This window comes from Felis catus, chromosome B3 (assembly GCF_018350175.1).
Source record: "Felis catus isolate Fca126 chromosome B3, F.catus_Fca126_mat1.0, whole genome shotgun sequence".
Lineage (NCBI taxonomy): Eukaryota > Metazoa > Chordata > Mammalia > Carnivora > Felidae > Felis > Felis catus.
The window spans coordinates 62,991,225-63,428,685 of record NC_058373.1 but is presented as its reverse complement, the minus strand read 5'-3'; the positions used below and the strand labels follow the sequence as shown (position 1 = coordinate 63,428,685).

Here is a 437,461-nt window from a genome sequence, read left to right as displayed (position 1 = left end):
TTCTTATCTTATATCTTAGTCATTCTACAGTCTCAGAGTACCAAAGCCAGCATGCATCTGTTATCTATGGCTGTGTCACAAACTACCCCAAAATGCTTAAAATAAGAACCATACGATCGCATGCCCTTGCACATAGGTCAGGAGCTTAGGCACGACTCAGCAGGTTCAACTTATCTCTACTCCCCACGGTACTGGTTGGGGCAAATCAGCTGGAGCTGGAGGGTCTATGATGGTCTCACTCACATGTCTGGGGTCTTGGTGCTGGCTGTTAGCTGGGGTGATGAATTCTTGCTGCCTCTCTCCACCACCCCTCCTCTTTAGCAAGATAGCGAGAACTTCTTTACATGTTGGCCGGGTTCTGATAGGAAAAGTAGAAGCTGCGAGACGCTTTAAGGTCTCCATTTGGAAGCCCCCTGGAACATCATTTCCTTCATGTTCCATTGGTCAAAGCAAGTCCCAAGGCCAGCTGGAGTCAGAAGGCGGGAGAGAAGCCCTGCTCTTGATAAGAGAGCAGCAAAGGCATGTTGCAAAGGGCATGAACCTAGGGAAGGGGGTCCCTCGCGGGGCCACTTTTTACAGTTTGCTCCAGACTGCTTGTCACAGGGAAGAACAATCTGACACAACGGAGAGGGAAGTGGGACGGACAGCTGATGGTGAGATCCAAGCCTACTCTCTGCTTCTTGCTATTAGTGAATGGCCTCAGGCAAGTGACCTCCCAAGTTTCTTAAAATAAGAACTTTTATAACAGGGATGCGCAGCAGTGATTTAGTTGGAAAGAATAACATGAGACAAATAAAATTAAACCACATTGAAATGGTGGGGTGTGATACAATTTTAACAATTTTGAATCCATATACTAATTCTGTATTGTTTGTACCCTTCCTCCTCCTTTAAAAAAAAAATTATGTTTATTTATTTCAGAGACAGACAGAGCACAAGCAGGGGAGGGGCAGAGAGAGCCAGAGGTAGACTCTGAAGCAGGCTGCAGGCTCTGAGTTGTCAGCACAGAGCCAGATGCCGGGCTCAAACCCACAAACCGTGAGATCGTGACCTGAGCTGAAGTCAGACACTTCATGGACTGAGCCACCCAGGTGCCCGTATCCTTCCTCCTTCTAAAGGTGCTCAGTGCAAATGGTGGGTGACAGCAGAGGGAACTTCCGCATCCCAAAAAGAACGGTCTCAGCGAACAGGCCTAGGTTTCAAGCCCTGCTCTGCCTCTAACTTGGGAAATCACCTACCTTCTCCGACTTGGAGTGTCTGCATCAGTGAAAGTACATTTTTGCGAGGATTACTGGCATTTTTTTTCTTGGATTTGTGAAGATTATCATGAAAGACCTAGCACAATCAGCACCACGCCTTTTGCCATTTTTCAAGCATTTAGATTGTGACCCCCAAAAATGAAACTCCTAACTTGAGTCATCAGTTTCGCAAAAATACCAGTTTATCCTGAGCCTGTGTAGCTTTTTAGGCTTAGCTCTATTTTTTAAACAAAACCAAAAAAAAAAAAAAAAAAAGCTTTATTACCTAAATTGGTTTCTGTGGCTGGGAACTCTGGCTGGGGGAGAGAGATCCCATGGCGAGGATCAGAGCAGTGGAGGCTGCCCTCAGCTCAGGCTTCAGTGTGGCCTTGCTGAGGCCTGGGTTGGTCCTCTCTCTCCAGGCCTATGGGTGGGGCAGTCACCCAGACACCATGCCTGACCTCAATTATTCTACCCCAAGGACCGGTCTTTCTAGGCTCCATATTCCAGCCAGTGCCGAACACGACTCGTATGTGCAGGAGCGTCATATCTGGGTATTTAAGCCACACTGTCAACCCGACTGGAAAAGGTGACATCGCAGTGCTGCTGCTCCCATCGCTTGACCTGGACGTAGCTGGCCTGTTCTACTTTGTATAGTTTTCTGTCTTCCCGGCTCACACTGTGTTCAAATCCCCACTCCTCATCCAGCCCAGTACTCTTTTCCTGTGAGTGGACCCAGTTTGGCCTCGTGATCAGCACTCAAGTCAGCTGGACTCGGCTGCTCACACAAATCGATGTGGATGGCCCTGAGCACTAGGGTCCTGGGAAAGGGAGAGAGGTCAAGGAGATGACTAATGAGAAAGGAGGGATCATGACACGCTTGGCCTCCTCCAGCCAAGAAGAACCTAATCCTGAATGGAACTGAGGGGATGGGCCCCTAGATAAAACATGCACCAGATGTAGGCGGTTTCTGTCTGGGCTGGATATCCCACTGCAGTCCGTGGTAATGGAGCCACACGGAGGTGGAGGGGTGCCGGCTTCCCAGGGCAGGGCTTGGCAGAAAAGACCTAGGAGTTCTAAGAATTGGATTCTCATTCTGGCTCTAACGACCTATGTCTTGATCTGTACAACAAGCCACTGACAGGTCAGAGGTTCTTAATCTGGTATATGTGAACCAACAGTGTGGGTCCGTGAGTCCCCTGAAATGAGGTTCCAAATTCCTATGGGCATCCTCCATATAAGTAAATCCAGTCCAAATGGTCTATGTGAACTCAATCTGTAGTATTTCAGGAGCTTTTGCCAGCCTACTCTACAGACATGTTCTGAGTTTTTTCACCTCTGGGTGAGGCCTTCCTCCCACTTACAAGCTTTCATCCTATATATATATATACACACATATATATGTATGTGTGTGTATATATATGTTTATATATATATATGTTTTTATATATGTATATATACATACATACTGTATATATAAACATATATATGTATAAATGTATACGTATATACATACATATAAGATAAACTATATAAACATGTGTATATATAAACATATATATGTGTGTATATATACGTATATATATGTATGTATATATATGTGTGTGTGTATATATATATACACACACACATATATATACACATGTTTTTTTAAATGTTTATTTTTGAGAGAGAGATAGAATACAAGTGGGTTGGGGCAGAGAGAGAGGGAGGCACAGAATCCCAAGCAGGCTCCAGGCTCCAAGCTGTCAGCACAGCTTCTGACACAGGGCTCGAACTCACAAGCTGTGATATCATGACCTGAGCCAAAGTCGGATGCTCAACCGACTGAGCCACCCAGGCGCCCCAACTTTCATCCTATATTAATCAGCCAACATCCAAGCTCAAAAAGGAGGGTGTAGGGTATCATCATGGAGAAAAACATAAGGTCAGCATTAAGTTACTGCCGGGATTGTAGAGAATTCCAATAAAATGACGTAGCATGAAGATCTGGCTCAAGTCGTCACAAATATATGGTTCTTGCTAAGATCAGTTGTGCCTGCAGAATTCCTATTTGGGAAACAGAATGTTCCTGTCAGACAATTTAGCTATTCCTTCCTCAGAGAAAGCTGAAACTGAATAACCACCCACAAGAAGGTATTATAAATAAGACAGTAACATCATTAGCTTAATCCAGTACAGGGCCCTTCTAGACCCAAGCCCCAGTCAGTACTTGCTTAAGGGGAGCAACATTTTTCCAGGAAAAAAAAAATGAGTCATGCTGATGTCACGGGACAGAATGTAATGCCGCCAGGATGTAATGTCTGTAGTGATAGGAGACCAGGGGTAGACAGCTGGGAAAAGAAAGCTCTAGAGTCCACCTGGCAAAAAAAAAAAAAAAAAAAGAAAAAGAAAAAATCCACACTGGGGTCTAGAAATAAGCAGGCAGGTTCGCCAGAGCTTCTTTCATAACTTACTGGCAATGAACTGAGGAAGCCGGGAGACTGGGTGTTACTGGTTTTCCCTCATTGTCAAAATCCTTAGCAAAAGGAATGCTGAGCAAGCACAGAACCTGTCTCCACTCCAGACCAGAGCAGCTCATGCCCCCTCGGTAGAATTCGTTTTGGGATGCCCTGAATGTGCATTCATTCACCGATTCATTCCAGAAACATTCTGTGATTTTATCCACCGTGTGCCATTACTGTCCAGGCATGGGGGTTACAGAGATAAACTAATGTTGTCCGTCCTCAGGAACTCGAGAGTCCAGGACCAGAAGAGACGACTGACCACTTGGTAGGCCTGAAACAGGTGCACTTCACCTACATGAGAAGCTGAAAATTAGCCACTGGGTTTTTCAAAATGGAGGTTTGAAAGAAAGAGAGAGGAAGGGGAGAAAGAGAAGAAAAAGTCTTCCTGGAAATTACCAAGCCCTATCATCTACTGGCAAGAATAAAGAAAAGCAAGCTAATTTTGTGTGTGTGGTGGTGGGGGGGTGGTATTATGAAAATTAAACACTAGTGGGAAAGAAAATTCACCACAAAACCGTTACAAAATCCTGCATTCAGAAAACAAAGAGTCTGTGATTAACTAGGCCACAGCTCCCTTGAAAGTTGATTGTACTCAAGAACAAAATGTTTCTCTTGTGTTCTCAGCCTAGAAAAATGGGCCTTGTGCAGCAGAAGAGTGGGAGCTTAGAGGAAATGGGCAGAGAACTTCAAGGCAATAAATAATAGTTAACTTTTAGGGGCTTGTGTGCCTGGGACTATTCCAGGAAGTTTATATATACATTTGTTTGTGTGTGTGTGTGTGTGTGTGTGCGTGTGTGTATACACACACATACATATACATATATACACATATGTATATATACAAACTATATATATAAACTGTATATATAAACATATGTATATATAAACATGTATGTATACATATACATACATATTGTATATATAAAAATATATATGTATAAATATATACATATATACATACATATAAGATCAACTATATATATAAACATATGTATATATAAACATACATATGTATAAATATATACATATATACATACATATAGATAAACTATATATATAAACATATGTATATGTAAACTCATGTAGTCTTCACAGTCCATAAAGTGGGTACTATTATTAGCCTCATTCTGCAGCGGGAAGAACAAGCACAGAAAGGTTAGGTAGCATGTCCAAGGTCGCATAGCTGGTCGAAAGCAGAGCTAGGAATTGAACTGAGCTTGCGCCGTGGGTCTTGGTAGCCCTGCTTTCCTGAAGCTGCAAACACGGGGAGGAGGTCTCTGCTTCTTGGCAGCATAGCCTAGTGAGGGGCCAGAAAGACTGAGCTCGAATCCTGATGGTGTCACTCGGTGGTGTGTGATTTGGGGTAAGATATTTAACTTCTCAAGTCACAGGAGGTTCTCATTTGTCAAAAGGCACTGGCCGTCTTCTTTAAGATTATTGGGAGGTTGTGAGGATTAAGTGATATGAAAATAAAACCTCTACCAAATTCCTTGCTTACGGGAGAGCACTTTTGCCTGACTGTGGTATACGTTCCATCAGTCAGTTGAGCGTCCGACTTCGGCTCAGGTCATGATCTTGCAGTCTGTGAGTTCAAGCCCCACGTCGGGCTCTGTGATGACAGTTCAGAGCCTGGAGCCTGTTTCAGATTCTGTGTCTCCCTCTCTCTCTGCCCCTCCCCCATTCATGCCCTGTCTCTCTCTCTCTCTGTCAAAAATAAACATTAAAAAAAATTTGTAAAAAGAAAAGGTTATTACTTAGCATTTTCCCAGAACTTTAGAACCAGAAATAACTAGATCAACATCCCAGAGATCACCTAGTCCAACACTCGGATAGTGACATTAAATCAGATCTGAGGGCCCTTTCCCTTTAATAGTCTATAATTCTTTAATACAGCATACTATTACAGACATTTTCAGTGCTCAATCTTATACCCTGCTAGATGCTTAGTGTTCGGTCAATACCCACGCAATGAATTCTGAGACTTTCCAAAGAGGCTAGGGGTACTTAACTTGGGTACTGCACAGTCCAGAGAAGTGGGACTCTGAAATAATATGAAAAATCAGTGTGTGCCTTTTACTGGAAAACAGGCACACAGCTTGCCTTATCTCCTCAAGAGTTCTGTATACATGCCTATATATATATATATATATATATATATATATATACACACACACACACACACACACATATATATACACATATATATATACATATATATATATATATATATATATATTATAAGAACCATGTTTTCTATAGGTACAATGATCAAAACATACTGGTGTAGGTCCCCTTTTTGGAATCAGAATATGATGCCCATGTGGAAAATAAAAGCTTTAAGAGACTTGCAAATAATAAACTTCACCAGCCTAGCGCAGAAAAATGTGGAGTTTACTGCTGAGTTGGTCACCTGAACACAGATGTGCAAAATGAACGCATCAACGTGAAAAGGTTGTGCGAAAAGACCAGTGTTCCAGATATTTCCTGTTTTTTGTGTTTCTAATGTGGATGTTAATAGCTCACTCTTTATAGCTGCCCTTTCATCCATTCAGAGCACATTATTTTATGCCTAACTATGGAAAAATTTGGATCCACCATTTCTTACCTAGATGCCTTAGACAAGTCACTTAACCTCTGTGACCTTCAGTTTCCTCACCTGTGCGGTGCCAGGTATTCATGACAACCACATAGAGTTGCTCTGAAAACCAACAAAATAATGTAAGGAGCACACCTAACACATTGCCAAGGGTGTATTAGACACTCAACAGATGCTGAAATGAAGGCAGGAAAGAAATGTTCTTATCTTATTCTAAACCATTGAGACCAACTTAAGATTTGCAAAGTGTATTCCATAACAACTACAATGATCTCTTGAAATCTGAGGGGAATCCTCACTCACATTCAGAGCCACTCCTAAAAGAGCCGTCGGCCACTGCGTAAAGTTCTGGTGCAGATTTTAATACATCTCATTGTATACACATATTCCCCCAAGGCCAAATTTGGTGCCAGGCTTTATGTGCAAGTCACCATGATTTGTATTACATCCCCAGATTCAGTGAAGTTTCTCTTTAAAGTTGCTAATTTAAAAAGGAAGGAAGGAAGGAAGGAAGGAAGGAAGGAAGGAAGGAAGGAAGGAAGGAAGGGAGAGTGGGTAGAGTACGGTAGTGTTAAAAAAAGTTTTGTTGTCTAGCAGAATCAGGATTCAACCCAGATCTGTCTGATTTTATGCTCCATGCTCTTAAAGACCAAACCATTCAGCTTCTAGAGTCATATTCCCAAACAATTTACACATTTGTTTATACTTTGTGAACAAAAGTTTCCTCCCAACTACTCACTCACTGCCACCTCCCCCTCCCTGCCATCATCCCTTTACCTCCCTCCCCACCACACACACACACACACACACACACACACACACAGATACACAATGAGTCCTCCTCTCTCTCCCTGCCCAGGGAGGTAACTGAATGCCTCACCATGTTGCTCAGAGCCCAGACTGGCTCTAAAGGTGAGGATGCTTCCTTCTACCCTCTGACTCATGAACTCTTCTCCTTTCCTCCAGTCCTTAGTATGACTGGTTCCTGGGATTCCATCCTTCACCCAGTCTTCTTCCCACCTTACATGTTGTGCCGTGGCTCACATCTCTTTGCTCACACCTCCCAGATCTACGGACCAGGCAAGATCTCTCTCCTGGGCCTCAGGTTCCGTGTCTGCAGGTGCTTTATCTCCAGTGCTTGCCTTGGTTTATTCACTGGATTGTTAGGTCCTCAAAAATAAGAACCACGTCTCATTTGCCATCATGTATCGCTCAAGGCTCGCCACTACAGGAGGTATTTCATATATTTTTTAATATAATGTATGGATCAGTGAATGAATGAATAAATGTATTCAGGTAATGCCTGTTTAATGATTAACAAATTAAGGTGAAAAATATATTCAAGAGGAGAAGCTATGCATGGTTTTTTCTTCTCTTCTAGAATAGAATATGCTGGAGAATAGCCTAAGGAAACGTGTATTCCATAAGATAAAACAGAGGTGCTGGAAAGTGGCATAGTCAGATATATTTGACAGACACTTGATTTTAAAAACTTAAGCAGGTCATTTGGATCCTCTAATATGCTCACTATAGTTCAAATGTCCAAAAGGAAATAATTTTCAGCATTTGTTAAATGTACTTGTGTAGATTTGTGTTTTGGTTTGTTTAATGCTCACCAACTGTTCTGCACACTGAGATTGCATGGATATCCAACTGGGAGACATGATGCTCCAGAATGTCAGATCTTTGACTTAGTCACTACTCGTAAGAAAATAATTTTAAAAACAAAAACAAAAGCAAAAACACTTTAACCTTAACCCAGTCCTAGTATTCAAGAGCTTTTGACCTTTTCTAAGAACCACTCACTAGATCTATGTAGACCATTGGACACAAAAGAGAATTCAGCATTGGCCTGGCGTGAGTCACACCCCAGAGGCTCAGGGAGGAGATGTGGGTATGTCTCAAGGTCGCATGGGTTCTCTATCAACCCACTTGTCATGTGCGATATGGTTTTTTTCCCTACCTCCCCAACCAGAATGACATTTTGGTCATGAAGCCCACACGCACTGGCTCCCAACTGCAGCTCCTCTCTGGGGCCCGCCTTGGGGTGGGAGCTGCTCCTCATGCTCCAGCAGCTGCAGGAAGCACTGAGTGACATCACCTCCCCCCTAAGCCAAGAAGCCTCCACAAGGTCAAGCCTGGAGCAGCCATCTTTAGACAGAAAACACACAAATAATCTACCTCTTTCCGCCCTGCGGAATGAGCTCACAACTCCAGGGATCCCAGCTCTATGTGCGTGCCAGGTGAGGTCAGAATTAGTGTCCTGGCACTTCTGACACTCTGCAGGTGTTTCATTCATGGGACACCACTCAGCCTGCACCAGATGGCGGCGTGGGAGATGGACGTCCAGCTCTAGACCTTCCCTCACTTCAAGTTATAAAAGGCCTTTGGGGGACAGACTCGCCCATTTTCTTGGACTGGGTTGTATGGATGTTGCGCCAATCAGAATGGAATAGATACTGGAATAGGGTGGGGCTGGAGAAGAGCTCCTCTAGAGAGTTCCCTACCAATAAAAATTCCTGGCAATTGCCTCTCTCTTCTATCATCAACTGCTATTCTCTGGATCACGGAAAATCCTGCGCTGTCGGTCATATATGAGGACACAGTTGAAGAGCTCAAGGAAAGCTCAGTGGCTCACTGTAATGTAAGCGGAATTCTGTTGAACAGGACAAAAGGCCCCGCAATGAGTTTGACCAGCTGGGCTCCCCGCTCCCTACCCTGCTTTTTTCCAAAGCCAAGAGACGAAGAGGGTTCAAAATCAGTGTGTATTTGAGTTCCACACACACAAAAAAAGCTCCTTCAGGAGCTTGTCTGCTAGCATTGCTGTTCAATTGCTGATACGGTTGGCCTGACTGTACCCCGTTTGCTCATCACAGATAGAAAGTGGGTGTGAATGAAACCCATGTGTCTCTTTGGACTCCTCAGAAGGTTCTAGTTTGATGCCCATGTTTCAATTCCCCAGACTTTCCTCATTGGAATCTTTTTAGGGTTGAGCTTTTTCTTCTTTCTTTTTTTTTTTTTTAATTTTTTTTCAGCGTTTATTTATTTTTGGGACAGAGAGAGACAGAGCACGAACGGGGGAGGGGCAGAGAGAGAGGGAGACACAGAATCGGAAACAGGCTCCAGGCTCCGAGCCATCAGCCCAGAGCCTGACGCGGGGCTCGAACTCACGGACCGCGAGATCGTGACCTGGCTGAAGTCGGACGCTTAACCGACTGCGCCACCCAGGCACCCCAGGGTTGAGCTTTTTCTATGTCAAGAGCCGTGTGTTTATCTGCCTGATTCGGTGACTTCTCAGGGACACTCACGTGGGTACGATAGAAAGATGTAAATGAAGGAATCCCATCACACACTGAATAGCAGCACCTCATCTGATGACTGAAGCTGAGGTGGCTTGTTCAGGAAAGGAAGAGATAGAGAAAGAAAGCCAAGTGGAAGAAAGGGAAGGAAGGAGGAAAGGAAAGGAGAAAGCCCGGGCTAGTCAGGAGTCCCTTGGATTTTACTAGTAAGTCTAAAGATATGAAACCTGGTTCCTCTGAAAATGAAAGAGAATGAAAAAAGCCTCCCTGCTTCCCCCGATTTGTGTCCTGATCCCGCCAGCCTCAAGACTGAGGAGAACCAGGCAGCCACCTGGTTCTCAGCCTACAGGCCTGAATGTCTGTGAGGCAGGAGCCTCACTCCCCGTGTGGCTGCTCAGAGGGGCCCTTGGAGGATCTGCTGTGGGCGTTCAGTCCATTCCTGCCTCTGGTCGGGACTGGCCCTCAGGAAGCTGGTTCACTCCAAGGTCATTCTCTTCCGAATTTGATGAGCAAGCCTCAGAAAAATGGAGGGGGATCCAAAGTTTGAGTCCTGACTTCAAAAACATGCCAACAATTTATTTTCCTCTTGGGACTTAATATGTCCTTCAGGAAACTGCAAAGGAACATGAACTCGTGAAGATTCCTGCACATGTGAGACCCCGTCCCTTCATGGCACACAAAAGCCTATACCGGGGCAGAGAAAAATGCCTGGACCTGAACAAAAGACCTATCTCTAGCTGCTGTCAACAACAGTCGGCACATGGCAAACTGGGAAGGGCCAGAGTGAGAGTCTGAATGCCTCACCCCCAGCCTACTTGGGGCCAGCATTGTCACATCTGTTCAGCACCCATCATATCCGGCCCTCTACTGGCCCATCCATGACGCAGACATCCCTAAGCAAGTTCATGAAGCTTCCAGACTTCTCCTGAATTTTTCTCATCCCCAAACAGAACTAAACATGCCCATTCCCAGGAATTCACCTAGCTGCTGACTTGAGAGGGCACTTGAGCAACCGTTGTTGCAATGGAGCAAGTAGGGCATGGGCTTTGGAATCAGATGGCCAAGGTTCAAATCCTGGCTCTGCATTTAGTTGCTGGTAACCTTGGCAAAGTAACTTAATCTATCTGAGACTCAGCTTACCCGTGTTTGATGTAGTGATAACAATAACAACATTGTTATGAGAATTAAATTGTGCTATCTCTTTGAGAGCAGAATCCGCTTCATCTGAGTACTCAGCCTGTAGTAAGCACTAAATAAATATTTACTGGAGGCATGCAAAATGCTTTGCCGGCGTTGAGCACATAGAAGGCTGCAGTAAGTGGAGAGCAGTATCTTCCTTATTATTTTCTGCCTCTCCTCACTCGAAGGAACTTAGTTTGGCCATTGAATCAATCAGGGTCCTGACAGGAAACAGATGGTGCATTCCAGTTGAGGAGAGCTTAATGAAGCAACCATTTGGAGGGGTAGGGGCAGGATTAAGGGACCCAGCTGGGAATGATCCAACATTTCAGAACTAGCAGCAACAGAAAGAATGCCACCTCCCCTAAACCTGAAGGGGAAATGCTACCAGAACCCTGAGAGAGAGCCATAGTTGAGGGGGCAGCTCCAGAGAAATTAAATGCTTCAGTGGAGGAGTGGAGCCCAAAGGGAGATGGGAGAATGAAAACCCCACCCTCTGCTCTCCCGCTGATGCCTCCCAATGGCCAAACCCAGTGCTCCCTGATGACGTCCACACAGGTCACAGAGCTGAGTGGAGAAGGCAGGACTGCATCCAGTGGTGTAAAAGGAGAACATCCAGGACACCCATGAAATCTCCAACGGGTTTCGTTCACGTCCGTCTTTCCTAATCTACATAGGTTCTTGCGCAGATTTGTACTACAAAAGACAAGATCTTTTCCCCAAAAACAGGGGCCAACAGGAGAGTTTGAAATTTCACCTTGTATCCCTTCCTGTTGGGGGAGTCTAGACATCTGGGGCCCACCTGTTCCGTGAAGTCGGCTCCACAGCTGTACCGTGCCTTTGCTGCCCTTCCTCATACTATAAATGTCTGCATGTAAAATCTAGCAATGGGCTCGCTGTGCTTCAAAAAAAATGAAAGGTGAATCCAGGCATAAATAACCCACAGGTGAATTTATTTGTTAATGTTTGCAACACTTGGGTGATTCTTTAATAAAAATTACCTCCGCTAATATATGCAACGTTTTTAATCTACCCACATTTGCATGCCATCTGTTGTATTTGTAACCTTAAATACAGCGTCACTTTTGAGGCGCTGATATATCTATGGAAGGGGATATACCATGTGAGCTATGTGAGCCACCAGAAAGTCTCTGCAGAGACCACCGGGTCTTTGAAGATTAGCCGCATCTACTCTCCCAAAACCGCAGAGTGAGGGGGGTGGAGGACATCTTGCTAACTGGCATCCAGCCTGTCCACCCAACATTGGCCAGGGGACCAAGGCCTTCCGACTGGACATGGAACACATTACTGGTATCCGGAAGACATGCTAGCCCACTTCAGGCTCACTTCATCTGTTAAGTATACACAGAGATGCATCCAGTGAGGCGATAACCATGTTAAAATGAAAGCACACCCACGATGAGATTGGGTTGGTTCTTCATGGGCCCTGCTTCAATCTGCTTACCTGGTCCTAAGAACGAGCAGAGTTTAGACACGAATGGTGGCAACGAAGGTAAGGATGGGGATAACCAAGAATTATGTGGCACTTATTGTGTTCTAGAGACTACAAGAAGTGCCTCACATTATCGCAAGCCACCAAACAAGCATGTGTTGTAGATTTTATTTTATAGATGTGGGAAACAAAGCCAAGCGATATTAAGTTACTTGCCCAAGATAACAGAGCTAGTGAGTAGAGGAGTCGGGATTGGAATTTGAGTAATCTAACTCCAGATTGTATTTTGAACCATTGAGCAATTCTGCCTCTGATTCCGTCCCTTAAATATTCACAGAAGGGGGAAAAAGCTGGAAGAATATGCGCTTTTCAAGTTAAGAGTGGCTTTCCTCAGAGATTGAAATAATGAGTGGATTTTTCCCTCTACTTTCTACGTGTTTGCTCTTTTCCTGAGTTTATTTAGGAATCAATACTTTAATTTCATGCTGGTAAATATAAAGTTTTTGTCAAAAAGCCATTTTAAGGGTCTGGTACCCTTATGAAAGGCTGAGTCCCATAGAGGCCATTTCCCCCTCACTACTGCAAACCCTGTGCAGAAGAGAGGCCAAGAAAAAGCCCACATATACATGGTCAACTGATTTTCAACACAAGTGCAAGTCGGTGAAGGAAGAGCAGCCTTTCCAACAAATGGTCCTGCCTCCAGCGGATAGCCGTGGAGGAAAAAGTGAAGACTGGCCCTTGGCTCTCACTGTACACCAATAGTACCTTGGGATGAGTCACAGGCTTTCATGTAAGACCGAAAATTATAAACCTTCCAAGAGATGATAAAGGAGAAAAACTTTGTGACCTTAGGGTAGGCAAAGTTTTCCTAGATGGACAACAAAAAGAACGGACCCTTCTTTAGAAATGTTTTTGGATCAATGCTACTTCATCACCGTTAAAAATTGGTATTCTTTTTTTAATGTTTATTTATTTATTTTGAGGGGGAGAGAGAGCGTGCAGGGCAGGGGCAGAGAGAGGGAGAGAGAATCCAAAGTAAGCTCCATGCTGCCAGCACAGAGCCCGACGTGGGGCTTGAACCCACAAACTGTGAGATCATGACCTCAGCCAAAATCACCTGGCTTAACCAGGTGAGCCACCCAGGCACCCCAAAATGGGTATTCTTAAGGCACCCGGGTGGCTCAGTTAAACATGCGACTCTTGATTTCGGCTCAGGTCATGATCTCACGGCTGTGAGATCAAGCCCCAGGTGGAGCCCCGAGTTCTAGTCCACAATGGGTGTGGAGCCTGCTTAAGATTTTCTCTCCCTCTCTGTCTCAAAAAATAAAAATAAAAATTAAAAAAAGTTGTGAAAAAAAAAACTTCTATTCTTTGAAAAACACCACTAAGAAACCATACCGGCAAGCCATGAGGCCAGAGAAAATTTTGAAAGCACTTGTACCCAGAATATGTAGAGGACACTCAAAGCTCAATGAAAAGAAGGCAATCTATTTTCTTTCATAGGGGAAAAAAAAACTGAACGGACACTTCAAAAAAGAGGAAACATGAAGGGCTGAAAACACTTAAAAATAATGCTTAGCATCTTTGATCAGCGGAGAATTCTGAATTAAAACCACAATGAAGGGTGCCTGGGTGATTCAGTTGGTTGAACATCCAACTTTGGCTCAGGTCATGATCTCGCAGTTCGTGGGTTCGAGCTCCGCATCAGGCTCTGTGCTGACAGCTCACAGTCTGGAGCCTGCTTCAGATTCTATGTCTCCCTTTCTCTCTGCCCTGCCCTGGCTTGTGCTGTGTCTTTCTGTCTCTCTCTCACAAATAAACATTAAACAAATAAACACAATAAAAGCTAATAAATAAATAAATAAATAAATAAATACAACAAACCACAATAAGATGTCAGTACATATCCACTGGGGTGGCTTACATGAAAAAGATCAACCATACCAAGTATTGGTGAGGATGCAGACTAACTGGAACTCAAACTACAGGTGGAAATATAAAATGACACAACGCTTTTCCGAAAACAATCTGGCTGTTTCTTCAAGGATTAAACGTGAAGCTACGACACAACCCAGCCTTTCCTCACCTAGGTATTTACCAAGGTAAATGAAAACACACGTCCACATGAAGACTTCTATGTGAATGTTCATAGCCGCTTTATGTGGAATGACCAAAACTGGAAATGTCCATCACCATGCGGCCTCTCTCTCCAATGAGATACTACTCGGCAATAAAACGGAGCAAAATACGTATACGCGCAAAACATGGACAAATCTCAAAATCGTTATGCAGCATAAAAGATGACAAGCCCCCCTCAAAGAAGAATACGTACCCTATTGTTCCATTTATATGAATTCTAGAAAACCCAAAAGCACATGCAGTGACACAAAGCAGAGCAGCGGTTGCTTGAGAACAAGGAAGGAGGGAGGGATGGCAGAGGGGCCTGAGAGAACTTTTGGGGCTGACGGAAATGTCGGTTGTCTTGTCTGTGGTGATGGTTTCATGAGCATATGCATTTGTCAGTTATTACCAAATTGTACACTAAACACATCCGCAAAGTTGCTTAAAAAAAAAACCAAAAACACCATTTTGCTGAGCTCCTGGTCTTGGGACCCATTCAGCAACGGCAGCCCCCGCAGCACCCTGCTTTGCCCTTCCTCCACAGCGGCCCCCGACTTCACACAGCCGCCCTGGCCCACTCTGCCACACAGCCCCTTTTATCTTGCTCTTTGCCTTACAACAGGCCTTTCATCCCTAGAGCCCTTTGATTTTTCCAGAGGTTTTACTACAGTGAAGGCTACATGCGTGCATTTAACCTATAAGAATTTCGCTCTAGATCTGAGGTAATAAAGAAAAGCAATTATAGGCTCAAGGGATGGGGGATGGGCCAAATGGGTGGTGGGCATTAAGGAGGGCACTGGGATGAGCACTGGGTGTTTTATGTTAGTGACGAATCACTGGTTTCTACTCCTGAAACCAATACTACTCTGTATGTTAACTAACTTGAACTTAAACAAGTTACAAAAAAGTAAAATCAAATAAAATAAAATTCCAAAAGAAAGAAAAAAATAAGAAAAGCAATTACAGTTTTTACAAGTAGAGAAATGGTGCACACAGCAAGTGATTCCCTGCACCTTTCCAGCCCACGAGAGTCTGAGGGGGGTGAAGGGGCTGTACTCGTCCTCCAGACTGTCCACCTGTCTCTCATTCTAGGGGAGTCTCATCATTTGAAGCGGAATTCTCAGGTTTAAACCACACGTTTCCGTACGACACAGCCTCTAAGCGCAAACCAACCATTCTGGCTTACACTCAGATGAGGCAACATTGGCCTGTCCCAGAACTAGAATCAGAGAGAGTTCTATTTTTTTTTATCTTTTTTTTTTTAAATTAATGTTTATTTATTTACTGAGAGAGAGAGAGAGCGAGGGCGCAAGCAGGGGATGGGCAGAGGGAGGGGGAGACACAGAATCCAAAGCAGGCTCCAGGCTCAGAGCTGTCAGCACAGAGCCCAACACGGGGCTGGAACTCACCAACTGCGAGATCGCGACCTAAGCCGAAGTCGGAATCTCAACCGACTGAGCCACCCAGGTGCCCCAAGTCAGAGAGAATTGTAATTGAGCTGGAATCTCCCCAGTCACAAGGTTAATTGTGCTAGACTTGATTTGCATCACAGGTGCCAGCTTTTGAACCACACATAAGATGAAGCTTTTCTTTATCTTTTCCAATTTTCAGAACTACCCCAAGAAGTGCCTGGGGCGAGTATTATTACCCACACATGACAGATGAGGAAGCAGAGCCTGAGTGAGATTATGACTCGCTACCTACACAGCTAATAAGGAACAGCCTCATTCCAAGAACCCACATCTTTAGACAGCAAGTGGAGGGCTCCTTGAACCCTATCACCCCTCCACAGGTTGCCATTTTTCTTATTAGGCAAGATCATCACTTAGGGCCTGGATTTGTCCTGAGTGTCAAGGAGAATCCTCCCAGTGACACTAAAGTTATTTTCACAAAGCAAACAGAAGCTCCTACGAGTAACAACTTCCAACTGTGAGTAGTGTCTTCTCTCTTAATTAAGAAGGAAATTCTGTGAATCCAAACATGGTAGCCTTGTGACTCTTAAACCTACCAGTCACGGTCAAATTTTAATTCGCAACCAAGCTGTCAGTTATCCAAGCTTTGGGAGGAAGTTCACAAACCCAGAGGAGCCATCATCCTGGGGGAGTCCCGAGTGTGTCCAGAGGTCGAGATGGGTCTGAGCCCACTTACCACATGCCAGGCACTCCCAAATCTCCACTGACGGGGACCTGGCACCAAACAAATCATATTTAAATCCCAGGTGTGACCCAGATGAGAAACTAAAAGAATGGTTCCCTGCTACAGGATGCATACGCTGGAGGGGAGAGACATATGCCGTGATAGTGCTACCTACATCAGGGACATGTTTCCTGCCGTAAATGAGTTTCCGTCCCATATGAAGACGCACGAGCTTAGCATGGCCAATTCACACACATAGCTTCGCAGACTTGGTAGCAATCTCAATTATCCTGGTCCGAGGCTGGAGAGTTTCCATGAACTCCGATGTATGGGCTGCACGGCTTATGCTCTTACCTTCTCTCACTAAACTCAGCCGTAGCATAGAGAGAGGCTCCAAGAATCAGGGGAAATCAGGGTGCCTGAGCTCTCCCAGCTCGTCGGGCAGAACCAGGAGGATATGTGACGGTTAAAAGAGATGTCAAGCACAGAATGCTAATTTCCCTTGTCTGCTGGTCCACGCCTCTCAGAGGGAGAGAGGAGCTCAAGAACCTTGGGGTGTAAGCAGTTTGGGTCCTCATTTACAGAGTCCTGCCCGATAGACACCGGGCCTGTGGCTTCGGCTGTGGATTCGGTTTGGCCACATTACTGTCTTTTTAGGTCAAGGCATCTTTCTGCCTATACCTCCAATTTCCTCCCTTCTGGCCCAGTAGCAAACCAGGACCATAACAAACAGGCCACTAATGCTCTGCAGATGAAGGAATGTCAGGAAAGTAAACAAATTTGCTTTCCCCTATTGCGTTCCTTCCCTTAAGGGAAACAAGTAAGAGAGGCAGACTTAGAACTAAACTCAGAAATTTCCCAACAACACGTATCTCACCAGCTCCTGCCAAGGATCACCGGCTTTAAAAACGCTCTGCGGGCCGGAGTTCGGACAGCTGTACGCAACTCTGTCCGGAGCTGCCGTTGAATTTTTTCAGCTGTTTTCCAGCTGCCGGAGAGGGGCATGGAATAAAACACAGAGCCCTCACTCCTTGGCCAGGTGGGAGAAGCAGAGAAAAGGAGCAGGAAAAGCACTGTGGTTTCTTTCTCGAATGTACTTGAACAAACAAACAAACAAACAAACCAACAAGGCCTTCCCTAGAGCACACACTGCTGGATTGCTCACCGAGCCTTGGATGCAGAAACTTCGGGGATGGTTCTCTGAACAGGGGGGATCAGCACCAGATCTGAACTACTGAAGGCCCCGCATCACGAAGAACTCCAGCCACCGGTAGGGGCAGCTCAAGGTCAACTTCATTTTAACAAACGCACTGCATTCTCCAAAGCCTAAAATACTCAGTGCATGGAAGGAGAAAGTGAGGCACCTAACAGAGCTCAGTGGCTGCCCAGGGTGTTGCTTCTGGTGCACTCCTAGAGCCAAGAACGAGACTCCATGCCTTTCGGACAGCCCAGCCAGGCCAACTCCTGGGCATCCTGCCCCAGAATCAGACTGACAGGGAAAATATTCTATATGGGACTTCTCAGTATTTGAGAGGTAAACTATTCACGATCCAGTTCCATGATCCATTTTTAGTCCTTCGTCATTTGCTAAGGCACACAGTCCCAGCCTGCTTGCTGCCTGGGGACACATCAAAACGGGCTCTAGGTAGACAGAGACGATCCCACCGATGGCAGCCCTACCTCAGCATTGCTTCATTAATCTCCATCCACCCTCACCTGGTAGATCGCCTTGGAAATGCGGCTCATGAATGTTGAAGAGCTGCCGGGTCAAATACGGTCATTAGGTTTCATTACACGCTAGTTGGGAGTTCACGTCTTCCTCAGGTCTGGGTCTGGACTAGACCACTTTGCCACTTAGAAGGTAGGAGAGCCCTCGGGTGTCTCTCTGTAGCACTTCCTACTAGCCCACAGCAGCGGTCGGAATTCCAATCCCGGCGTCCATCTATCACTAGTGGCAGGGGGGATGAGCAGCTGCCTCGTCCATGGTGGCATTGTTCCCTGTCTTTTGTCTGTCTGCTGTCTCATGATACTCATTTGAAATAAGGGATGCTGGGGCGCCTGGGTGGCTCAGTCGGTTGAGCGTCCGAATTCAGCTCAGGTCATGATCTCGCAGTTCGTGAATTCGAGACCCACATCGGGTTTGCTGCTGTCAGCGCTGAGCCTGCTTCACATCCTGTCTTTCTCTCTCTGCCTCTCCCCTACTCATGAGCACATGCTCGCTCACTCTCTCTCTCTCGATCTCTCTCTCAAAAATAAATAAAACAAATAATTTTTTAAAAAAATAGGGGGTAGCTGGGCGGCATTACCGTGTATGCATGCATGTGTGTGTTCAGTTTAATTTAGATCTCTAACGTCTTGAGAAAAAAGATAAGTTTTTGGTAATAGTAATCCACAATTTATAAAGTGTAAAGTTGCACTTGGATTGTGAAAGGGCTATGTATAGAAATTCATGCCATTAGTACATTTATATCTGAGTTCCTGAGCCCCAAATACCTGAAAAACTTGGCCTCTCTTGGCAAATTCACCACAGCACCAGGCTAAGTGCCTGGAGTTTGTCTCATAAGAAAATTCCTTGATATGATGAAATTATTTAAATGTGGCTATGGTACAAGCCCGGATGGCATCAGACTTTTAAATGTGACTATGGTCACCTTGGTAAAAACAAACAAACAAACAAAACCACTTACAAATTCTCTTTGTGAAACAGACAAGTCTCCTGCCTTTGAAGGAATATCATTTCTTGCTGGATTAAAATACAGCTTTTTGGCGAAAGAGCCGCTGTTCCAAATTCTGTTAGACTGGTGCAATATTTGCCTGTATGTTTCCAATGCCTACATGAAAAGACATTTTGGTTCATGAGCCAGTGAACGTGATAACTTGAATGCTAAGTCAGGAAGGAAAAAAATGGTATTATTAGAGAGGTGGGGTTTCTGACATTTTCATGTCTTTAATTAATGCTTACACGTTTGGAAGCAATAAATGGGCTCACAGTCAGATTCCAGAGCCCACGCACAGTAGCCATTCCCCCTCGCACATTCTTGTCCCACATCAGGTTGCTCTCCAAAAGTTAGTGTTCATTCCTGTTTACTTGTTCTCATCAAAGGAGACTATTATGTCAGAACCTTTATCAACAATGATAAATAATGATTGTGTTCCCCTGTTTACAGGACCCGCGCTAGATTCTGAGATGCAGAGGGAAAAATACAGGCATGAGGGCATTATAGTCTTTAGAACAGCTGTCCAAATAGACAACATGCAGAAGCGCAAGGCAGCCTAAGCCCAGGGCACATGCGTGGTTCAGGCAGCGTGCCTCAAAAGAGGGCTGAGGCTTCTGGAAAGCTTGCTGGAGGAAGCCTGTGCCCTTAAAGCAGAGAGAGGTACCGCCAATGACAGCACAGCAGAAGACACTTATGGCTGGGGTTGGTAGTTTGACGATTCACATAAAGCTGGTGGTTGGAAAGTGCACAATGGATGGCAGAACTAAAGCAGCCCCTCACATGTAGGAGGAAAGAATTTACAAAGGACAGACCTAGGAGGTGAAGGCAAGAGGGTAAGTGAAGGCCCAGACCACAGAAGTCTCGTAAGCCAGGCTTGTGTGCCTCAAGTATAAATCAGATGCCACTTTATGAAGCTTTCATCAACCATCTATGAGAATTAATCCAGGAAATCTTAGTAGACTGTTTCACTTCTTTGTTTTTTTTTTTTCTGCCTTGTTTTGTTTTTGATGCTTTTTACTTCCCATAAGCTTTACCTTCAGGTCCCTACAGTTTGAGTTTGATAGGGTTGTCAGAAAGGAAACATAGAAGAGATTACAGGTTGTGTAGTTGCTACTAAAGATTAGAATAGGAATTCCAAAGGCTTACTCACATGATAGAGCAACACCACCACTCCCAGAAACAAGCAAATTAAGGGGCAAAAATTGAATACTTTTCTTGACCACATGAGGCACTGATCCAACTCTGGTTCTATCTTTGGTCAGTGTTTTTCCTGAAAATCTGCTTTGTAATTGGTCCCTTTATTCTCATCCTGAGAGACATAGCTAGTGGATGAGGCAGCTGCATCTTTGATGTGAAAAGAGCGTACATATATTTCCAAAGAAGCTATAATTCACAAAACGCTCAGGTATATCCCGTTTGATCTGCACCACAGTCTCCGAGGGCAGTAAGGACAGGCATTATTATCATTCCCATTTTATAGGCGAAGCAACTGAGCTTCAGACAGAGCACTATGACTTGCCTTAGGTCACGTAGCTGGGGACAGGCTTGCGTCTCAGCCCCCTGGATCTACAGGGACTGTGCAGAAGTCTCGATCAAAATCCCACCCTCTTCTCTATGTAGCCTCTTGCTTAATATTTTGATATTAACTTCTTTTAACGTTGAGAACTCTGTGGTCTTCTCCAGACCACTTTTTAGACCATACCTATGCAAAAAGAAGAAAATTTTATGCCTGAGTCTGCAGCTACCATGGTCAGAACTCCTGTTTACTACTCTAAACGCTGTGTTTTTAATCTTCCACAACACCCGTAGAATATAGGGACTGGTATCCAGATTTGGCAGATGCGAAATCAGCTTGAACAAATGTTCAGTGACCAAGCTCAAGTGAGCTAGTAATTGGCAAGGTGGGAATTCCCAAGACGTCAATTACACAAGCAAAAAATACCCCAGTAGAGGTGGGGGATTATGAGGTAGTGATTGTTAAGGTGTGATTTCTGGCTCCCCTGCATCAGAATCACAGAGGATTCCTATTAAAACTTCATATTCCTGATCCAGAATGTCTGAAGGCTGAGACGCAGGCCAGGGAATCTACGTCTTCACAGGCTTTCTGGAAAATCTTGGCCAATGCTCAAAGCTGGGAAATACCAGCAGGAGGCATGGTCGGAACTGTGTCCCATGACTCAAAGAACCTGGGAGAATGGAATACATGGAGGAGGTGGAGGGGACTCTGCAAGAGGCAGGAAGGAGAGAAGGAGCCTCGAGGTTTTCACCTATCAGGAAAAAAGACTAGTTTGGGTACAGGAAAAAGATCGCAAAATTGAGAGGCTACTGAGCTTTCAATCAACAATCTCCATGCTTCATCTCATTTCTTCTGTCGAGGAAGGAGCCTCAGCTGGGGATGCAGATCTGCCTCTAACCCACTGTGTGGCTCTGGGCTATTCACTTGACACCTCATTTTGGCATCAGTAGAATTGAGTGGTGGGGCCACATGATTGCTAATACATCGTCTACTGCCAAATTTGTTTTTCTAGAGTTCCATCCTCTCCCTCTTTCAAGTCTCAATCCGTGGTTCGGTTTTAGCATTACCTTCTTTCTCCTCCAGCAAGATTCGGCAGGAATATTTTGCAAGGCTCAAGGGCCACAGAAGTCCTGTGAAGGAAACTAGCTTAAGGCCAGGTCTTGGTAGAAGGAGCTGCGCTCCAGCAGAATAAGCACTACCTTGGATGGCGAGATGCTGCCACACAGCTGTCCCATCTGAGGGCACCCACTGTCCCGCAGCCACTCCTGGGAGAGTATTTCCAAAGTCCACATTTCAGTGATCCCCTGACTTTGATAAAGCCTGAACACTCATTATGATAGGGAGGCTGATGTGTATCACATTGTCACTTAGTACCCCTTTGGCCAGCTGCAGAAAGCTGGAGAAACACTGCTTCAGCCATGCAGGCAAGCTGAGACAGGGGGCCCGTGGTCCTGCCATCCTGGGAGAGGCCTGATCTGATCAAGCAGAACCTGGATTAAGTGTAATGCATGCTAAGCCAAAACAATGATAAATAGTTTTCATTTTCATGGAGGGGCCAGGAACCATACATCCTCCTTGAAATGGAAAGGGAAATTTCCTTCCTAATCCCTTTTAAATTACTTTGTTCAACACATATGAAAGATATCAATCCCAACCAGCAAAGTTTCCAAGGAGTTTTGTGATTCAGCATCCTCAGCACCCAGTACTGACAGGAGAGCTGACTATTAGAATTTGAAGAATGATTTTACTCACTCGGGGTCAAAAGAAGAAAAAAGGGCACCTGGGTGCCTCAGTCAGTTAAGCATCTGACTCTTGATTTCGATTCAGGTCACGATCCTACAGTTCATGGGTTTGAGTCCCGCATCAGGCTCTGCACTGATAGTGCAGAGCCTGCTTGGGATTCTCTCTCTCTCCCTCTCTCTCTGTCCCTCCCCTGCTTGCTCTCTCTCTCTCTCTCTCTCTCTCTCTCTCTCTCTCTCTCTCTTGATCTCTCTTTAAAAAAATAAACTAAAAAAACCTTTTTTGAGGAAAAAGAAAAAAAGTCAATTCCCCTGTCTGAGTTCCCCTAGGCCATCATAACAAAGCACCACAAACTGCGTGGGTTGGACAACAAAAATAGATTTTCCCCAGTCTGGAAGCTCGAAGTCTGAGAACAAGATGTCAGTAGGCTGGCTCCTTCTGAGGGAGGGGCCATGAGGGAAAGGTCTGTCCCAGGCCCCTCTCCTTGACTTCCAGATAGCTGCCATGCCCTTTTAACTTCACACCATCTCCCCTCTAGATGTATTTCTGTTCCAAATTTCCCACTTTTTTCCCCCTTTTCATCAGGACACCAGTCATGGACCGTTAGGGTCCATCCCAAGGACCTCATTTTAACCTGATTACCTCTAAGACCCAATCTCCAAATAAGGTCACATTCTGAGGTACTGGGGATTAGGACCCCAACATATCTTTTTTGGAGGTAGATACAACTAAACCCATAACACCTCTCTCCTCATAAAAGACAGCTCCATGGTTCCAGAGGAAGGAGAAGAGCAGCAGGATTGATGTGTTTTCATGGACACGGCACCCTGAGTTTGGGGTGCTGAAAGAAGGGAATAATTCAGAGAGAATAGGATAAGCTCCAGAAAAAAATCCGGTCAGAGAAGAAGGTCCTATATAACCTACTGAGGGAATAGAAGTTCTGGGTTCCAACAGAGCATGATTTAGGTTAGCAAATTGCCAGAGCAATGGACTTCATCAATGGGTGGCCCTAAAATTCTGGAAGAGTCAGCTGTGGTGCAGGCTGTGCACAAGGACCGGGGGACCACACCCATCTACCACCTTGCTGCAGATGGCAGAGAGGACCCAGGGCTCAATGCAAGCCCACATGCAGCTGAGGCCTTCTCCTGACCCCTGGGAGGCCCCACAACCACCTTCCTGGAGAGGAGAAAAGATAGGAGTCGAAATCTGAAAGACTGAGTATTTACCCAAAAGCAATGTTTCCCCAAAGGTGACTGTTTTAAACTAAGAGACACTTTTAAACCAGAAGAGTCTTAGATGCTTTAATTGGCAAGTTGAACTACCAGGAAAGTTTTTCTTTCCTACCCAGCTGGGTGAAGGTGCTGGATCAAGATTAGATCCATTACCAAAAAATTACAAACTGTTTTCTTTGAACATCCAATTCATAATATGCAATTGCCAACTCCCATTGTTCCTCCAGAGGGGAAAGCAGTTACAGACTAAGCAAGGAAACTTTTTTTTAATATGAAATGTATTGTCAAGTTGGTTTCCATATGACACCCAGTGCTCATCCCAACAGGTGCCCTCCTCAATACCCATCACCCCCCCCTCCCTCCCACCCCCCATCAACCCTCAGTTTGTTCTCAGTTTTTAAGAGTCTCTTATGTTTTGGCTCCCTCCCTCGCTAACCTTTTTTTTTTTCCTTCCCCTCCCCCATGGTCTTCTGTTAAGTTTCTCGGGATCCACATAAGAGTGAAAACATATGGTATCTGTCTTTCTCTGTATGACTTATTTCACTTAGCATAACACTCTCCAGTTCCATCTGAGGAAACTTTTGAGGTGCAGTTGAAAATCTAGTCCCTGAGCAGAGGCAAAGATGAAATCAAGAGTGAGAGGAGCACCCATGATAGGTGGGTGAGTGTTTAGAGCCTGGGAGCATCTGTGCAGATATTACAAGACATTGTTTCAGTGCACATGAGACCACATCTTCACCCTGACCAGTTTCCTACATACTGTCTCAACTACTTGGCTGTGACAATACCAGCCAATTTCCCCCATCCCACCTCTCCTGTGAAATCCCAAGTCCACTGTGGTCTTTCTCCTGAACCTCTCCTCCTGCCTCCCAACCTGTCTCTGGATTTTTGTCATTCCCCATTAATCTGCATTCACTCTTTTAAGAGTTCAATCCTCATTCACTAAAAACAACTGCATATTGAAAGCTTTCTCCAAATGACTTCTTTGAACTAGTCCATTGCTCTGGAAGGGAGCTTTCTTTCAGCACAAAAGCTAAGCAGGCAATAGCTTTGGGGGAAATGATATCAGGATTTGATGATGGAGATCATGCCAAATTTCAGCAGAGAGCCCCAGGGGGCTGAAGTGACTATGTGTTTGCTTTGGCACTGGTGTCCTCAAGCCACAGAGCACCATTTATGGAAAAGCAAATGGAAGCCAGTGGGCGAGTGAGCAGGAGAACAAGGAGGCCGTTGTGGGTATCTGAGCTCAGTTCTGAAGACGGTGCCCAGGGGCACCCACCTCCATGGGCACTCACCTCCGTGAGCACTCACCTCCAAGGCAATGGAGCACAAATAAGCTCCAACTTTCTACCTTGTTCATGCCTGATGTTTTTTCCTCCCATTCTAACAGAGGACTTAAAATAACACTTAACTAATTCTGTGTCTGTGTTAGCTTATACCTTGCATGTTTGAGCCTTCCCTACTTACAGATGTGGAACCTGTGGACTGGGAGGAGTATAGCCCCTGCCTGTCACTCCCACCTCTTCCAGGGCACATGAGCCTTCTCCCTTCAGACAGGGTTCCTCCTGCTGGGCCCCTTGTGGCAATGGCTGTGACAGCCTGCAGCCGCAGTCTTCTCTCCCTGCCAAAGCCCCAGTGGTCTCTCTGGTAAACAGCACTGGGGACTGAGGGGCAGGAGGACACTTCCGTGGAATCCACATATATCTGGCCCTGAGAGTCAATGTCTAATGCTCACCACCTCCCACTAGGCCTGAACACAGGGAATTAAAGGGGAGGAAACAAGAGCGACAGAGAGCCAGAGGACTAGAAGAGAGAAAACCAAGAAGGGGCCCCTTGACATTTGGCAGACTTCACTCTTGTGCCCACAGACAGCCTAGCCTCCAATGTTGTATCTCCATTTAAATGCTGTTGTATTCATCCATCTCCTCTCTAGCACAGAGGAGCAACTCAAAGGTGGAGAGGGGGATTTGTTCATCTCTGATCTCAGAGGCCTAGCATTGTGTGGTTCGCAGGTGTTCTTCACTGGCCTAGGCAGCTGACGCATCACATAGCCTTCTATATGACAAATGTGCTCTGGGATCCAAACAGCCAGCTCAGATGCCTCTGCTACTATGTGACCCCTCTCTACCTCCCCCCACCACCACTACCACCTGTCATACATTTCACCTTGATTGGTGGGCTCTGTGGCTGAGGCCACATAGTCTGAGGGACCCCAGTGTTCTCATCTGCAATGAAAGGATGGGGTTGAACCAGATCATCATCCCAGGGCCTTCCAACACCAAAGTCCTGAGGGTGTAGTACTGCAGAAACAGATTTGTCCTCATCAATCAGCTTTCTTCAGGGTTTCTACTGAGTAGCCAATGTGTTTTATATTCCAGGGCCTCAAACACCCAGACCTGAGCAGCAGCAGAGAAACTTCCTCTCTCCCTCTCTCTCTAGGGTTTGCCTTTCCTTCAGGGCTCAGCAGAGGGACTGAGTTCTTCCAGAAGCTATTATATCTCTTTCCACCTCTGCTTCTCCTTTGTCACTTAGCAGCAAGCACCTCAGCTTACTGTTCAAGCCTTAGCACCTTGCTACTCAAGTTGTGGACCAGCAGCCTCAGTAAAACCTGGGAGTTTGTTAGAAATACAGGCTGTACTTCAGAACTGCTGAATCAGAATCCACATTTCAATAAGATCCCCATGCGATTGTTCCATACAGGAAAGTTTGAGAAGGACTAATTTATCAGATGATTGTCAAAGCGGGTGTGATTGGAATCACCAAGGGAGTTTTAACCAAAAATATGACCCCAGGTCCCACTTCTCAAAATTCTGACTTAATTGGTTATGGGTGTGAGGTGGGCACTGAGGGTCTCAAAAGCTCCCCCAGATGACTCTAATAGAAAGCACAGCTTGAGAACCACTGCTTTAGCGTCTCTCCATTTGGGTCTTCTATTCCTTCATCCAATATCCAGCTATTGAACAAAACAATAATCCCTGTTTATAATTAAGTTATAAGTAGATTTTAAATCAATGTTTGGCACTGCTAATTCTAGTGAGTCCCAAGTTTATATCTTACGTCTTCCCTGGGCATGGAGGGCTAGGGAAGGGGGCTCAGACACAAGTTCAGCCTGGTAACTGACAGCTTTCCAACCACAACCTGAAATTCTCTCAGAAGGCAGAGTAAGGACTTGTCCTTTCATATTTAGACAGAAGCAGAATCCAGGGACGAATCAGGCAGATGACTAGCCTAATGGGCTCATTGTTGTTCCTGGTTAAGAATCTATAACTCTTGAAAGGAGGATCTGAGCTCTTTCCCTCCCTTTGGATCTAGGCCCAGTAGGTAATGCACTTTGGATGAACACCCTTACCACCAGGAAGCTCTAATCACATGAGCATAGTCCAACCTGGGGTCCTCGCCAAGAATGACAACACCAACTGGCAGGAGGCAGAGATAGCCAGCCACCATCTATGAAGGAATAAGCCTGGGGAAGCTGGCCAAATGAACTCTGCTTACATCACAGAAAAGTGCAAGGAAGAAGACAGTAAGACCCAGCTCAAGGTTTTCTGATTCCGAGTCCATACTGGGCCAGAGGATTCCTCTCCTTTCTCAGGGAATGGGCTGCCTGACTAGGGCCTTCCCAGATTTTTGAAGCATGGTAGGCTTAATCCTTTATATGGAAAACTGGCTTACATTGCAATCGGAGTAGTTCATTTATAAAAAGAATTTTATAGTCCTGAAATGGGTATCCAGTGGAAATGGTAGAAAGAAGAGATCTGTCCCCAGTAATCTTTTTTAAAAGTAGAGACATTCATTTGCCAGGTACAGTTGGGTGGAAGAAGAGAGGCAACTGTGTGACCCAGAGCAGCTGTGTGACCTTAGATAAGTCACCTCCCTGATTGGGGCCTCAGTTTCCCCATATGTAAAAATAGGGCTCAATTTGGATGATCTCTAACTTCCTATGTAAATATTTTATGTCCTTCTAAAGGCTGAAGCTTTCATTCCAAAGCCTTATATTAACTGCTACCATCTCAAAATTTGATGACATGGTTCCTGATGGCTGGAGCTTGGTCCGTATTCCCATCAACTAGGAATGTGTAGAAAATTCCCGATAAGATGTAAAAGGAGATAATACAGGCAGCATGAGTTACTATCTGCCCTGACCACATGTTTTTGAAGTTCTTGACTTACTCCATTTTATTAAGCAGCAAAGACAAATGAACTCTTTGAGCCCACTCCAATCAGGCTGTCACCTCTACCTCTCCACCAAAAATGCCCTTTCAGAGGTCACCAATAACTTCACATTGTAGACTGGGTGGCGGCACAGCTTATCTTTTTTCTACACCTCCCAGTGGTATTCCTTGAAGTTGACCACTCCCTTGTCCTTGAAATATATTCTTCCTCTGACTTCCAGGACAACCCCCAACACACATGTTTCATTTTACTCCTGCCTCTCTGGCTGCTCCTACTTGGTCTTCTCCACTTGTTCTCCCTGTCTTCCCAACCACTTAATGTTACAGTGCCCCTGGTCTTTCAATCTCTTCTCTTTTCTTCTACATCCACTCCTCTGCTGATCTCACCAGTCTTGTGACTTTAATACTACTAATGATTCCCAACATTACGTCTCCAGCCCTGACCTCTCCCTGCTACAGGATGCCAAGTAAGCATGAATGGCCAGAAATGCTCTAGATGCAGGGATTTGTCTTCCTAGTATAAGAGGGATAGAAACCATCTTGAGGCTAGCTGGTTTTTTTAAGGCTTTCTTTGTAGAGAAAGATGGATATTTGCTACTTACTAAATAAGCAACATGTTTTTCAAAATTCATAGAAACTTATGAGGAACAAGACAATACTCTAGAGAAAACTGGTTTTTGTCTCAGGCACATTAACTCATTCATTCACTTGGAGCACAGGAAAAACATGCTCATGAACCTGAGGGAAACATCCTTTTGGGGAGAGGCCAGGAGACCTTGTCCTTGGGGTACCTCTGACTCAGCAATACAAGGAGGAAAGAGTAGGATGCCTACCAACGAATATTTCATGTTTGCCAAATGAGTGAATGAATGAAACAAAGAGGGCATAGTTCTGTGCTGGCAAATGAACCAAAAAGCCCATTAAAAGGCAGATATTCAGTGATTATACTTTGAGCACCAAACAAATGTAAGAACCATGGTAGATTTGCAGGAGATGCAAGCTAAGATCACATCCTTCCTCGGGCTGTGTCACAGAGGCCCTAAAATCCTTGCCCAACAGTCTAAGTTTCTAGGATCAATGAGCCAGGCTATCACACCCTGAGAGGCCAGATCCAGCCCTTGTTTTGTGCTACCTTCCCACCCTTTGAGCTCCTTCACCATCAGTAGCCATCCAACGTCACAGGCCTATTTGTCCCTGCTTGCCTGAATGTATATGATTTTTTTTTCTTTTTAATTTGCAGCCTTTGAAAAATGAGTACATGAGTGAGCACAGAGCAAAGATTCTGGGAACTCTTTCTCAGAAGCCCCTTTTGAGGAAAGACTTCTAGTTCTTCTCTGCTTTCACAAGACTGGATAAAGATAGGCAAAGAGATATGAAGGAGGGACCACATTCTCAACAAGGTTAACCTTAGATTTGATGACACTCCAATAGATCCACAAAGCTCCACCTTGGGGTGGGTTTCTGAAACATGAATTCTACCAGGATTTCAATCCTGGCCTTGGCTTGCCTGCCAAGCCACACTGTACACAAAGGTGAAGAACACCTTGTGCACTGAGCCATGTGTTCCCTCCAGTCAGTGCATGAACAATGTCTGCCCACACAGATTGCCTTATTACCAGCAGGAACTCACAGAGGGATATGTTCTCCCTTCTCCAAGTAGACAGCACAGGGGAGCTTCCCACCTCTGACCTGGAGGCTGAGCCAGGTCTTCCTCACCTTCTGTTTCCTGTGCTGAGATCCCATCAGAATAAAACACTGTAAAGGCTCTTTTATAATGGGACTGGCAAGGCTTGCCTTTATTTTTTTTATAATCACTATATTTTCTGGTCCTTTTAAAATCACAAAACTGAGCAGGAAAAAGTTAGGAGATTTCTTGTTTATCTACTCTATTCAACAACTGGGCTGCTGCATCTCTAGTTTTCCCCACTCTTTATTAGGAAGTGGACACTAGACATTTTTCCCCGCTGTGACCAAAGCTGCAGAAAGCTCAACCTGTTTTCAATTACCCTGTTGAATGCTGCATGGTTACCTCCCTTTTTGCATGGAAGGAAACAATAGCTAATGCTTTCCAATTCTAGTGTGGCTCTTAGTCCCTCTGAAAGCAGCTGACATACATTCCAGCATAGGGTGGGTCCCCCCAAAGGGTGATTGAGGATAGAGTGTGGGACCAGAGACAAGGGAGCAAACTAAATAGGCACCCACAGTGTTAGGATCCCTTCTTACAGGTGGGGATCAGGGGTGTCTGGCATATCATGATGAGGGCATTCCAACGCTGGGTCCTTAGTAGCTAAAGAACAAGATAAGCCTGTGGAGCAAAGACTTTGAGCCATACCAAAATGGCAGGGCTGAACAGGTGGTTATTCAAACTTTTAGTATCTACAAAAACCTACCTGGAGGCTATTAAAATCCATGTTCCTGGACTCAACCCCTGTACTGCCTGCCTGGAAAAGGAAGTTAGTAGTTGACTATAATCCAGAGTACAAAGGGGTCCAGTGAGGCCAAGAAGAAGCTCATAGAGCAGGCAGAGCATCAGGACTAAGTGATTTAATTACCTTTCCTGTTTGACTGCTACTTCCAGCAGGCCTGACCCTGTTTATGCAGTTGAACCTGTACGAAAATAGACCTCAGGTCCCTATTTTCCTTATCACATTAGCTATTGCACATTTTGGGACCCACACTTGGCTTCTTGCCCGTTCCAACTCTTCTTAACATCTAACAATCCATCCTCCTTGTTAAGGTCTTGCCATGCTCTTGAATCTGACATTAGATACCACGACAGTTTTGACTTTTGCTTCCCTCTCTTCCCATTCTCAATACAGTGATGAGTTGCAAGTTCCCTCCAGCCACCCTGCCTTTTGCCAACCTGTACAGGTAAACATGCCTACCCTGGTCCAAGTCAGCTCCAGATCTTCGCATTCTTGTACCTTGGCATAAGCTACATGTGCAGAAGTCCCGTGGGATTTTTCCAGCTCCAGAGGAGAATCCACATACTTACGAAGGTAAAGAGTAAGTGGGGTGTGTTTAGAAGGAGAAAGGATAGATGGCAGATAAGGAGTAGTAGCCAGAGAGAAAAGTCCACATTTCAAGGTCAGTGATAACATCCTCCTTCCAATCAGAACATTTCCAAATCCCAAATACTGTTGGGAAATGAGACACTGATTTTTTCTGGAATCAAATAAAAGCTTTGGCATTAAGCAATAGCCAAGCATACTCTCTAACATCTTGATGGAACTACATGGGAAGGTGGAGTCTGCAGCATAACGGAAATGTAAAAGAAAGTCTTACAAACTTGACCGTTAGTGGAAGAACTTCATTTCCTTGGAGTGGGCCAGAAATGGGCTGTGGAGGTCGTACTATTGCTTAGCTTCACCTGTAGTTCGAAAGCTTTTGCGTTTAGAACCAGTAGGAATTCTGAAGTCTAGTCTCCACTAGGCTCCACATGATCCCCCAACTGGCTTTGCGATCAAAGAACAAATCATGTCCCATGCAAAAACCCATATACTAAATACCCCACTGCAATATGACTGATAGAAAACAAATTTGATGCTCTAGGGAATTTATTTACTCTCATTATCTCTCTCTTTCTCTCTTACACAAACACATACACACACACACACACACACACACACACACACACACATGCACGCACACACAACTTTGAACTGCCTAAGATCAAGAACTGTTCCTTATTCAACATACTCTATGTTCCATAATTCCTGGGGAATTACGGCCTACATAGTAGGCCTTTAAAAACCATGCTAATAAGCAGGATTCACTATATTAAAATAAGCAGTAATCTTGATAATCTGACCATGGGAGGATCCACAAAGGATGCCAACTACAATTATCTCCAGGGTCCCTCTCATAAGAATGTCATCCCACAGATGCCCATCTGTCCTCATAGGCCCAAATCAATCAAGCAAAAGGACTAAAAGAGACTTTTCAGGCCTTGTATCTCCTTAACCTCTTGCCAAGTTTACATGGTAGTGAGCATCTATGGCCAAGCAGTAGTCCCTGTCCATAGTCCAACCGTTGAAGATTTAGGGATTTGTAGCCTAGACCTATAACTTGCTTGGAGAGAGTGGCAGTAGTTAGGCAAGTAAGGATAGACAAGAATTATCAGTTTTACTCGTTTTATCAAACTGTAGAAAAGCCATTATTTATCTCCCCCAAGAACCCCTTGTTGGTAAAGATTTGCAAGTGTAGGTTTGGGGTCCCTGCTGTTTTCTTCACTTTTCATAATGAGTCAACCATAGCAGGTTCCCCCTTCTTGGATATCAGCAAAGACTTTGGGAGAAGACTCATAGGTTTATGGGTCTGCCTCCTTTACATAAGGATGAGAGATCCCTGGAGACATTTTTCATCAGGGCTTGTCCAGGGTTTGGGCCAATCCCACTGCATTCCAGATTCCTAAGGTTTAGCTGAAAACCTTATGGGAACAGAAAGCCCTCTAAGTAGGAGAGAACCAACATCCTCACCCTAAAATATTATTGTCTTTCCTGGTAAATTTTTCTCTGATAGTTTGTCTTTTGTGAATACAGAAATAGATGACTTCCCCCAGAAAAACATTTATTCAAAATGTGTTGGGGTAAAAAAAAAAAAAAAGGTTATAAAGCCAGTCTTCTGATTCCCTAGTTTTTTGTGTCCCATAAACAATTTGAGGAAACCAAATATCACATTTTCTCAAGGAGAAAAGCACCTGCCATTTTGGCAAATGAGGTGTGATACGATCTCAGAGAGCAGAGAAAGTTGCCTTGTCTTGGGTTAAAGGCCATAAGGTCAAACATAAAAGAAACAAAGATTCTGCATTGTTGAGCTGAATGGCCACCCAAAAATCCCCAAGAATGAACTTTTAACTTTCTCAATGGAAAGACAACCACAAGAAGTTTGGCAGCTCATGGAGAAAGTTCCTTCATGAATGTGTGACCTTTACAGCATTTTTATACTTCATCCTTATACAGAATTGACCCAGGGCCTGAAAGATGTGTGTCTTTTCCTGTTTTGTTTTAATTGCAGACTCAGAACACAGGGTACAGTTTTGCTTCTGTCTTTAGAGCTGTCCTTGCCTTGCCCTCCAAAGCCTGAAGCCAGCTGAGCATTTTTGGCCAGACAGAAACATTCTCCAATCCCAAGAATGCCCAGGAACCAACAGACCTAGGTGGTTCCTAAGCTTATTTCCTGTGTTCAGATTCTGGAGTGGAATCCCAGTTTGGCCTTGCTACAGAGGCTGGAAGGTAGGAAAGGTGAGAAATTCTCTAAAATGTTTCCAAGTTTTCTATTTACTGGATAGACAACAAACCAATAACTTAGGAGGAGCTAGACTGCTGGCAGCTATTTTCCAAGAATTTCCAAATAACTATGCATGGCCTAAGGGAGGGAGGTGGTAGAAATAGAGTAAGAAGGGAGGCAAAGTAAAATAAAATGATTTATTGGTGCCCTTGGCAATTTAAGGTCAGAGTGGACAGCACAGCTAAAATATATCTTGCTACTGCACTAGGGAAATGAGCTGAGGGAGGTATCAATGAGAGCTGCGAAGGATAGGAATTTCGCTAGAAAAGCCGACTCTAGGTAACAGTGGTGCTAAGAAACTACTCCAGCAACTTGCCAGGTTATATGCTGTTTGTTTTAACTAGGACTATGTGTGTGTGTGTGTGTGTGTGTGTGTGTGTGTGTGTGTGAGAGAGAGAGAGAGAGAGAGAGAGAGAGAGAGAGAGAGAGAGAATATGCATGTGTGTGTGTGACAGAGAGAGAGAGACATATGGAGATAGGCTATACGATTGGAGGAGAAGTTAAAGGGTTGAGAAAGTCCTCTGTTCTCTGTAATTTAATTAGAGGAGGAAGAATCACTATCCGCAGTGGATAAAATAATACATCAGGAACATGAGAAGTCAAACTTTTGAGAAGTCAAGGGGGATTCAAAACCAGAGACAGGACAATGATCAATGAAAGAAACTGGCATAGAAGTGAAGTTCTTTCTTAGAGATACACAACAGACATGAGCCTCATTCCTGCTAAAGCTAATGTTCCTCCCTTACTTCAAGACAATGCAGGAGTCTCTGCCTGGCAAGATAACATGGTCTCTCTCAGGATCTAGCTCATTTCTCCCGCTGGCCACCAGAGAGTCAAGTTACAACCTAACCTGGCCAGGAAAGTGCTAAATCTGCAATGAGAGAAAAGCCACCATACCCTAAAGGAGCTGCAGGTCCCAGACCACATGTACCAGCAGGAGTCAGTAAACTTTAACTGGGACTGGATCCTGAGATAGTAGCATCAAAGAGAGTGGAATGCAAATTTGAATAAGGGAGAGATCATTGCTATGAAAGCATTCCCTTTGACGTAGGATTTATCAACCCTGGTAAGCACCCAAGCTGGTGGTGTTAACATTTACTAGAATGGCACTTGCAAACTAGGTAAAAGCAATGGCTCACAATAAGTAAAACAGAAAAGTCAGACTACCATGATACATTATGGAAGAAGAGATCTCAGATTCAAAGAAGTGGGCATGAGGTGGGGTATACAATGGAAGCTGGAAAACCTAGGAGGAGATTATGTTCTGCAGGTGGCCAGGAGGACACTGCATTTACCAGAGTGATGAGAAATGTACTGTGGAGAGCAGAAGCAGCGGTGAGAAGCTTCGCAGTGACTGTCCTCTGTAGGTTGGGCTGACCAGAGCAGATGCAGACGCTGTTACAGAACTGGGCTCCCTGAAAGCAATGGAGATGAAAGGAAACAATAAACACAATACAAGCCAAATAACAGCACTTAACTGTCAGGAACAAGAAGAACTCAGTAATTGTCTTGAGCAGCAAAACTGGAGTGACAGCCAGGATGCCCAACACAGAGGGAGTTATGGAATAGTTAATAGAATGTGGAATCCCTAAGGGCAAGAAAGAGGAGTTGTCAATGCAAATATTTCTCAACCTGTATTGTTGAAAGAAACCAAGACTGGATGATCAGGAGGCTAAGGGCAAAAAGCTGTGATCTCTTGCCCAGTTTCCGGAGCTAAACCAGTTTTCAGATCTATTTTTTGACTGTAGGAGAGGCCAGGTACCCAAACAGAATGATCCTGCAATGCCATAGCAAGTGTGTGAGGTGCTGATTACCTCAGTCTTCTCTAAAGGGTCTTATGGCCATTTACTCAAGTAACCATAACCTGAGGAAAAGGGAATCTCCTAACACTTTGAAGACTGATTGATGCAGAGACATTCACCACTGTTACTATGGCAGCATGGGGGTCCTGGATGTATAGCTGATGGAGGAGAAAAAAAAAATCAAGCTTTGTTCACAGATGGGTCAGCCTTATGACAAATGCAAGCCAGAAATGGACTTTAGTGTTCTCAGCCCACCCGAGATTGACCCTGATAGATAGTAGTGAGAGGACATCCTCCCAATGGACTTCTGGAGATGCACTCGGTCACTCACTTTGTGAAACACATATAAACATATTAGCAATGGTAAGCAACTTGGCTGGTTGGTTAGTGACCTGATAGGAGGAAAATTAAAAGATGAGGAACAAGTCAATCTGGGGAAGAAGAATATGGAACCAGGCATGAAGTGCAGAGATTTCTGTATCCCATGTTAATGCCCACCAAAAAGCACTCACCATGAGTGAGGCACTTTACAATCAAGTAGACAGAATGACTTGGCTAGTTGATGTCAGACAGCTTCCCTCATTAGCCACCCCAGAGCTGATAAAACAGACATGTGAACAAGGTAGTTCATGGTGGCAAGGATACAGGCTATGCATAAATCCAACTTACAATAAAAGCTGACATATCTACTGTTGCTGCTGAATGTCCAGACTATAGCAACAGAGATCATTGCCAAGTCCCTGGTATACAGAACCATTTTTCAAAGACACCAACCAGCTGCTCTGGGGTGCACTAATTACATTGAACCCTTTCCTACATGAGAGGGTCAGCAATCTAATTTGAATGAAATCAGAACATATTCAGGGTATAGGTTTGCCTTCCCTGCCCAAAGACCCTCATCCAGTATCACTATCTGAGGGCTTACCTCATGTTTAGTTCACTAACACAAGATCCCACACAATATCCCATCACACCAAGGAACTCACTTAAAACAAAGGAAGAATAGTAGTGAGCACACGATCATGGGATCCACCGGTCTTGTCACATACACAGTAGCTTTTGATTTTACAGGATGAAGAAACAGTCTTCTTAGCGTGTTACTGAAGCATATTACAGTTCCTGCTTCAGGATGGGGCATCATCCTTTAGGATGCAGTGAGCCCTTTTAATCCATGAGTATTACATGGGACCATGTCTTCTCTATATAGAGTACATGGTTCCAGATAAAAGTATGGTAGTTCCACCTACCATACCACCCAATGATCTACCCGGGGAATTCCCTCCATAAATTCCTGGCTCTGAGGATATAGAAATTCTGACTCCAAGAACATAAATACTTCCACCAGGGGCACTGCAAGAATCCCATTAAACTTAAAACTTGGGTTGCTACCCAGGCACTTTGGACTTCTTGTGCCAAGAAATCAACAGGCAAGGGGGGGCGCCTGGGTGGCGCAGTCGGTTAAGCGTCCGACTTCAGCCAGGTCACGATCTCGCGGTCCGGGAGTTCGAGCCCCGCGTCGGGGTCTAGGCTGATGGCTCAGAGCCTGGAGCCTGTTTCCGATTCTGTGTCTCCCTCTCTCTGCCCCTCCCCTGTTCACGCTCTGTCTCTCTCTGTCCCAAAAATAAATAAATGTTGGAAAAAAAATTTTTTTTTAAAAAAAGAAATCAACAGGCAAGGAAAGACATTATCACCCTTGCAGAGGCAACTGACCATGGTCATCAGAAGGAAGATGGACTGTTTTTGCACAATGAGGGTAGAGAAGACTATGTTTGGCAATGAGAAGGACCTCTGGGGCCTCTCTTGGTAATCCCCTAACCAACTTCAATGATAAATAGATAAAAGCAGGAGTCACGGCTTGAGAAGAGCTTGATGACCAGAGCTTGATGATCATCTCTTTCAAGGATGAAGGTCTGGGTCACCCACCAGGTAACCCTTTGGATCAGCCAAAGTTCTAGCTAAAGGGGGAGTAAGTCTACAATGGGTTGTAGAGGAAGGATTTGATGAGTGTCAGGTATGCCTGAGAACAGATGCATCAATGAGCACTATAATTTCTCCCATTAAATTTCCTTTTGCACATCTCCCTAGGAAAAGAGATTGACCATAATTCTAGAGGATCTGTTCCCAGATAGAATGGATTTTTTATAAGAAACCAGTGACTTCAAGAGATGCAAGGGTTATCCACTTCAGTGGATGCTGTGATACATTACCTGATTCTCCTCTTCAGTTCTGAGCAATTATTCCCCCAGTTGCCAGGACCATTAGCTGCTGAATGTTAGTAGTTGAGTCCTTCTCTAGGAATTGCCCTTGGCTAAAAGGAGATACCTCATCTAAGGTTGTACCTGCTCCCTCTTTACAAGAGGCACCTGCAACCAATGAGTGGTCAGGCCTCAAAGGCTCAGCCCCTTTGCCTCAGTTTGGGACAATTCTAAAGGGACCTCTAAACTCCAGATCTCCCCAGGATCAGCTGAAGTCATTATTATAATACACCATAGTTCAACTTCTTCCTCTATCCAACTTCTCCCCTCACTGTCTCACAGATGTTGAGGGCACTCCCTAGTAAATTTCCTACACACAAATCTCTAGCTCAGAGTCTATTTATTTGGAGCATGATCCGAAACACAATACGCACACAAATCCTTAAAAGCATTCACACACGTTGACCCCATAGTCTCACATTCAAGATAGTTTAAGTAAATAATGAGAGGTGAAAGCAGAGTTGAGTTTGCTGTTGTGACATTATAAAAACTATAAAACACCTAAACGTTCAATAAGAGGGGATAACTAAAATAATGATAGAGAATCCTTTGTAGCCATTACAATTCATATTTTTGAAACACATGTAGTGATGTGGGAAAATGTTCACAATATAATTTAAGTGAAAACAGTGGAATGCAGAACTATAGAATTATAAATGGTTCATAAACATATCCCTTAAAGAACTATAAAGTGTAAGAGAAATTAGATGACCCCATGGTGCATGTATGAGGAAAATCCAAGAACACAGTCAAATTTTGTTTGGGTAAAATTCTATCTCACAGCCAGACTGACTTTTAGATAAAATAAAATACAGTGAGATCTCCAGCACTGGATATTTCAAGAATGGCATAAATGACTGCTTGGCAAGCTTGATGTAGAGTGGAATTTAGTATTAATTTAAAATTTGAAGGTACCTTACGGCCATCTGGAATGCCATTCCACGGTGGGGAAGTATCTTGGAGATGGGTGGTTTTAGTCTGCTTTCCTTTGCTTTCCCTTGGTTTGCTTTGATTTGCTTGGTTTTTCTTAGTTAACAACTTAACTCTTGAAGATGTCTGGTTTCTTTGGCTTACTTCGACAATTCAGGGAGAAGGAATTTGCTTGATCATTCCCACCTCAAAACCTTATAATCCTCAGGCCTTTATCACAAGCATTAGAGGAAAAGAATTCCAGTAAAAGAAATTCACTCAGATGACAGCACCAAGAATTTCTAGGCAATAGGAAGGAGTGACCCAGCCCTAATACTAAGGGGGGAGGGAATGCTTTTTAAAAATACGATTTTATATTTGGATCAACTAATAGTGATGGGAAGTTATGTTTCATGTTCAAATCATCCGCTGGGCATAGTGTCTCACTTTGTAGAGCCCATCCACAACAGGGCCGTTCAGAGAATCTGACCCCATTCCACGGCCAATCCCCTGACATTTTCTAGGTCTGAATAAAAATCAAACATTCTCATTTTCCCAGTTCTTTACCCCCACCCTCAAGATAGTTCAATTGAATGCACCTGAATGCATAATTTGCAAGTTATTGCATTGCACCTGAATGCATAATTTGAAGGTTTTAAGGAGTGAGATTTAAGGCAGACACATCATCCCTAACCACTACTCCAAATTCCCATGAAGACAGCCTATTCTGAGGAAGGAGGAGACTCCATTCGTGCTCCAAGGAGAGAAGAGCCCTTTGTGCGTCTTCTTTGTGCCCTCCCTTTAGTGAGAAGCATCAGGCCCTGTTGCTGCCCTCCTTGTCCTTTCTAACCAAGGAGGTCCTGGGCTGGCCGTGGATGAGGGGTCCCTCAAAGCAAACGGAGCCCACGATTTGGTATTCTCAGTAAGTGGCCAAGGTCGTGCTGACAGTCTTTCCTTCCCTCTTCACCAGATTGTTCTCTGTAGTGTGATTAAAAGGCAGGACCATGCCCAGGGGAACTGGTTAAAGAACTAAAAGGGATGAAGGGATCCTAAAGTAACTGCATGACGAAACAAGCAAACCAACTGAAAAATAAGGGTAGTACAGAGGACTTCATTCCTCTCCATTCATAGACCTGGGGAAATCTCTTTGCTGCAGGGCCATCAATTAAAGAAAATTCCACGTGGAACAGGAGCACCTATGTTTATTCAACACCTATTTCTAAAGCTCTCACTCTAGGTCAGGCACTCTGCTCGGTGCTAAGGATATGGAGACCCAGACTCTGCCCTCACGGAAACTATATTCTAGCAGCTCAGAGATTTGTTAGGAGATTGCCCTCCAAACCTGGCATACAGAACGCCACCGCCAGACACAGCAGTCCTGTAGGCTCATCCATCCCTTAGATGTTCCCAGGAATCCCAAGAAAGGGAAATACCAGCCAAAAACATCCTGAGAAAAAGGATCACCTGAAACAACTCAAGAGTATCTTCAGAGCTGCACCTGTTTCCCTCTCCTGCTCCACAAGCAGGGAGACAAGATGGAACTGGCGAGAGCAGATGTTCCAGGTGCCAAAGGAAAGCTGAAAACTCAGCTTGAGTGGCAGCCCTGGGCAAACCTGCACAAGAAGCAAAGTTGTAACCATCCCAGCTTAACCTCATTATCAATTCCCCCAGACGCTACATCCACCTTAAGCTGCCTCAAATATGCCCCAAAGCCTCCAATGAGCCCAGACGTGCCGTAAGACACGAGTGTCTGATTAAAAATACAAATGAGGTTTAACCTCACGGGGGGATGCCTCAACAGCCCCCGGCCAATCCTCCACCCAGACAGGCACAAGTGGTAGAATGGAAAAAGCAGAGGTGTGGGGCCAGAGAGACCTGGTTCTCCACCCTCGTTCCACCACTCATTATCCTGTGACTGTAGGCAAGCTACTTAACCTCTTTTAAACTCGATGTTCTTGGCCATAAACTGTGGATAATAATGCCTGTCCGTATGCATTGGGGAAAAATTAAAATACAAACCTGCTCTTCGTTCCTTATCGTATCCCTCCTCCTCTTGTAAGGGAAATCTATAAATCTCAGCAAAAATAAAATAAAATAGGCATTGGCAGCAACCCCACCCCGATAGGGAGGCCCACCTGTGTTTGCTGTTGTTGGTCACCTTGGCCAAGAGGTGGGAGAGGGGACCTGGGGCAGAGGTCCAGGACATCACCCTAGCAGGAGCCAGGCCTCTGGACAAAATGTGTGGAGGAAGCTGTCAGTATTATAGCCCCCCCACCCCAAGAAATAGCATACAAAGCAAAATGCATTCTCAGTTGCTTCAAAAAGTCCTGTGTTCTAATAGACGGTCTTGGCCATCACGAAGAGAAGAAAATAGGACTCGGCTTTATGTACACAGGTGATGTCACTGGGATTCGCTGCCTGTTGCCTGGCAACGCCTCAGGGCTGGCCTACCCCACTGCTCCCTGGTACTCTCTACCAGGCAGCCTGTGCTCCGTCCCAAGTCAGCCGGCTCTTCCCCCACCACTGCCGACCTTCTGTTTCCCTGTCTCTGTGCCCATCATGCTGCTCTTCTCTCCACCTGGACAGCTCTCCTTTCTCGTTTACCCCTCACTTTTACATGTTCCAGCTCAGACCGACCCTCCTCCAGTCAGAGTAAGGTAATAGAAGCCAGGGCCCAGGGTGTCTGTGGCCCAGAGCCCAGGGTTTAGCTGGAGCCAGCCAGGGTGCCGCTGTGCACACCGCCGACCTGGGACTTACTCTGGTATGTGGCTCTACACCAGGGTGCCTTTAGAACCAACTCAGGAGCTTTAAAACACATAAAGACAGACAAAGCCCACCCCAAACCTACTAAATCAGAATACCTTGGGGGGAGGGGATGCCTGGGCATCTGTATTTTTAAACGATTCCCCCTTGGATTCTAATGTGCAGCGCTAGCTAAAAATCACTGCTCTCAGATAAAGGCTGTTCTACATAAAAGAAATTGGATGCCATGGTATGACTTCAAAGACTCTACAAACAGAGCTGATGGAAAATAACACAAAAAGCAGGTGTTGGACACCCTGAACATTTACAAATCAAAGGAGCCAGGTAACAAATAGTTTGGGATGTCCAAAGACCCAGGTAAGAAATCCATGAAAGGTTTCATTATTTCTCAGGGTTTATTGGCTAGCAGAGGGGTGGAAAGAAGTGGAAACTGAAAATGCCTGGACATTTGTCCTGAAATTAACCAGCACCTGTAGGTCTGTACTTAGCAACAGTCATAAGTAAAGATATAATTTGTAAATATATCTAGGACAGTAGAAACCTCAGGAAAGAAGCAAAAAGGCTTGCTTAAGGACAAAGCATACAAGGACGTGAGAGCTTATTTTTTGTTTTAGGGAGGGTAAGTATGATAGGAGGAAAGAAACACAGCAGACACTGCATTTTTGGACTTGAGTTGCGGCATTTTGCACAGAAACTCACGAAACTTTAATTGCTAACATGGTTCAAATGGCCAGAGAGAGCAAGTCACATGGGTTGAATATTAACCAAAGATTATGAAGGAAAGGTGAGACTCTGGCAAGTCTCCTGCCAGAAGAGGTGCTCAGCAGGGTGTCCTGGGGTCAGTGCTTGCTCACTTTAGATTTAATTTTACGTTCTAGCTAACAACATGGAAAAGAGAACAAAAGACCCCTGAAAGAAATCTGAAGAAGACTTGTAAATGAAGATGTTGGCAAACCCCAGGGAGAAGAACAAATTCAGACGGATGAGCCTACAAGGTTTAAGCTACGGACAAAACAGCATAAAGCTGAGATTATTTATAAAAAGGCAAACTAGCTTGTTGGAGGGACATTAATCAGAACCCCTTATCCTGCAGAAACAAAAGTACCCAAACCACAAAAGTCTCTAAACCGACAGAGGTAAAAGTGGCCAGCACCCTGGTGAGGGAGGGTCAGGCTGTACAGGAGTCAGCAAGCTGACCCCACCCCACCCCTCTGACCCATCCTTCAGATCAGCATCAGCCACATTATGGACAAAGGGAAAGCATGCTGACTGTATTGATTACCAGCCATAGGTGGCTTCTTGCTAGAAAAATCAAATGTTACAAGATATGTCTAATGACCAAAAATAACCCACCCCAAGATCTTTTTCCCAACCATTGCCATACTTGGAACAGCATGTGCAAACAGCCAAACTCTAGAAAGTTTCCATCCTTCTACAGCAGCCTGATCTAAGAAGGAAAAAGGGAGGCTGAGTTGGCGGGTCAAGGGGAGAAAGGGCTCTCAAAAACTGCCATGGACTGACAGCCTGCTGTGGCCATAGCCTGTATTAGACATGTAATTCACATCGCTCCGTTTACTACAACAGCAGAGCTGTGAGGCAGCTGTTTATACTGCTGAAGAGGTTAAGCGGCTTGCGTGCGAATACACATAGGGTGCGTGCAATCAGCTGTATCTGAATTTGTCCCCTGATCTCGGGGTCTGTGCTCTTTCCCTCTGCTGCCCAGTCACCCACTGTTCTCTTTAAAAGGGCTCCTCCCCCGTTTTAGTCCTGACCTCAATTCCACCTCTCTGCCTCTGTCTCTAGAGCCTTTGGATTGTTTGGACACTAGCACACCAACCCTTTCACTGATGCTCAGCCAATGAGTAAGCTTTTCCTTTATGTATATATTGATGGTTCCCACCAATCTCATGGCCCCTGTGGCTCACTACCATGCCAGGGAGGAGGACAAAGATCCCCTTCTTCTGGGGGTGCCTCTACTCCTTGGAAATGTTTCATGGAGAATTCTAGTGAGTCACCTTCTGGCCCAGTGGGTCAAGAATCAGGCAGAAGGAGGGGCGCCTGGGTAGCTCAGTCAGTTAAGTGTTCGACTCTTGATTTGGCTCAGGTCATGATCTTACAGTTCATGAGATTAAGCATCATGTAGAGCTCTGCGCTGACAGTGCAGAGCCTGCTTGGGATTCTCTCTCAAAATAAATAAATACACTGGCAACAAAAAAGAATCAGGCAGAAGGCATTAAAAAGGAGCTATATGGTAGTTAGGCATTTAAAAGGACATGAAGGGAAATGCAGGATCCCTTAAGAAGGGTAGCTAGAGCTGTTTAGAGGGTAGACACTGGAGCTAGAGTGTCTGGGTGTATATCCTGGCTCCAAAATTTTCTATATGAGTTTGAGCAATTCTCCCTGCCTCACTTTCCTCATCAGTAAAATGGGTTGTAGGCACATTCATAGTGAAGTACTCAGAAATGCTCCTAGATGCTAGGAAAACAAAAATGGAGCAGAGGCAAAGATTCCAGAAGTCTCAAAATACATTCTAAACATCCCTCAATGAAGAATTTTCACATACTTACTTCCCTTGTTTACTTCTCCAGGGACTATTCCATGTTTCTCCTGTTTTGTGTAGACCAATATACCTCTCAAGTTGTTCTTATAACTATTTATCCCAAGTGAAATGGGAAATAACCAGCAAACAAAGGGTGCACTGAAGCTGGGTGGCTGTCGGCATCGGGTCCTTTTGGGCAAAAAGAAGAAAGGAGAAATGATCAGGAAGCGGGATCCCCAAACGCCCAATCAACATCTCCAGTAATAACAGATGCTGCTTGCTGACTTTATATAAGGCCTTTATATTTGGGACCACCTGAACAAACTGAGAAGCTGCTGAGATATTGAAATTTTCAATCTGAACACAGGGTGCCTGAACCCAAGCAGAAAGAAAGAAAGAAAGAAAGAAAGAAAGAAAGAAAGAAGGAAGGAAGGAAGGAAGGAAGGAAGGAAGGAAGGAAGGAAGGAAAGAAACGAAAGAAAGAAAGAAAACAGATGAAGAAGTCCAAACAAGCCTGCTGGTGCCTCTTCTTACTACGCCATTCAAAAACCATCTGCTGTGACAGGTGGTCCTGTTTCTGCCACCAAGGTGAGAAGACCGGACGAGGCCCCCTGCTTACTCAGGGGCGTGGGTCTCCCGTGAAAGAGTTTCCTAGCACACAGCCTCCAACATGAGCAATAGAAAACACAGGGAACAAGGAAATGATATTGTACACGGTTTTACTTCAGCAACTGGCCCCAAAGGCAGCTTTGGATGCCATCTTTGGATTTCTTGAGATTTTCCAATGTCTAGAACATAGAAGGTTCTAAAAACATATCTGCAGGATGAAAAAACTCAAAGAATGCCTGCAGGGGTGGCCAGGTCACTGTAATCCACTCCCAGAAATAGGGAAAAAGCATTTCACTAAACAGAGCACGCAATGATTAAGAGGCATCCCAGCATGGGACAGAGAGAACCAGACTTGGCGTCCAGCCTCAAGAGTAGTGTGTGAAAGGATTTCCCAAGGCTCTTGTTAAAAAGGCAAATCCCAGAGGCGCCTGGTTGGCTCAGTCCATTAAGCATCAAACTTCGGTTCAGGTCATGATCTCACGGTTTGTGGGCTTGAGTCCTGCATCTGCCTCTGTGCTGACAGCTCAGAGCCTGGAACCTGCTTCGGATCCTGTGTCTCCCTCTCTCCCTGCCCCTCCCCCACTTATGCTCTGTCTCTCTCTCTCCTTCTCTCTCTCTCTCAAAAATAAATATTTAAAAAAAAATTTTTTTTTAAGACAAATCCTAGAGGTCCACTCCCCAGGAACAGAGATCCTGGGACGAGACTCAGGAATTTGCCTTTTTTTTAAAACAAGTTCCACAGGTGATGTCAAACCAGGTGGTCTGTGATTCATACTCTAAGGAACAACTGCTCTAGGTCCCCTTTACTGGTAGCCTTACCTTGAGCTTCAAAGATGATCTGAATGCTAGCCACCTTTTCCCCATAGGAACTCCTTAGCATCTCAACAATGTGTGGATAGCGCAGCCTCCAAAACCTAAATGCAGATAGAAATGTTCCAGAGGAGATGGCATGGAAGTCCATTCATCAGCAAACAAGTCTCAGGTTAGCCAGATGAGGAGTTTCTGGTGGGGACGAGCAGTAAGAAAAGGGAGTAACATTGTCCGAACCACAGCCCCTGCCCCACTAACATTCCTGTCACGTGAAGTAAGAGCCTTCTGCATGAAAGCATGTGTCCCCAGGAAAGAAAATTCCTGGAAAGCATAGAGGTTTTTATTGCTTAGTTTTAGAAAGGGGACAGGGTCAATCCCTCCGTTATGATAAAATGTGGGTAAATTGAGAGCTCAGTATCCTGCAAAACATTCTAAAAGTTTAATTTTATGTTATTACTGGCTTAATTCCTAATGGCAGATTTTTAAGAGGAACAAAGTAATAATGAGCATTTCCCTGAGACCTCCGACAGAGACAGAGTGGGACTTCAGGGCTGAGGGATGTTCCACGGGAAAGCCAACTGGTCTTGGAGGGTGTTTTGCTTGCAGCCTTGGGTCTCAGACACACAAAATTCAAGAGTTGAGGAAACAGCCCCTCCCGGGACCAGGAGTTCAATGCCTCACCAGGTGTGTGTGAGGGAGAGAAACCAAACAGGACTGAGAAAGAACCAGCAAGCTAAACTCCTAACCTTAATCCACCGAAATGAAATGCAATCTGCCCACTGATCCAGGCGAAGGGACCAGAAAGACAATGCCAGGCCCTCACCTGGAAACTGCTGGAATGCAGTCTGTCAGCATAGGGCTCTCCTCTCTGCAGCAACCTGATGCCCTACGTTCTTCTAGACCAAGAATCTTTTCTATTCTGTTCAACTGGCATTTGTTGAGTGCCTAATGGATACTCTGGGAAGTGGAGGAAACCGATCCCTTCAGCCCAGTGCACGTGAGTAGACCTGGGCAGTGGCCAGCATCCTACTCGAGATAAGAAGACACCCGTAAAGTCCCCTGTGGAATTTTAAAGAACAGTGTATGATCAGAAATTCAAATAACAAGATCTGAAAGCACTAGCTACTTAAAAGGAATTGTATCCCAAAGTTTTTGTTGTTGTCATTTTTTGTTTTTTAATTCATCGCTTAGAGGTCCAACACATTCGTCCAAAGGGACACTGTTACCAATCCTCAGCAGGTATAGGGTCCAAACCTAATGAAGTCAGAGTGCAGGCAAAATTATACCTGCGCAGTGAAAACAAGGAAAACATTTCTGCTACATGATTATCATTAACTTTATAATTAAAAATTATACTATAACTTTATAAAATAATTTTTAAAAACATTTAAAAGTTATCTTCAATGATAACAGCCTCAGGAAATAACATTTCATCAGAATTTGCTGAAAAAGAGGAGATTTTTATAAAAAGGAAGAGGAAACCTGGACTCAGAAGGACTTTAGATTCTTATCTCACATGCTTTAAAAAAAAAAATGACACTTCCTCTTGATAAAAAAATCATGCATGTTGTGGAAATGTTGAAAATTTTGAAAAACACCTTAAAAATTAAAAGTAAAAAATATAGGGGCGCCTGGGTGGCGCAGTCGGTTAAGCGTCCGACTTCAGCCAGGTCACGATCTCGCGGTCCGGGAGTTCGAGCCCCGCATCGGGCTCTGGGCTGATGGCTCAGAGCCTGGAGCCTGTTTCCGATTCTGTGTCTCCCTCTCTCTCTGCCCCTCCCCCGTTCATGCTCTGTCTCTCTGTGTCCCAAAAATAAATAAACGTTGAAAAAAAAAAGTAAAAAAAAAAAAGTAAAAAATATAGATTATACATGGCCAGCAGGATGCAACTGCTGTTAATATTCCATGGTATTTCCGTCGAAGTTTTTTATTCTAAAAATATATGCATGTGGTTTTTAATTGGAAGACATAAGCATTTTTATTACCCGCTTCTTCATTTTTTGCTATAAAGTTGCCCATTTTATCACCATGTCATCAACACTGTGTTTATTAGCTTTCTTCTTAATCCTCGCCAAGTTGATAAGCCAAAAATCGTCTCGTCTTAATTTTTATTTGTCTGATCACTAGTGAGGTTGGCCTTTGCTTTCCTTTGATTTAATGACCACTCGTATTTTTTTATATATATAAGTTATGTTTTGTGTCTCCTGCCTACTTTTCTGCCGGAGTATTCGTAGTTTTCTTGGCGTTGAAAAGATTAGGGATATATATGAGTATCTCCTTGGCCATATATATGTTACAAATATCTTCACTGTCATTTGATTTTGACTTGGTTCATGGTGCCATTTAACTCTCAGAATCTTTAGTTTGTGTATAGTCAAATCTACCTATATTTTCCTTTTCAGTTTCTTCCTGTTTTTAAGTATAGAAACAACTTCCCCACATGATCCACCATCCAGGTTCATTTTCTTCAAGTTGGTATGATTTGATTTTTATATTTTTTAAAAAAATAATGCATTTACATGATTACAAGGCCAAATTTATAGCTTTATATATACACTCAGAGGTCTTGACTCTACCCTTGCCTCCCTCAGCCCCTCACTCCCATTCTCTGGAGGTTATCATTTTTATTATTGCCTTGTTTACCCTTCCAGTGCACCCTTTTTGCAAACTTTAAAACAATTATCTATTTGATCCTCTGGAATTAATAGATAGCATTGCATATTGAAAAGGATTGTGTTTTTCCACTAAATTTTCTAATTGGTTACGATTAATATCAGAATGTTGATTTCTGAACATTTATTGTTAATACATTCATCTTGTTGAATTTTGAATAAATTGTCAGTTTGTTGTCTTAGGTTTTTAGATAGATGATCATATCACTTTTTAAATTTATATTGATAATGTCATATTATCAATGTGGATAATGTCGTGTGGATAATATACTCCACATAGTATATTCTTACTCTAACTCTTATTTTGTTATATTGAAATAAACCACCATGTTTCTTTGTGTAAGTTTATAAATATAACTTATAATACTACTTATGATTTTTAATCATAAGAATCTTTTACAGCTCTCAAAGATAATGGCCAATGCCATTGGAGGTGCTGTTATCATTTATATTGGTTAGGACGGGCTAAGTTATGTTGCTTTAGTAAACAACCATGAAATCTTAAAAGCTTAGAACAATGAAGGTTTTTCTCTCACTTAGAGAAATCATGACCAAGCATCGTGGGAAGCTCAGTTCTGTGTGAGCCAGGCTCCAGGCCCCATTCCATTTCCAATCACATTTTATTGGCCAAATCATGCCATATAACCATGGCTGCTTGAAAAGAACATAGAAATTCTATCCTACAATTTGCCTAAAGGAAAACAACTTGGAAATATGAGTGGACAGCACTAACAAACTACTATGTCAGTCTAAAGCACACACATCTATATACATACCCACAAATGTACATGAATAGATTCTTCACTGTTGATGATAGTTTTTAACATGTCTCGGGGTTTGGGTGGTGACAGAAGTAATCCATGTTAATTGTACTAACAAACTAGATGATTTTTATATAGACTCTCCAATCCAATAATGCTCGCCTCCCAATTCAAAGATTGAATTTTTTAAATTGATGAACTGTTGGGGCTTTTACTTATTTCTTCCCTTCTCCTTAGAGAGTCTAAATTAATTAAATTTTACTATAATTTGCTGGTGGCTGATTTCCAAATTTAGGTTCATAATCATGTACAGCATAGCTAGTAATTTAATTATAAATGCAAGTAATCCCTAAGAGGCTATAGTTTGCTTCCAAATATTACTCATTTCAGAAAATTTGAGTACCCCATGCTCTAGAAAGTTCGTTGCTTTACGACATTGATCAACAGATGATCACATATTCATAAACGTCCAGTAATTACTAAATAATTCAGCCTGATAAATCATTTCTAATTGTGCCTAAGTCAAAGATATTATTTAATCTTTCTTCATTTGAGGTTAATTGCATTTATTATATAAAGCAACTCTTTGCCATGAGGAAAGAGGAATCATTCAATCCTCACCATCCCAAACAGAACAGGATCTTCCACTTCCATGGCCTCCGTCATGCCCACGGGGTTGGCATACCTAAGACATGAAATCACATAGACATTCTCTTAGGAATCCCCCAAAACATGTCTGTGAATCAAGAGCTGGCAAATATACAATTATGGTTTCAAATCACTGGTTAGTAACACAGAAAACCTGCGTATTTTTATAGCATGCACTCCTTGAGAGATTTATCTATTGACATTAAAATCCCCAGTAAAAGTTCTTGGTATGGAGGGTACCAGCTGTGGTAATAACATTTGTTAAGAACTTACCATAGCCCATACATCATGCTACATACTGGCCCCACCTTCTCATTGAAGCTCTCATCTACCCTAAGAAGTAGGAACTACTTACTACTTTTATTTTACCAGAAGTGCACTGAGTCTAAAGAGAGTAAGGGTTTTAACCAAAGTCAGACAGCAGGAAGACCAGTTAGGAAGGAATTGCAATGTCGTAAACTGTCAGGAGCTTGCAGGAGGTCACCAGAGTGGAACCAGAGAGGAGGTAATTTGAGATACACTTTACAGCAACAGCATTGCTGATAGACTGAGTGTAACGGATAAAGAAGCAGCAGCAAACAGGAATGACTACCAGGAGTCTGGCTTCGGTACTATGGTGATGGCACTTATTTACATGAGGAAGATTGGAAGAGGAATAAGTTGGTACGTGCCCCACCCAAAAAAAAAAAAAACCCTTTATAATCGTAATACATGTAATGCATATAATACACACATATGCATATATACATCCTTTAACCATGATCCTGGAGGAGAATGTTCTTTCACTTGCTGTTTTTCATATTGTCCTAGTACAGGAGACCCTCAATCATGAGGATTTTGTTTGTTTGTGGTTTAGTTAACGATTTGGTCTGTTAAAGTAAGGCACACAATGCTGAGGAGAAATCTAGCACCAAACCACCCTTGAATGGACCCACCCCTCATCTGGTTTCTATTAGCCTTAGCACTCAGCTAAGTTAGCATTGTTTTAAAAAGGCTATTCTTTGTCTGTTCTCCCTTGGAGTACATGTCTCACTTGTAACCCAACTATTTTTTGCCAGCCCAGAATTTTACTAATACTGAGCAAGTGCCCCGTTTTGGAAGACAATTCTGAATGCATGTTCCTAACTGTCATAGGGTGTCTTCTATTGTTTTTACCTTCACTGTTTTCCTTCACTGGTGTTTTTGACCTGTGTCTGGAAATGTCTGGTTTGTACCATTTTAATTTTGTAACTTTTTGTGTCATTTTATTTAAATTTTAGGAAATAATGGATATTTCAAAGAATAAGCATTTGAACTCAAACAATTAATGGGTAGAATTAAACAGAGCATGGGATGACCATTTGAGTCAAGACCAAAAGGGCCCAGAAAAGCCTTTCCAGTATGCTCTGCAGGGATGTCTGTCCAGGCTCCAAAACATCAAACATTTTGATACTCCCAAACAAGTTCTCGGCCACTCAAAATAAACCACCAAATCTGAGGAGATGACATACAATTAATTCTCAGTTTTTTGGTTCACTGTAGATGTAAAACCATGTCCGGCCTTAATTTGCCTGCATATGTGAATAGCCAAAGAGCTCTCTCTGTCATGTGAAGAAAAAGGGAGCAAATCTAATCATAGGTATAAATATCCTTCTAGAACCACACTTTAGATAGCATGGTCCATGGAACAACAGTTCCTTGGGATACTAACAAGCGTCCTGAAAGAGAAAAAAGATCTGTGGTCATGTAGCTATGCTAAGTTAAATAAGTTTGAACTATGTTCTTTATATAGACTTCACTATATCTTTAACATGATGTTAATATGCATTCCGAATCTCCAATGCAATATTAAATATGCACTTAGCTGTTTCCCAACTGTATGTAATCACAGAACCCTATTTTTTGAGAAATCTTTTGTGACACATATTTTGGGACTCTCTAAGGGAAAGAAAAACATAAATCAGTGTTTAGTTGAAAAGACAACCTCATTTAAAATGAGCAGATGAAGGGAAGGCCACCATTTGGATCATGGGAAACTAACTCCTCATACCTAATATGGAGCCCATTTCTCCATTTGGTCGCTAATATTAAGATTTGTCCTCGTAAGGGATTCTCAGCACCTGTAAGTAAACACCTGTAGTAAATTGACCCTTAAGCATTATCATACTACCAACTGTAATGAAACCAAGTCTTGGACCAAATTCTGTTTCATATGCAGGCATTTATTAGATAAAAATTTATTAACAGCTCTTACAGCATGTTAGGTAATGCCAGAGAAGTCCTAATTTTCTGTCTTTTTAGATGTTGTCACTAGCACCTTGAGTGAAGTGTTTCTTCAAGGCATACCTGACAACATTCCAGAGGAAGGATTCCAAAAACCTCAGAGTCCATATCAGACATCCTTCAACTAGAAATCCTTCAACTAAGTGGCTGGAGGGGCACCTGGGTGGCTCAGTGGGTTAAGCGTCTGACTTCAGCTCAGGTCATGATCTCACCCCTCGTGAGTTCGAGCGCCGCATCTGGCTCTGTGCTGACAGCTCACAGCCTGGAGCCTGCTTCGGATTCTGTGTCTCCCTCTCTCTCTGCCCCTCCCCAACTCGGGCTCTATCTCTCTCTCTCTCAAAAGTAAATAAACATTAAAAATAAATTAAAACAAAGTGGCTGGATACAGGACAATTGAGGAGTCAAGTCTCAGGCACTGTCCCTAAGGGAAAGACTACAGGCTTTGCTGGATTCTTATGTTCTCTTTATTATAGCTCATAGAATGGCTCTAATATTTTAGTCAATCTATGTAACTATATTAATTTTCTAGGGCTTCCATAAGAAAAAGTACTACAAACTGGCAGACTTAAATAGGAGAAACTTCTTTTCTCACAGTTCTGGAGGCTAGGAGTCCAAAATCAAGATGTCAGCAGGTTTGGTTTCTCCTGAATCCTCAGAAGGCCACCCTGCTTGCTGCGTCCTCACACGTTGTATCCTCTGTTCATGCACATCCCTGGTGTCCCACCGTGTGTCCAAATTCCCTCTTCTTATAAGGACACCAGTCATATTGGATCAGAGCCCACTCTAAAGGGCCTCAGTTTAACTTACTCATTTCTTTTTTTTTTTTAATTTTTTTAACGTTTTATTTATTTTTGAGAGAGAGAGACAGAGCATGAACGGGGGAGGGGCAGAGAGAGAGGGAGACACAGAATCGGAAGCAGGCTCCAGGCTCTGAGCCATCAGCCCAGAGCCCGACGCGGGGCTCGAACTCACGGATTGCGAGATCGTGACCTGAGCTGAAGTCGGCCGCTTAACCGACTGAGCCACCCAGGCGCCCCTAACTTACTCATTTCTTTAAGGGCCCTGTGCCCAAAGACAGCCACATTCTGAGACACTAAAGGTTAGAGATTCAACCCATGAATTTTGGGGAAACATGATTCAGTCCATAATAACATCCTAATTGCTGATTGCATCAAAGTGGCACATCTAACGTCCATCTTGTTAATTCGTAAGTCACTAATTTTCACAGGAAGGACCCATTACTGATTTTTACGATGCTTATCAGCAGTTTTGCCACTTCTTTACACCACTGGCTTTGCCATCAGTCAGGTACGAGGGCACCAACTGACAGAAGCTACTAGCAAGGGAGGCTGGTGAAATAAGTTTCTGGCTTTTCCACTGGGAGGTGGGGACTTATACAACTGGGCTCTTTCTTTGCAGTATCTGTATTGCTCCCCATATTTCAGCATATGCAGTACAGTATCACGGGTGTGCCAGCTTCAACTCTAGGGGCAGCCAATTACATCGGTAGAGAAGCCACACTCAGGGCTGGTTCTACAGCAACGTTCAGGATGCAACACCAAACAAATGCTCCAGCTATTCCTAAACTCAGCAGCGTCCTTACTGGAGCAACCTGGAGTGGGGTTTGGCTGTATTTTATTATTTTATGTTTTAAATTTATTTAATGTTTATTTATTTTTGAGAGAGAGAGAGAGAGACAGAGCATGAGCGGGGGAGGGGCAGAGAGAGAGGGAGACACAGAACCCGAAGCAGGCTCCAGACTCTGAGCTGTCAGCACAGAGCCTGATGCAGGGCTTGAACCCACGAACCGTGAGATCATGACCTGAACCGAAGTCGGATGCTTAACCGACGGAGCCATCCATGCGCCCATATATTTTATTATTTTAGGTGGTCGTCTGCCTCCCAGAGATTTGGTGCATTACCTCACAGATAATTCTTGAAATGATTTCCGTCTATGCTTAAAGTGGTCAGAATTAGTTGCTTTACAGTCAAGTCATCTACCAATTCTCGGATGTCCAGAAAGCACATACAGTGGAGTCATCTCCTTTCTTACATAATCAATCACAGGTTGACGAGCTGGCCAGCCTACATTTAGGCATCTTGGACCCAAAGCAAGGAAGAGAGGAATTTGAGATTTATATTATATCATAACTGGAATGTACTGTAGCAATCATCTAATACAGATGAAGAAACAGAGTTCTAGAGAAAAAAGATTTCTCAAGATCACACTCATGTTCATCCTCACCACCAAAAGGATGTTGTAAAGTAAGCCCTGGGGCACCTGCGTGGCTCAGTTGCTTAAGCATCTGACTTCAGCTCAGGTCATGATCTCGCCATTCCCAGGTTTGAGCCCCACGTTGGGCTCTGTGCTGACAGCTCAGAGCCTGGAGCTTGTTTCAGATTCTGTGTGTGTGTGTGTCTCTCTCTCTCTGACCCTCCCTCACTCACACTCTCTTTCAAAAATAAACATTAAAAAATTTTTAAGTAACTCCTATAATTCATTCCATAATTTTCAGCATAAGAATTCTTTTTCTTTAATCTCTAAACCTATTAATGTCACACTGGAAGATGAATACAATACATATTCCTAGTTGTTGGGGCTTTAAGTTAGGAGACAACAATTTTCTGTTTCACTCTAGACTCATAATCCATGGTGGTGGAGAGAGGTATCAAGAAAAGAAAACACAGCTGGGCCTTTACTAGAGACATGCCTGGGCCAAGTTGTGCTACCTGTGCAACCTTTCACCTTGGCAGGGATCCCCCAGCCTTGGCAGTGATTCATCAGAGGGTCATCTGGGCATGTCTTGCTCTGTCCATCTCCATTTCACACAACAACTCAGCTAGGCTATTAAGATCAGCATCCTAATACAAGGCAGTGGAAACTTCCCTGGTTGGGGGACCAAGAGGGGAACAAGACGCTTGTGCCTGAACCTGGCCCACATGTCCTCCCCAACCAGGCCCAGCTAGCCAGGAGAGGCACTGTTGTTTTTTTATGGATGTCATCCGGGGTAATTCATTCCTCTGTGTTTGCCATTTAGCCATAACTGTGGTCGGAGAGTTTTTTTTTTTCTTTGAGTTTTGTGTGTGTGTGTTTTAAACCTAAACTGTTCAAAGAAAATATGTGTTGTTCTTGGGCCTCTGCAAAGCATGTTTTCTGAATTAGATGCATTTTCACAGAGAATTAGTCTTAAAACCCCTGTGAGCTTAAAAATAGACCAAGAACTAACTGATTCCTCTCTCTTTGGAATTTAAAGTGTTTTTGTGAGTGGGTATTGATTTTTCTTTTGGGGGTGGGTGCAGAGGGAGTAGCATAATGAAGCAGATCAAGAAAAGAAAGAACAAAAATTTAACTATTTCCATACCGCCCATACTTTGAGACTGACTTACGTTGATAATAAAGCTTATCCTGGATATTCATTCATTTATTCATCCACACCTTCATTCACGAAAGTTGACTGTGTAGCTATCAAGTTCAAGACACTGTGCTAAGAGAAATGGAGCATTTAAGAGCAGGATATTGATGTACAAACAAATTGAAGGTACCCTGATTTGAGCTTCTGCGATTTTTGACTAATTAAAGCTCAGGAAAAGTGGTATCTATGTTGCCAGCAAAACTGCCAACAAAGGAGTTATCAGACAGAACAATCCACAGTAAGTTTCAGCAGCCAAGAAAGCTCATTTCATTATACCCGTCCAAGGAGAAAGTTAATTACTGGCTTTGGTTAATTGCTCACCTGGCTCTGTGGTAGTATCTTAACACAGAAGGCAAGAGAAGGCAAGAAAGAGTTGAAAGAACGATCCTTCCGAAATACACTGGGGAGAATCAAAACTACCGATGTTCCTCTCTGGGACCCTTATGACTGGTCAGATTCGCTTGCCCAGATCCTAAAAGGGCTTAGTGGAAGCAAAAAGGCTAGGTGTGAATGTTAATATATTAGTTAGTCTTTCTTCTGTATGGAAATGTCCAAGCCTTTCTGAACAGAGTCCTTCAAGACTCAGCTTATACATCTCTGTGACTTCCGCACCCCCAAGCCTCCCCACACAACCAAGCCAGCCCAGACCCCTACTCAGCACTCCCACACATTCATGCTTACCCTTGCAGTAAGCATTGGGTATTTGTGGGTCCCTCTCCTTCACAGGCTTGGTGGATACATGGTGGGTCTTTGGCACATAGCAGGCACTCAAAAAATGATACATAATACATAGGTAATGAAATACATTTTCAGAGCATGTTTGTACAGGAAAACATAAACAAACACTCTCTGTGCACACTGAAATAATAAACACTACGTTAAATGTGGTTTACATCCATAAATAGAAAAGATTTGGCAGACGGCAACAACAACAACAACAACAATGTATCTCACAGGGTGCACGTAACCTGCCACATCTTCCAAATTACCGAAAGAGAGGTAATTAGCCTAAAGGTAACTCTCAACTCTGATCACTAAGAGTATAGAGCCCATTTGTTTTTAATAGCAGGGAGCATTTAAGAACAGGATGTTGAGACACGTACACACATGCACATTGGAGGCACCATGATTTGAGATACTGAAATCTTGGATCAGCTAAAGCTCGTGTTGATGGAGCTCACTCCTCAAACTTTGCAAGACTATCACATGTAGAAAACCTGTGACGTTATAATGAAAACTTAGACAAGTTCATCTGCAACATTAGTTGGGTTACGTAATTATTATTCTGCTCTACAGTAATGAGGTATCGGCAGTAAGCAATTCATGTAGATTATTAGAATAACTAGCAAAGCCAGGTCATACTTTCCTTTCCCCCTTCTGGCTTCATTTTTTTTCTCCAATGTCTGTAGAAGTGTCAGTGTCTATGGTATTCCTGACATCGTGCACTTAGCAATGCCTACCACACATACACATAAGCACAGGCACCAAAAGACGGAGATCCTATGCCCACTGTCCTGATGATCTTTGACATGCCTGCCTCTGTTATCCTGGGGAGTGCTCCCCACTCTCCCTCCCTCCTCATTCCCTCTCAGATGCCTCTCCTCCAGGGGAAGAGTCAAGTTAGGTGGGCCTAAAACGTATATAGTTTGGGAAGTCTTACATAGGAAAAGTATTACAAACTTATGAGTTCAAAATCAGGGGAAAACGGATGTTCGTTTGCAATGAGAAAAGTCACAGCAAACTAAAAAATACTTCACAAATACCACAAACATCACGAAATCCGGAAAAAATAATAGAGTATTTATATTAGACACTTCTGCAGTGATTTCCACAGACTACCTTGTGGCTCCATACATTTAAACCTTTGTTTCTGCCCCGTTACACACATGTATCCCACGTCAGACACTATAGGACACACGCCACGGGGTCGCCTCTAACCCTGAACCTTCCTTCTAGGACACCAGGTAGGCAATAGCAACGTTCACGGAAGCTCTTCCAATGCAAGGAGGGCTAGCAATTACTTCACTACACAAATATATCTCTCTACCACATCCCTTTCACCAGATCCAAAACCTGCCTGTGGCCACTGTAACTCTCCAACATGAGAAGCATGACAGAGGCAAGTTACGGTGAAAACATCGGCGGCGCTGTGGTTAAAATCTTCTGTTTTTTGTTTTTTCTCAAATGTTTATTTATTTATTTTGAGAGAGAGCGCGCAGGGGAGGTGCAGAGAGAGCGGGAGAGAGAGAGAAACCCAAGCAGGCTCTGCAGTGACAGATGAGGGACTTGATCCCGCCAACTGTGAGATCATGGCCTGAGGTGAAACCAAGAGCCAGACGCTTAACCAACTGAGCCACTCAAGCACCCCTAAAATCTTACTTTTGTGCATGTTAGTGAACGTACAACCGTGAGTCATTGCTAGAGCCTCTCCAGGGCCTTGGAAGGAGCCCAGGCACAGGAGGAGCCCTGAAACTAAAGTTCCATCAGCTTGTTGATAAATCCACCTCCATCCCCCACCCACACCTCCTACCATGAATCCAACCCTTACCTCCCAGGTTTGACAAGACCATGAGGCTCAAGGTGCCAAGCCCCACGCCTTAAGGAAGGACGGACAGACTGACAAGGGAAACAGGAAGGGGAAGCCAGAAGGTGCCCTCTGCCTTGGGAGACCTTGGGACAAAGAGGGATGGGGGCAGTAGGTTGAATTCTGATGGAAGTCAGGACTTCAAACTCAAGCAAGGGGACTCAAGGTCATTGGGTAATGAGCATCTAACTCATTAAGATGAGAAGGAGAAGAGGGGCGCCTGGGTGGCTCAGTCAATTAAGCGTCCGACTTCAGCTCAGGTCACGATCTCGCGGTCCGTGAGTTCGAGCCCCGTGTTGGGCTCTGGGCTGATGGCTCAGAGCCTGGAGCCTGCTTCCGATTCTGTGTCTCCCTCTCTCTCTGACCCTCCCCCATTCATGCTCTGTCTCTCTCTGTCTCAAAAATAAATAAACTTTAAAAAAAAAAGTTTAAAAAAAAGATGAGAAGGAGAAGAGAGGGGGAGGAGGCAGGGGAAAGAAGAAGAGAAAATGAAAGAGAAGAAGGGGAGGGGAAGGAAATAAAGAAGAAAGGGAGGAAGAGAAGAGAAAAAAGAAGACATTTCTTCCATGTACACCTCTTCCCTGGGAAGCAGCAGTGTTTATCTGTGTGTCATAATAACATTTACAAGCTTTCTTCAGACTATACACTCATCCTCTTAAATTAGAAAGAGTGAGAGTTCTCTTGGCTCGGCTCTGCAAAATGCCAGTTGTCATGATCTCACCAATAAAAAAGGGGGAAAAGGGGGAAAAAACCCACCTCCCAAGAGACTGATATCACTTAAAACAAATGCCCGGTGGCCCTGCCATTTGGTCAGTGTCCACATTCCCCAGTGGCATGTGAGTTTTTCATCCAGACTGAAATTGGACACCAATCTCCATGTCATATGCAATCTTCAAATTTCTCCACACAATAGTTGGAGTTTTCTTTATGTTTGCTTGTCTTACTCTTTTTAACTGACTCTCATAATTTTCTTCCAGGAAAAAAAAAAATAACAGAAAACTTGGAAAGATCACTTAATCTGGACTGCACATGTGAAGACTGTTCAGAAAATTTGAAAAATTATAATTTATAAATGGGTGGCTTGAAGTAGCATGTTGAACCTCAGAAAAGTTAAATTCTTTGGGAGGAATGTGTTTAATCAGCATCAGGAACAAACTCCCTCACGGAAGTCCTGGAAACTATCGTTTCATAGCTTTGTAGTGTCATAGACTTCCTTAGTGACAGGGACCCCTGGAAGCCACCTACTTCCAGATCAACTGCCATCCATGCCATTGGTAAAGACATCCAGAAAACATTTCATGACCCATCCCAGGAACATTCCAAAGTGTCATAATCCTCACTTTTAGGAAATCGTTATTTCCAAAGATACTGCCATTACTCCATACACGTTGTAAAAATAAATAGACCAACACCTTTACACCCTCAATAAGGAAAAAAGGTACAGAATTAAAGCACATTCTATTCCACTGCAAGCTAACTTGTCTGTTCTTTTTCCAGGCCTTGAACCACCTGTAAGGCTCTCAGACATGACCCAGGTCCTCCCTGGGCCCTTCACTTGTGAGCAGAACAACTAAACATCTCACTCTACAAAAGATTTGGTTGCTGATGGGCTGAAGGATTCTTTCATAGTTTCCTAGAGGTCAGAGTTCCTCTAGTTCCATAAGAATCAAAGTGATTCTTAGGGGCGCCCAGGTGGCTCAGTCGGTTAAGCATCAGGTCATGATCTCATGGTCCGTGAGTTTGAGCCCCGCGTCGGGCTCTGTGCTGACAGCTCAGAGCCTGGAACCTGTTTCAGATTCTGTGTCTCCCTCTCTCTCTCTGCCCCTCCCCTGTTCATGCTCTGTCTCTCTCTGTCTCAAAAATAAATAAACATTAAAAAAAAATTTTTTTTTAAAAAAAACAAAGTGATTCTCCATCGTGTCCAAGGCTGGGTAAATCTGAAGTGATGGTGCATTTCTAAAGCACTTGGCAATCCCAGCATCGAGCCAAAATGTAGCACCTCTCCCAGAAGCAGAAGTAAGTATTACAGAAAAGTCAAGGGAGAGAGTCAGGAAACCACAAGAGTCAGGGACTCTGCGGAGAACAGAAAGAAAAACAGACGCAGCTTTGGTCAACAAGCTGTGTTCAGCATCTTCTGCTCTGCCCTTCCCTCCTCCCTCTTCCCTTCACCTCCTGGTCTCCCACCTCTCATACCCTGTTCGTAAAAGGCAAATTGGAAAGGTCTTCTGCTGATTTTAACACTGAAACATCTTTGAAACCATATGAAATGAATCTCGAACAGCAGAGTGTTATCAAGGGAAAAACTGAGCTGGAGGTCTGGGCCCCAGAGCTGTTTTCTGGATTTCCACCACCGACAGGCTCTGTGACCTTTCTCAAGTCACTTCACCTCTCTGAACCAACTTCCTCAACTATTAACTGAGTGGCTGGACTAGATGGCTCTTTTTTCTGACTTAAAAAGTTCCAGGATTTTATTTTTGGAGGAATTTCAAGCGCTGGGAAAGAAAGAAGAGACCGGGAGGGAGGAGGTGTTCTTCGGATGCATTACACTTACATCGACCGGTGATTTCCCTCCCCCTTATCTGTAAGGCTGCCTTTGGAAGTGCACCCTTCTTGTGAGGTGGCAAACACAGAAAAGAAAAAGTTCCCACACTGAAACCCAAACCAGCCCATACTCATGAATGCTCCGGAAGGACACTGAGATGATAAAGCATAAAAGTTGCACAGAGTATAAGGTCTGAGGATCTGATGCATGACATGGTGACAACAGTTGATGCTACGATATTATATAATTGGCATTTGCTAGGAGAATAGAACGTAAGTATTCTCACACGCCCCAGAAAGGTAGCCATGGGGCGTGATGGATGTGTTCATTAACTCGATGGAGGGAACCCTTTTGCAATATGCACAGATTTCAAATCAGCATGTTGCACGTGTATTGCCAATATCTGACCATTTTACTTGTCAGTTTTACTTCAAGAAAGCGGAAAATAAAAGTTGGACAGAGAGAAGAGTGTGAAAGGGGAGCTGAAGAGGCTGCTGCGAAACACAAGGCTTTGCACCGTCCACCCAAGTTAGCCCTGCACCCCCGCCCAGAGGACCGACGGGTCTTTTGTCAAAGATGGCATCGGAGGCCTGTCATTATTTCTGCTAAGAGGAGTCCCCTCACATCCCTTTCTTGCTAACCCTCCCCACTTCCATCTCTGGGCCCAGAGGCAGAGATCTCACCACCTCGTCTTTCCATCTTCTCACCCCATGTCCTCGATTTCCTAGCAGGCCCATTTGCTAACTCCTTCCCTCGGGGTGAGCTACTCCCCAATAGCCTTTCCTTGGTGTGTATCTCAGCAGTGCCGGGTATCTGCAATTAGTGGGCTGCTGGCAAAGGCACAGGAAAAAAGAGAATGGCACAACTTCTCCAGAAAGCATTTGAATAGTGTCTGTGCAGAGTCCTTAAAATATTTTATCCTATGACCTATTCTCATTTCTCTTATCCTAAAGAAGCCAGAAGAGGTGCAAGCAAAGTATGAGTGAAAAGGCAATTCACACAGATGGAAGAGAGCTGCACGCGTTGGGACGTTTGTGGCTCTTAGGAACAGGAACAAAGTGGATTAAATAAGCAGCACATATCCAGAGAAATCTGGAGATATGACAGCCTTCAGGACTGGTAGTGTTAGAAGCTCAAAAATGTATTCTAACATACCATATTCTTTTTATGTCTCTGCTCTTTCTTCCTCAGCGTTGGTCTCTTGCTAAGTTTGGCTCCCCTAGTGGCCAACAGCGCTTATCGCATTCTTGTTCACGTCCAAATGGAACCAGAGACAGCCTGATTTCACAGAGCTCTTTCTCAAAAATAAGAAAGCACTTTTCCCAGAAGCCTTCAGCAAACTTTTCATTGGCCAGAATTGGATAACATGCAAATTCCAAAATCAATCACTGTCTGGGAAGGGGACGATGGTCGTGCAGAAGGCAGTTATCCTTATTGCTTCTCGGCCTTTTGGCTAAGATCAAGTGAAGGCAGTTATCCTGAAGCCGATAGTTCTACCCCTTCTTACCGAGATCAGTTCCCAGAGAGTACAGCCTCAGTCCTGTGGGGAGGGGTGCAATGTATGGGAGTTCCCTCATGCACCCCAAGAGCTACGGCATATCTACGTGAAATGGCACAAGTGGTTAGGGAGGTGGTGGGTAGTCCAATCCTTTTGTGCCATAAATTCACGTGCGCACAAAGGGATTTGGCAATTCAACTGTTACAGCCCTGCCCAAGCCCAAGCCTTTGGGTACTTACAATAGAGTCCTTATATATAAGAAACTAAAAGTTATTTGGAAAAAGCGAACACTAAAGAACGTAAGCAGATGAGTTACATGGCAGGCATAATGCATGTTTCAAAGTTTCACAGAAAGAAGAAACAGGGGAACATAAAGCCACTGGAGAACATCTCATGGAGGAGGGGGATGGGTGTTTGACTGAAGAATAAGAAAAATCCGCTGGAAACTTCCCTCTGGCCCTGACCATCAAGGCAGCTGAACTGAAACAACTTTGAGCTGTGAGCTAGGGAAAATATTCAGAGGCGATGAATTTGTGATGTCTTCATTTTAGAGATGCTATGATTTTGGTCTATTCTAGAATTCCACGATTTTTGGGTGCTGCTCACTTCGAAGAAATTTTCCACGGCTAAACACCTGCAATGTATTTTTTTGAATCCCTGCACAAAATCACAGCCCACCTTGCTGTTCTTTGCTAGATAAGCAAAATTTTTTCTCAATTATCTTGCTCTCCTTAATCGCATGCCATTTTTAAACTAGGTATTACTGACAGTCCTTTCCTCCTATTTACTGGCAGTGTTTTTAGGTCAATCCCACATCCAATTAGGGGAACTTGGAAAAAGGAAATCCTACAGCAGAATGCCATATGCCTTACAATTTAATTTTAAATACATAATCCTCAAGGATGGCAACTTGGCAAAGAGAGAACTGGACCGTCTCCCTGGAACACCCATCACTCAGGTCCATGTCAGATTATTGGCCTGAAATCCCAGCATTTGTAAATGTGGATATACACACACAAGAGGGACAATATCCCCCCAATTAAAGGTGTAGGCTTTCTTACTCTTTTTTTCATTCCTGCTTCTCTCAAAGCTTCCTAGAGGTTATTTAGGTTTCTAGGGAATATGTGCAGCACACACGGAGCAGCCGGAGTGTGTGTGAGTTTCTAACAGCTGCCCAAACACCCCTTCCACCGTGATGGGTCCCTTCCAACAGAAGGACCTTTGTGACCTGAGGAAGGCCTTTGTGTTTGAGATAAACAACCCCTACACCTCTGTCAGCTTTCTTTGACAAGACAGCTCTTCCCTGCCACCATACAGGTCACCTTCCTAGCTGTAAAGCATGTTGGAGGATGAAATTCTTCTCCTTGTTTTGTTGAAAGAAGCCAAGTTCCAAGAAAAATCCAGAGGGATTCCTAAGGTCCCTTAGTCACGGAAGCAGCTAGCCCTGAGGGGGCATTCCAGGGAGCTTTTACTCTATCCTTGTGGCTAAGCCCAGGGGAGATGATTGTTTTATAAAAGAAAAGATGTATCCTGCTTCTGTGGGTTTCTTGTAGACTTGAAGCCCCCAGCTGATCTGTATAAAAATAGCAAGTGGGTGAAAGGAATGGGGGAGGGGGGCATCAGCATGCCATCCCTCCAAACACTGTTCCTAAGTAGCTGATATTATGAAGAATTATTGGCAATTGTAAAGAAAAAAAAAATGCCTCTCCAGGAGCAAACAGGATGCTAGCTAGCTAGGGAAGGAAAGGGACATATATGGCTGCTGCCTCTGGAATCTTCAGATCTATTTGCATGAGTCATTACCTATGACTTCCACAATAGGAATCTGATTTGACGAATCATCCGATAGAAACTTTTATTTCTGTCTCTCAACATGTGCAATCTATCTGTCAGGTTTAGTTATTATTTGAGCAACCAACAAACATGTGTCTTAGGAGCATACTTGTCATCTTCCAGAAGCACTTGATGTATACCGAGTAACTAGAAAACACGGACGCCACAATCCGCGCACACGCGCACGATGTCACACAACACTCCCACACAAGAAAAGCGACAGGGCCCTTGTGATGAAGGCAAAGTCGTGGGCGTTTCCAGCAGTTAGGAGTCCTGCCAGGTGTGAGGACTGAGAAGGAAGGTGAACCAAAGGGCTTTCCCCAGCCTGTGGCACAGCTCCTTATTTGGTGAGGCTACTACCTGCGTCCTGTGTCTCAGGGCCAGCCTGACAGCGCAGGGCCACAGCAGGGGAAGTGTGGCTGCTGACATCCCGGCCCTTAGAGATGAATGGAATTCCAGGCAGCTGGAGTCATGCTGGCTTGAGACGGTGGTTTGGAGACCAGACTTCCAATGACAGAAGCATTAAGCAGCCGCGCTCATGGCAATTGGTGCACCCGCAGAAATGTAACCCACACCTCGGTTTCGGGAGCTGAAAAATGAAAAGAACGTTGAGGGAGGAAAAGGGGAAATAAAATGATAGGCAGAGGGTAACGTATTACTTTCTGGGTCTGTTCTGTAAATAGTTTAAGACCCCAGAGCCAGATGGTTCCGCAAATCCTCCAACCGGGAGTCACGTTAAGAAGCACGAGTGGGCATAAAAACTGTTTTTCAAGACACGATTTCAGTTTTGGCTTGGGGGAAGAGGACAGGAGTAAGTTTCCTTAACATTCCTGACTAGAAAGAAGCCGTCCTCGCGGGCGCCCTTCATCAGAATACGCATGCCGCCCCCAAGCGGCCAGCCGTGGAAACGCCGTAGCCGGGGCGAGAAGCGACCTTCTGCGCGCCAGGCAGCTGCAGAAAGTGTGCCCCGACGGGCAGCGGGAACGCGAGCTCCGCTCACCGCCCGGCTGGCCGACGCGTCCCGCACCCAGCGCCCGTAGGGGGTTGGGCGAAGGGCGGGAGAGGCCGAGCGCGTGGTCGCACACCCCGCCCCCCCGGTGGACGGAAGAGGGCCCCCAAATACCCCCAGAGGGAACTTCTTTAACGACTGGTTCTCTCTTGGCCGCATTTACCCCGTCGGACTCATCTGGCTTTGCAAAGGGTCTCGGTGCACAAGTGTCAAACGTCGCCCAGGTATTCAAGGAGACGCGTTTGCCTGAAATCCCGCCCGACGACCCCCCCCCGGCCCCCACCACCACTATGGGCCCGGGGGCGGCCAAAGCCCGGTCGCCGCTCGGGGCGCTCACACCGGACTCCAGAATCCAAAGTGCCGAGCGCGAGTGCGCCAAGGCTGCGTGGGCGGGCACCTATTTTTCTGAGAAGTTCCACCGCTCCTCGGCCCCGACCCCCGTCTCCCCCCTCCCTTCACTCTCTAGCTGGAAAGTTATGCGCCAGGCAGCGGGGGGCGGAGAGAGGAACCCAGACTGGCCCCCCTCTCGCTTCCTGCCCCGCCGCCTCCCATTGGCCAGAGGAATCCCCAGGAATGTGAGCGCGCCTTTAAAAGCGCGCCGCTCCGCCGCCTCGCCAGCCACTGCCTTCGAGCCGGCCGCAGAGTCCCGGCTCCCGCGAGCCCTTCCGGCGCTGCCTCCGACTCCGGCGGCCGCCTCCTCCTCGGGCGCCCCGCTCGCCCCGCGCCTCTCCGGGACTCGCCGCCTGTCGTTGCTCCCTAGCCGCCGCTCCGGGTCGCTGCACCCGTGTGCACACAGGTAAGGAGTCCCCAGGTGGCCGCCGAGGACCGGGTGCTGCCCTGGCCAGACACCTCGAGCTCCGAGGCTTCAGCCTCTCGCGGACCCTGGATTCCATACCTCTTCGCCTTTCCCCGCTGTCTCTCCCAGCTGATGGGAGACTTTTCTCGTGGAAGGGCTCCAGAGCTATTCTTTCCCGCTTGGGGTTCACAAACCAACTCGTCAGGACGCCCCTTCCACAAGATTTTCTTTGATTCTTCCATTGCTCCCTACACCTTTTTTGTCACTCGTCTAGACCTCTAGTTCCCTGTGCCTCCCTGCACCCCCGAGACTGCGGCTCCTTGTCCTACTGTTTACCCTCGACTTGCCAAGGGAAAGTCCCCAAGTTGTTGGTCTTTGCCCCAGTGCCACCCCCAAATTTTAAAACCGTTGTCTCCTCCCCTTGATTCTTTTTCTTTCTGATGTCCTGTCCAAAGTAAATACTGTTGTCCCTCATTCCAGCAAATGTGGGGCCAAGGGGGGATCCCCCAGGGCTCTGGCCCCAAGCCCAGCCCCCAGTTTTTGCCCACCCTCCCTGCTTGGCTGCCTCTGAGGATCTGTATTTCCTGTTACAGGCTCCCTGCTGGGCACAAACAGCTCCACTATGGGGCTGGCCTGGGGACTCAGTGTCCTCTTCCTGTTGCATGTATGTGGCTCCAACCGTATTCCAGGTGAGTCTGTATGATACCTTTTGGGGGGGGGGGGAGATGAGAAGGTGCTGGTTACCCCACGTGTGCCTCCCTGTCATGCTCTCCACTGCTAGCTGTTTCTCCCAGAGCCCTGATTGAACATCAGAACGCAGTTTTCCTCTGACCATGGCGTTTATTTAGTGCTTTCAGTGGTTGCCCAGAGTGTTCGCCCTGTCCCTTTGTCCCCATCCCTGGCCACAGCCTAGAAGGCTCATTGTATGTCCTCTATTGAACAGAATCCGGGGGAGACAACAGCGTGTTCGACATCTTTGAACTCACGGGCGCTGCCCGGAAGGGCTCTGGGCGCCGGCTGGTGAAGGGGCCTGACTCTTCCAGCCCAGCTTTCCGCATCGAGGATGCCAACCTGATCCCCCCTGTGCCTGATGACAAGTTCCAAGACCTGGTGGATGCCGTGCGGGCAGAGAAAGGCTTCCTTCTCTTGGCCTCCCTGAGGCAGATGAAGAAGACCCGAGGCACACTGCTGGCCATAGAACGGAAAGACCACTCGGGCCAGGTTTTCAGTGTGGTCTCCAATGGCAAGGCGGGCACCCTGGACCTGAGCCTAACCGTGCAGGGGATGCAGCATGTGGTGTCGGTGGAAGAAGCGCTCCTGGCGACCGGCCAATGGAAGAGCATCACCCTGTTTGTGCAGGAGGACAGGGCCCAGCTGTACATCGACTGTGAGAAGATGGAGAACGCCGAGCTGGATGTCCCCATCCAAAGCATCTTCACCAGGGACCTGGCCAACGTTGCCAGACTCCGCATCGCAAAAGGAGGTGTCAATGACAATTTCCAGGTGAGGCCTCTTCTCCAGTTCCTGGTCCTTGGGTTCGACTGCTAGGCAGCTGACTTGTCAGGAGCACTATAGCAGGAGAAGCAGGGTTTCCAGTATAGAAAATATACTGGAGGACCAAGGCAGTGGTTCCCAAACTTCAGGGCGCATCAGAAACACCTGGAGCGCTTGTTAAAACACATACTGTGGCACCCAGCACCCTATTCGCAGAGATTCAGATTCGGTGTGTCTGCGATGGGGCCTGATCATTTGCATTTCTAACAAGTTCAAAGTGAAGCTAATGTTGGTGTTCTGGGGACCACACTTCGTAAACCACTGACAGAAGCAAGCAATGGTTTTCATAGAACTGCCTGTTCAAGCCTTAGATCCTTCATATGCTATTCGCAAGGAAAGGGCTTACTTTACATGCATTCTACCAACCGTAATGTAGCTCGTAATGGGTAGTGTGAGCATGGTATTTACCACTTTGCCATTTGATTCCTCGTGGGAATGTAGCCAGTCCCAGGAGCCACTCTCAAAAAGGTTAAAATAGTGCTTATTTGCTGCCACGGCTTCTTCCTTGCTTAAACGTCTCGATCTTTGCAACTCGGGCTTTGAAACTCCCACATCTAACTCTTTGACACTGGAGAGTGTCGTTATATTCTCTGTCCCTGGTGTCCGATTCCATTTCCTGTGTATCCAAGTGGGCTCAAAACTGATTTCCTTGTAAAATACTGAAGACTTGGCAGAAGGCCCAATTAAGATGGTGAAGTTGTTTGGCAGTTTATGTTGGCGTGTTATTTTGACATGGTGATCTTTAAAGCGCGCTCTTTCAAACTGTTAGAACCTCCTTTGTGTGCTTTTCCTGGCATAAACCCTCTCTCCCACCCATTTCCCCCGCCCCCACTCAACACTACTCGACAAGTAATGTGTGTCCTCTGCCCCCAGGGGGTGCTGCAGAATGTGAGGTTCGTCTTCGGAACCACACCAGAAGCCATCCTCAGGAACAAAGGCTGTTCGAGCTGTGAGTACCATCCTGTTTTGGGGGGGCATATGAGGAAATTGGGGAAGCGCCACCCAAACCAAGCTGAGAAACTTAAGTAATGGTGGTCATGCTTAAATTACCCCAGATGACCTGGTTAAAAGCTACGTGTAGATCACTCTTGAAGGTCCCTTTTATACGTGTGCCTCCCCTCCACCTGTGTCCTTCACCCCAGGTGTCCTGTCTTTACAAGTAGGAACTCCAGGGGCTGGCTGGTGAGAGCAGCCGTGTGAAGACCTTCCATTACTTTCCTCATTGTATTGCTTTCTTCCTTGGCAGCTACCAATGTTCTTCTCACCCTTGACAACAACGTGGTAAACGGCTCCAGCCCTGCCATCCGGACTAACTACATTGGCCACAAGACAAAGGATCTGCAAGCCATCTGTGGCATTTCGTGCGATGAGCTGTCCAGCATGGTCCTGGAGTTGAGGGGCCTGCGCACCATCGTGACCACCCTCCAGGACAGCATCCGCAAAGTGGTCAGTGCCCCTCCCCCCAGCCCTTTAGCATGAGCAGCTGAAGGTGTATTGCAGGTGACCCCAAGTGACTGAAAATGAAGTTGGGCACTAATGGCCTGTCTCTCCCTTCTAGACTGAAGAGAACAAGGAGTTGGCCAATGAGCTAAGGAGGCCTCCCCTCTGCTACCACAACGGAGTTCAGTACAGGAATAACGAGGAATGGACTGTTGATAGCTGCACGGAGTGTCGCTGTCAGGTGGGGATCGTTACAGACTGAAATACGGATTGATGGCACGTGTTTGGGGCCAGTCTCTAGGGAAATACCCAGATGGCCTGATACCAAAGTGGATTGTTCTCCAGACTCAGTTGTGACCTCTATAAAATCTTGAAACTCTGAGAATGTTTTTCAAAGTCTTAATTATACCCCAGGCCAAGTATCTGAAAGACAAGTCTACTAAGACATCTGATCTAATTTGCCTGGTTTAGTTCAAAGGCTAAGTGTTGAATGTTAGGTAAATAAGACCTGGTTGGAACCTTCCTTTGATTTTCCCAGCCCCTGACCTATATTCAGCAATGACCCCGAGATTCCCATAGTACAGTACTGGTTGTTCAAATCACTTCGCCCGACACCGTTAGGACGTAACTGTCTACTTACCACAAATAGCACTGTTGGCGGTGTCTGTCACTAGCTGTCCCGAGTGCCACCGGAAGCCGCTTGGAGGGTTTGCCTGACTCACCGAGCAAAGCCAAGCTTAAATACAAATCCAGATCTGTATGTGAAGCTGGAAAAATGCTCACTGATCTCTTCTCTGTAAGGAGAACATTTTAAAATTTAAAAGCCCTGGCTGAGTTTTGAGTTCATTTTCAGACACAGATGGAAAGACTTGACTCCTGATGTTCAGTGGTTCCCTTCGGACGAATTCTTTGTGCTGTCACTTCTACCACTATGTAGCCATCAAGAAAGACCTCTCTAGGGCATGGAGTGACAAGTAGCTAGCACTAGAATGGTCTCCATAATATGGTGGCTACAAATAGGACAGACAGATGTACTAAAGTCCTTCCAGTAGAGCATTTATACCCAGGACCGTGTTTCATCTTGAAATGTTACAGTATATAAACTTCTGCCTGCCACACACTTAGTAACCCATTTCTCCCTCTTGCCTTCCAGAACTCTGTTACCATCTGCAAAAAAGTGTCCTGCCCCATCATGCCCTGCTCCAATGCCACAGTTCCCGATGGAGAATGCTGCCCACGGTGTTGGCGTAAGTTCTTAAAACCTCATAACCATTCCTTAGTGACTAGCTCAGTTCTCCATAAACCCTGGACCGCTGAGCAGGACACTAGAGCCCCACCCCCATTTCCATTGTGTGTTTTAATTCAGTTTCTTGCTGCAGCATCTGGTTAACTGATGGCTTGGCTGCCATATAGGCGATAATGATCTTGGTATAGCTTATTAATTTTGACTTGATGCTCTGAAGAAAGGAGAGATGAATTTGTAGCAGCACTAGCTCTAAATTGGCTGCCTTTTAGAATTCAACACGGTGGCCTAGAGTTAAGAAAAATCACAGCAGAGAAATAGACGGTCTGTAGTGCAAGCTTTGGACTTAATTGGGTCTGAAAGTTGCATCTGTCTTACCTGCAGGAATAGGAGAGAGGCCTACGAATGACAGCAGGTTCGGGGCCCTGGGAGCTTCTCCCAGACACCATACTGTTCCACGGCAGACACCCTATCCCCTGGTTTTTGTGGGCAGTATAAGTTAATCACTTTGCTGAGTCAATATTGAATGTAGTATGTACAGGTCATAAAAATGACCTCATCACAACTAAGAAATAAAGCAGGAAAGTAGCACTCACCATACACACACACACACACACACACACACACACACACACACATATACACATACACCCCTATATGTATACACTCCACACTGGCCACAACTCAGGACAAGCAGTCTCATCGAGGCTGTGTTAACGATACTGACACTAGGATGATGGCTTGGGTAACTGCTTCTGCTCAGCATACACTTCAGGTGTGGGCTCAAGGGAACAAAGCCAGCTGGAGACTAGTGGAGTCCTGGACTTCAGTCCGGGATTGCTAGGAAGACTTCCAGCTGATGGCAAGAGAAACAAATTCTCGGTCCTGTGTCTGATACAGCTACATGCGATCCTAGTCCTGGTGCCTGGGCGGCTGGTAAACACACCCCTTGTCTTGTGAAAACCTGCGCAGAGCAGGCCCCACATGCTAGGGTAAGAGGAGCCACGCACTGATTAACCTCATGACCGAGTTGGAGGCAGAGCCAAGAGCAGCTACGCTGCTTCCAGCTCACCTGCCAGACACATGGTCTGTGGCTCCCCCGATGTCCAAAGTGACTCGTATAAGCTGCCTGCAGATCTCCTGGTCTTGGAAGCCTGGGACTAGAAATGCCTACCAAGCTCTCTTCAGTCAGGAAAGGGAAAGCCACTGGAAATGCTGAGAAAGGAGACCCCATGAATAGGTGAACATATGCTACTGGGAGAAGGCTTCACGGTGCTGACCCAGGCTGAGCCTTCATTGACCCCGGTGCTGTAACGCAATGACAGGGGGTAAACCTTTTGGCTGTTGGCCTAAGAAACCCCTTGCCTTTCACCCTCTGGCAAAGGAAGGAGGTCCTGAGGAGCACAGTCTAAACAACAGCATATCTTGGTGATCGCACACTAAATGACCCCGCTTCCTCTGCAGCCAGCGACTCTGCGGATGATGGCTGGTCCCCGTGGTCTGAGTGGACCTCCTGCTCTGTGACCTGTGGCAACGGAATCCAGCAGCGAGGTCGCTCCTGTGACAGCCTCAACAACCGCTGCGAGGGCTCCTCCGTCCAGACTCGGACCTGCCACATTCAGGAGTGTGACAAGAGATGTGAGCATCGTGGCCCCTTAGGAATGTGGAGAGCTGACTTGTCCTTGTCCGCTTCCAGAGCATAGAGGTTAAGGGGACAGTTTCTAGATGGTCTGAATCTGAACCCCAACTCTGCCCACCTGTGCACCCCTGAACACAGCTTCCCCTCCCTGCGGCTCTTTCCTCAACTGCATATTGGGGATAATAGCTCTCGATAGGGTTATTTTAAGGATTTCACCTAGGTGATGCATTTCAAACGGTTAGCATAGAGCTTGACCCCTGGTAAGCACCCTGTAACCATCAGCTTTGCATTTTAGTTAAACAGGATGGCGGCTGGAGCCACTGGTCCCCGTGGTCGTCTTGTTCTGTGACATGCGGTGACGGTGTGATCACAAGGATCCGACTCTGCAATTCCCCTAGCCCCCAGATGAACGGGAAGCCGTGTGAAGGCGAAGCTCGAGAGACCAAGGCCTGCAGGAGAGACGCGTGCCCCAGTGAGTGAGAGCGTGCCGCACCCCTGCAGACCGGGCACCCATGGCCTCCTGTTGGCCGGGCCATGAAGGGGGGAAAGGTTACTTCCTCGGGAACAAGTAGAAGCCAAGTCCTGCATGCTCAGCAGCTTCTTTTAAGAAAAAAAACAGAAAACCATCTCAAACTGGCCCTCTTCACAAACGTGGTCCTCCTGTGTCCGAGTAGGAGAGGTTTCTCAGACAAAGCGAGGAGAGTCTCCTAGGAGAGGCGAGGTGTCAGAAAATGGACCTTCACTTTGGCATGTGGTTCGCTTTCTTGCAGTCAATGGAGGCTGGGGTCCCTGGTCACTGTGGGACATCTGTTCTGTCACCTGCGGAGGAGGGGTGCAGACACGTAGCCGGCTCTGCAACAACCCCACACCCCAGTTTGGAGGCAAGGACTGCGTTGGTGATGCGACAGAAAACCAGATCTGCAACAAGCAGGACTGTCCAATTGGTGAGTCATGCGGCCCCGGATAAAACCACCCTGGGTTTTTTGTGTAACTGAAACCCATGGTCAGCATTCGGGAGATGCTCCCGCTGTGAATGGCCCTGAGTGTTTTGACTACACTGTCCACCTGGCGTTTCGGAGTCCCCTCAACAAGTGAACAGTTACATGTTCCCCACAGTGTTTCACACCGTATTGTTTTGTGAGGAGCGTGGCAGTAACAGCCGCTTATACCCACCATCTGCCTGTCTCTCTCATCCCAGACGGATGCCTGTCCAATCCCTGCTTTGCTGGGGTCAAGTGTACCAGTTACCCTGACGGCAGCTGGAAATGTGGTGCTTGTCCCCCCGGCTACAGTGGAAATGGCATCCAATGCAAAGACATCGATGAGGTGAGGAAGCGATGGCCGAGTGCCTAGATCTAAGAAAAACGGCTGAATTCGCAGTCTTCCCCTCGGGCGATGTTCCCTGAACAGTAGGCAAACTGTCATTTTCTCCCATAGTGCAAAGAAGTACCTGACGCCTGCTTCAACCACAACGGGGAGCACAGGTGTGAGAACACGGACCCGGGCTACAACTGTCTGCCCTGCCCCCCACGCTTCACTGGCCCGCAGCCCTTCGGCCGGGGTGTGGAATATGCCACCGCCAACAAACAGGTAGACGAGACCACACGACCAGTGTGTGTGTGTGTGGGGGGGGGGTGTCCTTCACTGAAACCGCCAGGAAAGGCGGGCATGGCATTTCACAGCCTCCACAAAGAAATAGGGAAAAGGCTCAGTGTCCAGTCGAGGTTTTAGAAACAAGACAGGACAACCCCATTGTAAAGCCAGCAGGGGAAAAATCGTCCGTCGTGTTTGAAAATGCTGCTCTGGAACAAGTTGTGAGCTGATGGGCTAGGACACCCACAGGGGCCAGGGAAGAGGGAGGGACAGAGTACCCCACACTCCTCCTCACTGAAGAGAGGGATCTGGGGACTCTCGAAGGCTCTGCATATGCACATCAGGATGTTGTCGCCCCCAGGTATGCAAGCCCCGCAACCCCTGCACAGATGGGACACACGACTGCAACAAGAACGCCAAGTGCAGCTACCTGGGCCATTACAGTGACCCCATGTACCGCTGTGAGTGCAAGCCCGGCTACGCAGGCAATGGCATCATCTGCGGTGAGGACACGGACCTGGACGGCTGGCCCAACGAGGACCTGGTGTGCGTGGCCAATGCCACCTACCACTGCAAAAAGGTACAGCCTGCCTCCTGAAAGAATCCACATTCCCCTGATCCATAGAAGAGGCCACGCAATTTTAAGTGCCTGAAGTTTGCAAATGAAACCAACAGATGAAATTACACAAAGGCAGAACGGCACGAATCCTTAACATGAAGTCACTTGGTGCCAAGTACGTGCACAGGGCAGACCCTTTTGGCTGGCCTGCTCCAGAGTTGGTCACGTTTCTCCCAGACGCCAGTGGAGAGGAACTTGCGTTCCCAGCACGCATAAAGCGCACAGCATTTCTACAAATGATCTATGCCCCCAGGAAAATGCTTAATTTCTTGTCTTCCTGTTAAAAAATACACCCATCAGGGAGCGCAGCATTCGACTCGCTCTCCGTGTGCTGTGTCTGGGGGCCCTGCCCCACGCGTGAGCTGACAGCCGGGCACACGGTCTGCAGCTGTCATGTGGGTCCTCTCTTTCCAGGATAATTGCCCCAACCTTCCCAACTCCGGGCAGGAAGACTATGACAAGGATGGAATTGGCGACGCCTGTGATGACGACGACGACAATGATAAAATCCCAGATGACAGGGTAAGGATGCTTTCCAGTCATCCTTCTCTTCTACTTAGTAGGATTCAAAGGAACTACAGTACACGTACCAGGAAAAACCAACCAAACGTGTATATAGAAGCTAACAGTCATTCGCTGGTAGTTGTAATGCCTAGATATTGCCAAGAGAATATTTACATGAGGGTTTTGGTTTTTCATCTCGACCTTCCATCCCCACCCCCACCAATTTGAACAAGAAATGACAATATATAAACAAGGACCCTCTGCTCCCCAGGTATGTTTCACATTCTTACCTGAGTTGCAGGACAATTTATTTCAGCCTACAAAGAACGGGGATGGTGTCCTTATATTTCCATTTCACTGACGCACAACAAATAAGAACCTGTTTTTCATTCATTATGCTCCGGTTTTTAACTTCTACAGTGATCATGAAGTAGAAAATGTTAGATTTTTGCAGTTGTATATAACACATACGGTTTGAGGCTGGAGCTGGCTGCATGGACAGTGTTGTAAAATACTCCCTTTTTTTTTTTAAGGACAACTGTCCATTCCACTATAACCCAGCCCAGTATGACTATGACCGGGATGACGTGGGAGACCGCTGTGACAACTGCCCCTACAACCACAACCCAGATCAGGCTGACACAGACAACAACGGGGAAGGAGATGCCTGCGCCGCTGACATCGACGGGGATGGTAAGGCGCCAGGGGCCATCTTACTTCTCTGCAGCCCCAGATATGGGGGCGTGGCTTATCAAAACGTCAGAGGCTAGAGATTCCAGCCCTTACTGGTCACCTGTTCCCTGCAGGTATCCTCAATGAACGAGACAACTGCCAGTACGTCTACAACGTGGACCAGAGGGACACGGATATGGATGGGGTCGGCGATCAGTGTGACAACTGCCCCCTGGAACACAATCCAGATCAGGTAGGTGGACCCCTGGCACAGCCTCCCAGGAGAGTACTGGAATAGCTCCTGTTAGGCTTCTAAGAAAACAGCACTTAAAGAGTTCAAACTGTTTTGTGCCATGGCTCTTTGAGGTCTCCTAGCCCAGTTGTAGTATTTTCATACAGTTTGCCTGATGAGAGCTCCTTGCAGAGTCCCAGAGATCTTCTGTGTGACCATCTTGTAACTTCACTCTGGTCTTCTGTGAGGTCCATGTGACTTACTTTGTGTGATCTACCAGGGTCAACAGAAATTACACAAAGCAAAAACCTGACTACTCTGGTAACGTTAATCGTTTCTAAGACTGAGATGGAAGACAAGATTCTTAAAAAATTAATGACCATTTTCATGGCTAAGGATAGAATCTGGCTGTTAAAAAACCTCCAACTAAAAATACTTGCAAAAGCTCAAATTCCTGTTTGCAATGCCAGATAATTTTGAAGACTGACAAACAGATCGTTCTGTTCTCTACCTATGTGAGAGAGTGCTACAAATATACATGAGCCAGAACAGATTCCATGTCTGAAAATATTTCTTTTCATGTGTAATTGGCCATAATTTTCTAGCAATGTAAGTTAAGGCATTTCTTTTCTCAGATGCTTTGTTGTAGAAACTTAGAAACCAGATTTTTTTTTTTTAAGTTTATTTTGAGAGGGAGAGAGAGAGCGAGCACAAGCAAGGGAGGGACAGAGTGTGGGAGAGAGAGAATCCCAAGCAGGCTCTGTGCTGTCAGTGGAGAGTCCAACGTGGGGCCCTGTCCCAACGAACCATGAGATCATGACCTGAGCCAAAATGAAGAGCCAGGCTCAGTGAACTGAGCCACCCATGCACCCCAGAATCCAGCTTTTTAAAAATGAAAATTATATAAGATTATAGAAATGATAGATTGAGCTTTTTCTTCATAGCACTTATTCTTATGAGGTCCTGGAAAACAAAAAGCAATAGGATAAATAGCTTTGGGGCCAGAACAATAAAGTTCTGGATCTTTGGGATAACGTTGCAGAGCAAATGGCACGGAGGGTCCGCTGTTTGTGGAGTTTGGGTCTTACCATAAATTTTATTTCTTTAATAGCATTTTCTCTTCTGGCAGAAACTTACAGACCTGAAACCCCACTGGCCATATTAAACATGGGAGAATCTTCTGTAAGTCATCTTTAACAGTCATGACTTATACCTCAGTTTACCATTGGCTTCTGTCTCTTTCAGCTCGACTCTGACTCAGACCGCATCGGAGACACCTGTGACAACAATCAGGATATTGATGAAGATGGCCACCAGAACAACCTGGACAATTGTCCCTATGTGCCCAATGCCAACCAGGCTGACCATGACAAGGACGGCAAGGGAGACGCCTGCGACCATGATGATGACAACGATGGCATTCCTGATGATAGGGACAACTGCAGACTCGTGCCCAATCCTGACCAGAAGGATTCTGACGGTGAGTTAGGGGAGCCACTTTAAGAGACTGACACCATGGCTCTCTCAGAAACCATAAAAGCAAAACCAAATGGATAATTGCGAGGATGAAAACACTATATGCCAACTTAGACAAGAGAGTGAATTTCTGACACCGGCAAGATTTCAAAATTCCACTGAACTCTTGCCTTTTTTGACCTTAGGTGACGGTCGAGGTGATGCTTGCAAAGATGATTTTGACCATGACAATGTGCCAGACATTGATGACATCTGTCCCGAAAACATTGATATCAGTGAGACCGATTTCCGCCGATTCCAGATGATTCCTCTAGATCCCAAAGGGACGTCCCAAAATGACCCTAACTGGGTGGTGCGCCATCAGGGTAAAGAACTCGTCCAGACTGTCAACTGCGATCCAGGACTTGCTGTAGGTAAGGAGTTCTCCAAACAAAAGACAAGTGCATACACGGGAAAGAAGCAAATGTAAAACCTGGCACTTAGGTGTCTCCCTGAAGTATTATGGATGTCTGGGAATGTAACCCAGGAGCTTCTGAAGGGCTGCAGGTGTTAACCCACATCTGGCCTCATTTTCATTTTCTAGGTTACGATGAGTTTAATGCAGTGGACTTCAGTGGCACCTTCTTCATCAACACTGAGAGGGATGATGACTATGCTGGATTTGTGTTTGGCTACCAGTCTAGCAGCCGCTTTTATGTGGTGATGTGGAAGCAAGTCACCCAGTCCTACTGGGACACCAACCCCACTAGGGCTCAGGGATACTCAGGCCTTTCTGTGAAAGTGGTGAACTCCACAACAGGGCCAGGCGAGCACCTACGGAACGCCCTGTGGCACACGGGAAACACCCCCGGCCAGGTGAGAACAAGGCCCCTGAGGAAGGTGCTGGACAAGCACTAGGGACCCTGTGCTTTGGCCAAGACTAGCCCCAGGCAGTCTTAGATATCAAGTTCCCGGCCCCAGCAACCCCAGCATTAAGTTTTGCTTTGTAAAAACCAAATGGCGGCCTCTGGGAGGGGAGCTTCCTGTAACCAAGAGTTCCCTTCAAATCCAAAGACCGTTTCAGCCTCTTCAAACAAAACTTTCCTTCCTCTTTCTGCTTCCTGTGTTTCAAGGAAACACATCATGATTCCTTGATTCAAGGCCACACATCAAATGAAAGGTCTTGGAAAAAATCCAACATTGCAGCCCTCTAATTTAGGCCCATTTGGTACCCTTCAAGTACTCCTTCCTATAGAATGAAACAGAAATCTTGATTCAGCCATGTTTCAACCTTTTCCTTTTCCTTCAGGTGCGCACTCTGTGGCATGACCCTCGTCACATAGGCTGGAAAGATTTCACTGCCTACAGGTGGCGTCTCAGCCACCGACCAAAGACGGGTTTCATTAGGTAAGATGGTGCTGATTACATTTCACTTAGTCACACACTGATGGGGAAGGAGGAGGCGGCCAAAAATTAGGAGTGTCACTGACGAGATTTTCTCTTCCCTGCAGAGTGGTGATGTATGAAGGGAAGAAAATCATGGCTGATTCAGGACCCATCTACGACAAAACCTATGCTGGAGGTAGACTGGGGTTGTTTGTCTTCTCTCAAGAAATGGTGTTCTTCTCCGACCTGAAATACGAATGCAGAGGTAGGAGCAACGATACAGTGAACCCACATTTGACATCTCTAATTAAGACTATTGAGGGTGCCCATTACGGGAGCATCTGTTTAAAAGACGGTTTTAGAGACCGGGTTATTTCTATTTTGCTGTTGAAGACCACGATAAAAACAAGGCCTATAGGCTGTGGCTTATGAAAGCTGGACTCCTTGTTAAGAACCTCAGTTTGCGTAGCAGTCTCTGTGCTCTCATTCCCAGTAGAAAGATAAACTGTGGACAAACTGGTGTACAGTTTGGACCCCATGAATACTACTTTCAAGTTTGACCTGTTTCTGTGCCTTACACACTACTTAGTCTTATTCCCAACATTCGAGCATAAGAGGGCCTGCCCAGCCTTTCCTTGTGTCTAAGGGTAGAAAGGGTATACTACCGTCAGACTGATGGGCTCAATTAATTCTCACTAGAACCTCAGTTTATTTTTAGTCTTTTTCTCTCTGTGCTTACTTGAGCCTCAAGTCCAGCGCTGGGCCTACCACACAACGTCTAATGTTTACTGGGCCAAGACCTGATGCCTACCAGAATCAGTCAGTAAAAAGACGGATTTTACTCCAGATTTAAATTATGACGTAATCTTTGAGTCTGAACGTGGAACACTCCCTAAACACTGAAGGCTTTAGAAAGCATAGTGTACATACACCCTGGAAGGTCCTGCTCCGTCAAGCTCATTAACATTTAATAAGTTGACAGTCTTAAGCTTTTGTCAGTATAAAAGTAGAGCTATGCTAAGGTTCATTTGTTAACCGTTAACGCTAGTGCCTTCATGAATGAATTGGCTTATCTATTTATGTGTTTGTTTATTGAACAGATTCCTAATCATCCGACTGTTGATCAAAAGACCGATCCTAACCAATGCTGGTGTTGCACCTTCTGGAACCACGGGCTTAAGAAAACCCCTAGGATCACTCCTCCCTGCCTTTTCTCTGCTTGCGTATCATTGTGGACTCCTAGGATATGGGACTTGCCTCAAGAAAATGCCGTTTTCCAAATGAGACTCAGCATACAGCCTCTGAATGCAAAGACAATCTTCCAAGAACAGAAATAATTACGTTGGTTTGCTTTCCGAAAAGCAAAAGCATCCCCCGCGTCAGTGGGCAGGTGGCTGCCCCACTCTGTTTTTGTCAGGGTAGGGTGCTAGCGTGAGGCCATCTCTGAGCAGTGGACTCCAAAGCGTTTTCAGGCGTGTGGGAGAAGGGAGGACTCACTAGAATTGGCAAACCACCATGCTTGACCCTTAGAAAGAGGAGGAGCAGGGGCCAAAGCCCTACGGGAAGGGCGTGGCCCCAACAGATGATTGTATGAAGAAAAGGTGGAGCTGTTACATGTTCGGTACTAAATCATTTTCAGGGGATTGAAAGACTTGCTGGATTTCATGATGCTGACCAGTGTTAGCTGATTAACCGCGTACATAGGCACTTAAATAGAAGCAGGGAGGGGAGGGAAAGACTGGCTTTGGGACTCCTTCCCAGAACCCCATCCCTTAGACATCACCTGCAGTGACCAAACTAGGGAATGAGAACTAAACCATTGTAAGGCTGTGCTGGCTGCCACTGCCTGGTTACCATGAAATTGTCGGTTTTATTCCAGATGGAGCTTGTGCAGATGTAGCAGGAAAATCACAAAACCTACCATCTCAGCACCGGGCTGGCTCCAAAGAGACGGGCAGCCGGGCTTGTATTTTTATGGTTAGAAAGGCACAAAATTCTCAACTAAAACATTCCTTTTCTCTTTTCTTGAGTGTCATGGAGTTTTCCAACTATCTTAGACTGTAGTTTTTGGTTTTTTGTTTTTGTTTTTTGGGTTTTTTTTTTTGTTTGTTTTTTGGGTTTTTTTTTTTTTTTTTACAAACGCTTTACAATATAAAATATTTATTTTTTACTTTGGCGGATCTGTCTGAAAGACTATTCATGGAACAGGAAGAAGCGTAAGGACTATCTGGATCATCTTCGTTAGGAGTCTTCATGACTGTAAGATTGTAAATACAGATTATTTATTAACTCTGTTCTACCTGGAATCTAGGTTTCACGTGGAAAGTGTTTGACAGCAGGTAGTGGAGATTTATCAGCAAATCTCTCACAAGAACGGCACAAGGAAAATCAGCGCAGGCTGCTCTTTGCTTTGTGCTCAGAGTGAATGATTTGGGATTTTTTTGTCTTTTCAAGTGGAATCAGTTGCCCATTTGCTAGTGTTTGTAACTTTGAAAAAGAAAGCCAAGAGTCCTTTAATACTGTTGTACCCTATCCCTTGTGCCTATTTCCAGGGAGAAGAAAAGCATCTACACTTTGTCATTTTTCCAAAAGAGGAAAGAAGAAGAAAAAAAAAAAAAAGGTGAAACTTCTATACAAATATTACCTCATTTGTTGTGTGACTGAGTAAAGAATTTTTGGATCAAGCAGAAAGAGTTTAAGTGTCTTACAAACTTAAAGCTACTGTAGTACCTTAAAAAAAAAAAAAAGTCAATGTTGTACATAGTATAAAAACTCTTTGCAGAGAAGTATTCCCAATAAGGAAATAGCATTGAAATGTTAAATACATTTTCTGAAAGTTATGTTTTTTCTATCTTATATACCATTGCTTTATTTTTATAAATTATTTTCTCATTGCCTTTGGAATAGATCTCAGATTGTGTAGATACGCTATTTAAATAATTTATCAGGAAATACTGCCTGTAGAGTTAGTATTTCTATTTTTATAAAATGTTTGCACACTGAATTGAAGAATTGTTGGGGTTCTTGTTTTGTTTTTGATTTGTTTTTCGCTTGTTACCCCCCAGTTTTTACTATTTACCAATACCTTTTTCTAGGAATGTGCTTTTTTTGTACACATTTTTATCCATTTTACATTCTAAAAGCAGTGTAAGTTTGTATATTACTGTTACGTACAAGGAACGACAATAAATCATATGGAAATTTATATTTATACTTACTGTATCCATGTTTATTTATTCTCTACTGGCTGTGTTATGAGGTGTGGGTAAACTCCATTCCTAAACCAATACAACATACACAAGACATTACAGTAAATATTAGTAACATTGACAGTTTCTATCCAATTGAAGGTGACTGATTTGCTTGCAAAACACATTTGCTGCATTTGTGGAATCAGAACAAAACATTAGCCTGCCCTATGAAAAACAAAGGAAGGACTCAAAAGGTGGACCCCAATAGGATACAATTTTATGTTTTAGAAAGGTAATTAAACGTTGAGTCCATTTCAGAGTACAGTTCTGTTTCTAAAAAGAACAATGAAAACAAAGGGAAAAAAATATAAGCGAGGCGCACACAATGCTCACGGCTACATTTTCTGGCTCATGCCTGACGGCACTGGATAGGTAGCACACAATTACATGTCGTCGAGAAGCGTTAGAAGTGCGAATGAGGGAGGAACCGTCATTACCAAATTGGGCCAAACTTTATAGACATCCCCTGTCAGAAGATGAATTTACCTTTGGTCAAAAACAGGACTAAAAGGATTTGGAAGAAATCCAAAAAATACACATCAAGTATCAAATTTTTAAAGAGAAGACCAAAGCATTACAATAAGCAGAACTTGAGTATGGGTGAGCTAACAATGAAAGCAAAATATTGACTAATTTCCAGTTTTAATAACAACAAGTACAATCAGAAATCTTGTGAGTAGGTTAAAGGTCTGGCTTTGGGGTTCCATGAAACACCACACATGACTGGCTGAGATAGATTCTTGTTGATTTTCCCTCTTATTCTAAAAACACTTCCCCCGGGGCACCTGGGTGGCTCAGTCAGTTGAGCGTCTGACTTCAGCTCAGGTCATGATCTCGTGGTCTGTGAGTTCAAGCCCCTGGTCAAGCTCTCTGCTGACAGCTCAGAGCCTGGAGCCTGCGTTGGATTCTGTGTCTCCCTCTCTCTCTGCCCCTAACCCACTTGCATTCTGTCTCTGTCTCTCTCAAAAATAAGTAAACATTAAAAGAAAAAAAAACACTTCTCCCATCTAAGGCAGCATAATCATACAGAAGTATAAATTACCAAATCATTTCATGGTGCCTAGGTAAAGAATAAAGAACTCTAAGATATCAAAAAGGGCTACAGAGTTTGGAAAACTGATCTGAAAGATAATTCTTTGAAACAGGACATCATCCCTTCTCAGAGGAGCACAAACATGGCAAGTCTTCGGAGAGAATTCTAATTCACTTTTTTTTTTTTTTTTTTTAAAGTAGACTCCAGGTCCAACGTGGAGCCCAATGCGGGGCTTGAACTCATGACCCTGAGATCAAGACTGAGCTGAGATCGAGAATCTGACGCTTAACTGAGCCCCTCAGGCAGCCCCAATTCACTTTTTAAGGAGCAAACCTATAGGAACTGTAAAGATCCTGATAGGACACAAAAAGTGTCCAGGAACGGGAGCTATTTTCCTGGGTATCCTTCGTGTTTACTTTGAGACTGACCTTCAAATCGGTAGACTGTACGGAAATAAAAGGCTTGTTAAGAACTAAGATTATGCCATCAAGGTGCTAAGAGAGTTTTCCTGCTAAGAGAGTTTACGATCATGTGTTTTAGAGACAATTGGATTAAAGGCCAATAAACTTTTGGTCCTGTGGGGATTTGCAATAAAGGTGGTGCGGGTAGTTTTCCTGAGAAGTCATAGCAAAAAACTTCAATTTTAAGATCCTAAATTTGTTTCTAATAGGAGCTAGCTCTTGCTCTTTCAGAGTTTTTCTTCTCGATCTTGTTCTGGGGGAAAGAATCAGGTCTAGAGGGAACCTTAAAATAATAACACTGATTTTTAATAAGAACACTTTCCCTATCAGGGTAACATTTTTTTAAAAAATTCTGGAGCCTTTGCGTTGAATTATATTGTATCCCTTGAATGCACCTGATCTCATCTGAATTGTATTCTAAATTTAGCTTACCAATCCTTGTTAGAAGTACCTTCAGCTGACATGCTAAGGAATGAACTGTGTCACCTCTTTTCATGAAAAAAATCCATTACTTGAGATCATTCTGTATTCCTTCCCTTCTCTTAAACTCCTATAACAGAAAAGCTCAGTATGCCTCAAGTACTGTTTGCAGAAACACATTAGAAAGCCATAAGCTCTCACCACCCCCAACAAAACTCCCCCCCCCAACCAGCCCCACTGCACACACTCAAATACCAGAAGCACAGAGATTTAGAAACCTGAGGTCTTCATAAAGTTTGATGGGCAAAAATGGCTCCTCTCTGTCACCACTGCAAATTCCCACCCATAACACCCCTCCCCTGACCCAAACTTTACAATGCATGTGTCATTTTTAGGAGCGTCCAACAGCACGACTTTAACATCTGCTGGTACCCTCCCCCAACAAAACTCAGCGTCAAGATAAATCGCGCTGTCACACATTGACATCAATATGAACCATTGTTAGTTTAATGTAAACTGAAAAAGGAGGCTCAAAAAAGAAATCGCTTATCCATTCCTCTAAATGTAATAGCTATAGAGTTTATTTTCCAAAGTCAAGGAAATGTGATATAAGCAATCATTAACATCCTCAACTATCAGCAGATGAAAATGTGTGTGAGCAAAAAAGAATCATGCTACATACCTATTACCCCAACCTTCATTAAAGGTAGCACAATAGCTAACTCATTTTTTTCATCAGAAATAAATTGGACTTCGTGCCAATTCATTGTATAAAGTGTTGACATAAAATTTTCTCATGAATCCAAGTTACTGACTTGTAACTAGACAAAACTTCTCTCTCTCTCAAGAGTACCCCAGACCATTTCTTAAGTAGCTCATCTTTATTTGCTGCATTCTACTTTTTTTTTTTTTTAATGCACTCTGGAGAAAAAAGTGTGAGTGTCTTCCCTTTGCCCTCTCTATGTGGTGCTTATGGCGCTTTGATTAAGAATATCATCCATCCCTGCTGCATAAGTATGACCTTAGAAGGTCCTAGAAGAGGTCATAGGAGACCTCTTCATATGGTCCTTTCATAATAGTTGTGTATTAAGTTAACACCTAGAAAGTGGTGGTCTCTTTCTATGACATCTGTAAGTCCAATGTAGAGGAGCAAGAACAAATTATTTAATATTTTACTAATTAATTAGTATCTGTCCCCTCTGGTCTCCAAACTACTTAAATTTAGAGGGTTTACCATAGTATTCTCATTGGGACAAAGTAGAAAGTTAGTAATTGCAGTGGATGTATGTTCACTTCCTCCTCAACACTCATGGTTACTGCTGACTCTTTATGATTGCCCCTAGTTTCTAGAGGTTATTCCAGGGAGATTAACCTAACTTCCATCTAGGACAGTAAGCATGAATCCTGGACTATAGCAATCATCAGAGTCCAACCCGCAGCCACAGAATTTGCTTCAGAGAGAATGTGATTAAGGCAGTTCAATTAAAGCGAAGCACAGAACCTCTGCTCAAAATCCTGACATATAAACTCCTTCCAATCTGGATGATTTATTTGCTGCATTCTAAAAGGCAAATTCTGCAAGATGATAAATGGTACTAAAAATCAAGTAATTCAAGTAAATCAAACTCTTGCTTGAGCAAAATACCACTGCTAGTAAGGAAGCAAAGTCCAGGCTAACATTGCTTTGTTGAGAAAATTCATTTCTTTCTATGGCAAGTTGTACTTAACAGGCACCAGACGGGAAGAAAGCTGGAAAATCAGGGCCCAAATAAGAATTCATAACGATTCCATCTGTCTAAATCACAATGAAGTTGTAACATATAAAATCAAATATAAAGTCATCATAGTACTTCATCTAGTTTTAACAAAGCACCACACATACATAAAATGTTGGTTTTATAACATATCCCTGATGTTGCAAGATTAGCAATAAAACACAATTTCACCAGGCATTTCAGTGAAGAAAAAAAATCACTGACCAAATGCACCCCATGTCTCAAAACTATCAAAGAAGCAAAACCTAGGAAGAGAGAATCCAAATATTAAAGTCAGTATTTGAGGAATGGTCTCTATAGATGCAGTCAATGAATGTAAGAATTCAGAAAACAGTTTAATTTACCAACTTCCTTCAAAGCAAGCACGCCCAGAAAGTCATCGCTCAAGATTCTTTCCAGTCTTCTGTCACATCTTCAGTCTCCTCTTCATCTGCACATTGAAAACAATAACCACAGTTTTTAGGTGATATAACTAAAACTATAACTATTTTTCAGATGAGAGCATCCTGGATTATCCAGATGTGTCCTGTTTTCAATAACATCCTTAGAAGAGAAAAGTAGAGGTATGGGGATGCCTGTGTCATTCAGTTGGTTAAGCATCCGATTCTTCATTTCAGCTCAGGTCATGATCTCACGGTTCATGGGTTCAAGCCCCAAGTCCACTCCTTGCTGACAGCTTGAGATTCTCTCTCTCTCTCTCTCTCTCTCTCTCTCTCTCTCTCTCTCTCTCTCTCCCCCACTCATACATGCACACATACGAGCTCTCTCTCTCAAAAAATAAACTTTAATAAGAGAGAAAAGCAAGAGAGAGATTGGAAAGACACACACAGAGAAAAAAGGCAATGTGAAAACAGAGACAGAGATTGGCATGATGTGACCACAAAGCAAGGAAACCAAAGAAGCAATAGCCTCTCAATAGCCTGAGACAATGGAAGAAGCAGGGAGGCATTTTTCCCTGGAGTCTCCAGGCAGAGCATGGCCTTGCTGACTCTTTCGTTTCAGACTTCAGGCCTCCAGAACTTCGAGATAATTAATTTCTGTTGTAATCATTTGTTGTGGCAACCACAGGAAATGAATACAGGTATATAAATTATATGTCAGTAATGTTTTTTTTTTAATCTTTTAATTAATGACAAATGATCTGGAGTTTCAGAGAGTGAAGTGAGAAATGCAGTGATATTGTGAACACACGGAAAAGGAATGTTAAGCAGTGAGGAAGGTGGGATAGATGAGAAACAGACCTCATTATCTCACCCCTGAGATGAGGATAAGACCGTGACCCAGGCCTCCTCAAGTACTATTTCTTCTATCTGGAGTGTTCCGCTTCTCGCCCACCCAGTAAAAGATCATCATCCTTGGGGGCTCAACTTAAATGCCACTTCCCCATCTCCCCACGTTCATCATCCTGTCTGTGGTATTGCTGTGCACCTGTCCAGAAGCTCTTACCACCCTTGTCTCGCCCCTGCTGTGGTTCTCTGCTTAAGTTCCTGCCTTCCTCAATGGACTATGAAATAATGCAGAGCAGTGATTATGTCTTATTCCTTATATCCTAGAGCAATGTCCTTAATGAATGAATACAATGAGCACAGTGGAACCCTGGCACAGTGATTTCAAACCAGTGGCTACACAATTGAATCACCCAACACACCTGAGTCCTCCAACGCGGACTTTCAAAAAGACTGGTACCCAGTCTTTCCACCTCTGGCTGCCATAGTGAAAGGAGCTGCCGCCATGTCTGCCCGCCTACAATGGGTGGTCGTGCAGAACTGCTCCAGCTTCCTGATCAAGAGGAAGAAGCAGGTGTACATCACAGAGTCCAATAAGCTGAAGGCTCACAACTCCCTCTGCTACAAGGGGCTGATGCACCGCCAGACTGTGGGCGTGAAGCCGGCAGCCAAGGGCAAAAGGGTAGTAGTGGTGGTCATGAAGCGGATATCTGGCCAGTGAAAACCTGCCACATCCTACGTGTGGACCACCGTCAACAAGAATGCCTGGGCCCCCCTCAGCAGCATCAGGCACATGATCCGCAAGAACAAGTACCGCTCAGATCTGCGCATGGCTGCCATTGGCAGAGTCAGCGCCAACCCCTGCAGCCACAAGCCCATGATAGTAAAGAGAAAGCAGGCCCACCCCACGAAGAGCTTCTGAGCACCTGCCTCTCACTGCCAAAGCAATGAAGATGTCAACCACCGTAAAAAAAAAAAAAAAAAAAAAAAAAAAAAAAACTGATGTCCAGAGCCAACCCCTAGAAATAGATTTCATTCATCTGGGATGGAACCCAGGCACATTAGTCTGTTTTCAATCTCATCTAGTCATTCTAATATGTTACCAAAGGTAAGAAGCATTGCCTAAGGGATGGACTCAGTATAGCTTAAAATGCCAGACAGCTCTGAGGCAGATGCCAAGTAGAGAGATTTGAAAACCAAAAGTATACAAAGCATAGATGATCCCATACTGGCTATTTCTGTCTCCAAATAAAGCCATGCAACAGGAGAGAACCCAAGCTAGGATATGCTTGCTCTGGGTGTCAAAGGGGAAGGTTACCCAAAAGCAGTACAGGAGGGATGTTTAGAGAGGTAAAACAATCTGGAGAAGGTAGTATCTTCATTAAAATGAAATTTAAGAAGAAAAAGTAGGGATTGAGCACATTATCAAATAATTGACATTATTTTCACCGTTAGTTTTTTGGTGTTTTTTTTTTTCCACAACCCTGAAGTAGAGTGACTAGTAGACCAGAGCTTCTCACACATTAACAAGCATATATCACCTACTGGATCATCTTTTTAAAATGCAGAGTCTAATACAGTAGGTCTGGAGTAGGGCCTGGGACTCTGCATTTCTAAAAGCTCCTAGTGATGCCAGTATTTCTGGTCCATAGAGGTAGTCTGCAGTGACGATCTTAATCTTTTCATTTTACCCAATATGAATGAAGCAATGGAATCACAAGTTCTCATTAACTGATAAAATGGTAATACATTATAATATCAAAACACTCCAGCATGCCATTGTTTACACTACTAAACAAAATGATCAAGTGGTATTTTATCAGTACAGAAAATAATCAGTGGCACATATTTATATGAAAAGTCCACCTCAAATCAAGAACCGGCTGAAAGAAAATTAGGTGAAAGTAACTTGAAAAGATAAGCTTAACAAATATAAACTTACTGTATCCTCAAGTTTTACATCAAAAGGTGATTACCACTGGACACTTGCAATAGAGCAGCTCTGGTATTTTGATCAAATAAATTTGGGAGGTTAAGTTACTAAGAGCATCTGAAAAGCAGTGAGTAGCCTTGCACAAGTAATTTAGCAAACAATAACTAGGAAGCCCGAAGGCACTCACAGTTTGAGAGAAACAGAACTTCATCAAGGCAAGGATGAGTCAAGTATTTCCCTAAGAGCAAGCCAAACTATTTTTTTAATGAAAAAAAAAAAAAAAGGTTAGCTAATAGTGTTACTATTCTAGAATCTCAGGGCTCCACTACAAACTGGGAAGCCTGTGTGACAACAAAGAAAACTTCTCAAAACAATCCAGTGCCTTGGGAACTGTTCAGGTGGTCTGAGTAAGGATGTATACTAACACACACCCCCTTCAAATCACCCCAACATCCTTCACAAAAGCCGATCCACCTACAACCACCTCAAGATACAATCAAGTTACAATCAATGGTGAATCACTGTATCTTACACCTGAAACTAATTCAACACCGTACGTTAACTATACTGGAATTAAAATAAAATTTAAAGGTACCTAAGTAAAAATTACAATCAAATAAACTTGAAGCATATTCAGATGGTACATTACCACTGTTTGTAGAACCTGTTCTGAGGACCCCCAACAGAGAACATAAATGAGCTTTGTTACAACTAAACCGAAACACCTATTTCTCAAATATGCAAGGCAAAATCTTGTAGCTTGCATTAATTCGGCAGACTGAACTCTCCACACCGGGCACTCTAATTTAAGAAAGTCAGATTCGGGCCCTGGACACAGGTATAAAACAGACCAGCAAAAAACTTCCAGATGATCCTGATGCTCAGAGCGGTTAGGAGTAATGCTCCATGGTTTGTAACAGTGCTTCTCAAACTCCACAGTGAGTATCGTTGGGAGATCTTGTTAGTAAATTATGATTTAGTAGGTTTTCTAACAAGCCCCCAGTAACTGAACCACACTCTGAGCAGCAAGGGCTTATAACCTGGGATGGAAATCCTAGGGCTCCAAATGCCCAGACACATGAAGTAGAGAGGGGCAGACAGGGGGCCATGTCCCCCTGCATGTATGTGCTCCTTCTAAAGGGAACATCCACTTAGCTCTCCTTACTGGTTTAAGGACCTGCTGATTTATCAGGAAAGTCAGAAGCCCAGGCTTTTATGGGAAATCTCCTGATTAAATGTTCAATACATTAGTCCCTCTTATCCACAAGGAATATGTTCCAAGACCCTCAGCGCATACCTGAGATCATAGATAGTACCAAACCCTACATACACTAGGATTTTTCCTATACATCCATGCCTCTGGTAAGGTTTAATTTATAAATTAGGCACATAAAAGATTGAAATAACCAATAAAATAGAACAATGGTAACATACTGCGATCAAAGTTTTGTGCACATGGTCGCTCTCAAAATGTCTTGTACTGTCCTCACCCTTCTTGTGATGATGTGAAGTGATAAGATGCTTACACGAGGAGATGAAGGTGAATGGCACAGACATTGACATAGTGTTGGCCTACCGTTAACCTTCTGACCTACTGTCAGAAGAATCACCTGCTTCTGGAATGCTGCGGACCACAGGTCACTGAAACCACAGATAAGGAGGGACCAGTATAAGCCAACTCAGTCTAGTCACTGACCTAATTATGTGGACTCTCTCATTCGATCCTTATTGTAAGTATTAAAGCCATCTTATCTTAGATAAGGAAACCAAGGTGTAGAGAAGAGAGATTAAGTAACTTGCCTAAGATCACTGCTAATAGAGCAAGCATTCAAACCCAGATCTGCCTCACTCAGAGTCCACACTCCCAACCACTAGGTGACATCATGCAGTTGGGTGGGCACAGCAGCCCTCCCTCTGCTCCTCTATGTTCTAGTCTGAGATCCTACTACTCACCCACACTACTACAAGCTTTAACTCATTAATTTGCTCTCTGGTTTCTTGTTCTCACTTTCAGTTTACAGTGACCAATCGTCCAGTTTGCCAGAGACTAAAGGTTTCCAAGGACAAGAACCATTCGGTGGTAAAACCAGGACACTTCCTGAGCAAACCGAAACAGTGGCCCTAGTCTTCATTTAGGGTTGTTATTTTTAAAACAACCTTATCTGACTCATTTGTTACAGAAATTTTTAAAAGCACTATTCATCATATGGGTCCTATGGGAAGGAAATTGAATTTTGTTTTCCTTGAAGAGTTAGTATAGTTCTGACCCCCCCCCCTTTTTTTTTGCTACGTGACAGGCTTCATGTCCCTTTTTGCCCTATTCTATTATTTTTGTTTTTGTTATTCATATTTTCCTCTTTACTATATGAACTTCTGTTGACAAGGAGCTCAAACACTTAGTGGGAAAAAGAATGCTGTCCATGCACGGATGCCTTTTGGTTTGGATTATCTGGAAAGCAAGTCAACTTAAGAACTTGAGTAGGGGCACCTGGGTGGCTCAGTCGGCTGAGCATCCAACTCTCCGTTGAGGCTTAGGTCATGATCTCACGGTTCATGGGTTCCAGCCCCACATAGGGCTCAGGGCAGAGCCTCCTTGGGATTCTCTCTCTCCTTCTCTCTCTGACCGCCCCCCCCTCCAGCTCCCTCTCAAAAATAAACAGTTTTAAAAAAAGATAATTTGATCAAATACTAGACTAACCATAGACCTGAAGGACTTTTTCTCTGAAGTTCCAGCACATTCCGTGGTGCCTCTGAGGTTAGGTGGTACCAAAGAACAATTACTCCCTGCTCTCCTCACACTTGGATGTGGGAAAACTTACGTTGGGGAAACATCCAGCCTCGTTCCAGCCTCCTCCACTCTCCACAAGGGAAAAGAGCCAGTTCTCTGACCAGTGAGTTTGGGGGAAGAAACAGCTCAGCTCAGCCCCTTCCTCCACAGGAGTTAGCACACCACCCCTCCCCCGCCAAGGGTGCTTCTTGACTCCTCCAGGCTATTGGTTCCACATGGACAGGTTTCCACAGGTGAGGCTTGAGTCTTTTCACCTCTGCCAGTGACTGGGTGTGTGAGTTCACTTGGAGGACGTAGCATTCAGAAGACCATTTGGCTGCCTACACAGGTCACGACAACGCCCTACATTTCATCAGCAATGAAGCCAACCTCCTAATTCTGCATCCGTCACAGTCCATCTATCTCTAAGTTGGTTCCGACCTGGGTGGGGAAGAGAAAACCCTATTTATCAGTCCCCTCAAGCCCCCACAGTGAGTGAGCGCAACACTGAATTCACTGGACCTTGTATCCAGAAAGTCAAATTTTATCAGTAGTTACCGCTAAGCTGAAAGCACAAGAAAAATGGAACTTTTAATACAGCTCTGAGGCAAATCCTTATTTTTCAATACCACGATTTAAACTGGACCTCAGTGGCATTCAGTTGGGTTCTCTTTTTGAAGTTGTATCTGACTCTGCCTTCTAGAAGAATTTTAATACTTGTGACAGACCTCGGTTCATCAAGAAAAAGACTACTGCATACAATAGTACTTGCTACTGAAAGAGAAAATGATAAATGGTTTTTCTCATTCACTCCTGCCTGTTTCTAGAAATCTGCTCTGAATCACATTGGCGTGTGTCTATTTCCTAAGAAAGACCTGAATATAATGTTGCAGCTGAAAACACTGCTATTCCTCATTAAAGTTGCGTCTCTAAAGGGCTTTTTGCCAAGAAAACTGGTTTGGCATTCAGTTTTGGTGTTCCCTTTGGTAGAAAGCATAAAATTTCCATTTAGTATTTTAGAATAAAATTGATTAGCAAAGTATTTCGATCTTGAACGCTGAGGTTAGTAAAGTGAAAAACTCCAACCTCCGATACGCTGACAGGCACTCAAAATGATCGTGCAGAACCTATGCCTTAAAGTATGTAATAAACAAAAACGTAACAAACAAAAATGTAATAAACAGAAAATAAAATGTGGCTCACATATTCACATGTAGGCCATCTCAAGCCTCCAAACTCACAAGAGTTGTGCTAATCGTACATTAGGGTTATCTGGTGCCTTCAGAGGCATGTTCCATGAAGTTGTAGGTAAACCCTCACAGCTTCTTCCCAGCAAGCCATGTTAAGTTCTAGTTCATTCCATCTTGTTATGTTCTGCTCAGAAGCAGATATACATCAGTGTGACTCAAGTTCCCATAGAAGCAAAGTCATAGTTTAGCAAAGTGCTGTTCTAAACCCCCTTACCAAGGGAATGAGATCCCAAATACAATAAATCACCACAAAGTTAGCAGGTTTGCCTACAGTAGACAAAGAGGAGATACTTTCTCTGATGACAACCCTTTATCGAAAAAGAAAGAAAATATACTGCAATTTGAGAATAGAACAAAGTTTTCATAGTTCATTTGTTAAATGAAGATCCTTAGTGGGGATACGCATAATGCAGCCGTCTAATCGAATTGTGTATTGTAAAAATGAACTCTGCTGTTGGGTAAAAACTTCATAGCTTGTAAAATTTCATTTAAAAAGGGGGAAAGTTCCAAATATTTATAGAGAATGTGAGGCTTGCATAGTTCCTTTTTTATTTATTTATTTTGTGAAAGAGAGAGTACAGTGGGGGGGGGGGGGGGGCGGAGGGGCAGAGAGAGAGAGAGAGAGAATCCCCAGCAGGCTCTGGGCTGTCCGCGTGGGTCTTGATCCCACCACTGTGAGATCATCACCTGAGCCAAAATCAAGAGTTGGACGCTTAACCCACTGAGCCACCAAGGTTCCCCAAGGCTTACATAACTCTTAAACAATACCACCTGCTTTCATTCACACTGTGAAGAATAAGCGTGAACTATATTTTCAGCATATTATTCTAAAACTGGATAATTTAAATTGTTTCATTTATTAAATAAGCACTTGGTTTAGGACGGCACTTTGGACATCACAGAAGTAACAAATCAAAAGATAGGATCTTTGTCCTCAAAAATACTACACAATTCTAAGGAAGAGAAAGTGTGTGTGTGCATAACAACTTCAAGACAGTATGTGTGAAATGATCTGATAGGGGACCAATGTTCTTGGACATTCAGAGGAGAAATCAAACGTTTAAAAGAGAGAAACAAGGAAGGTTACATTCAGAAAGGATGGGGTTGGAATTCATCTGCCATTGAAGGGGTACCTGAACATTCTTCAGAAGAAAAGAGTAGGGGCTAATACAGGGGCAGAGGAAAGCACTGGAAATCCTGAGACCAGATTAGCCATAACCTGAATAACATTTAGAGAACTAGGTAGAGAGTGATTACAAAGAGATTGAAGTCAGACTGTGGAGGCCTTGAACATCAAGGGAAAGAATTCGGGTTTCATTCAGCGGGCAGTGGAGAGCTCAAGAAGTTTTCTGAGCTGGGAGGTGTGGCTATCAAAGCTGTACTTTGGAGGGGTTTGTTTAGTGGGGGTCAGCAGGGGCTGGAGGAGGTGAGAGATCAGAGGCGGGGAGGATGGACCAGATCAGATCAGAGGGTTTTTACTCTGGTCCAGCTGAGGCAGCAGGAAGAACAAAGAAGGGATGGGCATGGGAAACACTGCAAAAGTAGAGCAAACAATACTGAAGGTTGAAGGTGGGGAGCAAAAGAGACAGGAGATTCAATGATGACTCAAACAGAACCTGGGTGAGTGAGGAAACAGAAAGAAAAGAGGCAAATCTGAGTTGAAAAGGAAAGATGAGGAAATCAGTTTGAGGCCATAACCTCATGGAGCCGGCTAGCAGGCAGTTAGAAATATGGGACTGGGGAGTTAGTTCAGAATTAATAGATTACAGATTTCACTGGTAATATATAGATAATTATAGAAAGATATAGATTTAATAGAAGATACATCATCAATAGCATTATCTACATTAGAGGAAAAGTTGAGGCTATTTAAATAGAATTACCACATACAACACAGGTTATGTTAGACTTCTAACTTAGATAAATAATTGAATATTTGTTTATGTCAAAAAATATCCATAGTGTTTATAACCTGTACCATTGTACCACTGTAAAATGCAACACCGGATCAAGACAAAATGCCTGAGTGCATACAAGTAGCTGGGATGGGAACTTGTGTAGAAACTAATAAAACCACTAATAAAATGCATTTCACATTTTACAAATTCATCCCTTGGAATAAATTCTCATCACTGAAATTTGGAAGTTAAAAGACTAAGCAAACTATCCAAATTATTTGTATCTGTCCAAACTAAATTCTCTTTCATTCTGAAATCATCACTGTTTCCTATATAGCCACCCAGAATATGTATTAATCACCAGTAGGAATAATATATCTCATAAGAGCACTAATTCCAACCTTGATCTCATACAAACGTTGATAAGTTTGTTATGTTGCATGCTATTGACACCATCTATGACTTCCTATCCTGTTCTACCTTAAACTATAACACCTTTATATTGAGATGCTTAGTATTATTCACCAAAATACACATCTTCTATGCCTTACCCATTTTTGGTATCTCTGGAGAGCTGACTTCCAGACGATGGTCTTCAGATGAAAGGCTCACATTGATGTCATACAGTGGATCATCCAAGAAAGAGGGCCTTTTCAGTCTCCCAATGCCAATAGTCTTTGACATAAAATAGTCCTTTGTGTCACTAATAACCTTGTCCTTGGGAAATTGGAGGCACCTCAAATTCTCTGCTTCGATGACAAGTGCTTGAGACATGTAATGCCCAGTCAAGGCTTTGGTGAGATAGTAACCTGTACATGTTTCACATTCTGCATTCTCAGACATATTTGCATCTTTTACCTCTGTGCTTGTGACTTTTGTTTCTGACCCATTTAGTAGCTCAGAGAGGACAGATCTGGAAAGATGGGGGGACTGGGCTGTTGAATCCTCTACGTCTTCCTTTTCCCTTTCTGAAGAAAGTCTAATCATGGATTTTTGTCTGAGTGTGCATTCATCCAGAAGACACTTTAACTGTTCCTCAGAGAGAGGTGATGTTGAATCTAACTGATGAAACAAACCAAATGTTTTCATAGTTAGGTGATTGAGTAAACACATTTATTTTTCATAGTTTCCAGTAATACAGTATAAGTGTAAGTGCCAAGAAATCCCTTATACAAAACACTCAAATAGCAAAATCATTCATTTTAAAGTATCCACAATTTCAGGAGAAACGTACAGCATCCCCAGAGAACAGCTTTAGAATCCATCATGCCTACTAAAATCCTGGGAAAATCCCTGAAAACTGATGAAAATAAGTTACCACACCAAATTAACCACTAACACTCTCTCTACATGTGGAAGTAAGTTGAAATGGAGATATTAGAAAAGCACTTTCAATTTTATAAGTCTTAGGACATCAAGTAGGGAAGTAAGCAACCAGCCCGTTGATAACCAGCTAGGAATCCTGCCATAATCTCCATTAGGTGTTTCTCTGCTTTCTACTACTCCTCAGTGTGAACCCCATCACCACCCCATTTCTTAAAAATCTGGGGGGAAATCTCGGGCAAACAGGTCAAACTACACCTGCCCCTGGGGATTTACCACTCCTATGTCTTTCCACAACTTTGAGTGGACAATATGACTGAAGACAGAAAAGGAAGGGTGAAGGGGTGATGCATCCTGAGATGTGTAGTGGTTTCAAAACTAGATCTAGACAGAGGCCAGGGGCATTCCAATAGCAGTGCATTCTGGGAGGAGGATTTGATCACAGACATTGCATCTCTGCCTGTACAGGCTATCAGGGCTGAGCATTTCAACTAAGATCTTAAGGATTCAGAAACACTGTTTTCTTCCAGTGATGTTCTTAGGAAATTAAAAAAAAATCAAATGAAAGTATAGAGCTATGTTCCACAAGAATTCAACTGAATAGCATACCCCTTGGATCGCATCAATCTCAAAAGGAATAGGATTAAAATACACTGAAAAACACTGAAAATAAGTTCTCCTTCTCTAAAGAGTCAGCACCATTCCTGATTTATATAGTGGATTATTTAGGAAAACATGTATCCTCCTTTACAGGAGAATGCATTATCTGACAATAAGAAGTCCGCATAAGAAGACCTAATCATGAATTGCAATGGCCTTAATTTCTACTTCAGTAAACTAAAACAATGCTGTTGCCCTACTTAGGATCCAGGAGAATTAACCAAATATTCGACATGTATAAAGTATCAAGGAGGGAAGGTATTATTGGATAGTTAATTCCCTATTATCGTGTAATGCTTCTAAGGCAGCTAACAAAAAAATGGTATGTAAAACAAGCTTTTAAAACATATTTTGTGTCTTAAAATTACATTTAACTTCATGTATTAAAAACGAGTTTTCATAGTGACAAGTACACAAGAAATTACCTGAGAATATATTCTTAATAATTATCTGGGATTCAAAATTTAGATAACTCACCCTAAGATTAATATACATGTCAGAAAATAAGAGTTGGATTATATATTAGCAAATGCTTCTTTTAATTACCAGACACTTTAGGCAACCAGATGTGGTACTTTATTCATTATTAGGAGAATTCCCTTCACCCTACTATGAAAATCTAGTCAACCAGAAAATAAAGGCAGTCCTTGAATGGTAGTAGATATTTAAAATACACTTTCAAAATCTGCTTATATAAAATTTGTTACTTTTAAACTTTTTTTAAGGTTTATTCATTTTTGAGAGAGAGACAGAGCACGAGCAGCAGAGGGGCAGAGAGAGAGGGAGACACAGAATCAAGCAGGCTCCAGGCTCTGAGCTGTTAGCACAGAGCCCAACATGGGGCTCAAACTCATGAACCACGAGATCAAGACCTAAGCCAAAGTTGGACCCTTAACTGACTGAGCCACCCAGGTGCCCTACATAAAATTGCTTAAAATGGGTAGACAATTCCCTGAGATTTAGAAAAGGCCCATTGTCACCTTCACAAATCATCCTCACCAAAGGCTTATCATATGAAATTTCCAGACAGTAGGGGAAGAAAAAAAAAATACTCCATACTAGAGGAGGATGAAGGATTATGCAAGAAGGTCTGGGGTCAGGGATGGAGAGAAAGAGGAGGTAGAAGACAGATAGATTATCTGATATATTTGACCACTTCCACAAATAATATTGATAAAATAGATGCTTGGTAGTTCTGATGATGTATTTGGCAGGATACACAGAAAATCAAGTAAAAGGAACAACAAAGCAATTATGGACAGACTCTGGGGAAAACAAAAAGCTCTATGAAAAGAAAGGAGAGTTAGTCTCAGATAGATAGAAAATTAAGCAAAAGAAAATAAGATAATTTAGGACAAATAAAAAGTTGACCAAGAAAGGATACCATAGGATTCTACTTGCTTTTGCTGTAAATAATATTTGCATGGCCATCATAATATAAATAGTGATGATAGAGGTAACCAAAAATTGTGATGTGACTATTTGGGGGAAATAAGAGGAAAGAGAAGGAATTTTAAGAGTTAAAGTTAAATCCTTAGCTACCGTTACAGGAAGTCAACATACAACTGATATAGTAATACAATACTATTGTATTATTGATATAAAATTTTGTATTATTGTAAATTGACATAAAAGCGATCAATTAAGATAGCAAGTAATTAAAAAACAACATAGAGGTAAGCAGTAGGGGAAAATATCTAAAAGAATTAAGAGTGCTTGACTCTGGAGAACAAAAGTAAGGGGTAGGGAAGGCTGGGGCAGGGAGCTACCATTTTTGCTTACAAAATTTTAACACAACTTGTTATTTTCTTACTATAACAAAAACTAAAATTAAAATGAAACATAAGAATAGAAGTAATTTAACTCTATTCAATTTTTTTTAATAAAAATTAATTCAAAAATCAAAATCTGAAATATTACAATGAAATCTCCAACTGATTACACCTTTGGGCATCAGAAGCAAATCAGGTTTCACAGAGCCTGAAATTTATAATCTTGCAGCAGGGAAGGGGTACTTCTTTAAGAAAAGGAATACAAAACTGCAAATAGAAAATAGGTACTAGAGGAGTTTCTGTTTCTTAGAATGTGAGAAAGGTCACAACAAATGACTGGAGCCTTGGAAAGCCAAGTCCATCTCTTACATTACCTCTTTAGGTCATTTACCAGAAACGTTTATATAGAAATGTTTCCTGATTGCAACCTAGCTTCCTCTCCCCACTCAAGGCTCATACAAGTGAGGGGCCCTGAAGCTTAAGCTTCATTGGCTTCATAATAAGTCTGCTCCAAGATAAATCATAACACATCGGAGTCTGTGTGTACACAGAAATAAGCTCAACTACAATCACACTGATCCTCTGGGGGAAGCAGCCTGATGGGAAAGAAAACACCAGAGACTAGAACTTGGGCGTTGGTCCAAGCTTTGCCACCTTGTAAAAGTCACCCAAGGGGCCCACCTCCTTCAGTGGCGAAAGAAGGAATTGAAGAAGATGGTCTCTAAATTAACCTAGAGCTCTAAAATTGATATTTATGAGTAACTACTCTAATAATAAAAATAAATACAAGAATAAGTTTTCTGTTGACATTAGCGTATCACCTTGATAGAATTCATGAAAGCAAAACAATAACAAAAAGAAAACTTTTATTTCCTTAATTTCTTCACAATACCAATCCTGAACTCAAAAAGTAAGCAAAAATTCCCTGGTCTCAAGACCTTACAAGTAAGTAACAGTGAACCAACTACACGAAACCTTCAAATTAAGTTAATTTAATTACAGTGTTTTCTGGGTGGCAACACAGATGAGAACCTTCAACAGGAGTCATCTTTCTCACCTTTTGATTCCCTGCAGAGGCTTGCCCACAGTGTAAGCTCAGGAGCTCACTGTTGTGGGAATCAAGTGAATTAAGGTTGCTGAGTGTTTTGAAGCAGCTACATACTACATTAATATGTTATTACAAATGCTGGACTGGACCCTATCACAAACATCCCTAATGACCCTTGATAGTTAAAGGACCATAACCCACCCCCATCATCAGGATTACTTTGAAACTCCCGAGCTTAACGAGCTCCATAACTGAGCGACTCCCAGCAAGCACAGTCAAGTAACCATCTGTTTAAGTATTCACCTCAAAGTATTCGTCTTTCACGCCAGTTCTAATTTTCCAGTATTTCATAAACAAGTTATTATTCATTCTATTCCTGTCTCTCACAAAATTCATCCTAGTGCATCTCAGGCTTCATTTTTCCAGACCAGAACCCAATCTATTTATCCTCCTTATGTGAAAGCCCCTCTGTTCCCATCTTCGTTTTAGTAGCCCTTTCGTGCACCTTCTTTCTTGTTTTAGCCAAAACACACACATTCCACAGTCAAAGAGGAAATACATTGGATTTTCTCAACAGAACAAGAATATAGAATACTTGTGGTGCTAGTTCTCGTGCATCTTGCTGGTCTTGTTGACATACCTGGTGATGTCTTACAGAACAGTAATCACTAGCATTTATTAAGCATCTACTCTGGGCCAGACACTGCTCTATGCGTATGATGTGCATCAATTCCTTTAATCTTCACAACAAACCGATGAGGTGGGTACTACTATTATTCCTGTTTTATAGATGAAGAAAGTGAGGCACCAAGAAATTAAGTAATCTGTGCCTGGTCATACAGCTACTAAGTGGTAGACCCGGGCCGTGAATCGATGTAGTCTGGGTCCATAGCTCACGTGCCTAACTACTAGGCTCCATAGCCTCTCACTGTAAGTGAGTTCTCCCTCTATCATTCCCTAAGTATCTTTTTCCCAACTGGCAATCATTTTTCTGTCCATTCCCTCAGGTATGAAATCTCTTCCTGTAGAGGATTTAACCAAACTTTGGATTGTATCACCCAGACTACCTTAGTGTCTTATCCAAACTTAAGAGTGCCCTCTCTTTCAGCTCATCTTAGGAAGAAAAAAAAGGGGGATAACCCCAACTCTACTCCCAGGGTGCCCACTATTTACACTTCTCCATCCAGATAAATACCAATTTGGTGTAGGAGCTAAGTCTGATGAGGAGCACAACTTGTAATTGCTGGAGATAGATCATGGCCTCAATTACTCCACCCTCATCCCTGCCTCTTCCCTTATGCTATATATCTGGAGTTTCCCCAGCCATAAAAATCCCTAGCTATTTGGGCACTGAATTTGTTGACAAGGCAATCAAGAATTTGTCTCTGGTGCAGATAATCAGAAATCCCACTACTGTAAATGAGCAGAGGTTATCTCGGCCTTTGATGTAAGCTTATGTGTAATGTTGGGCTTTCTGTGGGTTTTTTTTTTCCACAAATGGTGAGTTCCTAAGGACACACCCTATAAAGTCAATGTGGTTATCACAAGTGAGAAAACAGTTAAAAGCCAGAATGTCCTAAATGATTAACAACAAGAATATGGATGTAAAAAATAGCTTCCAATGACATCAAGCTCTACTTTAAAATAAGCAAGTAGAAAACATTCCACCCTTTCCTTAATTGTCAAAAGTTTACAACTTTCCCTTGCAGCCACTGGCTGGCAACACATAAGTAGTAGTTTATTTTAGTAAGGTTTTTTAGCCAGAAGGAACAGCAATCCTTATCTAAAAAAAGAAAAGAAAAGAAAAGAAAAGAAAAGAAAAGAAAAGAAAAGAAAAGAGAAGACAAGGGAAGGGAAAGCAAGGGAAGGGAAGGGAAGGGAAGGGAAGGGAAGGGAAGGGAAGGGAAGGGAGAAGAAAAAGTCAAGCAATGATCTAATCCTTCAACTTTCTCTTGTCTGGAAAACTCTCTGAGGCAGTAGAGATGATTTGGTCTTGGATCTAAGAAATCATCTCATGGATACCAACAAGTAGGAAATGAAGGACAGAGAGACCTTTTGGGGTCAGGAGCTGGGAAGCCACAGGAACCTAGGTCATGTGCTTCATCTTTCTCTCACTGAGTCCCTGTCTCAGGGAGTCCCTTAACTCCCTGCTTGTCTGATGCATCCTCCTCTCTGCAAACAAGCTTTCTCTGCTTATTAATGCTTTCTGCTGTCTCACAACCTCAGCTTGCCTATGTAGCATGAATTGACTCTGGTTCTATTCAACATAACCTTAAGAGTCTAGCACCCACCAATGACTGACAATGATCTTTATGCCCATTGGCTCAAATTTTCAAGCAAGATGGCCTGGCTGGTCATTAACTCAATGGAGAACTGATGATATCAGCTTCAAGGGTCCATCACTAGTCCATTCACCTGTGGTGAGGGTGCCATGGTATGAACATGGTCACCCAAGTCCACGTTTTTGGCAGTGCTGTGGGTAAGGGGGATTTCTCAGAGAAGAAGATGTGAACAGAGCAGGAATCCCTGAAATAAATCTACCATATGTAGAGCATCAGAAGGAAACTTGACACTCAATGAAGTTGTATGGCCAACTTCATTGATTAGAAATCATGGTGTTTTCAAACTTCACCAGTCTCATTCAATCTGAGTATGCACTGAATAGTTCATTGAGAAATAAAAGTAGAATTACTCATTGGGAAATATTCACTTGTGGATAGAATGGTAAGTTGGGCTTCCAGTTAGAATACAGAGCAACCCTACTATCAAGCGCTACCCATATGCTCCCAATCAGCCCATACAGACTCAAAAAGTTCATATCACTTGCTGTGCCTCTTTGAGACGGAGCAAATCTAAAAGTCATGGGCGTAAAATGATTGGTGTTCCTTTTAATGTCTGCATCAATAGTGCTACATTTTCACAGAAGGAAGGCGCTTATTCGTCCTTGTCTTCCTAGCTCCTTCCCTCCCTATTCCATTCTTCCACCTTCCCCTCTTTCACTGAGGCTACCCCAATCACGCAAAGGCCAGTCTGGCAGACACAGCACTCTTAGGAGGCCACACCAGGGACCAAGGGTGCTGGGAGCCAGGTAAGCTCTGGCATACTTCTACCCAGAATAGTCACAGGTTGTCTGGCCAGAGGAGAATCTGAACTCTAGTCAAAAGGGAAGCAAAGGTCATTGCCAAAGAAACTATGTAAAACATTAGGAATGAGGGTTGAGGCAAGGCTGTAAACAGGAAAGTGAGTCAGCCTCCAGGTCAGAAGCCGGGAGGATCCGTGGCTAGAATAACACAGAGTGTGAAATAGGTCAAGGCAAGTGGCTCTGAGACGAGTTTGTGAATGATGTGGTGGTATTGGAAGGCTGCTTGTATGTGGGGCCTGGCATATCAAAGTAACCATGCAGAACAGGACACCGCCCTTGCTCAGGCCACTGATCTTCCCTGAAGAGCTGGGCCAGGCAGGGCCTGGAAGGTTTTGCCCGAGGGGTTTGCCTCGTGAAAGGCTGCCATGCCCCCTGAACATTCTGTAATGGTTCTTCAACAGCCCAGCAGCCAGAGCAGATCTCCCTGGCATCAGGAATGCGGACTTCCTGTTGTGTCACTTCGAGGATGGGAGGGGTGGGATGGCAGCGTGGTCCCAGCATGTGAGAGAACGGTGAGCATGGATGGGAAGAGCTAGAAGCTGGAAGTGGCATCCTCAGTTCCGGCAACTTGAAAAGGGGCCGGGAACTCCGCATTAGTGGGTGACATAGTCAGAAGCATGCGGTTGTGTTCAAAGGAAAGTTAGACCAATTTCACTACTTTGATTTCTAAAAGGATGACCTGAAAAGGGGCTCTAAGTCTTCTACTTGGTGGCAATTTTTCATTCGAGGGTTGCCAGAAGCGGCCGTTTTCTAGCAGTAGGGACAGCAAGTCGGCTCAGATCAGATTCCCCTTGTTCAGAGCAAGTTGCTGGAACGGCCCTTTTGTCACATATCTACAACTTCCTGTTCAGAAACAAGGCTCGGGTTCCAGCGCTGCAGCTAGAGGCAAGGAGCCTGGCACCCCTGCTCCTCATACTCCCAGCAAAACGAAGCTTGGCTGGCGGGTTGCTGAAAATGAAGAGACCAAGTTTGTAGACAGAGCACTTTTTTTCTGGTGAGCTGGACCACCTACCCACCCCCCATTCGCCAAGGAAATATATCCAGTACGTCACTTTTAGAGCAACTAATTCCCCCTACTATGCAAGATTGCTGGTTTATTGGATAATAACGATGATGAAAATCATTTTCATGGGGCATCTGGGTGGCTCAGTCTGCTGAGCATCAGACTTGACTTCGGCTCGGGTCGTGATCTTACCACCGTGAGATTGAGCACCACCTTGGGCTCTGCACTGACAGAGCAGAGCCTGCATGGGATTTTCTCTCCACTCTCTCTGCCCTTCCCCCCCCCCCAACTCACACACACACATGTTCTCTCTGTCTCTCTCTCTCTCTCTCTCAAAATAAATAAACTTAAAAAAAAAAAAGAAAATCATTTGGATTTGCATGGTCTTCCCTATTTTCAGTTTGAAAGCCTATTTTTACTATGTTAGAGAGACAGACTGGGTCAAGGGAGGCCATGATGGGGTCAGAAGTCAAAGAGGCCATTAGCTAGTTAAATGCTTTAACCTGGGCCAGAGTCCAGATCAAGCCTCACCCATTGTAGGAGGTCACGTGAAAGATGAGTCAAATTAGATTAATTCAGTATAATGAAAACCTAAAGAACCTCTGTATGCCCACAGGGCTCCCCCTCTAGAAATATAAGCACTTCTCTTGACATCAACTTCCTAAATGAAGAAAGGGTAACCCTAGAACTCTATCTCTGGTATCTTCAACATGCATTTTCTGGGTGAGCTGTGGTCACTACAGGAGCTCACTTAAGGCCAGGTCAAGGGAGTACATCCAACAGGTGTCAGGAAAAATAAATGATCACCCAGTCCAGAAGGGCATGGAGGAGGCCATCTACAAGAGCTGAAACAAGGTGGTGATATGGCATGGCCTACCGGCCTTACACAGCTTTATCGATGGATTGAATAAGATCTCCGGACTCTGACCATAAGTACTTCTTTCCAGAGACATGGGCCCTCAGTATGTGATCAGTGCCACATTCATCAGCTGCTCCAAGGACAGCTCTTCCTCTTGCTGTGAGAAGCATCTCACTATTGTAGCATTATCTGGGCCCTCCCTCCAATCAGAGAGAACCCTCATCTGGACCCCACCCCCATAAGAGATACCCCTTAGAGACATGCGCAGACCTAGGAACTGGAAAGGGAGACTGAATATTTCCTTGAATGGACAAGAAGCTTCCTAGCAGCACAAGCAAGCCCAGAAACCAACCTGCACTGACATCAAAGTGCTCTGTGTGACCGGATTCAGTTTAACCATCATCCAGACCTACATGCTTTCCTGATGCTGAACGGACGTAACACAGCTTGTGCTCCCCCAAGAGCTGCAGATCCGGATATCACTACTGATGTCAATGCCACGGCTCCTCGTGTCACCGGTGAGCACACCACGTCCCTCTGGCCTGCCATCCACGACTTCTCTATTGCTGCTGAGGTGTGAGTTGCTAGCAAGGTGTGGTATGGTCAGCTGGCCACTCCTGAGCTTATGCAAACTGGATGTCCAGGTCGGCCCTTGGGGCAGACTTTGACCAAGAGGAGAGAGGATCCACTCACTAAAACCCTGTCCCCTCCTCCCTGTGGAAGGATGACCATGAAATGTAGTCACTATCATGGATTCTCTCTGAAGATAAGATCAGAGAGCATAAGATCAGACAAGCAGCTACACTTGCCAGGAAACAGCGGCCTGACCAATACTACATCTTGTACATTCCATCCTCCCTCCTTCTTTGTCTCGCTCCTTTTCCCCACTTCTTCTCTAGGGTTGCTTTCGCAAGTTATGTGGGAGCATATCAGCTTTTGCCTCTGACTGCGCTGTTCCAGACTGAGACAGCCACAATATGCAAGAGCTCCCAAGTCCCGGCAGGTCTCTGGACGTGACGGGGTGAGCTGTACAGGGTGAGCCCGGGAGCACAGGGCCAAGAGCTCCACCTCAGCCTCTGCAAATTGGTCAAAGCCTCGCAGGGCAGTGCTAGCCTGGTGCAGGGACCGCAGAGCTAGGGCCAGCACTATCAAGGCCATAGGAAGAAAAGTGATGCCTCCTCGAGGCTCATGGCTTCACAGCTGGTTCCTACTGGCACTGCTGGACGAGAGCAGGAGGCCAAGAGGCCGCGTCAAAGGAGAAAAATCCTTTGGAGTCCTGGGAGGACTTCTGCCCAGGGCAGTCGGAGGTAGCATGGCTGGAGGGAGACTGTGACGTGGAGCTAAGGAGAGAAGGCCAAGGTCAATACCTTAGGTTTGAGCATCAAGATAAACAGAAGACAAATGACAAACACCAGGTATAAAAGACGTGATGGTATGGTGTTCGGTAATAAGGCACATTTGCTACAAAAACAAGGCGGGCCTGCCTTCATTCCATGTGGGCAGAGTCCAAGACTAGGCCTGGGGTCTGAGGGAGTTAGGCAGGAGCAGACCCTACCATGTCAGCGTCCACTGAAGGGCTAGGGCAGTGTGCAAATAGGTGACGTTGCTCTATAGCTTAGATGTGCCTCAGCGCCCTTTCTCCACGTTGCTTTCCCGTGGCCATTTGTGTTCCAGTTGACAAGTTATGTGTCCCTTAGGCTGCATGCCATCTTTTTGAAAAGATAGAAACCCCCAGATGGAGAGGAGGTACCCTGAACAACAGCGTGGAGCAAGAGACGGAGGGTGACGTTTCCAGGTTAAAATCCCAGGTCTCTCACTCCTCAGCTGTTCTGTACTGGACACATTACCCGGCCTCTCAAAGCCTCATATATATAATATATAATATATTATTTATATACTACATATTTATTTTATATATTATGTATATTATATTATGTTCAATATAATTATATATTATAATATATATATTATTTATTTTTGAGAGCAAGAGAGACAGAGCACGAGCAGGGGAGAGGCAGAGAGACAGGGAGACACAGAATCCAAAACAGGCTCCAGGCTCTGAGCTGTCAGCACAGCCCGACACGGGGCTCGAACTCACAGACCGTGAGATCATGACCTGAGCCAAAGTTGGAGGCTTAACCGACTGAGCCACCCAAGCGTCCCTCAAAACCTCAAATTTCTAGATGGTAAAATATAAACTCTAACGACTAGCTGACTCCCGACTAGCGGTGAGGAATCCTCACAACTAACGGTTTGCAACGAGCAATGAGATACTGTGTGTGAAGCCAGCACCCTGCCTGATGCAGAGTAAACAGAGTTCCAGGGAAAGCCACCGCATAGATAGTAGCTCTAGGCTTCAATTTGAGGAGCCGACTGCAGTAAGTGGCTAAGGGACACCTCTAGGAAGTCAGAGACTGAAGTCTGCACGGTTGCGCTTGCGAATTCCAAGTTCCGTTGGCCCCTACCTTTGAGGGTGTCTCTGGGAAATCAGGAATGGGGCTTCGCAAATCATCTAACAACAGTTTGCAGAGCGTCAATTGTCATGCGTACTCCGGGGATTAGTGTGGGGGCTACAGCGGCCATTGGATGCTGGGAGAGGACACCCAAGAAGGAAAGATCGGAGTACGAACCTCAGTCATCCCGGCAGGAAGTTTTACACTGCAGGGCAGACCCTATTAAGTCTTCAGTACCAGAGAGTAATACAGTGACCATAAAGGACCCAGAAAGGGGCTGGTTTCCAGGTACTTTTATCTTTGCTTGAAATAATCAATGTCAGGGCTCATGATGAGTCGTGAAGAACAGGGATATAGGGGAAGCGGGTTTGTCCCTTGCTTCCTGTGCGACACACACACCGAGGCACACACAGGACAACCCCTTCCCTTTCGCCAACCCCCTCTTTTTCCTGCCCCCTTCCCTAAGTTACCCTAAGATCTCATGCTGCCCCCTCAGCCCTCTCCACCTGGGCACACCCCCCTCAAAAAGCGTCCTCGATTCCAAACCTTTTCTTTTTTTATTTTTTTTTAATGTTTTTTTTTTTTATTTTATTTTTGAGACAGAGAGAGACAGAGCATGAACGGGGAAGGGTCAGAGAGAGAGGGAAACACAGAATCCGAAGCAGGCTCCAGGCTCTGAGCCATCAGCCCAGAGCCCGACACGGGGCTCGAACTCACGGGCCGTGAGATCATGACCTGAGCCGAAGTCGGACGCCTAACCGACTGAGCCACCCAGGAGCCCCGATTCCAAACCTTTTCAAATGTCCTATTGCCCTCACATCAAAACCTACCTCTCCCGAGATGCGTTCCCTCATTACTCTCCCTAAGACTGAGCAATCCAGGTCATTGTGTGACCTTCCTCAGGGACAAGCTCGAATTTTACGGGAGCCTCTTCAAATCGGAATGACTTCATCAAAGGAGTGATCCTAAGAACGGGAATGTGGGTCTGGAGGAGGCTGGTAGAAAGTTACGCGGGAGACACCATTTTTCGCACCCTCGCATCAGGTCACAAAGTTAGGCCTGGGTGAGTTCTATAAATGATTGGTCCTGTCAAATCTCATCAGATCTGCTTCTCCTCTTGGGTATGAACCTAGCGCCAGAGAGTTAACTCCACGTTTAACTTGCTAATCAAGGAGAGCTTTTTCTGGTCACCAACAGGCGACCTGTAGCTTTTCCCAGGATTGAGCAAGTGCTCTTGAAGCTTTACCCTGTCTAGACATGTATCCGAAACATCTAATTACAGCTGTACATTCTGTAGAGCACACAGAGCCCCACGTTATTACATAAACATGAAGCTCTCTCTTAATATTGCCGCTCAGTGAACTGTCCTTTTACATTTGCCAATCTGGAAGTGAAGCCATGCTCCCACTGAGAATAAGGATAATTTACTGTGAACAATAACTTCCAAGTTTTGCTGTGACCCAAACTGTGGGAGTTAAATTCTCTACACATCAAACAAAAAAGCCATTTGGCAAGCCATTTGGATCCGAATTCAGAAAGATCTAAATAGCTTGATGTATATTCTCTCTTAAATGGTGCACTTAATTTTCCCTTCCACAGAGCCAGAGGCTCGACGGCAGAGATAACGCTTTCCACCTGGTCCGCTGGTTGTCGGCCCCCGTGGTAGGCAGGGGTCCGGACCGGCTTGGTCATTAGTCAGCTGCACTGGGCTTGGGCCATGGAGTGGACAGGGTTTACAGTCCTGGACGATCCACCATATGCCAGGAATGCTGATACACATTATCCCATTTCATTCTCCCAGTTCCCCAACAGGAGGAACTGGGAAAGCATTCTCTACGTCAAACAGACAAGGAAGATAAGGCTCAGAGAAATTAAATGTCTTGGTCCAAGGCCCAAAACTAATAAAAAAAAATGAAGCCAGATTATAAAGCTAAGGCTCTTCCTACTCCTGTCTTCACACAGATGCTCAGAAGAGCTGATTAGCTTCCATTTTCCGGGGCGGTGGGGGAGCACTCTGGCAGCAGCGTGGGTCCATGACATGCCCTTTCACTCTATTTCACCTCTGAAAATGTGATACAGCAGAGCAGCCTAATAGCCAGCATTGCCTCCGCAAAAGTAATTCATAAACGCAAGGCCGAAGTGTGAACAAGAGGCCCTCTCCAGTGAGTCACAGCTGCCCTCTGCACTCCCAAACCTGGACTGCCAGGATACATCAGCACAGCACCCTCTGTGTCTGCCTTCCCTGATGGATGCAAATTTCTCAAGGCTGGAATCAGGTCCTCCTCATCTCTGTGTCCCCCAGCCTGTCATGTAAGATGGACACACAAGGCAAAGGTTTGTGGGCTACATGAAAACTTCCTGGGGTGTCCCGCCACCTTCTGCAGGGGCGACATGCTCCTATAAACCAAACTCCATGGCCTTCCTCTGTGCCCCTAATAGCCAGCGGTCCTAGAATGTGGGCCAGTCCCTCTTCTCTCCCATGAATCCTGCTCCTGCCGGGCCCCGCCCTCCCCACACAGCCTTGGAAGGAGATGGTTTAACCAACTGATGAGCCTTCACTTATGATTTGGGCAGACCAGATAATGATACTTTAATTCCTGAAGAGTTTCTTAACATTTCAGATCCCAACAAGGAGAGACAGACAAATTTGGTCAAAGGGAGGAAATACTTCTGGTACTCTCCATCTCTCCCTCCACAGGCAACAACTCACCAGACTTGTGTGCAAAGATGATGCTAACAAGGATTCTCCCCCCCCCCACCCCAACACCCCACCAACCTTGTGCCCACTGACCAAGGAAAAATGCTTCAGATTCATAAAAATTCCAAGTGCAATCAAAAGCCTGTATTGGGGGCCTTTTGCTGTGATAGTCACTAGAAGTCTGACATAGAGGTTTTATTTGGTCTGCCCTGGAAATAGAACGAATACTAATCGGTCTTTTTGGTTAGGTTTAATTATGGAGAACTACTCACGCGCTTATAGAAGAGGGTTTCACAAGGATGCAGAAAACCATTTCTTTCCATAAGTGTCCATAGGGAAAGAGCCTTCTCAAAAGGTTCTTCATCAGTAAATAAATACTTCAAATAAACAAGCCAAAGTAGGGCCCTACCTTTTATGGGACATAAATCATAATCATGTCACATTAACAGTGTCTCTTTCGATTTCCAGGGATGAGCTAGGAAGGGCTCCGGTCTCTGCACCAGGTGAGGTGCTGAGTCACTCATTTTGAATGGAATGTGGATCGTATCAAGACTGACAAGTACAATCGATGTTCAGAGCAGTGGTGGTGTTGGAAGCATTGCCTAATTAAATATGCTAAAATATTTTGGCTCAAGAAATAGAAAAGAAAGCAGTAAGAGCTTTAAACCTTTGTGCTTTCTGATTTCATAATATAGAAAATACTGTCTCTGGAAGTGAGACAAAATAACGACCAGTCTGTATTTTCTTCTAATCAAATTTCAAATTAATGTTTTAACTTCAGGTATGCAGGGTACAAACACAATTTCCCCTAAATCACTTACCACTTAATAGCAATTAATTTAAGTATGACAGGCTGAAAAACACAAAATGCATAAAAACAAAAACACAGAGAGAAATGGATTCAGAGAAGTGCTTCCCTGGCTGGATGTAAATTCCCAAACTATAATTACTATTTTTAAAAATTTTTTTTAATGTTTATTTATTTTTGAGACAGAGAGAGACAGAGCTTGAGCAGGGGAGCGACAGAGAGACAGAGAGGGAGACACAGGATCTGAAGCAGGCTCCAGGCTCCGAGCTGTCAGCACAGAGCCTGACGCGGGGCTCGAACTCGTGAACCGCGAAATCATGACCTGAGTTGAAGTCGGCCGCTTAACTGACTGAGCCACCCAGGTGCCCCTAATCACTATTTTTTAATGTCCAAAATCTTCCCCACATACACTATCCTTGTAAAATGCCTAAACAATTGATTAAACTTAATCAATCTAGGTTTTTATTATTAGCAAAATGTATGGTTTAGATGAATTCACTAGTTAACTAAGCCAGTTAACTTTTTCATAACTTGTTAAAATTAATTGTGCATTTATAAATTACCCTGAATCTATCATTCCATCGCATAATTACTGTGTTATAACTAACTTACCATATTAAAACTAACAACATGTGACAGGGATGCCAGTGGAGGTGAAAATCTAAATGTTTTTAATAACTCTAATAAATATATGAAATGGAAGATTCATTGGGGGTTTTAATATTGTTTCAAAACTGAAACCATAGCATGTTTTCGATCTAATTTATTTCAACATACATTTCATATTTAAGTGCTAGATATTAAAATGTCAGATCAGCTGAAACTCTCAAGTTTGTTACTACCCATGCCCTCTCCAGCCACCACTCCATTTCTACCATTTTCTTTCCAATAAAACTTCTTAAAATGGTCTTACCGTCATCAGATCCCTCTCTCTCTATCTTCTGTTAAGCCCACTCCAAACAGGACCTAGTCACTAAGCCACACTGAAACTGCTCTTGTCCAGGGAACCAATGTCCTCCCCAGGTCTGAAACAGCAGTCAGTTCCCAGTCCCCATCTCTCAAGACCCCAAGCAGCATATGACATAGCTGATGACTCTCTCCTGATTTTCTTCCTTCTTCACTAGCTGCTCCTCCTCAATCTCATCAGCCAATTTTTTCTCATTTTCCCAACCTTGTGGATGGATGCCCCAAAGCTCAGTCCTTGGATGGGTTCTCTTTTCTACTTATTCACACTACTGTGGCGATCTCATACATCTATACAGGGTTGACTCCCAAATCTATGGCTCTCGCTTGGACCGCTCCACCAACTTTAAACTGATCGATACCCCACTTCCTATTTAACATGTCCACTTAGATATGAAATACACATCTGAAATTTAACATGTCCAAAACCAAATCCCCGATCTTACCCTTAACCTCGTTCCTCCCAAAGTCTTCATTACAGTTAATAGCAACTCCAGCTTTCCGGTTGCTTGGGTGAGAAACGTGGAGCCATCCCTGGCTCCTTTCTTTCTCTCTCATGCCATACCTATATATCTGTATACTATATCTGCAAATCTTTTTTGTTCTACCTCCAAATATATCCAGAATCTAATTCATTCCCACTTCTTCCGTGCTACCACCCTTACTCATTATCATTTTTCACCAGATGGCTACATAGCCTCCAAGCTACTCTTTCTGCTTCCCTTTGTTGCCCTACTGAGTTTTCTCAACCCAGGATGATCATATTAAAAATGTAAGTTAAGGGGCGCCTGGGTGGCTCAGTCGGTTAAGCATCCGACTTCGGCTCAGGTCATGATCCCGCGGTCCGTGGGTTCGAGCCCCCCTCGGGCTCTGTGCTGACAGCTCAGAGCCTGAAGCCTATTTCAGATTCTGTGTCTCCCTCTTTCTCTGACCCTCCCCTGTTCATGCTCTTTCTCTGTCTCAAAAATAAATAAATGTTAAAAAAAATTTTTTTTTTAATGTGAGTTAAATCACTGGCTGCTTTCCTGCTGAGAATCTTCTAGTGGTCCCTGGCTCCTTCAAAGTAAAAGTCAAACTTCTTGGGGGTTTGGCTCCCCTAACCACCTCTCAGTCCTTATTGCCTGTGTCCCTCACCATTCACTCCCTCCCACCAAGCTCACTGCCTTGAGGTCCCTTGAATCTGATGGGCATGCTCCTGTCTTAGGCCCTTTGCCCTTGCTTTTCATCCCCCTGAAACGCTTTTACTCAGACATCTTTATGACTCGTTCCCTCATCTCTTTCAAGCATTGGTTCAAATGTCATCTCACCGAGCCCTTCCCTAACCTCCCTACGTAAAAGTACAACAGCATCCACCTGTTCTTGCACATCATATAAGGCTTCCTTGCTTTATTTCTCTCCATACGTAGCATTTGCCCCTTTCCACACACTCCCCAATTCACTGGTTTGTTGCCTAACTCCTCCCACTAGAAGGCAAGCTCCATGGGGCAGAGATTTTGACTAATCATGTCACTACTCTCTCCCCAGAGCCCAGGAAAGCATTTGACCTAGTAGGAACGTAACAAAGACTTGGTTAATGGATGAAATCATTTTTCTTGGAGAGTTACGTGCTGCACGTGTATGTGCATCTTTTTTTTATTCTCTGGTAAAATTTTATCTCCCACCTGATGAGTAAGATTTGCACTACGTAGAATCCTTGCTCAAATAATTTCTTAAATCATTTTTTCTTGCCTTTAGTATCATATAGTAGTGTCACAAACCAATATGCTTCTTTTGACAGTTTAGTGTTTTAAAATTCTTCTTTAATGCCTTTACGAGGAATATGTATATTTCTCTAATCACCCAGAACAAGCTTTCTCTCTATGGTCTTACCCTCATCCATTTCACACCTTTTATATACCCTTCCTGGTCTCTGAAGGAATTTCACTTGGCAACACCTGCATAAAGCATATTATAGATTTCATAAACGGCCCCACGTCCAAATGCAGCCTTCTACTTTTTTTTAATGTTTGTTTATTTTTCAGATAGAGAGTGCCAGTGGGGGAGAGGCAGAGAGAGGAGGACAGAGGACCCAAAGCAGCTCTGCACTGACAGCAGCAGGCCCGATGCAGGGCTCGAACTCATGAACCACAAGATCATGACCTCAGCTGAAGTCGGACGCTCAACCAACAGCTACCCAGGTACCGCCCCCCAATGCCCCGCAGCCTTCTACTTGAATTTATCCAGCAATTCCATTTTTTGCCCAAGACGCATAACTTTCTTACTACGTTTCCCTTTATTCATTTTCATCACCACATTAGCATCTGACCCTTCAGGACTATTTCTTACAACAAAATAAAACATCTACAGTATGGTGAGCATCACTGTGTCAGGACGAAGGACCGAGAATGGAGCTTCACTGTTGCATGGATGCTGGGAGACCATCTAGATTGTTTGTTTCCTTCCTGCTAGCACGCAGGTATCTTATACCAGGACATCAGTAGTATCTGCTATATCCTACTCTCCAGGTCCTATTAGCATGTCACAATATATTGGACTAGAACAGTGCCCTGGGTGATGGCCAACAAACTTGTGGACAAAATGGTGACATTGAGCCACTGCCTAAGGCAAAGCCGTGAATATATTCTGCTGCTCCTACCAGATAAAAACAAACTGTTTTCTCTGCTTATTTGCCTGGAGGAAAAAAGCATGTATCAGATTTAAAAAATTATAGCAAATATTGAGTCATATCTTGAGTTGCTCCAGTAAAGAGATTGTATCCTGAACAGAGCAAGCGTCTACTAATCTCTGTAAGGTCTTACTATTTCTTTTTCCCCAGTTACTCTAATAAATCTGCTCAGGTCTGTTTTGCAGGACTCTGTCTGGCAAGTTCATGACCCTGCTTACATTTTTTTTAATGTTTATTTATTTTTGAGAGAGAGAGACAGAGCATGAACAGGGGAGGGGCAGAGAGAGAGGGAGACACAGAATCTGAAACAGGCTCCAGGCTCTGAGCTGTCAGCACAGAGCCTGACGCAGGGCTTGAACTCACGGACCGTGAGATCATGACCTGAGCCAAAGTCAGACACTTAACCGAGCAAGCCACCCAGGCGACCCTGACCCTGCTTACATTTAAAGGATGTTGGACTTGGGGCACCTGGGCGACTCAGTTGGTTAAGTGTCCGACTCTTTTTTTAATGAATTTTTTAACGCTTATTTATTTTTGAGAAAGAGACAGACTGTGAGCAGGGGAGGGGCAGAGAGAAGTAGAAACACAGAATCTGAAGCAGGCTCCAGGCTCTGAGCTGTCAGCACAGAGCCTGGCACAGGGCTCAAATTCACAAGCCATGAGATCATGCCCTGAGCAGAAGTCAGAAGTGTCCAACTCTTGATTTCAGCTCAGGTTATGATCTCATGGTTTGTGGGTTCATGCCTTGCATCCGGTTCTGTGCTGACAACACGGAGCCTGCTTAGGGTTCTCTCTCTCTTCTTCTCTCTCTGCCCACCCCCTGCTCATGTGTGCACACGCTCTCTTTCTCTCTCTCTCTCTCTCTCTTTCTCTCTCTCTCTCTCTCAAAATAAATAAATAAACTTAAAAAAATTTCTTTGGGGTGCCTGGGTGGCTCAGTCAGTTGAGCATCTGACTTTAGCTCAGGTCATGATCTTGCCGTTACTGAGGTCAAGCCCTGCATCGGGCTCTGTGCTGACAGCTCCAAGCCTAGAGCCTGCTTCAGATTCTGGGTCTCCCTCTCTCTCGCTGCCCCTCCTCTCTCTCTCTCTCTCTCTCTCTCTCTCTCTCTCTCTCTCTCTCTCTCTCTTTCAAAAATAAATAAGCATTAAAATTTTTTTTTAATTAAAGAAAAAAATAAAGGATGTTGGGCTTATGAATTAATCTCTTTCTGGGAATTAGGTGAGGGGCTATGATTTCCTGTTATAATAGCTAAACTCAAGCCTGTTTGCCAGGAGATCCAGAGTTTGGGGTTGTAAAGATCAAGTCGCAGAGCTAAGTGCCTATCTATTTCAATCACAGGGATCTCATTATCAATGGCCATTTCTAAAGACCCCCTGCTGGTCATTCCAATGAAAACGCCTGTCCTTCTGCCTGTCATGGTGGCCAAGCTGCCTACCTTGTCTTGTGATGGTGAGGTGCTCCTACTGAGGCTCCGTCATCCCGGGACCCTAATATCCCTAGTACCATCAGAGACTCCCACTCCAACTTGAGCATCTTCCATTAGCAACCCTGGCCTACAGAGATGGCCACTCACTTTTCCCAAGGATGTCCCTAGGCCCCTCATCACTGTATCTCTCAAGTCCTTATTGAAGAGAGTTTCATTAAGATCCTCTCAAGGGATACAGTTAAAATATGGGGTTCAATACCCATGATACATCCCCTCCAACAATCTAATCTCCCTGAGTATTTGAATTCCTTGCTTCTGCAGTCTGTAAAGGAATTTCTAGCATCTCAGTGGGATTCAAGTCCAAGTTTTGGTCAACCAATCAAGGAAACAAGCAGAATCAGTGCCACCCATTCATGCCAGTAAACTAAATCCACAACCTCTGGCTGAATGCTCCCAAAGCAGTAAATTCAACCCATCTAAAACTCTATTCTTCTTTCTCGGACACAGAATCTTCAAAATCCATTCTCAGATATGTTTCCCAGATTTTTTCAATATTAATTCGCAAAATCTTGCAATCATTTACCACCATAAGCCTCTTCCTAGCTCTGACTTTGTCACTGGTGTTTTGAGGTATGCTGGGATCCAAGTTCATGGGGCGTAAGGGGCATAAGGAAAACTGACTTCGTCATGCAACTCCTTCCCGTGACAGAAAATTCAATCAAGGCAGGAATACCCTCATCAGAGAGGGCAGAGATGCTGCATCAGCTGGCAAGGGTAGGCTTCACGACCCTGGGGATCCAGGGTGCCCTAAGTTTACCCTACCATTCCCCTGTTCTAGTTCTCAGGGTCCTACTTTTTCTCTCTAAATGCCCAAACTTCAACATAAAGGATCTGGCTGTGAATTCAACTGACACTCCAATTTGGGCAAGCCACATTTGGCTTTTGACCTTTTCAACCCTGAATGACAAAAGATATGAGATACTTTTTAGTGCAGTCACAGCAAAGTCCCTAGTTTGTAATCCATGCTTAGAGAAAACAATTTACGAATCTGAGGTCATATTCTTTCTTTAAGCTGCTCAACACCGTTAGATGCAGCTACCACACCAGCCCAGCCCTTCAAATCCTCAGCCCTCCGCAATGTATGGAAGCTCCCACCCGGTTCCCAAAAGCCTCTTGTCTTCAATGAGTACTTCTTTCTAGAAACTCACAGCAAATATGCTGATTTGCCACTTTATGTTATGGCGTGCAAGAGTCTCATCCCTTGTGTGGCTGCACTTCTCACTACCTTCAGCTCCAACTAAGCCAGACAACCAGTCCCAGCCCCACTCCCCTCATTCCTCTGTGGTTCCATTTCCTGCAGCCATTCCCGGTGTCACATTTCATACCAATCAGCTTTCTTGGTTGCAAATAATAGAAATAACAAAACTGAGACCGGCTGCTTCAAGCAGAAATCAAATTAACTGAAACAATGTTAGCTATTCTCACATAATCACTGAGAAGGCTAGAGAAGGGCTCTGGAAAACAATCAGGAACAATAGGAGGCTACCAACCACAACCAAATTCACCAGGCATGGTTCCAGGCTGTGACCTCCTCCGGACCACTCAGCTAGCTGAGTTAACTAACGACCAACATCACACCACCAGAGACAGGATGTCACTTCTGGAATTGCTGCCACCACTGCCTCAGGAAACGGACATTTCTATCACCACTGCTGACACTGAGTGGATTCTCCATGCTCCCTGGCCCATCCCTTAGTTCAGAGTGGGTATGCATGATAGGCTGGGTGTAGCCTACGTCCTGTGGCAAAGGCTGCTGGGAAACTGAATCGTGGGGCTTCCCAGAATCTATGATGAGAGGCAAGACCTGAATCCTGCTCAGATTCGCAAAGTGGGGAATTTCCCAAACAAGGAGAGAGGAATCATATGCCAGCCAAACAGATTTTTTTAAAAACACATATAAGTATCCCCTACAAGTATCTTCTTTGTATTATGAGCAAACATCACTACAACAAAAGAAGGTAGATTTTTATGTGACCCAAAGTTGGAAATTTTCCATGCTAAGGGGAAAACAGTGTTGCAAAAGTTTCATTTACCTGTGGGTGTTTGGCATCTATGAAAAAGAAAAATGTCTCATGGTGAAGAAAAAGAAAGCTGGTAGAAAAAAAAAATCAAAGTTCCCTTGAGCTTAACTATGCAAATTAGAAGATCTGGAAATAATGCTCTTGACCCCTCATTCTTTTGTCAGGCCTCACTAAGGCTGATTCATGAAAAGTATTTTAAAAAATCTATTAATATTTTCTCAAGGATGTTTTAAAATTTCACAAGGAGCTACAGGAAAATATTTGCTATCAATTTGTTATGGATATGAACATCAAGGAAGAGAAAATTCTGATAATAATTCGGTTCTCCACTTCCCTTTAAACGTGTTTAAAGCACACTATAGCAGAGCACATTAAAGCAATTTGCCCTCCAAGAAGTACAATTAAGAGTAGAAATAACAGAGCAAAAACGGACAACCAGAAATCTTACTGAGGAAGCAGAGGAGGAAATAGGTGACTGAGCAGATGAATTGCTGAGCACTTGGGTGATTATACATTGGCATTGGAGCAGGGCATTTTTTTCTCCATATTAAGAAAACAAAAGATATGGAAGGTACAGAAATACACAGGGAGCTCTCATCTTGAGCAGGAATGTATTTCCCCCCTCCTGTTATAATCGCCTGAGCACTATATAAGTACTTTAATTTTTCTGCTTGGTAGCATTTAAATAATTACATTCATTTCACTATGTGTGTTTTGGTTATAGACATCCGGAAGACAAAACATTTGATAAAAATGTGGTTACATGGACCACAAGGAGAAGTGAAAGAAAAGAGGAAAAAGGAGGTAGCAAGAAGGAGACAAAGAGGGAAGTGAAATCACTATACTCTTTTAGTATTTCCTCTGTGGATGTACGTTTGTGTGTGTGTGCGTGTGCATGCGCGTGTGTGTGGTTTTGACTAACAAATTTACTCCATTTCAATTGAAATCTTAAACTTCATAACTGTTATTTTTTTCTTATTTCTAAGTATAAAAGCCAATACCAGTTGTTCACAACAGCCAGGACAGGGAAATAACCTAAATGTCTATAGATAAAGGAAAGGATAAAGAAAATGTGGTATCCAATGGGCTATTATTCGGCTACAAAAAGAAGGAAATCGTGCCATTTGCAACAACATGGATGGACCTTGAGGCATTATGCTAAGTGAAATAAGCCAGACAGAGAAAGACAAATACTGGATGACCTCACTTATATACGAAGTCTAAAAATGCCAAACTCATTGCTGGAGGAGGTAATCAAAAGGACATGGCCACCAGCTGACCCTTGAGCTGGACCCAGGCAATCAGTGTCTCCTCACCCCCTTCCCACCATCTTTATTCTCAGAATATACACTTTTCCCACTATTCCCACAGTGGAAGCTGTTTCGAGGACATAGCCTTGAGAGACAAAGGTGTTGTTGAGACCATCTGGACAGTAACATGTGACTGAAACTAGTTAAGGCTTCTGTACAAACTTTAAGATTCTGTGAGATGGGCACAGACATCTTGTGGGTGACCAGAACAAGCTTTATAGACAAGCTTTCTTGCTTATTAAAACTGGCACCTACTGGGGCGCCTGGGTGGCTCAGTTAGTTAAGCATCCAACTTTGGCTCAGGTCATAATCTCACAGTTCGTGAGTTCGAGCCCCACATCAGGCTCTGTGCTGACAGCTCAGATCCTGGACCCTGCTTCAGATTCTGTGTCTCCCTCTCTCTCTGCCCCTTCTCCTGCTCATGCTCTCTCTCTCTCTCTGTCTCTCAAAAATAAATAAGCATTAAAAAAATTTTTTAACTGGCACCTACCAAACTACAGTGGACTGCCTCTTTCTTTGGTTTCTCCTTGCTGTCTTTGTATGGGGGCTGGTTTCAGAGTATACCCAGGAAGCTCCCAAGGTTGCAAACCAACATTCACATAAACAGTATGATGGTGGTTGTCATGGGCTGGGGGGTTCAGACGGGGGTGAGGAGATGTTGTTCAAGGGATACAAACTTCCAGTTATAAGATACATAAGTGCTAGGGATCCAATGTACAGCCTTGTGACTATAGTTAACAGCACTGTATTATATACTTGAAAGTTGCCGAGACAAGATCCAATTACGTGAGGTGATGGAGATGTCAACTACTTACTGTGACAATCGTTGCACAATGTACACATATATCGAGTTGTTACACTGTACAACCTTAAGCATACACAATATTGTATGTCAATCATATCTCAATAAAGCTGAGGGGGAAGAGCAAATGCCAGCTTAAGACCCAAAGCTATATATTCAGAAATATGTAGGGGTGCACCTTTAGGTTTTAAATGTAGTCTATGAAGTCAGAGGGATATTGTGACACAATACTGGAGAGGAAAAAAAAAGAAAGGAAAAGGGGGAAGAAAAGGGCAAATGCCTTCAAAATATGAGGTTAAAAATTTACCAAATCCTCTTGGTTCCCAAGTGACACCAAAACCCAAAGTGTACCACTTTACTTTCTTCTGAAGTCAAAGCTCTAGTGGTTGTTGCCAAAGATCCAAGACCTGCGGGGGTCCAGAGGGGTTCAAGAGGAATGATTCTCAGCACTGGAGGCAATGAAGCGGAGAAAGTGTTTACCTCATGCCTCGGACAACAATTTTTTTTTTTTTAATGTGTTTCAACATAGTTGTCCTAAGTCTGCCAGTGAGTGAAAAGAAACCTAGGAAACTAACAAGCTTGGTCCGTAATGAAACGAACAGTTTCATTTAAAGGCAGTAAAAGCAGTAATGACAAAAATGAATTCAAAGTTGCTATACAAAACTTTACAATTATAAATGCGTTCGAAAAGACTAGAGTTGGGAACGAGACAAACAGGATTTTCATATCAGAACTTTGCAATGCAGTGAATAATATGCTAGGGTTTCTCATGGGGTCCTATGATTTTCTGATGTGTTTCTTCCTACCAATTCCACTGGCTCTCAAAGTAGCCAGCAGAGGGCGAGCACCTTTCCTGTTTTGAAATCACAAATGCAAACAGGGACACATTGTAAAGGGCGGTATATGCAATAGCATACTCTAGATATTGGCGGCTATATCACAGGGACACAGAGGTATGATTTTTTAATGTAAATCCCTAATAATTTATGAAGGGGAAAAAAAAGAAAGTCAAGAGCAACTTAATTTAGTCATAAAATGGTAGTTCCAAAACCTTCTCAAAATTAAAACAATGAAGTGTATTTTATTCTCACTGCAGCCATTTGGGCAATGGTCAAGTGAGTCTTTTCAAGCGTCATAATCCCAGCACCTAGTAGGGTGCCAGCACAGAGGAGATGCTCAAAAAATACATGTTGGTTAAATAAATGAATATTCAACACGTAGAACAATAATTCAATGAATATTTAAGTGTTGACCTCATGTACATGCATTACTTATACTAAAATATGCTAAGTCCCCACACAATGTCGATTAAGAAATAAGCAGAGGTGGGAAAGGTGAGAAAACAAAACACAGAGGCAAAAAGAGAGAGAGACAGGGAGAGAGAGAAACATCATTTGCCTTTGGAAAATCCTAATAATTATGCCTCATAACATAACATAAAGGCTCATCTGGCTATGCAATTATTTTCAGGACCTGTGGTAATGATGTAGAAAGAGAGAAACCTTAGAGCTGGAAGGAGACATAGGAGCCATCTAGTTCAACCTCATTGATTCACAGACGGGGAATTTCCCAGAGGGTTTGAGCACCTTGCCCTAGTGTCCTGGCAGCAGAGTTTAAACTGGAACCTGTGTTCTGCACAGTCCCAAAGCCTTGCACAGTCTTGTTAGCTTGCATCAACCACCCTTTCAACCATTCATAAGGAACTCAAGACTTTTCAAACCACTTCTTGGTTTGGACCGCCTCTAATTCCATTCTAACAGCAATGTGACACATTCATTCTCTACAAAACTCATGGTTTGACCGAGCCCCACGGCGATATCAGAACTCACACAGGATAGACAGAAATAGCTCGATAACAAATATTTAGATTTCCAGTCTCTCATTTCCCACTCATGAGTTAGACCATTTTTTCCCTCTCTGGCATACTTTTTACCCTACAGTCAGGTAAAATTTAATAGGCAAACTCATTAAACTGTCTAAATGATAATACCAGGCCCCCTTAAATCCAGCTGGTTAGTGGCAGGAACCAAATGCTTGGAAGAAGGGCAGGTGATCAATGTCCACAACAGATGCTCACAGGAGTCTTTAAAAAGTGGTAGAAAGAAAAGCTACATGAGAGGAAATAAAGTTGGCAGAGCTCATTCATAAAACATCCTCCTCCAAAATTCCTCTTTCCAGTTGGCATTATAGAGAACCATTTGGACGTCATCCACTGGGGTACTGCAAGAACACTGAAGTGCACATCACCTTATTTGAGTCTCTTCACCCCCAAAGGGCTCACGGACACAAATGATTCGTTACTACAAATGAAGATCTATTACACATGTGGAAATCTTTGGAGACAAAGATGCCTCAAATAGCCACAGAGGGGTATGAGTAAAGAAGATAACACAAATACATACACAAAATTTTTCTAATTCAAACTGAAAATGTTGTAAATGTTTTTTTAATTCCCATTATCCTCCAGAAGGAGGAAAGCAGGAGTTTCTCTCTACAGGACACATCTCAGCAGCCTAAGATGTGGTATCAGCCTATTCCCACCATCAGAGCACAGAAGCAAGGTTCAGGCCCTGGTTATAGAATCAACATGGGTAGATGACGACTGCCAAATGCACCAATGAGTAAACGCTGTCACCTGCCTGTCATCGCGTCATCTATAGTAACCAGTTCTATACTAGGCAAAAAAAAAAAAAATCCTCAAAACTGTTTACTGACTCCAATTAACAGGGTTTATGGTATTTGAAATTGAATAAGCACTATGACTAATACTGTAAAATATGACATATAAAAATGACATAAAACTATCGTGGTGTTCTATTTGACTTTCCAATGGAAGAACTATGAGTCATGGCTCCCAGTCTGTTTGCCACTTTGCCATTTACATGATTTAGGACCCAAGTCTGCTCTCCTTCCTGGGCAATGGCAAAATTTCACAGGGTTAAAACACGAGCCTCGCCAACGGTGTTCCAGGGCATTTGCAGCAGCCAGCAAACGTAAAAACGAAAAATCCAGAACTCCGAACAGATCACCCAGCTACCAGTGCAAATTTGTGGCAACCTGTAAGCCTTAATAATATTCACCAAATGATTGATCCGTTCTTGATTACGGGGTGCTAAAAAAAATGCAAATGGCGGTCACAAGATGTGGGTTGAGACCTTTGAAATCAACCCTCATTTCTTCGACCTCACGTTTGATGTTTGGCTTTAAAGCCTCCAGTTTTAATGTTACACTCGTCAGAGTCAGTGAAACTGAAATGACTCATAGATACTATAACTCCATTAATATATCACCATTACACCATTCTGCAAGTACTCATGGTGCAAAAGCAGAATGCCACAAGACCAAGTAATTCAGCTGCTGATCCCTTCATGATCATGAATAAAGCAATAAGCACGCTTCCTAATTTTAATGAGACAGAAGTATCTTAACGCAAGCTCCCCTCCCCTTGCCTCTATTTTTTATTTATTTTATTGTCTTTAACCTGCTTGTGGGCCAAGAAACCAATTCCTAGCCCGGAGTCAGAGGCATTTACTAATGACCTTTCCAGCAGGGCTCACACATATGAGTGGCTTTCTCCAGCTCACTCACAGACTTACAGACTTGGGGAGGCTTTCAACAGCCCATTTCTACCTGAGGGCCTTTACTTCACTGAATTCTTTAGTGACAGTGATCTATGGAATAAAGAATGCTGCTTGGGGTAGGAATGCACACACGTTTTCAGCTATTTTATATTCAGGCCTGCTGTGACTCAGCTTGCATTTTTCATTTCTGGGGGGGAAATGTCTCATTAAAAGTAAGAAAACTCAAGAAAATCCAAAACTCCCTTTTTTTTAAGGGAGATGGAGAATAAACTATCAAAATGATGTAGATTTCTCTAAGTAGTGCGAAGAATCGTTAAACAACACCCATTAAGACTAAGTACATCTAAAATAAATAACATATGAGTTTATTCCTTTGGTAAAGTGCATAAATTGGTTGTTTGTTTTCATTGCACTTGTTGACCTTCATTGAGCATATCTGTAAAATAACTTTTTATACTATAATTTTTTTCCCAGGAGTATGGGATAGAAAATAAAAGTCCTCTAATGGAGGGGTGCCTGGATGGCTCAGTTGGTTAAGTGTCTGACTTCAGCTCAGGTCATGATCTCATGGTTCATGGGTTCGAGGCCTGCATCAGACTCTGTGCTGACAGCTCAGAGCCTGGAGTCCGGTTCGGATTCTGTGTCTTCCTCTCTCTCTGCCCCAACCCCGCTTGCACTCTCTGTCTCTTAAAATGAATAAACGTTAAAAAAAATTTTTTTAAACAATTCCTCTAATGGAGACAATTTCTTTACATAATTGGCTTAGTCCTTAAAGTAGTTCATTCTTAGGTGGTTGTCATAATATTAAATCAATACATTCATATTCAGACTTTGCCTTTGGAGAAAGTCCTGGCAGTATAATTAATCCTTCGCACCTGAGGTCAGAAATGTGGCAAAATGAGGCATCACGTCAGGCTGGCAGAGCAAAGTTCAATTATCAAGTGGGAAAGAGAACAGAAAAAAAAGGGTCCATTAAGTGAAGTGACTGCTATTTTATTAGAACAGGGATTATATGTATAAGAAAATACCTAAAAAGCAAGTTGACAATGAAATAGCAAGAACTTTGTGTTCTTATGGGTTTCAACACAGCAGAAGTCATTAGAATAAATTAAAACGGGCTTTTTTGGTTATTTTGAGTACAGTCACAATGTTACATTAGTTTCAGATATACAATTTAGTGATTTGACAAGTTTATACACTTTGCTATATTCACAAGTATAGCTACCATCTGTCCTATTACATTGCTATTATAATATCATTGACTATATTCCTTATGCTCTGCTTTTATTCCAGTGACTTATTCATTTCATAACTGGAGGCCTTAAAACTGAGCTTTTAAGTGTTGAGGGTACTTCTGGAAAATATCTGGCCACACAAACCCTAACCTTATTTCAGATGATGTTCCTATGTGGAGAGGCCCAACTAGATTAATTTGTGCATTACTAAATAGTGAGGTATCCAAAAGGAGTGATTTGAAAAAAATTGATGACAAAAAAAAAAAAATGGGGAGGGGTGGAGCGCCTGGGTTGGTCAGTCAGTCAAGCACCCGACTTTGGCTCAGGTCATGATCTCGCAGTTAGTGAGTTCGAGCCCCGTGTCGGGTTCTGTGCAGACAGCTCGGAGCCTGGAGCCTACTTCAAATTCTATGTCTCTCTCTTTCTCTGCCCCTCCCCTGCTTGTGAGTGCACTCTCTCTCTCTGTCTCTCTCTCTTAAAAATGAATAAACATAAAAAAAAAAAGGGATGAAGAACCAGATAAACAGAAAAACAGTCTAGCCTGCTTTCTGATCAGAAACAAGCCTGCCCACTACCCATGAGAAAGTAGGTAATGCTTATCAGTCTCAAAAATGCCTGAAATTATTCTGGGACTTCTGGATATATCTTGAAAAAGTTGGACAAAATTGCTTCTTACCTTTTCTAAGACACAGTAGACGTTACCTACAAGTGGGAACACCGTGTCTGGCCCTTATTTCTGGATTTGCCTGCAACTTACTCCATACTCTACCAAAGCGCTTTTGCAAGTTACGCTTCAACATAAATATTCTTTCATAGGCAAGTTATTTAAATTGGATCTAAGCTTCAAAAATCAATGTCACATTTTTCAACCTTCCGGTTTAGTGTGGTATGATTGGAAAACTCTGCAAAGCTAAGCAAGTGTGCCAACCATAAATGAAAATAAAGTCTGAAGGGGCAGAATGTAACTACACGGTTTACAAGCCTACAAAGGATCTAGTGTCATGAGGTTTATGAGTAACAAACCTTGGTGACAGTAATTCTCCTCGCCTAAAACTCTGTCACCTAAAATAATCTGCAAGATACCCTATTATTACATCTGTATGTAGACCTCCCGTCAGGTTTTAGTACCTTAAACACTCAATTTCTGAAATCTCCCTATACACGTGAGCCCTACAAGTGCACCTCCTCCTGGATTGCATGCTTATTTCATGCTGAATGCGCGTGCGTATAAGTGCCCCTCCTGGATTTCATGCTCATTTCATGCTCAATGCACCCGCGTATCCGCAACACTTCCCCTCACTACAGGCAAGTGCATTAACCTCCAGCCGCCAGGCCTACTGTGCCATGTCCCTTCCATGTCCCTACCAGTTAGGCTTGAGGGTCTCAAACAGCTGTTCCAGAGGTGATTAATGACTGGAAATGCGCAGCCCTTTGGTTTCCCTGGGGACAGGTCACCCCAGACCCTCTGTTAATACCACCAGTCAAGCTGTCCTGCTGAAGCAGCATATCATCCCCTTTCTAACGACTGCTCATTTATCAGTCAAATCTGCCAAAATGATTCTTTTCGGGCGTGCATCTGAGACACAAGAAGAGGGACCTTTGTTTTAATTGCCCATGACTTGCTCTATCGGCTCCGAGAACTCCAGAGACGTTTTGCCAAGTAGTTTCAAATTCAGAAGCCGAGAAGAGTATTTCTACTAGAGGTGAAAAGCAGCCTCTAGATACAGAATGTTCAAATCCACCCTGAAAGGCACCGTGATTTACAAGCACAGACTGAAAAGTGAGCTTAGCAGAGAGGATGTTTTGAATATGTAACTACAGGTAAAACTATCTTATAGTTACCCTCTCTTTGTTCAGGAAACTCCTTTTCGAGGTTGGCTGCCCTCAACAGTTGAGAAAATAAAATTACTTAATTCACGTTTTCAAATTGCTCATGTAAAATGATATAATTCCATTTCTCATCCAGGCATCAGTGAGCTGCATAATTATCAGGCAATCCTTGCAAAAGAAGCTTTTCAAAACAAAGCTGCTGTTCAGAGGTATGGGAATAGCTCTCTGGAGGCATAATTTAGGATTTATTCCATATTGAACACGTGGCTTTGTCTTCTGGTTAAGTGAGGCTCAGATGTCCATCCCTGGACTCATTACACCTTTACCCTTTCCACACCTTTTCACAGAACCCATGACTCAACTCGTGTGTTACTCTGGTTTGGGTGGTGTTTTTGAACAGCCTCAGGCCATGGGACAGTAATTTATAGCTAAAATTTCAGAACAGCGGTTCAAAATAAATTATCACTTAAAGGCTGAAAACAGGGGCGCCTGGGTGGCACAGTCGGTTAAGCGTCCGACTTCAGCCAGGTCACGATCTCGCGGTCCGTGAGTTCGAGCCCCGCGTCGGGCTCTGGGCTGATGGCTCAGAGCCTGGAGCCTGTTTCCGATTCTGTGTCTCCTTCTCTCTCTGCCCCTTGCCCGTTCATGCTCTGTCTCTCTCTGTCCCAAAAATAAATAAACGTTGAAAAAAAAATTTTTTTTAAATAAAAAAAAAAAATAAATAAATAAAGGCTGAAAACATACACACCAAGAATGAAGGGAGACATGTTTTTTAAAAGACTCCTTTTTTAATTTTAATTTAAAAATGCATATTTAAATGTTCTAACACTATCTGCTACATAGAACATACAGATACTGAACGAGTATATTGTTCATAAAATGATGATAATACTGAATGGCATCTAAAGTCCGGAATCCAAAAGTGAATTTATCATCACTGTGTTTTACCCTTGAGTTAACTAAAAGAAGTTAGTCACTAAATGCACCATTAAATGCACATAGTAATCTGTATAAAATTGTTATCCAAAACAAAAGAAGGAAAGAGAGAAACTTGGCATTGCACTGGCAGCTTAAAATTTCCTAGACAATTTTTAATTCTTTAATATAAGACATTTGCCATATGTTCACAGGGTTCACGGCTTTGTAACACTCACTACAATATAGTGTTTTCATAATTTAGGTTTGATATACATCAGTGGTTCTACAAATTTAATAATATTAGAGGATGAGATCTATACGTCAGAATCTATTTTTTTTTAATTTTTTAAATGTTTATTTATTTTTGAGAGAGAAAGAGACAGAGCACAAGCGGGACAGGGACAGAGAGAGAGGGAGACACAGAATCTGAAGCAGGCTCCAGGCTGTGAGCTGTCAGCACACAGCCCAATGCAGGGCTTGAACTCACCAACCACGAGATCATGACCTGAGTCAAATGAGTCATCCAGGTGCCCCTATAAATCAGAATCTTTTAAGGCTCTCCGGATGATTCTCATCTTCAGTGGCTGAGAACTACTGATGCAGACCAGTGACCTCCAAGACCTTACCTTCTTAGGAAAAAACATATGCAGGGACTAAGAACCCAGGAAGAGCAGTTAACAAATACAAAATACTAATTGGGTAAAATACAAAATCTGCACTCACAAGTAAAAGTAGACTGAAAAGCATGGAATGTGTGGTGTGGTAGGTGGTTTGAGGGTGTATCAGGGAGACTTCTAGGAAAGATACATTATACATTTAATTAGAAAGGTCAATGGTCAATGAATCACAGAATAAAGGGGTGGGCATTTCAAGACAAACCCTTAAAATAATCTGAGCACTCAAGCCACAGAGTAATAATGGATAGAATGTATCTCATTTTCACATAATTGTTTAAAAAGGAATGCTATTTAAGACTGGGACTTTTTATGGGAAGTTTTTTATTTATTTTGGTGGATTTTTATAATCGTTTATAATTGGAAAATATTTCACCCCGAAGAGAATTGACCTCTTTGGCCTAAGAGTGAATGAAAGAGAACTAAGCAGAAAATAACCAATAACTCAACTACAAAATGAAGACAAGTACGTAAGCATCTGACTGAATACTATTCTAGTCTTTTTTTTTTAAGGTTTATTCATTTTTCAGAGACAGGGAGTGAGTGGGGGAGTAGCAAAGAGAGAGGGAGACACAGAATCTGAAACAGGCTCCAGGCTCTGAGCTGTCCGCACAGAGCCAGACGCGGGGCCCGAAATCACGGATGGCGAGATCATGACCTGAGCCGAAGACGAATGCTTAACCGACTGAATCATCCAGGCAACCCTTAGTCTTCTTTTTTTAACAAAGCGAATTATGTCAACAGTCCTAAGAGTTTTAAGCAGCAAAAATATGTATAAGGAGAAGTCACATGCTTACACACATAAACAGATTTCCAAAAGGAAGATGTTTTATTGGCAAGCCAGTGTCTAACCCCTCCAGCGACTCTAGCTGGTAACGTTTCCTGACAGAATAATTCATACTGAATTTCACAATCTGCAGGCATAATAAAGGACAAATACATCTTGGTAATAAAGACATAGGTTTCTGGGTAAAACATACTTCCAGTTTCTGGTCTCCAAGTACATTTTTTCCTACTTATTATGATAATACTTCCCTATGCCTTTGTCCTTCAAGATATCAAAGATGGCTATGATGAATACTCTAGCTCATTACTTACATTTAAAAAGGGTTTCCTGTTTTTGTTTTTACTTACACATGTTTAAAAACCAGAATGTGACCTACTTTCTACCCACAGATGTTAGTGTTGCTTTCTGTGGCTCCTTGACTCTCACCGTACACTTGGTCTCTTCCATCCCTACCTGGCTCCACACCACTCTCAGGTTATTCTTCCCAAACCACTATTCTACGGGGTCATCCTCTACCCAGGCACCAACATGAGCTCCCTGTTGAATGGAGTCCTGAATATTCAGTGTGACCCTCCATGATCTGATGATTTTGTCTTGCGAGGGCCAAGGGCAAGTTGCCCCAAGATGTGCCACTTCGGCAGGCAGATTATTTTGAGCTGAAAACAATCAAGGCCCAAAAGACCCGGTCAGAAACTTTGACCTTCCCCCTAACGGCCTAAAAGAATTTAGATAGATAACCTGCTCCAGAAGAGAGCTATTACCAGAGATAACTACATTATAATATGAACTAGGTGTGGTAGACAGGAAAGAATTTAGCAAAGTCTGTTTGCTAAAATTCCTCTCCATGTCCTATTACTCCTGTATGGCCTAGCAAATATTTGTTTACCAAACATTTTTCCTCTTCTTGTGAATTGCTTTCCTTCCCTTTGAAATTCCCTTCCTGCCTGTCTTCAGAATCTCACGCATGTATGTATTCCCTGTATGTACGTAATTAAATCAGATATTCTCCTGTTAATCTGTCCGATGTCAACTTAATTTTAGACCAGCTAGGAGAACTTCCAAGTGTACAGGAAAGGCTTTCTTCCCCAACAACCGCTTCAATTTTATGTCCATCTCTCCCAAATCTTTCATTCTAATTAAGCCAAAATCCTAACTGCCTTCCATGGAAATCGTGTTTTCACTCACCCATTCATTCGGTGAACCTCTGCTGAGCCTCAAATGAGTGCCAGGTATGGTGCTCATCCTTGGCTCCACACTTTCGTGTATCCCTATTTCTATCTATACATTCGTACCTCAGCCGCTTTTAAAAGGCTGGCTCAAGGGCCCCCTCCTGCACAAAGCTCTTCTCAGCTATGCTAACCCACCACTCAGCTTCTGTACCCTCAGGAGTCCTAAATCATCATCTCTCAATCTGAGTTCACACAGCATGGTCCTAGGACACTTTCAGAGATTCCATTCTTCAACTCAATTGAAAACTCTGGGGCAGGGGTGGGGGGTGGGGGGGGTGTTGTTTGTTTGCTTGGTTTTAAGTTTATTTATTTTGAGAGAGCACGTGCATGAGTAGGGGAGGGGCAGAGATAGGAAGAGAGAGAAAAGTGCAAGCAGGAGCCACACCACCAGCACGGAGCCCGAGGCAGGGATCCATCCCATGAACCTGCGAGATAATGACCTGAGCCGAAATCAAGAGTCGGACACTGGACGCTTAACCGACCGACCCACCCAGGCGTCCCTATTAACCCTGGTTTAAACAAAGTTAAATTTGTTTCTCTGCTGTAGGAATTATCAGAGCCTTTAAAAAGCTAACATTAGTTGTGAATTCCTAAGAGGGGTATATAGTAGTCGGATTTCACAAGCTTACTCGGGCATAGAGCTTATATTTTTTTACAGCTTAACTACTGATACCCCAGGGAAATCTTGTTTGGGAAATGTTCATTGTTATCTAAAATTGGGACCACATGATTTACCACATGATTTGTTGGCTCTACAGCAGTATCTTGTTATTCCTGTCCTTTCTATACATATTAATCCTTTTCAAATATCCAAAATTCTAAGTTATTCTCCCTTATTTACTAACAGCAAAGACGTAAAGCATAAAATGCTACCTGTCTCAACCTTTGGTAAAATTTCTCCAAGATGCATTAATTTGTCTCCCTGCCTTGGTAAGCAACTAAACGAATGAGTGAATCTTTGATGACTGAGGCAAGATGAAATAATAAAAATGACAATAGCACCATTCTTAAAAATGACTTCAAGCAGACCACCCCCTTGGGCCTCAGTGTCCTCATCTAAATAATAAGAGGAATGTCCTAGTTCTAATGGTCTATCTTCTAGCATCTCTGTTATGATTCCTTAAATGAGTATTCACTGTACAACCCTGTATAGATAAGAGCAAAACAACCAGCTATTAGACTGAATTCATCATGCCCAGAACATTCTTAAGACGTCTTTGTGCTGCACTTTGCTTTCTTACTATTCTAACATCAGTTTTCTTATTTCCCTCCTTTGAAGAAGAACAATTCCTGTTAATTTAGGTTTCTTGTGATTTGAATTTGAGTTCACAGAAGTTCCACCAGACGAGGAATGGAATGCCCCACAGCTATAATAGTAAGAACACTCTTGCGCTCTTTAATATACAATATACATCTCTGGTAATTGGTCCCACGGAGTCATAGAGGGCACTGGCCACAGAGAGAGGAACTCATTTAAGGGGGAAGGTGGGCATGTACCCAGGAAAAACACTATAGTAAGTCTCCTTGTCTACTTATAGTTCAGGTTCTAGTGGCTCAACAACTAACTAGTTCATCGGAGAACTTAGGGATTTCTAAATCAACAGATGTTAAAGTTCTTATGTTTCAAGAGCCCTTAAAAAAAATTCTTAACATAAGTCCATGATTCCAGAAATGATAGTTGATGAAACAATCTCTATTCCATTATTCTAATGAATTTTGCAATACTAGTATGGTTTTCTCACAACGTTTAAGGCAAAATGACATACAACTCAAAACTGCCTATTTTTCTTTCAACTATCATTTAACGGGGATAAACATTACATTCAGTTCAAGCTCCAATGAATGAAAACAGCATTATTTCCTTCAAGAAGCTTTAACGTGTCTGACTTTGGGCAAGCTAACTTCTCTGTACCTCAGTTTTCTCATCTGTAAGTTAGAGTTAGAATAATACCTAACTCACAGGGTTGTCGTCAATATTCAAGAAAAGGATGCATTCCAAACACTTGACACATCATTGTCCCTATTGTTGTTGTTTTTAGTATGGTTGCTGTTACCCTTGTTTGTTTTTTATGGAAGTACAATTGGCACACACTGTTACACTAGTTTCAGGTGTACAACATAGTAATTTGACAATTCCACTTGTTATGCTATGCTCACTACATTTTTGTTTGATTAGTGTTATTATTATTATTATTATTATTATTATTATTATTATAAAAAAGACAGAAAGGATTCTATTAAGCCTCTGGAGGAGATTACATTACTTTGATTTGAAATACAAAATCTTTCTGCACTGTTTGAAATCAACTCACAAAAATAGTTAGATCCAAGTTGGAAAAGCCCAGAAAATCTTTTTTGCCTTTCACAGTTTCCACCGCTCGACCAATCTGTCTGCCCCAGGCCATGCCATCCAAGAAGCTTAATACAATTAAAAGGGGAAAGAAGTAGAATGAAGTTGAATGAAACTGGATTGAAACAGTCAGCTCAATTCTTGATACCCAGGTTGGAGGATGAATTAAGGGGTGAAAGGTCTGTCCTCTCCAGACAGGAGGCATGGATTGTATTCCCATAATGTCAATAACCAGCTGTGTGACTGGAAGCGGGTCAAGAAACCACTAGACTAGATGATCTCCATGGTTTCTTTCCAAATCGGAGTCAGCCTCAAAGGCCACACTGTTGCTTTCTGTAAAGTCAACCCTAAAGGGGAGGATCAGTGTAAATACTATCTTTTTAAAAAGAAGCCCAGTGCTATTCGAGAAGGAAGCATAACTCCAGCCTGAGGCCTACAATCTCACTTTGTGTGCTCAGAGAAATGCTTCATGGGCAGATTAAAATGACACAAAGGGATACATTGGTTAAAAGCTAATTCTACACATTAGCTACATTGGGAGTTACTAACAAAGTGTTATTTCTAGATTTTGAGCTTGCATCTGTGTTTACAGAAGCAAATTCTACTTATAGAGGACCAGGGAATGTTGAAATAAAAATTTGTCGTAGATTGTGCACATGCAGGCTAACAATCAAAAGATTTCATCTACTTAAACCTTTCTTCCCATTTTTTTAAAAATCTTGGATCCTACTTATCTAAGCAGTCTCCCTTTCCACTGGATTTCATTTAAATAACTTCAGAAACCAAAGGAAAAATAAGCTTTTCTACGAAATGGGTCACATGCCTTTTTTTCTACATCTTCAGCACATTTCATGTGTTATAATATCTAATAATTATTAACTAATAGGAGTTCCTCAAACAGACACTATCCTCTTTTGGATTAGCTCAAACACAACTAACTGATTAACAACAAGAATTTATTAAGCATTAACTGTGTGTTGTGCTAGATTTTCTGGGGGTACAAGTCTCCTTAGACTCCCCACCCTCCACGATCTATAACAATTTGAGTAACGTGGATGATGCAGACTAGAAACACAATGGAGCTCAGAATATTCCATTCTTTTTAACTTGATACGAAAAACAGCATCCTGGAGATTACTAAAAATGGTACAGAATTGAAAGTGTAGTTTTCTGGCAAAAAAAAGAAAAAGAAAGAAAGAAAGTATAGCTTCTGGTCTCCAGAAGCTCACCTAGTGAGGGTTAATAAATTTCAGATTCTGAATATGAGAACTTGTACTTTTTCAATAGTGTATTTTTATTTTTCCGTGTATGGTGTAGAGTTATTTCCATTTTTCCAATTTTCCTACTCTCATTTCAAATTGAAAATAGGTATATAAATTGAGAAGATCACATATGTAAAACACTTCAAGATTCTTTAAAGGCATTTTAGAAGTCCAAGAATGTATATGTGGGAATGTCAAGAATGAATGTGCTTAGCGACCAGTATATAATTTCAGGTATGTGTTTCCTATTGCTTTTTCCTCTCATTCATATTTGTAAGAGGTTAAGTCTTACTAATTCCAAAGGTTTCTACCACTCGTAGAGAGATTATATAAACCACTAAATTAGTTAGTGCAACCGATAACAAAGTCATCTGCTCTACCTCGGTGGTTTAAGCCCAACTTCGTGGGTTGCCTAAGAAGAAGAAGCTGTCCTCTCACGTGCCCATGGGCCCAGGAAATGGTCTGAAAGTCACACAAATTGTCTGGAAGACATGGTTCTTAAGGTTAAACCAGAAGGGCAGCTCTTGTCATTCATCAGATTGGAAAATTATGACTTTCTCTTGTATTTGCTGCCCACAAAGGTAGAAAACTTCAAAAGAACACTAAATGAGAATACCGAAGGCCTAAAATACTACAACTGAAGGGAAACTTTAAACACATCAGCCACAGAGCAAAACTGCTAGAGCCCCTTGACATAAAATAAATCCAGTTCAGTCCGCCCAATCAGACCCAAGACAGCCCCTGCAGAAGCTGTTAAGAGAGGAGACCAGAGCATATGTTCTCTCGGGCATACAAGTGTATGAATTTTTCACCAGTCTCAGGCACGACAGCCTCATTGGGGCTAGTCCAAAAGGACCCCACACCCATCGGGAAGACCTGTGACCAACTGCTCTCGTGACTAATGGCCTAAACAGGGAACAAAATTCCATGGCCCCCAAGTATGGTAAATGATGAATGACAAGGAAAAAACTTGCCTATTCTGACCATGCGAATTCCTTTCCTTTAAAGGGAGGCTGTTTGCCCAAAGGCTTAAAGGTGAATCACAAAACCACTCATGTTCTAGAAAAAGACACGCTAGCTGATAAAAAAGATGGTTTATCCAATAATAAGTGAAAAACATCAAGACATTTATGATCACATGCTATTACTTTAAGTGGACACTCCCTATCCTTCATCAGTGTCATCAATCAAAGTATATCAGGGTATGGGAGTTTTTGTAAAACTTAAAATACAGAAAAATCCCAAGGAAATTCCACTTCATTTATGTTCTTCAAGCTACAGTTTTCTGAGCACCTGTTTTCTCCTTGTTAGCAATGTGAGAAGGAAAAGTGTATAAAAAGAAATTTAGGACATATGAGTGACTATGTTATATGAGAACTTGTCCTTCTGGAAAAGAAATTTAAACTTATGGGGAGTCTTTTTTTAAAGGTCTTCATGGATATATGCCATCCCCTTGCCCCAGCAGCAGTTGGCTTTTAGACTCCAAAATATTGATCTAGAGACCTATTATATATCAAAAGGGCATTTCTATTCTAGACATTTTTCCAGAAAAAAAAAATGCCTTAAAATGTAACTCTTCTGGGGTGCCTGAGTGTCTCAGTCGGTTAAGCGGCCGACTTCGGCTCAGGTCATTCACGGTCAGTGAGTTCAAGCCCCGCGTCGGGCTCTGTGCTGACAGCTCAGAGACTGGAGCCTGTTTCGGATTCTATGTCTCCCTCTGTCTGACCCTCCCCCGTTCATGCTCTGTCTCTCTCTGTCTCAAAAATAAATAAACATTAAAAAAAAATTTTTTTTAATGTAACTCTTCTATTCAGATGCAATCACCCAACTATTTCTCTGCTGATCTAACATCCCCACAAGACTGACCATTCATTCATTCATGCAATAAACCTTTAGTGAATGCCTATCTAAAGCTCATGTAGGAATCATTTTATGGGGCCTAAAAATCCTGGATTTGAAACGTAAAACCTGTGCAACCTCAAATAAATTTCTTAAACCCCCAAGCTTCAGTGTCTCTGTCTCTAAAATACTGGTTGGTGGTGGGGCACCTGGCTGGCTTCATTGGTTAAGTGTCCGACTTCACCTCAGGTCATGATCTCATGGTTTGTGAGTTCAAGCCCCACATTGGGCTCTCTGCTGTCAGTTCAGAACCTGCCTCAGATCCTGTCTCCCTCTCTCTCTGCCCCTCCCCCACTCATGCTTTTTCTCTATCTCAAAAATAAACATTAAAAAAAATTTTTTTTAAATTCTGGTTGGTGGTATGCAATTACCCTTTAAGAGCCAAGCCAGAGAAGCACCATCCTCCTTACTCAGATGGGAGTGGGCTACGTGGACCAACCTAGAGGAAGACCATGATATATTTCGGAATGCTTTTAGGATTCAACTTACAATCTCACATAGATTGTTCAATTTACCCTTCCACTGGTCCAACAATAGGATCAGTCATTGAAACAATAAAAGCAACCATTTCTATTGCATATGGAGGAGCCATAGGCCTAGACAGTGGCTGAGATGCAGAGGCCTCTGAAAGCATCAATCACCATCAGTGTCCAGGCGAACATGACTCTGTTGCTGGAAGTTGCTCACGAAGACAGTAAGAGGCAGAAATTGAATATAATACGACAGAAGTGCCTAAAAATCCCAGGGGCCTCTGAATACCGTAGCTGGTTGCAGGAGTGTAAGGAAGGTGGGGTTCTGTCACTCTTAGCCTGTTGCTACTGACAGACCCCCAAGTGGAAGAGTCACGTGGCAGGAATTTAACTTCTGTGTCTTTAAACACAGAATTGTCTTCATTAGCTTGGAAGAGACGTTTGGTCCCAAACTGTCCTGCTTAAGTACTGAAGTATGTCCGGTCATTTCGAACCTTTGTTGGGGCTGCTATAGTTACATTTCACCTGAAAAGTATTCATTTTTCAAGATTAATTTCCTGAATGAAGACTTCCTTGCCTACAACCTTTTATAGTATGTAATTTTTAAAGGTCCAGTAGCATTGTTTGACTGTGAGCTAAAGAAAGACCTGGGTTATTTGCCTTTGTGACTCCAGAACCTAGTCCATGCGTAGCATGTCGGAGGTGTTTGATTTTCTACAATGCTCAAGCAGTCCTGCTGAAGAGTCCCCAGTGTGAAATCAGGGAAAGGAGAGCAAAGCTTGAGCTTTGTTTGGAGGTAGTCCCTGAGATTTTTCCTGTAGAAGAAACAGACTATGAACCAACAAGGCTCGATGTCACTTTTTACCTGGGCCGCTCAGGATTTCTGGGGAAGCAGCATCCAGAACTTCCACTGTTAAATAGTTCATATTGCCCAGGCAGCTAGACAGCTAGATGTCTTCTTTAGAGACCTAACACATATCCTATCCTATAATGATAGGATAATAGGGAGCAAAAATGGGAGGGACGTGGAAGAATGAATGTGGGATGGATATTTTCTTTTTTTATGTATTATTTATTTTTTTTAATTTTTTTAAATATATGAAATGTATTGTCAAATTGGTTTCCATACAATACCCAGTGCTCATCCTAAAAGATGCCCTCTTCAATACCCATCACCCAACATCCCCTCCCTCCCACCCCCCCATCAGCCCTCAGTTTGTTCTCATTTTTTTTTTCTCAACGTTTTTATTTATTTTGGGACAGAGAGAGACAGAGCATGAACAGGGGAGGGGCAGAGAGAGAGGGAGACACAGAATCGGAAACAGGCTCCAGGCTCCGAGCCATCAGCCCAGAGCCTGACGCGGGGCTCAAACTCACGGACCGCGAGATCGTGACCTGGCTGAAGTCGGACGCTTAACCGACTGCGCCACCCAGGCGCCCCAGTTTGTTCTCATTTTTTAAGAGTCTCTTATGCTTTGGCTCTCTCTCCCATTCTAACCCCTCTTTTTTTTTTTTTTCCTTCCCCTACCCCATGGGTTCCTGTTAAGGGATGGATATTTTCCATTTGCCCTTAGAGATCCACTCCACACACTTCCCTGCATTCTATGCACCCTGGGAGGCTGACTTGTATGAGCCTCCTTGACCTCTAGCTTCCTGTCAGATTCAGTCGGTTAAGCATCTGACTCTTTGATTTTGGCTCAGGTCATGATCTCACGGTTTGTGAGTTCAAACCCTGCATTGGGCTCCCCACCGACAGTATGGAGTCTGCTTGGGATCTCTCTCTCCCTCTCTCTCTCTGCCCCTCCCTGCTCGCTCTATCTCTTGAAATAAATAAACTTCAAAAAAAAATAAAAGGTATTTGCCATGTAAATAAGTAAAAGGGCTCAAGAATATTTCAAGAGCACAATTTATAACTTCTTTACTAAAACTTCAAGAATTTCTTTCATTAAGGTAAACAGATGTGACTGTGGAAAGCCAAGGTTGAACTGCCGTACTCCAGACATAGGTAGCTTTCCTGAAACTACAACACCCCCTTACCACTTGTCACATTAAATATGGAAGACTCATTTACCAGACATCACAGCAACCAGGTTACAAGATCATTAGTTATCATACATGATTTGGCACACGCTGAGTAGTGTAGCTTTGTAATGCCTTGCTAAAGCTGTCACTTTCCACAGCTTGAGTTGATATTAAATGGAAAATTTTGAACAAAGCTAGAATACCCACAAAATCTCAGAAACCTATGCTTCCTAATGATAGGAGGAAGGTGGAAAGTAGCTGGTACCTTCATGATTGCTCCCAATGTCCCCAACATAACAGCTGAGCCTTCCAGATAATGCCCCAATCAGCTGTACCCCCAAAAGGAAGAGGACTGGAGAAAAGGTCAGAAACAAGACAGAAAGGTAAGAGAATATGAAATCAGCTATGTATATTTGAAATGTAAGTCATAATTCTACTTATTGCATAAGAATATTTTTTAATGGGCATGATCTCACAGAAGGACTTCATTCTGTGCCATCCATACAACTCTGTCCAATCTTCCCCTACCTCCACTGCTGCGCTCCATCCACTCTGGCCATGCACCCCATGCTCAGATGGATCTGAGCATGCCCAGAACAGAGTCTTGACCACAGTCGACACTTATTTGGCAAATAAGTGACTATACTATCTTCTACTACCCATTTAACAAATTCTTCTTTAAGCCTTACTATGTGCAAAGCAATACCTGTGCTAGGTACTACTGGACAAAGGAAATAAATAATCACGACCATCTTTTAGGGGTTTGGCCAGCCTAGGAGGGAGACAAAGGCACACCTAAACAATGTTAATGTCAGCCGGACTATGTTAAGTGTCACAAGACAAACACAAACTAAGTGCTTAAAAACAAGAGGGGACAATTCAACAACAACAACAACAACAACGATGACAACAACAACAACAACAACAAAAATCCAATCTAAAAACGGGCAAAAGACTTGAACAGACGTTTCTCCAAAGAAGATAACCAAATGGCCAAAAAGCACACGAAAAGATGCGCAGCATCACTGACCATTAGAGAAATACAAATGAAAACCACCGTGAAATACCATTTCATGCCCATTAGGATGGCTGTTCTTTTCAAAAGGAAAAGGAAAGAACAAGTGTCGGCAAGGATGCAGAGAACGTGGAACACTTGGGTATTGCTGATAGGAATGTAAAATGATGCAGCCACTGCAGAAATAGCAGTTCCTCAAAACGTTAAACACAGAATTACCATATAACCTAGCAGTTCTACTTGTGGGTGAACACCCAAAAGAACTCAAAGCAGGGACTCCAACAGATACTTACAGATGCATGTTAGTGGCAGTATTATTCAGAAAAGCCTAAAGATGGAAGTAACAAAAGTATCCATCATATATATATATATATGTATATATATATATGTATATATATGATATATACATATGTATATGTATATGTATATGTATATATATGATATATACATATGTATATGTATATATATGTATATGTATATATATGATATATACATACCATACATATATATGTATACACACACATATACAATGGGATATTAACCAGCCTTAAAAAAGAAGGAAATTCTGACACCTGCTATAACATGGATGAACTTTGGGCACATTATGCTAAATGAAATAAGCCAGACACAAAAGAACAAATCTTGTATGTTTCCACTTACATGAGGTACCAAGAGTAGTCAAATTCAGAGAGACAGAAAATAGAAAGGTGGCTGCCAGGGTCTGGAAGGAGGGGGAACTGGGGAATTATTATTGTAATGTACTCAGTTTCAGTTTGGGAACATGACAAAGTTCTGGAGATGGACGGTGGCGATCATACGACAATGTGAATGTGCTTAATACCACTGAACTGCACACTTCAAAAGGGCTAAAATGTAAGATATTTAAAGCGCACATCAGGCTGACTTGATATATGTGTACATTGTGAACAGAGTCCCAACATCTGGCTAATTAACACACCCATCACCTCACATACCTTACCATTTTACTCATCAATTAGACCTCAAGAAAGCTGAAAAAAATGGTTAAAATGCTAAATATCATGTTATGTGTATTTTGTCACCATAAAAAGAAAAACAATGGGGGAGAGAAATTGTTTCTCTGTGAAGTCTTACGGGAAGGCTTGACAGAGAAGAAGGATGTTGACAGCCGGAGGGCACTGGACAAACAGAAGTAGTAAATGGGGAAGAGAGAAAGTGCCAGTAAAGGCACTTGGGTAATTAACTGGTGGCTGTCTGGGGCGGGGGAGCGGTTCAGGACAAAGTTACATGACCACAATAAGAAGTACAGATTAGAGAGGCTGAAAGAGCACCTGGGCATATTCCCAGGGCTGTAAATGCCCGACCAGAACATCTGCACCCAGAGGAAGGGAGAACATGAATAGGTTTTGAGCCCTATAAAGATGCTTTATTAGCACCAAGTAGACTGGCTTGGGGCATGGAATGCATGGAGGCTAGGAAGCCAGTGAAGAGTTTGTTGCAACAGTTCCGATGAGAGCATAAGGAAGGAGGGGCACCTGGGTGGCTCAGTGGGTTGAACGTCCAACTCTTGACTTCAGCTCATGTCATGATCTCATAGTTCATGAGTTCGAGCCCCCATTGGGCTCTATGCTGATAGCATGGAGCCTGCTTGATCTTCTCTCTCCCATTCTCTCTCTCTCTCTCTCTCCCCCCGCTTCTTCTCTGTCCATCTGTCCACCTCTCTCTCTCCCTCTCTCTCCTTCTCTGTCCACCTCTCTCTCCCTCCGTCTTTCAAAAGTAAGTAAATTTTTTAAAAAGGAGCACAAGGAAGGAAGGGGCTTTTACAGCATAATGCTTCATTTACCACAATGTTTCTCAGCCTTAACTCTATTGCACAGGCTGCTAGGAAATAATTTTTTAAGTTAAATTATTATGATTGTAATGTTACTTAAATGTGTACGACACAGGGGCGCCTGAGTGACTCAGTCCGTGAAACGTCCAACTTCCGCTCAGGTCATGATCTTGCAGTTTGTGAGTTCGAGCCCCCCATTGGGCTCTGTGCTAACAACTCAGACCCTGGAGCCTGCTTTGGATTCTGTGTCTCCCTCTCTCTCTGCCCCTCCCCCCCCCCAGAAATAAACATTAAAAATTTTGAAAAAAAAAGAATTAGATATAAATTCCTTATACCTATAATTCCTATGAAACTAAAAACCAAAACAAAGTTCTAAACCTAGACAGTCTTGTTCTAAAGCTTGGCCTCTGTCTGCAAGTGGACACTTCCTGAGGATCTCAAATGTCCTCCCTGTGAAGCGGCCAACTGTGTGGGGGTGTGGCACATGAAGCAGAGGACTTAGGTTCAAACTTGGGACTCTGCCATTTACTTAGCTGGAGACTTGGGTAAATTGCTTACTCCACATGAACCTCAATTTCTTCATCTATCAAGTAAGCGAAGTAACCAACCTCAGATAGTTTTTGTGAGAATCAAAAGAGAGTTGTGGAAAGTGCTCCGTTACCAAAGTATCTTCTTTTTTTTTTTTTTTTAATTTTTTTTTCAACGTTTTTTATTTATTTTTGGGACAGAGAAAGACAGAGCATGAACGGGGGAGGGGCCGAGAGAGAGACACAGAATCAGAAACAGGCTCCAGGCTCTGAGCCATCAGCTCAGAGCCGGACGCGGGGCTCGAACCCACGGACCGCGAGATCGTGACCTGGCTGAAGTCGGACACTTACCCGACTGCGCCACCCAGGCGCCCCACTTCTAATAAGTTCTTACTGTCACTATCTTGTGGACTTATTTTAATAGGCAAAAAAAAAAAACCCTTAAAAAACAAAAAACCCACAAAATTTGCTGAATTAAGTGACATTTTTGTAAGTGTTCTGAACTATTAGGAGATCATAATCAAAACTGACATTTTTCTGGGAAAGAGACAATCACTTATTTTTAACTACTTATATTCAGGGGACCATGTGCCCTCATGTACAGAGGAGAAGAAAGCGTGCAGGTCGCGGGCCCATTTGCATTGGTAACAAAGGTAACCTGAGCCCAGGCCTCCTGGGTCACATTCTCCACCAATTTGAAGACAGACAGCTCCTGAATAACGCTGAGAAAAAGCAAAGCAGCACCTTATTGTGGAAGGCATCATCATGACCCTTCCGCACCCTCCACCATGGGCTAAAGTGGGTCTCAGCGCAGATTCAGCCGTTTCCAGGGAAGGTGAAGAGTCACTGTGCCTCAGGACCCTCTCTAGTGCTCTGGGTCAGAGCTCATTCTTCACCCCAGAACACAACACAAAACACAATGCAAAACAGTACCCTCACTAGGCTTCCGTGTCAACTCGCATCTGTCACATTCTGATCCGTTAGGCAGCATGATGCTATGCTTGTCCCCAAATTCCTATAACTCTCTTTTCCAGAACAATGTCTCAGGCCAAGTTTATCACATTTATATCTCTGTAAACATTGGCTTTCTCTCCCACTCATTTTCAAAGAGAAGTCCCTTGAAGGCAGAGTGATTAGCACTAATGAAATTGTATACTTTCCAAAATCCTGGGGCGCCTGGGTGGCTCAGTCGGTTAAGCATCCGACTTCAGCTCAGGTCACGATCTCACGTTCCGTGAGTTCGAGCCCCATGTTGGGCTCTGGGCTGATGGCTCAGAGCCTGGAGCCTGCTTCCGATTCTGTGTCTCCCTCTCTCTCTGCCCCTCCCCCGTTCATGCTCTGTCTCTCTCTGTCTCAAAAATAAATAAACATTAAAAAAAATTTTTTTAAAATCCTATGAACTATTAGATTGTGTATACACACACATAGGCACACGCACACACACACACACACACACACACACACACACACACACACACATATTATTTTTTGTAAGTTTTGTACTTAAATGCCAACTTTGAAAGACTGTGAAAAAACTTTAAACAAAAATGCTGCTTTTTAATTTTTATCTATTTATTTACTTCATGCGGCCATCTCTAAGAGGAGTCCCCGGCACCGAATCTGTGCCCTAAGGTTTGGGCTTTGCGCTTGGCTGGCCCCTGCCGCAGACCTCACCCAGATGCAGGACCAAGTGGACCTGACAATCTCTGTGAAAAGCCCCCGGCACAGGTACTCAGAATAGGGGCCGTGCACTAGGAGTGCCTGAAAACACACGGCAGTGCTCACATCTGGATCTTGGTACTTCCCGCAGGGATGGCCGACTGTTAACATAGTAACAATGAGTCAGTCACCCGCTCCCTGTTCACCAGTGACTCCACGCTTCTTCTTCAAGCACTGTGGCTGTGACAGCGATTCCTTAGCTATCAGCTCTTCTCAGTGGAGAATCACATAACAGGCTCTAGAGCAGGGGGAGACGTGGCAATAATTGGCACGGATGCTAAATCTAAGAATGGGTTGTCCGCAATCTAGTCCAGTGAAGAGTCCAGGGTATCAACTAAGGGAAAGATGGAGAAGCAGTTGCCGTGACCACTGAGACGAAATCAGCAGGAAATTGGAGGAGCCTAACACAAAATGCATTTCTTTTTTTTTTAATGCTTATTTATATTTAAGAGAGAGAGAACAAGTGGGGGGTGGGACAGAGAGAGAGGGAGAGAGAGGATCGAAGCCGGCTGTGCCCTGACAGACAGCAGAGCCCAATGCCGGGCTCAAACTCACGAACTATGAGATCATGACCTGAGCCGAAGTCAGACACTCAACCAACTGAGCCACCCAGGCACCCCCAAAATACGTTTCTTGAGTGTCTCAGCCACAAGGAAAAAAGACCTAAGTGCAAAAACAAAACTATAATCATAGCTTCTCCTATGATGAAAAGTAATAAAAGAGAGTTTGAGTAATAAAATCACCAAGAAGTAAAAAATTTGGGTTTTCAAACCCAGAGTAAGTCCGGAAGTTCACAAAATGTTTATCACGTGAGAAATCTCACCTAAGTGAAGAAACAGGGAGCAGTAGTAACCTGAATCAGGATCAACAAAGATGATCAACCAAGAAGTCTTCTTTGTAGGGGCACCTGGATGGCTCAGACAGTTAAGCGACTGAGGTCAGGTCAAGATCTCTATGTTCATGGGTTCGAGCCCCAAATTGGGCTCTGTGCTGAGAGCTCTGAGCCTGGAGCCTGCTTCGGATTCTGTGTCTCCCTCTCTCTCTGCCCTTCCCCTGCTCGCTCTCTCTCTCTCTCAAAAAATAAACATCAAAAAAAATTTTTTAAATAAAGAAGTCTTCCATGTAGGTCAGTTTTATACAAAGGGTCTCACGACTTCAACTCAGAGAAGAGTTCAAATGAAAAAGCAGACAGAGGTTGCACAATTTACAAAAGTGGTTTTACACACACCACAGTTAATCCACATCATCATCATGTTAAGTTGATATGACAAAAGAGTATTAACAAAAATAACTCATTTTTATTAACCTTAAGCAAAAAAAAAAAAAAAAAAAAAGAATCTTACTCTATTCTTTCTGTTCTGGAAGAAAAACTTGCACACCTTTAATTCAGCAGTAAACGTCCTGTGTTTGGGGAGGCTTAAATAATGTTTATAAAAATAGCAAACAGGGGTGTCTGGGTGGCTCAGTTGGATAAGCGTCCGACTTAGGCTCAGGTCGTGATCTCACGGTTCGTGAGTTCGAGCCCTGCATCGGGCTCTGTGCTGACAGTTCGGACCCTGCTTCGGATTCTGTGTCTCCCTCTCACTCTGCCCCTCCCCTGCTGGTGCTCTGTCTCTCTCTCTCAAAAATAAAATAAACATTAAAATTTTTACTCCACCATTCCTCCTTCTTAAAGCTAAAATGATACAGTACCAAATTCTATCAATTCTTTCCTTTACACATAAAACAAACACTGGGAGCACCCACAGCTTGTCAGTCCTATGTTAATCCTAGGGGACATAGAAGTGAAGACAACCAAAGTCTGTGCCCTCTGATCAGAAAATTAATATTCATACAAAATCACAGCCAGCAGATACTGGCTGAAGTGCTTTCATGTGACAGTACAAGAAAGTGCCAAAAATAAAGAATTATGGGTAAAAAAAAAAAGTTATCACAGAAATAGATGACTACACAAATTCATAAGAAAGACTTTACCAACAAAAAAATTCTGAAAACCCTATCAGGGTTTTGGCCACTCATCCAAGAATAGCGTATCTATTTAGTAGAACCAGTGAGAGCACAAACACGCTGGGACATAGATTAACTTAATTTGATATTTAGCCAAAGAGTGTGGACTATGTATTTTGCAATAAAATAAAATAAAATATGTGGATGCATTTCTACTCTTTAAACATTTAGGCTGTGTTCTTTTACTTCCATTCTTCAAAACAGTGAGGCATCTATTAACATTGGTTATCGGAATACCATTTTAGGTAATGAAATATTAAGGATCAATGTAAATTAACCAATATTCTACTAGGAAATCTGATTCTACTTTCAGCCTCAGCAGACATGGCATCTATTCCTTTAATCAATATAATTTATACAAACAAACAAATCTCCCCAAATTATCTGTTGATTGCAAAATAGGTATATTGCATTAAAATAAGCTTTTAGGGGCACCTCAGTGGCTCAATCAGTTAAGCATCCACCTTTGGCTGAGGTTATGATCTCACAGTCTGTGAGTTCGAGCCCCATGTTAGTCTCTGTGCTGACAGCTCAGAGTTTGGAGCCTACTCCAGGTTCTGTGTTTCCCTCTTTCTCTGCCCCCCCCCCCCTTCATGCTCCGGCTCTGTCTCTCTCTCAAAAATAAATAAACATTGGAGCACCTGGGTGGCTCAGCCAGTTAAGCATCTGACTTCAGCTCAGGTCAGCTCAGGTCATGATCTCGCAGTCTATGAGTTCCAGCCCTGCGTCAGCTGTTCCAGTGAGCTGTCAGCACACAGCCCGGAGCCTGCTTCAGATTCTGGGTCTCCCTCTCCCTCTGCCCCTCCCCGACTTGCGCACGCATTCTCTCTCTCTTAAAAAATGAATAAACATTAAAAAAACAAACATGGCTTTCTTAAAAAATAAATAAACATTCAAAACATTTTTTTTAAATAATCGGCTTTTAAGTTAGTTATAGCAATACTTAGCTCACCCCAAATAATCTAATTCCAAAATCTTGTTTATATTCAACCACTTCTTATTCAAAAGTTATATTAAAAGTCAATGGATTCCTCAAAAAGCTAAACGTAGTTGTCATACGACCCCAGAAATTACTCTCTGTGTATATAACCAAAAGAACTGGTAAGTCCAGGGGCGCCTGGGTGGCTCAGTTGGTTGAGCGTCCGACTTCAGCTCAGGTCATGATCTCACTGTCTGTGAGTTCAAGCCCCGTGTCAGGCTCTGTGCTGACAGCTAAGAGCCTGGAGCCTGTTTCGAATTCTGTGTCTCCCTCTCTCTCTGACCCTCCCCCATTCATGCTCTGTCTCTGTCTCAAAAATAAATAAACATTAAAAAAAATTTTTTTTAAAAAAGAACTGGTAAGTCCAAACAAACACTTGAATACTGATGTTCATTACTCAGAAATAGCCTTACTCAGCATTACTCAGAATAGCCAGTTTATTTCCTCGTATGTAATGAACAAAAATCATTACGTGAATAAATGTGAATGCTTTGTCAGTATATACACCATTGTAACTTTCTGATTCTGAAGTTTTTACTGCACGATTACTTCCAAAATTGGAATCCCATAAGGTAGAAAATTCAGTGTCCCCGGGTCCTCTTACAATAGCAAAAATTTAATCATAATTCTGAACTGTGTTCTGAATACGCAGTATCTCTAAGACCAAAGATTATTTCAAAACATGAGATACACACAGGTTAATGTAGGACCCCCTGACCCCATCTCCCGTCGCCACCCCCATAGAACCTCTACCCATCTATGGGAAAGGGAAAATTCACCAACCCCCAACCGACCTCGAGGGCAAGACTGACCAGGCAGCCCCAGGATCAAGAGAGGAAAGAGAGAAGGAGGGGCCTACGTTTCTGCCTTGACAGCCCAGCGCCAAGTCAAAACCAGCACACTGTTGTCCTCAGCTTTGACCAGTCCAACTGCGGCCCCAGCCTCCTCAGAGAAAACTGGAGAGAGACTGAAGAGCCAGGCAAAGCGTCCTTAAGTTTTGCCGAGCTCGGGAGAGATAAAGAACATCTGCTCCCCGACCCAAGAAAGCATGCAGTAAATAGCAGAAATTTTTCGATTTTCTTCGCCCCATCCATCGTGCAAATAGAGTTCACTGTGACCCTTTTAATGACTCCTAAGAAATTAGTTGAACTCATTGAAAAAAATTAAACTCAAAAAAAAAAAAAAAAGAAAAAGAAAAAAGAAGTGGGGGGAGAGCGAGAGCGAGAGGAAAGGAACCATTGGGTAATTTATGATGTTATAATAGCTTTGATTGACTCTAAGCCGATTCCTTGATTGTAAGTCTTGTAATCAGATTTCTTCTAGCAAACAGTAACTTTGGGGATATTTTAGTAAAAGTAATACACGATCTCGTCTAAATGAAAGATGGCTGATAAAAGCCTTTAAAAGATACGCTACATCAGTAACAACCAACTGGCTTAAAACAAAAGAGTACTTAACTTAGAATAAAATTTGATTTATTTGACCTAAGAAAAGTCTTCTATAAATTTCTAACAGCTGCATCCTAAGGCTCAGTGAGTTCTCCTGTGAGAAGTGGATACTTTAATCCAAAAGCAATAATTAAGAAAATGAAGCATCTGGGGTGTCTGGGTGGCTCAGTCTGTCAAGCATCCGACTTTGGCGCAGGGCATGACCTCGCGGTCTGTGAGTTCAAACCCCTCTCCAGGCTCTGTGCTGACAGCTCAGAGCCTGGAGCCTGCTTCAGATTCTGTGTCTCCCTCTCTCTGTGCTCCTCCCCCGCTCTGCTCTGTCTCTCTGCCTCAGTAATAAATAAACATTAAAAAAAATTTTTTTTTTAAATGAAGCATCTGGAGACCTATTGGCCTCTCTAGTGAAAACCATACTAGATTGTTGGTATGTAGGTTAGGGACTTTCAAAACACTAAGGAGCTAAACATTCCCCTTGGGATTTTTTCCTCCCAGTTTTCTTTACAAACTCTCTTTCAATATATAGTACAGGGGTAAAGCCCTAGTGATGCTATATCCAAGTGATGAGATGGCCTTTTTTAGACAATAAGTGACTGGGAACTTAAGACTCTGCTACAAATTTTGATTCTTCTGAGGTGACTTTAGTTAATGTAAAAAATTTCCCACTTAAATCAATCACATATTCTTTTACACAATCTTATTACCCGGATATCTTTCACCCTAGGATCTCATTACATGATTACTCTGAGAAAAATGTGAATGATACGAAGATCAGACTCTAACTCCACAAGCACTGTGTTCATGCACCTTAAGCTTCGAAGTGGCCTTTTTTTGGGGGGGGGGGGGGGGGCGGGGAGGCCATATTGGCAAAATTCATTTTTCCCAAACTGCTAAAATGAGACAAGGTAGACTCAAAGCACTATAGGTTTGGTTACAGATGCCAGAACTAATTAACTTACTACCTCGGTCTTTCCCTCAAGTCACACGCCAGAGAAAATTTGACTCTGTGAGAGATACAGCTCCCTAACCACCAACATTAATTTTTAGGTCGTATCTAATAGAGTTCTGCCAGCTGGAACTCAATCATTTTTTCCACTGAGATGCCTGCTTTTAACAGTACTTCAGGATATAGAAATATTATTTAATCAGCCATTCAGGAGCCTGCTCTCCCACATTCCATTAACAGCTTCTAATACAGCATAAGCATTGTAAAGATTATGCTCTTGGACAGGCCAGGATGTCTTGGAAATTATTAGATCACCCCCTGAAAGCTACTGCAACCCAAATGAATGAGTCATAGGGCTACCTGGGAGAAAACTAGTATCCCATCTTCAGAAATAAGGTTAACTACAACACTAAAAGACTGTTTCTTTAATGTTCAACTGCTTACCTCTCTTTCTGGCTGGAGAGGGGATGGAAGAAAGGGTGTGAGGAGGGAGTGAAGATCATCATTCAAATGTACTCAAGCAAAAAATGAAGGCAAGTTGTATAGGTTTTAAATTTTAATAAAGTTATACGGGTTAGCAGGAGTTCAGATGTGTCAAATGCCTAGAATAAAGCAAATCAAGCCCAAAAACTACGAGCTATAAATACAAAATTTAGAAAAGTTGAAAACCCAGGATCTAAAAGGTTCTTTAGGAGATGGATTGTCATGAGCATCTACCCGAAAAGGAGGATATCTTAGCAGGTAAGATATTCTGCAATAACAGATGTTTCAGAAATTAAGGATATGTGGTCACGTGTCCTACAACTCTCTTCCCAATTAATTTGCACAATACTACTCGCAGCTGAATAATGAGTTGGAAGCAGTGAGGTGTTCTCCAGCTTTCTACACTGACCAGTACTGGAAAATTAAACCAATCTCCCGAGTGAGACGGGGATGATTAGCTTAACATCCAGCATAGGCTATATACGGTTAAGAAAAATCCATTAAGTGGTAGGAAAAATATAGTACAATTAATGCTTTGTATTAATTGACTTTCTTAAAAAGGTCCATTAATTGACAATAAAATGCAAGTACTATTAAACAGCACTTAGAAAAGCAAAACAATTCCTTGCTAGTTGCAAATGTAAACAAATCTGCTTAATGGCACAGAATAAGATACTATGACTCAAAATACGGCCAAAAGATTACTGTCTCACGTACCCTGTCCATTTTCTCACTGACAAAGAAAAACTTGTCCAGCAAAAAAAAAAAACAAATGACATATTTAAAATATAACCTTAGAAAACATCCTTGCTGAACTCAAGCAAGCTCTCGTGTTAAAAATATGTTTTGATAAAATTAATTCTGTCCCAGGCTTGAAAGATTCATGATGTGTAAATAAAGATTCCTTATAGGCCTACTCTGTGGTTTTCAAATCCCCTAAACACCATGTAATAGTGACTAAACTGAATCCAAGCCTTTCCCACTTGAAAATAAGTAGATCACAGCACGACACCCACTGACACTTGTACATATTTCTTCAACAAAACCCAAAGGTCCACTAACACGTTGAATTTCTAAATACACTACAAACAATTGATATCGCAACAGAAGAAACTGATTCCCCAGAGAATAGAATATAATATATAAATTTAATTTGTAATAGCTACAAACAATCTCTATATCTGTCAGTTTGTCTATTTGTGTTCCTACCTAGGACAAATATATCCAATTCAATACTCAGTGCAAATTAAATTCTGATATAGAGGAAAGGGAAGGTAATGAAAATTCACACTTAGGTCTCTATGGTAGCAGCAGTTATATTCAAATCAAAACAATAGGAACTGGACTTGGCACACTCATAATACATCCTTATAATATAAGGTTAGGAATGAAAATGGACTAAACCATTTTCATTGAAGGTAACTTGAGCAGAAGTAACAATGTGCAACGTATTGGAAAAATAAGGTATGAAACAAAAGGGGTTGCAGAATTAATTTCCAGGATAAAACATTGTCCAAGGGGAGATAAAAAGGAAATAGGCAAAAGTCTTAACGGGATAACTAGGCTTTAAGAATGTTTCTTCAGGCATTATCCGGTGATCCTATGTGCTATTTAAACTGTACTTCACTGGCAAGAAAAGAATTTTATGGAGATAGATATTGTGCAATGGAATGTAACAAAGTATTGTTCAAAGGTAACGTCTATTAATTTCTGTCGCTGATTTTGGATCCATTCCTAAGGGTAACTAAAAGCTTTGGGAATTGAAAACGTTAAAGGACTATTAAAAGAAATAAATGCAGAGGAGTGCAACCATGAAATAACACGCAAGAGTTGGGGGAGAGGGTCTTCACATTGAGACAGCCCTGGCAGTAAGCAGATTTTTTGTATTACTAAAATTGTATTATTCTTCAAAATCTAAAATCATTCAGCAGTAATGGTCTTACCTGATGTAATTTATTTCATTTAAAAGCAGGCTAATGAATTGACATGTCATTGGAAAAGGGCGACATTTTTTTGATGTCAACTTGCAAAAGTCTTGATGCTTAAAAAGAATTAGAATTAAGAAATCTGTTATAATTTTGGCTAAATGGGCACATCTTAAAGGATTTTTAAAAATATTTGGTATTCATAAGACCTACATAAAATGGGTCAATAATCCATTCATTCATCAAATTGACTTGTAGTCCATCAAAACTTCAGTCCTGAATGAACCCAAACATCAACCTGCAGCCAAGGCGCCAAATAGTAGTAGCCTATTCATACAGAAAATTCAAAGTAAGCAGAATTACTTTATTTTAGATTCGTGATCGTTCACCCCAACACGGCCCAGAAATCTGGCTCTGTCTCAACCAACTACTTCACACCTGCTCTTCTCTCCTTCCACCACTCCAACACACACGTGAACCTCACCTTGGCTGATGACCTCACTCGATTTTGCTGGGCAAACAAAAGCATTTAGGTAAGAGCTCTTTTTTCTTTTTTCTTTTTTTTTTTTTTATTTGAGTATAGTTGGCACACGTGTTACCTTAGTCTGGGGTGTGCAACACAGTGATTCCACGGGTTTGTTCGTTATGCTCTGCTCACCACAAGCGTGGCTACCATCTATCACCATGCTCTGCTATTTTAGAGTACCATTGACTGTGTTGCCTATGCTGTGCCTTTGACTCTCGAGACTTATTCGTTCTAAAACTGGAAGCCTGTATCTCCCACTCCCCTTCACCCATTGTGCCCGTCCTCCCCTCCCGCCCCTCTGGCAACCATCAGTTTGTTTTCTGTATCTACAGACCTAATTCTGCTTTTTGTTTGTGTATTCATTTGGTGTCTTGTGTTCTTGTTTTTTTAGATTCCAGAGAAGAGCTTTGGAAAGTCCCACTCTCACAAACCATAAGAGACTCTTAAATACAAAGAACAAACTGAGGGTTGCTGGAGGGGAGGTGGGTGGAGGGATGGGTTAAATGGGTGATGGGCATTAAGGAGGGCACTTTTTGGGATGAGCACTGGGTGTCATATGTAAGAGATGAATCACTGGGTCCTACTCCTGAAACCAAGACTACGCTGTATGTTTAACTAACTTGAATTTAAATTTTAGAAATTAAAATTAAATTAAAATTAAAAAAAAAGAACGTCCCACCATCAGATTACTAACCCTTCCATCAATTCCCATTTTCCCTTTCTCTCTGCTATTGCCAGGGAGAGGTGCTCCTCCTCCAGTCAAAGCTAAGCCCCTCACCTCCGCATGTACTCTTGACCCTCCAGAAGGCATCACTGACTTGTCCAAGGGGAGAAAGCACAGAGACATCCAGAAATAACTTCCCTCCAGTCTACCTTAAAAAATACTACTAGGGGCGCCTGGGTGGCGCAGTCGGTTGAGCGTCCGACTTCAGCCAGGTCACGATCTCTGTCCGTGAGTTCATTCGAGCCCCGCGTCGGGCTCTGGGCTGACGGCTCAGAGCCTGGAGCCTGTTTCCGATTCTGTGTGTCCCTCTCTCTCTGCCCCTCCCCCGTTCATGCTCTGTCTCTCTCTGTCCCAAAAATAAATAAGCGTTGAAAAAAAAAATACTACTATTTCCTTTCCCTAAAATATAAGTTCCATCAGAGCAGAGATATGGCCTTGTTCACACTGGCTCTCCAACACACAGAGTGCTGTCGTGCAGTAAGTGTGCCAAAAAATTCCTTGAATATTTGTTGAAAATTACATCCTCTTTTCCCGCCACTCCTATCGCCAGCCCTAGCCAAGTAGCATGATCCCCACTACATCCAGGGAAAATTAATCACTGTATAACATTTGTATCCCTCCCACAACACAGGAGGAACTTTAAAAATATATACTCTCCCTTATTTTGACTGTCATTCCAAAACTACAAAACAAGATATTAAGAGGAGAGGCTGTGCCTTATTATTTACCACTTGTTGAATTCCAAATCCATGCCTGAATGAGTTCGTAAGTTTCTTTAACTATATTGGGGGTAAAGTCCAAAACTCCTTTATGAGTTAAGTTCCAACTCATCTCCTGTTTTTTCACAAGAAATGTGTACGCTAAAATATCTGTTTAATGAATAACAACAAAAAAAGACTCTTCTTTATTTGCAACAAAAGTCATTTAGACATAAAGTTGACAAGTAAAGGCCCACTTAATTTACCGGAAAGATCATCTGAGTCTGCAATGAAAACACTGAAAACTGAAAATGTTTTTCCCCCAATGCCATAGACTAAGACCATGGTGAAGTCAATTAACTAGTCTTTATCTCACCAAGACCTAGAAGACCTTTCATTGTCCACCAATCCACACCCTTAGATTTCAAGTTTTTTGCTATTGTGAAGGTGGACGATAACTTTAGTCTGTTAACAAAAGCAGAATAAAGTTTTAATTAATTAATTATACTAAAAATGTAAGGGGGGAGCGATTAATAAGAACAAACAAGATTTTTCCCCCCTGGGTCATACCACATAGGGCTAAACAAAAGCCACTCTTAAAAAAAAAAAAAAAAAAAAAAAAAAAACCCTCACAATACAATAGCTACTTTTCCATGTGGATTCCTACAAGATCATGATTATGCAAGAAAAACACTGAATTCCCTTTTTTTCTTAAATTCTTGTGTTTCCCAAGAGAGGTTCCACTCTGTGAAATGTGAAATGTGAAAACGGATGCTCTTAGATGAATCTCACATATTTATTAACCAGTAGATTTAAAAATTACAGCAAGTATCAGCAATTTGGAGCTTCTGGTTAATCATGAAAAGAATAAACAGTGAAGGAAGAAACTCTACCTTAATCAACTTTGATAATCAACTCTATCGATCTATCATAGGCTGTACTGAAAATAAAATAAAATAAAATAAAATAAAATAAAATAAAATAAAATAAAATAAAATAAAATAAAATAAAATAAAATAAAGCAATGTCTGTGTGACTAAAAACTCAGCCAGTCTCGTTTCTGGTACCATTGACATATATTACAGAATAACATGGCCAAGACTCAGACTAACATTATCTGCAAACCGGTAAGCCCGCAATTTGCAAGAAGTAGTTTTAATATTGATAAAAAAAGATACGAAAGCTTCCAAATAAAGTTGCTCTTATTATGATTTCAATATTGTTATTTGCATGAAGAATCACAACTATTTTTCAGTTCACGAGTCCTGCCATTCATATACAGGAACCACTGAAATGTCAAAGACACAACGCTTAAGTTAAATTACCCATTGTGTTAATTTATTCAAAGTGAAAATAAATATCCACCTGGGAAGCTTTGTAAAGTAAATGGTTTCAAAATAAAACGCAAAGACAAAACGGCCAGTTGAACGGACTACCTACCAAAGTGAACGAAACACAAATTTTCAAATTTTTCAAATCAAATGTATAGTCCTTCTCATTTTCAGTTGAAGGAGCAATACTGAACTTCAGTCAATCATGTCTGATTTTCAGGATGCCTTTAGAATTGAAGTCTAAGACCACAACTAACAAAAAGCAAGTACTTGGCTGCTTCGCAGCAGGATGCACGGATTCCTTTTTCTAAGAAGAATTCCAGACATTCCATGTGTTTCCTATAAAAATAGAAGATGTCCATTTTCAAGTAGCCCAGCCTGAACTCATACCAGCATAAAATGGCCAAGAAATGCACTTATTACGAGAACGTTTACATGTGCTGTTTGTTGTAAGCAAACCACCTATTTCCACTCTCCCCTCGAGCTCTTACTTATAAAACACCGGGCACTGTAAACAGAGCTTTTGGTCCGAGGAAAAACATTAGATTAGCAAAGCTTCTCGGGTGTGGATGAAGGGCTTGATTCTCCCTCTCTCACAAATCAAGTCCTTAAACATTTTTTTTTGAATAATAATATTTGAAGATCTCATTTCTCATCATTCAATGGCTCGAGTAAGGAAAATAATTTTTTAAATAAATCAAAGTACCATGGTTTTTTAACCTGACACAGTGACATGCACTAAAATATACATGAAAATAATAAAATAAAACAAAACATACTAGGTTTAAGAAACGGTAAGGATTTTTTTTTTTTTTTTAATTGGAGACATCAGAGCAAAGTCTTCATTCTTAGTCTTTGTGGTAGCAAATGTGGAGCTTAATGTAGGGGGATTTACACTGACCTACGTCTAAACTTAGAGAGCCCAAACAGTGAGGTAGGAAGCACAGGCTGAACAAGAGAGACTTATGTGAGCCTTCTAAGTCCTTCACTCAAAAAGGTTCATTGACTCCCTCCCTGCCAGGACTGAGCTTGGCGGAGCCAAAACAGAACTAGTACGGAGCCCATGTGGAGCTAAACCTGATAGGAGAGAAGACTGTCACACGCACACAGCAAGTAATTACCTCCTGTGATCAATCCTAAGGGGGAGTATTAGAGGAAAGTAAGAGGGTGACCCAGTCTAGTCCAGGGATTAGCAAAAGCCTTCCCAAAGGAAGAAAAATATACACCAAGTGGCAGTTAACCAGAAGGAAAGAGAAAGAGCACTACCAGATTAGGAATCAGTATGGGCAAAGGCCCAAAGCAAAAGGGCCAAAGCCTATTGGGAGACCTAGTGAGGCAGAAAGAGGGGGAAGATTTGGGTTTGGAAATGTAAATAGTGAGAGATGAGGTTGGCGGGCTCCCGGCAACCATCAATGTCAAGTATTTTGACCTTTATGAAAGTAATTGGAAGTAGGAAATAATAGGCTTGAATTTCCATAAAGAATGGGCCGAAGGTAGGCCTAACATATAACATAGACAGGTGGGAAATAGTTACCAGCTGACGGCAGTAAACCTAGAAAAATAACCGAGACTAAAACCCAAAGGCTAGTAGAAGTGGAAAAGGGAGAAGCGGCAGTTTTTAATGAGCTCAGATCTGGTACTTCCATTCACCTTCTATATTGAGCTGTACCATTAAAATTCAAAAAAAGCTCTGCATAATAAGCATTCCATGAATATTTGTTGATTTAATCTTTTTCACTCCGTGCTTCTTCCTCTCCTTTTTTTTTTTCAAATTTTTTAATGTTTATTTTTGAGAGAGAGAAAGAGAGAGACAGAGCATGAGCAGGGGAGGGGCAAGAGAGAGGGAGACCAGAATCTGGAGCAGGTTCCAGGCTCCAAGCTGTCAGCACAGAGCCCAGCATGGGGCTCGACCCACAAACAGTGAGATCATGAGCTGAGCCGAAGCCAGATGCTCAACTGACTGAGCCACCCAGGTGCCCCCTTCCTCTCCTTTTTTTTAATAATAGCCCTTCCCATGTCTGTCTGGAATGGCCTCACACCGCAGATGCAAGTTCTTCAGAAAAGTCTGTCAATTCATTTCCTAATATATTAACACTACAGGTATGGGGGAAATATGAAAGAAAAATATGGGGGAGAAAAGTTCTCCCTGTCTTCAAGTTCGAATCTTCATTTCTCTACTGACATTTTACAGGTTGACTTGGTTTTGACATTTAAGAAAATTAGCATGTACGGTGTTTCCTCCTATGAACACCAGTGTATTATGTGCTTCCATCTACCCTGTTCGGTCAACAAATCAACTTCATTCCTTTTATTGACTGACTGACCAGAACACTGAAGGTCAGAATGAATGAGAGACTTGCCTGTCACAGAGCCAGACAGAACACAGACCGGAAGGCCAAGCCAGCTGGAATCTAAAACCTGTGCCTCTTCTTGTTGGCCATACCAGTTCTTGAGTAGCTATCATACCTGCAGCTCACTTTTTCTTCACATACACTGACACCCATTTAAGAATAATACAGCCATGGGGCGCCTGGGTGGCTCAGTCGGTTGGGCGTCCGACTTCGGCTCAAGTCATGATCTCATGGTTGGTGGGTTCAAGCCCCACGTCGGGCTCTGTGCTATCAGCTCAGAGCCTGGAGCCTGCTTCAGATTCTGTGTCTCCCTCTCTCTCTGACCCTCCCCCGTTCACGCGCTGTCTCTGTCTCAAAACTAAATAAACATTAAAAAAAATTATTTATGAAAGAATAATACAGCCATCACAGCGTGATGTCAGTTTACCAAAGGCTAAGAGAATAGGACATATAAGTTAGTCTTCCTAGCTCTGCTCTGAATTAACCACAAGATCTTAAGCAAATTGTTTGGCCTCCATTTTTCACTGATCAGATAAAGACAACGTTCTGACTATAAAATCTATGTACTGTTGTTAATAATAGTTATAAGAGTCCCATGTGGTGGAGCTCAGTCCCTCACATCAAGAAAGACTTTCTGTCCAGCTGTGGTGAGTGTGGTCAGCAGACAGTCTCCAGCAGGCGGCTCTTCCATGGGCCTCAGCAGCCGAGGGCCTCTTGCTGGAGATCACAGGTTCTCCAGGTTGGCCTGCCTTTGGTGACCGGGCAAGACCGGTCACTTGAGCCAACATCAGCCAACATCAGCCTCCCTCTACCTAAACCTTCCCTGCCCCCCCTTCCCTTTTATAGGTGGCAATTCCTAGTAACCATCTTGCACCCCAAATTCCATCTCCACACCCGATTCTAGAGAATCCAAGTTGCCTCACTCCATTGACTTTGGGAACATTAACTGGGTCAACATAAAACTTAACTGCATATTTGAAATGCCAAGAACTCAGGTTACTGTGGAGTAACTGGATTTGAAGTTGTTCTCTTAATTAACAGAGGTATATTTTTATTTCACGTTTTAAGCAAATCAAGTCCTGGCGGATGCTTTTGAAAAATCTCAAGTGAACGTAAATGTCATGCTTGAACATTCGATTCTTTATTCCAGATAGCTTTGTGAGGAAGTTATGAAGCTAAAAATAAAAGGATAAAATTAAAGCAGCATTTCTAGTAAAATGACAGTGTCATGCGATGGCACTGCCGTGTCACCACACTGTATGGCAGAGAGCGACTGTGTTAAAAATAGATGATATTCCTGCTGTAACCAAAACAGAAGGGAACTTATGGCCTCTCTGCAAACCCAACTCTTATACTTAGGAGTTTACGGGGAACATTTCCCTTCATATCACATATCATATCAAAACAAAAAGCTATACGTCAAAAAAAAAAAAAGCAATAAAGCACGTATTCTCATGATAATAGATTATTTCAGGTTGTTATTCAAAGGACTTATCGTTCTCTACTTACAGAGCACAAACTTTCAACTGTCTCTTGCGAGATCAATTCCAAAATAGAAAACGGGAATTCATACCGTCAATAGGGTTACTGTTATATGTGCACGTGCAATTAAAAGAATACGAAAACAAATACAATAACCAGAAAATGTGATATTCTTCAGTCTGGTTTTCAATGCACGACACAAAGCTGGTTCTATAGCTGTTTGACATCAGTGAATAAACAATCGGCATTTTTGCCAGCAAAGCACAATACATAAAATCGATAAGAGAAAGAAGATGCACTTATGCATGACTGCCAAGGTGTTACGCGGTTCGAGCCATTTAATTTCAGTGCTCCTGTCAGAGGACAATCATGCTCATTCTAAGAAAGTCTTTCCCTCCAACCTTCCTGGAAACTGGAAATTAATATATTTCCCTGCTTGCTGATAGCCAATGCTACAATTTTACCTTTATCTAAATCTGGAGGTAATGTTTAAATGCTGGAATTTTAAACTATCCAGGTAAAGGAAATTCTTAAAACATTACATAGATAGCAGTGATATGAAAGGAAATCAAATCTGTAAATATATGACCACTTAATCAGATATGCAGAGAGGCCAAAAGTCCCCATATTCACTGCCCGGCATTTCTTCATTCAAACACTGTTTACTGAGCACTTATGTGCCAGTCGATGTTTGAGCGAGTAAATCTGTTCCAGTAGTGACTACTCTGTTCGGTAAACAGAAACAGAAACGCAGGAAACAAATTTGGCCCAAAAGCCCCACACATGAACACGGAAAGAAATGTACTCCCATATATGAGGAATAAATTAAGGAACCATATAGCAGATATAAACTAAAGAGTGGTGATGGTTCCTCTCCTAAGGGTGTACAAAAGAAGACTGAAGAAAGGTCAATTGGTCAATTGGTTCAGCTGGAATGCTGAACCCAACTTCTTTTATGGGCAGAAAGAGCTGTCAGCGTTTGGTCAGCTGCTATCCTAGTAAGGCTGTTCAAATGGAAAGCCTAACAGGGCTGCCATTTTACCCTGCATGTTATTCAATGCTACCAATAAATTAAATACTCTGCAAATACTGAATGCTGAGCAATGCCAGAGAAATTCTCGGGAGTCACAAGCTTCCAAACGTATTGTAAGCACTCTGCCACATCCTTACAAACAGAATCTGAGAAGTAGGATACTGTTTTTCATTTTCAAGCTCAGGCATACTCTCGACTGAATTCCAAACAAAGCCACATACCCGCTACTTGAGCAAGAGGGAGGCTGCAAAAGCACCACTTGGACAAACTGGCAGAAAAATGTCACCTCCCGCAGAGAAATGGAGGTGTTGAAACAAATCAGGTTGATTCTTGTTTTCATTAATGTTTAATCATTTACAGGGCAGACTTCATCTGCAATGAAAATCTGTTCATCAAGTTGAAAGATGAATGATAATTGCTTTGTGAGCATTTTAATATTAACTGGATCAAAATAGGGAACTAGCACAAGGGCAAAAACTAAAATTTAACAATTCTTCCTCAAACTTGTGTCATTTGGGGGGTGTGCTGAAGAAGGAAAGAATTTTAAACAGAAAATTTTATTCTCTCACCCTTTGGTTAATTGTGTTTAATTAAATACTTGGTAAGTAGGAGAGTAAACTAACTTTTTAAGTTGAACCTCTTTTTCAAAAACTCAACTGTCTGTGTGGGATTAGGGAATCCGGGATTCATTCTCTAAAGACTATGTTAATGTTTAAGTTGGTTGTGTTTTAAAGAACCTGAAGGCTCCTGCAGACTGTTTTCATTCTATGCCACTACCCCACTCCTGGGCACAGCTACCAAATTTTAGTGCCACCCCCATAAAAGCCAAGGGAGTAAGTTTATTTTTCCCAAGGTTCAACAGAGATCTCTTGTGCTTAGTGTGAGGGCAGTGGATTCCTGCATTAATGCATATTTTTACTAAGTTCTCACTTTATTTCAGCATACTACAGATATTTTCCAAGGTTTTTATAAATGCTCTAGTTTTCTGACTTAAAAATCCAAAATATAGTCATGAATGCCACATATCTGAATACTCCGCACCCAAAGTGAATAATGCGAAAATTTCTAGAAACTACCAATCGGAGCACTGAATCATCTTAGATTCAACTTTTAGTAGAAAATGGCCAAAATGGGGCACCGGGGGGGTTCAGTGGGTGGACTGTCCGACTCTTGACTTCGCCTCAGGTCATGATCTCACGGTTTGCCAGATGGAGCCACAGGTTGGACTCTGCACAGACAGCACTGAGGCTGCTTGGGATCCTCTCTCTCTCTCTCTCTCTCCCACTCCCTCCCTCGCTTTCTCTCTCAAAATGGCTAAAGAGCATCCAAAGTTTCCAGAGCATCTCTGGCATGGGCAGGGAGCTGGCTTCCCCAAAAGGCACAGAGAATCCAACGATTCAACCACCCAGGTCCCACTGAGTTCTGGGTTCCACATACTTCCAAGTCCAAAATCCAAAAAATTAGGGACATGTAAACACTGTCCAGGCAATCGCATCCTCATAGGAAGTGGCTGCGAATGTAGGTTTTGGTCACAGAGACCAGGGGGTGCCTCCTGGTTTTGCCAGTTACTAATGGTGTGACACTGGGCTAGTTATTGAATCTCTCTAAGCCCCCGACTTCCTGGTGTGAAGGTGAAGATCAAAGATCTGCTTTGGAAAGGTTGCCTGGGTGGCTCAGTCGGTTGAGCATCCAAGTCCAGCTCAGGTCATGATCTCACAGCTCATTAGTTTGAACCCCCATCTGGCTCTCCTAGCATCTCGTATGGGGCTCCCTGCTGTCAGCTAGAAGTCTGCTTGGGATCCTCTGCCCCGCCCCTCATTCTCTCTGCCCCTCCCCCACTTGTGTTCTCTCCTTCAGTAAACAAATATTTTTAAAAATCTGCTTTAGGAAATTGGACTGGAACCTAGGGAGATTCTGAGGGTCCGGCATTCAGTACGGTAGCTGCTGTGGGGGTGCTCGGTACTGGGGTGATCACTGTTAATACTGTTCTCAGCACTGAGATCAGTCCAAACACTTGTATCTGCTTAGAAAGGGCCTGGCTGGGGGCGCCTGGGTGGCGCATTCGGTTAAGCGGCCGACTTCAGCTCACGTCATGATCTCGCGGTCTGTGAGTTCGAGCCCCGCGTCGGGCTCTGGGCTGATGGCTCAGAGCCTGGAGCCTGTTTCCGATTCTGTGTCTCCCTCTCTCTCTGCCCCGCCCCCGTTCATGCTCTGTCTCTCTCTGTCCCAAAAATAAATAAACGTTGAAAAAAAAAATTAAAAAAAAAAAAAAAAGAAAGGGCCTGGCTGTGAATGACATGACTGCCCGTCTCTCCCCTCCCCCCCATTAATCGACAGAAGAGAAAAAGCACTGGTTGAAAAGGAAGGTAAGGGTATTTTGGCACTAGGCCTCTTTTCAGAACTTAGGAAATAAAACGACTGGTGCCTCTAAGCACACTCAAGGGAAAATCCAGGTCAGTAGCTTGAAACTTCATCCAGCTGCATGGAGATACAAAAATTAATTCTACATGATGCTGATATGATCATCATAGTAATAACAATCGACAACATTATAACACAACAACCTGGGAGAAAAATATCAGGCAAATTTTTTGGATTACTGATGCTCAGAGTGGTTATTCAAATTTCTAAAGACCACACAGCTGGTAAAAAGAAGAGCCAAGATTCAAATCCAACTCTGTTTCATTCCAAATGTCCGTAACCACTAAAATACATTCCGAGTGTCCTCCCCAAAAGCTACAAACCTCATGCCCCAGCCCTACATGATAGGATGAGATGGATAGGATGGGTGGGATAGAAATTCATGGCGTGTTCATTACAGAAGTGTGTGGTCTAAGTAACCAAAAGAAAGGGTCAGGCTCTCTATACACTGCAGAGCATTCCACACAAAGTGTCAACCTAGAACGAGGGCCATTTAATCATCTTGCAATGTGGGGACTAAACAATTGAGAGCACAGGATAATCACAGAACTTTTCACTCTTAGGATGTGCAGACCCTAAAGCACATGTGAGCCATGATATTAAATCTCACAACCACAAACAGCCAAAAGGTATCTAAAGAGGAGGAACTTAACCAATAGCAGTGAAAAATGCAGCACTTGAAGAAGACTTTTTACCAACCCAGGAATAAATGCCATACAGTCTGATATAGACAAATAAGAATTTATTTTTTTTAAATCATACAATTGGATTAATCATAATTCTTCACTTGATCCTAGCCAAAAGGCCGAGAAGTGATGGATTAATCATAATTCTTAGTTTATAACACCTAGGCTTATCTTTCCTTAATGGTCTATGCATGATCAGCTTTCGTATTTAATCATTTGTGTTTTTATGCATATATTTGTTTGCTTTAGATACTATACTGTATGGCCATAAACTCACCACCTGACATGGGAACTGGAACATTAGCAACAACTGATGTCTCCCAAGTGCTTCTCCCTACCCACCTGTGTTAACTGTTATCCTGAATCATACTTGCCATTGACTGCTTTTTGTTTTGTTTTGTTTTGTTTTAAGTAGATTTACATATTTGGGGGGGGAGGGGCAGAGAGAGCAGGGAAAGAGAGAACCCCAAGCAGGCTCCAGGCTGTCAGTGCAGAGCCCAACGCAGGGCTCAATCTCATGAAACCATGAGATCATGACCTGAGCCAAAACCAAGAGTTGGACGCTTAACCAACTGAGCCACGCAGACACCTCTATTTTTTTAATACATAGTTCACCCTGTACATGTATATCTGAAAATAATATTTTTATAGTTTTAGTATTTTTAATTTAACATATTAGAAGTTTAAATGAGGGAAAAAAGATATATCAGTAGATTCAGAAAAGCATTTTGATAAAATTTGATGGAAATTCTTGATAAAAACAGTAAGAATAGAGAAGGAACTCTCCTTAACCTGGTGTATTTTTTTTTTAAATCTATAACAAACATCACACTTAATTGGAAAACATTAGAAGTATGGCCTTTGAAATCAAGAACAAGAAAACAATGGGGACACCTGGGTGGCTCAGTCAGTTAAGCATCCGCCTTTGGCTCAGGTCATGATTTCATGGCTCATGAGTTTGAGCCCCATGTCTGGCTCTGCACTGACTGCTCAGAGCCTGGAGCCTGCTTCAGATTCTGTCTCCATCTCTCTCTCTGCCCCTCCCCCACTCCTGCTCTGTCTCTCTCTCTCTCTCACTCTCAGATATAAACAAACATTTGAAAAAAAAAAGAAGAACAAGAACAAGAAAAGAACGCCCATTATCATCAGTTCTATTCAACATTGTCATGAAGTTCTTAACAGTACCAGGAAAAAAAGGCAAAAATAATGGAAAAGAAGAAAATAAAAACGTCAATGATGAATATACACATAGAAAGCCCAAAAGAATTCACAAACAAGTTATTATTTTTTAAAAAAGAGGGGCACCTGGGAGCTCAGTCGGTTAAGCGTCGGACTTCGGCTCAGGTCATGATCTCATGGTCTGTGAGTTTGAGCCCCACATCAGGCTCTGTGCAGAGCTCAGAGCATGGAACTTGCTTCGGATTCTGTCTCCCTCTCCCTCTGCCCCTCCCCAGCTCACACTCTGTCTCTCTCAAAAATAAATAAACATTTTAAAATAAAATTTAAAATAAATTTTAAATTTAAAATAAATTTTAAATTTTAAATAACATTTAAAATAAAAATGTTTTAAAAAGAGAGTTTAGCAAGATAGCTGGATATAAGATCCATATACAAAAACCAATCACATTTCTATACACCGGGAATAAGCAGCTAGAATACATGATTTACAAGACATGATGTATAATCGCATTAAAAATATCAAGCAACTAGGAATAAATATTTTTTTAAATAGATGGAAGATTCGGGGCACCCGGGTGGCTCAGTCGGTTAAGCATCTGAGTTTGGCTCAGGTCATGATCTCACAGTTCGTGGGTTCAAGTCCCCCATCAGGCTGTATGCTGACAGCACAGAGCCTGGAAGCCTGCTTCAGATTCTGAGTCTCCCTCTCTCTGCCCCTTCCCCACTCAGGCCCTGTCTCTCTGTCTCTCAAAAATGAATAAACATTAAAAAAAAAAAAGATGCAAGGTTCAAACATGTGAATATTTACACTTTATTAAAAGACACTAAAGAATACCTAAATAAATTGAGAGATGTATCAGGTTCCTAAGGAACACCTAATATCATAAAGATGACATTCTTTCCAAATTCATCTAAAAATTCAATACAATGCTAATCAAAATCCTAAGAGAATTGTTTATGGAACTTAAGAAGCTGATTTGTAAGTTCACACAGAGAAGCAAAGAAAAGGCAAGTCTTCCTGAAAAAGAAGAGCCAGGAGGGGAGCTGTGCACTATCAGATATTAGGACCACTTACAAAGCTGACTGACTATGACTCAGGGAAGGGATAGACGTACTGACGCATGGAACAGAAGAAAGCTCAGAAAAAATCCCAAGCACATATATGACCTTAATATATGACAGAGGTGGTGAATTATATGATAAAAATGAAAACTGAACCTTTATTTCACATCATACAAAACCTAATTCCAGATGGATCAGAACTTAAGATACTGGAAGCAACACTATAAAAATTTTAGTGAGGAGTGTATTTTCTAATTCCTTCTGATCTTGACAGGGAAGGTTTTCTGTAAAAGAGTTCATTATAAAATATTCATGAATTTGACTCTGTTAAAAAGCAAGGACATCCAATCGTTAAAAGTCACCCTAGAAAAAGTGGAAGAAGTTGCAAACCAGGAGAGGATATCTCCTATCCATAAAGTTTCCAGAGGATTAGTATCAAGAACATATATTTTTTAAAAAATTCCTATACTAATAAGAAAAGCTGAATCAATGCGATTTTTAAAACTAGGCCAAAAACATGAACAGGCCTTTTTTAAAAGAAGGAATACATATGGCAATAAGTATTGAATAAACATTTAACCTCGTTAGTGATCAGCAAAATACAAATGAAGACCCTTCTAAACCCACATAATTAGCAACATTCAGAAGTCCGATAGCATCAAGTGTTTAAAGAGAATATGGACGACAAGACTTCCAAAGTGTTTCTGGTAGGAATGTAAACTTAGGTACAACTGCTTTGGAAGACAGGATTGCATTATCTTATAAAACTGAACATTCAGACACTCTATGACCCATCAATTCTACTCCAAAGTAGAAACCAGAGGAACTCTTACACATGTAAAACACACAACACATACAAGAATGTCCACGGCAACAGCATTCACAATAACAAAAGGCTGGAAATAACCCACATGTCTATATACAAGAAAATATGTAAATAAATTTAGGTATATTCCCACTATGGAATAGTATGTTGCCCGCAAAAAGAGTGCACCACTGATGCATGCAAAAATATAGATAGACCTTGGCAACGTGATACTGACTGAAGAATTAAGCGCCAAAAGATTACCAACGCTATGACACCCTTCTATCAAATATAAAATTCAAGGATGTATTGAACCAGGCATCCACATTTTTCCACGTCCACAAACTGAAACCTCTACCTCTCTAAAAACTCATCCTAGACATACAAGTCTTCAGAATTCCCACAGCATAATATGCAAACCACTCCATTTATTTCATTTGGTAAACTAAAAAATCGTACGCTTCATCAAAATCAAATGAAATACAAATGGATAAAACTGAAAGTATACAGTGGCAGACATTACACCATCTCTCATTACTTATTAGGCATAGTTGGCTTGCTCATTTGAGTATGGAGATCATACTAATAACTCGAGTAAACCAGAAAAATATGGTATTTTATTGTGAAAAGGCATGTTTTGGAAAACAGCTCAGTCACATAATTTATCTCGCCATACTTGGCAAGGCTACTTGTATATACAGTGCCTATCTGTAGCCAGTTTTGAGTGAAGAGGGAAGGCCATACATTTGCCTAAAGATCACTTTTAAGTCCGGTAAGGAAATCTTTTTAGCTCCTAAATTAGAAGCCAGAGAAGCTTGGCAGCTTTCACGTGTGGGAAACCTATCGAGCAGTGAATAGAATAATTATTCCCAAGGACTGAGCGTTCTGGACATAAAAATGCAGCTCAGTGCTCCATGAAAACCACATTCGCCCTCCCACTAACTTTCAGGCAAACTAAAAATGTGGGCTTTTTTTCTTTTCTTTTCTTTTCTTTTCTTTTTTTACGCACCTTAATGTCATTAGTCTGTTCTGATGACAAATAATTGCTTTTCATTGCCAGATATGTAATATATTAGCTATATGAATACGACAGATTAACCTGCTGTCCTGAAAACTGCTATTTGTGTCCTGAATATTAAACCAGTGCTTAATAGGTATTGGAGAATCTGCAAATTAAATGTAATAGCATTACCATGAGTTGTTATTACCATAGATATTTAGGTTCCACTCTTATATGCCTTATCCACACTTATAAAGACTATACATAAAATAAGGGTCTTTCTCCTTTGAAAAGGAGAACAGAATACTGATAAGATAGTTTTAAGCACTGTGCATTTAGTATTCTTTATCAACCCTTCCATGTGTCAGAGTGGTGTTCTATTCGTCAGTGGCAGAAAGTATCAAGAGATTGGGAGAATACAGTAGGAAAGCCCCCATAAAAGTATGGAAATGAGAATACTCTACAAATGTAGATCAATGCTTTGTGACAGAAATGGAGATATTGAAATGGGTTAGGTTTTCTAAATCGATAATGTCAAAAATTATTTGGTACGATTCATGATATGCAGTAACCAAAACACAAATACTTTTATTTCCTATAAAGTATTCTATGACACCCTAATTCCAAAGAACACATATACACATTCCAAAACTTCTTGCATACATTGACAATGTCAGTGACATGCAAATTAACACAGCCTCTCTGGAAAGCATGAACTTGAGTTTAATCATACATCTATCTCTCCCCCAACTAGACTATGAACTAAGAGCAAGGACTGTCTTCTTCCTTGCTACATCCATGGTGCTTAGGGAAACATTTTTGACTGAGTGAATGAACTTGGCATTGTGTATCAAGAACCTTTAAAATTTTTTCACACTCCTTTAGACCAGTAATTCTACTCCTAGGAATCCATCCTAAGGAAATTATCAAAGACAGAAAGAGAAATATATAAGAATGTTTGTCGCAACATTCTTTCTAGTAACACAAAATCTAAGTGTCCAACAACAAGGAAATTGGTAAAATGTGGTGTATCACACAATGTAATATAGTATTAGGTAGTTATTTAAAAGCATATTCACAAAGTGTAATTATTGACAAGGGGTATTTTCATAAGATAACACTATATGTACAACCTACATAATGTGTATATATATCTATATACACCTAGATTCTGATTTATTGCAAAGGTATGCATGGGTATACTTGTATATACAGAAAAAGAACTTGTAGAAAGAGAATACACCAAAATGCTAAAAGTAGTTAACACATTTTGCTAATAAATACAACTTAGCAGTCCATATATTTAAAAACTTACAAAAGTAACTAAAGTTATACTTAGTAAATGAAAAATAAATAATTTAGCTAATAATAAACACACTCTTTCTTGTGTGTGTTCTATCTGTAAGCTATCCAATAATCACCAAAATGAAGCATTTGGGATTTAGTCTTAAAAAGTCAGAAACAAGACATTCATAAGGAAGAGGAAAATATGTAAATACAGGTTAAACACCACAAGAGCAGCTCCACCCAAATGAGCACATGCTTTAAAAATAGTCACACACATAAAATATCTCATCGGAAAGGTAAATATCAGTGAACACTTTGTTTGAAATATAGAAGAATTCATATTTAGAGTAATGATAACAGATGCACACTTTACAAAAACGCTCGAAAATCTTTTAAAATAATAAATACGGTTGTTTCCAAGCTTTGCTTTCTAAAAATATAAATTCAGCTACCAAGTCTTATCAAGGGTGTGGGATTTTCCTCTTTTAATAGTGTTTTATGTTATTGCTACCTAAAGTCAATGACAATATGCGAACTGTGGACAAATGCAGTGGAAACGCTGTAACCCCACAGGAAGGCAATCTGAAATCACATGGCTGAGTCTGCCTCCCTCTATCCTCTGTCCATACCAAGCCACAAGGCCTGCTAAAATGAAACAGTGGAGACTAAGTTCACTGACACGCTTTTAGGTTTTTTAATTCTTCAGATATGTTCTGTTGTCGTTGTCTTTTTTTTTTTCTTTAATTTAGGAATCGTGCCCACTTTTACAAAGGTCTCAGAAAAATTCAAAAGCAAGGGTGTTAGGCTATCCATATGTGCAGGTCCCTTCTTAAGCCGAGCGTCCTCGGGTGGTTACTCTGTCTTTGAATCTGTTTCTCTCCTTGTTAGTTAAAACAAGCTCAGTAGATTCTCATGACATTTTAGGAGGTTCTACACTCAGACAGCCAACATTGTATTTTAAGAAAGATGGAAAAGAAGGGCACCTGGGTGGTTCAGTCGGTTGGGCATCCACCTTTGGCTCAGGCCATGATCTTGCAGGTTGTGGGTTTGAGCCCCGGGTCAGGCTCTGTGCTGACAGCTCAGAGCCTGGAGCCTGCTTCAGCTTCTGTGTCTCCCTCTCTCTGCCCCTCCCCCACTCATACTCTGTCTCTGTCTCTCTCTCTCTCTTTCTCAAAAATAAAAAAAAATTAAAAAATTTTAAAAAGAAGAAGAAAGAAAGAAAGAAAGAAAGAAATTAAGAAAGAAAAGAAAGAAAGAAAGAAAGAAAGAAAGAAAGAAAGAAAGAAAGAAAGAAAGAAAGAAAGAAAGAAATTAAGAAAGAAAGAAAGAAATTAAGAAAGGAAGGAAGGAAGGAAGGAAGGAAGGAAGGAAGGAAGGAAGGAAGGAAGATGGAGAAGAGTTCAGTATAATTATTGCAAGAGCCTGGGAGTCCAGGTAGGATAAAAACTAAGTAACCAGGACCCCAGAATATATTCAATCAAGCTTTAGAAACCAAACAGATCAGGACAAATATCACACAGCCTTGTACATTTTTCTGAACTGTTCCCCCGCCAAACTGATATGGAAAAAAGAAACTCCAACCCAAGTAACACCCAAATTTTGGTCAGTTTCAGCTACTATTCAGTTGGGACAACCATGAAATCTAATTTCCTTTTTTTTTTTTTTTGTTTTGTTTTAAGTTTATTTTGAGAGAGAGAGAGCGCGCAGGGGAGGCACAGAGGGAGGGGGAGAGAGAGAATCCCAAGCAGGCTCTGCTCCTGACATGGGGCCTGATCTCACAAAACATGAGATCATGACCTGAGACAAAACCAAGACTGGGCTATCCAGGTGCCTCCATGAAATCTAATTTTAAAATAAGAGCTCTTCTGGGGCGCCTGGGTGGAGCAGTCAGTTAAGTGTCTGACTTCAGCTCAGGTCATGAGCTCACAGTTTGTGGGTTTGAGCCCCGCATGGGGCTGTGTACTAACAGCTCCGAGCCTGGAGCCTGCTTCAGACTCTGTGTCTCCCACTCTCTGCCCCTCTCACGCTCATACTCTGTCTCTGTCTCTCAATAATAAAATAAAATGTTAAAAAAAATTTTTTTAAATAAGAGCTCTTCTATATCTGAGATGACACAGAGCTTGGTACAAAGATAACCCAGTTGAACAGGCTACTTTAGCACCATATACAAGAAAAGCAGGATACCAAGAAGAATATTTATGTTAAAGCATTCTAATGATTAGCCAGTGCTAAGAAATATTAATCTATTAAAAGGATTAACCCAACAATGTCATCACACGTGTTTCCCTGGCTACATAATTTTCCATTTGTCACGGGTACAAATTTTAACATTAATATTTGTAATAGCCACAAGGTACCAAAGCTATTATTTGTCATAATAAATGTTCGGCTTTTCCAGCTCTGAATCTTTCAGCACCCACCTGAATGTTTATAATCATGTAAGTGAAGTCTATACCACAGTAATCTGAAAGAGTAAAACTCTTAAGCAAGCTCCCTAGGTACTAGACTAATTTAAATGAATGAAATGTACTTCTTTTTTTTTTTTTTACTGTTTTTTAATATTTCCATTTATTTTTGAGAGAGAGACAGAGCAAGTGGGAGAGGGGCAGAGAGAGGGAGACACAGAATCTAAAGCAGGCTCCAGGCTGAGCTGTCAGCACAGAGTCTCATGTGGGGCTCGAACTCACAAGCTGTGAGATCATGACCTGAGCCGAAGTCAGACGCTCAATGACTGAACCACCCAGGTGCCCCTGAAGTGTACTTCTTCAAACAGAGAAGTGGGGAAATTTTAAGAATGAAGCCCAGAACCTTACATCATCAGGGTAGTCTTAAAGCATAAAAAAAGTAATTTTAGTATAAAAGGAAACAGTTCTTTATAGAAAAGCTAGTAAACATCTGACATCACTACCCCAAAGAATTAGCAAAAGATAAAAACATAAACAAGTTGACAAAGAATTAGCAAAAGATAAAAATATAAACCAGTGGACAAGTTGACAAGGGTGTTTGATAAATACACATACAACAGGGCAGGAGCCAGTTCTTAAAGAGGACATATGCAGGACACCTCAGAGACACCTTCCCTCAGAGACAGTGCTGTAGCTGCCGTGACAGGGACCGCAAGTTGCCTCTCAAAGACTTTGACACAGTATCAGTGTTTTTAGTTGGCCATATAGCCACTCAACTAAAGACTCATTTCCCAGCCTCTCTTGCTGCTAGGAATGGCCATATAACTAAGTTTGGGCCAGTCGATTGTGAGTATAGAAGCTATATGCAAATTCTGAGTTATGACCTTCCCCCTGGCTTGAACATGGTTGCGATGGTGACAGGAACAGCAGGCATCTTAGACCAGAGGCTGGAAACCAGGTGAGCATCAAGGTACAAAGAACCTGGGTCTCTGATAACTACGGAATGATAGTCAGCCCTGGACCTTCCATCTAGACACACGTGTGGCAGAGAAATAAACTCTATCTTGTTTGCACCATGATTCTTCAGGGTTTCTCTATAAATAGCCATCCACTAAATTCTATTCCTGAAATCATTATTACACCATATGTTAACTAACTTGGATTTAAATAAAAAATATAACTAAATAAATAAACAGCCATCAATCAGTCAAAATAATATAACAGCTAACATTTATTTAGCATTTATTACATATCAGACACTGTGCTAAGGGCTTTACATAATCTCTCACTCACTCAAGATAGTACTTTAAAGCACTTATGGAGTACTTATGGAGGAGAGACAGCTTATGGAGGAGAGGCAGCTTGTCTGAAGTCACTCAGCTACCAGGGCTTGGACACAGGCCTATGTGACGCTGGTGCCATGGCCAGACTCTGAACTACCACCCTCTGCCCTCTAAATTCCATTTGTCTGATATCCAGAGCAACCATGGTCCCCTCCTACAAAGCATCTCAAGCACACTGAGTTTGTCCCTCAAATTTGACTGGCATATCTTCAAGACTATGCAGAAGCAAAACTCTATAATACTCTCATTGGTCCTGGCAACGATTTTTTTTAATATGATACTTAAAAAGCACAAGCAACAGAATAAAAAAAAAAAAAAAGTTGTACTACATCAGACTAAAAAGCTTCCACACAGCAAAAGAGATCAATCATCAACAAAATAAAAAGACAATCTGTAGAGGGGCGCCTGGGTGGCGCAGTCGGTTAAGCGTCCGACTTCAGCCAGGTCACGATCTCGCGGTCCGTGAGTTCGAGCCCCGCGTCGGGCTCTGGGCTGATGGCTCGGAGCCTAGAGCCTGTTTCCGATTCTGTGTCTCCCTCTCTCTCTACCCCTCCCCCGTTCGTGCTCTGTCTCTCTCTGTCCCAAAAATAAATAAAGGTTGAAAAAAAAAATTTTTTTTAAAGACAATCTGTAGAATGAGAGAAAAAAAAAAACATTTGCAAGCCATATATCCGATAAGGGGCTAATATCCAAAACATACAAAGAACTCATACAACTCAATATCAGACCACCAAATAACCCCATATAAAAATGGGCATTTTGGAGAATAGACATTTCTCCAAAGAAAATATACATAAGGCCAACAGGCACATGAAAAGATGCTCAACATCACAGATCATTAGGGAAATGCAAATTCAAACCACGATGACCACAGTGGAGTTACCTCAGCCTATTAGAAGGGCTAGCATCAAAAAGACAAGAGATAATTAATGCTAGTATGGATGTGGAGGAAAGGGAACTCCTGTACACTCTTGGTAGGATCATAAATTGGTGAAGCCATTATGGAAAACAGTATGGAGGAATCTCAAAACATTAAAAATGGCACTATCTTACGATCCAGCAATGCTACTTCTGAGAATATAGTAATGAAAACACTAACTCGAAAAGATATCTGCAATCCATGTTCATAGCAGCAATATTTACAGTAGTCAAAACATGGAAACAACCTAAGTGTCCAAGTGTCCGTCAATGGATGAATGGAAAAATGTATGTTGTATACATAACTATATAGAATAGATATGCATTGGAATATGTATATATATTAATGTAATATTACTCAGTCATAAAAAATGAGGAAATCCTACCATTTGCAACAACATGGATAGACTTTGAGGGCATTATGCTAAGAGAAATAAGCCAGAGAAAGACAAATATTGTATGATCTCACATGTAGAATCTAAAACAATAACAACCAACTCAGAAAAAGAGATCAGATTTGTGGTTACTAGAGGTGGGGGTGGGGAGGGGAAACTGAAGGAAGGTGGTCAAAAGGTACAAACTTCCAGCTGTAAGATACATAATGGGATGTAATGTACAACATGATCACCATAGCTAACACTGTTGTATGATCTATAGGAGAGTCATTAAGAAAGTAAATCCTAAGAATTCTCATCTCAAGAATTTTTTTTTGCTTTACTTTTTTCTCCTTTCTTTTCTTTTTATTGTATCTATATGAGAAGATGAACGTTAGATGAACCCAGTATGGTAATAATTTCACTCTGTATGTAAATCATGACGCACACGGTGAACTTATACAGTAAAATGCATGTCAATAATTTCTCAACAAAACTGGAAAGACAAAACTATACACCAAATAGTTAAGAGGTTTTTTTTGGTTTTTGGTTTGGGAGTAGCTTTTTGTTTGTTTGTTTAGAAAACAGGATATTATGTTTATATTATAATATATGTTTATATTATAATATATATATAATATATATATATATATATATAATATATATAATATGTTTATATTATAATATATAAGGCAGAAAACAGATTTATTTTCTGCCTTATATATTTTTATAATGTTTGAACATCTTATAATGTTTTATAACCAGCTAGCATTACTTTTATTATCTGAAAAGGCAGTAAAGATTTTTTAAATTTTTAAATTCTATTTAAATCCAAGTTAGTTAACACATAGTATAATAATGATATTGGCAGGGCGGTAAAGATTTTTTTAAAACACAGCCCAGGAATTTTCCTGTTTGGAAATTTAAAAATGTGTAATTGAAGGCATGCCTGGGTGGCTCAGTTGGTTAAGCGTCCGACTTTGGCTCAGGTCATGATATCACAGTTTGTGAGTTCGAGCCCTGCATCTGGCTCTGTGCTGACAGCTCAGAACCTGGAGCCTGCTTTGGATTCTGTGTCTCCCTCTCTCTCTGCCCCTCCCCTGCTCATGCTCTGTCTCTCTCTCTGTCTCTCAAAAATAAATAAACATTAAAAAAATTTTTTAATTAAAATGAAAATTAAACAAATAAAAATAAAAATCTGTAATTGTCAGTTATAAAGAAAAAGTGCCAAAGTGCTAGAGAAATGTAATGATGTGGATGAAATGTTTTAAGAAAAACAAACTCAGGTTTTTAAAAATCAATTTTCAGCCATATTATACTAACATGGATATACAGCAGCCTACAACACTAACTATAGGGTAACATGGGAAGAAAGTTAAGTGAGAAAAATTAGGCAGAAAAAATATAAAGGTAAAAGAGATCACATGAAAAGAATTACAGAGGTGTGATAAATGTACAAAATGTATGGGCTAGAGATGGGCTAAAAGGTTTTTTCTGAGCTTCCTAGAAGACAGGGCAAAAAGGTGCTCAGAATGTCAATCAGATCATAGAAAGTGAGCCATTAGAAGGAAGCACAACTGATTTTGGCACCAGAACCCACTGAGATGCCTCTCTGGCAAGTCCACAGCAGGAAGGTACTTTTTCACATGATGAATTGGGTCTCCAAACACATGAAAGATTCTTGAACTTTGGGGCCCATTTTCAAATACAGAAGTTCAATAATTTTAAGGCCAAAATTTGAATAACTTAAAGCTGAAAGACATGCACATTACACAGAAGCTGAAATAAAATGGTCCCGATACAGTTACCGGACCAGTTTCCAACCACCTTCTCCTTTATATAAATGATACAGTGTAATTTACTTTCCATAATTTACTTTCCTTGCAGATGCTAATATCCTAAATATTAGCGACCCATTTTTAAATATGCAGCACTAAAATCATTATGGTCTGACATTTTTATAGGCTTATAAAACACATTTTGTTCCAACTGTTTTTATTAGGAGAAATGTGGCCTGTTGAAAACCAAAACCCACATATTTTACTTTGAAAAAAAAAAAGGCAGCTGGAAATATAAAACCCCACACATTTGCTTTTAACACTGCTTGGGAACTAAAACCTATAATGTGAACTTGACATCTATTAATGGGTTGCTCAAAGAAACTGAGACTATGTTTTAACAGAAAGCAGCACTCTGAGCTCACGCCACAACCCATGGTATTCTCACTGCTCCCCAGCAAGGGGGTGAGTGGGGTGGCCATGCCTGCTGAGGCTCCCCGGATGAGGGCCTGCTTTCACAGGCATCTCTGTACCGTTGTGTCTTCAGTCTCAAGAATACAGAAACAAATTCTTTGGAATTTAGCCTCTGGGGAGGCAAGCGAATTATGTTAACCACATGCAAACATTTATATTACTCTCCGGTTTATTTCCATTACCTTCCCCCTGAAATTGCAATTTAAAATCAGATCTTAGAAGACTACATATGACAAGACATCCATAGTTTTTCCTTTCCATGTCTCATGAAAGGACAAAATTTGTGAAACCAATTATTTAATATCATTTAAAGTTCAGCACTGTAATCACAGATGTATTGAAGTGAATATTTGTTTCTTAAAATACAATGTATCCCCAACTCTCCTGTTATGAATTCAATGTCAAGCACAAATGGAGGAAGGAGATAGTCAGAAGTAACTCTGACATTTGGAAATGAGGGGGGAAAAAACTCCTGGAACAAAGAAGTGATTTTAGCAATAACGGGATGAGTCAACATATAAAAATTAATCCTGGTCCACGATTAGGGGATGAAAAAGAATGAAACTAAGTATTAGTAGATAGTAGATATAACTAGATAGGAGGGGGTGGAGGCAAAGTAAATCGGCAGCAGAGGCCTGGTTGGTCTGAGTGGGTTCTTGGAGAACAGGTCAGCAGAAGCTAATGGGATGGTTAACAGTTGAATGAGCCAAATGATTTCCAACACATCCCAAACACAAGTCTATATAAGCTGCTAGTTGTTCCTTTAGTACATGTTTCCAGTTGGAACTTCAAAACCTTACATAAACCACAACCAAGTGGGGTTTATCAAAGGAATGCAAGACTAGTTGAATATGCAAAAATCAGTGTAATCTACCAGATTAGCAGTCCAAAGGGGAAAATATGTATATGATCCTATCGACTGATGCAGAAAAGCATTTGACAAAATTCAGCATTTGTTCACGATAAAAACTCAGCAACATAGGGAACTTCTTCAACCTGATAAAACCTGCAGCTAACATCATACTTAATGGTGAAAGATTGAATGGTTCCCTCCCAAGATCAGAAACAAAGCCAAAATATCCACTCTCATTACCCCTATTTGACATTGTATGGGAAGTTCTAGCCAGTATAAGAAAAGAGGCAAGGAAAAGAAATAAAAGGCATACAAATTTGCAATAAAGAAATAAAGCTAATCCTACCCACAGACAACATGAATGGCTATGGAGAAAATCCCAAGGAATCAGGAGAGGGGGGGAAAAAAGCTCCTGGAACAAAGGAGTGATTTTAGCAATAAGAGGACGAGTCAACATATAAAAATTAATCCTATTCCTATATACTCTAGCAATGCACAATTAGAAACCACCATCATGTCACTCACAAAACTTCCAAAAGATGAAATACTTAAGTATGAATCTAAAATATGTACAGGATCTGTATGTTAAAGACTACAAAATCCTGCTGAAAGAATCTTTTTAAAAAGACCAAAATAAACATAAAGGCAGATCAAGTTGATAGACTGGAAGATACAACATAACAAAATTCACAGAACCTTATGCGGGGGGGAAAAAAAGTCATTTTCTGTATGTTAATTAAAAATCAAACACCTTTAAAGACACATTTGAGATCATTTAAGCTTAAGAAATTACTGTTAATTTTGTTAGGTGGATAATGGCATGGTGATTATATTTCTAAAAATTCCTTATCAATTACAGATTCTCACACTAAAGTATTTATGGGTGAAATGACCTGATGTCTTAGGTATGCGTTAAAATAACTCCAAGTGGGATAGGGTCAGGAAGGGGGACATGACCTTGATAACTGCTGAAGCTAAAGATGGGTGACAGGTACCTAAGTTTTCATTACACTCTTCTGACTACATTGTTGTTTGTGTTTGAACTTTCCATCCTAAATCGTTTTTTAAAATAAACTAAATTAAAAAATAATAATAAACTAAAAAACAACTAAATAATAATCATCATCTAAAAAATAAACCAAACGTGATTCAGAGAGGACATTAAGGTGTATGGGCAACATTATTCAAAAGTTGGAGAACAGAAATTCTGGCTGTGATTCCTGTCTGCCTCACTCACCATTGTATCCTTCATGCCAAACACAATACCTGGCACACAGGACGTAGGACACAGTCCATAAATTGTTGCTGAATGAAAAACAAATGGTAAGCAAACAAAGGGTCAACTTCAGCCCTGTAGAAGCATATAGCACCAAGAATCACAATGAATTATTTTCCTTAAGTGAAATCCAAATAGGGGAAACTGGCTGAAAATCTTTCTTGAAATGTTCAAAATCCAGATCCATCCCTCATTCCTTCCCTTCCAAAATATCCCAGCCCACACTAGTTTTCTGTTTTGTGAACCCTTATAGTAAATGATCTCAACAATTTTTTAGTAAATAAAATACAGTGTTGAACTTTCCTCTTATGTATGGTGTCTGAGCTCTGGCTTTCTCATCAGATGATGAAAATGAAAATACCTACCGTGGATTGAGTCCTCACCATATATCCAAACACTGTCCTAAACACTGTGCATTCAACCCTGCGAGACCAGTTATCCTTATCTGCACTCACAGATGAAGAAACTAAGGCATAGAGAGGTCAGGTAACTTCTCCAAGTCATACAACTAGTAAGAAACAGAGCAGAGAACTCAACATAGGCAATTTGGCTCCATACTTGTCTCAACAGTGCCTCTTACAAGGATCTTGAGAACCCAGCCTCCACAATACATATTTTTGTATTCTTCTCAGCAACTATCACCTAGCACAGTATTGGGCATGAAAATAGACACTTTACAATCTAAATGATTAATGTGTTATGCAGGCTCTTGCAAATTCAGAGAACATCTTTAGGGAAAATTTTTAGCTAAAGTCTGCATCGTTCTAAAGAGATCTCCTGTAGTTTCTTTATGTTTTATTTAATTCCACCATGAGAATTCCCTGGACAAAATATATATAACACACATTATATATATATATATATATATATATATATATACACACACACACACACACACACATATACACACACATACATACATATATAAAAATGTGTGTGTGTGTGTGTGAGAGAGAGAGAGAGAGAGAGAGAGAGAGATGACAAAATGTTAGTACTTAATCAGACGTTAAGATTCTTTATGAAGGGGTGCTTGGGTGGCTCAGTCATTTAAGTGACCGACTCTTGATTTTGGCTCAAGTCATGATCTCACAGTTTTGTGGGTTCAAGCCCCACATCAGGCTCTGCACACTGACTGCCCGTGGAACCTGCTTGGGATTCTCTTTCTCTCCCTCTCTCTCTGCCTCTTCCCCACTCATGCTCTTCCTCTCTCTCAAAATAAATAAATAAACTTGAAAAAAAGGTTCTTTATGTAAACATTGCCCATAATGAACCCCAAAATAATACTAGTAAAAATCCTCCTAGGGAAATTTATTGTATAACCTAGTTTAAGTCCTTTACTACCAATGTTTTCCCCCACCCATGTCCCCTAAACACACACACACACACACACACACACACACACACACACACACACAGAGGAGCCTTCAAAGATTTCTTGTCACTGAGGACATAAACTCCCCAATTCCCTCTGGGAATTTTGATCATTTTTTAATGTTTATTTTATTTTCAAGAGAGAGGAGAGAGACCACAAGCAGGGAAGGGGCAGAGAGAGAGAAAGGATGTGAAGCTGGCTCCACACTGACAGTACAGAACCCAATGTGGGGCTTAGACTCACCAACTGTGAGATCCTGGCAGCAGCTAAATTCAGTTGCTTAACCCACTGAACCACCCAGGCACTCCTTGATCCTTCTTAATATCTCTCACTAAGTTTGTTTTGGAAAACCTCAATATTTGACACAGTTCTGGATTACATGTGGTTTAAGGATTAAGAAATGATTACAGTCAGCTATCTATGGTTCTAATGAAGTATGTGCTTGTTGAACATAGCTCATCTGAAACAAAAATTTTTTTTCTCAGATGAGTTTTCCCATTGATCTTTTTCTTCAACACTATCCTACTAAAGAAAAACTTAGCTTAAAAGAACAAGAAAGGCTTTTAATGAAATTTCACTGCACCTGGCAATCATCCAAAATTTAGTGAGGTCCCACAATACACTCCCGATACTGTGCATGTCTTCTGTATATTTACATGTGAGCTCATTTCAATGACATGGTAAACTACTAAGCTAGGATTTTTAAGTTCAATTCAAATCTTTGCTGACAAAATTAGCAAAAAGGATAGCAAAAAACATCCAGCTAATAAAATTAATTTCAAAGAATGAATTAGAAGTAGAACAGCTTTAGTGACCATAAAGCAGAAGTAAAAACATTGTCCTATCAAGGACAACATTATGCTAACTAAATTCTCCATCTGTATCTGAAAAGGATTCTGCCAGAAACCCCAGCACTATAGGCAATCTACCTCTGATACTCAAATCGCCATTGGCAAGAAAATACAGACGTGACAGTGTGACCACTAGGTGGCATGTCCACACCATTTCTTTCATCCTTACACCATCTTTCAGGGCTTTCCCACAAGATTCAAAACTCAAGTGTCTCACTTTAACAAAGAAAACAAATTTAGAAAACATATTTTTAATGAAACATGCTTCCTGTAACTTTCTGCATATAACGCTTTGGTATATAATCATAAAAGACTATCTCACCAAACTAATTGTAATTTGATGTTCTGTCTCCCTCTCTCTTTGGCAGTGTATCACTCCAATATGACAATATAGAATTGGGATAAATTTAGTTTCATTCTCTTCTGTCATAAATAGCTTCTACACATGTATAACAAGAATCCTTTCTGCCCCTCCATCATGTAAGGTGGCTAACACACGTGTCTAAATGAGAAAAATAAAATACAATAAACAGTGACCTCTATTACTTTTCAAATCCCAGCAGATGATGGCAAATGCCAGGTGACCCAGCACCCAGGGTAGAATGCACATCATTTCTCCTTCCATTTTAAAAGACAGTTTTTTTTTTCTTGGTATTTATAGCTTTATTGAGATATATATATATTTTTTTTTATGAAATTTATTGACAAATTAGTTTCCATACAATACCCAGTGCTCATCCCAAAAGGTGCCCTCCTCATTACCCATCACCCACCCTCTCCTCCCTCCCACCCCCCATCAACCCTCAGTTTGTTCTCAGTTTTTAAGAGTCTCTTATGCTTTGGCTCTCTCCCACTCTAACCTGTTTTTTTTTTTTTTTCCTTCCCCTCCCCCATGGGTTCCTGTTAATTTCTCAGGGTCCACATAAGAGTGAAACCATATGGTATCTGTCTTTCTCTGTATGGCTTATTTCACTTAGCATCACACTCTCCAGTTCCATCCACGTTGCTACAAAAGGCCATATTTCATTTTTTCTCATTGCCATGTAATATTCCATTGTGTATATAAACCACAATTTCTTTATCCATTCATCAACTGATGGACATTTAGGCTCTTTCCATAATTTGGCTATTGTTGAGAGTGCTGCTATGAACATTGGGGTACAAGTGGCCCTATGCATCAGTACTCCTGTATCCCTTGGATAAATTCCTAGCAGTGCTATTGCTGGGTCATAGGGTAGGTCTATTTTTAATTTTCTGAGGAACCTCCACACTGCTTTCCAGAGCGGCTGCACCAATTTGCATTCCCACCAACAGTGCAAGAGGGTTCCCGTTTCTCCACATCCTCTCCAGCATCTAGAGTCTCCTGATTTGTTCATTTTGGCCACTCTGACTGGCGTGAGGTGATACCTGAGTGTGGTTTTGATTTGTATTTCCCTGATAAGGAGCGACGCTGAACATCTTTTCATGTGCCTGTTGGCCATCTGGATGTCTTCTTTAGAGAAGTGTCTATTCATGTTTTCTGCCCATTTCTTCACTGGGTTATTTGTTTTTCGGGTGTGGAGTTTGGTGAGCTCTTTATAGATTTTGGATACTAGCCCTTTGTCCGATATGTCATTTGCGAATATCTTTTCCCATTCCGTTGGTTGCCTTTTAGTTTTGTTGGTTGTTTCCTTTGCTGTGCAGAAGCTTTTTATCTTCATAAGGTCCCAGTAATTCACTTTTGCTTTTAATTCCCTTGCCTTTGGGGATGTGTCGAGTAAGAGATTGCTATGGCTGAGGTCAGAGAGGTCTAAAAGACAGTTTTAAATAGGTCTAGGCTGTGACCCTGCAGCACTCACAAAACAATTAGTAAATTTGTCAAGACCTGGGTGGCGCCTTTAGCTCAAAAGGGGAAATCTGAGTAATGGGCATTTTGTTTAGTTGAAATTTTTAAAATTCTGTTCGTTGGCATGGTGCAATTTACTTGTATTTGCAAAATATCACCTCAGTTCTATTTATTTGTTTTTATTTGCAAAATACCGCCTCAGTTTCAGATGGCTGCAAATAGGCTAGATCTCAAGTAAAGGTAAAAGTTACGTGTGGCTTCTTGTAAATCTCAGTCTCTCCTTTGCCTACCCAACCTGTGTCCTCTACCTGTCAGCTTCTTTCTGGATAACACCTCCCACTGTTGACACTCAGTGCCCTTTCGCCTCTCAAACTAATCAAAAAGGGGTAGAATGAGCCCTTTCCGTTCTAAAGCAAATACATGCTGGTCATTTGCAGAGTGGGTCCTTCCCTCCCATGTGGTCCCCTGACCCTTTGTTACCTGCCTTTATTTTAGCCCATAATACCTCACACTGTAACTCTCTACAAGAGGGTCTCCTCCACTGGGATAAAAGTTTGTCAAGAAAGAAGACTGGGTCTTAATCAGCATTCCCTAAACCTACTATATGTCTGTAAATAAGTTGTGTCAAAAATGCTTGTTTAATGGAGGTATCCTCTTGCCTTGCCCTATTTACATTTTAAGCCTCTTTTCTGCGGAAAGAAAGACTTTACCTCCATTTGATGCAAGAGTTATTAATTTTAGAGTTCAAGAACCAGCTTTTCTGTACATGTATGCAAGTCATTTTTCTAGGAAAGAGTTTCACAGCTTTCATCAGATTCTTCAAGAGGTCTCTAATTCCAAAAATTCACAACCCAACTATGCTAAAGAACTTTAGGTGTAAGGAATCAGAAAAGAGGCGTATTACTAGGTACAGGGGCCTTTCCACCACCCCCAGAACCATCTTATTAGGCAGCTACCTACTTTGCTCCTTGATGATGTCTACTGAATACAACATAGACCAACTTGTCCCTACTAAGAAAACCAGACCAGTTGGTTCCAAGGTTGTTACAACCATATGTAGTCACAAAATAAGCACTTTAAAGAAACCACAACTATAGGCAGACGATGATGATTAGACAATATATACAGCAAACCCTCTCATCAGAAAGATAAAGCCATACTGAAATCAAAGTATTATATTTATAATAACAACAAAAAGATTAGTTCCTTAAATGTCCAAACAAATGGTGTAAATCACCAAAGTCCTCCAAGGGAAAAATACTGGAAGCAAATGAGGCATCATATGGGTACATTATTATTTTGTTTCTACCATTCATCTTCCAATATGGGTTTTGTTAGGTCACTCATTTCTCCTGTCAGAAACAGTCTCTTCCACTCTCCCTCTAACCAACATCTAAGCTATCAATCAAAACCAACCTTCTAGGTAGGAGGCCAGCACCTGTGTACTAAGCTTTCGGGGGCAGGGTTAGATTCAGATGGTTCATAGTGGAGTTTTTCTGATGAATTATAAAATCCTGCCTTGGCCCAGTCTCAGAGACCCTTGAGCAAATGTTAGCTGAGATGTGAATGAAGCCGTGAGAAAGAACTTTTTCCAAACAGCGCAAGCCAAGCTACCCTATTTTCTTCCATGTCCCAATCCAAGCCTCAGAGAAACTCCCCACTGCATGGGGACAAAAGGGCATGCTCACCAGGAGGGGAGGAAAAGGCACCATAGAGCCAGACCACAAGAAAGAGAAGAGTTACCCAAAGCCTACTGCCACTAATTCCCGGCCACCTCTGGCCAGAGCATTGCCCCAGAGTCTACCTGCCTCTGGATGAGGAAGAGGACTGGAATAGAAAGAGAAATAGGCAGGGCCAGGCCAGGCCACTTCCCATTCCAAAGAAGTCATTCTGCCCAACTCCAGCCAGTGGAAGAAGAAAAAAAGAGAAAACGGCGTATGTTCACGTGTGATAGCTTCACCCCTAGAAAATGGGGTCCAGTCAGGGCTTCAAAGTAGAACAGTATTCCTCCTCTTTGGGAATGGAGTATCTTGCCCTAGACTGTTAGATGGAGCAGGGAAGAGGCCTTGGACTCAGACTTGAGGACAAATCTACCTAGCATGATTTCCAAGGTACTTGGGAAAGTTCCACTCCTGCCACAGACTTAGTCTCCACATGTCTTCTTCATTTCACAAAGTTGATACAATCTACTGTTTCTAGGCAGAGGTTAGGTATCAGGTATATTCATTCTGAACTAAATAAGACATAGTCCCTGTCCATAGCTTTATAGAAAAGCCAGACATGTGGCAGAGCAAGATTGATAAAGGACATGACACTTGGATACATCTTTTAAGGGTAAGATAGTAAAATACAGGGGGAGGAATACATATACAAAGACTTGGTTGCATGAAGAATCTTTATGTGTTTGGGGAACAGCAAGTAGTTGATGGTGGTGGGTGCACTGGGCAGACGGGGAGCTCTGTAAGAGCTGGGTTGGAAGAGAGGCTGTGACTAAGGGGTGAAGGCCCATACGTTCCCAGCCAGGGAATCTGGATATTATCCTAAAGGTTACGGGGCTCTTCTAATACGGGTAAGCAGGAGAATGACATTAGAAAGACCATTCTTGTAGCAGTGTGGAAATAGACTGGAGGGACGGCTATAGGAGGGCCTATTAATTTGCTGAGGCAGAAAACTGAAAGACACTGAGGAGGAAGAATCCCCTGACAGGACTCCCTTCATAACTGTGGGGATCTCTTATTTTTCCAATTTGTTGTTTTTGAGACCCCACAGATCTATGATATTAGCCGCAATTCCAGTATCTCCCCCTAGAAGCTGTTGCCCATCCCTCCCCTCAAAGTGTTCAAGAACTCTGTGGTCTGTTCTGCTTCCAAACACCAGGCTGAAAGAGAATGGAAAGTTCGATCAGGCCACAATGGGTCCACCCTTCCAGCTGCCATGGCCCCTAGTAAAGCCACAGAGTTGCCATTTTTGTCCCCTACTGCCATGAACCCTCGTGTCCCAGATTCCTGCAGGGATTACAGCAGTGCCTCATATCAGGGACCCCAGTGTACTGCTGTTTTACCTTCACTCACATATTCGGTCAAAGGACCAGTCCTGTCAGTAGGAAGGACCAGGCTCAGTCAGTAGAACCTTCCCCCACAAGCCTCCAGAGGCCCTAATGTTAAGTCTGGGTCACCAATTCAACTTCCTCCTTCCACCACGGTGATCCTTCCTTTAGGCTCCTTGGAATATTTCCTTGCGAGGGACCACAGCTGGGGCAACAACAGTCCTTTAGGGAGGTTCTGGTAGACGTGAGCCAGGAAAGAGAAAGGGGTTAGAGTCTGGTTCCTTTTCCTCTCAGGAGGATCCTTGGCTCCTATACTGGCAACCAGCAGTGCACAGTAAGGGATACTAGCCACAGTGACTTTGTCCAGCGGCCAATCTCCAATGGCTCTTCTCCTAGAAAGAGGGTATTATATGCCTTATATTTGCAAAGCTAATAGGGTCCGTTCAAGTGTTTAGGGAAAAAGTGACTTTCCACATCCACCTGAAGAGCAATGTGCCTAGACATTTTACTCAACTTAAAAAACGGAAGAGAAGATGTGAAGTGTCTAGCCTTGGTGACCAGGCAGGTGGTGATACAACTGCCCTGTTCAGTCAGTCCCATCAATAGCGCAGCACCTACATATAGGATATGACTTGGGCAAATTGGAAAAGGCGCCCATCTGGGTGGAAGCAACCTTGCTGAAGGGCGTGGCCAGTAGAGCCCTATAGGTAAAGAGAATGTCTCCCCTTCCTTCAGGTGAACTCGGGGGCATGCCAGTGAGCAGGGCTCACCAAATGGGCACAGTAGATTTCAGCTCCTTCTTGTCCCCTAGCCAGACACCTCTGGGCGGTGCACCATGACCCAGGAGCCCTGCCTGAGGTTGCCATAGCTGAATATTCTTCTTCAAGAAGTGAAGTTGTGGGATGAGTCTCTGACCTTGGCAAGTGAGGGTCCTTTCTCCCCAGGCTCATCCATTAAAAAGAAGTAATCTCAATAAGGTAAGACGGGGCAGCAGAAAGGACTAACGGGTGCGCAGTGTTTTCATGGGGGCTGGGGTTGATAGGTCTCCCAAAGGATGTGATACTTACCTAGCTCTGCTCTGAAAAGAGAAAGTCTCTGTAGTTCTCTCACCCACTGTGAATAGCCAGTTCTCAAGGGGGCAGTCATCAGACTACTTTTTCACAATTCTTTCAACAGGCTTAAAGTCCTGTGAGATAGATAGATAGATAGATAGATAGATAGATAGATAGATAGGCAAAAGGCATTTTTTTCCAAAGATGTATTTATTTTTGAGAGAGCTCAGGTTGGGGAGGGGCAGAGAGAGAGGGAGACAGAGGATCTGGAGCAGGCTCTGGGCTCTGCACTGACAGCAGAGAGCCCGAGATGGGGCTCAAACTCAGGAACCATGAGATCATGTCCTGAGCTGAAGTCAACACTGGACAATCAACCTACTGAGCCACCAGGTTCCCGCTAGAAGGCATGTTGTTTTAAGGAACTAGAATACCAATTATTTGCCAAAAGGGGGAAAAATCGTTTTTTTATTTTATGCTGCCAGTAAAACGCTAAATTTTGCAGAATGCTAGCAAGTGGTTCTCTTTAAGTGCTTCGAATTATGGTCATTTTCTATAGAATCTACCAAAAATATAAAGAATGCTGACAGGAAAAGATAATTTAATCGAGAGCTTGCTAAGTACATAAGCTTAACAGTCGAGGGAACGTCCAGTGAACAAGTGACATGAAGTGGAAGGAAAGAGATCCCCCAAAGGAAGATGAGACTTTCATTCCAACACCAGCTGTACCACAAGCTAACTGTGTGGCCTGCAGCAACCACCTCATATTAATCTCTAAATTGCCCGGTGTTGAGGGTTGTTTAAACACATAGTTTGTGTAGAAAATGATTCGCAACTATAAACCACTATTCATCTGTATTATAATTATGTCCCTACAAATTGTGGTTATTAGTTCACATCCCAAATCTACCTAAGCATTAAACACTATTTTACACATTTTAAAAGGACATTATAAAGTTTTGAATTACATTTTGGCTAGAAAAAAAATTCAGAGTTGTTTAGGGAAAAAATAATGCATCATCGACATTTTCAATTCCATGTCCTAAATAAAGGGTTTAATCCCATCATATAACACAGCAAAGCCTGTTAACCTATAAAAGGAAAGCACTAAACCCTTAATTTAAGGACTAGTTACAACTGATTAAAGTAAGGATACTTATAATTTAGTGTGTAAGAATGTATGCTGAAATATAATTAGTGCCTACGAATTAAAGCAGGATGGCTTAGGCTAATTCACAGAAAGCTATTGGAGAGACGACCCTGGGTTTTAAGAGAAAGAAAGAAAAAAAGAAAAAGAAAAGAATGATCCTTGTGTTTGCACAGCAGCTAAGCAGCTTAATGTTCCTCTAATCAATGTGAATGGAAAGAAGGGGGAGTGGGAGCCCTTTCCATCACATCAGCCCCCACCCTGCCTGCAGCTCTCCCGGCGGCGTGGGTGCCAGCAGAAGGCGCTGGGCTCGGTGCCCTCCGCTCACTTCCCGGCTTAATTGATATGGTAATTAGAGCTCTGTTGCCAGAAGGGAGAGCATCTGCCAAAAGTAAAGTCCCCACAATAACAAAACTGACATATGCTGTGATATCGCCAAAGTGCTGACTAAGGAAATTCTTTTATCTCCTTTTGAAGCCATAAAGTACTATTCGTGTTATTACTAGCCGGGAATTTTTAACAGTCTTGCACTGACAGCAATTATTTAACACATGCACAAAACAATAGTTTCACACCACTTAATAAACCTTTGAGCTCTGTGCCTTCCAATGCTCTCACTGGCTGGATTTTATGGTCTAGTAGCTCCTGAACAGCCAAGTATACACGTCGCAAAAGCAGTATAAAAATGATTTGAAACAGCCTTTCTTTGTGCCCTCACAGATCCATTAAATGAACGGGGCGAGCTCCATGATCATGGGCTAATTAAAAGATTTGTCCACTTTACTCTCCATGCTGAGCTACTGCAATAAATCTCTGGGGAGGAATCAAGCTGAGGGCACAGCTGTTGACCTACCCCTATATCTAATTTTTTCTAAACATCTGCCAGAGTGATGTTTAACCATCTATTTAAGATAGGACCATATTATTACCTTTCTCAGGAAAAAGAATTCATTCATTCAAGTATTTGAACACCGACTCTGCTAAGCCTGAAATAGTACAGCAACATACAAGGAGGAAAATCAAAAGGACTGCCTTCTACTATTATCTAATTGAGGAGCTCTGAGCATGTTAATGATGGTAGAGGCCATGTATGTTTACAGAACTCTCCTAGAAGTCAGGAAATGTGGGTTACGGGCAAACCACCTAAGTCCCACATCTTGGTGTCCTAACCTGTAACAACAGAGGTAGTAATGATTCCACCACCAACTTCCAAGGTTATCATGAAGTTCAGAGAACCAAACTGTAGGGACGACCACTTTGCAAACTATCACGACAGGTTGGGATCTTTTTGTTTTGCACTCTGATTTAAGGACTTTAATATGTAGCCATCTTAGCCACTGAGGCCTTGTGACCTCACTCCATTTACTGTGAGTTATCACTGGGAGTTCCCTAACTCTGTCAAAAATACAGAAATCAGAATATCAAAGTTTTTTAAGAGTTATGAAATTTGTCTAAATGGAATATATGGTTTAAAATTGATGGCTACAAAACAGCAAGCATTATAAAACAAAGTCAACTTTAAAAAGATCCAAATTATATACATATTAAAATTCTTAATAACTACATAAGATCATGTCTTAATACATATTTATGCGCAAGGTTTCAATTACACTACGACCCGTTCTTCAAAGGCATTTTTATCCAACTAATCAAAGAGTTAAAATATACCCCATGTGAGTTAGGTACCCTAGAAAATATTGTCATAAATATCTATTTTCTTAGCCCATTTTGTAATAAAGATGGACTGTCAGCGGGGCTTACATTTTCTCAGCATACAGAATTAGAGAACCATAGGGTTTAGAACACTTTGTCTTGCTTTTCTGTGGCTTGTGCTTCCCTAACATTTGTATAGGTCAACACGTTACCTGTTTTCTTAAACTGCAAACAATAGCCACGCCCACTCGAAGAAACGTCCTAGCTGCCCGCCCGGAGTTGGTCCTTGACCTCTACTATAGGATACACCATGCTGGTTATGCCTTTGGCGTTCTCTGCCAGCCTGCCTTCCAAGGCCATCTATTCCCCACTCATTTCCTCATGGCATCCAGTACCCGATTGTCCCCCGCTCTGCTTGTCTCACTCCACTCTTTCCCTCTGAATACCTCAAGCTTTACCTGTCCTGTTTTCTTTCCTATCTGCCAAACTATCAAATATGTCCTTATGCACTTTATCCTTCAGGATCTTTAAATTATCGTTCAGGTACTCCCATTATTTATATATGTATTTGTTTTGTGTCCCCTCTCTGACTTTAAATTCTTAGAGACATGAATTTAACATGTTACCATATTTTATAGTCCATCTTACCATGTTATTTTCATATCCAAAAGCACGACAGTGGATGAAAACATCACTTGGTGGGTAGACTTTCCACACTACGGAAAGCCCTATTTTTTATTATTTTATTTTATTTTATTTTTAATAAATATTTTAATAAATTTTAAATTATTTAATTTAAATATATGAATAATTTAAATTTTAAATTATTTAATAAATGTTTAAATAAGCATTTTATTATTTTATTTTATTTTACTTATTTTTATTTATTTATTTTCATTTTTTAGAGAGAGAGATGTGAGCAGGGAAGACGGGCAGAGGGAGGGAGAGAGAGAAACGTAAGCAGGAGCCACACTTAGCCCAGCGCCCAATGCTGGGATCAATCCCACGACTCAGGGATGATGACCCGAGCTGAAATCAAAAATCAGACCCTCAACTGACTGAGCCATCCAGGCGCCCCAGAAAGCCCTATTTTTAACAGGTATTTCAAATCTTTTTTCCACCCCCAGCTTTACTGAGATAAAATTGACACATAGTATGATGTAATTTGGAGGGAGACAGCACATTGATTTGATATGTTTATGTGTTCCAAAAACATTGGCTCTCACCTCTATCCCATCACATAGCTTCCATTTTTTTTCTGTGGTGAGGACACACAACATTCAAGCACATGATTCCATCTCCGTATTGGGCAGCAAGTATTTGAAATGTTAATATCTGTTAAGAGTTCACCGACTGCCGGATGTTGCTTTGAGGAACTGTCTCACAATTTTCTGAAGGATAGTCTCAGAACATTGATGTTGATTATATGTGTTTTCAGATAGTGTAGGAACAGACTGAATAAAAAGAAACACTGCATTTGTTCATTCTCGGCTGTTAACATTAAATTAAAATATTAAAAGCAGACTCCCTCAAGAAAGTACCCTCTTCTATGTTTTTACTTGTCACTGCTTATCTAAATGTAGATCCAAAGACATGGGGTTAAGAAGAGATTATTAGCAGAAAACTTCAAAGCTAGCGCCTGGCACTTTAGCAACTGCATAATTAAATGGCGATTTCCTTGACATTACTTACTCAAAACATACTCTAGAGATGATGCAGGGCTTAGACCTGAAAGGATAGAAATACTTTTGATGGATCATTTCAAGAAACACAAAGCAAGTTACAACAGCCAACATGTATTTCTCATAAGCGACTCCATATGATAATAAGTTAGAGAAACAGCACCTTGCAAATTTTTTAAATACTGGAAAACAGTAAGTAGAGTGAGCATTTTGGAAACAGCTAAATCTGTAACATGTGACAAAGAGCATATGTTCTAAATATATAAAGATAGCTTTTCAGTAAAAGAAGTGAAACACCTTAATAAAAAAAAAGATACAAAGAGAGAATACAAACCACTAATTAACATACAAAAACATGTCCAAATTCATTACTAACCGAACAAATGCAAGTTAAAGCAACAATATCATTTTTAAACTATCAGGTTGGCAAACATTTTTAAATGATAATAATATTGGCATAGATGTAGCCCTCTGGATCACAGTTAGTTTAAAAGTATAAATTAAATATCATCTTTGGAGGGTAATCTGGCAACATATAGCTAAATTCTTTACACATATGCTCTGACTTAACAATTCCACTCAAGAATTTATCCTAAGAAAGTAATTCAAAAAATGCATAGACAAGGTTGCTCGCTGCATTTTGCCTTATAATTTTAAAAATATTAATTATAACTAGACGTGAACAAATAGAGGACTGGCTCAAATATACACACACAGTAGCATACTATTTATAATGCTTTCTTGACATGATAATTTGCCCATGATGCATTGTTAAATCAAAGAGCAGCTATAACATGTATGCAGAGTATGATCACAGTTTTATAAAGAGACCAAGAAACAAAGGGAGGCTGGGGGCGGGGGGGGTGGGTGGGTATTGTAGGTGGAGGTGTGAGTATGTGGGGAGTATGTGAACAGGAAAAAAATGGCAGGCAGCATAATGGCCAAGGGTTGTCTACATTTGCATGATAGGTCACCTTTGTAGGTGACATTATGGGTGATTTTTCCATTCTTCTTTATATTTTTCAGATGGCCCGAATTCTCTAAAGATCCATTTTCACTGTGAAGCTAAATTTAAATCATAACCAGGTATGCATAATTACTTCATTATTAGAGGACTCTTTCAAACAAATTCTCCTTTATCTTCAGAGGCAGTCATATATTCTTTCTAGTTGGGCACAGGAGACTCCTTTGTCTTGACAAAATATGTCTCTACTTCTTGTATGTCCACAGAGACCCTTTAAAAATGTGCTTTACTGGGTGTTATACACAGGGGATGAATCATTGAAATCTGGAAATCAGTGGATTTCACTGGAATCGGTGAAATCATTATTGCACTATAAACCAACTTGGATGTTAAATAAATAAATAAATAAATAAATAAATAAATAAATAAATAAATAAATAAATTTTGTTTACTGTGCTCTAACACTCCCAGTGATAGGTATTTCAGTGGAGGCAGGAACTGAGATGTCAGAGTGTTGCTACTCATAAATAGAGTATATGATGCTGGCTGGCCAAAAAAGAAACTAAAGAACTAGATATCCTTTGGAATAACATCAGGGGACTGGGATTAATAATAATCACATTAGCAAATAATGCCCAAAAAAAGACTATTGTGATATTCTAACTTCTAGAATCAATAGCAAACAGTTGATATCAAGCCCAACAGCTATAAAAATGAAGTAATAAAGTCTTCCCTGTGTTCCCCAAATTTGTCTTCACTCATCTTTCCCAAATTAAGGAAGAATAAAGGCCTGTAACAGCAGAATGGTAAAACAGGTTAAGTTAATTCCCACCATTTTTGATCGACCTTAGGGATAATTCTAAAAAAACACAAATAGTGTCTTACTCCTTAAAATACCCAAGAGGTGAAATTGAGAGTATTAGTTCTGTTTCCAAGATTACACATGCGGTTTCAATAAATCTTGCATTTTGATTTTCATTTGTTGGCCATAATTTTTTTAGATCATATCTAACAGCTCAGGTCAGACTCACTTCAAAAACATAGTTGGACACTTTCCAGAAGACCTTTTTCCTCACCATTGTTAGAGTCTCCTAGAAATTTTGTAATGCCTATTTCTTCTGCAACCTGGAAAACTAGAAACTTTGATGAAAATTTTTCCTTTTTGTTTTAGAACCAACATGGCTATACAGCACATAAATTACTTTGTTCTTTTCCAGAACTGTCTTGTCCAATACAGTAGTCACCAGCCACATATACACCTAAAATGTGGCTAGTCTGCATCATAAGTATAAAACACATATAAGGGGTTTCAAAATGTAATATGAAAAATGTGTGTAATGTTTCATTAATAATTTTATATGGATTACATATTGAAGCAACAATATTTTGGATATATTGGGTGAAATACAATTTCTTCTGTTTCCTTTTACCTTTTTTTTTTAAAACATTTTTTTTTCCAACGTTTATTTATTTTTGGGACAGAGAGAGACAGAGCATGAACGGGGGAGGGGCAGAGAGAGAGGGAGACACAGAATCGGAAACAGGCTCCAGGCTCTGAGCCATCAGCCCAGAGCCTGACGCGGGGCTCGAACTCCCGGACCGCGAGATCGTGACCTGGCTGAAGTCAGACGCTTAACCGACTGTGCCACCCAGGCGCCCCTCCTTTTACCTTTTTAAAATGGCTATGGGAAGATCAAAGCTACATGAGTGGTTTATGCTGTATTTCTTTGCACAGTGCTGGTCTACAGTGTTGGTTCATCATTTCAAGATTCTTTATTTATTTTTTTAAAAAAAATTTAATGTTTATTTTTGGGAGAGAGAGAGAGAGAGAGAGAGAGAGAGTGTGTGTGTGTGTGTGTGTGTGTGTGTGTGAGTAGGGGAGGGGCAGAGAGAGAGGGAGACACAGAAGCTGAAGCAGACTCCAGACCCCGAGCTGTCAGCACAGAGCCCAATGTGGGGCTTGAACCCACAAACCACGAAATCATGACCTGAGCTGAAGTCAGACGGATGCTTAACCAGCTGAGCCACCCAGGCGCTCCTCAAGATTCTTATTACCATTTCTATAACTCTGCAAACACTCGATACTTCCTTTAAATAATGGGTCTTCACCAGGGGCAGTCTGCAGGAGGTTTGCTCCCTCCACCATATTCTGTAAAATGCCTATTGCTAATTACTCGTTTTCCTCCAAAATGACTTCTGTGTTTACTGGCACTTCCCCTGCAACATTCATCTGAGCACTCAGTGCTTCTTGCCATCAGGGTTATCCCCCTTGATGTCCTGCCCTCTGCCATGTACACTTTAGCAATGGGAGAGGTTACAGTCTGCCTCTACTGGTGCTAGGTGTTCAAATTCACGTTTGAGGTTCAAGCTCACGTCAAACAAGGCAGACAGATACGTTGAAGCGCCAGGGCAATTCCCCACCAAAACTCATTAATCTCTCCCGTGCGTTAGCATGTAAGGTTAACCATTTTACACCCGACTGGAAGTAGGCTACTGTATCAGTTAAAACTGCTTTCATAAAAAATTAAAAAACACACAACCTTCCTCACATCACCAAGTTTAGTTTGCTATTCTAAATTAAGAACTAGGTCAGAAAAGATGCACAACATCACTAGTCACCGGGAAAATGCAAATCAAAACCATGAGATATCACTTTACGACAGTCAGAATGACTAGTACCCAGAAGACAAGAAATAACAAGGGTTGGTGAGGATGTGGAGAAAAGGTAACCCTTATGCCCTGTAGGTGAAAATGCAAACTGGTACACCCACTGTGGAAAACAGTATGTGGGCTCCTCAAAAAATTTGAAATAGAATTACCATATGATCCAATAATGCCACTACTGGGTATTTACCCAAAGAAAGTGGAAACAATTCAAAAAGATACATTCACCCCCATGTTTATTGCAGTATTATTTATAATAGCCATGATATGGAAGTAACCCAAGTGCTGAGTGATAAGTAAATGGATAAAGAAAATGTGGTATGGATAGATAGATATAGATATAGATAGATAGATAGATAGATAGATAGATAGATAGATAGATAGATAGATATAGATAGGTATATAGATAGATAGATATATAGATATATATAATGGAATATTACTCAGACACAAAAAGAATGAAATCTTGCCACTTGTAAAAATATGGATGGACCTAAAGGGTATTATGCCAAGTGAAATAAGTCAAACACAGACAAATATCATATGACTTCACTTATAGGTGAAATCTAAAAAACAAAACAAATGAACAAACAAACAGAAATAGGGACCCACAAATACAGAGAACAAACTGGTGGTTGCCAGGGGCAGGTGGATGAGGGGATGGGCAAAGTGAATAAAGAGGAGTGAGGGGCACCTGGGTGGCTCAGTCGGTTGAGCGGCCGACTTCGGCTCAGGTCATGATCTCGCGGTCCATGAGTTCCAGCCCCGCGTCGGGCTCTGTGCTGACAGCTCAGAGACTGAAGCCTGTTTCAGATTCTGTGTCTCCCTCTCTCTGACCCTCCCCCGTTCATGCTCTGTCTCTCTCTGTCTCAAAAATAAATAAACATTAAAAAAAAAAAAAAAAGAGGAGTGGAGGTACAGGATTCCAGTCTTGAAATGAGGAAGTTACGGGGATGAAAGGTACAGCATAGGAAATATTGTCAATAGTATTGTAATAATGTTGTATGGTGACAGATGGCAGCCGTACTTACTGTGGTGAGCATAACATAATATACAGCATTGTTGAATCACTATGTTGTATACCTGAAACGAATTCAACATTGTGTATCAACTATACTTCAATCAAAGTAAGAAAGAGAAAAAAAAGAAAATCAAACATACAAAGAGGTCAGAGGCAAGTAGACAAGGGATGATCTGATGGCTTCAGGACATCATTACTGCCCCACCTCCCTCTACCTGTGATCTCAAGATGTCACCTGAAGTGCCAGGCAAAATTGCTTTACTCCAACCCAGAAGAAGGGAAAGGATTAAGGTCAAAAGGCATATGTCAGCATCTTTCTCTTTCTCTTTTCACGAGGACATGTCGACTTCTATCCCATTGGCCACAATTGGTTTACGTAGCTACCCGTAGATACTGAGGGAATCTGGGATGGCAAGTATTTTTAACTAGGCGCTCGCTGTCCCCGGGTTTTATCAATAAGGAAGAAGGGTAAATGGATTTGGGGTAGGTCATTGGTACTGTCTACTATAGCTATATCTTTTATAATGAATACAATTGTAATTTTTTCCGAGGGATTGAAAAAATACTAGACAGACTGAGATTACAGAAAAATCCAACACAATCCACAATCCCAATGTAGGGTACAAAAGTGCAAAAAGAGAAGCCTGGAGAATGCAATGTCTATTATATGAATCGTGTCTTTTTACTGAACTCTGACTTGTTTGAAGCATTATCTTTGTGGATAGTAAAAGTTCAACATAAAAGTTCAAACAACAAAAGTTCAGTCAACATACCAACAAAAACTTTTCTAAAAGCTCAGTTCATATCATATCAAACAACTGCTCGGAAAACCTCATCGGCCTGCAATAGCTTGCTAATAAATATGACCCCGTTTCACTTGTACAATTTTATTTGCCTTGTTCCCTTTCTGTCAGACGGGATAAAAGGAGACCCTTCCTAACAGAAAGAGTTCTGTCCCCAGCCATTTGTAAAATTCCAACCTCCTGTCACAATCTGACTGAATATCAAATTCAGCATTCCACTATTACATTCATCTGAAGTACGGTTACTGTCGTCACTGGACGCCACTATCTTTTTCCTCTTTGCGAATCTTACTCGCCACCACTAGAAGAGCTTTTTTAATAATAACCATGGAAGCGGTGCCTGGGTGGCTCAATCAGTTAAGCGTCCAACTTCAGTTCAGGTCATGATCTCGCGGTCCGTAGGTTCGAGCCCCGCTTCGGGCTCTGTGCCGACAGCTCAGAGCCTGGAGCCTGCTTCGGCTTCTGGGTTTCCCTCTCTCTGCCCCTCCCCCCGCTCATGCTGTCTCTCTCTCTTTCTCTCTCTCTCTCTCTCTCTCAAAAATAAATAAAATCTTTACAAATTAATAATAAACATAGAAACAGCTTTCAATACCGCACAAGCATTAAGGTCCCTGTGATGCCGGGTTGAGTTAGCTGGGCTGTGTTGGCCGTGGATGCTCAGCCAGCAGCTAGAGGCACATACTAAGTGACTCACTCCCAAACAAGAGCCCTGCAGAAAGCCTGGCTCAGATTCTCACTTCAGCAGAATTCGAGTTTCTAAAATGTCATGTATCTTTGTGTAATTAGCATAAAGTCAAAACTTTATATGATTGCTCCATAAATGCTGATTTTGTTTACTGTTCCCTAAAATGGCCCTAGCTTTCCCACATCTGGCCCTTTTCCACAAAGTATCTTCTTTCTATAATGCTCCCTCCCCACTACACAGAGTGAAGCCCTCCTCGTTCCCCAAGCTTCAACGCGGATTTCACATTTTCCACAAAGCCTTTCCGGATCTCTTCCTACAATCATTTTTCTAATTTGAACAAATATAGTACTTTCTTTGCACTTCTTGTCACCTGTCACTGGTTTTATTCTGTTTTATATTATATTTGTTTACTAGTTCTATGCTCTCCATGAGATTAAAAGCTGAACTCTCTATCTCACGTTTGACTTTTATACATACGAAATACACAGAAATTTGTTTCATTTAATTAAATCAGGATTTTCTTTTCTTATTGCACAGAACAATTTAATCTTGCAATATTATTGACCACCATAGTTTTTCTTTCTCTCTTTCTTTCTTTCTTTCTTTCTTTTCTTTTCTTTTCTTTTCTTTTCTTTTCTTTTCTTTTCTTTAGGGAAAGAGCACATGCATACACATGTGAGCAGGGGAGGAAGCAGAGGGATAGAGAGAGAGAATCCCAAGCAGGCTCCAAGCTCAGAATGGAGCCCAACATGGGGTTCAATGCCATGAACCTGGGATCATGACCTGAGCCAAAATCAAGAGTCAGACGCTCAATCAACTGAGCCAACCAGGTAGCCAGACCACCATGGTTTTTAAAATGTGATCATGAATTATGACCCTCAAAAGAATAATTAGCCCATTGCTTTCCATTCGGAGGTCCAGAGAAAAGCCTTAAAATATATCTGAGTGGATGGCTTTGAGGAGGGAAGAATGACTGTCCACAAGTACCTACACCAGGCATTCACTATTCTGCTCTGCAGCCCACTGGTGCTCCCACTCAATTCAAGCAGCAGAATCCTGTAAAGCAAAGTTTCTTGAGCTTCTGCAGAAAAATGAACAGATCTCCTGAAAGAAAAATCAGGACACAGGAATTTTGTGCCAATCCCAGGTGAGTTCCCATTTAAAATGTATCTTTAAGTAGCAAGAAGTTTTAGAATAACTAGGATATCTCAGTGCTTGGTGATCAGAGCAATTGAAACCAAAGCTGTGTTTGAAAATTGAAGCTGTGTGATTATAGTATCTACATCTTCTTTTGATTCCAATATGAGCTTAATTTCTGCCTAGAATCATCCCAAAGACATACTAATGGTTTGCTATGGATGGGTAGAAAACTACAGAGAGAAAGCTTTGGCTTCTATTAGATTGAACTATACAAAATTGCCAATACTCTTATCATTTTTGACCTATGAAAGGTGCAGTTACATACAGCTCACACTAATATTTTTTAAACTCTGGTATTTCATGTTATTTTAAAATTATATTCTAGAAATTTTTTATTTGTAACAAAAAATACATAAATAATGCTTAAAAACGGATCAGGGATCAAAAGAATGAAAAGACAAGCCACAGAAGAAAATACTTACAAAACACACATCTCATAACGTACTTGTATCTAAAATACACAACGAACTCTTAAAACTCAGCAATAAGAAACCAATCCAATTTCAAAATGGGCAAAAGATCTAAACAGACACCTTACTAAAGAAAATCTACGTATGGTAAATAAGCATCATGTTCAACTTCATAGGTCATTAAGGAATTGCAAATTAAAATGAGTCACCCCTACACACCTATTAGAAGGACTTGAATCGAAAACAATGACAATACCAAATGCTGACAAGGATGCAGAGGAAAAGACCTGTCATTTACTTCTGGTGGGAATGCAGTTGTAGAGTCACTTTGGAAGAAAGTTTGGCAATTTCTTACAAAGTCAAACATGGGTTATCATAGGATACAACAATCACACTCCTAGGTATTTACCCAAGTAAGCTGAAAACTTATGTCCACGTAAAAACCTGCACCCAAATGTTTATAGCAGCTTTATTCATAATTGCTAAAACTTGTAGGCAGCGAAGATGCACTTTAGTAGATGAATGGGGTACATCCGTACAATTCATACTCTTTCTCGGAATAAAAATAAATAGCTTATTAAGCCACAAAAATACATGAATAAATCCTAAATACATACTGCAAAGTGAAAGAAGCCAATCTGAAAATTCTGCATACCATATGATTTCAATTATACGACATTCTGGAAATATGAAGACAGTAAAAATATAACATTCTGGAAAACTATGAAGATAGTAAAAAAAAAAAAATCAGCGGTTGCCAGCAATTTATGGAAAGGAAGAAAGGAATGAATAGGGTGGAACAGAGAGGATTTTTAGAGAAATAAAAATATTCTGTATGATATTGTAATGATGGGTACTTGTCCTACATTTGTCAAAAGCCATGCAGTGTACAATATTAAGAGTGAAACCTAATGTAAACTATGGACTTTATAGTTAATAATAATGTATCAATATTGGCTCATCAGTTATAACCAAGGTGCCAAGCAAAATGTTAATAATAGCGGAAGTGGAAGCAGGGAGTAATGGTGAGAGGGTATATGGAAATTCTCTGTACTTTTTGCTTCATTTTTTTCTGTAAACCTAAAACTGCTCAAAAATAGTCTATTAATTTTTTAAAGGCTACATACCATATAATTCCAAAAACCTTGCATTGTGAGTAACTTGTTCTGCGAGTGTTCTGCAAGACAAGCAAACATTTCTAATAAATTTTAACTTGATAAAAAAGCGATGTCTTGCAATACGAGTAGTCCGTGATGCCGAATGTCACATGATCACACCTGAGCCAATGGTTCTTGAAATTCACTTTGATATACGAGTGCTTTGGATTACAAGCATGTTTCCAGAACAAATTCTGCTCACAAACCAAGGTTTTAACACATTCTGGAAAAAGCAAAACCAAAGAGAAAAGATCAGTGGTTGCTAGGGGTTCAGAGGGATAGGAGGAGGAATGAATAGGTAGAACGCTGGGTTTTTAGGGACTGAAATATTCTGTAATATGTTCTGTAATAGTAGAAGCATGCCATCACATATTTGTTAAAATCTACAGAACTAAACAACACAAAAAGTGAACTTTAACATAAAATATGGGCATTACTTAATGGTATCAAGATTGGTTCATCGCTTGTAGCCAATGTACCACACTAACGCAAGATGTTCATAATCGGGGTAACTAGGATGGGTGTAGAGGAACTCTGTACTGTCTACATATTTTATTCTTCTTTAACCCTAGTACTGGTCTAGAAAAATAAAGTCTATTTGAAAAAATTAAACGTTTCAGGGAAGATATTTCTTTATTAAATCTGGGATGGATTCCAGTTAAGAAACTGTTCAATGTACACATTTCAAATAATAAGAGCTCACACTTTAAAAAGCTACAGTTAAGAGAAGCAGTAAGAAAGGCAGATTAACAGTTGGGGTGGGGGGGCAGGTCTTGTAGAAACTTGGAGAAAAATAACAGAGATGCAGTCTTGCAAATGTCAGTTGTATGTGATTACACTCTATCTCTCTTCTTTCTTCTGCCCTATGATTCAGAGGCAGATAAGCTGTTCTAGAAAAGCCACCTAACAATTTTCCTCTAGCTGATTTGAAAATATTGACGATGTTCTCATTATAGGGCTGATGGAAAGCTTTAGAAAAGTTACAGAAAAGTGAGAGGAAAAATAAGTGTAAATGCCAGAATCCTGTATAGGAATCAGGGAAGGTCTAACTCCAAGAATTTCCACTTTTATTATATTTTCATTTCATTGGTTCCATTTCAAATCTTCCTTTGCCATACTTTCAAAAGCCCCTTTTATTTCTTTAAATATGTTAAGCAGACTTATTTTACATTCCGAAACAGTCTGTTCCAAGCTGCAGTCTATGTGGAACTGATTCTATAATGTGTTTTTTCTATTAACTCGCGCTTGTGGTGCCTTATGTCCTTACGCATGTGTGGAGAGGGGGGTTCTTTACTGTGAGTTCGGGGTCCTTAAACTTTATTTGTAGGGCCTCTCTAAGGTCTAGATTTAAACTGTGTTCTTCTAGAGAGACTTCCTTTTCCTTCGACCAGAAACCAGGAGTACTGCCAACCTAAGACCACTTTCAACTAAACGTTCAACTTGAGGTTTCTCAGGCCCCATAAGTAGTGTGAACTCAAACTCAAAACTTACCTCCATGAAGGTTTACAGTTAGAGATTCTCATGGGAGACTTCTTTCCTACTTCACCCACAACCAAAGCAAAGACCGCTTACACCCGTCTTCACCATCCCCTCTCCACAGCAGGTTTTTTCTTGCTCACCCACTGAGGTTTTAACAACTTGGTGAACCAACTCTGTGCAGGAGCTCTGATTTGACCTCAGCCTTGGGCCCTGTCTCCTCAGCCCCTTACACATGGTCTACTGAAATCCAGGCTTTAGGCCACTGAAGATCAACACATATCTCAGAGACAAATGTTGGCTCCAGCGGCCACTTACCCCTTATTGTCTTGTCATTTCTCTCCTCCCAGAAATTCCCTTTTCTGTCAGCTCAGCCATGCTTTAAAAACTTACCTTAAAAAAATACATCTTATACCATATTTAGGTTGACTTTACTAAGAGGAACTTCTCTAAATCCCTAGTCTGCCATATAGCTAGAAGTAGAACTCTCCTACTGTTCTAAGTATGAAACTTTATATAATTCATAACCCCAGGCAGTATTTTTCAGTTTGTTTCAGATTGTTCTGACTTTCCCCCATGGCCATAGAAACGCCAGTTGCACACAATGAATCTGGTTCTGGTCCCTGGCCTCACACGGATCAATTTGACCTCACATCAGTCAAATTTCCAGCTTCAGGTCTGCTAAGTTTTGGGTTTCTACTGCATTTCACATGTGTTCTATTGCATTCCACAGAGATAGACATCTTTCTTTGCTATTATACTGTTTTCTCAAATTTTCTATATAGTTGGAGCCAAGGTAAGTATAAACTTAGCTTAATACATGATCTTGACAAGAAATCGACATTAAACTATGTTTTTCAAATAGAACTTTCAGGTCAAATTTTATGGGAAGTTTTTTGAGGATCATATATGTTTTTTCCTAAAACACTTAGCATCTATGGTCAGTGGCCAATGATATCATGTTAATAAGACAGAATGTTGAGAACAAGAATTTTTCTAGGTGTACAGTATACTGATTCAACAATTCTATGCATTACTCAGTGCTCGTCATGATAAGTGTACCCTTCATCCCCTTCTCTATTTCACCCATCGCCCCCACCCACTTCCTGTCTGGTAACCAACATTTCTTCTCCATGTTTTTTTGCCTGTCTCTTTTTTCTTTGTTCATTTGTCTTGTCTCTTAAATTCCACATATGAGTGAAATCATATGGTATTTGTCTTTTTCAGTCTGACTGATTTCTTTCACTTAGCATTATACCCTCTGGAGCCATCCATGTTGTCACAAATGGAAAGATCTCATTTTTTATGACTGAGTAATATTCCATTGGTATATATACCACATCTTTATCCACTCATCTATAGATGGACACTTGGGTTGCTTCCATATCTTGGCTATCTTTACAATAAATAATGCTGCAATAAACATAAGGGTGCATGCATCTTTTCAAATCAGTGTTTTTATTTTCTTTAAATATCCAGTAGTGGAATTACTGGATCATATGGTAACTCAATTTTTAATTTTTTGAGGAACCTCCATACTGTTTTCCATGATGGCTATACCAATTTGCATTCCCACCAACAGTGCACAAGGGTTCCTTTTTCTCCACATCACCACTACTTGCTATTTTTCGTGGGTTTTTTTAGCCATACTGACAGATATAGAGAATAAGAATTTAATAAAAAATCTCCAGACCCAGTAAACTAGAGATGGAGGTCTCCATAGTTCGCTATAATATACATGAGCCAAAGGGCTAGAAACTAAAGACCAGGGCAGAACCCAGTGATATCAAGACATAACTATCCAGTAGGAACATAGGTCTGGAAGACACAAGGTGAAGGTAAAGAGGGAAGAAGACAGCCACATCTTGGTGACTGAGACCCATGAGCTACAGTGCTCAGAACCGTGGGCTCAACATCACAGATCAGCAACGGGCCTGCACTCACTACTCCAAGTATAGTCTGCTGACCAGTGCTAGTCCTCAAACCATTTGTAATACATCTGCCATGCAGTAAGAACCTATGCCAGAATTTAAACCAACTGTTTCACCAAGAAAACTTTTCTTGATGAAGTAAAAATACATGCACTTACGTTCTGGTAGAAGTCCCCTACCCCCCACCAATAACAAACAGTTCCTTAACCATCCACATTAAAATGACTGCTTTAGACAGCCCCTGCTTTGGCTAGAGGTAGTCTTAGATGGTAACAAGAAGTAGATCCAGAATCCTGAAGGTCTGTTAAAAGAAAACCTACTGGCTATAGCTGGTTAAGAAAAATTAAGGGATTAAAGACTACATATGAATACAAATAACATCTCTACTGTGAATTCATCATCTCCATTGGGAATAAATTCAAGAATTTATTATACTAAATGAAACTAAAAATGACCTTACGTATGGGAAAAGAAATTAAGTAGTATTACAGCCACATGTTAACAACCAAATAATAGGTTTAATCTCAACTTCTAAAACTGTCATAAGTTTTAATTATGTATGCATTCTAATTTTATGTCCATAAATGCTATACTGGTTAAATGTGAGGGTGTGGCATATCATAATCTTTACAACACTTTTGAACTTTATATAATTATATTTAATTATATCCTTTAATAGTATATTATTTGTTTATTTCTTGAGATATGCACACACCCTTGTTCCATGTAACCACATCCATGGCACATGGCCTCAACAAATGAACTTTGAAAACTAATCCAGAAAGCAAAAGGTGAATTATGATAAAATCTAACTAGCCTTGTAATCTATTTCTAGAGACTCTGCCCAAAAATAAAGCTTTTTAAAAAACAGGTAGTATTCTAAAACAAAGTTGCCACCAAAATTTTCATTTTTAAGATGACTTTCAAGACTTGCACATTATCATTCAGAAATAGTACAATACCTATACCTTCTATAACAACAGCAAGTCTGCATTATAATAATGCAAATATTACAATTACATGTGAAGAATCATAATCCAGAAGAAAATATCCTTGAAATTTTTAAAAATATTTTATTATATAGGCATAATACAAAGTATATAACCCCTCTTGTCCCAAAATATATTATATATATTTTTAATATATATAAAATGTTTATTTTTTATATATTTTAAACTGAAATCTATTAACGTATTTTACAAACGTTTTTAATATGATGGTTGAAACAAAATAAGTTGATAAAAAAAAAACCATCCAATTACCTTTAATAGTTTATTCCCAAAGCAATAGAGCTAATTGTGCTTTCAATTTATTCTGCAACATATTTGAATACTATACATAGTTGATGACTTTAAAATGGTTACTGGCTCCATTCATTCTAGAATAATTCCTGAACACCAGCCATGTACCTATAACTGCTACATGCTGTTTCACAACCATTACATGATACTATTCAGCTGCAAAAAGTTTGATCAAGATGCATCAGATGATGTAGAAATAAATCAGTGCTTCTGAAAATTCTGTGCTCTATTTATTTGTTTCAAAATGTGTTTCTTTCTACCTATGATTTCTAGAATGGATTTTGTAAGATTTGCTCTACTGTTAATGTGCAAATCCCACTCTCACAATTTCACAATCAAATATTTTGCACCATCATTGCACACACCTACCAACACCTACAGAAGGAAAAATAAAGGCTGTGAACCCTATAAAAATACCAATAATTTATGTGTCAATGTTATAACTTTATCTGCCTTCCTGAAAGCTGTTACAAATGACAAAGAAAGATTAAATAATATCTACAGTTCTGAACAATGACACCAAAGAGAGAGTATAATTACTTTTCCAACTCAGGCCTTTCTTAATGTATGAATACCAAAACATACTAGTTAGCCTTCCAGTTTAACCACAAACATGTCAGGTTTGTTTGGAGTTCCAGTGCATTTGGGTAAGACGTATAAATGGCTGGTAACAGTTTAAAGGCTTTAGAATGAAGCCCACATTTGTTGGTGGCCCCAAAACTTAGCTGAAAATTGGCTGATGTGAGTAGGTGTGACTTAAAGAGGCTGAATGTAATGAAATGCTCACAAGCTAAAATGTCAAAAGCATTGGGGATTGGCCCAAGTCTACCACTAACTAACTGTGAGTCTTGGAAAAATCATTTAGCTATTCAAGACCTTGGTTTCTAATCCATGGAACTGGCCCACGTGACCTGTAAGGACCCTTCAGCTCTCACATTCTATAATTCTGATTCTATGGCATGTTTAGTAATTGAAGGTAGGCCCTCCACCATTCACTGAGCAGAAGAAATCTCCAGCCTTCTGATTGGGGTCCATGTATTCTTATACCAGGTTAAACGGCAAGAGCATGTCGAAATAGGAATTGGAACACAAGGATTTATCATCCTTTGTGAACCACATTCTTATCCACAATGCTCAGCAACAAGGCTTAGAGTGCTAAACATTTCGATGCAATAATGACAATGCAGTTCACCAAACAAGGCCAAGCTCAGTGGTTTCCAGGAAACCGAAAAGGGAAAGAATGTGGAAAGAAATAGTAGAGACTTCAAATGATGAAAAAAAAAAAATGAATGAAATTCAAACTGAGAATCAAAAGAGACACAATAAAGACCTAAAAAGTGTGGTCAATGCATTTAGAATGATTAGAACCATGGAAAGCTTTTGTTAACAATACTAACAAAACATCTTTGAGAATATTTTATCATTAAAGGAGTCCATGAGATGAGATCAGCGTGATAATTCTTTCTTGGAAAATGCAAAAACTAAAATTGAATTCTTCTGATTTGTGAAAGCTAGGATTATTATGCCACTTCATTAATGGCATTTTTACCTATTTCTAGAAGCTCAAGATGTTCTCTGTTTGAAAAACATCCCCTTAGTCTTATTATCAATACCTCTGAAAAATTAGACCAAACATGAATTATTACTATTTATGTAAATTACTCAAGAAGCCTATCATTACATTAAAGGGTTAAAATGTATGTAAATAAAACAATGAAATGATACAATTACCTCAATGACGAATCCCTTTCTTTAGGAATAAAGGCAATTTTTAAAAATTTTTTTCATGTTTATTTATTTATTTTGAGAGAAAGATAGCATGAGCAGGGAAGGGGCAGAGACAGAGGGGGACAGAGGATCCCAAGTGGGCTCTGTGCTGACAGCAGAGAGCCCAATGTGGGGCTCAAACTCGTGAACCAGGAGATAACAACCTGAGCTGAAGTTGGACACTTAACCAACTGAACCACCCAGGTGCCAAGGAATAAAGGCAATTTAATAGAAAGTGGAAAATAATAGAACTAAGCTATTAACATTTATATGCTATTTCCCTTCAGACTGTTGTCAGTATACACACATATATATCACATAGTTATAGTTGATACTTACCGTGTATCTAGAATTTTTATTTTTAGGTTTCAGATCATTCATTTCCAACTAAAAGTCCTTTATTGACAAAATCCTTGTATTTGTCATTTTTATTATCCTACTATAGTATTAAATGGATAAGACTGTATAAATTGCTTTGGCATTCTATTTGAGAGCATTTAAGCTGTTCCTTACTTGGTTCGGTTTAGTTTTCCTTGGCTGTTATTGCTTTGTACATATTCCTAAAAGTGGAATTGTGCAGGTCAAAAATATAAACAATGTCATAGCCATCGTCATAAAAATTGACAAACTGCTTTTCGTGGGAAAAAGAACCAGTTTAAAAAGTTTCCAATAACTGAATATTTACCCAGAAAATAGATAACACTAGTTCAGGGGTGCCTGGTGGCTCATTCAGTTAACTGTCCGACTTTAGCTGAGGTCATTATCTCACAGTTTGTGAGTTTGAGCCCCACATCAGGCTCTGTGCTGACAGCTCAGAGCCTGGAGGCTGCTTTGGATTCTGTGTTTTCCTCTCTCTCTACTCCTCCCCCACTCGCTCACGTGCTCCCTCTGTCTCCCAAAAATAAAATAAAAATATTTTTTAAAAAAACACTAGTTCAAAGGGATATACACCCCTATGCTTATAGCCAAATTATGGAAGAAGTCCAAGTATCCATCGATAGAAGAATGGATAAAGAAGATGTGGTATATATATATATATATACATATATATATATATATATACACACACACACAAACAATGGAGCATTATTCGGCCATAAAAAAAAAGAATGAAATTTTGCCATTTTCAACAATACAGATGGAGCCAGAGAATATAATGCTAAGCAAAATAAATCAGTCCCAGAAAGCCAAGCACCATATGACTTCACTCACATGTGAACAAAACAAGTTAAGAAACAAAACAAATAAGCAAAACAAATAAGCAAAGGATTAAAAAGAGAGACAAACCAGGAAACAGACTCTTAACTATAGAGAACAAACTGATAGTTACCAGCGGGGAGGTAGGTAGGGAGATGGGTGAAATAGGTGATGGGGGTTAAGGAGTGCACTTGTCGTGATGAGCTCTGGGTGGCGTATGGAAGTGCTGAATCACTATATTGTACACCTGAAACTAATATAACACTGTATATTAACTGCATTGGAATTCAAATTTTTTTTAATTTTTCTTTTTTCTTTTTTTTAAATTTTGTTTTAATGTTTATTTTTGAGAGAGATAAAGTGTGAGAGGGGAGGAGCAAAGAAAGAGGGAGACACAGAATCCGAAGCAGGCTTCAGGCTCTGAGGTGTCAGGACAGAGCCTGATGTGGGGCTTGAATTCACAAACTGAGAGATCGTCACCTGAGCTGAAGTTGGACACTTACCCGACTGAGCCACCCAGGCGCCCCTTGATTCTAAGGTTTACCTCCATATTCAATTTCATCCTCTCTGCTATATCTTTCCCTTTGTTATCATAGAAACAAGCATATGTAAATGCCATCTTAATAATGTTAATAATAAAAATAACAATACTAATAATAAACATTTAGATAGCACTTAAGACGTGCCAAGCCCTGTTCGGAGCACTTTATATACATGCTAACTAATTTAATCTTCATAACAACCTATAAAGGGGATAACTATCCCATTCTACAGATCAAAGAACTAAAGCACAGAGAGGTCAAAATACCTGTCCAAGGTCACACAGCTAGTAAGTACAGAGTTGAGATTCAAACCCAAGCAGGCTGCTCCAGTGTATGGTTCTTAACCACTATGTCCCATGTATAGAAGCTTACATAACAAAACTACAATGCAGGGAGGTAATATAGAGCAGACTGGGTTGGAAAGAGTCAATGGGCAAAGAAGCCCGTATGGTACCTAAAAGAACACAGAGTGACTCTCTGAGCTAGTGGGAAAATCAGGGGACAGGTACCAGAGACCACTGTATGCAAATGACGGAGAGGTTGTCTGTGGGATCTGTCTTGTATGGCCTGTTCTATGAATATAGCTATTTTCATTTTCTCTTGATGCTATCATCTCAAATCATCTCCATACAAGGAGTCAGCTTGACAGAGGAACTCTCATCCATGGTCGAAGCCAATACTCCCAACCCCATGGGAGCCCACCAGGTGAGAAGTGGCTCAGCACAAACCCCAACCGCCAAGTCAAAGTGCCTACTTTCCCTCGCTCCTAACAGCTCCTAATAGCAAGATCCAGTGACACCAATACAACTACTACCACCTTCAGGCTTAGCCAAATCCCACTGCCTCGACTAAGCTTGACTGAAGCGAATGTGCATTTGCAGCCTCAGCCTACCACCTGAAACACGGAATTAAGTCATTTTTCCAGCCCTTGCTGACAGATCAAACCTAGGATTCAGGTGGTTCCAGGACTACCCCCAGGGCTCCACATTGCCCTTTTCCTCACTCTTTCCCCAGTTCATCCCTAAAATTGAATATGGCCTTTACCCATAAATCACCAATTCAATGTCCACAGATTACTGCTTTCACCCAAATCAGTGATCCTGAAACAATGTTCTCTTGTAATAGGAAGAAGAAGACAAAACTGTAAAATTAGCCGTTTCCGGAAGCTATCATACGGACAACATATTCTTTGCTCTATAGGTAGCAAGCTAACTTTTTTTATACATATGAAAGACAATCTCACATTCTCCCAAAAAGTGTTACTAAACTTCCAAAAGTAACTTTCAATAGAATATTTAAACCAATTACTACTGAACAATCGGGAAGCACACACACTAAGCTTTACATGTTATAAATGACATCATTTCTCACCCAAAATATGCCAACATTCACAGGCAGAAGGTCATCTAGCCCTACTCTCTTGATTTTAAAGTAAGAAAACCAAGTCTTCAAGAGACTAAGTGACTTCTTCAAGGTGACGGAGTAGGCCCCTGACAACTCTGAAACAAGGAGTCAGGTCTCCAGATTCCCAATGCACAAAGAACCCAGAAGTCTATGAGGTGCAATGAGTTTCGCAGAGTTTTAAACAGACATAGTATGTTCCCTGAAAAGGACACACATGTGGTACACAACGTGACCCATAGGATAGTGTGAAACTCTAAGCAGTCAAAACATAAAGACTCATATGCCAACACTCATATGCCTTTATCACACAAGTTTCTCAAAGTGTTGACTGTAAAACAATAAAGTTGAAAGTTAATCATTTCAATCCCGTCTCTTCCACTCAGTAGCTACGTATGCTTGAGGAAGTTACTCAACCTCTCCACGTCTCTATTTCCTTGTCTGGAAAACGAGGATAGTAGTGTTTACCTCACTGAGTGGTTATAAAGACTAGGTAAGTTCATAAGTTACAAAGTACTTCGAACGGTGCCTGCCACTGTAGGCCCACAGTCGTTGTTCTTCTCTACTTACACATGATTCTTTTCCACTTAGATAACGACTAACTCTTAGTATTGATCATACTTCTGTAAATCTATCCAACCTTCATATGACACTGGAAAAATATACAAGATTTCCTAAAGGACCCAGGTTTTGAGTCAAAAATTAAATAATAATAGAGACATGGTAGAAAATAATGGATACAAGTCCAAGGCATAAGACAAATGGTGAGAAATCAGGAGAAATGAATTAGGGAGAATGACAGGCTTTGCCTGCTTTGGATTGGCAGGCATGGGGTGAGAAGTGCCAACCATTTTCAAAATGAGTCAAACCACAAACATTTTACTTACCGCATCAAGTTTGCAATGCCCTATCACTACCACCACAACTATTGGCCAAGAGCCTGTTTACACTCCCTAACCATTCTTACCTCTTCCACTTCCTCCCCGTATCAATAGATTCAAGGAGAAAAAAAAAAAAACCCTCAGAAAATAAAAATGAAGGTCTCCCTGAAACATAATTCCCATTTAATTTCCCATGAAAAGTAAACAAAAATGAATTCTAAAGAGAAGCACAACGCATGTATTCCCTTAGATCTGTTGCCTGACTCTCATTAGGTAGACCTAGCTGTCCTTTAGGCTGAGAGTCAGTGAAGCTGTCCATGGCTGGCAAAAGGTTAAGAGCAATTCAGCAGGACACGGTCATTAGGGGTGAAGAATCTCAGTCAGGACCGGGCCACACTCTTGGAGAGCTCTAAGAAGATCAGAATGGAATCAAAATCACTTACCTGACGCTCACTCCCATGGAACAGCATATAAAATAAAATAATAAGAGAAGAGACTGACCAGGGTTAAGCGGCTAGACAGGAGGGGACAGTGCTGACAGAAGGGTGATACAAGCAAGGACAAAAAAAAAAGAGAAGATTCCAAAGAGTCATAAAGAACTGCGGCAAGATATGACAGCAAATTAGACATACTGGTTAAAACTTAATGAGGCTTGAAGATCACCCAAGATAACAGGATTTAGCAGGAGACAGAAAGTAGGTACTGCTGGCAATTAGGACAAGACCAGCCCTGGGAGAGAGGATGTAGGTGGAATCACAAGTTTAGCCTTGTCATGTTTAATTTTAGGTAAAAGCAAGTATCCAGGTGGAAGCATACTACGGGTAGCTGCAAAATCAGAATATTATGGAGCATTTCTAATGGGTTCAGAATATCAACCAACTCACAATTGTGCTAATTTAAGAGCTTTCTCTCACCCGCAGTGATATGTCTTTCAATGACAATCAATTAAAACATGAAATAGGCACACGAAGGATTTAGAACGAATTAAAACTGAGTAATAATATATTATGAATTATGAACAAAAAGTGGGACTACTTAAGGCATAAGTTCGATATATAAAGATGATTTTGTGGAGAATAACTACCAGATTTTTCCATTAAAAAAAAATTTATGTCACTGTCAGGCACAGAATATTAGGCATATGGATCATCATTCTGACTTCAGATAGGATTTCACAGATTTATTATATCACATAAAGTAAGTATAATATTCCTTTAAGTTCTACGAATCATATTTTTAGCTTTTATTCAAATTCTTACTGACATATTCCCATGTCAGTTTCCTCCATGGACTTAACACATAAAACCAGTCATAAACAGTCAAAGGAAACTGGAGGCTTTTTTAAATACAATCATTGGTGGGGCGCCTGGGTGGCGCAGTCGGTTAAGCGTCCGACTTCAGCCAGGTCACAATCTCGCGGTCCGTGAGTTCGAGCCCTGCGTCAGGCTCTGGGCCAATGGCTCAGAGCCTGGAGCCTGTCTCCGATTCTGTGTCTCCCTCTCTTTCTGCCCCTCCCCCGTTCATGCTCTGTCTCTCTCTGTCCCAAAAATAAATAAACGTTGAAAAAATAAATAAATAAATACATACATACATACATACATACAATCATTGGTTACAGTTAAACTTTAAATAAAGAAGACTTACCACATTTTCCTTCATCTTTCTCAGTTTGTCATCTATCTCTCTCAGCCGGTTTTGCTGATCCCGTTGCTCTTTGGCGTTCCGAAGTACCTTTTCTCCTGGAGTTATTTCCATATTTTTATCATCATCATTAAGGTCAGGTTCCTAATCAAAAAAAAAAAAAAAAATTCACACACAGGTTGGAAATGTACCATTACATGCCGCCCCAAAGCAAATGAACTTTAAAGGTTTGGCTTTGCTTCTCAAACAATATTTCTTCCCTTCAAAATGATATTCAGGGGTACCTGGGTAGCTCAGCTGGTGGAGTGTCTGACTCTTGATCTCAGGTCTTGATTTCAGGGTCATGAGTTCAAGCCCTGCACTGGGCATGGAACCTACTTTTAAAACAAATTATATTTATAATTCCCTAAACTCTTCCTCTTTGAAGGAGAAGGGTCCAACTATACATAAAACAAGTAGGAAAATAAAGTCAATCATTTAGAAATCAAGAAGTTAGAGTGAAAAGAGAAGTGGCCAGGAAGCAGCAACCTGGGCTCTGGTCCCTGCTCTATACATATCAGCCCAAGATCTTGGGCAAATCACACTTGCTCTGGACTCCAAGTTCATCATATATAAATAACAAGAAAAAAAAATCCTGCCTATCCATACTATGAGAGGCAGATGTTTGCTTAGTGAACTGGAATGGGCAAAGTCAGGAGTTTTGAATCCTGGCTCTACCTGGCTCCTGACTAAGATGGCTTTAGGGAAATCAACTAACCTGTCTGAACTTCAGTTTTAGCATCTGCAAAATGATAATAACATTCGGCCCCAAAGTCATCACAGTAGGTAGTAGGTATGCAACAAATCTTAGTGGCTAACAAATGTGAGTTAAATATGCCCTCTGAAAGGAATAAAGATTACATAATGGAAGTAGTTCACTATTATCAGCAATATTTGAATGGACAGAACCATAATCTTTCAAAATTAATGGGTATAAAAATGAGTATTTGAGAGAAAGTTGGCTTTATATATATAACTTCACTTCCTATCTTTTCTCCCACAGATCTCCTACTCTGTGCTGCCATGCAGGTAACTGACATAATGTCATAAATGTTGTGTTTGAAGTTACTCAAACCAGAACCCTCCAACACTCTCATCCCTTACAGAGCTTGTATCATGCCCATTATCTACCCCAAGTAAGAAGTACTTGTAACCAGTGTCTCCTTGAAGATGCTTTCATTTCTTGTATTTGGGGTTATTTTGGTGCCTTGAGACCTCAGCTCTGTGATGAAAAACACTGATTCAGAAAGAGTATTGATTATGCAGATTACCTGCCATTTTCTATTGAAGCGATAGGAGCAGCACTCTCTCCAGTTAACCTAAGATGAAGCTGGAACATTCCTAAGACACTGAATGTCAGGGACTTTGTTAATTAGCGATTCATAAATGAAACAGAAAATTCAAATAATACAGTTTCATTTTAAGAAGAAAATTACATTTAAAACTACACTTTACCCTCTACCTAAACTTTATATAGTGTGATTTTAGTATGTGACATTGTCACTACTTTTTAGCTCTAAAAAATTTGTAACTTGTTTTGTTATTTAGTTTTTTATTTTTTATTTTTATTTTCTTAGAAAGAGAGAGCACAAGCAGGGGAGAGGGGCAGAGAAAGAGAGAGAGAATCTTAAGCAGACTCCATGCTCAGCACAGAGCCCAATGCAGAGCTTGATCTGACAACCCTGGGATCATGACCTGAGCCGAAATCAAAAGTCACACGCTTAGCTGACTGAGTCACCCAGGTGCTCTGTTATGTACTTTGAATTAATGGTTACTTAGCATATTTTTTTTGTGACTGCTTCTTTTTCATAGAACTTGGATCACACCGTATTGTCATTTTCAATTTGAATTTTTTCACTTATCAATACAAATCGATTATTTTTCTATATCATTAAATGTTCCTCAAAATCAATATAATCCCATACTATTTTATTACAAATTCCATTTTTTAAAAAAAATGACAGGAAAAGTATAATTTTTTTGGAAGCTAAAAATATTTAGCCTCTGGGATAAATGTCTCATTAACTTCAATTTTTCTTGAAGGGTCACCATCTCGCTTCCTAATACCTCTTAATTAAGGCCCTCCTCTCTTACTGCCTCATCATTCACCTAAACGGTGGTTTTCAAACTCCAGTGGCCTTCAGACTCACCCACAGAGCCTGGGAAAACTTTCAAAGGCCAAGCCTCCACACCGGAGATTCTGATTCAATAGGGGACGGACAGCCTGAATACAACTACTTGAAAATTTGAGAACCATCCACTTAACTTGAGCCTCTTAACTGATCTGAGGGCCAACAGTCTCCCATTCACTCCACCCTGTGCAGAGATGCCACAGAGCAAAGCCACTGAGCAAAGTCCTCGATCATTTCTGGTCTGTACCCTGACTAGCTCTTCAGCCTCGTTTCCCACTGCTTGGGTCTCAGACCCAAAACCATGGCAATACTCACTACTACTAGTTCTCTACTACTCCATGCCCCTTTCCTCCAGCTCCTTGTGAAGACTCCAACTCTTTTTGAGCACAAATATATTTCCCCTATAAAATGTTCCCTAACACACCTAGGAAGGGCAGTTATTCTCTGGGTCATGCCACATGTTCCCTCATCGCAATTACCACACTGTCACTGCTCAGAGAGGGACCATGACTAATCCTACTCTGTATCCCAACACAAACTATAACCCTGAAGCTGTATAAGCACTGGCCAATAGACTGTACAGCTGACCCTTGGACAACATGAGTTTGAACCACATAGGTCCACTTTCACACAGATTATTTTTCAATAAACAGTACAGTGCTATAAATAAACGTATTTTCTATATGGAAACAAATGAAAATGACATTACAACAATCCAAACGCTTTGGGATGCAGCAAAGGCAGTCCTGAGAGGAAAATACATTGCAATCCAGGCCTATCTCAAGAAACAAGAAAAATCCCAAATACAAAATCTAACAGCACACCTTTATAAAGGAAATAGAAGCAGAGCAGCAAAGACACCCCAAACCCAGCAGAAGAAGGGAAATAATAAGGATCAGAGCAGAAATAAACAATATAGAATCTAAAAAAAACTGTAGAGCAGATCAATGAAACCAAGAGTTGGTTTTTTGAAAAAATAAACAAAATTGATAAACCTCTAGCCAGGCTTCTCAAAAAGAAAAGGGAGATGACCCAAATAGATAAAATCATGAATGAAAATGGACTTATTACAACCAATCCCTCAGAAATACAAGCAATTGTCAGGGAATACTATGAAAAATTATATGCCAACAAACTGGACAACCTGGAAGAAATGGACAAATTCCTAAACACCCACACACTTCCAAAACTCAAACAGGAGGAAATAGAAAGCTTGAACAGACCCATAACCAGAGAAGAAATTGAATCAGTCATCAAAAATCTCCCAACAAATAAGAGTCCAGGACCAGATGGCTTCCCTGGGGAATTCTACCAGACGTTTAAAGCAGAGATAATACCTATCCTTCACAAGCTATTCCAAAAAATAAAAAGGGAAGGAAAACTTCCAGACTCATTCTATGAAGCCAGTATTACTTTGATTCCTAAACCAGACAGAGACCCAGTGAAAAAAGAGAACTACAGGCCAATATCCCTGATGAATATGGATGCAAAATTCTCAAGAAGATACTAGCAAATCGAATTCAACAGCATATAAAAAGAATTATAAGTGGGATTCACTCCTGGGCTGCAGGGCTGGTTCAACATTCGCAAATCAATCAACGTGCTATATCACATTAATAAAAGAAAAGATAAGAACCATATGATCCGGTCAATCAATGCAGAAAAAGCATTTGACAAAATTCAGCATCTTTTCTTAATAAAAACCCTCGAGAAAGTCGAGATAGAAGGAACATACTTAAACATCATAAAAGCCATTTATGAAAAGCCCACAGCTAACATCATCCTCAATGGGGAAAAACTGAGAGCTTTCCCCCTGAGATCAGGAACACGACAAGGATGCCCACTCTCACCGCTGCTGTTTAACATAGTGCTGGAAGTTCTAGCATCAGCAATCAGACAACAAAAGGAAATCAAAGGCATCAAAATTGGCAAAGACGAAGTCAAGCTTTCACTTTTTGCAGATGACATGATATTATACATGGAAAATCCGATAGACTCCACCAAAAGTCTGCTAGAACTGATACATGAATTCAGAAAAGTTGCAAGATACAAAATCAATGTACAGAAATCAGTTGCATTCTTATACACTAACAATGAAGCAACAGAAAGACAAATAAAGAAACTGATCCCATTCACAATTGCACCAAGAAGCATAAAATACCTAGGAATAAATCTAACCAAAGATGTAAAAGATCTGTATGCTTAAAACTATAGAAAGCTTATAAAGGAAATTGAAGAAGATATAAAGAAATGGAAAAACATTCCGTGCTCATGGGTTGGAAGAATAAATATTGTTAAAATGTCAATACTACCCAAAGCTATCTACACATTCAATGCAATCCCAATCAAAATTGCACCAGCATTCTTCTCGAAGCTAGAACAAGCAATCCTAAAATTCATATGGAACCACAAAAGGCCCCGGATAGCCAAAGTAATTTTGCAGAAGAAGACCAAAGCAGGAGGCATCACAATCCCAGACTTTAGCTTCTACTACAAAGCTGTAATCATCAAGACAGCAAGGTATTGGCACAAACACAGACACATAGACCAATGGAATAGAATAGAAACTCCAGAACTAGACGCACAAAAGGATGGCCAACTCATCTTTGACAAAGCAGGAAAGAATATCCAATGGAAAAAAGACAGTCTCTTTAACAAATGGTGCTGGGAGAACTGGACAGCAACATGCAGAAGAATGAAACTAGACCATTTTCTTACACCATTCACAAAAATAAGCTCAAAATGGATAAAGGACCTGAATGTGAGACAGGAAATCATCAAAACCCTAGAGGAGAAAGCAGAAGAATGAAACTAGACCATTTTCTTACACCATTCACAAAAATAAGCTCAAAACGGATAAAGGACCTGAATGTGAGACAGGAAATCATCAAAACCCTAGAGGAGAAAGCAGGAAAAGACCTCTCTGACCTCAGCCGTAGCAATCTCTTACTCGACACATCCCCAAAGGCAAGGGAATTAAAAGCAAAAATGAATTACTGGGACCTCATGAAGATAAAAAGCTTCTGCACAGCAAAGGAAACAACCAACAAAACTAAAAGGCAACCAATGGAATGGGAAAAGATATTTGCAAATGACATATCGGACAAAGGGCTAGTACCCAAAATCTATAAAGAGCTCACCAAACTCCACATTCAAAAAACAAATAATCCAGTGAAGAAATGGGCAGAAAACATGAACAGACATTTCTCTAAAGAAGACATCCAGATGGCCAACAGGCACATGAAAGATGCTCAACATCGCTCCTCATCAGGGAAATACAAATCAAAACCACACTCAGATATCACCTCACGCCAGTCAGAGTGGCTAACATGAACAAATCAGGAGACTATAGATGCTGGAGAGGATGTGGAGAAACGGGAACCCTCTTGCACTGTTGGTGGGAATGCAAACTGGTGCAGCCACTCTGGAAAACAAGTGTGGAGGTTCCTCAAAAAATTAAAAATACACCTACCCTATGACCCAGCAGTAGCACTGCTAGTAATTTACCCAAGGGATACAGGAGTGCTGATGCATAGGGGCACTTGTACCCCAATGTTTATAGCAGCACTCTCAACAATAGCCAAATTGTGGAAAGAGCCTAAATGTCCATCAACCGATGAATGGATAAAGAAATTGTGGTTTATATACACAATGGAGTACTACGTGGCAATAAGAATGAAATCTGGCCTTTTGTAGCAACGTGCATGGAACTAGAGAGTATGATGCTAAGTGAAATAAACCATACAGATAAAGACAGACACCATATGTTTTCACTCTTATGTGGATCCTGAGAGACTTAACAGGAACCCATGGGGGAGGGGAAGGGAAAAAAAAACAAAAAAGAGGTTAGAGTGGGAGAGAGCCAAAGCATAAGAGACTCTTAAAAACTGAGAACAAACTGAGGGTTGATGGGGGGGGTGGGAGGGAGGGAAGGGTAAGTGATGGGTATTGAAGAGGGCATCTTTCGGGATGAGCACTGGGTGTTGTATGGAAACCAATTTGACAATAAATTTCATATATTAAAAAATAAATAAATAAATGTATTTTCTCTTTCCTTATGATTTCCTAAATAACATTTTATTTATCTTTCTTTATTGCAAGAATTCTGTATATAATACATATAGCATACAAAATATGGGTTAATCAACTGTTAACGCTACCGGTACGGTTTCCAGTTAACAGTAGTTAAGCTTATGGAAAGTCAGAAGTAAGAACGCAGATTTTACACTGCATTGGGTGTCAGTGCCCCTCATCCCTGCACTGTTCAAAAGTCAACTGTAATCTGGTCCTCAGAACTCTGTTGAACTCTGAATTGAGTATTTCAATTTCAAGAAGCGATTATTTTACATTTTGTTTTCCATAAAAGGGGACACACTTCTGGAAGCTCTCAATCTCTAGAAGCATCCAGAGGCTGAATTATTATCAGGAATATATTTAAGAACGAAACCTAATGTTAGGGAGGCATTTGAAAAGGATGGTATAAAGGTCTCTCTGCAGCTTTTTTAAAAAAATTTTTTTTAATCTTTATTTATTTTTGAGAGAGAGACAGAGTGTGATCAGGGGAAGAGCAGAGAGACAGGGAGACACAGAATCTGAAGCAGGCTCCAGGACCCAAGCTGTCAGCACAGAGTCTGATGCACGGCTTGAACTCACGAACTGTGAGATCATGAAATGAGCCGAAGTCAGACGCTCAACCGACTAAGCCACCCAGTCACCCCTAGGTCTCTCGGAAGCTTTAAGCATCCAGCATTTCATCAACTTTTATAAAGATATATCTACCATGAAGTAGGATACACAGTGTCTTAGTCCGTCTGAGTTGCTATTATAGAAGACCACATTGAAGGTGGCTTATAAACAACACAAATGTATTTCTCCAAGATCAAGGCATTGGCAGACTTGATGTCTGATAAAGGCCTGCTTCCTGGTTCCTAGAGGACCATCTTCTTTTCTGTGTCCTCACATGGTAGAAGGGACAAGAGAGCTCTCTGCGTCTTTTTTTATCAGGGCACTAATCCCCTTCATGATGGCTCCACCCTTATGACCTAATCACATCCCAAAGTCCTGACCTCCAAATACCATCACACTGGGGATCAGATTTCAACATATGAATTTTGAGAGGACACAAACATTCAGTCTATAAATTATAGTGAGATGAAAAACATCCAAATTGGATTTCATTTTTAAATGGAAATCTTTTTTTTAAGAGACAGCATTTTAATAATCTACAACTATGATTTTATTTTTAGTTTTTGGGTATGCGAAGAAAAGACACAGAAAAACATTTCTAATTCAGACTTCATTTATATTTTAAATTTTGCTTATTCAAAGCCACCATTAAGACAATCCACAGGCTGAGAGTAAAATTTAAAACACACAAACCTGTCAAAGGACTTGTATCCAAAATATGTAAGGAACTCACACAATTCAATAATAAAATAAGGAAGAATAAATACAAAAAAAAGATAGTGTAGCTTTAAAGCGACTTGGATACTTCATAAAAGAAGACACATGAATGACAAATAAGCACGTGAAAAAGCCCTATACATCATTAAGTAATCAGGGAAATGTAAATTAAAATCACAATCAGATATCACTACACAGCCACAAAAATGGCCCAGATGAAAAATTTTGTTAACCCCAAATATTGGAAAGGTAGGGACCAAGAGGAACTCTCAAATGTTATTGATGGGAGTATACAATGGTACAACCACTTTGGAAAATTGTTTGGTAGTTTCTTAAAGAGTTCAGTGTTTGTCTTTCCTATGACCCATAGTTCCACTCCTGTGACTCTATCCAAGAGAAATGAAAATGTATGACTTAAGCCTTGTACACAAACGTTCACAGCAGCTTTAGGCTTATAGGCAAATGTCCATCAACACGAGAATGATAAACAAACTATGGGAGAACACCTGACTCAAGCTAGGCCAATCAGACTCTTTCTCCTTGACCGCTGTCTTGTGGGTAGGTTCAATCAATGAACGGGAGAGCAGGAGAAAAGAGAGCTTGCAGTATCTTCCCCTTTTCCTTCCTGCTCTGGCATTAAGGTTTTGGCAGCAATATATCCCCAAGGGGCCCATCAGGAGAATTATCTTAGATTCAATTGAATATTCATGTGCAAAGACAGAGGCCACGGGTGGAGCTAGTCTACTTAGATGAACATAGGACAGGAAACACGGCAGGGTAGTGTCAGGTACCCCTGGTCAATGGGAGTTTTTGCCACAGTCTGTGTCATGACAGTATAGGTACAAGGGCAAGGAAGCTACCGTGGCTCAAAAGCTATATATCTCATAAGAACACCATCTCTTGAAATGATCCCACAGGCACACCCCCACAGTGTCCCAGCCAGGGACATGCCCGGTCTCAAGAAACACTGCACTAAGTGAGACTGAAAGTAGAGCTTCTCCACCAGGCCTTTATAATTCTCCCAATCCCTGGGTCATCTTTAGCATGAGCAAAGTTGCCTCCTAACATTGTTAACCTTCCAACTTTCATCGTATTGCCAGGGGAGCAGTTAGAAAGCTAACTACAGCTCAAATTCTCATGATGAAGGGGGAAGGATTGGTTAATCCTTTGCCTACACCTTCTGTGATTACAGTTTTGGATGGCAAAACTGTAAATGTTTGTTTATCATTCTCCCACAGCTCCAGCTCTCCCTAAGTTCCAATACACTTTTTCTTCCCCTATCCACTGTTGCTAGTCCCTATGTGTCCTAACGTCCCATATTGGCTCCTTTAAATCCATAAATAGTTCCTTAACTTACTTATCTTCAAAATCCAAGCTGGCTGTTTTCTCTTTCTTGCTCAAAATTCTAACTGGTATACCGTGTGTGTGTGTGTGTGTGTGTGTGTGTGTGTGTGTGTATTTGCAGAGAAGTAAACTCAAAGGAAATTGAATTTGATGGTAAAAATCTTGTTTCTTTCACCTTATTTTTCTTAGATGTTTTTGTAACTCCTGAATTTTCTATAATAAACACATATTAACTTCATAAGCAGAAGTCATATTTTATTTTTAAGAAAACAGAAATATTATTCTAGCAAGGCTATTTCTGTTCTGCTCTGACAATGTGACTCTCTGTACCCAAAGGTACTGGCCCAAAAGTAGGTTTTAGCCCCAGTTCTGCTGGTATAACCAGCTATATACTTTTAAGCAAGTCACTTTCTCTTTCTGTCTCAAGTTCTTCCAAAACACTTTCTTCCAACTCTCATATCTTATGAGTTCTGTAATTCTCTACTGTTAGACCCAAGGATATGTAACAGCCTTCCTCAGTTGTAATCTGATAGCATAACCATATAGTTCAAATATTTGAAGGATAGCAAGCAGTGAAAGATAGGCCAACAGGGAGCAAAAAAAGATAATCATTGATTCTAACAACAGCAACAAAAATCCCACTGGCATTTTCAAGAAGCTCTGTTGGTACCAGGAGACGTTCTCTTGTCAAATCAAAGTGCCAACCAGTACTATGCATTTTCATGATCATCAGGAAATATCTTGGGGCGCCTGGTTGGCTCAGTCGGTTAAGCGTCCCACTTCGGCTCAGGTCATGATCTCATGGTTTGTGGGTTTGAGCCCTGCATTAGGCTCTGTGCTGGCAGCTTGGAGCCTGGAGCCTGCTTCAAATTCTGGGTCTCACTCTCTTTCTCCCCCTCCCCAAATCACACTCTGTGTCTCTCTCTCTCTTTCATAAATAAACATCAAAAAAATTTTTTAAGGAAATATCTTGATTTCCTATGGTAGGAATGTTTTGAGCAGATTCTCTGACCAGCCATATCGTTTCTGGTTTTCAGGCATACAGAAATGTTTTTATTCAGTAAAAGTAAAATTCAGTTCAATAAAAGCTCTCTGTGATATGCACAGAATATCCAAGGAGCCACAAAATGAGAACTGTCCCTGAGGTCAATATTTATTGATTTGACTAATTGATTGCCAACAGATTCTAGGTTCACCTTAGAAAAATATCTGTGGTGTTGACTGAGTCAACAGGGGTCTTTGAAACTAACTAAACAGAAAAATACAAACCTGCCTAAATAAAGCCAGCTTTCCCTGTGTTATCAAACAAAAGCTATCTTTTTCCAAAAGCAATTGCTATTTTCTGTCATCAGGTGGGTCATTTGCCTAGCAGTAGTAGAGGTAGGGAAAAAATCTTTCAGCCAAATTGTTTTTACCATTTTAGAATATTGCCATGAAATGAAAGAAACCTTGACTACACAGGAGACTTAACACAGAAAAATAAAAAAATATAAATATAAACTTTAATCTGTAAAACACAGGTGGTAAGAAGAACTCCACAGATTCATTTGGGAAATGTTTGACAAGTTAGCAAGGACATTTGAAGTAATTTCTTGTTCATTTCCCAATCAAGAAATCCATACTCTTATGACATGCTTCTATAGTTTTTTGAAATGACACAATGGTCAATAAGACTTCTGTGCTTGTGACTAGCATACATAAAAAATTCCTAGATTCCTGCCCTCAACCATCATATTAAGTAATCTGACATCAAGTAGACTAGATAGCCATTACCTGAACTCTGCAAACCCCTGGACTCAGCAATAAAACATGTTATAGGATTACATTTTATATTTCTTCAGCTTTAGCTAATGTTGAAACAGGAAGAGACAAAAAACTGTTAATTGTTGTTGTCAACAATAGTATGCTTTTGGGAAGAAAAAAGATGAATACAACTACAATTTTCCTCAATCAAATGTTTGTTAGTTTTTTGTTGGCCTTACCAAAATGTGTACAACTGAACCAACATTTTAAGAACAAAAACAAACAAACAAATGTAAGGAAGACCTTTATATTCAATTAAACCAGTTGGTTTAAGAACAAAGAAATGCCTGGGAATGCAAGCTGGTGCAGCCACTCTGGAAAACAGTATAGAGGTTCCTCAAAAAACTAAAAATAGTACTACCCTATGACCCAGCAATTGCACTACTAGGCATTTATCCACAGGATATAGGTGTGCTGTTTCAAAGGGACACATGCACCCCAATGTTTATAGCAACACTATCAACAATAGCCAAAGTATGGAAAGAGCCCAAATGCCCATCGATGGATGAATGGATAAAGAAGATGTGGCATATATATACAATGGAGTATTACTCGGCAATCAAAAAGAATGAAATCTTGCCATCTGCAACTACGTGGATGGAACTGGAGGGTATCAAGCTAAGTGAAATTAGTCAGAGAAAGACAAAAATCATATGACTTCACTCATATGAGGACTTTAAGAGACAAAACAGATGAACATAAGGGAAGGGAAACAAAAATCTTATAAAAACGGGGAGTGGGACAAAACAGAAGAGACTCATAAATATGGAGAACAAACAGAGGATTACTGGAGGGGGTGTGGGAGGGGGGATGGGCTAAACGGGTAAGGGGCATTAAGGAATCTACTCCTGAAATCATTGTTGCACTATATGCTAACTAATCTGGATGTAAATTTAAAAATATATAAAATTAAATAAATTTTTTAAAAAAAGAAACAAGAAATGGCTCTTAAAATGAGTACAGTTTTGAAGACCTTCTCCCAACCAGAAAAAAAAAAAACCTAAGCATGAACTGGAATTCTAGATTTAGTAAGACTGATTGCATGAAACATGAATAAATTACACTTCTTTACAACAGCCAAACTGAAGAGAATTTGTTATTGAATCCATTTGCTAAGGACTTAAGAAACTGAATACCTACAGAACTCCTATATCTTAGATATTTCTGGAGAAAGCTGGAACCTAATACAGCTACAAATAAGAAATACAGTAACTAAATTATAGAACATCGCTCAATTTTATGGTGGGATTTACAACATGAGGAAAAAACTAACTGATTTGTTGGAGGGTTAGGGGATGGATGTGGAAAGGTATGCAGAGTTAAACCACAGATTGTAAGGAAAAAATGGCTTCAATTCGTTCTCTTCTGCTAAGATGAAATGAAAATAAGAAGCAGATGTCAAAACTGCGACCACGTGATATTATTCACATTACAGCCACAGCAGTGATACGCCATTCTTCCTTCTGAAGGTGACCCCGTGCTTTGTTTTACACTAAGGAAATCAGACACGTGAAAGCCAACTTCTGCTTTTAAAATATTGCCATAAAGTTAAGAGCCAGGCCAAGGTATCCTATGAGAATATCCTAATCAGCAAGCCCAAAAGGAGAAGAAGATTTCTTAACTACTCCTTTCACAGCAACTTCCTTAAGCTCTGAGTCACATTTCTGGAGTCCCTCAAATTATCATCCTCGGCTCATGTGCCTACCGACTTCGCACCTTATTAGTTGCCACAGTCAACAAGTCAGAAAGTCTGAGGGTTTCAACTTGTTAGGGAAACTGTTTTCTTGACCGAAATTTTAAAAAATCTCCAAAGGAATTTTTTAAACATCATGCCTTCAGAAAGTAACCTTGCCTTTCTCTGCTACCACAGACTCCCTGTACTTTTCATAAGATCATTTCCATACTGTGGTACTTCTTCCACCGTGCGGTCATCCGACAACTTGTTCTAGGTCTACACCTATCCTCCAGTACCCTGCAAGCTGCTTTAAGGTCAAACGTGAAGCTGCATAAATCTGAATATTCAAGGTTAACCACCACAGCATCTCCTATGAAAGCGGGCTTTCAAAGATGTTTTGGTGTCCTGTACAGGGGCTGGATCAGTAACCTAAATGCATGCAGTAGGCCTCAGGGTCTAGCAATACGACATGGAGTCGTGAAAACTGTGGCAAACTGGAGAATTTGTGCTCCACGGAAAGCAGGAGTTGCTACTCGGATGAGTTCTGCAGTTTGCCAAGCAAGGATTCAGGTCTGATGTTGCCAGATGTTCTATTTTCTCAAGAAAAACTAGATATTTAGATGACATTTAGATATCTATATGAATTCACCCAATTTTTACACATTGACTGAAAAAACTGTAAGCCCTGTGTGGGCTAAAGGAAATCCACATGTGAATCAACTTTGCCCTGCAGGCCACCAACTTTCAACGTTATGCTGTATCATGGCAGCCTTCTCTGGGCCTCTAACTCCTTCTGCCTTATTTACCAGTTCCTTTTCCACCTCGTGTCCCTCACTTGTGGAACTAGACTTTCCTGATATTCCTTCTGGATGTGCTTTCTCTCTCTCCCCTGAACCCCACTGCACTTTGCTTTTATAGCTTTCTATTGTGCTTATCTATGTTGTCTTGTACCACATTTAACTATGTATATCCTGTGCCTCCCACAAGAAAATGTGTTCCTTAGGTCACCTATTATCTTTTTTAATGTTTATTTATTTTTTTGAGATGTGGAGAGAGAGAGTGGGAGAAAGGCAGAGAGACAGGAGGAGAAAGAAAAAATCCCAAGCAGGCTCCACGCTGTCGGCCCAGAGCCCGATGCGGGGCTCGATACCATGAACCGTGAGATCATGACCTGAGCCGAAATCAAGAGTCAGACACTTAACCGACTGAGCCACCCAGGCACCCCAAGTCACTTATTATTATAACAATAACATCACTGGTTGAGTTTTGTGTCGGACACGCACTAAGTAAGCACTTTACACAAATCGACTCATCCACCCTTTCAAAGAGCCCTAATATGTAAGTGAGGAATCATTAAATTCGACTCCTGAAATCAATACCACACTGTATGTTAATTAATTTGAATTTGAATAAAATGTTGGAAGGAAAAAAAATTTTTAATAAAAAATAGTAAAAGATAAAAAAGCCCTAAAGAATATTATTACTGGGGCGCCTGGGTGGCTCAGTCAGTTAAGCGTCCGACCTCAGCTCAGGTCATGATCTCGCTGTCCTTGAGTTCGAGCCCCGAGTCGGTCTCTGTGCTGACAGCTCAGAGCCTGGAGCCTGTTTCGGATTCTGTGTCTCCCCTCTCTGACCCTCCCCCATTCATGCTCTGTCTCTTTCTGTCTCAAAAAGAAATAAACGTTAAAAAAAAAATTAAAAAAAAAGAATATTATTACTATTTTATAAATAGAGAAACTAGGGTTCAGGGTGCTTCTGATTAATGCCCAAGTCCTCAGAACCAGTAAGTGGAAGTGAACTCAAACCAGAACTCAAAGTGAGGCTTTTTGACTCCATAGTTCTACACTGGCCTGACTTGTCTTTCAGCGCCCTACAATTCCTACCCAGTAAGTACTTGATTAATATTGTTGAATCAATTGCTGAAAACCAGAATTCACATTCTACTTAAAAGACATTCTTTCATAAGGAGCATGAAGAAAAATTACTGATGAGTTAATGGTTTGCAGAAGGGTTAAAAATAAAAATAATATGAATATGTGCTATGAATATTTGTGGTTCAGCAACAGATTGGAGCCCATTCATCAACTGCACAGATACGCAAGGTTTAACCAAGATACTTTTCAGTGTATTTATCCAAAAAGAATTCCAATCCAAAAATAATATCTGCAAAATAATTTGCCATGTTAGCATTTCTGGCTTGAAAATTCAATGTGCAGTGCTGGCTTTAGTTAGAAATGAGGAAACGCCAAGAAGAAATTGAACAAAAGATTTAAAGAGGGTTTTTTTTTTTTTGCGTTCAAGAGGCATTAATTATTTCTTTTCATCAAATACGATGTTACATTTCTGTTTCTGCATCCAATGGGAATCTCAAAATGCGGTTTTCTCTTTTGTCACTAAAACTATGTTGTCTCACATAAAAATATATTATCTCAGTACATGACAACTAAGTAACATACTGGTTTTCCCTTTTAGGATTTAAAAAAAATTTTATCTGAACTATAAATGTGAATTCTGAAAGTATGATTTAAATGATGATGACAGAATCTCACCATAGTCGCTTTATTGAAATCCTAAAGGCTAAACAGATTTCTGAATTCTCAGTCTCTCTTTAAAGAATGACGTTTGATCACCATTAAAAAGGTATTTTCTGTCTTTAGAATCACTATTCAGCTTTGAGATCTCAGATACTCTTAAAATCCAACAACATAATAACAAAAAAAAAAAATCAGGTGTAACACAAAAAGAACAAAGAGTATCCTGGAACAATTTTATTTCCACCTCTTGGCTTCCTCCCTTTGGGAAATGGCACCTAGTAACTTAAATAAACTAGCAGCACAACTAATGTCAAAGTCCTGGGGTACATTTGAGTAGGGACAGAGATTCCAATGCTCTGTTTTCCGCTTTTACCCCAATCCAGAAACGAGTGGTTTCTGCTACCACCACTCTTGCTGTGTAAAGGGCTCAGAAGCAGCTGTGCCCAGGCCTTGCCATCATGACCTAAGGAAGCCAAGATGGCTCCATAAAGGTTTTGCCAGTGACCAAGCGCGAAGATATTCTTCGCAATATCTTAACACTCCTCTTTCCCTTTGAAGCAGTTTCAACTGGCCCAAAGCCAGAACCCCAACCTTCAGTTGATGGCTTAAAGACTCAATATAAAGCAGAATTATTACCTATAGAATATTTATTTTTAAGCCTTTTTTAGGAACAAAAAAATCACATGCATCTAAGATTGTACAGAAAATGATTCGGTGAAATGTCTACAAAACTGGTAGACGGTTAACGGAATAACAAAAGGCTGGCCGTTTTCTGTTTAGGTGAAAACTACCACCCAATCATGAACCAGATCCCACGAAGTACTGAGATATGGGGGTGAAAAAAAAAGAATTTTCTTTTTACAAAGCTGCCATTACTCTTCTGTTTTTCTAAACAGAAAACTGTAAAAGAGTATTTCAGAAACTCTCCAGGGAGGAAACATGTTCCTTTCAAAATCCTCACAGGAGAGAAGTCATCAGCATAGTGAGAGCTTCACTGCTTGATGTGAAATTCAAAGAGCTGGAAGAATATGGCAGCATCAGGGACAAACGGCTGCCATTGCTGATACTTTGAACCAGAGGAATTAAGAGAAACAGAGGATGAATGAGTGCTTTACTGATTTTCTTCCCTATCCTGTCTCCTCATCGTGATCAAGAATTAGCTTAAATCATAAAGATGTAATAACAGTAAAATAAATACTTCCTAAGTGACCCTTCCCAGTATATTATCAACTGAAAGAAAAATGAAGAGAAAGGGAAGTCACCAAAGGAAAACACACACAACGCACGCACTTACGGAAATTACTATCATTGCACTCGGAGTTACGAAAAAAACAACTGGGAAGAAACCTCTTTAGTTAACAAGCAAATTGTCAGATTATGTGAACTAGCTTTAACACATGAACCTGAATAGTTTGTGTTTCCTTAAATTAAATCTACCTGATCGCTGTGGTTTCCATGTCTTGGAGAAAAGTCGGAAGCTGTTGGTGAGGCTGCAGAAAGTTCCTGGAGCTTTGTGTCGATTTCGGCAAGCTGCTGGTGCTGGGTGACTGCAAATGTGTATCCTTCTCCTGGGACCAGCCAGCCAGACTGATCGCCCTAAAAGGAAACAAGAGTCACAGGGTCATTCGCATGCTACCCTTTTTCCAAAATATCCCTTTCAGTCTGACACATCAATGCTCAGGACTTCACACACACATACACACACACACACACACACACACACACAAACACACACATTACAAAAAAAAACCACAAAATTAACATTGGGATAGTGAAAGAAAAAAATTAGTAGTTTATTGTTTCATTATCTGCCAAATCTGTATAAAGTATATTCTACATTGTGTGGGGTTTTTTTTTCCCCCTGTGGAATAAATCTCTTGGCCTTGCAGTCTGGTTCTTATAACATTCTCATCTCTCCATTTTGAAAAAGTAGTCTGTGATATGTTAAATAGGAATAAATCATGTTTACCCTATAATCGACATGGTATTTTCAAGATTTGTCCCTGAAAAGTAACATAGGGTCTATAAATGCAGTTGTTTGGGTTTCATGAGCCTATTTATCATCTAACTCCTTATTCAACTAATATTCATGTCATAATGGGTTAAAACCCACTCATAACATTCACTCAAACATCTTGTGCTCAGTGCCCACTGAACATAGACACTGCACTGGGCACTGGTGATTCAGTAGGAATCTCACAAGCTCTGCCCTTAGGGAGTTCTCAGTCTTCTGGTAGCAAAGATTTTAACAAGGTATGAAGAGTGCTGGTAAGCCAAGGCGCCATGGGGACCAGTGAGGGTCAACTAACCTTTATGGACATGAAGGAGCAGAGAGACAAAGTGGTTGGAGAAGGCTTCCTGGAGGAGATAATCAATCTTAATCACATCTTAACCAAGGAAACAACATGGCTGGCTATGCATTTTAAAACTGGAACTTGCACGGGCAAGACTGGAAACAGAAAACCCAGTTAAGAAGCAAAAGCCATAATCTGGAACAAAAGTGATGAGCTGCTAAACTAAGGAATATCTCCTGGGAATACAGAACATAGAGCAGGTTCCAGAGATACTTACAAAGTAGAAATTACAGAATCTGGAGATAATTTGATGGAAGCGTGGACGGAGGAGTAAGGATCAAAGATAAAAACCAAATTCTGGATTTTGAGAACTAGGGGTATAGTGGTCCTATTGACCAAGCTAGGGAATACAGGAGACATAATAGGTTTGAGGAAGAAAATGGTGAATTCTGTTTGAGACCTTCTGATATTCACAGATGTCCCTAGGATATCCACAGATTATGTTAGGTAGTTAAATATATCAAAATAGAGACGTAGATTGTATATAAATATTTTAGACTCACCCACCGATCTATAGTGGTTCAAACTGTTGAACCATGGGAATGGGTGAGGCCACACAGAGAAACATGTAATACAAGGACAGAAAAATCATGAAAACACTAGGAATAAAGGGGCAAGTGGAGGGTAAGGAAGGTTAAGAATTTCATACACTTTGGTTTCATGACTCTAATACCAGGAATCAATCCCTAGGCAGTAATCAGAAGAGATACATGCAAAAACTTATGCAGGAAGAATTACATGTCTCCCCCTGACCCCAGCATCCAATGTCCCTTCCTGTTTTGGTAAAACCAAACACTGCATGAGACTTGGTAGGAGACAAAGCCTCATCAGACACCCCTTCTCCTCACCCACTGGCATCAAGAAGACAAGCAAATGACCTAGGATCAGCCAATAAGAAGCGAACACCCTGGACTTGGACTCCCAAGGGAGAGAGACAGAGATGCAAAGATACAGGGGAAGTGAGGCAGTGATTGATGGTGACAGCAGTGACCTGGAGGACCCAGTGTTGATAGCAGTGAGGGTGGCAATGGTGATCATCTAGCAGGGGTGTCTCGTGGCTGTGAGGCAGCCCCTAACCAGCCTGTTTCCAAGGAGTTTCTGAAGCCATGTTTCTGGGTACCTTGATATCTGCCCGGGTTAGAGATGTGTTTCTCCAAACTTCCCACCGAGTCTGTGGGCTATCCAAGTTTCCCAATACATTTATTCCTTTTTTTTTTTTTTCAACGAAGTCCATCTCTGTCCCTCGCAACCCAGAACATGGACTCAGATGTTTTTTGGCATGTCATTTACAATAAAGAACAATTGCAAAAGTCCCAAATGTCTAAAAATAGGGAAAAGTGAATAGATTGTAGTCTATCCATACAAGGATATGATACAGTAATAAACATTTTAAATACACTTATAAGTTGGGATATGAAAGCTATACATAATTATAAGAAAATACATTACTTAATTGGTCACAAATAAGAAACTTCAGTTAATTCTTCCTAAATAAAAGGGATATAAATACTGTACGATCTAAGTGAGAAATAATAGGGAGTCACAAAAAAATAAAACTATGGAACCAATGACTAAACATTGGTCAATAAATTTTAAATTCTTGTTTGAACGGAATTCTTTTTTAATGACGCTGGGAATAAAAAGGATGTCAGATTAAATTCAACAGAAATGTAAATGTTTCATGCACTATGCTGTTACAGAGGGAAATTATATATAATATGTAGTAGATGGCATCATGTTTTTCCATCTAGCACTTTCTAGACACCCTTGCTAGGTGTGGGAAATTTCAACCTTTTAGAAGTCTTACCTCCCTAAGACAGAACCCAGAAAATGCTCTTAACCACCTTCCTTTACAGCGAGGGGCTCAGGTTTGTAACCAAGGATCCACAACTGAACTCACACATTCAATACTGATTTAGATATGAGTAATTTGAGACATGATGTAAAACCCATTTTGGCAGTAGAGACATTTGGTTTTGTGCCATTCATTGCAAGGGTAAATTCCCGATACAGAAGGAAATCTTCTAAAAATTTTAAGTATCCTAGAGAGATTCAAGAGAATATCTCACCAACACAATTAAACATGCCACTATAAAGAACCACGCAAGGGCAAGAGTTCTGGAGAATTAAAACATAATTATCACCCTAGTCATCATCTTTCAGGTGCATCGGCTTATCAGAGATGGGGGAACAAAGAAAAGGACACACAGTGTCAAAGATACAGCAAATCTGAGGAAGGGCAAGAAGTTTGGTATGGTTTAAGAATATCGTAGATGGATCCCTTCCTCCAAGTGTTCCTAAATTCTTCCTGCCACACTTCCTAACTTCTTCCTCTGAATCTGCTTCAACATGTGCCACAATCTATCTGGTTTTATAAAATTGCTGTATAAAATGTCTATCCCTGACACCAGATAATAAGACGCCACCTTTCCCCTCAGATGATGCACAGAAAAAACTCTCACCAAATATTAGTTTACAAAACAAAAAAACTGTAAAAATTACAACAATCTCAAAAGAGGACTACATAGCTAAATAGCAGAATAGACGTGGTTGAAACCCAACTTGGACAACTATGAAATGAGCTTATATAAGCAAAATGACAAAAAAAAAGATGAAGGTTATGAGAAAAATATTATTGGACCTGGAGGAGAGATAGAGGAGGTTCTCTCCCCACCTATATGCTTGTACACTGACTGATCTGATCCCTTTTTCCAATTTCCTTTTTCCGTGCCTTTCTCTGCTATTAAAATAAGAATAAGAAAGTAAGATACCTGAATCCCCAGTCTCACTTGCAGTGATGTATGAAATGAATGTGGCTACATGACACATCTTGGCTGATGAGCCACAGGTAGAAGTCCCAGGGACACCATCCCTTCCCAAATGAAACGCAAAGCCTCAGAGGAGTGTCCCTTTTCCCCTTGCCCCTTCCCTCTTCTTTCTGCCTGGAAAATGGATACATTATCTACAGATATAGCAGCAATCTTGCAAACCTAAAAACAAAACCATACCAAGAATACAGAACAGGAATAAAGAAAGACACTAGCTACTTACACCTGGAGCAAAATTGTTACTGAAGCAAAATACACTCCTTACTTGCTTTTTTTTTTGTTTGTTTCATTTTTTAATGTTTATTTATCCTTGCAAGAAAGAGAGTGTGAGCGGTGAAGGACACTCAGTCAGTTGAGTGTCCGGCTTCGGCTCAGGTCATGATCTCATGGCTCATTGGGTTCGAGCCCCACGTCGGGCTCTGTGCTGACAGCTCAGAGCCTGGAGTCTGCTTCAGATTCTGTGTCTCCCTCTCTTTCTGCCCCTCCCCTGCTCTTGCTCTGTCTCTCTCTCTCTCCCTGTCAAAAGTAAATAAACATTAAAAGAATTTAAGAAGTTATTGTATGTATCAATAATTTGCTAAAAAAAAAAAAAAAAAAAGAAATAGGAATTTTTCAAACCATGAGAGGAAAATGGGGAGAAATTAAGAAAACAAAATAAATCTAATCAATGAAATGTCAAATAGACTGTCCAAAAAAGGCCCAAACATTACCAGTGGTCATAATAAACATATAAATTAAATATCCTCATTAAAAGATTAAGAATAAGGAAATAATAACAAAAGATAGAGAAACAATTACGGACACAACAGCAACAACAAAAACCCAGCTGTACGATAATTTGTAAATAATCTACCTAAAAACAGAAGTAAATGATAGAAAAAGAGTTTAAGGGGCTCCTGGGTGGCTCAGTCAGTTAAGCTTTTGACATCAGCTCAGGTCATGATCTCACGGTCACGGGTTCAAGCCCCGCATCGGGTTCTGTGCTGACAGCTCAGAGCCTGAAGCCTGCTTTGGATTCTGTGTCTCCCTCTCTCTCTCGGCCCCTCCCCTGCTCCTACTCTGTCTGTCTCTCTCTCTCAAAAATAAATAAACATTAAAAAAATTTTTAATAAAGGAGGGACAAGGCATAAATACTAACAGAAATAATATTTAAAAGGCAATATTAATAATAAAAAGTTTGTTAAATCATTTCTAGGAAGAAACATGCCATGCCCCACCCCCCACCAGCCACAGGCATTGCTGCAATTGAGCAGTTTTTGGACCTAGAGTCAAAACTACCCTCTGCACCTACCTCTCTGAGGTTGGTCTAGATGCAGAACCTGAGCTAGGGATTCTGGTTCAGGTGACTTGTTGAGGGAGTGCTCTCAGAAGAGAGAGGGTGACTGGAGTTCTCCCAGGAGAACTCCACCTCAGGAGAAGGGATAGGGGATGATGGAAGCAGGCTAGGACAAGAGAAACAAAACCAGGCAAGGAGGTGGTGTCGGATGAAGCCCAGCTGACCCCTGGGGAAGCTCTGAGGGACAAACTGCAGCACAGAGCTAATCCCATCTTGAGTTGGGAGGGGGTGGAGATGGAGAGAGGCTGCCATCCTAGGCAGTTCAGCCCCCATCTAGCCCATGGCAATACTCTATGGAAAAAGGCAGCTATGCACCCTTGCCACAGGGCAGGGGGCCGGATGCACGGAAGGGACTAGGTAAAAGGGATCTGGGCAGGGTGCCAGCAGCACTCACTACACCTCACCTCCATAAACATAGGAAAAGAAGAACTAGATGACAGGGCTATGGGCTTCAAGGTACACAGGAGAATACATTTCTTTGTGGAAGTAAAGAATCTTGCTGTAAGTTTAGTATGCAAACAAGTGCAAACGCTGAGCCACCGCACCCCTTAGATGACCAGCCCAAGCCCTATAAACACCCACACCTGCACCCTGGATTGCAGGCTGTTCCCCTCCTTGGACTGAGTCTGTGCTCCCTAGACTCTTCAGGGACCTGGATGCTCAAGGTTAACCGGGCAGGAGCACGATGGTGCTCTTTAGGAGTCCTGAGGACTACACCAGTGTAGGGATAATAAGAAATATTCAAAATAAAAAGAGACAGGGAAACATATTTATATGTCATTAATGACTAAGCCCATTACATCACAGGTAGCAGTTGTAACTGTGAGAGCTAATGTGTAGTGACTCTTATAATAACATAAAATAATCCTCTTCAGAGTCAGTAATGAATTGACCAAGAAAAAAATCTGAAAATTTTAATGAAAATAAATTTGTAAAACATGATTTTTTAAAAGACAGAGAACATTGTCCCATAATTTAAAAACTTATTGTAAATGTGTGCTAATGTCAGTGACATGATAAAGAAAATAAATAAAAATTAAGAAGCGTAGAGGTCTCCCATCCAAGTACTAACCAGGCCAGACCCTGTTTAGCTTCAGAGATCAGACGAAATCAGGCACGTTCTTGCAGTGGATGGAACTAGAGAGTATTATGCTAAGTGAATAAGTCAGTCAGAGAAAGACAAATACCATATGATTTCATTCATATGTGGAATTTTTTTTCAACGTTTTTATTTATTTTTGGGACAGAGAGAGACAGAGCATGAACGGGGCAGGGGCAGAGAGAGAGGCAGACACAGAATCGGAAACAGGCTCCAGGCTCCGAGCCATCAGCCCAGAGCCTGACGCGGGGCTCGAACTCCCGGACCGCGAGATCGTGACCTGGCTGAAGTCGGACGCTTAACCGACTGCGCCACCCAGGCGCCCCTCATATGTGGAATTTAAGAAACAAAGCAAATGAACGTAAGGGGGGAAAGAGAAGGCAAACCATAAAACAGGCTCTTAACTATAGAGAACAAACTGAGGGTTGCTGGAAGGGAGGGGGTCAGGGGGATGGGTTATACAGGTGATGGGGATTAAGGAGGGCACTTGTGATGAGCACTGGGTGATGTAGGGAGGTGCTGAATCACTACATTCTACACCTAAAACTATATTACACTGTATGTTAACTAACTGGAATTTAAATAAAAAATTGAAACTACAAAAAAAAAAAGGAAAAGAAGAACAAAAACAAGAAGGAGAAGGAGAAGGAGGAGAAGGCGAAGGAGAAGGAGGAGAAGGGTAGAGTCACTGAATATCAGAGCTTACGTACCTCAGGACTGGACAGCCCCGAATCTTTGTCATCTAAGTCCTTCAAAAGTTCAGTCAGCCTTTTCTTCTCTCTGTCAATCATAAGCACTGGCATTCCTGAATCCTTAGCCAACTATAGAATGTATTGATAAAAAAAAAAAAAAAGTAAATATTCAAAGCAATTCATGTTCAGGAAAATAAAAGTGGGCCCTGAGGTTTCTATAGTACAGACACATTAAGGTAAAAGTTGTGAGATTAGGCATTTTTCATTTGTGACGTACATTCCAGCTATAAGCAGGCCCTCATGTTAGCCATTTCAACAACACTTTATTTAAAATATAAAACAATAAAACATGGGAAGTTTGCAAACCTCTCGTTATATATCAATGTAATAACTTATCTGCTGAGGTATTTGGAAGGATCTTGCCACTTCCTATGTGGCATATATCTACTGACTGAAACTGCTTTTATTTATTTGTTTTTATCTGTGATTTTTAATTATCTTAAGCCTTACTACATAATTTACACATGTGTGCTGATGGCATATGTCCTCTACTTTAATCCTTCTAATGAGTTGGCAAAAGCACCGTTAGCAATCACACATATGTGGTATTTCTACAGTTGCGTTATTGAAGGGCTGTTTAAAAGACAATCCTGAATTATAACTTAGTCTGACTGAGTGAAGAATTCGCAAGCAAAGTTCGCTACTAAAGTGTGACAGGTCACACTAAATTTTAAAAATATCTGGCCTTACAGCTCATCTATAAAACGTGAGAAGTGTTAAATATTCTTTGTTTGGTATTATACATAAGCCACATGAAAATGTGTTTAATTAAGCAAAAGGTAGCATTTTAGATGCCGTGAACTTTAAATAAATCGGCAGTTAGGACCAAAAAGATAAAGTGGACGTTGCCAGCTTCAGCCCTGGCCTTTTACAGGCTAACTAACACAACATTAAAACCCAGCTGAGTCTTGCTGTTTGTTGGGAGAGTAAAGGGATTTCCTCAGTATTTAAATAAATATAACAAGTTATATAATTCTAAGTATTAAACCCATCTCCTACAGGTTTAGAGATGGCAGTTACCATCTCTGTGAAAAGTTGAACATTACCAATCGATTCCAACCCTATCTTTCAAAGGGGAAAACAGGGACAGCACTGGTAATTCTGGTAATTCTGAACCAGGATTACTATCCAAGTTCAAAAAGCTGATCAGATTCACTTAACCACAAGCCAATGGTACTTAAATCAGGACTGTCCAAAAGGAATAGTCTGTCAGCCATTCCTGATCCAAATTCTGGTGCCTGAGATCAATTTAAATATGGTACACATAAAAGAAGTCATGAGACATTTGGTTCTGTAATAAATAAGCAGTGGCCAACGATTACTCCTTAGTAGCTTTTTTGAGATAAACTATCAAGTCTGTCCTCTCCCTTTGTCTTCTTAAAGCCAGCGAAGATCAGTTTTCTTCCAGGGATGTACTTCTTGGGATTCTCCAACTACTCCATCAGTGTCTTCTCTCCCCAGGTGATGTCTTTATTCTTGTTGGCATCCGTGTAAGAAACTCCAGGGGCCTGACTTGTCTCTCACCCAAACAGACCATGGGCGCTTGTCTCATTCTTGTGCGTCCCTCCCCTTTCCATGGTATGGCACTGGGCACGCTACTGAACAAAGTTCTTCTTGCCCTTCGCAACATCATCCATCGTAAAGTCGCTCTTTCGTCGCACCCAAAAAGAAGTGCCCGCTTGCAAGCTGCACATCCTGCTGTCTCCTAAATGAAATTGCTTTGACATTTCAAGAGCATCATATCGGGAATTTGAACAAAGATTCAGCGACTGTTGTTGAAAGGGGAAAAGGGAAATCTATGGGGGGGCTGCTGTGTCAGCAAGAACCCCGGGTGTGGGGAAAACACTACTGCTCTTGGCAAATTAAATAAATCAACATAAAATGGGCCAGCACAGAGAGATCGGGTTGGAGATTTCCTTCAGATCAGACGAACATAAAGAGAAAAACCAGAGGTCCAAAGGCCAGTCCTGGCAGTGGCACATTGACCCACAAATCTAGTCTACCTGGAAATGACGTGGCAGTTGTGGAAGAAGCATCAGGCTTGAACTGGGAGGAATTATTTAACTCTCTGCTCTTATGAATAACTTTACACTCACCAATGTAGTTTTCTAGTAACCTGACTGCCTGAGTGGTTTGCCATAAGCCTTCTGCCCACTGCACCGACATTTCTTACCGTAAATTAATTAATCAGCATTCTGGTCTAATAGGGGAACCCCTTTTCCCTTGGTTAGTTTGCCTTGAGGACACCAAGTCAGGCTGTAGGGTCTGGAAGATCAAGGTTGAAATAATCAAGGCAAGTGACAAGTGATAGGCTTCCTGGAGGCTCAGCTGGAGGGGTCAGGGGACAGACAACCAACTGGCCTCTCCAGCTGTGCCAGGAGCATTTTCCATGCAAATTTCTAAATGCACCAGCTATAACATCAGTCTCATTACTTTCAAAAGCCAATTTTACTAATATGCAATTTAAAATCTGGGAAGCATTGTCTGACGCTATTACCTAAATAAATGTTTTTCAAATTGCAGGAACCGGATTCATTTCTGGGTAGTGAAGTAAACGTATTGAGTTGCAGCTAGCATTTTTAAAAGAGGTAGAATAAGATAGGATGGAATTAAAACTAGTAAAGTTAAGTACTGGTCCATAAAATTTTTTTTCATTTATATAGACTGTTCCAATTACATACATATGTGTCATGATCAAAAAAAAATATTTAAAGATACTGAACACAACTATTTTCATTTTCATAACTCTTTAATCCCATATTCTGGTTTCTAAATTTCTAAGTACATACCTCAATGTTTCGTTTAATAAAATCCTGGCTGTGTTTACCCCTGAGCTTAATCTTTTCTGTATTTGAGAAAGGTTTCTTTTCTGCTCTGATCAATGACTCATTTCCTTCCACATCATAGGTAAAATCTAATATTAAAAAAAGTTCAAAATTTTTCATAATTATAATTGTCCATTATGCTACAATTTTACCTTATGCACACATTTAAAATATATAACACACATAGAAAAACTTCCAAACTCCAAATCCAGAAACCTAATATATATATGGAGATTTATTCTTATGGGTAAAAAAGATATAATACATACACACACTCACACACATGAATATTACTCAGCCATAAAAAATAGTAAGATCTCGCCATTTACGACAACACAAATGAACCTAGAGGAATTATGCCAAGTGAAATAAGTCAGACCAAGAAAGACAAATACCATATGATTTCGCTCATATGTGGAATCTAAAAAGCAAAACAAATGGATAAACAAACAAACAAAAAGCCAAATCAGACCTATAGTATGGAGAGCAAAGTGATGGTCTCCGGGGGGGGGGGGGGGGGGGGGGGGGGTAGGAGATGGGCAAAATGGGTGAAGGGGAGTGGCAGATACAGGTTTCCAATTATGGAATGGATGGGTCACAGGGATGAAAGGCACAGCGTAGGGAATCGAGTCAATGACATCATAATAGCGTGGCATGGTGGCCAAGGGAGCTACACTTGTGGTGAGTGTGGATTAACATATAAACCTGTCAAATCACTATGTGGTACATCTCAAACTAGCATAACATGTGTGCCACCTATACTCAGAGGAAATTAATTAATATATTTTATTTTAGTCTTTATATGAAACAAAACTTTCCCAAAAGACTAGAGTCATCTATCCTGTGATTCTATTAATACGCCAGCACCCTCTCTGAACAGTAAGTGTGTGTTCACACCCGTCTTTTAAGCAAGGTCTGGGCGTAAGTGTCCTGGATGTTCCACATCCCATCCGCACAAAGCCTTACAGCTCATCTCACTTTGTCAGTTTTTCCCAACCTTTGAAAAGAGGCCCGAGTCACCTTCTGACCCTGGGTGCTCAAAACAAGGGTGAGAAAAATACTTATGGACTCTTATTCCCTTCACTAAATATCTTTCTTCACTGTCGTCATGTTCAAAGCATTTAAAGCAAGATCATGTGAAAGCTTCTTTAAAGCTCTAAAAACAGGCATAGGGAAGACTTTTCTTAAGTGACAAATGGAATCTACCCTACAAATCAGGACAAATGGCCACATTAAAGTCCAAGAGGGAAAAACACCAACCAGTAGCTCAACACAGACAAGGTTTGCTTAAAAGTTATCTGGGCCTTATAAGAGAGGGTACATCAATAAAAAGGACTAAGGGAGCTAGTAAGTTGGCATATTTATAGCTAATTATCAAAGATTCAACACAAATTTAATAATTAAAGAATATATTTTGATAACAATACCTAGAAAGAACCGGGAAGAGAGTAAGATCTCTGGATTTAAATTCTTTTCAAAGAAAAATATATTTGAGTAAGAAAAAAGTTTCACTTAAATTTAAGTTACAAGTGTCTAGGCAAATAAATCTGGGCTTTATTATTGGGATTTTATTTCTTCAATCAATAATGTTTCTTAATCAACTACCAATACTTAAAGTACGAGTTACTTTTTTGGTGCATGGCCTTCTTAGATACAAAACAGAACTTTTCCCCATATTACAACTTGTATATAGTCTTTTGAGCTGAAATATAAAATCTATTCATTCCGTCAAAATTTCATATACTCTTAAAAATACAATATTAAGATAACTCATATTAAATGCATCCACATCTACATTTATAATGATTTCTTTAAAATACACTTTCAATAAACTATAGTAAAAACTTTGGACTGTCTGGTCAGAACTGTCTCACTAGAAATGTCCTCTTCTCCCCATCCTGGTGGTGATCAACAGGAACAGAAGTTTCCATGTTTCTATAGTAACCCCAACCCTTGCTCGGTTTGATGAGTTGGTTGGACCAGTGGTAAGCATTTAACCCAAGCTGGATCAGTTGGTATCTTCTCTGCAATTCTGGCACTGAGTTTCCCTCTCAATGATTAACCACAGAATATGCTTTTGGGAATCAAAAAAGCTGTCTACCTCCAGGATTGTTTCCATAAATTTTCTTTTTTGCTTAAGTTAGTTTTCCATTACTTGCAGCCAGCTTTTCTTTAACTCTTTATCATATAAAATTTTAAGTATCCAAAAGTAGAATGAATGCTATGATAAACCCTCAACAACTAACTTCAACAATGATTAATGCATGACCAATCTTGTTTCATCTTGATTCATTCAGTCACTTTCACCTGCCTCTGGATTAAACCAGATCAAATCATTTCATTTGTGAATATTTCTATATATAGCTATATTTCTTGTGACAATATGCAAAATCACACAAATTAAAACATACCTTGATTGACATTCTGTTTACGGTTTTCATATTCTTCTGGAGGGACTTGAGTGTGAAACACTGAAAAAAAGGTGTCTTCATGCTCATAGCAAGAAGGATCTGTTGATTTAAAAACTCACTTGTTCAATACACAAAATAAGTGGGAAAGTGTCTACATGAACAATTGTTTAAATGTAAGATCTAATATTCTCTGCAATATTCCTCAATCCCCTCCACATATACATTTCTTAAAATGTCACTTCCAAGTAGAAATTATAATTATCTTTGTACACTTTAGCCATTGAAATGAACAGGAGAAAATCCAGATAGTCAAAAAGCATTTCCCTAGAACTTCTGTGCAAAGAAGATGTACAAGTGTGTGCTAAAACATCGCTTTAACTCCCTGGAATTAATGTATCCAAATCCCAACATTCATATTATAGAGAATACGCACACTGAGTAACTTTGTATTTTTCTCTTTGTTTTAGGTCCCCAAAGTAAAGATTTCAGATATAGGGTTAGTCATCAAGATAAAAGCATTGTGTTGGGAATGCAAACTGGTACAGCCACTCTGGAAAACAGTATGAAGTTTCCTCAAAAAACTAAAAAATAGAACTATGCTTCAACCCAGCAATTGCACTACTAGGCATTTATCCAAGGGATACAGGTGTGCTGTTTCGAAGGGACACATGCACCCCCATGTTGATAGCAGCACTATCAACAATAGCCAAAGTATGGAAAGAGCCCAAATGTCCATCGATGGATGAATGGATAAAGAAGATGTGGTATATATATACAATGGAGTATTACTCGGCAATCAAAAAGAATGAAATCTTGCCATTCGCAACTATGTGGATGGAACCTGAAGGTATTATGCTAAGTGAAATTGGTCAGTCAGAGAAAGACAAATATCATATGACTTCACTCATATGAGGACTTTAAGAGACAAAACAGATGAACGTAAGGGAAGGGAAACAAAAATAATATAAAAACAGGGAGGGGGACAAAACAGAGGAGACTCATAAATATGGAGAACAAACAGAGGGTTACTGGAGAGGGTGTGGGAGATGGGCTAAATGGGTAAGGGGCACTAAGGAATCTACTCCTGAAATCATTGTTGCACTATATACTAACTAATTTGGATGTAAATTTTAAAAAATAAAAAATTAAATTAAAAAAAGAAAAAAAAAAAGATAAAAGCATGTGTTTGAAAGAGAGAACCGGAAGACTCCTAGCAGTTAGGTTTCTTCCTTTTAGGATTTACACTCTTGGGCTTACACCCATAAAGAAATTAGGAAATTGTGTTTTTCAACTCTTGTTTCAATGTAATTTATTTTATTTTCTCCTATTGAGCTAATTGAGACATTAGATATTTGTAAGAAACTGCTAACATAAATAAGTATCCTATTTTTTTAAGTCTCTTTCCATGTCTTAATGTGAGAAACTGCCAGGTTGTGGCAAAGAAATATTTTTGCTTCCGAAACAGGATGAATCTTCAAGATATTACAGGATCCACCACCTATCTTTAAAGCAAACTTGATTCAAGCACCTCTTTGAGATGATACAGGCAAAGGAAGTACACAGAAGATACATTCACCCCAACATACAAATATCACCAAATTCAAAACATACAACTTCTGATAGTAAAAAGAAATGTATCAATTCCAGTTCCCTAGTTTGGAATTCATAATAATGTAGCATTGTTGGAATTGTCATTCCAACTTTAATCCCACACAATCTTTGAAGAGGAGTTAATCTAGCAAATCAGTGGTATAAGCCTTGAGTGGAAGAGGGATAAGCTACTTTTGTGGAAAAGACAAAAAGGTTTAAAGTTCTTGTCAAGTGGTAGTATATTTATTTTTGATCCCATAATTCCTTCTTAATAGGAGTTTCACTCACTTTTACACTGAAGCATCTATAAAGATGCAAAAATATGAAATCTTGCAATACTAAAAACTATTACAGCAAAGTGATATTTGGAGATTTTTAAACTAAAGCCTTTTCCGAGGCTAAAATTATTCTTGTGACTCTGTGGCTCTTTACCCATATTCTCAGCGGTATTCTGTATATTCAGTACCTCAGAGAGAAAGTAAGTACAGCCTAGCGCAAAGGCCTGATAGCTCAGCTTTGAGTTTAAAAGACAACAGTTTTGGAAGTCTGGTATTCAATTGCAGAAGCTTAACTCCTCAAGAGAAAAAAACAAAAAGCATCTTCTGAATTTCCAAATTCCTCCTTTAGAAAGCTCTTCCTTACAGTAAGGAAACAACTGATTACTATAAAGGAAATGTCAGAACTAGAAAACAGCCATTGGGGGTGGGGGGTGGTGCCTGGGTGGCTGAGTCGGTTAAGAGTCGGACTCTTGATTTTGGTTCAGATCATGATCTCACGGTACATGGGATAGAACCCCAAGTCGTGCACTGACAGTTCAGAGCATGCTTAGGATTCCCTCTCTTCCTCTCTGTCTTCTCCTCCCCTGCTCATGCATGTGTGCACTCGCTCTCTCTCCCAAAATAAATAAATAAACTTTAAAAAGAAAAGACAAGAAAATAGCCATTGGGTAACCATCATAATAATACTAGATTCAGATAAGAATCACCAATAGATGATAGAAGCAGCAGGTGAAACTTTGAAGAATGACAGAATAGCTTCAGAGTATATCTCCACGAGAGAACTTACTCAGTAAAAAAGGAAAAATACTAACTTTACAGTGGAGAAACCTGGAAGACACCACTTCAACCAAGTGATCAAGGTTAACCTTACAGTGATGGGACAATCGACATCATGCACTTTCTGCTAGGATCCCTGGAGGACACAGTGGGATTCCTGCCCAAAATGTATAACATGAACTTAAGCTTGTGGAAATATAAACAAACCCAGACTGGGGAACAATCTACAAAATATCAAGCCTATGGTCTTCAAAAACGCCAATGCCGTAAACCACAAAGAATGACCAAAGAGACATGACAACTAAATTCTTTTGTTACAAAGGATTTTAGCGGGACACTTGGCAAAATATGAATAAAGCCTGTAGATTGAATAATAGTATTGAATCAACATTAATTACCTGATTTGTGCATGTGTGTGTGAACACATGTGTCCTTGTGTGAAGAGAGAGACAAATCTATACAGAGAGAGACAGAGACAGACAGAGACAGAGGAGGATGTGGTAAAATGTTAACACTTGGAGAATCTGGATAAAGGGTCTTGAAAACTCTTTGTACTTTTCTTGAGACTTGGCGTCTGAAATTATATCAAAATTACATTTAATAGGAAATTTTTAATAATTCCTCTCCTCACTAGAAACATTTATTCGGGGGGAGTTGGGGGAATCTCCCTTCGGAGATCAAGAGCCAGAGTGTGAGGGACTGAGCACATTTTAAATAAGAGCCTTACAAGAGAAAGATTGCAGGATGTGATTTTAAGTTGTTTCCTGCCTCCTAAGGAAGAAATCAAAGCCCATCCCACACGGTGCAGAAGGACCCAGAAGAGCATCAGAGGAAATGACGTTAGAGTAGATACAAGCGACACAAGTGTGAAGCCGCTTCCTGGTACACATTCCCTTGGAGGCGGGTGAAATCCTGAAGTTGGATTGAGACACCCCCCCACACACACACCCAAAGAAAACGAGGAAAGCCAGGTGCCTCACTGCACACTTGGAACTCTGAAAGAAGACTCCACACACAGTGCTCCACATTTACACGTGACAGCTGCAAAGCAGCAAAGGCAGTGTGCCACATTTAGAGGGAGACAGGGCCTGAAATTCATTTTGTCTCTCTCTCTCTCTCTCTCTCTCTCTCTCTCTCTCTCTCTCCCCACACACACACACACACACACACACACACACACACACACTTCCTCATGGCTGGCCTATGGCATGGAGATCTAGAAATTCTCACTTACCCCTGTGAACTAGATGAAGCCCTCCCCCATTGCACATCATTATGCCAACCAAAACTGCACATACCCAAATGTCCCTTACAATTGAGAACTATTCTATTAGACTATCATTTCAATAAATTCAAAATATCAAAGCAATGACCATAATATTATACGTTGCTATATTAGCTTTTAAAATATAGGGCTTATAAAAAATTCTAGAGAACAAGGGAAAGGCACCACCATTTTCCACTGAGCTATTAGATCAATAAGGAAACAAGAACACAATAACAACAGAGAATAGCGAGAACACCATAAAGAATGCACTAGAGAGATAAAGCTATTTTCAGAAATAAATTCATAGCAATGATGCTTTTATCATATTGTTACAGACTGAATTGTATCCCTCCAAAATCTGTAGGCTGAAGCCCTAACCCTCAATGTGACTGTACTTAACAGGGCTGTTAAGGAGGTAATAAAAGTTAACTGAAGTCACTGGATGGGGCCCTAACCTAGTAGAACTTATGGCCTTCCAAGAACAGGAAAAGACACCAGAGATCACCTTTACCACTTCCGCCACTTCTCTGGAGCACAGAGAGAAGGCCATGAGGACATAGTGAGAAGGTGGCCATCGGCAGGCTGGGAGGAGCGACCGCACCACAAAATGAATTTTCCAGTATCTTGATCTTTGACTTCTAACCTCCAGAGCTGTGAGAAAATAAGTTTCTGCTGTTTTTAAGCCACCCAACCTGTGGTATCTTTTTATGGCAGCCCTAGCAGACTAATATGCAGATTTTAAGGAAAAATAAAATAAGCTTAACTAACTTGACTAAAGAAGCTAGAGAAAACAATAGCAAGGTCAAAAAAAGAAGTAAGAAAGAAATGAGCCAGAATTAGCAAAGAAATTCAAAGCTGGCTCTTGAAGGTAGAAAAATCTACAAGTGTAATTTTAAAAAGAGAAAACACTAATTGTAATGAAGATGACATATTTTGATGAAAGAATAAACACGCAGGGGCGCCTGGGTGGCGCAGTCGGTTGAGCGTCCGACTTCAGCCAGGTCACGATCTCGCGGTCCGTGAGTTCGAGCCCCGCGTCAGGCTCTGGGGCTGATGGCTCGGAGCCTGGAGCCTGTTTCCGATTCTGTGTCTCCCTCTCTCTCTGCCCCTCCCCTGTTCATGCTCTGTCTCTCTCTGTCCCAAAAATAAATAAACGTTGAAAAAAAAATTAAAAAAAAAAAGAAAGAATAAACACGCAGATCACAAAACAGAAGATAGAGTTCAGAAATAGACCCACAAAAATATAGTCACTTGATCTTTAACAAAAGAGCAAAGGCAATTCAATGGAGAGAGGATGATCTCTTTAACATGGTGCTGCAATAACTAACTAGATGTCCATGTGAACAGGAAAGAGAAAAGAAAAGAAAAGAAAAGAAAAGAAAAGAAAAGAAAAGAAAAGAAAAGAAAAGAAAAGAAAAGAACACAACAAAAACAAAGGGAAGGGAAGGGAAGGGAAGGGAAGGGAAGGGAAGAGAAGAGAAGAGAAGAGAAGAGAAGAGAAGAGAAGAGAAGAGAAGAGAAGAGAAGAGAAGACAGAGAAGGCCAGACATGACCAGACCAGCTCTAGACATCTTGCACTTTTCACAAATACTAACTCAATTGAATTACAAACCTAAATGTAAAATACACAACTACAAAACTTCTAAAAGAAAATATAGGAGAAAAAGCCATGTGATCTTGGGTTTGGGGATAGGTTTTCATATATAACACCAAAGGTATGATACATGAAAGAACAAAATTGATATATTGAACTTCATTAAAATTAAAAACTTCTGCTCTACCAAAGACACTGTAAAGAGAACGAAACAACTAGCCACAGGCTTGAAGAAATTATTTACAAAACACATATCCAAAATATACAAAGCACTTAAAAAGAAGAAAACAATAATCCCATTTTTTCAACTTTTTTAACAGTTATTTATTATTGAGAGACAGAGACAGCACACAAGCAGAGGAGGTGCAGAAAGAGAGGGAAACACAGAATCTGAAGCGGGCTCCAGGCTCTGAGCTGTCAGCACAGAGCCCGACATGGGGCTCAAACTCACGGACCATGAGATCATGACCTGAGCCAAAGTCGACGCTTAATGGACTGAGTCACCCAGGAGCCCCACAATAATCCAATTTTTTAAATGGGCAAAATATCTGAACAGACAACTCAGTAAAGAAACTACACAGGGGCGCCTGGGTGGCTCAGTCAGTTAAGCGTCCGACTTCAGCCAGGTCACGATCTCGCGGTCCGTGAGTTCAAGCCCCGCATCGGGCTCTGGGCTGATGGCTCAGAGCCTGGAGCCTGCTTCCGATTCTGTGTCTCCCTCTCTCTGCCCCTCCCCCGTTCATGCTCTGTCTCTCTCTGTCTCAAAAATAAATAAACGTTAATTAAAAAAAAAAAAAAGAAAATACACAAATAGCAAATAAGCATCTGGAAAGATACCATCATTTGTCATTAGGGAAATGCAAATTAAAACAACAATAAGATACTATCTACCTATTAGAATGGCTAACATACAAAAAACAATACCGATTGCTGCCAAGGATGCAAAGCAACAGGAACTCTCACTGTTTGCAGATAGGAATATGAAACTGTACAGCTAACTTGAAAGACAGGCAGTGTCTTTCAAAGTTAAACAGTGTTACTATATGTTTCAACAATCCTGCTCCTAGATATTTACCTAAATGGAAATTTTATGTCCACAAAAATACCTGCATACCATGTGTAAAGCAGTTTTATTCATAATCACCAAAAACTGGAAGCAATCAAGACACCTTTCAATAGGTGAAGGTATAAACAAACTGTGGTACATCCATAAAATGAAATACTATTCAGGGACAAAGAAAGTAAGCAGCTCTCAAGCCACAAAAAGACATCAGATGAATCTTAAATGCAGAGTGCTAAAAGAAAGAACCCAATCTGAAAAGGCTACATGCTGCATGATTCTAATTACATACCATTCTGGAAAAGGCAAACTACAGAGGCAGTGAAAAGACCAGAATGGCTAGGGGTGCAGGGGCAGGAGGGAGAGTTGAATGGGAAGTCACACCGGGGATTTTTCACAGGGATAAAACTATTCTGCACGATAGTCTGATACTGGTTACATGACACTGCACGTTTGACAACCTATAACTTCACAGCACAAAGAGTGAATCTTAAGGCATGAAAGTTTTCAAACTATTATTAGAATGTGAATTAGAATTAGAATTCTTATTAGATGTCATAGAATCCCAGGATGGAATGTAGAATGTGACCAAACAATCTAACTATGTTACAAATCTCTGAAGCGATGTCACTGGAGGGGGCAGAGGAAAAAGGTGTTCACCTTGAGTAACTTTGGAAATGAGTGGAGTCTGCAAGCCTAAAGGCAGTAGAGATGGCACCTGAGCACTGGACGCCAGCTGATTGTTTCCTATAGGGGTACAGGTGAACAGTTTTGATATCACTACACGTATAGTAGAAGTGAGCAAAGGGCGAATGAAGGGCCAATGGTGAGAGCCAGGTTTCTCCTTGTTGGGAGTGGAGATTACAGGTAACGAAGGGGAAATGGCTAGAATGATTCATGTGGTAAAATAATAGTGTCGGAGATCTCAGTATAAACTCATGTTTAGCTTAACATAGATACAGATGGTTACACATAGAAATATTTAGGGGCGCCTGGGGGGCTCAGTCGCTTAAGCATCCAACTCTTGATTTTGGCTCAGGTCTTGATCTCATAGTCATACCACACTGGGCGTGGAGCCAGACTGGGATTCTCTCTCTGTCCCTCCCCGGCTCATTCTCCCCCCCCCCCCACCTCAAAAAAGTAGTTTATAAAAAAAGTACTATTTAAAAATAATGCAGGGGTGCCTGGGTGGCTCAGTCGGTTGGGCGTCCGACTTCCGCTCAGGTCATGATCTCGCAGTTTGTGAGTTCAAGCCCTGCATCAGGCTCTGTGCTGACAGCTCGGAGCCTAGAGCCTGCTTGGGATTCTGTGTCTCCCTCTCTCTCTGCCCCTCCCGCACTCACACTCTGTCTCTCTCTCCTTCAAAAATAAATAAACATTAAAAAAAATTATAAATAATGCATACAACAGGTTAGTATAACCCACAAATATTTCCTTTCTCAGAGGCTCAGAATCAGTGACTCCCCACTAGCAACAAGCACACCCAGCATCCAGATCTTGGTATCTAATATCTTTCTCCAGTCAGAGGAACCAGGGCTCCTTGAAGAGACAACTGATTCTAGGTCTCAGATACAAAATACACAAGCTGACTCTGGTGCATCCTGTAGTGCCAGAGAGTAAGGAAGTGTTCAACAACAACAAAACAAAACCCACAGTTGTTGAAGGCACATCAAAGGGACACAGGAGTCAACTGAAAGAGCTCCCAATGACCAAAGCTGGAAAAATTTGAGCAGCAAAATAAAGTAATATTAGATTAAAATCCAGTGTATGAAATAAATATCCACAAGTCTATATTGATATAAATAAATGATTGAATAAACAGATACATGGGAAGAAAAGACAAATCTCCCATGCAGAATAATTCAAAATAATTTACGTAAATACTTTGCCTTCAAGGAGGTGAAGCATAACTGCCCACCTCTCAAGTAAGGGCTGTGCACAGTAACTTCCTTCCAGAGAAGACAGGATGGAAAGGGGGAAAAAATTGAAGAACTTCACAGTGGAGAACTCTAACAAACACCTCTTCAGCCAGGTGATCAAAGTTAACATCAACAGTGATGAGTCATGTTGACAGTTATGATGTGATGAAATGGAAACGGCATTTTAATTCTATAGTCTTCCAAGAACATACAACCCTAGTCAACTATAAGAAAAGCAAGGATGGGGCCCCTGGGTGGCGCAGTCGGTTAAGCGTCCGACTTCAGCCAGGTCACGATCTCGTGGTCCGTGAGTTCGAGCCCCACGTCGGGCTCTGGGCTGATGGCTCAGAGCCTGGAGCCTGTTTCTGATTCTGTGTCTCCCTCTCTCTCTGCCCCTCCCCTGTTCATGCTTTGTCTCTCTCTGTCCCAAAAATAAATAAACGTTGAAAAAAAAATTAAAAAAAAAAAAAGAAAGAAAAGCATGGATAAATTGCAATTTCTGGAAATTCCACATAGTACTTGATCAGTACTCCTCATAACTGCCAAAGTCATCAAAAACAAGGAAAGTCAGGGGGGTGCCTGGGTGATTCAGTCAATTAAACATCCAACTCGATTTCAGCTCAGGTCATGATCTCGAGGTTTGTCGGTTCAAGCCTCACAACAGGCTCTGTGCTGATGGTGCAAGACTGCTTGAGATTCTCTTTCTCTCCCTCTGTTTCTACCCCACACTCACTCGCTCACTCTCTCTCTCTCGCTCAAAATAAATAAATAAAGCTTAAAAAAAAAACAAAAAACAAAAACAAGGGAAGTCTGAGAAAGTGCACAGCCAAGAGTAGCCCAGAGAGACAGGAGGACCAAATGCAATGTGCTATCCTAGATGGCCCCTGGAACAGAAGAAAAAGCATTGGGTAAAAACTAAAGTCTGAATAAAGTGTGGGTTTTAGTTAATAATAATGTATCAATATTGGTTCATTAATTGTAACAAACGTACCATACTCTGGTAATAATAGGGGAAACTGGCTGCACGTATATGGGAAATCGTTATACTACCATCCTAATTTCTCTGTAAATCTAAAACTGGGCTAAAATAAAAAGTTAATTTTATTTTTTTTTTAATTTTTTTTCAACTTTTTTTTTTAATTTTGGGACAGAGAGAGACAGAGCATGAACGGGGGAGGGGCACGGAGAGAGGGAGACACAGAATCGGAAACAGGCTCCAGGCTCCGAGCCATCAGCCCAGAGCCTGACGCGGGGCTCGAACTCACGGACCGCGAGATCGTGACCTGGCTGAAGTCGGACGCTTAACCGACTGCGCCACCCAGGCGCCCCAAAAAGTTAATTTTAAAAAAGAAAACATTTTAGATTAAGAGGAGGAAAGGAAAACACAAATGAAATTAGAAATAAGAATACGGAGCGTAATAAACAAGGAGAATTAATCTTTTAAAATACTATATGAAATTTTTTTTAGTAAAATGTTAAATCTTGGTGAAATGGATATTTTGGAATCTCCCAGACATGGGTGTATTGCCAGAATTGACTCAGAAGATGAGAAAACTGAAATATAATAGTAAATATGAAAGAAGCTAAGAAAAGCGTCGGTGAATTGCCTCCAAGAAATTATTTGAACCAGATGGTTTTTCCAGTGAAATCTTTCAAGTTTTTAGGGAACAGATAATCCCCATGTTATATAAACTATTTCGAAGCATAGAAATAAATGAACATCCAGCCCCAATCATTTTATGAAGTGAACATAACCTAACAAAGCATAGGCACACACCTCCTAACCCCACCTCTAACGTCAACACCATAACACATGTGCACATGGACACACACACACACACAGAAAATCTCATTATAAATCTCATAAATACAGATGCGAAAATTCTGAATAAATTCAGCCATTGAAATCTGGTACTAAATTAAAAGAATAATCCTCTCTAACCAAGAAACACTGACCCAGAAATAAAAGACTTTCCTAGCATTTAAATACATTGATTTTTAAACATTAGTGTGTCAAGACAGAAAAATTTTATGATTGTTTAAATAGATAATAAAAGGCATTCATAAATTTCAACACTAAGTCTTTATGAAGTTATCAGAATAGGAGTAATTATTGAAAAGGACACAAAAATTCATACTATTTCCAGGTGATCATAAACTAACAAGACTCAAAGCAAACAACTAAAGATAATTAGAATTGATCAGGTAATTTAATTATCACTGAGAGCCAAAAGAGATCAATGTCCCAACTCAAGCAGTCAGGCAGAAGAGGGCAAATCCTTCCTTCATCCATCTTTGAGTTCTATTCAGACCTCAACAGATCAGCTGATGCCCACCCACACTGGGGAAGGTAATGTACGCAACTCAGTCTACCAGTTCAAATGGTAGTCTCTCCTGGAAACATCCTGGATGATACACCCAGAAATAATGCTTAACCCAGACATCTAGGCATCCCATGATCCAGTCAAGTTGACACATAAAATTAAGCATCACAAAGACTGGATGGATGATGAAACCATTAATCCAGATAGAAGAAACATACAAAAGGAGGAACAGATTTTAACACTAGGAAGTAAGGGAGAGGGGAGAAGAAAAAGAGGAAAGCCAGAAGGAAATAATGATACCAGTAAAAATGTTACGGGTCCATGACTGGCTACCTGTGCCAGATGCTACAGAGAGGTCACACAGGATAAAAATTGGAAATATGCCACCAGGTTTAGAATCTAAGAGGACTCCTGATTGAGGTAGTTTCTGTTGTGTGAAAGGAGAAAATATAGACCACCGAGGAGTTGAGAAGTAAATGGAAATTGACCAGGTAGCCCCAATAGGTGTGGATTATTCTTTCAAGAAGTCTGACCTTTAAGGAGAGGATGGAAAGTGAATGGTACCTGTTTGGGTGCAGGGTGAAGAACCCAGGGAGGAGGTTCTATCTGTATCTTTGGCTGGTTTGATGGCTCTTTTCTGTTTTAGGACCAGAAGATTCAAACATAGTAAACTGAAGACAAGGAGACAGAGAAGGAGAGATAGAAGCTCTACATGAGACACAGAATGATGGATGGATCAGGAGCCAGGGGCAGAGTGAAAGGGATGGGACATCGTTGACCTTGGCCTTGGAGAACAGCACCTTGTCTCACTCTGAGGTAAGAAATATGGGGGGTGGGGGCGCCTGGGTGGCGCAGTCGGTTAAGCATCCGACTTCAGCCAGGTCACGATCTCGCGGTCCATGAGTTCGAGCCCCGCGTCGGGCTCTGGGCTGATGGCTCAGAGCCTGGAGCCTGTTTCCGATTCTGTGTCTCCCTCTCTCTCTGCCCCTCCCCCGTTCATGCTCTGTCTCTCTCTGTCCCAAAAATAAATAAATGTTGAAAAAAAAATTAAAAAAAAAAAAAAAGAAATATGGGGGGTGGAGTATAGTCAGAGTGCACTTTAGGGACAGAAGGATACAATGTGAAAGGGATTCCCACCGAGGTGACTGTTTTCTCTGGACAGTAAGCAGGCCAAAGTGAAGGACTTGCAGAAGACAGTAGGAGGTTAAACAACCAGAATAATTTGCAATAGCCACTTTGGAGAATGCAAAAGACATCAGTAGGCAATACTGAGACTGTAGCAGAGGTTAAAAGCCAAAACTCCTTAGCTATACTGGTTAACGCAAGTGATTTTCTCCCTCAATCCTCTGCAAATCAGAGCTGGAGAATTTTCTTAGACTATTCAGTGTTAACACCCATGAGCAGAAGTAGCATATACCTGTATTTCACAGAAAATCACAGAGGTATTTACCGGCCATTAGAAACCTGATTGATTAAGATGCCACTGTTGTCGTGCTTACATGCACTTACAAATTTGGAGCTGGAAGCACAAGAGGTCAGGGTAACAAAGGAAGAAGGAACGACCTCCATTAAAAACACTGATGAGGAACAATCCTACCACTGCCTCAGAGAGTACGAATTCTATCTCTATCCATCAGAGAAATTCTAAAAACTAAGGGGAAACTCCGAGTATGATAGAGTTTTGATTTTCACCAGAGTTCTCTACAAAAATGTAAAAGCGGTCCCTCAAAAATGGGGTGGAAAGACTTGTAAAATATTTCTAAGATCTCTGACAAGTGCAATATTGTCTACTTATTGTCTACTTCAAACAGTACTTAAACTTGAAGTTATTAACTCTGGATTATAGAGTCAAAATGTGATTTTAAAAAATCTAATGTGGTTTTTATCTTTCTCTTGGCATCAAGGCCCCACTTGTGTTTAGTACCTATCAATAAAACTAAATATACAACTCAACAATAAGTATCTTTTCATTTGTTTTGCTGTTGGTTCTTTGTGATGTTAGCAGGAGGCTAGGATGTATCTGGTGTTTGGGGAGCTGGAAAACAGGTTGGAAATTGTCATTGTTCCACCTGCCCAAAGTCCCTCAAATTACTCTTAAATAAAAGGCTAAGCAAAGGACTAGGGAGACAAGGAAGAAGACTCATCCTAGGATGCCTGGGTGGCTCAGCTGGTTAAGCATCTGACTTGTGATTTTAGCTCAGGTCATGATCCCATGATTGTGAGATCAAGCCCCATGTCAGGCTCTGCTCTGAGTGTGGAGCCTGCTTGAGATTCTCTCTCTCTCTCTTTCTCTCTCTGTCTCTCTCTCTCTCTCTCACTGCTCCTGCCCACCAAAAGAATAATAAAAATTTTTAAAAAGAACACTCATCCTAAGAATTTCTCCCTTTTTCCAAAGGGAAAAGAGGCAGAAAGGAGGTTTGGGTATGTTTGTAGGTACGTGTTTAAAGTTCAAGTTTAAATCAGTCTGGCTCTAAAGTCCACTCTTTTAACGTGCATATTTTAACTAGATGCTGCCACCTACTGGATAATTTACAAGGGTTTGTGCTTTCCTGGTAACAAAGAAAAACTTATGGAGGGGAACAGGGCAAAAGAATTGAATTGTTTTCATAGAAACATTTTACTTGAAAACTTACAGCTATATATAGGCTTGATCAAAATAATTATTTGTTTCAATTTTATATTTTTAATTAAGAGAGATAGCCAAAGTTCAGTGAATAACATGGGAAAGAAACTAATCTCAAAATAGAACAGATGTAAGTAGTTTTGCACCACTTTCTAATAAGTGGCTGTGTTGTAATAGCAGGAATTTGAAACTGTAAAATCACTGCTATGTGGTCAAATTGGACTCTTGCATTTCTCTTCATTTCTTTCATACGTGCAGTGAAAATATTCTACTAATAATACCTTTCTTAAACTGAGGATTCCAAAAATTTCCTCTTCTAGAATGAAGTAATAACTATGTTATGTAAAATATGAAGAAAAAGCATGTAATCAGGCTAATGAGGCAGTCCAAAGTAAATATCTCCTATGGTTTTTAAGATAGTTAGAAATCAAATCAATATGTGACTGTTAAACTTATGCCTAGGATGCAAAAAAAAACAAAAAACAAAAAACAAAAAAAACACCAGGATTTTTCATTAAGGAATCTGCCTTCTAAAAAAGACCAGTCACCAAAAAGCAAAAAGAATCTACTTAAATCTCAAGAGCCAGGAACACAGTAATATCATCTCTTCACTGGTGCACTAGTCCGGCGTGATCTCAAGACAGTAAGTAGCAAGAGTGAAAAGAAATAGGCATTTGGTTCACCTAATAGTATCTTTTATTCCCATTTCCTTTTACATCAACCCTACTTTTGCATCTTATCTGCTCTGAGCACGATAAACACTGTCAGTACACAATAATTGACTAAGAATTCAAAATCTAAGAACTGAAACTCTAACATGATAATGTTTAAACCAGTGGTTCTCCCTGAACATAGGTTTCAGGTCCCTGGTAACTCCAGTTTTCAGCTCATAAAATCCAATTAATTTCCATGTCAGAACATTAGTACTAATCTAACATCACTGTAAATGTTTTCAGGGCCTATAGTAGTCATGTGACTCCAGAGACGTGAGCGCTATAGGTTTAAGCCAAATGTACATGGCATGAGCTTTAAAAACGAAACGTATTTGGTGGGGCACCTGGGTGGCTCGGCTATGTAAGCGTCTCTTTGTTTCAGCTCAGGTCATGATCTCACAGCTCACAGGATCGAGCCCCACATTGGACTCCAGGCTGACAGAGTGGAGCCTGCTTGGGATTCTCTCTCTGCCCTACCCCCGCTCACTTGGTCGTGTTCTCTCTTTCAAAATATAACAAACTTTCAAAAAAATGAAATGTATTTGATAGTTCTGCTTTAATTTTGAAGAAAAGACAACAGGGCACCTGGGTGGCTCAGTCAGTTGTGTGTCCAACTCTTGATTTTGACTCAGGTCATGATCTCATGGTTCATGAGTTCAAGCCCCACATCAGGCTCTGCATTGACAGCACGGAGCCTGCTTGGTATTCCATCTCCCTCTCTCTCTGCCCCTCCCCTGCTTGCTCTCTATAACTCTATCAACATAAATAAAAAAATAAACTTAAAAAAATAAAAAATGAAGAAAAGACAACTGATAACAAAAGTCTTGCCCTGCAGGGCCAAAAGTTCCTTTAATAGTGAACTCTATGCCTGAAAGGTTAACGTCAAAAGCCCCCCTTACTAGTTTACAGTCCCTGCTCCAGAGTCAACCACAGGAGGTACATATGCCTCTTAGAAATGCCCCATCCATTAGAGAAATCAGCATTTAGCTCCAGCTTTCTGAAATATAGATGCTGAGATACTGTAACATCCAGTTCTTTATTTGGAAATCCATGTTCTTTATTTGGAAGTCCTGCGACTATGAAGATACAGAATTACTGACAGACGTGAAGGAAAATATAAGAAACTGTACTTTTCAAGACAGGTTATATTCATACCATAGCCTTCAGACACTGAAGGGAGTAAAACAGCATTCTATAAATAGCCATAACCTTAGAGGTGCTTTGCAGTCTTTCTTCTTAGTGTACTCACAACTGAACAACTCTCAACGAGAAAAACAGGCTTAAGAAAAACATGTTCTTGCAAAAAAACTTCCCGAAAAAGACAATATACCTGCCCTAATAAAACGTATTATAAAGCTACAGTAGTAAGAACAGTGCAATGCTAACATTAGAACAGATAGAAATATGATAATGGAAGAGAATAGAAATGTTGGAAACAAGCCCAATTCATGATAAAGTTAGCATTCCAAATAAATGAGGGAATGATGGATTATGCAGTAAAAGTACTGAGGTAACCCGTGTTAAAATCAAAAACAAATAGAGAGAAACCTTAGAAATGATCTGAGCAGACAGCACCAGTTTAGTCATACAAACAAAACGTAATTTAGCTTCTTTTGCAAGAGTAACTTGACCTGGATCATCTCTTGCTTAGGCCTCTACAAATCATAAGTAAAACTTAGTGTCTTCCAAAATTGATATGAAGTAACCATTCTGCTTTATAACAAAATACTCCTGAGCCTCAGTCCATGTTTTGGCTTCAGTGTTCCCAGTTTGCAAGCTGACTTTTTTCACGCGTGCATGATAAACTTCTACTAATTACTACCGTAGTGACTCTTTGATTTTATTTCTGTTATTCGTGATCTTTTGATGCTAGCTAACAAACTGGGGGTGGGGGGGTTGGGGGAACCGCCAAATCAACTCTCTACCTCATATATGACAACAAAATGAGTTCAAAGTAGACTAATACTTTAATTTTCATAAAACAATAACTGTACAGTACATTTTTATGTCATCTTACAGTGGAAAAGGACTTTTTAAGCGGAACAACAGTCAATGATAAAAGAAAAGAAATGACTGGGGTGCCTGGGTGGCTCAGTCGGTTAAGCTTCCAACTTTGGCTCAGGTCTTGATCTCATGGTTCATGAGTTTGAGCCCCATGCCGGGCTCTGTGCTGACAGCTCAGAGCCTGGAGCCTGCTTCAGATTCTGTGTCTCCCTCTCTCTGTGCACCTCCCCCGCTCATATTCTCTCTCTCTCTCTCTCTCTCTCTCTCTCTCTCAAAAATAAACATTAAAATTTTAAAAAGAAAAAAAAAGACTGATTTATTTTTTTTTCTTTTTAATTTTTTTTTTAACATTTGTTTATTTTTGAGACAGAGAGAGACAGAGCATGAATGGGGGAGGGGCAGAGAGAGAAGGAGACAGAATCGGAAGCAGGCTCCAGGCTCTGAGCCATCAGCCCAGAGCCCGACGTGGGGCTCGAACTCACGGACCGTGAGATTGTGACCTGAGCTGAAGTCGGACGCTTAACCAACTGAGCCACCCAGGTGCCCCAAAAAATGACTGATTTAGCTAAATAAAAAAATACTCAGTTTGGGAGAGCAAGAAATACCACAAAACTAAAAATAAATCTGAAATAATGTTTTTTATATTTATGACTGTCAAATATTAGTATTCTTGATATGTAAAGGAGTCCTTCTAAACAATAAAAAGGAATACTTCATTTCATAAAAGAACGATTAATTCACAAAATGGCTAAAAGCATAAACACTCAACCTCCTTGATTATCACAGAGGTATAAATTGTGACTCCATTTTTAAAAAAGCTTTAAAACAACTATTAAACCCATTGTTATCATGGGTATACAAAAACAATTCTCAGATACAATATTTGATTTGTATTTGATACAATATTTTTCTAAATTGGTAAAACCTTTTAATAAGTCAATATGAATAAAAATCTAGGGACACCTGGGTGGCTCCGTTGGTTGAGCATCTGACTTCAGCTCGGGTCATGATCTCACTGTCCATGAGTTCAAGCCCTGCGTCGGGCTCTGGGCTGACAGCTCAGAGCCTGGAGCCTGTTTCAGATTCTGTGTCTCCCTCTCTCTTTGCCCCTTCCCCACTCATGCTCTGTCTGTCTCTCTCTCTCTCTGTCTGTCAGAAATAAATAAACATTAAAAAAAATTAAAAATATTTTATATACAGATAAAATTTTTAAAAGGCCCAAGCCCTTTGACTAAGTGATTTCTCTTTGAAGTTGTATTCATTTCCTGTAGCTATTGTCGCAGTTTAACACAAACTTGGTCACTTAAAACAACAGAAATTTATTCTCTCACAGTTCTAGAGGCCATTAGTCCAAAGTCAAGGTGTCGGTAGGGCCACACTCTCTCCAGGGGCCCTCAGTGAGATTTCATTCCTTGCCTCTCCCAGCGTCTGGTGGCTGCCATCATCACCTTGGCTGTAGGCCACACCACTCCAATCCCTGCCTCACTCTTCATGGGGCTTCTCTTCTGAGTGCCTCTTCTCCCTCTGCCTCTCTCTTATGAGGATACCTATGATGGATACCTATGAGCTCATGTAGAGCTCTCTTCCATGTTCCAGGATTATGTCCTCATCTTAAGATCCTTAACTTAATCACATCTGCAATGACCTTTTTTCCAAATAAGGTAACATTCACAGCTTCTAGGAATTTGACATGGATATCTCTTGGGAGGCATTTTTTCTTTTTCAATCTAGTTGTCAACCTAATTTTTCTTTTTTTTTTTTTTTTTTTTGCTTTTGTCCTTTTCTTTTTTTTTTTTTTTTTTAAGAGAGAGCGTGAGAGTACTAGCAGGGAAGAGGGCAAAGGAAGAGAGAGAGAATCTTAAGCAGGCTCTAACTCAGCAAGAAGTGAGACTGGGGCTTGATCCCACAACCCTGGGATCATGACCTGAGCTAAAATCAAGAGGTGGACACTCAACCGACTGAGCCACCCAGGTTCCCCACAACCTAGCTTCTCAATTACCACAGAAGGTAACAATGGAATAATTACTTAAGGATGTTATTGCAGCATTGTGTATAACTGAAAAAAATTGAAAAAAAGAAATAACCTAAATGTTTAATAGCAGAATTTTAGTTAAATAAATTATGGTACATCTATGTAGAGAATTAATATACAGTCATTAAAGATAATGCTGACACAGCATAAGGAATATAGTCAACGCCATTGTAATAGTGATGTATCAGATCAGATGGTAGCTATACTTGTGGTGAACTTAGAATAATGTAGGGAGCACCTGAGTGGCTCAGTTGGTTAAGCGTCCGACTTTTGATTTTGGCTCAGGTCATGATCTCGTGGTTGGTGAGATCAAGCCCTGTGTCAGACGTACATCATCTGAACAAAGCAACCTGGGATTCTCTCTCTCCCTCTCCCTCTATCCCTCCCCTGCTCATTCTCTCTCTCTCTCAAAATAATCTTTAAAAAAATAATAATAATGTATAGACATGTTGAATCGCTATGTTGTACATCTGAAATGAATGTAACATTGTATCAACTATACTCAAAATTTATTTTTTATTTTTCTTAATGTTTATTTACTTATTTTGAGAGACAGAAAGCATGAGAAGGGGAGGGGCAGAGATAGAGGTAGAGAGAGAATCCCAATCAGGCCTCGTGCTGTCAGCACAGAGCCCAACACGGGGCTAGATCCCACTAACCATAAGATCATGACTGGAGTTGAAATCAAGAGTCAGACGCTCAACTGACTGAGCCACCCGGGTGCCCCGACTCAAATTTTTTTAAAATGCTGATGCAAACCATTCCAGTTATCTATTGTTACATGAAAAAAAATCACCCAAAATTTAGGGTCATACAGTAATAATTATTGCAGGCAAGATCAACTAATGGATACTAACATTAATGGACAACAGTTTGAGGAAAGATATTTGCATAAAGTATCTCGCCCATGATATTTATTAATTATAAAAGGAAAATTAGTAACTTTACAATAGAGAAACATAGCAGACACTACCTTAACCAAGTTTTCAAGGTTACTATCACCAGTAACATCAGAACTTAACCTTAGGTACCCTGAGCGTGACTGATCGAGAGCCCATAACTTCTGGGGTATTCTTGCCAAAAATGCATTAACTCTATCTAATCACGGGAAAACATCAGACAAACTGAAACTGAAGGATATTTTACAAAATAGCTGACCAGTACTCTCCAAATGCGTCAAGACCATGAGAGACAGGGAAAGATGGAGGAACTATCACAAATTCGAAGAGACAAGAAAACACGACAACCAAGTGCAAAAGGGGATCCTGGGTTGGATACTAGAAAATAAAAAGGACATTAGTGGAAAAACCGGTGAAATTTTAAGAGGGTCTGTAGTTTAATAGAATTATACGAACGTTAACTTCTTAATGTTGATCACTGTAAAGTCAACCCTTGAACAACATGGGGGTTAGGGGTGCCAAATCCCCATGCAGTTGAAAATCCATGCATAACTTGTGACTTCCCAAAGACTCTACTAATGGCCTACTGTTAACCAGAAGCCTTACCAATAATGTAAACAGTCGATTAATATACACTTTGTATGTTAAACGTATTAGATCTTGTATTCTTAAATAGAGTAAGCTAGAGAAAAGAAAATGTTATTAAGAAAATCGTAAGAGAGGCGCCTGGGTGGCTCAGTCGGTTAAGTAACCAACTTCAGCTCAGGTCATGATCTCACGGTTCATGGGTTCCAGTCCCGCATTGGGCTCTGTGCTGACAGCTCAGAGCCTGAAGCCTGCTTTGAACTCTGTTTCTCCCTCTCTCTCTGCCCCTCTCCTGCTCACACCCTGTGTCCCACCCTCTCTCTCAAAAATAAACATTAAAAGCACTTTTTTTAAAGAAAAGAAAATTATAAGAGACAATGCATTTATAGTACTGTGCTGTAAAGAGTCCACATATAAATGGACCCATGAAGTTCAAACCCATGTTTCTCAAAGGCCAACTGTACTATGGTTACACAAGATACTAACATCAGGGGAGGCTGTGTAAAGAGCAAACAGGAACTCTATGTACCATTTTGAAAATTTTCTGTAAGTTTAACATTATTCCACAACAAAAAGTGAAAAGACACAGAAAAAAACAAAAACAAAAAACTTAGTGGCACAAAACAGTGACCATTTTATTATGCTCATGATTCTGTGGGTCAGTAATATGAGGGACACACCAGGAATGATATGCCCCTGCTCCACCATGAAGGAGGCCTCAGCTGGGGGCTGCACTGGGCTGGAGATGTCTGTGGCAGCTCACCTGAGACCGTGTGTCTGGCCTTGGCTATCCTCTACATGACATTTGTTAGGAATGCAATGGCCAAGGTGGCTCCTTCTTTCACATCTCTGGTGCCGGCACTGAGATGCTGACCAGGCAGTGTATTAGTTTCCAGGGGCCGCTGTAACAAGTAACTGTGGAACGGATGGCTGAAAACAATAGCAATTTATTCTCTCCCAGTTCTAGAAGCTAGACATCTGGAATGAAGATGTCCGCAAGGCCGTGCCCCTCTGAAGTCTCTAGGGAAGAATCCTTCCTTGCTTCTTCCCAGCTTCTGGGGGCTCCCAACGACCCCTGCCATTCCTTGGCTTGTAACTACATCATTCTAAGCTCTGCCTTTATCTTCACATCACCTTCTTCTTAACCACGTCATTGTGTCTCTGTGTCTTCTTTTCTTACAAGAACGCCAAACTTCAGCTTCAGGGCCCACCTAATCCAGTAAGATCTCATCTTAACTAATCACATCTGTAAAGATTCTATTTCCTTTTGTTTGTTTATCTATTTATTTTTGAGAGACAGAGAGAGAGTGAGAGAGAGCACGAGTGGGGGAGGGGCAGAGAGAGAGAGAGAGAGAGAGAGAGAGAGAGAGAGAATCGCAAGCAGGCTCCTGTCAGCGCAGAGCCTGACATGGGGCTCAGTCTCAAGAACCATGAGATCATGACCTAAACTGAAATTAAGAGTCAGATGCTTAACCAACTGAGCCACCCAGGCACCCCTGCAAAGATTCTATTTCTAAATAAGGTCACATACTGAGGCTCCAGGTAGACGTGAGTTCTGGTGGAACACTACTGAACTCACTGTAGGTCAGAACTGGCCAACATCACGTCCTCTGGGTAGCCTTCATATGGCTTGTTTGGACTTTCTCACAGCATGGCAGCTTCAGGGTAGTCTGACTCCTTACAGGATGGCTGGCTTTCCTCTGAGTGGGCCTTCTAAAAAGAGAAGCCGAAACTGCCAGTCCTTTAACAGCAAGGGCTGGAACTGGTGGTGTAGGATTACTTCTGCTGTAATCTATCAGTCAACGTAGTCCTAGCCCAGCCCAGACTGAAAATACAGGGAGAAAGAGACCCCATCCCTATCAAGGACTGGAATGAACATCATAGAGGGAAGGAACTATGGCAAACATCTTGGAAACAAACTATCACACAGTTCTGTCCTTACTGACAGCTAAGGGTGCCCGTGAGATAAAAATTAGTAGGAAACAGATTACAAAACACCATATATATAATTTGATCTCATTTTTATTTTTAAAATATATATAGATATCTGCATGGAAAATGTCTCAAAAGATAAAGAGTAAACAAAAATATTAATAATGATTATCTCTGCAAGTTAAGAATTATGGTGATTTTTTTTCTTCCAGTTTATCAATATTTTCTAATACAGATTATGCATGTATTATTTCTATAACCAAATAGAAGAAGCAGAAAGTAAATGATCTATTATTTTAATAGGCAAATCATTTTGGGGTTTTTTTTTAATGCCTTTTATTTATTTTTGAGAGAGAGAGCCTGAGTGGGGGAGGGAATGAGAGGGGAAACAGAGGATCCAAAGCAGGCTCTGTGCTGACAGCAGTGAGCCCCATGTGGGGCTCGAACTCATGAACCTTCCTGAGCCAAAGTCAGACACTCAACCAACTGAGTCACCCAGGTGCCCTTAGTTTTTGGTGTTTCAATTAGGATATATAAATGGTAAATTTCAACAAAGCCAATCTAGATATACATCTGTCTAGGAGAAACTCAGATTCATTTTTTTTTTAAGTCCTTAGTCATAGAAAGGACAACCCAGATAGGGCACCCACTTCCTGGACAGAAACATTTGGTGCATTCTAAATCCAAATCCCTTGGGCCCAAGCAGCTTTTGAGCTCTCACCGCTGGGTCCAGAAAGAAACAAACCTCAAGGAATTTCATTCACATCAAAACTCATGCTAACCAGCAGCAATAGTCTGAGTCAGGTTCTTGAGGCTCTGCAATGTTAGACACTCACTTTGCAAAAGACAAATGGATCCCAGGAGTCTCAGAGAAATCAGGGGCCCCTGCTTAGAGTCAGTTTTACCCCCCAACAGTATTGGATAACCACTTACGTGATGCAGGCTAAAGGATTTCCAAAGCGTCCTGCCAAAAACCTAGCAACCACTTCCCAATCCCCCAAATTTTCACCACTGTATAAGGAAGCTAAAGGCTACATGACTCTATCACACTTCTTTGGGTGAAGAAGGAGGAAGAGAAGATAAAGGAGGAGGAGAAGGAGGAGGAGGAAAGGAAGAATGATAAATATACATACACACAGATGGCAAATTCGAAACATGCATAATGATTTGGCTGGTCTCAAAAACAAGACTGGAAGAGAACAGGAAATAGGACGGATTTTTATGAAAGGGATGGCAGAAGCCTGAGTGACACATCGTGGGAGGATTCTAGGCAGTTAGGAGACTGCATAGACTGGGTGTCTAGAGGCCTCTTAGAGGCACAGGAAGTAAAGGCAAAGACATATTGTGTCGATTTCCCAATTTTTCACTGCCCTGTCCCCCTCACTCTTGAACAGGTACAAACCCGAGAAGCCTCTGAAACTTACCGATGCTCAGGAAAGTTCCATATAACCCTACCTAATGTGATCATTTCCCATAGAGAAGAGTTAAACTCACAAAGAAAAAGGAAGAATAACTTAACTGGGATTTTTACTTTAATTCAAATATTCTATGACTCTGAGATTCAAAAAAAAAAAAAAAGATAAATTTTACTCACCGACAGTTTCTTCTGATGCAGCGGTCAAAGCTAGAAACTTTTTTGTATTTTCCATCTCCTCATTACTTTGCAAAGCTTCACTAGTTTTTGCAGACTAATAAAAGAGAAACAAGGAAAAGAAGGCAACTACACTCTTCGATATTTTGTACAGTTTCAACATGGATTACAAACTGTGTAATTTGTAATTCCACAATGGACCTGAACAAAAAGGGACAGGTCATTTTTATCCCTTTAAATAGGAAATCTATTAATATCCCTGCTCACACAAATTCTAGCAATGAATAGTCCCAAACAGAGTTGTAATATATGTCTATCATTATATAATCATTATCTCACTTAAATCTTCTTCAGCTTCTGTTTAATATTTCCATAACTAATGAGTAGCCTAAAGGTCCATCATGAAATTATAGTTTCAGACATTTCAGGATTGATACTATATTTTATTATGGGTCCAATTATTATTCCTGTTTCCAAACAAGTAAAACTTTGCTTTGAGATTCAACAGGAAGAAGTGATAGGCTAACTTTTTATGACAAATTTATACAAATCGTTTCTCTAGTTTAAATCACTGCATTGTGTATGGTGCTTTCTACTCCATGGTCTTCCTGGGAATCTTGTAAAAATGTATTCTTCGTCACTTCATTATTAATGCAGAGCATCATCTAGGAAATGTCCTTGAAGTCAGTCCACTGAGGAGGGAAGAATTTATCAAAAACAACTCATCTGTTATTACAGTGCTCCTTACCTAAAAGTGCTCTCCTTTATGGGACAAAGTTCAAATATGAACCAATGGCTAAACGTCAAGTCAGAGCAAATACATGGTCAACTTCCACCCCTCAATACTACAGAGAATAAATGTCCAAGAAGGCCAAGGAAAGTTAATCGAGCACTAGAGATGTACTGAGACAGAAGCAAATAGAGCATGGTCACAGACCACAAGCACTTTACAGCTTCTAAGAGATCTTGACCAGCATGTGAAACAGTGAACACCCCACTTCCTGGTCACAAAAGTTTACTTAAAAAATAATGGCGACCAGGGGGTTAAATTTGTGTATATTTATGTGTTTATCTCCAAACCGTAAGCTTGCTGAAGAAGCAGCAAACAGACTTGATGAAAGTAGGGACCACATCACTTTCTGCTCCAGAAATGGAGGAACCCCAGCCTGACACTGGTAAGAGAGGTCTGCTGTGCTGCCCATGGAAAACAAACATGGCAGTGTGGTGCCTGAAATCTGGAATTCTGCAAAGTTACCTTGTCTAGTTCCAGAAAGCGATCTCCCTCACCTCCCCCCCCCCACACACACATACATATACACACCACCATCCTACTTCTACAAAATAAGTCAATAAAGGCAGACCACATTAATACTACCACAGTCCATGCTTTTCTTACTCATCTTAGAGGAAATTATTTCTTCCACATCAGCAGTGGTGAGACAACTCTTACCTTGAGTTCTTCCCACAGCTTTATTCTCAGGTCTAGACCTTGCTTCTTAATTTCTTTTTCTCTGTATTGTTTCTTCACCAATATTTTATCAAGCCTCTTCATCTTCTGAATAGCATCTTGAAGTTGAGAATCTAATTCTTTTAATTCCGGTTCATCTATATTGTGTTGAAAGTAGGAATGAGCTTGAAGTTTGGTACAACCAGAAAGTTTCGTTTTGTTTTTACTGTTTGTTCTTTCATTCAACAAATGTTTATGGCTGGTGAGAATAACTCACATATTTTACAAGGTGCTTTCACACATATTTTTTCATATGATTATCGAACAACCTATGAAATATAATTATCTAACAACCCGGTTTTACAGCTAAAATAACTATCTTTTCTTTTTTTTCCTTTTTGAAATTTTTTTTGAGTATAGTTGACACACAATGCTACAGTTTCAGGTGTATAACACAGTGATTCAACAAGTCTGTAACAGGCTATGCTCACCACAAGTATAACTACCGTCTGTCACCATACAATGCTGTTACAGTGTCATTGACTATACTCCATATGCTGTGCCCTTTATCCCCATGACTTAATAATTTCATAATTGGAAGCCTGTATCTCCCACTCCCCTTCACCCATTTTGCCCATTCCCTAACCCCCTGTTTCTGACAACCATCACTTTGTTCTCTGTATTTACAGGTCTCATTCTGCTTTTTTGTTTGTTTGTTTGTTTGTTTGTTTATTCATTTTTGGTTTTGGGGATTGCACATATAAGTGAAATCATATGGTATTTGTCTTTCTCAGTCTGACTTGTTTCAATTAGCATAATACCCTCTAGGTCCATCATCCATATTGTCACAAATGATAAGATCTCATCATTTTATGGCTGCCTTATGTTCCTGTGCGTGTGTGTGTGTGTGTGTGTGTGTGTGTGTGTGAGAGAGAGAGAGAGAGAGAGAGAGAGAGAGAGAGAGAGAGAGAGAATGTATACAATACCTTCTTTATCCATTTATCTATTGATGGACACTTGAGTTGCTTCCATATCTTGGCTATTGTAAATAACACTACAATAAATATAGGGGTGTGTATATCTTTTCAAATTAACATTTTCATTTTCTTTGGGTAAATACCCAGTACTAGAATTCCAGGATCATATGGTATTTCTATTTTTAATTTTCTAAAAAAAATCCTCCATACTGTTTTCTACAGTAGCTGTACCAATTTATGTTCCCACCAACAGTACACAAGGGTTCCTTTTTCTCCACATCCCCGCCAACACTTGGAAAGAACTCTGTTCTTTCAAATAGCTAATAAATTATGGTATTGAACTCATAGGTGGGTCTTATCTCATTTTCAATCCCAAAATATTTCTCCTTCATTCTGGTATACCTTCTATATTCATAAGTAAGGAATAAGGAATAAGACAAAGACCCTATCCTAAAACTGCTTCAGACTAAAAGAGAAGGCGTGTAGCTATTTGTGAAATCGATGCAGTAAAATGTAACATGTCAAGAAATGAAATGATTCCAACATAGAGAAACAAATTCAGAAAAGTACTCTATGTAACTAGACAGCTTTTATCTATGCCCCTCCCATGTGTTCTATTCTTTTTTTTTTGAAGTACCTAAAAATGGATAATTGGTAGTAACTTATTTAAAGCTAAGGGCTCTTTAGAACTTTCTTCACTCAAGTTTTAACTTATGATTAATGATAATGTTAATAATAGCAGCTAACATTTATAGAACTATCTGATATGCTCAGTGTTAAGGGCTTTATTTACAGGCATTGTGTCATTTAATCCTCATCATAATCCTGTCAGGTAGTATAGTTATTGTCCCATTTTACAAATTAGTAAACTGAGAATAATTTGTAACTGAGTTACATACACGTCCAAGATGATATAAGTAGTAAATGGCAGGGCCAGTTTCCACCCAGATCTGTCTGATTTGAGACTCAAAACTCTTCACCACCAGGTAATATGTCCTCTGTGAAGTCTGATGAAAGATGTTAATCTGGCAATGAGCATAAATGCTCAAATACTGAAGTCTCAGCCACTCCAGTTTAGGAAGTGGCATATTATGCTAAGAAAGACCAAATTTTGCAACTTTTTAAAATCCAAAGAGTCCAGTGTGTTTCCCTATAATGTACATCACTTCCTCTTCAAGGAAAAGGGGATGTCTTCAGAAGGGAACTAGCTTATCCAAAAAGGATACTGATCTTATTGATAAAGAGGCTCTACAGATCTTGTTGCTTACATATTTCAAATGCAACAGCCTTTAGTTATAATTCCCAAATGCCAATCCTTGCACTCCATATACAGAGGTGGTCTATACAGCAGACATCTGGAAGTAACTCATGCAGTTCCGAAACAGTATAAATAAGTTCAGGGTAAACTGGGCCAATAGCTAATCGCAACTATAATGCCTCATTTCCTGATAACTATAATCCTGAGTCACCAGGCCCAATTTTGAGAGTGAAACTCATCCCAAATATACTCTTAAGTCACCATTTCTTAAAGTTTATGACCTCAGCTTCCCTTTACAACCTTAAACGTTATTGAGAACCCAAAGTAGCTTTTATGTTATATCTATTGATAATTACCATGTCGGAAATCAAAACTGAAAAATATATATTTATTTATTCATTTAAAAATAATAAACATGTTATTAGTAATTACATGCTAACATAAATACAACATTTTTCTGACAAATAAGTATAGACTCCAAAAAAATTAAGAAGGGCATTGTTTTAAATTTTTAATATCTAGCTGAACAGAAAAGAGTTGGATTCTTATATCTGCTTGTATAATCTACTGCAATCTCTTGTTTCAGTTAGAATGTATGAAGAAAATCAGGCCTCATACAAATATGTATTTGGAAAGGGGAGGAGAAATTTAATAATCTTCTCAGATAATTGTGGATATTCTTCTTCGATACTACATCAAAACTCGACAAGGGGTGGTTTCTTAAAGAGTGGTTGTAATATGAAATACGTAACTCTATCAGTGAGCTTTTTGTATTTGTTCCATTAAAATCCATGCATCTATCATTTGTGCTGAATGGATCTTTTACCCTTCATCGGTCATTTGGAAAATAGTGGTTCACTGACTTACGCAGACCTTCAAAATGTTAACACGTTTCAGGATACAGTATTTTTAAAAAATCACATTTGTTCATACTGCCATCAAATTTTATCGGAAAAGTCTAAGTCTTGGAAAGCTGTCAATCTCACAGTGGCATACACAAGTTTTCCAAAATTCTAATTTTCACTTGAAAGTCCAAATTTTATCACTGACGAAAGATACTGTCAATTATTTTCCTTGAAATGACACGCTAATTTCACCTTTAAAAAAAAAAAAAAAATGACTTCCAACTACCCAAGCCTGAATGATACTAGTTGGTCCGTCAGTCATTCTTTCACGTAAGAATGATGCTCCGTTAAAAAGCGGCGAGCTTGGGGCGCCTGGGTGGCGCAGTCGGTTAAGCGTCCGACTTCAGCCAGGTCACGATCTCGCGGTCCGTGAGTTCGAGCCCCGTGTCGGGCTCTGGGCTGATGGCTCAGAGCCTGGAGCCTGTTTCCGATTCTGTGTCTTCCTCTCTCTCTGCCCCTCCCCCGTTCATGCTCTGTCTCTCTGTGTCCCAAAAATAAATAAACGTTGAAAAAAAAAAAAAATTTAAAAAGCGGCGAGCTCGGTTCTCGACTTAAACTATCATACGAGTACTGTTCCTCAGCACAAACTTCCCATTTTGGTGTAGAGCAGAGTTGCTATATACATACCTCCCATTTTACCTCACAGGCAATTAAACAGATGTGTATTTCAAGTCCAGGTTTCATGAGATGAACGATTTCTACTGCTCCACCAAAGATGTTCTTGAGTGACACAGGCTATTTCTTTTCCCTCCCAGTGGCTGGTCACGAAGAACACAATGACCGACTAGTACAATGCGATACACTGCCTGGATTCGTGCTAACACAGGAGCAATTTTACTCACCGTCGCTTTTGTGCCATCACCGCAAATGTCCATGTAGTGGGCGGAAAGGCAGGTATCATTATTTCAGTATTACGATGAATTATATTACTGATATATCAATATTATGATGAAAGAAGTTTTTAGTTTGCAAAATTCCTAAAAGGGGCTCAGCAATCCCCCACGGCTCTGCACACCACATTTGGAGACATGCTCTCCACTCTGACCAGTATTAATTTAATAACCAGGGTGGGAAAAAAGGAGTCTTTTAAAATCCAAAAGTTACTTGGGGCGCCTGGGTGGCGCAGTCGGTTAAGTGTCCGACTTCAGCCAGGTCACGATCTCGCGGTCCGTGAGTTCGAGCCCCGCGGTCAGGCTCTGGGCTGATGGCTCAGAGCCTGGAGCCTGTTTCGGATTCTGTGTCTCCCTCTCTCTCTGCCCCTCCCCTGTTCATGCTCTGTCTCTCTCTGTCCCAAAAATAAATAAACGTTGAAAAAAAAAATTTTTTTTAATAAATAAATAAATAAATATCCAAAAGTTACTAAGATCAAATAGGATTATCCTGAAAAAGGCATTTAGAAATTACAGGATACATTTTATTGTATCATTGAGACATCAAAAATATCAATAAATCCTGTCATAAGTGGCAGAAATACTTCCTACTTGATTAACGTGAAATGACCCACAGTAACGATTTCATTAAATGAAAATTTTATTATTTTTCTACGTGTTTTTAAGGACTCAGTACTATTCTAAACAAAAGCTGGTGCTCACAAAGGTATACCTCTTTTTTTCACTAGGATTTCTTCAGCTGATAAAAAACAGATGTAACTCTAATATTTTAACTATAATATCTGTAATTATCATTAGCCTATCACCTGGTGAGTATCCTACCTGCACATCCAGGGATTATCTGGTGTTGAACCAAGTTCGGATCTTCATCTGAGCCTTCTTCAGCCAATTTTGGTTTTGCAGAATCATTTTCCCCTTTATCATCATTACTGTTTCCATTTTCCTCTGCATTACTCCTCTCAGAGTGGCCCTTTATACCAGAGTTCAACTTGATTGCAGTATCAACCTAAACATTATTTCCAAAGAAATAATTTTCATAAATAGGTAAGGTTTTAAAACCTTAACATTTGTAGACTATTTTAACACTAACGTAAATACATGTGAGGACATACACACATACATACGCTAGTGTTAAACTACTCTAGAAACAGAACTTTTAATTAACTGTAAGTTAATTACGCAAATATAATACCATTTGCACCAAAAAAGACATGCCCCATTCTCTGGCAAGTTCCAGCGATAATGGAGAAGGGTCAGGAATCCGTCCCAGAACCCCTCTCTGCCAGCTCTGGACACGAGGCATGATGGTCCCTGCTTCTGGAGCTTACACTCAGATGGAAAGTCAAAGGTCTAGAGCTGCGCTCCCATACAATGACCATGTGACATGTGGCTATTGAAGAGTTGGAAAGCAAAGAGTCCGAATCGAGATGTGTTTCTAATGATATTCTTCAAGTCAGAACCATGTGCTTTGGTAATTATTTTTATGCTATTCACAATTTTTCTGTCATTTTGGTTTCTCTTTCCATTTCAGCAATGCTCATTTTGAAAACACCAGTTTGGCGCAGCTGTGTCTTCCTGAGAGAGAGCAAGAAAAGACATCCACGGCTGCATCAGGAAAAAGCAGGGATCGTAGTGCCCTGACAGCCATGGGTGGCAGTGAGAGTTACATTAGAAGTGAATATAGTCCAAGAGACAGGCAAAACCTCAGAGAGATTCAGCCCTTCTGGAAGGAATACATTTCCCCTCCCAATGGAGGAAACCTCTGCTCCAGGCCATCAGGGCTTGGCCCTTGGAGGGTGGTCAACTCTCGGCCACTGGAATCTGTGTCCCCTTGTGAATCTTCAGGGCAGAAGGTGGATCGTGTGGAGAATTAAACTGCCAGGGATACAAGACTGCACGCGAGCATCTCTGTTTACCTAGACTAGGACATAAGTCCCAGCGGAACTGAGCTGAGTCAGTGGTATAATGATCAGAGCCAACATTTACTGAGGAATTCCTACTGGCCAGGGGCTGTGCTAAGTACTTTATACACACGGCCTCATTCACTCCTCAATGACACTATGGTATAGGCATTACTAGATCCAGCATAGGATGAAACTAGCTGAGGCCCAATTTATAAATAAGCAAAACAATGCCTCCTCTATGTGATCTGGGAGGTGTTAAAGAGGGTTCCCTGTTCAAAAACATACTCTGTGAAAGGCCAGGTTAAAGCCTTAAATTCCATAATAACCAGTAAATCCTTAAGGCTATAGAGTTCTGTGAAAATCTTGAAATTGCTAGAAGAGATCACATGAGCCCTGATGCTTATTTATATCTTGGCATAATGAATTTGGCTGACTTTTCCCTGAGAACGGTTCTTATATAGGGAAATATAGAATATATAACACATAACTAGATATTAGCAATATACTTGGATAGCACACTTCAGGACACAACAAGACTCTCACATATATCATCCCACATGATTCTAACTCTTAGAATGAGCAGGAAGCAATGAAGTAAAGAGACAAAACTGGAGAACAAATGGCAATCTTGGCCCATTTTATAATTTTACCCAAATTCCCCCACTTCATTAGCACCAACCGTCTTTAGTTTATTTGAAAATAAACTAAAAAGAGCTTCCAGAAATTAAAAAGATATCATTAAATTTAGGAATTCAGTGGATCAAAGAGTAGATGTGACACAGCATAAGAAAGGATTCAAAAAATTTTAAATATATGTTAAAAATTCCCCCAGGATGAAGCACAGCAAAATAAATGAATAGAAAATATTTTTTTAGAAAAAAGATGAGAGGGGCGCCTGGGTGGCACAGTCGGTTGAGCGTCCGACTTCAGCCAGGTCACGATCTCGCGGTCCGTGAGTTCGAGCCCCGCGTCAGGCTCTGGGCTGATGGCTCAGAGCCTGGAGCCTGTTTCCGATTCTGTGTCTCCCTCTCTCTCTGCCCCTCCCCCGTTCATGCTCTGTCTCTCTCTGTCCCAAAAATAAATAAACGTTGAAAAAAAAAATTAAAAAAAAAAAAAAAGATGAGAGACATAAAGATAGAAGGGAAAGTTTCAAAAGACACTTAATGTGACTTTCAGGATGATGAAATAGAAAAAACAGTGGGCAATACTAGAAACTTTTGAAAAATACAATGGTTGAATATTTTTCAAAATAAACAGAACACACAAATCCTCAGAGTGAAGAAGTACTAGTCTCCAGAAGTATAAAATAAACAAATCCAAACACCGGTGAGTAATAGTAGATACTGAACACAAAGAGAAAAAAAATTAAAGCAACCAGAGAAAATTATCTAAATGAGACAGCCCACAGTGTGAAGAATATCGGATTTCCAAAAGCCTTCTCACTGACAACAAGAGAGGCCAAAATCACCTAAACGTAAAGCATAAAACTATAACACTTTCAGAAGAAAACACAGGAAAAAATCTCTGGAACCGTGGGTTGGACAAAGAGTTCTTGGATACAACCAAAAAAACAAAAACAAAAACAAACAAAAACAAAAAACAAGTCTCAAAACAATGCTGACAAATTGCACTTAACAAAATTTAAAATGTTTACCTTTCAAAACACATGGTTAAAAGAACGAAAAGTCAAGCTACAGACGAGGAAAAAATATTTGCAAATCACGTATCTAAGAAAAGACTCTATCTCAAATACATAAAGAACTCTCAAAAGTTAACAATAAGAAGACAAAGACAACTTTAAAAGTTAGGCAAAAAAAGAAAAAATACAATACCTTTTCCAAAAAAGATACGTGGGTTAGAAATAAGCACCTGAAAGCTCATTTATCATTATTAGTCACCAGGAAGATGGGAGTTAAAACCACAATGAGATACTGCCATATGCCTATTAGAATAGCTTTTTAAAAAAACTAACAATATCAACTTCTGTGAGGATCCAGAGCAGCTGGAACGCTCCTATATTTCTCATGGGAATAGAAAACAATTTTGCAATTTCTTATAGTTAAACATATACCTACCATACAACCCAGAAATCCAACTCCCAGGTATTTACCCAAGAGAAATAAAAGCCTACTCTCCCATAGGAAAAAAAAAAAAAAAAAAAAAAAACTCAGATGCACCTGGATGGCTCAGTTGGTTAAACGTCCGACTTCAGCACAGGTCATGATCTCATGGTTCCTGAGTTTGAGCCCGGTGTGGGGCTCTGTGCTGACAACTCAGAGCCTGGAGCCTGCTTCGAATTCTGTGTCTCCCTCTCTCGCTGCCCCTCCCCCATTCTCTCTCTCTCTCTCTCTCTCTCTCTCAAAAATAAATAAACATTTAAAAAGTTTTTAAATAAAAAAAATCAGTATACAAATATTAATAGCAGCTTTATTCATAATCACCAGAACCTGCAAACAACCCAAATGTTGCTCAACATGTGAATGTGTAAACCAACTGTGGTATATCCACACAATGGAACACTGATCGTCAATAAAAAAGGAGTGAACAATTGATATATATAACAATAGAGGAGTCTCAAATGCATTGTGCCAATAAACAAAAGCCAGACTCAAAAGCTGCATACTTTTTAATTCCATTCATATGATTTTCTGGAAAAGGAAAAACAATAGGTACAAAGAACAGATCAGGGGTTTCCAGGATTAAGAGGAAGGGAGATTGAGTAGAGGCAAAGAGGTAGGTAGCATGAAGGAATTTTTGAGGGGTGATGGAACTGTCCTATATCTTGATTGTGATGGTATCACTCTACACATTTGCCAAACTCAGAACTATACACTGAAAAAGAATAAATTTTACAGTGTATAAAAATTTTAAATTAGAAACAAAAGTCAATGAGATACAATGTTAATAGTTAAGATTTAATATCGCAAAGTCACAAACTGTCTCCAAATTCATCTATAAATTCAAAGTAATTTCAGTCAAAAGTCCAAGAGTAATTTTTGCAAGGCCTGAAAAACCAATCTAAAATACAAAAAAACAAAAAGGCCAAGAATAGCTAAGACAGTTCAGGAAAGAATAAGATGGAGAGACCCATCCTACCAGATATCAAGAAATATTACACAACAAGCGTTAACCCACAGTAACGATGCAGGATTAGATGAAACAAAACAGAGAGCTCAGCTAGAAATGGTATTTTAACAAGCCACCTGTGGTTCTGGATGCATGTTAGAATCATCCAGTTTGATATATCTGCACAAGATTTAGACTGCAGATGTGAGGGAGAAGCCATCTTCCCAAGCTCCTGATAGGAAGGTGGCAAGAAATCTCAAAGGCTGCCATCTCTGTATGTCCAGTCACCAGTTTTGTGGTTCTGAGGGACTTGTGGCAGCGTCAGAGGCAGAAGCTTTCTGATCTCTGGATTACAGCCATGGAGGTGTGACCTAGGAACTAACAATCCAAGAGAAGTTTCCTCCCATGATTCCCTTTCCCGCTGGCCCTCCACTGATGCTGGCCTTCCACTGATTTTGAGAAACTGAATTTCTATTATTTAATCCCTGTCTGCTGGAAATGCCTAGAGTGGTCTCTAGTTCCTGCACTAAATCATAACAAATGCTTTAAGAGTTTCGTAAGGAAGAGTCTGGTCCATAAATCAAAAGAATAAATGAGTGTGGGTTCATGAGCCTGCAAAGATTTTTTTTACCGTAAGGTTTCAAATTTTTGTTTACCACAAGCTTAAAACTAGTACCACATTGCAGATGAAAAAACTCATTCTTAAAAAAAAACATCAAGTTTAGATATTTTAAGAAAAGAAAAAATGACCACCAAAGAAAAGAAAAGGAAATCATGGCCAGGTAAGTTACCGACTAAATATACATTACATGGTCTTTAACCCGAACTATACTTTTTCAACGTTTATTTATTTTTTGGGACAGAGAGAGACAGAGCATGAACGGGGGAGGGGCAGAGAGAGAGGGAGACACAGAATCGGAAACAGGCTCCAGGCTCCAAGCCATCAGCCCAGAGCCCGACGCGGGGCTCGAACTCACGGACCGCGAGATCGTGACCTGGCTGAAGTCGGACGCTTAACCGACTGCGCCACCCAGGCGCCCCCGAACTATACTTTTTAAATCACTGAAACTTTTTGGTTAGTATCCAAAATCTATAAAGAACTTATCAAACTCAATACCTAAAAACCAATAATCTAGTTAAGAAATGGGCAGAAGATGTGAATAGATACTTTTCCAAAGAAGACATCCAGATGGCTAACAGATACATGAAAAGATGCTCAACATCACTCATCATCAGAGAAACACAAATCAAAACCACAATGAGATACCACCTCACACCTGTCAGAATAGCTAAACTTAACGACACAAGAAATAACAGGTGTTGGCGAGGAGGTGGAGAAAGAGGAACCCTCTTGCACTGTTGGTGGGAATGCAAACTAGTTCAGCCACTCTGACGAACAGTGGGAAGGTTCCTTAAAAAGTTAAAAATAGAATTACCCTATGATCCAGCAACTGTACTACTAAATATTTACCCAAAGGATACAAAAATACAGATTCAAAGTGGTACATGCACCCCAATGTTATTAGCAGCACTATCAACAATAGTCAAACTATGGAGAGAACCCAAATGTCCATCAACTGATGAAGGGATAAAGAAGATGTGGTATATATATACAATGGAATATTACACAGCCATCAACAAGAATGGCAAATCTTGCCATTTGCAACGACATGAGTGGAGCTAGAGTGTATTTTGCTAAGTGAAATAAGTCACTCAAAGACAAATACCATTTAATTTCACTCATATGTGGAATTTAAGAAACAAAACAAATGAAGATATGGAGGTGGGGGAAGAGAGGGAAACAAACCATAAGAGACTCTTAAAGATAGAGAACAAACTGAGGGTTCATGGAGGGAGGTAGGTGGGGGTTGGGCTAGATGGGTGATGGGTATTAAGGAGGGCACTTAGGATGAATGCCTGGATGTTATACATAAGTGATGAATCATTGAATTCTACTCCTGAAACCAATATTGCACAGTACGTTAACTAGAATTTTTTAAATTTTTTTAATGTTTATTTATTTTTGGGAGAGACAGAGACAGAGCATGAGTGGGGGAGGGGCAGAGAGAGAAGGAGACATAGAATCCGAAGCAGGCTCCAGGTTCTGAGCTGTCAGAATGAGCCACCCACGCACCCCTAACTAACTACAAATTAAATAAAAATTTGAAAAGAAAAAAAAAAAAAGGATAGGACCTGAATCCAATAAGACTGGTGTCCTTATAAGTAGAAGAAAAAACACCAGGAGTATGGGAGCATGGAGAAAAAGGCCCTGTGAGGATAAGAGAGAAGCTGACCATCTGCAAGTCAAGGAGAGAGGCCCCAGAAGAAACCTAACCTCTTGGCACCTGGATCTTGGACTTCTAGAACCATGAAGAAATACGTTTTTGTTGTGTAAAAAAAATTAAAATTAAAAAATAAAATTACTGAAACATCTTCATATTAAGAGTCAATGTTGGCACAGTAGATATTGGAATACAAAGATTTCTTCTTTTTAATTTTTTTTTTACATTTATTTATTTTTGAGAGACAGAGAGAGACAGAGCACAAGTGGGGGAGGGGCTGAGAGCGAGGGAGACCCAGAATCCAAAGCAGGCTCCAGGTTCTGAGCTGTCAGCACAGAGCCCAACGCAGGGCTCAAACTCACAAACCGTGAGATCATGACCTGAGCCGAAGTCGGACGCTTAACCGACTGAGCCACCCAGGTACACCTGGAATACAAAGATTTCTTATGAAAAAAAAAAAAAAGAAAAAAAGCTTACAGATGAGCATTAACAAAGCATAACTATGAACAAATAAGCCACACTCCAAAGAAAAATAAAAGAAGGAGGGGGAGCAGGAGGTAAAGAAAGACACAGAATTTTCACATTAAATGGTCTAAGGTAAAATCCAAGAAGAAATCTGTGAGTGTTCCCAGAACACACCCTCTAAAGAGGATCCTTTAGGGGCACCTGGGTGGCTCAGTTGGTTAAATGACCAACTTCAGCTCAAGTCATGATCTCACAGTTTGTGGGTTCAAGACCCGAGTCAGGCTCTGTGCTGACAGCTTGGTGCCTGGACCCTGCTTCAGATTGTGTCTCCCTCTCTCTCTACCCCCTCCCCAGATAATGCTCTGTCTGTCTGTCTGTCTGTCTCTCTCTCTCTCTCAAAAATAAACACTAAATAATAATAATAATAATATAAAGAAGATCCTTTAGATGGGATGTTAACTACAGCCTTGGTTTATCAATTGCTAGAGTTCAGGAGAAGGACTTAACATCATTTCTAAATAGCAAACTACCATGAAGGATGCTGGTTCTGGTGAGAGCACCTCCAAAGAAGCATTTGAACCTCTACTCCCAGGACGCGTTCTTGAACTTGAGGCTGGTTTTGAAATCCCATCTAAGTTTCCCTTTATAATATCCATTGATATCCTGAAACAAACAAAAAATTAAAGCAAGTTATATCTTATATGTATAAATGTTTCATGAGTGCTAATGCGCAATTAACTCAGAACCTTTGTTAATAAGGATTACGTTGCTACCAAAGTCACACTACCCTAATTTCATCAAAAGATGTCTGTGGCCACAGGTTTTATGTTACTATAGGTGAAAAACATTCTACCCAGGATGTTGGACAAAAGAATACAGACTGCTATCTCAATGGCTTCCTGTGTCTCAGAAAGAAACGTTTACTTTGTCCTTGGCCTGAGAAGATACCCAGGGAGCACCATGCCTCTCAACCTAGATTCACGCTTCATCGTAATGATTTGATAAAACCTCCACTTTTTTCTCGTTTTGCCTACCTTATTTTACTAGCGCTTCCTGTTCTAGCTCACCTTTCAGCCTAGGTTTTCCTCTCAGCTCTGATCTCTCCTCTCCCCTTTGGTGCCACATTTTTATGGAGTACCTATCTCCAGGTCACTGCTCTTTTCCTATCAATCCTCCACTTTTAAAACCCAGGATTCTACCTCGCCCTCGGAAACAAGAGAAAAAAACCTACTTTCTCTGACAGAGGACAGACACTTATTACCTGGCCACACACATTGCCAATTTCTATTTTTCGTGTGACACCATCCACAGGCTTGTCATCACTGTGGCTCCCTATTCCCAGTGCTGTTTTCTGAAACAGGAATTATTAGGCAGGATGGCTTAAACTAGTAGAACAAGGGCATTGCAGGCACACTGATCCTTCCAAACTGTGCATTTGATCAGGACCGTTTCAGATTTGCTCAGTAATGGTGGGGTATCATGCATGCTGAGAAAATGGAAGAAATAGAGAGAATTCCAGATTCTGGCTTGTCATACTTAACTTTACACGTAAACAGATCTTCCAACAATCCTTCCGTAAATTGCATAATTTCACTAACCTTCTAATTATGAATTAAACCATTTCTCTCATAACAGAAAGAGGAAAGGCAATTGGGCCTCTGGCCCAAGCAAGTGTAACAATGTCCTCTTTGTACCCTACAAAATGATTCATCTCTCTTTCTTTCTTTGAACAGCAGAGGAAGAGTCCAGGGAAGTTTTGGACACAGGAGGAAGCACAAACAGAAACAACCTGATGTTCCTCCAAAGCACACGGAGGGATAATATGATTTGGCCTCCAGCCATTCAGTGTGCCAAAGCTGACGCTTACGGGATCAGCAGGTCAACTCTTTCCATCTTAGCAAGTGAAAAAGGCATTGATCTCCACATTATTCAAACTCTGCAAAAGGATTTGGGCTCACTCAGGAAGGCGCTGACATTATTATTGTGGGATGACGGATCACCCTGGCCCATCACGTCACAATCAAAAAGCATAAGTCACCAAAAGGCCAAATGTCTTGTAAATGCCATAAGCAGCCTGTCAAGGGAGACTTATTGTAGCTTACAGAGGGAGCAATGAGATGGAAGCATTTGCAGAGCCAGGATAATACCTGTCAGGAAGGGGAATAGAAGCACAGGGAACCATCAATGACATGGATCAGCGACAAGGCTCCAGAAACCTTGCAGTTTGCTTCAGTAAGAGGTTTGTTCTATTATGTTTGCTCCGGAAAATAATAAATTAAACAAAATACAGTTCCCAGGATGGGTGGGTATATAACTGAACAATCTTAGGACTTCGCCCATGTAGAAAAACGTAGTGGAGGAGGGGCGTTGAATTAGGATCTTAAAGATGTGCTTGAGTGTTAAAGAAGAAAGCACAGTAGCCCCATAGAAACTCCACAAGAAAAATAAAGCATTGTCAGAGAAAGTAATCAAGCGATACTTATTACAGAAGCACTAAATGTTGATTTAACCAAATACTGTGCCTTACCTATATTGAGTGTATGTAGGGAGGAATATGCAAAAGGAGAGGAAGTATAAAATATCTAATCTGTCATGATAGGAAATCAAAGAGAACGTCCAAAAACTGACAAAGCCAAGCAATCGTCAAATAAACATAATATTTACAAGTTCATAATGGTTGCTTCTGGAGAGTAAGACTAGGAATTGTTTCTCTTTTCTTCCTTTGTAAATGTTATAGCAGAGTTTGCTATTTTTTACTATACCACTTTAATAAAAGTAAAAATTGATTTTTTAAATAAAAAATAAATGTAAAATAAGAAATCCCCAAGGGAGTAGAAGGAAACATAAAGATAATTCATGTAATAATAAGTTAATGACTTATTAAACATAAGAGTGTAAATCAAAAAGGAAGAGACTAATAGTTTTGATCACATAACATTTAATGCTCTTGAATGGAAAACAAACAAACTAAAAAGAACTCTAAAGTAAATTAAAAGGCACCAGAGAAACTGGGGAAATTATATGCAACACAGATAATACACAAAAGGTTAATGAATTTACATACTTAAAGAACTCTTACCAATCAGTAAGAAAAAGAAATATTCCAATAGAAAACTAGTTAAGGACATAAACAAGGAATTCAGAAAGAAAGAAAGAAAGAAAGAAAGAAAGAAAGAAAGAAAGAAAGAAAGAAAGAAAGAAAGAAAGAAAGGGAGGGAGGAAGAAAGAAAGAAAGAAGAAGGAAGGAAGAAAGAGGGAGGAAGGAAGGAAAGAGAGGAGAGAAATGTCCGATTCTCTAATTAAAGGAATATACAGAAAAGGACCTGATAGATGATCACAAGTCAAGGACTGAACAGAGGTGGGTTCTTATGGATTGGCGGATTCATGGATGTTCCTGGTCTTTTATTTTACCTTTGGCTTATCTGTATTTTCAGATTCTCTACTAAGTAGATTTTGAATTCATAATTATTTATTGTAGGAAAATTTCTAGAACATATTAAAGTGTATTTAAAAATAAATAAAAATCACCCAATATTCACCACTCTGAGTTAACATCATTAGCATATTTCTTTTCCATTTTTTCTCTATATGTTTCCACCAAAATTGGACTCATATTATGTTTCTCACTTAACATCATAAGATGAGCATTTTCTTACTGCATTAAAGATATTTCAAAAATAAAATATGATTCACTTCGGGGCGCCTGGGTTGCTCGGTCAGTTAAGCGTCCGACTTCAGCTCAGGTCATGATCTCGCGTCAGTGAGTTCGAGCCCCACGTCGGGCTCTGTGCTGACAGCTCAGAGCCTGGAGCCTGCTTCAGATTCTGTGTCTCCCTCTCTCTCTCTGCCCCTCCCCTGTTCATGCTCTGTCTCTCTCTGTCTCAAAAATAAATAAACGTTAAAAAAATTTATATATATATATATATATATATATATATATATATATATGATTCACTTCATGATATTCCTTTAAAGGGCTGATATATGACCAGATTCTAAATTGTGACAAATCACTACTGCCATGCACCAACTTTTTATAACATTCATTTCAAACAAGATTAATTTAAACCTTTTCATACAGGCTTGTGAGAAATGCAACCACCAAGGATCATTTAAAACCAAAATGGGGACACATGGCTGCCATAATTTGCTACTTTTGGATGAAAGGAAGAATTGAAAGAAAATGAATCCTCCTCTGTTTAGAAATAATAAATAGCCAGGCTTTTTTTAAGTGGAATTATACTTATTTTCATGATTTTAATGTCTAAAAATTATTTTGTTAGGTTTTTTTTTTGTTACTTTATACAATTATGATGTAAGAAAGACTTGTCCATGCGAAGGAAAAAGTCAAATAATATAGAAGAATATAAAACTTATTTTTAAGTTTTTTTTTTTAATTTATTTTGAAAGAGATAAAGAGCAGGTAGGGGAGGGACAGAAAGAGAGGGAAACTGAATCCCAAGCAGGCTCTGTGCTGTTAGCTCAGAGCCAGATGCAGGGCTGAACCCACAAACCACGGGATCATGACCTGAGCCGAAGACAAGTCTTGCACACAACCGACTGAGCCACCCAAGCGCCCCAGAATACAAAACTTTTTAAAGTCAAAAATTTCCTGGGCACCTGCCTGGCTCAGTCAGTTAAACCACCCACTCCTGATTTGAGTTCAGGTCATGATCTCAACAGTGTGTGAGATCGAGCCCCTCATCGAACTCCACACTGACAGCAGGGAGCCTGCTTGGGATTCTCTCTCTCCCGCTCTCCCTGCCCCTCCCCTGCTCGTGAATGGGCGCACTTTCTCTCTCTCTCAAATAAAGAAACATGAAAAAAAAATGAAGTCAAAATGTTCCTCACCCCAAGAACCACTTGGAATAGATCGGGGGAGGGGGGTCTCACTTTTTTTTTTAGGCATATGCAAACCTATCCTTTTTACCTACCTACTCCTCCCCAACACACACACACACACACACACACACACACACACACACACACACACAAATGGCACACACACAATTTTAAGTTAACCCCTTTGTACGAATCTTTCTTTAGTTACATTTACATACCCAGAAGATAAACTATGCTGAGTCAAAGAATTCTTGTGTTTCAAATTTTGGTAGGTTGCCACACTGTCCGCCAAAAAGGCTGTACCAAATTACACTACTACCAACAGGGTATCATGAAAGTTCCTCTTTTCCCATTCTGGCCTGGGGTCAATCTAAGTGTCAAAGGTATCTGAGTTTGATTTACATTTCTTTAATTACCAGACAAGGCTTCAGTCAAGTGTTTACTGGTCACCTTTTCTTCTCCTGTAGCATGCCTATATATATATCCTTTGCTATTTGAGGTCTATTTTAAATGACTGGTGATTGGTTTTAATTATAACGTTTAATTTTTTTTTAATGTTTATTTATTTCTTAGACAGAGCATGAGCAGGGGGAGGGGCAGAGAGAGACAGAGACATAGAATCTGAAGCAGGCTCCAGGATCTGAGCTGTCAGCACAGAGCCCAATGTGGTGCTCGAACTTCCGATCCTGAGATCAAGACGTGAGTCAAAGTTGGACGTTAAACAGACTGAGCCACCCAGGTGCCCCATAACTTTTAGCTCTTAAGGAACAGAAGGCACAGGACAGGGGGAGCCCTTGATACGAGGTCCTAAGGTCAGGAAAAGTTTGCAGCAGGCTCCAGGAAATCCTGGAGACACAGTCTTCGTGGAGGAAAATGCTTGGGTCGCCATGGGGTGGCCCCCGTAGACCCCGCCCAGCCCGGCTGAGCCCGCCCCCCTGCTGGCCCTGCCCCCTCGCGCTAATAGCCAGTCTCCGGGCCCAGCAGCCGGACACGACTCCGCCTCGCCCTCTCATTGGCCCTGCCCCTCTCCCTGACAGCCCAGGGGCTGTCCCTGACACGACACCGCCTGGCTCACTCTTCCGCCAGTCGCGCGGCGTTCAAGGTGGTGTCCTAACAGGTGCGGTGCCTTACCTTCGCGGCGGAAACTCTGGGAGCCAGTCACCAGACAGCAAAGCATTGACGGGCGCAGAAGCGCACCGGCTGACAGCGTCACCCCCTGTTCCCCAAAGGGGAGGGTTCTTTCCCGTCACCACAGCTTTTCTGGAAGGGGAAGGAGCTGTGCGTCCAAAGCCCTCCTGCCTCCAGGGACGCTGTTCCCCTGGCAACCAGAAGCACGAAGCTTCCGGTATCGCGATAAGAGAAAAGGGCTGTACCATGAGGGAATGAGATGTGGGGGAGCCAAGGGCGGCGAGGAAAGCTGAGAGGAGTCCCGGGAGCTGGGGCAGTCTTGCTGTTTCCCCCGTCTATCCGAGGACAGTGTGGCTGGGGAGTGGATCGTTCGTTTTCACTTTGAACTCGGAAGGAGGATGTCTGGATGCTTATGTGGCTATCTACCATTAGTATGATGCTCTGTAGGTCTGGCATCCTCCCTGAGCTCAGTTTCCTCCTCTGTAAAATGGGAATGACAGTAATTCCTCACAAGATTGTTGTGCAACCCAAAAAGATTACGCGAAGTTCTTGCTAAATTTTGGATTTCATTTAAATAAAAAATACTAGTTTTGCAAAGTTGGGCTACAGTCCAAACTAGTAATGATTTTTATTTGCACTTTCTTTTTTTTTGGGGGGGGGGGGGGATTCTCTCATCTTCGGCACATAAAGACTATTTCCATGGGTTCCCAAACTGATTTTCTTCATCCCCAGCACCATCAAATTTCTGCTTTCTAGTATGGACAGCACTTTACAGTTTACAAGGCATTTCCCCATACACAGCCTTGTTAACTTTAGGTAGGTAGCATGTGTATTCTTTGAGTGTTTTGCAGTGAAGCAAATAGACAAAGGTAAAGTGAGTTGGTCAGGGAACCACAGCTACAATCTAGGGCTGTGCTGGGTTTAAAACCTGGCGGTAAATGCCATCTATATAGTACTAAATCCTGCGTTTCTATCTCCAACCCGGACTTCTCCCCTGAACTCCGCACGTTTATCTAACTGACTATATGACATCTCCACTTAGATGTAAGAAGCATCTCAAACGTAACATGTCAAAAAACAAACCTCTCCACGATCACACCCATTACCACTCCACTCTCTTATCTATCTCAGTAAATGGTAACTCCTTCCTGCCAGGCTCAGACCAAAACACCTTGAAGTCATCCTCAGTTTCTATTCCTCCATCCACTGATTGATGCTACAATCGATTTGTTATAAACCCTACCAGCTTTACATCTAAAATATATCCAGAGTCTAACTACTGCTCACCACCTGCTGTGCTTCCATACTGGTCCATACTGCCATCACCTCTCACCTAGATTTTTGCAACAACCTTCTTCCTAACTTTCCTTGCCTCTACTACTTTCAAACCACAGCCTGAATGATGCTTTCAAATCCAAAGGCAGACCATGTTACTCCTCCGCTCAGGACACTCTGTGGCTCCTCTGCTTCATGCAGTCTTTACAATGCCCACAGGTCCTAAATGACCAGGCTCTATGTTTTCTCTCAAACTTCCAGTCTTACCATCCTCTCCCTGGTAAGCTTAGCTCTAGCGTCACTGTCCTTGTTAGTGTTTCTGCGCAGGAATTTCTTCCCAGCTTTTTCAGCAAATGTGTATGTTTTTCCAAATTAAAAAAGTTTGAGAAATTAGAAGTATATTCTAATTCTCCTTTGAAAATTAAAGTTTATCAATCAACATAGAAATGTTGCTGAAGAAATCCCCTGATGTCAAGGTGAAACCAAAAGCAGGAAATGCGAGCACTGTGTCAGAAGTTAAGGTCAACATTCTCGGAACCTGGATTGGAGCATGTCACAATCTGATTTGTCAGTCTTGCGTGGAACTGGTGCCATTTTCCACCTGTGTGTTCCCGGCCCTGTCTGCTGCTGAGTCATTCTTGCAAATAAAATAAATATTAATTAGTTGATATTCATGGCATATTTTATACAAATTCTATGAATTGTGTTCCAAGAAATAGCAAGTTTTGACTCAAAAGTGAGTCCTTCAATTGGCAATTCCCACCCTATGATTCTGCAAAGTGCTGTTAACCTCACTTGAAGACTTGTATGTTAGGTTATTCAAATGGTACCCAATCATGTTCTCTGTGTTCTCCAGTGTTTGAATATTTGCTATAGGCTACAGTTCTTGTAGCCACTTATAAACACTTCTATAAAAATGATTCAGATAGCATGATAACAAGAATATGAAGAAGGTTGAAAATATTTTAAGAATAACTTAAGGCTTTGAGAATTGCTGGAAATTTTGATTTCTTGTTTCTGCATCCCAAAGATCAGTATGTTGAGAATTTGGAACACTATTTTTTGTTGTTGTTCCTCCAAGATGGAATAGGCTCCCACCACTCCCCCAACCCCCACCAGGTGCATGCGCACACACACACTCAAACACACTCCAGCCCTCTGCTTCCTCTGCCAGGAATACAGTTGCCCGGCTATCCACATGGCTCACTTCCTCTATTCCCTCAGGAATAGAGCCTGCTTCCTCAGGCAGTTCTTTCCTGACCACCCTATATAAAATAATAATCCCCAGCTCCACATTCCCTATCCTCTGTTCCCTTCACTCTGTTTAGTTTTGTTCGTTTGTTGTTTTTTTATATAAAGAGGAGAGATGACATCATTTGTATTCTGATACTAAATAGCTGGGTTATCTTGGGTTAATCTGTTAACCTTTCGTGGGCCATAATTTCCTCATTTGAGAAATGTGGACTAGTTTTTCTGTTGCTTTAAATTTTTTTGTATGCTTTTTTTTTTGAGAGAGAGAGAGAAAGAGAGAGACTGAGTGCCAGTGGGGGAGGGGCAGAGAGAGAGGGAGATACAGAATCTGAACCAAACTCCAGACTGTGAGCTGTCAGCACAGAGCCGGACTCAGGGCTTGAACTCACGCACCTCGAGATCATGACCTGAGCCAGCTGGATGCTTAACCGACTGAGCCACCCAGGTGCCCCAAATGGGGACTAGTTTTACCGTTCTTAACTCTACTGCATTCAAATCACCTGAGGAGATTTCATAAAATACTGACTGTGGGGCTGTATCTGAGAGCAAATGAACCTAAAATTCTAGGGCTTCTCAAACTTTAACGTGCAGATAAATCAACTGAGGCTCTTGTTAAATGCTGATTCGATGTGTCAGGTGGGACCCAAGATTCTAACAGGCTCCCATGTGATGCCAATGCTTCTTATCCACTGGCTACTCTTAGAGTAGCTGGACACTAAACAAACTCCAAGTGTCTGCACAATTGTAATATTCTGTGAATAAAGGCCATTCTTTCCATTTGTATTTTTGGTGACTAATGGTGCCCTTTAAGAGAATAACACATTTCAGATTTCTTGGGGATGTGGGGAGAGAAAATCAACTTAAGAAAAATCAAGGCTATGACCCATCTGCCTTTTTTTTTTAACTTTTGCTTTTAAAATGTATACAACAGGAGATACCTAAGAAGCAAGTGAAAAGAAAACTCAGGCTCAATAGAAACAGTGTTTCTTCACTGTAACTTTACCATTACAAGTAAGTCCCCACTGACTTCATTTCGCAGGAAACTCATCTAATTTTCTGTCATTGTCACTTTCATTTACCTCCTGCTATTACCTGTGAACTGCAGAGAGGCTATATGCGCCTTGAGGGCAAATTTTAACAAATTGTATATGTCGTGTCTGTGTCTTTGTTGTTAATTTCCTGACTTCTGTCAGCTATTGCAGGTGACGCCCTCAAAACGGTTCATATTCAGATACATCAGAGAGCACCCTGTGCTGTTTTCTGAAGTGTTGTGTTCAAAAAGCAGACAGGGGCGCCTGGGTGGCTCAGTCGGCTGAGCGTCCGACTTCAGCTCCAGGTCATGATCTCTCAGTTCATGAGTTCGAGCCCCACATTGGGCTCTGTGCTGACAGCTTAGAGCCGGGAGCCTGCTTCGGATTCTGTGTCTCCCTCGCTCTCTGCCCCTCCCCCACTCATGCTCTGTCTCAGAAATAAATAAACATTAAATTTTTTTTAATTTAAAAAAAATTCTAAAAAAAACAAACAAAAAGCACAGACACATTCTAGAAAGTATTGAAAGCCTTTCAATAATTCATGAAGATTTCTCCTAGAGTCAAGATATTTTAAGTTAAAATGTCCCTGTCTCATTACAGGTTGGTGACCTAGGGCGGTGTTGGTTTCAAAGTTGGTTTTCATTTTCAATCTCTCTCTACCCTTGACCTTCTCCTGCTAAGTGGAGTCAGATTTGAATGAATGAGAGAGAGCCCGCATTGTATTCCATCTGGGACCCAGCTGCATTCCAGCTTTGTTGCCCCAATTTCCCTTTTCTTACCATAAGCTTCAGCAAAATGTGACGGCACACTTGGGAGTGGAACCTCATTAAACCTCCTATCATACATTCTATAAACTAGACTCAATAGCCATTTCTTTTGGAAGGCAGTTAAAAGCGTGTGCCGCTGAACAGCTCCCATATCCTGTGAGTTTATGGCTCAGTGTTATTTAAAAATAACATTTACTGAGCATTTAGGACATACCTTAGATGTATCATCTCACTTCATAACATCCTATGAGGTGGCACTATTATTATGCAGATTTATAGTTGAGAAGCAGAGCACAGACAGGTTAAGTAATTTTTCTGAGGTCACTCAGAAACTAAGACTGGTACTGAGTTTCCAAGCCAGTTCCAAAAGCCTGCTCTCTTCACCTCCTCACTGGACTAAATTCAAGAAAAGAGGCTATTTGTATCCACTAGATGGTGCTGACTGTCTGTTAAAAACAAAACTCAGAAATCGCTTTTCTTGGATTTTTAGGTGTGATTCAAGAAGCCGCTGCACCCAAATATCCTGTATGTTTGAACTGTGTTCGGATCCATCTTTAAATAGACATCCAAACTGGAAAAGTAAAAATTAAATCTCAAAAGAACAGAATGGGTTTTTTTTAATAACTTAGTGTATATTACTACTATCTAATATCAAATAACCATTAGTGACTTTGAAAGACTGAAGTTCTCATACCTTTGTATTTATATAAAATCTGCAGACTTAAAAAGAAGTCCATATTTTATTTCATTTGCCCCTTTTATATGGACTGCACTCCCTCCCACACCTCCCAATCCTGCTCGGCCACGGTGCCATCCACATAACCAAGAGACGTGAACAGGGAAGTAAATAAAGCCTTAAAGAACGAACGGTAAGTTCTGAAGCAAGTGACCCTATTTTTACTCAAAGTAAAATGCACTTTAAGTTTAGTACATGTTTAGTATATTTCTAGTACTTCAAAGTTACGAAATAAATTTGCTAAAAATGGATTCTCAGATTTTATTGTGTATAGGGATTATTTTATGTTTTATTTAAAATGTTCATTATAGGGGCACCTGGGTGGTTCAGTCAGTGGAGCACCCAACTTGGGCTCAGGTCGTGGTCTCAAGGTTCATGAGTTCAAGCCCAGCATCAGGCACTACACTGGCAGCTCAGAGCCCGCTTTGGATTCTCTTTCTCTCTCTCTCTCTCATAAATAAATAAACATTTTTTTTAAATAAAATAAAATGTTCAGTTTAGTCCCTATTCCCTGACTTAGTAGGTCTGGGGTCAAGTGCAGGAATCTGCATTTTAACAAACCCCTTGGTGATCCTGGTGCAGTTGAACCATGAATATGCTTTGAAAAACACTAACTTAAAAACCTTGTTTGAAAGAGTATATGGTGATGAGGCCACTTCTCTGCAAGGCACCATGGACCCCCCTAGAGCTGCCCAACCCAGGGACATTCAGTACCTCCTTGGTAAATATTAATCAAGAAAACTGGAGAATGTTCTCCCTTCCCATTTCCTTGATTCACAACCCTTTCCTCCCTCTTCCCGTCTATCGTGGAGTGCTTCGCAGCCTGAAGTGCTAGTTAGAGAATGTCCCCCTTTTAAAAATCGAGGGGGAAGTAAGTTTGCCATTTGTCAGTATCTTGTTAGCCTAAATACATAATGATATCCCTTGAAATTTTTAAGCGAAAGGAGTTAACCCAGGTGTTGTCATATGACCTTGTTTAACTTGTTCAAATGATTTGAGTTTCGGCATGGGGGAGGGGGTGCGGAGAAAACTAAACTATGCCAGGAGATCGCGGAGATGCATAAAAATCAACACACAGGGGCTCCTGGGTGGCTCAGTCAGGTGAACGATCGACTTCAGCTCAGGTCATGATCTCACGGTTTGTGAGTTCGGGCCCCACGCGGGGCTCCGTGCTGAGCCTGCTTGAGATTCTGCGTCTCCCTCTCCCTCTGCCTCTCCCCTACTCATGCTCTGTCTCAGAAATAAACATTAAAAAAAAATTTTTTTTTTAATTTTTTTTCAACGTTTATTTATTTTTGGGACAGAGAGAGACAGAGCATGAACAGGGGAGGGGCAGAGAGAGAGGGAGACACAGAATCGGAAACAGGCTCCAGGCTCTGAGCCATCAGCCCAGAGCCTGACGCGGGGCTCGAACTCACGGACCGCGAGATCGTGACCTGGCTGAAGTCGGACGCTTAACCGACTGCGCCACCCAGGCGCCCCCAAAAAATTTTTTTTTAAATCAACACACACACACACACACACAAACAGTGCGGCTTTACTTTCATGACCCAGAAAGCTAATAGAGGCTTTTTCTTTTTAAGATAGTAAGACAAATAAATCATGAAGACATCTTCTAAAATCCAGAATGTTTTTTTATTTATTTATTTATTTTTTATCTCAGTTCTGCCCTCCAGAGATCATCTCTGCCAAGTGAGTCATTCACCAGTAAGGGAGAAATCTGTTTCTCTTCTCAGAGAATTCCCTCGCAGTAACAGGCTGCTTCATTCTCCAGTTATATTGCTGGCTCCAAAGTTTGGTCACCTGCCGCAACGCAAGTCTGGATCTGTAAAGAATTCAAGAGTTGCCAGAACGTTCCCGAGGCTAGCCGCGGTTTCCATTGCTGGATGCCAGGTGAGATTACAGTGTTCTACTCCTGGCATGTCGCCTCCACCAGCGGGATGGGTGAGACACTGCTTGTGCCTCGTAGCTGAAGAGAAGTTTAGCAATTTCTCTGTGGCAATCAATCCTGGGTGCTGAACCCTACTGCTTCTGACCATTATCCATGCATTGAGTGTCATGCTTCATTCCTATCTTTGATTCCAAACCATAACTTCTATATTGAGCTAGGTCTCTGATCCTATAGGGTTTGGGTTTGGGGGTTTTTGTTTGTTTTATTCTTTTTTAATGTTTATTTATTTTTGAGAGAGAGACAGACAGACAGACTGAGCATGAGCAGGGGAAGGGCAGAGAGAGAGGGAGACACAGAATCCAAAGCAGGCTCCAGGCTCCGAGCGGTCAGCACAGAGCCTAACAAGGGGCTCAGACTCAACGCATGAACCGCGAGATCATGACCTGAGCTGAAGTCGGTCGCTCGCTGACTGACTGACCGAGACACCCAGGTGCTCCTGTCTTTTATTTTGTTTTGTTTTAAATTGGGTCTCCCGCTCTATGTATTAAAATGCATTTTTAGTATATAAATTATGTAAATCTTTATTATTATGTAAATCTTTATTTTAGCACAAAAGAAAGTTAAAAGGGATTCACATACCTTTCTAGAAATGTATTCAAACCAAACTTGAAGGGTCTTAAGCGGCAATGTGGAAAGTTTTCTCAGGGTTAAGATCTCGGAGATAAAGAAGAAATCAGTAACTAAGCACAGGGTGTTGTTCTTAGCAGCCAGGCTGACATCCTGGATTTCTTAGCATCTCACTTACTTCTAACACAATCCCTTTTCTTAGCTCATATCCAAAGGGCCATTTCCATCTGAACATGCAAGGTGTTTATTACACTAGGAACTACTCAACATTTTGGTGACTATCGGATTTCTCGTTTAAACTTCTTTCTTCTGTGATCATCCAAACTCCTTATTTAACAGAAGCTGATCTATTTTCCCTTCAGTTTGTCGTAACAAACTGGAATGTTCTAATTTGGCTGAAAATGTGTTTTGTGACTCGTACACTGACATAAAATCATTTTAGATCATGCATCCCTCCCTGGTTTCTCATCAGGTCTCTGCAGAGTTGACCGGGGCCTGGCCTTTTGACCTCCCTCCACCTGTGTCTTCACCTAGTAAAATAAGGGCTGGATAAAGGCTTCTAAGCATACTTTGAGCTCTGAGGCTCTGTGATCACCCAATTGGAGCAGACTTGGCTCCGTCTGGAAATGACCTGCTCAGGTGTCCCAGCCTCAACTGCAATGATACGCTTACCGACATAAGAGACACCCGCTCAACAGGCTCAACAGCAATAGCTGCTTGTTTAGCAACATCTGGGCAATAGTAACAGCCATCTGTCTTGCCCTCTGCAACCTAGAAGCAAAGAATTAAACAAAGCAAAACAATAGCTATGCCCTGTTTTTATAGCATGATGCAATAGAATGAACTGAAAATTGGTTTAGGTTTTAATGAGATTTGGACTTGCATCCCCCTCTACTGTTGCCTTCAGAAAGACAAGCCTCTGGAGGCACCTGGGTGGCTCAGTCAGTTGAGTGTCCGACTTCGGCTTTGGTCATGATCTCACAGTTCAGGAGTTGGAGTACTGCATGGGGCTCTGTGCTGTCAGCTCAGAGCCTGGAGCCTGCTTCAGATTCTGTTTCTCCCTCTCTCTCTGCCCCTCCCCCACTCATGCGTGTGTGTGTGTGTGTGTGTGTGTGTGTGTGTGTGTGTGCGCGCGCGCGCGCGCTCTCTGTCTCTCTCCATCTCTCTCTCTCTCAAAAATAAACATTAAAGGCTCCTGGGTGGCTCAGTCGGTTTAGCCTCCAACTTCGGCTCAGGTCATGATCTCACAGTTTGTGAGTTCGAGCCCCATGTGGGGCTCTGTGCTGACAGCTCAGAGCCTGGAGCCTGCTTCGATTTTGTGTCTCCCTCTCTCTCTGCCCCTCCCTGTCTCATGCTCATTCTCTCCCTCTCTCTCCCTCTCTCTCTCCCTCAAAAATAAATAAACTTAAAAAAATAAGAAAGACAAGCCTCTTCACTTCCCCAGGCTTCAATTTACCAGGCTGTCTATTTACTAATGGGAAGGTAACTCCTGAACACTTTCCCTTACTTTATAGAAATAGAGAAATTAAAATGTTCTTGAGATTCTATATCGAATGTTTCGCTGCAATTAATAAAATGAGTATTCTTATTTCAAATAAAAGCAGCCTTCCAATGTTTTACTACGGATGACTTGGTGTTTTTGTGAAAATTGCCAACTATTTTCTTGATACGAATCTAGAGATCGTTACCTTGGCCCCAATTGGGGGGCCATCTTGTATCCAGGTGGCACACTGGCATTCATATTCCTTTGTCTGCCTTTCACTGGTCACGGAGTCAGAGTCAAATCCTCCAGCAAACTAATTCTGGGCGAGTGAGTTTTTTAGCCTTTCTCTAATCGTGTCTCGCGATCTCGACAGGGGCAGGACTAGGTGGTCACATGAGTCCCTTCCAACTCCTCCCATCCACTCCCTTGACACAGTGTCTGCAGTAAGGGGGATTTCCCAGTGCTGGGCAGCAGTTGCCCATCTGGAGTAAGTAGCAGATAAGCAAACGGAAAGCCTTAGTCAGGAAAGTATTTCTTCATCATCTCAACAGGCCGCCTACTGAATTATTTATATTTCAGCCCGAAAATGACGCTTAAAGGCACTGGTTTCCACTCCCCACATCTTGCTTATGGGTTAGGCATTTTTTAAAATCATGAGTCCTGGTCCAAGGTCTTAAAAAAATATATCAATCTCCTGGGCCCCGAGTTTTTCGTTTTAAATTATAACAAGGCTAAGATCCTCCATATTCTAAGTGCTAGGATTGTGTGAGGTAAATGGGCATTTCATGGAGAAAGAAACTTCCTGAATTTAGAGAAAAACCTTGCATAGAACCATCCACAGAACAAAATCACTAATGAAAATGCACGTTCTCAGAGAAACGTACTTTTCACTTTCCTTCAGCCCCTCTTCTTAGCACTTGTGCATTTACTGCCTTCTGTCTCTTGTGGGGGATTTTTCTCTCCCCTAAGCTGTCTAGAAGGCAGAAACCGTATCTTAAATACTTTATACTCCGCTATAATAACATTGCTAAATGCAGTAATATTTACTGTCATGAACGAATGAATCTTGTTAACATTTCATGTACTCGCAGAAGACAGTATCAAGTGTCCCTGCGGGAGCGTGGGCAACGGGTGAGAGTGATTTGACGGCAGTGACTCTTAAATGAAACTAAGGGTAACGTCGGTGCAGAAATAACCAGGAGGACATGAGGCAGAAGACGATGTCTGTGATTACTCTCAGCCGAGTGATCTGAATCTTGGCATTCCATTAAGGGTTTCTTCACATGTACTCTGAACTGAATTACTCTACCATGAAACAGGGAAAAATCACGAAGTAGAAGGAAATTGGAGAACTAACAGTGAGAAAAACAGCTGTCAGGCTTTAAAGGTTTTAATCCAGTCCCCAGTACAGTTTAATAATATGTGCCAAGTGGGTATTCAAAAATAACCGTAATAATGGAGGATGATAATGTGCATCAGTACTTTGGAGGGTGCAGTGGAAGAATTGGGCCTTAATGCCTTCAGTCCTGCTTTTAGCTCTGTCTCGAATTTGCTTTGTCTCCGAGGGCTAATGACGTGGCCATCTGTACCTCTAGTTTCCCCATCTGCAAAATAAAGATCATATCATTTCCTACCGAAAGTCTGTGGGCTGTGCTTTAATATCCTCCAGGGAAACATCATATATAAATACAAAGTAGGCATCGAGAAGCCAAATGCTACCAAAGGAATAAACTTTAAGGCAGAGGGTATTGTAAGTTAAAACTAATTGGGATTTTCCAAATAATATTCTAATGACTTAAAGTAGTTAATGCAAAGGTACTTACATTATGTTCACCTTAGATATTATTTTTTTCAATGTTTATTTATTTTTGAGAGAGAAAGAGCATGAGCAGGGGGAGGGGCAGCGAGAGAGGGAGACACAGAATCCAAAGCAGGCTCCAGGCTCTGAGCTGTCAGCACCAGAGCCCGACACAGGGCTCGAACTCATGAACCGTGAGATGATGACCAGAGCCAAAGTCGGGCGCTTAACCGACTGAGCCACCCAGGCTCAGTGCTGACACCTTAGCCCCACTTTAGATATTTTCTTAAGTAGATGTAGACATCAATTATAAATAAGTAAACAAACTCCAGAATAGTTTAATTCATTAAACTTGATATTTTTGTATAAATCTAAAATATTAAGTGGGCTCTAAGTTTCTGAAGCAAACTAGCATTACTTAAACTTGCTCTTTTTTTTTTTTAATTTTTTTTTTCAACGTTTATTTATTTTGGGGACAGAGAGAGACAGAGCATGAACAGGGGAGGGGCAGAGAGAGAGGGAGACACAGAATTGGAAACAGGCTCCAGGCTCGGAGCCATCAGCCCAGAGCCCGACGCGGGGCTCGAACTCACAGGCCGCGAGATCGTGACCTGGCTGAAGTCGGACGCTCAACCGACTGCACCGCCCAGGCGCCCCTAAACTTGCTCTTAAAAAATAGCAATAATTCTTAAATGCACTGTAATAAATACACCCCCAAAAAAGAGAGAAGAAATAGTTCTCCTAGTTACTGAGGAAATATGGGCGCAGGGGGGAAATAGAATTGAGAACACCCTATAATTGCCTAGTGCCTAGAGCCGAACCAAAGGAATTCTCTGAGCAAACTGACATTATTTGAGCATACCAGTCGAGAGCCATTGGCTACTCTGACTCTGAAAACCTAAATGGCCTATTTTTCTCAAATCCCTTTAATGATGCGTATGGTTTCTTCTCTTTCCTTTTGTTTAGTCTGATGGTCCGCTGCAAAATCCGGAAGTTTTTAAAAGTTGATTTGTATTTTTATCTAGATATGCAGAATGTTTTAAAATATAACAAAAAGGCTTAAAACAAACAAAGCAGTCCCAGAGACCAGGACCTGACATAATTTTAGCTGTTGGACAGTCACACATCTCCGTTATTTCTAAATATGTATATTCTACTCTCTTCTGCACTACCCATTTTGGACATAATTTGCCTCTTGTCAGGGTAGATGAGGATTGCTGTCTCCTACAATCATCCCGTCTACTTCTCCTCTACCTTCCCACTATCACGGTAATTTTGATTAACTCAACATTCATGGTTTACATTAATATGCCCACTTGAAAGTGAAAAGAAGAAACAAAAAAAATAGCTCATTAAACTTTTTTTGAGTTCAGAAACGACTTTTCAGTTTTTTATTAAAATGTAATTCTTCAAAGACTATAGAAATATACCTGGCAATGACCTGCTAGAAGTCAACCATCTGCTTCAAACATACATAAGAAAGAACTACCCAATTGTGCCTCACCCGAATGCATTAGTTGTACATATATATTATCAGAACAACACCAAAGTGGCTATGTTTGACAATTCTTCCAAAGTAGACACAATTTTCTGACAGATTACGTTTCTCCTTGGTGGAAATTGTAATGATTGGGAAGGTTTTGAATGATAAGCTTGAAGGGCCACCATTAACTACCAGGGCACGAAGCTATAGATAGCATGCACAAAGGGCTGGGGGCAGGGGGCACACGGAGAGGATGTGGCAGTCCCCTGTTTGTGCTAAGAGCTCACGACACTGCAAGGAGACAAAACACAAAGAGGGAGGATTTCCCTCTTCCGAGGAAGGGACTTTGGGTTCATACTCTGGAATCACAAGACACCACACCACACCAGACATCACAAGAAACTCCCCACACATAGTCTGAGCTTCCGCCGAGGGCCAGGGGGCCCGTGTGGTTAAAGGAGGGGTTCCGTGAGGACCACTGCCCTTGGAATCGGAAGGAAGGTTGCCAGTGAGAATGCCTACTTTCACTCAAGCTTGCTCAAGGCACTGGATGGTCCTCCCCACATACTATTAACAAGAACAAAATGTCCTAGAGAGAACAGTGGAGCTGGCACTTGATTTGCCCTCATTAAAAGTAGAGTGTCACCTGTGGTTGGAATTCAGCCTGGTGAATCTACCCCAAAACGGACTTGAATTGCTTATAAGAGCCCCCAGGAGGCTAACCTGTTGAGGACACTGTCCTCCTCCTCCTCTATGCCCTTGGACTCCTGCTAAAACTTTGCCGGAAAAGAGGAAGTGAAGAGCTCACCTGGGCTAGGTGCTGCCTTGGCATTTAAAGTGATTAAATCTTTCTCCCTGTCCCGTTCCTCTTTTGTGTCCACAACGCAGGGAGAACCATAGTTGTGCAAAGAGACTGAAAACGAGACTGGCCACACCTGGGTTCTGGAGTCCTCATCAGAAGGAAGCCATCTTTGTCAGACTTCTCTCCCTCTTTTGGGCAGAATCCCCTTTTCCTAATCAAGTACTTTTAGCTTGATGTTTCCAGAGGATCCAGTTTATACTAACTCTGCATTTTTAAATTACCTCTGAATCCCGAAAGTTTGCACAAGATCATCTTTTTCAATGCACTTCACTTCTACTGATTGTGACATAGCCCCTTTCACACGAGATCAACATCGGAAGAGAGAAGACTACAGGGTACGGACATTTCTGTCTTTCTTCTCTACCTCTTAGCTTCTCTCCCCTTGGTTGAAAAATGCAATTTAATGGGGCAAGACCTGGTAAAGTGCTTGTAATGTTTTCCAACCAACACTGCAGACATAATTTTCTGAGGCTTCAGTGATGTTAGAAGAATGTCAAGATAATCAAGAGAGCATCTCCTCACTCACCCCCTGGCACAGCGGTTGCCATGTCTGTCGGATAGGGGTGGGAAAGCCATTCCTTGTCTACAGCCCAGTGAAAGAGACGAAGGGCTTCAGGAGAAACTGAGTCATAAGATCAGGCCTTCTAGAGAAAAGGTGTCAGGTGTCAAATGCCAAGTCCCTATCTCCCCTGAAGATACAGATCAATATTAAACATTTTTAATACTTGTCATAGTTGAGTGAATCAAATGGGCATTTTCTTTGTGGCCACACCCCTCCATAATTATCTTGGGCTTCCCACAGAGGGCCCCTACTCCCTTTGAGCTCACGGATGTTCTTCTCTCCCTATATGTCTCCTGGGTCCTCAGAAAATGCACATGGAGGGCCCATTCCAAGCAAGGCCCTTTCCACACCGTCCAGCTTTTGTCTCCACAGAGAGGAACGCCAACTTTATACCAAGGACACACATCACTGAGATAAATATATATACTCCCTCAATAAAGAGGACAACTGATTTTGTATAGGTTTCCCTCTCATTCCAAAAGCATTTGGCCCACACAGGAGGAGTCAACCCATAGTTGGCTGCAATGAGATCACACAAATCGCAGGGCCGGCCAGAGTGAAGGGAGGGCAGGGGTGCGGGAGCTCCCTGCTGCTTCCAGGGATTTACAATCCTTACTAGGAATCCACCTTCGGGAAAATGCTCACTTTATTGTTTCTGCTCATCTTCCGCTCCACCCTGCCTACCTTGGGCATCTTTGTCTGAATAAGCTCCTCTGGGGTGTTACCCAAGGGGGGAAGCAGCCGCTTCTTGCTGTTTCGGGTCTCCGAGAGCCACTGGGGAGGCAACTCGAAAGGCCCAAAGCCAAACTGCAGAGAATACTTGTCGGGCAATGTTTCAGGCTCCGCGGGGGCCGCTGGCGCCACCTGGGATAGAGAGTCCGCCGCGCCCAGGAGCGGCCTAGGAGGCGCAAACTGGGGCTCCCCCTCTCCCTCCAGGCAGGTGCTGAGTATCTCCTTGGCCTGGAGGTCGGCTGAGCCAGTGTACTTGGCTTCACTCTCTTCCTCGTCCTCCGTGGGCTTAAAGATCTGCTGCTGCCCAATGTGGAACATCTCCAGGAGCTGGCTGCCCGAACGCAGGCTGGGCTCCAGGCTGGTGTCAGCCACCCCACCCGCTGCGCCCACCACGTTACGGCGACTGTACCGGTGATGCAGCTGTATCAACGTGCCTACCAAGCACTTGCGGACGGATTTGTTCACAGTAAGAAAGAGCACAGGGTTCGCCAGCAGAGAGACTTTGGGCAGCCAAATGGCAGTGAGCAGCAGGAAGACAGATGTGTCGGGGACGTTGAGCACAGTCTGGTAGACAACCAGGGTGGCGTAGGGCACACTGCATAAGATGAAGACCATCACCATGGAGAGCAGGGTGGCGTGCAGCTCTGCCTCCCGCTGGGAGGCATAGGGGATAGAGATGGTGTTCTGCGGGGTCCGGAGAGCTGCTATGATGACCTTCTTCTTCTGGCTAGCGCTCAGGGCCCGTCGGATCAGTATCAAGAAGAGGAAGACCACAGCCACGGGCACAATGACAGTAGTGACGTTATAGATCAGCACGTAGACCAGGTGGCCCAACGAGTTGCTCCAGACTTCGGTGCAGGTGGACATGGCATAGATGTCGGCCACATTGGTCACTGCGAACACAGGAATGCTGGCCACCACGGCATGGGCCCAGATGTACATCACCAGTTCGCGGGACTTGGCGTCAGATATCTTTCTCTCCAGCGGATAAAGAACTGAGTAGTACCTGCAAAATGCGCAAGCAAAATTCATTTCACAGGAGAAGATACTGTTTACATTCGGGGAATCTACATCACCAAAAGCAGGCGAGAGGGGGACAAATGAGTCAAGTTCTTTTATCCTGCCTAAGATACACGGGACCACTGGAGGAATTAGGAAGTCAGACCTTGGGGCACCTGGGTGACTCAGTTGGTTAAGCCTCCTGCTTCGGCTCGGGTCACGATCCCACAGTTCGTGAGTTCAAGTAACGCATCGGGCTCCCTGCTCTCAGCCTGGAGCCTGCATTGGCTCCTCTGTCCCCCTCTCTCTCTGCCCCTCCCCTGCTCACACTCTCTCTCTCAAAAATAAATTTAGAAACATTTTTTTTAAAAAGTTTAAAAAAAAAAAAAAGGTTGGGGCACCTGGGTGGCTCAGTCGGTTGAGCGTCCGACTTCAGCTCAGGTCATGATCTTGGGGTTCGTGGGTTCGAGCCCCAGGTCAGGTTCTGTGCCGACAGCTCAGAGCCTGGAGCCTGCTTTGGATTCTGTGTCCTCTCTCTCTCTGTTTCTGCTTTGCTCACATTCTCTCTCTCTCTCCCAAAAATAAAGATTAAAAAAACATTAAAAAAAAAAAGGAAGTTAGACCTTAAGTTTTGAGGACTTTCCCACATAATAGAAGTACACTAGGCCAAAAAAAGTACCTTTTCAAAAAATGAGCAGAGAAGAGCCCTGTCATATAGGACTCTCAAGACTATAAGGAAAACAAGTAAATCATTTCATTTCATAGCTAGTTATAAATATTGCCACTAGCATTAGATCCCAAAGAGTGCCTTCAATATAAAGGATGTCTCCCCTCTACGTAAAGACATCTATTTTTTCAATTTAACGGTAAAGGGTAACTTGTAAAAAAATTTTACAAGGGCTAGAAGAGCGTAAGTGCAATTTTCAAAGCCACTAAGAGAAAGAAATTTGTGTACAGACATATCCAAAGCAGCCTTGGGCCACAGTGCACGCATGGATATCATTAGCATTTACAAGCCGCCCAGGGCAGATGAGCCCCATGTGAAGGACGGACTCTGACAAGGTCCTTGCATAAAATCAATTCAACTGACAAAAATTGTTCCTGCTCAATAGCCATTGTTCCCATGATAATCACTCAGTGACCCTAAGAACAACTACGTCTAAAATGCCTGCACGATTAGATTTTTGTTAAAATCAGATCAGCCCTTTCTTCCTTCAAGCTTTAACGTGATCAGAACTGCAAAAGCACTTTGTTTCAATATCACCAACGATTTAGGGAAACTGAGTAATTCTTCAGACCCTAAGAACCATATCTGTCATGAAAGGGCTGCCACCAGCCATCAGACCTATGGTGAGCATAGGTCTCTGTGGTCAGCTAAAGCTGTAGTCGACCTTCCACCTCTATTAACATTCATCACTTATGGGGTCACATAAGCATGCGTGCCTCCCTGCCACAAGGATCTCTGAGCACCACCTATATGCCAGGTACTGCACCAGGCACTGGGTTACAAAGATGAAAAGACACACAGGAACATCCCTAAACTCCATGCGGAAAAAAGGCACGCAGATGAGCAATTATGACAGGAGATGATGGCTCTTCTAGAGGTGTGCACAAAGGAGGTACCGGAAAAGGAGCCCCTGGGAAAATGTCAACAGAAGGTGGCACCGTGGTGGAGTCTGGCAGGGGACAGGCTGGGGGGAGAATGTTCCAGGCTGAGGGAGATACGATGTAAGCACATGACCATGGATGATCAGGCATGGATGGAATGTGGTGAAATGTGTTCTAGATCTCTTTCTGGGAGGGAAAGAAAGAGACAGAATTACCTAACAAAGAGTTATGCACGCCCTCAATGTCTTTCTCTGAGTATGCATACATTTCTAATCACAACTTATCAGTCCACGGTAAAGGTGTTGTGCCCACACATGAACACATTCCCATTTAGCAACTGACAGGTAACAAGACCAGGCTCCCACTGTGTATTGGAAAAGCACGCGGGCTCGCTATAAATCATTTTGTTAATGTTTACATCACTAGAAGATGATGTAGGAAGTGACCTCCCAACTAACTCGCTGACTCAGGGCCAGGACACAAATATCTGAGAAAGAAGTGAGAGAAAGGACTGTCTTCCCTTCATCTCCATGCACGCCCTACTTACACCTGACAGTAATCTGTTTCTCTGTATAATAAAATAGGATTTTTTTTTTACCAGTCTTTTTTTTTCCTACTAAAACGACTTATGTACTTTTGTGTTTTTTCAATCATAGCAAACATACAATAGATTTTTGGCTGAAAAGAGAATAAGGATTTCTTATTGTTTACATATTTTCTTGTCTAACACTGAGGGCCCAGAACCAACCCTCGGGGATTACTGCATAGCTTCCAGGCATGATGGCAACATGTTCAGAATCCTGTGTTCACACTCTTACTGCATCCTATTGTAAAAATCTTCCAGGGCTCATAGCAGCATGATGCACAATAGCCAGAAAGTGGAAACAACCCAGATGCCTGTCAACTAGTAAATGGGTGAACAAAACATGGCATATCCACGCAAGGGAATATTTATTCAACAATTAAAAAAAAAAAAAAAAGAACGGAGCAAAATTTTAAGAGTAGATTCTGAGAGTTCTCCTCGCAAGGAAAAACACCACATTTTTTTCTTTTCTTTTTTGGGGGGTCGGGGAGTTTCTGTACAAGACAATGGATGTTAACTAAACTCACTCTGGCAATCATTTCACAATATACGTAAACCCAGTCATTCTGCTGTACACCTTGAACTTCTACATTGCTATACATCAATTACATCTCAACAGAACTGGGGATAAAAGGGATGAAGCTGTAAAGCTACTGCATGGATGGACCCTGAAAACATTAAGCTGAGTGAAGGAAGCTCGACACAAAACAACAAGTCGAATGACTCCACAATAAGATATGTCCACAAAAGCAACAAATAGAGACGGAAGGTAGGTCAGTGGTTGCCTTGGTGCATAGGTGAGAAAGGGAAGTGGCTGTAAGCGAGCAGGAGGTTTCTTTTTAGGGTCATGGAAATGTTCTAAACGTCAGTTGCGGTGATGGCTGCACCACTCTGTAAAAATACGAAGATTCATTAACTTGTACACTTAAAATGGGTGAATTTTATGACATGTAAATAGTATCTCCACAAAACGGTTGAAGAACACTTTCAAGAAAGAAAAGCCCGGGGCGCCTGGGTGGCTCAGTCGGTTGGGCAGCCGACTTCGGCTCAGGTCACGATCTCACCGTCCGTGAGTTAGAGCCCCGCGTCGGGCTCTGTGCTGACCGCGCAGAGCCTGGAGCCTGTTTCGGATTCTGTGTCTCCCTCTCTCTCTGACCCTCCCCTGTTCATGCTCTGTCTCTCTCTGTCTCAAAAATAAATAAACGTTAAAAAAAAAAAAATTTAAAAAAAAAAAAAAAAGGAAGAAAGAAAAGCCCATGTCGCAGACAGAAGATGGAAGACCTCACCAAGCAGGTGGCAGAAGGAGTGTGGGAAGGACCCCTGCTGTGAACATGGAATAGTTAAAACACAAAATGCATTAGGGCATCCACCCGGGTGTAAGTGGACTTTTCACTCCAACCTTACCCTGTTCGATTCCAGGGCTGTGCGATGGCACTTTCCAGATATTCAGAGACATCTTGCTGAGCATGGAAGAGACACGCACGGCAAAATGGCATGACATGGGGCACGTTCAGCTTGCTGAAGGGATTGAGTGACGCACATAATCTTTTTTGAATGAAAATTAGTTGCCAACATTTAAAAATAGTAAAACTCAGGGCACCTGGCGGATTCAGTTGGTAAGGCATGCCACTCTTGACCTCAGGGTCATGAGTTCAGGCCCTACGTTGGGTGTAGAGGTCATTTAAAAAATAAAATCTTAAAAAAAAAAAAATGGTAAAACTCCAGATTTCTGATTTCTCTTCTAAGAAAATAGAAAGTCCTGCCTACGGAGTCTAGATACCCACAAAGTAACAATTAGCTGCATCTGCTGGGTTATTGACCCCTATGAACAAGAATGCAGACACAAAACACCCTGGCCTGTGACATTTGGCTTTGTCATCTGCTTCTGCTGACCCTGTAGATGGTGAAATTCTAGTGATAAACTCCCAAAGAGCTAGAGTGGCTCCTAGCAAGATCTGACGGTAAAATAATTGCAGACAATATGTCTAAGGAAAGCTGTGCCAATCAAAAGGGAAACCTCAAGATAAACACATATTGGTGCAGCCTTTCCAAGCACAGGCCATAAATAATTCACTTAACTTTTCTTACTACTGAGGAACCTTAGGCTCAGAAAGGTTAAGCCACTTTGCCCAAAGCAACCCAGCAAAAAAGCAGTGTGCGTAGGACTTAAAGCTAACTTAAGGCTCCAGAGCCCTCTCTCTTACCCGCAAAGTCAATGACTCCTCTTAGTACACTGGGGACTTTGTGTGACTCTGTGTCCTTCCATGCAGATAACCCTGGGCAGTTGATTTAACCAGAATTCCAGGTCTGAGGCTGAAGTGACTCCACAGATTGGTTCTGTCATCCATGCCCTCATAGATCATTAAGGAATTAAGTGTGTTTTGAACGGACAACGAGTTGAAACATTCCAGATTCATCCAAAATGTAGTTAAATTTATCAATGGGGATAAAGCCAGAGAGCCAACACTTCCCCCTCAGGAACTTTTCCTCTCTGTAAATCTTGAAATCGAAAGTACTCATGGATACAAAATGCTTTCCAGCTTTTGTCTGCTTGTTTAGTTCTATTCTCTAAAATGTATTATTATCTGAAATGGTCTTCACTAAGTGCTATCAACAAAAAGAGAAGACAGGAAGCTGTTGATTACTGAAATCTTCACACTTGACCCTGATGAATTTGATCAAATTATGTATAATGGCAGTAGCTAAAATATGATTCATTTCCAAATGAACACCCTTACAAAGAGGATGGGAAGAGAAAACCACCACCACCACAGTATAAAGGCTTGGAAATAAATCCTCCGGAGGAATTCTGCCATTGTCTTGACAACTCCAACTGGTTATATAGTCATTTGGTAAATAACCACTGGACTGTTCCCTTTTTCTTCCAGAAACATTTTCATCCTACATCAAAAAGCACTAATTGCAGAGTTATCAATCAGGTGCGCAATCTACTACAAATGGCAACGCCAATGCCACCAATTCCAACCAAGCTGAAGCAACATCATGATCCAGTCTGCCCCAGCAACTTCATGATGTATCCCCCACAAATGCCACATCTTCTCTAAAGGTCTTATTTTCTGTAGCTGCCGTGAAATCAACATGACTTTTGTGAGTCATCTGTTTCAAACGTTCGTTCTCTTTCACTTGACCCCAAGCAGACTACAAAGCAAAGTGTGGAACACCGACTATTTGCCATTTTGCTTTGTGATGCTAATATTTCCATGCACTTGGGAAAAAAAAAAAAAAGTGAACCCCTGGCTACCTGATCTTACCTGTCCAAGGCAATGGCAGGGAAGCTGAGGATAGTCACGGAGCAGAAGACTTTGTGCAAAAATTTGACGACCTTGCAGAAGAGCATGGTGTAGATCCACCAGCAACAGTGAGGACTAGTGCTAAGGATGATGTCAAAAGGCACACACACCAGGCTGGCACAAATCCCAGAGCAGGCCAGGTTTTTAATGAACCTGTTGGTGACAGATTTGAACACGGTTGTGCGGCAAGTTGACCATAACACCATGAAGTTTCCTGGCCAGATATGCAAAAAAAAAAAAAAAAAAAAAAAAGTTTTTTAAATTAAAAATAATAAATTAAATAAAAAGAAAGAAAGAAGACAAAAAAGGAAAAAAAGAAACCAGTTAAAAAAAAGATTGAAAAGCCATTTGAGAGTTTATTTCAAAGAATCATTTAAATACTTACATATTACATTGTCAATGTGCGTAAAATTATTAAATCACTTATGCACGCACCAAAAAGTCTAGGAGAAATTTTAGTGGTAAGTTTTGTTATTTAACTTTAGACTTAACAGTATAAGGTAATGATTCGGTCTCATCTGAGTATAAAGAATTTGCTACACATTACTTAATCTCAGGCAGCCTACTTTTACCAAGTTTGCGAACAACCTCCATGTTGCCAAACTGCAAGACAAATAGGACACAAGCCATACGTGCCATTAAAAACTTCTAGCGGCCATATTTTTCAAAAATAAAAAGAAGTAGGTGACATTTTAAGATCATACTTTATTTAACCCAGTATATCCCAAACATTATCATTTCAACTGTAATCATGACTTTCTAAAGTACTGGTGAAATATTTTTCATTCTTGTTTTTGTACCTGTTTCTGAAATTTGGTGTGCACTTTTCCAGTGTTTTTTTGTTTGTTTGTTTGTTTGTTTGTTTGTTTATTGAGAGAGAGAGAGAGAGAGAGAGAGCAAACTGGGGAGAGACAGAGGGAGAGAAAGAATCCCAAGTAAGCTTTGCGCTGTCAAAGCAGAATCCAATATGGGGCACCGACCGTAAGATCATGACCTGAGCTGAAAACAAGGGCTGGATACTTAACCGACTGAGTAAGCCAGGCATGCCGGATGTGCATTTTTTAAACTGAAACATAATTGCCCTATAATATCATATTCATTTTAGGTGCCCATGGTGTACATTTTATTTTACGTTTACAACACATTTCAATTTGCACTAGTCGCATCTCAAGTCCTCAATAGCAACTTGAGGCTACCATACAGGTTTGCACTGTTCTAGACCTCCAGCAGCAATGACACATCTTTGAGCACTTCCCTATTGCGGCTTCCGCAGGCCTATACTCTCCTGTTTTTCTCCTACCCTCCCACCTCTCTCATTTTCTCAGCTACCTCTCTCTTCACTTAAAAACTGAATTATTTGGTTCTAAGAACTTGAATCAGACCACAATATTGGGAAAGGAGCACCCACACTCAATGCCTAATTGACCACACATAAGAAAATGCGTGTACACATACACTCTCTCTCACATTCTCACTCACACTTACAAGCACATGAGCATGCACATACACATGCAGACACACAAATAAACACACAACAAAGTAAGATAATTATATATTTGGTCATTTCATCCTATTAGCACTTTGGATTCTTTTTAGCTTCGTAAGGCATACTATGGACAAGTATATGTTTTACGTAACACACTATTCAACCTTGAGATACTTTTTATTTTAGAGATCCTGTTCTAAATCACCTAATCCGGGGCGCCTGGGTGGCTCAGTCAGTTGAACAACCGACTCTGGCTCAGGTCGTGATCTCACGGTTCATGGGCTCGAGCCCCATGTCGGGCTCTGTGCTGACAGCTCAGTCTGGAGCCTGCCTCACATTCTGTGTCTTCTTCTCTCTCTGCCCATTCCCAGCTCATACTCTCTCTCTCTCAAAAATAAACAAACATTAAACAAAAATTTTTTAATAAATAAATCACCTAATCCCCCTTGGAAATAATTCAAGTTCTGTACCCATTACTCCTCCTGATATATTCTCATTATATATTCTAATACTAGATTCCATGACAATATTCAAAGCCCAGGCTATGGGCACAGCAACAAGGTACACACTCACAACCCTCAAAACCATTTGGACAAACCTACTGTCCCTGGGAGTACTGTTGCTCTATCATTCCTCCCAATCTAAACTATAAATAAAGATTTCTCTTTACCTGGTAGACTTCCTACTTAAAAATAATTGATGTTGAAGACGCAGACATGTCAATTAACTACTACTCACAGACAGTACTTGACAGACCTTGAGGAACTAACCAGGAAATATTTTGCAAACTAAATTTTGCCTCTAAAATTTTTTGACAATGGCTGTCCTTTTTAACTGGTTCACAGGCCTGGCATCTTTGAAACTAATAATCCTTGTGTGTTAAAGAGACTAATTACCAAAATAAAGTATTCCAAAAGTGACTTGGAAAATAATGTGCCTTTGGGAATCTTCCTGAGAAAACAAAGTGCTCTTTAAAAACGCTCAGCTTCCCCAGACTCACAGCAGCAAGAAAATTCATGGTCATGCTTTTACAAAAAAATAACATACCACACAGAATATTCTAAAAACTGAAACTTGAAAAGAGCAAATGAAAAGTGGAGGCAAATGTTAAATTGTAAGAAAAATTCTGAGAAGACAAACAGCCAAGAGAGAGGCCAAAGTGAATCAGCAAGGATTAGAAAGACTACAGAGGAATGTTTATACTCAGCAAACACCATGTAATATAAGAGCAAATCTAAGCAAGTGAAGGAATACTATTCCATAATAGAAGAAACGAAACAGACAACTACTTTGTGTAGAAAGGAATTTTAAATTTCTTCTTAGCTTCAGTTTGCAGCCAAAAAATAACCAAGAACAGAGTCTCTTAGGTTAAAAGAATTATGTAAAATGAATTATTAGTAAATGCTTTTAATTAACATGCCAGATAATAACAGGAATGACTTTTAGCCTGTATTTTTATTTAAAGTGGCTTTGCTATAGGTAGCAAATAGTTGACCCTTACTTCTTTAACTGATCCGGCTCTTTTAATTGAGGTGCTTAGATCATTAGTATTTAATGTAAATATTAATATGGTTGGAGTAAAACCTGCCATCTTGTTACTTGTTTACTATTTGTTCTATCCATTCTTTGTTCCTTTTTTTCCTCTTTACCTTCCTGATGTTGGATTGAATACTTTTCAGATTCCATTCTATTACCACTATTGCCTTTTTACATACTTTAAACAATTTTTTGTAATGGTTTCCCTATGTGTACTATTTACATGTTTAATTACAGTTAACTTTCAAATTCTATTATACTGCTTCACATGTAGTGTAACAATCTTCTAACAGCATATTCCTAACTCCTTCCTACTAACCTTTGCACTTCCAGTGTCATACAATATTTTTATATAAATTACAAACCCAAAATATATCGCTGACATTTTTATTTTCAACAATTTTTAGAGTAATTTAAAATGAGACATAAAAGTCTTTTATATGTATCTTCACTTAAAACACTTTGTGAGATCTTCATTTCCTTGTGTATTTCCAAGTTTCTGCCTGCTACCATTTTCCTCATGCCTGAAAAACTTCCCTTAACATTTTTCGTAGAGCAGGTCTGCTAATAATTAATTCTCTCAGAGTCTGTCTGAATGTCTCCCTTTTTCCTTCATTTATTAATTTTTTTTAATGTTTATTTATTTTTGAGAGAGACAGAGGCAGAATGCGAGTGGGTTAGGGGTAGAGAGAGAGGGAGGCACAGAATCCAAAGCAGGCTCCAGGCTCTGAGCTGTCAGCACAGACCCCAACGTGGGGCTCAAACTCACGAGCTGTGAGATCATGACCTGAGCTGAAGTCGGACGCTCAACCGACTGCGCCACCCAGGCACCCCAATTTCCTTCATTTATTTTTGTGAAAGAGAGAGAGAGTGTGCATGTGCATGCGAATGGGGAGGGGCAGAGAGAGAGAGAGAGAGAGAGAGAGAGAGAGAGAGAGAGAGAATCTTAAGCAGGGTCCATGCCCAGCACAGAGTCCAACCTGAGATTCAATCTCACCATCATGAGATCATGACCTGACCTGAGCTGAAATTAAGGGTTGGTCACTTAACCAACTGAGCCACCCAGGTACCCCTTTCCTTCATTTTTAAAAATGTTTTCATGTTTACTTATTTATTTTTGAGAGAGAGAGCATGCATGAGTAGGGAAGGGGCAGAGAGAAGAGGGAGAGAGAATCCCAAGCATGCTCCACACTATCAGCGCAGAGCCAGATGTGGGACTCAGTCTCATGAACCATGAGATCATGACTTGAGCTCAGATCAAGAATTGGTCACTTGACCAACTGAGCTACCCAGGCACCCTTCCTTCACTTTTGAAAGACATTTTTGCTGGGTATAATTTTCTGAGTTGAATGAAGTTTTCCTCTAGTACTTGACAGATGTCACTTTATTATCTTCTGGATTTCATATTTTCTGATAATATGTCTGCCATAACTCTTACCTCTGTTCTTCTGTGTGTATTCTGTCCATTTTCTCCAACTGCCTTCAAGGTTTTCTCTTTCTCCGGGGCGCCTGGGTGGCTCAGTCAGTTGAACTTCTGACCAGCTCAGGTCATGATCTCACGGTCTGTGAGTTCGAGCCCCGTGTCGGGCTCTGTGCTGACAGCTCAGAGCCTGGAGCCTGCTTCAGATTCTGTCTCTCCCTCTCTCTCTCTCTGACCCTCCCCCGTTCATGATCTGTCTCTCTCTGTCTCAAAGATAAATAAAAATTAAAAAAAATTTTTTTTAAAGATTTTGCCTTTCTTTTTGGTTTTTACCAGTTTGAATATGATGTGCCTAGAAGTATGAGTGAGTGTGTGTGTGTGTGTGTGTGTGTGTGTGTGTGCGCACGCGCGCGTCTTTGTGTGTTTGTATACACCTGGTTCAGGCACTCCAATCTTCTTGGATCTATGATTTGATACCTTTTATTATTTTTGGAAAATTCCTGGCCAGTCAATATTTCTTCAATATTTCTTCTGCCCCATTGTCTCTCACTTCTCTTTCTGGGATTCTAATTACATGTGGTATGTGTGGTAAGCACAATAATGCCCCATCACCAAAGATGTCTATATCCTAATCCCTGCAACTTATGAATATGTTAGGTTACATGACCAAGAGGAATTAAAGCTCCTGCTCAGTTGACCTTAAGATAGAGAGATTATCCTGGATTATCATAGTTTTTAATTATTCTCTATGTGATCATTTCAATATCTGGATCATACCTGAGTGAAGATTGTGATTCTGTGTCTCTTGACAGTGAGCTTTTGTTTTGTTTTGCTTTTTATGTCTCCTAATTTTAAGGGGAAAGCCAGATATCATCTTTAGGATAATAGATACTGGTAAACAGTATCTACAGGACATTTGGACAGATATGCACACACACACACAATTATGCCAAAGAAGTATTTAGGTTAGATTCCAGACCCCAAGCTATGGGTCAACAAGGGTCAACAGCCTCTTTTAGTAGTCCCATAAATATAGACAGGATTTACATAGGTGAAAACCAAGAAATAACATGTTCCATAATTTTTTAAAGTGAGAGAATAGGAAAAGAAGGGGGAAAAAAGGAGAGCCAGGCACCAAGAAATATAAATATTCTATGTGAAGTAGACACCTCCTACTATGCCATAGACCTATGGTTCCTAAATCTTCATAATCATTGGGATCACCTGGGAAGCTTTTAAAATGCAGATTCCTGTGTCTCGGCCCAACTGAATAAGAACACTGAAGGGCCTGGGAATCCTTTATCATATGTGTATTAAATTCTGATGACAGCTAAGGAGCACTACCACCATCACTCACTGTCAGCCTTTACCATACTGAGCACCCCAAAGTACCCATTGTTTTTTGGGTTTTTTTTTCTTTTTTCTTTTTTTTTTAATTTTTTTTTCAACGTTTATTTATTTTTGGGACAGAGAGAGACAGAGCATGAACGGGGGAGGGCCAGAGAGAGAGGGAGACACAGAATCGGAAACAGGCTCCAGGCTCTGAGCCATCAGCCCACAGCCTGACGCGGGGCTCGAACTCACGGACCGCGAGATCGTGACCTGGCTGAAGTCGGACGCTTAACCGACTGCGCCACCCAGGCGCCCCATTGGGTTTTTTTTCAAAGAGAACTTTTCCCCAGTACTGGAAGCAAAAACATGCCAAATCACATTGAGCTCTAGTTATAACCTCTATAGAGCCCCAAGGAAATCCTTCTCTGGTCAATGATCAGTACTAGACTGCCGCTCAGCTTCTCAACATGGCCTGTGGACACAGGCTGAGCTACAGCTGTAGAAATAGCTTTTCCTACCAGAGCAGAAATACAAGACAGGATGACATCTTTCACCAATTTTTTTATTATCCATGCTCATTGACTCGTGGCATCTTTCCCAGCTGCTCACCATCGTTGACAAAACAGAAAGGATAGACAGATTTTAATTAACTTTAATCCATTCATTTCCAGTTTTTAAAATGAGCTCATTCATGTAGTCACCATAGAGTTTATATTTAGCCATTGAAAGCATATATTTTGTTTTATAAAGAAGAGGAAAAAGTGAAAAATACGGTTCCTTATTGGAAGCTGCACAGGGAAGGAGAAGGCAGGATGAAACAAAAGAGAATGAAACTCAAGAGCCTTGCTTTCTGGGCTACAGTTCTGATATTGTGTAATATAGATTATACCTTGGCCATTAGGGCTGCTCTAATTACTTGGGAGATCTAAAACTTCAGGGCACCATTTTTGTTTGGGGTTGTTTTTTTGTGTTTCCCAAGTGAAACACCTTATCGTGTCTTATAATTATTAAGAGAAGACATAGTTAATTTTTTTAATTCAGACAATAAATAAGGAATAAATAAATAAGATAGTAAAATTAAATAATAAAAAAGTAAAAATTACCCACCCATTGACAACCATCTGTAGCTTAAAGTATTTATCCTTCCAAACTTCTTCTTATATATACACAATTTCATTGATGCCAGTGGGACCAACCTATTCACACTGGTTTTTAACTAGGTCTTGTCACCATACCAACCGTCTTTTTTTTTTTTTTTTTTTTTAATTTTTTTTTTCAACGTTTATTTATTTTTGGGACAGAGAGAGACAGAGCATGAACGGGGGAGGGGCAGAGAGAGAGGGAGACACAGAATCGGAAACAGGCTCCAGGCTCTGAGCCATCAGCCCAGAGCCCGACGCGGGGCTCGAGCTCACGGACCGCGAGATCGTGACCTGGCTGAAGTCGGACGCTTAACCGACTGCGCCACCCAGGCGCCCCATACCAACCGTCTTTCTACGACAATAAATATAGATTTATATCGTTTTAACAGCTGCGCAAAAGCAACAGTGCTTTTACAGTTATGCCCAAATTTACTTCATGTATGTGTATGTATATCCATATATATATGGATGTACATATATGTATATATGTACATATATGGATGTATATCCATATATATATGGATATACATACACATACACATGTGTACACATACACATATATATATATATGGATATACATACACATGTATATATGTATATATACATATATATATAGAGAGATAGATATAGATATCTTTGGAAACTAAACTGATTATTTACTGAGAACACATTCCTCGAGGCAGAATTTGAGTCAAAGACTTCCACATTTTTATATATATTGCTAAATGACCCTCCACAAAAGGCATATGAGAGAGCTGGCTTCCCCATATGCTTGCTAAAAGTTCTGCAGTTTCACTAAAATCTTTGGAATTTGGCATGTTTCCTCAATCCTAGGATTTATGTTTTCCTTACTTCTAGAAAATGTTCATCCACTGCCTCTCTGAATCTGGCCCTGCCCTCTTTGTCTTTCTTCTGGTCTTCTGCAAACTTGTATTGAACTTATATTAGGCCTCATTCTAATGATTGTATCTCTTGACGTCTCCTTCATATTTTCCATCAATGCATCCTCTTCAGACGACTGGATGATATTTCTCAGCTCTACCTTCCATTTTACCAATTCTTAATTCATCTGAAAATAACAAAATCATATTTTTATAGCTTTTTGAGTTTCAAGCTTTTTGAAATTTGAATCTGAGTCTACTTTGGACTGCCTACTCTGTGTTCCCAGTGTCCAGTTATTTTACCATGGCACCAGAGTGAACTCAAAACCACAAAGGGTCAAGAAAGTCAAAAAAGGAATTAATGATCTTGGCATGGCTTCATCAAGAAAAATTAAAAAATCGCAAAAATAATGGTGACTGCCATTTAATGCTTTAAATCCAATTATCTATAAGCTTGAAATCAGCAAGAGATTAATCAGGGCACAGGCTCTGGAGTCAGAAGATCTTTACCAACATGTCATCATTGCCACGTGATCCCACTTTGCTAAACCTCAGTTTCCTCATTTAGGTAAACGGGTAGAAACAGTAATAATGGTTGCTGTGAAGGCAAAATCCATACGTGATTTTAAGACGATGCTGGTAATCACTCAACTATTAGCCGACATTTTATTATGAACTGGGAGCTATATGAAACTGCAAGGTACTGAAGAACAAAAATGGAATCTAAGAATTGAGAATGAATTTCATTTATAGATAATCCACGAAAGAAACAAATGTGAATTTGTGCAGTCATTTATAGCATGAATAAAAATAAAGAAAATCCTAAAGGCCCCACCCAAAAAACTACCAGAAATAATAAACGAATTCAGAAAAGCAGCAAGATGCAAAATTAATACTCAAAATCGGTAGCGTTTCTATACACTATAACAAAAGAGGAGAGAAATTTTAAAAACACCTATTTACAATTGCACCAAAAAGAATAAGATCCCCAGGATAAACTGTTTTTAGTTTATTTATGTATTTTGAGAGACAGAGAGAAAGAGAGCGGGTGGGGGAGGGGCAGATAGAGGGAGAGACAGAATCCCAAGCAGGCTCTGTGCTATCAGTGTTCGAGCCCCATGTCAGGCTCTCTGCTGACAGCTCAGAGCCTGGAGCCTGCTTTGGATTCTGTGTCTCCCTCTCTCTATCTGTCCCTTCCCCACTCATGCTCTGTCTGTCTGTCTGTCTCTCTCTCAATAAACATTAAATTAAAAAATAAAGTTAAAAAAGTGGGCAAGGACCTGAATAGACATTTTTTTCAAAGAAGACATACAAATAGCCAAGAGGCACATGAAAAAATGCTCACTATCACTAATCATTAGGGAAATGCGAATCAAAACCACAATGAGATAACACCTTGCACCAATTAGAATGGCTAAAATAAAAAACACAAGAAATAACAAGTGTTGGCAAGAATGTGGAGAAAAAGAACTCTTGCACACTGTTGGTGGGAATGTAACTTGGTATAGCCACCATGGAAAACAGTATGGAGGTTCCTCAAAAACTTAAAAATAAAAATACCATATGACCCAATAATTTTACTATTGCATATTTACCCAAAGAAAATGAAAACACTAATTTGAAAAGAAAAGATATATGCACCCCTATGGATACTGCAGCATTATTTACAATAACCAAGATATGGAAGCAACCTAAGTGTCCCTCAATGGATGAATGAATAAGGATAATGTGGTATACACACACACACGAATACTATACAGCCATAAAAAGATGAAACTATGTCATTTGGGAAAACATGGATGGACCAAGAGGGTACTATGCTAAGTGAAATAATTCAGACTGAGAAAGATTCCACGTATGATTCCACTCGTAAGTAGAATCTAAAAAATAATAATAATAAACAAAAAGCAGAATCAGACCTATAAATACAGAGAACAAACTAATGGTTGCCAGAGGGGAGGAGGGTGAAGGGTTGAGCAAAATGGGTAAAAGGGAGAGGGAGATACAGGCTTCCAGTTATAGAATGAACAAGTCATGGGAATACAAGACACAGCATAAGGAACAGAGTCAATGATATTGTACTAGCGATGTATGAAGACAGATGGGAGCTACACTTGTTTGAGCATAGCATAATGCAGAAACTTGTCAAAAATCACTAAGTTGTACCTAAAGCTAATTAACATTGTCAACTATACTCAAATAAAAAATAAAATAAAATATACACAGTCTTTGACACAGTTATTTCACTCGTGTAAATTCATCCTAAGAAATTCAGTGAATAGAGGGAAAGTTATATTCAAAAAGATGCTAACTATAATGTTTTTATAATGGCAAAGAGCTGGAAACCTAAAGGGTTCACTATGAAAACAGCTATGTAGATTCATGAAAACTTAATAAAATACTATAGACATTGCAATAATGACTACTATGGGGCACCTGGGTGGCTCAGTCAATTAAGCATCCGACTTCGGCTCAGGTCATGATCTCACGGTTTCTGAGTTCGAGCCCCATGTTGGGGCTCTGTGCCGACAGCTCAGAGCCTGGAGCCTGCTTCGGATTCTCTGTCTCCCCCTCTCTCTGCCCCTCTCCTGCTTGCTCTCTCTTTCTCTCTCTCTCTCAAAAATAAAGATTAAAAAAATTTTTTTGAAGAATGATTACTAAAAAGGCATGTATATGCATAGAAATTCCTCCTATTAAGTACATCAGATGACAATGAATGATACATATTTGTATGTATAATGTTAGAACAAGTAAAAAAACACATGTAGGGAACTAGAACCAACTGAAAATTGTGTTAGGTTTTGTGTGCAGATTCTTTCTTTGATGTAATTACTTTCTTCTTTGTCTTTCTCATGTACAAAGAAAGTCAGTGTCTTAGTCTGACTAAAAGATTATTTATATCATTATGAAAAAAAAAATTTAATGCTCTCTGGCCAAGGATATGTTACAAATAATAAAATGATGATTATAATTATGCTCCATTATTTACTTTTTAAAAAAATAGTTTAAAAGCATTACTTATACTCTTAAATACAGAAAACAAACTGAGGGTTGACGGGGGGTGGGAGAGACAGGAAAGTGGGTGATGGGCATGGAGGAGGGCACTTGTTGGCATGAGCACTGGGTGTTGTAGGTAAACCAATTTGACTATAAATTATATTTTTTAAATAATAATAATAAAATAAAAATAAATACAAACATTACTCATTACCCATTATCCACCGTCTTCCCAGTAGATGGCCACTAAGCAGCCTTTTGTGCATAGAGGCTCATAGATGAGCAATTAAGAATTTTAGTTAAAGTGGAAAAAAACTATTTGATTTCTTACCACTATCACTAGAAAGTAAAAGTGGCCCTGGGGCGCCTGGGTGGCTCAGTTGGTTAAGTGTATGACTTTGGCTCAGGTCATGACCTTACCGTCCGTGAGTTCGAGCCCCACGTCGGGCTCTGTGCTGACAGCTCACAGCCTGGAGTCTGCTTCAAATTCCGTGTCTCCCTCTCTCTCTGCCCCTCTCATACTTGTTCTCTCTCTCTACCTCTCAAAAATAAATAAATGTTAAAAAAAAAATTTTTTTTAAAGAAAGAAAGAGAGTAAAAGTTACTCTGAATAATCTGAGGGCATTGCTCCATTTTATTTAGGTATGATTTGTATGTAGTTTCATTATCCTGATTTTGCAAAGAGTTGTTTAAAAAAAAAAAAAATGCCAGGGGCACCTGAGTGGCTCAGTCGGTTAAACATCCAACTCTTGATTTCAGCTCAGGTCACAATCTGACGGTTCATGAGTCCAAGCCCCCTGATGAGCTCTGCGCTGACAGTGCAGAGCCTGCTTGGGATTCTCTCTCCTCTCCCTCCCTGTCTCTATGCCTCCCCTGCTCGTGTTCTCTCTCTCTCTTCCTTGCCTTCTCGAAATAAATAAACTTAAAAAAAAATTCCAGAGAACAAGTTAGTGTGATATTGACGCGTTAAGTCCATTTAGAAAAATTTTTTAAATGTTTATTTATTATTGAGGGACAGAGAGAGACAGGGCATGAGCATGGGAGGAGCACAGAGAGGAGCACACACAGAATCGGAAGCAGGCTCCAGGCTCTGAGCTGTCAGCTGACGCGGGGCTCAAACTCACAAACCACAAGACCATGACCTGAGCCAAAGTCGGACATTGAACCAACTGAGCCACCCAGGTGCCCCATCATTAAGTCCATTTTAAAGAACAGCCAAGGTACAAAAGCAACTTGATTCATTTTACCAAAAGCATTCAACAGTGCCCTACTGACATTAAGAAAAAAACAAATCAAAACTTCCCCACATCATATATTACCCTTTAAGATACGACCTCTGGCTGCCTGACACTTACTACCCAAAGTTACGGCATCATGATGGAATGGAATGAGCCTGGAAATTTAAGGGTCAAATCCATGTTTTTCTCTGAATCCTTAAATCCGCTGCCCCAACAAAACCCTTAAAGGGATTTCCCTTTCCTAAGAAAGACTGAGAGAGAGGGCAAGGGAGAGGGAGAGGGAAGGAAAGCCCAGAGGGAAATAAAAAAAACTCCTCAGTGTACAGAAGGCAAATGGTACCTGGAAGGTTCAAAAAAAGACACTGTTAAGCACTGTGGACCTGGGGGTCAGGGACACCAATGTTAAAAGCTGAGTGTCAAAGTTCACACTTCCAAAGAAAAGTTTAAATAGTTCTAAAAAGGATTCTATTTTATTCTGATTTAAAAGAAAAAAAAAAAAAAACTTCCTCTCTCTAATCTACGCGAGTAAACTTCCCCGCTACCCAGAGAGTCAGCACTGGTTGGTGATAAATGGCTTTTTTGCCACTGGTATCAGAATTATGGCCAAAAAGAATGTCATGGAAAAACCAGCTTGCACTAGAGAGCTGTGTCTGGTGATTTTCAATACAATTTGTTCTTCCTCCCCGTCTAAAAATGTGAGTCTCTTCCTCACTAATGAAGAGTCAATTTGCTATAACTTGTGATTAAACCATTTAATATGTGCCCAACTCTGTTTAAGCTGATCTCTACTAGCATGAAAAATTTATGTTACTTTAGTTACAATTAATTTGATTCCAGGGGTTTTTCTGAAATGATATGGGAGGTTCAAATTACGCAGGAATTGAATTAGCAGGAAGAAGCTATGCAGTAAGTTTATTAAAATTCATGGTGAATTTTAAATAGTTACTTTGAACGAAAAGCGTCTTATGAAATATATATCCCCAATCTAACCTTGGATGATTTCTACCTAGAAGTTGTCCACCATGAATAATTCAGATAAAGTATTAACAAGATTCACTTCTGTAATACATAGGAACAGAGAAAAAGACTCCAACAATAGCCTCATCCAGTCAGCGCCTAAGAAGCCACACAAAGGATTTTAGGTGAGTCTACAACAAACGCATGTAGGTTTTAGCAACAGTGGCATCCCAAGAGGTAAGTCCAAACTGTGGCACACAACCAAGACAAAATGATCCTAGGGGTTCTCTTGGTGACTGTGGAAGTCACAAAGCCCCTGAAATGGGCTCAGTCCCTCACGTCTCTTAACACAAAGCAAGACACACACAGATGCACAGTATAAGAAAAAGACACACAGTCAGAGTCTAAAGTTGGAAACTCTCCTTTATTTGACAACTCAAGTTTTTTCCATGTAAATCAGGTAGAAAATGTTAACCTCCCTGAAAGGTATATTATTCCCTAAAAACCTATGCCAAGAGTCTCTCTATCATTCGTCCCATAGAACTGTGAGAGTGTCAAAACCCTTTAATAAGCACAGGGTCCTCCTCCCTAAGTATATGGAGAAAGTTTCCAGAGAAAAGGAGGAAACAAATTATCTAGTATCATTAAGCATGCTCCCCCTGGATCTTCATCCAAACAAGCCATTCTTGATTGGGTGCAGATGAAGTAGTTCACTGCCCTAAATATCTACTACACAGGCTATCTCACTAAGAAGTCATTGCCTGTATTAAGTTGTTCGTGTAGGGGCACCTGGGTGGCTGAGTGGGTTAAGCGTCCGACTTTGGCTCAGGTCATGATCTCACGGTTTGTGGGTTCGAGCCCCACATCAGGCTCTGTGCTGACAGTTCAGAGCCTGGAGCCTGCTTCAGATTCTGTGTCTCCCTCTCTCTCTCTGCCCCTCCCCTGCTCACGCTCTCTGTCTCTCAAAAATAAATAATAAATGTAAGTTGTTCATGTAATCTATAAAGGCAGGGTCCACATCTTCTGAACCACTCATATTGCATTTAGCCTTGAGGGGTCATTTCTCCCCTAAAATACTGTAAGATTATGAAGCCTGAAAAGAACCTTATCTGAAAATTCCGTTGACCCTCAGGAGCACCAATCACATTTTCATACCTAGGGGTTGCTTCATAAATGCCTAAATAAATGAACAAATAGAAGCTTGAAGTTTGTTATTGCTTTATCAGAGTCACCAGAATCTTTTTTTCTGTGTACTGAATTTTGAAGGTACACCTATTGATGGCAACTTGCCTCTGGTCAACAAGCTGAATGTTTACTATCTCCCCACTGCCAACACACAGTATCAGAGCAGCTTGGGAGAGATGCATTTGACAATGATACATCATGCTATACTATAATTAGTCTAGTGAACGTACACAGAATACTCATGTACTCTATTCTCCTACTTCCTCTGTTCCAGTAACTATAATTATGCAGTCTGAAAGAGAAAATGATGCTGGAAATATTTCCAGAGAACACAAGGGCAAGATAATTAGAGGACTAAGAAAGGAAAGTGAGCTCTGATTCTGCTTCAGTTTATGAGGATCCAGCATGGCTGATGTGAGAGGGAGGAATAAGGTGTCAGAAACGGAAGTCTCTTACTCCTTATGATCTGGTGCAGTCTGACAAAGACATCGATTAAAAATTGAAAATTCCGTTCCTTTTTCTGTAGCTGAGCTTTTAGGAGAGACAAGAGAAATGGGAGGGACTGCAGGATGAAGAGCAAGGAATGGATTTGAATTCTAACAGGTTTGGGGCCACTCTACCATTACCGGAGAGGTTAAATTTGCTCTACAGTAGACTTGTCATGTTCCCTTCACCACTCTCTCCCATCTCTGAAAAGGAGAAGGTGAGCAACACAGGGGTGTTTGTAGAGTGAGGAGCTGGGACTAGGAGAGCCAGGGCAGCAGACGGGACAAAAGCTGGAGGCTGCCAGATCCAGGACAAGGTCAAAAACAGACAGCCAAGGCAAGGAAGGCTCTATGAGGAAGTGATGGATCTTAAAGTCACAGCAACATTGAGAACAGAAGACAAGAGTCATTGAAAAGATGAGTTACTACACACAGCCTATCAAGCCAAGTGACAACATAAAAACATGGAATAAATGTTCAGACAAAATACTAGGAGCCAAGAGCTTCATAGTAAGGAGGGAAGGGGTAAAGTAAGAAAAAATTAGACTACCACATGGGTAACAAGAAAGGAGCTTGATAACTGAGACAACCTCAGATTAGACCCTGAACTTTGATATGGTTCCTTGTGAGGCAATGCACAAGCCAACAGGCTGTATTTAAGAGCCTTGCAGGTATAACATGATTTTGGAAGCACTTGTAATGAAGTGCATATGGGTGGGCAAAACAATGCCTTTCAAAAAGCAAATCCTAACACCTCCTTTTCTCCTTTCCTCTTCCATCTCCCTCTGGTAAGCAAGAATGGAAAAAGAGGAGAAGAGAGCAGTATCGAGAATAAAAGAAGAGGGAGAATGATTTCAATTCCATTTATCTCTCACGCCAAGCCCTATTTTGTATGTGTGTTTCCCAGGGACTATTTAAGGCAACCCAAGTCTTCTGTGCCTGGGTCTTCATTAGTCACATTGTTGAAAACTGGACAAAAGATTTCTTTGCTTTGTATCACGTTCCAAGAATCCAAGAGTCATAATTATGGTGACCACACTGACACAAATAAACAGGGAAGGAGAATTCTCCTAACATTTGAACATTTTATAAATAATCAGCTTTGAATTCATGCATTTTCCTTCTAATACTAGTTGATATGAATAACACTGAGTTATTTATTATGTAATTTTCTGGCTGGTTCAAAGTAAAATAGCATGAAACACTATTAGCTTGTTTAAAACACTAAGATCAATGAGGAGATGTGACCTCTTATTTTTCCATTATAAAACAAAAGGCAGGGGAAAGATTTTTCTATCCTGTGATATAATGATTTTCCACTTTGTGGGTTTGTACATTACTGGCTTTCACAGTGCCATCAGTGTCACTGATTCAATGTGGATGAATAAATAAGATAAAATATAAAATCTGTTCACTTTCATTAAGTCCCAGTTTCCATTAGTCTTGCCCCTGACATTACTCTGATAAAGGTGTAAGCATTGAAATACCATGGATAAAGGCAAACATTGGCTAGTAAATATTGGCCAACAAATTTTAATAATGCCCCAAGTAAGGAAACAAAGGTGAGCATACATGCAACGTTCAAGGAAACAGTGACATACTACAACATTAAGAATTGTCATTTTCTTCCTCCTAATACATAGAGGCAAACACAGAGAGTTAGACAAAATGAGGAGACAGAAAAATATGTACCAAATGAACAAATAATAAAAAAATTGCAGCAAAAAGGCTAAATAAAATGGAGATAAGCAATACACTTGATAAAGAATTCAAAGTAATGGTCACAAAGATACTCATTGGACTTGAGAAAAGAGTGGAGGATCTCAGTGAGACGTTCAACAAAGATATAGAAAATATAAAAAAAAAACAAGTCAGAGATGAAGAACTCAATAACTAAAATCAAAAATAAACTAGAGGGATTCGATACCAATTTAGAGTATGCAGAAGAATGGATCAGTGACCTAGAAGATGGGAAAATGGAAGGCAACCAAGCTGAGCATCAAAAAGAAAATAGAATAGGGCAGGCTGTGTGGCTCAGTCATTGAGCATCCAACTTCAGCTCAGGTTATGATCTCACGGCTCATGTGTTCGAGCCCCACATCGAGCTGGCTGCTGTCAACACAGAGCATGCCTCAGATTTTCTGTTCCCCTCTCTCTGCCCTTCTCCCACTTGTGCTCTCTCTCTCTCAAAAATAAATAAATCTTAAAAAAAAAAAAGAATAATAGAAAATGAGGATAGGTTAAGGAAACTCAGTGACATCATCAAATGTAATAACATTCACATTATAGGGATCCCAGAAAGAGAAAAGAGAAAGAAGGGGACAGAAAATTTAGTGAAGAAATAACTGAAAAATTACCTAATCTGAAGAAAGAAACAGATATCCGGATCCAGAAGGCACAGAGAGCCTCCAACAAAATTAACCCAAAGAGGTCCAAGACATGTAATTAAAAGGGCAAGAAGGGGTGATAAAGAGAGAATTTAAAAAATATCAGGGGTGCCTGAATGGCTCAGTTGATTAAGCGTCCGACTTCAGCTCAGAGCATGATCTCATGGTTTTTGAGTTCAAACCTCACATGGGGCTCTGTGCTGACAGCTCAGAGCCTGCAGCCTGCTTTGGATTCTGTGTCTCCCTCTCTCTCTGCCCCTCCCCTGCTTGGTCTCTCTCTCTCTCTCTCTCTCTCTCTCTCTCTCTCTCTCATATAAATAAAAACATTTAAAAAACATCAGAAGAAAACAGTTACATAAAAGAGAAATCCCGTAAAACTATCAGCTGAGTTTTCAGCAGAAACTTTATAGGCCAGAAGTATGTGACATGATATATTCAAAGTGCTGAAAAGAAAAAACCTGCAACCAAGAATACTCTACCCAGAAAGGCTATGATTTAGAATAAAAAGAGAGATAAAGAGTTTCCCAGACAAAAGTTAAAAGAGTTCATCACCACTAAAACAGCCTTACAAGAAATGTTAAATGGAATTCTTTGAGTGGAAAGAAAAGGCCATAACTAGAAGTAAGAAAATTATAAAAGGAAAAAAATTCACAGGTAAATGTAAATGTATAATAAAGGTAGTAGTTTAAGCACTTACAAAACTAGTATGGAAGTTAAAGTGCAAAAGCAGTGAAATAATTATACCTATAACAATCAGTCAAGGGATTCACAAAATAAAAAGTTGTAAAATATGATACCCACAAACATTATGGTCAACTCATCTTTGACAAAGCAGGAAAGAATATCCAATGGAATAAAGACAGTCCCTTCAGCAAGACAATACGCAGAAGAATGAACCTGGACCACTTTCTTACACCATACACAAAAATAAACGCAAAATGGATGAAAGACCTAAATGTAAGACAGGAAGCCATCAAAATCCTTGAGGAGAAAGCAGGCAAAAACCTCTATGATCTTGGTCGCAGCAACTTCTTACTCAACATGTCTCCAGAGGCAAGGGAAACAAAAGCAAAAATGAACTATTGGGACCTCATTATGATAAAAACTTATGCACAGTGAAGGAAATAATCAGCAAAACTAAAAGGCAACCAACGGAATGAGAGAAGATATTTGCAAATGACATATCAGATAAAGTGTTAGTATCCAAAATATATAAAGAACTTATCAACTCAACACCCAGAAAAAAAATAATCCAGTGAAGAAATGGGCAAAAGACATGAATAGACACTTTTCCAAAGACATCCAGATAGCCAACCGATACATGAAAAAATGCTCAATATCACTCATCATCAGGGAAATACAAATCAAAACCACAAGGAGATACCACCACCTTTTGCACTGCTGGTGGGAATGCAAACTGGTGTAGCCACTCTGGAAAACAGTATGGAGGTTCCTCAAAAAGTTAAAAATAGAACTACCCTATGACCCAGCAATTGCACTACTAGGTATTTATCCAAGGGATACAGGTATGCTGTTTCGAAGGGGCACATGCACCTCAATGTTTATAGCAGCACTATCAACAATAACCAAAGTATGGAAAGAGCCCAAATGTCCATCGGTGGATGAATGGATAAAGAACATGTGGTATATATATACAATGGAGTATTATTCAGCAATCAAAAAGAATGAAATCTTGCTATTTGCAACTACATGGATGGAACTAGAGGGTATTATGCTAAGTGAAATAAGCCAGTCAGAGAAAGACAAATATCATATGACTTCATTCATATGGGGACTTTAAGATAGAACAGATGAACACAAGGGAAGAGAAGAAAAAATAATATAAAAACAGGGAGGGGGACAAAACATAAGAGACTCTTAAATATGGAGAACAAACAGAGGGTTACTGGAGGGGTTCTGGGAGGGGGAAATGGGCTAAATGGGTAAGGGGCATTAAGGAATATACTCCTGAAATCATTGCTGCACTATATGTTAACTAACTTGGATGTAAATTTTAAAAAATAAATTAATTAAATAAAATAAATTTTTAAAAAGATGTAAAATATGATATATACACAAAACATGGCAGGAAGACTAAAAATTTAGTGCTTTTAGAATGTGTCCAAACTTAAGTGACCATATATAATATAGACTGCTATATACTTAAAATGTTATCTATGAACCTAAAGGCAATCACAAATCAAAAACTATAACACACACATTCTCAAAGAAAGGAATCTAAGGGGATTCTTGGGTGGCTCAGTCAGTTATGCATCTGTCTAGGGTTTAGGGTCAGGTTATGATATCACAGTTTTGTGGGTTCGAGCCCCACATTGGGCTCTACACTGCCAGAACAGAGCCTGCTTGGGATTCTCTCTCTCCTGCTCTCTCTGCCCCCTCCCCCACTCATCTGTCTCTGTCTCTCTCAAAATAAATAAATAAACTTAAAAAGAAAGAAAAAGAAAGGAATCAGAATCTAGGGCACCTGGGCGGCCCAGTTGGTTAAGCATCCAAATACTGACCTCAGCTCAGGTCTTGATCTCAGCATCATGAGTTCAAGCCCCACATTAGATTCCATGCTGGGTGTGGAGCTTACTTACAAGAAGAAGGACAAGGGGGAGGGGGAGGGGGAGGGGGAGAGGGAGGAGAAGGAGGAGGAGGAGGAGGAGGAGGAGGAGGAGGAGGAGAAGGAGGAGGGGGAGGAGGAGGAGGAGAAGGAGGAGGGGGAGGGGGAGGAGGAGGAGAAGGAGGAGGAGGAGGAGGAGGAGGAGGAAGAGGAGGAGAAGGAGGGGGAGGATGAGAAGGAGAAGGAGAAGGAGAAGGAGAAGGAGAAGGAGAAGGAGAAGGAGAAGGAGAAGGAGAAGGAGAAGGAGAAGGAGAAGGAGAAGGAGAAAGAAAGAAAGAAAGAAAGAAAGAAAGAAAGAAAGAAAGAAAGAAAGAAAGAAAGAAAGAAATCCAATTATAATGAAAAGACAATCATTCAACAGTAAGGGAAGAGAGCAAGAGGGCAAAAAAGGTACAGAAAAGAACTATAGAAACAATGATGAAGTAAGTAACAAAACAGCAATAAGTATATACCTATTAATAATTACTTTAAATGTAAATGAACTTAATATTCCAATCAGAAGACACAGGGTGTGGCACAAAAACAGACACATAGACCAATGGAATAGAATAGAAACCCCAGAACTAGACCCACAAATGTATGGCCAACTAATCTTTGACAAAGCAGGAAAGAACATCCAATGGAAAAAAGTCTCTTTAACAAATGGTGCTGGGAGAACTGGACAGCAACATGCAGAAGGTTGAAACTAGACCACTTTCTCACACCATTCACAAAAATAAACTCAAAATGGATAAAGGACCTAAATGTGAGACAGGAAACCATCAAAACCTTAGAGGAGAAAGCAGGAAAAGACCTCTCTGACCTCAGCCGTAGCAATCTCTTACTCGACACATCCCCAAAGGCAAGGGAATTAAAAGCAAAAGTGAATTACTGGGACCTAATGAAGATAAAAAGCTTCTGCACAGCAAAGGAAACAACCAACAAAACTAAAAGGCAACCAACGGAATGGGAAAAGATATTCGCAAATGACATATCGGACAAAGGGCTAGTATCCAAAATCTATAAAGAGCTCACCAAACTCCACACCCGAAAAACAAATAACCCAGTGAAGAAATGGGCAGAAAACATGAATAGACACTTCTCTAAAGAAGACATCCGGATGGCCAACAGGCACATGAAAAGATGTTCAGCGTCGCTCCTCATCAGGGAAATACAAATCAAAACCACACTCAGGTATCACCTCACGCCAGTCAGAGTGGCCAAAATGAACAAATCAGGAGACTCTAGATGCTGGAGAGGATGTGGAGAAACGGGAACCCTCTTGCACCGTTGGTGGGAATGCAAATTGGTGCAGCCGCTCTGGAAAACAGTGTGGAGGTTCCTCAAAAAATTAAAAATAGACCTACCCTATGATCCACCAATAGCACTGATAGGAATTTACCCAAGGGACACAGAAGTACTGATGCATAGGGGCACTTGTACCCCAATGTTTATAACAGCACTCTCAACAATAGCCAAATTATGGAAAGAGCCTAAATGTCCATTAGCTGATGAATGGATAAAGAAATTGTGGTTTACAGACACAATGGAATACTACGTGGCAATGAGAAAGAATGAAATATGGCCCTTTGTAGCAACATGGATGGAACTGGAGAGTGTGGTGCTAAGTGAAATAAGCCATACAGAGAAAGACAGATACCATATGCTTTCACTCTTATGTGGATCCTGAGAAACTTAACAGAAACCCATGGGGGAGGGGAAGGAAAAAAAAAAAAGAGGTTAGAGTGGGAGAGAGCCAAAGCATAAGAGACTCTTAAAAACTGAGAACAAACTGAGGGTTGATGGGGGGTGGGAGGGAGGGGAGGGTGGGTGATGGGTATTGAGGAGGGCACCTTTTGGGATGAGCACTGGGTGTTGTATGGAAACCAATTTGACAATAAATTTTATATATTGAAAAAAAAAAAAAGACACAGGGTGACTAAATGGAAAAAAAAGCAAGACCCATATATACGCTCCCTACACAAAACTCACTTCAGACCTAAAGACACACGCAGATTGAAAGTGAATAGATGGAAAAACATCTATCATACAAATGAAAGCAAAGAGAAAGTTGGGGTAGCAATACTTATGTCACACAAAATATACTTTAAAACAAAGACCCTATCAAGAGACGAAAAGGTACTACATAATGATGAAGGAAACAATTCAACAAGAGAATATAACAACTGTAAATGTCTATGCACCCAACATGGAAGCCCATAAAGCAAACATTAATAGACATTAAGAAATCGACAGTAATAGAAAAATAGTAAGGGACTTTAACATCTTACTTACATCAATGTATAGATCATCTAGAAAGAAAATCAACAAGGAATAGTGGTTTTAAACAACACACTAGATCAGATGGATTTAACAGATATATACAGAACATTCCATCCCAGAACAATCGAATATACATTCTTTTCAACTTCAGATGGAATATTCTCCAGGATAAATCACGTTAGGCCACAAAAAAAGTCTCCACAAATTCAAGAAAACTAAAATCATATCATGCACTTTTTTTTTTGCCACAATGATATGAAAGTAGAAATCAATCAAAGGAAAAAATCTGATGAACACAAATACATGGAGGCTAAATAACATGCTATTAAACAATGAAGGAGCCAACCAATAAATCAAAAATGAAATGTAAAAATACATGGAGACAAATGCAAATGAAAGCACAATGGTCCAAAATCTTTTGGATGCAGCGAAAGCAGTTCTAAGAGGCAAATTTATAGCAATTCAGGTCTACCTCAAGAAAAAAGAAAAATCTCAAATAAACAATGGAACCTTACACCTAAATGAGCTCGAAAAAGAAGAACAAGGCCAGCAGAAGGAAGTGAATAATAAGATTTTGAGCAGAAATAAACGAAATAGAGACTTTAAAAAAGAGGAAGAAAAGTTCAATAAAAGCAGGAGCTAATTCTTTGAAAAGATTAACAAAATTGATGAATGTTTAGTCAGACTCAAGAAATTAAGAGAAAGGACTCAAATAAAATCAGAAATGAAGGGGTATAAATAACAACTGACAACACAGAAATACAAAGGATTATAAAAGAATACTATGAAAAAATATATGCCAACAAAATGAATAACCTAGAAGAAATGGATACATTCCTAGAAACATATACCCTTCCAAAACTGAATAAGGAAGAAATATAAAATTTGAACTGATTATAGCAATAAAATTGAATCAGTAATAAAAACAAAATCCAAAAAAACATTAAGTCCAGGACCAGACGGCTTCATAGGTAAATTCTACCAAACACTTAAAGAAGAGTTAAACCTATGCCTCTCAAACTATTCCAAAAATAGACGAGGAAAGAAAGCTTCCAAATTCATTCTACAAGGTGAGCATTGCCCTGACACCAAAACCAGATAAAAACACTATGAAAAATAATTGTATCTCTGCCAATGTCTCTGCCAAAACTATATGCTCAAATCATTATCTCTAATGAACATGGATGCAAAAATGCTCCACAAAATATTAGCAAGCCAAATTCAACAATGTATTATATTTTTCCCCAAAACTTTTAATATTTATTTATTTATTTATTTATTTATTTATTTATTTATTTATTATATATAATTTATTGTCAAATTGGTTGCCGTAAACACCCAGTGCTCATCCCAACAGGTGCCCTCCTCAATACCCATTACCCACTTTCCCCTCTCCCCCACCCCCCATCAACCCTCAGTTTGTTCTTAGTATTTAAGAGTCTCTTATAGTTTGCCTCCACCTCTCTGTAAGTTTTCCCCCCTTCTCCTCCCCCCTGGTCTTCTGTTAAGTTTCTCAGGACCCACATATGAGTGAAAACATATGGTATCTGTCTTTCTCTGTATGGCTTATTTCGCTTAGCATCACACTCTCCAGTTCCATCCACGTTGCTATAAATGGCCAGATTTCATTCTTTCTCATTGCCAAGTAGTATTCCATTGTATATATAAACCACATCTTCTTTATCCATTCATCAGTTGATGGACATTTAGGCTATTGTTCAAAGTGCTGCTATAAACATTGGAGTACAAGTGCCCCCCTGCATCAGCACTCCTGTATCCCTTGGGTAAATTCCTAGAAGTGCTATTGTTGGGTCACAGGGTAGATCTATTTTTAATTTTCTGAGGAACCTCCACACTGTTTTCCAGAGTGGCTGCACCAGTTTGCATTCCCACTAACAGTGCAAGAGGGTTCCCATTTCTCCACATCCTCTCCAGCATCTATAGTACAGCATCTTTAGCCACTCTGACCATTGTGAGGTGCTATCTTGGTGTGGTTTTGATTTATATTTCCCTGATGAGGAGCGACGTTGAGCATCTTCTCATGTGCCTGTTGGCCATCTGGATGTCTTCTTTAGAGAAGTGTCTATTCATGTTTTCTGCCCATTTCTTCACTGGATTATTTGTTTTTTGGGTGTGGAGTTGAGTGAGCTCTTTATAGATTTTGGATACTAACCCTTTATCTGATATGTTTTGATGGTTGTTTCCTTTGCAGTACACAAGCTTTTTATCTCAATGAGGTCCCAATAGTTCATTTTCGCTTTCAATTCCCTTGCCTTTGGAGATGGTCAATTAAGAAATTGCTGCAGCTGAGGTCAGAGAGGTTCAACAATGCATTATAAAAATCACTCACCATAATCAAGTGAGACTTATTCCAGGGATGCAAGCTTATTTTAGTATTCACAAATCAATCAATATGATATATCACATTAACAAGAGAAAGGATAAAAACCTTATGATCACTTCAACAGATGCAAAAAAAGCATTTAAAAAAGTATAACATTCATTCATGACAAAAACTCTCATCACAGTGGGTTTAGAATAACCATACCTCACATAATAAAGGCCATATATGAAAAACCCACAGCTAACATCATACTCAATGGTGCAAAACTGAGAGCTTTTTCCTCTAAGATCAGGAAAAAGACAAGGATGTTCACTCTCACCATTTTTATTCAACATGGTACTGGAAGTCCAAGCCACAGCAATCTGATAAGAAACATAAATAAAAGGCATCCAAACTGGTGAAGAAGAAATAAAATTGTCACCATTTGCACATGACATGATACTATGTATTGAAAACCCTAAAGACGTCACCAAAAAACTACTAGATCTGATAAATGGATTCAGTAAAGTCACAGGATAAAAAATTAATACACAGAAATCTGTTGCATTTCTATACACTAATAATGAAGTAGCAGAAAGAGAAACTAAGAAAACAATTGCACCAAAAAGATTAAGATACCTACAATAAAACTACCCAAGGAAATAAAGGACCTGTACTCCAAAAACTACAAAACCTTGATGAAAAGAAATTGAAGATGACACGAAATAGAAAGATATTCCATGTTCATGGATTGGGAGAACCAATATTGTTAAAATGCCCATACAACCCAAAGCAATCTACATATTCAATGCAATCCCTATCAAAGTACCAACAACGTTTTTCACAAAACTAGGACAAATAATACAAAAATGTGTATGGAACCAAAAACGACCCCAAATAACCAAAGCAATCCTGAGAAAGAACAAAGCTGAAAGTATCACAAGCCCAGATTTCAAGATATACTACAAAGCTGTGATAATCAAAACAGTATAGTACTGGCACAAACACAGACACATAGATCAATAGAACAAAATAGCCCAGAAATAAACCCATGCTTATATGGTCAATTAATCTATGACAAAGGAGGCAAGAATGTACAATGGGGAAAACACAGTCTCTTCAATATATGGTGCTGGGATAGCTGGACAGCTACATGCAAAAGAATGCAAGTGGACCACTTACTAACACCATACACAAAAATAAATGCGAAATGGATTAAAGATCTAAATGTGAGACCTGAAACCATAAAGTCCTAGAAGATAATATAGGCACTAATTTCTCTGATAGTGGCCATAGAACATTTTTCTAGATATGTCTCCCCTGGCAAGAAAAACAAAAGCACAAGTGAACTATTGGGACTACATCAAAATAAAAAGCTTTTGCACAGCAAAGGAAACCATCAAGAAAACAAGGCAACATGCTGTATGGGAGAAGATATTTACAGATAATATATCCAATAAGGGGTTAACATGCAAAATACATAAAGAACTTATACAACTCAACACCAAAAAACCCACAAATAACCCAACTAAAAAATACAACACACAAATGGCCAACAGACATATGAAAAGACGCTCGACATCACTAATCATCAGAGAAATGCAAATCAAAACCACAATGAGATATCACCTCACATTTGTCAGAATGGCTAAAGTCAAAAGAAAAAAAAAACAAGAAATGACAAACATTGGCAAGGGTGTAGAGGAAAAGGAATCCTTGCACAGTATTGGTGGGAATGCAAATTGGTGCAGCCACTGTAGAAAACAGAATAGAAGTTCTTCAAATAACTAAAAATAGAAATACCATATGACCCAGTAATTCCACTACTGGACATTTACCCAAAGAAAATGAAAACACTACTAATTCAAGAAGATATATGCACCTCTATGTTTATTGCAGCATTCACAATAGCCAAGATAGGGAAGCAACTCAAGTATCCATCATATGAATAGATAAAGAAGATATGGCTTGTGTGTGTGCCTATATTATGTATAATAGATATAATATATATGTTATATATAATAGATATACATATAGTACACATACAGTTTATTTCTGGGCTATATATATAATATATATGTATAATATATGTATATAATATATATAACATTACTCAGCCATAAAAAAAGAGTGAGATATTTCCATCTACAACAACATGGACAGACCTAGAGGATATAATGCTAAGTGAAGTAAGTCAAACAGAGAAAGACAAATATATGATTTCAATCCTATGGAGAATTTAAGAAACTAAAGAAAGGAACAAAGAAAAGAAGAGACAAACTAAAACAGACTCTTACGTATAGAGAACAAAGTGGTGGTTGCCAGGGAGGATATGGGTAGAGGGATGGGTGAAATAGATAAAGATGATTAGGAGGTACAAACTTCTTGTTACAAAATAAATGAGTCACAGAGATGAAAAGTACAGCATATGGCATATGGTCTATAAGATGGTAATAATGTTGTTTGGTGACAGATGGTGACTACAGTGAATGGTGATGAGCACTGAGTAATGTCAGAATTGTTGAATCATTATATTGTACACCTGAAACTAATACAGCAGAGTATGTTAATTATACTTCAATTAAATAAATAGGATAAATAACATAAAATTGTCATTTTTCTAATGAAGAACTCTGAAATTCTTTAATAGCAGTAAGAAGGTAATCTATAGCACCAAATAAACCTTATATACTCATATGGATGGAAGGAACCTGGAAGAGTCATCAACACTTTCCTTGTTTCCAGGTAAGACGATGTAAGTTTTGTACAAAGAAAAGGTATTTTTGCTAATTGTTAGGTCTTCTGGGAAAAGCAGTATCCTAAGGCCCCCTATGGTAAGCAGCTTGCTTCCAAGATGACCAATGATCCTTGCCTCCTAATACTTACATCTGTGTAGACTTCTCCCACAATGAATAGGGCCAACTAGTGTAAACAAAAAGACAATAGCAGAAAGGACATTGAGACTCCCAAGGCTAGTTCTTAAAGGACATGGCCACTTCTGTCTTATTCTCTTTGGAATCACTCATTCTGGGAAAAGCCAGCTAACACATCTTAAGGAATCTCAAGCAGTCTTACGGAAAGATCCACATGGTGAAGAACTGAGAACTCCTGCCAACAGCCCCGTGAGTAAGCAACCCTGGAATTCTGGACATCCTCTACTACCACTCAAGCCTTCAGGTCACTACAGTATATGCAGGTCACCTTATGAGAGACCCACAGCCAGAGACACCCAGCTAAGCTATTCCCAAATTCCTGATCTAACAGAAACTGTGAGATTACACATTTTTGTTTTAAGCTATGTGTTCCGGTCCACCATTTAGACACATTGCATAGACTCTGTCCTGTTTCTTTCATCTACAGAATGGGAATGATAAAATGAAATAATGTCTGAAAAAGTGCCAACACTGACTCATCCGCAGTGTTAAATAACTTTCATGCTTTGTGAATATCAGTATTTTTAAACTTTCTTTTACTGATCATCATGGAACTATAAATTTGTGAGACATTTCTAGAAGTCACAAAAGGCATCACAGTACTCACTGAGCAACCACAAAATGATGTTTCTTCAGAGTGTTGTGTTCTACTTACTTTTCCTTTAAGAAATTAAAAGAAAAAAAAAATCAAAATCCTTTAGATTTTCCCCCTAGATGCAGTTCTGTTAACTTCTGAGAACTCTTCCTTTGACTTTCCTGGAAAAAAAAAAAATAACAAACACCAAAACCCAACAATTAGTAGTCCTTAAAATAAGTGTATCACCTTGCCTTCTTTCCAGTGGTAAAGTAAGGAAATCAGGAAATGTAGCTAGCTACTCAGCCGGCAAAATGTGATTTGCCCTGATAAGTGGTTCTCTAAAAGAACATAAAGATGTGGTCAAGGCACACTGGTCACTGACCCTGGAAACTAGAGGTGTGGGATGGCAGTGTGCAGCATCCAACTTTACCTTAGGGGACGACCAGCCCGATCATTCAAAGGCCTTGGACATTAGGAACTGTCAGTAACATGTGTCCAGAATACACTCCCCTGGATTTCCTTCTACAACTCGGGCCACTTCCCAGTATCTGTTGCTGGCTTCTCCTCCTACATCAGGGTTCAGTGTCAACCCTCTGTGTGCCATCTTCCCCCTAGACTTTCAGACCCCAGACCTTCTTTCCTAAATTGTAATGGTTCTCCTATTTATTGCACCACCTCACCTCTTATCTGAGCCCCAGACCCAGATATCCATATGTCCACCCAACATCCCTACTTAGGACTCTCACAAGTATCTCAAACGAAACTTCTGGCTTGCTTTCCCAAATTTCCCACTCCTCCAGTTTTACCCATCTCACAAAAATAGTCATTTTTTTTTCATTTTTAATTTTTAAAAATTTTTAAAAATAACTTACTGTCAAATTGGCTTACATACAACACCCAGTGCTCATTCCAGCAAGTGCCCTCCTCAGTGCCCATCACCCACTTTCCCCTCTCCCCCACCCCCGACCCCCATCCACCTGTTCTCTGTATTTAAGTCTCTTGTGGTTTGCTTCCCTCCCTCTAACCAATGAGGGGCTGCCCGAGTGGCTCAGCCAGTGAGGCGTCCAACTCTTGATTCCAGCTCAGGTCATGATCTCGCAGTTCCTAAGTTCCAGCCCCACTTCGGGCTGTGCACTGACAGCACAGAACCTGCTTGGGATTCTCTGTCTCTCCTTCTCTCTCTGCCCCTCTCCTACTCATGCTCACGCTCTCTTTCTCTCTCTCTCTCTCTCTCTCAAAAATAAATAAACACTAAATAATAATAATAACAATAAAGAAAAACCTCACGAAAGGGAGACGCGCAGGAAGATGGGCTTGGTTTTAGCAGAAAAGTGTGAGAAAGGCTTGGAAGCTGCTGGCTCTGGGGAGTCCTTAACACTCCAAAAGCTCCTCTCTCTAAATCCAACATGCTAGCCACAGGGAGGTCCTCCCCTCTTGCAAAGACTCCTGTATGTTCAGAGCAGGGCAGCACGCCCACAGGGTGACCAATGCAGAGCTGGGGTGAAGCCAAACACCCACAGCATCTGTTCACACACATTATCTATTCTTTCCCCCTCATTCCTGTAACCTTTCCAATGGCATTTACATGAATGCAGCATCTTTTTGATAGTTGTAGATTCACACGGCACACGTCAGCTTCCGTGATTAAAATCCATTGTGATCACTGAAGCTGCTTCTTCAGCTCCTGCCTGGAGAAAACTGAAGCCAGTAGGGCTTCAAAGGCCTGAAGCAGGCCTAAAGGTGCCATCGGGGTGAGCTTCCAAGAAAGAATCCTGACCACTGACCCAGTGTATCCTAAGGGCATGGCAAAAATGCAAATTAAAATAAAAAGGAGAAAACCTTTTCCACCATTGTTTGGCAAAAATAAAATAAAACTTACAATGCCCAGTATTAAAGGGCATAGAGATGTAAACATCTTGACATGGTTTGGGTGGGCAGGCAAATTGCTATAGGTACCTAGAAAGTAACCTGCGCTATCATTAAATGCATGTACCCTGAACAGTCCTACTTTTGTGAAACTGTCCTGCAAATAAGAGTCAATACACAAGCCTGTATGCTCAGGTGTGTTTGTTGAAGGATTACGGACAGTGACCCCAAAATTGAAAACATCAATTGAATGTCCATCATTAGGATAAATTGTGACACCTCTCTACAGGAACACAGAGGAATATGTGGAAAGGTCCATCCCAGGCTGTCAACATTCACCTTCCCCAAGTAAAGTGGAGTTGGGGGAATCACGTAATAAATGTGTGCAACTTAATTTGTTTTTAAACTAAAGGAGTAAGGGGCATCTGGGTGGCTGAATCAGTTGAGCGTCCGACTCATGATTTCGGCTCGGGTCATGATCTCAGAGTCGTGGGATTGAGCCCTACATTGGTTTCCACACTGAGCATGGAGCCTGCTTAAGATTCTCTCTCTCTTTCCCTCAGCCCCTCCCTCACTGGCTCACTCTCTCATGCTCTCTCTCTCTCAAAAAAAAAAAAAAAACAACAACACTAAAGAAGTGAAAGGGAAATATTTGTGCGCTCTCTCTCTCTCTCTCTCTCTCTCACACACACACACACACACACACACACACACACACACACACCTCTCTACTTCTAGCCAGGCCAGTATGATGCTGAAAATGTCACCTTTAGGGGTGAGCTTTTCTATTTCCAAAATTCTGTTGTTAGAAACAAATATTTCTGAAGTTGTGTTTTGGCCTTTAACACCTAGGGTGGGGGCAGGAGAATGTTGTGATCGCTTTCCAGCAGTGACAGCAGGCGGAGAGGAACATCCTTAACTAGCACAGGTAGGTGTCTATGCGGAGAAGATAGGACAAAAGCCCTTGGCTCCTGTCCTGCCTGACATGCACCTTGCTGACACAGACACCTTGTCTTGGAAGGAGAACCAAACAAGAGGAAAAACCACTGAACAGAAGGGTTGATGGGGCACAGGCACTTCCTGGCTTTGCCTGAGGCCAGTGCCACTTAGGGTGACTCGCTGCTTCTCTGGGGGGTGAGCACAAGCCTGGAGATGGCCCCCTGACAGCCAGAAGGGCAGCCAACAGGGATCCTGAAGGGTCACAGACTTGGCATCAGCTGAGAGAGCTGGAGAGATCGAAGGTGCCAGACATGGTTTCTTCCAATTAATTCAGGGAACAGGACAAGTAATCACACAAGTGTGATTTTCCTCTGCTCCAATAAAATGAAAAGGCCTCCCTTTGTTATAAAGAACCAGGAGAATCAATAACGAGCTTAAAAAAATATTGGCATGCCCCACAGGCAAAAAATCTGCTGCCACCATGATGCGAACCTAAGGGCAGAGGCTCTTCGGCCCAGATGAGTCTACAGCAAAACTGCCCGCCCCCCCCCCCATTGTATGTGGGAGTGTTTGTCCAGGCTGGAATAACCAGAATGTATGCAGATAGCAAATATCTTGTGCTACCACTGGAAAGAATGATACACCTCACCAGCATGTAGTGATACTTACTAGCTGTCTGGGCTTTATGTGTATCACGTGAGCCTTACAAGACCTCCAAGAGATAGGTTCTCTCTCTCTTTTTTTTTTTAACGTTTATTCATTTTTTGAGAGACAGAGACAGAACAAAAGTGGGGGAGGGACAGAGAGCGGGGGAGACACAGAATCCGAAGCAAGCTGCAGGCTCTGAACTGACAGCACAGAGCCTGATGTGGGGCTCGAACTCACAAAGCATGAGATCACGACCTGAGTCGAAGTCGGACGTTTAACCAACTGAGCCACCGAGGCACCCCAAAAGATAGGTTCTCTTTAATCCCATTTTACAGATGAGGAAACTGAGGCACTGAGGGGTTAAGTGATTTGCCCAAGTTTATAGAACTATGAAGTGGCAGAACCGGAAGTTAGCCCCAGGCTAAATAGGAGATTGCAAAGCCTAGGATGCCATCACTGCACCTCACCATCTGCTCAGCAAGAGACAACACATGGCAAAGAACAAAGAACAAAGACATGGGGCACCTGGGTGGCTCAGTCAGTTAAGCTTCCGACTTCAGCTCAGGTCATGATCTCGCGGTTCTGAGTTTGAGCCCCGCGTTGGGCTCAGTGCTGACAGCTTGGAGCCTGAAGCCTGCTTTGGATTCTGTGTCTCCCTCTCTCTCCACCCCTCCCCCGCTTGCACTGTGTGTGTCTCTCTCTCTCAAAAATAAATAAACATTAAAAAAATTGTTTTCAAAGACCAAAAATATGTCCTTGGAAACTATCTCATCTCCAGTGGGATGGATCCATGAAAAAAACTTGGCATGAGTGAAGAAGTTATGAGATCAGAAAGAAGGCCAAAGTTCTAGGTGAGATGTGCATGCAGGAAGTAAGGAGTTTACAAACATACCCAAAGCTCTGGGGTAGAATCTGGGAAAGTTTTGTGGAGTGAGGTTATAGGCTACAGGGAAAAGTGACTCACCCTTGGTTGGATGGGTGGGTTAGGACACAGCCAGAAAGGACTTAATAGTGTATGTTGCTTGGGGCACCTGGGTGGTTCAGTCGGCTGAGCACCCAACTTCGGCTCAGGTCATGGTCTCACGGTTCGAGGGTTCGAGCCCTGTGTCGGGCTCTGTGCTGACAGCTCAGAGCCAGGATCCTGCTTCAGATTCTGTGTCTCCCTCGCTCTCTCTGCCCCTCCCCCACTCGTGCTCGCTCTCTCCTCCTCTCTCTCAAAAATAAACATTTAAAAAAAAAAGAGCATATGTTGCTTGATAGACTCTGATCAAAAATGAAAGAGAATAGCTCCTTAAGCCAAATCTCTATGATGGAATTCATTTTGACTACTTTTCCTGTTATAAAACACTTCGTTAGCACTGTCCCCAGCCACTGCTGAAAACTTGGCAACCTGCCTCTACAGCTCCGGCGTAAAGACTCGAAATACCCTCCAGAAGGAAAGAAACTGACCCATTCCTCTGCCCCGTCTCTTCTTTCTAAGCAGGGGAACATTCTGCCGTCTACCACATCCAGCAATTCCACTGCAGGGATGTACCCAAGAGGAAGGAAAACATAGGTCCACACAAGAACTTGTACACAAATGTCCACAGCAGGGCTACTCATCACAGCCAAAAAGCAGAAACAACCCAAGTTCATCCACTGATGAACAAAGAAAATGTGCTATCCATACAACGCAATATTATTCGACCACAAACGAAATGAAGTTGTGGTCCGTGCCACCACATGCACAAACCTCAAAAACATATGCTGACAGAAGCAGCCAGTCTCCAAAGAGCACATACTGGATGATTCCATTTGTATGATATTTATGTGACGTTCCATTGATATGTCCAGAAGAGGCAAGTTCTTAGAGACAAAGTAGCTTAGGGGTTTTCTAGGGTTGAAGGGAAAGGGAGCTGCAGGGAAATAGGGATCAGTTGAGTACAGGGGTTCTTTCTGGAGTGATAAGAATGTTCTAGGGCGCCTGGGTGGCTCAGCCGGATAAGAGTTCGACTTCGGCTCAGGTCAAGATCTCAGGGTTCCTGAGTTCAAGCCCCGCATCGGGCTCTGCATTGACAGCATGGAGCCTGCTTCAGATCCCCTGTCCCCCTTTCTCTCTGCCCCTTCCCCGCTTATGCATGCTCTGTCCCAGAAATAAATATATTTCTTAAATGTTCTAAAATTGATTGTGGTGATGGGTGTACAACTCTGTGAATATGCTTAAAACCATCGAAGTATACTCTAAACAGGTGAGTTGTACAGTAAGTGCAACTTACTTAGATCTCAATAAAGCTGTTATTTAGGGGGAGAAAGGTGAGTCAGTTAGTGCGCATCTGAAGGTGTGGGGCACAGAGATGAAGGAAGTCTCAGTATGAACATAATTACATTTTCTTTAAAGGGTGCTTTTAGTGACTTTTGCAGGGGATGCACTCTCTTGAATGAGTCAGAGCATAAAGACAGCTGGCACAGAAATGTGTCTGGCATCTCAGACACGGGCCCCAATTTCACGCACCAGAGGAATCTGCCGCTCCCTGGGAAGCCGTACACAGGGCAGCAATTAAACACAGGAAGTGTTCCGCTTTGAAGATATTCCTTCTCTTCTTTCTCTCACTCACTTGCACACACAGGGAAAGTCCTTTCCTACTGACTCTCCCCCAGAGAAGTACATTCTCCCTGTGCCCTCTCCCTTCACGGTTCGGGAAATAGCTTATTCATTTCCCTAACAGCAAGCCTGCTGTAATCCACTAATAACAAATCCCAGGCATAATTAGAACCCCAAGCCTAGTACAGCTGATTCTCTTACGAATAAAAGAATTTATTATGAACATTTTTCATAAAGCAAAATGATAATTACTTCAAGTTCCAAATTCACTGATTGACAAAAAGCTATAAAATCAAGGAAAAACAAAACTCTTATGATACAAAGAGGTATTGTAAGGACTCGACCAACTGTTCTCCATTTTGGGGGACCTGAACGGGAGAAAACAGGAATAGACTGCATCACAGACACTCTTTTAAAAGCAAAAAGGAATGTTTTGTCCTTCAGGATGATTAAGCCCTATAGTAAGTTTCCAGGAACTAGGTTATGAAATTTCCCTTCCTAAAGGGTAGCATCACTGTATCATGTAAGATCAGATTTGGCCAGATATGAAATAATAGCTTAACCACAACAAAGATGTCTTTCCGTCTCATACGAAAATCCAAGGCAGGGGCGCCTGGGTGGCACAGTCGGTTAAGCGTCCGACTTCAGCCAGGTCACGATCTCGCGGTCCGTGAGTTCGAGCCCCGCGTCAGGCTCTGGGCTGATGGCTCGGAGCCCGGAGCCTGTTTCTGATTCTGTGTCTCCCTTTCTCTCTGCCCCTCCCCTGTTCATGCTCTGTCTCTCTCTGTCCCAAAAATAAATAAACGTTGAAAAAAAAATTTAAAAAAAAAAAAAAAGAAAAAAGAAAATCCAAGGCAGGTTACAGGGGCTCTGCCTCACAAAATTCTCAACGTCTTCCTAGTTCACTATCTCAACATCCCAAACACAGGGCCCCCATCCTCGTAGCCCAATGGGGCAACTAAAGCTCCACCAAAGACATCTGTATTTCAGGCAGCAGGGCAGAAGGAGAGATGAAGAAGCTGAGAAAAGGGGGCAACCATTATCTTCTTTCCTATGTGACTTGGACACATTTCCCTCATTTAATTCTCCCACCAGCATGCGTCAGCTAACTTTAAGTAAAATTCCAGGAAGCTATCATGTGACACTTGGCATTGGTCACATGACCACGCAGGTTGCCATGGAGCCTATCTGGACTCTGGCCAGCCAAGTGCCCATCTGAAAGTCAGGGTTTCTATTGTTGTGGAAAGAGCAGGAAAGGCTGCTGCAGAACATCCCACTATCTCTGCCACTGTTACCAGCATTCATCTCTTTCACTCTGGGTGGACCCCTCACAAGCCACTTGTTTTGTTTTTTAAGTTTATTTATTTGTTTTGAGAGAGAGAGAGTGAGAGAGCTGGGAGGGGCAGAGAGAGAGAGAGAATCCCAAGCCCCCAATGCGGGACTCAAACTCACAAGCACGATATCATGACCAGAGCCAAAATCAAGAATCGGACACTCAACAAGCTAAGCTACCAAGGTGCCCCTGTCATTTTTTTTTTTTAATGTTTATTTTTTGAGAGAGAGACAGACAGAGACAGAGCATGAGCAGGGGAGGGGCAGAGAGAGAGGGAGACACAGAATCCGAAGCAGGCTCCAGGCTCTGAGCTGTCAGCACAGAGCCCGACGCCAGGATCGAACTCACGAACTGCAAGATCACGACTTGAGCTGAAGTCGGACGCTTAACCGACTGATGAACTAGGCGCCCCTTGTCGTTTTGTTTTGTTTTTTTTTTTTTTTAAAGTAAGCTTCAGGACACCTGGGTAGCTCATTCGGTTAAGCGTCCGACTTCAGCTCAGGTCATGACCTCGCGGTCCATGAGTTCGAGCCCCGCGTCGGGCTCTGTGCTGACAGCTCAGAGCCTGGACCCTGCTTCAGATTCTGTGTCTCCCTCTCTCTGCCCCTCCCCCACTTGTACTCTGTCTCTTTCTCTCTCTCTCAAAAAAAGGGGAGGAGAGTCAAGATGGCAGAGAAGTAGGGGAACCAGAATTTCCCTTGTCCCTTAAACACAGCAGTATTGAGGTCAGAACACTTGGAATTCCGGGAATCCAAGCTACAGAGTGACAGAAACATCTCCACGGGTGTATGGAGACAGCTTGGCGGGAGGGACAGTGGTGGGTGTTTACGAACTGGGAGAGAGATAAAACGGGCAGGATAGGCACGGAGAGGGGGAACGCCTTCAAGGGAAAGAGAAAGGAGGCTGTGGAACTGTGGGATTGTATTTGGGCAAGAGAAAAACTCTGGACCACGGACCGGGGAATGAAAAACACAGAGAGAGCCAGTTCCTACTTGCAAACAGCCTTAGGAGTCAAGATCAGAGTTTTCAGCATTGCGTGACTTTCTCTAAACTGGAGCCATGTGCGCAGGCCTGGTGGGGAGGGGAGTCAGCCCTGAGGTGGGGGGCGCACTGGGAGAGCAGTCCTCTTCCTCAGTGCTGTAGAAAGAGGGAATATTGCCTCCCCAAGGGCAAAAGACCCTGCAGGCACCAGCCAGAGGCCCTTTGCCGACTGGGCGGAGTGGTGCTACCCCAGAACCAGGTCTGCAGGGAGCGGGATCCTTTAAGACGCTGGGTTTTTAATCCCAGCCAAGCGCCTGGGAGGCATGGGAGACTGTGGAGCAGGACAAGCCAGCCTGCTCGAGCTACTCTGCGAGGGCTGCCTGAACAATGTGGTTCGGGATACCCGGTCCAGGGAGGAGAGACTAGGGTGTCACCATTTTTCTCCCCGTCACCAACACGGTGGGGTTTCCGGAACAGGACAGCGGCCCCCAGTGGAGGCGGGATCTGCCTACACCAAACCACGACCCTCCGTGCCTGGCAATTGCTTATCTGAGTGAAATGGACACTGATCAGACCAGATGGCTTCCCCTCCAGACCAGCACAGCCACTGGTTCCAACTCACAACTGTCCTGCGGTTTTGCATTTTCTGATTTGACTTTTGGTCAATTCTTATTATATATATTTTCTTCCTTCTTCTTCTTCTTCTTCTCCTCTTTCTTTCTTTCCTTCTTACTTTCTTTCTTTCTTTCTCTGTTATGGTTGTTCATTTCATCAGGCATTTTTACTCTATTCTTTTTATACCTTTTCTATATCTCCCTCTTCTTTATTTTCCTCTCTCTCTCTCTTTCTCTCTCTCTTTGGATTAAGCCTTATAGTCTATTTGATTCTCTGCCCGGTCTTTTTTTCCTGCCCCTATCATTTCTCTCTTTGTACAGGATAAGGCTTCTTCCACCCTCCCCCTTTTCCATTTTTTCCAGGGTTACTTCAATGAACAAATCAAAGCACACCTGGTGGAAAGCCCAAACCACCACTACGAGTAAGGAGATAAAACAACCAGAGATGCAACAGGACAGTGCATGCAACACACTCCAAAAACACTTTATGAAGTGTCAGACCCTGGACAGTGTATGACCCCTTTTTAACATAGTAGTACTCACAGATGCAGGATGCATAATAAGCTATTAAAACATGTAAAAGACAGAAAACTAGCCAGAATGATGAAACAGAAGAATTCTCCTGAAAACACATTCCAGGAAGAAATGAGAGCCAGAGAATTGTTCAAAACAAATATAAACAATATATCTGAACATGAATCTAGAATAATAGTCATAAGAATAGTAGCTGGGTTTGAAAAAAGCATAGAAAAAAACAGAGAATCTATTGCTGCAGATATCAAGGACCTAAGAAATAGTCATGACGAATTAAGAAATGCTGTAAATGAGATGCAAAATAAACTAGATACAGCGACAACAAAGACAGAAGAAGCAGAGGAGAGAATAGGTGAAATAGAAGATGAAATTATGGGGGCGCCTGAGTGGCTCAGTCGGCTGAGCATCCGACTTGGGCTCAGGTCATGATCTCGTGGTCTGTGAGTTCGAGACCTGCGTTGGGCTTTGTGCTGACAGCTGAGAGCCTGGAGCCTGCTTCGGATTCTGTGTCTCCCTCTCTCTCGGCCCCTTCCCTGCTCATGCTCTGTCTCTCTCTCTCTCTCTGGCAAAAATAAATAAACATTAAAAAAATTAAAAAAAAAAGAAGATAAAATTATGGGGAAAGATGAAGATGAGAAAAAGAGGGACAGGAAATTATTAGACCACAGGGGAGAATTAGAGACCTAACTGACTCAATGAAACATAATAATATCCATATCCTAGAAGTTCCAGAAGAAGAAAAGAGAGAAAGGGGCAGGTTTATTTGAACAAATTATAGATGAAAATTTCCCTAATCTGGGGAAGGAAGCAGACATCCAAGTCTAGGAGGCACAGAAAACTCCCTTCAAAATCAACAAAAACAGGTCAACAGTATGACACATCATAGTGAAACTGGCAAAACACAAAGATAAAGAGAGAATTCTGAAAGCAGTTAGGGACAAATGGGCCTTCACCTACAAGGGTAGACACATAAGGGTAGTAGCAGACCTTTCCACTGAAACTTGGCAGGCCAGAAGGGAGTGGCAGGAAATATTCAATATGCTAAATAGGAAAAATATGCAGCCAAGAATCCTTTATCCAGCAAGGTTGTCATTCAGAATAGAAGGAGAGATAAGGGCTTTCCCAGACAAACAAAAACTAAAGGAGTTCATGACCAGAGGGAGGCCCATACAATGAATGTAGCAACCTCACTGATCATAGTGATCACAGAGGAAAATATTTTGCAATCTCAACAAGCAAGAAAGATCCCAAATATAGAATTTAACCTCATGCCTAAAGGAACTATAAACAGAGCAGCAAAGAAAGCCCAAAGTCAGCAGAAAAAGAGTAATAATAAAGATTAGAGCAGAAATAAACAATATAGAAAAAAAAAAACACAGTAAAACAGATCAATGAATCTAAGAACTGGTTTTTTGAAAGAATAAACAAAATGGATAAACCCCTAGCCAGACTTCTCAAAAAGAAGAGAGAGAGGACCCAAGTAGATAAAATCATGAATGAAAGAGGAGATCACAACCAACACCACAGAAATACAAACAATTATTAGAGAACACTATGAAAAATTATATGCCAACAAACTGGACAATCTGAAGAAATGGACAAATTCCTAGACACCCACACACTACCAGAACTCAAAAGGGAAGAAATAGGAAATTTGAACAGACCCATAACCAGAGAAGAAATTGAATCGGTTATCAAAAATCTCCCAACTATTTGTTGGGCCAGACAGCTTCCCAGGGGACTTCTACCAGACATTTAAAGCAGACTTAATACCTATTCTTCCTAAGCTGTTCCAAAAAACAGAAACAGAAGGAAAGCTTCTGGACTCATTCGATGAAGCCAGCATTACCTTGATTCCCAAACCAGACAAAGGCCCCACTAAAAAGGAAAACTGTAGGCCAATATCTCTGAGGAACAAGGATGCAAAAATTCTCAACAAGATACTAGTAAATAGAAATCAATAGCATATTAAAAGAATTATTCACGGGGCGCCTGGGTGGCGCAGTCGGTTAAGCGTACGACTTCAGCCAGGTCACGATCTCGCGGTCCGTGAGTTCAAGCCCCGTGTCAGGCTCTGGGCTGATGGCTCGGAGCCTGGAGCCTGTTTCCAATTCTGTGTCTCCCCCTCTCTCTGCCCCTCCCCCGTTCATGCTCAGTCTCTCTCTGTCCCAAAAATAAATTAAAAACGTTGAAATAAATAAATAAATAAATAAATAAACAAATAAATAAATAAATAAAAGAATTATTCGCCATGATCAAGCGGGCTTCAACCCGAGGTTGTAGGGCTGGTTCAATATTCTCAAATCAATCAATATGATACATCACATTAATAGAAGAAAGGATAAGAACCATATGATTCTATCAATAGATGCAGAAAAAGCATTTGACAAAATACAGCATCCTATCTTAATAAAAACCCTCAAGAAAGTTGGGATAAAAGGAACATACCTTAACATCATAAAAACCATATATGAAAGTCCCACGGCTAATATCATCCTCAATAAAGAAAAACTGAGAGCTTTCTACCTGAGATCAGGAACACAACAGGGATGTCCACTCTCACCACTGTTGTTTAACATAGTGTTAGAAGTCCTAGCCTCAGCAATCAGACAACAAAATGAAATAAAAGACATCTAAATTAGCAAAGAAGAAGTCAAACTTTCACTTTTCACAGATGACATGATACTCTACATGAAAAACCCAAAAGACTCCACTAAACAACTGCTAGAACTGATACATGAATTTAGCAAACTCACAGGATATAAAAATAATGTACAGAAATAGGTTGCATTTCTATACACCAATAATGAAGCAACAGAAAGAGATATCAGGGAATTGATCCAATGGAATAGACTAGAGAACCTAGAAATGGACCCACAAATGTATGGCCAACTACTCTTCGACAAAGCAGAAAAGAGTATCCAATGGAAAAAAGACAGTCTCTTTAACAAATGATGCTGGGAGAACTGGACAGCAACATGCAGAAGAATGAAACTGGACCACTTTCTTACACCATATACAAAAATAAATTCAAAATGAATGAAAGACCTAAGGGTGAGACAGGAAACCATCAAAATCCTAGAGGAGAAAACAGGCAACAACCTCTTTGACCTCAGCCACAGCAACTTCTTACTTGACATGTCTCCAAAGGCAAGGGAAATAAAAGCAAAAATGAATTATTGGGACCTCATTAAGATAAAAAGTTTCTGCACAGCAAAGGAAACAATCAACAAAACTAAATGGCAACCAATGGAATGGGAGATCTTTGCAAAAGACATATCAGATAAAGGGTTAGTATCCAAAATCTATAAAGAACTTACCAAACTCAAAACCCAAAACAAATAATCCAGTGAAGAAATGGGCAGAAGACATGAATAGACACTTTTCCAAAGAAGACATCCAGATAGCTGACACATGAAAAGATGCTCAACATCACCCATCATCAGGGAAATACAAATCAAAACCACAATGAGATACCACCTCACACCGGTCCGAGTGGCTAAATTAACAACTCAGGAAACCACAGATGTTAGCATGGATGTAGAGACAGGGGAACCCTCTTGTACTGTTGGTGGGAATGCAAACTGGTGCAGCCACTCTGGAAAACAGTATGGAGGTTCCTTAAAAAATTTAAAATAGAATTACCCTATGACCCAGCAATAGCACTACTCTGTATCAAAGGATACAGAGTGCTGATTCATAGAGGAACATGTACCCCAATGTTTATAGCAGTACTATCAACAATAGCCAAATTATGGAAAGAGCCCAATGTCTACCAACTGATGAATAGATTAAAAAGCTATGGTATACACACACACACACACACACACACGCACACACAGGCACGCGCGTGCGCACACACACACACACACACACACAATGGAATACTACTTGACAACGAAAAAGAATGAAATCTTGCCATTTGTAACAATGTGTATGGAATGGGAGGGTATAATACTAAGTGAAATAACCCAGACAGAAAAAGACATTAAAATGTTTTCACTCATATGTGGAATTTGAGAAACGTAACAGAAGACCATAGGAGAAGGGAAGGAAAAATGTTACAGAGTGGGAGACCAACCATAAGAGACTCTTAAATACAGAAAATAAACTGAGAGTTGATGATGGGGGTGGGAGGTTCAGGGGGGGTGGTGGGGAAAATGGGTGATGGGCATTGAGGAGGGCATTTGTTGAGATTAGCATTGGGTGTTATACGTAAGTGATAAATCACGGGAATCTCCTCCCAAAACCAAGACTACACTGTATGTTAGCTAATGTGACAATAAATTATTTTAATAAATAATAATAATAAATAATAATGTACAATAGCCAAATTATGGAAAGAGCCTAAATGTCCACCAACTGATGAATGGATAAAGAAATTGTGGTTTATATACACAATGGAATACTACTTGGCAATGAGAAAGAATGAAATCTGGCCTTTTGTAGCAACGTGGATGGAACTGGAGAGTGTTAGGCTAAGTGAAATAAGTCATACAAAGAAAGACAGATACCATATGTTTTCACTCCTATGTGGATCCTGAGAAACTTAACAGAAGACCATGGGGGAGTGGAAGGGGGGAAAAAAAAGTTAGAGAGGGAGGGAGCCAAACCATAAAAGACTCTCAAAAACTGAGAACAATCTGAGGGTTGATGAGGGGTGGGAAGGGGGGGGGGGTGCGGTGATGGACACTGAGGAGGGTACCTGTTGGGATGAGCACTGGGTGCTGTATGGAAACCAATTTGACTACAAATTTCATATTAAATAATAATAATTAATACTAATGTATCAAGTGTCTTCTTTATATAATAAACTATTATAAATCAATAATAAAGATACATAATTTTATTTTTATTTTGATAATTATACATTAAATATTAAAATATATGACATCTATATTAAATAATAAAACATATTAATTAAAATATATAACAAATACTTGATACCAGAGATAAATATGGATTTTCTTTTTAGAAAGGACACATTGTTTTATTTTTTTAATTTTAATTCCAATGTAGTTAACATACAATATTAGTAGTTAACATAAAATATATTGTATATTATACAACATAATGATTCAACAATTCTATATATTACTCAGTGCTCATCATGATAAGTGTACTTTTAATCCCCTCCACCTCTTTCAGCCATCCCCCCACCCACCTCCCATCTGATAACCATCTGTTTGTTCTCTATAGTTAAGGGTCTGGTTTTCTTATTTGTCTCTTTTCCCCCCTTTGTTTTGTTTCTTAAATTCCACATATGAGTGACATATGGTATTTGTCTTTCTCTGACTGAGAAAGACCTCTCCAACCATGTTGTTGCAAATGGGACACTACTTTAAACAATATATCATGATACCTAGACAGCCATTGTGGAATTATTTTATATGAGAAGATTATCATTTAGTTTCTTAGCAAAGTTAATTGAAGCAAGTATCTGTGAAATCATCCTAACTGCACAGGCTAATTATGACAATGCATGTGTATCTACCATGCCCTGCCGAAAGGATGACCATTAGAACCGTCAGCTCCCCACCAGATCATGATACCCCCAGAACACATACCTATGTTGTCATTTCCATTGCTATGTGTAAGGATACACTCATATCACTTGACTGAGAATGCCGTTTCTGACTCACCATATAATGTAGGACCTTGGACCACCCTATATTAGGAGCACTCCAGTCTCATAGCTGCTGCCCAAGCCACTTTGTCCAAAGAACAAAAATTCAGACACTTTATGAGAAATTTTAGCCAGTGCCTTGAACACAGGGAGACAAAGAGGCAAAATTACTGAGAATCTGGGAGAAGAAGGAGGTCATCTCAGCCTAGAAGAAAGAATAGAGGAAATCCAATTTAAATGAAGAAGGCACCAGCAGATGTGGAATCAGAGCCTAAGGGTTGAAACGGAAGAGGAAATAAATGTGACTGTCACAGAGGCATCTAGACTTTGAGAACGTGTGTGAAATGCCCCATTTGAATCTTAGAAAAACATGGGTGGGAGAAGAATTTGAAAAGGGCTGGTGCCCTGCAAGCAAGGGACAAAAGCCAGCACAAAATGGCCTCATGCGTATGTATTTATAAGGTGATTTATAATTGGGGCGCCTGGCTGGCTCAGTCAGTTAAGCTTCCACTCTTGGTTTCAGCTCAGGTCATGATCTCATGGCTTGCAAGTTCGAGCCTTGTGTCAAGCTCTGTGCTGATGGTGCAGAGCCTCCTTGGGACTCTCTCGCCCTCCCTCTATTTGCCTCCCCCCATGTGTGCTCTCTATCTCTCTGTCAAAATAAATAAATAAACTTAAAAAAATAAGGTAACTTATAATCAAGAAAAAAATTTATACTTCTAAATCATTATTTTTACTTATCCTTGGTTTAGACCATTGTTAGACCAATCTACAGATTCAAATGAATCCTGAACATTAAGAAGCCTGTATCCAGCCACTCCCACCCCACACACCACTGCCACCATGAAAGTTCTCAACAAAAACAGAGCCTTCAAAAGAGCCCCGGGTCAGCCCCAGTTACAGTGAGTCAAAAAGCCACTCCCAGAATCACATTTTCCAAGTGAGTTCACATCTGGAGTTTGAACATACCGGTTGGTTGGTTGACAGACTGACAGCACTCTCTGCTACTGCAAAAGACTATTACATAAATGTGGCTCTGCCTGAGGTAAGAAAGTCAAATTCCCAGCTAAGATGTCATCTGGATTTAGACTGGCAATAAATCTCTAGCGTAGATATTCTTTCTAAAATACTAGACATCTGATGGTAGCAGGTGCAGTTAACAGGGGAAAACAAAATGCTGACTTCAACCAAAAAACAGCTTAAAGATCTCCTGGGAATCGAGCCCAGCTTCAGAACACAGGGCAGCAATTGCTGCCTTCTTTTCTATGTGATTTGGACTCATTTCCCTCATTTAATATTCCCATCAATCCTGAGGGGGGCCCAAAGAGCTGAGAGCAAAAGCGGTTAAACTGCTATAAAGAGATTATTCTATCATTTTCCGCCGAAGTTCTCTCTCTTTCCACTGTGAAAGGTCGAAAGAATAGCACCGGTAAAGTGTTGGGAGGATTGTTACTATTGCTCTTCAAAGTTTTACCCAAGCCTTAAGGCCACACAACTAGCAGAATAAAAATATATAATGAAGCCCCTCAAAGCCCCACATTTTTTTTTTTTCATGCCCCTTCCAACAAGAAGTAAAATCAGGAGCAGATTGCCCCTGGTATCCTCTGGACACCGCCTAAATAGCATACAGCAGCAAAGAGAAGAGTGGCCCTCGAATGTCAGGATCCACGAATATTATATGAGGTGCTTCTAAAAATGTAGTTTCCTGGTTCCCTCCCTTAGCCTGCTGATTGATAATCTGTGGAGCTGAGCCTAACAATCTGTATGTAATTAGCCCCCAGGTAATCTTGGAAAAGGTAGTTTCAGAAGACATTTTGGGAAACACTGCTAAAAAACAAGTGTTTAACTTCAACCTACTTTATATATCTGGCAGTTTAGCTATTCATCTACCCCAGCATCCAAACCACAATAGACACTGCTCCACGGTTCTCACCATAGACAGGATCAGCCAGGGGGCCAACAAATAGAGCTCATAGAATCTTCTTTCAAACTGCTCCGGGTAAACCAATGGGAGCCCCTCTACCCTACCTACCCTCCACTGAAAAAAAAAAAAAATACATAGAATGAGAATTTGGAGGAAGAGCCAATAGGATACATAGACCCTGGCCTAGGAAGTGCCAGATTTTTTTCCTTGGTTTGTTGCCTTAGGGAGAATATACCCTAGCAAGCCCTCAGCAGCACAAAGCTTTGAAAAATTGAAATCAGACATCCCAGTGATGGTCTCAAACCACATCAATGCCCTCTCAACCTCTTCCCTCCCAAGATGTAGCCAGGAAAGGTGCTGAGATGGCTCTCAGATTCTTCTAAGGTAACCCACCATTCCAGTTGTCCCAAAACGGAGGGACTTTACAGGCCGCAGGACTTTCATGGTTCAGAGTAGGAAAATCCTAGCCCAACTGAGATGAGTGGGTTCCCCCGCTCTCCCTTAATTCTAACTGCACCCCAAGAACGAGCTCCTCAGAGCATACACATTCCCAGCACCAGGAAGGAACCTCCTAGGGGACATCAGACAGAGAAAGTCAGGCTTGGCCAAGCGAAATGCTTTCAGAGGAGAAGAAATTCTGGTCAGGACACTACTTGCTGAGAGGCCACTTCTAGACCAGGACTAGGCTCACAAGTTCATAACTCTGAAGTCTAATTCATAAATTAGAAAATTCGTAACTCTGAAGTCTAACCAGAGAGCTCAGAGAGATCACATCACAAGTCCTTGCTCTCATGTAAGTTTCAGTCTCCAGAATCCAAAGCAGAAACCCCAATTACTGTAGGTAAGAAACTGAGTTTCCCACTCAGGGACTTAAAACTTACTAGATAAGATCTAGAAGTTTGAGAAAGACTCACAATATATAAAGAAGATCATTTTCCTACAAGTGATAAGCTGTGATAGAGTGAAGGAGGGAGGTCCTACTAAATAATCTTAAGTGGGAGGCACCTGGGTGGCTCAGTAGGTTGAGCTTCTGACTCTTGATTTCCGTTCAGGTCATGATCTCGTTGGGGTCCAGGCTGAGCTCCACATTGGTGTGAGGCCTGCTTAAGATTCTCTCTCTCTCTCTCTCTCTCTCTCTCTCTCTCTGGTCCTCCCCTTGTCTCTAAAATTATCCTCATCATCATCATCTTAAGTGGCTTCAACCTTGGCTACACACAGGAGTCGCCTTGAAAACTGTACGAACACTGATGCCTGGGCCACACTCAGAGGCATGGGTTTGATTAGTCTGGGATGAAACCCGGGCTTTGAGATTTTTTTAACACTCCCCTGGTGATTCCAACACGCAGCCAAGGCAGAAGACCCCTGCTTCAGATGGAAAGTGAAGATCTCTCTGAGAAGGAAACATTTGAGCTGAGACCTTGGTGAACAGGAGGGAGCGGGAGAAAGAGATTCCAGAAAGGTTCAAGTCTCTGAAGTAGGAACGAGCTTGGGGTTCCTGGGGCTCCAAGAGGCAGGGACTCTGTGCCTGGAACACTATGCCTAGACAAATGCCTGGAATATAATACAGGCTCGACATAGATTTGTTGAGAAAATTAATTTTAAAAAGCCAATATGCCTGAAACAGTGTGAGCATAAGGGGAAAAGGTCTATGGCAAAGGATGGAGAAGTAGGCATGGCAGGATCATATCCTGTAGACCATGGATGAGCCTCTGCTTTGGGTACGATGGAAGCCCCTGGAGAGTTGTAAACAGGAAAGTGACATGATTTAATTCATTTTTCAAAAAGATCACTCTGGACTTCCATTTCTGAGAAAATGGAGTAGATGCACTTTTCCCCATTCCTCCTTCTAAGTATAATTAAAAACCCCGGACATTATACATAAAACAAACATGATGGGGCACCTGGGTGGCTCAGTCGGTCAAGTGTCTGACTTCAGCTCAGGTCACGATCTCACGATCTGTGAGTTCGAGCCCCGCGTCGGGCTCTGGGCTGACGGCTCAGAGCCTGGAGCCTGCTTCAGATTCTGTGTTTCCCTCTCTCTCTGCTCCTCCCCTGCTCATGCTCTGTCTCTCTCTGTCTCAAAAATAAATAAAAACATTTAAAAAAAATTTTTTTAATATAAAAAAAGAAACCAAAGGTGTGAAGACTGCAAGTAGAGAGAAGGCAGACTGGCTAGAGACCTTAGGCCCCAGGGAGCAATACGGTGGTGAATTCTCTGGGTTTTCATTTTGCCTCATGTATCCCAGACTTGGAGTGGAAAAAGCTATCAACCTGGGAATGTCAAGGGTACAGATTTAAGAATACAAACCAGTTAAAAAAAATGTACTTGTCGGAGCACAAGACTAGTAAAGGGGCACCCTAAGAAAACAGAAAACTTTTAGACAATTACTCCAGCCAAATAGCACAGCAATCACTGTGGCTCCGCCCACACCCATGCTGAGAGAGGCCAAGTGGAGAACCCAGACTTCTAGCCTCACCAGGCTGTAGGGGGCACCCCAGCTCACCACCAGAATGGTGTCAGAGAAGGCACAGTAGAGTCAGGACTTTCACCACTGCTCAGTGGCAACAAGGCCCACACCTCCCATGGGGTCCGCAGAGGTCATACAGGGAGTGTTGACACAGCACTTCTACTCCTCATCCACACCAGAGAGGTATCGGCCTATCAGTCGAAGCCTGGTAGAGAACAAGAGCTACCGCCCTACCCAGCTCCCTGAGGGGGGAACATGGACGTCTAGCATCACTTGACAGTAATGAAGCAGTGCCCCCAGTTTCCCTGCCACAGTAATATGAGACAGCACCAACAAAACTAGAAGAGATGAAAAGATCCAGAGTCTCGTAACGTGTTTCCCAAAATGTCCAAAAGTCCAGGCTTCAACTGAAAATTATTCATCATCCCAAGAACGATGAAACTCTCAAACTGAATGAGAAAAGGCAATCAATAGGTGTCAACACCACGATGACAGATGTTAGAATTATTTGTCAAGTAAATAAATAAATAAATAAATAAATAAATAAATAAATAAAAATAAATTAAAAAAAAAAAAGAATTATTTGGCAAGCACTGTAAAGCAGCCATCATAAAAATGCTCCAATAAGCAATTATGGACATTCTTGAAACAAATACTATAGACAGTCTCAGCAAAGAAACAGAAGATGTGAAGAAGAACCAGGTGGAAATTTTAATTTTTTTTTAATGTTTATTCATTTTTGAGTAAGCAGGCTCCAGGCTTCGAGCTGTCAGCACAGAGCTCAACGCGGGGCTCAAACTCACAGACTGCGAGATCATGACCCAAGCGGTAATCAGACACCCAAACAACTGAGCCACCCAGGCGCCCCCCAAGAGGAAATTTTAGAACCAAAAAATACAATAACCAAAATTTAAAATTCAATGAATGGGCTCAATACCATAATGGAGAGGGACAGAAGGAAAAAAATAGTGACTGGAATATGAAACAACAGAAATTACCCAGTCTGAACAGAAGACTGCAAACAGTGAACCAAAGCTCAGTTTTTAAATAAAAACTCAAAACATTAAAAAAAAAAAAAAAAGAGCTGGTTCTTTGAAAAGATCAATAAAATTGACAAACCTCTAGCCAAGACTGACAACATAAAAACAGAGAAGGCAGAAGTTACTAATACCAAGAATGAAGTAGGAGATATAAATACAGGCCCTACAGACATCAAAAGCATAATAAGGAAATAACTTTGTACACATTAATTTGACAACTTAAATGAAATGGACCAACTCCTCAAAAAACACAGACTACAGCAGCTTATATAATATGAAACAGATCATTTGAACAGTCCTATAACTATTAAGGAAATTTAGGTTGTACTTTAGAACTTCCCCACAAAGAAATCTCCAGGCCCAGGCAGTGTCACTGGAGTATTCTACCAAATATTTAAAGAAGTAACACGAGTTCTACACAATCTCTTCCAGAAAATAGAAGAGAAAGGAAGACTTTTTAATTAACTTTATGAAGCTATATTATCCTGTTATCAAAACCAAAGAAAGTACAAGAAACAAAAAAGAAAGAAAACAATAGAGCAATATCCCTAATGAATACATACATATATATACAAAAGTCTTTGACAAATATTAGCAAATAGAATTCACCAATATATAAAAATAATTATGCACTATTCCCAAAGCTGGTTCGACTTGTGAAAATCAATGTAATCTATATATTAACACGCTAGAAGAAAGGTCATAATTCTATCAATCAATGCAGAAAAGGCATGTGACAAATTTCAACACCCATTCATTATAAAAACTCTCAGAATAATAAAAATAGAAACTTCCTGAGCTTGATGAAGAACATTTACCACAAATCTACTGCTAACATTATATTTAACGGCAAAGGGCTGAATGTTCTTCCTCTAAGATAGGGAACGATTCAAGGATGTTCCCACTGTCATCGCTCCATCAAAATAACGCTAGAAGTACTAGACTTATATACTGTATGATTCTACCTACATGACATCCTTGAAAAGACAAAATTATGGAAATGGATAACAGATTAGTGATTGCTTAGAGGTTAAAATAAGGATAGTGGTGGGAGGGAAGGAGGTGTGATTATAAGAGATCTTTATAGTGATGAAAATGTTCCATTTCTTGATCTATTGATGTCAGTATCCTAGTTGTGATATTGTACTATAATCATGCAAGATATTACCATTGAGGGAAACTGGCTACACAGTTTCTCTGCATTCTTTCTTACAACTGCACGCCAACCTATAGTTATCTCAAAATAAATAAATACATACATATATGTGTGTGTGTCTGTGTGTGTGTGTGTGTGTGTGTGTGTGTGTGTGTGTGTGTGTGTGTATGTGTATCCTGTTGGCTATGGAGAGGATGAATAGTAAAAAGTAGGAGAGTGAGAGACAGACCAGTTAGGAAAACATAAAGTCATCAGAGATGACAGGCTAAAACTAACAAGGTGAGAGGTGAACCAGGGAGAAGTGGCTACGTTTGGGATACACTGTGGAGTCACAATCAACATTATTTGCTCATGGATTCTCAATAAAGAGTGAAAGAAACAAAAAAGTCAAAAATTCCTAGATTTCTTACTCCAACAACTGCATAGATAATGGTGTCATTTCCTGAGATGAGGAAGACTCTGTTCTAAGAAACATTTGATATTTGAGACTATTGTCCAGTTAGTTTATCCTCTTCTTGAAAAAAGTCAGAATCTGGACATAAAGAGTTGCCCCTACAGATGCAGAGCTTTCGAGGTTCAACACAGACAATGTTGCTTTGAATAATCAACGCAAAAGCAACAAAGAAAACTAAGTCTGAAAAGACCAGGAACAAGAAAGCACCGCTGAGTCAGAAACTGTTTTTTCCATTTTTTTCTCAAGAATATGAATACCAGGATAAGACAGGGTCCCTTCCCCTGAAGCTGTAAGCAAACTATTTCAGGCTGTCACCTTAAAACGTTATTTTCCACTCTGTTCTTGCATAGGTGTTTTCTTCCTGACGTCAGACATGGATGCTTCACCTGGGTAAAGATAAATGAAAGACCTAAACCAAAAGGTAGATGATCACATGGTATGAGAAAACTTATTTCCTCTGAGGCATGAGATGAGGGGCTGGCACGTAAATGAACACATCCCTGGCTGTCTTCTTCTCCAAGGCACCACTGGGTTCTCATCCATACACATCAACTCTTACTCTCCTTAGGAGCGGGAGTCAGTGGGCTGCAGCCCCTGGTTGCCATAGCAACTGCAATCTCACACACCAACATGGTTTTCTCAACACAGAGACTTAGAGTAGCACTCTTTTTTCTTTTTTGAGCATACGTTTTAGCCCATCAAGTATTTGGTGCCATTTCCAGGGCTCTCTTTTGTCCCAGATACGTTTTGTTTCTAAAATGTAACAATGACTGAAGACCAAGACCAAAAAAAGGATTTCTAGCTCTGACCCTTCATTACACCTTGTATTGTAATTGCACCCGTGGCTGCTATCCGCCCTTGACCAGTCTCCTTTTGGGATTGTGGTATCACAAGCAGTATCACAGGGCCACGTAATCGGATTCAGCTCACCAGGCAATGATAATCTACAGATATATCCTGAAGGGAAGGACCTACATATTCCTTTATTTCATGCTGCTATTCTTCTGGTCTAGCGTCTCCTGATGGCCCAGAAAAGGAAAAGAATGATGCTGCTGCTTGACTGTGATATTATAAGGAGTAGGGAAAAGAAGCAGGAAGGCAATGATTTCTTGCTTGTCAACAGTTTCCAAATAGCCCTACAGTGAATATATAGAACACATACCATCACCACCCCCCATCTCACCCATGGCAAATACTGCTTCCCCTCGGAGCTCAGTACAAGACCTCAGAATCCTTCTCAACACTGCACTCCAGGCAGCTGCTACCAATCAACTAGAGCTGGTGAGAGCACTGACATATGTTCGCCATCTCACACTAGAATCTTAGCCAATGTCTGACAAGGTCAAGTCCGGCACTCTGGCTGTAGCAGCCAAAAAGTAATTTTAAGATTTTGCAAAACACGCTGGAAAACACTCCATTATTTCCGGGGTAACTCACTTGCAAAGTCAACTCACCAGTTATCAATTCAGGCCATTAAAAAACACCACACCTATCCTTTGATTTACCTTGAGACACATCTTTGACCCACCGATTATTCAGAAATGCATTTGCTAATGCAAACAAAATCATGAGGGAATCCTAAGATGGGCCTGTAAGTTTGTTCTCTTGTCCAAACAAATTGTATTCTTAACCCTAAACAGCTAACCCTAACAAATATACTGTATCAGATTTCTTTTTAAATATCAGATAAAAAAGTATGCATGCAGGGGCACCTGGATGACTCAGTCAGTTGAGCATCCGACTTCCACCTAGGTCACGAGCTCACGGTTTGTGTGTTCAAGCCCTGCATAGTGTCTGTGCTGACAGCTCGGAGCCCGAAGCCTGTTTCAGATTCTGTGTCTCCCTCTCTCTTTCTCCCTCTCTCTCTCTCTCTCTCTCTCTCTCTCTGCACCTCCCCAGCTCACACTCTCTCTCGTTCTCTCAAAAATAAATATGAACATTTTTTTTAAAAAAGTATGCATGTGTTTTTAGCTCAAAACTACTATTACTGATGCAAAAGCAACATGGATACATATCTAAATAAGTTCATTAGGGGTTATCATCAAAAGACCCAAGATAACAAGTGTTGGCTAGAGTGTGAAGAAAAGGGAACACTTGTGCACTGTTGGTGGGAATGCAAATTGGCTTAGCCACTACAGAAAACAGTATGCAGGCTCCTCAAAAAATTAAAAATAGAACTACCATATGATCCAGCAATCTCATTTCTGGGTATATATCCAAAGGAATTGAAATCAAGATCTTATAGAGATATCTGCACTCCCATGTTCATCACAACATTACTCACAGTAACCAAAATACGGAAACAACTTAAGTGTCTGTCGACAGATGAATGGATAAAGAAAGTGTGGTACATGTATATATAATGAATTATTATTCAGCCATGAGAAAGAAAGAAATCCTGCCATTTGTGGCAACGTGAATGAAACTTAAGGGCATTAAGTTAAGTGAAATAAGTCAAACAGAGAAAGACAAATACTGTATAGTCTCACTTATATGTGGAATCTCAAAAAGTCAAACTAAGAAACAGGAAGGAGAACGGTGAGGACTGGGGTGGAGTGGGTGACTGGGGTGGGGGAAATGATGAGATGCTGGTCAGAGCGTACAAACTTCCAGTTAAAAGATTAACTTCCAGTTATAAGATCTAATGTACAGCATGGTGATTATAGCTAAAATGTTGTATCATATACTTGAATGTTGCTAAGTGAGTAGACCTTACATTTTCTTACCAAAAAGGAAACGGTGCCTGGGTAATGTGATAGAGGGGTTAGCTGATACTATGGTGGTAATCATTTTACAAGATATAAATGTATCAAATCAACACATTGTACACCTTAAACTTACACAATGTTATGTGTTGGTTATATCTCAATAAAGCTGGGGAAAATAGACAGACAGATCAGTAAGCAAGACAGCCAGCCAGCCAGCCAGCCCGTCAGGGACAGGGCTTCTCTGTCTTACTTAACATTATATCCACAATGCCTACAAGCGACACTTGACATATCATAGGCCCTCAAAAAATATGTCACCATCACACCTATTAGTATAATTATGACCAGAACAAACAAACAAACAAAAACAAGTGTTGGCAAGGATATGAGAAAATTGGAACACTTATGCACTACTGGTGGAAATGTAAAATGCTACAGCCACCATGGAAATTAGTATAGAGTTTCCTCTAAAAAATCAAAACTAGAGGGGCGCATGGGTGGCTCGGTTGGTTGGGCGTCCGACTTCAGCTCAGGTCATGGTCTCACGGTCCGTGAGTTCGAACTCCATGTCGGGCTCTGTGCTGACAGCTCAGAGCCTGGAGCCTGCTTCAGATTCTGTGTCTCCCTCTCTCTCTGACCCTCCCCCGTTCATGCTCTCTCTCTGTCTCAAAAATAAATAAACGTTAAAAAAAAAAAAAAAAGCAAAACTAGAATCACCATATGATCCACCAATTCCACTTGTGGGTATATGTCCCAGTGATTCAAAGCAGGGGCTCAAACAGATATCTGCACCGTCACGTTCAGGGCACGATTCACAACAGGCAGTAGAACCAACCCAGGGAGCCAGTAATGGATAAACAAAATACAATATATACATGTAACTGAATATTATTCTGCCTTAAAAGGGGGGGGAGGGGTGCCTGGATGACTCAGTCAGTTAAGCGTCAGACTCTTAATTTCGGCTTAGGTCATGATCTCATGGTTCCTAAGATCGAGCCCCATGTCAGGCTCTGCACTGATGGTGAGGAGCCTGCTTGGGATTCTCTCTCTCCCTTTCTCTCTGCGCCTTCCCCTGCTCACACTCAATCTCTCTCTCTCTCTCTCTCTGTCTCTCTCTCTCTCTCTCTCTCTCTCAATAAATAAACTTTTAAAAAAGGTAGGAGGAAGGAAACCTGTCATATGCTCAGCATAGATGAACCTGGAGAGCATTAAGCTACATGAAATAAGGTAGACACACAAAGGCAAATGCCGCATGATTCCACTAATAGGAAATATCTAAAGTAGTCAAATTCTTAGAAATTAGTACAGTGCTGGTTATCACGATTGGAGGGAATGTGAAAAGGCCTGTTGTTCAATGGGTATAGAGTTTCAATTTTGCAAGACGAAAAAGTTCTAGAGATCTGTTGCCCAACTATGTACACATAGCTAACATACCATACTGTATGCTTAAAATTGATGGAGGTAAATTTTACATTATGTGGTTTTTAATCACAAAAAAATTAAAAAAAAAAAAAAAACAAAAAAAAAACCTTCACATGGATGGACCCAAAAGACAAAATGCTAAGTTAGATAAGTCAGTGGGTGGGGGGATGGGTGAAACAGATAAAGGGGATTAAGGGTACATTTATCCTGATGAGTTCTGATTCATCTGTAGAATTGTTGAATAACACTGGGTGTTAATTATACTTGAATTTAAAATAATAAATATATAAAATTTTAAAATTTAAATTCAATTAAAAAGTAGCTCTTCCACCTCCACTCCTTCCCCCCAAAAAAGCCTTAAATTCAAACAGAATGCTATTGCTATTTTTGATAGTTACATAAATAATTAAAACTGGCCACACAGGCCACTTTTTTCAGTTCCTTAGACTTCAAGGTGAGTGATACCCACTAAAATCAACACTGGAGTTTAACAAAATACACTACATTTGCAACTATGTGGATGGAACTGGAGGGTATTATGCTAAGTGAAATTAGTCAGAGAAAGACAAAAATCATATGACTTCATTCATATGAGGACTTTAAGAGACAAAACAGATGAACCTAAGGGAAGGGAAACAAAAATCATATAAAAACAGGAGGGAGAGGCACCTGGGTGGCTCAGTCGGTTAAGCATCTGACTTCAGCTCAGGGCATGATCTCACAGTCCATGAGTTTGAGCCCCGTGTAGGGCTCTGTGCTGATAGCTCAGAGCCTGGAGCCTGCTTCAGATTCTGTGTCTCCCTCTCTCTCTCTGCCTCTCCCCTGCTCAAGCTCTGTCTCTCTCTGTCTCAAAAATAAATAAAAACATTAAAAACAAAACGGGACAAAACAGAAGAGACTCATAAATATGGAGAACAAACTGAGGGTTACGGGAGGGGTTACGGGAGGGGTTACGGGAGGGGGATGGGCTAAATGGGTAAGGGGCACTAAGGAATCTAGTCCTGAAATCAGTGTTGCACTATATGCTAACTAATTTGGATGTAAATTTTAAAAAATAAAAAATAAAATTTTAAAAAATACACTAAATGATAAGTATGGATGAACAAACAATGGTGTGGACACATGCTTTTCACAGTGGCTGAGAAGACAGGCATTGCAAAGGATGTGGACAGAAGACTTTAAAAGCTTCCAGTCCTGGGAAAGCTGAGAGTCAGGCTTCTGAGCCAAGAAACAGGTTCTCCAACATTGCCAAGACTGGGGAAAACTAGGCAATTTCCTCCCCTTCCCAGGGCACTTTATGCATTCTCCACACAGAAGCAAGAGGGGCTGCTCCAGTCTCTATGGGAGAAATTGAGACCCAGGGGAGTTAGATGGGATTTAAATATTACCAACCTGGTGTTTTTGCCTCCAGATTCCACCCTTCTGTAATCTATAATTTTGGAATGTCTGCTAGGAAGGGATTTAATTTGTCATCATCTTCCAGTCACTGACTGCAGCATAGCTGGCTAAATCTGGGCAATAAAGAAGAAAGAGACCTGAGGGCTCAGAACACAAGCTGGCCCCAACAGGGACAGGAGCGGCTGACCCAGACCTGCTTGTGAAGGAGATTCTAGGATGATGCCCCTCTATGTCCCGAGGAGCCTTGCTGACTCTGCTCTTCTGTGAAGTATTTACATTCTGTTTTTGTACAATTTTCCCAATGCTAAAGCTGCACCTGCAAATAAAATGTAAATTCCATTTTTAATTATTACGGTGCCGGGCACTTGCAAATATCCAGAAACAGGCTCCATTTACAAAGCAGGAACCAGGTGGATCCACCAAAGGGCTTGGCACAATTACCCTGAAGAAGAGGAATTTTCCTAAGGGAGGTGCTGAGCGTGTCCTCGTTGGGAGCAATCTGTTCATCATGGCCCCGGTAAATTTCTGAAATGTCCTAGGAATTCCAATGTTTCGGCAGACTATGATAACTAAATGAATCAATAAACTCTAGATGGAAATCCTCCAGACACTCTCCTTATCTAAGAAAAAGAAAATCCCACACAATCATGACAACTAGCAAAGTCTGTCAACAGTGATTTAATGTAGCCGGAGTAGTAAATATTTTTAAGCACTACATAGTATAGTAACTTCATGTACACTATGCAGAGTGTTTGAATAATTTAATTATAAAACTAAATTTTGGTGTCAACGTGACTAAGAAAGTGTACCTTTAACAAAGATTTGCAAAAGAAATCTCATTTTTAAAGACTGTGACAATCCCCATTTAACGTTCGTTCGGCACCCTTTATGAGTGAGATAAAAAGTGTGCTCAGCAGGAAATCTAACATCGATTCACATCAAAGAGATATCAGTTAGCTGTCAGCTGGAGAGCTTCTAGCATTTCAACTCAGAAATTGCTCATAAAAATGTTAAAGACAGGGGTGCCTGGGTGGCTCAGTCGGTTAAGCGTCCGACTTCGGCTCAGGTCATGATCTCACAGTTCATGGGTTCGAGCCCCACATTGGGCTCTGTGCTGACAGCTCAGAGCCTGGAGCCTGCTTCAGATTGTGTGACTCTCTCTCTCTGACCCTCCCGTGCTCTCGCTCAGTCTCTCTCTCTCTCGAAAATAAAACATTTTAAAAGATGTTGAAAACATGTTTCACAAACGGAGTGGTAACCACCTATCTAACCTTAGGATGATGGCTCCAGACTTTTATATTCATTGTTACACTATCACCCCAAACCCCGTACCTTTTAACAAGATGACTACTCAAGCGCCCATAGATGGGGCGCTAGGGCATTCTCCGTCAGTTCTAAGTAATTGTTTAGGACCCTTTTCTCCCTTGGAGAGCCTTTAGGAACTTGCCAATTCCAGTGGCCGTGCTATAGACTGAATGTTTGTGTCTCCCAAAATGCATAGGTTGAAACCTAAATTGTAATGTGATGGTACTGGAGGCGGGGGTGCTTTAGGATGTGAGTAGGTCATGAGGGTGGAGCCCTCATGAATGGGATTTGTACCCTGATAAAAGAGACTTGTGTAAGGTCATAGTGAAAAGACAGCTGTTTATAAACCAGGAAACAAGCCTCTATCAGACACCAAGTCTGCTGCTGTCTTGATGTCGGACTTCCCCACCTCTAGAACCATGACAAATAAATTCCTGTGGTTTATAAGCCACCCAGTGTATGGTATTCTGATATAGTGGCCTGAGTGGACTAAGACGGGCAGACTGACAGCTGACCTTCTTGGCTTACTCCCCATTTCTGGCCCTGCCTCTCCCTCGGCAGGGAGAATTCCCTTCTCCTGAATTGACTCTCGGTGTTTGAATTCTTTGTCCTCTATGTTCAACGCTTACTGTTCCTAGCTCTTTGGATAACCCCATCCCTGCTCTCAGAAACAGAGCTGCTAACCTCCTTCAAGCACACACACACACACAATCTGAAACTAAGCTATTTCCATATTTCCATAGTTTTTGTTTGGCTGGAAGTTTGGGTTTTTTTTTTTCCCACACTGTTGGAAAATAATTTTTCACTACCACAAATCAAAACCAAAGCTTAAAAAAAAAGAAAACCCAAAATTTGTCAAAATTTCATGTTTTATCAGTCATTTTGCTAGACTATAAAAAGCTTTTCATGGAGATCAAAGGTAAGAACTTTTAAATACTTATCTTACCCGATGAAATAAGTGATGATGTTCTCCCTGTTAGGAAAACCAGGCTCATGGATGAGTTTGCAGGCATGTCGGCTGATTCATATAAATAAAAACCAGAGGTAAAAATCATACAGCCTAAGAATCCTTCCAAAAGTCAATGGATCACACAATTAGCTGCCAAGTCACACCTCTGCAACAGGTTTATAAAACCCATTCATAAAAAAAACCCATCTGCTCCTCAAGTAGTTGAAGCAGCTGTTGTGGTCAAATCATTCAAATGTGTTTGTGCTTATTCAGTACAAACGAAGGCACTGAAACCATTTTGTGATCATCAAATGAGAATTGGTAAGTTTTGCCAATTTCAATAATACTCCTGATAGCTGTGTCTGCTCTTGATAGGATATGAATAGTCCTATCATAGGATAGTTCATAGGATATGAACTGCCAAAATTTATTTTTAATAATTAAAAATGCTTCCATTTAGGGGTGCCTGGGTGGCTCAGTCGGTTGAGCGTCCGACTTCAGCTCAGGTCATGATCTCACAGTTCATGGGTTCGAGCTCCGGGTAGGGCTCTGTGCTGACAGCTCGGAGCCTGGAGCCTGCTTCGGATTCTGTGTCTCCCTCTCTCTCTGCCCCTCCCCCACTCACGCTCTCGGTCTCCCTCTCTTTCTCAAAAATAAACATTAAAAAATTTTTAAATGCTGCCATTGATGTTTCAATTTTCAAAGATCCCACTATAAAAACAACCCAGGAAGCTTCTTTGATTAAAGCAGTGGTACTAAGCATGAACAAATGAAAAAAAACAAAAAAAAACAAAAAAAAAACAAAAAAAAAAAACACGGAACAGTAGAGAAAGTAAAAAATAGAGACCAAGTACATTTAGAAATTTTATACAATGATGGCATCCCAACTCATTGGCAAAAAAGAGAGTTTTTAATAACGGCTGGGTCAACTACATAACATGTGGACAAGATAATTTTATTCCACAGTTCACACCATATACTAGAATAATTCTAAGCAGATCAGATTTCAATGCAAACAATGAAAACATGCAAGTACTAGAAGAAAAGATAGTTCTTTTATAACCCAGGAGTGAGAAACACTCAAAATCCAGAAACAAACATAAGACTGATAAATCAGACTACTTAAAAAAAAAATTTTTTTTAACATTTATTTATTTTTTGAGAGACAGGGTATGAGCAGTAGAGGGGCAGGGAGAGAGGGAATCACAGATTTGGAAGCAAGGTCCAGGCTCTGAGCTGTCAGCACAGAGCCTGACGCGGGGCTCAAACTCTCGGGCTGAGTGATCATGACCTGAGCCAAAAGTCGGACGCTTAACCGACTGAGTCACCCAGGCGCCCCTTAAAATTTTTTTTAAAAGAAACAAAAACTATAAATGAAGAGACAAATCACAAATTGGGAGAAAATATGTTGCAATTTATAGAAAAGACTAACGTCCCTAATGTATAAAGAGCTCTTAAAAACTGAGAAGGAAAAAGATCAAAACCCAGTAGAAACACATGTGCCCGCCTCTCCCCCCAAAAATAAAGGCAGACGGTTCAAAGGAAACGAGAGGCAAACAGCTCTTAAAAATACGGAGAGAACGCTTAATCTCACAGTAAGAAATTAAAACTGCATTCAGATACCGCTCATCTATCACACTGACGATACATTTTGTTAGCAAGGCTGTAGAGAAATAGGCAATTTTGTACATCGCTGGTGGGAACGCAAAATTCTTAACAACCTATGGAAAGAACACCTAACAAATTTACATATGCATTGGCAGCATCTAACCAATTTATATAAGCTTTACCCTCTGACTCAGCAGTGTTATTTGTAATAGTAAAAGATTGGAAACAAATGTCCATCAGTAAGGGACCGATTGAATAAACCATGTCCACACGGTGATGTGCTGTGAATCATAAAAAGGATGCGAAAAATCTCTTTGGTATGGAAGGGTTTTTTCCAAGACATTTTGTTAAGTGAAGAAGCAGAATGTAGAAAAGTATATAGCATGTGCTACCTTCTATATAAGAAAGGATGGGAAATACGAATGTATACACATATTTGCTTATTTTTGCAAAAGAAATGCCACAAGAAAAACCCTCAAGCTTATGAAAATGAATACCTACAACGGATGGAGGGTGATGATGCAGAAAGGACAGAGCTGGCTTTTCAGGTTAGCCCTCTTTATACGGTTCCTAGTTTTTTTTGTTTTTTTTTTTTTCAACGTTTATTTATTTTTTGGGACAGAGAGAGACAGAGCATGAACGGGGGAGGGGCAGAGAGAGAGGGAGACACAGAACCGGAAGCAGGCTCCAGGCTCCGAGCCATCAGCCCAGAGCCTGACGCGGGGCTCGAACTCACGGACCGCGAGACCGCGACCTGGCTGAAGTCGGACGCTTAACCGACTGCGCCACCCAGGCGCCCCTATATGGTTCCTAGTTTTGAACAAAGCAAATGTTTTACATATTTACCAAACAATCTTAAACAGGGAAAACAAACTATAATTGCATAAAACAGAAACAACTAAACGTAACTGCATTTCAAACTAATAGCATAACCACACAGACAAAATAATTTCAGGTAACTGTGGAATACGCTATCCTGTACATCCTTGGCAGTATATAGTCCGAGGCAAAAAAAAAAAAAAAAAAAAAAAAAAAAAAATCTGAAACTTCACTGTCGTGTTTATTGTCTGTGCCAATTTGAAACTAATTTTAGTAGAATGGAGAAAATAAGTAAGTATATACTTTTTAATGTTTATTTATTTTGAGAGAGCGAGCACGGGGTGGGGGGTGGAGATGGGCAGAGGGAGGGAGAGAGAGAGAGAGAGGGAGAGAGAGAATCCCAAGCAGGTGCCAAGCTGTCAGCACAGAGCCCTGATTCAGGGCTCAAACTCACAAACTGTGAGATCATGACCTCAGCCAAAATCAAGAGTCTGACGTTCACCTGACTGAGCCACCCAGGCGCCCCAAAATAAGTAAATATATTAATGTCACTAGGAACCAAGGTATCGCAGTAAGAGAGAGAGATAAAAATATAAAGTCAACTAAAAACACAAAATCAGAACTTTAACTCTCACGGTTATTTTGAAAAACATGTTTCCTTTTCCTAAAATATACTATTTTCAATGTGCCGTAAATGTGGCAGGAAGCAAAACACTGAAATGTTTGAGGAGGGCAGTAAGTCTGGCAACGGGAGCTGTGGGGAGAACAGCAGGAGCTGGGGTGCCCGTGTTCTAAAGCTGGGGGGACAAGGAGGAGCAGCAGGATCAGGCGAAGGAGACAAGACATGCTTTAGAACTAAAAGAATGAAAATCTAAGCAAGCAGGAGAGAGTGGCGAAAGGACAAATACGAGCATAAATAATACATGAAACTGGGTCATGAAGACACCAGAATCCCGGTAAAAGATCGGCTGTAGAAAGGTGGTGCTCACTTTGGAGAATGGAGAGGAAGGGGGCAGGTGAAGACAGGAAGTACAGAACATATTTGAAGGTGCTCATCCGGCGGACCCCAGTCAGTCCTATAAGCTATGGGGCTAGATACCCAGAGGGAGCCAAAGACAGGGGGACCCACCACCACCAGTACACTGTATGTGGTTTCAGGGCTCTGCTAGAAAGGACAATGGGACCACGGAAAAGGGACATCAGACTCAAGCCAGAGGTTCAGGTTCCGAATTCTGAGGATGAGAAGGAGGCAGAGGACGAGGAGATGTGACAGCATGTGTCTAGACACGGAGGTCTAGAAAGGCAGGACTTATCAGGAGACAGCAGGTCAGAGGGGAGACAAGCAGGTGATCAGATGTGAAAGGTCTGAGGGATTCCAACTCTACCCTGGGAGCTGTGAAAGGCTGCTGAAGATTTTAAGCAGCTGAGTGAAATAATCATTTGTGGATTTTAGAACAGTGGGAGAACAGCAAGATGGGAGGCACAGAACCACAGCTAGCATCCCTTCAGCGGGATGACTAAGGCAGCCAAGAGAGAAGGGAATCTAGAGGAGTGTTCATGGAGTTGAACTGATGGGGAGGGGAGGGAGATTCAGAGTGAGGGTGGAAAGCCGGGCTCAGGCAGGGGGAAGAGCCTGGACGGTCCAGATCACCACTGACAACCAGTGATGAGAACTGGGCATCTGTGCCCAAGTAATTCTCGAATAGGAGACAGTGTGGGTGCCTGGGGGCAAGGCTTTGTATGAGCTTTGAAGTCTCTTCCTACCTAAATATTAACTGGACTCCCAGCTATTAGCTCAGACTGACCCAATAAAACTTAGGTCATGATACCACTCTGTGAGTGGATAAATGACATGTCTCTAGACAAGTGGGTCAGGCTATGAGGGCTAGAGGCTGCTAAGCAGAAAGGGGACTGGAAACCAATGAGCTGAGGTTTAGACTAGCCCAGGAGAAAGCTGGACAGGGAAGATACCAGGAACTAGGTCTACCATAATGAGTCTACCCATCAATTGGTTTTTTCAGGCTCTCAGAGTCTAACTTTTCTGACAAATCTGGCTGTTAGTTCAGAGTAAGTGATCAGCGAGCGATAGGAACACAGGCTGTAGAGGGTTTTGTCTCAGCAAAAAAAAAAAAAAAAAAAAAAAAAAAAAAAAAAAATCTGTAAACCAGCACCAGCCTAGGAACAAACAGACCCCAAAGCTGACTGTGGGTGTAGAGGAGCTTCTAAATGGAGGAAAAATACTGAAGGGGACAGAGGATTGCAATAGAACATACAAATACCTAATAGGGATTAACTACTGAACACTTCACCAGAACTGGCAAATTGTTGAGTGCTATGGACTGAACGCTTCCCCCCCAAATCCACATGTTGAAGCCCTCACCCCCAACATGATAGTATTAGGAAGTGGGGCCTTTGAAACATAATTAGGTCTACATCAGATCATAAGGGTAAGACCTTCATGATGGCATCAGTGCCCTTATAGGAAGAGGAAGAGAGAGAGAACTCTCTCTCTCAGCCTGTCTGCACTGAGGAATAGCCAAGGGAGCACACAGCAAGAAGGTGGCTGTCTACAAGCTACAAGAGGACCCTCACCAGGAATCGAGCCTGCCAGCACTTTGATCCTGAATTCCTCAGCCTCCAGAACCATGAGAAATAAATATTTGTTACATAAGCCACCCAGTCTGTGGTTATTTTTGCAACAGAAAAATCAGAGCTAAGTAAGCATCTTATTATGCCAGGCAGCCAAGGAGGTCACTCCAAGCAGAGTTAACACTTCATGTACAGCATTTTAAAAACTACTTTCCCAAAAGGCTTGCTGTGATTTTTTTCTTATTGGATTTTTGTGGGTTCTCAAGACAGAGGCTTTATGGGGCGCCTGGGTGGCTCAGTCAGTTAAGCAGCCAACTTCAGCTCAGGTCATGATCTCGTGGTCAGTGAGTTCGAGCCCCGAGTCGGGCTCTGTGCTGACAGCTCAGAGCCTGGAGCCTGTTTCAGATTCTGTGTCTCCCTCTCTCTGACCCTCCCCCATTCATGCTCTGTCTCTCTCTGTCTCAAAAATAAATAAACGTTAAAAAAAAATTAAAAAAAAAAAAAAAGACAGAGGCTTTATTTAGGACACATAGCCTTCATTAGTGCTAATATAAGCCCATTAAGAGAGACTAGACCAAAATTTCAGTAACCCATCAGCTTGACAGCCAGTCCTCTCTGCAGCCCATTAAATGCTGGGGCTGCCTGGGCAGCGTGCATATCGGAGGAGTAAGAGGGCCCAGGCCAGAGTCACGCCCTCTTCAGACACTTGACCTTCACGTGACTGACCTGTCTTCAGCCAGAGAGCAGGTTCAGCTTCATAAGAGGGTCTGACTACATAGGAAACGGGGAATGAGATTGCAGCTGAAGCTGTGTTCCTCAAACAGCACCTTAGCCCTGCAAAACATCTTATGAGACACACAAGGTTCCAAAAATACTGTATGCACATTCCCCTCTTTATGTCATAAAGTGGCAGCACTGTTTATTTTGCAAGTTAAAAAAAAAAAAAGGTAAAGGACCTTTGGTGAACTTTTTTTTTTTTTTTGCAGCTTTAGGGCCCATAATTTTACTTTATTTATTTTATTTTAATTTTTTTTTTTTTTCTGAGAGAGAGAGAGAGAGAGAGAGAGAGAATGAGAGAGCAAGCAGGGAAAAGGGGCAGAGGGAGAGAGAGAGAGAAAGAGAGAGACAGAACCTCAAGCAGACTCCATGCTGACTGAGCGCGGAGCCTGACACAGGGCTCAATCCCATTATGATGGGATCATGACCTGAGCTGAAATCAAGAGTCAGAAGCCTAATTGACTGATGCCCCTATATAGACGCCCCTATGGTTTTACTTTAAATAGCTCTGTCATGGGTATTTTGAAAAATACATAGTTTGTGAAACTAAAAATACTCGATACCTTTCCCCCATAAAACTGTTTACAGGGGAAAATGTTGATCCTTTGATCTGGAGTCTCAGACACTCCGCAGCTGAAGCCATGAGAGGTGAGGCATGGGAGCAGCAAGCCGCTCATGTGATATCTGTGCTGTGGAACAAGGAACAGCTCTGTCATGATGTCAACTTCTGGCAGTCTCTTGGCTCTCAGAGGTCCGGCCTTGAGCCATCAATCCTCCCAAACAGAAGCTATGTGTCACATGCTATTTTGCAGAGCAAGCCTGCACGGCCAAACTCTACTCCTCGGTCCTTTCTCCTCTCTCTTCCCTCATCTCCACCGCCCCCATCTCTTTTTCCTTTTTTTTTTTTTTTTTTTTAAATGTTTTTCTTCAAGCTTTTAATTTTTTTATTTTTAACGTTTTATTTATTTTTGAGACAGGGAGAGACAGAGCATGAACAGGGGAGGGTCAGAGAGAGAGAGACACAGAATCTGAGACAGGCTTCAGGCTCTGAGCTGTCAGCACAGAGCCCGATGCGGGGCTCGAACTCACGGACCGCGAGATCATGACCTGAGCCGAAGTTGGCCGCTTAACCGACTGAGCCACCCAGGCGCCCCTCTTTTTCCTTTTTGATCCCCTCCTTCTTTTATTATTTCTTTGGATTATCAAAATCAATTCTTGTCCAAAGTCCCACTGCCTCCCGGTAATGGCATGTTAATAATCCTTCACCCCAATTACATTCGATTCTCAGAGACATTCCCCATCATAGCTTCCGTCGGCTCCAAACAGTCTGAATGCATTGAAGAAACAAAAACAAAAAAAAGTAGACATTGTACATGTGTGATTAACAAATGAGTAGGGTTATGATGTTCCCCTAGTGCACCTAGAATTTTGTGAGGCACATCAGTCACTCTGGACTACTGTTAACAAAGTAACAAATTACCACACACTTGGTGGCTTAAAACGACACAAATTTATTCTCTCACAGTTCTAGAAACCAGAAGTCCAAAATCAGTTTTATTGGGCTACAGTTAAAGTGTCAGCAGGGCTCATTCCTTCAGAAGCCCCAGGGAAGAATGTTTCCCCACCTTTCTAGCATCTGGAGGTTGCCTGTATTCTTTTTTTTTTTTTTTTTTTTAATGGTTACATTTATTTTGAGAGAGAAAGCGGACATATAAGGAGGGAGGGGCAGAGAGAGAGACGGAGAGAGAATCCCAAGCAGGCTATGCACTGTCAGGGCTCAAACTCAAGATCCATGAGATCATGATCTGAGCTGAAATCAAGAGTCGGACACTTAACCCAACTGAGCCACCCAGGTGTCCCGACTGACATCTTGATTTTAGCTTGATGAGACCCTGAGCAGAGGACCCAGCTGACCTGTGCCCAGGCAGGATCCTGACTCACAAAAACTGGGAGGTAGAAAAATGTGCTGTTTTAAGCCACTATGTTCTCGGCAATTTGTTAAGCAGTACTAGATAACTAAGACAGTTGGCAAATACGGAATTTGAACAGGCAGTTACACAGATAGACGTTGGGACGGTCAACAAACTATCTGAAATCCTATGAAAATTTTAGAGTGCTCATGCACATGTGTAGTTAGCTAAGGAATGGGCCCATAACTTGCATCAGATCCTCAATGAGCCAGTGACCCATGCAAATGGAGAACACTAAATCAGGGGTCCAATGAAGCAGTTAACAAATAATTTTTCGAGATGTTTCTTTTGAGATCCACACCTGGCATGATATCAAAGAGTAAGGTGATTCTACAAAGAAAAAGAAGGGGCTAATAAACGGTTCTTTGTTAATATTCTTCCAACTCTTACCACGGAGAGTAAGGTGGAGAGTGGAGATGTAGCCGCATATTTCATTACAAAGTATTTCTGTAGGGAAAAATAAGGTACAATGTCTTTCCCCCAATGCAGGTCTCACTGCCTCTAACAGTACCAGTACATAACGGGCAGTGCCCACCACATGCTAAAGTTATCTTCCTCAGGGCGCTTGGGGGGCTCGGTTAAGTGTCCAACTTGATTTCAGCTCAGGTCATGATCTCACGGTTGGTGAGTTCAAGCCCCATATCCAGCTCTGCACTGACAGTGTAGAGCCTGCTTGGGAGTCTCTCTCCCCCTCGCCTGTTATCTCTCTCTCTTTCTGTCACAAAAATAAATAAAAACATTAAAAATTTTTTAAAACAAAATAAAGTTACCTTCCTCAACTGTCATCTCGACCTCATGCCCCCTTCCCTAACACTCTACTGTGGTTCTTTGTTGCTCTACAGATAAATGCCTCAAAACCCTTATGCTAGCTTCCCCGAATGAATTCAAAGTCCTCTCCCTTCACCTCAAGAGTATCTGCACAACTCCTTTCCACCCATTCACGTGCCTGCTGAAGTGACACATTTACATTACATGATTTACTAGCAATGAAAAAAGTCAACCTGCCCGGCAACCTAACCCACAGTGCTTTGAATTCAAAGCACCTACATTCATCTTATGTCAACACCATGCTATGTACTAATCCCTACTGAGTGATCCAAAATCTAAAACGGAAAGACACTCCGAAACCCTGGATTAGCACCGCAAATGACACTGCTATTAAATGGACAAGGGCTAATGAAGCTGCAATTATTTTACCCAATTCAGTACTTACTTCCTGAGCACTTGCAAATATGCAATCCACTGAGTTAGGCTCTATGGAGACTACAAAGAAAGATTCTTAAAGCAAGTTGGTTACATTCCCAAGGTTAGAATATGACAGTGGGGGCACCTGGGTGGCTCAGGCAGTTGAGCATCCGACTCTTGATTCCGGCTCAGGTCATGATCTTACAGTTCATGAGATCAAGCCCTGCATTAGGCTCCATGCTGACAGGGCAGAACCTGCTTGGGATTTTCTCTTCCCTCTCCCTCTCTCTTTGCCCCTCCCCCACTCGTGCACGCCTCTCTCTCTCTCTCTCTCAAAATAAATAAACTTAAAAAAAAATAAAAGAATGTGATAGTGGCAGAGGCATGAAAACAACTCCATGAACTGTCTTAAGACAGGGAGCAATTCATTGTATACTAGAGATACAGACAACACTATGGGAGAAAGGAAAGGGTATGAAGTGTGACTTGGTGGGCCTTGACGAATGAGTAGATGAGGACAGGTGGAATTTTCCCTCCAAATTGAAGGTGGATGCAAAGGCAGAGGGAAAGCTGAAAGTGCATGGTATATGCAGAGAGGGTGAGGCCTACGAGAAGGGGGAGCATCAGCTGACAACTGGGCAAAACAGACCATGAAGTTGGCAAGGCAGGAGAAAACGCAACTGTAAGAGGTCATAACAAACTTCACGTAGGTAATGAAATGCCAGGAAAGGGCTTTTATTGTGTTATTGCTGTTGCTGTTGCTATTGTATGTGTGTGTTTAATCCGTGTGAGTTACAGAACCCAAAAAGTGCTTTCAGAAGGTAACTCTGACAACAGTAGGGAAAATGGTTTGTGGGAGCAAACGATCAGAGAACTGAAACCAGTTAGGAATCCAGGCCAGGGGTGCAGGTTCTGATAGCTAAGAATGATTTCATACTAAGCGCTATACTTGTAATATCTCATTTAATCTCAAGACAGTCTCACAAGGTAGACACTAGTACTAACCTCTCACTTTCTGATTGAGAAAGATAAGGCTTTGAAAAGTTAAGTAATTTGCCCAAGGTCATAAAGCCAATGGATGGCAATACCAGGCTCCTAAATCAAGCCAGACTCCTGAGCCCAAGTTCTTCCTCCATTTCTATCTCAGATGACAAGGTCTGGACTATGGCAGTGGCAGGTGATACAGGAAATATTTGGGGAGTATAATCAACTGGACTTGGCACCAGATTGGGTTTTAGAACAGGTAAGAGAGAGAAATCAAATACTGTAAGATTTCTAGTCTAGGTGTCTACAGGTGACAGTGTCACTACCAAGAAGATGACAGAACAGGACAGACAACTCCAACATTGGCTGTAGCAAAAGTAGAGCCACTAAATTTGTGAATCCAACACGTGGCCTTGGCGATCCATTAGCACTTCACTCTATAAGAAACTGACCAGCCATGCACGAAAGTTCTTCTCATTCATGGACATTCAGTAGAAGGTCTACCTCTAAGTGGACCTACTGAGTGGGTTGCAATGATACTTCTACTGACACTCTGTGCCTGTACTGCCAGCACCTGCCGGCCAACCCCCACCACTGCTATTCAATTCACTTACTTTTCACCTTATTAACTTCTTGGTCCTCCTTTTGGCTAATCTGATCATTAACTCTATCTTTATCAACAGGCATAAATTGCAAGACCAGATGGTAAAATTCAAACTGATATCATTGCCCCCTGGTAATGGTTTTGATTAAAGATTTTCCAGGCCAGATGGTAAAAATTGCTGGGTAAAATGAAATCAATTAGCCATGCTTTTCCCCAAACCTAACAACATGAAGAACTCAAAACTTACTCTATACAAGTTAGATACCATGAGGCTTTCTTAAGTCCCAAGAGACCTCTACATGTGTCCACCAAGTAGGTGGTTAATACTTCAATGCTTTAACACCAGTCATCTTTCTATTCTTTTCATTATCTTCCTTAGAACTGTTATCTTTTTCTAAAACACTTATCGAGAGTAGAAATTATCAACCTACCCCCTTAATGACTCCCCAAGAGTTTACAACCCCTCTGAAATTAGTTACATCAGGCACTCACCAATGACTCACATAAATGATTTGTTGATGAGACCAGTCCTAAAGTTTGTGAAACCATCCATTCTCACCAGACCAAGCCTTCTCTTCACCCTCCCCTAAACTAATATAAGGCTAATTGGCGTCTTTTCTTAATATAGACTGATTCCTCCTCAAGTAACAAACTCTTAAGATTTTTCCATTTCTTCAATTACTTTTCTTTCATTCTTGCTGCATACTGTTAACTGCATATGGACAGTGGCTGGCATGTGTTACATGATTTGCAGTTTGTCCTGCAGAAAAATCCAAGTGTCAAATAAGTCATCTCTTGCATATGGGCAGAATTCATGAGGGTCTCTTCACCTTTTGTCATCTTTACTTTCTTAAGAACTAACAAGAATTAAAATAATAGAATGCTCCTTCTTATCACTTTCATAGACACTACATGAAGTTAATAACATTCATAAAACCTCTCAAAATTAGGTACAAGCCCAGCAAACATAAATCTACCACAGACTAAAAGTCTTCCACAGACTAATTGAAAATGGAAGCCAGTACACAACCAATACCGCCATCTGTTGGTAGCAGGCAGAACTGGCTCACTTTTGTTAGAAATCCTTGCCTTGTTTCTACCTGTCCCAAGGTTTTCAAATTATTTTTTTTAATGTTTATTTATTTATTTTTGAGAGAGAAAGAGCACAAGTGGGGGAGGAGCAGAGAGAGAGGGGAGACACAGAATCGGAAGTGGGCTCTGGGCTCTGAGCTATCAGCACAGAGACTGATGTGGGGCTTGAGCTCCAGAACTGTGAGATCCTGACCTGAAGTCCAACACTTGGTGCCCCAGGGGGTTTTAAATTCTTAAGTATAGGAGGTGATGTCTCACTTTTTGAACCTTGCAAAAGCCAAAGCACCCATTTCCGAAAACATCTTAGATTACCATGACAGTAAGAATTTCAATGTCTATTGTTTCTTTAACTACAAAAGTATCAAAATTGGGTAAGATTTGTTTTCAAAGAAATACATGTTTTTGCAGAACTCACACTAAACAAATACTCTCATATCATTCTTAGAACTGACATTCTGAAGATATTTCTGGAGAAATGCACATGTTCTTCCACACAAGCAAATTTGGCTCACTCATACTGAGTTTTTCAAGACTATATATTTGCAGATAGTATAGAGTATGAAGAAGACTACTACAAGACTACTAGATGAAGTAAGAGTCAGCAACCAGATTCTTACCCAGTCATGCCACTCTAAGAGCTTGGCCAGATCTAGGAGTTTGGTTCAACGAGCTTGGTCAATCCTGACTTTCAACTTTCTCACGTATAAAATGGGATTATAATGCCAATCCTCTACCCAATTGGTCTGTTGAAAAAAATGAAATAAAGTAACATATGCAAAACTTTTTAAAACTATTAAGTATGATAAACACTTAAAGTGTTCTCTTGGGACGCCTGCGGGGACTCAATCTGTTAAGCGTCCAACTCTCGGTTTCAGCTAAGGTCAGAATCTCACAGTTCATGAGTTCAAGCCCCAAGTTGGGCTCTTGCTGACCACGTGGATCCTGCTTGGGATTCTCTCTCTCTGTTCTTCCCCTACTCGCTTCCTCTCTCTCTCTCTCTCTCTCTCTCTCTCTCTCTCTCTCTCCCAAAATAAATAAATAAACTAAAAAAAAGAACCTTAAAGTAGTCTCATTATCTTGCTAAACTCAAAGAAGTTTCTCACACATGCACATATGCTAATCATCAACTCTCATCAACTAGTTTATCCAGTATGTATATTTTTTGGCAGATATTTGAATCCATTCTGTATTCCTCCCAAAGTTTAATTTTTTAAAAAAGAGCATGCATTTCTTTTTAAAAAGAAGAGTATTAAGCAGTAGGAAAAAAAACATGCTGCACCTGTTATACACCTATCACCCCTCTCATGGTCCCACTAGCATGCATTTAAAATTGATATAAACACATAAAATAAGTAACAGATGCCACACTGCACTAAGGGGAAATTACAGGAATCTCTTTTTCCCTTTGAGCTTAGAAAATCTCATTGCTAGTATCCTCTTGTACACAGGGAATTCAGGACCAATGAAATTGGATTTCACACACCTTCTTTCTTACCTTCTTGAGTACTAGATCGGTGTGGGCTGCAGTTCTCAAAAATAGTGTGCTAATAATGGTCTCAGGGCTAGAGGTATAATGTTAACAATGTTAGGTTTATGTTAGTGATGTTTATACTTTAATTTCTATAGCTATTACTATGGAAGGGGCTGGCCGGTATCTCGAGAAAAATGGCATTTTTCTAGCTTGTAGTCTAGTGGAAAATCTTTGCAGTGGCCAAGTAGATGCTCTAAGAATAAGTGGTCTACAATATCTTTTATCCCCCTAAGGGGGTCTCAGAATCGGGGGTGGGGGGAGGGCAGGGGAGAGGTGAACGGTCACTTCTTCAAATCACAAACAGAGTTATCTTTTCCAGTTCCAGAGCTTGGCTGCCATACCTGCTTGATTTCATTTTATCCTATTTTTCCTAATAAAGCAATCAGAAGTCTCACAAGAAAACCCAATTGCTGAGTCTAGCAGCTCTGAGAACCCCTAACGGAAATCCATGTCAGTCCCCAGTGCTATTTATATTCTCTCTTCTTTTATTCCTCAGCTTGTTGTCTCATTAGGCTTAGAAACGTCTCTTTTATCAAAGTTACTGTTGCCAGGAAACAGAAGAACAAGATGGAGAACAAAAGCTAAGAACAGAATAGGTTGATCTTCTCCCTTCTCTTCATCCACACAGATATGCTCAAATAAACATCCCTGAACACATACTCATTTACAATCATGTTCACCCAGGCCCAGCCCCAAATCCAAATGTAGGCTGTAAACACAACAGGTGCCCCATCAAATGTGAGCAAATACTTTTCTAAACATCATCGTTGGTTATCCAATTAGCACCCACCTATGAACTAAGTCACAGATGCGCTCAACTCAGGCCTACTGGTTCCTAAGTCTTCACTCCTTCCACTACACATGGCACATATCTGGAAAGGAGTGTTAAAAAAGAGAGAGAGAGAGAGAGAGACAGGTGCATTTTCCTTCATCACATACACTACTTGCTTTTAGTTATGAAGCCACTTTAAAGCTCTTTGGATTATAGAGCTCATCATTATACCGACGGATAGAATGAGATAAAAAGTAAATGACCAGAATGACAGTCAGGAAAGGTGGTCTGGCTGAAGGGCCACTTTTTGAAGTCAGGTGAGCGGTACATTCGAGAAACCTCTGTGTTTAGGCTCTGAGGACATGGTCCTTCCCGAATACTACAGGTGGAATAAAATGAGAGTAGGCAGTGTTTACCATACATGTATGTGGCTCTCTCTGAAAAGTGGTCCATCTTGTTGGAGACTACAGGGAGGGGTTAGTGAGTCCTATGGTGGTACCACAGAGGTACCAAAAGCACCCCCTCTAGTGGAAGAAAACCAGAGAACAAATGGGATCAACCTACCATTTCAAAGACTGTTTGGCTTAACTCTTCACTTAAAAATGGAAGAAAAGGAGGTCTTAAAAGGTTAAGGGACTTGCCCAAGATGACAAAGTAGGTGAGAAGCAGAGCTAGGACTGAAACCCAGTCTTTAACTCTGTTGAGTACTGAAGCTTCAAACAATTATGGGTTCTTTTAATTATTTTTTTTTAATGTTTATTTAATTTTGAGAGACAGAGAGAGACAGAGCACGAGCAGGGAAGGGGCAGAGAAAGAGGGAGACACAGAATCCAAAGCAGCCTCCAGGCTCTGAGCTGTCAGCACAGAGCCCGATGCAGGGCTCGAATTCACAAACCATGAGATCCTGAACTGAGCCAAAGTCGGCACTTAACCAACAGAGCCACCCAGGCGCCCCGAACAATTATGGTTTTGCTTCAGGGAAAAGCCCACTTAACCTCATTCTGTGATGGTGGGAGAACATGGTCACAGGAGTCACACATCCCTGGCTAGAACAGGTCATCAGTTGATTTTTAGATGCCTGTGAAACACGTAAAGCAACTTCATCCCAAAGATCTATTGATCTATTGATCTATTGATCTATTGAAATCTTGAGGCCTGGGGCGCCTGGGTGGCACAGTCGGTTAAGCGTCCGACTTCAGCCAGGTCACGATCTCGCGGTCCGTGAGTTCCAGCCCCGCGTCGGGCTCTGGGCTGATGGCTCAGAGCCTGGAGCCTGTTTCTGATTCTGTGTCTCCCTCTCTCTCTGCCCCCTCCCCCGTTCATGCTCTGTCTCTCTCTGTCTCAAAAATAAATAAACGTTGAAAAAATAAATAAATAAAAATAAATTAAAAAAAAAAGAAATCTTGGAGGCCAGTTAATTCTACCACACTTCACATCCTTGTCATACACCCAAAATTGTACTCTTTTACACTCTCATCCCTACATTGCTTAGGGTTTCTTCTCCCTGACCTTGTTCTCCTCCTTTCTCTTCCTCCTTTTAACTCACACTGTACCCTCTGACTTCTATTCCATGATTAAGACCAACACTTGACAGTGTCCTGGCTACTTCAAAGACTCTCCTTGTAGCCTTGGGCCTTAACCGAAACCCAAGTGCCCTGCTTCCTTTTGTGGGTACTCTTCATTCTCCTATGCATTCCACCTCAGGATTGGAAATTGGGTCACCAGATTCCTCACTCCCTGTTCCCAAATCTAGAACACTGCCCTTCTAAATTCATGTAAACCTTGGCTCCTTTAAAGCTCATGTCATCTGGCTATATCTCCTTCTATTGCTTCTTATTTCTGTAATTTGCAAGCCTCTGGGTAACTCCTTATCTGCTGAAGATCTTAGCAACTGACTCATAGCTTCTGTTCTCCCCAGGCCTTACCATTATCTAGGATAATTGCCAAGTCTCATGTGGGTGACCAGACCCACAATTCCTATCCTTGTCGACTCCAATGAACTAAACCTTCTCTTCGCTTCACTCACTCACACAGTGAGAGAGAGTATACCTTGTTCATCATTGTATCTTCAGCATCTAGCAAATTGGTTGGCACATAGTTAATGTTGAACAATGAGTGGACATACTTGGAAACTCCCTATTGACAGGCATGACATACAGATGAGAACTACACTCATCGTGAGCACGGCATAACGTATAACCTCATCAGATCACTATGTTGTACACCTGAAACAAATGTAACATTGCGTGTCAACCATATTTCAAGTAAATAAATAAATTAATGTATAAATAAAAGGCACGACATAACATATATGTCTTTTTTTTTTTTTTACCAGCAAAAACTTTGTTTATTTGGAAATAGCAGAAAATTGTAACCCAGGACAGGCATGCAACAGCACAACCATGGGCAAGTGCACAGAACAAAGGAGAGGAGGTTCTTTTATAGAGGAAAGGAGGGAGTTGGGAAGGCTGTTGTAAACTAAAAGTCCATTGGAGTGAACTGAAAGTTTTAAGTATACAGGCTTCTCATTGGCTAAGCTGTGTCAGTCTCTCATTGGCTGCCTTGTGACAGTCTCTCATATATAAAACAGTATAGGTCAGTATAAAAAATCAGTTAAATGGTCCAGTGGTAATTTGGCAGTTTGGAAGAAATAGTTTTATTCCCGCATACCTTACAAATTTGAAATTCAAAATTGATGAGGATTTTTCACAGCAATCCTGTTATGTTCTTAATAGTGTTGTGTTTCACACTCACCACACTCTTAAAGGTAGTACTTGGTGCCGCTAATCCCTGCTAACATATTTTAACACCTTTCCGTGTTGCTGTTTGTTAATAAAATTTACATTTTTCACTCTTTCTCACACGTTGTGTTTTACCCCCGGTGGACACAAATGAATGGATGGTTCAGAAGTGCTCATTAAAACCTAAGTTTGTAATTAAAATAGCAACAAAAATATTAGAACTCACAATAATATTTTAAATATAAACAGTAAGTTTCATTCCAGCACAAGCAAAGAATGTGTGTATGTAACAGGGATGATTTCACATGAATGAAAGAGGTCCACTCAACTTCCAAGGAATATCTAAGAATTAGATTACATTAGACAAAGTCATTCCATTTCTAAGCATGTTTCTGTCATCAACACACACCAAACACTAACTTGACGCAGTCAAAACTTTCACATCATTTTTGAACAAAATTTCAAAAACTACACAGCAACATCCCTATTAAACTTCCTAAGTTTTTCCAAAACAAGTACAAAATGATGCTCTTGAGTATGAAATTGGATCATTTTGTCCCTAAGGGCAGAAAACAGACCAAAGCTACAGAAGCATTACTCCAAGTTGCATTCCTCATACAAAACAAATAAAGATTACTCTATTTCCAAGAAATTCAGAGAGCCAGCCACCAGGTTAATGACAAATAAAATTCTCAAAGGCAAATCACACTACACAAGCATTGACAAAATTATTAATGGCTCTACTGGGACTCACACATCAACGGCATGCAACATGGAAGAACAACTACAATCACATGTTCACTAGTATGTATTGTGTCTCACAGTTAAGTGAAATCAATGATGCCCAGAGCAGGCATATCAATTACCATATGAGCAAAACACATATGAGCCAGAAGTACTTAAAAAATCTTGGTTCTGGGGGCGCCTGGGTGGCTAAGTCGGTTAAGCGGCTGACTTCAGCTCAGGTCATGATCTCGCGGTCCGTGAGTTTGAGCCCCGCGTCGGGCTCTGGGCTGACAGCTCAGAGCCTGGAGCCTGTTTCAGATTCTGTGTCTCCCTCTCTCTGACCCTCCCCCATTCATGCTCTGTCTCTCTCTGTCTCAAAAATAAATAAATGTTAAAAAAAAAAAAAAAATCTTGGTTCTGTAGATCACCAAAACCCCAGTCTATAGAAGACGTGCTTCATTTAATGTTTTTCTGGTAAACTATTACGAAAATTGGATCAATACTGATGGAATAATCAGCTGTGTTTACAACGAGGAGGGAAGGTGCTAAACAAATAAAAGAAATTTTACCTTGATGCCAAACATCCACTGCTTTATTCGCTAAAACAGATGACACACAACAATATGCCTCCTAATCTCAACCCAGTGTTGTAAAAAATAGTTTTAACGGTGAATATAATCAAGTCACAGTCACTGTTCCCCCCAGAAGTACTCTGGCTGTTAAGGGTGCTCATGTAAACTTTTGAAATGAGGAATGAAACTCAAGTATTTCTGTTCTGCACAGTTAACATCAGAGAGGAACGACTCCTTGATTTCAAGAGGCAAATGTCAGCAACATAGTCAGTTGTCCTGATTTCCTTGACTCTCTCATTCAGGACCCAAAACACATTTATTTTGAATATTGAGAATAAGCTACATAGATTCTTTGAGACGACTGAGTGGCAAATTTGAGGGAGATGTCCTTATAGACTGAGTCCCTGATGAAACACTGACTCTGTTCTTCAAGTGAAAAAGCTTGCCATCATTTCTGGACACACGATCAATCTGAATTATCCAAGTTCCCAAAATGACAGTCATCACACATTTGCTGCCACTCCTAACAGACTCTAACTAGGAAGTATGTTCTGTCTTTGTAAAATAAGGAGAAAGAAAAAAGAACAAAAAACAAAAAACAAAAAACTGGATATGGAACTCATCGTCTAGCTAAATAATTTGCTATTCTATTTAGAAATTGCAGGTCATATTTTTCACTGATAAGAAAAACATTTACTATTAATTTTTCAAGCACAGTTGTCTTTTCAGCTTAACAGACATTACTTATCTGTCGGGAAACACGGGTTTTGTTAATAAAAATTTTGACCTTTTTAAAAAATTTGCCTCAACTTATGGTACATCCATGCACAAAGTACTCTCTACATGATCTGTAGTTGCTAAATGTTTGAGAAACATCATGATGGCATATAAACAAATACTATTCTAATGTTCTATGTGATCCATGGGCAATTCGCTTCATAGGCCTAAATGTCTTGAAACATTCACCGTGGAACTATTTTTCCTTTCTTGTCATAAACAACTGGAATTAGCAATCTGTAATTCTTATCCATTTTTCTTATGTAAGTAACATTAAGATCCAAAAGACATGCACGTAGTGACAAGAAAAGAGAACATGTAATAGTTGCAAATTTCCTATGATAAATCTTTTCTCAGAAATATGGCTATTTGCTGTTTAATGGATCTATTCGAGAGAACTTGCTCATTGGAACTGCCTCAAATGAGGTAACGGATTTATGCTTAGACATCATCCTGGACTACCATCTCTGGCCCAGAGAAGGAAATAAAAGAGGTCCAAAGACCTCCCTCCCTTACAAACAGTCACCAGGTCAGGTTCACAGAGCTGAAATGAGTCACAGGCAAATCCCTCATGGATTTTTTTTTTAGAGTCACACTAAATGTTGATTCCCGATTGCTCTTGCTTTTGACACAACCCTCCTTCAGCAAAGAGCTGCAAACAGTGTGGATAATACCTGCTTGCCGCAAGCACCGCCATAGGCAGAAGAGCATTTGGCAAGTGTCTGTATCTTGGTGTCCTGTAACTTCCAGAAAAGTAAGCCTAGCAGAGATGACGATCTCGCCATATGTAAAATTACAACTCTATATAATAAGTTGAACTATTGGTTTAGACTATAATCACCAATACCATGTATAAGGACCACTTAACCAGCAATTTCTCAAAGTTGTATTTGACTTTCTGTAACAGAGGTCCAACTACAACAGCTTCAACTAAGAAAGGTTGTTTGTCTCATGTAACCCGAAGTCCAGAAGAAGATTGGGCAGCTTCTCCAAAAAGTCATCAAGGAGAAGACCCAAATTTCTAGCTAGGCAGAAAGGGGAAAGGACCAAGGCCAAGGGAAAGGGCAAAGGCATGCCCCAGTCTAGTGTGTCCTTTTTCAGGAAAAAAAAAAAAAAAAAAAAAATGGCATTCCTGAGTTCTACTCAGTAAACTTTCACTCACTACTTACTGGTCAGACCCAGGTGACATTGGCACCCCTAGCCTACCTGCAAGGAAGTCTAGAAGGTATTTTTATCTGGGCATGGTGTTGCACTAAACAAAACCAGGGTCCTTTAAGTAAGGAATAATAGGATAGATACCGAGCAGGGAATAAGCACCGGTTGCGAAAAGTCAAGGATATTTTAGGTGTTTGCTCACGTTTCAAAAGCCAAAAGCCATGGACTCAAATGTGAAACTGTCTACTAAGTTCGGGGTTTTTCCTCCAAGAAATTGTTCTAAGTTCCTGAAACCTTACTGTCAAACGTACTCATCATGACCGACTTATGTTACCCTGCTCTCCTAAAAGGATTTACCACACCTTAAAAAACACAATCACAAAGAGCCTTTGAAAAAAAGACAAAGAGTCACTGACTCATCATCATCCTCTGAAGGAATCAAGCGAACACTCTAGCATTGTTGTTTGTTGATGTTTTTCCTGCTGATTCCACAAGAAATGTGTTTGCGCTCTTTTTAAAAACCAGGACAGTCTCCAAAACAAATCAGGTAAGAAGGAGGAATATAAAAACAAAGCCATCCTTGCTTGTAGACAGCTGCTTCAGCCCATTAGCACCTAGAGGTTCCCAAAGTAAATTAGAGACAAGTCTTCCAATTAATTAACTGTGGCATAATTATCACACAACTTGATAATTATAACACACTGGCCTCACAGGCACAGAGGGCAGTCCCCTGACCTAGGTTATTTAAGCCAAGCACTGTCCCTCTCCTCTAGAAGGTGAATACCCAGTGACATAGGACAAGACAGAGAAAGGAAGACACAACTTCTCCAAATCTCAGACTGAAGAAACAATTCACTGCAATTTCCCTGATTTCACAGGGGAACGCTAAACAACATGTCTTTAGAAATGGGAATATTGGATTTTTGTCTGCTAAGATCTGTGAAAGTCAGCAGAGGAACACTTCCCTCCTGCTGGGAGGCAGCCACCTAGAAGTGGCAAGACCTGGGGGCTAACTGCAGCCCAAGATGCCTGAAGAAGTCACTTCATCCCCCCATCTTGATGTTTACATCTATAAAAAGACAGCATTGTACTGGATTAAAGATACCCATGTTATATTTCCCTCAGCAGTGGGCCAAACAGTCAGAAACATCTAAGCATAGGGGCTGACTGATTTTTTAAATGGGACTGAGTTGACCGGAAAGGAATATTGCAGCGGAGTAGGAGGACCTTAGGCTCACCTCATCCCATGCATACAACTAGATAAGTCTCAAATCATCCTAAATACCCTCGAAAGTAAAAAAATAAATACTCCAAAAATCAACGTAAAGACTGACAGAACAAACTCCACAACTAAAGGGAGAGAAGAGGCCACATCAAAGAAGGTGGAAGGTACAGAGATGTGGTTTAGGGGAGAAATGGATGGCGGGATGCTGTGGAGGGGAGGGAGCCAAGGTTGCGGAGAAGGGCAAGAGAGAGAAAGGAGCACACAGAGGAATGCACAAGGAGAATACTTCCTAAAGCCATTGGCTTAAAAAACAAGAGAGGCTGAATTTTCTGAGTTCTTGCAACCAGTTCTTGCAACCCTGGGGCTTAAGGCCTGGAATTTTAAAAGTCAGCAGGCTTGGCTAGAATAGAGTCCAAAGGGCACTGTGCTGCTCCTGGAGAGAAGGCAAGGGAACAACCCAGGGACAGACAGCAAAGCAACAGCAATCTGAAAACCACCTGGGGCACACAGTGGGGAGATTATTAACTCTTCTTGGAGTGTGTCCGTGAGAGACAGTGTTCATGAAGACATCTCTCTGAGAACAAAGGAGGTGGCCAGGGCCTTGCCCCTCAGCATAAACACAGGGCCACCTGTGGGAAGCAGCACTGACACTAGCTGCCCATCTTGCACACATCACGCCCCACCACCTTGCGCTTTGATGAGACTGCCCTTCTCAGTTGTGTTTGCCTCAGTCCCAGCGTGAGGGGCCCCTCCCCAGGAGACCGGCACAAACCCCTGCCCACACCACATCTCCTAACCAGAGTTCTGCAGGGCCTCAGTTCTGAGAGAGGTGGTGTCAGATCTCATTTCACAAGCAGGCCAGAGCAGAGCACACCTAGTTAAAACTCGTCACTTTCAGGTAAAGGACCAAATACTACCCTCTGCAGGCAAGGAGAGCCTCTACAGATGACTGGCCTGAAGTATAGAGCAGCCAAGCACAACAGCAGAGTGCATGCAGCACACAACAGAGACACTCCCTGAAGCACCAGGCCCTGGGCACTACATGTCATCTTCTTCCTAAGACCATCACTTTCAGGGGCAGGAGACATAACTAGATTTTCTAACACAGAAGAAGGCAGAGACTTAGACAACATGCAAACATGGAGGAATTTATCCTAAATAAAAGAAAAAGATAAGGCCACAGCCAGAGATCTAAGTGAAACAGATATAAATAACATGGTTGACGGAGAATTTAAAGCAACAATCATAAGGACATCACTGGACTTGAGAAACAATAGAAGACATCAGCAAGACCAGAGGTGAAAGTGTTAAAATATCAGAGATGACAAGTTCACTAAATGAGATTCGAAACAGGCTTGATGCAATGAACAGCAGGTTGGGAAGAAATAGAGAATGAATTAGTGACCTAGAAGACAAAGTAATGGAAAGTAATGAAGTTGAACAAAAGAGAGAAAGAAGAGTCCTACAACACAAGAATAGACTTAGAGAACTCAGTGGCTCCATCAAACACAATAACGTTCGTATTATAGGAGTCCAAGAAGAAGAAGAGAGAGAAAAGGGGGCGGAAAATTTATTTCAAGAAATAATAGCAAAAAAATTTGCTAATCTGGAGAAGGAAACAGACATCTGGATCAGGAAGGCACAGAGAACTCCCATTAAAATCAACAACGCAGGTCAACACCCAAGCACACTGTAATTAAATCTGTAAAATACAGTGATAAGGAAAAAAATGTTAAAAGCAGCAACACAAAAGAAGTCTTTAACTTACAATGGAAAACCTATAAGGCTAGCTGGAGATTTCTCAACAGAAACTTAGCAAGCCAGAAGGGAGTGGCATGATATATTCAACTTGCTGAATGATAAAAGTCTGACGCCAAGAATACTCTATCCAGCAAGGCTATCATTCAGAAAAGAAGGAGCGATAAAGAGTTTCCCAGAGAAACAAAAACTAAAAGAGTTCATGACCACTAAGCCAGCCCTGCAAGAAACATAAAAGAGGATTCGCTGAGTGGAAAGGAGAGACTAAAAGTGACAAAGACAAGAAAGGATCAGAGAAAATCTCCAGAAACAACAAGAAAATAAGTAATAAAATGGCAATAAATACGTATCTATCAATAATTACTTTGAATGTGGGGCACCTGAGTGGCTCAGTTGGTTAACTGGCCAACTTCAGCTCAGGTCATGATCTCACAGTTGATGAGTTCAAGCCCTGCACTGGGCTCTGTGCTGATGGCTCAGAGCCTGGAGCCTGTTTCAGATTCTGTGTCTCCCTCTCTCTCTGCCCCTCCCCTGCTCACACTCTCTGTCTCAAAAAAATAAATAAATAAAACATTAAAAAAAATTTTAAATAATAATTACTTTGAATGTAAAGTGAACTAAATGCTCCAATCAAAAGACATACGGTGAGAGAATGGATAAAAAAACAAGACCCATCTATATGCTTCCTATAGAAGACTCATTTTAGACCTAAAGACACCTACAGATTGAAAGTGAGAGGATGGAGAAACATTTATCATACAAATGGATGTCAAAGTAGCTGGGGATGGGGGGGGGGGAGCACCTGGGTGGCTCAGTGAGTTAAGAATCTGACTCTTGCTTTTGGTTCAGGTCATGATCTCACAATTTGTGGGTTCAAGCCCCGCATCGGGCTCTGTGCTGACAGCAAGGAGCCTGTTTGGGATTCTCTATTTCCCTCTCTCTCTGTCACTCCCCTGCTGTCTCTCTCTCTCTCTCTCTCTCTCTCTCTCTCTCTCTCAGAAATAAATAAATAAATGTTTCTTTAAAAAAGGAAGCTGGAGTAGCAATATTTACATCCTACAAACTAGACTTTAAAACAAAGATTGTAACAAGAAATGAAAAAGGGCACTATATAATCACAAAATAAACAGTCCAACAAGATATAAATAACAACTGTAAATATTTATTCACCCAACAAGAGAGCACCCAAATATATAAAAAAAATTAATAACAAACATAAAGAAATTCATTGAAAATAATACAACAATAATAGAGGACTTTAACACCCCACTTAAATTAATAGATCACTTAAACAGAAAATCAACAAGGAAACAATGGCTTTGAATGACACACAGGACCAGATGGACATAACAGATATATTCAGAACATTCCATCCTAAAATACCAGAATACACATTCTGTTCAAGTGCACATAGGACATTTTCCAGAATAGATCACATACTAGGTCATGAAACAGGCCTCAACAAATACAAAAAGACTGAAGTCATACCGTGCACCTTTTCTGACCACAACACTATGAAACTAGAAGTCAACCACAAGAAAAAATGTGGAAACACCACAAATACACCGAGATTAAACAACATGCTACTAAACAACAAATGGGTCAACCAGGAAATCAAAGAAGAAATTTTTAAAAATACATGGAAACAAATGAAAATGAAAACACAATGGTCCAAAACCTTTGGGATGCAGCAAAAGCAGTCCTATGAAGGAAGTTTACAGCAATACAGGTCTACCTCAAGAAGCAAGAAAAATCTCAAATAAACAACCTAACCTTACATCTAAAAGAGCTAGAAAAAGAACAACAAACAAAGCCTAAAGCCAACAGAAGGAAGGAAATAATAAAGATTAGAGCAGAAATTGGGGCACCTGTGTGGCTCAGTCGGTTAAGTGTCCAACTTTGGTTAAGGTCATGATCTCACAGTTCATGGGTTTGAGCCCCGCATGAGGCTCTGTGCTGACAGCTCAGAGCCTGGAGCCTGCTTCGATTCTGTGTCTCCCTCTCTTTGCCCCTCGCCTGCTCACACTCTGTTTCTCTCTCTCTCAAAAACAAATAAACATAAAAAAATTTTTAAAAAAGATTAGAGCAGATATAAATGATATAGAAATGAAAAAAAATAAATAAAAAAAGAACAGATCAATGAAGCCAGAAGCTGATTCTTTGAAATTAACTTCTAGCCAGAGTTATCAAAAAGAAAAGAGAAAGGACTTTAATAAATGAAACCACAAATGAGAGAGGAGAAATAACAACCAACACCACAGAAATACAAACAATTATAACAGATTATGAAATATTATGCCAATAAATTGGACAACCTAGGAGAAATGGATACATTCCTACAAACATATAAACTACCAAAACTGAAACAGGAAGAAATTGCAAACTTGAACAAATCTATAACCTGCAAAGAAAGTGGCTCAATAATCAAAAAAATCCCAACAAACAAAAGTCCAGGACCAGATGGCTTCATAGGCAAATTCTATCAAACATTTAAAGAAGAGTTAATACCTATTCTTCTCAAACTATTCCAAAAAACAAACAGGAAAGAAAGGACAACTTCCAAATTCATTCTATGAGGCCAGACCTACTCTCATACCGAAATGAGATAAAGACACCACTAGGGGCACCTGGGTGGCTCAGTCAGTTAAGCATCTAACTTTGGCTCAGGTCTGATCTTGCAATTCATGAGTTCAAGCACGGCATCGGGTTCTCTGCTGTGGGCACAGAGCTTGCTTCAGATCGCTCTCTCTCTCTCTCGCTCTCTCTCTCTCTCTCTCTCTCCCTCCTTCCCTCCCTCCCTCTGCCTTTCCCATGTTCTCTCTCTCTCAAAAAAAAAAAAAAAAAAAAAAAAAACATTAAAAAAAAAGACACCACTAAAAAAGAGAGCTACAGCTAAATACCCCTGACGAACACAGATGCAAAACTTCTCAATCAAATATTAGCAAACCAAATCCAACAATACATTAAAAAAAATCATTCACCACTATCAGGTGGGATTTATACCTGGGTTGCAAGGGTAGTTCAGTATTTGCAAATCAATCAACATGGTAACCCACATTAATTTTTTAAAAAAAGGATAAGAACCATATCATCATTTCAACAGATGGAAAAAAAGCACTGGACAAAGTACAACATCCATTCACGATAAAAACCCTCAAAACAGTTGGTGTAGAGGGAACATACCTCAACGTAATAAAGGCAACATATGGAAAACTCACAGCTAACATTATCCTAAATGGGGAAAAACTGAGAGCATTTCTTCTATGGTCAGGAATAAGACAGCGATGTCGACTCTCACCACTGTTATTTAAATAACATGGTACTGGAAGTCCTAGCAATAGCAATCAGACAACAAAAAGAAATAAAAGGCAGCCAAATCAGCAAGGAATAAGTAAAACATTCACTATTTGCAGACAACACCATACTTTGTAGAGACCTAAAGATGCCACCAAAAAACTGCTAGAACTGATAAACGAATTCAGTAGAGCTGCAGGATACAAAACCAACATACAGAAATCTGTTGCATTTCTATACACCAATAATTAGCATCAGAAAGAGCAATTATGGAACCAATCCCATTTACAACTGCACCAAAAACAGTAAGATACCTAGGAATAAACCTAATCAAAGAAGTAAAAGACCTATACTCTACTCTCAAAACTATAAAATACTAATGAAAGAAATTGAAGATGGGGTGCCCGAGTGGCTCAGTTGGTTGAACTTCTGACTCTTGATTTCAGCTCAGGTCATGATCTTATGGTTTGTGAGATGGAGCCTCGCATCCGGCTCTGCACTGACAGCTCCTCCCCTGCTTAGGATTCTCTCTCTCCTCTCTCTGCTCCTCCCCTGCTCGCTGGCTCTCTCTCTCAAAGTAAATAAACATTTTAAAAAAGAAAACAAAATCGGGGCACCGGGGTGGCTCAGTCAGTTGAGCGTCCAACTTTGGCTCAAGTCATGATCTCACGGTTTGTGGGTTCAAGCCGCACATCACGCTCTCTGCTGAACAGTTGCTCAGAGCCTGGAGCCTGCTTCAGATTCTGTGTCTCCTTCTCTCTCTGCCCCTCCCCCACTCACACTCTGTCTCACTGTCTGTCAAAAATAAATAAATTTTTTTTTAAACTTAAAAAAAGAGAAGAAATTGAAAATGACAAAAAGAAATGGAAAGACACTCTCTGCTCATGGACTGGAAGAACAAATATTGTTAAAATGTCTACACTGTCCAAAGCTGTCTATACATTTAATGCAATCCTTATCAAACTACCCATAGCATTTTTCACAGAGCTAGAATGAAAAATCCAAAAATTTGTATGGAACCACAAAAGGCCCCAAATAGCCAAAGCAACCTTGAAAAAGCAAAGCAAAGCTGGAGGCATAACAATTCCAGACTTCGAGTTATACTGTAAAGCTATAGTGACCAAGACAAAATGGTACTGGCACAAAAACACAGATCGATGGCACAGAATAGAAAACACAAAATTGAACCCACAATTATATGGTCAGTTAATTTTTGACAAAGCAATAAAGAATATCCAGTGGGAAAAAGACAATGTCTTCAATACACAGTACTGGGAAAACCGGACAGTTACACGCAAAAGAATGAAACTGGACCACTTTCTTACACCATACACAAAAATAAATCCAAAATGGATTAAAGACCTAAATGTGAGACCTGAAATCATAAAAATCCTAGAAGAAAACACAGTTAGTGATTTCTTTAACATCAGCTATAGCAACTTCCTTCTAGATATGTCTCCTGAGGCAAGGGAAACAAAAGCAAAAATAAACTATTGGGATACATCAAAATAAAACCTTCCGCACAGCAAAGGAAACAATCAACAAAACTTAATAAAAGGCAACCTATGGAATGGGAGAAGATGTTTGAAAATGACGTATCAGATAAAAGGTCAGTATCCAAAATCTATAAAAACCAATCTCAACACCCAAAAAATAAATAATCCAATTAAAAAATGGGCAGAAAATATGAACAGACATTTTTTTAAAGAACACATACAGATGGCCAAAGACACATGAAAACATGCTCAACATCAGTTATCATCAGAGAAATGCAAATCAAAACTACAAGGAGATATCACCTCACACCTATCAGAATGGCTAAAATCAACACAAGAAACAACAGGGTTTGGCGAGGATGTGGGAACTGTTGGTGGGAACACAAATTCTTGCACTGTTAGTAGGAAGACAAACTGGTCCAGCCACTCTGGAAAACAGTAGGGAGGTTTCTCAAAAAGTTAAAAATAGAACTACCCTATAATCCAGCAATTGAACTACTAAGTAATTACCCAAAGAATACAAAAATACTAATTCAAATGGATACATGCACCCTTATGTTTATAGTAGCATTATCTACAATATCCAAGATATGGAGACAGCCCAAGTGTCCATGAAGAATGGATTTTTAAAAATGTGGTTATATAGGGGCGCCTGGGTGGCTCAGTCGGTTAGGCGTCCGACTTCAGCTCAGGTCATGATCTCGCGGTCCGTGGGTTCGAGCCCCGCATCGGGCTCTGTGCTGACAGCTCAGAGCCTGGAACCTGTCTCAGATTCTGTGTCTCCCTCTCTCTGCCCCTCCCCCACTTGCACTCTGTCTCTCTCTGTCTCAAAAATAAATAAACATAAAAAAAAATTTTTTTTTTAATGTGGTTATATATAGGGCGCCTGGGTGGTTCAGTTGGTTGGGCGGCTGACTTTGGCCCAGAGCATGATCTCGTGGTTTGTGAGTTCAAACCCCATGTCAGGCTCTGTGCTGACAGCTCAGAACCTGGAGCCTGCTTCAGACTCTGTGTCTTCCTTTCTCTGCCCCTCCCCCACTCACATTCTCATTCTCTCTCTCTCAAAAATAAGTAAACATTAAAAAAATTTTAATAAAAGAAAAAAAAATATGGTTTTATACACACACACACACACACACACACACACACACACACACAATGGAATATTACTCAGCCATAAAAAATGAAATCTTACCCTTAGCAATGACATGGACAGAACTAGAGGGTATGATGCTAAGTGAAATAAGTCAGTCAGAGAAAGACAAATATCATATGATCTCACTCATATGTGGAATTTAAGAAACAAAACAAATTAACAAAGGGGAAAAAAGAGAGAGAATAAGAGGCAAATCAAAAACAGACTCTTGGGGTGCCTGGGTGACTCAGTCAGTTACGCATCCAACTTCAGCTCAGGTCGTGATCTCATGGTTCATGAGTTCAAGCCCCACGTCAGACTCTGTGCGGACAGCTCAGAGCCTGGAGCTTGCTTCAGATTCTGTGTCTCCCTCTCTCTCTGTCCCTCCCCTGCTTGTGTGCTCTGTCTCTCTCTCAAAAATAAATAAACATTAAAAAAAATTTTTTTAAACAGACTCTTAACTGTAGAGAACAAACTGATGGTTACCAGATGGGAGGGGTTGGAGGTATGGGTTAAATAGGTGATGGGGTTTAAAGTGGGCACGTGTGATGAGCACCAGGTGTTGTATGGAACTGCTGAATCACTGTATTGTACACTTGAAACTAATATTACACCAAAAAGAAAAAGAAAAAGAAACTAATATTACACTGTATGTTAACTAACTGAAATTTAAGTAAAAACTTTAAAAAACAACGTGACCAGTTGAGAGAACCCACATATGGCATGTAAATACTAGACTGACAAAGCAAGAGTCAAGGGCATAAAAAGTGTTTATTCATACTGACCTCCTTCTTTGTCAACTACCATGCAAATGTCTGGGTTTCATAACATAATCATAATCATAGAATTAAACTTCAGCTGCTGAAAACAAAACAATCAATTACATTTAACTTCAGCTGTAATAAGCTAATTGACCTGTGTCTGATAGCAGCATGTCACATAACAGTGACTCTTGGGAAGAGGCTTTGTCCTCACTGGCTTACCAGATTGTGTGGGTATCCTAACTTCAAAGGAAAAAGAAGGCTCCAGACCTTTCCCAGGCTGACCTGCAGGGTCAAGCAGGCTGCATTTGTTCCAATGGGACACAGGTTGGCTCCCAGGGGAACTCAGAAATTATTTCCTAACAGTCTATGAGCCTAAATCAGGGGTTCTCAAACTTTAGTGTGCCTATAAATCACCTGAGAAACTCGTCAAAATGCAAATTCCTAAATCCCACTCCAGAGACTTTAGTTCAATAGGTTGGTGCACATTACAGGAATGAGTATTTTAAAAACCACCAGAAGGTGATATAGGTAATCCAAAACCCACACTTGGAAACACCCTGGTTATTCCAAAGCAGCTGGGAGGGGTCCTTGTACTAGAAAGGAGCCTGGGTTTTCTTCATGTGGCTAAAACTTGCACGGTCAAGAATTAAATTCCAAACCAGGATGAGAAATGGGTAGGCATTTGCTTCCAAGGAAGATCGAGGTGACTCGGCATGAATGGAGCAATGCATATTCCAGCCAAACATAGAGAAGTAAACGGTCCACAATCTCCCTCTCCCAGAATGGTGATACTGGGTAAGGCAGCAGCAGCATTAGATGCTGTGTGAGAATAAACCATTCACTCAATGGGTGAAAAACAGCACAGGCAGAGGTTCTAGAGAGCCCTGCAACCCTGAGCAGGAATTACGCGGCACCAAACAATCATTTTCAAGAATAAATTGTCTTTCTTCCTACCTTTGCTTGTCTAAAGGTTTTGAGTTTCTTGAGGACCTACCTTCCTAATGGAAAGTCTCACCCCCTCAAATCACACCACCTGGCTCAGTGATTCTCGATAGCAAAGATTTGAGGTTCTTCACCAAGAAGCCTAAATCCTTCAAAAAAGCATGTCTGCCATCCGTGTCTCTGAGCTCTGCCATCGGTAGCTTCTCCAACCCCTTTCCTACCCTTCTTGAGGATGTGGACCTTTGCAATGCTCTGACATGCTTTCAGTTGCCAGAATCTTGTCCACTCAGTAAGCTTCCAGATCATTAACTATTAATGAGGCAACTAATGGCTTATAATCAATAGTCACCTATTGATGACTAATCCTCTGGATTAGTTAGGGAACTGGAACTCCAAGTAAGACCCTTACCTTCTCTGCTCTTTAATGTCTACCCCTCATGGCACACTGCCAACATTCCTGGCATTGCACGGTTTAGGGCCTCTGCACCTCCAAGATGGAAACAATCCAGAGAGCAATTCTGCCTCCTCCACAATCCCTGCTTCACACCCAGGAAAGCTACAATGAGCTCACGCTATTTTCCTCATTGTCCCCAAAGGGGGGAAATGCTAGGGTCCCAAGAGGTTGAAATTGGAAACTTCTGAATAGCTTTCAGTGGTATGTAAGCTCCCTGAGGGCAGAGACTTCATATGATTCACTCCTACATCCCCAATACCTAAAGCAGTGCCTGTCCATGGCAATGGACATAGTAAACAAATGTCCAAAGTAAACAAATGATACTAGAAAGAGCTACTCTCAGCATCTGCATAAACCTTCCACGGGCTAGGCCTAAGGCACATCCCCTCAATCCTCCATTTACAGTGGCATGCAGGAGCCTGACCCCAGCTTGGGAGAGCCAAATGTATACATCCCTTCCCAACTATCCACGTCATTGGTAGCGTGGCCACGGTGGGAGTATCTATGCCATGAAAACTGGCAAACACAACAAATCAGGGCTTTCTCCAGACAAAGCCAGTTGTTAAATACTTACCAGCCCACCACGGCCCTTAAGACTTACAAAGTCTCTTTTCTGTGGACATAAAGGCAAAAAAGAATTAAGCTGAGTTTTTGACGGCTCCAAGCTAGAAAATAAAGCAGTATTTGTCAACTTATTTTGTAAAAGTACCAATTCACACCAGTCTGTGATCCAGGCTCTTGCCGGTCTATATGGGAGAAATCACATGAAAACTGAAGGGGCTCCCCTCTGATGAGAGTCCCCATTTGCAGAAAGTTACAGTTAATGAGAGTTGACTGAACAAAGACAAAAATCTGACAACAGGGGTGAATGGAAGGCTGAGGAGATGAGCCTTAGGCCCAACCCACTGGCAGCCTGTAGAAATGCTAAGCATAGAACTCTTGGAGCGAAGCAGTATAGAAACATATACCCTGATTTTGACTGCAATTTATACTTTTTATCTTATTTTCAAAGGTATTTATAGCATTTACTATGTGCCAGCCACTAGTCAATTTGCTTAGCAAACATTTACTCATTATTCTAGCTACGAATACCACACATGCACAAGTATTCAATATAACCCAGACAAAAGAAACTCTACTGGCCCTGACCCTTTTGTTCATGAAAAACCAGAAACTTAAATCTGCCCACCACCCACTTAATGGCTCTGGGTTTGTTAATGATAAGAACTGGCACTAAGGTCCACGGAACCACGGATGGCCTTGACTAGATCTCCTTCAGGGCCCCAGACTAAATGTGGCATATATGTCCCTTCAGATATACAACTGTGGAATTTACTGGAATAAGACAGAACCCAAGGGACAGGAAGCAGTCAGTGTTGCTACAGGCCTTCTCCTTTTTGAAGAGGTAGAAGACTGGATTAGAAAACCTTTAAGATTTTTGTATGACACCTTAGCGAGGCTGCAGGGATGGCCACTGCTCTCCAAGCTCCGCCATGCCGCCGAAGGACGACAACAAGAAGAAAGATGCCAGAAAGTCAGCCAAAAAAGACAAAGACCCAGTGAATCTGGGGGCAGGGCCAAAAAGAAGAGGTGGTCCAAAGGCAAAGTTTGGGACAAGCTCAATAACCTGGTCTTGTTTGACAAAGCGACATATAACAAACTCTGTAAGAAAGTTCCCAACTATAAGCTTATAACTCCAGCTGCTGCCTCTGAGAGACCGAAGATTCGAGGTTCCCTGGCTGAGACAGCCCTTCAGGAGCTCCTTATTAAGCTGGTTTCAAAGCACAGAGCTCAAGTAATTTACACCAGGAACACCAAGGGTGGAGATGCCCCAGCTGCTGGTGGAGATGCGTGGACAGATCCCACCAACTGTACATTTTGGAAAATAAAACTTCATTGAAAGAAAGAAAGAAAGAAAGAAAGAAAGAAAGAAAGAAAGAAAGAAAGAAAGAAAGAAAGAAAGAAGGAAGGAAGGAAGGAAGGAAGGAAGGAAGGAAGGAAGGAAGGAAGGAAAGAAAGAAAGAAGAGGGAGGAAGGAAGGAAGGAAGGAAGGAAGGAAGGAAGGAAGGAAGGAAGGAAGGAAGGAAGGAAGGAAGGAAGGAAGAAAACCTCTTCTTCCAGCTATGTAGCCATGATGATAATAATTAGAAAACAAAACTACAAAGCCGGTTTTATTTATGTGTTCAGAAATTACACCACTAAGGGGCGCCTGGGTGGCTCAGTCAGTTGAGCGCCTGACTTTGGCTCAGGTCACGATCTCACAGTTCATGGCGTCAAGCCCCACGTCGGGCTCTGTACTGACAGCTCAGAACCTGGAGCCTGTTTCGGATTCTGTGTCTCCCTCTCTCTCTGCCCCTCCCCCGTTCATGCTCGCTCGCTCTCTCTCTCTCTCTCTCTCTCTCAAAAATAAATAAACATTAAAAAGAAATTATACCACTGATAAGAAATTATCTTCCAAACCCTGAACTTAGTATTGACAATAAATAACAAAATTTTCTCATAGAGTAACTGATATGTCAGGATCGTCTCCTGATGCTATTTTTGAGCCAAAATAGGTTATAGCACCAGAATGAGACTAAAATACAATACTGGGTGGAAGTTTTCAATCAAAGAGAAAAACAATAGTCTACCTAAACCACTTAAGCTATCAAGAGAGACCGATTCTCAAGCAGCTTAAATTTTGGAATTCAGGCACATAAAACCATTATTTAATTTTCTTGCCAATCTATGGTCTATATCCTTCTACTTTATCAGAAAGTTAATCAGACTGTCTATTGAGCCCATTCTATGTGCTACCACTGGACTAGATGCTACAGGAAAAAAGAAAGTATAAAGCACAATCCGCGCCCTTAGAAATGAGATTTACTTAGATGATGAGAGAGAGAAGGCCTTCCACGCAGGAGGAACACCACAAAGAAAGGAGAAAGAGGCTATGAGAGAAGGTTAAGGAGACCAATTTCTTACAGCAAGAAATCATCTTGGGTAGATAGGGTAGAGTCAAGCAGAAAAGTTGAAGCGAATAGAAAAGGCAAGGGGCAAACAGGTAGGTAAGTAACACAACTTGATAAAGTTGTGGTTAGAGAAGCCGGCAGGGTATGGGGAGGAAGGAGAGATGGTGAGTTTCTATTGGAACTTGTGTATTTGCCATTGCAATGGGTTAAACCCTGTCCCCCTGAAAAGATATGTCCAAGTCCTAACCCCAGCTCTTCCCGGCTATGAATGTGACCTTATTTAGAAACACGATCTTTGCAGATATGGTCAAGATAAGATGAGGCCATACTGGATTAGAGTGGGCCTCAAACCCAATGACTAGCATCCTTTTTAGGAGAGGACACACACACAGAACAGACACAGGGAGGAAGGCCATAGGAAGACAGAAGCAGAATCTGGAGCAGCGTGGCTACAAACCAGGAAATACCAGTGATGTGGGAGCCATCACGAGGCAGGGCACAGGCACAGACGAGGTGCCTCCAGGGCCTCCAGAAGGAACCGACCCGGTGGACACCTCGATTTGAGACTTCTGGTTTCCTGAACTGTGAGAGAAGAAACTTCTGTTATTTTAAACCACTCAGTTTGGGCTAATCTGTTACAGCAGCCCTAAGAAACTCATGCAGGGGCACCTGGGTGGCTGTCGGTTAAGCATCCGACTTAGGCTCAGGTCATGATCTCCCGGTTTGTGAGTTCGAGCCCCGCGTCGGGCTCTGTGCTGACAGCTCAGAGCCTGGAGCCTGCTTCAGATTCTGTGTCTCCCTCTCTCTCTGCCCCTTCCCTGCTCATTCTCTCTCTCTCTCTCTCTCTCTCTCTCTCTCTCTCTCTCTCTCTCTCTCTCTCTCAAAAATAAACATTAAAATAAAAATAAAAAATAAAAAAATAAAAAAAAAATAAACTAACGCAGCCATGTTCTGTACAGGAACTGTGTGAAAACGGAAAAAATCAGACGTGACATTTCATTATTCCCTGATTCATTTATTAAAAGTACCATTTTATGCCTTCTTTTGAGGTGGCTCACAGGCCTCGAATTATATTCATTACACTGACAATTTGGAGTATCAAGAATATTGATCCCTCTCTGTCTCTCTTACTTCTCTCATCAGCCCATTCTCATATAACTGAAACACACATTAAATTGACAGAGCTGTGAATTACAAGCTTTGATACTAGGTGAAAACCAATACAGATATAATGACCAGTTAGGCCAAGCTTTCCACCGCCTGTAGTAATTTCCTTTTAGTTTGTTTTTTAATTCTAAGAATTACTTTTAAAAACACAACACTGTTTTCCCCTCTACCTTTCACTTTCATACATACGTTTTTAAGGCAGTTTTCAAAAACAAGAGCATTAGGCTAGATGTTCACACATACAAATTCTGTCTCACAATAAACACACACCACTCAAAAGTTTATTTTCCTTTTTTTTTTTTTTAAAACAGATAATGGAGGTGGTTGAGCACTTAATTATATGATATGGACAATGGATATGTTAAAGCAAAGACCAAAAACATTAACAATATTTGCCAGTCATTGTGCTATGTGCTTTGCATATATTAGCCCATATCCTCCTACCATTAGGATATAGATAAATAAGAAAACTGAAGCTCAATTACATTATTTATCCTTCACTCTATTTTGGTTATCAAACGCTTCAAAACCACTATTAAAAATGTACAAATAAAATTCTGTAACACCCTTCCCAAGAAACTATCCCATGGAAATAGCAAGTTGGACAAAGATTTTTTTTTTAATTAAAAGATCTTTATCACAGCACTACTTACCATGGTTTTAACCAAGAAACACCACAAATGTCCAAAAATATAAGAACGATTAAATGATTGGGGTGCCTGGGTGGCTCAGTGGGGTAAGCGTCCAACTCTTGATTTCAGCTCTCGTCATGATGTTACGGTTCATAAGTTCAAGCCCCACTTTGGGCTTTGGGCTGACAGCACAGAGCCTGCTTAGGATTTTCTCTCTCTCTCTCTCTCTCTCTCTCTCTCTCTCTCCCTCCCTCCCTCCCTCCCTCCATCCCTCCCTCCCTCTCCCCCTCCCCTGAGAGAGCATGTGCATGCTCTCTCTCAATAAATAAGTAAACTTAAAAAAAAAGTTTAGAAAATGATTAAATAATTAAATAATTTCATGAACATAAATATGAAATAGGGCTTTCAAAGAATGTCTACTGATAAGAAAGTGCTCATATGTTATATGAACATTCATTCTTCATAACTTTCTAGGCTTTCAAAATTCTTTACTATTTTACAATGAGAAAACAATTATTTTAAAAATAATAAAAGCTAGCCCAAAGACAAAATGCTAGCAAGTGGCTGAATGAGGGCTTACACTCAGAAATATGTGATTCTAGGGGCGCCTGGGTGGCTCAGATGGTTGGGCATCTGACTTCGGCTCAGGTCATGAACTCACATAGGGCCCCACCGCTGGCAGCACGGAGCCTGCTTGGGATCCTCTCTCCCTCTCTCTCTGCCCCTTCTGTGCTCTCTCTCTCTCTCTCTCTCTCAAAATAAATAAATAAACTTAAAAAATTAAACATAAATAAAATAAAAGGAACTATCTGATTCTTAAGCCCTGTGGCCCACTAACCGATACTAATCTTATCTAAAATCCTATTTTGGGGGCGCCTGGGTGGCGCAGTCGGTTAAGCGTCCGACTTCAGCCAGGTCACGATCTCGCGGTCCGTGAGTTCGAGCCCCGCGTCGGGCTCTGGGCTGATGGCTCAGAGCCTGGAGCCTGCTTCCGATTCTGTGTCTCCCTCTCTCTCTGCCCCTCGCCCGTTCATGCTCTGTTTCTCTGTCCCAAAAATAAATAAACGTTGAAAAAAAATTTAAAAAAAAAATAAAATCCTATTTTTATCCCAGGAACATTATTTTCAAAAGAGAAATAATTTGGCACGGGCAAGTACTATTTCACAAAATAGACTATTATGACTATAGCTGTGGGTTCTTGGTTTTGTGGCACAACCTACCAGACACACAGTTCAGTTCAAATAAATGTATTATGCTGAAAGGCAACATACACCGTAAGAGTCATTACCCAGAGACAGACTGACCGGGAAATCAGGGAAGAGAATGGAGACCAGAGCTCCAACTCAGGCATTTCAGCTAGAAAGTAATTCATCCACAGTTCCACCTCCCTGGAGAAAAGGAAATTATATGAGTACATGCAATATCCTTAATGAAGCTGACAATTCTCATTCTCTTTTGCATGCCTTTCTCTATAGTCACAGGAACATAGGACACAATGTGACCCAGCAGGCACAAAACCGCACCATAAAAAACAATTCCTTAAGAAAAGCAAAGGTTATTTCCCACATTGAATTTTAAATATTTCATGTATTTTATATTTCCTCCACACACATTTACAGAATACCTATTATGTTCAAAGGATTAAGACTTATCTCTGAAACACACACATTAAGATCATTTGGCAAATAAGGTTTCAAATCTATTGCCCTTCAATCTCCACCTTTCACCATCCCTTCGTATATCTGCAAGTGTCATAGCAACGACACATCTGGTGGCAAATTGCATTTGTTGCCTGAGAGATCATAACCACAGCTATGGGACATATTTTTAAATTTTATTAAAAATTTTTATCTGATGTGAGTCTAGTTTCTTTTGGACTTCACTTATTTCAAGTCCTGAGCCTCTCTAGTTTGACTAATCAGCTAATAATCCATCAAGTCCTCAGTGTTTGCATCTTTTCGGGCAGCTCTCCATCTGTATTCCCTGCTACTATCAAGTAACCCCAATTAGTTTAGTGATTTACAAGAGGCTCCTCTCTAAGCCAGCAAGTGACCTTGTCTGTTACTCTGCACCCACGGGCAGGCAATGCAAGACGCCGTCAAGGTTCTGAAGTATCATCTGAAAACCTCACCATTCACACTGTCTCTGTGGACCACATTAGTGAAAATATTCTCATCTGATAAAACTTGCCATTTTTATTTTATTGCTTCATTCCCATGAAGCTATGTCAATGAACATTGTACAGGTCAGCTGGAATAATTCACACAATGATAAACTAATTAAAAATATTTTACCTCAGGGTGCCTGGGTGGCTCAGTTGGTTGAGCCTCCGACTCTTGATTTTGGCTGAGGTCATGATCTCACGGTTCGTGAAATCAAGCCCCGCATGGGTCTCTGTGCTGATAGCATGGAGCCTACTTAGGATTCTCTCTTTTCCTCTCTCTGCCTCTCCCCCATGCACATGCTCCCTCCCTCTCTCTCTCTCTCTCTTTCTCTCAAAAATAAATAAATAAACTTAAACAAAAGAAAAGAAAAGTATCTTCCCTCTTCATTTAGAGAGTGATGAGTATTAAGTATGCCCTTTTTAAAAAATAAGATTTGTGGGGGCGCCTGGGTGGCTGAGTCGGTTAAGCATCCAACTTTGGCTCAGGTCATGATCTTGCAGTTTGTGGGTTCCAGCCCCGTGTCAGGTTCTGTGCTGACAGCTCAGAGCCTGGAGCCTGCTTCGGATTCTATGTCTCCCTGTCTCTATGCCCCTCACCTGCTCATATTCTCTCTCTCTCTCTCTCTCTCTCTCTCTCTCTCTCTCTCTCTCTCTCTCTCCCTCTCTTTCTCAAAAACAAATAAATGTAAAAAAAAATGTAATAAGATTTATGGTGACTTTGCCAAGTGACTTTGTATCCTTAAAATCCTTCAATACAACTGACCACCATCATGTCAGGTTAATACCTCCTTACAATAATTCTACAGTTATAGCTGCAGCCTAAAGGGGGAAAAGCACCAATACACCTCATTTCAATCATTCTTGAATTATACAAATAACAAATATAAATAGAGATATTAACTTAAGTTTTTTTTTTAAATTTCTTTAATGTTTATTTATTCTTGAGAGAGATTGAGACACAGCATGAGTGGGGAAGGAGCAGAGAGAGAGAGGGAGACAGAATCTGAAGCAGGCTCCACGCTCTCAGCTGTCGGCACAGAGCTCGACACGGGGCTCAAACTCACGAACCTCAAAACCATGGCCTGAGCTGAAGTCGGACGCTTAACCAACTGAGCCACCCAGGCACCCCTTAACTTAAGTTTCTAAGGAGAGAAAGAGAGAGAGAGAGAGAGAGAGAGAGAGAGAGAGAGAGAGAGAGAGAGAAAGGAATATCTGAAAAATGAGGGAAATTAGCCAGGTACTAAGGCAGGGAAGAGCTTTTATGGACAAATAAACAACAAAAGCAAAGGCAAGGAGACTGGAAACAAAATAATGTGCCCTGGGAACAACAAGTAGACTGGAATTCCTGGAGTATAAGATGAGTGGGCTGGTGAAGGAAATAGAAGCCAAGTTGTGGAATGTCACTATAAGGAGCTAGAAGGATTGGGGAGCCATGGAAGGGTTTCTAAGAGGAGAGTGACATGAGCAGAGTCGCTGGTTGAGGAATAATCAGGAGCGACTAAAATGGAAGAATGAAATATAAGGCTATTCTCCCAACAAGTCTGTGAACAGAAGGAAGAAAGGCACTATAAGGCGAAAGATACAAGAAGGATGGGGCAAATGAGCCAGTGGGAGTAAGAGACACTGAAAATAAAGGAACGAGGGAGATAACTGTTGGAGTATACAGATGCTGATGAGTTTGTAAGTGTTGAAATAAGAGACCTCCACCAGAGATCTCCTTCCTGCTCTAGCGGAGCACTCAAATCTAGATCTGTTACCGAGAACACCAAGTCTTCTAGTTCCTACCTACACAGCGTGAATAGTTTGAGGACCGACAGCACCTAGTAGTTTCTTAGAAAGGCAGAATCTCAGGCCCTATCCCAGACCTCCTGAATCAGAACCTGCAATGTAACAAGACCCCTAGCAGATTCACTCACACATTAAAGTCTGAGAAGCACTATTCCAGACCAACTCTGGAGAACTTTAAGGAATTATGGAGAAGAGGAAAGGAACCAGAAGACTGGAGACAAGGAAAAGAGGAAGAAAAATATAGCAAAACTCATCTTGGCCAACCTGACATAGAATTAATTATTGACAGGAAGGCCAGAAGTAATCACTGGGAGCCAGCCCAGATGCACTAAGAATCAATCATACCAGAATCTCCTTATTTTCTTATATCAGTCAGCCTAGGAGATATAGTAGACATGATACACCTGGCTTTCAGTACAATATCTGAGAGGGTGTCTCCAAATGTTTTTGTAAACAAGATAAAGAAATATAACCTGAGAGTTCTAGTTAATAACTTGTTAACAATTATTCCAAAAGGGTTTTTGAATAGTAAATTCAAACTAACCTCAATGACCAGATCACTAGTCACAAGATCTCCAACCTTTTCTCCCTATACCATTCAATAATTTTTTTGAGAATTTAAAAAAAATTTTTTTTAACGTTTATTTATTTTTGGGACAGAGAGAGACAGAGCATGAATGGGGGAGGGGCAGAGAGAGAGGGAGACACAGAATCGGAAACAGGCTCCAGGCTCTGAGCCATCAGCCCAGAGCCCGACGCGGGGCTCGAACTCACGGACCGCGAGATCGTGACCTGGCTGAAGTCGGACGCTTAACCGACTGTGCCACCCAGGCGCCCCAATTTTTTTGAGAATTTAGATGAATGATGAATTTAAAAAGATGATAAAACCAAAGTACTCAGCTGGGCTCCTAAACTGAATCAAAACAAGAATGATGAAAAAGAAGCATAACAGCAGTACATGAAATAAAAGCTTGGGAGTTTCAGTAGATGTTCAATTCAATATGAGTCGACATACTGACGTTAACATGAAGTTAACAGCGTACGTGAGTTCAATTCAACCTATATGCCAAACTCCCCAACAGCACAAGACTCATGGTAAGATTATAAAGAGGCAGGGGCACCTGTGTGGCTCAGTTGGTTAAGTGTCCGACTTTAGCTCAGAGCATGATCTCACCATTTGTGAGCTCGAGCTCAGAGCCTGGACCCTGCTTCTGAGTCTGTGTCTCGCTCACTCTCTCTCTCTCTCTCAAAAATAAAAATTAAAAAAAAAAAGGGGGCGCCTGGGTGGCGCAGTCAGTTAAGCGTCCGACTTCAGCCAGGTCACGATCTCGCAGTCCGTGAGTTCGAGCCCCGCGTCAGGCTCTGGGCTGATGGCTCAGAGCCTGGAGCCTGTTTCCGATTCTGTGTCTCCCTCTCTCTCTGCCCCTCCCCCGTTCATGCTCTGTCTCTCTCTGTCCCAAAAATAAATAAAAAACATTGAAAAAAAAATTAAAAAAAAAAAAAGGTTACAAAGGGGCAGCTAAACTAGATTTTTGCATTCTATATCTTGAGACAGTACACAAAGATCCCACAGTCAAAATTAAAGATACCTAACATTAACAATAAAAAGGCCTAAGAAGCACACCAAATTGCAGTGGAGTAGACATTTAAAGCTGCCCAACTGCTCCCTTGTTGTTCGTATTCTAACAAGAGATTTGCACACCACAATACTCTCCAAAGCCAAATGGCCCTGAATTGGTCCTTCTGGTCACTCACTTGCCCCCTCTGTTCTCCTTGGTGCCAGGCTAAAAATGACCCGTAACTATATTATGTGAACTCCCATATCTAAACTGCCTGTGGCTCTTTTGATAAAGACTTAGTTTCCCAGCTTGGGACTCTTGCTGCACATATACTGGATATTTGGAGGACACGCTTAGGCTTAAAACATTTCAGGGACACTGGAAAGTCCACAGTGGTGGCACGTGGGTGGAATTTCAAGACCTCAATTATAGAGGCATCAAGAAGTCCCAGAAGGGGGAGCCGGGGTGGCTCAGTTGGTGAAGCATCCAACTTTGGTTCAGGTCATAATCTCCAGGTCCATGGGTTCTAGCCCCACGGTTGGGCTCTCTGCTGACCCCTCGGAGCCTGGTACCTGCTTTGGATTCTGTCTCTACCCCTCCCCTGCTCACACTCTGTCCCTCTCTCATAAATAAATAAAGATTTAAAAATTAAAAAAAAAAAAGTCCCAGAAGAAGGTAGAGCACAGCACGACCAAAATGGCTGATGGCAAAGCAGCCCAAGACACTAGGGGTGAGTATATGACGAATCCCCATGAGATGGTGCAAAGTGTCTACATTTTTGGTTTCAATCTCAGTGGAAATTCTGAAAAAATGTCTTGAGTCTGCATAGAATAATTAGGATGACTTTGTGTTTGTCAATTTACGTGGCTTCGGACAGTTCTCTCATGTTTCTTTTCGACAGTCAAGTATTCCAGCTGAACCTCATAATGAAACATTAGGTGGAGAGGCAGAGAACACACACGTACAAGGGAGGAGTCACATAACCCTCCACGGCTTTTACAAAAGGGTCTGTCTCAAAAGGCAACTGTCAGAAACCCCCCCTCTTGCCTTTTTAAATAAATAATTCTGTTATTACCTATAGGATATATATTGAGATGGAGACGGTCAGCAGGGGAGGAATTAGGAAATCAGATTACCTCATTCATAAAACTTTAAGGTAAGTTCCTTTTTCTAAGTCCGATTTGAGAAGAGGCTCGGCCTATTCATAATTAGGGTATGTATTCTCTCCACGGTACCTTCAGACCTTAAGCAACACTTGCCATTAAGATAGGTGAGTAGAACTGGTACCAAGAACACCAAAATTAAATTCCTACTCTCCCACCAACAACTTTCTTTGCAAGAGTAAGTCTGAAGGCAACGTTATTACTCCCCTAGAAGTTGGGGCGGGGCGGGGGGAATGTCTTCTTCTAATGGTTCAAGCACTTACCTTCCATAACTAGTCGTCTCCCTTCTATAACCTGGGAGTGTGCATGATGCCCACCTGTCATCTCCACAGACTGAGAAGTCAGCCAGGCATCCCTCAGATCAATGTGTGTGAAACACCAGCATCAAAATCACAGAAAGTGTTCATTAAAAATAGAGACACTCAGGACTTTAAGATACAAAACAGATGAACCTAGGGGAAGGGAAGCAAAAATAATATAGAAACACGGAGGGGGACAAAACATAAGAGACTCTTAAATATGGAGAACAAGCAGAGGGTTACCGGAGGGGATGTGGGAGGGGGTATGGGCTAAATGGGTAAGGGGCACTAAGGAATCTACTCCTGAAATCATTGTTGCACTATATGCTAACTAACTTGGATGTAAATTTAAAAAATAAATTAAATAGGGGAGCTTGGGTGGCTCAGTTGGCTGAGCATCCAACTTTGGCTCATGTCATGATCTCACAGTGAGTGAGTTCAAGCCCCGCATCGGGCTCCGTGCTGGCAGCTCAGAGTGTGGAGCCTGATTCAGATTCTGTGTCTCCCTCTCTCTCTGCCTCTCCCCCACTTGTGCTTGCTCTTTCTCTTTCTCTCTCAAAAATAAATAAACTTTTTAAAAAATTAAATTAAAAATTAATTAAAATTTAAAATAAATAAATAAATAAATAAATAAATAAATAAATAAATAAATAAATAAATAAAAATATAGACACCAAAACTCCATGTCTAACCCACCAAACGAAACTTCTGATGGTGGAACTCAGGAATCTGCATTCTTAAATTTATTTTTTAAAGGTTTATTCATTTTTTTCAGAGACAGAGAGAGACAGAGTGTGGGAGGGAGAAGGAGCAGAGAAAGGAGACACAATCTGAAGCCGGCTGCTGTCTCCGATCTATCAGCACGGAGCCCGACGTGGAACTCGAACTCACAGGCTGTGAGATCATGACCTGAGCTGAAGTCAGCCGCTCAACCGACTGAGTCACCCAGTAGCCCCAGGAATCTGCATTTTTAACAAGTGATCTTTATGCACAGGAGGTTTAAGAATCTCTGCCTCACAATTACAACCACAAAGAGAGGCAGTAAACCCATCACCGAACAGCAGGGCCAGGTTAGAAGCTACCCTTCCTAAACACCTGATGTGATCCTCACTAGCTAGAGCCCACTGACTTGCTACTAACCAGAAAAATGATTTGGTGCTCTTCAGAGAAAAGTCCCATGTACTCTTAAGAATAACAGCATCCCACAGCGAAACAGGCAGTTAACTCTCTAGCCCCTAACCCTGACCTTCACATGGGCTTCATTTTAGGGCTTCTGATAATTTGTACAATCATTGCTGCTAAAGATTTGCAGCCTTGGGAGAAGGCCACGGAAACAACGGGACAAATACAATAGGTGCTATTCTCATCAGTGAGAAGGTCTGAAAACCAAAATTTGATTATTTTGTCTCTGCTTGAGTCTCGCTTGAACTCTGTGTTCCTGGAAATTAAATTCACACTTAGGTGGACTTCAGAGAGTTATTCTTTCCTTTCCATTTAGCAGCCGTGGGAAGTGTTTCTTGCCCTAAGAAACTGCCCAGGAAGCCCCAACAAAACGTAGCTGTAATTAAAGGTGCAAATGAGCACACAGGGATACCCAGGGAACCAAGGAGTAAATATCTCAGACCCTCTAACACAAAGCAGAGATGTCCTCAAACATTCTCGCTCAGAAAATACAAAATCACTATTAATACAAGGCATTCGCTCAATTACTTTATTTGGAACAAGTAATAAGTTACTTGATTCAGAATTTTGTTTGGCAAAGGCACAATGACCTGAAATTACCTCAGTCAATGTTACTTTGGACTTCCTATAAGAGTCATCTGATGGAATAATTGAGAAAGAAGGCAACAGTATCATTCACCATTCCTGCCCTAAAGAAACCAGTTAATGGCCTTGTGGCTTAGGGTGAAATTTCAGGGGCCATGTCATGCAGGAGTTGGGGGGTTAGGGGGGAAGCACAGTGTCTCGTTCACAGAGCTTAGAAGTCATGGTGATGGGCCCTGAAAAACTGGATGAGAAGATTCCAAAATGTTTCCCCAACAAAAACAGTTGCAGATGTCAAAGAGGTATGAGCAAAACTGCTTCATAATTTTTAAGTAGAAAAAAAGTATTTCTTCTAAATTAACATACTATTTAGTCACTGGAATTGGGAAAATTTTACCAAGGCATCAAGATACCATAAATACCAGAGTAAGGTATCAGAATAAGATGCAAATTTTTCAAAGTTATGGTTCAATGGTTACAACACTTGAACTATCAGCTGCCTGGAGGGTATACAAGAATAGACAGAGAGCTATGGGTGGGCACTGAGTCCTACCCACCAAGAAGAGAAGGGAGGGCGTTGCCCATCTTTCCTCAAGCCTAGTGAGTAAGGGGGGGTTCAGCAAGCCCATGCAGACAGCTTTGATGTGTGTCCTCTGCAATCGGGGCTTATAGTGAATTATGACTAGTTCCTCTCTGAGAAACTTAAAGGGCCAGAGATGGGCTGATGAGTACTCAAAGAAGAAGGTACAGGGGGCAGCCTGCGATCTCAGAATTCATCATATGTGTTCCCTTGTACCAGGTGAGGGCCAAGGAGTGAAAGCAATGGCCTGGGGTCACGACAGTTGTCCAAGAGGGCCACCTGCAGGGGCAAACAGCCCTCAACAGAGAGAAGCTGGAGGTCCAGCAGCATTCAAAGGACCAAGGACAGAGTAAGCTACCAACTATGAATATGGGAAGGCATCACCACTATCAAGGGACAAGTGACAGTCCAGAGAGTATGAACCCACTTACACCAGGATGCATCTTTATGGCTTCTTTCTGGCCCTCCTACATCTCCGTATTCCACCCCTGCATCAACCAAGCCCTACCTCAGCACCAATCCTGGAGGGCCAAGAAACCTTGGCCAGAAGCTCAAGATGGAAAAGGAAGCCAACCAGACTCTCTTGTCCAACTTCAAGCTTCTCCCAGGCAATAGGCCTGGACTGGGGATTGTGAGGAGGGGACAAGTTTTCATTTTCTATGAAGTTTGGAGCTTTGCCTCTTTCATCGGACTGCACATCTTATGTACTAAATCGAAAGTGTTTCGTGACTTAAGAACTGAAAAGTTGTGGAGTGGCCCATACGCTTTGATTCCAGAGGGTCATGTAAAGAGAACTGAAATAAAAAGGAACAATAAACCATAGATACAGACAACAATTTGGATGAATCTCCAGGGAAGTAATACTGGATAAAAATGCCAATCCCCAAAGTGTTATATTATTCCATTTATGTAAAGCTCTTGAAATGACAAATTTATAGAAATGGAGATTATATAACTCTTGGTTGCCAAGAGTTAAGAAAAGGGTAGGAGCCAGAGGAAAGTGGATATGGTTATGACAAGGTAACAAAAAGAACCCTTGCAGTGATGTATCTGGATTACGTCAATATCCTGGTTGTGATACTGTACCAGCATACACACATACCACACGTATACTATTGCGGGAAACCAGGTAGAAGATACACGGCACGCCTGTATTATCTTCTAAAACCACACAGGAATCTACGATTAGCTTAAAATAAAAAATTAAAGTTTTGAAAAGGTGCTGAAAGCTGTGTATGCACAAGTGGATGGAACAAGTGATGACCAGCCTGCATTGCATCGATTCACATTCTATCAGCTGAAGATGCTCTGACTCTTTTGTAAAACCCACTGCATTCAATGTTGTGCAACAATCGGGGTTTTCAACCTACTATCAGTCCACTGCTTTGGTGTAGTAGTTTACTAGGGCTGCCAGAACAAAGGACCAGAAACAAGATGGCTTAAAGCCACAGAAATGTCTTATCTTGCAGTTAGATAAAATAGAAGTCTGAAATCCAGGTGTTGGCAGGGCCGTGCTCCCTCTGACACCTGTAGGGGATCCCTCCTTGCCTCTTCCCCACTTCTAGAGGCTCTTCAGTGTTCCCTGGCTTCACAGCCATGAAACTCCAAACTCTGCATTCATCACATAGTGTTCTCCAGCACATAGTGTGTCTCTGCCTTTTTGTGGTCTTTATAAGGACACTAGTTGTGTTGGATTAAGGATCCACCCTACTCCATTATGACCTCATCTTAAGCAATGACATCCACAACAGCCCTATTTCCAAATAAATATGGTCACCTTCTGAGGTACCAGAGGTTAGGACTTTTACGTATCTTTCTCTCCCTCTCTCTTTGGTGGGGAGGGCACATAATTCAACCCATAACACTTGGCTGAGTGAAAACATCCTATTTGTTGTTTTCAGACTTCTTGAACACTCCCATCCGTCCACTGAGCTTCCCGGATAGACAGGAGGAAGGAGTATTTCCAGAACAGTTGGTAGAAACTCACGGGCACCACTCTGATCTCACACAGCTAGGAGCCATCTGTCTTAGTATAAACAGTCAAACGCCACCTGTAGCTCCCTGATGACAACACTCTCTCTCAGCCACTCTCCCATAGGCTGGGTCATGCCCAAGCTGCTTCAAGCAATAATTTTGACTTTGTCTCGGATCCAAAGGCTTTTAAAGCTAGAGTGACATCCCCACACACATTATGCTGCCTGGTTCAAAATGCTGCCTGTCTGATTTCATAGACTCACTCTTAAATCAGGCTATAACTCCTGTCCTTGTGAATTTCCTATCAAGAGACCTGCTGTCCCTCCAAATATCTGGCTTCTGCGAGCACTCTCCAGGCCGCTGGATATGATTATGTGTGGCTGAGTCCTGGCTTTGGGCAAAATTCATGTTCTTTTCCAGAAAGCTCCTAAGCTGCATGCAAATCAAGACAGTGGCTATTTAATTCTTGGTTCTGGTTAATGATCCCTAAGCATTTCATTCAATTAACTAATCAGTACTTACTGAGCACCAACTACATGCCAGGTACCATTCTAGATGCTAGTGAATGAAACAAAGTTTCTGTCCTCGTGGAGGACACCCTGCATCCTAATGGAGAGGATGATGTGATAAAAGTGAAGGGGGGACTAGTTTAGGTAAGCTATCTTGGAGAGGGTGACGTCTGAGCTGCAGTTTAAAGGAGGAACACACGCCAGCCACACAACACGCCTAGGGAAGAATATTCCAGGGCAGACAGAACAGCAAAGACAATACCACAGCCTTTAGTAGTATTTAAATTGACATGTTAGGGGCTCCTGGGTGGCTCAGTCAGTTAAGCATCCTACTTTGGCTGAGATCAAGATCTCACAGCTTGTGGGTTTAAGCCCCATGTCAGGCTCTGCACTGACAGCCTGGAGCCTGCTTCAGAATCTGTGTCTGCCTCTCTCTCTCTCTCTTAAAAATAAATAAACTTAAAAAAATTTTAATTGACATGTTAAAGAAACTGAAAGATGGTTTGGAAGCTGTTGGAGGATAAGTATCTCTGCTTTGCTCCTCTCCACCTTCTGCCACTTGTTCTGTGCCTTCTGCCTTTATATTATCTGTTTAACGTGACAATGCCCACAAGAGTCTGGCCCAGGTTCTTCCTTGCACTTGGAGGCCTGGACCTCGTACTAACAAAGCTCCTGTTCTCCCCTCCATGCCCTGGGCTTGGGTCAGCTGAGGATACACATTTCACCCCCACAGAAGGATTCTGCTTCGACAGTCCTGAGAGCTGGACATTGGCCATGGTGAATTTGAAGGAGAAAACGTAGAGCAGCCCACTCCCTCAACCATGGACCAAGCAAATGTCCAGGACTTCATCCACACCCTCCAAGTGACTGGTGAGGGCTGTTCCCAGGACTCACCCATAGCCTTGCCCCATGACCTCCCAAACTCTCTAAGAAACAACTCAAGAAAGCAGAAGCCAGTTTATAACCCAGAGACTTGAGCTCAGGGCTCGTCTAACAGTGGCAACTTTTCCCTCTTCTAACACAGCCACGTTTTTTCTTGCTACTAGGTTTTTGTATCCGTTAACTACCAATAACGATGTGTAAGTAACCGTTGGTTTTTTCCATAAAGATGTTTAACAGAGAGAGAAAAAGAATGAGGCTAAATGCTGATTAGGAACAATTCCCACAGTATTTCCTGGCCCAGTAAAATTTCTGGCCTTCTGCCTCTGCACACACATGGGCTTTAACACCCCATGACCTTCAGTCACCTTTATTTTCCTGGACCTAGATACAGCCTTCCACTGCTGACCTCTTGACCTACCAGACTTACATCCTGCTCCTGCTCAATTCTCAGAGCTCTGGGTTTCAGTAACTCTTCCTTCCTGGGCATCAGACTTCCAGGGCACCAGGCCCTGCCCGGCTGTGAGTGTGCTAATCAGCAAGTCACTATCCCTCTGAATCTGTTTACCCAAATGATGGATATGCATAGAAAGAAAAATACTACATAAATATATAGGTAGATAGTAGATAGATAGATAGATACATAGATAGGTAGATAGATATACAGACAGTATAGATATACTTAGTATAGATATAGATACCAGGATAGTTTTATTGTGTGTGACAGGAACCTATGTCATCCAAGTTTAAGCAAAAAAAACCCTGAGACTTTGGGTTTTTCCGTTCATGTAATTGGGAAATACAAGCTCTTCCAGGGACTCCCACAATATCATGATGGTTTCTCTCTCATCCTCTCTCCCTCCTCCTCCCCCCTCTCTCCTCTCACCCTCATGTCTGCTTGTCTCTCTGCCCTCATTCCCTCCGAAGCAGACAGCTCCTGGCTTCCTTCATCCCTGCTTAACAGCCCCTTTGGAAAAAGGCTTTCCTACCAGCATCTCTAATGTCAAGTACTCTGACCGAGCTTGGATCGCATGACCATCCCCGAACTAATCAGTGAGGAAAGGGAAATAGGATCCTGGGACCAGCAAGGCCTGGATCATGCGCCCACCCTTGTCTCCCAGGGTGGGAGGCTCTACTGAGCACTGGGAAGGATAGTCACATAAGGAACCACATGAAGTACAAAGCGGCAGATATTAGTTTGATTCGCTAAATATTCATTCCATAATCTTTCAACCAGCTGCTACCCTCTGCTATAAAGGCTGGAAAGCTAAAAATACTACTTTTCAGAGCCTTGCAGTTATGGTACAGGCTTATGATCTATATTCTGTCCAGAAGATGTTCCCAAGCAGACATGATTTATGTGAGGTGGTGGCTGGGTGCAGTGATCAGGTTCTTGTAAATACAAAAAACAAACAAACAAAAAAAAAGACAGATGCTTTGGTTGTAGATCTGGGCCAGCTGTGCCCTAGGGTTCTAGAGTCGAATCCCTCGTCATTGGTAGTATATGACAATAGCTTCATAAATTCTGCTAGAACCAGTGGTATGACTGTGCATATTTGAGTGTCCCTGGTTCCCAGACTCTCCCATAAATTCTGAAAGTAACCTAATATCCTGTAATAAATTTCTTTCTTCATAAACTGGCTAGTTTGATGTAGAAGTACAACACCTTGCCCTGCTGCATTATGCAAAAATGTGCACATTATGTCCCACCACGAGACAGTAAATACTTGCTCCCTGAGCCGCGTTCCCTCCCCCAAAATAAAAACATTAAAAGACTCAGGGTCCACTGTCTAGTTCTGGTCCACAAAACAAATGAAATCTTGAGACTTTCCTATAAGTCACTGACTCCTAATAAAAACAACTTTATTGATACACAACCTTATTGACTCCTGCGATGCTGATGTGACACACTCTTAGAGGTTGTAACACTTGTGTAAGGTAACTACTTTTTTCCCCACAGCAAACACAGTAATTACAAACATGGTAGTCTTGTGGCTGCTTTTAAATATCTGTTGTACATTTCAATTGGCAATAGTCCCGCTAAAATCTGAACGCCCTTTACAAGTCAGCTTTGCGGGTAAAATGTTTCTCTTTACTGAATGCTTTTGTAGCTGTGTCTTCTTTTGACAATAGGCTCTGTTGTTTGCAACTAAAATCCCTGATGAATACTGGAAGGGAGGCTCACTGATAGACGTGCACACGTTATAGAGGGAGGGCAGTGTTATGTGGGGAAGAAAATGTGTTGAGAAAACAAAAACAGAAAATGTCGCTATACTATTTCATAAGGTTATCGTGACTGAATGGAACAACGTGGTTTATGCTATACACTGCAAAACCCAATGTAAATGTAAGGCAAAAGGAATATTCTTGACTGGTAGTTACCACACTGGCTGGTAAGTCACGGGTACCTGCACTGCACAGGAGACACCCATCTCCTACTAGCAAAACCTTCCTAGTCTTTCCTCATTAAAGACCCTCTTTCCTAAACTGCCCACATGTAGTCTTCCTCGATGAGACCATTATTTGTTGTTGTTTTTTTTAATTTTTTTTTAATGTTTATTTATTTTTGACAGAGACAAAAACAGACTGCGAGTGGGTTAGGGGCAGAGAGAGAAGGAGACACAGAAGCAGAAGCAGGCTCCAGGCTGTGAGCTGTCAGCACAGAGCCCGACGCGGGCTCGAACTCACGAGCTGTGAGATCATGACCTGAGCCGAAATCGGACGCTCAACCGACTGAGCCACCCAGGTGCCAATGAGACCATTATTTGTAAATCAACACTGCATACAGAGTCATGTGTCCATGCAATAGGCATTGACTAAGCATCACTGGCAAAAAACTTCACGATCACAGGTCAGCGACAGGAGCACCAAAAGGACAGACAGGAAGGGAGTTTAAACTGGATACCCAATTCAGTGTAGCCATCAGCTCTTGAAGACATGGGAGAGAATGGCATGGGGAGAGGCATCAGAGGAGATTCAAATGTATGTGAACATTTTTTTTTTTTTAATTTTATTTAATCTGAGAGAGAACGTAGGCACCGGGCAGAGAGGTAGAAAGAGACGAGAGAATTCCAAGCAGGCTCTGTGCTGACAGTGCGAGCCCACGCGGGACTTAAACTCACTAACAGAGAGATGACTAAGCCGAAACCAAAAGTCAGATGCTTAACCGACTGAGCACCAAGGCGCCCCAGAAATAATATTTTTTAATCAAAGTCCAAAACTTTTAATAAACCATTGTTAGAAATGTATTTAAAGTGCTAAGGTGCCTTGATATTTGTGGATTAATCTGGAAGTTTTTCAGACTGGCTCAGATTTGATGAAGCAAGATTTCACTGCAGGCCAGAAAAAACTATTTTCTGGGGCACTTGGGTGGTGCAGTATGTTGAGCCTGAGTGGGTCCAACTCCTGATCTGGGCTCAGGTCATGATCTCACAGTTCAGGAGTTCAAGTGCCACATCCGGCTGTGTGCTGATGGTACAGAGCCTGCTTGGGATTCTGTCTCTCCTTCGTTCTGCCCCTCTCCTGCTTGTGCTCTCTCTTATTCTCTCTAAATACATACATACATACACATACATACAAACTTAAAAAGAAGGATTCCTCCTGGATTCCCAGGATTCCTCTGAATCAAGTGTGGACACCAATCAAAACATCGCTTGAGTCCAAGATACCTGGCTGCTTGGTCAGTAGAGCATGTGACTCTTGATCTCAGGGTTGTGGGTTCAGCCCCACACAGGGTATGCAGATTACTTAAAAATAAAATCTTCAAAAAATATACATATTGCTTAAGTCCATTTGAAGGCATTTTCCCTGAAAATTGCTTGCAAATGCAAAAGCAGCATATCAGAAACAGGTACTCAGATCCATATGGGTCTCAGTACTCTTCTTTCCAAACATCCATTTCACCTTCGACTGCTTTACTCCCTCCCGGTACCCTCAAAAGACAGGGGCCTCCTGGGGTGCCTGGGTGGCTCATTCGGTTAAGCGTCCAACTCGTGGTTTCAGCTCAGGTCATGATCTCACAGTCTCGTGTGTCCCAGCCCCACAGGGCTGTGCCCTGACAGTGTGGAGCCTGCTTGGGATTCTCTCTCTCCCTCTCTCTCTCCCCTACTTGCGCTCTCTCTCTCAAAATAAATAAATAAACTTTAAAAAACAAAGCCGGGGCGGGAGGGGGGGCGGGGAGGGAACCTGGGTGGATCAGTCAGTTAAGTATCTGACTTCGGCTCAGGTCATGATCTCGTGGTTCATGAGTACAAGCCCCACGGTGGGCTTGCTGTTGTTAGCTCAGAGCCTGGAGCCTGCTCAGATTCTGTGTCTCTTTCTCCGTCTGCCCCTCCCCTGCTTGCGCTCTGTCTCTCTCCTCAAAAAATATAAACATTTTAAAAAATAAACAAAAGACAGGGGGCTCCTTTCTCCATACCCAATTCAAATCTGTGTATCATCAATAGTCCAATAGTCCATTAGTCCATTTTGGACCAATAGTCCATTTTGTCTTCCCTAAATAATTGTTTTAAAATATGCTACTATTAACCCTAACTTATTTCAACACAAATGTTTGTTAAAAAAAAAAACAAAAAAAAAAACAGACTATTAGTTTGAACCATATGAAACTGCAGTAAAATATGGTCAAAGGTCAAAATGATATTGGAAACATATAAACAGATATACACATTCTTAATGTTTTTCAGACTAAACTTTCTTGAGTTCCCCTTCCCTCATTCCACTTACCAACTTATTTTCCTTAATCTTCTAAGGCATTCCTCCTCTGACCAGATGTCACCACCCCACTTTACCATGACCTACCTTTTGGTTACGTATCTCCTAGAATCCTGTCTAGCAATCACTCCACCTTCCGCTTTTATTGGATTCTGCTTACTCTACAACTCCAGATTCTGGCAACATGGCAGAACGTGGAAGACTGCTATGAAGACCTAGAAATGCTGGATAAAACAGAAGACAAGCACGGAGACTTCTTGGGATTCTCTCTCTCTCCTTCTGACCCTCTCCCTGGCTCACTCTTTCTCTCTCTCTAAAATAAAATAATTAAGAAAAAAAAATTTAGATAAATTGGACTTCATCAACATATAAAACCTTTTATTTAAAGGACACCAAAAGTGAAATGAAAAGACAATCCACAGGAGAAAACTTTGGCAAACCATGTATCAACAAGAATCTAGTGTCCAGAATATATAAAGAACGATTACAACTCAAGACAAAAAGACAAAAAACCCAACTTAGAAATGGGCAAAAGAGGGGTACCTGGCTGGCTCTGTCAAAAGAGGGTGTGACTCTTGAGCTCAGGATTGTAAGTTCAAACCCCAGTTGGGTGTGGAGATTACTTAAATAAATAAAACTTTTGGGGCGCCTGAGTGGCTCAGTTGGTTGAGCGCCCCACTTTGGCTCAGGTCATGATCTCACAGTCCGTGAGTTCCAGCCCCGCATCAGGCTCAGAGCCTAGAGCCTGCTTTGGATTCTGTGTCTCCCTCTCTCTCTGCCCCTCCCCTGCTCATGCTGTCTCTATCTCTCAAGAATAAATAAACATTAAAAATAAATAAATAAATAAATAAAACTTTAAAAAAATGAACAAAAGATCCTAATAGACAAATCTCCAAAGAAGATATGCAAGTGGCCAAAAAGAGCATGAAAAGATGTGCAACATCACTAGTTATTACAAAATGCAAATCAAAACCACAGTGAGATACCATTTAATGCCCACTAGCATGGCTATAGTCAAAGAGACAATAACAAATGTTGGCAAAGATGTGGACAAATTAGAACCTTCATATACTGCCAGTGGGAATGTAAAATGATGCAGTCACTTTGGAAAGCAGTCTGGCAATTCCTAAAAGAATAAACTTAAAGTTACCATATGAGTCAGAAAGTTCACCCTTGCTATATACCCAGGAGAATTAAAAATATTAAGTCCACACAAAAACTACACAAATGTTCAGAGTAGCATTATTCATAATGGTCAAGAAGTGAAACCAACCCAAATGTCCATCAATGGATGAATGGATAAAGAAAAGGTGATATATCCGTAAAATGGAACATTATTCAGCAACAGAAAAGGAATAAAGTATATACTACAACACCAATGAACCTTGAAAACATTATGCCAAGTGAAAGAAGAAGCCAATTACAAAGAACATACAATAGTATTACTCCATACATATGAAATACCCAGAACAAATTCACTGACACAGAACATAGATTAGTGGTTGCCTAGGTCTCAGGGTATTGAGGGAAAATGGGAAGCAACTACTAATGGGTACATGATTTCTTTGGGGGGGTGATAAAAAAAAAAAAGTTCTAGAATTAACAGTGATGATGGCTGCTTAACTTTGTGAATAAATTTAAAATCACTGAATTATATACTATAATTGCGTGAATTGTGTAGTATAGAAATTTTACGTCAATAAATCTACTATTCTAAGTTTTCACAGAATTCAATTTCCAGGAAAAATTAAAAAGTGGAAGGATATACATTGAAGACCTAGTAAGGAGAAGCACAGCGTTACCAAAAGTGTTTCATGCAGATGGAGGTCAGATGGATTTTCTGCACCTAATATCCTACATTAGAAAAGAATAGGTGGGAATGCATACATCACATGGAAATCAAAGACAACGTGAGAGAATTTGAGTCAATACATTATGAGTTCACCTACTATCACTGGCTGATAACAACTGACTTCACCATTTCAAACTTCTTAGGTCAATCCAAGACATCTTACTCTTGATTTAGTCTACTAGGTTTCCAGGCATACCAAATACCAAAACAGCAGGTAGAATAAGGCTGCTGCTATCACATTGTTAGTGGCTACACCTATAGTTAAGTAAAAAATCATCCTGTATAATCATGACTCAAAAGCACACACTAGTATTAGCACTGTTCCTAACAAACTTTTAACGAAGGAACTGCAAGAATTAGCCAGCTGTTATCTGGTTCATTTCGACCAGTATCAAAAACAAAAGTATATTTCTGTCAAACAAGTTCCATAAACATTGTTGGTGCCCCATATGGCTTTGTTGAAAGACTTGTCAAGTACAAAAACTTGGTTTTGTTGAAAGACTGTTCATGAACAATCATGAGCAAAAATGGTGTCTATCCAGGTCATCTGTCAAACCAGTAAGACAGTTCCCTACATTTCCTTTGAAATCAATACTTCAATAAGCACCTCAAGGTATCAGGCCATCGACAAGATGGACCTCCACTTAGGGTCATCAATTTCATACTATAGACCATTGGTAAGGAAGGAGATAGCTTGTTGGCTATTTTCCACAATGCTCATTCTCTTTAAGAGCAAATTCATTTATAAAAATCTCCTGCCTCCAATCATGACAAGCAGATGCCTCCAATTTGTACAGGGGAGGCTAGAGGTAATAGGCTAGTTAACAGCCACTGACCTTTGTCAGGTGAAAGCACCAGAGAGTAGCTGAGCTTTCCACGCACTTGGACTGTGAATCCCAAGAGCGGGGAAAAAGGGAAAGAAAGATCAACTATGAGGAGTTAGATCCAAAACACTTATTGGAAATGGTGATTTCATATCCTTCTGAGTCTTTGATTTCATCCTGTTCAATACTAAAAGTGTTGTGTGCCTATATTTACTAAAGGGAAATCTAAATTATTTCACTCTTTCAAGAACTACAGTGTATCTGAAGATATCCCAAGATGTTGCGTAAAGGCCGAGAAACACTAGTTTACACAAGCCCTCAAAAGGCATTATTTGAAAGAATATCATATACAATTCTTGAGTTCATTTTCAAAAGGCAATTAATGTTCCCTAGGGCTGGAATATTACAGTTATCCCAAATTGGGTTTTTTTTCCTCATACAGGGCAAAAAAAGTTTCCAAAAGAGTGCAAGACATCAGCAGTACAAAGGAATTATTTTCCCCTAACAGCGGGCCTCTGAAAATTCTAATGAAAAAAAATCTATTGAGGCAATCTAGGAAGTAAGTCTGAGTTTGATTAAAGGGAAAAAAATAAAAGTAAAACTCATTTGTCTGTTTGAGGACAAGAGAACAGATTAAATAAGCATCTCATGCTATTCCAGATGCTGTTCCATCCTCCACTTACTTTTCAGTCTTATAGATTCTTCCATGATAAATTCTTTTCTTTTATTCCTAACTATGATTTGGCTCTATTTTTTTTGAAAGGGAGTACTTTGTGAAACTATGCTTCCCAAGTTTACTTGCCCTGCAACTAAATGTACATGGCTTTGCAACTTAAACTCTGGCATTACTTAGGAGGATTCAACTACGTAGATATGTTTATACAGGTCAAATCCTCAGACAACAATGAATTAAGAATAGTAGTAAATAAGAAGTACACAGGCAATGTTATGATTCAGCTAAACTTTTAAGGGAACCTGAAATGCTTTCACTTTTGAACAAGTTCTCTAACTTGTGACTTGAATAAATTTAACCATATTTATAGTTTTTCTGAAAATAAAAAGGAACAAATGGAATTTTCTCTCTCCTTGGAAGGCCAAGTAACATGGAAGGGAAAAAATATGTCCTCCTTGGCCAAGCGAGGCATAACTAAAGATCAAGGGGGAAATCCATCTCCGCTTGGGAAAAACCCACAAATATTGTTCTTGCATGTCAATTAAAGTGCTGTAGGGGCAGGGCGCACCTGGGGGGCTCAGCAGGTTAAGCAACCAATTCTTGATTTCTGCCCAGGTCATGATCTCCGGGGTTGTCTGGCTGTATGCTGGGCACAAAGCTGGCTTAAGAGTCTCTTTCCCTCTCCCTCTGACCCTCCCTCTCTCTCTCAAAAAAACAAAACCAAAACCAAGAAAACAAAAACAAAACAAAAGATGCTGTGGGAGAAAAGAGTTGATATAAGGGCAGATTTACCTAGGATTTCTGAATCCAATGTAATTTACAAAAATAGAAGGTAACTGGAAGCAGAACTAACATTTATTAAGTGTGCACTCTTGTGCCCTTCACATACATGCTGTTTTCTATTTCAATAGTACTCAAAATTTCGGAGTCAAACGATGGGAAAATTTCTCCCAACACCATCTTTCTTCATGGTTAAAGTTACCAATGGGGAAAACAAAGCAAAATAAAAACACAGATATAGATATAAATGTTTTAGATATATAGATATGTTTAGATATAGATATATCCCTGCAGAAATAAAAATGCAGCCACTTCTACTGCCTCCCCAATAATCTACACTTTAAGCAAATGTGACAACACTAAAATTTAATTCCCAATAATCTACAATTCATTGTGCATGGTACCTATTAGGTGTTCAGTATTTGTTTGTTAATACTGAAAATAACTGGTAGACACAAGCCTTTTCTTTGTTAATGTGCATGTATCATTTTCATAAAAATACATCTCTCTCTCTCTCTCTCTCTCTCTCTCTCTCTCACACACACACACACACACACACAGACATAGCCACACTGATGTCTAATCCTGAAAATGCCCTTATGAGAAAATGTGGAAGATAAATATTATGATAGAGTAGGACAGGATGATGACAATTAGAGAAATAATGAAGGGAAATTCCAAGCACTTAAAATCCTTCCAGTCTTTTTGATGGCACGTATCTTGGTTGCCATGGAAACTCACAGGTGTCTGCAAAAAAGTAATCTATTCCTACTTTGAAACTTTAAGGCTGCTCTTGGCCATAATATCACACATAATCACATCTTTTTACATCTTTTAAATGCCACATCAGAAAATTTACATTTGAAGGGAAGCCACATATGTACAAGTAATATGCAACATGTTCAACTATCCTCAAAAGAAATGAATATTGTCATCATTTATCATTTAAAGAGTAACTACCAGAAGTACAGGTAATTCTCATGCTAGTGGACAAACGTTTTTTTACTAACCACTCATTTCAGTTAGTTGAACAAGTATACCTAAATCTGTCAGTGGTGTTTTGAGGTTTTTATCCTGTCTTTATTTTGCACTTCAAACAAAACACAGGTAGAGAAAGAGACTGGGATTTGTTGTTTGGGGTTTCTAAAAATATCAGAAGGCAACAGAGATGAACTCCATTTATCAGCAAGCAGGTCGGTGATCTGAAGCCAGCCATAAAACACGCACAAAATAAGACTTTCACAATAATTTTGTATATAGGAATAGATGGTAGTGCAAAACACATCAGTCGTCAGTAACAAAACAGAATCTTTGTTGCTATTTGTAAACAAGAGCTCGGGCCACCGCGCCCACCTGGTATGATGGGCACAGGGTTGTGTTCTGCAAGAGTCGCCCTGGGAGGCGGACCTCCGCCTGCACCAAGCTCGGTCCTCAGGCCGGCCGGGATAAAGCCCTACCAGAACTCTTCCGCTTCCAGCTTGGGGGCTGGAGTCGACGGTCCCTGCCTAACTTCCCTGCAGTTACCCGGGCATTCTTAAACCCCACTATCTCCACTTTGCCAGGCACTCCGAAACCCACGGCGACTCCGGCGACCCCCGATCCCGTGCCCTCTCCGAGCCTGTGCGCTCAGGGAAGCCCACCCGGGAGGCGCCCCCGCGGGTGGCTTACCGAGCAGCGAGCCTATGAAGATGACGACCTGCACGGTGGTGGTGAACTGGCGGTACAGCTGCACCTCGCCCAACTCCCCGAGCGCGCTGCGGTTGGCGCCCCCAGCCTCGGCGCCGGACGCGTTGCGCTGCTCGCTGGCGTTCCTGGAGATCCAGCTGCCGTTGTGCCCCATAGCGAGGCTGGGGTTCCGGCTCTGATCGTCGCCCGCCCGTCCGCCCACCACGGAGCCCCGCCCGGGTCTCTCTCGCCCCGGGTGCGGAGCAACGCGCGGGCGCCTGGTGGAGTCCTGGAGAACCCGGGGCAGCCGCGGGTCCCCTCACGTCTCCACATCGCCAGCCCCGCCGCCTGGGAGGCGGGGAGGGGGGAGATCGAGGCCGCGCCCCAAGCTGGTTCCCTCCTGGGTCCCAGTCAGCAGCCACATGGAGGCGGCGTGGTCTGAGACCGCTGAGCTGCGTCCGTCCCTCCTCCCGGGTAGTCAGCGCCGCTAAGCTCACTCAGCAGAGATGGAAACACGGGAGGCATTTGAGAGTCAAGGAGGGCGCTCCCCGCTCCCGCCGCCCCCTTCAACTTCTCCTTCCACGCCCCGAGGGCCGGGCCATCCCTCTCGAGTCCCAGCCGGCTGACCCGCTCGGCCTCTCTCAGAAGGAAGAGAACATTTGGCTGAAGCCGTTTTTGAATCCTGCTGGCTTCGAGGGGCTGGATGGCGATGGGAAAGCTGCGAAATACCCAAGCCAAATGACCGGAGCTCCGAGGGGACCCCCGAGTCCCCGACGGCACCCACGGTCTGGGCGGAATGCCCTGAATTTACGCGCAACAGCCTCGCCCTCCGCGGCCGGCCGTCCCCCAGGACGCCCGCGAAGTCTCCTCTGGCCCAGCCCCTCGTCCGGGGATCCGACCTCCCGCCTCGGTGCCAGCGGCAGGGACCCCCTCTTACAGCCCCTTTGCCTCTGCACGACCCAGAGCCCCCCTTCGTGGCCCTGCTCCCGCCTTTGCTACCGGGAGAGACGCTCGCGGATGCTCGGGAACAAGGGAGAACGCGCCTAGAAAGTCAAGGAACCGTCTGCGCGACAGCCCGACTGCCAGCGCACGCCGGGGGCAGAGGAGGGCGCGCGGCCCGCGGGGGTGGGGCGGTCACGTGACGCGCGACTCCGCCCCCCACGCCGGAGGGGCCGCGGGGATGGCGCCATTTTGGCCATTCCGAGAGTGATTGCCACGGCTGGAGCGTGGGCAGCGCGGAGGATCGTCCTTTGGCTGCGGTGGACGCGTTCAAGGCGCTAACCGGGCTTCGCTTTATTTACTCCTGTGGTTACGGCTCCCTGTAGCGTCAGCAGGGGGGCTGCGTGAGAGGCCCATGATTACACACTACGCTGCCACCTGGGCAAGAAGCCCAGCCTCCCGCCCTTCAGTCAGTCTGGGCTGCAGCTGAAGGTGAAAGATGGAATTTAGGAGCCGGTGCACGGTTTCCTGGGCCTCTTTACTGCGTCTCATCTCTAAAAGGTTTGCAGTACAGCTCAAGTCTGGTGGGTTCCGGGGGATGAACTCGGGCAGGGAGCAACTTCCTGCGAGCTAATGCAAAAAGTTGGGAAGCTGCAATAACCACGTGGAGAAGAAACGGTACAGAGAAACTGAGTAGTAAAAGGAACGTGTACCGCATCCAGAGAAAGGATCTGGAGAAAAGGAGAAATGAGACCGGGAAAGGCAGCTAACGATTTGCTTGTTTTGAGCTTATGGAAAGTGGTTTCTTTTTTAATTAATGAAGGACTTGGTAGAGGGCTTTAACATATTGACCGATAGCATTAGGTCCCAGAATACTAACTCTTCAAAATTGAATAAAATTACAGAATTTGGGGAGGGGGGGGTGGTCCCTGGCTGGCTGGCTGGCTGGCTCGCTCCATAGAACATGCAACTCTTGATCTGCGGGTGGCGTGTTCCAGCGCTATGTTGGGCGTAGAGAGATTACTTTAAAATTTTTACTGAGGGGTGCCTGGGTGGCTCAGTGGGTTAAGCGCCGACTTCGGCTCAGGTCGTGATCTCCCGGTCCCTGAGTTCGAGCCCCACGTCGGGCTCTGTGCTGACAGCTCAGAGCCTGGAGCCTGCTTTTGTTTCTGTGTCTCCCTCTCTCTCTCTCTGCCCCTCCCCCGTTCGCGCTCTCTCTCTGCCTTTCAAAAATAAATAAATGTTAAATTTTTTTTTTTTAATAAAAATTTTACCGAATTCATGGGGCACCTGGGTGGCTCAGTCGTTAAGCGTCTGACTTTGGCTCAGGTCATGATCTCACAGTTTTGTGAGTTCGAGCCCCATGTCGGGCTCTGTGCTGACAGCTCAGAGTCTGGAGCCTGCTTGGGATTCCGTGACTCCCTACCTCTGCTCCTCCCCTGCTCACACTCTGTCTCTCAAAAATAAAGATAAAAAAAAAAATTACTGAATTTCTTGTCTCAAGGCTGATGGTGCTACAGTATGACTACTCGACTTTTACTCTACAAGCAATGAAGTCTTAAAAAGCAAGTGCGTTGTATCTTTGGGTTCCCACAATACCTACACATAATAATCCTCTATGTAAGCAGTTATTTGAAACATTTCAGAGGCTATAAAAAAAGAAGAGGCAAACTTACTGACTAGTTGAATTTTTTAAGGCATTTCCAGTAGTTAAGATTAGTTCTCAGAGACCAAAGTTTTAAGATGAAACCCCTTGCCCTGGAATCATTACGGAAGTAACAAAATGTAGTAGTTGTTTGGCAACATCCAGCACATTCTGTCAAGAAGGGTTGCAGAAGAATGTGTGTAAATGAGTTTAGTGGCAGTTATAAAAATACCTCTTTACCTGCCACTCTGATGGAAGTGTTGGGATGACGGAGTGCTTCGTGTGGTCCAGAGCCAACAACCAAGAAAGAATTCTTGAAGATGGTGATTGTATTAAAGCACAGGGGCAGGGCCTGTAGGCAGAAAGAGCTGCATTACAAGGGGGGAGGGGGCAGCAGTGACCTTTGTATGGAGTCTGGGGAAATAAAGTCCAGAGGGAGTTTCCAAAGAGTCTTTCACATGCTGAAGACTTACTGGAGTCCTAGCTATTGTCAAGCTAAGGTTTTTCCCTCTAGCAAAGCGTTAACATTAAGACCGTAGGGAGGGGCACCTGGGCTTCACCTCAGGTCATGATCTCACGGGTTGGTGGGTTCGAGCCCCCTAGTCGGGCTCTGTGCTGACAGCTCAGAGCCTGGAGCCTGCTTTGGAGTCTGTGTCTCCCTCTCTCTCTGCCCCTCCTCTGCTCACGCTCTCTCTCTCTCTCTTAAAAATAAATAAACATTTTTAAAAAAAAGTTGGGAGTTTCTGGATTTTAGGACATTGACATTGATGGGATTACCTTTTTCTGGTAAACTGGTGGCGACTCTTATCAGTTTAACTCTTTGTTGTTGTTGTTTTTTTTTTTGTCCTTTCTGGTTTTTGAGTAGCTGTGAGTGTCCAAGGAATATCACACATATACCACCTGGTGGGGGGAAGGAGGGGTGCTGTTAGCCTGCACTTTGCCCACAGCTTAACCCCAGTCTCCCTCATCAACTCCCTATTCAAAACTGCTAGGAAAAGTTGGGATAAAGAAGTAGGAAAGAGTCAGTTTTGTAGTTGCAAAAAGTAGTAAAGTAAGAAACTTCTCATTTTTTTTATTCTGAAAAGATACCAGTAAATCCTCTACAGGCCCTAAATTGGTATTGTAACCAAACTTACCTGAGTTAGGTTCTTGGTGAGTCACAAGTAGAAACTAAACCAGGTGAGTTGTCACACAAAAGAAACTTTATTTGCAGCGAATAAATAGATCAAGGGGGAATAACTTCCAAAGCCTGAGTTAGGAGCAAGGAAGAATGGGTTCCTTTTATCTAGGGTTAGGATGAATATTTAGATAGGGGAGTCTTGTTACTGTATAGAGGCAGGTGTAAGGTCTCATGTTTGCCTTAAGAAAACATGTCTAGGGGCGCCTGGGTGGCGCAGTCGGTTAAGCGTCCGACTTCAGCCAGGTCACGATCTCGCGGTCCGTGAGTTCAAGCCCCGCGTCGGGCTCTGGGCTGATGGCTCGGAGCCTGGAGCCTGTTTCCGATTCTGTGTCTCCCTCTCTCTCTGACCCTCCCCCGTTCATGCTTTGTCTCTCTCTGTCCCAAAAATAAATAAACGTTGAAAAAAAAAAGTTTTAAAAAAAAGAAAACATGTCTATACCATCGTATGGTATATAAATAAGGTTCGTGCTCCTCCTTGGGTGGAGATTTTAGTATTATAATGAGGTAAAGATAACTGTTGATCACCCCATGGGTCACTCCATGGTCCATTTGCACAGGTACAAGTCAGGGGTTAAGCTCAAACTGGCCGGGTGGTCTAGGCCACCTCTTGTCAAGGCTGTCATTATTGCTTGATGGGTAGTTTGTGTGTCCCGTGCCCCCACCCCCACACAGGACGCTATGCCTGTAGGGTGTTTTGCCTGAGAGATAACTTGGGAAGAAGCGCTTAAGAAAACTGTAGACAAAAAAAAAAAAAAAAGAAAAGAAAACTGTAGACAAAGACTGGTGGGTACAAGCAGGTGAGCAACAAAGGTCAGGTCTTGGGATCTAGCTGGTGACAGTGTTAGGGTATAGGGTTAGTTGAATTGTTGGGAAAAATCAATAAAGTTTTACACCAGGACTAAAACAAGCTCTAGTCTCTAGCTTAGAGACCCCTCTTCCAGGTTCTTCTTGTCCTGTTTGCCGTGTGCGTGAACCCCCCCCCACACACACACACACACACACACAGACAAATATGGAGGCTAACAACTATAAATGACCCTTCCCACTTGCATTCGGCACTCAGATCTTTGGAGAAAAAGTCTTTTCTGAGCGATCTGAGTGCTGCTTGGTTTTTTCCACCAGCATTCCAGCCTGGTTCCGTAACATATTTGGTTCTCTGACCAGGAAACCCAACCACTCTGGCCCATTGTTGCCACCGGTTTGGGAGAAGGGTGAGGCGGTGACGGAGCCAGGGATTGCAAGGGAGAAGGCACGCCCTGCCTGAACTTGGGCAGTCTCCTGCTCGTTGCCTCCGGCCGGCCCCCCACTCCACCGTTCCCGCTGGACTCAAGAAGACTTGGCAGGTGAGGACGTGGACCTGATGTCGGCACCAGTAAGGCTGGGGCCCAATCTAGTCATGTTGCATTCACACAACTCCTGAAACAGAATGCTACGGACACCAGTGACAGTCACAGCAGAGTTTATTGCAACGAGAGGTAAGGCCGACCGATCGGGACCAACGCTCTTGACCAGAGTGCCGCCTCGAACAGCCGGGGTACAGAGTTTTTATAGCCAACCACATCATCTTATCATCACCTGGGAACAGAACAAAGAAATAGTTTCCAGATGGGGGTGGAAACAGTTCACACCTTCTGCCCTTAAGCTGCAACCGGTTGACCTCCTTGACCCTGCCTCTGGCGCCACTTTTTCAAAGTTCTCAATGTGCCCTTGTCCCAATCCAATCAATCACCGATCCATTTGATTTTCCTTGAGCTTTTGTTCCCTTGATTGATAGATAGGACAAGGCTGTTATCTCTTAACCTACAGTGTCAAAACAAAGCTGTTATTTCATTAGACCCACTCACAAGAGTGGAAGGGGGACCTGATCACTCCCAGGAGACCTCAGAGGTCTCACAGGTAGGAATTCTGTGGGAGGGAATGTAATAACCTCCGGTGTGTATGTGAGTCTGAATGTGTGACGGTCTAGCTTGCCTGCCGAGTTCGATTCTGTGGCTCCACGGGCGGGCACCTTTAAGGTCCCCAAAAGCCCACGGAGTCTGAGTGGGCCTGTCTGCGATTCCGTGGGGAATGGCACACTCTGGCGGCATCAGAATAGTTTTCTATCGTAAGTCACAGCTGAAACCGCTAGAGCTAAGCGTCACCTAAGTTCCTTCGGGACATGGCCAGACAGACGGGCATCTGACTGGTCTCTACGTTAGAGGGGTCACTCCTATCCCTCTGTCTGTCTTTGTGACTCTGCCTTACGGGAACATTATGGGGTCAGGACAGAGCAAAGAAGGGGTGGGGAGACTATGGAATTAAGATAACCCCTGGCACGTTAAGGGCCCTATGTGAGTTAGAATGGCCCACTTTTGGGGCGCCTGGGTGGCTTGGTCAGTTAAGCGGCCGACTTCGGCTCAGGTCATGATCTTGCGGTCTGTGAGTTCGAGCCCCGCGTCGGGCTCTGTGCTGACAGCTCAGAGCCTGGAGCCTGTTTCCGATTCTGTGTCTCCCTCTCTCTGACCCTCCCCCGTTCGTGCTCTGTCTCTCTCTGTCTCAAAAATAAATAAACGTTAAAAAAAATTTTTTTTAAATAAAAAAAGAATGGCCCACTTTTGGTGTAGGAGGGCCCTCTGAGGGAACCTTGGATGTCCCAAAGGTCTGTTGCATCTGGAATGTTGTCTCCAGAGACCCAGGTCACCCTGATCAATTTCCGTACATGACTCCTGGCTTGAAATTGCCCAAAATCCTCTGCCTTAGGTGTGATTCATCCATAGCAAACAGAGCCAGGCAAAGGTTTTAGCTGTTTTATCCAGAGATTCACCCAGGGAGCCAAAGGAGCAACCCACTGCTCCCCTAGTGTTTGCAAGAAACCCGGAGGAGGATCCTTTCTTTCCACCACCTTGTGACTCACCGGGCTACCTCCCCCCTGCCCCTGAGCTTGAAACTCCTCCCCAGTCTGTCTCTCCTCCACCACCCCCTACACTGCCCAGCTGCCCATCTCTCCTCCCCTCCTGGACCCAGAGAACTCTCCCCCACAAGGACCAGAGGCCAGATTGTGCCCTTGGCCAGGCGCAGGCACTCTCCAGATGTCAGTCCACATCTGCCAGTACCAAGAGGCTCTCCTCTGGGGATCAGAGCAGGGGCTGAGAAGCCCATGAATATGCCCAGCAGCAAAGGGATTCCCCCAGGGATTATTATGAGAGACAATGCAAGGCTTACACCCTGTTTGCTCCAGAGGCACAAGAGAGCCACGACAAAAGGATGGGGAAGGTCTAGCCGCCAAAAGGGGGGAGGCCCAGAACCTCCTTAGCAAGGGGTCATGAGGTACTGCAAGGAGAAAGGACATTAAAAGAATATCCCAACCAGCGAAAGTCCCAGAAACCCAGCCGATATCAGGAGGAACCCCAAGAAGGGGACCTTATTGTCTGGCTAAGATAGAATCAGACTGAAGGGGCCACTGACTCTCTTACCCTGTTCCTTTGCCTAATAGATGTGATGGATTCTCTCTCATTTCCCAGGTTAACAGCTATAAGTGGAGCCAACTGTGGTTAGTGTACCTCAGGATGGAGATTTTAAGGAATGTTCCCAAGCAGTTGCTGAAACTCCATTTGTTTCAGGGAAATTCCCCATCTTCTCCGGCATGATGGGGACTCCATATTTCCACTTTGATGGAAAAAAACATGGTGTCTGCTCCTCTGAGTTAAGGTTTTGAATTAGGTTTTCCTTCTCTGCCTTCTACTGGCATTTTGCCTCTTCTGCCTTCCCATCCCCCTGCTGTTTCTGCACCAACTTGGGTGTGGTCTGCATAACTGGTTCCTAAACCCTCCTCAGTGCCTCAGGTGCCTTGGGTTCCTCCTCCCATCCTCAAGGTCAAGGAGTAAAGTGCACCCCCTTGGACATCTGGGTCTTTTCCAAATAGAATGAATTGCTAAAACTTTGATTACTGAACAAAGGTTTGTGCTTTTAACTTCTTATTGCAGAGAAATTAAGGCTTTTCGGACCTATTGGAAAACATGCTTTGTACTTAATTGGTTCATGAATTTACCATCTAAAAAAATTCTGGTGTAAACACCTCTCAGTTGGTTACTAAGTCCTCAATTGGAGATTAAGGTTTCCTAAGAGTTAAAATTCTGCCAAGTGTACTTAAGACTGATGGAAATAAGAAAAGCAACCCTGTGTGTAGGAAAGTAGGAGGTATGTAAGAAAGATATAAGGAATGGAAATACATTTTTGTTGAGGGTAGAAGAAAGTAATTTTGCCCTAAATGAGATTGGTTATTTGGAGAGAAATGGCTTTGGGATAAAATTTGAAGGCAAAGGAAAGTTGTAGAAGGTTCATGAAGGAAAATCTTTGGAAAGGAATGTTATGTGTGCTCAGGATGGACTAAGGTTGAGATGAATGGAATTTTAAAAGTACGCTGGTATAAGGTTGAAATTCTGCTGTTCTCTCTGCTCAGATGACAAGGTTTTCTTGGACTGTTGATCTGCTCTTGAGAAGACAATGCAAACAATGGTTTGTCTTCTGGGAAAACCAAAGTTTTAGGTTTCATCTTTATCAGGTCTTTGATTACTTAGTTAAAACTTCTCAATGTGAAAGGAGCTAGGTTTTGGTAACGACTATATAATACTATACATTCACCTTTAGGATCTTTTATTGCCACCGTGGTTGAATAAAGTTTTAAGATTTGCAATGATCTATAATCCTATTTAGGATGTACTTATAACTTCCTAAGGTTTTAACAAACTTCCCAGGATTTAAATGGTAAATGAAGTCTTTTTGACCAATTAGGCCCTTTTATTTGGGACGCTAAGTTACTTGGAAAGGCACTGTCGTACAATGATAAAACTTAGCTTGTTTTGCACAGGTAAATACTGTAAATGCCAAATATATATGCAGTTCCTAAAGTTTTAATGTTTTGGTATAAGATAATCACTTAATAATCTGATTACTTAAAGTGTTAGGTGTCACAGAAATAACTGAATTTCTTTGTCAATTGCATCATAATGAACTCTCATCAGATCTTTAACAATGTATATTTCTGAGATTTTGTCATTTATAATTATTCTTATTCTCTCACAAAATGTGTTTCTTCTTCAAGGAGATTTATAAAAAGGACTTTGGGGACACATACAGGTATTCGACATCTTTAAGATTAATACTAAAATGGGTAAGAATTTCCAGAACTAAAAAGCTGCATTCAAATTGAACAAGAATTAGGAACATGGGATTAAATGAACTGAGGAAGATTATAGTTTTGTGATTCTTGTTGAAAATATTGCTGGTTTGGGGCGCCTGGGTGGCTCAGTCGGTTAAGCGTCCGATTTCAGCTCAGGTCATGATCTCACGGTTCGTGAGTTCGAGCCCCGCGTCGGGCTCTGTGCTGACAGCTCAGAGCCTGGAGCCTGTTTCCGATTCTGTGTCTCCCTCTCTCTCTGCCCCTCCCCTGCTCATGCTCTGTCTCTCTCTGTCTCAAAAGTAAATAAACGTTAAAAAAAAAAATTAAAAAAAAAAAAGAAAATATTGCTGGTTCTCTAATGTTTGCTTTTCCAGATTAAGGAAACTTTCTCTTAAGATATCTATGATATACAGAAGTGTCATAAAGTATTCATTTGTAAACTGAAGCATTTATCTTTTCTCTCTACATAACTCCCCTGAAATTCAAAAACTCTCAATGAGTATTCTTTCTTTCATGGCAATTACACTTGTTTGCATAAGTTCAATAAGAACCTGTTCATCTTGTAACAGGTCACCATTGGAAATACTGGTTATTTTACCAAGGCTTTGGCTGGAATGTCATATGTGAGAGTGACATCCATAGACTCAGATATGACCAGACAGCTTTAAGGAACTAAGGTTGGCTTTATGAAACATGGAGCCTTAAAGCCCCTTGGAAATGTTGGCCTGGTGCCTTGCTTACAGAGTTCCCAGCAGCCTCACCAGGTGAGTAAAGAAGGTCACTTCCTGGCAGGTGCAGGAACCTCAGGATATCTTGGGGACCTCATGAAGAGAAATTCACCCAATTCTATAGGTATTGCAGGCCTGTCTGATGGCAAGTATTTGGCTTGGCTTTTGGCCTAGAGAGGCTACTAAAAGTTCAACCCAGAGATTCTTTATAAAAGTTTCTAGCAAAGCAAACTTTAAAAGATCCTCATGATCAATTGCTATTCTTTCTGGGCTTATGTAAATAATTAGGCCAGGTTTGTTAAGACTGGACTTGTTCTACAAATGCATTGGTCTCAATTTGGCTATCTCTGGAAAGGGGGTTTTTTTAGGGAGAAAAAACTATGTTTCAACAATGCACCGTTATGGGTGTTAAAGTCTAGTTATGATTGTCTTTAAATGTTTGTTGTTTACCTAAACTAGACAACTTGAGGTAAACTTGAGAAAAATTGTCACAGTGTTTCATGTAAAGACAATCTTCTGTGCTTGTTATTCTGTGGGGATAATAATAAGACCCCGTGAGCATATTATTATTTAAACAACTGAAAAACAGGATGGATTTCTAAATATGCAAACCATCTCTTCCCTAAATCTGATCTGACAGTTACCAGAAACCTGCCCCTTTCAAAGACTTGGAAGTGGACTTTACAGACATACAACCAAATAGAGGATTCAGTTTCAGGTATCACCCCATGGGTCCATCACTCCAGAGCTAAGAAGGCCAACTCAGCAGAACCCTCAACCTGGCAAAGTGATCCAGATCCAGTCAACCTGCTTAAACTGACCCTCAAAAAGACACTGGCCCCTGAGATCTCCAGCCCTGCCCCAGCCACACCCCAGAAGCTGGCTGGCCTGTGCACGGCAGAAGCTTGAGGAATCAACGTGTGTACCGAGCCCAACGGTTCGGATGCAACTCTGCCAGCCCTTGCCCCTTACTGGTGTCATAGCCCTGATCTTGCTTCTTGCTATTGAGCTAATAGAGACTGCACCAACAAGCTGGGCATGGGACAGATGGCAGAATCCCTGGTAAGCTTACAAACCAAATAAACTCCCTGGCAGCAGTGTCCCTGCAAAATAGGCGAGCCCTCGACCTCCTCACTTCAGAAGAAGGAGGGACTTGTATCTCTCTGGGGGAGGGATGTTGCTATTTTGTAAGCCAGTCAGGAATAGCCAGGACTAAGGTTAAGGAGCTCAAGGAAAGAATTCAACATAGACAACAGGAAAGTATCAATCAATGGAAAGGATGGGATCTCACAGACTGGGCATCCTGGCTCCCTGCTTTCCATAATTTTACTTGTGACCAGAGGCCCTTGTATACCAAATACCCTGGTATGTTTTATTGAAGACACTGTTCCTTGCCAAACTGGAGCACGTATCTTAGCCTTTTAAGGGTACAACCCTTAGAGCTAAAAAGTGATGCCTAATAAAAGATTTTTAAAAAGGCATCGGGGGGGGGGGGGGAATGTTGGGAAAATGAATAAATTTTTACACCATAAGATGGTCGACGGGACTAAAACAAGCTCTGGTCTCTAGCTTAGAGACTCCTCTTCCGAGTTCTTCTTGCCCTGTTTGCTGCGCGTGCGAGCCCCCCCCTCCCCCGCGTGCGCGCGCGCGCACACACACACAAATATGGAGGCTGACAACTATAAATGACCCTTCCCGCTTGCATTCAGCACTCAAATCTTTGGAAAAACTGTCTCCTCTGAGCCTGCCGGTGTTAAATAAATCTCCGATCCACCAAGATCTCCGAGTGCCGCTTGGTTTTTCCGCCAGCGTTCCAGCCTGGTTCCGTAACAGAATCAAGAATTAACTTGGGGCACCTGGCTGGCTCAGTCAGTAGAGCATGTGACTCTTGATCTTGGGGTCACACGTTTGAGCCCCATGTTGGGTGTAGAGATTACTTAAAAACAAAATTTTAAAAAAAAGGAACCTGATCAGCTGAGGTGACCATGATCCCCAGACTTGGGGATGGATTGCATTGTGAAAATATAAGATCACGGACAGGAATAGAGTAGCAATGGCTGTGTGTACACAATGGCTGTGTGCTTTGTGAACTTTTCACTAAGTACAGGAGAATTCAAGATTGATAGAAGAGTTTGGATATGATTTAAATAGAAGTTGTGTCTTTAGTAGTGTTACTTATACTTGTCTGGTCATTGCAAACTTAGTAGCCTAAACAGCACCTATTCCTTATTTTGCTCACAGATATGCAATTTGGGCAAGGCTCAGTGGAACAGCTCATCTGCACCACATGACATCGGCTGGCGCAGCTCAAAATCAAGGCCAGGGTCTGGAATCTGAAGGCTTGATCATTCACGCATCTGGCAGTTGATGCCAGCTGTTGTTGGGACTTCAGCTAGAACTGTGAGCTGGAATGCCTATACGTGGCCCCTCCATCTGGTTGCTTGACTTCCTCCCTGTCTGGCAACTATGTTCCAAAAGTGAGCACTCCAAGAGAAAGTCCCAAGAGGACAAGGTATAGCTGGGGCACAGGGGTACAAGAGCACGTAGCTCTGGGTGTCTCAAACAGACCAGGTTGGGCCACTCACCGCTCACCAAATCAAAAGCAGAGAGATGAGTAGTGGTGAGACAAGAAAGGAATTTATTTCAGTGAGACCAACGCTAGGAGGACAGCCGACTAGCATTTCAAAGACTGTCTCCAAAGGGCTGAAAATGCACCCAGGTTTATATAAGGAAATTGTAGGGCAAAGGTCAGTTGGTATGTGCAGGTGGACAGTGAAGGTCAGGTCGATCATTGTCTTGACGTCTATCAAGGGCAGGGTGTTGCTGGGTCAGGGCAGTCCTTGTTGCTTGAGGGAGTACCTTCAGTTTCTCTCAGGGGATGCTTTGCCCATAGGGTCTTTTGCCTGAGTTAAGAAATAAGCTAGAAAGAACTTAATTAGAATGTTTGGAGGTAGCTGGAAGTCCTCTTTCAAATGCAGAAAATGCATTGAATTCCATGGCCTAATCTCAGAAGTCAAATAACATCATTTTCACTATATTCTATTTGTTGAAGCAATGGAAAACAAACAAACACATTTAAGGGGAAAGAACGTGACTATACTTCTTAATGGGAGAAGTAACAGTTACATTGTAAGAAGAGCATGTGGAAAGAGAAATATTGTGGCCATTTAAGGAAAATTTTGTCCAAAAAAATCATTCAAAAGGTCTCTTTTTCGATATTTTTTTTTTTTCAGAATTAAACCTGAAGAGGTTAAAAAAACAAACAAAAAACAAGCTAATTGGAGTCTGCTCCAATTACTTACCATGTCCAGGTGTTATGTAGATATGAGCTGGTCAATATTAATACCAAACAACAGTCAAGTACACAGCCATGGCTAAAAGCAGGTGGAAGGACTACAAGCCTACATTTATGTGCTACCTAATTTTTATCCAAAAATTTCTGAAACTACAGTAAAATTTCTGGAACTACAGTAAAGTCAGATAATGGTGATGCAGGCTAGCTGAATCTGAGGATGCAGAGGGGGTTCTGCAGGACCAGCCAGGAGGATCCTTGGCCTTGCACAGGATGGAAATCAAACACTAGCCAAGAGGACGTGAGAGTGATGTTTATCAAAGACATGTACAGAGAGAGAAGATACAGATAGAATGAGAGACTCAGCAAGGAAAGAAAAGAGTCTTGTCATTGCTTGGGGTCTGTTTTTTTGTTTTTAATTTTTTTAACGTTTATTTATTCTTGAGACAGAGACAGAGCATGAACGGGGGAGGGGCAGAGAGAGAGGGAGACACAGAATCGGAAGCAGGCTCCAGGCACTGAGCCATCAGCCCAGAGCCCGACGCGGGGCTCGAACTCACAGACCACGAGATCGTGACCTGAGTTGAAGTCGGACGCTTAACCGACTGAGTTGAAGTCGGACGCTTAACCTACTGAGCCACCCAGGCGCCCCTGTTTTGTTTGTTTTTTTTTTTTTTTTTTTTTTTTCAACGTTTATTTATTTTTGGGACAGAGAAAGACAGAGCATGAAGGGGGGGAGGGGCAGAGAGAGAGGGAGACACAGAATCGGAAACAGGCTCCAGGCTCTGAGCCATCAGCCCAGAGCCCGACGCGGGGCTCGAACTCACGGACCGCGAGATCGTGACCTGGCTGAAGTCGGACGCTTAACCAACTGCGCCACCCAGGCACCCCAAGACAGAGAGAGACAGAGCATGAATGGGGGAGGGGCAGAGAGAGAGGGAGACACAGAATCGGAAGCAGGCTCCAGGCTCTGAGCCATCAGCCCAGAGCCCTACGCGGGGCTCGAACTCACAGACCATGAGATCGTGACCTGAGTTGAAGTCGGACGCTTAACCGACTGAGTTGAAGTCCGACGCTTAACTGACTGAGCCACCCAGGCGCCCCTGTTTTTTTTTTTAATTGGTGATGGTGGTCTGCCATATGTGTCCTCTCAGGCATCCAGGCATTGGTCAAAACAAGTTGTGCTCAAGTGTCCTCCATAAGTCACTTACGCCCTGGAGCTAGGGGTGTTGGCATCAAGGTGTGAGGAGTCAGTGGTCTTGGAAAACATTCATGATGACCTTGACCAGTCACTCCTATCTGTTGCCTATTGTGCTGGAAGCCTCCAAAGTAACCATTCATTAACTCCTTCACCTTTACGAAGAGGACATACGGTGGGGTGCCTGGGAGGTTCGGTTGGTTAAGTGTCTTCGGCTCAGGTCATGATCTCAAGGTTGGTGACTTTGAGTCCCGTATTGGGCTCTGTGCTGTCAGCTTGGAGCTTGGAACCTGCATTCGATTCTGTGTCTCCCTCTCTCTCTGCCCCTCCCCCAAGCATGCTGTCTCTCTCTGTCTCTCTCAAAAATGAATAAACATTTTAAAAATTTAAATATGTTTTAAAAATTAAAAAACAAAGAGGACATACAATAAGCCATGTGTAAGGCAGGGTGCAGGTCCTAGCAGGAATAGTAACAACAACAGTAAAAAAGCCATCATTTATGGGGTCTTTCAGTTTCCCTGTCTTAATGGGAAATGGAGGAGAAAATAAGAAACCTCTGGCTCTTAGATAATACTGTTACAAGTAACATTCCTTTCCCATAATGAATAATATTACTAAGGCATTCTCCCAACTTAAAACAGCTGTGTTCCCAAAGTTCTTAAATAAGTTCTTTAGCACTCGGGGTCCATTTTCTTACTGAAATAATAAACATAATGATAGGGCTCTCGGGAAGAGTGGGGACAAAAAGGAGTGAGAGGCTCTAGAGATTAAGGACTCCCAGGGAGGTCCTGCTTAGTCTTTAGGTCTACTTTCTTTAGTCTCCATGGCATTTAAAAGAGCCAGTACTTCTTCTTATGCCAGTAATTCACTCATTTAACAAAAGTTTATGCCTTTTTGCTGGGAAGGCAGGAATACAGTAGTGTGGAATAGAACAGTTTCTCATAGCTTTCTCCAATCACCTTTCTTAATCATACACCTACTGGAATTTGCTTAGGGATTTTCGTTCTTGGAACCATGTGAGATAGATATGATGGTTAATTTTATGTGTCAACTTGACTAGACCACTTGACTTGCTCAGGTATTTGGCCAAACACTATTCAGGGACGCCTGGGTGGCTCAGGCAGTTAAGTGTCAGACTTCAGCTCAGGTCATGATCTCACAGTTCGTGGGTTCAAGCCCTGCATCAGGCTCTGCTGACAGCTCAGAGCCTGGAGCCTGCTTTGGATTCTGTCTCCTTCTCTCTGCCACTCTCTCAAAAATAAACAAACATTACCAAAAAATTAAAAAAAAATTGAATCTGCAGACTGAGTAAAGATTCCTGTCCTTACTGTGGGTGGGTCTCATCCAATTAGTTAAAGTCTGCCTAGAACAAATAAGGTAATAGATAATTTTAAAAAGCCTACTCTGTCTCTCTTTTCTTTTTTCCTTATATTACTATGGTGTAGTGGTAGGCAAAATTTGCATGTGGGTGGTAATAACATGTCTTTCCCTAATTATAAACTATGATAGGATTCATCTATGTATCATATGATTTCACTCACGGAATTTGAGAAACACAACAGAGGAATAGAGGGGAAGGGAAGGAAAAATAATATAAAAACAGAGAGGGAGGCAAACCATAGAGACTCTTAGATACAGAGAACAAACTGAGGGTTGCTGTAGGGGTGGAAGGTAGAGGGATGGGTTAAATGGGTGATGGGCGTTAAGAAGGGCACTTCTGGGGATGAGCCCTGGGTGTCATATGTAGGAGATACATCGCTGGGTTCTATTCCTGAAGCTAAGACTGTACTGTATGTTAACTAACTTGAACTTAAATTAAAAAAAAAAAAAATAGGATTCGTCTATGTTCAAGAGAATTCCCAGATTCCAACTTTCTTGGGCATTTATTAAAGAGCGGGAGGGGGTTAGGTAGCAGGAAGAAGAGATGGAATAGGATTTAGGATAATTACAAAGCCCAAGATGTGGGGGTAAGTGAGGAGGAGCCTGGGGTTTTATTTTTTCCTCCCTTCTCTCCTTTCTTCACTGAGGGTCTTCTCCTCCTCCTTCTGGTCCCTGACACCACATCCTCACCTGCCCCTGTGTGGCCTCTCACTAAAGGTGAAAAGAAGAGAAAAGCTGGAGAAATGGGAGTGTTTGGAGTTGGTAAGCCCAAGCAGCAGCCTGCAGAGAGAAGAGGGGTCCTTATGGCCCCTGGTTACCCATCTGGAACAAGGGGTTCTATTTCCACATGGCTATTTCTATGCCTGTATGAGACATGGCTAATGCATGTTATTATGTAGCTATTATTAGGTTTCAACACTATCTTATTCTCTTCTTCCAGATACACAGAAGACTACTTTTCTCAGCTGCCCTTGCAAGTGAGCAGGGTCATGTGACTATTATGACTAACAATACGTGGGCAAAAGTGACAAATCATTTCTGGGCTGTGGCAGTGTAAAGCTGTTTGTGATTCTCAAGTCTCTCTGCTGCCTTGTCATTGCAGTAGTGGAAGGGATCTTGGGTGGAACTGGAAGAGATAAAACATGGGCTCAGAAGTAGCCTATATTTCAAAAAAAAAAAATCCTTTTATGTTTTTTTATTTTTGAGAGAGAGACAGAGCATGAGCTGGGAAGGGTCAGAGAGGCGGGGGAGACAGAGAATCTGAAGCAAGCTCCAGGCTCTGAGCGGTCAGCACAGAGCCTGACATGGGGCTCGAACCCATGGACTGCAAGATCATGACCTGAGCCGAAGTCAGATGTTTCACCAACTGAGCCACCCAGGCACCCCAGAGGTAGCCTATATTTTTGAGCCACCACTGTGGATTGGGATAAGGGGAGGGTAGCTCTGATGAGCCACCCAGACCCACAACAAGTTTTGTAGCAGCGAGAAATAAATCTTGATTATACTAAACAACCAAGATTTTCAGAGCTGCTCAATATCATAACATAACCCAGACTATCCTGCCAGATATAATTATGGAAACTGGGGCCTGCATATTTAAGAAAACACAAACTTGTGCTCACTTTGGCAGCACATATACTAAAATTAGAATGATACAGAGAAGATTAGCGTGGCCCCTGCACAAGGGTGACACACAAATTTATAAAGTGTTCCATATTAAAAAAAAAAAAAAAAAAAGCACAGACTTTATTTCATTTCTGGGAATGGAAGGTATTGATTTATTTCTGGGGAATGGAGTCAGTTAGACCTGGGTTTGAATGCCTGCTCTACCGTTTCCATTTGTGACACTGGGCAGTTAACATGACTTCTCTAAGTTTAGTTTCCTCATCTACCAAATAAGGATAAAAATGCCTATTTGGGGGACATCTGGCTGGCTCAGTACAGCATGTGACTGTTGATCTCAGGGTCGTAAGTTTGAGCCCCTCGTTGGGTGTAGGGATTACTTTTTTAAAATGTCTATTTTGTAAGGTTATTTTGTGGGCTATATAATATTCAAGTAATGAAAACCTCTAACGGTAGCTGGCACATTATAAGAAATCAATAAAAGGTAACTTTATAAGATCCATTTCTGTTTATTTACACTTAACAAATGTCAAAGGAGAAAAATAATTCTCTTTGTATATTTAAATCAAACACTGCCTAACAAGCCTTGTATTGCAAAAAATGTGAGAACCACTTAATTTGCATTTAGCAAAGGACAGTGTGGCTTTGGAAAATTTCACTTGAAGATTTAGAAGTCCAGAAATCTGGGGCGCCTGGGTGGCTCAGTCGGTTAAGCGTCCGACTTCAGCTCAGGTCAGGATCTCGCCGTCCGTGAGTTCGAGCCCCGCGTCAGGCTCTGGGCTGATGGCTCGGAGCCTGGAGCCTGTTTCTGATTCTGTGTCTCCCTCTCTCTCTCTGCCCCTCCCCCGTTCATGCTCTGTCTCTGTCTCAAAAATAAATAAACGTTAAAAAAAAAAAAAAAAAAAAAGAAGTCCAGAAATTTGCCTTTACATTATTGGGATAAATACATTTACTTTGTGGTTCTTAGTTTTTAATATGCTAAGTTGCATCAAAGCAGTAATCTGCTTAAAAGATACAGTCTTCCCATGTACTGTAAATTATCTCAATATGTGGACTGGGAAATGGTTTTCTAATGATATAAATCATGAATATGTCTCTCAATTCAGTTTCCTAATTTTGTAATAGTCATTAAACCTATAAATTGCTATTAAATTCATCACAAGTATCTGGGAGGTGGAAGCTTTAATACTCGCCTCCCCCAGGTAGCCTCAGTAGTCTCACACATACATGCACATGAACAAACCTGACTATTTTTTAATAGCAAATAGGCCAAAATTAAAATACACATGAGTATTATCACCTTTAAAGGAATCACTCTGGGAAGCTGGTTAGCTGTTGAAGAATATCAGGACTTCTCAACCTCTTTTTGTGACTCCAACATCATCTTGTGACTTCAGAAGCCAGCACATCCTTTCCTATATCCCTGATCACAACAAATATATCCTTTAAGAATAACTTTGATTTTTTTTTTAGGAAGGAGTCAAAAGTTACCTCGGACCTATTATGGTTAATTAAATGATCAAGATAGTAATATCTTCTTTGCTAAAAGTTGAGATATGACTATACAATCCTATGACTCATAGTCTGACTTAGAATTAATAGCACAGGTTTGGAATAAAAGTATATTATTAACTTATATTAACTTATTCCAGAATTTGAAGGACAAGATTCATTAGGGCATATAATGTGTAAATGTACACAAATACCCACAAAGTAATACAAAAGTCACTAAGTAATTTTTATTTCATACTTTCTTGAACAGCAGAAGCTATATTACCTCTCCTGCTTCTGGCTGCCAGGCCACCAACCTTCAAGAACAAATAAGTGCCTATACCTCTGAGATGGAGAGGAAAAAGAAGGCAGGACACAGGAATAGTATTCAAAGAAGTAATGGTTGGAGATTTTCCATATTTGGCAAAAATCTAGAGATTCAAGAAGCTTGGTGTGGCAAAAATCCACACCAAGACACATCATGGTCAAATTCTGGACCCTAAGACCAAAAGAAGAAGAAGAAGAAGAAGGAGAAGGAGAAGGAGAAGGAGAAGGAGAAGGAGAAGGAGAAGAGGAGGAAGGAGAAGGAGGAGGAGAAGGAGGAGGAGAAGGAGGAGGAGAAGAAGAGGGAGAAGAAGAAGAAGAAGAAGAAGAGGAAGAAGAAGGAGAAGGAGAAGAAGGAGGAGGAGAAGGAGGAGGAGAAGGAGGAGAAGGAGGAGGAGAAGAAGAAGCAGAAGAAGGAGAAGAAGAAGGAGAAGAAGAAGGAGAAGAAGAGGAAGAAGAAGAAGGAGGAGAAGAAGGAGGAAAAGAAGAAGAGGAAGAGGAAGAAGAAGAGGAAGAAGAAGAGGAAGAAGAAGAAGAAGAAGAAGAAGAAGAAGATGATGATCTTGAAAGTAGCCAAAGAGAAATACCATGTTACCTGTAGGGTAAAAAGCAATGTGAATGACAGCAGAGTTTTCACTGAAACCTATGGGCCAGAAAGAAGTTGCAAAACAGTTTTCAAGTGCTGAAAGAAAAAAACTATCAACCCACAATTCCCTATCCAGTTAAAATAACCTTAAAAAATGAAGGGAAAAGGGATTGTGGTTTTTAAGATTTGGGGTACAGCAGCCAGTCTGGGATCTCTTCCTTGGGAAGGTAAGGGTAAATGGTAAGATCAGGAGAGGTACTTTGGGGAAGCAAGGAGTAAATGGGAGAGTAGAGACTGTTCCTTAAGGAATTGATCTAAGGGTTTAGAGAAGGCCTGGAGAACAAGAAAATCTTGGGGTAT

At 41.6% G+C, this 437,461-nt stretch overlaps 3 protein-coding genes, 2 long non-coding RNA genes, 1 other non-coding gene and 4 pseudogenes across 11 annotated transcripts; 4 read left to right on the top strand and 6 right to left on the bottom strand.

Annotated features, from left to right (window-relative positions):
* Window positions 1–36,609: 36,609 nt before the first annotated feature.
* Window positions 36,610–70,602, bottom strand: LOC123385981. 4 transcript variants are annotated; one of them, XR_006599321.1, is made up of 6 exons: window positions 64,268–64,547; window positions 63,456–63,684; window positions 48,937–49,000; window positions 45,706–45,941; window positions 44,892–44,986; window positions 36,610–43,652 (listed from the first exon to the last, which is right to left on the bottom strand). It is a non-coding gene; the product is annotated as an uncharacterized LOC123385981 (long non-coding RNA). The 4 variants fall into 4 exon arrangements; XR_006599323.1 differs by lacking the exon at window positions 45,706–45,941; XR_006599322.1 differs by lacking the exons at window positions 36,610–43,652; window positions 44,892–44,986; window positions 45,706–45,941; window positions 48,937–49,000; window positions 64,268–64,547 and adding an exon at window positions 68,535–70,602 and having other exon boundaries at window positions 61,575–63,684.
* THBS1 (thrombospondin 1) lies at window positions 64,720–80,450 on the top strand. The gene is made up of 22 exons (XM_011283077.4): window positions 64,720–64,900; window positions 65,494–65,589; window positions 65,844–66,403; window positions 67,328–67,403; window positions 67,701–67,900; window positions 68,013–68,135; window positions 69,048–69,141; window positions 70,602–70,775; window positions 71,072–71,248; window positions 71,547–71,720; window positions 71,975–72,102; window positions 72,214–72,366; window positions 72,731–72,949; window positions 73,403–73,510; window positions 74,026–74,185; window positions 74,299–74,417; window positions 75,642–75,876; window positions 76,058–76,285; window positions 76,456–76,727; window positions 77,161–77,258; window positions 77,363–77,502; window positions 78,338–80,450. Exons 2-22 carry the CDS (start codon window positions 65,523–65,525, stop codon window positions 78,343–78,345), a joined length of 3,513 nt encoding a protein of 1,170 aa, XP_011281379.1. The 5' UTR covers window positions 64,720–64,900; window positions 65,494–65,522; the 3' UTR covers window positions 78,346–80,450.
* FSIP1 (fibrous sheath interacting protein 1) lies at window positions 79,302–280,331 on the bottom strand. Of its 3 annotated transcripts, none has more exons than XM_045059560.1 (13): window positions 279,943–280,331; window positions 274,500–274,632; window positions 267,075–267,258; window positions 262,226–262,380; window positions 260,779–260,872; window positions 237,588–237,686; window positions 235,141–235,265; window positions 232,310–232,420; window positions 225,420–225,578; window positions 209,056–209,196; window positions 93,803–94,313; window positions 84,522–84,607; window positions 79,302–84,422 (listed from the first exon to the last, which is right to left on the bottom strand). In XM_045059560.1, exons 1-12 carry the CDS (start codon window positions 280,185–280,187, stop codon window positions 84,561–84,563), a joined length of 2,004 nt encoding a protein of 667 aa, XP_044915495.1. In that variant the 5' UTR covers window positions 280,188–280,331; the 3' UTR covers window positions 79,302–84,422; window positions 84,522–84,560. The 3 variants fall into 3 exon arrangements, with proteins under 3 accessions (XP_044915495.1, XP_044915496.1, XP_006932739.4); XM_045059561.1 differs by having other exon boundaries at window positions 79,302–80,515; XM_006932677.5 differs by having other exon boundaries at window positions 79,302–84,607.
* On the top strand, window positions 85,909–86,325 carry LOC101088414 (annotated as a pseudogene).
* On the bottom strand, window positions 149,390–150,436 carry LOC123385982. Its single transcript, XR_006599324.1, has 2 exons — window positions 149,594–150,436; window positions 149,390–149,496 (listed from the first exon to the last, which is right to left on the bottom strand). It is a non-coding gene; the product is annotated as an uncharacterized LOC123385982 (long non-coding RNA).
* On the bottom strand, window positions 160,631–160,763 carry LOC111561251 (annotated as a pseudogene).
* On the bottom strand, window positions 232,431–235,132 carry LOC109500716 (annotated as a pseudogene).
* Window positions 280,332–292,175: 11,844 nt separating the features above from the next.
* GPR176 (G protein-coupled receptor 176) lies at window positions 292,176–418,619 on the bottom strand. The gene is made up of 3 exons (XM_003987283.6): window positions 417,561–418,619; window positions 300,900–301,152; window positions 292,176–295,443 (listed from the first exon to the last, which is right to left on the bottom strand). Exons 1-3 carry the CDS (start codon window positions 417,730–417,732, stop codon window positions 294,321–294,323), a joined length of 1,548 nt encoding a protein of 515 aa, XP_003987332.2. The 5' UTR covers window positions 417,733–418,619; the 3' UTR covers window positions 292,176–294,320.
* Window positions 391,115–417,430, top strand: LOC109501077 (annotated as a pseudogene).
* A 16,072-nt stretch (window positions 418,620–434,691) lies between the features above and the next one.
* On the top strand, window positions 434,692–434,798 carry LOC111561041. The gene has a single exon (XR_002743411.1). It is a non-coding gene; the product is annotated as a U6 spliceosomal RNA (small nuclear RNA).
* The last annotated feature ends 2,663 nt before the right edge of the window (window positions 434,799–437,461 follow it).

Excerpts from the sequence above, each read along its gene's own strand:
- THBS1 (XM_011283077.4), top strand. The coding sequence starts at position 65,523 with ATGGGGCTGGCCTGGGGACTCAGTGTCCTCTTCCTGTTGCATGTATGT. Across the intron at positions 75,877-76,057 it reads TGACCAGAAGGATTCTGACG|GTGACGGTCGAGGTGATGCT; the intron begins GTGAGTTAGGGG and ends TTTTGACCTTAG. Across the intron at positions 76,286-76,455 it reads CGATCCAGGACTTGCTGTAG|GTTACGATGAGTTTAATGCA; the intron begins GTAAGGAGTTCT and ends TTCATTTTCTAG.
- FSIP1 (XM_006932677.5), bottom strand. The coding sequence starts at position 280,187 with ATGGTACAGCCCTTTTCTCTTATCGCGATACCGGAAGCTTCGTGCTTC. Across the intron at positions 225,579-232,309 it reads CGGGGCTGTCCAGTCCTGAG|GGCGATCAGTCTGGCTGGCT; the intron begins GTACGTAAGCTC and ends GTTTCCTTTTAG. Across the intron at positions 84,608-93,802 it reads TCCAGAGATACCAAAAATGG|ATGAAGAGGAGACTGAAGAT; the intron begins GTAAGGCATAGA and ends TTCAATGTGCAG.
- GPR176 (XM_003987283.6), bottom strand. The coding sequence starts at position 417,732 with ATGGGGCACAACGGCAGCTGGATCTCCAGGAACGCCAGCGAGCAGCGC. Across the intron at positions 301,153-417,560 it reads CTTCATAGGCTCGCTGCTCG|GAAACTTCATGGTGTTATGG; the intron begins GTAAGCCACCCG and ends ATATCTGGCCAG. Across the intron at positions 295,444-300,899 it reads CCTGCCATTGCCTTGGACAG|GTACTACTCAGTTCTTTATC; the intron begins GTAAGATCAGGT and ends CGCATTTTGCAG.